This window comes from Pan troglodytes, chromosome 14 (assembly GCF_028858775.2).
Source record: "Pan troglodytes isolate AG18354 chromosome 14, NHGRI_mPanTro3-v2.0_pri, whole genome shotgun sequence".
Classification (NCBI taxonomy): Eukaryota; Metazoa; Chordata; class Mammalia; order Primates; family Hominidae; genus Pan; species Pan troglodytes.
The window spans coordinates 89,763,926-90,314,568 of record NC_072412.2 but is presented as its reverse complement, the minus strand read 5'-3'; the positions used below and the strand labels follow the sequence as shown (position 1 = coordinate 90,314,568).

Below are 550,643 nucleotides of genomic sequence, written 5' to 3'. Positions count from 1 at the left end.
CTTTGAAACAAATATTTACTTACTAATATCAAATTAACAAAGATTTTATGTAGGATATAATTAAAAAGTGCTATAATGTTGAGAGACATTGGCAAAGATTAAAATATGTTATCCAAGTGTTCAAAAATTTACAGAAGAGTTGTGTCAGGAGATAGAACTTTAGGAAATATACTTAAACACAAACCTTAATCACAAATTTCTCACAGAAATCAGACTGGTTGCTACAAATGTCTAATTGAATGCATCAGTGCATCAGGAGAAGTCCTTCAAATAACCTCAAAAGGTGGGAGACTGGCAGGACTTATTTTCTAGTCACAACCCTGCTGACTAAAACAGGATCTGGTCCAGACTGAATAAAGCAAAAATAGTCAGGAACCAGCAGATGGCAACAAAAGAGATCCCTATTTGCCCTCATTGCTCATTAGCAGAAGACACTCCCATCAGCACTATGGCAGTTTATAAATGCCATGCCAACGACCCAGAACTTAACAACCTTTTCCTAGAAAGGTCTGAATAACCCACCCCTCAATTTGCATTGATCCACCCCTTAATTTGCATGAAACGGAAAGTGAGTTTATGTAAGTACACATACAGTTGCCAACCCATACATTGCCTACTCTGTGTACACTGCCCGTGAATTAGCTCTGTTCTGCAAGGAGCAGTACCATCCAATGAAAGATTGCTAACACCACTGGCTCACTCTTGAATTCTTTCCTGGGTGCTGCCAAGAACCCTCCTGGGCTAAGCTCCAATTCTGGGGCTCACCTGTCCTGCAACAAGATGCATTTGTTAAAAGAATAGGCAATTAGAATCACCCAACTTGAATTTGAATCCTGACATTTTTCTTGCTATATTTGGAAACTTGGACAAATGATTAATCTCTTTAAGCCTAGACTTCCTCATTCTAAAATAAGAAAAATCATGCCTAAGCAATCTCACTGGCAATTTCCTCTTTGGAGAAGTCCTAGAACTGAAATGGCTGGTGACTATGTCCAAGCATTCGTTATACAGATTAACTCTAGCCTCTTCTGGAACATAACTGCATATTTTCATAGTCCTTCCACAAATTCCAGCTTGGCTATATCATTGAGTGTTCTAAACTATGTCAATTACTAGGATTTGAAACACACCACAGATTTTTCTTAAAATAGAGTGGAAACATGTCTTTGAATTACTTAAAAATGCAGCAAGTAACTTTATCATGTTAATGTTCTGCTCATTACAAAAAATGTTTTTGGGCAACTACATGTATCTTTAAATTCAAAATACACTCGCCTAAGGTGCTTGGTGATTTGCCAGGTTCATGTATCATGACTTTTAGCAAGAATTTTCTAGGATATCAAAAAATGTAGGCCACATTTTTTATTTGTTTCAAATCAATAAATATAAAAACTAAAAAGATGTATAGATTATATTAAGAAATAATGTGAATAAAATGACATATGCTTATGTTAAGGATTTGAATTAAGCAAGAGTACTGAGCCCCCAGTAATCTGGTTCCACATCTTGATGGTGTGTCCTAAGACCTTGCTAATCAGAATATTGGTTCACAAGCCTGCAGGATCCACACGACCTGAGAACTTGTGAAAAATGTGGGATTTCACATTACAAAACAGATTTACTGCATTTAGCAACATCTCCACTTGGTTCATAAATACAAAAGTTGGAGAAGCATTTCTATCTTTGCTACTGTACATAGGTTCATAACCTCAACACTACTAAACTCCTTAGTCTTCGTTTTATCATTTCATAGAGCCCATAGAGAGCAATGATCTGTAAGTCAACTGTGTTGACTTTGACAATGCCATTTGATGATGCCACAGTAACTATAAACATCTTGTCTTCATAAGTAGAATGGTGGAGCTTATATAGTTCTATTTTCAAGACAGTAATCAATTGAATAAGTTGAAAAACTCTTTTTCTTACAAAAAGAAAAAAAAGGCTCTACACATAATTTTCCTGAAAAGTCAGATTATGTTATTCTTAGGCCTCTATCATCCATCTGTTCCTTCCTGAACCAGTGTGATCTTTGGATGTTTATTTTTAAAAATTATATTTTCTCTGACACATTTCAACATTTTTTTTTCTTTATCGTCTGTCACGCAGATGCACAGAGTAGGATCAAGGAACTACAATGGATAAAGAGAATGATCATCCAAAAATGTTTCATTTTCTTTCCAAATTAATAGCCATTAGTGGTTTCACTCCTAGGCCAAGTAATCATAATCACTATCACTACAAATATTTGTGTTGAATGTAAAATAGTATTTCCAAGGGACTCTTCAGCTGGCTTTATCTTAATACACAGCAAAATCGTCAACATTTGATGGTCTTCTTTGTGTCTTATGAAAAAAATTGCTCTATTATGTTAAATTTAATTGCTTTGGATCAAATACTATCCAGTGTTGCTAACAAAAATAATATAATATAATATAAAACATTGTTTAAACTTGTTAAATATTAGGCATTGTGCTAATCATTTCACTTTTCATAACACTGTAAATTAGTCATGGTTATTATCCTCACTTTATAGATGAGAAAACAAAAGTTCAGATCACTTATTTTACTTTCCCAAGGCTTGAATCTTCCTCGGCCTAACTCTAAAATCCTTGCTGATAATCGCTGTAGTATGCCTTACCTAAACTACAGAATTCATACCTTAAAAGGAAAAAAAATATATCTTTTTATATTTCTCTCAGGAATTAAACACAAATAATATGAAATAAATATTTGCGATTGTTCAATAAGCTTTGCCTAAAACATATTGGTTTGGAATTTTTATAAATAAATTTCCACAGATAGAAATATTTGATAAATGTATCTTATACATAAATTTTATAGTCCCTATATAAATTTATTTATCATTTGTCCAAATATGTATTTTTCTTCATGGTTCAAGTTTTCAAACATTAGTTTATCCTTTTGGAAGCAGTGAATTCACCTTTTTATTTAGTTAATTTTCTGTAACACAATAAAGAGAACCGAGATAAATAGATGGGCAATTTTGGTTAATATAATGTAATTACCAGAATAGATCTTGACTAACTTATCTAAAATTATACAAGTTCCATATATTTAATGTGTCACGGTAGAATTGTACTCAGTATTTTGTTCTAACAGCAGAACTAGAAGAATATTTGTTACCTGATTTTCATTATACTTTCAACTATGGTCTGTAAAGGAAGCATTGATAAGCAGTTTCTCTCATGGATTTAATAGGTTCAGAAGAATCCTTTTAAATGTCATCTCTTTCATTTATTTGTTTAATGTTTTATTCTAGATATAGATATATAGATTTATAGTATATAAAGTCAGATATATAGATTTATAGTGTATAAAATATCATTTAAATGAAGATTTAATCAATAGCTAAATGAGATAAAATAATCCAAATATATTCATAAACAATCACTTCTATTATGCTCATAGAAAATTATATCTATGATTGCTTGCTTTTGCTAGAATGATAGAATACGGACTTTGTTTTTCAGTATAACAGTCTACTACTCCCCTCCGAAAATAACTGGTTTACTATTCAGAAAATGATTTTAGATATTAGCATTAAGTACAGTTGAATATTCAGAATCACTATATTTCTAGCTCATAATAGAAAAGGTTTTATTAAGATAATATTTATTGCTATTATGTAAAATTTAATCTAACTTTTTTTAAACCAAGAAGTGCCAATAATTTTAAGATACCTTGCAAAAAAAATTGACATCGAAGACATTGATATGGTGCATTTTATGTTCAACTGCAATGAGAAATTCTTATTTTAGAATTAGATACATATATTTTGAGATAGAATATTTATTATGGAAAATTAGAATAGATGCATTATTTTACAGATAAATAAACAAAGGCTGAGTACAATTTAGTAAGATGTAAGATTGCATTTATTTTTATCGTCTGTGCGCCTGTGAACCTACACTAAACATACTTCTTTTTTAACTTTTATTTTAGGATCGAGAGTACATGTATGAGCTTGTTATACAGATAAATTATGTGTCGTGGGGGTGTGGTGTATAAATTATTTTGTCACTTAGGTAACACACATGGTACCCAGTAGGTAGTTTTGCAATCCTCACCTTTCTCCCACCCGCCACCCTCAAGTAGGACCTGGTGGCTATTGTTTCCTTATTTGTATCCATGTGTACTAAATGTTTAGCTCCCACTTATAAGTTAGAAGATGGCAATATTTGTTTTTCTGTTCCTGTGTTGATTTGTTTAGGTTAATGACCTCCAGCTCTATCCATGTTGCTTCAAAGGATGTGAGCTCATTCTTCTTTATGGCTGCATATTACACCATGGTGTATATGAACCCCATTTTCTTTATCCAGCCTACCACTGATGGGCATCTAGGTTGATTCCTTGTCTTTGCTATTGTGAATAGAGCTGCAATGAACATTCACGTGTATGTGTGTTTATGGTAGAATGATTTCTATTCCCTTGGGTATTTACCCAAATAATGGAATTGCTGGGTCAAATGGTAGTTCTAAGTTCTTTGAAAAATCACCACGCTGCTTTCCAAGGTGGCTGAACTAACTCACGTTCCCACCAGCAGTGTATAAGTGTTCCCTTTTCTCTGTAATCTCACCATCATCTGTTACTTTTTGACTTTTTTAGTAAGAGTCACTCTGACTGGTGTGAGATGGTATTTCATTGTGGTTTGAATTTGCATTTCTCTAAAGATGAGTGATGTTGAGGATTTCTTCATATGTTTTTTGGATGTGTGTATGCCTTCTTTGGAAAAGTGTCTGTTCATGTTCTTTCCCACATTTTAATGGGGTTGTTTGTTGATTGTTTGTAAATTTGTTTAAGTTAATATATAGATTAAGTTAATGTATAGTTATATAATGTATAACTTAAATTTGTTTAAGTTAATGTATAGATTTTATACATTAGAGCTTTGTTGGTTATCTGTTTACTCTGTTGATAGTTTCTTTTGTTGTGCAGAAGCTCTTTAGCTTAATTAGGTCCCATTTGTTAATTTTTATTTTTGTTGCAGTTGATCTGGCCATATTCATCATAAAATGTTTGCCAGGGCCTATGTCCAGAATGGTATTTCCTAGGTTTTATTCAACGGTGTTTACAGTCTTAGACTTACACTTAAGTGTTGAATCCATCTTGAGTTGATTTCTGTATATGGTAAAAGGAACGAGTTCAGTTTCAATCTTTTGCATTTGGCTAGCCAATTATCTCAGTACCATTTATTGAATAGGGAGTTCCTTGTCCATTACTTGTTGATATGGTTTGTCTCTGTGTCCCTATCCAAATTTCATGTTGAATTGTAATTCCTAGTGTTGAAGGAGGGGCCTGGTGGGAGGCAATTGAATCATGGGGGCGGACTTCCACCTTGATGTTTTCATGATAGAGTTCTCATGAAATCCAGTGGTTGAAAGTGTGTAGCAATTCCCCTTTCTCTCTGTCTCTTCCTCCTGCTCTGGCCATGTGAAGATATGCCTCATTCCTCTTTACTTTCCGCCATGATTGTAAGTTTCTTCAGGCTTCCTCAGTCATGCTTCCTGTACAGCCTACAGAATCATGAGCCAATTAAGTCTCTTTTCTTTATGAGTTACCCAGTCTCAGGTATGTCTTCATAGCAGTGTGAGAATGGACTTGTTACTGTCAATTTTGTCAACTATAAAATGGTGATAGGTGTGCAGCTTTATTTCTGGGCACTATATTCTATTCTGTTGGTCTATGTGTCTGTTTTTGTACAAGTACCATGCTGTTTTGGTTACTGTAGCCTTGTATTATAGTTTGAAGTTGTGTAATGTGATGCCTCCAGCTTTGTTCTTTTTGCTTAGAATTAATTTGACTATTCAGGCTCTTTTTTGGTTCCACATGAATTTTAAAAAAGTTTTTTTCGAATTCTGTGAAAAATGTCATTGGTAGTTTTGCTTTGGGCAGTATGGCCATTTAATAATATTGATTCTTCCTATTCATGAGCATGGAATGTTTTTCCATTTCCTTGTGTCATTTCTGATTTCTTTCAGCAATGTTATGTAATTTTCAATGTAGAAATCTTTCACCTCCTTGGTTAGCTGTATTCCTAGGTGTGTGTGTGTGTGAGTGTGTCTATTGTAAATGAGATTGTGTTCTTGAATTGGCTCTCAGATTGGATGTTGTTAGTGTGTAGAAATGCTACTGATTTTTGTACCTTGATTTTGTGTCCTGAAACTTTGCCGAAGTTGTTTATCAGATCTAGGAGCTTTGGGACAGTGACTACAGGTATAAAATCATATCATCTTTAAACAGATAGTTTGACTTCATCTTTTCCTATTTGGATGTCTTTTATTCATTTCTCTTGTCTGATTGCTCTGGCTGGGACTTCCAGCACTATGTTTACTAGAAGTGGTGAGATTGGGTATCCTTGTCTTGTCCTGGTTCTCAAGGGTAAGACTTCCAGTGTTTGTCTATTCAGCATGATATTTGCTGTGGTTTTTTCACAGGTGGATAACTTTTATTATCTTGAGGTATGTTCCTTCAATGCCTAATTTGTTGAGGGTGTTTAAAATGAAGGGATTTTGAATTTTAATGAAAGCCTTTTCTGCATCTATTGAGATGGTCATGAGACTTTCAATTTTAGCCCTGTGTATGTGATAAATCACATTTATAAATTTGTGTATGTTGAAGCAACCTTGCATCCCAGGCATAAAGCCTACCTGATCAGGGTGGATTAGCTTTTCAAAGTGCTACTGGATTCCATTTGCTAGTATTTTGTTGAGGATTTTTGTATGTGTCTCTGCGAGGTTTTTGTATCAGAATGATACTGCCTCGTAGAATAAGTTAGGGAAAAGTCCCTCCTCCTAAATTTTTTTGGAAGAGTTTTAGGAGAAGTATTGCCAGCTCTTCTTTATAGATCTGGTAGGATTTGGCTGTGAATCTGTCTGGTTCAGGAATTTTTCTGGTTGTTAGGCTTTTTATTACTGATTCAATTTCAGAACTTGTTATTAGTCTCTGTAGTGACTCAATATCTTCCTGGTTCAATTTTTGGGGATTTAGTGTTTCCAGGTATTTGTCCTTTTAGGGGGCCAGGGGGTTCTAGTTTCTGTACATAGAGGTGTTTATAATTGTCTGTGAGGATATTTTATGTTTAGTGGTTTTGGTAGCAATATCTCCTTTCTCATTTTGATTGGTGTTTTTTTTTTTTTTTGATCTTCTCTCTTTTTTTCCTTTAGTAGTCTAGCTAGCAACCAATCAAGCTTATGTATTCTTTCAAACAATCAACTTCTGATTTTTGTTGATATTTTGTATGATTTTTGTCATCTTAATTCTATGGTTTTATGCTATCTTCTTAGTATGGATTTTTGTATTTATTGTGTGTCTCTTGAATGTCAATGAACTTTACGGTCCAAAACTTGTGGTCCATGTTTTGTTGGTATGATTTTTTTTAATTTGTTGAGAATTTTTTTATGATTGATTGTGCGGTGAATATAGAGTATGTGCTGTGGGCAGATAAGAAGAATGTATATTCTGTTGTTTTTGTGTGGTGAGTAATGTAGATGTTTGTTATTTCCATTTGGTCAAGTGTTGAGTTCAGGTCCCAGATATCTTTCTTAGTTTTCTGCCTCCATAATCTAATACTGTCTGTGGGGTGTTGAAGTCTACCACTCTAATTGTGTGGTTATCTATGTCTCTTGTAGGTTTCTAAGAACTTGTTTTATAAATTGGTGTGCTCCTTTGTTGGGTACATATATATTTAGGATAGTTAATTCTTGTTGATTGAACCCATTACCATTAGATATTATACTTTGTCTTTTTGGACATTGTTAATTTAAGTCTTTTGTCTGAATTTACAATAGCAATCCGTGCTATTTCATGTATTTATTTATTTATTTTGCTTTCAGTTTGCTTGGTAGATGTTTCTGTATTCTTTTACTTTGAGCTTGTGAGTCTCTTGAAGACAGCAGAGGGGTCTTTCTTCTTTACTCAACTTGCCACTCTGTGCCTTTTAATTGCGAGTATTTAGGCCTTTACATTTCAAGATTAATATTGATATGTGCAGATTTGATCTTGTCATTGTGTTGATATCTGGTAATTATGCAGACTTGATGTATCTTTGATTTATAGTGTCAATGATTTATGTATTTAACTGTGTTTTGTGGTGGCCAGTAATGGTCTATTGTTTCCATATTTAGCAACCCTTAAGGACCTCTTGTAAGACACTTCTGGTGATAATGAATTCCCAGAAAAATAAGAAGGATCTTATTTTTCCTTTGCTTATGAAGCTTAGTTTGGCTGGATATAAAATTCTTGTATGAAATTTCTTTTATATAAGAATGTTGAATATAGCCCCCCACCATCTCTTCTGGCTTGTATGGTTTCTTATAAAAGGTCCACTGTTAGCTTAATAAGGTTCCCTTTGTAGGTGACCTGCCTCTTCTCTCTAGCGGTCTTTAATATATGTTTTTTCCTGTTGGCCTTGGATAATCTGATGACTATGTGTCTTGGAGATGATCATCTTGTATTATCTAACCAGAGTTCTCTGCATTTCCTGAATTTGAATATTAACATCTCTAGTGAGGCTGGGGAAATTTTTATCAACAATATCCTTAAATACATTTTCCAAGTTGCGTGCTTTCTCTTCCTTTCTTTCAGGAATGTCAATGAGTCACAGATTTAGTTGCTTTACAAAACATAGCTTTGGGATACTTTTGCAACTCCTTTTTATTATTTTCTTTACTTTTTCTGAGTAAGTTTATTCCATGTCCCATTCTTTGATCTCTAAGATTCTTTCCTCAGTTTGATCTATGCTTCTGTTAATACTTGCAATTGTATTATACAATTCTTGTATGTTTTTTAGCTCTATGTGATCAGTTTGGCTATTTCTTAAAATGGCTATTTCATCTTTCAGTTCCTGTATCATTTTATTGGATTGCTAAGGTTCCTTGAATTGAATTTCAACTTTCTCTTGAATCTTTTTTTTTTTTTTTTTTGAGACGGAGTCTTGCTCTGTCGCCCAGGCTGGAGTGCAATGGTGCTATCTCGGCTCACTGCAAGCTCCGCCTCCTGTGTTCACGCCATTCTCCTGCCTCAGCCTCCCGAGTAGCTGGGACTACAGGTGACCACCACCACACCCAGCTAATTTTTTTTTTTTTGGTTTTTTTTTTTTTGTATTTTTAGTAGAGATGGGGTTTCACCGTGTTAGCCAGGATGGTCTCGATCTCCTGACCTCATGATCTGCCCACCTCGGCCTCCCAAAGTGCTGGGATTACAGGCTTGAGCCATTGCACCCAGCCAACTTTCTCTTGAATCTTAATGATCTTCACTCCTATCCAGATTCTGAATTCCATGTCTATAATTTTAGCCATTTAAGCCTGGTTAAGAACTATTGCTGGGACTAGGTGCAGTTGTTCATGTCTGTAATCCCAGCACTTTGAGAGGCCAAGGTGGGTGGATCACTTGAGGTCAGGAATTTGAGACCAACATGGTGAAACCCCATCTCTACCAAAAAAAAAAAAAAAAATTAGATTTGTGTGGTGGTGCATGCCTTTAATCCCAGCTATCTGAGAGTCTAAAGAGGGAGAATTGCTTGAACCTGGGTGGCAGAAGTTGCAGTGAGCCAAGATCACATCACTGCACTTCAGCCTGTGTGACAGAGGAAGTCTCCATCAAAAAAAAGAAAGAAAGAAAGAGAGAGAGAGAGAGAGAAGAAAAGAAAAGGAAAGAAAAGAAAAGAACCATTTTTGGAAAACTAGTGCAGTCATTTGGCTATAAGAAAACACTCTGGCTTTTAAAATTGCCAGATGTCTTGTATTAGTTCTTATCTGTATGAGCTGATGTTACTTTCATCTTTGAAGTTGCTGCCCTTTGGTTGGTGTCTTTTCTTTTATATTATTTGATGGCCTTGAGGGCTTGATTATGGTATAAAATGGATTCAGTTGACTTGCTTCATTTCTGGAAGATTTTAAAGAGCTAAGAACTCTTGAGCTGCACACTCTAACCCTGGGGAGCAGGTACCAGGACCCCAATTTTGTTCTATGTCCCCTGAAGGTTAGGAACCTGCTATGCCAGAGGGGCCCAGGTGTTCCCAATCCTCTAGCAACAACACTCTGATGGGGGGTTTGTCAGGTTAGTGGCAGCAGGATCCATACTCACTTGCATGTACCAGCAGCAATGGTGACTCAGCAAGGTATGCATGTGTCATCTGGGCAGACCAGCAAAGAGGATGGGGTAGTGACATCTGTGTGCATGCTTGCAATGGTGGTGGCAACACAGCAAGGTGTCTACATGTTGGTGAGAGTGGGGCACCAATGGGGGTAAGGCACCAGCATTCGTGCACACATTCTAACACTTGCAGTGGTGGTACAGTGGGTTGTGTGCACAAATGCACACCAGTTGGGGAGGGTAGGTGAGATCCACCCATGTGCGCTTGCTGGTAATGTGGTGGAGAAGGGCCAAGGGCAAATGCACACCAGTAAAGTGGCAGGTGGAGGCTGTGGTAGGAGGAGGCTGTAGGTGGGTGGGTGTGCATTAGTAGGGGCTAGTCTGCTGGAGCTCTCTGACGGTTAGTTGCAGTATGCCGGCAAAGGAACTATGATGATGGCCCTGGAAGCACCCTGGTTGGGCATCCGAGGCTACATTGCAAGTGGTTGCAGCCAGGCTGGGCCCCCAAGAGAGGCCAGCAGACAGGGAGGCTCTCAGACTGGACTGGCCCTATCCCACAGGCAAGACTACTCCGCATCTGTCCAGGTCTGACAGTTGCCAAAGACCAAAACCACCTAGAGAAGCGTGGCAAGCTTTAGAGAACAGGTGCTCTGGCCATGCTCCACTGCAGCCATTCCCACACCAAATCCTCTGGACTCCACATAGGCTGGAGTCCTACTCCTGCCACCTCTCCAAGCAGCCCTCCTTGTCAGCTCAGGTGTCCATGGGTTTTGTGAGGGTCTCTTGCAGCAAGGTTTCTGGACATCCATGGTGAGAGTCTATCATTTCTCACCTGTTTAATTCACCCATTCCATGTGAGCTGCCGGGGGCCAGAAATAAGTCACAGTGCTTGACAACCGCATGTAGGGTTCTCAGCTTCCACCCCCTTAAGCCCATGGTCTGTGTCCTCCCTCCGTCCCCTCTCATTGCCTTTCCTATATTGTTCTACTTGGCGTGTGCCATTCTTTCTGATGTCTTCGTCTCTCAGTGGGAGTTGTTCCCACTGCTTCTAGTCAGCCATCTTGCCTTCAAACTCTAAGCATACTTAAAAAAAATTCATCATATGTTTGTTCCTACAAGAACATAATATTCATAAGGGCGAAATCACTATTGTCTTCCCCACATCATAGTGCTCCCCATGCTCATTGTGTGTGTGTGTGTGTGTGTGTACACGATTATTTAAAAAATTATGTCTACTCTCATTAAGATGTACTCTCAGTACAAATAGCACATGTGTATATAATGAATATCTGGCATATAATATGCAGTACATAAGTACTTACTGAAAGAAAGAAAGGAAGCGTTATGCATTATTTGTATTTACAGCATGTAGCCCAGACTCTATATCAAAATAGGATCGCAATCTTTTTTTTTTTTTTTTTTTTTTTGCTATTAGCTAACTATGCAACATTTTAGCAACTACTTTGCTCTAGTAGTAACTTATTTCAATGATCTCTAAATTTAGGAAATTGGTTAGATAAAAACTCAGGTCTTTTTGATATCAATAATTATATGTTTTTGTACATAATTTAGTCAAAGTAGTCAAAAAGTATATAAATTGGTTTTAATGAAACAATCTGTAGGGGAATATGGATGAGAGTAAATATGGAAAAATCCTTGAAAAATTAGAGGCTGGATTAATTAAATTACATGTAACAGTATAATTTGGGGAGTTAGACTGGATTGATAAAATTTTTCAAGTAATCATGTTTAATTTTCAATTATGTAGTAACTTATAATTTAACTGACAAGGATACAGAAGTTTTGAAAGTCATGGGCCTACAGTTACAGTTACATGATCGTGGCAAGCAGAGGAAGCAAATATACTATGTTCCGTGAGCTAGTAACAAAGAACCATTAAAAAAAGAAACATTCTTGGAAACCCTTGCTCAGTTACAAGTTACCTCTTTGGCCCCATTTAGTAGGAAGATAGCTGTGATAGATTGTATTTTCCACAAAATGACTGTATTCTCCAACTCATATATACTTTGAGAATCTTTCTACCATCTCATCAAGCAGAATCTTTCATGAATCTGAGTGGTCCATTGTGACTGCCTCCACTAAAAGGGCAAGACACTGTGTGACTTCTGAGGTTAGATCATAATAAAAGATACAGCAGAAGTTGAGTCCTTTTGGACTAATGGTGAATAATAACGGTTCTAAACGTATTATGTCGGCAAAAGTACAGGTCTAGTAAAATCACTAATTAGAAATTTCAGAAAAATGGTTATGGATATGGAGACCAAAATATTTGATAAATAAGTCAGTGCAGATACTGGTATTTACCAAATTACATTGTGAATATATGTGTGTATGTATATGTATATATATAGTCAATTTAAGTATTAGTACTAGAAAATAAGAAATGAATATACATTTCTGCTCTAAATTTAGATAGCATAAAAGACAAAACTTATTAATAGGGATTTTATACTCATAGAAACAAATACAAATATTAACACTTAAATATTTTAAATAAGTAGGATCAAAAACCATAGTAATATTTTTTAAGTTTTCTATCTCTAAATTTTAATTACTGTTTATATATTGTGCATAAGTTAACTAATAAAACAGTTCAAAATGTTTCTCACTTTTATGCCTTTTTTTACAAATAGAAACATATTCATCCTTGAAAAACAATTTATGTAAAAAATACACTCAAAAATATCATATCTGATCTTCATTTTTTTCTATATTACTACATAAAAGAAACAACTATTTCTTTAAGTAGGATCTTAATTTCTAAGTGTTTAAACTGTGAAAGTTGTATTGAAGATGGGAGGAAAATAGTAACCTTGATACTAATCAAAAGTTGAGTAATGCTGAGGTATTTGTAAAGAAGTATAGGGCTTCCTAAGAGGTCCATAACATAAACATAGATGCAAAACATACTACACTCATATTTTGTGTTTATCAATTTTAAAGAAACATAGTCTTTAATATTTAATGGAGATCACATTTTAAGATTATATAATAGTACCTGCTTTGGAAAAAGCAGAGTGAGAAAATTTCAATTGTTTTTCAGGCGCTATGTCATCTGTTGGATTACGTGCTATTTTCCTTCCTTTTTTTTACTGAGTGATATTTTTTCTTTCTAGACTCATTGTTACAACTGGTAGACTGTACTTGTTTTTGGGGTAAAAGGATGAATGTTCTCAAAGTTCTAGTTTGGATGAGTACATTTTTAACCCAGATTTGCCCACTCTGATATTTTAGGAAAATACCAACTGTAGTCAATTCTCATCATTCAAAGTAGTTGTATTCTATAAAGTTGCCACAAAACCTCAGTTGGCATATATTGAACTATTGTTCCTGGGGGAAATACAGGGTTAGGTCCCCAGTAATTTCTTGTCACAGCATTTTTCTTAAGCACTCAATACATAATCTTGTTTCATGTTAATCTCTCTTAATATATAGTTGATTCATTAACATTGAACTCATCATTGTGTTATCACCAAGATAGCAAAATAGGAGGTCTCAAGCTTCACACCCCCCAAACAAATAATCAACTAGCAATCTGGCATAAACAGAGACACATCAGCCGATGGAAGGAAATAAGGAGTCCAGATATGAGCCCTCATATCTATGATCAATTGATTTTGGGCAAAGGTGCCAGGAATATAGAATGGAAAAGTCTCTTTAATAAATTGTATTGGGAAAACTAAATATCCATATTTAAAAGCATGAAATTAGTCCCTTATCTCACATCACATACAGAAATTAACTCAAAACAGTTTAGAGACTTAAACATAAGACTGGAAACTATAAAACTATTAGGAGAAAATATAGCGAAAAAACATACAACATTGGTCTGGACAGAATTTCTAAGTTTGATCACAAAGGCGCAAGACACAAAAGTAAAAAATAGAAAATTGGTTTACATCAAAATAGAAAGCTTCTGCACAGGAAAGAACATGATTAACAGACTGAAGAGAAAATCTATGCATTTGAAAAAAAATATTTATAAGCCATACATGTGATTAATATTCAAAATATATAAGGACTCAACTATATGGGAAAAAATCAAATAATCTGATTAAGAAGTAGGTAAGAAACCTGAATAAATGTTTTTTTCAATAAAAAGACATAAGAATGAATATTCGATATATGAAAAAATGTTCAACTTTACTAATCATTAGGGAGATGCAAATAAAAGCCACAATGAGATGTCACCTCACACCTATTAGAATAACTATTATCAAAAATACGTAAGATAACAAGTGTTGGTGATGATGTAGAGAAAAGGGAATGCTTGTATACTGTTGGTGGGAATGTAAATTAGTACACCATTATGAAAAACAGTATGAAGATTTCTCAGAAAATCTAGAAACAGAATCACCATATAATTCAGAAATCCTACTCCTGGGTGTTTACTCAAAATATTTGAAATTTCTATGTCAAAGAGATGTCTGCACTCCCATGTTAATTGCAGCACTATTTACAATAGTCAAATTATGGAATCAAAAGTAGTGTGGATCAACAGGTAAAAGGATAAAAAATGTGTTACACATATACATTGGAATACAATTTAGCTGTAAATAAGAATGAAATTCCATCATTTATGTCCACAACATGAACAGAATTGGAGAATGTTACACTAAGTGAAACAAGCTAAACACAGAAAGACAAATATTACATGTTCTCACTTATATATGAAACCTAAAACACCTGAACTCATAGAAGCAGAGTAGAACTCTGGTTAACAGAGGCTGGGGGTTGGGAGCAATGCGGAGATGATAAACAAAAAGCACAAAGCCTCAGTTAGATTGGAAGAATAAGTTTGTTTCTTTTTTTAAACAAAATCTATTACATAGCATGATAGATATAGATAATAATTGAGTATCGTACATTCCAAAATCACTGAGATTAAGTTTAAAATCTTCTCATCACAAAAATGTTAAATATTTGAGGTGATGGATATGTTTGGTTTTTTTTTTTTTTTTTTTTTTTTTTTGAGACGCAGTGTCTCACTCTGTCGCCCAGGCTGGAGTGCAGTGGCGCAATCTCAGCTCACTGCAAGCTCAGCCTGAGGTGATGGATAGGTTAATTAGCCTTATTTGATTTATTCCAAATTGTATTCAAAAACCATAATGTCACTTTGTACCCCATAAATATATGCATCAATAATTTGTCAATATATAATTTAAAATTTGAACTCATAATCAATAGCACTATAATTCATGTCTAAACAAATCTTACTGAAAAGTTTTTTTTCTCCATAAGGCATCTCACAGCCTTCTTGTGCTTAGGGATGCTAGACAGTACTTCAGCTGTTTGCTTGGAGGCCATTTTAAACAATGACATCACTAACAAAAAGCACAAAAATGCAAAAGCAAGGTACTAAATACACTAAAAAAGGACAGGTTTCAGTATGAGAGCTGGAACAAGAAGACGGAAAATAGCCTTATGTGATATTAGCTGGGAACATGCATGTCAGGTGATTCAAAATTTTTGCCACTTTGTGCATGTCCTAAAGTGACCACAAAAGCACCATGAGTATGATCTGGGGACCCCACAGAAATTTTAGTAAGCATAGGAATTTGTAATTACAGAATCTGTGAAAAATGTGGATCCACTCTACTGGTTTTACTTATTTTCCCTGGGGAAAAAAAAAGGATGTTTCCTTGGAAATTGAAATATTTGGTTCATTCAATTGCTCTCTTTTCTGTTCCAACTTGATTTTTATGTGTCTGTGTGCTTTGTGGTGATTTAGCCTAGGGAGAAAATGTTTAAATGAGATTGTAATGAGAAGTCTGTTTCTTACTTTTATCGAGGGTAAGAAGGGTACCTCATGAGAAAGCACAACATAATTTCTCTAAATCACCACCAAACATCTATCTCCCGTAGAGCCTTGGAGCCCAAGAAGTTTTCCTATGTAGTCATCGCAGTGTCAGTATTACATAGGAATTACCACATCAATAATGATATGAAGTCAAGAAAAGAATATTTTTGGCAATTATGTAAAGTTGAAATAAAAACGACATTAACTAAATCTGTCTTTGGACAATTGGCTTGCATGTTTCATACCTCTGATTCTAATTATTAAAAAAGCTTCATATATTCAAGTGATATCCTTAGGGTTTAATGGGATGATGCACTTTAAATCATATCTAATGCCTGCCACAGTGTAGGCAGTAATTAATGTTATACATTCTCCTATACAATACTTAAGTATGATATCTATCAAAAGGCATAATACAGAAAAATCTCTTTTTCCACAAAATAAAGTACACATTGCTGAAGGTTAAAATCTTTAAAAATGATTTAAATCTCTCGAGTAAAATTTAAAAGAAAGAAAAATCTTACTGTTTATCACTCGTTTTTCCAAATGCAGTGGTTTGATGAGTGAACTCTATGATCATGAGGGAAGTACAGAATATCTGCTTAATACCTTCTGAAATACATCAAGAAATATACCAGCTTTTTACCATAAAATGAAATCAAGATAAAGGGTTATTGCTTGAAAAAATGTAAAAGTTTTAGCAAACTTCAACTCAACTTGGCACAATATTCTGTAAAAGCACTATAAAAAGAAACTTGTCGAAGGACTCAGTTGGCAGGTGTGGCAAAACAACTTTCTGAAAGTGAGAAAGTATGTCCTCGGGCAAACCATCATGACATGGAAAATTTCAAAAGCATCAAACACAACACGAACATTTTTTACTTTCTTGAGTCACTTTATTCGAACTACCTGAGCTCCTCAAGGAGTGCTTTTTGGAATTAACAAGTGTCACCATGCCTAAAGCCGTTTAACAGCAAGCCAGAAAGACAAACACAAAATCAACAACGGCAACAACAAGAAAGAAAAAAACCCAAGGGAAAATGCAGCATTTTTTTCCTTTTATCTATTAATTACTAAACAACTATGACATACACAGAAAGCTATTTTTTCCATTGGAGGTCTTATGGAAAGTCTTTCTGAGAACACGAGATTTTTCCTGATAATAATCAATATTTGAAATGAGCATTTTCCAAGACCTCATTGTAAGTATTATAATACAGAAAAATATTAACAGAGAATAATTAGCAATTGAATGATTAAATAAAAAGAGTTTTCTTGCCTAATCTTTCAAAAGGAAGTGAAACTGGCATTTACAATAATTCTAGTCTAATATAATTTACTCATTTGGAAGAGGCCTCAGGAAAGTTTAAGAGATTTTGAGATATAAAGTATGGTACCTTAACAGCAATGAAAGAAACAATGCAACCGTTTTAGTAAGAAATAACAATTTTGTGGGTAGTATACATATATATTTAATTACATGAAATGCAAAAAAAATACCAGAAACATTTGTCGTTATCGTTTTGGAAAAAAGAGTTATTAAATTAGAAGCAAGAGGGTTATTTTAACTGATCCTTTATCACTGCAAACATCCATCTTCCCTGAAAAAAATGAGAATTGAAAGTAAATGGTTTGATTAGTTAAGTCAATGCCAACACCGTCTTCACTATTTTGTATGGTTCAGATCAGAGAAATGATGGGGAAATAAGGGGTATTTGGGGACAGCCATAACAACTCCATATATGAAAAATTTAAAAAAATGTGATAGAAGTAAAACAAAGCCAGCATAACAGAGTCTGTGGATACCCTTTTATTCTTTTTAAATCCAAGGTAGTAAATTTAAGGAACAATCAAATATGAACTAATTTAAATATTTATATTGTAGAAGACATTAAACAACCAAGACAGCAATGATTCTATTTTAATCTCAAATTGGGGTGTTTCCTCTTAACCTGCTTTAGCTTTTCAATGCAACACGGAAAGATTACTTCCAACTCCTGTTCAGCTTTTTAAAGTGCACCTGAAAAATGAAGTTTCCTATACATTTTCTTGGTTCTTTCTTTTCAAGTTTTACCTTTTCAAGAATCTGTGTTGGACATCACTGCGTTTATGTCAGGTAGCTTGTGGCTAGAGCAAAATAGAAATTGCTGATGGAATTGCTGACCTGAGTTAAATTTGTGTTCACTGAGCCTCGGAGAGCCACATTGGCACACATACTGGGTTTTCATATCAGTCTGTTTTCGATATGCTTTACTGAGCCTTTTTGTTTATTTGCTATCCTCTGTCTGACTTACTCTGAACTATGTTTCACTCAGATGATAGAAGGTATTTTGGAGCTAAGCAGCGATTTCAGTAAAACTGAAATGGTTTCTGTCCTTGGTGCACTTTTCGAAGCTGGGCTAATAACTCACATTGTAAAGTTCCTCCATTTGGTGCCACTTTAGTCCTTTGGATCTAGTCAAGAAAGTCAGGCTAAGTGCTTATATTAAAATAAATGCTCTGTCGTTTCCCCAATTCCCTTCTGAACCATAGCTATTTGAAGGGACTTCTCAATAGGAGAAATGCACAAAAATCAGAATCCAAGCAGAGACATCGTCTTTCTGATTCTGTAAAGAGGCAGTTCCCACATTAGAAAATGTGACTGACCCAAAGCTGCGTCCTCTGCTTAACCCTAAGGGTGTCTCTGCCACCAAAAGTATTGTATGTAGGAATTGAAATAAACTTACCTACTAGACTAGTGAGAAATGGTTTTAATGTTTCCTTTTAAGGTACCCTAAAATGGCAAACAATGCGGGATTTTCTGAGGAAGAAAGTAAATGAAAATTTTAAAATCACTAGATTGAATTCCTACCTTTTAAAAATCAAAATATTTCATATTTGAACATTCTTGAGGTGTTTGTTATTAAAGCTGATGCAAATTTTAAAACTGGTAAGCAGGTAAATGTGGATATTTAGGGACCTGGAGGAATAGTCAATATTTTTAAATTATATCTTATCCTGTGTGTATTATAATTTAAAGAATATAGGATGCCAATATCAAAATGTATAATAAACAGTGTTCACATGTTACTGAAAAAACCTTTGACTAATACTTTAAAAAACAGTTTAAATCGAATACAGTTTTAACCATGTTTTCCCAATATAATATTGGGCTAATAATTCATTTTCAGTAGCTTAAGTTTATCTTTCTGTGAAATAAAGACAATATATTTTAATATTCTTCCACTAAAGTCCTTTAGAGACAAAATTAAAGTGATTTAATGTCAATATACCTTTAAATTATAGATATATAAAGACTCATATAAAAGATGAAATTGGAGACTTCTCTCTCTCTCTTTCTCTTTCTCTCATGCTGTCTCTGTCTTCCCTCTTTGGTTTCTTCCTTCATAATGATGCTAATGTAGCATAAGGCCCCATAGAGTAAGCTGGACTATTGCATTAAAAATGCATTTTGGCACTTAAGTGATATGTAAATAAAATAACATAATTTTTACTAATGATGCCACTGAAAAACAAGTTTTTATGCTATGTAATAACGTTCAAATTTTGGTTAGAATAAGAATGTTACACAGTTACCTAAGGATGTGCGTACTTAATTTAAAAAATTGTTTTCAAAATATAAAGTAAATAATTTGCCAACTTAGATTTAAGACAGTCAGAACATTTGGTATCAAATTAAACTCTTGAATTCTGCCTAGTCATAAATGCATTAATAGGATTGATTCCCAAAATTAAAGCTAATCTATAAAAAGACACATAATTAAGGTAATTAATTTTATAACAAAGTGCTCTCTCTATAAAGTAGACTTTAATTTCATTCTCTCAGGAGAAAGCAAGGAAGTCACTTGAGAATTCATTTTAGAGGCCTGTGTTTGCTATTTGGGAAATAATTAAAACTTACGTTCTAGGATTCTTGTTTAAACTATTAGCTTTCATTTTTTTCACATTTTATTCTTAACACTGATTTTTGTCCTTGTTTTATCTTGGCTAAAGAGAATGTAAGACATGTATAAAGTTACCATAATGTCTGAAAAAGAGGACAGGGACATCCATTTAAGCATGAAAAATATGTATCAATATACAATATTAATGTCTTTAAATTCAAATTGTAAAATGTAACTTTCAACTAACCTGCTATAGACTGGATGTTTGTGCTACTCCAAAATTCAAATATAAAATCCCTAATCCCCAGTGTGATGATACATGGAAGCGCCACCATTGGGAGGTAATTGGTTTAGATGAGATCATGAGAGAGGAGCCCGCATGATGAAGTCAGTGCCTTTAAGAGAAGAGCAAGTGACCAGAGCTGTTTCTCTGTCTCTGTCTCTCTCTTTCTCTCTCTCTATCTGTCTCTCTCTCCTTCTCTCTCTTTCTCTCTCTCTCGGCCATGTGAAGACACAGCAAAGAAGACAGTTATCAGCAAGGCAGGAAGAGAGACTTCATTAGGAACCAAATCAGCTGGTACTTTGAACCTGGACTCCAGAAATATCAGAAATAAATTTCTGTTGTTTAAGGCATCCAGTGTGTAGTATTTGGTTATAGCAGCCCAAGGTAACTAAGACATAACCTAACACTCTTTTTTTTTTATGATAACTGCTTTGTTTTAGAATTCAGGGCAGGAAATAATTAAATATTTTCCTGCTTATCAATGAAAAAAATAAGTGGCAGGGGTCAGATGTCACTTAAAATTGCAGATACATACCCAGTTTTAATTTGATCTTTCCTAAAATTCCAATAATGTAAGATAAAGGAGATATTAAAATGGTGGGTTGAGGGAGAGGGGGCAAAATTCACAAGGTCAAAAAGACAAGAGAAAAAGGTATTATAAACAAAATCCTGGAAGCTGGTGATAAATGCACAAATGGTAATTCATTTATCAGATTGGAAAAACCTGAGATTTAAGCTGGCAGGGAAAAAGTCTGCATTGCAGTACCCTAGAAATTCACAGGAATTTCTGCCACCGATAATCTTGAAAATATGGACATATGTGGAATTAAAACTTCCTTGCTTGATGCATCTAGGTTGGCGTTTTATTCTCTGGAAAATTTGAACAGCAGGTGTCCTATTGAAGGCACTAAACACTGCTGATGGCAGTAATCCAAGCTGAAAACAGAGAAATTAGTAAAGAGTTACACACTGAAAGTTGAGGGGGCCAAGCATTTGTGTGCTCAGCTCCTTCTAATACTAGACACCCAAGTCTTCATCCACAGGCAGGTCAATGGAGGAATTCTCTTTAGGGAATTAATCAGAGATAATGAATCACAGCTATTTTTAGTCAGTGTCCAGGGAGATTAGTCTTTAGAAGTGTTCCCATCTAACCTTTGCCTGTGCTCACACAGAGTCTCTGGGCAATTTTAGAGTTCTTCATTTGCAACTATGGGCAGAGAACCAGAAATCACTGGCCAATTGAAAAAAGCCTCTAAGATGAAAGAATAATAACACAACGAAAGAATGCTGAGGAAACAGATGATGTATGAAGCAGAAAAAAAGCTTAAAAATACTTAATATCCTCAAATGGGAGGGATATTAAAGGCTCTATAGAGTAAAACATTCAGCAAACACTTAAAGATGCCTTTGAAAGTGAAACATGATCAGTGTAATGAAAAAAGTGAAGATAATGGTTGGCATATAAAGTTGAGAATATATGGCAGACGAGAACAAAACTGCAAAGCAATTGAAAAGAGGAGAGATGAGACAAGACAATTAGGGAACAGGTGCAGGAGTTATATCATGTCATGAATAAGAAATCCAGAAAGAGAGAGTAGAGAACATGATAGACAAGGCTTTTTCAAGGAATTTAGTTTTATTACTGCAATTCAAAGACATTTGTTTTTGAATAAAATTGCCCACCACTAAGCATCAAGCAAATGAATAAACAAAGAAAAACCTACACTAATGGAAAACGTGACAACATTAAAACAAAACTCTAAACTCATCCGAGTTTTGGGAGAAATCTCTAAGGTCAGAGTAGGGATAAAAGAAGCAGGTTGTAGTACTTCCTACCAATACTAAAAGTAAAGAAATAGTGAAGCATATTCTTCAAAATTTCTATGGACAATTATTTTCAGTCTATAAAGAGGCAATCTATCAATCTAATTCACTGACTCATTTATTCAATTAGCCAAGTATTTTTGAAAATCATTCATGCCTCAGGCATTCTTCTAAGTACTAAAATGGCGATACATTCTAAAATAGAGGAAAAGAAAAACCCCACTTTGATGTAGCTTATATTCTAATAATGGAGACAAAATAAACAAGAAACATTAAGTAAAAATACCAAATTTTAGATCTTAATAAGTGCCAAAGTAGACCAAAGAGACTGGTTGCACTGGCTTACACCTGTAATTCCAGCACTATGGGAGGCCAGGAGTTGAATTCAGGAGTTCAAGACCAGCCTGGGCAACATAGTAAGACCACATCTCAAAAAAAAAAAGAAAAAAAGTAGGCCAAAGAAATATAAATTACGTATGTGGTAGAGGGGGCTTGACAGTTTAGATAGGATGTCTGAAAGAGGCTTCCCAGAGAGTGGGTTTCTGAGTTAAACAATGAAGTGGGTAATCTAGTAATGGAGTGTTTGGAATAAGAGCATTCCAAGGAGACATACAAAAAGCAAAAAGCAACAACCTTGGAGTTGTAACACATTTAGCATATTCAAGGTAGAGTCAGAAGCCAGTGTGCTGGAAACAATTGAATGAAAGAGAGAGGATAAAGAAGAAATCAGGATACTAAGAAGAGGAGAGCAGGTAATGTTCCACATTGAAGATCACAGAAAAGACTTCAAGTAAATTCTAAGTGAAGTGGACAGCCAGAAGAAATCTTTTAAGAATTTTTAGACAGAATTTGATGTAATTACTATGGCAAGGACAAAATCAAGAGGATCAGGTAAGAGGCTATGCCAATGATTCAGGCAAGAAAAAAGGTGTCATGCTCAAGTGGTGGAAATGTGGGTGAAGGGGAATGGGTCAATCCTCGCTATGTAAAATTAAGGTTTTCAGAATTTACTTATAAACTGAATGTAGACTCTGAAAACAAGAAACTGGTCAAGAATGATGCCAAGATTTTTAGCCTGAATAACTAAAATAATAGAGTTGTCCTTTAGTGAAATGGAAAGCTCAAGAGAGTCGAAGAAAAGTAAGATAGTAGCTAAAGGAAAAAATTAGATCAGAATAATTATATATTATGTTACATATGATATATAATATGTGTAATTATATATTATAATTTAATATATATTTCATATATACACATATGCACACATATATACGTGCATTTATGCACACACATAATTTTGGAAGTAGTTGAATAATCCTATTTATCTTCATGAATTAGCGAAACTTTAGTAGTAGATAGCATTGCAATTTATAAAGGCTCTGCTGAATGTAACATACTATGAAACATGATTCTGTGCAGAAAATTCAACAAAGCTAAACTAGATAATTATATATATAATATAGAACTAATGATTTAAATATAATAGGATTAAATCATACTATATTAAATATAACCAAATTCTACCCACTGATTTTTCCAACCTATTTTCAAAAATTTTTCTAAGAAACATGCTATTAAAATCATTTTAATCTGAATGTATATCAGAAAACCAAAACACAAAGCAAGGTTTGTACATTTATAAAGTATATCTCTATTACTACAAAGTTTTTTTGATAGCTTAAGAAGATATTTTTTATCACTTTTTAATGTATTTTTGAACTCTTTTGCTATAACCATTAGCCATAAAAATTACAGCATCTTACTTAAATGCAAAATGGTAGTAATAGGTTTAAGACAGGCAAAACATCAAATAGCTAAGGAAAAAACTTCCTTATCACAGTCAATTCTGGACTTTGGCATCTAAGTAAAAGTAGAGACATCACCCCTCCCTAATAAGTAGCAGAAGTGTTTAAAACATTTTAAAAAATTATCTTACAGCCTGTCTGCGCTTCAACTAGGCTGCGGTAAACAATGAAAGGCAGATTGCAGAAACGATGACACACCCTACAACATGGTGGCTGCCAATCGTAGGTTAAGTGGAAGCTAGCTTTTCTTTAGCCCCACCTGGGTGATGGGAACAATTTTGAGCAATATGGAGAGTCATCTGGTTCCTCTGACCTACATTCAGGACCTTCATTAAGGCCATGTTCTCAATGGGACACAAATTCTGAAAAATCCTGCAGAACTGTGGAAAACAATAGTTGCACTTCTGAATTTTTGCTCCTTGTGGAACAGAACTTATGAGAATATGTACTGAAGTTTTCCTGGAGAATTCATAATCACAATTCCTCATTTATGTAAAGTATGAAAGCCAAAATTCATACTTCCTATATGACCTGAGATATCCTAGTTCAAAAAGTTATAAATAGTTTAAACTCTTAATTTGTTAGAGCACAGACACCAGGCAGAAGCAGGCAAACACCCTCCATTCACTTTCACACACAAACACAACTCTTAAATGATTTTTTAAACCATCATTACAAGAAAAATAGTATTCATTAATAAAAATTACAAAATACCTGAGGAAAAAATCCATCATTAATGATTACCCACTCTGTTAGAAAATCAATGCAACATTAAAATATTGGAAGAATATCAGAAGTGGAATCTATATTATATTTTTGTTATATATATATTAAGATTTAAGGATATGTCAAATTAAAGCAAATCGGGGCTTAAAGAGAAATCTTATTTGAAAAACTATTTCAGTAAGGGAAGGAAGACTCGTGTCATAATGAGGCATTTATAGCCTCAGCCAGAAATGTCTCAGGGAATGGGTGGGTGTGGGCTGAGCTTATAGGAGCTGAGACTTTGAAAAGATGGTTGTGGAAAGAGTAAAGGAGATGCTGAGGACTATCTAGGGGGCTCCTTGAAACATAAAAAAAACATGTTAAATATGGAATCACAGAAAAGAGTGTGACTAGGCACAGGGGACTGAAGCCTATGTGTGAGATGGACCAAACAAATTATAATGTGGCAAGTTCACATAAATTCCAAGGCTCGACTGTCCTACTCAAGCTAGCCTAAAATTATGTCAAGCACAAAGTTTAATCATGCTAGTCAAAGGAGTTTAAAACTTTGGTGAAATATAAAAGATTATCAAATTTAATGTGTAAGTTTAGAAAGAATTAGAATGTACTTCCATAAATGAATGAGGCATTTAAGAATGTTTAAAGAGCAGAATAGACACTTTTGAAAAGAGTGTTAACTAGAAAATAGAGCATTAGAAACAAACAAACAAAAAGCAAAAATATATTAAAAGGGTAAGGACCATGGTGAATGAAGTGTGAAATTTTAACATATATTTAACTGGTATTCTATAATGTAAAAATAAAGAGAATGGTTGAAACATAAAATGTGAAAAGATACTACCTTAGAATTTGACTCAAATGGTGAACAGGATAAATCCTAATATCCAGAAAGTACAAAAGGAAGCAGAATAAAAATATCAACTCCTAGATATATCTCTATATCGGCTGAACAGCTAATACAACTAGCAGGTCATATAAGAAAGAAATAACAGATTATGAGGAAGGAAATACCAATTAGGTTAATAGGTAATTAAAAACAACAACAAAAGCCAGAAATGCTTAATAAATAATCCATTAGAAAAAAACCATATTCAATCTGTTGTTTATTAGCTGTCTGAATAAAAACAAAGGTAGAGGAAAGATATTTTCAAATTAAATGAAAATCTAAGTTTGCTACCAATAAATACTCATTTAAAATATGTCTAAATATATGATTCACAAATAAGAAAAATACTTTCAAATAATTTCTGAGATGTAGTAAATATTCAAGAAAATGAAAATTATAGGTGTGTCTAAGTAATTATTAGATATATAAAAATGATAGTAAATATCTAAATGAGAGGGTTAATCAAAATAGACTTAAAAAAATAAAATAGCCTTAAAATGCTAGATAATAATAGTATACATTTAGTAAAGTGCTAACTGTAAAATAAAATATGCATCAAATTTAGGCTTTTAAATATATGCATATTCAATTTCTGGAGGAATCATTAAAAGAGTAGAATGTAAAAACTCAAAATTATGAATAAATAAACTAGCAAAGAATGAACTTTTTGATCCATCTAACCGATGGTAAGAAAGTAAAAGTAATAATGTCATGACAGTTTCATCACCAAAATTTAGCTGATAAATAGTGGAGGGAGGTTGCTATTGAAAACAACTGATTCACTGGGCAAAAAACACTAAGCTTTTAAAGTTACAGGAACAAGGATTGCACTTAGCCAAGTACTGAGTCCCAAAGGAAATAAAAACTTGCTGTTAGTGGATCTGCAGTTGTCCTTTTCAGTTCTCTTTTGTGCTCAGATAGTATTATGAGGTCATACATCATCACACTTAACAAGTGACTTTATACCATGTTGATAGTCTTTGAAATTGTTTATGTTCACAAGATAACACTCTCTCTTCTCCATTAGGGTAAGGCCAATTCTCAGTTAAAAAGTCAGATGCTGTTTGTTTCTTTGCTTGTTTGTTTGTTTTGTTCCGTTCTGTTTTCTTGGTTTTTTCTCTTTTTACTTACAATTTAAACTGAGATTAGCTCCTCTTGAGGCTTGTTATGTGGATCTACAATGAAAACAGATGCATAGGAAGATCTTGAAAATCAGAAAACATAAACTTCATAGACTTGCAAATCAATATAAATGTACTAAATTCTTGAGATAAAAGATAAATATGCCAGGTGAACTCAAAAAGTAAGTTTTTCATTGCTTATAGCAAAGCTACTAAAATTATAAGAACACATAGAGTCAAATAACAATAAGTAAAAAAAATTATACCAAGAAAATACTGATACTAACCAAATAACGCTGGAAAATAAATGATAAAAAATAGATGTTGATATAAAAGCATTATTAGAGATACAGTGAGTCATTAGTTTCATAAAAGAACTTTCATCTTAACAGAAATATATAGTAATAGCAAATTTGTAGATTTTAATAACTTTGTTTCAAAATATACAAATAAACTATCCAGAAACACGGATTTCCCAAATATCATTTCCTCCAATCTTCAAGACGCTTCTTCATCTAAAAACACCAGTTTTTGATGCTATTCTTAATGCATTGACTAATTAACATAAATTTCAACTAAAAGCAGGTTTCTAACATAACTAAAAATGAAATGTTGACAGTGGGAGGCAAAACATTTGGTAAAATTATTACCTGTAATAACTAGGTACACATACCACATGTCTGCTAAACTAGAAGCTCTGGGGGAAGTGGTAAAACTGAACCTTAGTGGCCAGAAGTAGTGGCTTATGCCTGTAATCCCAGCTCTTTGGGAGGATGAGGCAGGTGAACACGAGGTCAGGAGTTCGAGGCCAGCCTGACCAACGTGGTGAAACTCTTTCTCTACTAAAAATACAAAAAATTAGTCGGGTGTGATGGAGCATGCCTATAATTCCAGCTTCTTGGGAGGCTGAGGCAGGAGAATCGCTTGAACCCAGGAAGCAGAGGTTACAGTGAGCCGAGATCATGCTATTGCACTCCAGCCTGGGCAACAGAGTAAGACTCCATCTCAAAAACAAAAACAAAAACAAAAACTGAAACTTAATGTGATGAATTGGTTGTGTTGATTGCTTTTGGCCAATTACAGAAAAGTAATAATTCAGCCAATTTTCGAGGAGAAATGAAAAGAAATTGGTCTTTTGTAACACTATGTTCTGAGACTATAAGTTAACCTGATAAGTGATTTAGAGGCTAATTTAAATGATTTAGAAATAGGAACGCTTTTACACTGTTGGTGGGAGTGCAAATTAGTTCAACCATTGTGGAAGACAGTGTGGCAATTCCTCAAGCATCTAGAACCAGAAATATCATTTGACCCAGCAATCCCATTACTGGGCACATACCCAAAGGATTATACATCATTCTACCATAAAGACACATGCACACGTATGTTTATTGCAGCACTGTTCACAATAACAAAGACTTGGAACCAACCCAAATGCCCATCAGTGATAGACTGGATAAAGAAAATGTGGCACATAGACAACATGGAATACTATGCAGCTGTAAAAAAAGAATGAGTTCATGTCCTTTGCAGGGACATAGATGAAGCTGGAAACCATTATTCTCAGCAAACTAACACAAGAATAGAAAACCAAACACCACATGTTCTCACTCATAAGTGGGAGTTAAACAGTGAGAACACATGGACACAGGGAGGGGAACATCACATGCTGGGGCCTGTCAGGGTGGGGGGGCGGGTTGGGGGAGGGATAGCATTAGGAGAAATACCTAATGTAGATTATAGGTTGATGGGTGCAGCAAACCACCATGGCACGTGTATACCTATGTAACAAACCTGCACGTTCTGCACGTGTATTCCAGAACTTAAAGTATAATAATAATAATAGTAATAATAAAGAGCCAATGTGAAATGGTGTATGTTCTGTTAAATGTTTGGACTATTTAAAGTGAGAATAATAAAAAATTTGACCAGAAATTTATTAAATTTGTGAGCTCCTAAAAGAAGTAGAACTTTTGGGTAAGAAACACTAAAGCCTAAAGCGACTGAATGACCCTTAACTCTTTCTAATCTTGGAAAGCTCTTTCGCTAAAACTAATCTCTATGAGCAATTTTGTTGGATTTCTTTAAATTTTAATTTATGTGGGTACATAGTAGGTGTGTATATTTATAGGGTACATGAGGTGTTTTGATACAGGCATGCAATGGATAATAATCACATCTTATAAAATGGGGTATTTTTTTTGGATTTTTAACAGACAAATGCAAGAGAGATTTACATCAGATTTTAATTATTTGTCATTTAACATTTTGAACTTTAACCTGTTTTGGTTTTGGACATTTTTATCTCCATGAGGTGTTTCAATATACAGCATGACTATACGAATGACATTTTTGCAAAACTGTTGTTGTTGATGTCCTTTGGTCTTACTTGCAGAAGGTTATTACAGGCCATAGTGGACAATAATAATTTGAGGAGGGTATAATAATTCTGGGAGAATTTTCAATCTTGAGTAATATGCAATTTTGGAGTAGATTTAATTAATTCAATCTTCTGACTCATACAGAGATCTCTAGCATGAAAATCCACACTGTCTACCATAAGATTCTGTTTCTTTGTTTATTACCCCATCAATTTCTCCAACTTATATGAAGTAATTAACTACCATGTTGGGAGAAGGGATAATAGCCCTTGACTCAAACCTTTCTAAAAACAGCTAATTCAGAAACACAGCTGGGCATAGGAAATTCAATCAATTATTTTCTCCTTCCTCCAACTAAATCAAAAGAAAACATTGAATTGTATTTTTTTTGCAGACTCTGCATTTCCTATTAATGGGGTATCCTGTGTAGACTGTTAGTATGATTAGGGAGATCTCAGGCTCATTTGACATTTATCAAACTGTGTCTTCTGGTCTAGCTTTACCAGTCATAGAAATGATCTCTTGGTGTTTTATCTGAAGAATATGCTATTTTACTTCTCAGTTTATTCATAACTTGAATAAGGAAGAGGAAAATTATTTAATGGCTTGTTAGATAAAGACATATAATGTGAGCTTTAGGTAATCATTTAAATCTTGTATCTTGAGACATAATCTTTAGGCTGGTAGTTCTGATTTATGTTTTACTTGCCATTTGCTCTCTTCTGTGCTCTAACTGCATTTCTATAAGTATTTATGGGACACCATCTACACAGATGTCTCATTAGCAGCTCAACCTTAATACTTTTAAAATTAAATTCATTCTTTAATGTTTATCATCCTCTATTCCCTGTCTTGCTCATAATCTTCCAACATCTAATCAGAAGTTATGAAGACATTGAGATCTATTTGAGCTAGGGCTATTACAAGCATCTTCTGTCATAGACCTAACAGCTATTAGAATTTCAAAGACATGAAAATTCACAATCCAAGTATGATAGGCTGATGTAAAATTATTTAGTAATGAATAAATTTGAGGAGGTTTTCTTGTCACTGAACACCTTCCTCTACCCTTTCTTATTAGAATGAGTACCAAGCAAAAGAGGAGTCTATTATTTCATTTGAGATGTACTTCAAAACCTCATCTTAAGAAGCTAACATTGTTGGTAGGGAATGATGTTAAGGGCCAAATGCAGGAGTTTCAAAGGGAGCAGAGTTGTGGAGGATGAGGTGAATGATACAGACACTTTATATTGGGTAGAGAAGTGGAAAAAGCAAAAATATACTCTTTATCACATGAAAAAGTCTAGATTTAGCAGAGACATGCATGTACCCTATGTTATTGCCTTACAATGGCCTAACATGTGAATGATCAAAATATCTTCAATTAAGTAATAAGAGTGAAATATTCGGGGTCATAACTTCCCTTCCACTTCAAAGAAATTTAAATGGAATTTTCATTTCTATAATATACCAATATTTGACTTAGTTCCTCAAAAGAATAAGACCTCTACCAGCTATCCAATCTACAATGCTGAGTTGTGTGTATGCAGAGAACCATAGGTAGAAGGTTCTCCAATTTACTTGAGAACCTCTCCAGTGAAGAAAGCTAGATAATATTCTGCTTCAAGTGCCTTTCATTTATCTTTCCTAAATGTATATTTCTCATTTCCTAGAATTAATGTTACTCTCTTGAAGCAGCTCTCTCATTCCAGATCTCACAGTAGACTCAGTGTTAAAGGTTAGCATCGTTAGAACTTGATCTACTCTCAATAAATTCATAGTTTTTTTTTCCTTTGGCATCCAAAAGGCCATTTAGGTTTCAAGTTTCCTCTGTTTTCCACAAAAGTCCAGATAAATTAATGATAATGCCAACTAGCTCTGAAGATTTGTTTTCATTATACTACAATTAAATAAACATGCTTGAAAAGCAAATTTGGACCAGTATTTTTCTGATGAGCATATATTTTGTGGTAACCAATAATCTGAGTTAGGTAAATAATTATGGCAAAAATATACATCTCTCACGGAAGCTGCATGAAGGGTCTACCTCTGTCACACTGGTGTTACAAGTTGAGCATTTCAAATCTAAAAATCCCAAATCTGAAATGCTCCAAAATTCAAAACGTTTTATGCACTGATATAATGCCCAAAGGAAATGCTTATTGGCGTATTTCAGATTTTAGATTTTCAAAAATGGGATGCTCAGCCAGCCTGGTGTAATGCAAATATTCAAAAATCTGAAAAAATCGGAAATCTGAAACACTTTTTGGTTCAAGTGTTTTGGATAAGTGATACTAAATCTGTAATATATTCTGGGCCAATTTAAATTTGAGGATGCCACCTTCTATATCTTCTCTATGTCTCTCGATTTTTAATGACATTGCTAGAAGGTCAGGACTGCCTGTACAGTTAGAGTCACATATTTGCTGGAAGACTTCAAAACATCCAGACGAAAAAAAAAAATCTTTTTTTCTGAGTTTTTTTCAGGAAAGGGGCAGAAAGGTAGGGAACTGGTTAGCAGATTTGAAGCTTCTTGGTGAAATAATGTAAGTTTTCTATAACAATTCATTGGAAATTTTCTTGTGAGCATTATATATTTATATTCTAGTTCTGATCATCAATGCTACTACAACCATCAACCAAATATTCATGTAATGAACTAATAATAGTGACTAGACACTCTTCTTTAATTTATTGACAGAGTTAGCTAAATACATAATGGAATTATTTAGGTTTGTTGTTGGTTTTCAATTTGAACATTTAATTAATCTTTGAATAATATACAAAAGAAAAAGAAGGACCCAAATTCCATCCCACTGCCATCTGGCTTGAGAGGATAAATGTCACATGGAATTGGCATACTCTTGCTTAAGATAAATTTCTACCCTTTTGTAAATTCTAAACCATGTTGTCTTCATGAGCACAGAGGGAAGAATGATCTTCAAAATGTATTTTTAGAAGAGAAAATGCCAGACTAGATAAATCACCAGTGTTATACCAAATGACATAGTCTATCTTCCCAAGTAACAGGGTAATAGGTGAAATTTTAATGCTCTCACTGAGGGAAATGAGCAAATGCTACGTAGCCAGCCTAAAGTGTTTATTATTCTAGAAGGATGAGTCAGAATATTAATGGAACAAAACTCACATAAAGTTGATTTTTATAATTATTTGATATGCCCAAAGGTGTATTTTATTTATATCTTTTGAAATATTTTATATTATAATTCAGAATATGTTGTTAAATTAATTATGTAATTATATTTTTAGAATTTCATCCAAATATTTTTGTGTGTGATTCTGTAATACTATAGCCTAAGCATGGAAGTATAATAAAAATGTTAAATCAGTAAATATCTACCTTTTATTAATAGGTATTTTTATTTCCAATATTAATCTATATTTTTATCAATGTATTTTATAGAGAAGATTGCATAACTCTTTCAAAAACTGGATTTAAAAGAATAATGGATTAAAAAGTACAATCCACTGATAGTAGAATAATTACAACAATATAAGGATTTATGTACATATATACACAGAAAAGAAAATCACATATAACACAGGTTTACAGAAGTCTCTTGCTATCTCTTATCACTCAGAGGTAAACACTGTTTAAGTATAATGTATACTTTAATATGTTTATATAATATAGGTGAATAATATCTATAGAATATATTCACATATGCACACAGTATAAATATATGTATACAAAAATTATAACATACTGTATTTTTTCTCAACAGTTAGCATATCTTGAATTTCTTTTTTCTTATTAGTATCTCTAGAATGTTTTCATTATTTTCACTGGTCTTAAAATTTCATTTATTATTTCACCATCATTTGTTAAGCAGGGAATTACATATAATTAATATTATTTTCTTGATATGTAGCCATTTACATATTTAGATATAGAAGGTAAAAAGTAAAGATCGCCAAAGGTTTGTGAAATGTAGCACAAAGTGAACGCATGAAATGATGGAGATTGGGCTAGGTTATTGCCCTATTTGTAGTGTTCATTGCCTTCAAAGTAAAACAAAGAAGGAGTCAAGCTATTATTTTATTATTCTTTTATTGGCTAAAATATAGCTGTCAGACATAAAACTTTCCACAATAGACACTTTGGTTTCAGGTAGTTTAAAACTCTGTATCGTCAATAAACAAAAGTACTTTTTTGACAAGAGAGAAAATATAGGGGAGAGGAGATAATGGATAAAAGAGTCAGAAAGAAGATAAATAGTTATGCTTACAATGAGGATTGAACTTTAAAAGTCCTAAGGACTAAGAACACATCACACTGATATTTTTGATCATTTTCTCAGGATCTTCTACCATACTTTTTCTTCTAGGTTGTCTCCAAACAGCCATAATTTCTGTCTAATTCAGTCCTATTGTCAGCATCCCCATCACTTTCCTTTCTTCATTTATCCTTTGATTCCAAAAAGAATATTGAAAGTCCCTGCTAGACTCTCAGTAGCATTTCAGAGTGTTCAATATCTTCCCCAATATTACATTTTTGTTTGTAAGAAAAATGGAAAATGGTAACATCAAATAAAGAATTGCAGTTTTCTTGCTAATTCTTCATTGAAAATGAACAGAGTTACATCTTTCACTTGCACATTTAGTCAATAATTATACTGGCTTAGAGGAAAGAGTATTGGAATTTTGAGTGTATTTATACACAGAAATTTGTGTTCATCTATTCTTCAATGGGAAGTGTCCAACGCATTCACAGGGTGGGTTCTTAGCATAGACATTGCTGATACTTGGTCTGTATTTCTGACGATGGCTCGTGGAAAAAGGGATGGGTGACTGACCTGAGCTAAGACAATCAGATTCTGTATTCTAGCAACTTGGAAATTAGGTAGATGAACAATAAGTGAGTTTCTGCATGTGACTGAAACTGTTGGTTTTTAGCAAATTGTTCCTTCCTTCCAAAGAAAATGTACTTGTAATAAATCACAATTTTAGTTACCTCCAAATGGGGTAAACAAACAAACAAAGACAGAAAAGAAAAAGAAAGCAAAATAGTGTTACAGACAACAAAACTCAGCATTCTGACATCTGATTCACGGCAAAACGCTAGTTACCTCCCACCTTACACATCATTCTCTCACACATTCACAAACACACAGAATTCATTACTAATTCCTTTCTTATAGGAGGCCTTAAAAATCCCTGAGCCAAAGAAATTATCAAAATGAGAAACATATTATGCAGCCCCGTGGGCAGTCCAGGGGATTCAAATAATTGGTCTGGATACTTGATGTCATCATGCACATTGTTATCCATGTAAAACAGGAAATATTAGGTCTTGCACCACTGACCAATCTACTATATATTTTTTTCTCTACATACTTTTTATTCTGAACAGAAGCTAAATTTAGGGTATTGTTTAATGATTACTTTGTGATTATTGGGAGTGGTCCATATTCAGCAGAATAAAAATGTCAAACTTGTATAAAAATTAGAATACACCAATGGAAATCTGGAATTCACCTTAGCATAACAGACAGAGAAGAGTGGCTTCATATTATGGCCCATGAATGTAATAGCTTGATCAGATTTTGTGTTCCCTCCCGAAAGAGGAAGGAATGCTCCTGACATTTGACTTGCGATAGTGATATTTTGATAAAATATTTTATTATTGGAATTGCATATTTGGGAAATGGGAACGTGTACACTGAGCAATAAAGAGATGTCATATCATGAAAACTTAGTCCTATTTTCTGGGAACGGTGCTGTCCACATAGGGAAGTGTTTCTTCAGCATCACTCTTCATACTGCATGCCTTTCAGGCCTTTATTATCTGAAGACTGAAAGACTGAATGAGAAATGCATCTGATCTAATGCTGAGACAGTCGAATTTGGGAATTTGAAATGCGATTTACCAGAGAGCAACTTGGGCTTAGCACATGGTAAGTAGGAACTAAAATACACGCATTAAGGGAGGTAAGGATGTTTACCCAAATGGGAATCCAAAGACAGAAAAAACTATCCAAATAAGGGAAAACCTTAAGCAAATTGCCATCAAAATTTTAGTGAGAAATGTAGTTTTGTATCTATCCATCTGTCTATATGGAGATATGTATGAGCCTCTAACTATCTATCATCTATCTATCTATCTATCTATCTATCTATCTATCTATCTATCATCTATCTATCATCTATCTAATCTATCTTCTTGGTAGCTCTGTGTGTTAGGCTATTCTTGTGATGCTATAAAGAAATACCTGAGATTGAGTAATTTATAAAGAAAAGATTTAGTTGGATTGTTGTTCTGCAGGCTTTGCAGGAAGCACAGTGCTGGAATCTACTCGGATGCCTAAGGAAACTTACAATCATGGTGGAAGGCAAAGAGGGACTAGGCATATCACATGGAGAGACCAGGAGAAAATGGTGTGGGAGAAGTGTCACACACTTTAAACAACCAGATGTCATGACTAACTCACTCACTGTCTCAAGGACAGCACAAAGGGGATGGTGCTAAACCATTCATAATTCACCCCCGTGAGCCAATCACCTTCTAACAGGACCCATCTCCAACACTGGACATTACATTTTAACATGGGATTTGGAGGGGACATCCAAACTAGATCACTTTGTAATTCCTGGGCCTGGTCTATTTAATATCTCTGGTTCTATTATTATTCATGACTCCCAGTATAACAGTAAGTGATATTTTTTCTAAAGCTGCCTTATTTTATTTTCTCATTTTCCAATTGAGCAATTGACAGTGAATTTTCTTTGGTTTCCTCAATTGTGATATAGGTATAATAATAACTAGTATATACTTTTTTTTTACAACACAGAAGATAACATGTAAAAACACCTCACAATTTATAACAGTTTGTGTTTATAATGCAATTTATTTCAGTTTATGTAACAACTGATTAAACATTTAAAAATCGTATAATTAGTTTTGAGTTATACATCTTACCATGACATATATATTTACTAACATATATTTACTAACATATAAATAAATATTGGATTAATTTGAGAGGACCAGTAAGTGTGGCATAATAAAAACCTAACCATAAATATGACTATGATTACAACTTATTTTAGAAAATGAAAAAAGAAAAACTAAAAGGTAGGAAATACTCTGGTTAGGAGACCAGTATCTGGCATATGATCTTCTTTTTAATTATTTTTTTTAAGTTAAAATTTGGTGACACTGAGCATGTAGGTCATTTACTTTTTTTAAGATTCCATTTTTTTATCTGTAGAATATGGATAAGAGTTGAATCTACCTCACAGGACACAAGTTTAAGTGAGAATATATATAAAAAGCCTTTAACCAGTTTCTTAGTGAAGTCCTCAATAACTGTATTCAGAATAGAAATATTTGACATTCCCATTACACTTGATATCATCATGATGCATCCTAGCTTTGAGACCATCTGCCACAAGATCATGACACACAGCAACATAGACTAGGTAGTGTCTTTTTGCCAAGTCAGCAGTTCTATAATCATTTACTCAGCAACTAGCATGAATCAGACCCAGCCATTATGAAGCACTGGTATTTCATATATAAGTCAAATTGTTGATCCCCACCTGGCTCAGTTGGTTAAGAAAGACAGTTAAATAACAAACTAACAACAAAATATGTATTTTTCCCTTCCCTGTGTTGAATATAGCTCTCATATTCTATTGTTGTATGTATATCCAAGCTCTTATCAGATTGCATTATTTTTCTTTTCCCTCTTTCCCTGATCTCTATATTTGTGAGACCAGGAACCATATACTTTTTCTTTATAGTCTCAAATACTTGGCCATCATGTAATATAGAGGAATTTAAAAAATGAAATCAAATAATTTATATAAGTAAACAAAAATAATTTAAATAATTATATGTATATTAATCAAATAAAGTCAGAAGATATAAACATATCAAAGTTACAATATATTAAAACAATGAAAAGCAGTAAATCTCAAAGAGTTTTTCTGCTAATAAATTCTCAACTATAACTTATAACATGAATCAAGTAACTTTTCTATTTTAATACAAGAAAAAATATATTTAGAACTTTCCCTTAATAAAATAACTTCAACAAATTTATCTTTCTTCCTTTAGAGTACCGTCTTTAAAATAATCTCTGTGGTCATTTACTGACCAGAGTGAGTTGCCTCTGTTAGGTTTTTATGCCTTATCAGAGAAATGGACCCAGAATGCTTTTCTCTACTATATCTATGAAGATCAATGACCTTTCCTTAGCAGCTCTTAGCTGATTTACACAGAGCAGAAAGAAACAAAAATCCTCCTTCTGACTGTAGAACTTAAGTGAGCAAGCATTTGAGCTCCAAAGATAGGTCAAACACTGCTGTGACCTGAGATTATCAAGATAAAATACTTCAGTCTCTGTCTGTGGAGGGAAAAATCTAATGTCTATTATCTCCTAGAGGAATTAATAAACGAAAAAAAAACCAAATAATTTTTAAAAACCACCCCATGAGGCCAGGCATGGTGGCTCATGCCTTTAATCCCAGAACTTTGGGAGGCTGAGGTGGGTGGATCACCTGAGGTCAGGGGTTCGAGACCAGCCTGGCCAACACAGTGAAACATAGTGAAACATTCTCTACTAAAAATACAAAAAATTAGCTGGGTGTGGTGGCACGCACCTGTAATCCCAGCTACTCAGGAGGCTGTGGCAGGAGAATCACTTGAACCTGGGAGGCAGAGGTTGCAGTGAACCGAGATCATGCCATTGCACTCCAGACTGGGGGACAAGAGTGAAACTCTGTCTCAAAAAAAAAAAAAAAAAAAAAAAAAAAAAAAGCACAACAAAACACCTGATGAAAGAACATGTGTATTCTGAGTTATCTTCTTACAGCTGCTTCTGTAATAAAAGAATCATCACACCCCTACAGAATTCCACTTGCATGCCCATCCCTAAAAGGTTGTTATGTGCAGCCATCAATTTATATATTTTGCTTAACATTAAATATCAATTATGTTTGGAGTCATTTTTCATATAATTATTGTTACGTGAGATGATTTAGTTCTAATTCCTCCCTACAAAATCCTATTTAGTCCATAATATCCCTGATGTATTTTATTGTTCTCATAAAAACATAAATCCAAATAATTTTACCCATCAACAATTTTTCAAGTAAGTGTGTTCAAAGCCTATATTGGGACTCTTCAAATATATCTGTTCTCAATTCAATGGTAACATTTAAGATCATGGACTTTCATACAGAACTGTTAGCTTATGTACACATTCTAGGTTGATGAAAGAGACTGGGAACATAGTGGACAAACAGGACTTGAAATAAAAAGAAATGGAATCTCTCATGGGGTGTATGGCAAAGATAGATAACTAATGGAACGCTTAAGATCTCTGCACCTTTATACAGAGTAGAATTGTTGTTGAGCAGCTGCTACCTATTTCCATTCATGTGAGACCAGCTCTGGTGAATAGAAATGTAAAGTTAAAGTGATGTGGGTTGCAGTGTTCCTTCCTCATACTCTTTCACCTCTCCTTGAGGCATTAAAGCCCACATGTTACAGATGATGATATCATAAGTTGGAAGAAGCCTGGATTCCTGAATCACTCCTTGGAGGCCAGCCATGAGCTGCCCAATCGAGTACAAGTGAAATTAACTCTTTGTAAGAGAGAAATAAACTTTTATTTTATTAAGCCACTGGGATTTTTCACGTGTTTGTTGTAAATCCTGCTTTAGTTGCCCTAAATAAGGTAATGGTAAAGGAGAAGATATGATTTTAGTCAATTGACAGGCAGGGACTAGAAGTAATGAGAATCTTACTTTGCTCTGCTCTTTATTTCTCTTTTTACACATTACACCACGTGTGTCCAATCTTTTGGCTTCCCTGGGTCACACTGGAAGAATAATTGACTTGGGCCACCTACAAAATACACTAACACTAATGATAGCTGATGAGCCAAAAATAAAAATAAAATCGCAAAAATACACTTCATAATGTTTTAAGAAAGTTTATGAGCTTATGTTGGGCCAAATCCAAAGCCATCCAGGGCCTTGTGCTTTACACTGTTTTTATGTTTTGCCCTTATTACCTCCTTTAAAACTTGATGCTCAAGAGAGCTGGATAGAATGGGAGTATAGAACAGGATGGTTGTAAAAGGACAAGAAAGGAGAAGATAAAAGAATAATCCCTTATTTTCACCTTTCCTCCTCTTTCTAATATTTAGTATGGGAAGCAAGAGTAAGAAGGAATGAGGGAGAAGGCCTGTGTTTCGTGTGATGAAAAATAGCAATAAAATAGGTTTTTCCCCCATTTCTTTCTCCTTTCATATTTGGCTCTACAGTTACAGACCAGAATTAAAACTGCAATTTTAAATGTGTCCAGAGAAGAATCAAGCAACATAAGGGTTTTCCTATGGCTCTCATTTTTAGTGGGTGAGAAAACACTGCTACAGAGTATTGCAGTATTAAAGTAAAGACATGCAAGTACTAATAAAGGCATACTCGCAGGTAGTGTTCATGATGACTGCTTATCCTAACACTGGGAAGTCTTCAATATTTTCTTAAAATTGGAAGGGCTTCAAGATAGCTGACTAGAGGCATATGGTACTTCCCTCCTCCTCAAAGAACCAAAAGAATGAGTAGATAATTACACTCTAAATAGGCCATCTAAGAAAGAACACTGGAATTCACCAGAAAAGTGACAGGAAACACCTAGGGCAAATAAGAAGAGAGAGTCAGAATAGCCTACTAAACTGGGATTGGCTAGTATCCTAGATAAGCTCCCTGGTTTGGGAAAAAGGTAAGCAAGAGACCCCCAGCAATCCTCATACCTCTGAGGGACTCCTGCAGTCCTACCCATGGGAGAGTCTCTTACCCTTGCATACCCTGAAATTAACATAAAGAGCTTCCTGGAGACAGCATGACAGCTCTGTTCCAGAGAGGGAGCTCAAGATGAGTCCCACACACCCCTTGAGTCCTAAGCAGCTGTAGCAAGGCACCATTTTTGAGAGACCAGCCCCCCTCAGACTGCATCCCACCTTGGAGCCCAACACTGCCTGCATCTTTGCATCCCTGGAGCCCTATTGATAAATTCCACTGGCAGCCACTGCTGTTGTTGGCTGCTGCCACCAGGGCCAAAGTGCAAGCCATTAGCAGTAACTCCACCACCCCCAGCGGTGGGGCTGCAGCTCATCCTCTGCCATTGCCACCAGAGCATTCCACCAGGTGCCTGGGAATCAACTCACCCCTACCTACAACAGCCCACATCTGCATGTACCACCAGGGGGCCTGAGGACAGACAGGCCTGCCAAACCCAGCTTCACTCCTTACCCTTCCCTACTGCCCGAAAAAGTGCCTGGGTGCCTCGGGCTCACACAGCCCCATCCACTAATGTTGGCACCAAAGCACTCTTCCTGGGAGCCTGAGGTTGGGCCAACTCAATCTGCCACAACCAGCATAGTTGTGCATGCCACTTGCAGACCTGGGGACTGTCCCACCTACCCCACCACTGTCACTGTCAACACTAGCATGAACTGCTTGGGAGTCAGAAGTGTGTCTCACCACTGCTACTGCTGTTACTTATGCCATACCTGTTGCTGAGAGTACTGAATACCTGTCCACCTGCCCAGCCCACCACTGCCACTCTCAGCACCTAAGCAAGCTTCATGAAGGCCCATGAATTGGCTCACCTGGACCTGCTAACCCTGGTGCCAGCTATACTTAAATCATGTAAAAGACTTTAAGTCAAAAACAGTAAAAAGGAACAAACAAGGTCATTATATAATGATAAAGAGATAAATTTAGCAAGAGGATATAACAATTTTAAACATGTGTGCACCCAAAACTGGGGTATCAGATAATACAAAACAAATATTATTAGATCTAAAGAGAGAGACAGACCGCAATATATTAATAGTTTGGGACGTTAACACCCTACTTTCAGCTTCAGACAGATCATCTAGACAGAAAATTAACAAAGAAATATAGGATCCAAATATCGAATAGCACCTTAGGTAAAGTGGACCTAACAGACAGCTACCGAACATTTCATTCAGCAAGTACACATTCTTCTCATAAGCACATGGAATATTTTCCAGAAGAGACCATATGTTAGGACACGAAACAAACCTCGACAAATTTTAAAAATCTGAAATCATATCAAGTATCTTCTCTGACCACAATATAATAAAATGAGAGATCAATAACAAGAACTGTGGAAACAGTATAAATACATGGGAAATACTCAACATACTCCTGACAACCATTGTGTCATGAAATAAATTAAGGAGGACATTAAAAACAAAATTTGAAGGTTGGGTGCAGTGGCTGACCCCTGTAATCCCAGCACATTTGGAGGCAGATGGGTGTGGATTGCTTGAGCCCATGAGTTCAAGACCAGCCTGGGCAACATGGCAAAATCCTGTCCTACAAAAATACAAAAATACAAAAATTAGCCAGGCATGGCAGCACATGCCTGTAGCCCCAGTTACTTGGGATGCTGAGGCAGGAGGATTGCTTGAGCTTTGGAGGTGAGGTTGCAGTGAGCTGAGATCATATCATTGAACTCCAGCCTGGGTGACAGAGCAAGACTGTCAAACAAACAAAAAAAGAAATTAAAACAAACAAAATCAAAACAAAACATACGAAAAACCTATGAAATTCAGCAAAAGCAGACCTAAGAGGGAAGTTTATAGCAATAAACACCTACATCAAAAAATATTCCAAATAATCTATTGATATACCTGAAGGAACTGAAAAAGCAAGAACAAACCAAATCCAAAATGAGTAGAAGAAATATAAAGATCAGAGAAGAACTAAACAAAATAGAGACTAAAAAAATACAAAGAATTCATTAAGTGAAAAGTTGGTTTTCTGAAAAGATTAAAAAATAAATTATGAATTGCTAGCTAGACTAACCCAGTAAAAAAGACAGAAAAACCAAGTTACAATCAGAAATGAAAAAGGAGACATTACAACTGATACCAAAGAAATACAAAAGATTATCAGAACAACTATAAGCTAGCAAACTGGAAAACCTAGAGAAAATAGATAAACTGGTGGACACCTACCAAGATTGAATCAGGAAGACATAGAAAACTTGAACAGACCAGGCCAGGTGTGGTGGCTCACACCTGTAATCCCAGCACTTTGGGAGACCGAGGCGGGTGGATCATATAAGGTCGGGAGTTCGAGACCAGCCTGACCAACATGGTGAAACCCCATCTCTACTAAAAATACAAAAATTAGCTGGGAGTGGTGGCACATGCCTGTAATCTCAGCTACTCGGGAGGCTGAGGCAGGAGAATCGCTAGAACCCGGGAGGCAGAGATTCTGGTGAGATCGTGCCATTGCACTCCAGCCTGGGCAACAAGAACGAAACTCCATCTCAAAAAAAAAAAAAAGAAAAGAAGAGAAAGGAAAACCTGAACAGACCAATAACAAGTCATGAGATTACCTGACTTCAAAATATATTACAAGGTTACAGCAATGAAAAAGAATGGTATTTGTATAAAAACAGACAAAAACCAGTGGAACAGAATAGGGAACCCAGAAATAAATCCATCAATCTGCAACCAATCAATTTTCAACAAAGGTGCCAAGACTATACATTGGGGAAAGGGCATCCTCTTCTATAAATGATACTGGGAAAATTGGATAATCATATTCAGGAGAATGAAACTGGACCCCTATCTCTTACCTTATACAAAAGTTAATTCAAGATTAATGAAAGACTTATATGTAACACTCAAAGCTATAAAACTACTAGAAAAAAAAACACAGGGGAAATGCCTTCAGACCTTGGTCTAGGTAAAAATTTTATGGCTAAGTCCTTAAAAGCCCAGGAAACAAAAACAAAAATAAACAAATCAGACTTCATTAAATTAAAAATCTTCTACACAGCAAAGGGAACAATGAACAGAGTAAAGAGACAACTTGTTGAATGAGAGGAAATACTTGCAACCTATTCATCCAACAAGGCACTAATATCAGGAATATAGAAGGAGCTCAAACAACTGAGCAGTAAAAACACAAATAATCCCACTAAAAAGTAGGCAAAGGACATGAATAGACATTTCTCAAAAAAAGTCATATAAATGGCTTACAGGTACATTCAAAGATGCTCAACATTACTGATCACCAGGGGAATAGGAATTAAAACCACACTGAGATATCATTTTACCCAAGATAATAATAGAATGACTATTATTAAAAAGACAAAAAGTAACAGATCCTGGCAAGGATGTGGAGAAAAGGGAACTCTTATACACTGTTGCTGAGAATGTAAATTTATACAGCCACTGTGGAAAACAGTATAGAAATTTCTCCAAAAAAAAAAAAAAAGAAAAATAGAACTACCATACTATCCAGCAGTTCTCCCACTGTGTATCTATCAAAAGGACAGAAAATCAGTAGATCAAATGAATAGCTGTACTCTCATGTTTATTGCACCCCAATGTTTATTGCAGCAGTGTTCACAATAGCAAAGAGATGGAATCAACCTAAGCATCCATCATTGGACAAACGGATAAAGAAAATGTGCTTTATACGCACAATGGAATACTATTTGGCCTTAGAAAAGAATAAAATCCTGTTATTCTCAGAAACCTGGATGTAACTGTAGGTCGTTATGTTAAGTGAAAAAAGTCAGGCACAGAAAGACAAATATCACATGTTCTTATTCGTATGTGAAAGCTAAAAATGTTAATCTCATAGATGTAAAACGTAGAATGATAGGTACCAGAGGCTGGGAAGTGTGTGTGGGTAGACAGGGTGTGGAGGTTGGATAAAGAAGGGTTGGTTAATGTGTACAAACATACAGTTAGATTAAAATAACAAGTTCTAATGTTAGATAGCGGAGTAGGGTGAGTGTAGTCAACAACAGTGTATTGTATATTAATAGGTACATTCTTGTTTATCTGTTCTTGTACCTATTACTTATTAGTAGGATGAACAGATGAACAAGAATGTACCTATTAATATACAATACAATCTATTACCTTGTACAATTGACAGGTACAAATTAATAGCTACAAGAACGGATGAAGAAGAATGAAAGGTCTGTATGCCTTATATAAAAAGTAACGAAAGGGCTCACACCTGTAATCCCAGCACTTTGGGAGGCTGAGGTGGGTGGATCACGAGGTCAGGAGTTCAAGATGAGCCTGGCCAAGATGGTGAAACCCTGTCTCTATTAAAAATACAAAAAAATTAGCCAGGCATGGGGGCAGGTGCCTGTAATCCCAGCTACTCGGGAGGCTGAGGCAGAGAATTGCTCTAACCCAGGAGGCAGAGGCTGCAGTGAGCCAAGATTGCACCATTGCACTCCAGCCTGGGCAACAGAGCAAGACTAGGTCTCAAAAAAAAAAAAAAAGTAATAAAAGTAGCAAAATAACTAGAAAAGAAATTTTCCAAAATGTTGAAATAATAAATATTCAAAGTGTTTTATACCCTAAATACCTAGAATCATTACAAATTCTATGCATGTAAAAAAATCACATGTACTCAAAAAATATGTAAAACTATTATTTATCAATAAAAAAGTTTAAACTTTTAAATGATTCAAACCCTTTATATTTAATTTAATAATGTGTTGAATGTAAATACAGTTGATCCTTGAACAACTTGGGGGTTAGGGGAGTGAAATATACTGTCTTCTTACAATAAAGTCAGCTAGAGAAAAGTTATTAAAAATCATAATCAAAATATGTTTACTATTCATTTATTGGAATTGAATAATCACAAAGGTCTTCATCCTCATCATATTTGTGTTGAGTAGGCTGAGGAAGAGAGGAAGAGGAAGGTTGGACTTTCCATTTCAGAGATGGAAGAGGTCAAGGAAAATCTGCATGCAAGTGGACCTACACAATTCAAACTTTTGTTATTCAAGCATCAACTGTACTTTATTTAATCTAAGGTGAAGAGGATTGAGTTAATCAAAACTAGTTCTCTCCCTAATGTGTGAGTTTGTGTGTGTGTGTGTGTGTGTGCGTGTGTTTTGAGCCAAGGTCTCATTCTGTCACCCAGGTTGAGGCACAGTGGTACGATTATAGTTCACTGTAGCCTCAACCTTCTAGGCTCAAAAAATCTCCTGCCTCAACTTCCCAAGTGGCTGTGACTACAGGTATGTGCCACCACACCTGACTAATTTAGTTTCCTTTTTTTCTTTTTCTTGTAGAGACAGTGTCTCAGTATGTAGGTTGCTCAGGTTGGTCTCCAACTCTTGGGCTCAATTGGTCTGCCCACCTTGGCCTCCCAAAGGGTTGGCATTATAAGCATTGTGAGCCACTGCACCCAGCCCCTAAAATATGTTATTTTAAAATTTTTTTCATTTGTATGAGTTTCTTTTGGGATTGTAGAAGATTCTATTGGGTAGTATGGTAGATTTTTCCAGAGTCCAAAAAGCATAATTAATATCAACATTTAATATTTATGATAGACTTAAAGTGACACGCTGTGCCACTTCAAATAGAAGTTCTCAAGGATTATTTCTAGAAAACATTAGAATACTGGGCCAAAAATGCTACCAAATTAAGATCAGGTTATGACAGTGTCTCAAAATTTGCAAACATACAAACATGGAATACACATATATGTATATATGAATGAGTTTGGACAGCCATAAAATATACCGTGGACTGTGTCACTTAAACAACAGAAACTTATTTTCTCACTGTTTGGGAGTCTGAAAATTTTAAGATCAAGATCAAGATTCCACCAGGATTCAGTTTCTGGTTGGGGCTCTTTCCTTGGCTTTCTATGGCCTTCTGGCTGTGTCTACATGGCAGACGAAAAGAGAGAGAGAGAGAAGGGAAGATGAAGATCTTTCTCTCTTTCCTTTTTATAAGGCTATCAATCCTTTCAGACTAGGGACCCAAGCTTATGACCTCATTTAGCCTTCACTACTTCCTAAAAACCCTATCTCTAAATACAAGCCACTTTAGGAGTTAGGGCTTCAACATACACATTTTAGGAAGACACAGTTAAATCCATAGCAATGTATATATCACAGACACATAAAGACACACACAAGGCAGACAAATTTCTCAATTTTAAAAGTTTTAAATCAGTAAGTTTTTTTGTCTATTCTCATCCCTGTAGATAATGTAATATCTGATGCCATTCACTAATTAAATGAATAAGTACTTATTTGAAAACCTACTATACATGAGATACTGTTTCTACAATGTAACATGTGAAGACAGACAATTAACAACAAATAAAAATCAAATGTAAATGACACAATATGGTAGAAGCTGAAATATACTAAAGAAAAATGTAAAGGAAGTTAATAGGTACAAGAATGGATAAGCAAGAGTGAAGGGTCTGTATGCCACGTAAAAAAAGAAACATTTGGGCAACATTTAAAGGAAGTTAGGCAATAATTAATTATACAAATAACTGAGAAAATAATATCCAAGGCAAGGGAACTGTGAGGATAAAATGCCTAAGAGAAGTTATTTAAAGCAGCAACAGGACAGTGTGGCTAGTGAAGGTAATTAAGAAAGAGAGAAATGGAAATGGTTTAGAAGCCAGATTGCATAGAATTGCACAGGCAGTTAGCTGTAAACTCTTTATTAAACTGTAAGTGAAAATGGGAACCATTAGAGCATTTGAACAGGAGTATTCTAATTTAAGGAAAATTTTTAAAGAACTTATATTGCTGTTATATTGAGAATTGGAGGATGGATAATAAAAGTGGAATCAGAGGCCAGCTAGGTGGCTGCTAAAATAATACAGGTAAGAGGCAACTGTGTTTCTTACCAGGGTGGTAGCACTGGTTAGTATTGGGCTTCTGGATATCTCTTAAAAGTAGTGGTATTAGTCTGTTCTTACACTATACAGCTATAAAGAACTACCTGAGAGTGGATAATTTATGAAGAAGAGGTTTAATTGACTCACGGTTCTGCAGGCTTAACAGGAAGCATGACTGGGAAGCCTCAGGAAACTTACAATCATGGTAGAAGGTGAAGGAGGAGCAAGCACATCTTACCATGGCAGAGCAGGAGAGAGAGAGAGAGAGTGAGGTGGGAGAAGTACCACACTTTTAAGTCATCAGATCTCATGAGAACTCACTCACTATTACAGGAACAGCATGGGGAAAATTCACCCCCATGATCCATTTACCTCCCACCAAGTCCTTCCCCGGCCACACGGGGATTACAATTTGTCAGGAGATTTGGGAGGCGACACAGGGCTAAACCATATCAGTAGTGTTCAAGAAAGATTTACGGTTTGTATGCAGGTACTTACGGTTTGTAGCATCAAAGGACATGGTTAATTTATATTTGTTATATTATTATCACTACATTTTGCTGCAAACAGCAACAAGACTTTTATCAAGTCCCAGACCTTGTTCTAAAATTAATAGTCCGGAATGCAAAAATGTTTCAGTGAAAGTGGGCTATAGATAGATTCAACATAGACTAGCTTGACATATTAAGTACACTAGAAATCACTGGAGCTTCAGTGAAAAGTTAACTTTAGAGTAGGTAAAATGATTATTTATTCAAGTAGGTGGTCTATACATACAGCGCTATTCCTTTCTTTAGGTATCATAACAACTTAATAAAGTCTTCAAATATGTTCAGTTCTCTGTAGACAATAGTATGATAGATTCTGTTGGCCAAAGTCCCTTAAAATGATATCTATCAATGCCTACTTGTTTATGGTTTCAGGAGTCTCTCTAAAGGCATAGCTGGAAAATTTTAACCTTGGATACTGTCACACTTTTGAATTCAGTCTGGGTTGAGGCTGATACTATAGTAGCTGAAGGTCTCTATTAATTAGAATCAAATCTCTTTATATGCTAGCTATTTCTAATTCATTTCTGCTCTCAGATTTCAAGGTCAACTTCCGGCTCCACATATGAGACTTCTCTTTGCATCCAAAGGGAAGTCTGCATATGGCTCAGTTTGTACGTGAATAGCCTGAGATTCAAGAGGTCACAGAAGTATAGAACTGCCATTCAGGGGTTCCTGGGAGATCAATTTCTAGTTCTGATATTTGGTTACCATTGAAGATATACAATCCTGGAGTGGCACAGTCCAATGCTGCTGGCTATTAATTACCTGCTAACACGCGGGCTTCTAGATTCTGTTTCTAATACATGATTGTTTATCTGGGGCACTTTCAGTATAATGCTGGTTCAATAAAATGAACTAACAGTCACCTTAAGATCCTTTTTATAGATGTAAAAATGTAGGGGCAATTTTATGGGTTTTTTTAAAGTAAAAATTAAGTACAATATGAAAGCCAGATGCAGTGGCATGCATCTGTATCCCCATCTACTCAGAAGGCTGAGGTGGGATGATCGTTTGAGCCCAGGAGTTCACATTCAGCCTTGCTGACATAGCAAAACACTTCCTCATGTATATATCACACACACACACACGCACAATATCAAAGCAATATCTCTGTGAGAAAATGCTTAAGAAAAAAACTGTATTTAATCTAGAGAGCTGTTCCATGCTGACAGGCGTCTGGATGCTCTTTGCTGAGATAGACAAAGCTTTGTCCTGCCATGCAGGATATGTCTTGCGTCCCAGCTGTTTATTTCTGAAAACTCAGTCCACAAAGGAAAACTGGGCTAAGAAATCTATTTTAACAAGAGTGCAGAGAATAGGGCGTCTTAGTAGGTGACTCTGAAAAGTCTCTGCTTCAAACTCTAGACTACGTCCAGAGATTTTGCCCCAGTTGTTTTGTGTTACCTGCCTACAAACAGAGAAGCTTGATATAGATCAGGACCCTTGTCAGTGTCACGGGTAACACAAATGCTATTGAGAGTACCAGAACCACAGGAAGTATCAAAAGGAATGTAGAGACCGTAGGAGTGGAGAGGGGAGAATGTGCACATTATGAGTATGTCTCTCAATTGCCCAGAGACCCTGATGTCTGAGATATTAGTTTGAAAAAGAAGAATCAAAAATGGCCACATACAGGGGGACTTCACAAAGTTCATGGGAAAATGGAATTAAAAGATAAAAATGTAAATATAAACTTTATTTCTCAACATAAGCTCCAGAAAGTTCAAGACACTTTGGCAAGTGATGATACCAGCCATTTAGTTCATCCCTAAAGAACGGAGGGTCCTTGGAATTTAACCATGTCAATGTAGTCTTTTTTACATTATTACCTGAAGAAAAATGGATATTCTTTAGAAATTTTTTAAGATTAAGGAACAAAAAGAAGTCAGAAGGAGGCAAATTAAGACCATAAGGTGGATACTTAATGATTTCACATTGAAACTCGCACAAAATTGCCCATGTTTAGTGAGAGCATTGTTGTGGAAGAGAAGGACTCTCTGATAAAGGTTTCCCCAGGCAAAATTGTGCTAAAGTTTCAGCTAACTCTCCCTAAACGCTCTCATAATAAGTGGATATTATCATTCTTTGGCCCTCCAGAAAGTCAACAGGCAAAATGCATTTAGCATAACAAATAAACTGTCGCTGTTATCCTTGCTCTCAACTGGTCCACTTTTGCTTTGACTGGACTGCTTTCACCTCTTGACAGTCATTGCTTTGATTGTGTTTTAGCTTCAAGATTGTAGTGGTAGTCATTTTTTCACCTCCTATTAGAATTTTTTTTTTTTTGAGACAGGGCCTTACTCTGTCCTCTAGGCTGGACTGCAGTGGCACCTTTGTAGCTTACTGCAGCCTTGAAATCCTGGAATCAAGCAAGTCTCTTGCCTCAGCCTCACAAGTAGATGGGACTGCTGACACATGCCACCATACCTGTCTACTTAAAAAAAAATATATATATATATACACATATATGTATATATAGAAATGGGGTCTTGCTATGTTGCCCAGGCTGGCCTTGAACTCCTGGCCTCAAGAGATCCTCCCACATTGGCCTCCCAAAATTCTAGGTTTACAGGCATTAACCACAATGCCTGGCCCTTCTGTTACAATTGCTTAAAAAACTAAAATTGAGAAAAACTTCAGAATCTTGATCCCACTTGTTTAGACTTTTCATTGAAAGCTCTGCTCTTGTCTGTATCTGATCTGGATGCAATGGTTTTGCCACCCCTTGAGAAAAAAGTTTGCTTAACTTTCATTTTTTCAGTCAAAATTGTGTAAGCTGCATCAGTGTGGATGTCCATGGTGTTGGCTATTGTTTCTACTCTTAATTGTTGATACTCTCCAATTAGTGTATATTAGTCTGTTCTCACACTACTATAAAGAACTACCTGAGACTGGGTAATTTATAAAGAAAAGAGGTTTAATTGGCTCATGGTTCTGCAGACTGTACAGGAAACTTTCAATCATGATGGGAGGGGGAAGCAGGCACATCCTACTTGGCTGGAGCAGGAGGAAGAGAGAGGGAAGGGGGAATGCTGCATACTTTTAAGCAACCAGATCTCATGAGAACTCACTATGAGGAGTACAGCGAGGGGAAAATCTATCCCTATGATCCAATCACCTCTCACCAGGCCCCTCCTCCAACATTGGAGATTACAATTCCACATAAGATTTGGGAAGGGACACAAATCCACGCCATGTAACAGGGCATGAAAATTAATTTTTATGTTGCAGATTGATGTGGATGTGTACTCTTGCAGGTTTCATCTTCAACATTTCCTTTTCCCAAAATGAGTTATCTGTTTCTCAGCTGCTGATTTATTTGGGGCCTTGTCCCATACACCTTTTGTAAAGTGTCAGTGATTTTACCACTTGTATTAGTCTGTCTTTGCACTGCTATAAAGAACTGCCCAAGACTGGGTAATTTATAAACAAAAGAGGTTTAATTGACTCGCGGTTCCACATGGCTGGGGAACCCTCAGGAAACTTACAATCATGGCAGAAGGTGAAGGGGAAGCAAAGACTTCCTTTATATGGTGGCAGGAAAGAGAGCTAGCAAGGGCAGGAAAAATTGCCTTATAAAACCACCAAATCTCATGAGAACTCACTCACTATCATAAGAAAAGCATGGGGGAACCACCCCCATGATCAAATCTCCTCGCATTAGGTCCTGTCCTCGACACATGGGGATTGTGACCATTACAATTCAAGGTGAGATTTGGGTGGGAACACAAAGCCAAACCACATCACCATTCTTTCACCCCAGCTTCACCAAAAATTTGATGTTTGGTCTTGCTTCAATTTTAACAGAATTTATGTTGCTCTGATAGTGGCTTGTTTCAAACTGATATATTTCTTAGTGCTCCACACTAGATCCTCTTCAGACATTTTGCAAAATTTTAATGAGTTTACTTTGGTGCAGAAAAATTTTGAAATCCTTACGTAGTTTTTCATAATACACATTTTCCATGAACTTTTGAAGACCCATCTTGTCTGTCTTACCTCATTATGAAGCACTGTTTTATATTTATATGACAGGATTGTCAGCTAGTTTACCTTTTACAAGTGTCTGTATCAAGAAGTGAAGAAAGAGCAAAGACTTTCTGAGAAGAACGAAGGCTTGGAGTGTACATATACTCTTTGAGGAGCTAGTATTTCCATTTTAAGCAATCTTTTTCAAAAGGAAAAGTGTGGCTTGATCACCATCCTATTCTACAATCTAACTGTTGGTGCTGTAAGTTTTAGACTAAAGATTTGGCTACAGCGTGGACCAGTCTACTAAGTATATCCTTCCTCTATTTTCTCTCCAAACTCTAACATCAACATGTCACTTGGTTGTGAGCGTCTCTCACATAGATTTACTTCTACACAACTTTAGAAGCAGGTGATATGATGTGCCCAATATAGTCTGTGAATTTTCTCCTTAAATATAACTAAACATTATTTGTTCAAGATAATTTCAGTTTTGTTATTAAGGTAGTCAGGGAGCAAATCTCTAATGTGTTTGCATGCCTTTCAAATAAAATCTAAGCTTCAAAATTGATATGATCATGTCTTTAAGATTACATTTAAAAGAAGTCCAAAAAAATTCAAAGAAACATACAAAGGAGATACAAAACAGATTCCTGAACATTTAAAATGGGATAAAGGGTAATCAGTCTGCTAACAGAGGTTTTAAATAAACCAGGTAATTTCTAATAAATTTAAATTAGATTATTTTTTGGTTCAATTTAAAAACAAAATTTAGTTCAGTAAAATTTAGTAATCAATGTCAAAAATGTTTTGCAATGAAGTGGAATATGAAGTTTCCTCTATAGTAATGTGATAACCGTTAATATGTCCTTCAGTCTATCAGACTTGTTTATAGTTTTATTGTTTGAAATAGAGATGATTAACATTTTGGTAGAATGAAGACTGAATCAAAATTAAGTGACAGAAGAGGCTTTTGGCCTATGCTTCATAATTAGAATTTAATTTCTGTTTTATCATCAGAAATAATATCATTGTACAGAATAACATGCATTCCATTACAAACTATTGGAAAATAGTTTATGAATCTAAAAATATTTAAAAGATTTAGAAACTTTAATAGTGTAGATACAAACTATCTATCTTTATATAGGAAAATGTGAGAATACAATAAACCACATTGTGACTGAAGATTTTATGTGTGAAATAAGCAGAAAGGAACAATATGCCTGTTTGTCTTGATAATAGCATATCAGAAAAGTAGAGCCATTTTGTCATTTTAAATTCCATTTTCTTTAACTTTAATTGAGCTTCCGAATGCCGAACCAGCAAAAAATAATGTGAAACTTATATTAGCCAAAAAAATTGGCAACAAAAGTAAATCATTTGGAAACTCTATTTTGCAAACATCTTTAGGCTTTGGAATTAGTCATGACAGCTTCCATTTTTATTCCATAAATGTTTTCATGGGTAATCACCTTCTCTCTGCCTGGTAAATATAGCACTATTAAGAGAAAGAGAAATTGCTTAAGATTTTGACATGTTTATCATTCAACAGTGTGTTTGTTATTTAGTTTTTTTGGAAAGTATATACAACATATTTTAATTCAACTAGCCCATCCTTATGTAACTGAAATCACTTTAAATATAGTTAGAGTTATGTATTATATACAGTTATAGTTAGTTACTTGGTTAACCTGTTAGAAAGTTATTCTAGAAATGTGTGATGTGACATCAGCATTTCTAATACTACTACTAATAAAATCAACTATTATTACTATAAAATTTTATTAAATCCTTTATGTTTTCTAAAGAACTCTAAATGACAATATTATTTCTTTATCATAAATATAAATTTTCTCTCTCCCCATTAGGGTCATGGTTTTAGTAGTTACACAAATATTTATAATCCTCGGATATAATGGCAAAAATTAATCCTGTGGCTAGAAATAAGCAAGAGGTTCAGGTGAGGTGAGATGGATTCCAAATAATGAACAAGGGACAGAAACAAATATTTATGTCAGAAAATATGCGAACATCGGGGAAAAAATGAAAAGCAGTACTTAAAATAGAGAAGACAGTAAAGAAAGATAAAAGTAGAAGGGCTGGGGAGATAGGTATTTAAGCATTTGAAAGAGAAAAGGAAACGGTATTCAAGACATAAAAGAAACTGAGAAAATAATTTAACTACTTTTCCTAACATAATGCATTTATATAACCTCATTTTTTTGTTTTTGTTTTTGTTTTTTGAAATCTACAGTTCATTAAGGAGCACGCAGTCACAGCTAGCTTCCTGTTTGAAGAAAAAGAAAACAGTCCCTTGTTCAAATATCATAATTCACCAAAATCTCACCATGTTTTTCATTTTTTTCTATTATAAATTTACGTTAATTGCATGCTGCTTAAATGTGGTTTTACATATTTACTCTCAGCAGCTCACTTTTAGAGCTACATATGTTTTCCCACAAATGAGTCTTTCAAATCTTCAATAAATGCTCTTTCAATATTTGATATGGTGGTATATATGCGGTTGCTGTCTTATCCCAAATTAAATGTTTATTTCAGACACTTCATTTAAAGTGTTTTCATTTTCTACTCATTTTAGTTGGAAAAGCAATCATGCAGGCTCATTGAAGCTATCTCTTCTCTGGCATTATTGTTCTTGTTAGTAGTGAAGTAACCTGAAATGGGGGGGGGGGGCGGGGGTGGGAAATAAAGCAAAATGAGAAACGCATGCAAACAAATTGTAGCTTCCATTCTTTACAATGGATGTATTGCAAACATAAAAAAGGTTTAGCAATAATCTCTAGCTGTGCCAATTCACTTCACAAAAACCTATTCATTCATTCATAACAACAAAATAATACAAAATGAATGTCACTAGGGGGAAAATCCTTTATTTAATAACCACATTGACAGCATGTGCATTTTCATTTTTTGTATATTAGAACATGGGAACAAAAAGCTTTCATTATAAATAAGGAATTTGTGGTTTATATGTGAGAAAATGGCTGGATAGCAAAAAATATTTTTCTCATTGATTACAATTGCAGACAAAATGTCACAGAGTCTGTGTACAAACTGTACCACTTCATTTATTTTCTTTCCACTGATGATTTTCAATACATTAGTATATGCCTCTATCATTTCCATTGCTCACAGCATAGGCATAATTTTATTCCTCTTTCTCATATTGAGGATAAAACCTATGATTCCTTTACCTCCTTGTTTTTCCCTTGGTATTTAGGAAGTAGATGATTCATCTACAAGGGTGTAAACCAAAAGGTCTCAATCAATTTACCAGTTTATTTTGTCAAAGTTAAAAACATGCCTACCAGAAGAAATAAACACGAAATCACAGCAACAGTCTGTGGTCTGTGCCTTTCTCCAAAGATAATTTTGAGGGCTTTGATATTTAAAGGGGAACAAGTTGCTGGCAGAGAAATAAGGAAGGTGTGGAAATCCACATGTTGGAAGAGAAAAGGAGCAGGTAGGGAAATAGTCAATTACATATTCATCTAGCACTCAACAAACTAGCACTTGACGTAAGATAAGGTGAACTTAGAGTAGCTACTTGGGGACATATTTAACCTTTAAATATTTAATCTGTAGCTATCTGCTTAGAAACAAAAGGAAAGGCAGTTTCTTGCAAGACTCAGTTTTCAGCTTATTACTATTATTATTTGCATAGTGAATTGGGGTCCCGAGATTTTGTTTTCTTTTTACAAAGGCATAGTCACAAATTCTGAACCAGCATATTTATTTCAGCTTGAGGTAAATTGAAAAACATGTATTTAGAACTTAAGGTAAGATCTCAGAAACTCTTTAGTTGTTGGAACACCAGACTTAACAAATTAAAATAGTGTGCCCAGTTAAAATTTGAACTTGAGATAAACGACATGTATCTTTTTAGGATGTGAAAGGAAAATAAATCTCGAGACCATAAATTCACCAAGCCAGAGGGAAAAGTCAATCTGGGAACTGGGTCACACAAACCTGCCTCCCATTTGGTTCCTAAATAAGATAGCTACAAAGATAAAAAGCTACATAATTCCCTCACAATTTTCCCACAAGGAAATTCCTTGTGGTCCTAAGATATTTACCTAAAACGGTTGTGTTGAATTTAACCCTGGCAATATAAATTTATAGCTTATCTTCACAGGTGAGGGACAAAGAACAGAACTCAAAGTCATTCCTTTGCTCACCTGAGAAAAATGCGTATCTGATTGCTCCCTCTGCCCTATTCTTTATGTTATCTTATGTAAAAATGCAGATTCCCTGAACCAGACTAAGGCATAAATAACTACACCTCTACCCACCTCTCACATGTAAATTGTGTATTTGGTAAAAGGCTGATCAAAGACACAAAAGAATGCAACAGTTTTTCTCTTATCTGCCCACACCTTTTTAACATGTATTCCTCTCTTGCCCATATCCGCCCTTTTCCCTTTAAGTATTAAAGCCCTCAAAATCATCTTCTGCAAAAGGCACAGGCCTGTCTCCTGGGCATGGGTCCTTAACTTTGGCAAGTAAACCTCCTGAAATGATTGAGACTCACCTCAGTAATTTTCATTGATTTACAAGTATTTATATCCAATACCATGTTTGGAACATACATATACTAAAAAAACTAATTGTTGTTTATTTGAAATTCAAATTTCACTGAGCTTTCTCTATTTTATCTGGCTACCCTATTTGGGAAAAACATTATGCTCTCAGCTGTAGAGCTTTACTTCCTAATTTTCCCTCTGTCATTTCAGCAGTAAGAAATACTAAATTATACAGTTTCTCCTCCATTATTATGGTAAATTACTAAAGACTGAAATAAAAGAGAAAAATACTTAATTAAAATTCATTAATTTAATCATCCTATTAAATTAAAAAGTATTGAACCCATTCCCTTTATGTTTACTAAGTGAATTTGACTGAAGTAATATTCATTCCCTATTCATTAATACTGTTTATTATTTTATATCAGTTAAAATTTTGTGGTGCTATTTTGTGTACTTCAAGTCACAGATTGCTTCCCCAGAATACTATGTATATTGCCTGGCATTTATTTTACAATTTGATAAGATTTTTTTTTGTTGTACATGAGTATCTGAGAAAGAATACTATTTCAACTTTTTCTCTACGTTTCCTTCAATACTCTCTGGAGTAGGATGGAAGAGGAAGACAGAGGCAATGAGAGAAGGCAAGGTTCCTTCTTGGTAACTTTTCTTTTAAACTTTCTTTCAATGCACAACTTTTTTTTTTTTTAGAATATTCAAAGATTCTAATATCACCTCTGTTTACATAAATCTCAAATCAAAGATTGGGCTAACCAATGTGTCTAACAAAGTGGTATGGAATGAATATAGAAACTTTTTATTTTATTTATTTTTATTATTATTTTTTTTTTTTTGAGACGGACTCTCGCTCTGTCGCCCAGGCTGCAGTGCAGTGGCGTGATCTCGGCTCACTGCAAGCTCTGCCTCCCGGGTTCACGCCATTCTCCTGCCTCAGCCTCCTGAGTAGCTGGGACTACAGGTACCCGCCACCACGCCCGGTTAATTTTTTGTATTTTTAGTAGAGACGAGGTTTCACCGTGTTAGCCAGGATGATCTCGATCTCCTGACCTCGTGATCAAGGAGGCCTCGGCCTCCCCAAGTCCTGGGATTACAGGTGTGAGCCACCATGCCTGGTGGAATGAATATAGAAACCTTTGAGTTACAGTGGCTGACATTATCTATAGTCTTTAAAATTAACACATGAATTTGGGGGTTAAATGGTACTTACATACTTATGTTAAAACAACCCAAAAGGTCTGCTCTCTTTGTTGCTGGCTTTTCTTTTTATCTAATATATTTTCCTATCGAATCTTAACTATCTACCTTAGTGTCTTTAAACTCCAGTAAAAGCATCTTTGAAATACAGAAGATATTGAAGCACTAATATTTTGTATCAATATTTCAACTAAGATACAAAAAGTCAATATATACAAATACATATATATACACACACACACACACATATATATTTACTTTTCACCAATTGCGTGAGTGTGAATCTCTGTATGTACATTGCTTTAAGTTAATGCTGTCTGGGAGTATGAACTTCTTCCTTTTATCCTATAGAAACAGGTTCTTCTGAACCCCACATGTGAGAAACTGTATGTCACCTTGGCTTAATGAGCTCCTTCTAGTGCTCCTTTCTTTTTTTACCAAAATTACAGCAACTCCAATGGTGGGCTTCTTCATATCTAGAGCTGGCATCAGTATTCTGTTTTGTTGTTGCAAATGCCTAGGAATGCCCTTTTATTATAAGTCATCTAGCATAAAAATCCTTGGAAATTATTGGCGCCCTGCCTATTTGACTTTTAGATATTTCCCTGGAGTGATGTAAAGAACAATAACACAAATCATAAAGATATTAATAATTATAATCATAGAAATATGTCAAGCTTAATGGCTTAGATAATCACACCATAAAAAGGTAGAGGATTTAAGAGGATTTAATTAAGAGAAGAATTTCTTCTGGAGGCCTAGCCTGGTGTATTCCCCTTAAAATGGATTTATTTGTTATAAGTTTACCAAATGGTTCAAAATTCATAGCACAGCACATCATACGCTTAAAAGAGAAGTTTGAGACCTATCCATTTTGCAATGAGTAAACATTTAAAGAGTTTTCTGAAGTTTTTGGTTGATCCTACAAGATTTAACTTTACAATAGTAAATAAGTGTGCTTATTTTAGAAACACTTAAGATTAAGCATTTTAAATCATCCCCTTATTCATGACTTATCATTCATGACATATGAGATATCATGAACTTTCCTCCACAGTAAAAACTTTCAAATGCAGTCTGGGAAAATAGTAATTTATAACATGATTTATTATGTTATGTCATCACCTTCAAATAATTTATGTGATTATGTTTATGTGGGGCAACATCCATCACATGTCAGTAATACTATAAATTTGAGCTATGCTTTGCATATTTGCCTTTATTTCCAGTTCTTGTTCATGCTTGGAGGGCTTTAAAGTAAAAATTCAAAAAGTTAGGACACGTAAGTACTTTTTAAAAAATCTCACCCAAGCATGCAGAATCATTTAAATAGTCCAAGCAAATTCATTTAAATGAAGAAACATTTAAAAATGAATCATCTGCTATAGAGCTACTTACATTAATTCTTCTTAAAATGAAATGTTTTAAAGTTCATTTACTCCTAATAATGCAACAAAACAGTTTTCTTTTCTTGGTTTAATTAGCTGTTATTTCTAACAGCTATTTTAAAATACCCTACATGCTGTAAATCTTCATTATCTGAGCCTGAGATTGGCCAGGTGTGCCAAAATAAAATAAGATAAAATACACCTGTATGTAAATTCTAGACCCAAATAAGTCAATATGTAAAATATCTTGTATCCAATGATTCAACTGAAGGAAATGAAAAATTTTGTCACTCCCAAGTGACAAAAAAATTAAGTTTGTCTTAGGAAAACAAAATATCTTTGGAAAAATACCAAACATAGACTATAATAATATCTGAGTGGATAATTTTACAAAAGTCTATATAATTTTTTGTACTTTAAAAAACTATTTTACAGCATGTATTTGTCTTTTTGAAAAAAAAAATAAAGGAACTTTTCTCAGAACACCCCCTACCATAATGAATATATGGATAAGAGCCAGAAAAACAGACCTAGAGTTCTAGGCCCACCTTTCCCTTTACTTGTACAGTAATCTTTAACAAGATATGTAACATGCTATGTGTTCAGTGCCCTTCTCTATGCAATGATGTAATTGTATTTAAAATCTGTAAAATATTTAAAGTCCTAAAAATATACAATTTGACAACTCAAAGTTGTCTTCCAGCTTTTCTTCTCTCTAACAAAATGAAAGGTCTAAATAACCTGTGAGATTTTTAATATTCTCAAAATTTGATCCTCTGAATGTTTTGAAGTTACTGGTTAATGATGTTATTCAATTTATTATATTAAGTAGATGAGTGTGTTAAGAACTCTTTGTCTCATATTTTTAAAATGTAATCAATTCCAATTTTTAGTCTGATAACACATCATTACAATCTAAATATAACCCTGTTCGTAAGATTAACTAAGATTATTAGTGAATTTTATATCAATGTATTATATGCCATAAGCATTGAAATGTGGGCTTTCTTTTTTCACTTTGATATCATTGCAGTTAATAATCTGACTCTCCCTGAAAATTATCAGAGCTAGGGTATGAAAAGAGGATAAAACAAGGAAAATATAGATGAGGGAGAGGTAAATAAAGAAAGATAAAATAAACCATAATGTGTATTATAGGTAGTTTCAAAGCCTGAACCAAAACTAATCACTGTAAAATGAATTGTAAGCTTTCTTTGCCAAGCCAGTTTGAACATTGTGATAAGATTAAAATCCTGGTAGATTTATATTGAATATTTTAATATAAAATAATTATGTGAATGTTCAGCATTATGGCTAACACATAGGGAATTCAATTATTTTGTTTTTTTACTACAAATCTGATTACAAACGTTATGAGTTGCATAAATGTTTAGTTTTATTTTCATTCAATTAGCATTAATTCCAATATTTAATTTTTTCATATTTTCTATTTTTACCGATCATTAAGTCCAACAAACTTATTTGTTTGGATGTATTAGGTAGGAAAAAGAACAAGATAGTGAGTAGGACTCTGACAATAACCTCTACAAGCTTATAATATGGTATGAGATGGGAAAAAGGGACTAAGGATAGAACACTGCAGTATCTTGTAGGTTAATTTTAAAAAAATATACAATAATTAAAACATGAATGAATATGTAGCAGTAAGCAGCAAAAAAGAATAGTTCTAACAAATACAGAAGTAGGAAAAGCTAAAAAGTCATATTTGATCTGGGTCTTGAAAAATAAGTTTTAATTAGATTTCATGCATTTATTGATAAAGATAACCTATATAAATTAAATTTGAGTGTATTGAATGGCATCAATAATGTGAATTTATTAATACAAAATATTGGTTGAAATAGACTGTGAACATGGGTTTTGCTTTCAAAACTGATTTGCATTTATTTTATACCTAAGAAATCTCTTTAAAATATTGTGTTTAAAATATTATAATTGACTCTTTCTGAATTACTGTTGACACACATCTGCTTTTGTGTTTTTAGACAGGAATCTGGGTTAAATGTACTTTGGGAAGTAGGTTCCGTATTGCCAACAAGTGAGATGTCTTCAAGCAGCACTAAGGGAGATATTCTAGCAAAATTTATGCTCTAAATGTGTATAGAAATTGCTGTTTATCAAAAATTAATATACTCACGGATCCCTCTAAAATATGTAAAATATTAATGTTATATATAAAACTTACAGTTTAAACATAAAACTCAGGAAACAAAGTGCAATATCCACTCATTTCCATATGTAGATCATTATACATGCATAATACTAGGACAATGAAACAGATGCTAAACCAGATTTCCTTCTCACACAAATACACAATAATATTGATTCATTCATCAACAATGTGATAAATATTCCAGACATGCTACTAGGTTCTGGACTTATTGTTGAAAATATAAAGGACAAGACCCTTAACTAACTCATGCTTAGGTTGTTATCTGAGATGGATACATGGTGAAGCTATACTGAATTTTGTTCATGAGATAATGAATCCCTACGCAGTTTGGATCTATGTTTAGTATTTCATCTTTTAAGTAATTCAATGTGATAAAATCTTATAGAGCATGAATAGGGCATTTTAGGCCCCTGAATTTCTGGTATTTTCCTTTCTCTAAAGAAGAGAGCCCTTTCTCTAACAATTTAAAGAAAAGGAGATCATTAAAAGTAACAGATAGATAGAGGTAGTGCCCAAACACCTCAACCCATTGGTGGAAGGGTAAGGATAGTCTTATCTCAGAGGAAGTGCCTTTTTCTCCTTTACCAAGGTATTAAGTAGTAGCCAGGTCAGGGAAGATCCATCTTTTCACATTTGGCGGTCTTTTAACTTTAGTACATTTCAGAGTTGCTTTGCTGGAATTTCTTAGACTTAATTTTGATTAACCTGAATACATAAGAATGAACCTGCAGTGATTTCCCACCACATATACAATAAAAGAGTAAGAGTAGTTTTTCATTGATTTTGAGCTCATTTTTCAAAATTTCAGCATCCTATCCCTATCCACACCCCACTTGGGCAGAACATCCCCCTTTACACCTGGAATAGAGAAATGGAAAAGACAGGCTGACTACAGATAGACTAGTTTCCAAGAAAGAAAAAGACAGAGAGACACATTACCAGTGCATGCACAGCATCTTCTGCTAAACCAATCAATCAGAAGAATAATTCCTATTGTTCCTGCCTGCCTAGGTCACATGGGGCACAGAGCAGAGGGCAGTAGGAAGCCAGGATCTCCCACTGCAGGCAGAAAACATTACGAGTGGAAAAGTAGTTCCCCTCCCACCACAATAATGCCCATTTTGCCCATATGCAAGCTAGATGATCTGACCTCCTACTATTCTGCCCCTCCAGCTACATTGAACTCCTGATTTTTGCTCCAAGACTGTAAGCATGTTCCCATTTCAGGGAACTCTAGTCTCAGAACTTAAAATGTCTTTTTTTTTTTTTTTTTTAAAGATTCCCTGCAGTTTGTGACCTTGTTTCATTTGGGTATCTTTTTAAATGGCAACTTATCTGACAGGCCTGCCCAGACCACCCTTTCTAAGACAGACTAATGTTTTCTTTGGTTCATAGACATTGTGACTATTTGACGTTACAGAAAATCACTACATTACAGAAAATTATTACAATATGGAAAATAATTTTATTATTTTCTGTTTCCACAACTAGATCTTACGTTTTGCAAGGATTCTGTTAAATACATTTCCTGCAGTGTCTGCTCCTCCTGTACAGTGACTAATAAATTGTAGATATTCAATATTTGTTAAAGAAAGAAAAAGAGTAAGTGGCCTCTTTATGTCTAACAGGGGAAATCACAAAATACTAGGTTTATTCTCCTTTGGAGCACACATAGGTTTAAAATAATTGCAAATCAAATAACTTTCGCAAAGCCAAGATTAGCAATGAGATTTAAGCTTTTTTTGTGGTATCAAGAAATTAATTTTAGCCATCTTGAATCAATTAAAATAGGCAGTTTTAATTTGCAAGTTATTTATAATACCTACAAAAAACCCAAGTTTAATCATATATAATAAGTTAAGCAGATTGATTAGACAGATTTAGGTTTTTAAGTCAGACAGATTTGGGATAAAATCTCTATTTAATCACACAGTCTATGACCTCAGACAAATAGAATAGTTTTTTTCAAATCTTAAGACTTCATTTTGAGACAGGTAATATTGATACAAAATGAATTGCTTATATATATTAAATTATTTATAGTATATAAAACATAATACACAGCATAAAGTAAATGCTTTACAGTTACATAACAACAACACTGCAAAACAATAATTATATGAAAACAATCTAAAATGTAATGTTTATATGCAATTGTGCAGAAGTATATCAATCAAATTATTGGTTGATATAAAAAAGTACTGAATCACCCCTGATGATCTACATCAGTTGGAAACCGGAATGTCAATAGGAGTCAGGCAGGTAGCCTGTGAATGAAGCTGGATACAGGAGGACTGTGGTAGGCTGGAACTCATGCTTCATCTAAAGGCAGCAACTGAAGCTCATCTCTGGCCAATTGTTGCCCAGAGATAAAACTGGACCACTATTGTAGGTCTACTGTTGTTGCTTTTTTATTTTGTGTGGATTTTTTTTTTGAGAAATGTATGATTTTAAAATATTGACCACTCTGCATACCAAACAGCATACATCTTCCTCAAATTTCCCTATTTGTTAACATCTACAGTAGACGTTGCATTTCCATGTATGAAAACTGCAATTGAGTGCATAAAGGTCATTAGGATTTAAACCTATTATAAACTGGATCCACTTATTACACTGGTATCAATACTGGATCATATCTCTGTTGTTTCCATTTTACTGTGAGCACAGGCTAAGCAAGGATCATGTCTTGATCATGCTTGTATCATAGTACCTGTTGCAATGGTAAGTCCATAGAAGCCATTATTCTAGTGTTATCACTGAATAAATCCTGATTGAAGGCCTGGACTTCTATATGATTATACCTGCGGTGGCTGGGAATAATAGCAGCCCTCAAAACAGTTAGTGAAATTCTTGGATCAGCACAACCAAGAGAGGGAGGATCATAAGAGACGAAGGGTAGAATCATTCAACTGAGAATGTCATGTGTCATTTGTGTTTCCCCATGCTACTGGAATTCGAAGGTGAAAATGGTCTTTTTGAAGAAGATGTCTTGGTTATTGCAAGACATATAGCATCTCTGACCTCTGTCCACTAAATGCCATTAAAGCATCCTGATCATTATGAGAAGCAGCCGTACATGTTGTGCCCCTGTTGAGAACCACAGAAAGTGGAGGGTATTAGTAAGAAGTGAGTAGAGTCATTGGCCGATGTAGTGTGGAAACAGAACAATGCTTCTCTTTGGCTCCTCTGCAATTGGAGTCAAAGATCTAAGCTTTCTGAATTCCACTCACATTAAGTAGAGAGTTCCAGAGTAAAGACTTGGTTCAGTCATGCTCCATTAAAGGAAGAACAATTAAAAATGTAGTCTTTCAAGGAAAGCAAAATTTTAAATATAAAAAATATCAACTTGAAATATCTGTTCCAAATGGCTAAAGACAGACCAATTTCAGAGCAGCCCAAGAGTGCAAAATCATGAGAGAATAAGCTTGAAAGAAAAGTAAGGAAGAAATAGAAGAAATACTTAGTAAAATTGCTTAACAGTATCCACCTCCTACCTTTATCTCTTTAAACCATTTGTATTTAATTAAGTTAAAGGGCTACCATTAATTAGAATGGCAGAGACAAAGGAATTATTCTTTCTCAATCCCTGTGTCTATAACAGCACCTAGAACTTAGTGAGTTCTAGGTGCTGTTATAATATGTGTAATAATAAGTATTACACATATAAATAAATATTCTTTGCACCAATGAGTGAACAAAGCAGCAGTCAAATCAGTGTTGAAATCAGAGAGGTGAATTCCTTCTTGATTCTCTTCTTCACACATTCACCCTTTGATGCCACCCAATCCGTTAACAAATTCTTTATAAGGAAAGGTATGCAAATTCAATATATTTTAACATACTGATACAGTAGTTTTCCTTTCCCTTTCTTGTTTTTTTTTTCTTTTCTGCTCTATTTTCCTTCACTGCAGTAAATGTGATACACATTTTGGAGAACTGAGGAAGGCCAAGACTAATAACTTTCTCATTTCTTGTGTTTCATTTCTTCTTCAGTTGCTGATGCCATGAAATGTTTTTTTGTTTCTATTTTTTGGTTTTAATGGATTATTGATTTGCTTTTTAGAGAGTTTATTATGACAAACAAAGGGCACTTGATGAGAAAAGTGATAAGAAGGACTTGAAGGAGAGAGAAACAGAAGTTAGTAGGCCTCTGGGTATATTAGAATTGGAGAATATAGCCTGGAGGTGCCAGTCAAGTGCTTCATAAAGGACCATTTGAGAGCACTGTTTAAATATCTTGGGGCATTGTTGAATCAGGCTTTCTTCTATTGCTTGCATATAAAACTCTAGTCCACCTGCTGTCTGTAAGGGTAAAACTCCACCATGGCACCCTGCTGACCTTCAGCATGTCTGAATAGGCCACATAGGTAAAGGCTTGAGCCACTGCTAATTTGAGTCTTGGAAGGATGTCTTGTGATCATGTTCCAAGAAAAACACAACAGGATGGCAGGTTTGCAAAGATCTGGTGAGGCCTTTTCTCACTTACTTCCATATCTCCCACTGCAGGCTGTCATAAGACAATTTTCTGTACCTCCTAGGTTCTGATGAGGTATGGGGCTTCCAGACTTGCCTCCGTGATATTAGAGTTGTAGAATATAAAACCACTTAGTTGCAGTCTAAAAGTGGCTCCACAGCAAAAGGGTACTCTACAGTTTGCAATGTAGTCATCTAGGCCCTCTTGTTTTGTTTCAGTGTTATCATTTTTGGTGACTGAAACAAAAATCAGGAGGAGCAGGCATTTTTTGCTTATTCTTCTCTTCAGCGTGTATTTACATTGTAAAATTTTAAATTCTAATGTTGGCTTATTTTATCTGTTCTAGTTGAGTTCATCAGGTCTTTGCCTTGCTTTGTCTTTTATGTGTGAGCTGAGACATTATCCAATGATCATGCAAGGAGATAACCGTGAAACATCTGTACTAAGAATTCTCACCAGTAAATCATTCAGAGAACTCCATGCCAAGTCTTTCTGCACCACGATTCTTGTTCCCCACTGTATCAGGCAACCCTAGAAACATTGCACTCCAGAACACCTCTAAGAAAACTCCCTAACTTCTAAGAAAACTAGGTGATCCACAGACATACAGAGCACTGATTGAGACGAGCATGCCTGTTACTGAGCTTGTTCTCAAGTTGAGAGAAGAGGTAGGTTAATGAAGAGTGGAAACTTGCTTTTCTGCTAGACTCTATTTCTAAATACATGTTGATTTTATTCTCATGTCTACAAACCCACTGTTGAGAAACAGGACTAGCTGGATTTCCTAGGCCGACTAAGAATCCCTAAGCCTAGCTGGGAAGGCGTCCGCGTCTACCTTTAAACACGGGGCTTGCAACTTAGCTTGCAACTTAGCTCACACTTGACCAATCAGGTAGTAAAGAGAGCTCACTAAAATGCTAATTAGGCAAAAACAGGAGGTAAAGAAATAGCCAATCATCTATTGCCTGAGAGCACAGCAGGAGGGACAATGATCAGGATATAAACTCAGGCATTCGAGCTAGCAACGGCTACCCTCTTTGGGTCCCCTCCCTTTGAATGGGAGCTCTGTTTTCACTCTATTAAATCTTGCAACTGCACTCTCTTCTGGTCCGTGTTAGTTACCGCTGGAGCCGAGCTTTCGCTCACTGTCCACCACTGCTGTTTGCTGCCATGGCAGACCCGCTGCTCTAAATTCATTGTGTTTTTAAGTTTTATTTCAATTTCAATGGTTTTTGAGGAACAGGTAGTTTTGGTTGCATGGATAAGTTCTTTAGTGGTGCTTTCTAGATTTTGGTGCATCTGTCACCCAAACAGTGTACACTGAATCGAATATGTAGTCGTTTCTCACTCATCTCACTCCTACCCTTTCCCCACAGAGTTCCCCAAAGTTGATTATATCATTCTTACACATTTGTGTTCTCACAGCTTAGCTTCCACTTAGAAGTGAGAACATGTGCTATTTGGATTTCCATTCCTGAGTTACTTAGAATTAATGGCCTCCAACTCCATCCAAGTTGCTGCAAAGGCCTATTCCCCTTTCTTTACATTACTGGCTTTTCTTTATTCTTTGATTCTTATTTCAATCATTTTTGCTCTTCTCTGACTTCTGTCTACCTTCATTTCTCTAAGAAGGCTTTCCTTCCCTCACCCTGCTAATCTCTACCTCAGCATTTTCCATTTTTAATCAAGGTATTTATAACAATTTTTAATGACATACTTTTTGTCACTGACTTACATGTTCTTTATTTGTCTGTCCATCTGAGTTGCATCAAAGTTTATAAGAGGACAGATTATGCTTGTTTCATTCATCAACATATGCTTATAATATGGCCTCATGTCTGAAGCTCTTTAATGTGTCTGGAAAGTAAACACATTTGTGGTGTTTCATAGTTTTTTGTGTCAGCAGTAATAATCTGTCTCTCTGGCAGTCACACTGTAAAGCCAATGTTTGTGCTTAAGGAAATGCTAATCCTAAACCTTCTGGATATTTCATTAAAATAATAATGTCTGGTATATATTGTGTTATAGTCTCCTAAAGAATTAATTTTAAACAAAAAGCCATTCAGAAATAACTGAGTGAGCAATAAGGACACATAAATTTTAAACCACCTGTTATATCAATCTAATCATTTCTTGCCATCTTGGTTTTCTTCATCTTGCCTCAATTTAGCATCTAGTTTTTTTGATAATAAGTGGATATATTTCCAAAATGGTCACTATATAGCAAAATCTTTCATTTGTAATTTATGTATATTATTTAATTAAATCTTTATGACACTTCACTGGAGTAGTCATTATCATCTCTGTTTTATCAGTGAGGATATTGAGGCATAGAGAAGTAAAATAGCTTACCAAAGAATAAAGACTGAGATTTCAATCCATATTTGTATGCTAAATGGCCACTACTGAAACCTTGATAAGAATTTATTAAACATTTAGTTTTACTTTCAACTTTAGAGAAAATTCATGTCACTTCAAAACGTGAGCATACTAAAACAAAGCCTCCTTAACATGACAGAATTTTTCAAAACAGCCTCAAAATACAGACCTATTTTATTGCTGGAGGCACCATGCTTAAAATAAAAAGTGTGATTTTTTAATAGAGTAAAAGTTGATGTTTTTAAATGGCAGAAAAATATTCTAGCAATCTGCCAGAAAGAAATGAAGAGTAAAGAAGACACAGAACTGAAAATAACTAAAAACAAGAAAACAAACAAAGAACAAAATACCTCTTGTAAAGATCATGGACGGTTTATGTTATCTGGAAAGAAAGAATGGGCATGCCATACTTTATTTTTCATTTTGTTTTGCTTCTTAGTTCAAGTTTAGAAATGTGAAATCCAGTAGATTACAAGTTACAGTCTACATAGCCTACATGACAAGCACAAAATACTGTGGAAATCTTCTGTTTTTTTTTGTTACTATTTTATTCTGACTTTAAAACGTGTCTGATAACCAAATTATAAAAAATACTGTGGAAATCTTCTATTTTTTTGTTACTATTTTATCCTGACTTAAAAACATGTCTGATAACCAAATTACAAAACTGATTAGAAATCATTACTGTAACTTCATTTATAGTGTTTTTGATGTTTGCTAGATATAAGAGAAGAAAACATATTTAACTCAGTTATGGTTTTCTTTATAATTGTGATTATCTAGATTCCTCAATTTTATATGAAAATCTGTATAATTATAGAAAATAAAAAATTGCATAATTTAGCTTTAATGTTAAAAACCCTCCTCCTACCTTTACTAGTTTAGAAAGAAACAGCAGGCTTTGAAATTAATATGAGCAAATCCCATCAGCAGAGGGCAGAAGAGATGACAATCTCCATGTGAAATATAAAACTGCTTTTCATTAAGTAAAACTATGCACACTTTTAAGCCTTGTTTTTCAGCAGTCTGTATTCTAATATGCATTAAAAAAGAGTGCTGCCGGCAAGGAAAACAACAAACAAACAAACAAAAAATACCCACCAGAAATTCATAGTGAAAGAAGCAACTATCACAGAAGATATTTACCCATTTTATGGAGACAAAAGTCTAGATAACAGTTGTATATGCTCTTTCCCTGCAAGTCCAAGGACACTTGAATGATCCTTTTAATTCCAGAGACAAGTAGTTTTTATGAGCTTTTATAAGATTCAGAGCCAACAAAGATACTGTCTCAAGATGATTATTTTTATAGTTTCCTTTGTTCCTTCTTTCCTAATATCCATCAGACAAATTATGTGGGTTTTAGACACATGCACTAAAATGTTCTTAGTAGTGGTCACATCTGTTCTGTTCTATACAGAGAAACTTAGTTGTTTGATATATTCTTTAGTGCCCTTTACATCTGCTTCTCTTTATTTGATTTACAGAGGACTTTTGATGTTTGCACTCTATTATTTCTAACTGGCAGTGGTCTTGTGTAAAAATATGTGTATGATTATTATATACCTTATATTCATAAGGAGGTTATATTCACATGAGTAAATCACATGTATCCTCAGCTTTTATTCTATTTTTCTGACCCCATTTAGAACAAAACCCCACAGAAATATTTCATTATTCTCCTCACTCTTTTCCTTCTTTCTTGAATTTAGATAATGGCTAGCATGAATATTATAACTGAAAGATTATCAAGTCAGAGGGTGACTACATTAGTCATATATATTTTTTTCCATTTTCTTAAATCAGTTAACTAAGACTACATACCACCTGGCTTCCATAGCACCACTATTAATGGCCATACCATCTCTCAGTCACTAATAAATATCAACAGAGTCCTATATTCTAATATTATGTCCCATTACCACTTCTTCGGTCTTCTCACTTCTACTGCAAGGGTCAATACAGGCCTCTGGGTCTAAGAGTGCTCTTGACAAGGCATATGTCCCAATACCACTACACTTACATCTCATCAAAATGTTCAACTTTAAGATCACCAAATCTCATCTCATTTTGAACCACAAGAAGTCTAAGACTCAGGTCACCTCTCATCTCATGTAGTCAAATCCCCATAAGGCTCTGCCTTTTCTCTTTATGACGCCATTGACTTCCTTTCTTAAACTCTTCCTTTCTTTATACCATGCTTATTGGGACTGACAATCAATTATCTGCAAAATCACCTCTATTCTGAACTTTTGTCCTAAATGTCTTCTTTGGCTTCTTAGTCTAACTTGAAAATGGCTCTCTCTTGGGAACATGCATTCTCTTTCTGCCCTCAAAACTCTTATCTACTTTCTCTTCACACATTTCACACTATTGGGCCAATAAATGTGCTAAGTGTTCTTGACACTGCTTTCTGATACTGTTTTTTTTTTTCTCTTTCTCTGTTAGGCACTTCCAACTTTAAGTCATGTGATAGCACACCATAGTACCCACAGAAATGTTGCATCATTATTTCATAGTACCCAATATGCCTGATTGTTATAAAGTCCCTAGGTTAATTGCCTTCACTCAGTCGGTATTCTGTCTTCTAGCTCTCTGTTACTCTCTAATATTACTCCTATTGTAAGTACGCATAATTTTAGTAACAACTTTGATTGTTCTTCCAAACCCCTTGACTTTCCATTTTTTGACTTCATAGATTTCAATAATTTTGTCCTCCTCCTAATATTAGCCACTTAATCCCATAGTTGTAATATAGAATCTCTAATCACAGCAACTCCCTCATTATTTTGATCTCAATATCTTTCTATTCTATCCCCAGAGTACAGCAATTACCTAATTGTTATATTTCTCTTCTCAACAAGAGCCTAAAATTAGCTTAGATCACTTATTTTCACAAATTATAACCCTCTTCATTTCTACATTTTCATCTTATATAGATTAAATTATCTGTGACAGCATTATAATCAGTCCTTTGTATATAGCTTTAATTCTCATACCTTCTATTTCTTCCTAGTCTTTTGAGAAAACCCTAATCTTGTTTAAGTGATGTCTCTACCCACTCTGATTCTGTAACTGGATAATGATACAAAGCACAAAAAGCCTAACAGTCTTACTGCAAATCTGTGGTTACTAAGGTGACCCCTAAATGCTGCCCAGTCATTGTATCAGTGTTTCATAATCTATTCATTATACTACTCTTCTAGAAGACAATTACATTTTCTCCTCTCTCTTCAAGTTCGTTAAACACCTCCCACTTTTCCCATTGCCTCATTTATGCCTTATCACACTTTCTCTTTTACTGGCTTCCATTGCCTTTTTATTGAGGAAAATATCCACCTATCTGTCAGCATCACTAACCATATTCTCTTCCTTTCTTTCTCCAACTAAAGATTAACAATCTCTGTTCCTTCCTGGGGCTATCCTGTCTCCTTATGCACTGAACCCATCCTCTCTTGCCTATTCAATATTACTCTGGCAATTCAATCTCTCTCTTCCTTTTTCACTGTCTCCCTTAATATTTTTCCTCATTTAATGGTATTATTTCCTGCAACATGCAACTGCAGTAATTTATCTCATGTTAAAACACACACATAAACACGCATATATTAGTATCTATAAAAGCTAAGCATTAGAAAGCCCAAAGGCCAATTCTTAGCCCCCATCTTGCATAACTGTCGGATAACTATTTTCCTCTTAAACACTTCATTTATTTAACGTATATTTTGTTTGTTTGTTTGTTTGTTTTGAGATGGAGTCTCGCTCTGCCACCCAGGCTGGAGTGCAGTGGTGCAATCTTGGCTCACTGCAACCTCTGCCTCCCAGGTTCAAGCAATTCTCCCTGCCTCAGCTTCTGGAGCTGCTGAGATTACAGGTGCCCACCACCACGCCTCGCTAATTTTTAATTTTTTTTAGTATAGACCGGGTTTTGCCATATTGGCCAGGCTGGTCTTGAATACCTGACCTCAAGTGATCCACCCTCCTAGGCCTCTCAAAGTGCTGGAATTACAGGCATGAGCCACCGTGCCTGGCCTTATACTTTTAATATAGAAGAATGTGCTTTTTATGACCACATAATGATAGTCATGTGATGTTAGTAAAATAAGACAGAATAAACTTTTGCTTACCTCAAAATTTGCCTCTTGTAGGGTATCTGTTCAAGGCTGAGAAAAAGAAACTGTGAAAATCTATTAATAGTATGGTTGAAACCAAGGGCGAGCAGGGCCTTGTGATTCCAACATAAACAGAAATAATAATATTTAAATATGGAACAAAGAAGGAAGGAGGTAGGCAGAGAGAGAGAGAGGGAAAGGCAAGAAAGGAGAGAAGTAGGGAAAGTGGGAAAGAACAAAGAACAACAATTGCTAATTGATATGGTTTCACTCAAATCTCATCTGAAATTGTAATCCCCACGTGTTGAAGGAGGGAGGTGATCAGATCATGGGAGCAGTTTCCCCCATGCTGTTCTTGTGACAGTGAGTGAGTTCTCATGAGATCTGATGGTTTTGTTTGTGTTAGAAAGTTCCTCCTTCACTCTTCTCTCTCCTGCCACCTTGAGGAGAACGTGCCTGCTTCCCCTTCTGCCATGATTCTAAGTTTCCTGAGGCTTCCCCAACCATGCAAAACTGTGAGTCAATTGAATCTCTTTCCTTTATAAATTACTCAGTCTCGGGCAGTGTCTTTATGGCAATGTGAAAACAGACTAATACATTAAATTATTAAGGCATTTTCCTATATTCTAGTTCATTCTAAACTTCAACTAGAAGTCTACGTTTAATGTGGTCCAGGGTTTTAAATGATGGATAAAATGGGCTTTCATCTTACATATTTAAAGTATACAATTTCAGTCTTTGAAATATCAGTGCTCTTTATATGACACAAACAACCTATCAATGAGTTCACAATCCCTAGTAGAATACTCATGAACAGTGACTCAAGTATTTGGCAGAGATAAGTTGAAGTAAATCAAGCTGCCTGGGTCCTGACACACAAGGCCTGCCACAGGAACACTCAGCCCCAATTCAGTATAGTTTTGTATTGACTTGACTACTCTGTAAGTAATTTCAAAAGATACAAGAAATGTTGTTTATTGCATTAGTATTAATGTCATGTATGCTCTATCAGGAAAATGATAAGGCATAAATGAGGCTAAATTATGAGCAATAGTTACACAGTTAATTTGTTATTTGTTAATAACACAGATAGGAATGTTACATCTTTGTTATTGTCCGGAGCAGCATTCACCATGCTCCCTCATATGTGAAGGCAATTATGAATGAGCAATTCAAGGTCTAGTGTAATAATTGCATACAGTTTCTTAGTGAAGAGTTACAACCATTATCTAGTAATACCTAAAAACTGTAATGTTTTTTAAAGTTTGTATTTTGAATAAAGGCTTATTTTAACTTATTAGCCTACTAATGATGCACTCTGTTTAGCTTCAACAACCGGCCAGTACATTTCCATTCATAAGGTGGTTCCAAGATGTTATGATGAAACAGGCTATAATTTGTTAAAAAATAGTTAGTTCTTATCATGTACATGGACGGTTATAATAATAATTGTTTCCTTAATGTGCTTTTATCATTGCTTCATAGATTTGATTATCAATCTGATGAAAATTATCTATTTTCTACAAGGAAGGAGAGGAAAGATCTGTAAGATCCAAAATATATTATAAAATAACTAGAGCACTGCAGTGAGAGAAAGAACAAATTAATTAGATAAGCATAAATCATATATTTTTAAGCTTATTTGGAAACAATTTATATTATTAATCAGGTGGTTTCTTATTTCTCCTTTATTATCTTGTCTTTTAAGAACTTTTTTTTGTTATGTGGAAAAACTTCTGTCTTGTAGGTATTGACCCATCTTTTTACATATGGAATACTCTTTTAAATATGAAATAATCATAATTTTTCATTCAAACATGGTGTTTCAAAAATGAGATAATCAAAAACAACATAAAAAATTTCCTTGAAAAAGCTAATTTATGTCAACAATTCTAATAAACTTTATGTACTTCATATTTTTAGAATATTGTGAAAGTATAAAGTTTTCAATATACAAGAATACATTCTGAAAACCTCAGGCAATTGTCACTGTCATTTAGAATAAATAGTATCATATAATAAATACCTGACTGAGAAATAAAGAATAAAATAGTTATAAAAGAATTAAAAATTGTCACACTTCAGACAAAATGCATTTTAAAATATTTTCTCAGCATCCTCTCATCCATATCACGTTAGAAACCTCTTAGGTATTAACGATGTTTGGAGTAATCTTGGTGAAATCACTACTAAAACTTGCTGGAAAGAGATTCTTTGCTGATGCTTTGAAATTTGATAGTAAGTCCCTGCAATACACTGAGATAGACTACTCCTATAATGCACTGTGAAATATGTGCAGTATCATTTTTTAGATCTTGTTAACTCTGATTCATAAAATGTGACATTTCTTATGCCATTTGCAAAGCAGTTAATTTATCCAGCAAATCTCATGATATTCTCTACACTCGAAAAGCTTTACTAATTAGTAATAAAAACTGTTTTGGAAGAGGTAGAAGTGATATAGATGTATAATGTGATAAATATGAGATTGTGTTATAAACTGTAAAGTTACCCACTCTAGAATGCTGAATTACTAGCTTCCAGATCAACAAGGTGCAAAACAACTACAATAAAATGTTAACTATCAACTTGGCACAATATTTTTTATGTAGCTGTACCAAAGTTTTAGTCTCTAACCTTTTAATTGTACATACTTCTCTGAAAAGTGTCTCTGCAGAAAATTGTGCTATTGGTAAAAAATAATATCACAGAAACAAGTTGCATGAAGTATTTGTCTTCAGTTTTTACTTTTATAGGTAAATGTTGAAAATATACTAATTAGTCATTTGTCACAACGTCAAATGCTGTTATCTAAACATTAAATATTACACGTTTAGCAGTTTTAAAATGCCAGGAAACACAATGACTCATATCTTTTCAGCATATTTTGAAGTAATGGAGATTCTAATGTAACTCATATTTGGAAAATAGTGTATAATATGATGTATCTTGTAGAAAGCCAATAAATATGAAGAAAAGAACAAATACTACCTGTCAATCATAAATATAACTATATCATTACGTTATATAATTGCTTGGCTACACACTTATAATTTGACTATTCCTAAAGAAAAATTATTAAAATATTACTTATGTCATCCTCTTTTTAAAATAATGGTAATTAATCTTTAATTAAAGCAATGAAATCATCGTGTTTTATAGTATTTTTAAGTGGCTACAGCATCTTTAGAAAATAATAGATTTATACAATTCTAAAGTGTGTTACAGTTGTCTGTAACCTAGAAACATTATAAGTGCTCACTTCTTAAAAATATATATGAATTTTTAAATATTCCCATAAACAATAATTGATGTAACTGCAGGATGAATGGGTAATCTCAAGTACAAAACACAATTTTTCAACCATTAAAATCACCATGAAACATGTAAGCACTGTAGATCCTCTATCATCACTAATAATCATCCTTACATTGTTATAAATCATCCGCTAATATTTACTGGAAACTTTATTGGTACACAGCATTTTCTTAAATAATGAGGTTTTGAATGAGATCGTTTGTGGAGCAAAGAAATTTATGTAGCAAGCGTGAGATAATATTGCTGGCAACTCAAAAAGAATCAAAGAAAAGGATTTTAGTATTTAGTTGTACAGCAAGATGGATGACTTAATCACTAGATTTCCAGTAGGATCTACTTCACAAGAAAAAACGTAGTCAGCAAAAAGAAAATGATTCCCAAGAGTCTGCTTGCAATGACAGTGTGCAAGAGTTAGGAGTGTTAGTATTTGGAAGGCAATAATGTCTTACCAATTGTAAGCAGAGGAGGGACAGAATGAGGAATTAGAAGAAACAGGAGTGAGAGTGAAAGAAAGAGGAAGTAAAGGTAAGAGACAGAAAATTAAGGGACAGAAGAGAAACGTTTCAGCAGCAGCAGAGTGTGAAAGGAGTACAATAAGGAAATATTTTGATAGCAATTTTACAGAATTTTCACCTAGGGTTTGCTTTCAAAAAACCCCACTAATTTTTGCATTGTTTTTTAAGGATTTAACTCAGATTTTTTTTTAAACTGTAATAATGCCCTGGGGAAATCCCATATTTAAGAAATGCATTTTCAGGCTTTTAATGTTTTGGTTTTAAGTTACAATGAATACTCAGGTGCATCTTAGATTAAATTTTTACCCTAACTTGACAAGATCACCTTTTCCCTATCTGACTATAGACTTATTATTAGACTTCTGACTCAAAGGGCTGTCATTGGTCAGACCTATACTTTAAAACCATGGGAAAACAGTAAAATACAATTGAGGTTTGGGAGAAAATATGCTATTTGAGACTGGACATGCTAGAATGAGAATCAATTTTTGATAGGTTAAAGAAAGCTTACTACATAGATGAAATGGAATAAAAACCACCATAAACTTACAACCTGGAAATATATCATTAGCCAACTATTAGAGACTGAATATTTGTGTTGTTCCCCCACAAATTCATATGTTGAAACCCTAACACACAAGGTAATGAGATTAGGAGATAGGCTCTTTGGGAGGTAATTAGGTCATGAGAGTGGAGCCATGTAAGGATACAACAGAAACACCAGTCTGCAACCTAGAAGAGGGTCCTCAAGAGACCACAGCCATGCTGGCCCCCTGGTCTTGTATTTCTAGCCTACAGAACTGTGAGAAATAAATCTTCATTATTTAAAACCCACCCAGTCTATGGTACTTTATTATAGCAGCCCAAACTGACTAAGACACTCATTTTCCAGCAATACATAATGTATTAAGAAATTTGAGGTGTTTCTGAATATAAGAAATTGAAATTATTCCAGCTTTTTGCTCTCACATACCTTGGGATTCACTCTTCTGAGGAATTAGACTCTACTCTGGGACTGAAATCTATCATGCTTTAGAAATGCTAGTATTGGATGTTTGCCATTAGCAAACATTAACTGGAAAATGTAATGAGAAGCCTGCAACGCTGTGCCAACAATCAGAAGATAAAATAACCACATAGGGATGCCCAAACAGTTTGGGCAAGAGGCATTAATTTCTGGAAGACACACCGTGACAAGATAGCTAGACTAGATATGCCGTAACAGACATTTTAATTCTCCTCTGAGCTCTGAGTCTGATGTGTTTGGGTTTTATCCGTGTAACCTGAAGTTAAAAAAAAAAGGATGCAAATTATGCGAAGATTCTGTCTATAGGTGTTTGTTTGCCCGCAAGAGAAAAAGTAGTAGACAATGCCATAGCCTCAATCACCAACAGCTACTTAGGCACTCTGTGAACAGGGAAAATGATGAACAAGCAAAACCATTCTTAGAGAATGGTTTTTCACAGACTAAAAAATAACCATTTTCTCATTTCCCTTCACGTCCAGCTAATTCTCTTTTGCAGGCCCAAAGAGCAGGTGTCAGCAGATTTTTATTTTTATTTTTGTAAAAACTAGACAGTAAATACTTTAAGTTTTGTGGGTCATATGGTATCTGTTTCCACTATTCAACTTCATACCATCACACACACACACACACACACACACACGCACGCACACAAATCTCTGTTCAGACAGGACTCAACTGAGAAACCAATGCCTGTGGGTACAGGGCCCAGATTTACACCATCATCATAGTATAAGAATCTCCAAACCAATGGATTAATATCAAAATAAATATCTGTGGCACTTAGCAAAACCTAAAACTGGCTAAAAAACATCACAAGTTCATGAGATCCTCACAAAAAGAAAACACTGTGGTCGAAGATAAAATCACAATGTAAAAAAACGAGATTAATCCAAATGAGTTAATTATAGCAGATAAATAAAAGAGGATTGTAGGCCTAAGAAATTTTGAACATGAAAATGGAAAGTCTATAAATTGTAAAGAAAAGAAACAGAGAGACTGTAAACAAAGAGGACAGGTAGATTTAAACAAAAATAAAATTATTGAAATTAATTGTGATGCTTAACTTTATGTGTTCATGTGGATGTGGCTAGGCCATAGTACCTAGGTATTTGGCCAAACGCTGGTTTAGATGTTGCTGTGAAGGTATTTTTCAGACATGATTTACATTTAAGTCAGTAGGCTTAGAGTAAATAGATTAACTTCCATAATGTAGTGGACCTCATTCAATCAGCTGAAGCCCTTTAAAGAAAAAGACTGAAATCCTCCAAGGAAGTTGAAATTCTGCCTCCAGACTGCTTTTCAACTTGGGTTGCAATATCAACTTCCCTGGGCCTCCAGTCTGCTGGCCTGCCCTGCAGAGTTTGGATTTGCCAGCCCCACAATCACATTAGCCAATATATATCTGTGTATGTATATAAATACATATTTTATGCATGTGTATGTATATATATATATATATATATATATATATATACACACACACATATATACACACACACATATATCCTAAAGTTTCTGTTTCTCTGGAGAACTCGGACTAATAAATAAATCAAGTAGCTCTTGCAATTAAGATAAATGAAAAAAATTGTAGTGGGTTTTTTTGTAACACACTGAAAGATATGTTCATGTTCTAATTAATGAAACCTGTAAACATTACCTTATTTGGGAAAATGGTTTTGCAGATTTAATCAAATAAAGGATCTTGAGATGAGGAGATCCTTCTAGATTATTCGGGCAGATCTTATTCCAATGACAAGTGTCTTTATAATTGTGAGGCAGAGGAGATTTGGTAGACAGCATAAAAGAAGGTGACATGAAGACAAAGGCAGAAATTAGACTGATGTGGTCATAAATTAAGGAATGTCAACTGCCAGCAGAAGCTAGAAGAAGCCTGAAAAGATTCTCCCCTAGAGAGTTTGCAGAGGACATACTATAAACAGATACTTAGGCTGTACATGCCATACCAGATATTTTAATTCTCCTTGGAGTCTGATATGTTTAAATTTCATAGAGCCATTGCTAGGAATGAATTCCTGCTCACACCTAGATTTAAGACTCCAGGCCTCCTATAAAAGAATAAATTAATGTATATTAAATCATGGATTTTGTGGTAATTTTATATGGCAGCCCAAGGAAACTACAAGTTTAAATAGCAGATATCACAAATGTTTAATAGGAACTCTAAAAGTAAAGAGTATTTAAAAAGTCGATACTTATAAAAATTCTTTTTTGTTGTTGTGTTGTTTTTGAGACAGGGTCTTGCTCTCTTGCTCAGGCTGCAGTGCAGTGGAGTGATCAGGCTCACTACAGCCTCAACCTCCTATGCTCAGTGATCCTCCCACCTCAGACTCCTGAGTGGATGGGACTACAGGCATGTGCCACCACATGACTGAGTAATTTTAAGAATTTTTTTTTTAACGACGGGGTCTGCCTATGTTGCCCAGGCTGGTGTGAAATATTCCAGATTGATGAAAGATAGATTAAAGAAGTACATGTCTTGAACAGTAATAAAAAAGTTAATCCATGTTTATATTTATGATAGGAAAACTGTTATAAGAAAAGTAACCACTGTAATTTAACAACACACTCTTAGATAAGTAATAGCTCAAAGAAGAAATCAACAGATATAGTTTAGAATATATTTTGAGCTGAATGATAAGGAAAATAAGACCTGACAAAATTTGTGGGACACAGCTAAGCAGTGCTTCGAAGACAATTTACAGCTTTGAAAGCCTATTATCAGAAAGGAAGAAAAATTGATAATCAATGGTCTCATCTTCCAAACTGAAAAGCTAAGAAAAGAAGAGCAAAATTAACCAAAAGTAAATAGAAAAAAAAGAAATAGTAAAGATTGACTGAAAAATCAGTAATAGAAAACAAATACTAGTAGAAAAAATTAAGAAATCCAAAGGTTAGTTCTTTGAAAATCTCAATAACATTTACACACTCAGTGTGCACAAGAAAACAGAGCATGCACATGGCCAAAACCAGGAGTAAAAGAAAAGTTACTAATAGAGGGGTTAAAAAGAAATTATTTAAGCAGTAAGTAAGGTTCAAAGGGTTCTTGGTGGGATTTTTTCTTAGTAAAAAGGCAGCCCCCAAATCATTTCTTTACTAACAAAAAGCAACCTGAAAAATCAAGCTACAAGCATAGATAAGCAAGCTGGAAGCTTGCATAGGTAAATGCCAGCAGCTGTGTCAATAGAAAAGGGATATCTGGAAGCCAGGTATATTCAACATGGAGGTTTCCTCTTCTCTTTTCTTTGTCGCCACATGTGCAGGTAACATGGTGCCAGCCAGATAAAGACCTCACTTGCATAATAAAAAATTAGGATGGGATGACCAGCTGTCTGGCACACTATGTAAATGACACACCTGGCCCAACCAATCTGCTGCAACTTATGTAAATCAAACACCATTTCCTCAAGCTTGTCTATAAAACCAGTCACATCTTGCCTTAAATTCAGAAGCCCACTCGGGTCCCTTGCCTCTGCACAAGGAAGCTCTCTCTTCTTTCGCCTATTAAACTTCCCTCTCTTAAATCTACTCCATGGGTGTCCATGTTTTCAATTTCCTTAGTGCAAAACAATGAACCTTGGGTATTTCCCCAGACAGACAACACTGCTTCAGTACCTCTATAGATTCAGTAGACATAAAAAGAAAATGTTACAAGAATGTTATGAATATAGTATTATGCCAGTTAAATAAACAGCTTAGACAAAATTGATTAATTTCTTGAAAATTAAAGCTGACTAAAAGTAGCATGTGATGAAAAAAATCTGAATGGTTACCTACCTGTAAAATAAACTGAATCTACTCCCATAAGTCTTCCTACAAAGAAATTCAAGACATCAGTAATTTTACTGGTAAATTTTAATTTAAATCAATTATTTAAGAAGATACGATACCAATTTTACTTTCACAACATAGAAAAATGTTACCTAATTGTTTCATGAGGGCAGCAAAATCTTTATAAAACCCTTAAAAAAACTTGACATAAAATATGAAATAACTTGTAAACATAAAACTTAACAAAATGTTACACAGAATCTAGTAATATGTAAATAAATAATATATGATAACTGTCTTAATCAGCCTGGGTTGTCACCAAAGACAAGGTGGCTTAAACAGCAGACATTTTTTTTTTCTCACAGTTTTGGAATCTAGAAGTCTCGGATCAGAATACCACCATGATCCATTTCTTGGTGAAGAGAATTTTCTTTATTTGGTAAAGGATATCTACAAAAGAACAGAGGAAGAGGGGCAGCATCAGGGAAGAGAAAAAAAGGAGAAAACAGAAGAAAAAAATCTACAACTATGATCATACTTAATGGTAAAATACTGAAAGTTTTACCTCTGGAATCGAGAATAACACAAGTGTTTCTGCTTTATCCATTTCTATTCATCATTGTACTGGATACCCTAATTAAGAAATAAAGAAAGATAAAATATATAAAGTTTGGAAAGGAAGAAATAAAACTGTTTCTATTCCCACATGACATGATTATTTACAAAGAAAATTGTAAAGATTAAAAAAAAATAACTAGAGCTGGGTGCGATGGCTCACCCCTGTAATCTCAGGTCTTCCGGAGTCTGAGGCAGGTGAATCGCTTGCACCCAAGAGGCGGAGGTTGCGATGAGCCAAGATCACGGCACTGCACTCCAGCCTGGGTAACAGAGTGAGACTCCATTTCAAAAACAAATGAACAAACAAACAAAAAACTAGAACTATTAAGTAGAAAATTTATTACTTAGAATTGACTTTAAGATTTTTAAGGAGACATAAAACTACAGACAGACTAGAAATCATCCTTCCCATTCCATCTATATTCCCATTCCAACATTTATTTACGCTCATTTATATAATTGTTATAAAAATAATTAGTTTTTTAAATTATTCAACATTAATGTCTGCTTGCATGTCTTTGATATTATCATAGTGCATACAAATGATAAATTTTTAGGTTCAGTTATCTCCAAATGTTTAAAAAGTATCTTCTACAGATGCAAAAGAACCAACACAGCTATAAACAGATCATCATAAAAGAATCTTCCTTTTGTAAGAGGATGTTTGTTTTTAATTACAAAATCAGCGAAAAAGACAAAATTTAAATAACAGAGCAAAAGATAAAAGCATTGAGAATTTTATCAATGGTTGAGAAAAATATGAAATAAATCATTGATTTCTCAGCTGTCTGGAGAAAAGAGACTCCTTAACACAAAGAAGATCTGAAGATAATCAGGTTTCTTTTTCTCCACCAATCAAAGGGTGGTGTTTTTAACTACCTGATAGAAACCAGGTAACCATGAAACTAACTTTCCAGTGTTGGTATTTGAAACAAGGACAAATAGAAACAGACTATATCTGAGCAACCAGAAATATGAAATTGCAATGTACTGAGTTGGATAAATTGAAGGATAATCTGGTTAGTCACAGGGGGATGTTGAATTAAGGTTTGAACAAGTTTAGTTTCAGATGCTTATCAGAAATCCAAATACAGATTCTAGTAGGTATTTTGATAAATGAGCCTGGAATTTAATGGAAAATTTTGGTAGAGATATGAAGTGGGAAATTATTTATACATGATGGTCAAAGCCTTGAGAATGGGTGAGATCAATAGACAAGAGGAGAAGTCCTAAGACTGTGCCCTAACATACTCCAGTACATAAAGCTCAGGGATATTAGGCAAATCTAGCCATGGAAACTGCCAAGACCAGCTCTGTTGTGGAGACCCTAACCCAGTGGCGCTAGAGGAATTAAAGACACACACACAGAAATATAGAGTGTGGAGTGGGAAATCAGGGGGCTGACAGCCTTCAGAGGTGAGAGCCACGAACAGAGTTTTACCCACATATTTATTGACAGCAAGCCAGTGATAAACATTGTTTCTATAGATTATAGATTAACTAAAATGGGAAAAAAAGGGATGGGCTCTGGCTAGTTGTCTGCAGCAGGAGCATGTCCTTAAGGCACAGAACACTCATGCTATTGTTTGCGGCTTAGGAATGCCTTAAGTGGTTTTCTGCCCTGGGTGGGCCAGGTGTTCCTTGCCCTCATTCCAGTAAACCAACAACCTTTAGCGTGGGCATCATGGCCATCATGAACATGTCACAGTGCTGCAGAGATTTTGTTTATGGCCAGTTTTGGGGCCAGTTTATGGCCAGATTTGCGTACCTGTTCCCCACAGAAACTAGGAAACAGTGACTAGTGAGGTTTAAAAAAAAAAAGAGTATGATGTCCTGGAAATCAGAACAAACGTGGATTCAGGAAGGAAATAGTCATCAGTTGCATAAAATAATGCTAATAGGTGAAAATATATGCAAATTGAGAATTAAACATAGATGCATTTTTTTTTAAACAAAGTTTTACTGTGTCACGCAGGCTAGAGTGCAGTGACTCACTCTGAGTTCACTGCAGCTTCAAACTCCTGGGCCAAAGGAGTTTGGGCCCTCCACCTTAGCCTGCTAAGTAGTGGGAAGCACAGGTGTGTACCGCCATGTCCAACTTGACACATTTTTATTTTTTGTAGAGACAAAGTCTCATTCTGTTGCCCAATCTGGTCTTAAACTCCTAGCCTCAAGTGATCCTCCCACTTCAGCCTCCTAAAGTGCTGGAATTACAAGCATGAGCCACGATGCCTAGCCTATTTTTTTAAGGTAAATGTATTACAGCTTATTTGTTTACTGATAAGATTGACCTATTAGATTTATAACAGTTGATAGTCGTAGATAATGAGGAAAATTGCTGAAACATTACCCATGCAATTTTTCTCACATTTACTGTGGAAGACTTATTCACAAATTTTAGCAAAATGATTACAGTATTGTAAACCAAAAAATATCTGAGACAGGTCTCAATCAATTTAGAAGTTTACTTTGTCAAGTTTAAGGAAATGTCTTGGCGAGTAGTCTGTGCCTTTCTTTAAAGATGATTTTGAGGGCTTCAATATTTAAAGGGGAAAAGTGGGCTGGAGGAAAAGGAGGACATGGTCATCCACATGTTGCAAGGGAACATGAGCGGGTTGAGGAATGATCAGTTATGTTTTTGTCTCAGTTATTCAGCACTTTTCATAAGACTACATGAACATAGAGTAGCTACCTCTGATATATTTAAGCTTTTATCTGTAGTTGTCTGTTTAGGAACAAAAGGAAAGGCAGCTCTTTTATGACTCAACTTTGAGCTGAATTTTTTCCTCTTGGCATAGTGAACTGGAGTCCCGAGTTTCTACGTTCCTTTCACAATATTATTTTATAAGAGTAAAATTTTGAGACGTTTTCAAGATGGATAAAAGTCAAAAGCTTGACTTAGGAAAAATAAAAACTTCCCCCAAATAGTGCAAAATGGACATGTGGTATGCAATAAATACTTACTTAATATTGTCCACAGGTTCTTGGTAACTGTGACTTTAAGATAAACAATATACAATAAATCCTGGAATTACATAGTTTTGTTCAATGACAACTTGTTATAACATTGACGAGGGAAAAAATGGTTTTCTTATTGTTGCAATTTCCAAAAACTAGCTCACATGTGAAGTGAGGATTTACTGTTGTTATGTGAATAAAAACAATGCATCAATGGATTAGAAAATCTAAAAGTATCTCTCTGTGTGTATGTGTGTGCCTGTGTGTGTGTGTGTGTGTGTGTGTGTGTTTGAAAAAGAGAAAGACTAAGGCAGAGAATTAAATAGTAATTAATACCAAAATGGTGATTAGGGATAACTATAGTCTTCCCAACTGGATATCCATTTAAATATAAGCCATATTAAATATCTTGTGCAACAAATTTCTTAGAAAAGACTCTTGTAAGATTTAAATTATTTTCTGGTTTTTAAATTTTATGTACAAATAATGGGTGAAAAATTGTATCAAGTTACTTTGAGTCACATTCCTTGTTGAATAGGAAGTTCTGCATCTTTTTAGGTATATATATTTTAATGTTTTTAAAAGACTTCTTTGTCAATTATATGAAACACAAATGATTGTTTTATAATATGTAACTTGTCTTTTTACTTTTTTAAACTTATACAGAATTCACTTATTTCAATATAGTCAAATTATTTAATATTACATTGTGCTGTATGGTTTTTGGGTCTCTCTTTTTAAGAAATGCTATCCTGGTAGATAATAATATAGATAACTTTGATCTAAATTGTTAGTGTAAATATCCTGCATTTAAAGATGTGAAACCATTGATGGAGTGGCATGTTCAGCTAGATACATGGAGACGTAATTCTTTTAGCAGCTTGCAGATTCACCAGTGAGAGGTGAGCATATGTTTTGTGTTAAGATACAGAAAAAATTAAGCTAGCAGATTTATACCAATGCAAAAAAGTTTGTATTTAAATGCTTTCAAATAGATAGTTACCAAAAAAAAAGGCCTTTTTTTTCTCCTCTATTTCTAAATTAAGATACCATATGCGCATCTGTATAGGACAACTCCAGAGAGACAATACTTCACATAACATACCAGGAAGGGGTTGCAAAAGATGGAAGCGATACGATTGGACAAATGCACTAGGAATAATTTTGATTTGGAAGGTTTCAGTTTGGAGTGTGTGGTCTATTTGTGGCTCTTCACCATCAAGGAAAATAGCATCCCCTCAGCACTTAGCCAAACTCCAGTGGTTATCTCACGCTCTATTTTTCTCTTCACTCCTGTCTTGTGTTCACTGAGATACAGGGACTACAGATTTTACTTTATTTCCTTTTCCCACAATTTCTCAATTTCTCGAAACTCACAACCAATGTGGTGATTCTTTTTGCTCCAGTCATCTAATAGTTTCTCTGCCTTCCAGTATGGCTTCCCTCCAAACATCAATGTAATTATGTCATCTTTCACCTTAAAAATCCTTCAGGGCATGCTGAGAACTTTAAGGAAAATAAGTCACACTTTGTGCATGGTGGGACTCCACAATCTGCCAACAATTACATCTTTAGCTTCCTCTGCAACCAATCCATCTGTATATTTCAATAATTCTCTTAAAGTTTATTATCCTCTCTCAGGCATATATACATTTAAATGCAATATTCTTTCATCTTCGTGAGCTAAATTTTACTCTTCTTTCAAAGCTCAGCTTCTCTGGCATTTGTAAGTTTTCCCTGACCATGAAGTCTGATTCTATATCACTTCTCCATGCTCTTGTAACACCTGGTGTTTCTTTCTCTTTTATTGCTTGACACTGAAGAATGTTTAGTTATTTTCTTAGTTACTCTAAGTTTCATACATAAAATTTCAATTTACATCAAATTCTCACATAAAACAAACCATGTCAATTGTTTCATTGTTTTCTGATGTATTTGAAGATATAGTTCGTTAAACTTATTTCTTAAATGTTGTATTTTTAAAATTAGGTTGTTAATAGTATATATATGCTATCACTTAAACTGGAATTGCCAAAACACAAGAATGAGAGTCATTCATAACTCCTTTCTCTCATTTCCAATAGCTACTTAAAAAGAAAAATCTTTACATCCAAATGTCTCCTTTGTGCCATTCTGTCTTCTTCTACCTCCAATAACTCAGCTGTGGTTAAACCCTTCATCAGTTGGTTTCAGCACAAGTAAAATGCCTTTTCTATTTCCTATCAATCATTAACAATCTACTCAAATCTAAATGGCTTATTACAACATTTTGTTTTATTCATGGTTTTGTGATTTAGGAAATCAGAAGGGCTTCCTTGAGCAATTTTCATATAGAATCACTCATGCAATTGCAGTCTGATGGCTGTGTTCAATTGAAAGCTCTACTGGGCTCCAGAAAGATATTCTCAGCCACGATGTCTGGCTTCCCCAAGGTGAGTTACCCTAGAGAACACCAGGGAAAAATTCTATGGCCTTTTGTGACCTGCTATAAGATATTACTTACTTCAATTGCATTTTGTTTTCTAGATTACTAAGAAGTCACTAAATTCAGCCCTGATACAAAGGGAGAAAATACAGAAATCATCATTCCTTAAGCAGAGTATCAAAGAAGTTGTAGACTCTTCCCATACCCCTCCATTGTCCACTTTAGGAGAATTCTTCCTATAAGTTTTAATATTCAAAAAACATATTTTTTGTATATATACAGAGATTATTAAACAAAATATTTGGTAAAATAAAATCTAAACTGAATTATAAAATGTGCAAAGCATACATAAAATATTTGGTGAAGTAAAATCTAAACTTTATTATAAAATGTATAAAACACAAGGAGTATGTCATATAGTATTGAGAATTCAACTTCTATAATTAATTATTCTATATAGTTTGCATATTTGCTGCAGGTTTTTTTTAATTAGAAAAGAAAAAATCATGTAATAAACATAAAGGTTTTCAACAATTTGACTGTTTTTCTTAACAAATGTATGAATATATTTTTACATTTCACTACATATGTATACTTATAGAAGTTTTTCCTATTGTTTTAAAGTTTTCATAAATGTTATGATATCATGCAAATTACGGTGACTTGAATTTCATTTAGAAATTAATCCCTAGTGACACATTTCATTCATATGTATGCATCCTTTGCCTTACCAAATAATGCTGTTTTTTTTTTTTTGGAGACAGAGTCTCCCTCTTGTCTCCCAGGCTGGAGTGCAGTGGCACAATCTGATCTTGGCTCACTGCAACTTCTGCCTCCCGGGTTCAAGCGATTCTCCTGCCTCAGCCTCCCAAGTAGCTGGGATTACAGGCGCCTGCCACCACGCCCAGCTAATTTTTGTATTTTCACTGGAGAACAGGGTTTCACCATGTTGGCCAGACTGGTCTTGAACTCCTGACCTCAGGTGATCCGTCCACCTCGGCCTTCCAAAGTGCTGGAATTACAGGTGTGAGCCACTGTGCCCGACCCCAAATAATATTCTACATCAGGTAATATAGATCTATTATATTTATACCTATTAATTGAAATTTCAGCTAGTAGCTATTTTTATTACTACCAGATTTTGATAAATTATTGTCTTAGTTGATATTCTTAATCACACCCTTACCAAGCACCTTATAGTTTCTATTCTTCTACACGTCTCCTTCTTATTTTCAGATTTTTAAAAACTTTTCTCAAATTATAAAGGTAAAATTGTAGCAGGTTATTTTTACCCGTTTTTATTGTTGCTGTTCTTGTTTTACACTTGTTTCTGTCAAATGTACTGCAGATACCCTTCTCCCACGATATATGCCTTTTTTTTCACTTTATTTTCGTACAAAACTTACAAATTTTTGTGTAGTCAAATTAACTAATTTTACTTTGTCCTTTCTGCTTTTTGGGTTTTGTTTAAAAAATCATTTATTGTTTGACTTCCTAAAAATAGTCCAAATTACTCTTTATATAAATTAACATTATGCTTCTTTCATTCAAGTTTTAAAATCTGCTTTTTAAATTTTAATACTTTTATTCTTAGCTTTATTTTTTTAATTAAATAATTTTATTTTTAATTTTAATTTATTTTTAACCTTCTATGATACACAATTGTCAAATAAAATGCCTGGCTTTCACCTGTGCTGTTTTATGTCTATGCTATAAGTATTTCCTATTTTGGTATAAATTCTAGGATTACATTAATTTACAGAAAAGTTTTATTCACAGTATAAAGAAAAATATGTAAATAAATATTTAATTAAAAGTCATTTTGTTTTTTATAAGCACTGTTAATGAGAATTATGAAATCAAGCTCTCTTCATGTAACCAAAGATATACACACATATGTGTGATACATGCACACTCCATACCTTTAAGTAATTTTATGTGGTAATAATACTTCTGTATGTCACAAAATATATGTATTTCAAAACTCATTGCCATGCAAAAATAAAGTCATCCAAGGGCGAGTTCTTCTGCTACATTGGGATAAGTCAAGAAAATCTTTCTTCACAAATGAGCTTATGTTTTCCATCCTTCAGAAGTTTATGGAAGGTCAAATCCTATTTTGCATTAAAGACTAACTTCAGTGTTTTTATTGTGAGATAATTCAACCCAGCCCAGGCTGGAGTGCAGTGGCGCGATCTTGGCTCACTGCAACCTCCACCTCCGGGGCTCAGGCAATTCTGCCTAAGCCTCCCGAGTAGCTGGGATTACAGGCACATGCCACCATGTCCTGCAAATTTTTGTATGTTTTTAGTAGAGAAATGGTTTCACCATGTTGGCCAGGCTGGTCTCAGGCTCCTGAACTTGTGATCCGCCTGCCTTGGCCTCCCAAAGTGCTGGGATTACAGGTTTGAGCCACCGTGCCCAGTCCCAACCAGCTTTTTAATGTGAACTTAAGTTATTTGATATAATTAGTCTGGGGGAGACAAAGATGGTATGCTTATAGTAAATACCCTTTAAACAATGGTAAAGTCAAATTTTAGAGTTTTAAGATGTTTTAGGCATCATTGAGTAAGAGGGGATCATTTTGCAAGACAAATACTAAGTTCCAGAAAAAGTAAAGTGCACAGTTAAATTTATTGGTATACTTAGAATTCCAATTTTATCTTCCTAATGGAATGCTTTATTTACTACATCATACTAACATTAAGCTGATTAATTTATTTTACACATTCAAAAATTTGCAAGGTAATTTATTACATCATTATTTTAAACTTTTTAAATAAATGTGAATTATATAAAAAATATCAGTATGCTAGTGCCTGAATATTTCTGAAGTCAACAAGAGCCCATGATGAGAATTTAAAGAAAATATTTCAAAGTAATTGAGATTAACATAATGGAATCACATGTATGCATATTGAACAAATCTGAAGCTGGTTCAAATGATACCTTCTCAAAAGGATCCTAATAGAAAGCATCACTCGTCATGAGGATTATCTTGGATATATTAAAGTTCCAATTATCTGCAGAAAATAAATAATCATTTTCTCTTGGTCTGCCCTCTCAAATTGTGATTCACGGTTTAATTAATTATCAGCACCATTTTATTATATTTAGAGTCTTTTAATACACATCTACATGACAATCTGCATTTTTTTGTGCATTTTTGTACAGTGTCCTTTCCAAATAAATGCAGCAAAATGCTAGTTTAGTAATCAAAATTGTAAATACGGCAAGTAAGGATGGCTTAAATATACATCTGGAAGTTCCACTGGTGGTTTTCAGTAGAGACTCCACGTAAAAGCAATGGATCAATTTCAATATCTGCCAGGTAGAAATTTTTCTAACAACTGGGAAATTTGAAGTTGTAAAACATAAAGCATACAAGATAGCAGATATCTCTTCTTGTGATCAAATATTGAAGACAATGTTTCTTACATTGCCACCTTTCCAGAGTCTAATGTGTAAATTTACTTTTCTTACTATTGACTTCAATCTAAAAATCAGAGGCACAAAGTTTAACAAGACCTCAAACTAACTTCTCCCTTTTTTTCCCTCAATTTTCAGTTGGTTAAATATTTATAGATTTTGTTGGGCTCCTATCTATGATAACTGTTTGGAATATTACGCAAATGCGTCATGCACATACGTCTGGGTGATGTGTCTTTTTTATCTATGTAACTATGACACTGTCATTCTTAACTGCCTGTGCTCAGCTGTAGTTGAAGACATGGATGCGGGGGGAGACTGTTTTCTGATTTATGACCAATGCTGCAGTTTGTAGAAGCTGGCACTGTGACTGCCTGTTACACCCAAGGTCAGCTCAAAGCCCCAGTTGAAAAAAAATACCTCTTCTTTCTGCTGCTGGGCAGGCTGATACATGTAATGCTTTTTATTATTACAGCTCTGTTGGGTTGCTGAAGTTCTGTTGGAAACAAGCTTTGAAAACTTTTCTTTGCTTGCTGATTTATATCCTTTCTTGGTTCAAAGGGGCGATTGTTGTCTATGGTGTAGGCAGTACATTCTTATTCACAGAATCCAAATTGTCAATGCCCTTCAATGAATTATTTTGATTGAACCTGTATGAACTTTAGGATACACTTGTGTCAGACGTTTTTATTCATATATATACTGTCCTTTATTCTTTTTACATTGTTCACTTGTCCTGTAAATGGGAGCCAGAAATCAACATTCCTATCTCACTTATCCAGTGAGACAGAAATAAAATAAATTCCAGTTGTTGGGATCTTTCGCACTGGTGATGGTTGGATTAAAATGCTTCCTTTGTATGGGAAGCAAATCATTATTTATTTTAAGTGAACAATGTATTTACAGTGACAGGTCCAGAATTATGATTCAAAACAATTTCATGTAGTGAGTTCACTCATCTTCATGATTTCATAGATCTAATTATAATTATAGACTTATGTATTTGAATGTGCTACTTTAAAAAATGAAAATTTGGATTTACAAAAATGACACTCAAAATGATTAGTAATAATTGATTATTTGTTAACTATATGAGCTAATTGTGTTATTATTTAGATGTGATACCTGATAGATGCATTTAAGGTATGAACTGGTTTATAAAAGAAAATTTGAACAATGTGTGGAATCTTAAAGTATATATAAACCTCATATTTTAAATATATATACATGTTACATTGATTTAGTTTAGAAAATTTTGGCCCAGCTTATTGAACAGTAGCAAATATATGAGATTTTATTAATTAATATTTATTTTAAGCAAATATTATGTATAATTCCATCAAGCATTTATACACATAAATACATGAAATATTCTTTTACATTCTTTTTTACAATTCATGTGCAGACAGTGTGGCAAGCATAAGGATAAATTTATTTCAGTATTGTTACACATAAAATAATTCAAGGAAAAGCTAGGATAAACTAATCAGTTAATCAAAACAGGTAGGAAAATGTGAAAATGGAGATATACAAACAATATTAAATGAATGTTATTCTTTTTTGAATTCCAACATATGCCATTTGTAGCCATTGATATCCTGAGTTATTTTAATTAGACCAAGAGATTGTATTGAGACTTTTGCACACTTCATACAGGTACATTGAACATCACTTCTTCCTTTTGTTTATCTTTCTTGGCTTTTACCCACTGTTTATTTCCTAAGGCTACTGTAACAAATGAGAACAAGCTTGTTGCTTTAAAATAACAGAAATGTATTCTTTCAGATTTCTGGAGACCAGAAGTCCCAAATCAGTTCCACTTGGCTGAAATCAGGGTGACAGTGGGACTTTAATCTCTCTGGATGCTCCAAAGAACCGTTCTTTGCATCTATCAGCTTCTGGCAATTGCCAGCATTCCTTGGCTTGTAGTTGCATCACTCCAGTCTCTGCCTCAGTAGTTACATTGCCTTCACCTCTTCTGCCTGTGTGTCAAATCTTCCTCTGCCTTCCTTTTATGAAGATATATGTGATCACGTTTAGAGACCACCAGATAACCCAAGATAATCTCCTCATATCAAAATCCTTCATTTGAATCACATCTGCAAAGATCTTTTCCTTGCCCATATGAGAAAATATTCACAGCTTCCAAGGACTAGAGCACTCACACCTTTTGTGGAGGTCATTGTCAAGGCTACTACACAAATTATCCTTTGTTATTACTTTATTTCCCAGCAAGAGTACCTTCCAGTTCAGACATGGATTGGAGACCATTCATAGTTCTTGCACAGCATCCTCTCTCCCTCTTTAGTGTTTTTGCACTTATTCTCCTTCTGCCTTGAGTGCTATTCTTGATTTACTTAATTCCTCCATACTCTTGTCTAATTTAGACTAAAACAAACAAATGAAAAATGAACAAAACAACAACAACAAAATGCTCCATTCAGGGGATGTTGGGACTGATTTCTGGTCCTTGTGTTCTGTGCACATTCTTGTAACCACGTATTGCAGGGTTTTACTTTTTCTTTCTGAGGTACAACTAATATAACTTTCCTTTTTAAAAAATACCGCAGTTGTCTTACTCCCTGACACATAGTAGGAGATCAATATGCATCTATTGGTTGCCTTATTGTGTGAATAGAGTTGACGTCATTAGTAGGAATGGGAATAAACTTTAAAATAGCATTCTGCCACTTGGGAAATGACCTAAATTGCAGTTAGAAAACTGGAATCACTAAGCTATCTATAAAACAAGTATTGTATTTCCTGTTACTAGAACAGATATTGATAACAAACCATTCCAAAATTATAATGCAGAGTATAAAGAAGGTTTAAAGAAATATATTTTTGTTTAACTCATAATACTTGCGTATAAGAAGGTATTAGCTTCTTAGTAGAAACTTAGGTTTATTTAAAATGAAATGTGCCATGCACCCTGAAGAGGAGTCTGTCTTTCCTGTATTTTCAAAAGATAAGTTTCTAAACATTTCTTAACATATTAAAATTAAAAAAATACGCCATTCTACAAAATTTTCTCTTAAAACAACATAATGATGATTGTTAGTTTATTCTGTTCAACTCACAATCAATGAAAGATACTCTGAGCTGAGTACTATGATGGTAAGGGAGGATACAGAGCAGAGTCAGATGTGGTAATGTACTAAGAAAATCTTAATGTAAGAAGACGTGTAAACGAATTAGCACAATAATAGTAGAGTTTGGTAGGTGATATTGAAGTTAAAATATGCTATAGGAACATAGACTGGAAAGTAAAGTGTATGCATGCACACAGTCCCCACCCCTACCCAGACACAGGGGTAAATGTTAATGACTGGTGTGACTCATGTAAGTGCTGTACCCAAAAGGAAAACTGGGAACTTACTAGGCAGTCCAAGTCAGAAAGGGATAAAAGAGATTTAAAACATAATAATAATGAAGAAAGAATCAGAGATGTATGAGGAAAATCAAATAGTCTATGTTATGGAGAGCAAAGATTCTCAAATTTGACTAATGTAAGGAACTAATTTGAAATACAGTTTACAAGGCTGCCAGGGAGAGTGATTCCTCTGATAGAGCCTGGCAAAGTAAGTTGAAAATCTTCTGAAATGGATTCACCATTCTAGATGCCGTTAAGAACATATATGATTCATAAGAGAAGCCCAGAATGTCAACATTAACAGGAGTTTGAAAAGAGTTGATTCCAAAACTCATAGATGACTTTGAAGGATTCAAAACTTCAGTGGAAGAAGTCACTAAAGATGTGATGGGTGTGATATGGTTTGGCTGTGTCCCCACCCAAATCCCATCTTGAATTCCCACATGTTGTGGGAGGGACTGGTGGGAGGTAACTGAATCATGGGGGCAGGTCTTTCCCATGATGCTCTCCTGATAGTGCATAAGTCTCACGAGATCTGATGGCTTTATAAGGTGGAGTTTCTCTGCATAAGCTCTCTCCCTTTGCCTGCTGCCATCCATTTAAGATGTGACTTGTTCGTCCTTGCCTTCCACCATGATTGAGAGGCTTTCCCAGCAACTTGGAAGTGTAAGTCCATTAAATCTCTTTCTTTTGTAAGTTGCCCAGTCTTCTGTATATCTTTTTCAGTAGAGTGAGAACAGACTAATACATGGTGGAAATAGGAAGAGAACTAGAATTAGAAATGGAGCCTGAAGATGTGACTGAATTGTTGCAGTCTCATGACAAAATTTCAGCAGATGAAGAATTGCTTCTAATGGATGAAAAAGAAAGTGTTTTTTTGAGATGAATCTACTCCTGGCAAAGATGCTGTGAATGCTGTTGAAATGATAGCAAGGGATTTAGAATATTATATATACTTAGTTGATAAAGCAGTGGCAGGGCTTGAGAGCAGGGCAGTGGCAGGGCTTGAGAGGATCTACCATGAGAAAAATGCTATCAAATGGTATCACATGCTACAGAGAAATATTTCATGAAAGGAAGAATCAATTGATGATGCAAACTTTATTGTTGTCTTATTTTAAGAAGTCGCCACAGCTCTCTCAGCCTTCAGGAACCTCTACCCTGATCAGTCAGTGGCCATCAACATTGAGGCAAGACCTTCCTCCAGCAAACAGATTATAACTAACGGATAGCTCAGATAATTATTAGCATTTTTTAGCAATAAAGTATTTTTTAAATTAAGGTATGTACATTGTTTTTTTCACATAATGCTATAGTACTCTTAATCAACTATAGTGTAGTGAAAATAACTTTTATATGAACCAAGAAACCAAACAAAATTGTGTGACTCGATTTATTGCAATATTCACTTTATTCTGGTGATCTGGAACTAAAACTGCAATATCTCCAAGACATAATGTAGAAATCTTACTGAAATTAAAAGACAAAGGAATATTTGTAGTTCAAAATGTATTTGTTCATTTGCAATAAATACCTTAAAATACTGCCTTTTCTTTTTCAAATTAGATCCCATAAGAAATGTTAGTTATAGCATTAATGTGCTTGGGAAGTATTTATGTAGCAAAATATAAGCTTCATTACGTTGTCATGAATTATAACTTTGTGATCCTAATTATATGTATATTTTACTATAGAAAGTAGAAGATCGAGAAAAATATATTGTGGGCATTTTTAATTAGGTTTTAGGTGGAAATGTTAATACTGTATTTTCAGGATGATACCTTTTACTAAGGAAATGTGAAAAAGAAAGTTAATATGTTGTTGTAGTAAAACTAATTATTATTCTTGTTAGCATACAGTATTTCTTCATTGAAATTTTACTGATTTCATTAGCTGGTCCATTAAGTGCAAATTTTCACTTGTAATAACCAAAATGAATTAGTGACTTGCTTGTTTTGTTATACTGTAAACATAACAGAAAATCTCTGCATATATATATATACATATATATATATCTACCTGTATATATATGTCTAGCCTGCCTGCTGAGAGCCTTTAGGCATTGCTATGTCTCTGCAGAAACTCAGAATATGCCTTAGGTTTCCATTGGGGAAATTAACATCTCATATGTCAACATCTTCTGTCAAGTGAACTGAGTCTTTATTTTACCAACACATTTAAACCTTGTAAGCATTTGACTTATATATTTCAGTGTGAGATATATAACATTTTCAAAATGATTCTACTGTACTGTAACTAAAGTTGATATTTTTCCTCCAAATGCTAAAAAAATACAAATCTGTGCTCCCGTTACAGTTTAAATACAACAGAATTGAATTAGCGACAATAAAACCAAGCCACAAACCCACATTTGGCGATCCTCAGACAGCACAAGATTTCGTTATTTCCTCCTTTGTCAGGCAGTGTTTATTTCACTTTAAAATTCTTCAAGCTATGGATCACATATCTCATCTTTGGGGAGACTATTCCACCATCAATATAGTTCACTAGCTATGTCGAAGTCCAACTTTACTGGCTGAGAATCAGAGATGAGTACAATTTTCTTCTAATAGAGTGGCCATTTGACTCATTTTATTATTTTTAATACTGAACACCGTAGTGAACTAGCCAGTCAACTGTGCAGTCAAAGACATGGACCCGCCCGAAGGACTCACATCTCAGTAAATGATCCCTTTCCTCTGCCTGGCTGGCCTAGCAAAGGACAGAGAATGCAATCATCTTGATCAATGAACCTGAGGAAAAGCAGAGTAGGCAAGACACTAATCAAATAAGTGGATCTGCTGAGGCTCATCCTTCAACCCCAAACTTTGCTTCTTGAGGGCCTGAAGGAGGTAAGCAGGAAAAAAGAAAGTCTGACAATATGCTGTACTTGCATGCTTCAAATTGGCCCTCTGCAGTAGCATTTCCACTTAGTTACCTTGAGAATACAAAGCAATGTCAGAGACTTACAGATGCCTATTTTGCTTCAGATGGACTTTTATATATAATTTTGCTACTGTCAGAAGCCTTTAAAGTTATGAAAAATCACACCTGTGATTGCAAGCATCATCAGAGAAAGACAAATAGGTAGAAAACCAATTTGAAAATAATTAGTCTTCATAAAGTTCCCCACATAATATTCTTCAGAGATTGTTACAATTAAAACACTCAAGAAAGAATCAGAATCGATCAAAAGTTGAACACCTATGAACTGTGCCACCTTGAGGAAATGATTTCACTTCTCAGCACTTCAAGAGTATCTGTAAAACAATAATAGTAACTACTTCAATAGATTGTTGTGAAGTGTGGTTGAGATAATGCACTCAGAAAGGCCAATCATAAAATGCAATTAACATATGCTATGTTAGATTTTACTCTTTATCACTAAAACAATCATTAACATATTAATCTTAATCAAAAATTCTTAGAAACTTCTATGTGGTGTTTTGGGAACCGAAAAATGAAAAGTAACTAGTTTTCAAAAAATGAAATAAGAAACTCACATTCATAGGTCATTTTTGCTAATGTCCAGAGTAGGCAAATTATTTAATGGAAAGAGTTCACTATTATGCCAGATAGCAGAAATGATTGTTTTATTTATTAAATTTAAAATAGTAAATATTAAATAATTTATTTAAAATTTCTTTTCACTATCAGCCTAAACCTTTTTTACATTCTCCTTTTTAAGGGTATCAAGTTCTCAGCTTTAAATTGGAATATTTCTTTAAAAAATGTCTAGCAAAATCACTGGTATATTGAATACTTAAAATATTCATATGTATATTTACAATAGAATACTGTTCAGCCTTATAAAATAATACAATTCTGTCATTTGTGACATAGATAGAATTGGAAAACATGCTACATGAAATAAGCCAGGCAAAGAAAGAAAAATACTGCATGTTCTCGCTTACATGTAAAATTTGTAACAATCAAACTCACAGAAGCAGAGGGTAGAATGGAGGTTACAGAGGCTGGACGTTGAGGCGAATGGGGAGATTATGATCAAAGTGTACAAAATATCAGGTGAACAGGAGGAATACATTTTTTAAAATTAGATTTCTATTACACAGTATGGTGAATACAGCTAATAATATAGTTTGTGTATCTCAAAATTGCTGTGTATTTCAAAATTGCTAAGAATAAATTTCAAATGTTCTGACAATAAAAATATTAATTATTTGAGGTGATGAATATGTTAATTAGCTTTATTTAATTATTCCATATTGTATTCATAAGTTGTAACATCACTTCGTATAACCTCAAAAGAATATATTATGTGTGTAATTAAATTTAGGGAATTTCTTTTTCTCATGGGTCAAGTTTATACCTGGTAAGGGAGCTGATGAATGGACCCCAATGACAACACACAATTGGGCATATTTGAAGGGCAGAATTACATCAAGGAGAACAGGAGTGTGAGAAGTTGAACCACAGTGAGATCTGCAATAATAAGAACTGGTGACTTAGATTCCAAGTAGTTACATCTAAGAAACTTACATACACACCCTACAGGACAATCAGCATTTGGCGTGTCATGGAAAGGAGAATGAATATTGGCCAAAGAGTTTTGACAGCTAACATCAAGAGAAGTATACAAAAGATCAGTGATGTAAGGGATTATTTTGTCTCCAATATCTCTCTTCTTCTACCCCAAATGCACTGGTAGAATCACGCCTTAAAGGAGAAAGGAAAGATGTGTCTCAGCCAAACACTCTATCCATCAATGAAAATAATTAGCATGTTTAAGGTGACTGAGGCAGTCATATCAAGTGCAAAATTTAAGGCAGGAGATCAAAAGACTTAGTAGTCAACATAAATTATATTAATGTATTTTAAAATCTACATTGGAAAAAATTCCATCATGAAAAAAATAGAAATATTTTTCATAAAGACAGATTCACCCAGATGCAGTGGCTCACACCTATCATCCTAGTGATTCAGAAGGCAGGGGCAGGAGGATTGCTTGAGGCCAGATGATCATGATCAGCCTGGGCAACACAGTGAGAAACCCATCTCTAAAAAAATATTTTTTTTTACTGCACTCCAAACCTGGGTGACGGCGAGACTCCGTCTCAAAAAAAAAAAAAATATATATATATGTATATATATGTATATTTTAATTAGTTGGGCATGGTAGAGCATGCCTGTAGTGCCATCTACTTGGGAGGCGGAGGTGGGAGGATAGCTTTAGCCCAGGAGTTTGAGGCTGCAGTGAGCTATGATCACACCACTGTACTCCAGTTGGAAAACAGAGTGAGATCCCTTGTCTAAAACAAAACAAAACAAAACAAAACAAAATAAGACATATTTAGGCAGAGTCACGACATCAAACCTGTGATGTTGGAACAGAAGTTTGACATGTATTGCTCTAGGCTATCTAATAGCCTAGAACTAATAATTAGGAACTAATAATTGTCATTAATGTAGTTTTTTCAAATTCGTAATACTAATATATATGCAAAAAACCCACTCTGTCAGATAAAAATACTTTATGATAGGTTTTACTTTGAATTCATACAATTCAATAATCTATTTGATATTTGGGCAAGGGGGGAGGTAGGCAGGATAGACTGTACTGTCCTGTTTTAGCAGCTTCATTTCTATAGTTGATCCACAGGTTTCCTTCAGTCTCACAAATGAGACTCACTTCCTGCTGTTTTCTGTGTTGTCCTTTGTCATTTTTATTATGTGATGGTGCTTCAGGGGCTATCAGAAATAAAGAAATGGGTCCCTTTTATGCTTATCTCTGTTCAGACCTAATTGTCTTTTATTTTTTAATTTAAAAGCAGAGTCGTAAGACGGTTATTTCAACTGATTTTTTCTGCATACTTTACTCCAGCTGGTATCTCTTAAGATTTACTGCTTTAATTAATTATAGTTTAGACATCATGAAATTATTTACAGTCAAAAGCAAGCCTGATTGTCTTTGGAACTTTGATAACGGGAAACTACTGAAATATGATGAGGGGTGTGTGTGTGTGTCTGTGTGTGTGTCTGTGTGTGTGTGTTCACCTATATAATAAATATATGTTATGTAGCATATTTACATAATTATATGTATAGTTTATAAAACTACGAAATATAGTTTATGCCAAAGGCTGAGTTTATCTTTTTTTATTTTAATCTGTCTCTTGAGGAGCATTTAAAATGTGCTAGCAGGTTGTATAAAAGACATAAGAAGTGAAGCTATTTCATGAACTCCTAACACATAGCTTGGTGATGTCTTTTGTCTGCAAGCCAACCTTCAATAAATCACTATGTCAGAGAGTATGCGGGCACCTAAGATCTGATTTCCAGGCCTGGCAAGTGTAAAGGCAATGCTGGAGGGTAATTCCCTCCTCCTATTTCAATGATTCTGAAGCCCTGACAGTACATGGTGGATGCAAAGACCTTTCATGCTAATGAGCTTGCTGTTCTGATTTCTGTCATCACAGACTATTTTTATATGACAATAAATTAACCTAGGTGAGTAGATACTTAATTATTTAGAAATTAAAAGAATAAAAATGTCTTCCTGTTTTAGGTAAAAAAAGGAGTTTTTTCTCAGTGCAAGTTGTGTATGGTACATTTTTCTGATTTCTACTAAAAAGATGAGCTATAAATATTGGCATGTAACTCCCAGTAAAATAAGAAAAACACTATTTTTAAGTTATGCTTTTCTCTGAAAGGACATTTCCAATTAACGTTCCTACCTGCAATAAAGATAGGCTCTGGAGTTGTAACTGTAGTAATGACATTGTAGTCAAGATTTGACCTGACCTATAAACTACAAAAAAGCAAAAGAATAGGAAAACAAACGGTACCTTCCTTTTTCTTGTCTTTTTTTCCTGTCTCTTTCTTCCCTTTTCCTTCTTTCTCTCTCTGCCTTTCTTTTTCTTTCTTTCTTTCAAAGAAAGTTGCAGTTATATCTATTTTTAATGGTGACCTACAACTATATTTTCTTAGAGATATATAAAATTTAATGGTAGTGAATTTTATTTAAAAATTTGCTGATAGCATTAACATTTAATTATATTTTATAGTTATTTTATTTAGGAAATAGTTTTTGATCTTCACTCTTACCTTATGATATGGTTTGCCTGTGTCCCCACCCAAATCTGATCTTGAGTTTTAGCTCCCATAATCCCCATGTCATGGGAGGGACCCGGTGGGAGGTAATGGAATTATGGGGGCAGATTTTTCCCATGGTGTTCTCATGACAGTGAATAAGTCTCATGAGATGTGATGGTTTTATAAAGGGACATTCCCCTGCCCATGCTCTCTTGCCTACTGCCATGTAAGACACGCCTTTGTTCCTCCTTGGCCTTCTGCAATGATTATGAGACCTCCCCAGCTATGTAGAATGGTGAGTCCATTAAACTTCTTTTTCTTTATAGATTACTCAGTCTTTGGTAGTTCTTACAACAGCAAGAGAGTGGACTAATACATCTTAATTCCAAAAAACTGGTTATAAATCTATTGAGCAACTGAAAAAACAAAAAACACACAATAGTACACAATATCATCATTTCTATAAATTTCTATAAAAGTATAACTCCAAAATAATTGGTAAACTGTTTTCAATATTACTAAATAAGATTAATAAATATAAATATAAAAACAAAAGTTTAAAAATATTGACATCTAGTAAAATTAAGCAACTTTTATATGAAGACTAATTACAATCACTATATGACTGAAATTTGACTAATTTTATTATTACAAAACTTTCTAAAAGTACTGAATAAGTTTAGAACACTGATTTGTTACATGTAGACAATATATTTTATAATTTGTATGAATTGTGTTATATAAGAAAGCTATTCTTAAAACTCACATGTCACTTACATGTCAAAGAAAATGGAGTAAGTATATCTGTCTCTATTCCTTGCACTAAGTGCAACTAAAAGCCCTGGAAATAATATATAAGACAAGTGTAAGTGGACTCTAAAAGGCAAATAGAGAAAGGAAGATCATTTAGGGACTTTGGGACCCAAGGAATGACATGATAGTGTGTTCTCTCAATTTTCTTTTAGCTTCATAAATTCTGAACTTGAAGCTGAACAAATTGACCACCCCAAACTGCCCATAGGTCTGCACAACAAAAGCCCCAACAAAAGCCTGCTATCTCTAGACAAAGGACCAGGAAAAAGAACAACTTAGCAAGACAGAAAACCTTCAGAAAATTACTGCTCTTTGCCTGCCTGAAAACACAGGAAAACAACAACAAAACTGGTTTCTCACCCACCCACATCAGCAAAAGTCTAGTGGGAAATCCAGATTTCCTAGGCTGTAATGAGTAACCTCAACATCCCACCACAGTGGTGTTAGACAAAGTGCAAAGGGATCTGAGGTTTTTATACCTGCCAGGGGTCAATAAGTACTCACATCCTCTGATATCTGTAAACGAAAAGCAGAATTCTAAGCCTGTCAGTTGACTGAATGGACCCCTCCTCTCAGTCAAGGCCATTCCAAAGTAAACCTGAAAAACTAGTGCATCCATGATGGGAAGAGGGGTGTCAGACATGTCTCATTATACCCGCCTCCCTTTGGAATTAAGGCACAACTGACCAGCATTACATTAAAACAGAGATCTTATGACTGACAAAAAAACTCTTTCCCACAATAAAATACCTAATTCTAACCGACTCTAATATAGCATCACATGGCAGATAGCCAGCCGTAAAAGAAATCAAAGTATTCACCCCAAAATATATTTCATTGATATATTTGAAATGGCCCTGCAAAGCTGCCACTTCTGGAGAAAATCTACATTCTGCAGAGAATCCTCCTCTCTTTCCAGGTCTTTTTGTGACACAGGAGAGATTTAACTGGCTGGCACCTTTTAGAGTCTGATAAGAGACATTTATTGTCTATTCTCTCTGAAGCCAGCTACCTGAAGGCTTCATCTACACAATAAGAACCTGGGTCTCCAGAGCCCTTTACCTTAACCCAGAAACTCCTTTCTATCGATTCCAGATCTTTAGATAGTAACTTCACTCTATCAACCAACTGCCAATCAGAAATTTTTGAATCCACCTCTAACCTGGAAGTCCCTCAACTCTGAATTTTCCTGCCTCTTCAGGCCAAACCAATGTGCACCTAACATATATCAATTGATGACCACCTGTAATTTCTGTCTCCCTAAAATGTATAAAATCAAGTTGTAACCCAACCACGTTGGGCACATGTTCTCAGGGCCTACTGAGGTTGTGCTTTGGGCCATGATCACTCACATTTGGTTCAGAATAAACTTTTTAAAGTATTTTACTAGAATAAAGAACTGGAATCAGGACTTTTGTGATCTTCTAGTGACAGACAGGTCACCCCCAGTGCAATGTTACAGAAAACCACATGGGAGGCTTGAATGCCCTGAGTTCCCCCAAAAGCAATCCTTCCCTCAGTTATCAAAGGAGGATAAGTGGAGAACCTGGACTTTTACCTCTACCTGTCAGAGAAGTGGGTACCTCTGTCTGTCCTTCCCCTGCCAGAGTGTTGTCAAGAGAGCCACTTAAGACAGAAAATTTAAATAAGATCATATTTTAAATATGTAAATATCCAGGTTTTAATCAATCATTTCTGTCATTCCCAGAACCTGCAAGATCTCAAACTGAATATACAAAAGGACAGTCTATGGATGTCAATACTGAGATAACAGAGAAGCTAAAGTTATCTGAAGCAAAATGTAAAACAATCATGATAAAACTGATGAAGTGAGTAATTATGAACAGATTTGAAACAATTGCAAAACTAGCCCCAGTAAAAAGAAAACATGAAGGTGAAACAAATGGAAATTTTGAAACTGAAACATACAATAATCAAAATTTTTAAAAATCTAGGAATGGACTCAACAGCAGAATAGAGGAAACAGGGCAAAAAAATCAGTCAACTTGAAAATGGAATAATAGAAATTATCCAACTTGAATGACATAGAAAAATAGACTAAATATATGAATGAACAGACCATCAGGGTACTGTGGGAATCCAGCAAAAGACCTCACATTCAGGCCATAAAATTCCATGCCTTGGTATTTCATTCCTTTTTGGATATCTTTTTATACTCTAACACCAAGAGCATATTGAATTAGATTAGCCAAAGTCTTGAAACTCCTGTGAAATATTTTTAAATACCCTGTTTCTAAACCTAAAATTTTGGCATATTAAAAAAATGTTACTTTAGGTTTTCGCTTTGCCAAAACACACATTTTTGTATTCTGATCCAAGAACTTCCCCTGAGCCCAACAGTCTATCTTGGTAAAAATAATTTAGTTCAATTCGGTACAACAGATGTTTATTAAGTACCCACAAAGGGCCAGGTTCTGATCCACTCTATTATCATGTGTTGTTCTTCTTTCCTAGGATGGCCTTTTCTGGTCCGCCTGGTAAACTCCTATTCTTCCTTCAGATTCAGCCCAAATCAGTCTTCAGTAATGTGAGTTCCTTCAGCTTGACATATTGTTTACTTGCCAATAAATTTGTATGGTACTCAACAAATCATGCACTGATTTTTGCCCTTGTGACTGAACTGTATATTCCTAGAGGTTAGGACACTGTCTTTTCATCCTTGTGACTCCAGTTGCATTGAAATCTCCTTTATCACGAAATGTGTTCGGTAATTTCCTGTTGCATAAATAAATGAATTCATGTATTCAGCTATGCTTCTGATATTTTTAAATACCGACTGCCTGCTAGGCAGAGTGATGGACCCAGGTATACATGGTGAATGAATGATGTTACTCCTTGTATTGAAGATTGCAAACTGTAGCAGAGATGACATATCATTGGAATACAGAATTAACTGTAATAGAAAAGTTGTTGAAAGGTTTTAAGAATAAGAATTATCTTGTTCTTATTCTAATTTACATCCAAACTTAAGGTATCCTTTAGAAACATGTTAGGTTTTAAGTAATAAAGAACAGTGCCTTTAACACATAAGAATTCAATTTTCTCTTATCCTAAGAATTACAAAGAGAGGACGTTCAGAGCTATTGCCTGTGTTCAACAAAGTTTACAAATATCACTGTCCTTCAGTCCTCTTCTGTTGTTTCCAACATGTGACTTTCTTTTTTATTTATTTATTTATTTATTTATTTTTTTTAATTATACTTTAAGTTTTAGGGTACATGTGCACATTGTGCAGGTTAGTTACATATGTATACATGTGCCATGCTGGTGCGCTGCACCCACTAACTCGTCATCTAGCATTAGGTATATCTCCCAATGCTATCCCTCCCCCCTCCCCCCTCCCCACCACAGTCCCCAGAGTATGATATTCCCCTTCCTGTGTCCATGTGATCTCATTGTTCAATTCCCACCTATGAGTGAGAATATGCGGTGTTTGGTTTTTTGTTCTTGCGATAGTTTACTGAGAATGATGGTTTCCAATTTCATCCATGTCCCTACAAAGGATATGAACTCATCATTTTTTATGGCTGCATAGTATTCCATGGTGTATATGTGCCACATTTTCTTAATCCAGTCTATCATTGTTGGACATTTGGGTTGGTTCCAAGTCTTTGCTATTGTGAATAATGCCGCAATAAACATACGTGTGCATGTGTCTTTATAGCAGCATGATTTATAGTCATTTGGGTATATACCCAGTAATGGGATGGCTGGGTCAAATGGTATTTCTAGTTCTAGATCCCTGAGGAATCGCCACACTGACTTCCACAATGGTTGAACTAGTTTACAGTCCCACCAACAGTGTAAAAGTGTTCCTATTTCTCCACATCCTCTCCAGCACCTGTTGTTTCCTGACTTTTGAATGATTGCCATTCTAACTGGTGTGAGATGATATCTCATAGTGGTTTTGATTTGCATTTCTCTGATGGCCAGTGATGGTGAGCATTTTTTCATGTGTTTTTTGGCTGCATAAATGTCTTCTTTTGAGAAGTGCCTGTTCATGTCCTTCGCCCACTTTTTGATGGGGTTGTTTGTTTTTTTCTTGTAAATTTGTTTGAGTTCACTGTAGATTCTGGATATTAGCCCTTTGTCAGATGAGTAGGTTGCGAAAATTTTCTCCCATGTTGTAGGTTGCCTATTCACTCTGATGGTAGTTTCTTTTGCTGTGCAGAAGCTCTTTAGTTTAATTAGATCCCATTTGTCAATTTTGGCTTTTGTTGCCATTGCTTTTGGTGTTTTGGACATGAAGTCCTTGCCCACGCCTATGTCCTGAATGGTAATGCCTAGGTTTTCTTCTAGGGTTTTTATGGTTTTAGGTCTAACGTTTAAATCTTTAATCCATCTTGAATTGATTTTTGTATAAGGTGTAAGGAAGGGATCCAGTTTCAGCTTTCTACATATGGCTAGCCAGTTTTCCCAGCATCATTTATTAAATAGGGAATCCTTTCCCCATTGCTTGTTTTTCTCAGGTTTGTCAAAGATCAGATAGTTGTAGGTAAGCGGCGTTATTTCTGAGGGCTCTGTTCTGTTCCATTGATCTATATTTCTGTTTTGGTACCAGTACCATGCTGTTTTGGTTACTGTAGCCTTGTAGTATAGTTTGAAGTCAGGTAGTGTGATGCCTCCAGCTTTGTTCTTTTGGCTTAGGATTGACTTGGTGATGCGGGCTCTTTTTTGGTTCCATATGAACTTTTAAGTAGTTTTTTCCAATTCTGTGAAGAAAGTCATTGGTAGCTTGATGGGGATGGCATTGAATCTGTAAATTACCTTGGGCAGTATGGCCATTTTCACGATATTGATTCTTCCTACCCATGAGCAAGGAATGTTCTTCCATTTGTTTGTATCCTCTTTTATTTCCTTGAGCAGTGGTTTGTAGTTCTCCTTGAAGAGGTGCTTCACATCCCTTGTAAGTTGGATTCCTAGGTATTTTATTCTCTTTGAAGCAATTGTGAATGGGAGTTCACTCATGATTTGGCTCTCTGTTTGTCTGTTGTTGGTGTATAAGAATGCTTGTGATTTTTGTACATTGATTTTGTATCCTGAGACTTTGCTGAAGTTGCTTATCAGCTTAAGGAGATTTTGGGCTGAGACAATGGGGTTTTCTAGATAAATAATCATGTCGTCTGCAAACAGGGACAATTTGACTTCCTCTTTTCCTAATTGAATACCCTTTATTTCCTTCTCCTGCCTGATTGCCCTGGCCAGAACTTCCAACACTATGTTGAATAGGAGCGGTGAGAGAGGGCATCCCTGTCTTGTGCCAGTTTTCAAAGGGAATGCTTCCAGTTTTTGCCCATTCAGTATGATATTGGCTGTGGGTTTGTCATAGATAGCTCTTATTATTTTGAAATATGTCCCATCAATACCTAATTTATTGAGAGTTTTTAGCATGAAGGGTTGTTGAATTTTGTCAAAGGCTTTTTCTGCATCTATTGAGATAATCATGTGGTTTTTGTCTTTGGCTCTGTTTATATGCTGGATTACATTTATTGATTTTTGTATGTTGAACCAGCCTTGCATCCCAGGGATGAAGCCCACTTGATCATGGTGGATAAGCTTTTTGATGTGCTGCTGGATTCGGTTTGCCAGTATTTTATTGAGGATTTTTGCATCAATGTTCATCAAGGATATTGGTCTAAAATTCTCTTTTTTGGTTGTGTCTCTGCCAGGCTTTGGTATCAGAATGATGCTGGCCTCATAAAATGAGTTAGGGAGGATTCCCTCTTTTTCTATTGATTGGAATAGTTTCAGAAGGAATGGTACCAGTTCCTCCTTGTACCTCTGGTAGAATTCGGCTGTGAATCCATCTGGTCCTGGACTCTTTTTGGTTGGTAAACTATTGATTATTGCCACAATTTCAGCTCCTGTTATTGGTCTATTCAGAGATTCAACTTCTTCCTGGTTTAGTCTTGGGAGAGTGTATGTGTCGAGGAATGTATCCATTTCTTCTAGATTTTCTAGTTTATTTGCGTAGAGGTGTTTGTAGTATTCTCTGATGGTAGTTTGTATTTCTGTGGGATCGGTGGTGATATCCCCTTTATCATTTTTTATTGCGTCTATTTGATTCTTCTCTCTTTTTTCTTTATTAGTCTTGCTAGCGGTCTATCAATTTTGTTGATACTTTCAAAAAACCAGCTCCTGGATTCATTAATTTTTTGAAGGGTTTTTTGTGTCTCTATTTCCTTCAGTTCTGCTCTGATTTTAGTTATTTCTTGCCTTCTGCTAGCTTTTGAATGTGTTTGCTCTTGCTTTTCTAGTTCTTTTAATTGTGATGTTAGGGTGTCAATTTTGGATCTTTCCTGCTTTCTCTTGTGGGCATTTAGTGCTATAAATTTCCCTCTGCACACTGCTTTGAATGCGTCCCAGAGATTCTGGTATGTTGTGTCTTTGTTCTCGCTGGTTTCAAAGAACATCTTTATTTCTGCCTTCATTTCGTTATGTACCCAGCAGTCATTCAGGAGCAGGTTGTTCAGTTTCCATGTAGTTGAGCGGCTTTGAGTGAGATTCTTAATCCTGAGTTCTAGTTTGATTGCACTGTGGTCTGAGAGATAGTTTGTTATAATTTCTGTTCTTTTACATTTGCTGAGGAGAGCTTTACTTCCAACTATGTGGTCAATTTTGGAATAGGTGTGGTGTGGTGCTGAAAAAAATGTATATTCTGTTGATTTGGGGTGGAGAGTTCTGTAGATGTCTATTAGGTCCGCTTGGTGCAGAGCTGAGTTCAATTCCTGGGTATCCTTGTTGACTTTCTGTCTCGTTGATCTGTCTAATGTTGACAGTGGGGTGTTAAAATCTCCCATTATTAATGTGTGGGAGTCTAAGTCTCTTTGTAGGTCACTCAGGACTTGCTTTATGAATCTGGGTGCTCCTGTGTTGGGTGCATAAATATTTAGGATAGTTAGCTCCTCTTGTTGAATTGATCCCTTTACCATTATGTAATGGCCTTCTTTGTCTCTTTTGATCTTTATTGGTTTAAAGTCTGTTTTATCAGAGACTAGGATTGCAACCCCTGCCTTTTTTTGTTTTCCATTTGCTTGGTAGATCTTCCTCCATCCTTTTATTTTGAGCCTATGTGTGTCTCTGCACGTGAGATGGGTTTCCTGAATACAGCACACTGATGGGTCTTGACTCTTTATCCAACTTGCCAGTCTGTGTCTTTTAATTGGAGAATTTAGTCCATTTACATTTAAAGTTAATATTGTTATGTGTGAATTTGATCCTGTCATTATGATGTTAGCTGGTGATTTTGCTCGTTAGTTGATGCAGTTTCTTCCTAGTCTTGATGGTCTTTACATTTTGGCATGATTTTGCAGCGGCTGGTACTGGTTGTTCCTTTCCATGTTTAGCGCTTCCTTCAGGAGCTCTTTTAGGGCAGGCCTGGTGGTGACAAAATCGGTCAGCATTTGCTTGTCTGTAAAGTATTTTATTTCTCCTTCACTTATGAAGCTTAGTTTGGCTGGATATGAAATTCTGGGTTGAAAATTCTTTTCTTTAAGAATGTTGAATATTGGCCCCCACTCTCTTCTGGCTTGTAGGGTTTCTGCTGAGAGATCCGCTGTTAGTCTGATGGGCTTCCCTTTGAGGGTAACCCGACCTTTCTGTCTGGCTGCCCTTAACATTTTTTCCTTCATTTCAACTTTGGTGAATCTGACAATTATGTGTCTTGGAGTTGCTCTTCTCGAGGAGTATCTTTGTGGCATTCTCTGTATTTCCTGAATCTGAACGTTGGCCTGCCTTGCTAGATTGGGGAAGTTCTCCTGGATAATATCCTGCAGAGTGTTTTCCAACTTGGTTTCATTCTCCGCATCACTTTCAGGAACACCAATCAGACGTAGATTTGGTCTTTTCACATAGTCCCATATTTCTTGGAGGCGTTGCTCATTTCTTTTTATTCTTTTTTCTCTAGACTTCCCTTCTCGCTTAGTTTCATTCATTTCATCTTCCATTGCTGATACCCTTTCTTCCAGTTGATCGCATCGGCTCCTGAGGCTTCTGCATTCTTCACGTAGTTCTCGAGCCTTGGTTTTCAGCTCCATCAGCTCCTTTAAGCACTTCTCTGTATTGGTTATTCTAGTTATACATTCTTCTAAATTTTTTTCAAAGTTTTCAACTTCTTTGCCTTTGGTTTGAATGTCCTCCCGTAGCTCAGAGTAATTTGATCGTCTGAAGCCTTCTTCTCTCAGCTCGTCAAAATCATTCTCCATCCAGCTTTGTTCCGTTGCTGGTGAGGAACTGCGTTCCTTTGGAGGAGGAGAGGCGCTCTGCATTTTAGAGTTTCCTGTTTTTCTGTTCTGTTTTTTCCCCATCTTTGTGGTTTTATCTACTTTTGGTCTTTGATGATGGTGATGTACAGATGGGTTTTCGGTGTGGATGTCCTTTCTGTTTGTTAGTTTTCCTTCTAACAGACAGGACCCTCAGCTGCAGGTCTGTTGGAATACCCTGCCGTGTGAGGTGTCAGTGTGCCCCTGCTGGGGGGTGCCTCCCAGTTAGGCTGCTCGGGGGTCAGGGGTCAGGGACCCACTTGAGGAGGCAGTCTGCCCATTCTCAGATCTCCAGCTGCGTGCTGGGAGAACCACTGCTCTCTTCAAAGCAGTCAGACAGGGACATTTAAGTCTGCAGAGGTTACTGCTGTCTTTTTGTTTGTCTGTGCCCTGCCCCCAGAGGTGGAGCCTACAGAGGCAGGCAGGCCTCCTTGAGCTGTGGTGGGCTCCACCCAGTTCGAGCTTCCCGGCTGCTTTGTTTACCTAAGCAAGCCTGGGCAATGGCGGGCGCCCCTCCCCCAGCCTGGCTGCCGCCTTGCAGTTTGATCTGAGACTGCTGTGCTAGCAATCAGCGAGATTCCGAGGGCGTAGGACCCTCCGAGCCAGGTGTGGGATATAGTCTCGTGGTGCGCCGTTTTTTAAGCCGGTCTGAAACGCGCAATATTCGGGTGGGAGTGACCCGAGTTTTCCAGGTGCGTCCGTCACCCCTTTCTGTGACTCGGAAAGGGAACTCCCTGACCCCTTGCGCTTCCCAGGTGAGGCAATGCCTCGCCCTGCTTCGGCTCGTGCACGGTGCGCGCACCCACTGGCCTGCGCCCACTGTCTGGCACTCCCTAGTGAGATGAACCCGGTACCTCAGATGGAAATGCAGAAATCACCGTCTTCTGCGTCGCTCACGCTGGGAGCTGTAGACTGGAGCTGTTCCTATTCGGCCATCTTCGTTTCCAACATGTGACTTCCATCTTCATGCTCACATGATCGCTGCCACATATTTCACCTTATATTTGTTACACAGACAAGAAGATAAAATCAAAATAAGGGAGCATAAAAGGCAAAAAAAAACCGAAGAGAAATTTCCTTACAATATTTTCTAACACAGCTACTCATTGTATTTCAATGGCTAGAACAGGGTCACAAGTCAACCCTGAGATACAAATTAGTCTGGAAAGATATTTAGGCTTAATCTGTAATAACAGAGGAAGAAAATGGGGGAAAAAAGGGTAATAAATGACTTTTGGGTAAATATTCCACTTTAAAAAAATTTCATTGGCTATCATAGTTGAAAATGGTAGTGACTAATGGGCAAAAAATGATCAATATATTAAAATCAAAATAGACAGTTATTTTATTAACTATGGAAAGAAAAAAAATTGTCCATGTCTCTGACAGTTATTTAGAAGAGTACTTGAAAGGTATTTTTCAAAAAATATATATTTAAGATATGGCCTTAAAACCACCAGAAACTTTTATTTCTATTATTTTAAACAAATAAGAAAAAAAGTTTCTAAATTATTTATGCTATAATATGAAAGTTCATAAAGATGAAGATTTTTGTAATGAAATTATATAATTTTATAATAGTTCTGAACTTTTTTTTCAAGTGCTCTTTCTGTCTATAATACAGTACACTGAAAGTGAACAGTTTTTGGTAGCACTATCTTTAAACCCTCAACGTTGCAAAACTCTCCATATTCCCACAGAATTCTCACTTACTGGACTTGGCGCTTGACTGAGAGAGTGAGGCAGAGTAAGTCTATATATAAATGTTGGGAAGGATACTTCTTTCATTTTGGGTAAAGTAGAATTGAATAGCTTTTTTGTTTGTTTGTTTCATCCAAAGCAGATGACTTTGGACCGTACTGGTGAAAAATAAGGTAAGATTCTTGAATTTCAAATTTTCATAGATGTGTTTTAAAGAGCACTACAGTAGGTATTATTTATAATAATCAACACCTTTATAGGATGTGATATCCCAGGAGGTAAATTTCTTTGAAACTTCATTGAAAGGTAACATCATAACCATTGGATTTCAAATTCAAAATTTGGAACTGGGGCCAAATCCTTTCTGATATTACTTCCCTTTCTCACTATTTCTCAGTTTTCTATACCAATATACTGCAACTCAAAGAAACTACTTAAAATTTCTCACTTATAAAGAGTACTTGGAACAGGTCCATGTTATAGTAGCTTTATGTTACAACTTGTTTCAACAGGTTATACTTTTAATGCAAATTTAATACAGGATGCATTCAGCTACATGCTTTCTTCTTCAAAAGAATGTTTCACTTTAGGATTTTGGAATGACAATCAGATGACATCTTCTTTTAAATAGTTGCTTTCCATTTTTGTGGAATTTTTTTAACCTAGGATATTAAACTAATTTTGTACACACTAGTCAAATCTCACCATTTTTTAAAAATATTAAGGTCTAAGCTACTTAATTACACATGTTTTTTCATACCTCTGTTTGATTTTATCCCCGAGTAGAATTTCCTATTCAAAAATGGATCTAACTTGATAACATACCTTTCTCATAATGAATAACTAATATACATTGTTAGCACATTTATTGTGATTATTTCTTTAATTACTAAAGGTATATTTCCTGCTTTTTAGTTATTAATTGATTAGTATGATGATGAAACAGTTGGAGAAGGGTATTTTTTTTCCCTAGAAGAAGAGCATGTGTCTTGAGAATATGACTATTTCTTAAGACCATAGATTTATTTGTTTTCTTGAAATAATGCTTACAATACTAGGAATGTGGCAATTACCAATAGCTATTGAACTAAAATTCCATGTCCTTTCATGTAATAATACCAACATATTAAATAAATAAATAAAAATGACTTATCAAGGTTTATATGCCTTTCCTTTAAAATATTATATTTCCGTTTTTAATAAAAATTTTGAAAATACATTTAGATATTCTTAAACATAGATTTGATATTATCCTTTTGGTGGAAGAATGTGATCTTGCAGAGACTTTGTAAATGACCCTCCAGGGGCTTGTACATTACTCACAAATTTTAGGTTGCACTTTGTCTGTGTGGTCAGTGAGACTGAAACTTATGCAATTAGAGCAAATATTTAATCATATTAGGATTTATTTTAGCAATAAGTCATCCTTGCCAGTTATTTATACATGTTGAAGGTTAGTGCAACAAATCACCTTTGCTTCTACTCTGTGTCAAACACTTTGCCTCAGAAATAAGAAAGGATAGATCATTATAAATCTGACTCTGTGATAGTGCTTGGCACATTAATTAATGTAATTCCGGTTCCTGCATCACATCTTTAACCACCTATGTGCAGTCATAGAAGCATATATCAGAAAAAAAGTGCTATTGTTGTCATTTTTTATTCACATTTCTTTTCTCTCTCTCTTTTTTAACTTGTGTTTCAGTACTTTTTACCTTGAACATAGCACAACGTAGAAGATAACTGGTTTGATGTAGTACCAGGGAGACTACCCCAATGAAAATGTGTGCTCTGTCAAGGGATTAAATGCAAGGTCCACCCAGGTTATTTTTTTTTTCATTAATTAATTCAAAACCAAATTTGTTTAAAACTATATACCCTAATATGTAGGGTATTTTTACCTTGCTTAGTGATAAGGAATTACAAAGATAAAAAGAAGAATATGAACAACCCAGCTCTCAAAAACCTTATATTGTGTCTTAACGGCGTCTCACCAACATTTCTATAGCTTTGACTGTCTACTGGAGTATGTTAAGCTTGTTTTCTCATTTCACAAGTAATCCCCTTTTGATGAACTAATACTCAAAAATAGTTTCCTGTCAACTTTCTTTTTTTTAGCTAATATTACTATATATTCAATACTAACAGACACCGCTTATGTGCTTTACATAATTATTATTTAATTCTCTGAAAAACTCTATCAAGAAAGTGCTTATTGTCTACATTTTATAAAGAATAAAATTGTGACTTCAGTGGATGAAGCAACTTGTCTGAGGTCCTGCACCTGGTATCTCACTCTACAATCACATGGACAAAGTTTTCAGACCCCAATGCCAAATTTGCAGGATGGAGGCAAAATATTTAATAACAATTTCTTTTCTCTTTAAGTAAATTTCTTTGACCAAATCAATTTCCAAATTGCTAGTACTAAACAGGGAATAGGGTTACTTTTCAACTGTCTACAACATTTACCTGTCACTAATTTTTCAACTACATAATGTAATAGAGTTCTTGAAAACAATCTTAGGAGGCAGGTCCCACTCTTCACCATTTTCAAATGAAGACAATATGGCTGAGAAGCTCTAGATATTTTGCATAGTGTCATATAGCTGATAAGTTTTCAAGCTGAAATTGAACCCTTATTTTTTTTAACTATTTGTTTTTCTGCTACTTCCACTGCCTACGTGTTCTTTTTGACAAATCTTGGCAAAAAAAGGCCAGTGTGCCCTACCACTCATCACACAACTTGGCTTATTCCAACAATGTATATAAACATATAAACACATTGGCACAGAAATAGGAAATGAAATGGGAATAGTTTAGGTACCTATATTTATCCAACAATAGAGAGAAGGAGAGGAATAGCAGGGGGGAGTGACAGAAGAGTAGATGAGCCAACTCCTTCTCAGGACAGCTGACTCCACAGACCAGGGCAAAACAGGGATTTGAATTCACCTAACTCTCTAGTGTTAGCCTCAGTAAAGGAATTCAGAAGCTTATTACTGGGGGTTACAAACTAGCAAAGAGATACTTTCAGCCCCTGCCGAAAGAATTATTTATTCTTTACTAAATGACATAGGCCATGTAATGGCAAAGAGAATAGAAACCAGGAACTTCCTAGTTCAAAATTCAGTAACACAGGGTTTCTGAGTGAAATAAAAATGGTTTTGTTCTTTAATTAGGGCAGTTATTTAGCATGGTAAAAAGACAAAATACAATCTGCTCTCCTCCCACCTGCTTCCCACAAGCTTCATTTCCGATTATATCTTGCTCATGAATATGGTCTTTGCATGCAGTATAATTTTAGATGTGTTCCCTCACCTGGATATGCATTCCTTGCACTAGATATTCTTTTTTTTTTTTTTTTTTTTTGAGTTGGAGTCTCGCTCTGTTGCCCAGGCTGGAGTGCAGTGGCAGCAATCTCGGCTCACTGCAAGATCTGCCTCCTGGGTTCACGCCATTCTCCTGCCTCAGCCTTCCGAGTAGCTGGGACTACAGGTGCCCGCCACCAGGCCGGCTAATTTTTTGTATTTTTAGTAGAGACGGGGTTTCACCGTGTTAGCCAGGACGGTCTCGATCTCCTGACCTTGTGATCCGCCCGTCTCGGCCTCCCAAAGTGCTGGGATTACAGGCATGAGCCACCGCGCCCAGCCTAGATATTGTTTAACTAGCATTTTCTGTTTCTTCAGTAACATCTAGCTCTCCGAAGTCTTTTGGTTGCTTGTCTGGCTTCACAAATAGCTAAAATTCTTGAGGGGAAGATTGTGTCTCATTTAGTTTATTGACATCAAACACAAGTCCTGGTAATTGTGTAATGTAATAATGTTAAAGAACTGGATGAATTTATACCACTGGTTTTCAAAATAACAAGTTATGGTGTTTCCTTCTAGACAGCTAAAGAGAGCATATTCTGTTTCCTGTAGGACTTTGGATAAAGGGAAATTCCAACATCTTCTTGTTTCTTTCTGTTAACAAATAGGTGTGACTATCTTAAAGTGCGCTCATAACCATGTCTGCAAGAGATTGTAATTATATCAAATTGTGATGCAGCACCATAAAATTCTACATATTTAATTTGGAAATAAAATGTATTGGAATTTCTAATTTATTATACCGGTAAACGCTCTTCCTTAGATTTTATGCAACATAATAATTGTCTCAGAACTTAAAGAAATTAAAGGTAATCCAGTAATCAGTAAGAAAGGGTCATCTAGAAAATGAATACGATACATATCTAATTCTGTAGGTCTATTTGTGAAAAACCATGGTACATGCTCAAATTTTCTGTATTTGTTTCTGTAGACAAAAATACCCTAAAAAGCAGCGATTTTCAAAATTTAATGTGCATACAAATCACCTGTGGATCTGGTTAAAATATAAATTTAGATTCAGTTAGTTTAGGGTGGTGCCTGAGTATCTATCTGCCTTTCCAACAATCTCACCAGGTTCATCAAATATACATTAGAGTGTGAGACACACTGACTTGAAAAGATATTTGCATGTATGTCTAGCAACTTAAAAAAAAATAAAAGTGAAATATTGAGTAGAATCGCTCCTTCACACTTACCCAGTATCTATTTTGATCAAGAGATGTAACAAATTGGGGGATAAGGAGACTGTTTGGAATTAACTTGAACTACAATAATATGCAGATATATATATATATATGTGTATATATATATATATATAAATAGGTATGCTTTTGAAGCCAAATGACAAGTGTAGATTCAGTGTCCTGGAAAACGATAAAGATTCTCTCCTTGACCAAACTTTAGTCGGGCTCTTCAGAGCCCAGCTAGGTCCCATCTTAGGGCATATCCCCCTAGAGCCCAACTGTAGAAAACTCCTGTTAAGTCAGTTTACCCAGAATCCCCCTCCCTCGAAATCAGATCAATATCCTCATCCTCTCAACCTGACCTACCTTCAACAAAAATCTTATTAGGCGGGTTGAATCAGAATCTCCCCAGACCCCTGATGTTTCCTCTTAGTAATTTTTCCCCATGGCCCAGCCTTTAACTATAAAATTCAATTTTATCTTATTGTATTTAGAGTTGAGCTGAATCTGTGCCCCCTACTGCAAAACCCCTCACAGTAGTCCCAGATAAAGAGTGCCTTACGTTTTGAAGAAGTGTCATGAATAATGTTTTTCTTTAACAGAAAAAAAAATCCCCCTGAAGCAAGAAAGTGTGGAGCTATTTAATTGGATAGATAGGGTAATTTAAGTCTGTGCAGAGAAGGGGCAACTTGTTCCAGGTGGAACAACTAGTTTCAACTTGTTATAACTAGAAAATGCCTTTAAATTGTCCTAGTGAAGTGTGTACACTGGGAGAATAGAGAGCCAAATGTCCAAAAATAAATAATTACAAAATAAGATTGCTAAATATTTTTGCTATCACCTTCAGTCAAGTGAATAGCAATTGAGAAAGCTTCAGTCAACTACCCTGGCTAAACAGGAGAACAGAGTCATAAGCTTGAAATGGTTAAGAAACCTACCCAAAAGAGACCTGATCCCTTATTAGTGAGGCAGATGTGACATTTGAATAACATTAAAAATTGTGCATGTCTCTGTAATTTTAGTCCAACCATATTAGCAAGTAAACATTGTAACATATAATGTAAAACATAAAGTTACATTATTATAATACTGAGAGTTTGTTTTATATTCTGAATGTTAAAACATCTTAGGTATTTTGTGCAGCTTGCTTTTTAATATCTTAACTCTAATGTCAACTCTTTGTGGATGACAGCTATAACAATCAGATTTAAGCATGCTAAATGTTGTCATTTAAAATTTTAATGGTATAAATAATTATTATAAAATATGTTGATTTCTCATTTTCAGTGAAAATTACAATGCAATACACAGCAAGCTTTTAACTGCATGAAAATAGTTTTAATAGTGTCAGTTTATGGCATTGCATAAGTAATTGTCTAAGCAACCAATTATATGTTTATTGGGGACACATATGGCAAAACAACTGAAAGGTTAGTGTAAAATGTTTATTTTTTTTTTGAACATTTGTGTTACACTTAAATGCTGATATTTCCAAGTTTATATTTATTAATATAGTGAGCTCCAATTGGGAATATTTTGACATTCAAGTACAACTAGAAAGTATTATATTGACTACAAAATCCAAAACGTGACACAGTTGTAAATTTTTTATGAACACATGCATCATTATACTCTACAATAATTTTTTTCTTGCAAAGTACAAGGGCACATTGAAATCCTAGGAATCACATGAAACATGCAAATGGACACAGGGTAAGACCAAAAATTACAAAATATCCCTGTTAAGTCCGATGGACCTTGAAAGAGGAAAAGGGAAACATCTGATAGCCAATTAATGGCACTTTAGACTTCAAGAAATATCCTAAAAGTCAGAGGTATGAGGAGTAACAGGGGTTCTCAGAGCCACAGTGGTATCTCAAGATACCATTTGGTCATTTGGACAAAGTGTCTACTGCTAATTACTGCTAACATTTTATTGCTTTCATGTTCAGGTATTCTTAAACTCGTTGGCCCATTTGGTAATGCAAAGCCCTCTAAGCGTTGACTTTGTCCTCCATCCAATCCTTAGCTGCTGTGCAGTATAAAGGCAACCTTCACCTTTTTGACAAATGTATTTATAGATTATGTTTGAAATTTAAAATAACTCAGTATATGGAGCAGTGTGCGTGTGTGTATGAATTAATTTTATCCTATACCTGAGGGATTTTATGGTACATTTGTAGGACCCTAACTAAGACTACACAATTTGGAGGTAGATAATTAGCATTTGAAGGTCCTTGACTGGGGATTCAGACTTCAGAAATCTTATACAAACTCTTTATACATCATTAAGTAAATATTCAACACAAGGCTCATACTTAACATTATAAATATTAAAATATTTTATTTGGGAAGAATAAGGGATGTTCAGGATATATGGTTGTCTAAAAAGAGTGTATAGTACATTCACACATCATACAACAATTTTTCTCTCCCTCTTCTTTTTCTTAATCAAATATTCTGATACCTGAGCCAAGTAGAAACATGGCTGGTCCTTCTATCAAGTTATAATTTTATCTGCTTTAGAGTAAACTGAGAATTTCAAAGTTCTTGTAAAAGTGCTTCAAATAAACAATTAACACTATAAATTACATTATGTGATTTTTTAATATATACTTGGTGATAAATATTTGTATGTTTATCAGAATCCATTCTGAAGTCTACTTTCACTGTAACATGTTCCACGATAACAGGTTAGAAAGAAATTTTATACAGCCACCATCTGTCTCTATTTACTAAAAGAACCTGACAATTGTTCACTGCGAACATTTGCTTAGATTAATACACAGCAACTCCTCTGATTGTCAATACCATATTAAATATATACATAATAAATACATCAATACATATTAACACTTAAAGTAATAACAGAACACTAAAATGTATATTTAAACAGAACACTAAAAATGTATATTTTAAGAGAAGCAATATAAGTTAGTGGTATTTACAGAAATTCTGAGCCTTAAAATTAGAAGCTTCAAATACAATAAGCAAACAAATCTAAATTTCATTTTATAAAAACAACACATTGTTCAGATGATTATAATTGTAAGTAGTACATTAATATGTATATACTTAATTACCATTCAATATTGATTATAAACCACTTGATAGTCACAATCTTTTAAATGAATTTGTACTTCAATAATTACATAGAATAATTTATGTATCTTTCTTTTTAACTTAGTATCATAAACTCAGAACACATGCACTGTCATTGTAACATGTTCCACGATGGCAGGTTAGAAAGAAATTTTATACAGCTACCATCTGTCTCTATTTACTAAAAGAGCCTGACAACTAGAGAAATGGGTGCCTTTGGCCATGTTCTGCTACAGACACTCCTGCACCAAACCCTCTGGCCTCCACGTCTCCTGGCATGCTGATCACACGGAAGATGTTTTCATCCTGTTGATGATGTTTCACCCTATTGTTGCCTACTCAATATCTAGTCTCTTCTATTTCCTCATCAGCAAAGTTTCCATTTTGTTTAGGGTAACAATGTGTCCAGTTGATAAACTGCGTTTCCCAGCCTGCTTTGCAGTTCAGTCTAGTCATGACATAGAGTTACTGTTGATGAATATCTGCTAGGGATTTCTGGGAAATTTTGTTGTCTTGATATAAGTATCACCTTTCTCTTTGTTGCTTATTTATCCCTGTAACTATTCTGGCATGGATTGCAAATATGAAGCCACCGATGGAGCATGACCATGCAACCATAATGTTATTGAAAAAAAAAAAAAGGCTCGTACTCAAGATGGTCAGGCAGAAACAAAGAAGGAGATTGGGATGTTGCTGATACTATAGAGCCTTAGCTGAAGCTCCAGACTGCTTGCCTTTGAATATTTCTTTATGTGAGGGGTCACTGGTAATAATTCTATTACTTGTAGCCAAGGAAAATCCCAAACTGCTCTAAAAATCGTGATAACTGCTTTTCATCCTACGTGTCAAAAACAAGAACAATATTAAATCATAATTCACTAGAGGACATTTCCAATAAAATATAATTTTACATACATTTACTTTAATTTTTCTAAGGAAAATACAAGCATCCATTAACTCACAGACCAATTTCCAAAGGAAGCAATTTAAAAAAATTTACCCACGATAATCTGTTTAAGGAAATTCACATTTTGGGGGCGAAAAAGAAATCAGTCATAGAGAATTAGTCTCAGTCTATATTTTGAACATCTGTATTTATTTCGTATGGGTAATCTAACTTTGAATAATACTGAGGATAATAATCGTTGATGACGATGATAAATGAAATCATAAGTTTACTTTTGAATATTTATGTAACATACCATGTACTTTTACATACCAATTATATTTATACTTATAATAACTTGAGTGAAATATTTATTTTCATAATTTTACAATGAAAAATAATTGAGGCTAAGAGAAGTCAATGACTTGGTAATTATGGCTGCTATGTTGAGAGGTCAAATTTCACACATTCCCTTGTTATTCTGAATTGATTTCAATTCTGAAGTTAGACTGTTCTTTTACTTACCTTTGTTATGGTTCTAGGAACAGTTTGGAAGAGTAGTTCATGTGAGTCAGTAATAATGGAGTTAAAACAAGAGTGAAAAACATGAAAATTATAAATAAAGCTAAGACTCTGAGGGAATTGGTGGATTGAACTGGCAAGAAGCAGCCCACTCTGACCTTAGGCCTCTGGAATCCTGGCAGAATGAGACCTTTTGTCACTGCTGCTTAAGAAGTGGTAAGATAAGTGGTATTTATTTATTTTGTTATTTTTAAGATAGAAATTTTCTTTTTATTAATGACCCCAATCGTATTTCTTTAGATACAGGAGTTTTGAACTCATATACATAAGAGAAAACAAATTAAGATTGTGTTATCCTGCAACTTATTACCAGTAACATATTGCAAAGTGAAACAGCTTGGAAAAGAGGGTAGGAGAAAAGGGAAGTGACGGAAGGAAGATAAAGAAAAGGAATTAAGTTGATCAAGTGGAATTCTTTTTCTTTTTTTAATTCTTGGGAACTATGAGGTCCTTGCGAGCACAGCACATTTCTGCAGATTATTTTCCAAACATGTATGAAATGGAACCAAAACAGACTCCCTTAAGAACCTGAAAGGTGCAACATTAAAAGCTATGATTATCCAGTAGCAAGTGTTCCAGCCTTTAGTTGCCAGCTGCTTCCACCTCCTATTCCCAAGTTGGCAGGATGAAAGCATCTTCCGTGTGATCAGCATGCCAGGAGATGTGGAGGCCAGAGAGTTTGGTGCAGGAGTGTCTGTAGCAGAACATGGCCAAGAACACCCATTTCCCTAGGCTTGATTTATTCCCACAGCAGACTTTAGCCCTAGCAGAACTGTCTTACATGAATTCTGCAGGGCAATCTTGCCCATTGGACTGGGCAGTCTGACCTAAGCAGCACTTGGTCTATTGTTCTCTTCTGGGACCCCAGCTTGTCTGAACCTGTTCGCAGGGCAGCCTCAGGTGCCCTGGGACTCCGCATCATAGCTCCTAAGCAAGTGGACCATGCCTGAATGGTGGAGAAATATGGGGGTTAACCCCCATGGCCACGCACCAGCCCATCTACTTGCTGCCCATATTGCAGCTTCCCACAGGCCCACAGCAACCAACCACATAGCTTTACTAGCATGTGTGTGCATGGGCAGGTTTTGCCATCCTTGCCCTACCAGTGCATGTGTGTATATGCACCTTGCTCTGCCACTGCTGAGGCAAAGTTCACTTGGAACCTATACCCCCACTAATCTGCAATGTAGTTATAGCCTTGGAAGACACACAGCCAGCCAGCCTGGCCCCACCAGTGCCCCACCCTCGCACCAACACTGCTGGAAGAGTGAAACTAGGCAGTGAGAATAGTGGATCCTCCCACACCCTGAGCAACTACCCCTACCTGTGGCACACAGAGAGCATACACAGACCCGTTCCCACCAGTTTCCTGACCTCATGATAATACCACCACCAGCAGGACCACACACAGTCACTAGCAGAGGTTCCTTGCCCCACACGCCCATGATGCCTCTGCCACTGTGGTGAATGCCCACATAGAGGCAGGCATCCTGGTGCCCACTAATACCCTGCCACAACCAATGAGCCTGCACTCCACTGCACTGCCACTGCTGCTAGCAAGTGAGAATGAGGACAGATCCCATTGCCACCACATTGTGAAATGCTTTGGCTGACACCACCCGCAGAGTATAGTGACCAGTTGTCCAGGAGCAGCTTGGCCCCACCAGTCCAGAGGATTCTTAACCTTTGTGTGCATGTGTCTTTATAGCAGCATGATTTATAGTCCTTTGGGTATATACCCAGCAATGGGATGGCTGGGTCAAATGGTATTTCTAGTTCTAGATCCCTGAGGAATCGCCACACTGACTTACACAATGGTTGAACTAGTTTACAGTCCCGCCAACAGTGTAAAAGTGTTCCTATTTCTCCACATCCTCTCCAGCACCTGTTGTTTCCTGACTTTTTAATGATTGCCATTCTAACTGGTGTGAGATGGTATCTCATTGTGGTTTTGATTTGCATTTCTCTGATGGCCAGTGATGATGAGCATTTTTTCATGTGTCTTTTGGCTGCATAAATGTCTTCTTTTGAGAAGTGTCTGTTCATATCCTTTGCCCACTTTTTGATGGGGTTGTTTGTTTTTTTCTTGTAAATTTGTTTGAGTTCATTGTAGATTCGGGATATTAGCCCTTTGTCAGATAAGTAGGTTGCAAAAATTTTCTCCCATTTTTTAGGTTGCCTGTTCACTCTGATGGTAGTTTCTTTTGCTGTGCAGAAGCTCTTTAGTTTAATTAAATCCCATTTGTCAATTTTGGCTTTGTTGCCATTGCAAAATACTGGCAAACCGAATCCAGCAGCACATCAAAAAGCTTATCCACCATGATCAAGTGGGCTTCATCCCTGGGATGCAAGGCTGGTTCAATATACGCAAATCAATAAATGTAATCCAGCATATAAACAGAACCAAAGACAAAAACAACATGAGAAATATTTTCCAGCACCATTTTCAGAAGCTTTTCCCCAGAAAATGTTGTTCCAGCTATGCAAAAATGGCTTGCAATTATAAAAATGTGATATGCTCTAGCACATGTATCTTGTAACATATGCATTCTTTTCCTGTACTGACCTTCTTCTGCTCCACCAATTGGGTTAATTTCTATTCTTTCTTCAGGGGTCAGCTCAAAAATTACTTTTTCTGGTAAATCTTATTCTAAAATAGTGTTGAGCCCTTCTTCACAGTTCTATAGAGTTTGATATCTACTTGCATTAAATCAATTAGTCATACCATATTGTAGTTTTCTAGCAATTTTCACAATTTTAACAATATTAATAAAAGCTAATATTTGAATGCTTTCCATACAAACATTCATTTTTCTTAGTAACCCTGTGAGATGGGGCTTGTTGATATTCCTGTATTACAAATGAGGAAACTGAGGCCCAGAAATGGTGAAGCAACTTGCACAAAGTTTCATGTCTACTGAGTGACAAAGGCAGGACACTGTTTGTATGAATTTTATTCCATTTTCATATTCCTCTGTAAAAACCTCAGCAACCAGCATATTGAATTACTTACAGCAGGGAGCTAACGTGTGTTTACCAAATGTTGAATGAGATAGGAGAAATATAGTAATAGACATGGGAGCATGCAAATAATCCAGTTAAGTACTTACTGGAGTTGCTCTATCATGTCTGCTTAATTACTGTTCACATGAGAGGCATCAACATTTAAAGGTTAACAGCTTATGTGCAAACTCACATATGGCAAATTCTCCATTTTTTTTCTTTTTTCTCTCAGGTGGGAATGAATTTAGTTGACAGCCAGTTACTTAATTTATTGTGTAGCAGAAACGCTAAGGAAGAATTGAGCAGAAATGTAGAGAGGATCAATGAAATAATAAAACAACATTCCATTCTTTCTATCCCAAAAGTCTCTAATGATTCCTTTGAACTCTCCAGTGGCATTATTTTGTAATCCTGGAACGCTTTATCATTTTAATGCTTTGGGAAGACACTTTAAGTATATGATCATAAATCACAGTGAGAAGGGTAGAGCAAGAACACTTTGTAGGTTCACTGGTCCTAGTGTCATTTTTTAATGAGAAGATGCTTCTGTGTGTTTAAATAATAAGAGAAAGAAGATTCTGAAGGAAACATGAGCAACTTTCATTTCAGTTGTTATTTTACATAAAAAATATATGCATTGTATAAAATATTTAAATTGATAAATTTAAATGTTAAATACTTAAAACTTTGTATTAGCAGTTTATAATTCTTTTATATGTAAAGTTATTTTCCTTCAAAATCCTCATCAAGCTTGTCTTACATATACTATGTTCATTGATGACTTTACTCATTTTCTCCATTTGCTGAAAATGTTATTTTCTTACCATCTCATACCCTACCTTTCCAGGGTTTCCTGAAATAATAGTCTTAATTGAGCTCCTTTGAATTTTTCTAAGGCTTACAAATCTGTTCTACATTATATAACACTTCATTCCTTATATTTACCTTGTTTTGTAAATTGTTTACTCACTTAGTAGGCCTTTGCTGTGCAACTATTAGAAACCAAGCATTATACTGGCATGAAAATATAAGGTGGTGAAAAAGACAAAACTTGGTGGTGGAGCTAAGGAATGTGGGAAATAGTGAGCTGGAAAGCTGTTCAGAATCATAGACTGGGCGCTAATCAAGAAACATTCCCAAACACCAGTGAATGGTCCCTTTGCAATTTCTACCCAGTAGGCTTTCGGGATACTAAGGAAGAGTAACTGCTATGTGCCTTTCTAAATGAAATCATTAACTATGATTATATTATCCCCATTCTGCTACTTTTATGCTAAATGTATGGATTCAGAAATCACAGAAGGAAGTGAGAAGCAGATAATTTGACAATTTCATATATAGATCTCCGGGTTTAATGTAATCCTATTCAAGTCTAATGTGGGGGCCATCAAAAAAATCCTCAACTTGGACCTGATGTCATAAGTGAATGGGGCAATGCATTGTCTACCTAGAAAAGGAATGAATGTATTTTTTTGTGCTTAAATGAAAAAAAAAATAATATTTTGGACATGAGGATGGATTCTGTTAAATTCTTTTGGTATTGTCAAAAGCTCTGCTTTTCCTCTGTACCAGATATATCCTTGTGGAAGAATTATACTTTCTATTGAATTCGGATTGGTCATATGAATTGCTTTTTTGAATGAAATGTGAGTTTGTAGTGCATGTGTCACTTTTAAGCAAGAGCTTAAGAGTCTTGACGAGAGCCTGCTTTCTCTGTTTTCCCATGTGTCATGGGTCTTGGTAATCAGAGACAAAGGCTGCTATTTAGCTGGTGTACTCTCATAAAAAAGACTTGAAACAAAGGAAAAGTTGACTAGCAATAAACATTAAAATGTGTAAGAAATAAACCTTTGTTCTTGCAAGCTAACAATATTTTGCATAGTTTTTTTCTACAAGTAAACCTAGTCTAAGCTGATATTGAAATAAAAACAAAATGCACATTGTATATACCGTCATAAAACTCTAAACAAGGAAAGATTTTTAAAAATATATTTTTAATTTTTGTGGGTATTCAGTAGGTGTATATATTTATGAGGTACATGAGATATTTTGATACAGTTATACAATGCATAATAATCACATTAGATTATTACTATCAGGGCCACTAAAGAATCAGCTTGAAGGACTGATAGGTGAAAACATGAAGTCTGAAGAGATAATCAAAAAAAACAAACAAACACATCCATCTTCCCAAGAAGAATCTTGGGAGCTACAGAGGTGAAGCTACAGAGGTGTTAAATACATACAAGCCCCCAGGGGCTTAATCCTAGGGTCTTAACTCCCAATCCTGAGGACTTCTCTGTATTTAACACCTTCAATTGCTTGGGGGCCAAGTGTTGTCATTTGGGGTGACATTACGAGGTGATATTTGAGGTGATATTACAATTGGTATTAGAGTTGGTAATGGTAGTGTGAGTAATTATGACGAGGTAGAAATTGTAATCAATTTTAAAAATATGGAAAATTGGGTAATATTTGAGGGCGAGGAAGTGGGATTACTTGGTGAGGATTCTATAGGTGTGGCTGCATTATATAGCTATGAGAGTTGACTGGTGGTGGTTGCTGGTTAATCTTTGTTTGTTAGTATTTTTATCGCAATAGAGATTACCCAGGGAAGTAGGGTTAAATGATTAAGAATAAGGTTAGGAGAAATGGAATAAGGAAAGAGAAAAAGTGGAGCATAATTAGGCCTTTCTGGGCAGGTAACAGTGGTTGAGGCTATGATCTGAAGTTGGGCAGTGTTTTTGGTGTTGTCCTTTCTATTCAGATTAGATTTAGTAGAAGGGAGGCTACATTTTGGCTTGCAACGAAGTTTGAATATGGTGTTGCATGGCACATTGTGGTTGAATAAAATCCTAATACATTGGAAAATTTAAATATTTGTGATGGGTATTTAAGTTTGAGGTTATTGGTGATAAGGTTGAGTTATAGTGCTAGTGAGAAGCTTAGGATAGTTATGCCCAGAACTGTGAGCTTTATATGGAGAGGCATAATTATTTGGGGAATTGATATTGGGGAGATATTGTTGGAGATTAAAAATCTGGCAAAAATGCTACCAATTGTTCAATGTTTAATTGAATTAATTAGGAGGCATTATTTTTGTTGATAACAACTAAGGTTGTGAAGCGAAGTTGTCCTACCAGTGCGAAGAAGATAATTTGGGTACTGCAGACAGCTGTTAGGGAGGTGGCAATGAGTGTGATTAAGAGGGCTCAGGCATTGGTATATGATGTGTTTGTGGCTTCAATAATAAGATCTTTGGAGCAGAAGCCTTTGAGAAAAGGTATACACCTGAGTGCGAGGCTGCCAATAGTATGTGAGGAAGAGGTAAAGGGCAAGCTTTAAATAGCCTACCTATGTTTTGAATAGCTTGCTCATCATTGAGGTTATGAATAATAGACCTGGAGCATATAAATAATGTAGCTTTGAAAAAGGCATGTGTACAAATATGAAGAAAAGCTAGGTAAGGTTGGTTAATACCAATTGTAACTATTATGAGTCCTAGTTGACTCGAGGTGAAAAATGCCCCAATTTTTTATATGTCATTTTGTGTTAGAGTGCAGATTGCTGTAAATGGTGTAGTAATAGCTCCTAAGCATAATGTGAGTGTTTGAATATTTATGTTATTATCTATTAGGGAATAAAATTGTATCGGTAGGAAAACGCCTGCTACCTCTATTGTGCTAGAGTGGAGTAGGGCTGAGATGGGTGTTGGGGCTTCTATAGCTGACAGGAGTTAGGGGTGGAGACCAAATTGAGCTGATCTGCTAGCTGCTGCTACTAGAAAACCAATTAGTGGGAGAGTACTGGGGCTAGGGTTGAGGATAAATATTTGCTGAAGTTCTAACATACTGGACAAGAGAAATCGTGCTATTGCTAGGATAAAGCTGATGTCTCTGATGCAATCATGTCAGATTGCTTGAAGGGTTGCTGTGTTGGTGTCTGTTCTGCCATACCATCAGCCAATTAGCAGGAAGGACCTAGTTAGGTTTTGAAGGTAAGGTAAAGGTTGAAGAAAGACAGAGAGTTGGCGGCTCTACAGCAACACGGGTTTATTGCCAGCACTACGTGCGGAGGTGGGGGACCAGCTTAATGCCAGAGCCCACTGCTGCTTACAGGCTGGGGTAATTTATAGGTTCGGGGTTGGTGGTCTTTGTGGTATGGCTTGCTGTCTGGGAGGATGTTCAGAAGGATATCCCTTCAGTTGTGCCTTTGCCCGGCAGGGTGTGATAAGAATGTTCCTGTGCTTTGTGGTCAGGTGGTTAGGCAGGATGGTTCTCATGGCCCGAACCTCTGTGGAATGTTTCACTCTGATTAGGGTCTGCAAAGTGGCGCTTACAAAATGGTGCAGCTTGGACCAACAATATCTATGCCTTTCCATTCGACAAAGAGTTGGAATAGGTTGTTGGCAATGACTAGAATTAGTATAGTAATGAGAAAAATGAGTAGATATTTGAAGAATTGATTTATGTTGGGGCCTGAGTATATATATACAATATTGAGAATTCTATAATACATCATGTGACAAATAGTGCTACTGGAATGAATATTGTAAAGAAGTAATCTAGTTTAAAGCTGAGTGAAAGCTTTAGGGTTTGAACTGTCATTCAGTGTCAGCTTGAAACAACAGTTTATTGGCCTGTATAGATGAGTCTGGTGGTGGGGATGAGGCTGCTAATAAAGGTACATGCAATGGATGATTTTACATCATTGGGGTACAAACTGTCTTTATAAATGCTAGTTGAGGTAATAATAATTGGAAAAGTTAGTAGGACTAGTGAGTCAGTGTAAAGAAAGAAAATATATTTATTACTTTTATTTGGAGTTGCACAAATGTTTTGGGTTCCTAAGACCAACAGATAAGTCTTATCCTTTAAAAATTAAGAAAGCCTTATTGTTAAATATGGGAGCATGAATTAGCAGTCCTTTCATACTTTCTTGGTAAGTAAGAAGTTATAGACTTCTATTATTAGATCCATAGTTGAATGTTTTAATTAAACTACAGCTACATTATATAAACCCCAAAATTACCTTGGGTTTAGTGATAATAGGAGAAGGAGTAGAAAATGTTTACATATTAGGGTATTTTCTCACGTGGGGATGATTTAATATTATCAGCGTGATATGTGAATACTCTTCATTGTGTAATAATTAATATATATGGAGAATAAAGGGCTGTGAGTAATATATTACATTCTATAAACATAATGGTAAGGTTAGATCAAGAGAATGAGGCTATAGTTATGAAAATTTCTCCTACTAGATTAATGATGGGGGTAGGGAAAAGTGAGTTAAATTGGAGGTTGTTGAGGTTTGAGGTTGGGCGAAGTTGGAGAGTCATGATGTGGCTATTATCATCATGTGGTGGGAGGAGTTTTTGAAGGCCCCAGGCTAGCAGTATGGTTTGGCTATGGACTCGTTCATAGTTTGAGTTTGCAACGCAGAATAATATGGATGAGATGAGTCAATGGGCAATTATTAGGGCCATTACGCCTACAAAACTTCAGGAGGTTTGGATGAGGATGGCTATGATAACAAGTGCTATGAGGCTTTCAGAGGAGTAGGCAATGAGTGACTTTAGATCAGTTTGGTGCAGGCAGATGAAGCTTGTTATAATTATTCCTCATACGGATAGTATGAAGAAGGGGTATGACATAAATTCTGTTAGGGGTTTAAGGATTAAGTTGACTTGCATTATTCCATAGCCACCTAATTTTAGGAGTACTGCTGGGAGGACTATTGACCCAGCAATGGGGGCCTGTACGTGGGCTTTTGGCAGTCATAGATGGAGTCCATAGAGGGATATTTTTACTATAAATGCTGTGAAGTATCATAGTCATAAAAGACGATTGGATTAGGAAGTTATTATTTCTTGAGCACTATATGATGTAATTAGTATATTTAGGGAGCCTAGGGAAGTTAGGGTATAAATGAATACTATGGGTAAGGATAGAGATCCAACCAGCATATAGCATAAAAAGTGTACTCCTGCGTTAAGGCATTCTGTTTGATTGCCTCGGCAGGTAATAATAACTAGGGTGGGGACTAGTGTGGCTTCAAAGAGGATATAAAATACGATAATTCTGTGGCAGTAAATGTTATAATTTATAATATTTGTAGGGAAATTAGTACTGAGATGTAAAGTTTTTTTTTTAAATGGGAATGACTCTTTGGAGAGGTGATATTGGCTCGCTATGGTTATGAGAAGCAATAGTCAATCTGTTAAGATTAGAAGGGGTGATGATAGTGAGTTGGAAAAAAGGTTAGTGAAAAGTTAGATGTATCATCATTAAATTGGTTGAAGAAGCTAACAAGCTATCCTAAGTGCGTCTATATATTTAACACCTGTGTAGCTTCTCAGCCAAGCACTTAAAATCATTCAAGGCTTCTATTGGTCAACAGGGCCAGCAGCTGGGAAGACAAACTGGATGCAAAATAGATAGTAGCTGGGGCTCTTGTCTATATCTGCCACCATATGTGAACATTATGGCTTTCAGAGAATAATTACTACAGCTTCACTTTTATCCTCCAAATCTCATACAAGATCCTTTTTAGAATATTTCTAATTTGGAATGCTGGAGGGATAGAGGGTCTGGGAAATCCAGTTTCCATCTTAACCAAGTTGACATTAACACGATCCAAGAAACAGAGCATGCATTCAGCTTAAAAAACAGTTTAGGCTGCCCTGAAAATCATTTTATAATATCACTTAAATATAAACATTTTCCAACTTGCTCTTCCTTAACTTGCTGAGAAGAACAACTGCATAACTGTACCACAATAATTATGCCAACAACATTATATTTCTCTCAAGGCCCTTCATCTAATAGAGTTGTAACTTATATTTCCATAATTAAATCAAATAAATTAAAGTTTATAATTCGGATTTCCAAAGCAGAAATTTAAGTATAAAACTCATGTTTAGTATGCTCGGAATATAACTTTTAACTATGAGGTTTTTTTATGACCATAAAATTAGTAATCATTGTTTGCCATCAGAAATTGTATTTTTTTCACTTACGTATGAAATATTTAGTATGGAAATTTGCTCACTTAATCTGTATATTGGCTCATCATCCTAGCACAGGTTCTCATCAGGGGCTATTTTGCCTTACACTGTCACATGGCTGCATTAAAAAATCATAATAAAATTGTCTCTGACAGAGCAGAATCAAACCCAAGGCAAAGTTTGATTTTGTTCCACAGTGGTTTCACTTAAAATTCATGACCATAGACTTCACAGAAACTTGATATTGCTTAGAAATCTAACATGTCCCGCCATATAACCACTTTTCACTCTTGAGAATAATTTACACTTTTAACCTTTTTCCTTAATATTTAACTCCTGTACGTCTTCTTACTCAGCCACAGGTCTCATGTCAAGATTGAGAAAATAAAAGTATTCAAGGAGGAGCTCAAATTCTTACCCCCAAATCTCAAAGCCATCCTGTGCCTGAACTATGATCTTAGTCTTTTCTCCTGTTAAATGGAAGAATTACCCTGTTTCCTCTTGAAGTTCAAATATTCTACTTGCCCTCTAGACCCCAAAACTCTATTAACTGCCTGTTTTAGATTTATTTATCTACTTCTTAAAATTTAACCAGAACTTAATGGAACAAATGACTCCTCTACCCAGGTTTATTAATCTGCCAATGCTCCTTGTTCTAAAATTAACACCACTGTCTTATCAGCTGTTTGAGCCAAAAACTCAGTAGTCATGCTTGTATTCTCCCTGTATTCATCCAGCCCACCAGCAAATTCTGGTTACAGCTCCAAAATACATCTCAAGTCCACTAATTTTTGTCACGCCAATTGCTGCTACTCTAACCATGCCCCAAACATCTCTTATCTCAATTTTTGCAATAATCCATTTGCTTCATTTCACTTTGCCTGGGTATTCCTCATGGCTCAAATCCTGCTAATTTACTTGCTCAATCACTAGAGCTATGGGAACATAAAGAGTTTTGAAAGGCGCTCTCTTAAGGACCATGATTTGTGGTGTGGAATGATGTAACAGTGTTTTTAAGGTACATCACCTCAGGGGCCCATCAAACCCTTTCGGTAATAGTGACCCCAAAAACCTCCTTTGTGTTAGTCTATTTGTGTTACTACAATGGAATACCTGAGACTGAGTAATTTATAAAAGAAAAAAGAGGTTTAATTTGATTATGATTTTGCAGGATGTACAAGAAGCATGGTACTGGCATCTGCTTCTGGTGAAGCCTAGGGAAGCTTACAATCATGGCAGAAGGTGAATGAAAGCAGGCACATCACCTGATCAGAGTGGGAGCAAGAGGACAGGGGAGGTTTCACACACTTTTAAACAACCAGCTCTCCTGAGAACTCATTCACTATGGCAAGGACAGCACTAAGCCATTTGTGAGGGATCTGCCTTAAGACACAAACATCTACCCCCGGGTCCCACCTCCAACAGTGGGGATTATATTTCCATCATGAGATTTAAAGGGGACAAACATCCAAACTATATCACTCTTGTAGATGTCTTCATAACCAGTGTTGGCTACAAAATCTGTGATAAAGTGTAGCTGCAAACTTAATGGGTGTGGAAAAGGAAGTCACAAGCTTATTATCCCATCACCTTAGACTGAGAGAAAACTCTCTCAAGAACACTCTCACCAAACTCTATAGTGGTGATTGCAGCACAAGAGTAGGTTTTGTAGTTGAATAAACATGCATCTGGTGAATGTTACATCACTCACTTGTCTTGCAAGCACCGCCCATAAGTATGAGTGGTTCCCTAGGAGAACCTTCCACTTGATACAGAAGAAATCATATTTATCTCCTTTCATTACTTCTTTTAGAATATTTAAGGTATTTTGTTCTGGAATCATTCCATATGACTACTGGTCATTAGCAGTTGTGTGAACTAAAATGTGTTGATTTGAAATTATAAATCCTATTTCTATACATTAGCTTCAATATTGGAAGAACTGAAGTCCTTCTAAACAGTCTGTTACATGTTACACTTACGAATGTTCTGATTGTATGCTGTTGTTCATAAACAGTTTAAGTGCCATAAAGGCAGGAATTATATCTGTGGTGCTTAGTATTATATCTGTCATTTATTAAATCAGCAGCAGACAAATGCATTTTCTAAATCAGTAATTGTTAAATGGATGAAATAATAAATGGATGATGAATGAATTACATAACATATTATACTAGTAAAATTTGAGTTAGTGAATGGCTTAACTCCTCCTTTCTATTGGATTACCAATTCTTCCTTCTAGAAATACAAATATTGTAATGTGTAGATGCTGATGTCTGCACTACACATCTAGTAGGCAGTAATAGGAAGATATGGTTTGAATTACAGGCTTGGAAATTATAAGCATATGAAAGATACTCGAATCTGTTATATATCCAGGGAGAGAATAGAAAATAATGACTTGCCTCAAATAGAAATCTGGGTGTTACTCTGGCAGCAGTTAATATTTATTGAGCAATTACTTTATGGCATGCATTGTGCCAACTGATTTTCATGAATGACCTAATTTATTCTCAGTTTTACAGGTGAAAAAACTAAAGATTAAAGAGCTTAAATGTCACCTCCAAGGTGATTATTTCTAATTGTAGAAGGCAAGATATAGAACATACGGAGCTTCTATTTATAAATACTCTGCTGTCTTATTCAAAAATAATTGTGCCATGAAGAATAAGATTCCAATAAATAGGAGGAAATTATTACAATTTTATATGGCATTTGTATTACATCATTCTCGCATTGCTCTAAAGAAATACCTGAGACTGTGTAATTAAAGAAAAGAGGTTTAATTGGCTGATGATTTTGCAGACTATACAGAAAACAGTGTGCTAGCATCTGCTTGACTTCTAGGTAGGCCTCAGGAAGCTTACAATCATGGTGGATGAAGAAGGGGGAACAGGCCTATCACATGGCAAAAGCAGGAGCAAGTGAAAGAGTATGGGGAGTAGGAGATGCCACATACTTTTAAATTACCGGATCTCACTAGAACTCACTATCATGAAGACAATTACCAAGCCATGAGGGATCCACCCACATGATCAAAGCACCTCCCACCAAGCCCCACCTCTAGCATTGGAGAGTACGATGCAATATGAAATTGGGAAGGGACAAATATTCAAACTATGTCAGTGTTCAAGGCATTGTCTCTTTCCACATTTAGAAAATTATTTTCAATTACTTTGTTAGGTTCCTTTTTCCTCTCCAATTGAAAAATAGCTCTGAAAATTATGCAGTGGCTTGGGTCCTGCTGTGTTTATTTATTTTTGCCAGGTCTTATCACTGGAGTTTAGGCTTAGCTCCATAACTTCGTGATAGTTGTTAGCTATTTATATTCAGATTTATGAATTCTGATAATAACTGACTCCTAAGTAATCCCTCAAATAGAAACCTCAGAGCTAACCATTTTAAGAATTATTAAGCAGACTTATTAATCTTCTAAAGTACATGTATAGAATCCCTCAAGCATTTAAATTCTAGAAAATGTCCTCTTCATACCACCTACTTGACTGCAGCTGTTTCTCATATTGCTAATGGAGCAAAATCTACAACTGCTCACCAGTTCACAGAATCGGGCAAGTTGTGCCAATCAGTCTTTTCCTAGAAATGTTAGAAAACAGAACTAGAAAGTAAGACCTGTACTTCTAATGGTAGTTGAAATTCTAACATTTAAAAATAACAGTCCATCAATATACAGGCCCAGCCAGGTGAAACACAAAGGAAAAGGCCAATTTTTGAAAAGATAATACATTCAATTAGCATTCTTACAAAGGTAAGCAGAGACCAGAGGGAACAAGAGACTTGTTGACATAAGAATCCCTAATTCCAACTGGTTGTTGAGACCTAGTAGGATTTCTGCTGTTGGGTTCTGTGAGGTATTCCAGTATGTTACAACAAATTCCTATTTAAACCTAGGCTAGCCCAGCTTACTTTCTGTTACTTTTATTCAGAAGAGTGCTAACTATTACATGTTCCTTAGATATTCCCTGGGTTGCATTTCTAGAGTCAGACTCTGCAGTTTCTTTGGTTACTGGGCACAGTTTCAGCCTAATGTCAGGATAAAACATATTTTCTTTCTTTGCTTGCTCTATGTTTTACCCAAAAAATTATTTTTTCATACTGGAGTCTATTGCGCTATCACAGCCTGCTACATTGTAGTCACTTATGTGTGTTTATCTCCTGCAACAATTTTTGTCCCTTTCCTGGAGGTCAAGACAATGTTGTATGCATCATTCTATCACCGCTATTACCTAGAGTAGTTCTTGGCATATGGATGGGTGCAAAATAAAATATACAGTAAATTATGTTGTATGATTTGAATATTTCACTTAAATTATAAATACATTAAAGGGTGAAAGTGTTGGTATTACTTCATTTAATCCAATAAAATCTGTAATGTGTTCAATGAACAGTATAATATTAGTTCCCAGAAAATGACCTAATTTATCCTGATCAGGTCATTACTAAATAGTTTAAGAAGCTGTATATTAATGTAACTGCAATTTATGATTTTAAAAATAAATTTGAATGTGCCTTTAACTACAGGCTACATTCCAAGTATTATTGTAAGAAAGTGATTCATGTATGTCGTGCTTTGCAATAACTTTCTTCAATTATTAAATGACTTTGTTTTACAGTTTATCATGTGACCAGGCAGTTCATAAACTTCTCAGTTACAGGAAAATTACTATATATTAATTCAAAATATGTTTACAATGTATGAATCATTAAAATGCATTTTAAATTATGTTTCACCAATTTGGAGCAGTAACTGAGTTATATTCATCTGACAGAATATTATGGGTTTTGTTTTGTTTTGTTTTTCTTCAGTTTGTTAGCCCTTGAATTATGAGTGTTAGCACAGTTTTGACAGCAAGATATTTCATCAGAATAAATAAGGGAAATACTTCACACAATCTAAGATATCTAACAATTTTGGCCAAGGAAGAACTGAGGAGTTGGCATTAAGATGGACATGGATTTACAAAAAATCAGCAAAACAATTAAAAGAGAAAATGTCAAGTAAAAAGCAAAAAAGAATTACAATTGTGTTAGGGTCACCAAAAAGTAATTCTAATACTTCACCATCAAGTAAGTAAATAGTTTACAAATACAAGAAAAAAAATAGAGAACAAGACAAGACAGATGATCAAAACACAAGGAAATGATCAGATATCAGGTTATTTCATTAACATAGTAGACAATTAATTTATTTTTTCTCATTTGCTCTCCAAATCTCACCTAAGAGAGAGCCAAAAGAGCAAACATAAATGAAACAATATAACACAAAACAAAAAATATGGACTATGTCCGTTATAAAAAGAACTTGAGAAAAGAGTAATCACCATATAGGATGTTTTAGTACCTTATAAAGATGAAAAACTGTGGGTAACATATATTTGTCTGTTGTACCTATTTACCTTGATTACCTTCCATAGTCTACTCTATTGACAGGAAAAAACCCACAAGAATAACACTGTCATATCAAACTCAATTCAGTGGGACACAAGGCTGATCTTTTTACTTTGTCAGCTAGCTATGCTGCTGAGCTGTCTCTTTGCTCCTGTCCCCTTTCCTTCCCTTTATAGCATTTCCACATCAACAAACTTAAGAAGGGGGACTAGATGATACTCCATTAAAAAAAAGTTTGTTCAAGAACACACACTTAAATAAAGAGAAAATCATCAGTTCATACTTTTAAAATGAGAAATTGAATTCTGATTATTTGTCTAGATTTTGGCCAGTCATCTTACTTTGTCCTCTAATAACTTGTTTACCTGGTTACTTTTTTCTTGTATATTTTGACATTAATTGCTGAGCCATCGGCATTTGTCTTTTTCCTTGTTTCTCAAACTGTTATTTGAAACTGTATATATCATATCAAGCAAAATCCACTCTATCATCAGCATATTGCCCTCATGTAAAAGAGAGAGAGAGAGAAACAGAAATATGTCTCTATTTTTTAAGTTTATTGTCATTTGGAGGATTCTGATGCAACAGGTTAGAGCTGACATTGGAGATGGCAATTTGAAATAGTTAAGAATTGCACAATTGCAAAAATATGGAACCAGCCCAAATGCCCATCAATCAATGAGTGGATAAAGAAACTGTGGTAGATATGTAAGATGGAATAGTACTCAGACATAAAAAGGCATTAACTAATGGCATTCACAGCAACCTGGATGGGATTGGAGACTCTTATTGTAAGCGAAGTGACTCAGGAATGAAAAACCTAACATCCTATGTTCTCATTCATACGTGGGAGTTAAGCTATAGGATGCAAAGGCATAAAAATGATACAATGGACTTTAGGGACTCGAGGAGAAAGGGTGGAAAGGGGGTGAGGAATAAAAGACTACAAAATAGATTCAGTGTATACAGCTCAGTGGATGGGTGCACCAAAATCTCACAAATCACCACTGAAGAACTTACTTGTATAGCCAAATACCACCTGTTCCCCAAAAACCTATGAAAAAAAATTTAAACAAAATAGATAAGCATTGTCAGCACACTACTTCATTCATTTTATGGTTAACTCTTTAATTGTTAACAGAGATAGATACGTTACCTAAGACAGAAGTTTTTCTCATTACTATAAACAACAAGAATAGCAGTAATAATTTCTGGAAAGCAAAATGGGATGTGGTGAACAGTAAGATTTTACGTTTCATGTTATGTTCATCAGACCAATTTGATTTGTGTCATATGCATGTAGGACAGCCACATGCACTCAGATTTTTTAATTTTCTTTCTTTCTTTCTTTCTTTCTTTCTTTCTTTTCTTTTTTTTTTTTTTTTTTTTTGAGATGGAGTTTCGCTCTTGTCCAGGCTGGAGTGCAGTGGTGCGATATCAGCTCACTGCAACCTCCGCCTCCTGGGTTCAAGCAATTCTCCTGCCTCAGCCTCCCACGTAGCTGGGATTACAGGCATTCACCACCACACAGGCTAATTTTTGTATTTTTAGTAGGGAAGGGGTTTCGCCATGTTGGCCAGGCTTGTCTCAAACTCCTTACTGCAGGTGATCCACCCATCTCGGCCTCCCAAAGTGCTGGGATGAGCATGAGCCGCCATGCCTGGCCTCAGATTTTGTTTTTAAAGAAAGAATCATTAGCCAGACATTAATAGCATCAGCAGGCTGACAAGGCATATAACTGAGGCAAAAATGTCTGGAGAAAAGTAAAGACAACAAATCAGAACAAATGAAATTCTAGGACTCAGAAGGACATTACTAGTAGACATAATTTTCCTTTAGAAATTTCAGAGACTTTAACCTCATCATTATTGAGATGGAAGCAATACAAGAATGGGTGACTATAACTGGTGAGTGGAAGCAAAATCTGAAGGACTAGTTTTATGGGTCAAAAAGAAGTAAAAATTTCTGGCAGGTAGATATGAACATTCTCATTATATTTTATGCTTTTACAAAAACTGTAAGAATATTTTTTTCAGTCCCATATGCTGTATGTTTATATCTGAAATCAGAAAAACATATGTTTCTTAAAATTGGGCCTCTACCACTTATTGTCTGTGTGAAACTTGAAATTTTTTTTTGTTTAGTGTTAGTTTTAGCATTGGATAAATGAGAGTAAGGACGGCATCTAGTTTAAAGTAGGCAAATTAAATAATAAGTTTATGTTTATCACAGATTCCAGAAAAAAACTTATTCTAAAGCAAGAAATAGAAATTCATTTAAATATCACCTTGATCAGAGATATTGCAGTGTAAAATACAATATGTAGAAAAATATCAAACTCCTGGTAAAACGTTTTGTGATACAAATTCCAATACATCTTTACTAACCTCTATAAAGTATTAATTTAGAAAAATGCTGGAGAAGCAGTGAACTAATGCATTCTTCATTAGGCAATTTCACATACACCAGCTGATATGCAGCACACAAAAAATGTGCTATTTTTGTAATAAGGAAAATGAAATCACAGCAGTATTATCTTACAGTTAATAATTACAGAGTCGTGAACGGAAGCCAATTTTAGTTTTAATCCTAAACTCGAAATTCCATAATACCTGTTATAACAACTATAATACCATGCTGTCTGCCAACAGGGAATAGCAAATGGGAAAAGAAGTAACTTCCTTGATCCTCATGTTCATATTTAGCTGTAAATCCACCTCTACATCAAGTTCCCTCAATTTTATAGGAAATGACCTCCACATTAACAGAACACATATTTTGATACCCTTTGGTTCTTTGAGATTTGTTGACAGTTTGAAAGCTGGTCTCTTTGGCGTGCCTTACTGATTATCCTAGGTAACCTGTTCCCTCTGGTGCACATCAGCAATGAATATAAATGTGATGATAATATTGCTACAAGTAGTGGCAAGAACACATTACACACCCATCTCTTGTAATGCATACACACACATAGAGCTCCTCAGACGAATGTTTCTGTGATATATTTGGAAAAACATTTAGATATATGACAAAGCTATCCCAATGTGAAGTAAGAAGGGGTTAATCACGAATGTATGAAGGTGTATAAATAGGAATTGTTTGAAAAGACAGATATCTGTTGTAGTGAAAAGATGCAGAGTTTCGATGCTATAGTAATTATTTTTTTACATTAAAAAAGAAGAGATCATGTTTGATGGTAATTAAGACCAATTAAATAAAATAATAATAGCATTGCTTTATTTCAAATATCTCACCAAATTATTTCATAAACTTCGCCCCCTCCTAGAATCTCATAGACATACAGTAACATTTCAAATTTTAAACTCTACTTATTTATTCTTCAGTGATTGAATTATAGGTATTTTTGACAAACAAGAATGATTTCAGATCAAGTTTTAAACACTATTTATTTTTCATCATCTAAATACATGGATATTTTATAGTTTTTAATAAAATATAACAAATCTTTTAATTATGATTTTATTTGTGAAAAATATGTGTTAAAAAATAGCTATGATCTAAAACGATTTTGCTAGAATGCCACCAAAAGAATTTAGACAATAGAAAAACAATGCAATTTACAACATTTTAACATGATTTTATGTTACTTAAATTTTTAGTGATGGGGCCAAAGAACAGATGTGTAGCTGTGTTAAAAACTACTTAGTTTTCAAAAACATTCTAGGGCCAGTTTTCAAGGGAAATGCTGCCAGCTTTTGCCAGTTCAGTATAGTGTTGGCTGCGGGTTTGTCATAGATGGCTCTTATTATTTTGAGGTATATTCCTTCATTACCTAGCTTATTAAGAGTTTTTAACATGATGGGGTGTGGAATTTTATTGAAAGCCTTTGCTGCATCTTTGAGATAATTATGTGGTTTTTGTTTTTAGTTCTGTTTCTGTAATGAATCACATTTATTGATTGCATATATTGAACTAACCTTGCATCCTGAGAATAAAGCCTACTTGATCATGGTGGATTTGCTGTTTCATGATCTGCTAGATTCTCTTTGCAAGTATTAATATTCTGTTGAGAATTTTTTACTCAATGTTCATCAAGAATATTGGCTTGAAGTTTTCTTTTCTTTATTGTGTTTCTGCCAGGTTTTGGTAACAGGATAATGCTGGCCTCATAGGGTGAGCTGGGGAGGACTCCCTCCTTCTCAATATTTGGAATAGTTTCTTGTAGAATTCAGCTGTGAATCCATCAAGTCCTGTTTTTTTTTGTTTTTTGTTTTTGTAGGCTATTACTGATTCAGTTTTGGAGCTCAGTATTTGTCTGTTCAGCGAATTAATTTCTTCCTGGTTTAGTCTTGGGAGGGTGTATGTCTCCAGAAATTTGTTGATCTTTTCTAGGTTTCTAGTTTGTGTTCACAGTAGTTTTTGATGGTTATTTTTATTTCTGTGGGGCCAATAATAACATTCCCTTAATAGTTTCTAATTGTGTTGATAAGCTTCTTTAAAAGTGGCACAAGAAAAGGATATCCTCTCTCATGACTCCTCTTATTCAACGTAGTATTGGAAATCCTAGCCAGAGTAATCAAGCAAAATAGAGAAACAAAGAGCATCACATAGGAAGAGAGGAAGTCACACTATCTCTCTTTGCAGATGACATGATTCTACATCTAGAAAACCCATGGTCCCATCCCAACAGCTCCTTAAGCTGATAAACAACTTCAGCAAAGTTTCAGGATACAAAATCAATGAAAAACAATTATGAGCATTTTTATATATCAACAACAGCCAAGCCAGGATCCAAATCGGAAAGGCAATCCTAGTCACAATTGCCACAAAAAGGATGAAATACCTAGGAATACAGCTAACCAGGAAAGTGAAAGATGTCTACAAGGAAAACTACAAAACACTGATCATAAAAAAATCAGAAAAGACACAAATAAATGGAAAAACATCCCATGCTCATGAATAGGAAAGAAGAATCAATATTATTAAAATGGCCATGCTACCCAAAGCAATTTATATATTTAATGCTATTCCTATCACATCACCAATGACATTCTTCATAGAACTAGAAAAAGCTATCTTAAAATTCATATGAAACCAAAAAAGTGCCCAAATAGCCAAAGCAATCACAAGCAAAACAAACAAATCTGGAGGCATCACATTACATGACTTCAAACTATACTACAGGGCTACAATAACCAACACAACATGGTATTGGTAAAAACAGTCACATAGACCAACAGAACAGAATAGAGAGCCCAGAAATAAGGCCACACACTTATGATCATCTGAGCTTCAACACAGCTGAAAAAAACAAGCAATGAAGAAAAGACTCCTTATTCAATAAATGGTGCTGGGATATCTGGCTACCCACATGCAGAAGATTGAAGCTGGAATTCTTCCTTAGACCATATATAGAAATAAACTCAAGATAGATAAAAACCTTAAACATAAAATCCAAAAGTATAAAATCCCTTGAAGACAACCTAAGCAATACCATTCTGGACATAGGAATGGGAGATTTCATAACAAATATGCCAAAAGCAATTGGGACCAAAGCAAAAATGGACAATTGGGATCTAAGTAAACTTAAGTGATTCTGTACAGCAAAAGAAACTATCAACAGAATAAACAGACAACCTACAGAATGGGAGAAAATTTTTGCAATCTATACATCTGACAAAGGTCTAATATCCAGCATCTATAAAGAACTTAAAGAACTTTACAAGAAAAAAAGCAACCCCATTAAAAAGTGGGCAAAGTATAAGAACAGACACTTTCCAAAGGAAGACATACATGCAACCAACAAGCATATTGAAAAAGCTCAATATTGCTGATCCTCAGAGAAATGCAAATTGGCCAGGCATGGTGGCTCACGCCTATAATCCCAGCACCTTGGGAGGCCAAGGCAGGTGGATCATGAGGTCGGGAGTTCAAGACCAGTCTGACCAACATGGTGAAACTCCATCTCTACTAAAAATACAAAAATTAGCTGAGAGTGGTGGCGCGGGCCTGTAATCTGAGAAGTTTTGAACCCTTGGCTAAAAGGATTATTTGTCATTAAGAAACACTTGGCAGCCAGGCACAATGGCTCACGCCTGTAATCCCTGCAGTTTGGGAGGCCGAGGCGGGTGGATCACCTGAGGTCAGGAGTTTGAGACCAGCCTGGCCAAAATGATGAAACCCTGTCTCTACTAAAAACACAACAACAACAACAACAACAAAAGCTGGGTGTGGGGGCACACGCCTGTAATCCCAGCTACTCAGGAGGCTGAGGGAGGAAAATCGCTTGAACCTGAGAGGCGGAGGTTGCAGTGAGCCGAGATCATGCCACTGCACTCCAGCCTGGGTGACAGAGTGAACCCCGTCTCAAAAATTAAATGCAAATCAGAACCACAAAGATATACATTTCATAGCAGTCAGAATAGCTATTATTAAAAAGTGAAAAAGTAACAGATAATGGTGACATTGCAGAGAAAAGGAAAGAGTTACATGCTGTTGGGAGTTGTAAATTAGTTCAACTATTGTGGAAAGCAGGATGGTGATTCCTCAAAGAGCTGAGAGTGGAAGTATCATTTGATCCGGCATTCCCATTACTGGTTATGTACCCAAATAAATATTTGTTCTGAATATATGCATGCATATGTTCATTGCAGTACTATTCACAATAGCAAAGACATGGAATCAACCTAAATGTCCATTGATGACAGATTGGATAAAGAAAATGTAGTATATATACACCATGAAATACTATGCAGTCATAAAAACAAACAAGATCATGACTTTTGTGAAAAAAATGGATGGAGCTGGAGGCCGTTATTATTAGCAAACTAACACAGGAACAGAAAAGCAAATACTGCATATTCTCAGTTATAATTGGGAGCTAAATGATGAGAACTTATGAACACAAAGGAGAAAACAGCAGACACTGGGGTCTACTTGAGGGTGGAAGATGGGAGAAGGGAGAGGAGGAGAAAAGATAACTACTGAGTTCTGGGCTTAATACCTGGGTGATGAAATAATCTGTAAAACAAACCCCCGTGACACGAGTTAATCTATGTAACAAACGTTCCCTCGTACCCCTGAACCTAAAATAAAAGTTAAAAAAAAATTCTAAACAACACGTCTGTGTATTTCATGAATAAGCTACATTTCGATACCAATATAATATTAATTTAGAAAAACAGTATTACTTACATCTATGTTCTGCATAAGCTGATTTCTTTTTTTCTATCTAAATTAGATAATGTTTGTGCCTATCCTTTGATGTAAAGAATTAACAGTAATTTTTTAAAAATTACCAAGAAAATATAGTCATGCTAAAAGAAAATACTAACCTAGATATTTCTTAGATAAATATATAGAAAAAAGCAAAATATAAAGCAAAAAAGAATGTTCCAAAATACAACTACTCAAAACTGTATTTTCAGTAAATTTACTTTTGTAAGTTGCTAATGATTTTCTGATAATAATTAATTAAGAAGTCTGACTTACACAAGTATTGTTAAACTATATTAAACTTTCTTGCTGATATCCACACATATATAAAACTAAGTATTTGATTATAATACAAAATATTTGGTGACAACAATTTTCAGCATGTTAAACAAAAATATTGATATAGATTTTCATTTTAGTAGAGGAGCAATCAAATTTGCATAATGGAACTTAAGATGCCATATTGAATTGACCTATATTAAACAGCCATATCCAAAACTACGAAGAAATTTTAACAGTTATAGAGCACCTAAAGGAAGGGAAAAATGTAGTAGTGTGATATGCCTGTGCTCACTTTTCATGTGTTTCTTTAAGTCCCTAAGAGTGAACACTATTACTGACTTCCATGGACATGATAAGAAAAATAAATTTAGAAAGCATAATGATTCTAGGCCTAAATTGATTCTATTATTAAGCAGATTTTACAAGCCCTGTAGTATTTCATTGTGCATAGGCAAGATAAAATTGACAAGTTAGCAGATGGTAGCTTGATGAAGAATGCTTTTATTAATCTATAAAAGTATCCCAAAGAATCCCTGCTGGGTGCCATAATAATAAAATATAATATATTTAAGTTCTATAAATTGTGGCATAAGTCCTAGAGGGAAGGGGATATATGTTTGTATAAGAGTAGGCAGCAATACAAAATTACTATGAATGGGGTTACAGAGTGAAAGAAAACAAAAATCAGAAGAAATACAAAAATATATGTTTAAATATTATTCTGTGGGCAAACTACGGTAATTTAAATAGCCCACTAATAAAATGTTATTTGACAGCATAAATAACATATTTTTAAAAATCTAGTTACTTAACTTTATGTTAAAATATTAATTATGTAACACCTATTCCCTATTGTTTTAAATCAAATATTATATTTTTTCCTAAATATGTGTGATATTGATGAACACTAAAGAAGGATTCAGCCTTTGACAATTTTAAACTTATTCTAAAATTTCCACTTGAACTTTCAGGTTCATGTTGTGTGTGTGTGTGTCGTGTGTGTGTGTGTCTTTGTGTGTGTAGGAATTTATCATAAGGATGAAATAAAAAACAATGAAAACAGTGTGATACCATTTTTGTAATTTTTTTAAAGTACAAACCATGCTACATATTTTTCTATACATGCACATATGCAACTGCATAGATAAAAAAATGACAGGATATACAATAACTTGGTAAGAGTCATTATTAGGTAGACCTTTAAGTATGATTTGAAACCTGAAACTTTGTTCTTTTGTAGATTTTTTTTGCAAGATTAAAGTTATTTTCTTGAAAGAAAAAATAGGTTTAAATAATTACATTCTGATTTCTCTTGCCACTAAACTATACACTAATATAGGTAGTTCTGATAATCCAGGGTTCCCTTAGGTGTAATGAACTGAAATGATACCTATAATAATGAAGCCCTGCTCGTAAGTTTCTTTGAATTTCTCATATTGCAAAGCTCCTCTTGCAGACTAGTATGAGATAAAATAGAACATGTTTCAATATGAACATTTTGGCTGTAGGAAAGAAAAAAATCTTACATTTTGGTAAACATTCCAAAGAATATATCAGTAAAAAATGAACATTTTAAAAATGCACATTTTTACAGCCCAACTTATCCTTTAATGTCCCTATTTTGCTAGACAAGTTTAAGTACATCTGAACATATTTTATATAATAAAAATTAAAATGACAGGTATAATTGTTTAGAAAACCCAAGAGTCAATTACATAAGAATATCAGAATTTATACAATAGTTTATTAAAAGTATTTTAGTCATCCTTATTTCTAAAACTATGCACTAGCCCAGTTTCTTGGCTATTATTTTAATTTACCTTTAGCCTTTCTTCACTTACTTTAAAAAGATAGCTAGAGATAAAAGTGTAGATATGACATCCTGAAACCACTGCCATTCTAAACTAAACAGTAATCAGAATTTATCTGTTTAAGAGAGCTCTACTTAAACTCTGCTCACTACTCAGATAAATGGTTCCAGTGGAAATTAGGTCTGGAAGCAGAACCAAGCAAAAGATAAAAAAAAAAATTCTTTAGAATAATCTTTGTACTTGACCATCAAAATAAACTTTATCTGAACTATCACTTCTATTTTCTTCTATTTTGGGCATAACATGAAGCTATTTTGTATGGTAGGTGCACCTGGTAAGATCTATGTGATTTCTTTCTAGATATACAGGTATATGACTAATTCTCTAACATTTCCCAGGTCACCTTACTGATATGTGATATTATATTAAGAAAGCATAATGTCTTCAAATAATAATCATAATGATAAAATGGGGAAAGTCATAACTTTACTTGTGACAGCTGCTGATAGAAGATCTAATTAGAGAAAGCATGGTTGGGAACTGTTTGGGATGTTTGGAACAAAAATTAGGGTGGATAGGTGTATTAGTTAGCTGCTGATAAAGACATACCCAAGACTGTGAATAAAAAGAGGTTTAATTTCTACCCAAGACTGGGAAGAAAAAGAGAACTTTCATTTCCACATGGCTGGGGAGGCTTCACAATGATGCAGAAGAAAAGGAGGAGCAAGTCATGTCTTTCATGGATGACAGAAGGCAAAGAGAGAGCTTATGCAGGGAAACTCCTTTTTTTTTTTTAAAAAAAAGAGATAAATAATATCTTTATTATTTTTTTATTATTAAACTTTAAGTTTTAGGGTACATGTGCACATTGTGCAGGTTAGTTACATATGTATACATGTGCCATGCTGGTGCGCTGCACCCACTAACTCGTCATCTAGCATTAGGTATATCTCCCAATGCTATCCCTCCCCCCTCCCCCCACCCCACAACAGTCCCCAGAGTGTGATATTCCCCTTCCTGTGTCCATGTGATCTCATTGTCCAATTCCCACCTATGAGTGAGAATATGCACTGTTTGGTTTTTTGTTCCTGTGATAGTTTACTGAGAATGATGATTTCCAATTTCATCCATGTCCCTACAAAGGACATGAACTCATCATTTTTTATGGCTGCATAGTATTCCATGGTGTATATGTGCCACATTTTCTTAATCCAGTCTATCATTGTTGGACATTTGGGTTGGTTCCAAGTCTTTGCTATCGTGAATAATGCCGCAATAAACACACGTGTTCATGTGTCTTTATAGCAGCATGATTTATAGTCCTTTTGGTATATACCCAGTAATGGGATGGCTCGGTCAAATGGTATTTCCAGTTCTAGATCCCTGAGGAATCGCCACACTGACTTCCACAATGGTTGAACTAGTTTACAGTCCCACCAACAGTGTAAAAGTGTTCCTATTTCTCCACATCCTCTCCAGCACCTGTTGTTTCCTGACTTTTTAATGATTGCCATTCTATCTGGTGTGAGATCGTATCTCATTGTGGTTTTGATTTTCATTTCTCTGATGGCCAGTGATGATGAGCATTTTTTCATGTGTTTTTTGGCTGCATAAATGTCTTCTTTTGAGAAGTGTCTGTTCATGTCCTTCATCCACTTTTCGATGGGGTTGTTTGTTTTTTCTTGTAAATTTGTTTGAGTTCATTGTAGATTCTGGATATTAGCCCTTTGTCAGATGAGTAGGTTGCGAAAATTTTCTCCCATTTTGTAGGTTGCCTGTTCACTCTGATGGTAGTTTCTTTTGCTGTGCAGAAGCTCTTTAGTTTAATTAGATCCCATTTGTCAATTTTGGCTTTTGTTGCCATTGCTTTTGGTGTTTTAGACATGAAGTCCTTGCCCATGCCTATGTCCTGAATGGTAATGCCTAGGTTTTCTTCTAGGGTTTTTATGGTTTTAGGTTTAACGTTTAAGTCTTTAATCCATCTTGAATTGATTTTTGTATAAGGTGTAAGGAAGGGATCCAGTTTCAGCTTTCTACATATGGCTAGCCAGTTTTCCCAGCACCATTTATTAAATAGGGAATCCTTTCCCCATTGCTTGTTTTTCTCAGGTTTGTCAAAGATCAGATAGTTGTAGATATGCGGCGTTATTTCTGAGGGCTCTGTTCTGTTCCATTGATTTATATCTCTGTTTTGGTACCAGTTGGAAGTTCTGGCCAGGGCAGTTAGGCAGGAGAAGGAAATAAAGGGTATTCAATTAGGAAAAGAGGAAGTCAAATTGTCCCTGTTTGCAGATGACATGATTGTATATAGAGAAAACCCCATTGTCTCAGCCCAAAATCTCCTTAAGCTGATAAGCAACTTCAGCAAAGTCTCAGGATACAAAACCAATGTACAAAAATCAGAAGCATTCTTATACACCAACAACAGACAAACAAAGAGCCAAATCATGAGTGAACTCCCATTCACAATTGCTTCAAAGAGAATAAAATACCTAGGAATCCAACTTACAAGGGATGTGAAGGACCTCTTCAAGGAGAACTACAAACCACTGCTCAAGGAAATAAAAGAGGATACAAACAAATGGAAGAACATTCAATGCTCATGGGTAGGAAGAATCAATATCGTGAAAATGGCCATACTGCCCAAGGTAATTTACAGATTCAATGCCTTCCCCATCAAGCTACCAATGACTTTCTTCACAGAATTGGGAAAAACTACTTAAAAGTTCATATGGAACCAAAAAAGAGCCCGCATCGCCAAGTCAATCCTAAGCCAAAAGAACAAAGCTGGAGGCATCACACTACCTGACTTCAAACTATACTACAAGGCTACAGTAATCAAAACAGCATGGTACTGGTACCAAAACAGAGATTTTTTTTTTTTTTTTTTTTTTGAGACTGAGTCTCGCTTTCCTACCCAGGCTAGAGTGCAGTGGCCCAATCTCGGCTCACTGCAGCCTCTGCCTCCTGGGATCAAGCCATTCTCCTGCCTCAGCCTTCCAAGTAGATGGGATTACAGGTGCACGCCATCACGCCCAGCTAATTTTTGTATTTTTAGTAGAGACGAGGTTTCACCATGTTGGCTTGGCTGGCCTTGATCTCCTGACCTAGTGATCTCCCCACCTCAGCCTCTCAAAGTGCTGGGAGTACAGGTGTGAGACACTATGCCTGGCTGGAAACTCCTATTTTTAAAACCATCAGATCTCATGAGACTCATTCACTATCAAGAGAACAGCGCAGGAAAGGCCCTCCCCATAATTCAATCACCTCCCACCAGGTTCCTTGCAAAACATATGGGAATTGTGGGTGTTACAATTCAAGGAGAGATTTGGGTGGGGACACAGCCAAACCATATCAATGGGAAAGAAAGAAAGGTCACCAGAAGAATCTAAGAGGTTACTTGAACTGAGCAGTGTCATTGGCTCAGGTTTCTCTTCCCTTCCACACTATGGCTTTGACTAATTCAGAAGAATCTGCATTTAAGTAGAAATCAGAAGAACCAAGTTATCAAAGAATCTTCAGTTTCTTTTGAATTCATAATGTCAGATGTTAAAGTAGTAGGCGATGCCATATCTTAAACATTCTCAGAGAAAGACTTTTGGATAAGCACCTTCTTGATCAATAAAATGTTCTGCAGCCATGCTTCTCACAGTTTAACAAGAATATGAACCACCTGGTGGATTTAATTTAAATATATATTTTGATGGAAAAATCTGAAGAAATCATGCATTTCTAGCAAGATCCTGTGATGGCAACTCTGTGTTTTGGTCACATGTATCTTCACTGCCCTCCTGGATTAGCTCTCTCCTAACATTATAAAAGTAAATATTTTGGCTGGGTGCGGTGGCTCATGACTGTAATCCCAGCTCTTTGGGAGGCTGAGGTGGGTGGATCACCTGAGTTTGGGAGTTCGAGACCAGCCTGGCCAACATGGCGAAACTCCGTCTCTACTAAAAATACAAAAATTAGCTAGGCATAGTGGTGGGCGCCTGTAATCACATCTAGTGGGGAGGCTGAGGCAGGAGAATCGCTTGAACCCGGGAGGCAGAGGTTGCAGTGAGCTGAGGTCACGCCATTGCACTCCAGCCTGGGCAACAACCGCAAGACTCTATCTCAAATAAATAAATAAATAAATAAATAATAAAATAAATAGTTTACTATAAATTAGTAGACATAATTATTTATATTACTATAAATTAGTAGACACAATTACTATAAATTAGAAGACAGACAGATGTACTAGAGATTTGTATTTAAGGGTTTTATTCAAAATGATTTTTCTCCTTTTTTGATACGTAATGTATTTAGTCATGGAATCACAGAGGTGTGCCATCATTCCTGACTTCCAAAAAAAACTAAAAAAAAAAATCTTACATTGAAAAATTAAGGGAGGAGAATTATTAGAAAGAATAATCCTGATAAGAAAAAAGAGAAGTAAGAAAAAAAAGGAGAGTTAAAAAAGAGGAGGAAACAGGTTCTAAATCTTTTTACCTTAGTCACTTCAACACTGTTCTTTTAAAATATCATGTTTCACCACCATCCATCCTGATGCTATTTGAGAATCAAGCTCTAACAACTTGGCATTTCACACACATAGTCTTATTTAATTTCACAATGACTCTGCCAGACTTTTATAAAACGGAAAAATGGAGTTCAGAGAGGTTAAGTTACTTGAGAAACCTAAAAATTGGCAGAGATCTTATAAGAAGCCAAGTCTTTTGTCTTTAAAACCTAAATACTGTGTTCATGACTCTATTCTGGAGGAAAAGGTGGCCAATGCCTACCAAAAACAAAACAAAACAAAAACCTTTTCCTGTTTGACAGCCTTGACCAGGGCACTTCTCTTTGGAACTTCAAAGATGATACTTTTTTTTGGCAGTCCTAGGCTTAATTCACCTGTTTCAGACACAAGGGACCATACAAATAAAGTGAATAAAGTACAGTTCCAAGGGAAAATCTATTTGAGTGCTCTGAAAGGGACTCTTCCTCTGGAAGTAACAGAAGCTTCAGGATGGGAATAGTAATGGGAGAAAGTAGCTACACTGTGATGGAAAGAAGATGAACAGATTTCCCTCTTTTGCTTAATTTTCTAATTGCAAGAATGATATTATTTAAAGGACATAATTACCCATTAATAAAGGGAGAAAATTGTTACATTAATATCAATATGATGTATCAAATAGACAGTAGTAAAGTAATGGTACGGTGCTTAAGTCTGACTGTTCGCTGTTTTATTAGGACTTGCGATGAGCAATTTTATGTGGCCCTTTGAAACGGCCACAAAGTGCCCAGATATTTGGTTGAACATATTCTGGTTATGTCAGTTATGGTGTTTCTGGATGAGAGTAACATTTGTACCCGTGCACTGAGTAAAGCACATTGCCCTGCCTACAGTGAGTGGACGACATCCAATCTATTGTAAGCCTGAATAGAGCAAAAAAGACACTAAGAGAGAACTTTGTTTCTACCTGACTGTCTTCAAGCTGAGATGTCTGTCTTCTTCTGCCTTTGGACTTGGATTTGGACTGGAACTATACCATTGGTTCTCGTGGGTCTCTGGCTTGCTAACTGCAGATTTTGGAACTTCTCAGTCTCTACAACCACATGAGCCAATGTCCTATAACACATACATACATACTATTGGCTCGGTTTCTCTGGATAACTCAGAATAACATAGCTTGCTTCTGAATGTGGGATTTCAGTGCAATATTTCTGAAAAACTGCACACATGTAAATCTATGCTTATTTCATTCTACCTTTTCCAATTAGTAAATATTTCAGGTTTATGATAACGTCACAATATTTTTGCAGGTCATAATATCTTGCTTGAAAATAATAGATGAAAATATGACTTTAGAAATATAGACCATTTATACATTAGTATGGAAAGTTTCCACTAACAGATACTTGGGCCACCTTTCTCTTTACACTCATTTAGAAGTTGTTATGTCCTAATGAGACTCAAAGTAACCAAGCTTAGGGAACAGAATGGTTGACACATTCTTAGGAGGTATGATGGATGTCACGAAGCCTGTAGGCATTTTGGAAATAGGCTGTAGTCTTACTGAACATGAGTTGTATGGACAAAACGTAATAAGGCAATAACCTTTTCCCTAGTCCAATATTTCTAAAGCTGTCCCTAGCTTAAATATCCTTCCATCACCTAATTTACATTCATAAAATTTTAGGTGACACTATTGGGGTTCATGCAAAGGCCAGAGAAGCCAATAATTAGTTTTACCATTATATTAAATTATTCTTAGAAAATTTTAAAATTCTAAGTCATGCAGTACCATCTCATGAACACTGAATGGTTGACAAAATTATATTCAGGCCTTACTCTAATAAATTTTTCATATTCTCAAGAGAAAAAAATGGCTAAGTATTCAAAAAATACATTGATATATAGACAAGGAAATGCATAATCAATTGTTCAAAAAAGGGTATATCCAAATCGGAGGAAATATTCTGAACTATTTATTAAGTAGATGTAACCTGAAAAAAATTACATATTCTAAAAATTATTGCTTCTTTTTGCTCTGAATTAGGTGTTAATGCTGGTAATACCCATTAACAAATGTCCAGTGTCCAGCTGGCTTTTTAAATTTTTTTTAGATAGCTTTATTGATATATAAATGTGCAGCTATTTAATGTATACAATTTGATGAGTTTAAGCGTGTGCATACACTGGTGAAACCATCATTACTTAGTTTTTTAAACTTGATATCCTTCTCTAATACATTTGTGTGCCCTTAGGAGGAAATTTAATCTCTGTAGGATGTTATCTCTGGACAGTCAGGGAGAGATTAGGCAGTAGGCAAGTTCAATGGCAGGACTGTGAGTTGGCCAGGTCCCTGTTTACTATTTAGACAGTTGCATCTATTGAATATGATTAAGAAAGGGGAACCAGTCTGGGAAAAAATAAAGGTGATAAACTGCCCTGAGAACCATTAAGTAGCTTTAGAGAACTAAAACTATGTAGGTTTCAGTCAACGAGTTAAAGAAAGAATCACGTATGGGTATAACGAATGCATAAGACGCAGGCAGTGAAAACTATGTAGGTTTCAGTCAACGAGTTAAAGAAAGAATCACATATGGGTATAACGAATGCATAAGACGCAAGCAGTGAAACCATTCGATCTGAAGGATGCAGCCTTATAATTGACCACTGTCTTAGAGATGAAAATATGAAAATAACGGGCCCAGCTCTACCACAGCTAGAATTTACTGTGCAGGTTATAGGCCTTGGCTTCTGCATCCTCCATCCTGTCTAAAATTGAAATTGCTGTCAATGAAACTCATAAGTTACAAACCAAATAAACTTAAGTACCCAGAGGTAAGTCTGTTTCTTAGAAGCTAAGAGGTTTACAAAACTGGGAAGACTTAGAATTAAATATCAGAGTGATTAAATTAATCCAGTTTGTAGAGTGGGCATCTTTGTGTAACATTTGGAAACACTCTTTGTGTGGTTGTTATTTAGAGTGTTTAAAATATTTAACAGCATGGGAAAGTTAGCAAATATTACCAATTTCCTTATCAATATATTCTCACTTACTACATTATTTCTAAGAGATTTTTAAGTATTTGGAGAATGTGCTTTTTCTGCTTGTTAACATCAAGTTCTTGAAGTCATGGAAAATAAAATTAAAAGCATTAATATAAATGTAGTTAATTAGCTGATTGTTTAAGGGTCTTGTATTAAATTTGAGATAATCAGACAATAATTAAAATTTCTTCAAAATGAATGTTTTATTTTACATAAAATTTATATATTTGTAAATAGGTAAACCTTAATTAAAGAATACTAGCCCTTTTAAACTTGTCATTTCAATGAAGCAGTAAACTCCATGTAATTCTAAATAGTCTTTTATACATATAAGCTCCTCTCGGTCACAAAAAATCTTACATTCTTAAAAACAGATCTTTATAGTTTGTTTAATAAGGGGTGTATGTAGATAATAAATATTAATATTAGTATTTTAAGCCAAAATAACAACAATCATAATCATAGTAATACAAAATATGTACTTTAAAACTATGGAAGTGCTAAAGGACTGGAAATTAAGGAGCTATTGTAGGCTTTTTGCTTCTAGGTCACACTACTGCAGCTGAAATTGAGATTTAGGTAAATGCTTCTGCTTTGGTTATCATCATTGCAGCAACCACACTGCACCACACCGCAAAACTAGAGGCTGGGTAATCTAGCCACTGCTAACACTCTATTTTGCCAAAGTCTGCTGTTTTATCCAAGACGAAGCTTTCTGAATCTGATTCAAATGTCCGAAAAAGGAGGGATGGTAATATAGAATTTAGCCTTCCTCCTCCTTCAAGTAAAGGAAGGGTGGCATGAGGGTTGAGAGGGCTACACGATCATCATGCACATGAATGATTAGAAAGTCTCAAGCAGGTATGAGGGATAAAGATTTTTTTTTTTTACTTTAATTTCTGGGACACGTGCAGAATGTGCGGGTTTGTTACACAGGTATACATGTACCATAGTGGTTTGCTGCACCTATCAACCCGTCGTCTAGGTTTTAAGCCTTGCATGCGTTTGGTACTTGTCCTAGTGTTCTCCCTCCCGTTGGCCCCGACCCCCTGTCAGGCCCCTGTTGTGATGTTCCCCTCCCTGTGTCTATGTGTTCTCCTTGTTCAACTCCCACTTATGAGTGAGAACATGCACTGTGTGGTTTTCTGTTCCTGTATTAGTTTGCTGAGAATTATGGCTTCCAGCTTCATCCATGTCCCTGCAAAGGACATAAACTCATTCTTTTTAATGGCTACATAGTATTCCATGGTGTATATGTTCCACATTTTAGGAATAAAGATTTTTTTAAATGCCTGAACAAAATGTGTTTTGACATTGAAACTTTTACAGATTAACTGAGAGGTACTTGTTTTGAAACAATTAATTTTAGAAGGGCTATCTTTAAGAAGACACTTTATACAAAGCACCATCATTAAGCAGCATAAAACACAAACATTTGCATCTTCAAGTAACATGAGAGACAGATTACAGATCTCCTTATCCTAGCGCTAAGTCTGACATCATACCTAAACCTCACACCACCTTAGTCTCAGAGCATATAATTAACATGACTAAATTGAAAAAGGCACTTTAATATGTCATCCTTAACAATATTGTTAAAAGACATTATCAAAGTGTTATCTATAAATCCCCTGCTTTGGTGATGAAAAATATTGTGGTATAGGGATAAAGAAGAGTAGTAGAGAAAGGAAACACAACTGAAAAATACAAGTGAAAATAAAAATTGGTAATATATTTTGAACCTAAATTATGAAGTTTAAATATGCACACACAAATTGTGAAGATAGGCTAACATCTAATAATTCTGCTTCTCTGTTATTGGGTTATTCCACATGCAAATGAAAGAAATCTCACAGGATGATGAATTGTACTTAGTTAAAAAATACAGGCTCATTATAACAATAGAATAGATATATATTGACAGAAAATACACACAAAAGTTGTACCATTAATATTTGATTTATTTGGGCAGTCAAGTAGAAGATATAAAATAAAACGGAAACCCTATGCAATCAAGAGGTAAAAACTCCACTTTGGTTCAGAGAAGTGTTGCTTTGAAGCCCCAATTTTACTATCTCTTAAAAATTCTAATGGACCTCTAACTTTATGCAGATACTTTCATTTATAACATCATCGGATAAATTAAGGATATTCAATCATGATTGCCGTGTTTCAAGTATTTTTTGCAGGTTTTTAGAAATTTTATTATTTCAGTTAATGTGGTGGTGTTTTTATTTTTGTTTATTTTAAAATATTAATCTTCCTCTTACAGCATGACACTTTGAAATGATTTTCTTATTCCAAATTTATTTTAAAGTAACCTACATTAAAATTTTGTTTTGATTTTTTACATTTAAACTGTACTGCAGCCAAAACTTATCTGGACTTATGATATGACTTATTGGTCTCATTTGTGTGTGACTAACCAGAATTTAACTATTGGTTTTGTGTCATCCATCTCATTTTTTTTTCCTATATAGTCTCCTGCCATGATTGCATAGGGGCCAATTATTTTTCTCTGGTAACATGGATGTGAAGCTAAAGTTACCTGAACGTTTTCTCACTTTTCTTCAGAAAATTGACATTTATCTTATTTTTTTTCTTTTAGTCTTCTGAATGCTATTTCTTTCTCTTTGTATTTCAGTATTTTTCTTAAAACTTGTAATAGTTTCCCGCTGATTTTCCTTGACATTTTATCTATTGTGATTTAGGTTTTTGTTCCTTTGTATATTTTTTCTGCCCAGAAATGGTGTGTGAATTTACTTTGGTCTAAATCAGTCTCTATTTGGACTTTAGAACTTGCTCTCCTGGAGGTATCAGGCATAATTCAGGCCCTGGTCTAATTGCTCCTGTGTAGCAGGCATCATATAATGCAGCTCTACAATACTAAGCTAACTTCTTTTTATTTAATCTTTTTTAAATTTAATCTGTTAATTTAATCTTTTTATTTTTTGTTCAATTTTTATTTAATTTTTATATCACTCCCAGTAGAAGCGATATAAATTGCTTTAAAGAGGGTAAGGCAGTCTACATTTCTTTTTTTTTAACCAGCCCAGAATACTCAGTCCCTGGTGTTTTCAATTATATTTCTCCATGACAATTCTTTATGCAAGAGTAATAAACATTATACACACGACTGCTTCAATCATTCGCCTCTATGCTCCACAGTCTTTCCACCTAAACCATAAGTAGTAGAAGTGAGGCTGGCAACACCCTGTCTGACTTGGAATGATGTACTTAGATAGTTGGATTGTGAGTTAAATCCTTTTCTGTTGGAAGAAGATGTTGCATTTCTAAGTAAACCTAGTGAAGAAATGCCAAATCCATTTCCTACCTACTTGGTGAAAGTTGGTGCCAATTTATTTCTAAGAGTGAATTGTAATGTTATTATACGTATATCTTAAATGTTTTCTTTCCTTTAGTAAATAAAATTTAACTGGAGTAATCCTCAAGTTGGACAGACACTTGTATTTTGCATAGTCTCCAGATAAATTTATGTGATAATGAAGAAAGATACATTAGTGGCTTTTAGCATGATGTGATTTAAAAGCAAAAGTCTTATTTTTAAATATTGCCTTTTGAATGGAATACAATTCTTCAACAGTGACCAGACAACATAAAGTACCACAAGGCTTATATTACCTTGTTCCATACCATAAAAATATTAAAGCCAGCTGATGCTGCACTAGGTAATTTTGACATCTACATTTTCAAGCTACTGCATATTACACGTAACTGCAGTCTATTTTCCATAATTTATTTTTCCCACTTGTTAGTGCTGATTCCTTATGTTTTCCTATATTTGCTCAGTTAAATTTTTGAAATAATGTCCATCATCTAATATTTAGCTCTGAACATTCCAACTTTTAAAACTTGCTACCAAACTATAGTATCTCAGGTTCCTTCAAGATCCTACATTTTTGTTATCTTGAATACCTGTCACATATGGAAGCTTCTTATTTTCTACAACTAAAGGGGTGATTAGTACATAAAAAAATGGATCACTACATCAAAACCAAGAAAATCTTTTAAAAGGTCATGCTATTTAGGCATCATTGTTCAATGAGTTACTTACGTAACAACATACACTAGTAAAATTTTCCCTATGAGTCTATATCTTGTTCACAAATGGAGAACAAAATATTTTATTATTTTAATATCAGCCCAAATGTTTTTTATTTAATTTTCAACTCTACTTTTAAAACTTGTCCCTACAAATTTAAGTTTTATAGCCACATAATCACTTTCAAATTACTCTATGCAACTTTCAAGCAGCACAATGCCTGGCACCTGATAAGTTCTGTAGTTCCATTGTTCTTTATCCTGACAATATTCTAAAGAATGTAATTTCCTTATTTGGAAGTGTCAGTATTTTCTTACTGCATTCCTCTGAAGAGAGTATTTTGAACCCATAATTTCTCAATTGAATTTGAACATTTTTTTACCATGTATTTCAGTGATTCTGGAGGAAAGCACTTTATAATTAAGTACTGGTTATATTTAAGGATCTCTACAAATTTTGGACATCAGATACTTTTTACAAATTCTTGCTCTATCTCTTCACTTAAACACTCACTTTCTTCGTCAGAGGAGTCAGAGACCAAGAAACAAACAAAAAACAAATATGGATATTTAATTTATCCTTGTAAATTGACATTTAGTCTTTGTCTTAAAGTTACACATTTATTTATTTATTTATTTATTGAGACTGGGTCTCACTCCATTGCCCAGGCAAGAGTGCAGTGACACCATCTCACCTCATTGCAATCTCCACCTCCTGAGCTCAAGCAATCTTCCCACCTCAGCCTCTCTAGCAGCTGGGACCACAGGTGCACACACCATGCCCAGCTAATATCTGTATTTTTGCAGACAGGAGGTTTTGCTATGTTGCCCAGACTGATCTCAAAGTTCTGGACTCAAGCCACCTGTCTTCTTTGGCCTGTCAAAGTGCTGGGATTATAGATGTGAGCCACTGTACCCAGCCTACACACTTATTTTCTTCATCATTTTATTCTATAATTTTAAATATTATTTCACTGTCATTTTTTTGGATTGTATGGAGTTTTGTTTGCAGAAGAAAGGAGTTAAGCAGCTCTCCTGCAATTCCTTTCACCCCCATTTCCATGAGGTCACTTCCAGTGAAGCAGAAAATTTTCCCTAACCCCTCTGTGGGTGGGAACTAGAGTGCACAGGCACTAGGACTGGCCAGCTGCTTCCGTGCTAGCAGAGGTGGACTCCACTCACTTGGTCCTGCTGAGTTCCACCCCTTGCAGGAGGGGGAGAACAGGTGAGCAGGTGCAGGAGCTAGGGCAAGCGCCTTTGGACACTGGCAGGAGCAAAACTCTATGAGGCCCTGTGGCAGCATCAAGGGGGTTGCCAGTGACCCCTGAAACTCCAGAAAGAGTGTTATAGTCGGTTGTCTTTTAGCTTTGCCATCCATGGATGGCTTATTTGTTAACAGGTCAGCGGAGGGTTAGTGTGACAGTTTTTTGCACCGGTACCTGAGTTCTTGTCCAGCATCCAGGAGGAATAAGGTCCCATAAACAAATTGGAGATGGTAAATGTGGGTGATTTTATTGCCTATGAAAGTGGCTCTCAGTGGGAAGGGGAGCTGAAAAGGAGATGGAAAAGGAAGATAATCTCCTGGAGTCCAGCCATCCCTAGCCAGACTCCTTTCCAAAGCTACACCATCAAGCTCTCCCTTTGAAGTCAAGGTGCTTCTCTCCAATGTCAAACCATAGTCTCCAATGTCCAGCTGTTTTTCCTCTTCTCCTCCTCTCCTCTGCTGGTGAGCCTGGGGTTTTTATGGGCACAGGATGGGTGGGGCAGAGTGGGCCATGGGTGCTTTTGGAAAAGGCAACAGTCAAGCAGGAAAACAGGAATGTATGTTCTCACTTTGGGCTGCATGGTTCCAGGCTTGAGGGTTGGGGCCTTCACGAGGGAGGCATATCTAACTGCCATTAAAATATGGATGATGACTGGTCTCAGCTACTTCCTGCTGACAGGGGCATTGTTTTGGGGAGAAAAGCAGTTAGAATTCTCCCAGAGGTCTATCTATGGGTCCCTGGCAAAAGGGAGCCATTGTCCAAGGGTTCAGTTGCCTGATTGTTTGGAATTTGATGGCCTCTAGGCTAGGAGAAACAAGACTTACAAGGTTAAGTATGCATGCATCAAATATGTGTATTATACAAAAAGAGATAAAAGGAGAGAATCTAATGTCAAAGATTACAGAAATAGACGTGAAATATACTAATCATTCTGAAAACAACATTGTACCCCATGGTATAGAACAGAACAAAGGTAAAGACAGCAAGCATAGGCAAGACTATGAAGAGGATATTCATGAAATGTTAATTATTAACACTTACCTTGTGTGATTTTTAGCTTGAGGTCCCCAATCTCCTCACATTGGTACTTTGTGTTCTCTTCTGGGTTAACAGAGGTAACTCTGTCAGCTTTCCAGTTCTTTACTCAGGTATAATGAATCCAAGAATCTATTCCAGTGATCTATTGTAATAGACCGAGGTGATCACTTTCAGGAGGCTCTCTAAAGTACTCTCAGTTCCCAGGGCCTGTTTCTGCAGCATCCTCCTGATATCAGGGCCTGCCTGAATAATACATTTATCCTTTAGGATTAATTGTTCCTTGACTAAATCAGGAGACAGAGAGGTGTGCTTTACCAAGGCCCCTCTTAGCCTTTCCAGGAAGTCAGTGGGATTCTCATCAGATCCCTGGTCTATCATGGATAGCTTGGTATAATTGAGAGGCTTAGTTCTAGTCCTACATAAGCCCCCTATTATGCACGCCTGAAAGTGTCTCCTCTTCCAACTTCCAGGAAACAAAGAAAGCAGTAGCTTGGTTTCATCTCCTTCCAGGCATTCCAGTAATTCACCTCATGGTAAATAAATAATGGTGTTTGCTAGGAGAAGACCCCTTATTTTTGAAATATTTTTAGAATTTTCCTGGTTTAGGAATGCTTAAGTTAAACAGTCTTAGCCTCTATGGACTTACCAGACTCTAAAAAACATCATTTATGCTGGAGTATAAAGTGGAGATATTTTACAACCTGTATACTCCCTGCTGTGTGAGGTACTCTGAGTTATCTAATTAGTAGCTTCATCTATGACTCTGTCCCCAGGAATAAATTCAGTATGAGGAAAAATCACCTACAAAACCATTTTTGCTATCATAGGCATCTTCTTGCTTTGCCTGTTACTCTTCAGTGTTTATATCCTTGAAATTATCAGTAAAGCTTGACACTGGAAAAGAGCTCTGATTCATGAGTTTGATTTGATAGTCTCATCTTTTGTTTTAGCTCAGTCTATTTGTCTTTGCAGTACTCAATCACTCAGAGGACTAGCTTGTCAGTCTTTACTATTCTCCTTGAAAATTTATCTATTTTTCCTTCTTACTTTATCTTTTTATAAATACAAATAATTTGTAAGCAACATTTTCTGAATGATTTATCTGTCTTCGTCCTCTTTTCTTTATTATTTATGTCAATGATAATTAGCTTCTGATACTTTTCCCCACCCTAATTTCTGTCCTCACTCTCAGGATTCATGTTTACATTAAGTTAAAACTTATTAAAATAAACTTTTGGAATTGAAGGATCCCATAGTCCAAGAAATTCCAAAAGTTTAGAAATATCAACCCTGATATAAAATGAGAGGCCAATCATTTCAAAAGTGAACAAATACAAATAATAAAAAAACAAGGTACTTTTTAAATATGGTAGTTAAAAGTATGCATAACAGGCACAGTAAAAATATAGTGAGTTCTAGACTTGAGGCACTTACTGGTTTAGAAAAATTGAGTAAGCCGATATAATCTTTTGAGTAGTCTAGTATTGCACATCAAAGAACCAGTTAGGAAGTCGTTCAGTGATGGAAATTCATTTATCTGCCTTTAGAAAGAACAATCTGAAATCCAACACCTGAGAAGCCATAGTATGAAACGCGTGGTAAAGCTATTTGGGGAAAAAATGAAAAACTGACAATTTGTAACTTTAAAAAGAACTATGTAGCCAGGTGCAGTGGCTCACGTCTGTAATCCCAGCACTTTGGGAGGCCAAGGCAGGCGGATTTCTTGAGCCCAGGAGTTTGAGACCAGCCTGGGCAACATGGCGAAACTCCTTCTCTACCAAAAATACACACAAGAAATCAGCTGGGCATGGTGCACGTGCCTGTAGTCCCAGCTACTTGGGAGACTGAGGCTGGAAGATGATTTGAGCCTGGGAGTCAGAGGTTGCAGTAAGCTGAGATTGCTCCACCACGCTGCAGATTGAGTGGCAGAATGAGACACTGTCTCAAAACACATACATACATACATACATACATACATACATACATACAACATATGTTGTGTAGAAATGTTAAATATTTTATCATAAATTTTATGTCTCAAGTATACTTTTTAATAATGGTTCCAAAGTCAATATATTATGCAAATAATGATGCAATATTGAAACAAAATGAAAGTAATTGCATACTCAAAATTTGGTTAAATTGTTTACTTTCAAAATCTAAATGTCAGTGAATAGGTATTGCATTTCAAATCCAAATACCACACAAAAGAGTAAGTGTACTCATTATTTACAATTACTTTACCTGTATATTTATTTGCTAATGTAATTAAATTAATAAAGTCCAAATGTAACCTGCAACGTTTATAAATTAATATTATACTAAAATATACAGAGTTTAATCATCTTTCTCAAGGTATGATTGTAAAAATAAAAACATTAGGCTCATTATCAAGTGAGGAATAAATTTTTGGTGAAAAGTTGTCCAAAGGCCATACAAGTTTATTTATTTTTCCCTTTTTTTAATTAAAACGTTATTGCAAGGTAATTTGCATTTCATAAAATTTTCTTATGTTACTGTACAGTTCAGTGGTTTTAGAACTTTGATCATCCTTACAAGAAACTCTGAGTCCATCAATGGTTACTCCCTTTCCTCCTCTCTTGTCCAAGACAACCATCAATCTTCTTTTCTGTCTCTAGAGATTTGCCTACCATGGACATTTCATATAAATTTAATTATAAAATATGTAGGTGACTCGCTGTTACAGTTAGCATGGTGTTTTCAAGGGTTTTTCTTGTCATTACATGTATCAGTCTTTTATTTGTGTTGTGAAATAATATTCCATTGTATAGATATATTTTAATCTATTTATCAATTGATGGACATGTGGATTGTTTCCTCTTTGGGTTAGTATAAATAATGCTATTGTGAATATTCATGTACAATTTCCATCAGGGCCACATGTTTTTAGTTCTCTTCACGCTTTCCTGGGAATAGAATTGCTGCATTATATGGTAACTCTATGATTAACAATGCAAATGTTTTCCAAAGTAACTGCAGCATTTTATATTTCAGCAATGCATGAGGGTTTCAATTTCTCCACATGATGGACAACAGTTGCTATTGCCTGTCTTTTTTATTATAGCCATCTTAGTGGATGTAAAGTGGTATTTTATTGTGGCTTTAATCTGAAATTCCCTGATGACTAATTCTATTGAGCATCTTTTTGTGTGCTCCTTTGTCATTTAATATCTTATTTGAAGAAGAAATGCCTAGTCAAATCATTTGGTTATTTTTTAATTGGGGTATTTGTCTTTCTATTATTGAGTTATATTTTTTGACAGATTCTGAATAAAAATTCCTTATAAGATACATGATTTGCAAATATTTTCTCCTCTGCTCTGTGTTGAAAGAGCTTTGCTGGATTTAATATTATTCTGAAGACTTGTGAGATCACTGTTAGCTAAACCAAATGTTTTTATCTGATTCTATCTTCCAACAATCTTTTCTCTCATTGATATTTTGATATTTTTTGAAGAATTGCTTGTTTTATTTTTTAGTAACTGCAATATTTTCGATAGTAAACTATAGCTTTTGTTTCAAATAAGGCATTTTCATATATCTTTCTACATTCCATTATATATAGGTGGTGATTACAGTGCAAAACGTTACTGGTATCAATTTTAATACTGCTATATTCATGTTCCACCTTCTCAGAAAGCCTTTGAACTGAATAAAAAATATTGAAATACAATATTTGAATTGCTTATTGTTTTATTTCCCCTCTTGAGGATTATAAAAATATAGAAAAATTTATTAAATATCTATATATATTTCTTTAACACAAAAATTTGATATAGTATAAAGCTGTCTGAGTCTAGAAGAGTTTTGTTTGGTAAGCATTTTCTAAAAATTAAATAATTGAGTTGCTGGTCTTGGTGATAGAGTATAAATGATTTGTTTGAGATCTTTGTAAAGTATGAAATAATTGTATAATACCCACTAACAGTGGTTCTTCCTGGGTTTTACTGTTTCCTTCAACTTTAGTCCTCTTCAACTAATTGGATCCCTTAAAACTGGGAAATATTATAATAAATGCATTCAGACTGAGATGAGTAGGGTTGAGTGGGAAAAATGGTAATGCTGGGAAAGTCTTGGTAGGCTTAGTGTGAACTTCATGGAGTGGGCTAGGGAGAGGGAAGTCAAGAAAAGAAAAGTTGGGTGATTGGTAAATTAGCAAGAAGCATCATTCTCATGCTGCTGACATGGGGCAAAAATAATATTGCACTAAAAAAGTTTACTTCAATATTACAAAATAATAAATAAAAATATTAAAATAGCAAAAATGGTGTTAGAATTACTATATGTAAAGTCGTTTGTTATAATGGGGTAAGAATACAGTTCTTTTTTTATACTTTAAGTTCTAGGGTACATGTGCACATGTATACATATGTAAGAATACAGTTCTTATAGCAATGTTGATATTAGTGTAATAAAAAAATTGTAAGTCCAAAATGATTGTCTAGGCAACGGATTTATAGATTTTTTATTACTCTTGTTAAGAACCAGGTATTTTCTACCATCTGCTTGAAGTTTCAGGAATTTTTGGTGTCCTCTGGCTTTGAAGATTAAATTGGAGATGACTTATAGGAGTCAAGGAAATACACCAATAATTTCATTTCTGTTACCTAGTTTACCAAGAAAAATAAATACATTTGTATTTGTGTGTTATTCTGTAGCATCAAAATTTAACAACTTCTGTGTAAGATATTGGAGATACCCAAATCAAATAGACACCACTATGATGAACCAAAGCTTTATATTCCCAGATTAGAAAATATTTTGTAGTAAATTTTCGAAGAACACGTCTCTAAAACTAGAGCAAAATGATGAATGAACACGTTTCCACACATTTATGCCACTACACTCATACATGAAATGATGGTACAGAAAACAGCATGTATCTTATGTAGACCTCATTTAATAGGAAAATTCAAGAGCCACTTGTAATTACAAACTGGCTTTGCTCCAAAAGGGAAGATTAACTTCAACAACATATGTAACTCTTCATTGATGTTTTCAAGTGACCTAGGGTATGATCAACTCAGCAACGTCGATGCAAGTGTTATTAACAATTAGAAAAACAATGGTTCCAGCTTCTAGCATATATAATATGGACATGTGCATAAATTATTTTTATTCCTGTTTATTACTGCTACTAGTAATACATCTTAATGTTCTACTATTATTAGTTACAATATATTCTCATTCACCTTTTAGAAAGCCTAAAATACATTAATAAATGTCTCCTCATATCACCTGGAGTTTTTTTTGGCGGTTGGAGAAAATAGGTATACAATTATGTTAAACAATTTGATATATACAGCTAAAAAGCTGATTTGATTGTTCTGGTTTGTATCAAATTGCTACAAAGTAAATAAGTGTGATTTGGAGAAATTAAATAACTTGTCAGTACTTTATGAGGCATTAATCTCAGCCACTAATTACTATATGTATCAGCTTCCAACTTTATTAAGAATCCCTCACATCTATACACATTTCAACTAAATAAACACTGAATGATGGTCAAATAATTCACCGCTTATTCATTCTACTTGGTCCACTTCTATGTTCTTTCTGTTCATGACTGGCACCATCATTTATCTAATTTCTCAGTCTGAAAATGGGGGGATCATTTCCGACTCTCCTTAGGTGTTTCATCCCTTATAAGATATGGCCCAGTTCTTACAATTTTACTTTTTTGGTAATTCTAGAATCTTTGTGCTTATATACTTCTCCACTAACATGATTTTAATTGGAATTTTCCTTATCATTTTTTAGATTACTACTATCAATTAACAGACACACCAGTATCCATACCTCCTTGCTACAATATCCAATGTGTAGCCTAAATTAATTCTCAAAATGTAAATCTGATATTGTCACTAATTCATTTTTTTCAATGGTTTATCTTTTGTGTATATATACACACCTACATTTATATACACATATGTACATATATATTTTGTCTGAATTTTTAAATCTGACTCTTAGTGCCCACTATACTCTTTCCCTTGTCTTTCTTGACACTTTCACTTATGTGTGCTTCTTTCAATTCCTCCAAAATGTCATGATACCTCTGCCACTGCATATACCATTGTGTTCATCTGCCTGGAACACTTTTCTTCTTCTGCACTTGGCTAAATCTCTCAACGTCAAATGTCACTTTTCCCAAAAAGGTTTTATCTGCACCCACTACTGAGACTAACACTACATATATGCCCAAATAGATCACTTACTAGAGCTATAATTTTGCATTGAACTGTGCAATTTTCTCTGTATTCTTTCCTAAAAAGAAAGCAGAGAACATGCCAATTTTATTTACCATACCTATTAGTGCCTACTACAAGAGTTGGCACATGTTAAAGATTCAAATACTTTTTTTTTTTTTGAGATGGAGTCTCACTCTGTCACCCAAGCTGGAGTGCAGTGGCACGATCTTGGCTCACTGCAAGCTCCACCTCCCGGGTTCATCAGCCTCCCGAGTAGCTGGAACTACAGGCACCCACCACCACTCCCGGCTAATTTTTGTATTTTCAGTAGAGCCGGGGTTTCACCATGTAGCCAGGATGGTCTTGATCTCCTGATCTTGTGATCCGCCCGCCTTGGCATCCCAAATACTTTTTAAATGAATGTGTGCATTTGATCTTCAGTGTCTAAATAATCTGCTACTATTAATGTGTGTTTTTTAATGTGGTTTCTTATCACACAAACATATAATAAATTTCCAATTTTGTGGACTTATAATTTTCTTTTCCTTGCAATTTGAAGTAACATAACAATACACAATTTATCAGTTTCTTTTTACACACTATTTCTTGAATAAAATAAAAAAATTCAATTTTTGGACTTAACCCTGAAATCATATATAATATGGGATATTTGAATATTTTTTCATAACATATCAAAAGACTCTTAGTTGTAAACATGAGTATTTAGCCTTATTTTCCTTATTAGTAGTGCCATTGTAAAGAAGCTTCAGAACATTCCTAATTACTAATTTCTTCATTAAAAATCTATGTAGACAGAAAAATCATTGCAATGTGAAAGAACTAATAAGAACCTATTTTCACCTTCTTTATCATGCAAACGAGATATCAAAAATTTAAATCACAACCTAGTCTCTGACAGATAGTAAGTACTAAATTGGGATATGTCAAATCCTTTGAAATATTTTTATTGCTTAGCTTCTCCTTCTGTTCCTCATTGGTACCAAATAAAGTACACAGAGGGAACGCAATTGAGAAACCAATTGTCAGTATTAGATAATTAGCTCCATTATTCCCAAATTTAAATATTAAATTTTAATATATCCATTACAAAATTGTAGAATTATAAGACTAAAAAATTGATGCTTATAAATATAGTGTCTAACTGATAGCTACAATTAAAATTTTGAGAAATAATCCAAGACACTAGGAAAGATACTATGTGCTTTGATTTTGAAGAGTTTGCTTATCGTTCATGTATTTTAGATAATTTAAAAGAAATTATTTATAATAAATTATTTTAAAAATTGTCTACATATAAACTATATTTTATTTCATGGAAAACTCTACTTAAATAATTTTACATTGAATTATTTAATCAAAGAATTAATCAGTTTGAAATAAAATATAGCACAAATAAAAAATAAACACTTTTACAAAAATATACCAAAAGTATTTCTTTAAAATCTAAACAAGAACATTATATTCTGCTATTGGGTATTTTTTGTTTCAAATAAAATATCTGAAAACTACTATTCAGTATATCATTGCTTTTTTTAGTTCCTTGTCTTCTCTATGTATCTTGATCTTTCTTCCTGAACATTAAGGAGATGGACTTTGCTGCCTGTGTACTAACTTCAGACCTTACCTCTTCCTTTTATTAGCTGAGTGACCCTAGGTAATTTGTTTAACCTCTCTGTTCTTGATTAGTCTAATCTGTGAAATGGGGCAAATAGTTGTACCTACGAGTAGGCCATTAATAGGTTTGAATAAGTTAGCACAAGTAACTTATTTCACTACATTGCTGAATAAAACAGAAGATACAATAAATAGATAGAAGATATATAATTATATATGATATAAAGGTATATCATATATAATTATATATATTTAATATATATAATTATGTATAATTATACATAATTATATATAATATTATGTAATATACATAATTATATATAATATATAATATATTATTATATATTATATATTGCATAATATATAATATATAATATTAATATAATATAATATATTATATATTATATAATATTAATATAATATAATATATTATATATTATATATCTATTGTATATTGTATATATTATGTAATATATGACATTATTTATTATATTATATATATTATAAAATATATAAATTATATAATATATCATATTATGTTATATATTACATAATATATATTATATATATTATATATACACATAATATATAATATATAATTATATAAGACATAAAAGGTATATCATCATATATATAATTATATATCTTCTATCTATTTATTATATCATAGCAACTTTGCAAAATCTTTTTAACCCAAGTTAAAGTGTTGATCAGTATTGGATGCTCATTCTTCATTAGCCATAAAATAACGAATTCATAAATGACTAAATGAATGGTAGCATTAATGTCTTATAAAACGTGAATCAACTATGGCTTTAATATAAAAATACATTGAACATTTAATTCTCAATGTCAGTCTCATGAAACCAGTCATTCATTTTGCAGTGAATATGACTAAGGTATAGGATTTGGCAATACATAGGAAAGGCATAGTGAAGTGGTTCACAGTGCTATTTCTAGAGTTGTATGGCTTTGGCTTAGGCTGAGCATTCCATTTCTGTTACTTACTGCTTGTATGCTCTTAGCTTTAGTTCTCTCAACTATGAACCTTGAACAGAGTTCCCCCTAAGTCACTCATTGTTGTTAAGAAAGTATGTTCTAATAATAAGCACAAACTAAAAGATCACTCTTATTGCAACTATTGCTGTATTAATAGTGAAAACCACAAGGAACTAAGCATCAGCTGATTAGACTACAAAAATATAATGGTTTTGATTTCTTAGTTGAAATGTCTTTTAAATTCTAGAGATTACTATGTTTAAAGGTGAATAGCTAAAGCAAGTTAATAGATCAAGTAACTCAATTAAAAATAGATTTTTATGATTTGTTTATTTTAATTGAGTAATTATAAAATTTCTACTTTGAGTACGTATCTTCACATGCAATGGATATGTGAAAAATAATTCTTTATTAAGATACCTCATTTTCTAATTTGGTAGATTTACATAAGATAATTTAGTATCTTTAGGATTTTGAAAGGAAGATATTAAGCAGGCCTATTAGTGCTATGTTATTCATTCCATGAATTTGACCCATCTGTCATACATTTGATAATAAGTAAATTAGAAAAATTACATGCTGAATGACAGTAAATTATTCAAAATGACATCAATACATTGACTATAAATTCTTCAAATATGGGTAAATAACTGATTGGGTTTTGTGAATTTAGGAGCTACTTATATTGGCATTGCTGTCCCTTAGAATTTGTAGGAAATAGTCTTTAGTTGTGAAGAAACACTGACATTAACTTTGTTATTCTAAAAATAATTTTATTATTATGAATAGTAAGATTCACATTGTGCTGGTCATTGCTTTAAGTCAAGTACCTACATCCTAGATGTAGTAAGGCATTAGCACAAAGGAAACACTCACACATATACTGCCACTCATAAACTACTATGCGTGCCGCTATAAATGTGATCATTTGGTCCTATTATTTAACAGAAAGATCTAGAGAATCACAACTTTGCAATAAACCTACACAACCTGTTCCAATGCCATCTTGCTTCTGAGGTTTTCTACCTATTTTTATTTAAGGACATTTATCATCAGAATAATGAGAAATTACTAAATCTAGACTAATAGTAAGAAGTAATTTTCATAAAATATGGCACTATTTGTCATAGCATTCCTCTGAAGTCAACATCATTACAAAGCAGATGGAAAAACTAGAGTATAAAGAGTTAATTGTCTAATGACACATGCAGTCATTAGCTGAAGAAGAAAGGACTGTGATCACCCAGCTTACTGGTTCCCATGGCCAATAAAATAAGAAATGAGAAGCACAGAGTGCTTTCTCTTTTGACATATCGATTGCAAGTAATTAGAACTAATTAGCACTATTCTTCTACTTTCCAAGAACTTAAGACACTTTTGAAAGCCTTGTCATTTGGAATATTATTTAGTATTTGGTGCTATTTAAAGATATAACCTTTCAGACACCGCAGGACAAAATTTTCTTCTGCAAATTACTCTTTCTGTTCTTGCAGTTACCAATAAGCTAAAGATATGAGGGAAAATAATAGAATCAAATCAAAGTATCCCTTTCTAATATTTATCCAATGACCCTCTATCTTCCAGTGCACAGTTCTGGTAAAAGTCAGATTAGCATGCATGGTTTATGTCTCAAGCTTATTGCAAGTTTTTTTTTTTTATTTTCAAACAAACCCAAAAGGTAGTCCCAAATGATATGTTTGTCAGTGAAAGGACTTAAGGTGGTGAGTAGGGTACCAATCAGCTCACCTACCCTGCTACATTGAAAATAAGAGAAAAATATTAAGCCAACTAGACTTACCTAGATTCACATACCATATGGTAGATTAAGAAAAGCAAAAAGTACAAGAAAGGAGAAAAATCAGATGAGGATAAATTGCTCGTTTAAAATGGAGTGGGGAGCTTAGGCTATTTTAATAGCGACATGGAATATCAATAAATATGCAAATCCTACTGTATTAGGAATCTCTAAGACCACCCTTAGGCTCAATGAATTGTCTAAAATCATAGAATTTAAAAAAGCTGTTGTCGTTATGGTTATAGTTTATCAAATTTAAAGAATACACATATTATTAATAAAGTAAGTGGTATATGGAGTAAAGTCCAGGAGAAATCAGGTGCAAGCTTTTGAGTGTCCTCTTCTAATGGCATCACACAGACAAGCCTCAGTTTTCCTGGAAGCTATATGTGACACATTGTATGAAGGAGTGTCAACCAGGTAAGCATTTTTGACTTTCATTTGAGCCTTGGTGTCCAGGGTGTGTGTTTTCCTTACGTGTGTGAGTAAGGAGATTTAGTCATCTATGCATGCAGCACCTACATGACTCAGAATCTAGCCAGAATCAGCTACCCAGAATCTAGCCACCCAGAGAAAAAAACAGGTATTTATGGTAAAATACATTATTAGCATGATTTTTCTCATGAACATGATACCCCATGGCCCAAGCCTCAGGCATACAAAAACACTCTACTCAGGCAGAATAACCCAAGGGCTCACATTTAATCTTCTAGGAGATAGTGAAGGGCCAGGTCGGAAGAAAGATCTTACTTATAGAATGTGCAGGGTTTGAGCAACCCAAGCCTGCTGATTTAACATTTTGTTGTACGCTTCCCTAGAGAGAACTACATATACTTAAAAGACTAGGAATCTGTATTTATATCTATTTTATTGCCTTTCATCTCAATGAAAATTTCTAATGAAACCAAAGTTGAAAGATGTTTTAGACTTGAAAGACTATAAATACATCATGTTGCTATAACAAGAGAGAGAGTGGGAGGGAGGGAGAGAGAGAGAGAGAGAGAGACAGACAGACAGACATGTCTTGGTACTAAGATAAACTCTACGTACACATACCAGCATGTAGCAGCTCCCCTCATGGCATGGTTGAAAAAAAAAGAACTCTCTTAATAAATATGAACCTTCTTAGTTGTCCTTAGGTTATTGAAGAAGAAAACAGGCAATTTGAAGAAAGCTATTTCTGAAATGTTATTTTTTACTATACCGAGAACTGACTAAATTGTAAAAAATGGTTTAATCAGATTCTGACTAAAATACCAGCTCCCATCCTCCTTGGTTGGGAAAGCAGAAAAAGATAGTTAGAAAGGACTTGATGTAGGTATCAAATTTTCTTTTTTAAAATTACTATCAGCTATTCTATTTTGTCAACTTTCATTGTGGTAAAATACATATAACATTAGATTTACTATATTAACTATTTTTAAGTGTACATTTCCTTGGTATCAGGTATAATTGTACTGCTATGCAAACATTGCCACAGGTCATCCCTAGGCTTTTCATGTTGCTGAGTGAAACTCTATACCGGTTAAACAACCACCACCAATTCCCCCTTCATCCCAGCCCCTGGTAACCATTCTACTTGCTATCTGTCTAATTTGGATAATGAGGGACTGGTCTAAGTCCCTCAAACAAGTGGAATTGCACAATATCTCTTTTGTTGTGATTTATTTTACTTAGCATAATGTCCTTAAGAGTCATCCACATTGTAGCATACACCAGAATTTCTTTCCTTTTAAGGTTCTATTGTATATCTATATCACATTTTGCTATTCATTCATTCATCAATGAACACTTGGGTTGCTTCTGTATTTTAGCTTTGTGAATGAGGCTGCTTCTAACATGGATGTGTAGATACCTACCTCTTGAAGACCCTGTTTTTAATTATTTGGGGTATATTATATACCCAGAATGAAACTGCTAGATCATAGGGCAATTCCATTTATAATCTTTTGAGGAACTGCCGTACTGTTTTTCACAGTAGCTGTAACATTTTGCTTGCACTCACAGTGCACGAGGGTTCCAGTTTCTCTGTGTCATCATTAACACTAGCTATTTTATAGTAGCCATCTTAATGAATGTGAGATTGATTCTCAGTGTGGTTGCTATTTGTATTTCCGTAATGATTATTGATGTTGAATATTTTTTCATATACCCTTTGGTCACTTGTATAGTTTTCTTTAGAGAAATACCTATTTAGCTTCTTTGCTCATTTTTGATTTGAGTTGTTTGTTTTGTTGTTGTTGAGTTTTAGGAGTTCTCTGTATTTTTGAATATCAATTCCTTATATTATTTATGTTTTATAATATATGGTTTGCAAATATTTCTAATATTTTGAGGGGTGCTTTTTTACTCTATTGATAGAAAGTTTTTGCACAATTTTTAAAATTTTCATGATCCTAATTTATTTTTCCTACTGTTACCGGTGCTTTTAGTGTCAAATCCAAGAAATTTCCAAATCCAATGTTTTATTTTCCCTATGTTTTCTTCTAAGAGTTTTTATAAAATTATTTTCATTTCTTTAGAATTGATAATAATGTCATTGCATTTGTGATTTGAGTAATTTGTCTTTTCACTTTTTGATTAGTCTATTTAGCTAAAAGTTTATTAATTTTATCTTTTCAAAAATCCAAGTTGTAGTTTCATTGATTTTCTCAACTGCTTTTCTATTGCCTATTTCATTTATTTATGCTCTAATTTTATCATTTCCTCCCTTATGGTACTTTTGAGTTTAGTTTGTTCTTCCTTTTCTTATTCCTTAAGTTTTAAAGTTAGGTTGTTAGTTTGAGATCTTTATTGTTTTTTAGCATAAGCATTTATTGATCTGAACTTTCACCTACAAACTGCTTTCTGATGACTCTTAAATTTGTGTGTGTTGTTTTCCTTTTCATTTGTCTCTAGTTAATTTTTTAATTTCCTTTGTGATTTTTTCTAAGAGTGTACTGCTGAATTTCCACAAAGTTTTCCTTCTGTTACTGATTTTGAACTTCATCCTGTTGCTGAAACACTTTGTATAATACAAATCTTTTAAAACTTTTGTGAGTCTTAAATTGTGGACTAATATATTGTGTATACTGGAAAGTGTTCTGTGTACATTTGAGAAATATATTCTGTTTTATTTATACATTATTTTCCTGACTTTTCCCAAGTCTTTCTTTAGCTCTTTGAGCACTTTAAAGACGGTTGTCTTAAAGTTGTCTAACAGATCTTCCATCAGTTCTTTACTTTTTTTTTTTTTTTATTATACTTTAAGTTCTGGGATACATGTGTGGAATGTGCAGTTTTGTTACATAGTTACACACGTGCCATGGTGGTTGTCTGCAGCTATCATCCCATCATCTACATTAGGGATTTCTCCTAATGCTATCCCTCCCCTAGCCCCCCACCCCCCGACAGGCCCAGTGTGTGATGTTCCCCTCCTTGTGTCCATGTGTTCTCATTGTTCAAATCCCACTTATGAGTGAGAACATGCACTGTTTGGTTTTCTGTTCTTGTGTTAGTTTGCTGAGAATGATGGTTTCCAGCTTCATCCATGTCCCTGCAATGGACATGAACTCATCCTTTTTTATGGCTGCATAGTATTCCATGGTGTATATGTGTCACATTTCCTTTATCCAGTATATCATTCATGGGCATTTGGGTTGGTTCCAAGTATTTGCTATTGTGAACAGTGCTGCAATAAACGTGTGCATTTGTCTTTATAATAGAATGACTTATAATCCTGTGGGTATATACCCACTAATGGGATTGCTGGGTCAAATTTCTGGTTCTAGATCCTTGAGGAATCACCACACTATCTTCCACAATGGTTGAACTAATTTACACTCCCACCAACACTGTAAAAGCATTCCTATTTCTCCACATTCTCTCCAGCATCTGTTTTTTCCTTTCTTTTTAATGATTGCCATTCTAACTGGTGTGAGATGATATCTCATTGTGGTTTTGATTTGCATTTCTCTAATGACCTGTAATGATGAGCTTTTTTTCATATGTTTGTTGGCCACATAGACAGATTCACAGCCGAATTCTACCAGAGGTACAAAGATGAGCTGGTACCATTCCTTTTAAAATTATTCCAAACAATAGAAAAATAGGGACTCCTCCCTAACTCATTTTACGGTACCAGCATCATCTTGATAACAAAACTTGACAGAGTCATGACACAACAAAAAAAAAGAAAATTTCAGGCCAATAATTCTGATGAATATTGATGTGAAAATCCTCAATAAAATATTGGCAAACTGAATTCAGCAGCACATCAAAAAGCTTATCCACCATGCTCAAGTTGGCCTCATTCCTGCGATGCAAGGCTGATTCTACATATTCAAATCAATAAACGTAATCCATCACATAAGCAGAACCAATGACGAAAACCACATGATTTTCTCAATAGATGCAGAAAAGGTCTTCGATAAAATTCAACACTCCTTTATGTTAAAAACTCTCAATAAACAAGGTAATTGATGGAACATAACTCAAAATAATAAGAGCTATTTATCACAAACCCATAGTCAGTATCACAAAGAATGCGCCAAAGCTGGAAGCATTCCCTTTAAAACTGGCACAAGACAAGGATGACCTCTCTCACCACTCCTATTCAACATAGTATTGGAAGTTCTGGCCAGGGCAATCAGGTAAGAGAAAGAAATAAAGGGCATTCAAATAGGAAGAGAGAAAGTCAAATTGTCTCTGTTTGCAGATGACATGATTGCATATTTAAAAAACCCCATTGTCTCAGCCTAAAATATCCTTAAGCTGATAAGCAACTTCAGCAAAGTCTCAGGATACAAAATCAATGTGCAAAAATCACAAGCATTCCTATACATCAATAATAGACAAACAGAGAGCCAAATCATGAGTGAACTCCCATTCACAATTGCTACAAAGAGAATAAAATACCTAGGAATACAACTTACAAGGGATGTGAAGGACCTCTTCAAGGAGAACCACAAACCACTGCTCAAGGAAATAAGAGAGGACACAAACAAGCAGAAAAATATTCCATGCTCATGGATAGGAAGAATAAATATCGTGAAAACAGCCATACTGCCCAAAATAATTTATAGATTCAATGCTATCCCCATCAAGCTAACAATGACTTTCTTCACAGAATTGGAAAAAACTACTTTGAGTTTCATATGGAATCAAAAAAGAGCCCATATAGCCAAGAGAATCCTAAGCAAAAAGCAAAAACAAAAACAAAGCTGGAGGCATCACGCTTCCTGACTTCAAACTATACTACAAGGCTACAGTAATCAAAACAGCATGGTACTTGTACCAAAACAGATATATAGACCGATGGAACAGAACAGAGGGCTCAGAAGTAATGCCACACATCTACAACCATCTGATCTTTGACAAAAACAAGCAAAGAGGAAAGGATTCCCTACTTAATAAATGGTGTTGTGAAAACTGGCTAGCCATATGCAGAAAACTGAAACTGGACCCTTTCCTTACACCTTACACAAAAATTAACTCAAGATGGATTAAAGACTTAAACGTAAGACCTAAAACCATAAAAACCCTACAAGAAACCCTAGGCAATACCATTCAGGACATAGGCATGGGCAAAGACTTCATGACTAAAACACCAAAAACAATGGCAACAAAAGTCAAAATTGACAAATGGGATCTAATTAAATAAAAAGCTTCTGCACAGCAAAAGAAAATATCATCAGAGTGAACAGGCAACCTACAGAGTACGAGAAAATTTTGCAATCTAACCATCTGACAAAGGGCTAATATCCAGAATCTACAAAGAACTTAAACAAATTTACAAGAAAAAAAACAAACAACCCCATCAAAAAGTGGGCAAACGATATGAACAGACGCTATCAGGTCTTTTTATGAAAAATTTCTGTTGGTTTATTGATTTCCTTTAAATGAGCAATATATTCCTTTCTTTGTGTGCCTAATGCCTTGTTAAATTTTGGTTGAAAAATGTACGTTTGAATGCAGTAGTGTGGTAACTCTAGAAATCAGATAATTCCCCTTCCCGGATATTGCTAATTGCTGGTTTTATATGTGTGTAGGTGTGTAAAAAACATACTTTATTATATATATTTACTTTTATCATTACATCAGTATTATGTATTATTATTTATTCTATTAAATATATAATTGTTGTAGGCTGTCTCTGTGTCCAAAATCATCCTGAGGTTCTGAGGTTTAAACTTCAAGTCTTCTTAGGTCTTTTATAAGTCTGCTCCTTTCCTGGGCAGTGTGGTGACTTTCTAATTTCCTTGATATATATGATTGCTTTTGAATTTCATACTTGTAATGTCTGGCTCTGAGAAGGGAAAAACATCAACAACAAAATGCAGTGAGATAAACAGTAACTGGTTCTTTAAATGCCCTAGAGTTGGCTTCAGATAGAGGAGTGAACTTACAATAGCAAGCTACCTCTGTGTCCGCAGCTTAAAAGCAGCAATCTGCTGTGATCAGAACACATAAAATTGCTGACATGTGGAGAACAGGGTCCTTATCCTCTTGGTTGCCCCAACCTCCTGCAAGGTCAAGATCGCCTGCCATGAGACTGGGGAGGGTGGGGGGCAGGAAATATGTATCTGCTGCCAAATTTAGAGCTAAATTAACTAAAAATTAATTGCAATTTATGTCCAAGCCTTCCCCTGGATGTTGCAAGCTTCCAATAGAGTCCAGAGTTCCAAAATAGTTAAATCAAATAGATCAGATCTTTCCAGTGAAATTGTCTAGGTGGAGAAAGTATTTCTGTTACTTCCTACTCTGCAATGTTCCCGGTATCCTGTATCCAATTATTTTTTTGAGGCTTCTCACTTCTTACAGATTTGACTCTTCCTGTTACATGGTATTTGTTTCTTAGCATGGTAACACCTTTTAAAAATGACAAATATATATGAAGAAGATTCCATTTCACAGTTAATTTTTCTTTTTTTATATTTATAACTATATTTTAAAAAATTATCTTAAGATGGTAGAGAGACTGCTATGCCATTTGAAGTTATTGAAGATAAACATATTAGAGTGACAAACAGTGACATACCGCAGTGAAGTTGCCATACAGAAAGTCAAAAGCCAAAATTAATAGACACTGAGAAAGATAGTTATAACCAGCTTTAGATATATTGAAAAAAAGAAGAGACCAAAATCAAACAACTGAGAACAGAGTTTTTGCTCTTGCTTTTGAAAATGCTATCCTCTTCACACAAACATTCAATTAACAGCATGCTGACAGCAGTTGAGGGGTATCTAAGTCTGAAAATAGAAACTGGAATTGTACATGTTCAGTTTAATCCTTCGGAGTTTAAAAAAAATCAAAGATAATATAGTTAACAGAAAAATTAAAAATGCAAACAGGGTTCACTCTCTTAAATTGAATTATTTTCAAGTAATTTTTCTCCTTCAGGATTTTATAAAATTAGACTTTATTTTTTACATCACCTTTGAGTTCAAAGCAAAACTGAGTGACAGGTACAGAGATACCCATATACCCACTGCCTCCACACACGTACAGCCTCACCCAATATAGACATCCCTCATAGAGGGGTACATTTGTTACAATTAATGAATGTACCTGGACACATCATCAGCCAAAATCCATAGTTTGCATTGGAGTTCAGTCTTCGTGTTGAACAGTCTATGGGTTTGGATAAATATATAATAGCATGTTTTCACCCTTATAGTATCATACAGATCATTTTCATTGCCCTATAAATCCTCTGTGCTCTGCCTATTTATTCATCCTCTTCCAAAACCCTTTGTACCACTAGTCTTTTTACAGTCTCACTAGTTTTGCCTTTTTTTGGAATGTCACGTAGGTGGAATCATACAGTATGTAACCTTTTCCGGTTGGCTTCTTTCACTTAGTAACATCTATTTAAGTTTTCTCTATTTCTTTTCATGGCTTCATAACTCATTTCTGTTGAGTGCTGAACAATATTTCATTGTCTGGATGTACCACAGTTTATTTATCTATTTACCTACTGAAAGACACCTTGGTTGCTTCCAAGTTTGGGCAATTTTGAATAAAGCTGCTATAAACATCTGTGTGCAAGTGTTCTTAAGGACACAGGTTTTCAAGTCATTTGGGTAAAATACCAAGTATGATTGCTGGATCATATGGTAGGAATTTGTTTAGTTTTGTAAGAAACTGTCAAACTGTCCTCCGAATGGCTATATCGTTTTACATTTCCACCGGCAATGAATGAGAGTTCCTGTTGTTCTGCATCCTCCTCAGCATTTAGTGTTGTCAGTGTTCTCTATTTTGGCCATTGTAATAGGTGTGTAGTTGTATCTCATTGTTATTTTCTTTGGAACTTTTTAATGAACCTTAATGGTCGTTTTCACATATAAAAAAGAAAGAAATAATGTATTTTAAGAGAAAAGAAGATGTCAATTATTCCATGACAAATGGTAAACATAATTAACACTTACTTGTCTTCAAGCATAGAGACAATACTCAATAGGTAAAATTATACATTTTATCTCAAAGTTGAATTATCGTTTTTAATGTACCTTAAGAGTCATTTTCACATATAAAGAAGAATTATAAAGATAATTTAATTGAAAAGGCATAACATGGAATTTTAAACAAGAATCCTTCTAGTGTCACGTATATGGCATTACCTTTTAATTAAAAATTTTATATACATTCTCATAGTGGATCATTTGAACTGCAGGAAACATAAATTTTAGAAACTGATAGAACTATGTTAAAATCTTACTTCTGTCACTTATGTGTGTAGCACTGGGCAATTACTTAGGTTCTAAGCTTCTATCCTGTTTACTTAGGTTCTATCTTATTTAGTTAGGTTCTAAGCTTCTATCCTATTTCTGATAAACGGGATAAAAGAATATTCAAGGTTGCTAAAAGGATGAGAAAAGATAATCTATAAAAAGTTTTTATTGAAGTACAAATCTATTTAAGTTTTCTCTATTTCTTTTCTTTAGAAATTTATTTTCTAAAAATAAATTTTACAAACTGATAGAACTATGTTAAAATCTTATTTCTATCACTTATGTGTGTGGCATTGGGCCATTATTTAGGTTCTAAGCTTCTATCCTATTTCTGATAAATGGGCTAAAATAATATTCAAGATTGATAAAAATATGGGAAGAGATAATCTATATAAAGTTTGTATTGAAGTACCTAGCTTATAGGAAGTCCTTAAAAATGGTAAATGAGATAGAACACATTTACTGAACACTTTTAAACCTTATTCTAAGTGTCTTACAGATATTAACTAAATTATCAGCAAAGTCTAGAGTTTCTGACACTTCTTTCTGAATGTACATTTAGTAAAAAAAAAAGTCATCAATTCCTACATCCACATGAGTTTCACATATTTCAGCCATCTACTCAATCATTTAATTACAACTTAGCAAAGAGGTAGTTACAGGTTCCGGAGCTAGGTTGCCTCATTTCACATTCCAGGAATGCTGCTTATTCAATGAAGAAGCTCAAGTAACTTACTTAACCTCTTCTCATCTCACAAATTATATGTAATAGAGTAATGAGTTAATATAGTCACAGTTCCTGTGTGACTTTAACTATATTAATTAATTAGTTAATTAGTTAATCAATCAATCAATTAATTAATTAACTATATTAATGAGTTAATATAGTCACAGAGGCATTGTAGGTGCTCACTAAATGGCTTTGACTTATATAATTATTATTCCCTATAGATACTGGGACATGAGTCTCATGATATGATATGATAGCTGATGAACATAAGGCTGCCCAATCTGGTAGGGCAAGATATGTACATTGCCAATGATAGCATAGGTTGTTATGAAAAAGAATGTATGGCATATATGAGATATACAAGTAAGATAATGGGCCATTCCATTGAAGGGGCCTGGGTTTGGACTTAGAATATCAGAAACATTTAGAGGGAAAGTGGCAAGAAATAATAAACGGAAAAAAAAGGAAATAGGGTTAAAACATAAAAATTTGCAGTGCTTTACAGAATCTGAGGTTACTGGAGAACTTCCTGTAGTTGAAAATAGCACAATGCAATGAATACTTGGCAAGAGTTTAATCTATGGACACAGGAAAGATCTAGGTAAGTCTATATAGGTCATTAGAGTGTTTTTAAATAGGATAACTGTATAATCAATAATTATATTTTCAAAAATTTCAATATTTAGTGTAGATGAGACATTTCTAGAGAGGTAAATAGACAAAGACTAAGAATAGAGGCAGGAAAAAATCTGAGTAAGAATTAAATACATTCCTAGTGAAAGTGCTAATAAAAGGAATAGAAAATGTTTAAAAATGGTGTGAAGGTAAAATCAAAAGTACTTTGTCGATAATTGATATTTATGTTGTACTGAAGAGATGTTTTCTAATATGGAGACAAAATTTCTTTTCTTTATTTTTTATCAGCTTTACTGAGATATGATTGACAAATAAAGGTTGTGTACATTTAGGATGTACAACATGTTTTGTTATACTAACAGACTGTGATATACTAATACACTGTGAAATGATTATGTCAATCAAAGTAATTAACATATTCAGCACCTCACATAGTTATTATTCTGTGTATGTTGTGTGATGAAAACACTACACACACTTAGCAAATTGCGAGTGTATAACACATTATTATTAACTTTAGACATAATGCTGCACATTAGATCTTCAGTACTCATCCATCTTATGACTGAATGTTTGTATCTTTTGACCAATATCTCTCCTTTTCTCTGAACCCTCCTATCCCTTGGTAACCATCATTCTACTCTCTAACTTTGAGGGGTTTTGTTTCCTTTTTTTATTCTAAATATAAGTAAGATCATTCAGTATTTGACTTTCTGTATCTGGTATTTTTCAATTGGCATAATTGTCCTCCAGTTTCATCCATGTTGTTGCAAAAGCCAGCATTGTCTTCTTTCTTATGGCTGTATAATATTTGATTATATATGTAACACATATATATATATATATATAATGTATGGTTATATATATATTATATATATATACACATCTCACATTTTCTTTATTCATTCATCCATTGGCACTTAGGTTGTTTTCATATCTTGACTCTTACGAATAATATCACAATAAACAAAGAGCACAAATATCTCTTTAAGATAGTGATTTTATTTCCTTTGCATATATACCAGAAGTGGGATTGATGAACCATATGTTAGTTCTCTTTTTGATTTTTGATACAATCTCTGTACAGTTTCTGTAATGGCTGTACAAATTTACATTCCCGTCAATAGTGTACACAATTTTCCTTTTCTCCACATTCTTTCTAACACTTGCTATCGTTTGACTTTTTGATAAAACTCATGCTAATAGGTATGTCATTTTATTGTGCCTTATATTTACATTTTCCTGATAATTAGTGATGTTGAGCCTATTTTCATGTACCTGTTAGCCATTTGTATGGCTTCTTTTGAGAAATGTCTATACAGGCCCTCAGACTGCTTTTTTATTATGTACTTTTGTTATCATTAATTTTTTGCTATTGTGTTCTTTGAATTTCTTAAATATTTTGATATTAAACTCATCAAATACATGGCTTGCATACAAACATATACAAATATTTTCTCCCATTTTGTAGGTTGCCTTTCATTTTGTCATGTTGTTGATTATTTCTTTTGCTTTGCAGAAAGCTTTTAGTTTGATATAATTCCACTTGTTCATTTACACTTGTTTGTCTATGCTTTTGATGTCAAATTTAAAAAAAATCATTGCCAGAAACTGATGCCAATGATCTTTTCCTTTATGTTTTCTTCTATGAGTTTTAGAATTTCAGATTCTATGCCTTTAATCTATTTGGAATTGGTTTTAGATTATTTTGAGTTGATGTTTTTGTGCAGTGTAAGATAAAAGTCCAACTTCTTTATTTTAATGTGGATATTCAGTTTTTCCACACCATTTGTTGAAGAGACTTTCATTTTTCCAGTGCATCATTTTGGCACCTTTATTAAAAGTCGGTTTACTGTATATGTGTAGATTAATTTCTGAGATTTGTATTTTGACCCACTGATCTGTTTTTAAGCCAGTAACATACTGTTTTGATTACTGTAGCTTCTTAATATAATTTGAAATCAGGAAGCATGATGCCTCCAGCTTTGTTTTTCTTAATATTAATTTGGTTATTTGGGGCCTTTTGTGATTCCATACAATTTTTTAATTTTTATAACTATTGTTTTAATATTTATTTATTTATTTGAGTCAGAGTCTCACTATATCACCCAAGCTATTACACAGTGGTGTGATCTTAGCTCACTGCCATCTCTGCCTCCAGGTTCAAGCAATTCTCCTGCCTCGGCCTCCTGAGTAGTTGGCTAATTTTTGTATTTTTAGTAGAGACGGGGTTTCGCCATGTTGGCCAGGCTGGTCTTGAACTCCTGAGCTCAAGTGATCCACCCTCCTTGGCCTCCCAAAGTGTTAGGATTTACAGGCATGAGCCACCCTGCCCAGTCAATTCCATAAGAATTTTAAGGTTGTTTTTCAACTTCTGTAAAAATATTATTGAGATTTTGATAGGGATTGCATTGAATCCTTAGATGTATGTACAAACATTTTAACTATGTTAAATATTCCAAATCATGGACTCAGGATATCTTTGCATTTATATGCCTTCTTCAAATTCTTTTATAAATGTTTTATAGTTTTCAATGTACAAATATTTTACCTCTTTGGATAAATTTATTCCTTACTCTTTTATTCTTTTCGATGCTATTGTAAATGGGTTTATTTTCTTAATTGTTTCTTCAGATAGTGTATTGTTAGTGTATGGAAACACAACAGATTTGTGTTGCTAATTTTGTGTTTTGCAACTTACCAAATGCATTTATTAGTTTTAAGAGTTCCTTGTTGATATTTTTAGCGTTTTCTTTGTATAAGATTATGTCATATACAAAGAGAAAGACTTTTACATCTTTATTTCCAATTTGGATGCCTTTTGTCTCTTTTTCTTGCCTAATTACTCTGGCTGGGATTTCCAATACTATGCTGAATAGAAATGGTGAGAGCGGGCACTCTTTTCTTGCTCCTGATCTTCGAGAAAAAGCTTTTAACTTTTCACCATTGAGTGTGATATTAGCCATGGGCTTGTGATCTATGGGTTTTAATATGTTGAGTTGCATTTCTGCTATACCTAATATACTGAGAGTTTTTATCATGAAAGCATGTTGAATTTTGTCAAATGTTTTTGCTGAATCCATGGAGAAGATTTATGTCTTTTTCATCTTTCATCATGTTTATGTGGTGGATCACATCTATTGATTTGTGAATGTTGAACCATCCTTGTATCTTACTGATAAATTTCACTTGATCATTGTGTATAATCCTTAAAATGTGCTGTTGAATTTGATTTTGTAGTATTTTGTTGAGGGCATTTGTACCTATGTTGATTAGGGATAGTGAACTATTATCTTCATTTCTTATATTGTCCTTGTCTGGATTTGTTTTCAGGGTGGTGCTGTCCCCTAAAATGAATTTGCAAATGTTCCTTCTTCTTCAATTTTTTTGAAATAGTTTGAGAAAATTTGGTATTAATTTATCTTTCAACATTTGGTAGAATTCATCAGTGAAGCCAGCTGTTCTTGATTTTTTTCTATGTTGAAGGTATTTGGTTACTGATTCAATCCCTTTACTTTTTATAGGTCTGGTGTTGATTGGTAACACATACCACTTGAGTGATTTAGAAGAAGTGGGCTAGAGGATAAAAATGTTTGTGCCCTGTACATACATGTGTGAAAGTAACTAGTTCCAGTTGACTATATGCCTATAGCTCAAGGGAGCAGCCTGGACTGGAAACACAGTTTTGTGTCTTCTATAAATATAAAAGCCATTAAAAAGAATGCAGTCTTCTTGGGAAAAGATGAGTAGGGAGGAAAGGTAATTTAAAATAATTATGTGGTGTTATGATACTACTAAAATACTATTGAATGTTCATCAAACCTAAATGATCTCATTGAAATATTACCTGTCTTGTATTTTTAGACTGTGCTTTTCTTAAATTTAGTGGATTATAAATATTCATTTCTTTAGAAAAATAAATGTGATCCATTCTTTAAATATGCAATGCCATTGATATTTAACATATTTGTTTTAAAGATAAACTTTCACAGAAAGTGTTTTTAAATTCTTTATATAACGTTACCTTGAAAATGGGATACATTTTCCCAATGTAATTTCCAAGTACATTTTTAAACACTTACGTGTATCTGAAAAACAAGTGTGACACAACTGTCTCAATAATCTTGACTTGGACCTAAATAGAGAGTCAGTTGTTGGAATTTTAAAAATGCATTAAAATTTGGGGGACAGTTTAGATAATCTAGAAATAAGATCAATAAAAAAGTCATGAATAGGGTCTATTTTCTTTCCATTTTAAATTTGGCATAAATAAAAGATGTTGAGGTTGGGTCCCTTTTCCCTACACAGAATAGTGAACTATTTCAAGAACATTTTCATAACTTAGTCATATTTCTCTTGCATTCATATTCACAATTGTTGGGGCATTGACAATCTTTAGTTATATAGCAGTAGAGTTACAATTTCCAGATCCTGAAGGTATATCTGCTTTAAACTAAAAATGCCACATGATACAGACATTATTTCTAAATCCAAACAAGCATTTTAAATGGTCATCAATACCCCATTAACTTAATGATGATAGTTTTCCTCATTACCTATCATTTGTGAAGTACCTACTGATTACCAAGCACTGTACCATGTGTGTACAATTCTTACAACAGTTTTATCAGATTTGTTTTCCACATACACACTACACATATGAAGTATTAAGAAGTAAAACCAAGTTGCTTAGGGTTTCCATTCAGTAAGAACCAGACCAAAATACAAGCCTTTTTTCTAAGTCCAAACTATTACCGTTATATTTTGTATATAAATCAAATGCAACCTTTTTAAAATAAATCTGCTACCTCTCAGTGGTCTAAATAAAAGACACTACTACCCACCCCATTATTATCAATCAAAAATATGAGATACCTGACACCTGCTTTTTCTGTACTCTCAAATGCACTTTATGGACAAATCTTGATCTTTTACCTTCTTAACCATGCTAGAGTTTTTTCCTTTCTTTTCAAATGTAGTGTTTTAGGGCTAGATCATGATCCGTGTCTTGCTTAATATTTTACTATGACCTTCTCATTGCTTTCTTTCCTTCCATAGGACCCTGCTTCACTCCATCCTCCATGCTTACCTTAAGATAATGTTTATGAAAAACGAATACACTTTATGTCTCAAAATCACATTAGTCCCTTATTTTACAGAGGTTAAAGTCCAAGCATTTTAACATGGCATTCAAATGCCTCCATTTTTGGTACCAGTACATCACTCTAGCCCATGTCTTGACACCTAAACCTGCATGATACAGTTTGAGAGACAACGTGGCTCAAAATATAGTTTCATGATATCATTTTGAAATATTTGTTCATCCTTCATCATCCACCCAGGGTATTATTTCTCACCCTTCCTATTAGCACATGTCTACTTAATTTCAGCATTCAGCTCAAATGTTCTATTTGCTATGAAAATTTTCTTGCCTCATCTTTGGCTTCAAGAGAAAGTAGCCATTCACTTTTATTTGTCTTCTAAACTCTAAAACTTTTATAGACTATTTAGGTACTATCTGTCCTGGCAAAATTAATTGTACATTTCTTGGAAAGATGATTCATTTTCTCCTGACCATCCAGCATAAGATTTGGATATTGGTAGCCATCAATCAAATGTTCTTTAGTGAATGAATGAAGATGTGTTCATTTCTGGCCAACCTCCTTTTAGTTATTCTTGCTGTGGTATAATTTATTGGCTTTATCTCTATTTTTTAGGAAAGTTTGCACCCAAAATCTTTATTGGAAAATTATTGTTAGGAGCTCAGAAGAAACATAAAGATGAATGCATCTACTATCCTTTCTTTAATAATATTATAATAAAGTTAGGGTTCAGATATATTCATAAAACCATAAAAAAGCTGGTATAGTAGATAAATATAATTATCATTAATAAAAATGATAAATGTAGATTGTGTGGTAGAAGACAGATGGAAGTTGTATTAGGCAGAGTTCTCTAGAGAAATGAAACCAGTAGGAGATATAGATAGGTACATAGATGGATAGATAAGATATACATATATAGATTAATTATGGGAATTAGCTCATATAATTATCGAGGCCAAAAATTCCATAATATGCCACCAGCATAATATGCAAGCTAGAGAACCAAGAAAGCCAGCGGTGTAGGTGTAATTCAATGAAGTCTGAATTTCTGAAAATCAGGGGAGCTGATAGTGTTACTCACTGTTCAAGGCCAAAGGTCCAAGAATTAAGAGGCTGCTGGTAGATGTACTGAAGTTAAAAGGAGAACCACAGGCCGGGTGCGGTGGCTCATGCCTGTAATCCCAGCACTTTGGGAGGCCGAGGTGGGCGGATCATGAGGTCAGGAGATGGAGACCATCCTGGCTAACATGGCGAAACCCCGTCTCTACTAAAAATACAAAAAATTAGCCGGGCGTGGTGGCGGGCGCCTGTAGTCCCAGCTACTCAGGAGGCTGAGGCAGGAGAATGGCGTGAACCAGGCAGGCGGACTTTGCAGTGAGCCGAGATCGCGCCACTGCACTCCAGCCTTGGCGAAAGAGCAAGACTCCGTCTCAAAAAAACAAAAAAACAACAACAACAAAAAAAGGAGAACCACAGTTCAGAGAACCAGGAGCTGTGATGTCCAATGGTAGCAGAAGATGGATGTCCCAGATCAGAAAGAGAGACATAAAGTTTGGCTTTCCCTTTTCTTTTTGTTCTATCTGGATGAGCCCTCAATAGATTGAGGGATACTCACTCACGTTGGCTTGAGTTGATCATCTTTACTTTATCTACTAAATAAAATGCTAATCTCGTCCATAAACACATTCACAGACACACCAAGAACTAATGCTTTACCAGCTATCTGGGAATCCCTCAACTCTGTCAAGTTGACACATAAGATTAATAATCACAGAAGTGAAGGTAGATTTAAGATGTTACTATACACATTATGTTGAAAAACAAATAGGCTAGATGGAAATGCAACAATAATAGTGAGCCAGGCACGGTGGATCATGCCTCTAATCCCAGCACTTTGTGAGGCCGAGGTGGGTGGATCACTTGAGCTCAGGAGTTCAACACCAGCCTGGCCATAAATATGGTAAAGCCGCATCTCTACTAAAAGTACACACACACAAAATTTAGCCACACAAAATTTAGCCAGGCATGGTGGTGCATGCCTTAATTCCAGCTACTTGAGAGGGTGAGGTAGGAGAATCACTTGAACCCAGGAGGCGGAGGTTTCAGTGAGCCAAGATCAGGCCTCTGCACTCCAGCCTGGGTGACAGAGCTAGACTCCATTTAAAAAGAAGGAGAAGGAGAAGGAGATTGATCAAGGGACATGGAAAAAAATCAGAATCTGGTAGGAAAAATAGGTTTGGGAATGAGAACATTTTGGTAAGACTGTATGGAGTTCAGTGCAGTTAAATGTGAGATAAATTCAACAAGTTCTTAAGATTAATTATTGGAAAACCTTGCATCATAGGCTTAGGAGCTTGGACTTAATTTTGAACATGATATAAACAACCAATGATGTCAGAACAAAAAAAAAGAATGAATATTGCTGCTCTGGAATTAAATGATCTGATAGCAGTGAGTAAAGTATAATGAACAGAAAATAAGGAGGAAGTTTGGAAATCTGTTAGGAAATTATTGCTGTAGATGATTCGTGGATTACTAGGATTTAAGTGGCATGGCAGTGATAGAAATAAGTAGGACAATTGTAAAATTATTTGAATCAAATTGGTAAGTTTTGAATATACCTTGAATATGAAAATGGTTTTATGCTTACCCAACAATTAATTATTGATCACCAATAAGACAGAATATTAGCTTATAGAGAGATACATGTGAAGGTAATTATACTTATCAAAACAAAATATACAACAAGAATAAAGATTGCAATGAAATCATATGGTGAGATTTTAATAGTTTGAATTGTAGTTGCAACAGAATGCTCACGTCAAATAAAAAATTAAAAAGTGAAGTAATCGATAATCAATTTAAAACATGCATATTAAACAGAACAACTTATAATTATAGGATTTTGACAAGAGGCACCATCTACCAATTTTCTTTAATTAAACAGAGATTATAGAAGACAATGTTTCTGAAGCTCTACCAAAGAAAACAAGATCAGTGGCAGTTAAGTTTCATAACATATATAATATGGTTTGGCTGTGTCCCCACCCAAACCTCATCTTGAATTTTAGCTCCCATAATCCCCATGTGTCATGGGAGAGACCCAGTGGGAGGTAATTAAATCATGGGGGCAGATTTTTCCCATGTTGTTCTCATGATAGTGAATAAGTCTCACAGGATCTGATGGTTTTATAAAGGCACTTCCCCTGCACACACTCTCTTGCCTGCAGCCATGTTAGATATGCCTTTGTTCCTCCCTTACTTTCCACCATGATTGTGAGGCCTCCCCAGCCATGTGGAACTGAGGGTCCATTAAACGTCCTTTTCTTTATAAATTACCCAGTCTCTGGAATGTCTTCATAGCAGTATGAAAATAGACTAATACAATATACTTCTCATAATATTTATTGCTGATTTTAAAGCAATTTTTTTTTTTTGAGACAGAGTTTCACTCTTGTTGCCCAGGCTGGAGTGCAATAGTATGATCTTGCCTCACCACAACCTCCACCTCCCAGGTTCAAGCAATTCTCCTGCCTCAGCCTCCCGAGTAGCTGGGATTACAAGCATGGGCCACCACGCCCAGCTAATTTTTTGTATTTTTAGTAGAGACGGGGTTTCTCCATGTTGGTTAGTCTGGTCTCGAACTCCCAACCTCAGGTGATCCACCTGCCTCGGCCTCCCAAAGTGCTGGGATTACAGGTGTCAGCCACTGCACCTTGCCTAAAGCAAAATATTTTTTAAATGAATAAAAATGCTTATAAAAACCCTGAAACCTTTTGTCTAAGAATGCCATAATAATTAATTTAAGAATTAATAACTAAAAAGAGATTATGGCAAGCTGAAATACTGTGGCAGAAAGAGGTCTTTCATGATCTTTCTTCTGGAAGTATTGCAGGTTTTGAGTATTGAAGGTTCTGCCCCCTCCCCACCACAAACACTCACACCCACACCTTATATTACTGCTTTGGTTCCCCTTTTATTTGTGAACAAAGTCCTGATAATATCTATTACCTCTACTATGAACCAGATTGTCATACTGATTCTTTTGCTCTCAGTAAATAAAATATTCTATGTGTTTGCCTGTTTTCTGGTGATCTTATCTATGGACCTCTATAATAGAAAGTTGATACTGAAATGAAGGGCCAAAAGATGTATTCATTTCTGGTCCACTTGAGCCTGTAGGTGAAATACCCACATATGAGTTACATGTAGTAGCTGAAATTCCATGTGGAATTCAATATTTTTGACATATTAATTGATATAAATTTCTTATGGTTAATTCAGACAGGTAATGCTACAGCTGTCTATCCAATGAACTCAAACATTATTTCAATGAGAAAGCAACATAGACTAGAACAAAAATACTACACCTCTATTTTTTAACTTAAAGCATAGGACTTAAGTCCATTACAGACACAAACACCTAGAATTCAAAGCTTTTCTGATTTTCAAAGCTAAGCTTTAGGGAAAAAAAGTGTGCAGCTTTAAAAACTTGATGCTGAAATATCAAGGGCAAGTAAATGCTGAATTAAGTGGACATCGTACTTACTATCACACCGTGAGTAGAGAGATTTTGAATGGTGCACATGGTAACAATTTTAATGTGTTACAAGGAGGAGAAGGGTGGAGAAGAGCATTTCCTAGACTGAAGGAGAGAATTTTGGAAGGCACAGCATAATAAATTAAATGTTAGTTTGGAATCCACTTTCTACAGTCCCTTGGTTTGAAGTGGGAAGAAGTAGAAAGCTATAGAAAAAAGAATAAAATTGCGAGAGAAGACAGGAGCTTTTTGCTGCATATATTTTCTTCACTTTTCAGTGGAATTCCGGGAAGATAGTTTTGTGTGTGTGTGTGTTGTGTGTGTGTGTGTGTGTGTGTTGTGTGTGTATGTTTGTGAATATTGAGCAACCATAGCAGAATAGGAATTGTGGTTGTATGGCAAATTTGTATTAAGAGGGTTCAGAATTGTACTTGATCTTTTCAACTCATTGAAGTCTGGGACAGGGATGCTTCTACTCTCATTTATATTATAAAACTTTAAAGCTAATTAACTTGAGTAAACATCAAGGAATACAACATAAACAAAAAAAATCTGAGAAATTTTGTTCTTTGAAAAATATAAGTCCTTAAGATATTTTACTTTTTAAGTCATATTATGAACTACAAGCCCAGAATAAAATGATTTTAAAAGTAGAAGCCTGAGAATACTGAAACAAAAGTAAAGCCAATCATCATGGTCTTTACTCCTGCTGGAGACGATCCAAATTCTCAGTTTCTATGCTCTGTAATATATTTAAGAGCACTCTAGCACCGAAAGCGATTGTGTTTTCAAAGTCAGGTCTCTCTTGCCTCACAAGTTTAATAAATTCTGTTTTGCTTTAATATGCCTTGCTATCTTGAGGTTTCTTTTATTAAAACCATCACCGACTCTCTCAGGCAAAGTCAGTCACACATTTCTGCAGACTGGCTACAACTTTTAAAAGCATGTGTTACAGTTACTATAGAGTAATATAGAGTAACAAGAATATAATTGCTATATTATGACTATAAATTACATTTTTGACATTTTATTTAACGTAAACTATAAGATTATTGTGTATATATGTACGGGTATCTAACATATTCCTAAGCATATCTAAGAAATTAATATTTGCTGAAATAAGCATGTTCTTATAAGCAAATATTGAAAGAGAAGAAAAAACAGTAACAATGAGAAGTGCCTCAATTTAGGGCAAAGATTATGAAAGCAAAACCAAATAAAAAAATTAGTGGCATTTTTACATATGCAGAGGAATGTGAAAAGAATTTAATGTCATGAAAGGCTAGGAAGAAACAGTAATAAGAAACATGTGGTCAACTATGCCAACATGTCTCCAGTGAAGTCAAATAGGATTAGGACCAAATGATTTGGAAAACAGTCTGTTGGTGGTAATGTTAAGGGATTATTTATTGCAGAGCTGGTTGAAAAGATAACAGGAACACAACTGAAAAATGAGTAGTGCTAGAAGAATAGATTAAGTCTAGAACATACATTAGTAGGAATGTGTTACAGAAGAAAATGAGATTAATAAAAAAGCATAAGGAAATTTTTTCTAGTAAAAATATTAAGAAAATATTTTAATAAAGAGGAACATTAGTACAAAAGCCACTAGAACTCAGTTTAATTCAGGTAAGCAATCCTCCAAGCAAAATGACTAAATTTCCCAGCCTTTATTGTCATAGGTCTAAATTCTGGTCAATGTGGGAAAAGAGCAAAAGCGGTGCTTCAAGAATGTCTTCTTGAAAAGGCAGGGTCATGCTCCTCTCCTACCTCCTTCCTGATGATGAATGGAGGTTCTGTCACGAAGGACAAAGACTAATATAATAACAGGTTAGACAACAAGGAGTCCCTGCAAAATCTACTCCTTTGCTATTTACACATCCACATATTAATATAACCCTTTTCTGATTAACATAATCCACTTATAAGTTGAACAAAGGAAATAATTTGCCCTAAACTCCTTCAGATCAGATTCTGCTATGTAGTCATATAGTTCTCCCCATCAGAAATGGATGTGAGATCTGGTTCGACCAGAGAGCAGCAGGTAATAAACTAAAAATAAATTACCTTTCATTATATAACCAACATATATAATTAGAAAAGAAAAATAATAATCATAATGAAAACTTTATTTGAAAACAAATAACTGGAAAATCTCAGCTGTCAGTGGATTAGCGATGGTAAGATTCTTCTGAGTAGGAGTATGCAAGAGAGTACTTAGACTGTCTAGCAGTCACTGATTAAGATCTCTGAGAAGGGCTTCCTATCTTTTGTCCTCCTTTTATATCTGAATTTGCCTTCCTGGACATTTTTTTGACTGACCACTGTCTTGTGTGCTCACAAATGAGAAAGACTTTGGGAAGTATATAGTTCCTGAAGCTACAGCTGGGTGAAGACTAGAAATTTATTTGTGACTTGTCCAAATTTCATCTCAAGTTCCTCTGGCAATATAGTTACCTTGTTACCTCAAAAGCCCAGCTGAATTCCTGACCATTAGCTTCCAGTCAATTCTATGTGAAAATTACAACCAAAGACTTCAAGATTGAATTCTCTTGTCTTTCACATGCTGTCTCAGTGCCCTGCTCACCTCTTCCATCTGCAAATGAATGGCGGCTCTCGTAAGGCCTGGGACTGAAGGCTACACATCCAATCTGATATAGTCTCAGTGCTAGATCCCATTGGCTTTCAGAAAACATTTAATAGAAAGCAAACAGAAAACCAAAAGCAAAATAAAACCCTGTGATCACAGCCTTAACTTCTGTTTAGGTATACTTCTGCCGCAACTATTCCTTACTGCTTCAGTAATTTGAAGTGTATCTGCAATTGGCTTTTAAGTCCTAGAATAATCCAAATCATTTAACTTTTGGGTAATTTCAGTTGCAGGATTTAGGATTTCTTTTGCTGTGTACTTTTACATCTCTGCATAAGAATGAATATCATCTGGTCTATTTGAAATATCCTTTCTTTGGGATATTTCTGAAAACTGTGAGAAACAGCCTAAACATACCAATATTATCATTTTTCCATCAATTTCTCTAACAGTCTAAATACATAGTCTGTCTTTCACCTTACATCAAGAAACAATTTAAGCACCTATTTTGGCCACTGCATATTGTATATAAGTTATTATTTTAGCCGCTGATATATCATCCTTTACCACTCATCTCCTGTTCACCTTTACCAAGCCAATGCATACATTTTTTTAAATGCTTTTTATTATTTATTTACTTACTTACTTATTTTTAGGCTTCCATTTTAATGTGCATACAGATCATCTGGGGATTCTGTTAAAATGCAAGTTCTGAACTGGAAGGTCTGGTATGGGTTCTGAGATTTAACATTTTTAATAAGCTCCCAGTCGATATCAGTTGAGGACCACACTTTAATTAGCAAGATTAGTGTACTGCACTACTTCTATCTATTAATTACTGTCTTTATCAGTATACCCAATTAAAAACAGCCAAATTTACTCTGGCTAGTTTAAATAGAAAGGCATTCACGGCTGAATCTCACTCCTGGGAAGATCTGGAGGGCTGAATCAATAGTGTGAGCTCCAAAAACAAATCCCCAAAACACATATTGGCCTTGGTCATAGGAGGAGTTGCTCCTTTGCCAACATCAGGCAGAATATTAGATTTGCCACCATAAACACTGCTTGCAAACCTTGAGCCTCTTCAAAAATCAAAAAGCTGCTACTATAGCTCCTGGCTTCTAAACATTGCTTCTGCCATAATCCAGCAAAATGGATTTTCCACTCTTTGCACCTCTTAGTGCATCTGATTGGCAGAACCTAAATGGCTCATCCTTCTAAATAGTGACAATCCTGGTTGCAAAGAAAGTATAAAATAGAATTTGTAGCTTTCTACATTATTCACACTAGGATGTTGACATGGGGGTGTGATAGATAATCCACAATATCCATCTATCACAGTCAAGTTTTCCAAGAGATAGATAATGTTCTACAACTGCTTTAATGGCTGAGGTAAGGGAAAAAAAAGTGGGAAATTTTAAAGTAATTTGATATTTAGATATGAAATAAATTAATATAAATTTAAAAATAATTTAAAAGTAAAATTGAAACGTTTGTGAAAAATTGAAAAAAAGGGAAGATTAAAAAACAAAAAGAAAAATGAATTCTTTCAAAGACAGCATTTAAACCCAAAGGAGTTAATAGACTTCTTATCTAAATATACAAGGTTGAGTTTGGTGATCATGATGGACGGGAGGCAAGACTAGATTGAAGCTCCAGACAGAGCAGCTTGCAGAAGCTCACACTGTGAATTTTAGCTCCAGATCAACTGCAAGAACAAACCAGCAATCCCAAGAGGACCCAGAGACCATCTGAAAAAAGTGGATTGCTTCTGGGAGACACCCCAAACACTGTGAATGCCCCAACCGCGGAAGTGGGAAAGAGAGACCCTTCTCTCCGAACACACACCTCCACTGGAGAAGCTGAAGCAGAAGCTGAAGGCCTGTTTGCTGGAGAAGTTTCTGACTTTACCTGGAGCTGAGTCAATTTAGAGAGCCCAGCAAAATATAGGGGTAGAGGTGGCAGCAGAAAGGCCATGGGAGCTCACTTTGTCCCCTGTCAGGCTATTACTGCCTGATACCACAGGGATCTATTGGGGAGGTGACCACAGGAACAGGGGGTAAAACTCCACAGGGGGAAGGACATCTCTAGGTGGACTTAGTAATAATTTGAATGGGGCCAGGAGCCTCCTGGCCAGAACTCAGGGGAAGGTGCAAATCTAGTGCGCAGACTCTACAGGCAAGGGAAGAACCAAGCCCTTTACTTTCGCAGATGGAAGGAGGGTAGCCCAGGGCAAGTTTTCAAATCTGTCACGCCCTCCACCTGGAAACAGACTCAGGGCTGTTGCAGGTGGCCCAGTGGGAGTGAGACTGGCCCTTCAGTTTGTGTGGAAGCTGGGTGAGGCCTGTGACTGCTGACTTTGCCCCACTTCCCTGACAACCTGCATGACTCAGCAGAGGCAGCCATAATCCTCCTAGGTACACAACTCCAGCGACCCGGGAATCTCACCCCCATCACCTACACCAGCCACAGCAAGACCAGCCCAATGAGAATCTGAGCTCAGACGTGCCTAGCCCCGCTCCCACCTGATGGCCCTTCCCTAGTGGTGGAAGACAAAGGGCATATAATTTTGGGAGTTCTAGGGTCCCACCCACTGCTGGTCCCTCTCTATATTACTTATGCTTTCTGGAAAGCACCACCTACTGGTAGGACACCAACCAGCACAAAAATAGAGCATTAAATCACCAAAGCTAAGAACCCTCACAGAGTCCATTGCAACCCCCCACCCCAACCTCCAAGTGAACAGATGCAGGTATCCACGACTCACAGACCCATAGATGGTTCACATCACAGCACTCTCTGCAGAAAACCCCCAGTACCAGTCCAGAGCTGGGTAGAATCTCTGGGTGGCTAGACCGAGAAGAGAGAGAACAATCACTGCAGTTAACCTCATAGGAAGCCACATCCATAGGAAAAGGGGGAGAGTACTACAGCCAGGGAACACCCCGTGGGACAAAAGAATCTGAACAACAGCCTTCAGCGCTAGACCTTACCTCTGACAGAGCCTACCCAAATGAGAAGGAACCAGAAAACCAATCCTGGTAATATGATAAAAGAAGGCTCTTCAACACCCCCCAAAAATCACACTAGTTCACCAGCAATGGATCCAAACCAAGAAGAAATCCCTGATTTACCTTAAAAAAAAATCAGGAGGATAGTTATTAAGCTAATCAGGGAGGGATCAGAGAAAGGCGAAGCCCAGTGCAAGGAAATCCAAAAAATGATACAAGAAGTGAAGGGAGAAATATTCAAAGAAATAAATAGCTTAAATATAAATAATCAAAAATTCAGGAAACTTTGGACACACTTTTAGAAATGTGAAATGCTCTTGAAAATCTCAGCAATAGAATTGAACGAGTAAAAGAAAACAATTCAGAACTTGAAGACAAGGTCTTCCAATTAACCCAACCCAACAAAAACAAAGAAAAAAGAATAAGAAAATATGAACAAATTCTCCAGGAAGTCTGGGATTATGTTAAATGACCAAACTTAAGAATAATTGGTGTTCCTGAGGAAGAAGAGAATTCTAAAAGCTTGGAAAACATATTTGGGGGAATAATCAAAGAAAACTTCCCTGGCTTTGCTAGAGACCTAGACATCCAAATACAAGAAGCACAAAGAACACCTTGAAAATTTATCGCAAAAACATCTCCACCTAGGCACATTGTCATCAGGTTATCCAAAGTTAAGATGAAGGAAATAATCTTAAGAGCTGTGAGAGAGAAGCACCAGGTAACCTACGAAGGAAAACCTGTCAGGTTAACAGCAGATTTCTCAGTAGAAACCCTCCAGGCTAGAAGGGATTGGGGCCCTATCTTCAGCCTCCTCAAACAAAATAATTATCAGCCAAACTAACCATCATATATGAAGTTATGAAACTAACCATCATATAAAAAGGAAAGATACAGTCATTTTCAGATAAACAAATGCTGAGAGAATTCGCCATTACCAAGCCACCACTGCAAGAACTGCTAGAAGGAGCTCTAAATCTTGAAACAAATCCTGGAAACACATCAAAATAGAGCACCTTTAAAGCATAAGTCACACAGAACCTATAAAACAAAAATACATGTTAAAAAGCAAAAACAAAAAACAAAGTAAACAGGCAACAAAAAGCACTACGAATGCAATGGTATCTCACATCTCAATACTAACATTGAATGTAAATGGCCTAAATGCTCCACCTAAAAGATACAGAAACACAGAATGGATACAAACTCATCTTCAGGAGACTCACCTAACACATAAGGACTCACATAAACTTAAAGGGGTAGAACAAGGCATTTCATGAGAATGGACACCAAAAGTGAGTAGGGGTAGCTATTCTTGTATCAGACAAAACACATTTTAAAGTAATAACAGTTTAAAGAGGCAAAGAGGGACATTAGATAATGGTAACAGACCTTGTCAAACAGGAAAATATCACAATCCTAAACACACATGCACCTAACACTGGAGCTCCAAAATTTATTTAAAAAATTACTAATAGATCTGAAAAATGAGATAGCAACACAGTAATAGTGGGGGACTTCAGTACTCCACTGACAGCACTAGACAGATGATCAAGACAGCAAGTCAACAAAGAAACAATGGATTTAAACTATACCCTGGAACAAATGGACAGATATATACAAAACATTTTATCCAAAAACTGCAGAATACACATTCTATTCAACAATGCATGGAACTCTCTCCAAGATAGACCATATGATAGGCCCTAGAATGAGCCTCAATAAATTTAAGAAAATTGAAATTATATCAAGCAACCTCTCAGACCACAGTGGAATAAAACTGGAAATTAACTCTAAAAGGAAACTTCAGAACCATGCAAATACATGAAAATTAAATAACCTGATCCTGAGTGAGCATTGAGTCAAAACCGAAATCAAGATGGAAATTAAAAAATTCTTCAAACTGAATGACAGTAATGACACAACCTATCAAAACCTCTGGAAACGCAAACGCGATGTTAACAGGAAAGTTCATAATGCTAAGCACCTACATCAAAAAGACTGAAAGAGCACAAACTGACATTGTAAGGTTGAACCTCAAGGAACTAGAGAAACAAGAACAAAGGAACTAGAGAAACAAGAACAAACCAAACCCAAACCCAGCAGAAGAAAGGAAATTACCAAGATAAGAGCAGAACTAAATGAAATTGAAACAAAAAAAGTATACAAAAGATAAATGAAACAAAAAGCTGGTTCTTTGAAAAGATAAATAAAATTGATGGGCCATTAGCAAGATTAACCAAGAAAAGAAGAGAGAAAATCCAAATAACATTACCAAGAAACGAAACAGCAGATATTACAACTGACACCACTGAAATACAAAAGATCATTCAAGGCTACTATGAACACCTTTATGCAAATAAACTAGAAAACCTAGAAGAGATGGATAAATTTCTGGAAAAATACAACCCTCCTAGCTTACATCAGGAAGAACTAGATACCCTGAACAGACCAAAAACAAGCAGTGAGATTAAAATGGTAATTTAAAAATTACCAACAAATAAGAGTCCAGGACCAGATGGATTCACAGCAGAATTCTACCAGACATTCAAAAAAGAATTGGTACCAATCCTTTTGACACTATTCCACAAGATAGAAAAAGAAGGAACCCTCCCTAATTCATTTTATGAAGCCAGCATCACCCTAATACCAAAACCAGGAAAGGACATAACCAAAAAAGAAAATTACAGACTGATATCCTTCATGAACATAGATGCTAAAATCCTTAACAAAATACTAGCTAACTGAATCCAACAACATATTAAAAAGATTATCCACAATCATCAAGTGGGTTTCATACCAGGGATGCAGGGTTGGTTTAACATATGCAAGTCAATAAATGTAATACACCACATAAACAGAATTAAAAACAAAAATCACACGATCATCTCAATAGATGCAGAAAAAACATTCGACAAAATCCAGCATCCTTTTATGATTAAAACTCTCAGCAAAATTGGCATACAAGGGACATACCTTAGTGTGATAAAAGCCATCTATGGCAAACCCACAGCCAACATAATACTGAATGAAAAGCAGTTGAAAGCGTTCCTTCTGAGAACTGGAGCAAGACAAGGATGCCCACTCTCACCACTCCTCTTCAACATAGTCCTGGGGGTCCTAGCAAGAGCAATCAGACAAGAGAAAGAAATAAAGGGCATCCAAATTGGTAAAGAGGAAGTCAGACTGTCACTGTTTGCTGACGATATGATCATTTACCTTGAAAACCCTAAGGACTCCTCCAGAAAGCTCCTAGAACTGATAAAATATTCAACAAAGATTCTGGATATAAGATTAATGTACACAAATCAGTAGCTCTTCTATGTACCAATGGCAACCAAGCAAGAGAATCAAATCAAGGACTCAACCCCTTTTACAATAGCTGCAAAAAAATTAAATATTTAGGAATACACATAAGGTCTTTCGATTCGAAAGACCTCTACAAGGAAAAGTACAAAACACTGCTGAAAAGAATCAGATGACACAAACAAATGGAAACACATCCCATGCTCATGGATGGGTAGAATCAATATTGTGAAAATGGCCAGACTGCCAAAAGCAATCTATAAATTTAATGCAATTTCCATGAAAATACCACCTCATTCTTCACAGAATTAGAAAAAAAATTTTTTTAATTCACATGGAACCAAAAAAGAGTCCGCATAGCCAAAGCAAGACTAAGCAAAAAGAGCAAATCTGGAGGCATCGCACTACCTGATTTCACACTATACTATAGGGCCATAGTCACCAAAACAGCATGGTACTGGTATAAAAATAGGCACATAGACCAATGGAACAGAATAGAGAACTCGGAAATAAACTCAAATACTTGCAGCCAACTGATCTTTGAAAAAGCAAACAAAAACATAAAGTGGGGAAAGATACCCTTTCCAACAAATGGTGCTGGGATAATTGGCTAGCCACATGTAGGAGAGTGAAACTGGATCCTCATCTCTCACCATATACAAAAATCAACTCAAGATAGATTAAGGACTTAAACCTGAGACCTGAAACTAAACAAATTCTAGAAGATAACATTGGAAAAACCCTTCTAGACATTGGCACAGGCAAGGATTTCATGACCAAAAACCCAAAAGCAAATGCAAAAGAAACAAAGATAAATAGCTAGGACCTAATTAAACTAAAGAGCTTTTGCATGGCAAAAGGAACAGTCAGCAGAGTAAAGAGACAACCCACAGAGTGGGAAAAAATCTTCACAATCTAACATCTGACAAAGGACTAATATTCAGAATCTACAATGAACTCAAACAAATCAGTAAGAAAAAAAAATCAAACAACCCCATCAAAAAGTGGGCTAAGGACATGAATATACAATCCTCAAAAGAAGATATATAAATGGACAACAAACATATTGAAAAAAATGCTCAACATCACTAATGATCAGGGCAATGCAAATCAAAACCACATTGTGATACCACCTTACTCCTGCAAGAATGGCCATAATCAAAAAAACAAAGAACAGTAGATGTTGGCATGGATGCAGTGAACAGGTAACACTTCTACACTGCTGGTAAGAACTAGAACAGCCACTATGGAAAACAGTGTAGAGGTTTCTTAAAGAACTAAAAGTAGAACTGCCGTTTGATCCAGAAATCTCACTACTGGGTATCTACCCAGAGGAAAAGAGGTCATTATTCAAAAAAGATACTTGCACACACGTGTTTATAGCAGCACAATTGACAATAGCAAAATCATAGAACCAGCCCAAATGCCTGTCAATCAATCAGTGGATAAAGAAACTGTGAGAGAGAGATATATATATGATGATATATATATATATATGATGGTATATATATATATGATGGTGTATATATATATATCTATGATGGTGTATATATATATATGATGGTGTATATATATATGATGGTGTATATATATATGATGATATATATATGAGATATATATATATGATGGAATACATATAGATGATGGAATATATATTTATGTATGAGATGGAATACTTTGCAGATATAAAAAGGAACGAATTAACAGCATTTGCAGTGACCTGGATGAGACTATAGACTATTATTCTAAGTGAAGTAACTAAAGAATGGAAAACCAAACATCATATGTTCTTACTGATATGAGGGAGCTAAGCTATGAGGACGCAAAGGCATAGGAATGATATAATGGATAATGGACTTTGGGCACTTGGGGGGAAGAGTGGGAGGGGGGCGAGGGATAAGACTACAAATATGGTGCAGTGTACACTGCTCCAGGGAAGGGTGCACCAAAATCTCACAAATCACCACTAAAGGACTTACTTATGTAACCAAATACCACCTGTACCCCAATAACTTACGGAAAAATAAAAAATAAAAATAAATAAATAAATAATAATAAATATATAAACAAGGTTAAAGGATTTCCCCCATGACAGCATAGTTAGTTAAGTTTTTATAGCTACATATAACATTCAATTTCTAGGCTTACAATTTTTATAAGCTTGGTTTCAATAAATGATCTGGTTTCCAATCTTGTGAACTCTAAAAATATTAAACTGTTTTATTTTACATACCAGATATTAACAACCTAAATTTGCATTGCCTTAATCAGGGAAGGGGAGATATAAATAGTTGTTTTATTACTGTTATTCTAGAGCATATGCCATTAGGATTTGGTGCCCAAAAAGATTATACACGTAGAGCAGAAATATTCAACATTTTAGAGACCTTTATTTTCATTTTTATTTTACTTTTTTCTTTTTGCCTTTTATTTTACAAATACATTATTACTTCATTTGATACAAGAGATATTGTTTCATTTGATATGAGATGTCACTGAAATTGAAAGCAATAAAATCCAACAAACTGTTAATTGCACTGATTTGCTATTGATTAACATATTTATCAAATTATATTGTTGATGAAAACTTGGACAGCAGTCTTGAGATTTAAACGTTTTGTAAATTTTCTTTATGTCATAGTCATATTTTATTTTTATAGAGCCAGCTGCATACTGTTTACTACCTAAGCTGAATACTTCAACTATTATGTTTCTGCATACTTTACTGATTGAAGTGAATATATTAGTAGTTAAATTTGCATATATATTGATTGCCCTGAATATTGTGCAAGTGTGTTGTTAACTACAAAAAAATTGTCTAAGTAGTTACTTTTATTAAGGAGATTTAAAGCAATAACAAAATTAACCTAATTGTGAAGATCTGGTGAGATTCCTTGTTGCCATTTTCTTAATCTGCTACTTATATGAAAGATTGCTTTATTCTATCCTGGAGAGACATTATTGGTCACTTTAAAGATAAAACTGTTCCCCACCCCCAACCCCCGCAAGATGGTAGATTAGAGTCAATGTTTGCCTGCCTCTCCCACTTGGAAAGGCAAAAATAGTGTGTTAAGATTTATTCTGTGAACTCGGTTTTCCATGAAGCAACACAGGAACTTAACAGAAAAAGTCAAATAAACCACAGGCCTTTTGAAAGAAGCAATGGGCTGTAGCCTACACTGTGGGCCACACAGAAAAGTGTGAGTCTCCAGGTCATGAGAGGGAGAGAGATGATGCTGTGACACACACTCCCACAGGGAGCTGGGCGATCTAGGCCACAGGTGAAGGTGTTAACCCTTCCAGGCTCTGGAGCTGATTTAGTGAGAGGTGGGGAATATAGGAGAAGCAGCAGCATCAGGATGTACTTTGCATGCACTCCCAGACCCCAATGGGTACAGAGCCATTCCTATTCTCACCTCACAAGGGACATCATGGAAGTTGGCCAGCTAACTCAGGTGTTGGTCACAGGTTGAGAGAATCTCCCAGCTGAAATTTTCAATATGATCTTGAGTGGGGATGAGCCCCATCAGCCAGAATGGAGTGGCAAGCGGAAAGTGTGCTTACAGCCACCTGCTTCATAGGTTGACTGGGAGGGGCATGGCCTGAAAGCTGTGTTCTCCACCAGTTTCGAGTTCTGGGTAGAGGCTGCCTGGAACTCAGCTAGCTGTTGCTAGTAGAACACTATGAGTATGAGATGTGCCTTGCCAAGTGCATGGGAGCTGAGTGGAGCTTACTGCTGCCGGCTACCCACCGCTCCCTGTGCAGATTATTTTACGCAGCAGAAGAAGCTGCACTCCTCCCTAGAACATTACCCCAGTGGCAAGGCAACTGCCCTCTGATCCACATTGGAGCCACTTCCTGAGCTTGCACATGGGGAGCCCGAGCACAGACTTGCCTGACCCAGCCTCCACCTGCTCTGGCTTTACCCCTTCATCTGCTCTGGTTGTGCAACACAATAGACAGGGATGTTTTAGAGCTCCATGTTCCCGCCCCTTGCCTGAGACACCAGAGTACATTCTCTGGGAAACATAAGGCAAGCACAAACCCCACTGCTACCACTGCCGCTGGTACTATTTTGCAAGCACCACCCCCTGGCTGGAGGCCAACCAACACAGTCCATTACAGCATCTGCAGACAGAATAACAGCATTCAGGAAAGAGAAAACTTTTGCATGACCTCGGTTACCACCATTTCTTGCATCACCCTGGCTGACCAGGAGGTCTTGAGTCTGTTCACACACCCAGTACATGAATACTAAATTTGGCCTTTGAGAAAACCAACACAATAAGGCTATATATAACTAAGGGAATCTCAGAGTCTATGTAAGCCCCCTCCCACCCCCATCAGAGCTGGTGCTGTTACCCACTGCAGGGAGACTAGAGAACAGGCCACATCATTGGATACTTAGCAGACATTCCCCAGCACCAGCCTGGAATGTGGTCGCCCCGCTGGGCAGTTAGACATAGAGGAGCATCAGGATTCATAGTAGTCTGACCCTCAGGAATGGCTACTTCTAGGGCATATGGGAGGGCACCATGTAACCGCACAATGGGTTCACCTTGCCCGCTGCCTAGACAGAGCCGATTTACCAAGACAGGGGAATTGCAATGGAGAAAGAGTAATTCATGCAGTAATTCTGTGTGGGAGACCAGAGTTTTATTATTACTCAAATCAGTCCCTCTGAGCATTCCAGGATAGGGAGTTTTTAAAGACAATTTGGTGGGTAGGAGCTGGGCAAGTGGGGAGTGCTGATTGGTCAGGTTGGAAATGAAATCACAGGGGGTCAAGATGAGGTTTTCTTGCTATCTTCTGTTCCTGAGTAGGATCGCAGAACTGGTTGGGCCAGATTACAGGTCTGGGTGGTGTCAGTTGATCCACCCAATGCAGGGTCTGCAAAATATCACCTGATATTTTAAAATAAAACCTGATCTTAGGTTTTACAGTAGTGGCGTTATTCCTAGGAGCAATTTGGGGAGGTTCAGACTCTTGGAGCCAGAGGCTGCATGACCCCTAAACAGTAATTTCTAACCTTGTAGCTAATTTGTTAGTCCTACAAAGGCAGACTAGTTCCCGGGTGAGAAGGAGGTCTTTTCGAGAAAGGGCTGTTAGCAGTTTTGTTTCAGAGTCAAACCATAAACTGAATTCCTTCACAAGGTTTTTCGACCTATGCCCAGGAATTAACAAAGATATTGAACAAGATTAGAAGCAAGATGGAGTCAGTTAGGTCTGATCTCTTTCACTGTCGTAATTTCCTCGGTTATAATCTTTGCAAAAGCAGTTTCGATCACATTAAGGGAGTATCCTGTAGAACAAAAGAAATCAGACTGCAGGCCTTCAGCCCCTCAACTTTCCACTTGTGAGAAGTTTCTTTCAGCAGAGGCACAGGTAAAGTGGCTCAGTGGGGAAAGTCTGCAAGTGTACCCCAACAGCCAGGGCTCTCTGGTACTTTTGAAGGATTTTGCCAAAGGATACTTCTTCTCCCCAGACCCACCACTGAAAACATAGCTGGGGTTTCTTCCACAGGAGTTTGGCAGGAGCACGTCTGCAGACAGCTTTTCTGGATCACTCTGGGGCGACAGCATACCACAGGATGAGTGTCCTCCAGGCTCAGACTTGCACGAGAGGCATAGTCATAATTCCTCTCTACATGGAACATCAGCATTCCTGCAGATGAAAAGAGGTTGCTGTCCAATCTGAACAGCTGAAATAGCAGGTCAGGAGTGTGAATAAGAGGTGGATAATTTTCATGCTGGCCTGAAATGAGAGCTGTGTTGATTATCTCCCTTCCCTGCTAAAAAATCAGTAGCTTCAACTGATTTTTACTGGTAGGCACCTCCTATATACCTGAAGCCTGAACTGTTCAACCCAGTGAATAAAAGACTAGGGAAGAAAGTTTTTGAAAGTGCACACCACTGGGGAGTAAGATAAGCTTCATGAGACTACTGCCATTTCAGCCCCACAGAAGATAGTGAACCTGATGATACACCCAGCACATCACTTCTACAACCAGCATTTGAGAAAGCCATCACACAAACTCTATAATCATGGAACTGATTCTGACTCTTCACCACTGAAAGCACCCAGAGCTGAAACTAGATGAAAATAAACTATAAGCATTAAAGTCACATCTGCAGGGAGGATAAATATTTTTTCTAAAAAACCAGTTGAATAAAAAATAAATTCAAAAATACTTAGAAGAATCAGCCTGCCCAAATGAGAAGGAGCCAGAAAAATAAATCTGTCAATGTGAAGAAGCAGGGTTCTATAACACCTCCTAAAGATCACAGTAACTCTCTAGTAGTGGATTCAAACTGAGGTGATATCCTTGAAATAACAGATAAGGAATTTAAAAGGTTGATTATTAAGTTACTCAAGGAGATACAAGAGAATAGTGAAGACCAACATAAAGAAATTTACACAAAAGCAATTCAGGATATAAATGCAAAATTTTATAAAGAGATAGATATTTTAAAGAAAAACCAATCAGACTGTCTGGAAATAAAAGAGACATTTATGAAACTGCAAAATGCAATGGAGAATTTTAACAATAGATTAGACCAAGCTAAAAAAAAATCAGAGCTCGGAGATAAGGCTTTCAAATGTAAACCAATCAAACAAACAAACAAAAAAGAATCAAAAGAAATAGTCTTCAATAAATATGGAATAATATCAAATGGACAAAGTTAAGAATTGTAGATGTTCCTGAGGGAAAAGAAAAAGCAAAAACTTTGGAAAACCTACTTCAGAAAATAATTGAGGAAAACTTCCCTGGACTTGCTAGTGATTTAGACATTCAAATACAAGAAGCTCAACGGAGATACAAGAACTCTTGGGATACTCATTGTAAAAAGGACATCACTAATGAATCCAGTCATTAGGCTATCTAAAATCAATGTGAAGGAAAGAATTCTAAGAGCAGTGAGACAAAAACATCAGGTAACCTTACAAAGGAAAACCTATCAGACTAACTGCAGGCTTCACAGCAGAAACCTTAAAAGCCAGAAAGAATTGGGGTTCTATTTTTAGTCTCCTCAAATAGAATAACTGTCAGCCAAGGATTTTATATTCAACAAAAATAAGTTTCAGAAATGGAGAAATAAATTATTTCTCAGACAAGCAAATTCTGAGGAAATTTGTCAATACTAGGTCAGCCCTACAACAAATGCTAAAAGGCACTCTAAATCTTGAAACAAAAGGTTGAAACTGACCAGAATACAAACTACTGAAAGCAGAAAATTCAAAAGGTTATAAAGCAATAACATAGTGAAGAAAACAAAGTCCTTAGGTAACAATCAACATGATAACTGCTATAGTGCCTCAACACCCAATATTAACATTGAATGTAAATGATCTAAATGCTCCACTTAAAAGATAGAGGATTGGCAGGATGGATAAAAAATCAAAAAGCTCTGTATTCAGGAGACACATGGAACACATAAGGAATCTTGCAGACTCAAGGTAAAGGAGTGGAAAAAATATTTCACAAAAATGGAAACCAAGGAGGAGTAGCTATTCCTATATCAGATAAAATAGAATAGGCTTTAAAGCAACTACACAGATGTAGGGATGGTTCAATATATTCAAATTAATAAATATGATTTAGTGCATAAACAGAATTAAAGAGAAAACCATATGATCATCTCAATCGATGCATAAAAAACATTTAATAAAATCTAGCATCTCTTTATAATAAAAACCCTCAAGAAACTAGGCATAAAGGAAACACACCTAAAAGTAAGAAAAGTCATATATGATAAATCCACTGACAACATCATACCAAACAGAGAAAAGTTGAAAGCATTTCCCCTAACCACTGGAACAAGATAAGGATGCCCATTTTTACCACTTTTCTTCAACATAGTACTGGAAATCTTAGCCAGAGCAACCAGGCAAGATAAAGAAATAAAGGATATCCAAAAGCACGGACTTCCTCTTGGAAAAGAGGAAGTCAAACTATCTCTGTTTGCATGATGTGATCTTATACCTAGAAAACGCTAAAGACTTCTCTAAAAGACTCCTAATTCTGATACATGAATTCAGTAAGATCTCAGTTTATAAAATCAATGTAAACAAATCAGTAGCACTTCACACACCAACAATGACCAAGCTAAGGATCACATCAAAAACTCAATCCCTTTTATGACAGCTGAAAAAAAAACCTAAAATACATAGAAATATACTTATCTAAGGATAGAAAAATCTCTACAAGAGAACTAAAAAACACTGCTGAAAGAAATCACAGACACAAACAAATGGAAATACATTTCATGTTCATGGACTGGAAGAATCAATATGAAAATTACTATACTTTATATACTGTAGATACCAAAAGGAATCTATAGATTCCATGCAATTCCTATCAAAATATCAACATTATTTTTTCACAGAATTAGAAAAATACTAAAATTAATATGCTACCAAAAAGGACCTAAGTAGCCAAAACAATCCTAATCAAAAATAACACATCTAGAGTCATAACATTACCCAACTTCAAACTATACTGCAATGATATAGAAACCAAAGCAGCATGGTACTGGTATAAAAGTATACACATAAACCAGTTGAACAGAATAGAGAACCCATAAGTAAAGACAAATCCTTACAAACAACTGTTCTTCAATAAAGCATGCAAAAATGTAAATTGGGAAAAGGGTACTCAATTCAGTGAGTGGCACAGGGAAAATTGGATAGCCACATAAAAGAATGAAATTGGATAACTGTCTCTCATCATGTACAAAAATTAACTCAAGGTGGATTAAAGACTTAAATCTAAAACTTAAAATCATAAAAATTCTAGAAGAAAATCTAGGAAAATCCCTTTTGGACATTGGCCGAGGCAAATAATTCATGAATAAGATCCCAAAACGAAATGCAACAAAAACAAAAATACAAAAATGGGACATAATTAAACTAAAAAGCTTCTGCACAACACAAGAAATTATCATTAAACATACAATCTACAAAATGAGAGAAAATATTAATATTTTTAAATCATACATCCAACAAAGGACTAATATCCAGAATCTACAAGGAACTTAAACAAATCAGCAGGAAGAAAACAAATAATTTCATTAAAGAGTGGGAAAAAGACATAAATAGGCACTCCTCAAAAGAAGATACACAAATGGCCGATAAACATATGAAAAAATGCTAAACATCATTAATCATCAGAGAAATGCAAATTAAAACCAAAATGAGATGCCATTTACTCCAGGCAGAATGACCATTATGAAAATGTCTAAAGACGATAGATGTTGTCATGGATGTGGTGAAAAAGGAATGCTTATACATTATTGGCGGGTATGTAAATTAGTACAACCCCTGTGGAAGATAGAATGGAGATTTCTCAAAGAACTAACAGTAAATCTACCATTTGATCCAGCAATCTCTACTGGGTATCTAACCAAAGGAAAAGAAGTCACTATATCAAAAAGACACCTGCATGCATATGTTCATTGCAGCATAATTCACAATTGCAAAGATGTGGAATCAACCTAAGTGCTCATCAACTGATGAGTGGATAATAAAATGTGGTACATATACCATGGAATACTACCCAGCCATAAAAATAAATAAATAATGCCTTTTGCAGCAACTTGGATGAAACTGGAGGGCATTATTCTAAGTAAAGTAACTCAGGAATCGAAAATCAAATACTGCAAATTCTCACTTAAAGTGGATGCTAAGCTCTGGGTCCCCAAAGGCATACAGAGTGATATAATGGACATTGGAGGCTCAGAAGCAGGGAGGTGAAAGGGGGTTAGACAGGAAACACTACCTATTGGGTAACCAATTGTACCCCTAAAGCTATTGAAATAAAAAATATATATTTTGTATGGCAAGAAAACAGGAAAAAAGAAATATAATACCATACACCAGTAAAAATACAATTCTATTAATCAGCTTTTGTAAGGTATGCTGTGTAACTAATAATCCCAAAATCTCTATGGATAGCAACAATAAAGGTTTATTTCTCTGGAGAGTTGCCTTATCGAACAAATAAATAAATAAAATAAAACTTTATTTTGGTAATCTGGTGTATCGATTTTGTGATTGGGTGCCTCATTGCTTTAAGATAAAAAGAAAAACATTAAAAAAAACCTCATTTGCAATACACCTTCTGTTATTGTGGTAATGGAAATATAGGTCCACTAATGCATATCTTCTGTAGGGTGTAATTTAATTGATGGTTCTGTTTACATAATTTCTATAAACATGCGACTTAGAATGTTAGAAATATTAATATTATTGGTTATCTAATATGTGCCAAGTGACTAAAAATATGTTTTTCTTTTAAATTCTCTCACCAGCTAATATTATTTCATAGATTAGGAGACAAAACTCAGAGAAGTTTAAATAAAATCCCAAAACATTATCCACCACCTAATTGGTAGAGTTTGGACTCTAATATGGAAACTTCCTAATTCAAATCCTCTACAGTTTATACTATATCAGTTCCTAGACTAAAATAATCTTATTTAAGGGTTCATCTTTATCACTTACTAAGTTTGTGTTGCTGAACAAATCACTACATCAGCATCCAATTTTGAACTTAGGATAATATTTACCCTTCATCTTCACTTAATTTATGTAAGGGTCAGAAAATAGAAGAAACAGGCTCTTAAAAAATAATAAAGCACACCACTATTTAAAGATATCTTAAATCTTTACTAGTCAATTGAGTTATGTCATAATATAAAGACATGGTTTTAGTAGGGAGTATTAATTAATGATGAGGACTAGAACTTCACATGCTCTCTAAAAGTCAATATGTAATCTTAGAATATGGAAACAACCATTTGCCTGCAGCAATGATGTTCCCAGATTTCCATGAACCTTGGTATCGTTGCCTTTTCACATGTTGTTTCCTTTATTTGGAGTGTCCTTTTCCCCTTATGTCTTGTAAATGCCAATCATTCTTTCTCTTTATGTCTCCTTACTCTGAAAAATCTTCCCTGATCAATTTCCAACATGCTTTACATCTCTGTTCCTGAAGCACTGTGTGCACAGCCCCAGCAGAGGATTTATACAGCTTTCACTTGACTGTTGTTTTTTTTTTTTTCTATATCCCTTGCTGATCTGAGTGTCTTCATTATATAGTAAATGCCCAACATTACTACTTCAGTGAGTAAGAATGTTATTATTTCCACTGTAATATAACTATAATTAGGTGATATTTATTATTTAAAAATAGTAGTTTAGCTATTATATTGAAATATATGATACACACAGCAAAGTACACAAAACATGAAGTGCAATGAATTTTTTTAAAAAGCCATCAACTACTAAGGTCAGCAAATCTCTCATTTTGAGTACCCCAGATATTCCCTTGTGCCTTTCCCAATCCTCCTTTCAAAAGTAACAAGTATCCTGACTTCTTGACTATACTGAAATTTCCTAACTGTGCTGATTATTCCATCTATAGTTGAGTTATACCTATTTTTTAATTTTATACAAATATGTTTACCATTATTGTCATTTTTATTGTAGTAAAAAACATGTCACACGAAATTTATCCCCTTAATAAATTTTTAAGTTTTTAGAACAGTATTGTTAACTATAAGCACAATGTTATACAGCAGACCTCTTGAACTATTTCAACATGCATAACCGAACATTTTTAACCCCAGCAACTGTGAGAAAAACATTTTATGAATAATAAACAGTGTAATATTGAATCGATCAGATTTATTTATTTTACTTTCTAAGAAACCTTTTGCTATAAATTAGCCCCATATCATAAATAAGTGTATATTTCCAAATATATTCTCATACACATACACACTGATATGTATATAAATTTTATATTATATTTCCATAGCTACATTATACGATATATTGAAAATATAGAAATGTACTTTGAGGGTAGGAAAATAAGAGATTGTAAAATATTACAAAGAAATATTTAACTAAATTTCTGTTGATTATTTTATAATAATAAATGCATTGTATAAAATACTTAATATAAGGCATATCATGATTTTGGCACTAAATCTTTCTGTAAAATTTGTATTAATTAAACTTAAAAGATGAATAAATAAAATCAGGAAACAAGAAAACTCCAGAGTTAAAAAAATTCAACTTTTGCTAATAATGACTAGGACCTGATTAATAAATTGTGCTACATTTAGCGCTCAATTATTAAACCTGGCAACCTAATCAGAAAATCAAGCTTCACAACCTGTAGCATAGTTTAAAACTCAGCAATTGTAACATCAAAGTGTGCAGCTGTATCAGTGGAATTGGTGGTTGAATCATCAAATATGCAGTGCAATTAGTTGAGTATGAAAATCCCACAGTGTTATAATATGGAGATGAATCAGCAAAGCTTCCTGGTGATTGCTAAATACCTGACTACTTCCTCAGTAACTATAGTTCTTGAATAATTTCCTAAATAAATATGGAAATGAAGTTTAATGAAATGAAACAGTGAATATGAAATAGTATTTGATGAATTTGAAAAATTGGTATATTTTAAAAGAAACTGGATAATATTCTTTTACATACTCCCACTTATATACAGGGCCAACTAGCACTGACTACATGTTATTTTTGTTCTCTTAATTTTTTGGGGGGTCATTTAAACATATCCCACTGGATTTTACTCTCAATAGGTGAAAATTCCTTCATCCAGAAGAAATAACTCATAGGAATACAGTATTTGCATACCTCATCTCAATAGAGTCATCTAGGCAGGTAAATCACCTGAGATTGGGAGTTCGAGACCAGCCTGACCAACATGGAGAAACCCCTTCTCTACTAAAAATACAAAAAAATTAGCCAGGCTTGGTGGTGTATGCCTGTAATCCAAGCTACTTGGGAGGCTGAGGCAGGAGAATTGCTTGAACCCCGGAGGCGGAGGTTGTGGTGAGCCAAGATCACACCATTGCACTCCAGCCTGGGCAACAAGAGTGAAACTCCGTCTCAAACTCACCTTTTCCATGGTGAAGAACTAACCATTTACTTGTTAATGAGATTCAAAAGAAAATTTCTGGAAATTGAAATTCCTGTATATAGAAAGTTTCATAAGTGTGGAAGAATGAAAGAATATAGTATTATTTCTAAAATTTCAGAAAGGAGCTACATTTACGGATATGTGGAAATTTGAAAGCTATATGTTATGTACAATGTTTTCTTTCACTTCAAAAATGTATGATTGCAAGTTCAAGTTCAGTGCTTTAAAAAACATTTCCCAAAATATTTCAACCTCAGTGAGATTGTTTAGTTATCAGATGTCAGTATTCTCTCAGCTGGCATTCCATGTCCCAAGTAAAATTTGTGAAAACATTTTAATATGACTACGTTAAAGATAACACATTTTTCATTGTTCTTTCTTTCTTTCTTTGGAAAAACAATTACTTTTTGAAATAATTAAGCCTTCAATATTTTTTTCAACAATCTGTATTTTATTTTATTTATCTTTATTTGTATTTTTTGGGACAGCGTCTCGCCCTATCGCCCAAAGGCGTGATCTGGGCTCACTGCAACCTCTACCTCCCAGGTTCAAGCGATTCTCCTGCCTCAGCCTCCCTCGACAAACTATTTTAAAAATACATATAAAGAGTGAAAATGTGGTGTCAAAGGATTTTCAGCTCTTCTCTCCAAACCTCTAGGCTGGGGGCAAAAAAATTCAAGTGATTATGAGGTTCGGGAGGTCATTGAGGAGTGAGATTGGAAGACAAAAAAGGAACTAAAGAGGTCTCTGAAAAAGGGTAATACATCTTCCAAAGAGGCAAATGACTCCTACTCCAGCTGAATGCTGCCATTCAACTTGATAGAATGTGCAGCTATTTTGAGGAGATATCAGAATTTTTTTAACTTTAAAGTCCTTAATTTTAAAGAAGTTGGCTACTTTTTAAAGAAGAAATAACTGTAGATTTCAAATACAATACATCTGCTTTCTATCAGCTTGGAAGCTTTTGTGTCAATGGAACTCTATTACAGAGGTCATCTTCTATTGACACAGTTAAAGGAAAGGAGTGTTGACTACTTTGTAAATCAGTTCCCTTAATTAGAAGTCAATTCTTTTAGAAGCTATATGTATATACGTATTTAAATCAAAGACGAGGAATTATAAGGCAGAAGGACAAAAGATCATTCAATTCATCGTTTTATTTTAAATGGGAAAATAGAGACTCAGAAAGTTCAAATCCTTCACACAAAGTCATGCAATTGTTTTAAAAAAGACCCAGAAAAAAAGATAACTGAAGTAAATGAACAAAACACCTGCCTCTTGAGAAGTCCCATGGTTTGTGATTTCATATATGTTATAGCACTTAATCTTCAAAAAAGTACTGTGATGAAGATAATGTTAGCCACATTCAAATGAATAAACAGCTTTAAGTCAGTTTCCCAACATTACACACTATTTTCTATTCCCTACTTACATTGATTATTATTTATTAATAGGCACAACTGATTTGATGTAAATTGTGGAGGGATTTTGTGTATTTCAATCATTAGCTGACAGAGGGCTGCAGTACCCACCTTTGGTTAAATCTGAAGACATGCTACTGCTATTTCTTATTGGGCACAAGAAATCAAATAGCCCTGTAAGCTTTATTCTCTCCAAAACAAGCTTTAGAATGCATTGCTGCCAAATATCATTTTAGTCAGTTCAGCACATCTTAGCTGGGACACACACCAAGGAACCTGGACTGACAGCAAACACCCAGTGGGATGAGCCCACTGGTGCAGAGCCAGCCATCTTTCCTGTATTCAGGAATTTCTCATTGATGATAGAAGAAGTGCTGAAGTAATTCGTCCTTTAGCAGAAAACTTGGGGTCCAAATCCCTCAGACTAAATGCAGTTAAGATATCATGGGTGTTAACATTTATTTCAGTATTTTTGCCTATTGTTCAAATTATGCAGATACCAGGTGGAACTAAATTAAATGTAATAAAAGTAGCAATAAATTGTATTTATCAAACACTGATTTATGACATAGTTAGAACAAAGGGTTAGTAATAGAATATGCCAGCAGTATCCAATATGCTGAAAATTAATTTTAACATATTTTAATAAATAAATTTAAGAAAAAAATTATCCAAATTTGGCCATCCTGTTTACTTTATCACATTTCATTATTTATTCCTCTCCTTAGATATAATAATGTAACATTTTATTTATTTGAATACAAGTAAATAGCTTCCCTTTTCATACTAGAATCTAAGTGAAATGAAGGTGAAGGTCTTGACTTATTTGTTGATTGCAAAGCTTGGCAAAGAGTTTAAAAAGAAATAATCAATCAATTAATTAATTGATGCAAAAATATTAATTACAGAGGAGAAAAAGAAATGTTAAGCATTCTTAATGAGAAAAGGTTTAGATAGTGAGGAATATAGCAAAATTTATAAAGAATTAAATTTAGCCAGTGAGAGAAAGAAAATAATATTTAGAATTTTCAACGGATTCAAAAAATTTAAAATATAACACACGGGAACAATACAGGAAACTAAAAATAAAGGAAAAACAGGCTAACTTGCTATGAAATTAATTTAATTAAACCTTAAGTGGCTAGGAATGATGAGCTAGAAGAGAGGGAAAACACTCTGTGTAGGCATTATTGGTTATCTTACTTTGACAGCTTAAGTGAGAGAAAATCCTAATATTTCTCCTTAAGACCAGTAAATATACATATATACATCCTGGATTTTAATCTCTTTTTCATGTATTAAATGGTATATATGTGTTGCCAATTATTTTATTTTAACATCTACTTCGTGAAAATCTGAGAGTGGATTATAATTAGATTATGGTTCCTGTTCAAGATCTATATACTTCACTTCCAAAACTCTTTACCAAGTGAAATGTACAATTTATCTATTTCTTCTTCAATGTCCTCTAGTTTAGTTTTGCTCACATTCTTTATTATTAAAAGTTTGTATCCTTTGACCAATATCTCCCCATTTCCCTTACTGCACCCTGACACCTTCAGCTCCTGGCAACTATTCTTCTACTCTTTGCTTCTAAGTCTTTAATATTTTTTAGATTTCACTTAGAGTGAAACCATATGGTATGTGTCCTTCTGTTAACTGACTTATTTTACTCAGTGTAAAGTCCTCCAGGTTGATTAATGTCACAAATGGCAGTATTTCCCTCTTTTTTATGACAGAAATATTTCATTTTCTTTATCTATTCATCTAGATGTACATTTATGTTGTTTTCATATATTGACTTTTGTGAATAATGCCACAATGAACATGGGAATGCAATTTTTTTTTTCAAAATAGTGATCTTATTTCCTCTGGATGTATACCCAGTAGTTGGACTACTGGATCATTTGGTAGTTCTATATTTAATTTTTTTTGAGGAATCTCCGTAGTGCTTTTCCATAATGGCTGTGCCAATTTACATTCTCACCAACAGTTTCAGAGCTCCCTTTTTTGTACATTTTTGCCAACACTTGTTTTTCTCTTTTTGATAATAGTCAAAGAGAGATGAGGTGATATCTCATTGTGGTTTTTATTTGCTTTTCCCTGGTGATAGTGATGTTGAGCACCTTATATTCCTGTTGGCCATTTGGATTTCCTCTTTGGAAAAATGTCTATTTTTTTCTCTAAGAACTGGAACAAGACAAGGTGCCTACTCTCACCACTTCTATTTAACACAATAGTGGAAATTCTAGCCAGAGCAATTAGGCAAGGAAATGTAATAAAGGCATCCCAATCAGAAGAGAAGTTACCTTGTTTCTGTCTGCAGATGACACAATCTTATATAAAGAAACCCTAACAACTCAACCAAAAAAAAATCTTAAAACCAATACATGAATCCAGTAAAGTTGCCGGATACAAAATCAACATACAAAATCAGTTGCATTTCCATACACTAACAACAAACAATCTGAAAAAAGTTAAAAATTTCATTTACAATAGTATTAAAAAATACTTAGGGATAAATTCAATGAAGGTGTTGAAAAATCTGTACAGTAAAAACTACAAGATATTGATAAAAGAAATTGAAGATGACACAAATACATAAAAAGATACTTTTAAAAAATTATCAATTGGGAGTATTAATATTGTTTAAATGTTCATACTACACAAAGTTAACTACAGGTTCAATGTAGACCCAATAAAAAATCCAATGGCATATTTTACACAAGTAGAAAAAAATCATAAAATTCTCTTAGAAACAGAAAACTGGCATAACCAAAAAAATTTTGAGCCAGAAGAACAATGGTAGAGATATTATACTCCCTGATAACAAATCACATAACAGCACTACAGTAATCAAAACAGTACGTTCCTGGCATAAAAATAGACATACAGAACAGTATAACCTGACAGTGAGTTCAGAAATAAACCCAGGTATATACAGTCAACTGATCTTTGACAAGGCCACCAATATACAATGTGGCAAGAATAGTCCCTTGAGTAAAAGGTGTTGGGAAAACTAGATAACCACATGCAAAAGGATGAAATTGGACACTTGCCTTATACTATACTAAAAACTAGGTGGAAATGGATTAAAGACTTAAATGTAAGACCTGAACCTAAAGAAAACAGAAAAAAATCCTTGATATTAGTTTTCAGTATAATATGATGTTTTCAGTATAATATCAAAAATATAGGAAACAAAAGTGAAAACAAATGAGTAGTACTGCGTCAAACTAAAAAGTTTCTGTAAACAAAGAAAACAATCAACAAAATGAAAAGGCAAGCTACAGAATGGTAGAAAATATTTGCAAATCATATATCTGATAAAGGGTTAATTTCCAAATATATAAAGAATTCACATTATTCGATAACAAAAATAAATACATAAATATCTTAAGTGAAAAATAAGCAAAAATATGAATAACTATTGTTTTTAGGTCCAATTCCTCTAAGTATCTAGTAATCTAGCAATGATTTGGTTTCTGAAGACATTTGTCTTCATCATCTCTCCCTCAAGTCTGCTCCATTTAATCAGTGTTTCTTCATCCTTTTGCACAGTAAAATCTTTTTAATCAAAAAGTCATTTGGCTTAAGGCAGGAGACCAGGTAGAGGCAGAACTCTTGTTAATCTGTGTTTCTTAGAGAACCTGATACAAAATAATTTAAACCAATTCAGATCCACTGTCTCCTTTGAATAGACATGCCTATAAGGAAAGGTAAAAGCAATATTCTATCTGGCAGCTTTTTATTGATTCAGGAGTTATACAAGTGATACATATAGAGAGAAAATTAATATTTATTTCATATAGGTTGTTGATCATTGTTAGCTTTGGTGGCCATGAAAGTCTACCCTCAGACTTCTAACTTCAGAGATTGTGATGCTGCTATTGCCCTCTGAATTCCATCTCTATGTTTCACCAGTAAAATGCTTCTCATGGGCCACTTCTAGCCAATGCTTCAACATAGCAGTGATACTAAATCTGGCCCATTCCTAGAAGATGAATAATCAATCCCTCTGGTGGGCAAGTGTGGCTCAAGGAATCCACATGAACCCTGACGAACTGTTAGAATCACACTGCAGTCTAAGATTCTCCTACTTCATCTTCTTTCCCTTCCTCCCTTAGAAAGGTTAGGCCTGTACAGTGGTCTTGACATATCTCCCAGCTGTCCTGGCATCATGCACTTCACTTCAGAAGCCTTTTTCTCTCTCATATATGTATATATATGTGTATATATATATATATATATTTTTTTTTTTTTTAAACAAAGTCTCGCTCTGTCACCAGTGGCGATCTTGGCTCACTGCATCCTCTGCCTCCTGGATTCAAGCAATTCTCCTGCCTCAGCCGCCTGAGTAGCTGAGACTACAGGCATGTGCCTCCACCCCCATTTAATTTTTTTGTATTTTTTTTTTAGTAGAGATGGGGTTTCAGCCTGTTGGCCAGGATGGTCTCGATCTCCTGACCTCGTGATCCACCCGCCTCAGCCTCCCAAAGTGCTGGGATTACAGGCGTGAGCTACCATGCCAGGCCAGCCTTTCTCCTAATATTTTTAATATCTAATCCCAACTTGACATCTGCTTTTTAGGAGACCTGGACTACCCCATTGGGCTTAACCACTCTTTGTTGTCAACATCAACAATGATTTAGACAGCAAGCCAGTAAAACAAAAAAAAAAAAATCATGGAATTTTTCTTACGTGAAAAATGCTTGGCAGATACCTGGTTAAACATCACGGATACAGGGATTTACTTTTACTCCCTACTGAAATTCAGTGATAGTGGCAGTTGAATTAAAGACATAAATAATCATGTAAAACTACAGAGTAAGTGGTAAGGTAACAGCAGATCGGAGATGTCAACAAACATTTGGAAATTATATAGCAGGTGGGGAGTGGTAAATTAATTAACAGAGTGGGGAAATCAGAGGGAAATGAAGCTTCAGAAGAGATGCCAATGAAAAGCAGCCTCTGTCCTTCAGGCGCCCATCTATATAGGGAGTTAGTTATGTTACCTATTTTTAATATTAATTTGAGAAGAAAATGAGCTAATATATATCAATCACTTAGAACTTAGAATGTTTAGCTCACAGTAAGTAAAGAAATACTAAGTGTTATTAAATTATCTAAACTATTATCATTCTATCAAATTAAAAATATTTTAATTTATCTGCCAGAATAACTGGCACTTTGGTAAAATACATAGTCTCAAAAATGATGAGAACACTGGTATGTCTCCAAATAATCTGTGGGATCTGCTATAAGTACAGAATCTTTGGTTTTAACCAGACCTGCTAAATCAGAGGCTCTGAGGTTTGAGTTTAGAATTTGCATTTTAACAAACTCTCTGAGGTTATCTTTGCATTTTGAATTATAAGAACTACTGCATCACAGAAACATTTTAAGCTGGTTAACATGTAATGTGAGTCACGTCATTATTTGGTTCCTAAAATGTCTAACCTTAACTCCCACATTGCTGACCTGTCTTACTGATTTTATACCAATAGCACTCTACAGCTTTTGTATTCTCCAAGCAAATGTCAGTTTCTTCCTGTTGTTGAACATGTTTTGTTTTTGTTTTTGTTTTGTTTTGTTTTGTTGTTGTTATTCTTCTGCTCAGGCTGCTTTACTCTCCAATACTCTTAAAAATTTAAAAATTTAACTTTTACATTTCATAATCTGCTTCAGGTATTATTCCTTTGAGAAAGCTAGTCCAGTGTCTGAGAAACCCTGATAGAATTGATCATCCATGGTCCTCTTGCATGCTTGGTATGATAGCTGCTGGGGCTCTCACAGTGTATTATAATTTGTTTCTATCTCCCCTCCTGGACTTTGCATGCCTTAAGCTCAGGGCCTATATGATATCTTTCTCTTTAATACAAATCCCTAACAGGTATGAGACTTTAGTACAGTTTTTATAGAAATTTGATGAATGATTTCCTATAAATGGAATGTACTTGTATATTCACACAGTATTTTTATTTTCTTTTTATTTTTTAAAAATTATCTCTGAAACACAATTTTGTTCATGGAGTACTCTTCATGACATATTCCCATTAGAAAGAAGGAACCTCTATTGAAGAAGATATTGAGTTTTACTCATTAATTCACTGGTGTAAACAAGGACTGCGTCCAAATTAGAGATAAAAAATTGATATGGAGAATCAAATCAAACTATGCCATTTACATTTTCTCTTTAAGAGTAAAGCTGCTTAAGATAGTTTTAAACTAAGCTTTAATTTTAAATATTTTTTACTTTTTAAAAAAATTAAATTTAAAAGGGAAAGTAAAGCATTTGTTTATTAATCTATCCTCTTAAACTCTTATACAAAGCACTTCCAACTTCTCTTTACAGAGAAAATATGCCAATGTCTCAGTTTAAGCACCAGATAAGCACCTGCTTTAAGAATTTGGGAGGCACTAATTGACCTGAAAACAGCCCAACATGAGCAGCAGGCATAGTGTTACGTTTGCTTCAAAATCTAAGTCTCATTGCCAACACTTACCTAATGTAAATATAAGAAAAACAAATTGAACAGTACTGTTGCTTGCACGTGCTAAAGCCATATCTCATTGAGCCAAATTCTCCCCGGGGCATGTCATTCCTTGGAACCCAGATAGGCATCCAGTGAGATGGATTAACACTTTGAAGTCACTAGGGTATCATCAAGACTTTTCTGTTGATGATACTATGTCATCGGCACTGGGGAAAATCTGGCTCATCTTCTTAGTAGCAGAAATAATGTAGTTTAAGTGAGCTGCCAGGATAATTAGAGCAGGTGAACAGTAGACAGAAATAATGCCCTAAAGAGACAAAAGAAAATGCTTAGATTCTTTTTCACTTTATTTCAGTGCTACTAAACACTATTGGTATCTGTTTGCTTCTACGTCTCTGTCAATGCTGAGTAGCAAATTAGGCATTTGGGGAGATGTTAACTCTTCCAAGCCACTTGGAGACTATTTAGTGCATTTCTGAGCAGTGCTAATTGACAGAATTGTAAATGAAAACATCAGAAAAATGTGATATTTATCTTTACTGAATTAGGAATTTTAGAAAACCACAGGAGAATGATTCATTGCCATCCCTTTTTAGAAAGAAATACAATTCCAGATTCCTGCCATATTTATTTACGTGATAACAACGAGTCGGTGGCTTCTTACATGGGTATTCAAACTAGGTATGTGCTAAAGTTTTTGTAGACTAGAGAGTTTACTTTCCCAAACCTTAATAGCTCAAATCCATAAGAATAAAATGTTAAAAGTATTTGGTTGCTTTTCTAAGGGCACTTGGCTGCAACCTATATGATTAATATAATTCTCAAGAATTTTTCTGTGTAAAATCAACCAAGTGCTTCTCAAAGTCTAGCCTATTAGTTTCTTCCTGAATGTATTTTATGCATTGTGTCATCATACATTTTTGCTTGTGTCATTGCTCTTAATTGAAACGATCAGTCTCTCTTTCCTAATGAAAATTGGGCTCCACATTATGTCTTATGTTTAACTCATGGTGACTAGACCAAAAAATAATTTGAACAATGAGAAAATTTTAGAGCACTGAAACTATTCTGTATGATACAGTAAAGGTGGGTGAATTACACTATACATTTGTCAAAATCCATAGAACTATACAGCAAAAAGAATAAACCTTAATACACACAAGTTTTAAAAAACTCAAGCTGGAGTATTCTGTAGAATGTGACAAAATAATCTAACTTTATTATAATTATATTAAAATCTTCACTGAAGAAGTAGGGGTAAGATGCTGATCTAAGTAACCTTGGAAATGAGTGGAGTCTATGGAATTAAAGGCCTGTAGAACTTGATATAAGTACTGTATTATATATATAGTTGATAAAGTTGTTTGCATTGGAGATACGGTTCAACAATTCTGGTATCACTGACACTGGACATCTTTACTAGAAATGAACAGTTAAATAAATGGATGGAAGATGGTAAGAATAATTATTCTCACGTATGGAGTGGGAGATTTCATATAATCAAAGAGAAAAGGCAAGATACATTGGTTTGAGATCATATTTAGGTCAGCATATAGAAGGTTAAATATAGAAATGTTTATAAATATGCATATACATACATATATATATATACACACACACACACACACACAGATTAGTATGCACAAACACATTCCCTTGCTGTATCTACTGAAAGGGCGTAGAAACAATAGCAGTTGCATCTTCAGACTTCACTTCTAATTCTAGTTATTTTGCTATTTCTACCACATCTGTAGTTAAATCCTCCACTGAAATCTTCCCTCAAAGTTATCAATAATGTTGGAATCCACTTCATCCAAACTCTTATTTGTATTGATATTTTGACCTCCTCCCATATGTCAAGAATTTCCTCAATGGCATGTAGACTGGTAAATATTTTCTAGGAAATCTTCTGTTTACTTTGACCAAATCTATCAGAGGAATCACTACCTATGCCAGCTGTAGCTTTAAAAACAAAAAGTATTTTCTAAATAATAATACTTGAAAGTTGAAATGACCCCTTGACCATGGGCTGAAGAATGGATTTTTTTTAGCAGGCATGAAACAACATAAATCTCCTTGTACATCTATATCAGAGTTGTTGGGGGACCAGGTGCATTGTCAACGAGCGGCAATATTTTGAAAGGTTTTTTTTTTTCTTTCTGAGCAGTAGGTCTCAACAGTGAACTTAAAACGTTTAGTAAACCATATTGTAGAAAGATGTGTTGTCATCCAGGCTTTTTTGTTCATTTATAGAGCACAGACAGCATAATTCTTAAGGGCCATAGTGTTTTCAAGGAAATGAGCATTGACTACAAGTTAAAGTCACCAGCTGCACTTCTCCAAAAAGTGTCAGCCTGTCCTTTAAAGCTTTGAAGATAGGCTTTGAATTATCTCTAGCTATACAATTTGTAGCTAGCATAGTTTCCAATATAAGCTGTTTTGTTCACATTAAAAATCTATCGTTGAGTGTAGCCACCTAATCAATGATCTTAGTTAGATCTTCTAGATAAAGAGCTGCGACTTCTACATCAGCACTTGCTGCTTGACCTTGCATTTTTATTTTATGGAGATGGCTTTTTTCCTTAAACCTCATGAACTAACTTCTGTTAGTTTCAAAAAAACAATTTTTTTTTTTTTGAGATGGAGTTTCGGTCTTGTTACCCAGGTTGGAGTGCAATAGCGTGATCTCGGCTCACTGCAACCTCCACCTCCCGGGTTCAAGCGATTCTCCTGCCTCAGCCCCCCAAGTAGCTGGGATTATAGGCATCCGCCACCACACCCAGCTAATTTTTTGTATTTTTAGTAGAGACGGGGTTTCACCATGTTGGCCAGACTGGTATTGAACTCCTGATCTCAGGTGATCCGCCCGCCTCCGCTTCCCAAAATGCTGGGATTACAGGCGTGAGCCACTGCACCTGGCCTAGCTTCAAAATTTCATTTTGCAGCTTCCTCACCTCTCTCAGCCTTCATAGAATTGAAGAGTTAAAATCTTGTTCTGTTTTAGGGTTTTGCTTAAGGGAATGTTGTGGCTGGTTTGATCTTCCATCTAGACCACTAAAACATTCTTCATATTATCAATAAGTTTGTTTGACTTGTTATCATCTTGTGTTCAATGGAGTAGCACTTTTAGTTTCCTTTAATAACTTTGTGTTTTGCATTTATAACTTGGCTAACTGGTGCAAGAATCATAGTTTTCAGCCTATCTTAGCTTTCAATATGCCTTTCTCTAATCTTAATCATTTCTAGTTATTGTTTTAAAGATAGTGGTGTGTGACTTTTCATTTGAACACTTAAAATCCATTATAGGGTCACTAATTGGGCTAATTTCTATATAGCTGTGTCTTAGAGAATAGGGTAGCCCAAGGCGAGGAATAGAGATTGGGAAATGGCTAGTCACTGGAGCAGAAAGAACACACCTAGCATTTATTGATTATGTTGCCATCTTATATAAGCATGGTTCCTGGTGCCACAAAACAATTACCATAGTAATATCAAGGATCACTGATCACAGATCACCACAACAGATATAATGATAATAAATTTTTTTTTCTGAAATAGTTATTAAGTCAATGTATGTATTTGTTAATTGTGACAATTTATAAGTTTGATTTCTGATAATTAAATCCTCTTGTTTGCCTCAAACCTACAATTTGCAAAAAACATAGTATCTGTGAAGTGCAATGAAGTGAAGCCCAATAAAACAAGATTTGTCTTGTACACTTGGGAGAACAGATTACTGATTACTACTTTCATAATAATTGTTTTTTCCTTCAGGAAAAATCAAGTGGATTTCAAATTTTGGTTTTGAAATATTCTAAATGTCTTTTATTAAAAAAAAAACATGAAATAGAAAAATTAAAATTTTTGATCTCAATTAAAATATTTAAAGTGTAATACTCTATGAATTTGCTGGACTGCCATATCAGAATACTATAAATTGGGTGACTTAAACTACAGAATATTTTTTCTTGCAATTCTGGAAGCTAGAAGTCTACAATCAAAATGCCAACAGGGTGGGTTTCTGCTGAGGCCTCCTTTTGGCTTGAAGATGATTGCCTTCTCCCTATGTCCTCACATGATCTTTCCTCTGTGCCCACACATCCATGGTGTCTCTTCCTCGTCATATTAGAACAGTCATTCTGATTAGGGCCCATCCCAATAGCTTTTTTTTAAGTTAATGATCTCTTTAAAGGCCAAATCAGTCAAATTCTAAGGTACTAGAGGTTAGGGCTTCAACATATGAGCTTTCAGGGATACAATTCAGTCCATAACCCTTACATTTTAAGCAAACACTTCAAAGTTAAATAAGAATGATTATCAGAAATCAAACATAAATTTTTGAAATAAACAAATATGTACATTGACTCAATAATTATTTCAGAATCTATTTCTACTGAGTTTGATAATAATCTTGCAGAAAAAATGAAACAAATGGGGTATTAATTTCACCTTCAGGGTGCTTTCTGAATTGGGGAAGAAATGGACATAGAGACCAGTATAACCGTAGGATGTAGGTTGTTTTTAAAAATGACTATGCAAACTCAAGTCATAAAGATTCCAGCTCACAGTATCAGAAGTAATTTGGGAGAGGTAAGAATGTTAGAGTTGATTTTTAAAGATGATTAAGACACAAAAACTGCATTAAATTTTGTAACCTATTTGTATAACTTATCTTAATTTGTACTGCTTGACATTGTGCAAAGAAATAAAATTGCTGGGTGAGACAGCGAGACTCCGTCTCAAAAACAAACAAACAAAAGAAATGAAATTAGTCTGCAACATTTGAACTTAACTAGGCTGTGTTAAATAATGTACCAGACCAAGAAAGTTAAGTGATTTCTTCATTGGTTCCAGCTATGCTATTAAGTGCTATGTAACCTTAAGAGAGTCACTTAACTTCTCTGGGCCTTGCTCTCCTCATCTGTAAAATATGGCATTAAATTAGATGAACTATGAGATTCTAATTAGTTCCTTACTGGATGATTACTGTTTATCACCTTTGACAAGTCTGAATAGCCACAGAAGTTTTTATTAACTTTCCCAAATTCTCCAAAGAATAAAGTTTATATAGAAAAATTAATCCCAGAGTCTATTTAATTCCTGATTAATGCAATTTTGTTCTAAAAAACAGTCATGAAATGAGAAAACAATATTCAAAAATTTAATAAATATTTTAGAGGTAGTAGAATGTATGGCAATATAGACAAAAGGAATCTCAGAGATCAGCTATTTTATTTTTTAAGTCAGTATCCTAAATTCCATAAACTGAAAAAGGCAAGACATATACTAAAATGTGAAATTTTGAAATCCTTATATTTTGTAAACTCCCTAACTTGTGACTTAGTTTTACTTTCCATGACAACAGTTTGTTTTATTATAACTAATTCCTGAAATCTAGTTAAAGAATAGGTAACACATGGCTAGTTTTAGAAACTGAGACTCTCAACATTGCATTACACTTGGAAAAAGCTACAGGAATATCCTTGGTTCTTAGGATCCTGGAATAAAAGAATAAAAATCAGAAATATCATTTCATATAGGGGACAGAAAATACAATAGATATGGCTGAAATAATAAATTAGTGAGTTGGACTATAAGGTAAAGATAGCACCAGCAAGGAATAAAGAAATGGCAAAATATGTGTGTCTGCATGTGCATATGTGTGGAACGCATCTTCATGGGAAACAGAGATAGAGACCTATATTTTAGTTCTTGACATTACGGCAAGTTAACAAGTGCTACTGTCTCCATTCTCTGTACCCAATACCATAATTCCAATGCCATAGAAAATGATAATTGAGAGAAGAAAGTGAGAATGACTTCGATACGTTGCAGGGTAAGAGAGAGTTGAGTAACCACAAACCAGAGTGGAAGCCTGAGCAGCATCACATTAGTGTACAGTTCAGGTGTACCTTGCCTGGAATGGTCATTATCTTGTCTTTTTATCAAGTTGGAAAATGTGTATTTTCAGATCACAAATGTAAGAACAGTATTTTCTAAGAGCATAAACACCAAGTTCTTCTCCATCTCCTCCCGCATTTTTTTTTGCCTAAGGGATTACAGCTGATGGAGAAAGTTCTTAGAAATATCAGTATCCAAAATGTAGGCCCATAGGTTTTCTAAGATCCTACTGGTTTCTGCCCTAAGACCACTCCTTACACAACACTTGAGAAACAGAAGCTGTTGCTTAGTCTTTGAGTTCCTCACCCTGAGTAGACAGTAACAACCAAGATATCTAATATACCTATGCGAATACCTGAGAACGATTTCTTTAAGAATTTAGAAGAGAAACCTAATACTGTATTCTAAGCAAGATAGATAGATCTATCTCTTTCTTTATCATCTCTGTCTGTCTCTATCTCCCTCTATGTTAATTCAGAGAGTCTGAGAATTTAAAATAATTATGGTAAATACTAAACAGATAAAGGAAAATATATTAGTAACAAAAACATAACAAGCAATTTTAAGAAATAATAAATTGGAAATGTTGAGTATAAAAATATTACACATGAAATAAAGCTTCCAAGAGCTGTAATATAGAGCAGAATGAATATAGTAATGAAAAATAAATGAATGAGTAGGCTGTAAGAAGTTGAGCAATACATCAAGTAAAAAGAAATACAATTTTTTTACAGCAGAATTTGTAAGGAGAGAACTAAAAAACAAGATTTAATTTCAATTTCAGAAAAAGATCAAAATGAAATGGAAAAATATGAAAAAAATACCTAAAACTATTCTAAAATTAAAGAAAGATAATTTTTAGATTGAAAAATACTAGACAGGATAGATAAGGAATGAGCCCACAACTGAGCATATTTTATTAAAACTTCATGATGTAAAAATCACATCTAAAATATTTTTGAAAAAAAAACAAGAACCCATCACTTACAGTAGAACTGAGTTTAGATTAACAAATGACTTCAACATTATCAATGACAAGTGGGGAAACACTGAAGTAAAATCTTCAAACTGCCAATGAACTAAATCTCAACCCTATATTTTATAGTCGGTAAAAGTCTTTTAATTGAAAAAGGAAACTATTCTGAGAAAGCCAAGGTCTCACAATGTTTAATTTATTATCTGCTTTGAAAAATTCTTATATAGAGTAATTGTATAATTTATTATCTAAACTGTGACACTTCTTAGCATGGCTAAATGCTGAATAATGATCAACTAAAGAATATCTATAATTATGCTTATCAATCTAGGTAAACTAGGTCTGCCCCATGCAAACTCAGACAAATGATCACACTACTCTTGGAATAGATACACTTTCAAGAAGAAAAAATTCAGGTGAAGGTCTATATAAAGAAAAATAATATGTGGTAGCTAAGGAAAATATGGTTTTTACAAAATTTTACATAACATATTCAAAATTTCAGACTTGAAATTCTACATAATAGCAGTGCAACAGAAATGATGGTAGATAGAGGAGGCAAGGGAAGCTGAAGGGTAGTGAGAGTGCTTTTGAGGATAGTGCTTAGGATATCTACATCCAATTTAATAAATTTAATTAATAAAGAAATATAAACATAAGACTGAGTTTCAGTGAGCTAGGGGAACTATAACAACAATTACAACAGAATTCATGATCTTCCAATCAACAGAATAGTAAACCCTTTCAATAAAAGCCAGGAAAGAAAATAAAAACAAGACAGTATACATAGAAAACATTAATAAAAGGAAAAATATGTTATATCACATTTATTACAATAAATATGAGATATACCATCAAATCAAGAAAGTCATCTATCAATGAGTTGTCCACAAGACACATAATAAAGCAAATCGGGAAAACTAAGCTTATTCAGAGAAGCATAAACAAAAAAAGGGGTTATCTATTTTAAAATTAAACAATATAGAATGAGGCATTGACATAAAGATAAATAAATTTTATATATAGATAAAAAGTTTAACTACCATGAATATACACATTTAATACACACACACACACACACACACACACACTCTTTCACCTCAGAATATATAATGCAACAACTGAATAAAATAAAAGGAGAAATATATAAACAGTAGTGGAAAGTTTAACAAATCTTCAGAAATTAATATCAGGCAAAAATATTGAAGATTTTATTAGTTGAATTAAATTAAGTCAACTAGAATTTTACAACTGAAAGAAAAAAAAATCTTTTCAAAGGCATATGGAACATCATATTAAGCCCCAAAAAAGTTTTAATATATTTCAAATAAATCCAATTCATGCACTTTAGGTTTATTTTATTGTATTGTAGCTTTTTGACACAAGACCTTTGTATCAGTTCATTGTCACACTGCTATAAAGACATACCCGAGACTGGATAATTTATAAAGGAAAGGGGTCTAATTGACTCACAGTTCTGCATAGCTGGGGAGGCCTCAGGAAACTTACAATTATGGCGGAAGGCAAGAGAGAAACAAAGGCACATCTTATGTGGTAGCAGGCAAGAGAGAGAGTGAATGAGCGAAGGGGGAAGAGCCCCTTATAAAACCATAGATCTTGTGAGAACTCACTCACTACTATGAGAACAGCATGGGAGAAATAGCCCCCATGATCCAACCACCTACCGCTAGGTCCTGCTCTTGACATGTGGGGATTATGGGGACTAAAATTCAAGATGAGATTTCGGGGGTGGGGCACAGAGCCAAATCATATTATTCTGCCCCGGCCCCTCCCAAATCTCATGTGTTTTCACATTTCAAAATCAATAATGCCTTCCCAATAGTCCCCCAAAGTCTTAACTCATTCTGGCATTAACTCAAAAGTCCACAGTCCAAAGTCTTATCTGAGCAAAGGCAAGTCCCTTCTGCCTATGAGCCTGTAAAATCAAAAATAAGTTAGTTACTTCAGGTGTTGGGTAAATACATTCAATCAAATGAGAGACATTGGCCAAAACAAAGAGGCTAAAGGCCCCATGCAAGTCTGAAACCAGGCAGGGCAGTCATTAAATCTTAAAGGTCCAAAATGATCTCCTTTGACTCCATGTCCCACATCCAGGTCACACTGATGCAATAGGTGGGCTCCCACAGTCTTGAGTAGTTCTGCCCCTGTGGTTTTTACAGGCATATGGTTCAAACTGTTGGTGAATCTACCATTCTGGGGTCTGCAGGACAGTGGCATTCTTCTCCCAGAATCACCAGGCAGTAGCCCAGTGGGGAATCTGTGTGGGGGCTCCAATCCCAAATTTCCCTTTGTCACTTCGCTAGCAGAGGTTCTCCATGAGGGCTCTGCTCCTGCAGCAAACTTCTGCCTGGATATTCAGGCCTTTCCGTACATCCTTTGAAATCTAGGCAGAGGTTTCCAAACCTCAATTCTTCACTTCTGTGTACCCACAGGCCTAACACCACATGGAAGCCACCAAGGCTTGGGGCTTGCACCCTCTGAAGCAATGGCCTTAGCTGTAAGTTAGCCCATTTTAGCCACAGCTGGAGCTGGAGTGGCAGGAACTGGGACACAAGGTGCCAAGTCTCAAGGCTGCACAGAGCAGCAGTGGGGTGGGTAGGTGGGGCCCTGAGTGCAGCTCGCGGGACCATTTTTTTCCTCATAGACCTCTGGGCCTGCAATGGGAAGGCTGCTGTGAAGATCTCTGACATACCTTGAAGACACTTTCCCCATTGTGTGGTTGACAAATATTTGGCTCATTACTTATGCAAATTTATGCAGCCAGCTTGAATTTCTCCCCAGAAAAGAAGTTTTTGTTTTTTACTACATGGCCAGGCTGCAAATTTTCCAAACTTTTACTCTCTGCTTTCCAAACTTTTACTCTCTCCCTTCAAATATAAGTTCCAATTTCAGATAATCTCTTTCAAGTTCAAAGTTCCACAGATCTTTAGGGCAGGGGAAAAAAGCCACCAGTCTCTTTACTAAAACATAGCAAGAGTGACCTTTATTCCAGTTCCCCATTTCCATCTGAGACCACCTCATCTTGGACTTTGCGGTCCATATCACTATAAGTATTTTGGTCAAAACCAGTCAATAAGTCTCTAGGAAGCTCCAAACATTCCCACATCTTTCTATCTTCTTCTGAGCCTTCCAAACTCTTCCAACCTCTGCCTGTACAGAGTTCCAAAATCATTTCCACATTTTCTGGTATCTTTATGGCACAGCCCTACTCCCAGTATCAATTTACAGTATTAGTCCATTCTCATGCTGCTATAAAGAGATATCCAAGACTGGGTAATTTATAAAGGAAAGAAGTTTGATTGGCTCACAGTTCCACATGGCTGGAGAGTTCTTAGGAATTATAATCATGGCAGAAGGCGAGAGAGAAGTAACAGAACATCTTACATGGTGGCAGGCAAGACAGAGCAACGAGCCAAGGAGGAAGAGTCCCTTATAAAACCACAAGCTCTTGTGAAAACTCTCACTATCATTGGAACAGTGTGGGGTAAGCTGCCCCGGTGTTCAATCACCTTTCACCAGGTCTCAACCTTGACACCTGGGGATTATAGGGATTATAATTTGAGATGAGATTTGGGCGGGGACACAGAGCCAAACCATATCAGCCTTGCTTTGCCACCTAGAATACAATGCAGTGGTGTGATCACAGCTCACTGAAGCCTCAACGACCTCAAACTCCTGTGCTCAAGTGATCCTCCTGTCCCACCTTCCTGACTAGTTGGGGCCACAGGTGCATGCCACTACAACGAGCTAATTTTTTGTTTTTTGGCGGGGGGTAGAGACAGAGTCTAGCTATGTTGCTCAGGCTGGTCTTGAACGCCTGTGCTCAGGCAATCTTCCCACCTCAGCCGCCAAAAGTGATTGGGATTACAGAAGTGAGCCACCACCCTTGGCCTATTTTAGGTTTAGAATATAAAGCAATAAAATGCAATCAATAAGGAAAGGACAACCAGTTGGATTGATGGGTAGAGATATATATTTATATAAACCTGTAGTTCAAATATAATTTTGTTACATTTAATGTTAGAAAACTATATATATATATCCACCACCACCCCATACACACATATATATATATACACAAAAAAAATCCCCCAAAAGTTATTCTCAGTTAATTACTGTTCTAATGCATGATTTTATTAACTTTATATAGCATTTTCTTTTATAAATGTGAATTTTAAATCTAATGCCTTCTTACCAGATATTATGCAATTTGCCATTTTTGTGTATTATAATTACTACAAAATATGCTTATATACAAAGCTCTCTAAATATTTCTAATTTTTTACTGATGATAATATTCTCGAAGAAATTACCCCTGAATTTTACATGAGCTATTGCTTTTATATTCATAAGACTTTCGCAAGAAAAATCATTTATACAAATTTAGAACTCTTTCATCATTGTTTGTTTGTTTGTTTATTTATTTAATGAGACAGAGTTTCACTCTTGTCACCCAGGCTGTAATACAGTGGCACGATCTTGGCTCACTACAACCTCCACTTCCCAGGTTCAAGCAATTATCCTGCCTCAGCCTCCTGAGTTGTTGGAATTGCAGAAGTGTACCACCACACCCAGCAAATTTTGTATTTTTAGTAGAAATGGGGTTTCATCATGTTGGCCAGGCTTGTCTTGAACTCCTGACCTCAGGTGATCTGCCCGCCTTGACCTCCCAAAGTGCTGGGATTACAGGCATGAGCCACCACGCCTGGCCATCATTGTTTCTTAAGGTCAGAAATGACCTTTTGTTGCCTAATACAACAGACATTTTCCCCTCTTATCTAAACTTGAATTCTTAGAGCATTGCAAGCAATTAACTGTTGAAACATGGTCTTCCAGTTTTAATGATATTTTATGAGTGTACTTTTCTCAGACAATAAAGGTGATTATTTGTTCATCTATTTTCTAACTCCTCTCCACTCTACTTGATGTCTAACTATGAAAATGCCTCAGGGCTCTCACTATATCTCTTCCCATCCCCATGTATATAGTATAGATATATGCTCATGATTACTAAAAGCACTTCCAGAGCCATTCTGTTAATTCCGAATTCATCTATAAGCTTTGCTTGATTCAACTACTTGGATGTCTTTGAGCTGTTTCAAATTTAATATGTCTGTTATGAACTGAATGTTTACTTTCTAAACTTCATATGTTGAAGCCCTACCTCCCAGTATAACAGCATTCGGATGTGGGGCTTTTGGGAGGTAATTAGAATTATACGAGGACATGAGGCTGGTACTTTCATAATGAGATTAATGCTCTTATAAGAAAAGACCAGAGAGTGTGTGCTCTCTCTCTCTGTCACTCATACTATATATATGAAGAAGAGTTCATGTGTGCTTACAGAGAGATGGTAGTCACATATGAGCTGTGAAGCTGGTTTGCAGTGTAGTGACTGCCAACTTCTTTCAGTCCAGTGGGACAAAAGATTCATGCACAAAACATGTTACATGAAGTGGTTTATTATTTACAGATAGGCAGCAAAGGAAAATGAGAATTCATTTTGAGCTAGTTCCTCAAGACTCAGCAAGCTTCCTGGGGTGGATAAAGTCTTGCCTGCACATGTTCTACGTGCACCATAGATGAGGGAGTCTAGGGAGTAGCATGCCCTGGGGTTTATACATCAGGTGTCACAGAAAATGCTGGGCAAATGTGCTGTTCTGGCCATTCTCTTTCCTATATCAGGAAATTAAGTTCCAAGCGTATTCTATAGTTATTCTTTAGAACAACAAATTAGAAAGTGGGGGAGAACTGGGTTGGTTCAATGCCACCCAGAGGATTGTCGTGAAAAAGCCAAGAGAAGAGGCCTGATGAGGCCTGATGATAAAACCTACATTGTGGCACCTTGATCTTAGACATCTCAGTCTCCAGAATGGTTAAAAATAATTTTCTGTTGTTTAAGCCACCCAGTCTATGATATTTTGTGTTATGGTCGTCTAAACTAGGTAAAACAATCTCTAAAATAATGTTCTTGATTTTTACTTCAGAGTGGTTCACCAGTATATTCTTAGTAAAGAGCAATAAAATCTACCCAGATACCAAAGTCAAGAATAACAGTCGGCCGGGCGCGGTGGCTCACGCTTGTAATCCCAGCACTTTGGGAGGGCGAGGCGGGCGAATCACGAGGTCAGGAGATCGAGACCATCCTGGCTAACACGGTGAAACCCCGTCTCTACTAAAAATACAAAAAAATTAGCCGGGCGTGATGGGGGGCGCCTGTAGTCCCAGCTACTTGGGAGGCTGAGGCAGGAGAATGGCATGAACCCGGGAGGCGGAGCTTGCAGTGAGCCGAGATTGCGCCACTGCACTCCCGCCTGGGCCACAGAGCGAGACTCCGTCTCAAAAAAAAAAAAAAAAAAAAAAAAAAAGAATAACAGTCATGGTTTCCTCCACCCTCTGACCACTCACAACCAATTCAGCAGAAAACCTTGTCCTTTCTGACTCTGCAATATACTGATTCATTCTCCTTCTCTCCATCTCTGCTGATACCACTCTTGTCCAAGTCACAATTAATTCTTGGACTGTTGCCATGGACTTTTAACTGCTTTCTCCAGTGACTTTCCAATACATTCTTTACTGTGGAGTGATTTTTTTAAATGTAATTTACGTCATGTTGGTCATACCCTTTAAATCTTGTAATAGCTTTTCATTAGATTTTGAATACAATCTAAACTCCTTAACATGGCCTGGTGACCCAGGTCCAGCTTCTCTCTCCAACTTCATCTCTGAATACTTGCCCTTCCTCACTCAGCTCCAGTTACAACATTCTTTATATGTTTCTAGAACACGCTAGTCCATCTAAAGCACCAATGTCTTGCCCTGGCTACTCACTTCCTTTACCTGGAGTAGTCTTCTAGACTTTTGCCTATTCTTTTCTTTACTTTTGGAGATATAAACGTAAATAATCCTATGATGGCAAATATTTTCCGTGACCCCCTAGTGGAACCTTGCTTCCTTATCAATACAATTGGCCATTGCTTCTCTAGTTTTTTATTTGTTTTGAATAGTTTTCTCTTTTAATTTATACAGTTTTTTGTTTCTCTAATTAGAACATAAGGATAAGAGAGTAGAGCTTGTGTTTACCTTGCTCTTCTCTGTGAATGGGAATTTACTATTTATTATGGTGTCTGGCCAAGAGCATTGGCTTAAATTATTACATACAATAACTACGTGAGGGAATTTTTGTAGACCTTAACCAACAGTGAGTATTCACAAAAGACTTCTATTATAAAATCCATATATACAGAAATTTTAAAAAATCCCTAGACAAAGTGAAAATTAAAACAAAACTTACCGAAATATATGAGGCACAGCAAAAGTGATCCTAGGAAGGAAGTTTACAGCAATAACCACCCACATTAAAATGAATAAATATATCAAATAAATAATCAAACTCTATACATCAAGGAACTAGAAAAAGAAGAAACTAGGACCAAGTCAGCAGAAGAGAAATACTAAAGATTACAGCAGAAATAAATAAATAATAGGACAACAGAAAAGTCAACAAAATTACTGTTTTTGTAAAAAAAAAAAGACAAATTCTTAGACTAATAAAGAAAGAAGACAAAAGGAAATAAAAACAGAAATGAAAGACAATACATTACAACAGATGTCTGAGATATAATAAGGACAAGAAGGACCTATTAGGAACAATTATATCTCAAAAAATTTGACAAAATAGAATGGATGGATAAATTTCTAGAAACGTACGATATACTAAAACTGAATGAAGAATAAATTGAAGGCCTGAACAAAGGAAATAAGACGATGAAATGATTAATCGAAAATCTCCAAATAAAGAAAACTCCAAGACTCGATGGCTAGATGGGTAAATTCTATCTAACATTCAAAGAATAATTGATACTAATTCTTCTTAAACACTCCCCCAAAACAGCAGAGGGAACACATTCAAACTCATTTTGTGAGGTCATTAGTACCCATCCCAAAGCTAGAGAAAGACTCCACAAGAAAGGAAAGCAGACCATTATGAATAACGAACATTCATACAAATATCCACAACATAATGCTAGCAAACCAAATGCAACAGCACATTAAAGGCATTATACACCATGACCAAGTGGGATTTATTTCTAGGATGCAGAAAGGTTCTGCATACACAAATCAGTCAATCTAATGGGCCACATTAACATAATGAAACATAAAAATGACATTATTATCTTAGTAGATTTATAAAAGGCATTTGACAAAATTCTATGTATATTCATCATACAAACTCTCAACAAAATAGGTATAGAAGGAACTTATTTCAATGCAATAAAGACCATATATGAAAAGCCCAGTGTTAAAATCATAATCAACTTTGGGAAAAATTGAGAGCTGTTCTTCTGCAATCTTGCACAAGGCAAGAATATACATTCTCACCACTTCTATTGCAGATAGTACTGTAAGTCTTAGCCAGAGAAAGACAGAAAAAAAATACATAAAAGGCACCCAAATTGGAAAGGAAGAAGTAAAATTATCTCTCACAGATGACATGAGTGTATATGTAGGAAAATCCTAAATAGTCAACAACAATTAATGTTAGAACTAATAAAAAAATCCAGTTAAGTTGCAGCATACAAATTAAGCATGCAAAATTTAGCTATGTTTCTATACACAAACAATGAGCTATCAAAATATACCACGGACAATAGCAACAAAAATAACAAAATACTTAGAAATCAGCTTAACCAAAGAGGTGAAATATTTATACACTGAAAATTATAATACATTGTTGAAGGAAACTAAGGAAGACTCACATAAATGGAAAGACATCCTCTGTAAATGGTTTAGAAGAGAATTAATATTTTAAAAATGTTTTAGTATGCATACTGATCTACAGATTTAACGCAATTCCTATCAAAATTCCAATAACATTATTTCCAGAAATAGAAAAACATCTAAAAAAACAAGACCCCAAATACCCGAAGTAACCTTGAACAAAACAAAACTGGAGACACCACACATCCTTATTTCAAAATACAATACAAAACTACAATAATCAGAATAAGGGAGGAGACCACCCCTCATATTGTCTTATGCCCAATTTCTGCTTCCAAAGAAAGAAGAAGTAAAAACTAAAAGGCAAAAATGAAATCCACAGGCAGACAGCCCGGCGCCACACCCTGGGCCTGGTTAAAGATCGACCCCTGACCTAACCGGGTATGTTATCTATATATTCCAGACATTGCATGGAAAAGCACTGTGAAAATCTCTGTCCTGTTCTGTTCCATTCTGATTACCGGTGCGTGCAGCCCCCAGTCACATACCCCCTGCTTGCTCAATCAATCATGACTCTCTCACACGGACCCCCTTAGAATTGTAAGCCCTTAAAAGGGACAAGAATTGCTCACTCGGGGAGCTCGCTTGTTGGAGACATGAGTCTTGCCGAAGCTCCCGGCCAAATAAAGCCCTTCCTTCTTTAACTCAGTGTCTAAGGGGTTTTGTCTGCGGCTTGTCCTGCTACAAAAACAGTAAAATACCGGCAAAAAATGGACATCTAGGTGAATGGAACATAACAGAGTCCAGAAATAAATCCATATATTTATAGTCAACTATCTCTTGTAAAGGGTGCTAAACACACAAAGGGAAAAGGATAGTCTCTTAAATAAAAGGTCCTGGGAAAACTGGATATTCACATGCAAAATAATGAAACTGGACCCTTATCTCACACCATATAAGAAAATCAATTCAAGGTGAATTAAAGACTTAAGTGTAAGACCTTAATTCATAAAACTGCTAAAAGAGGGCTGGGCATGGTGGCTCATGCCTGTAATCCCAGCACTTCAGGAGGGGAAGGCTGATGGATCACTCGAGCCCAGGAGATTGAGACCAGCCTGGGAAACGTGGTGAAACCCCATCTCTACCAAAAATACAAAAAATTAGCCACACATGGTGGTGCACACCTGTAGTCCCAACTAGGAGGCTGAGGCAGGAGGATCATTTGAACCATGAAGGTCAAGGCTGCAATAAGCCAAGATCTCCCCACTGTCCTCTAGCCTGGGAAACACAGTGTGACTCTGCCTCAGAGAAAACAAAAGAAAGAAAACATAGGAAAATGCATCTTGACATTAGTCTCGGTATTTATTTTTGAATATGAGGCCAAAAGTACAGGCAACAAAAGCAAAAATAGACAAGGGGGATTGATTCAAATAAAAACTTTTTACAAAGCAAATAAAACAATCAACAGAGTAAAAAGGCAACTCATGGAATGGGAGAAAATGTTTGTAAACTATATATCTGATAGGGGTTAATATCCCAAATATATAAGTAACACAAAGAATTCAATAGCAAATAAAGCAATAACCTGATTAAAAATTGATCTAAGGATCTGGATAGATATTTCTTAAAAGAAGACACACAATCGTCAACAGGTTTTTGAAGAAGTGCTCAACATCACTAATCATCAGGGAAATGTAAATCTAAACTACAATGAGATATCGCCTCACACCTTTTAAAATGGCTATTATTAAAAGGCAAAGTAAGTGTTGGTGGGTGAGAATGGGGAGAAGAGGGAACCCTTTCACACTCTTGGTAGGAAAGAAAATCGATACAGCCATTATGAAAAATAATATGAAGTTTCCTAAAAAATTTTAAAATAGAACTACCATATGATCCAGCAACCACACTTCCGGATGAATATACAAAATAAAATAATTCATCATCTCTGAGATATTTGTGCACCCTCATGTTTATTACAGCATTAGTCTAAATATCTAAGACATGGAAACAGGTAAATGTCCATCAATGGATGAGTAGACAAATAAAATGTGGTCTATATGCATATTCAATGGAATGTTAATCAGAGTTTAATAAAAGAAAATCCTGCCATTTGTGACTGAATAGATGAAACTGGAGGACATTAGTCAAAACCAAATAATCCAGACACAGAAAAGCAAATACCGCATGACTGCAATTATGTGTGGAATCTAAAATAGTTGAACTCATAAAAGCACACAGTAGAATGGTGATTTCCAGCAGATAATGATTGGGGGAACCGGGGACATGTTAGTCAAAGGTACAAATTCTGTTATTCAAGATGAATAAATTCTGGAGATCTAATGTACAGGATGATGACTACAGCTAATAATGTTGTATTGTATACTGGAATTTTGATAAGTGAGTAGATCTTAGCTGTTCTCATCACACACCAAAAACAATGGTAACTTTGTGAGGTGATGGATATATTAACCAGCTTAATGATGGAGATCATTTCATAATGCATACATGTATCTAACATAAAGTTGTACATCTTAAATACATTTTTTGTTTGCCAATAACCCAAAAAAGTTGAAAAAAATAATATTTGTTAATGACAATCCCTATAATTTGGATGAGAAAAATAAAAGTGGCATTTTTATTTTTATTTTTATTCCAATTGCACTTAAATGTTTTATTTACAAATTGATCATTGATATCTCTCAGTTGCTCAGAGGTCTATATATTTTTTAAGGCTCTGTTAGTTATTTTTATTTTTATGCTGATAGGAAGTCTCATGATATTAATCTAATAATATAATAGTGTACATATAATGAACATTATGCTGAAATTTTCCATGTATATTTTACTATTCCTTCAAAACAAGTCACTGAATTTGATATTATGATTTTCCTCATTTTGTAGATGAGCAAACTGGAAACTAAGACAGGTTAAACCCCATGCCCAAGGTTACATAGCTAGTTTATAGACATACTTTACACTTAGATAGCTGCCTCTCAGAAAAGTCTACTAAACTCACTGCCTATAAAATGCATCAACACAATCTAAATATTATGTGCTAGAAACCACTAGTGCTGGTGTTATCAATATGCAAGCTCTCCTGTTCCTGCAAAAGCTACTATAGGTATTTTCCACCTCTCTTGAAGCTATTTGGAACATGAAGCTGTTTTCCAAATATGAATTGTGACGGAAAACAATGTCAATTAATTTGAAGAGGTTGTTAAGAAAATTTTCTATCCAATTGTTATCTATACCTGTAGGCTAAAAACTGAGGCAAAAGAAGGCTTATGAAACCACAAGGTTGAAGGATAATGGGTTCATGAATATCTGCATTCAATGGAGGCACCCCACACACACCTACTTTGAGCAGACACCACCCACACACCTACTTTGAGCAGAGAATGGAATAAATTTGGTACTAAGCCACAATGTTTCTGTGTTTATTTTAGAAGCTAAACCACCTAATTAAAAGTTGACATGTTGTATTTTCTCCTCTGTTTTCAGGGCACACTTAACATTTTGTTCAACAGTGTTTGAAGGATAAAAATGATTCCTGCCTACGTGAAAAAAATCGTTCCATCATCATTTCCTCTGTTTTATGCTTTGAAATAAAAATTCTTCCCAACAGCAATAGTCATTTTCCTCATCTTTCTCAAGATATAACTTTTACTTTTATGTCTTTAAATAATTCAATATTAAGGTATGCATTACATTAAGATAAATCAACTTTTAAAAGAAAATTCAGCAATGTTTTTCTTTAGACCATTTATTGAATCTTTATTTCAATAACCTTGGATTTGAATGTCACTTTTATGAAAATAAAATTATTGAAAAGTTTAGCCTTGTCTTTGTATTCTAGTCTATTGAGCTGTCTATAAATTCTTGCATCAATGTTATGCTATTTCATTTAACATATTTCTAATATACATTTTATTATTTATTTTTTAAATGCTGACAGTCTCATTCACTTATTTTTCTATACAAAGCTTAAATCTGTTTCTGAATATTTACAAAAACTCTCAGTTTAGAAATTTTAATTAAATTCTGTTAATTTAGAAAACAAAACAACCACAACAAAAACCTCTGTGTTGCAGATGTGATATAAGTCACATCTTTTTTCATTTGTTCAAATGTTTTCTTACCATAAAAATTTTATATTTACTTATTATTAATATTGCTTTTGTGTTTCCAAATTCTCTATTTATTTCCTTGGATTTTTCCAGTAAAGAAATATGGCAATTGGAAGTACAATGTCTCCTTTTCTAGAGGTAGTTCATCTTGTAATACTTGTATTTGTGGTATATTTATGGTAATAATTCTTGCTGTGTCTCATAAATAATTGTTTCAGTATGGAAATAACAGCGTATAATCATTTCCTCTCCAAGCTTCATAGGTGGTGCTCCATTTTTTCTTTACTTAATTTTTTTTTCTCTTTTTGAGATGGAGTTTCTCTCTTGTTGCCCAGGCTGGAGTTGCAGTGGTACAATCTCGGCTCACTGCAACCTCTGTCTTCTTCTCTCAAGCAATTATCCTGTCTCAGCCTCCTGAGTAGCTGGGATTAGAGGCGCCTGCCACCATGCCCGGCTAATTTTTGCATTTTTAGTAGAGACGAGGTTTCACCATTTTGGCCAGGCTGGTCTCGAACTTCTGACCTCGTGATCAACCCGCCTTGGCCTCCCAAAGTGCTGGGATTATAGGCGTGAGCCACTGTGCCCTGCCTACTTAAATTTTTAAAGCTGATTTTGCAGAACAAAATATTTTCAGCATATATAGGTATTTTTTTCCTACCTGGCACAACAGAATTTTTTCCTCATCTTTAAAATTCAAAATTTTTGACAAAATATGTTTAGTCATGTTGCTATTTTTTTCTGCAGTACTTGGTAAGCTTTTACAATTGTGCCAACTCAAAATTCTTCAGCTCAAGAATGCTAGACTTTTTTTTCAATATATCTTGGATCATTGTTTATTTTCTTTTCTTCTGCTTTCTAATTTTGATTGTTTTTCAAAAGAATACTAATCTCATGCATATATATATATTTTTTCAGAACTTAAATTTAATTTTTAAATTTTTAAATTTTTAAATTTCATAGGTTTTTGGGGGAACAGGTGGTATTGGCTTACATGAGTAAGTTCTTTAGTGGTGATTTGTGAGATTTTGGTGCACCCATCTCTTGAGCAGTATACACTGAGCCCAATTTGTAGTCTTTTATCCCTCACTCCCTTCCCACCCTTTCCTTCTGAGTCCCCAGAGTCCATTGTGTCATTCTTATGCCTCTTCATCCTCATAGCTTAGCTCCCACTTATGAGTGAGAACATATGATGTTTGGTTTTCCATTCTTGAGTTACTTCACTTAGAATAATACTCTCCAATCACATCCAGGTTGCTGCAAATGCCATTAATTCATTCATTTTTATGGCTGAGTAGTATTCCATTGTGTGTGTGTGTGTGTGTATATATATATATATATATATATATATATATACATATATATGTGTGTGTGTGTATATATATAGTATATTGTGTGTATATATATATTCCATTGTGTGTATATATGTATACACACACATGCAATAGTATATAGTATTCCATTGTGTGTGTATCTATCTATTTATCTATCTATTTATGTCTCACAGTTTCTTTATCCATTCATTGATTGATGGGAATTTCGGTTGGTTTCACATTTTTGCAATTGTGAATTGTGCTGCTATAAACATCTGTGAGCAAGTATCTTTTTCGTATAATGACTTCTTTTCCTCTGGGTAGATATTCAGTAGTGGAATTGCTGGATCAAATGGCAGTTCTACCTTTAGTTCTTTAAGGAATCTCCACACTGTTTTCCATAGTAGTTGTACTAGTTTACATTCCCATCAGCAGTGTGATCACTTACACATTTTTTGTTTTCTTTTTTTGTGCATATCTTTAAGTTTCATGGATCGTTTTCATTTTCCCTTTTTCGATTTTGATTTTGAAACATCTAAATCAATAACTCAATTCTGATTTTTAACTTAGTATTGATATTTTTCATTTTATGTACTCTATCCTGCATTCATATACTATATGGTTTATGATTGTCTAATTTTATATGAGATCATTGAAACTTAAATATTAATGTAAATATATTGTTTGTTGGTGCAACTGTTTAGGTTCTTAAAAAGTCTGATTTTTGAGAATCTCATTTTAAAAAATTGGTTGTATTGCTGCATATCTGTTGCTTTTACTGTATTTATTTTCACAAAAGGAAATGTAATTTTCCTTTGTAACAATATTTAATTAGATTTAAATCATTCATGTGGGTTTTTTCATTCAAAATTTCTACATCATATAGATGCTATTAAATTTTGATTGTAACAGATTTTTTCTATTTAAAAATTTCATAACTTTTGGGAAACTGGTAAAATACAGAGATGTAAGTAGTGACATTATTAAATCAGTCTTGTGTTTTGGAGTTTAAGTCCCATTTATATGTTTACAACAGATTGTGTTTAGATTTCTGCTCTCCCATCTCATTTAGTTTCATGATGTGAAGCTGCCCCGAGAAGGGAGTTTTCAGGGACCAAATATATAGACAATGAATTATAGCCCTTTAGAATTCAAAAACAAATTCTAGATAAAAGTATATTTTGAAAGTGTAATTGATCAGACATTTTATCCTCCTATCACCCATATCCTGTCCTTGACAGACTAAATAATGTCAGAGGTATACAATATATATTAGAAAATAAAGAAAGATTTAGAAGGACTTTTGCCAAGTAGCTCTTCTCCCCGCTCACTAATTTAATGACAGGTTTAGTTCTTAAGCAGTGTGATAGTTTCCAGTAACCATTTGAGAACCCCAAAATACATTAGGAAGTTCCTCCTTTTCTCTCAGAAAAGCTGAGAGGGGATTTACCCAGCATCACGGTGGCTTCGCCAAGTAACTAAATTTCCTGGAGATAATGAAGAAGACACAGAATTGCACTGAGGAAAGAAACAATTATTCTATAGCAATTACAAATTTGTGATGAGGGGACTCTGTAGCATAAAAAGGCCTAGGTCTAAGATAGCAATATGATATACCAGCCCAACTCAGGTGCTTTCAAGTATGATGAGGGCACTATTAGTAATTAAGGTGGCTCAACTGGCATATACTATTCTAATAAAACCAAGATATATGGTTACCATACCGAGACTCCCTAGAAATAGAGACCTAGAGGGAAAACAGAGAATATTTTTATTTTCAGTGAGGCAGATTGCCATATCTGTAAGTAAAATGCAATATTTAATAGAACAACTCCTGGAGCCATAGTTGGATATATGATAGAGACTTGAGTCTTTTGCTACTCAAAGTAAGGTCTTGCCCACCTGCATCAGTGGCTTCTTCACTTCTAAGAAATGAGAACTCTCAAGTTCCATTCCAATCCATTTAATCAGAATTTGCTCTGTAATAATCTGGGGTGATTTAAATACACTCTATTGTTTCAGAGGCACTGGTCAAGACACTATCTCCTTTCTCAATGCCTTAATGTAAACTCTTGCCCCTTATCTTTAACCAGAGGAAGATAACAGAAAGAGCGCAAGTCTCACTCCAAACTGACTGAGTTTACTCAAAGAGGAGAAATTAATCCAGCCTAAATGAAGTCTTAAAATAGTAATTAGGTTAACTTGCAGAAAAATAAATTGGTTTAATTATCTCAGAAAGTTTTATCCTATATTCATAATTTTTGTTATAAGAGCTGACAATAAACTAAGACAATATTCCTACTTTTCTATGGTATAATTCATTATCTTTGTTTCTAGCTCTTTGCCTTATATGTATAGTTGGATCAAATTTAGGCTAGGTAGAAGTGCTACCAGGAACACTTACACAGATCATGATAAATTCTATACCCTTGCTGTTGATCCTTGTTCCTTAGAGTTAGAACTGGACTAGTAAGGATATTTTGGAATGGGTATCTCCTATCAAGCAAGCTGTTTTTAATTACAGGGAATTATTGGTTCATTAGCTTTTTCCCTAACCCAGTAGTAGCTACACAATATCTAGAACAAATTTTTCGAAAGTTCTCCTGCATGGATTTCTCTGTTTCCCTCTGCTTCTGTTTTTGTTTGTTTGTTTGTTTGTTTGTTTGTTTTTTAACTCTGCTTCTTTTGACAATGCCAGGCCTCTTCCCCCTCCAGTTTTATTTGCATTTTTATATTCAGGTCAGACTTGAAAAGAAGGATAGTTAAATGGACTAATAATTCATCCTTATTAGCCAGAAGTTCCCTTCAATTTTTCTTGCGAAGATAATCAAATGAAACAGAAATACTAGTGACTTTTCATGTCTACTTCATCCATACAAAGAACATGAGGAAGACAGGAGCTCATAGAGGATAGATGCAGATTCTGTAAGGTGAAAGGGTACAGAGATATAATGAGCATGCCAAACATACTTTGTCTAAATCATACTTGGGTTGAGTTATCTCTCCTCTGGCCAACTTAGACTCTAGGAAACTTTTGTGATGATTTTTCCTCTGCATTTATTCATAGAGGCCTTGGTGAACTGCCATAGTGAATCTTAGTGAAACTGAACTTGGATACAACCAGCCACATAAGAACAGTTTTAGGAAAGGTGTCGCAGGTTTTTTCTGAGTCAAGAAATATATTTCCTATTAGAGATATTTTATAGTAATGTTAGGATATGTTTTGTTTCATCAGGGTACAAGGTGTTGTTCAAATACAAAAGGCTGACTTAAAATGAACCACACGCTATGTAATGTATTTTGATGCTACATTAGAAAGGCCTGGCTGGGGCGGGTGCGATGGCTCATGCCTGTAATCCCAGCACTTTGGGAGCCTGAGGCAGGCGGATCACAAGGTCGGGAGTTCGAGACCAGCCTGACCAACATGGTGAAACCCTGTCTCTACTAAAAATACAAAAATTAGCCAGGAGTGGTGGCAGGCTCCTGTAGTCCCAGCTAATCAGGAGGCTGAGGCAGGAGAATGGCGTGAACCAGGGAGGCGGAGGTTGCAGTGAGCCGAGATTGCACCACTGCACTCCAGCCTGGGTGACAGAATGAGACTCCGTCTCAAAAAAAAAAAAAAAAAAAAGAAAGGCCTGTCTGATGGTGTTGAGAAATCTAACATCACTGAAAGAGTATGCTTGCAGGTATTGTAAGTTTGGATATTAAGTGCTAAGAACACTTCAGTTTAATGAGTGAAGAAATTATCTTCTCACTAAGAGGATACTTTAAGCCAATAACTACGGAACAATATAGTTTTGAGTGAAAATGATTATTTCCCTTGAGAAACATAAAAACAGAACATTTAAGAATATAACTCACATTCGCCAGGCGTGGTGGCTCACGCCTGTATTCCCAGCACTTTGGGAGGCCGAGGCAGGTGGATCACAAGGTCAGGAGCTCGAGACCAGCCTGACCAACATGGTGAAACCCTGTCTCTACTAAAAATAAAAAAATTAGCCGGGCGTGGTGGCACACACCTGTAATCCCAGCTACTCAGGAGGCTGAGGCAGGAGAATCGCTTGAACCCAGGAGGCGGAGGTTGCAGTCAGCAGAGATCGCGCCACTACACTCTAGCCTGGGTGACAGAGTGAGACTCTGTCTCAAAAAAAAAAAAAAAAAAGAACATAACCTACATTAGATCTTTTTTCAAATCACGCATGGATTTTTAAATATTTCTCCAAAGTAGTCGACAATTTACTTTTTATGAAGTTATAACACAGGTCATTAGATTAACCATCATTTCTGCCAACATGTTCATTCAACAAACAGGATCTAACTTTTTCATGTCTAACCTAGAGAAATTATGTGCTTTTTTGGAACTTTTTAAAATGAAAAATTAGTTAGGGGTTGCCTGAGGTTTAATTCCTTTGGATATAACAATTCATAGGGATGAAAACTGTACCTATGACTCACAAGAGTCTATGTTTCTAAGATTATAACTATTTCCTGTCATGTGCCATCTTGTGGGATGTAATATCAACAAAAGATATAAAAATCTGGGTATAAATGTAACTGCTAAAGGAGAGGGGGTGGTTACAAATTGGTTGTACTTTAGCAACTTGATGCTCAGCTTCAGCAAGGGCTACCTTTATAAGACAATTCTCACTGCTGTGCACCAAAGAGCAAGGAGCTGTATCTGGGGACAGCTGAAAAAATTTGCCAATACAAATATAAGTTCCTTTGCTTATATTATTAGGTAATACAAAATATTTTTGTTATAACAAGGGGTACTATTATTGGCATGTGACTTACTCACTTTTGAAATCTCAAAAGGCAGCAGGGATTTCAGAAGAGGTGTGGACCCACATGTAGAATGTTGTCTTAATATAGGTTCCTGGGTTTCTAGCTACCCAAGATACGACAATTTAATTCAATAGCATTTTGTATTCTGCTCAGGCTGCCATAACAAAATAACATAGACTGGATGGCTTAAACAATAAAAAAATAATTTTGTCACTGTTCTGGAAGCTAGAAGTTCAAAATTAAGGAGGCATCTGATTTGGTTTTGGTGAGGCTTCTCTTCCTGCTGTGGAGATGGCTGCCTTCTCACTGTGTCTTTATGTGACCTCTTTTCTGTGCATACACTTAGAAATATCTCAGTACCTTCTTATTCATATATAGACACCAGTTTTTATAAATTTAGGGCCCTAAAATTATGGCCTCATTTAAACTTAAATGTATCCTTATAAACCCCATCTCTAATTACATTAGCATTGGGAGTTAGGACTTCAACATAAGAAGCTCTCAGTATTTTCTTATTCACATATAGACACCAGTTTTATAAATTTGGGGCCCCAAATTATGGCCTCATTTAAACTTAAATATATCTTTATAAGCCTCATCTTTAAATACATTAACATTGGGAGTTAGGACTTCAACGTAAGAAGCTAAGCAGGACACAATTTAGTCCACAACAGAGACATATAGAATATTCCTTTCAGATGGTGAGAATGTAATTAATGGAGATATGAAGACATAAAAAGAAAGTAGTGTACATTGTTTATGTAAGTGGTAAGCTTCAGAGAAAGACAAAAGCCATGGAACACAAATTACCTGTATTAGACATAAAAATTAGACAAAGAAGTACACACAAGAGACTTTCAGACAGACTGCATGTACATTAATTGAGAGTACAAATAAAAGAGCCAGAATTGAGTTGGGTAAAAGTAATTGCATGAAGCAGAGGTTTCAGATGTTGAAAGAAATGAAGGTAGAGTTTAGAAGTGTCCTAAGTTTCACTTACCTAAATATCCCTGTAGAAATGGCTATAGAGATAACTTATTTTAAATATATTTTTGAAAGAGTTCTTAAAGTTGTTTTTTAAAAATGCCTATATCAGAGACTACATAAGACAAGGGTGAGCATTATGTAATCTAGAAACATCCCACTAAGGTTGGATGGCATTTCCATTAAATGGCTATCTAGTCTCAGGAAAATAATCTTTATTTTTGAGACTCAGTTTACTTATCTGTAGAATGAAGATAAATAAGGTGTTTAGCTCAGAGAATTTCTGGAAACAAATGATTTAATACATCTAAAATGCTTAGAAAAATTCTTGACATCTAGAAACCTTCAAATGATTGAAAGTATTAACTATTATATCGATTGCATGTGATTAGCTTTAATTGTAACTAATATTTAAAGCTAATATTCAAATAGTACTAAATGATATTTTATTAAAGGGAAGAGGAAAGAAAATATTGGTATTTTTTGTAGGGCTTTTAATTTTAGATCTGTTTTTTTCACAATCTTACAAAAAGGTGACATTTGAACAGAAAGTGTAAGGAATAAGGAACAAGTCTATACATACCTAGAGGAAGAATATTCCAAGCAGAAGAAACAGTAGGTAGAAAAACTTGAGGGTAGCACGCTTTTGGTGAACTTGAGGAGTAGAATAAACCAGGCAGATGGTGGTGAAAGATAAGGTCTGGAAGATGAGCAAGATCGTGTTCAGTCTTTCAGTTCAGGACAGAAAGGTACAATTTTATTCTTATTGTGAATGGAAGCCATTGGAAGATTGGGGAAAGAACACAATACATTAAAAAAGATAGTTTGAGCCATTGTGTGGAAGACATAGTGTGATGGGAAATCATTTTAGTAGGAAGGGCAGCTATTGAGTAAGCCAGAGAAAAATGATGAATTCGAGTGGAACAATAAAAGTAGTGATGAGTGTTTCCTATAGGTTAAATAAAATGAATACTGAAGAGAAAAGAAAACCCCAAATTAACTCATTATTCAGAATTATTATGTTTTAAAATAAGAGAATTTTGATTATCTTTATATTGCGTGTTCTTCTATGACATCACAGCTCTTAGAGTGGTTGGGATATTTCATGTGGGGAGGATTCATAGAAGATGAGAATTGTAAATAGCCATCCTATAATTTAAAATTCATTTTACGAAAATATTGAAACCAAACATGTTTGGGCAGGGTACCAATGTGGCTTCACCTGCTGTACATAAAATAGTGCTGAGAAGCCATAATAGAAAAATTGGTGAAATGCAAAAAAATCCCTTTGACCAAAGAACCATGGTAGGAAGAATAATTACCCTCCAAAGATATCTCTCTCTTAATCCCTGCAACCTTGTGTAAATATATGAAGCTACATGACACAGGGAATTAAGATAGTGAATAGAATTCAGATTCGCTAATACATTGGCATTAAATTGGTAGATGATCTTGGTTTACCCAGTTGGGCCCAATGTAATTTCATGTTCCGCAAATGTGGAAAAAGAAGGTAAAATACACTATGTTAGATTAATGTGGTATGAGAAACTGTTGATAGAGTAATGCAACTGGCCCTTGCTCGCTTTGAAGATGAAAGGGGGCCACAAACCAAGAATGGAAGGTGGTTGTCCATAAGCTGGCAAAACAAGAATTTGGATTATCCCCTAGAGCCTCCAGAAAGGTTAGTAACTCTGGTAATAATGTGATGTCGGCCTAGTGAGACCCATTTTGGACATGTGAACTATAAGTTAATAAATTTGTGTTGGTATAAGCCATTAAATTTGTGGCACTTTGTTTCCAAAGTAATGGAAAATATATACAATTAATAAACTATGTTTATATTAGGGGAAGCTGAGTGAAAGGTATATGAAAACTTTGTAATATCCTGTGACTTTTCTGCAAACCTGACATTATTCCAACAGAAAAGATTTGAAAAAAAAAAATTCTCTAAACATTTGAAGCTGCATCTTTCTAAAATTGACCATATAATCAGTTCCCTAACCTCTGCTTTCTACATTAACTCTCAATTAGTTTTACTCTCATGCATTCAATTAAAACAAATCTGGAACTTCAATATCATCCTGGATGTATTCAATATCTCCTAAAGAACACATCCTAACATGATTATTCCACAAAGTAATGTATCAATTATTTTCCCCATTCTTACTCAACTTTGTGACTATTACTAGAGACCTCTAACCCATTTACTTGCTTTTAATACCTCTGCACATCTCTCTGAGTTCTCTTAATAGAGATAGTGTTGTCCCTTTAATACAAACAACTATTCATGATATTCCATAACAATCTATAATGATACTCTACTACCCATAGCAATATACCCTTTCAGAAGCTCATACTTTCTCTCCATTTTTTCCCCTTTCTCTTTTCTATCCATAAGGCTCCAGGCACAGAGAACTTCTCTATTTTCTTTGAACGTGCTATACTATTGACACATAAATTTTAGCATGTATTTTTTACATCTTTCTAACATATTTCACCACTTTTTCATTATTTCATAAGTCATAATGGTTATAATAATTACAATGAAAAATTGACCTCTCCGTGATCTTTTATGGATTCCTTTTCTGTAACCTTACACAATAAGATCAGTTGAGTTACTCACAGGTAAGCAAATTGGTGCATAGTTCTATTGCAGCACACGTCACATTGCATTTGATTGTTGGAAGTGTATACTGTCCATCCATCTCTATATTCTTCAAAGCAGAGACCATGTCTTATTTGTCATTCTGTCTCCAGTAGCTACAAATAGACTCCATTATCAGCTGTGTGTAGGATTAAAAATTGTCCAGTAGGAGACAAATTAAAAGCTTGTTACAAATGGAGTCTGTTTGTTGTTCTACACATATTACAGTTTCATCACTTTCATCAACTAATCTTTAGAATATGACTGCATGATTCCACAGTTTACTAATCTTAGACACAGCACCTGAAACTTAGAATAGATGTGTCTTTGTTATATTAATTCCTAGTATCCCCCAAGTCTCAGAGATATTTGAACTAAGGGCAAGAGTTCCAATGATGTGCCCAGCAACTTTCCCCTAGCTGGTATTCAAGACTTAAGTGGTATTTATCATCCTATCAGGACCCATCTGAACACATTGAAGCTAATGGGAGGCTCATTCAACTTAACAGGATACACATTTGCTTAACAGAAGGCACATCAACTTAACACAATACATCTGTAACATATTTGACTTCCGTACACCTTTTGATGCCTACCCTTTGTTAATTCCGACTGCAGAGGCTAATGCCCTTGTAGTTGTGTAGAACAGTAATGAGTCAAGTGAAAGCAATGGGAATTGAAAGGCAGGAAATGATTAAGTTGATGTTGGTGGTATAATTGAGGAGAAAACTGAATGTGAACAATGTGAGTAATGAGATTATTCGAGACTCCCAGCCTGAATGGATGAGAGGATATTACCATCATTGCCAAAGAATATTAGTCATCATTGTATCCAAATGTTATTTGACTCTGTCTTTTGTTGTACTCAAACTCTACTTTGTGCTACTATATTTTTAAAAACCCTGTGAGATACTAAAAACTGAATAAATACTATAAGATTTCTAATTTTCTTGTGAATTAGATGAGGTGTAATGAGGCAACAAATATACTGAAAACAACAATGCATGCAAGGAGAGAAAAGTTGGATTTAATTTTGCCTTTCAATTACCATCTGCATAATCTGAGGAAAGTACCTTTGCTGAGACTAATTTTTTTAGGTATATCTTTAAATACAACAAATTTATTGTTTTATGTAAGGACTAATGTGTATATAAATATCAAAATTATGAATTTATATATGCAATGTATATAGCAGATAGCCAAGATAAATGCGGACAGCGTGAGAGAGCTGCTGAGAGAGCTGCTGAATAAAGCCATATTTTATATATTAAAATAAACTCTAAATTCCATACTTTATACATTAAATATTCCATATATATATTATATATTATATATTCCATACTTTATATATTAAAATAAACTCTAAATTCCAACAATCTATACAATATTTGGAATTACTGTTATTGAAGACATTTAAAAACTATTGTATATCTTCCTTTCTTCTTGCACTCAGAAGACTCTTAAAACTTGTTTACATATTGGTTTTCTTTGCCTTTTGACTCAAGCAATTAAGAATTTTAATGCACAAAATATAAAATAGAAACTTTATTCACTGTTAGGCTCACGACTATGCCAAATGTCAGGTTCAGGGTCAGGCTGTAGCCCCAGCTGAGGTCTGAGGGGAGTGGGTGGATGGGCAGATAGCCGAAAGAACACTTGGGAGGCCGTAGGCAGGTGGAATATGGCTTTATTCAGCAGCTCTCTCATTAGCAACTCTCTAACACTGTCTGCATTTATCTTGGCTATCTGCTCTGGCTCTGTGGCTCCTCTCAGCAGCCAGTTCTGTGGCTCCTGCTGCCCCCACACTTGCAGCTGCACTCCCTGACCTGCAAGGCCAACTACAGGGTCAGCAGCTTAACTCTCCCTCTGGGCACAAGCCAGTTCCTGGCTCCCCCCTGCCCACCTTCAAGGCGACCAGCTCTACAGGGCTAAGCAGCATTACTCTCTCTCTGGACACCAGTGAGAACTGAGCCTATACAGTGTCAGGGCAGTTATACCTTTTCAAACAATAGTGCCTGAGAGCCAAGTATAAGTTTACACAAAACAGCTTATATAACAAGTGGAGTCTGCGCCTGCACCCTAAACTTGCTGAGTCATCCTGGCCTGGATATTTACCTCGACCTCTTCCTTGACCCAAGCACAACCATGTAGCTTACATTCCACCCCCTAGGCTGAGGGAGACATAGGTTTTGGGCACACAGGCCCAATACACAAGTTTGGCACATAGGCTCTGGACACACATGTCCAACACATAAGCTTTGGGCACATGGTCTCAATACATACACATAGGCTTGACACATAAGCCTAACATATAGCCTTTGGGTGCACAGGTCTGATACATACACATAGGCTTAACACATAAGCCTGGCCTGATACATACACATAAGCCTGGCATGATACATACACACACACAGGCCAGATACATAGGTATAGGCTTGACACAGGCCTTATACATAGGTTCTGTGCACACAGGCCTGTGACATACATTAGCTTCAATAAAGTGCCCAGCAGTCAGTGCAGATTACCATTTACACTGCCCTGAGTTTAGCTTATTAGCTCCTCTGTCTACACCTGGTTTCAAACCATATGGTGTCAGTATTAAGTTGAACTGCAACAGCAGTCCAGACAGCAGTAGCATTCTAGCTAGACCCATTTGTGTACCATGCCCCATTAGGAAAGGGGGGATGCTCTTCCTTAAATGGTGATGGCTCAGGCTCTAGGGGTGCCTCAGGCCTCATGGCGTTAGGCCCCATGGCCTTATCTTGCATTAGGACTACAGGTCCCAAGCCCTCTTATAACTCTGCTGCTATGGGACTTGTACTCAGCGTACTCCACTGTTCTAAATAGGCACCCCACTTTGCAAGGTGGATGTCTGTGCCTTTCCACTCTGGGGGGTCATTACTCACGAATGGCCCACCCCAGTATTGGGCACGTCAGCTGCAAGATGACTGTAACTCATCCTGTCACAGTCTTGTAAGGCTGAAGGGCAGCATATGCAGTTACTAACTGCTTCTTTCTTAATAAACACAGGAGCTCAGCTCCCTTTCACAGTTGGGACTAAAAGCAGGCTATTCAGCAGGCACAAGCCCAGGGGTGCCCATTTAAACTAGATGTGCATGTGACCACAGATGGTTTTGGCTAGGGCCTATAGTGGTACATGGAGCACTTGGAATTTCCAGGAGGCTTTTAGTCTCACAAGACCATGGCAGGATGAGTTACAGTCATCTCCACTCCCAACCTCCACCCTCTGATAGGCCCCAATATCTGTGGTTCCTCTCTATGTATCCATGTGTTCCATTATTTAGCTCCCACTTATAAGTGAGAACATGTGGTATTTTGTTTTCTGTTTCTGTGTTAGTTTGCAAAAGGAGATGGCCTCCAGCTCCATTCACGTTTCTGCAAAGGACATAATCTTGTTCTTTTTTATGGCTGCATAGTATTCCATGGTGTATATGTACCGTATTTTCTTTTTTCAGTCTATCATTGATGCTCATTTAGATTGATTCCATGTCTTTGCTCTTGTGAATAGTGTTTCAATGAACATACATGTTTATATTCCTTTCCATATATATGAAATAATGAGATTGCTGGGTCAAATGGTAGCTCTGTCTTTAGATCTTTGAGGAATCGCCCCACTCTCTTCCATGATGGCTAAATTCATTTACACTCCCACCAACAGTGTATAAGTGTTCATTTTTCAGCTGTCTCAACTAACCCCACCTCTACTAAAAATACAAAAATTAGCCAGGCATGGTGGCAGGCTCCTGTAATCCCAGCTACTCAGGAGGATGAGGAAGGAGAATTTCTTGAACCCAGGAGGTGAAGGCTGCAGTGAGCCGAGATCACACCACTGCACTCCAGCCTGGACGACAGAGGAAGACTCTGCCTTGAAAAAAAAAAGAAACAGTGTTCCCTTTTCTCCACAACTTCACCAGCATCTGTTATTTTTTGACTTTTTATTAATAGCCAATCTGGCATTTCTAATATCCAGCATCTTTAAGGAACTTAAACAAATTTACAAGAAAAATAACAACCCAATAAAAACAGTGAGCAAAGGACATGAACAGACAATTTTCAGAAGAAGACATACATATGGCCAACAATCACATGAAGAAAAGCTCAACATCACTGATTATTACAGAAAAGTAAATCAAAACCACAATGAGATACCATCTCACAACAGTCAGTGTGGCTCTTACCTTATTTTTCCTAAAAAATATGGCTTTGTTATGCCTAATCTACCTTCTTTAGTGGTAGATATGTGAATATGTGGGGAAAGGGTAGATATGAGGTCTCAATTACACAATTTCCAGAAAAAAACTGCACTCATCAACTGCCTGTCTTCTCTGTTCAGATTTTTGTGCAATGAAAATGGTGGTCATTGCTCAGATTAAGAACTCCATCCTCTGTCTTAAAAGTCTGTCTTTGGATTTGACTCTTTAACATACAACTGTGACTGGATCTTGACTTTTTTATTTCTATTCTTATCTTCCCTCTATTTCTAATATAACTGAAAGTGGTGCATGGCTGACCATGTCTAGAAATAAACGATGTTCATAATGATAACAAATAACAACATCACTCTTCAAGCCAATTGCATTTAAGATATATCCATTTAGAGGTGTCCTTTTTAAGGTTTAGATCATTTCACCAGCTGTTTTGAGGCAGAGTTCATAAATTTCTTTAAAATAAAATGGTTAAAATTATTTTAAAATGAAGCAGAGGAGAATTCCAAATCTGGACAATAGCCAATTCTAAAATAATAGAAAATTCACTCACTTTTTGCATTCATATTTGTCTTATTAATTAGTATATAAAGTTTATATACATATACACATATATATACACACATATATATACATATATATACATATATACACATATATACATATATATACATATATACACATATATACATATATACACATATATACATATATATGTATACATATATATATATGGAAGAGGGGAACGAATAAATGACTTTGCTTCACAGTTTGACCATAAAGATGCTTAATGACCATATTCTAATAGGACTACAGTAACCTTAATGCCCACATTTAATCTAATATTACATAAGGTTAGTGAATAATATATAACGTGATTTATTTCGATTGTGAGGAAGTTAACTTGTAGTAGTACATGAGCCTTATATTTTTTGCATTTTTCTTCCTTTCTAAAATTATTTTATTGATAGATAATTATAGATTTGATATTTTGATACATGCATACAATATATAATTATCAAGTCATGGTATGTAGGATATCCATCTCTTCTAACACTGAACATTTTCTGCGTTGGGAACATTTCAGATTTTTTATTCTAACTATTTTGAAATATACAATCAATTTTTGTGACTATAGTCACTCTAATGTGATACCAAACACTAGAACCTACTCTTTCTACTTAACTATCTGTTTTTAATCAACCTCTTTTCATCCCCTACCTCCTTTTTCAGATTCTGATAACTATCTTTCTCCTTCATAAGATTAACTCTTTTAGCTCTTGCATATGAGACATTGCAGCATTTATTTTTCTGTGCCTGACTTATTTCACTTGATGACTTCCAGTTCCATCCATGTTGCTGCAAATGACAGAATCATTTTTATGGGTAAATAGTGTTTCATTGTGTAGATATACCATATTTTTCATTTATTCATCCATGGATGGACATTTACACTGAATCCATATTTTGGCTATTGTGAATAGTGCTGCAATAAACATAAGGGTATTGGTATCCCTTTGATATACTGAATCCTTTTTTTTTTTTTTCAGATAAGTACTTCATAGTGACATTGCTGAATTGTATGGTAGTTCTATTTTTTTGTGTCCTTTGGATGATAGCTATTTTAATTGGGGTGAGATGGTATCTCATTTTGGTTTTGATTTGTATTTACCTGATTATTAGTGCTGTTGACCATTTTTAAATATACCTCTTGGTAATCTGTATGTCATCTTTTGAGAAATCTATTCAGACCATTTGCCCACTTTCTAATAGAATCACTTGAATTTCTATTGTTGCTGAGTTGTATGAGTTCTTTGTATATTCTGGATATTAGTTTCTTGTCAGACAAATGAGTAGTTTGCAAATATTTTTTCACATTCAACAGGTTGTCTCTTCACTTTGTTGATTGTTTTCTATGTTGTGCAGAAATGTTTTAGTTTACTATTGTCTCGTTTGTATATTCCTATTTTTGTTGCCTGTGCTTTTGAAGATTTAGCCATAAAATCTTTACCTTGTCCTGAAGTGTTTTCCTTATCTTTTCTTCTAGTAGAAGGTCTAGGTCTCTTGTTTAAATTTTTTATCCATTTTGAGCTGATTTTTATATATTGGGAGAGGTGACTAGTTTCACTCTTCTGCATATGGATATCTAATTTTCCCAGCACTATTTTTGAAGAGGATGTCCTTTGAGCAATGTATGTTCTTGACAGATTTGTTAAAAATTATTTGGCTATAAATACATGGATTTAGGAATTGAGGGGAAAAATGGCAGATAAAAGGCAGGACTAATTTGCAGCTCCCACTTGGTTGGAAAAAATGGCATGTAGAGACACATTATGAACTTTTGCTCCAAGAACTACCACAGAAACATACCAAGAAAAAGAAAAGAATTCACAGAGCCTTTGAAAGAACGGTTTGCCACTGCAAACTCGGTGAGATAGCCAATAATCTGTGAGCGCCCAAAGTGTGAGAGGAGGCATGTCCTCCTCTGAACATACATCCTCACTGAGGAACCTGAAAATCCATGTCACAGAAAAGGAGTTAATCTTACTTAGAGCTGAAATGAATTTAGAGAGCTGAGCAAAATATAAAAGTAAAAGAAGCAGCAAAAAGAGCCCCATAGGCACTTCCAGTCCCCAAGGAAACTATTTTATCTCATAGTGGTCCTTGGGGAGGGCTGCCATCAGAATTGGGAAAAGACCGCAGGGAGAAAGAAACTTCCAGCTGAGATTTGCAATAATTTTGATCAAGCACAAATTTTCCTCGGCAGAATCTGGGGGTAAGGGGAGGCAAACGAGAGGTGCAGATATGAGCACAGAAGCTGAGGCAGGTGAGGAGGGGCAAGGCCTGAAAGCCTTGCTTACTTTCTCATCAGGGAAGCTTGTAGCCTGAGGCAAGATCTCAGCCCAGCTCACAGTCTTCCTGAATATAAATTTGGTGCTGTTGGTGGGGCATGGTGGGAGTGAGACTGGCCTTGGTGGCTGTGTGGGAGTTGGGTGAGGCCTGTCACTGCCAGCTTTTCCTCACTTCCCTGGCACCCTGTATGACACAGAAGCAGCATCCATAACCCCCCTGGGAACATAACTCCATTGGCCTGAGAACCTCACCTTCATCCTGCACAGCAGCCACAACAAGCCTTGCCCAAGAAGAGTCTGAGCTCAGACATGCATAATCTTGTCCCTGCCTGCTGGTCTTTCTTTACCCATCTTGGTAGCCAAAGAAAAAACACTTAATCTCTTGGGAGCTCTGTGGCCCCAACCATCACCTGAGAAAACCGAATACTTATCCAGGTGACCTTAGGGTAAGCTTGTATCACCCCTATACTACCACAACTGATACTCTCTTTAAAGCACCACCTCCTGGCTGGAGGCCAATCAACTTAAGCCATTACAGCAACTCATAAGAGAACAACCCTGCTTCAAGAAAGGAGAAAATACCAGCTAATTCCGCCACCTGTGACATCCTGGCTAACCAGAGGTTCTGAGTCTGTTCACATGACAACTTTACTGCTAGTACAATTAGCATTCAAGAAAACCAGTACGCTAAACAAAACTACAACCAAGGACCCTCACAGAGTCCACTTCAATCCCCTGCCACCTTCACCAGAATAGGTGCTGGTATCCCTGGCTGAGAGACCTGAAGACAGATTCACAACACAGGACTCTTTGCAGACACTCCCCAGTACTAGCCCAGAGCCTGCTAGCTCTGCTGGGTGGCTAGACTGGAAGAGCAATAAGAATCACTGCAGTCTAGCTCTCAGGAAGCCCCCATCCCTATGGGTAGGGAGAGAGCACCACATTAAGTGGGTACCCCATGAGACAATCTGAACAGCAGCCATTGAACCCCAGATCTTCCCTCTGACATAATCTATCCAATTGAGAAGAAACTAGAAAAGCAATTCTGGTGATATGAGAAAACAAGATTATTTAACACCCCCAAGATCACACTAGTTCACCAGCAATAGATCCAAACCAAGAGGAAATCTCTGAATTGCCAGAAAAAGAATTCAGAAGGTCAATTATTAAGCTACTCAAAGAGGCACCAGAGAAAGGTGAAAAACAACTTAAATAAATTAAAAAAAACAAAACAAAACAGGATATGGACAAAAAATCTCCAGAGAAACAATCACAACTTCTGGAAATGAAAGACACACTTAGAGAAATGCAAAGTACACTGGAAAGTTTCAACAATACAATCAGACAAGTAGAAGAAAGAACTTCAGAGCTCAAAGACAAGGCTTTTAAATTAACCCAATCCAACAAAGACAAAGGAAAAAGAATTTAAAAAATGAAAAAAGCCTCCAAGAAGTTTGGAATTATGTTAAATGACCAAACCCAAAAACAATTAGTGTTCTCGGGGTAGAAGATAAATCTAAAAGTTTGGAAAACTTATTGTATAAAATAATCAAAGAACACTTCCATGCCTTGCTAGAGAACTAGACATTCAAACATAAGAAGTACAAAGAACACCCAGGGAATTTAACCACAAAAGGATCATCACCTAGGCAGGTAGTCATCATGTTATCTAAAGGCAAGATGAAGGAAAGAACCTTAAGAGCTGTGAGGCTCTTAAACTGTGAGCTTAAGAGCTGTGAGCTGTGAGGCAAAAGCATCAGGTAACCTATAAAGGAAAACCTATCAGATTAACAGCAGATTTCTCAAACCCTACAAGCTAGAAGAGATTGGAGTCCTATCTTTAGCTTCCTTAAACAAAACAATTATTAGCCAAGAATTTCGTATGTAGCAAAACTAAGTTTCATAAATAAAGGAAAGATACAATCTTTTTCAGACAAATTAATGCTGAGAGAATTTACCACTACCAAGACAGCACTATAAGAACTGCTAAAAAGAGTTTCAAATCTTAAAATAAAACCTCAAAATACACCAAAATAGAACCCCCTTAAAGCATAAATCTCACAGGGCCTATAAAACAATAACACAACAAATAAAACAAAAACACATACAAGGTATTCAGGCAACAACTAACATGATGAATAGAATTACTAGTAGCTCACATCTCAATACTAATGTTGAATGTAAATGGCCGGAATACTACACTTAAAAGATACAGAATGTCAGAAAGGATAAGAATTCGCCAACCCTGTATCTGGTGTCTTTAAGTGACTCATCTAACACATAAGAACTCACAATAACTTAAGATAAAGGGGTGAAAAAGGTATTCCATGAAAATGGACACCAAAAGCCAGCAGGATTAGCTATTTAGATATCAGACAAAATGGACTTTTAAGCAACAACAGTTACAAAAGACAAAGAGGAACATTATATAATGATAAGAGGACTATCCAAACAGGAAAATATCAAAATTCTAAATATATATGCACCTACTGGAGCTCCCAAATTTATAAAGCTAATGCTACTAGACCTAAGAAATGAGACAGACAGCAACACAATAATATTAGGGGACTTCAATACTCCACTGTCAACACTAGACAGATCAAGACAGAAAGTCAGCAAAGAAACCATGGACTTAAAATATACTCTAGAACAAATGTAATGAGCAGATACTTACAGAAAATTCTACCCAAAAATTGCAGAATATACATTCTAGTATGAACAGAGAACATTCTCCAAGATAGACCATATGATAGTTCACAAAACAAGTCTCAATAAATATAAAAAAATTGAAATAATATCAAGTACTCTCTCAGTACACAGTGGAATAAAATTGGAAATCAACTCCAAAAGGAACTCTCAAAACCATACAAATACATGGAAATTAAATAATTTGCTTCCGAATGAGAATTGGGTCAACAAGGAAATCAAGTTGGAAATTTAAAAATTCTATGAACTGAATAATAGTGACACAACTTATCAAACCCTCTGAGGTACAGCAAAAGTGATGCTAAGAGGAAAGTTCCTAGCATTAAAAGCCTACATCATAAAGTGTAAAAAAACAAAAATAATCTAAGCTTATACCTAAAGGAACTAAAAAAACAAGAACAAACCAAACCCAAACCCAGCAGAATGCAAGAAATAACAAAGATCAGAGCAGAACTAAATGAAATGGAAACAACCAAAAAAAAATACAAAAGATAAATGAAGCAAAAAGCTGGTTCTTTGAAAAGACAAACAAACTGATAGACCATTAGTGAGATTAACCAAGAAAAGAAGAGAGAAGATCCAAATAAGCTCAATTAGAAATGAAACGGGAGGCCGATTACAACTGTAATCCCAGCACATTGGAAGGCAAAGGCGGGCAGATCCCTTGAGGTCAGGAGTTTGAGACCAGCCTGGCCAACATGGTGAAACCCCATCTCTACTAAAAATACAAAAATTAGCCGGGTATGGTGTCATGCACCTGTAATCCTAGCTACTTGGCAGGCTGAGAAACAAGAATCGCTTGAACCTGAGAGGTGGAGGTTGCAGTGAGCTGAGATTGTTCCACTGCACTCCAGCCTGGGCTACAGAGTAAAACTGTGTCTAAAAAAAAAAAAAAAAAAAAAAAGGGCCAGGTGCGGTGGCTCACCCCTGTAATCCTAGCACTTTGGGAGGCCAAGTCAAGTGGATCACAAAGTCAGGAGTTTGAGAGCAGCCTGGCCACATAGTAAAACACTGTATCTACTAAAAATACAAAAATTAGCCTCGCATGGTAGCACACACCTGTAGTCCTGCCTCAGGAGGCTGAGGCAGGAGAATCACTTGAACCCAGGAGGCGGAGGTTGCAGTGAGCCGAGATCATGCCACTGCACTCCAACCTGTGTGACAGAGTGAGGCTCCGTCTAAAAAAAGAGAGAGAGGAAAAAAATGAAATGGGAGATATTACAAATCATACAACAGAAGTACAAAAGATAATAAGAAAATTCAAGGCTAATGTGAACACCTTTATATGCACAAACTAGAAAACATAGAGGAGATAGATAAATTCCTGGATATACACAACTCTCCTAGATTAAACCAGGAAGAAATAGAAACTCTGAACAGACCAATAAATGTGAGATTAAAATGGTAATAAAAAACTTGCCAACAAAAATAAAAAGTCCAGGACCAGATAGATTCACAGCTGAATTCTATCACACACTCAAAGAAGAATTGGTACCAATCCTATTGAACTATTCCAAAAGATAGAGAAAGAGGACTTCCTTTCTAAATCATTCTATGAAGCAGTATCTCCCCAACATGAAAACCAGGAAAGGACATAACAAAAAAAGAAAACTACAGATTGATATCCCTGATGAACATAGATGCTAAAATCCTTAAGAAAACACTAGATAACTGAATCCAACAACATATCAAAAAGATAATCCACCATGATCAAGTGAGTTTCATTCCAGGGATGCAGGGGTGGTTTAACATACGCAAGTCAATAAATGTGATAAACAAAAATCACATGATAATCCAAATAGATGCATAAAAAGTATTTGACAAAATCCAGCATCGCTTTATGATTAAAACCCTCAGCAAAACTGGCATATAATGGACATACATCAAGGTAATAAAAGCCAGCTATGACAAACCCACAGCCAACATTATCCTGAGTAGGGAAAAGTTGAAAGCATTCCTCTTCAGAACTGGAAGAAAACAAAGATTTCCACTTTCACCATGTCTGTTCAACATAGTACTGGAAGTCCTAGCCAGAGCAAATCAGACAAGAGAAATAAATGTAGGGCATACAAATTTGGTAAAGAGAAAGTCGCACTCTCACTGTTCACTGTTATGATTGTAAGCACAGAAAACCCTAAAGATTCATTCAAAAAGCTCCCAAATCAGATAAATAAATTCATAATGCTTCAAAATACAAAGTCAATATACACAAATCAGTAGCTTGGCTACACACCAAGAGTGACCAAAGAGAGAATCAAATCAAGAACTCAACCTCATTTACAATAGCTGGAAAAAAAAAAAAAAGAAATATACCTAACCAAGGAGGTGAAAGACTTCTGCAAAGAAAACTACAAAACACTGCTGAAAGAAATCATAGATGACACAAAAAAATGGAAAAACATCCCATGCTCCTGGATGGGTAGAATTAATATTGTAAAAATGACTATACTGCCAAAAGCAATCTATAAATTTAATACAATTCCCATCGAAATACCACTATCATTCTTCATGGAAGTAGAAAAAACAATGCTAAAATTCATATGGAACAAAAAAAGAGCCCGGATAGCCAAGGCAAAACTAAGCAAAAAGAACAAATCTGGAGGCATCACATTACCCGACTTCAAACTATACTTTAAGTTTATAGTCACAAAAAGAGTGGGATCCAGCAATCCCACTCTTGAGTACCTCCCCAGAGGAAAAGAAGTCATTATATGAAAAAGACACTTGCGCACATATGTTTATAGCTGCATAATTCGCAATTGCAAAAATATGGAACCAGTCCAAATACCCATAAATCAATGATGGGATAAAGAAAATTCTCTCTCTCTCTCTCTCTCTCTCTCTCTCTATATATATATATATATAAAATCATGAATGTTATGAAATCATAACATTCACAGCAACCTGGATTCAATTGGAGACTATTATACTAAGTGAAGTAACTCAGGAATGAAAAACCAAACATTGTATGTTGTCACTTATAAGTGGGAGCTAAGCTCTGAGGATGCAAAGGCATAAGAATTATACAATAGACTTTGGGGTCTTGTGAGGAAGTGTGGGAGGGGAGTGATGGAGAAAAGACTACACATTGGGTACAGTGTATGCTGCTCAGGTGATGGGTGCACCAAAACCTCAGAAATCATCAATAAACAACTTATTCATGTAACCAAACACCACCTGTTTCCCCAAAACCCATAGAAATAAAATACATACATACATACATACATGGATGTACTTCTGGATTCTGTATTCTGTTCCATTCATGTAGTTGTCTGTTTTTATGCCAATACCATACTGTTTTGGTTACCCTAGCTTGAGAACATGAGTCGAAGTCAGGTAGTGTGGTGCATCCAGCTTTTTTTCTTTTGCTCAGTATCATTTTGGCTATTAGAATTTTTTTCTGGTTCCAAACAGATTTTAGGCTTGTTTTTCTATTTCTGTGATTAATATAATTATTATTTTGACACAGATTGCATTGAATTTGCAGATTACTTTGGGTTATGCATCATTTTAACTGTAATAATACTTTGAATCCAAGATCATTGGCTCTTATTCCATTTGTTTGTGTCCTCTTGAATTTCTTCCATCGGTGTTGCCTAATTTTAAGAAGTCTTTAACCTCTTCAGTTAAATTTATTTCTCAGTATTTTAGTGTGTGTGTGTGTGTGTGTGTGTGTGTGTGTATTGTAAGTGAGGTTACTTTCTTGATTTTTTTAGCTAGTTTGCTATTGGTATATAGAAACACTACTCGTATTTGTATGTTGATTTTGTATCTTGCAACTTTACTGTATTCGTTTATCAGTTGTAAAACGTTTTTGTTGGTTGTGGTGTCTGTAGGTTTTTCCATATATAAGGTCATGTCATCTGCAAAAGGAGATTTCCTGTCTTCCAATTTAGATTAGTTTTATTTCTTCCTCTTGTCTGATTGCTTTGAGTAAGACTTCCAGTGCTATGTTGAAATAAAAGTGGTAAAAAATGCATATTTTTTGTCTTATTCTACTTTTTAGAGAAAAGGCAGTCAGCTTTTTCCAATTCAGTCTGTGGATGTGTCATATATGGCCTTATGATGTTGAGGTATGTTCCTTCTATGCTTAAGTTGTTGAGAGTTTTTATCATGAAGAGATGTTGAATATTACCAATTGCTTTTTCTGTTTCTATTGAGATGATCAAATTGTTTTGTGCTTCATTCTGTTAATGTGATGTATCACATTTATTGATTTGCTTATGTTAAATCATCCTGTATCTCTGGTACACATCCCACTTAATCATGCTATATTGTCTTTTAATTAATTATTTTTGAGACAGGGTCTCACTCTGTCACCCGGGTTGGAGTACAGTGGTGTGATCATGGCTCAAAGCAACCTCAATCTCCCAGGCTCAAACAATCCTCTCACTTCAGCCTCTCATATGTTTTTAATGTGGTGTTGGATTCAGTTTACTAGTATTTTGCTAGGATTTTTGCACCTGTATTAAGCAAGAATATTAGCCTATAGTTTTCTTTTGTTGTGTCCTTGGCTAGTTTTGGTATCAAGGTAACACTGGCCTCAGAGAATAAGTTTGGAAGAATTTCCTTCACTTCAACTTTTTCATATCCTTCAGGTTGAGAATATGAATACTAGTTATTCAAAAAGTTTTTTTGAATTTAGCAGTGAAGATATCTAATTTTGAGCTTTCTTTTGGTGGAAGACTTCTTATGATTGATTTAAATCTCATTACTCATTATCGTTTTGTTTAGGTTTCCTATTCCTTCCTTATTCCACCTTGGTACGTTGTATATGCCCAGAAATTTATCCGTTTCTGTTTTCCAATTTTTTAGCATAGAGTTTTCCATAATATTCTCTAGTGACTCTTTTTATTTCTGTAGTATCAGTTGTAATATCTTCTTTTCATTTTTGATTGTATTTATGTGAGTGTTTTGCTCTCTCTTTTTTTGGTTATTTTACTGATTTTGTTTTGTTTATCTTTTCAAACAAACAATAATTTTTTCATTAAGCTTCATTTTTGTGTGTGTTTTTAGCCTCTATTTTCCTTAGTTCTGCTTTGATCTGTATTCTTTACTTTTACTGATTTTGTGTTTGATTTCTTCTTGTTTTTCTAGTTTCTTAAGGTGCATAATTAGGTTGTTTATTTGAACTATTTCTGCTTTTTTATGTAAGTGTCTATTGCTATAAACTTCCTTCTGAGCACTGCTTTTGCTGTATTCCATAGATTGCGGTAAGTCCTCTATGTTTCCATTTTTATTTATTTCAAAAAATTATTTTCTTTTCAAATTCTTTATTGATTCAATGATCATCCAGGACCACATTCTTTAATTTCCATATATCTGTACATGTATAAAGCTTCTCTTGTTATATATTTCTAGTTTTTTTTCCTGTGGTAATCTAAGAAGATACTTAATACAAATTTGACTTTTTGAAAATTTGTTGAAACTTGTTATGTGGGCTAAAATATGGCTCATCCTGTATAATATTCTTTGTGCTGATGAGAAGTATGTATACTCTGCAGTTCTTGGATGAAATGTTTTGTAAGTATCTGTTAATTTCACTTGGCTTGTGGAGCAGAGTATATCTGATATTTCTTTGTTGATTTTTTGTATTTGTTTTCTTATCTACCAGTTGTTTTTTCTTTTAGCTCTTTAAATATAATACCCATTCTTTCCTGGTCTGTAAGGTTTCTTCTGAGAAATTGTTCTTATTCTGATGATAGTTTCTTTACAGGTAACTGGATGCTTTTCATTTGGTTGTTTTTAGAATTCTCTCTTTGTCTTTTACTTTTTACAGTTTAACTATAATATACCTTGGAAAAGATATTTTGGGGACTGGATCTATTTGAAGATTCTTAAGCTTTCTATATCTGTATGTCCAAGTCTCTTGAAAGACTTGAAAATATTTCAACTCTTATTTTGTTAAATAGGTTTTCTATGCCTTTGCACATCTCTTCTCCTTCTGGAAATGTCTAAATTCATTTTTTTTTTCTAATGGTGTTTATGTCACATAAATTTTCTTTACTTTTATTTTTAATCAGAGTGAGTTATTTTGAATGGCCTATCTTTAAGGTTAGAAATTTTTTATTTTGCTTAATCTCATCCGTTGTCAAACCTCTTGGTTGTAGTTTTCATTTTATTCATTGAATTCTTCAATTTCAGGATTTCTGATTGGTTCTTTTTTATAGTTATTTATCATCTTTTGTTGAATTTCTCATTTAGATCTTGCATTGTTTTCCGGATTTCTTTGTATTATCTGTGTTATTTTGTATCTCACTGAGTTTCTTTAATTTCGTAATTTTGAATTATTTTTCAGACATTTCACAGATTTCCTTTTTTTTTTCTATTCTGTCCTTGGAGAATTATTGTGTTGCTTTAGAGGTGTCTTTTATTTTATTTTATTTTTTCCCCATTTCATGTGTCCTTAAACTGATATCTACACATATGGTATAACAGTTGCTTATTGTAATTATACAGACTGGCTTTCATAGGGAAAGATGTTTTTCTGTATCTATGTTTCCATTGTTGCTTGATTAGGGCACTTTGACTTTGATTCTGGGTGGATACAGTAGTGTAGTCTTTATATGATTTCTTCATCTGTAATCAATATCAGTAGTATCTGTGAGATCTTCATGAGCTTAGGCTGCAGATTTTAGTGGACACTGTTGAGGCTTTCTTGGGGATGAGGAAGCCTGGTAGGCCAGTTCTTGGGCACCAGTGGTGGTGCAGTGCACTGGGTGTCCCAGTCCTCAGGCACCCGGATGGTATATGTGGGCATCATCATTGACAGGTTTAGGCAAGTCAATATTTGAATCTCTAGGTGGTATGCTTGGGCAATAGCAGTATCAGCAATGGGCTGGGAAGGGGGATGCTCAGGCCTTCAGGTGGCATGTGTGGCATTAGCAGTGACATTAGAAGCAGCAGACCAACCCTCAGGTGCACATGGGTGGGTGCCATTGGCAGCAGGCTGAGTGGGCTCATCTCTGAGGCCTCAGAAGGCCTGTGTGAGTGCCAGTAGTGGGCATGTTGGTCCCCTGGATGGTTTGTGTGTTCACTGGTGGTGGTGGGCTGGGTGCCCCAAGTTCCCAGATGACATGCACAGGTGCCAACAGTGATGGCCAGTGCAAGTTAATCTCTGTATCCCTGAATGATGTGTGCAAGTGATGATGTTGGCAGCAGTATTAAGCATGAGCCTGTCCTCAGATCCCAAAATGGTGCATGCAGGTGCTGATGGGAACAGGTGGAGCAGGTCAGTCTCCAGATCCTTGGACAGCGTGTTTGGATGCTGGTGGGAGTGGCAGTGGCAGTGGCAGTGACATTGGGCATAGCAGGATGGTCCTCAGGCTTTGGGACGGTTTGTGGGAATGCTAGTGACAAAGCCATCTGAAGGCTGGTGCAAGTGTGCAGTAATCCTGCTGCTGAAGGGGCAGGGTTTCTGTTAGTGGCAGCAGCCCCAAGCAGATGGCTCTCAGTCTCTGAGAAGCATGTGCCCTGGCTACCTTTTTCCAGGGATTGCTTCCCTGCTGAGTTGCTCCACCCATTCCTTCGAGTGTAGGACACTGTATTGTCTAGAGTACTTGGGACCCAATCATACCAAGGGGTCCTGCGGTATGACGGTGCTATATCCCTCTTGGTTGACCTGGAGGTGGAAATATTAGTGGGGCCTTAGGGATGTGGAGATGCAGGGGCTTTGGGGCTCCAGGGAAGGATGTCTAGTGGGGGCTTGACTCTCAAAATAGCAAAGTGCTACAGTTGCTTTGGTCTCAGGCAGTGTGTGGGATACAGCGTGAATATTGTCTCTGGAACAATGTCATTGTTTGGATTCCAAGAAGCTCTCTATTCTAGTTTAAGGCCCCTGAAGGTCAAGGGGCTCTCCTGTAGCTAGGATTGCAGGAGTCATGGTGGGAATGTGGACCTATTGAGATCTCTTCCTTACCTTTTCCCCATAATGGGGCATTCCTTCTGGCTCCAAGTTGATATTGGCCAGGTAGACTGTCTCAGTTCACTCTTTTTTTATGCCTCAGAGGTGCCCTGTCACTTCCTTGCTGAATTCCATTGTTCTGCCTTAGATGCTTTATTTGACATGTTGTTATCTGTTCACTGTTTTGGTCCTTGTTTGTGGAGAAGGCAAGTGCCAGGCACCTCCAGTCAGCCATCTTGAATTCTCCCTGTACTTGAGAACTGAATGTTATCATTTTCTTTATAGACACTAACATAGTGAGCAAAAGCAAGTTAAACAACTTCTAAAAATTGTTTTCTGTTGGTTTAAATGATTAGCCAAAACAAAACTAGTTCACATGGACTTGTAATGGATCACACACATCTTTTAGGTCTTGCTCTTAATTCTATATTAAGACTTCTAAGTAGAAAAATAAAAGAAGGATCTTCCTTTGGATTAGTACTATGAAAACTGAGCGAAGTGAATGAGACACAAAAATCTATGAGGAAAGATATTTTTACTTGATTGCCATTTAAAAATTGCAATGTATTTTAATCTGCATAAAATAAATGGTGCCTATTAAAAATATATCATTTGCTGTAATGCATAAAGTATATCCCTTCAGAGGCTTGCTTTATGGCAAAGAAAATGTGTTAAAAGTGTGAGCCATAATTTTATAGTTAAGCCCAAGGATGCAAATAAAACAAAGGAGAAATAAAAATACAAAAAATAGAACAACCAGTGCAAGTTCAAAAAAAGGACATTAAAATATTATCTTAATTGCAAATATGCTAAAAAGTCATGTTTTATGTTAAAGTAATTATATCAAAATAAATACTTAAAAATACTTTATTATTTTTTGTTATCGTAGTTTGGCTTTTTAACACAAAACAATATATACCTCCCCCTCATAATCTCTCATGTTCTCCTGCCATACCCTCTTCTGCTTGTGGGGATCCTTAAATATGATGATGTCTCCAATGGACTTTTCTTTACCCAAGACAATTCCTAAATAGTAGACAAGTCTCATTTAAAACATCCTCCTACAAACATTCCTGAATGTCCCTGTACTAGGGCAGGTGCTAAACTAGGGATACCATGTATCCCTGGTCATTCTGAACATCTCCTATGGTACCACTTAGAGAACTTTACTTTTAAAAGTTCATGAGTAATAATCTTTTTTCCCCCAGCAAGATGATGCATTATTAAGCTTACTATTGCTCATGAGGAGAGTCAAGCAGTCACTCAGACACTTGAGACATCTCTACAGAGGCCTTGCAGAAAATGCAGGACTGGAAGAATCTATTGAAGAGGAGAAGTGAAACAGATTTTTGTCTACTAGTTCCTCTGATTTCCCATATGCCGTTGATTCAAGTATGCTCATAGGGAGTTAACTCCTTCTTATCTGGGTTGCATGTCCCTGCCCTTTCAGCAACTTTATATGAATTCTGAAGTAGTGGCAGGAGACAGGAGCAGTTTGCAGGGCTCCTTGGTAAGGGTTTGAGAGACAGGTATGGGCCAACACATCTGAGGGAAACATGCAATGGGAAAGGTACAGAGAAGGGGCTAAAGAACTAGCACTCTTTTCTAATCTGCAATTCTACATCACACAGCCTCAAAAATGTTTGATATATTGAATATGATTCCCATTTCTTATGTATTAACAAGCATATAGCGATTAAATTTGTTACACAAGTTCATTAAAGCATTAATAAACATGGTGCTAGAACTCAGTGTTCCTTATACCACACCAATCTCATTTTATTTCCTAGTCTAAATATGGTGATGGTATAAGTTTTGGACAATTCATATTGAAACAAGAAGTGTCTGAAAATTTGATTTTGACCATCCTGATTAACTGATGATTTATGTAATTTCTTTTATTAGTAAGAAAAGAAGCAATGAATTTTGAGAAACTGTCAAAATAGATGTCTCTTCCTTGCAAAGCATACTTTTTGTTTAAAAGCAATTATCTAGTTTGGTGTTAAAAAAAACACAAAATCTTTGAAGCTACTCTGGCTTCCATAGTTATGAACATATAATGTTTCTGGGACAACCTTAGAATAACTCTTGGACACATGGGAAAGCTATTAAAAAATAAAATGCTCTTTAAGTTCTTCTGACTAAATGCTTATGAATCATTAAAAGAGTTTTTTTTTTTTTTCAGAATGTAAAGGTGCCAGTTTTCCAATGAGGCATTAAAACCCTAGGATATTGGAGAAGACAAAAAAACAGATTATACAGTTACATAAGCAAAATTACTTTGGTTTCAGATTACACAATACTCTATTAAGTACTAACGTGCCATAATAAAGCACACATAAAAAACAAACATGTCACACGAGCAAAATTCCATCCCAGTTTGAGTGAAATATAATATTACTATATTATCATAATATAATTATACATAGTCAAAATGAACTTCTTAGAGTGCATAGAAACACAGACAACTAATTGAGAATTTGTTGAAAAAGAGAGTAGAGGAGTTTGCATTCTTCAAATGTTTTATTTAAGAAGCAGCCTGGGCATGTGGGACGTGGGGACGCTGCGGCGGGAGGATTGCTTGAGGCAAGGAGTTGGAGACCAACCTGAGCAAGACAGTGAGACTCCATCTCTCAAAAAAAAAAAAAAAAAAAAGAAAAAAAAAAAGAAAAGAAATAAAAAAAAAGAGAAAAGGCTTCAGGTTCTATGAGTTCATAATAGACAAACATGTCTTATTCTTGCTCTGCAAGCATCTGTTTGCTGAAAGAAGTTGAAGGAAGTTAGGATTACCAGAGGGTTTTCTCCCCTGATGTTAAAGCTATTGGAATGAACATATGGAAGGAATCGGCCAGCTGGGTTGCAAAGACGACCTAAAACCTTCTCATTAAAATGATCACTTCTGCTGATTTGGAATGCCTGCAGAGATAAATGGTAGGAGAATTTACTATTGTGGTGTGGCTACATCTCTTTAAAGCGTTAGTGACCCCAGGATCTTCCTTGCCTATCCACCCAAATCATGCTGGTTTTGTTTATATTTCTGTAACTGTATAATGATCCATGATAATCCCATAAAAGAACGAGGAGTTAATCTCGTATCCAACACTCTGCTCTCTTTGATATCAAGATATTTTCTAATGAGAACGGTGCATTATTTACCATGTATGCATGTAGGAAATGAAATATCTATTTTTACTTCATGATTTTTATGTGCATTGTTTTGTGGATATTTTATAAGATTTGAGCTCTTGTATATAAGTAGAAAGCATTTTTTGCCTTCTTTGTTAATATATACCGATTATAAGGCTTATATTAGAATAGAAAAAAATTAGATTCAGGAAGAAAATTATACTTCTTATTCCTAGGATATTTAATATTTTTTTTGTAAACCATAAATTCTATATAGATAGCAGAAAGATTCTAATATTTAATATTGACTGTAACATGCAATTATTTGCCTTACCCTTTATTGTCATCTTATATCATGTTGTGGGAGGAGGCAAATAAGAAAAAGTAAATAGTTACCTTAATTTCTTCTGAAAAGTCAGTACTGGCAGCAATCTTTTATCAATCAGTGTAAAGGGAATATTCTTTATTCACAAGCTTTATTAGAAATAGAGTCTCCGTATCAGAGCCAAAGACACTCAATCCTTACTGTTCGTTTGCAATGAAAGTCGTGTTTAGGTTTCAGAATACATGCAAAGGCATTAAAAAAATCACATATATATGTATATTTTTAAAAAAAAACTGAAATGTAATAAAACAGTAGACTTGGTTGCATTGGGATAATTTTTTAACTGCTTTTTATTGTGGTCACATATTCATAACATAAAATTTGTCCTACTATGTGTGGCTTATTTTACATAGCATAATGTCTTCAAGGTTAATCTATATTATAGCATGTATCAGAGTTTCATTCCTTTTTAAGGCTGAATAATATTTCATTGTATACTTACACTAACAAAATACAGTTAAGTTGAACATTTAAGTTTCTCACACTTTTTGGCTATTGTGAATAATATTGCTATAAAAATGGGTATAAAATATCTGAGTTCCTGCTTTCAATTATTTCAAGTAAAATTGGTGGATTATATAATAATACTTTTTTTTAGGGACTGCACAACTGATTAAAAATTACCTTATTTTACATTATTGGGTGGTTTTATTATCAGTGACTATTCCTAAATTTTTGACTATATGGTAGCGTACTTAAAATTGAATCATATATTTATTTGTTAAAAGTGAAATTTTCATTGCTAATATGTATGAATACTTGACCCAGTTGGGCAAACTATTACCTGTATCTGCTAACTTCATAATTATATAATGAAAATGATTGATAATTAGCTCTTGAAATGTGGATATTGGTAGATATTTGTGGTACTCCAGTAGGGGCATAAATCAACTCTTCACCTAAATCTGGTGTGAATGTTGAGACTGATGCAAATGTGCATTGAGAGAGTTTATTATTCAAGTAAAGAGACTTCCTGGGGCATGTAAGACTGGTACACAAGCCAGTCTGGAATGACTCGAGCAAGTGGGTGAGGGTTGGCTTGGAGTTCTTTTTCTTGGTAGGGGGTAGATTTGTGAACATGTTCCAGCTTTTGGGTTATGGATTATGTGGCTTGTATTTCCACTGGTGCCGAGGGACCTGTGGTCTTATTTATTAACTTGCCCTGATAAGTGCTAGAGGGAAAGAGATGGAAATGGGGCCAAATAGCTTCCAGCAGTCAAACATCAAACATGGAGTCAGACTCTTTATTGCTGTAGAAAGTGTGATTAGAATTTGAAGTACTTAATTTTACTAGTCCTAAAATTCACTGGCTATGTGATGTTAAAATAGCCAATTAACCTACCTAATTGCTCTAATACCTAAGAGGGTTTTAAGAAGATGTTTTGAATTACAGATATTAAAATCTTTTGAAGTACTACAATAGTTGATTCTTTTTTTTTTTTTTTTTTATTATACTTTAAGTTTTAGGGTACATGTGCACATTGTGCAGGTTAGTTACATATGTATACATGTGCCATGCTGGTGCGCTGCACCCACTAACTCGTCATCTAGCATTAGGTACAATAGTTGATTCTAAGTAGTCTGTTTCCTAGAATCCACGTGCTTAAGCATTAGAGATGCAGTCTCATGCTATTGTCACGTTTAGACTTGTGAGACTGCCTAAATTCAGCACACAGTTTGTACTTTAATCTGTAATCTTGACCAGCATATATAGCTTCTTTGTTTCCCAGTTCCATATGTATAAAATCGGAGTATTAAGACCATATTTCACAATTCCTTATTGTGAGGATTAAATCAATCCATGTATTTAAAACATTTTTTTAAAGTATCTAGCATATACTAAACACCTTAAGTGTTAGATAACTATTTGTAGAGAAATGAATGAGAAAAACCAATACAAAGTTGCTATGGTTCACATATGTGACGCCTCCAAATGGTCAAATTAGATCCCCAGTTTTGGAGGTGGGGCCCAGTGGCAGGTGTTTGGGTCACAGAGGTGGATCCATCACGAATGGCGTGGTGTTTTCCTCATGGTCATCAGTGAACTTTTACTCTATTCGTTCCCCCATAGATTTGGTTGTTTAAAAGAGTCTGGCACCTCTTTCCCCTCTCTCTTCCTTCTGCTCTCTGACCTTGTGATCGCTGGACATCCCAGCTCTGCTTCATGTTCTGCCATAAGCAAAAGTAGCCTGAAGCCCTCACCAGAAGCAGATGCTGCAGCCATGCTTCTTGTACAGCCTGAAGAATTGTGAGTCATATAAACTTCCTTCCTTTGTAAATCACCCAGCCTCAGGTACTCTTTTATACCAGCACAAGTGGACTGAGGCAGAAAATGTCCAAATTTATGAAGATATCTTTTGGAGAAAAAAGTAAATATTTGCATTTATATTTGTAGCTTCTCAGAGAAGCATTTTCTTTAGTCCAATTTCTTATTAGTATTTTCTCAAAATTACATAATGCATTTAAAGTAATTTAACTCAGTATAAAAATTAAGAAATTTGGCTGGGTGCAGTGGCTAACGCCTGTAATCCCAGCACTTTGGCAGGCAAAGGCGGGTGGATCACCTGGTGTCAGGAGTTCAAGACCAGCCTGGCCAACATGGTGAAACCCTGTCTCTACTAAAAATACAAAAATTAGCTGGATGTGGTGGCGTACGTCTGTAGTCACAGCTACTCCGGAGGCTGAGGCTGGAGAATCGCTTGAACCTGGGAGGTGGAGGTTGCAGTGAGCCGAGATGGTGCCACTGCACTCTAACCTGGGTGACAAAGCGACACTCGGTCTCAAAAAAAAAAATAATGAAAAAATTAAAAACTTTACATGACACCTTAAAGCATCTTTTATATTCTTTTTAGAAATAAATAAATCATCAAAGTGATACTACTGGCTCTTCTCATAAATATCATTTATTATTCCACCCTCTGTTGTTCTAAAATTGACAGCAGGTTCTTTAAACCTAGCAAATCTCTGTCAAAGTAATAATTACAAGCAAACCGAATGCTTCAGTAGCAATTTTAACACATGGGAGTCCTGGGCCCACTTTCTAAAATGTGAATAACAGAGATTTGTCTTGGAGTTTATATTCATCTCTATGGTAACTAGATAAATCACTCCAGTGTCAATGAGACAAAGTTCTGGCTCTCATTTCAAAACACACATATGCATTTTCACATTGTAGCAGTCAACATAGAGATATCTCTCCAAGCTTAGAATTTTGCCCTTGGGGGATGATTTTGACCGTGTATCAGTGACTCTCTTTCCTTGTATTGGTATTTACATATCTCTAAGGAGCATTTTTGCTTGTGTTCCAGAGTACAAAGCAGGAAAAGCAGAGTTCTGAGCACTCAAAGGGCACATATAAGTTTGGCTCTAAGAATTACAATTGCAGACCGATTACCTCATGAGCTCATAAAAATCCTTCCTGACAGACATTATGTGATGTATGATGTCTCTATTTACTATCATTCAAAGTTTCTTGTTCCATTTTCTATAAAAATCCTACTACAATAAAGTTGTAATCTTGAAGCGATCCCATTACTCCTCACCTTTAGACTGGTGTAATCTAGAAAAGTCAGTTAGAAACCTGTTGAGACTTCAGTTCTCACATATGCATGCACAGTTAGAATTCTGATTGAAAATAAACATGTTTATAGCAGAATGGAGGAGTTCTAGTTATTTTACAGAAAATTCAAGTGTTTCTATAGGAATCAGAATAAGACTGTAGCAATAAGAAATGCTGATGGTGAACACTCATGTATTCACTCAACTATGGCCCATTCTACATCTATTGGGTGCTATCCCGGAGTAGCCAGCCAGTGCTATACTTCTGCTCTTATAATACATGATCCTAAGCAGAGATTTGAAAAATTAGGAAGTGTTCAAAACTGACAGTAGTGCAACTGTTAAATGTTGTGTGTAAATACATTTCAGAAACATGCATTTGTAGATTGCCACCATCAACTCTGAAGCATTTTTTAATGTTGAGCAGAATACTTAAGAGATGGGAATTTATAATATTCTCAAAGCTCTTAGAATCAGACAGTGACTAAAAGATTGGTGAGAAAAACACCAAATATAATAATGCTTACATATTCAGTCACGAGGACAGTCTGCCCTTAGTGGCAAAATATCTATTTATAACTATTTTAAATTTGCCTATGGTGTTTCTGACCCTTTAGAAATGATGGCTACGAAAGGATCACCCAGAGAGCATTCCAAAAATGTCGATTCTGAAGCTGATTTATAGAGTGCATCAGTAAACTTTGATATATAGATCAGGGATTTTAAAATCAACCTAAGAGATTATGATGATCATTCAGATTAGGAATTACAAGCAGAAAAAACATACTATATTCAAGTCAAATCTATAAAACATAGTGATGTGTGGTTTCCAAAGTATTGTAACATGAAGTCCTTTATCATCACTGCAACCTAAGGCATTTCAAAAGATCAAATGTGAGATAATATTGTGATATATCTATATTGAAACTAACATGTTCATCACACTTCAGGTTTACTTTCTTCATCGAACACATGGGAAATACATAGGAATTAGACATGTGGTTGGGCATATTTACCTGGTCATGACTTTTCCATTTCTACCTATTATGAAGAGCAAATAAAAATCATTGGGTAGTAAGCTAACATGAATAGTATCTGAAGTTCTCTTGCACCACGTTTGCGTGTGCATGTGTGTATATATGCCAAGATAATCTTTCCTCATTATTTAGGAAGTCTAGGGATAAAATTATTTACAAGAAATATAAATGGTAGGACATCTTAATGTCAACCTAAAATCTTCTTTATAAGTGATGAGTTAACATATGTTGGAATTAAGAGAACAAAACTTATCTTTCCAAGAGTATAAAGAAATTTAAATTATATTTTAATTTATATAATAAAAATTGCCAAGGTTTTTGTTTGGTGAAATTGGACAGAAAAAAAATAGAGATTCAACATTAAAATAAGAAATTATTTTTTTTAGAAATATCTATATCATCTTCCATAATGGCTGTACCAATTTACATTCCCACCAACAGTGTGCGGGGGTTCCCTTTTCTCCACATCCCTATAGACACTTGTTATCTTTTATCTTTTTGATATTAGTCATTCTAACAGGTGTGATGTGATCTCATTGCGGTTTTGACTTGCATTTCCCTGATTAATGATACTGAGCACCTTTCTATATGCCCGTTGACCATTTGCATGTCATCTTTGGAGAAATGTCTATTCAGCTTATACTCTTCTTTTTAGTGGGTTATGTGTTTTTTGCTATTGAGTGGGTTGATTTCCTTATGTATTTTGGATGTTAACACCTTATCAGATGTATGATTTGCAAATATTTTGGTAAAAGCACAGAAAGTTTGTTAGATTAATAAGTTCTGAAAAATCTCATTTATGGCATACATATTGGAAATTTGCTAATAGAGTGGACTTTAAGTGTTCTCACCATACACATGAAAATGGTAATGCTAACAGGTGATGTATACGTTCATTAGCTTGATTGTGGTAATAACTTCATAATGTGTATTTATATGACATTATCACATTGTACACCTTAAACAGACACAAATTTTGACCAGTGTACCTCAATGAAGCTTGAAGTAATGAAAATTAAAATTACTTTTGAGGAGATTATGATAGGGAGTTGTCTGATGAAAAAAATTGTAAAGGTAATACGAGCTCAGATTCATAATAAAAGTGGCTCCAAAAATTATTTGTAAAGGAGCTGAGTGTAATAATTTTTAATAATTTTAAAGGGGGTTAAGGAAAAAAAAAACCAAAAGAATGTAAATGTAAGACATCGTATTTAAAGATGGTGGTGCAGGAGAACTCAGGATGGTATGAAGGCTTGGAATCCGGATGATTAGGAAGTTGTTTTTTTTTTAATAATTTTCCAAGCCAGTTAGTTTTACTTTCACCAATTGTAATTATTAAAGATTGTTCCTGTTTTTTCTTGATTAGCTGTTAAAAATCTCTGTAAAAGGCAACCACCTCTTAGACTAGCACTTGTTTCCAGGGTTCAGTACCATATTTGTAGCCACAGCTACTCGAAGAAGCAAAATGTGAGAATCTCTACCAAATTTTTCAGCTAAGGATAACAGAGTTGCAGAGTAACAGATACACAACTGGAGTAATGAATCTCAAGAAATTGGTGATAACAATATTGCCAGCACTTACTGAGTGATTACTGAATACCCTCATTATTCAGTTTCATATTTATGGTGGCATTTAATCCTTGTATACACAGAATATTTAAATAAGGAAATATTCTTTATTTTAGATAAAGTCTAAAATTTAGAAAGATTAAGTAATTTTTCTGGGTTTTAAAATTTTCTGGGTTTAAAAATTTCTTAAGAGTCCAGGCCAAGATATGAACAGAGGCAGTCTAACCACGGATCTGCTCATTAACTACTGCGAGATAAACTACAAGAAAGGCATAGAATGAAGGGCTCCAGTTACGCTAGGCAAAGTCCACAGTTTTGAAAATCTTTCCCATTGGCCTCCAAGGTATGCACAAATGTGTTACTTACATTATAGACAGAGAGAACTATCATCAAAACGAGATATTTTTAAATGTATATTGCATGATTGTTCCAAAATCCGCTTTAAAGTACAATAAATAAGCCATGCTAAGTTTTTCCATTGCGGGGAGTACTTAGTCTCAAATTTATAGCATACCGTTACATCTTAATCTTTTGAGAATTATTAGAGAACTCAACACCATCCTTCTAAATTTGCACCTACTTAACATCTGTGCCATCTCAAGAGAGGCATTGACTCCATAACAGCTAGCATTTCAGGGCATTTGTATTACAAAAGACTCATCTATGTCATTGGGGCGGGGGGAAGTTGTAAGAATCTGTGTATACTTTTAGGAGTGTTATACCCACATGTACATCAACAACTTGTCATTCATGCAGGGAAGGTTGTGGGCATCAATTTTCTGCATGACAGTTTGGGTAGGCAGTGCCATTTTTCAATATTTTCACGTCTTTCCTTTCTGGTTACACAGTAGAAGTGCAATTCCCTACTTCCTTTAAGTGAAATATGGTATTGTTACTTTCTTTGTGCAATGAAACATGAAATGGCATAAGCTATGTTGCACCTGAGCAGATACCTTGAATAGTTGGTGCATGACTTGTCATGTTCTCTATTCGTCGTCCATGATTCTGAACTAATGATAAGCCACATAACACATGGTAGCGGCGCCATCATCTTGAGTTCTTGATAGAGTACACTGTAGAGAGAGCTGCTACTTACTGATTTTGGCTGATTGCATTAAAAATAAATTGTTTCTGGTTTTTGTTTTGTTTTTGTTTTTGTTTTTGAGACAGTCTCGCTCTGTCGCCCAGGCTGGAGTGCAGTGGCGCCATCTCAGCTCACTGCAACCTCCGCCTCCCGGATTCAAGCGATTCTCCTGCTTCCGCTTCCTGAGTAGCTGGGACTATAGGCGCCCGCCACCATGCCCAGCTAATTTTTGTACTTTTAGTAGAGACGGGGTTTCACCACGATAACCAGGCTGGTCTGGAACTCCTAACCTCATGTGATCCTCCTGCCTCGGCCTCCCAAGTGCTGGGATTATAGGCATGAGCCACCGTGCCTGGCCTGTTGTTTCTGTTTTTTAAGATACTGAGCTTGTTTAAGTAGATTTTATGCATTTTAACTTTATCTAACTTGCCTGATAAAGCAGCCTTTCAAATATTTAAAAATAATTATAACATATCTTCTTAATTTTCTATTCTCTAGCTTAAATAATTCCATTATCTCTAACATTTCTTTGTTTGAAATGTTGTCCAAACTGATAATATTTTCTATTTTAGTGGCAATAAAACTTTTTAACTACCAAATATTTCTGGTTAGTTTGCACCAAACATGTTTGAAATATTCCTCCTTGGATTTCCAATGACTACATACAGGCCATATTTAAATTTGGTGCATTTCATTTGTGAACACATTTTCATGGTGGTAAAGGGCAATTCATAAAATGGGACTGACAAGAAAGGTGACATTTTCCTGGAATAAATGTCCATAAACTCAACTATAAATTATTGTTTTATAGATTTTAGGGGTTACTAATTTCATCAGTAAATGGACTAATCTGGAACAAACAAAAACAGGAACTATTTGAAACTTTGAGTACTTTCCATGATAACATCTTGTTTTATACCATTCAGCTTGAGCCATCACTACTAATAGAAAATATATTAAATATTAAGAGGGTCATAAAGGAGCCAAGTTAATGGGATCACAGATGAAACATCATTGAACAAGTGAAACAGACTAGACTCCTTCTCAACACTTTTCATGATAGTCAAAACATTAAAGTACCTCCTTGTCTTTTTAGAAAAATATATAAAGTCTTTAGAAATTGAAAAAGTGATCCCTAGTTGTGCTTTCTAGTTTGCCAATTTTAATGAACTAGGAAGCTGTAAAGGGACAGCGTGAATTCCACTGGGATGACTGAACAAAATTTGTCTCCATTTTAGACTTAGATATGGCATAAATGAAATAAAAGATATTGCAGAAAAATAGAAAGCCTTCTTCATCATGATTTAAAGAAAGTATGCAATCAAGAATATAGTCTAAATTTTATTAGAAATATGCAAATGAGACAAAATAATCTCTACAAGCCGCTCAAACATAAAATTCCGTAAATGTAGACTTATGTGTCTACACGTATTCTCCAATCAATTTCCAAGGCATTTGGAGTGAAATTGTGGTACTCTGACCAACAAATTCAAACAGCAGAATTTTACTGTTTTTGATTCTGAAGGCACACAGGGCTTAGAGAGTCAATTTGTTTTCTATGAGTATAGTACACAGGGAAAATATGGTGATTGCTTGTGTTTTGGTCATAAAACAAAGGAATTTCGAACTTTTTTTTTTTTTTTTTTTTTGAGACAGAGTCTCGCTCTGTCACCTGGGCTGCAGTGCAGTCGTGCAAACTCAGCTCACTGCAACCTCCGCCTCCCAGGTTCAAGTGATTCTCCTGTCTCAGCCTCCCGAATAGCTGGGACTACACGTGCACACCACCATGCCTAGCTAATTTAAATAATTGTGGTAGAGAAGGAGTTTCACCATATTGGTCAGGCTGGTCTTGAACTCCTGGCCTCAGGTGATCCACCCGCCTCGGCCTCCCAAATTGCTGGAATTACAGGCGTTAGCCATCATGCCCAACCTCAAACTTTTTTTTTTTTTCCAAAAATAGTGTACCCTTCAGGTATCTCACAAAGGAGGATAAGCTAGACGCATCAAAACCCTCTGCCCCAAAATGGTGGCACCAGCTTTAGTTTTCTTCTGCAAACACAATTAATCCTCACTTTGTATGAGAGGAGGTAAAATCAAATAATTCCCAATAGAATAGAATTGTAGTCTAGCACACTGTTCAATAAATATAGCTAAGTGTCCTAGTTTACTATTTTTCTCTTTTTCGTTTTGTCTTTCTGTGGGGAAACATCTTTGTATCTTATAAAGTGAAAAAAAATTGTAGAAATTATTCTTTTATACCATCTGACTCTAGATTTAAGTACACAGGCAATACCAACATATTCTGCCTTCCATCATGGGGATAGGAGGGCAGAACATAAAGAGAAAGAAAGATTTTTTTTAAAAAGTAATATCAATTTTTACTTAATGGAGATTATATATATATATATATAAAAGTAATTTTTCCTCTACATCCACATGTAAATTCACATGATATATAAATTATGCTGGCATAATTCCATTGCTGAACATCTGCCCAAGTGACAGGGTAAAATCTCCCTTAGCAGACGGTTAAACTTTTTTGACAATAGCTTTCAGTTTATTTTCCTAAAATTATTAAGAAAAAGAGGTAGGTCAGTAAATTGATTAAAATATGCAAAAAGAACAGAGGACTAATTTAGGGAATAATTGTGATTTCATTTTTTTGTAGATAGTAATGAGGATAAATGGCAGTGAAAATGATGGTGATTTTACATCTGTACCTAAATCATTATATTTTTAAACATTTTATTTTAATTTGGGAATTTAAGGAATCTAGCTGTAATATTTATTTCCTTATAGGCATGAGTAATTTTCTGTTTTCATCTATTCCTTAAACTTTGGAATTTTTAGAATTATGGCAGTAATACTAGTCAGCTGACTAAAGTGTATGGTCAAAAAGGATTATTTTAGCTTATGTGTCTCAGATAAGTCTGCACAAATATAACAGCAAATCATAAGAGAATACAATTATTTTTCAGCACATCTGTTTTGGGACAATTAATTGCAGAAATGTAGCTAAACATGTACCATCTGTGAAGGAATCTGCCGAGCAGAATTAGCAATACTGCATTTAATAAACACCTAGTAGGTTTGGTAGTTTCTTCTTACAGTTACCATACCTAAAAAGCTTGCCAAATTGCTATAGTTTTAAGATTCTAATTAGGCTTCATTTTCGGTAGTGTGGATAATTATTTCTGCTTATAATATGAAGATTTTGGTCATTTATCTTGTTGGAAAAATAGCTATTTATGCACAAACAGATGTTAGCACAAGGTTAGTGTATACTGAATGACATACTTATTAGTTTAATAAATAACAATAAGACATGCCAAGTAGAGTCTTATGCTGCTAGTATAATGTCATACACAAGAAAAGGGATTGCCGGGCGTGGTGGCTCACGCCTGTAATCCCAGCACTTTGGGAGGCCGAGGTGGCTGGATCACGAGGTCAGCAGATCGAGACCATCCTGGTTAACACGGTGAAACCCCGTCTGTACTAAAAATACAAAAAATTAGCCGGGCATGATGGCGGGCGCCTGTAGTCCCAGCTACTCGGGAGGCTGAGGCAGGAGAATGGCGTGAACCCAGGAGGCAGAGCTTGCAGTGAGCTGAGATGACGCCACTGCACTCCAGCCTGGGCGACAGAGCGAGACTCCGACTCAAAAAAGAAAAAGAAAAAAGAAAAGGGATAACAGAAATGTACATAAGATGGGAAATATTTACTTATTAGGAATAACTCCTCCCAAAATGCTCTGAATAGTTTTATAATTCCTCATTTATATTAATTTTAAGCAATGTAATTTCTATTTTAAAATAGATAGAAATTAGATAAGAAACATGACAAAATCTAAAATAACTATTTCTTAATTTTGCAAAGCATTGTTTTATCTCAATGCTTTTCTTCTGAATAGATTTCAAATGGAAGAAACAAAGTTATATGCCACTATTTTGACAGTAGGAATATGTGCATTTGAATTTATAATATTTGGACGAAAACTCAAAAAACTATTACCAATATAAACAAATTGCATTCATAAAGTAGTTTTTAAACATTTTATTTTGAAGTAATTTTAAACATATAGAATATTTGCAAAAAATAATACTGAGAGTTCATATACACTCTTCACCCATCTTCTCCTAATGTTAAAAATATTCACAATCATGATGCAATGATCAAGACCAGGAAATTAACTTACTAACTCAATGACAGAGTTTATTTGATTTTTACCAGTTTGTCCACCACTGACCTTTTTAATGTTCCAGGATCCCATTCAGAAGTCCATGTTACATTTAGTTCTAATTTCTCCTTAGGTTCTAGCAATTTGTGAAGTTTATTATTCTTTCCTTATCCCCCATGATTCTCTTTGATACTTTTGTTGATTACTGGGCAGTTATTTTGTAGAATGTTTCTCAATATGGGTTTGCCTGTTTTTTCCCATAATTAGATTAATATTATGCATTTTTGGCAAGACTCCATGTTGTCATTCTCATATATTATGTTGGGCATTCAACATATCCATATGCCTTATTACTTATGGTGTTCCTTGATAACTTGGTTCAGCTGATAGCTTTCAGTTTTCTCTAAATTGATTTTTAAAGTTTGTAACCGATAAACATCTTCAGATAAGTATTTGAGATTACCCTAATATCCTCTTTCTTCCCAAATTTTGTTTCCTTAAATGACTTATCATTTCTTGAATTTCTTCTATGCATTAACTTAAATTTTTAAAGATGGATCTCTTCTTTTTTATATATTTATTGATTAAATTACTCATGTCTATATGTGCTTGTAAATGTTTATTGTATGTTATAATCCAATACTTTTTTGGTTCAAATTGTCTAGGTTATGGTCATTGAACACTTAGTCAGGTTGGCTGACTTTTTTTGGCCTAAGTCTGTCATTTACTCATTAAGTTCTTTATTTCCTAAATCCACAAAAACATTTCAGGTTCATTGTATATTTTTAAGTAGTTTTTATTCTTCTAAAATTAATAAAAAAAGAAATCAGCTATTCAATATTATTTTTGGTCAATATAAAAATGACATAATAAAACAGAAATTTCACTTTTTGATTTATCATGGTAGGCAGAAATGGTTAAAATCCACGAGATTAAGTGATGAATAATTCAAGGAGAGTCAAGGACAGTAGTCAAAAAATACTGGAAGAATGAAAACAGAAAATAGATATTAATCTAAGCCAGCAATTATTTGGTGGTTTATTCTTTTATAAGGTAAAATGTTTGTTAATTCATTTCCATAAACACATATAAATTACCCATTATATTTAACACACTGAACTTCATACAGTAAAAGCCATTTTTCCTCAGAAAGTTTACAATCATTTTCAGGATGATAACTGTATGTGTATATGTTCATCAGTCATTTAGTATCTATTCAAAGAGTTGTCATGTTAATTGTGGGGACCCCAAAGGGAATAAGAAATGTGTAAATTCATATATATACATATATATGTATATGTATATATACACATATATATTTTTTTGAGACAGGGTCTCACTCTTTCGCCCAGGCTGGAGAGTAGTGGTGCGATATCTGGGCTCACTGCGACCTCCACCTCCCAAGTTAAAGTGATTCTCCTGCCTCAGCCTCCCAAGTAGCTGGGATTACAGGTTTGAGCCACGATGCCTGGCTAATTTTTGTATTTTTTGGTAGAGACAGAGTTTCACCATGTTGGCCAGGCTGATCCCAAACTTCTAAGCTGAAGTGATCCATCTGCCTCAGCCTCCCAAAGTGTTGGGATTACAGGCATGAGCCACCATGCTTAGACCCAAACTCATAATTTTAATAACGTGGTATTACTGTGACAGAAATATAATAATGATATTATGGGACACAGAAATAATCGTCAAGTACACCTAATGAAAACAGGAATGATTGTTTTAAAAGGCAGCCTACAGTTAGTGCTATACGAAAATTACAAAATCATATGGGAGTTCAGAAAAAGTAGAGTGTCTCTTCAATTGGGAGGAGTCAGGGAAGGCAATTTAGACAAATAACCATTATAAATATTGGTACGAGTCCTTCTCAATACAGTGGCTACTGGGAGGTATTGAGGAAAGAATGGCAGGCAATGATAAGAAGTTAACAGATTTTGTAGGCAGGTCATATCCACATCAGGCTAAACTGTCAGACTGGAACTATAGTATAGATGATTCTTAAAATCAAGCTGTGACATTTGATTTACTTGGTAGGCAACAGAAAAACACTGAATGTTTTTTAGCACTAAGTGATATGCTTAAAGTTTATTTTACAGACAGTTGCATGGATGTGAGAAACGGATTTTCTAAATGTTGGGGATTCTAGCAAGATGTCAAAATTAATATATGGTAAAGATACCTTTTGCTTATTAAATTAAGAATGATTTCATGATCATCCACTGAATGATAAAAACTAGGATAATGAATAAGACTTCATTTGTATCCTCAAGGAATTTAGTGTAAGAGCCATGAAGTAAACACATTGTTTTAATCATAGAGGTGTGCTAAGAATTCTGTACTCTGCCATAATAAACAAAAAGTAAGAATGCCTGACCCAGGTGGAAAGGAGATTGAGAGTAGGACATTGGCTCTGAATCTGAAGAACCGCTAGTAGTTTTGAAGTTGGAGGGACCATACAGGAAAAGTATATTCTCTTAGAAGAAGCAGGCTGGGAGAAGGCCCGAAGGTAAGCAGGTTATGACATCTGAGAAATTTCCAATTTGCTTTCTACGGCTAGAGTTTAGGAGACAAGGGGTGAGAAATGAATATTAAAGTTAGCAAAGCCAAAGAGAGTGTTATCATCTTCTGAAGTATATAATGTTTTTTTCTTATGGACTATTTATTTAAAACATATTTTGGGGGAATCCATTGGGATCCACTAGGGAATAGGTGGACAAGAAAAAGTTAGGATCCCTTATTCCTGTGCCCCTTCGATCATACTTGGTTTCTAAATTTATTTTACAACTAAAGCATAAAATTTTGTTTGCAGAACTTATTTTACTACAGAAAAAATACTTTCTAAATTACTGTGCAATAATGAAAAGCTATGAGAAACAAGAATAAGCACAGAGTAAAATAATTGATAGAGCTGTTAGCACTTGAACCCTTAAATAAACACCTAGAACATCTCTTTCTTCTATCAAACTAGTAAAAATGAAAAAAAGTGATAAGCAATGTTGGCTTGGAAATAATGTATAGAGCAATATCATATACTTCTGGAAAAAATATATACAGGTATTCCTCGGTATTCAGAAGAGATTGCTTCCAGGATCCCCTCATATAACAAAATCTACACCTACTCAAGTCCTAGAGTCGACCGTACAGAACCTGCATGTATGAAAAGTTGACCCTCCATATACACAGGCCTCCAATGCCATGAGTACTGTATTTTTGATCTGGTTTGTTTGAAAACAAAAATCCATATCTAAGCGCATATGCACAGTTCAAACCCGCGATTTTCAAGAATCAACTGAATATTATCAAAAGAATTCTGAAAAGCAGAGCAACATTGGTACAAGATCATTAAAGTGATTAAAATTTGACAGAGTAATTCTACATTTCAATGTCAATTCTCAAGTAAATGTTAGAAATGTGAGCAAGCCTTGCACTGCATATGTTTGTTGCAGTCTATTCAAACTATGAAAAGGTCAACCTGAAATTCAAACCATAGGAGTCCAGTTAAATATATGGTGGTGGATAAATACAGAGGAATACTATGCAACCATTAAATGAGCCATTACATTTTTAATAACATGAAACACTGCTGTCAACATTGACACTGCTGCACTTATACTACACTATTATGAGACATTCCTGAGCAACATAGAACACCTTTGCTTCTACGCCCGCCACTAAGTTTTCCCTTACAAAGGTTTTATTTTCTTCACACTCTGTGCTGGCACATACTAGCTTACTTACTGTTTAATGCCTGTCTCACACACACTGACATGTGAGCTCCATCAAAGCAGCAAATTTGTTTTGTCAATGAAACAGCCTTGATTTCGAGAACAATGCTTGGCACATTCTAAAAGCTAAATAAACATTTTTGGAATTAATAAGTAGTGCATAATTGTATATGCTTAGATATCAATTATGCAAAAACATCTATACAACACTAAAACATCCAAGATGTCATAAATCAATAATGCCAGAATTTTGGAATTTTGAGCATTTTGATTCATAAAATGATATTTTCCTAGATATAAGAAAATTTTCTGTAAGAAGAATGAATATGTTTTGTTAGATAAAAACAGCAAAGTTATGACTAAAAAATAAAATAAACTGTATTTCAGTGTGCTGGGGGGCACTTTGGCATTTATTATGATGATTTTGCAGTGAATATGTTTAAAATATTTAAACCATGAGCTAAGGAATGGCAGAAATAAAAAAGACGCCAAGAGTATTGTGTGTCTGTTGTTTTTTTTTTTTTTTTTCCTGTGAAAATATCCATAGATATTATCCAAATTCAGTGATTAGGGCACTGATCTTTCTTCAGATTTCCCTGAATTTTTCCCCCACTCTTTGGATGCTCTTATCCTAGACACCAGAGTTGAAAAATAGTAAGACAGTTGCCATACCTGAGCTGCAAAAAACACTTCAGTGTGTGTGTGTGTGTGTGTGTGCGTGTTCGGTTTTCTCTTTAGCTCCTTTGCTCTAATCCTGACAAACATAGTCTTCCCTCACCATATTTGGATCATTGAAAAAAAAAAAGAAACTATAATTGTAGACTTTTGTTTGCTCTTTGGGCCGGGCTTTAACTCATGATGGCATCTTGGAACTCTCTTGCCCAGGAAAATAAAAGACTCTACCTGATTCCACCCTGTATCCAGGAATTCCATATTGGACTCACTTCCAACAATGGACTACAGGACTGTGGTTTTTCTTACTTCACTGTCTACTCATGTTTCTCCTTCAAGTAAATATATGGAGAACAGGGTTTCAGTATGTGTGTTCTCATCAATTTCCATTGGAATAACAATTTTAATCCTTATATCACCTTCTTACATCACCTTAACAAGCAAGAAAACTCAATTATGTAGAAATGGATCTGCTGGATGTTATTTAAACCATATTTTATATCACAGTTTTAGTATATTAAATGTACTTCTTTATATCAGCTCATTTCCTATGAGTCATTTCTAATTTATTTGTGTGCAAGATAATAGAGAAGAAAAGCAATTGATAAAGCTTGTCCATAGATACAGATAACGATAGGAGTCTGTTTATTGTTTCAACAAAACTTTATTCAGTATATACTATGAAGCAAGCAAGAATAGTTTGGGTGAAACTATGAATCAGGGGCCTGGGTACATTTGGAGAAAGAAGCTAAAAGCCACCAAAAATAAAAAACGCAGCACTACCGAAAACACACACAGCAATGTCCTAATTCTGCCTAGAGCCAGCCCTAATTGTGAGAATTAAATTTCTCCCAACTTTAGCACATTAAAATTAACAAAAATATTTTAAGGTGAGTTGGTTAATAAAATGTATTCATTTAACTTATAATTATAACCAAACGTGTGATTATATGTAACTCACTATCAAAAGCTCTCCATGAAAAGTCTGGTTTTAGCATGAAGCTGGCTCAAGATTACTACAGTTAAAAAAGCCCTGAGTTTTGTAGCATATAATCGTTATAGATTTCTGTCACAGAAATCCATAGAGATGTAAGAAATTCCTTTCTCCACGTAATATAATCTTCAATTTTATGAAAATGTTAAAGTTATCTTTAGATGATTAAGATGGAAATTGCTTGTATGAAAGTTCTACCACCTGAAGGTATTGGTTACCACTTGGAACAAATCTCTATTTAAATGACGTATTAAACTCATGTCTGAAAAATCTTTGTCCAAAAATGAAATGTTAGTGTAAAATGTTCATTAGGAACCTCATATCCATTATCTGAGGTTTCCTAAAAGCAATGATGGAATAAAGAACTTTCACAGCCCAGCCATCATTTTTAGAGAACAAATTATTTAATGCATGAAGCAAATATACTAGGAGGAATGCAAAAATTCCTGAGGTGCACAGGGGCTGGGGGGACCTCTTCTACCGAAGATTTCAATTGCTTCCATTGAAAATTAACATATTTTATTACTGGGAATAGTTTACTTTCTAATGTAATTGATATGGTTCCTGGTTTATGGCCAGCTATACTTTCATTGTGTCATAGCTGAGGCTTATAATGACATTCTGCAGGGATACCACTGACACCACTACTTTGTCTTTCATAACAGCACTCGGGCATATTTTTAACACAGAATGAATCAGAGAATCACACCCATAACTCTGGGAATGCGATGCTGAAAATTGATTCTACTGAGTTCTACCCAGATGTCTCTTCACTCACAATCTAGAATAATTTATGGAAAGAAGCCATTCACATTATGAATTGATTATTTTTGTTGAATCATAAATTAAAAGAGCTATATACGATACGTAAACTCAGGAATAAATGATTTTTTTTGAAAAAGAATTTAAAAACAAAATAAAGATAAAAATATTGATACAGAGATAAACTATGCAATTATTTGGAGCAGTACGGAGAAGTAGGACATGAGGTTACATATCAAAATATTTGAAGATAGGGGAGAAGTCACATCAAGAAAGATCCTGGCATCAATCAACTTTAACTATGACTGCAATTAATATGAATTAATTGAGTGTTCACTTAGGCAGCAGAGGAATTAAAAAAAAAACACACACAATTCAATGTGAATGAGGTAGCAGACGTACGCAAGGCATGAATTTCCAGTGTATGTAAAGTGTTCTTAATCTTTGTACAAATTGAGAAGGTTAAAATAGGAATTTATTATCAAGAACAAATTTTGAGTGTAATACTTAGATAGTGGCATGGCTGGAGGAAAATTTAAAGTCATTTCATGTATTCCTTCAAGAAATACTCACTATTCATCTGTTAGCTACCAAGAACTTGATTACAAGTGGATACAGTGGGTAACAGAACAAGCATAATATCTATGTTATGTGTTCTTTTTGATCTTCAATAGCTTCAGTTTTAGTGGAAACGGGAAATAGATAATTAAAAAATAAATACACATAATGTATAAAATTTTGGAGAGTTATAAGTGCTATAAAAAGAGGCAGATAAGGATCAGAGGTTTGTAATAAGTTAAGAGGAAAGGAATATGAGGAGGGAGACATTACAATGATGCCTTCATTAAATAGGATGATCAGGTAAGTTCTTACTAAGAAAGTGCCTGTTGTGGGGTGGGAGATGGGAGAGGGATAGCATTAGGAGATATACCTAATGTTAAATGACGAGTTAATGGGTGCAGCATACCAACATGGCACATGTATACATATGTAACAAACCTGCATGTTGTGCACATGTACCCTAGAACTTAAAGTATAATAAAAAATAAATAAAATAAAATAATGAAAAAAAAGAAGTATTTATACAGAACTTCACCCGACAAAGCAGCATAGACATTTACTTTCAAGTGTATATAGAATATTTACAAAGATCATATTGTGGGCTACAAAACGTATCTCAATATATTTAAAAAGAAAAAAAAAAGAAAGTGATGTTTGAGCAAATACTGAGATGGTCATATGCATGTCTGGGTAAAGAGTAGTCATACAGAGGAAATAGTTAAGACAAAGTCTCTAAGGCAGGTGCAAGCTTGGTATGTTCCAAGAGTATCAAGGAAGCCTAAGTTTGTATACTGAGATAGTGTGGTATGGGTGGTAAGAGATGAGGTCAGGAAGGTAATTGAGTTCTTGTTAGCTAGGGCCTTGTAGCAACATAACTCTAAGTTAAGTGCATAGCCACTTTAGGATTTGGAGCAAGAGTGGCATATTATGATTTACATTTAAAAAGGTAATTTGACTTACTATAAAAGTAGAATGCAATAGATAGGGGATATAAAAGAAAAACAAAAATAATTCTGAAGGTTATGTTGCAGTGATCCACATAGGAAATTTGGTGGTGACAATCAAAGTACTGAAAATGGTCATTTCCTAATTACAGAGTATTTTGAAGGCTTAACAAACAGGTTTAACTGAAACTGGGTGTGTAGTGTGAGAGAAAGTGGAGTCAGGACTTGACATTGGTCAACGTAAGCAACTGAAAGATTGTCATTGCCCGAAATAAGTCAGTTTATAGGCGGAGAACTTTGGCAGAGAAAAGCAGGCCTGCTAACTAAGGCACTTTGATTTTGAGATATCCAGTAGGCATGCGCATAGAGGACTGAGTATGTGGTTACATACTAAGCCTGGATTTGGTGAGCAAGACCTGAACTGCTGACATAAATGTAAATGTTATTAGCATATAGTTAGGAGTTAACACTAGGAATTGGAATCACTGAAAAAGAGAGTATATATGTAAAAGATAAAAGGTCAAAATCCACTGAAATGTTTGTACATCAAAATTGCCACCTCATACATTTCTTATTTAGAGGTGATAAAGAAAGCCACGTATATATGGATGGAGAAATAGTATCTGATTTTACTGGTAAACACATAATATTAAATAAACAATGTCACCATTCAAGATATGAAGCATTTTATAATGTTTATAAGTAGTTTCAAAGGGCTTCAATTTGTAATTCCATGATTCAGTAATTATGTTGAACAGGATAGGTGAAAACATATCAAGAGCAAAGAGATCATTTTAGCAGGAGGTTCAAAGAGATTACATTGGAATAGAACTCTAACTTAAATTTAAGTTAAAAACAACGTTGTAGAAAGTGAGGGTTCCTAAATACTGGTTAGAATAATTTAAAATGAAATTTAATCTTTGTATTACAGTAAAATAATAGCTGTAAGGATAGTGAATGTTAAAATGTAATATTAAGTAGAAGAATTAATTCTCATTTTCATACTCAATTCACAATAAAAGCAATAGAAATGCCAACAGAAACGTGCTAATGAAATAGAATGGGAATATTCAATCAACACAAAATAAGTCCCCACATTGCATCATATAGGTTTTAAATTTAAACAAAACTTACCTAAGTTAAACATTCAATAGGTTTTTTTTGTGAACAGAGAAGGTTGGGGAAACAGCTGTATGGAACTTAGCATTCTGTATTTGACTGGAGTTGAGTATCTGTACTAAGTGAAACTTTAGCACTGCAGCTGGCATTGTCACTGGCTGAAGAACTGTACTTTTTTTTCCCAAGTATCTGCATTCTTAGAAATTTGTCTCTGTGTTTTTGTTTTTACCATTTAGGTAATATATAAGGAAATTTATACCACTGTACATCAGGATAAATGAGTTTTTCATCATCAAAGTAGGTCCACAATATAAAAAAGAATTAAGGTCTAAAATATTCTGGTCCTTTTCCACTTCCTTGTAATGTAAAATAAGGGTTTTATTTTTTAAATACTACATTTGATCAGTTGAAGATTTTAAATGTACCTGTAACCTCAAATTGTTAGATAAGTCTAGAGCATCTTACTCTACTTCCCAAACTATTAATGTAGAAATAACTGGGATTTATATCTCTGAAAACATGGGTTTCTCTCCTCATAAGAATGCTGTCGTATCCTACCAGTGATTATGAAGAAATATTTGCTATAAGTCACAAGAACTATTATAGTATTACACATGGTAGGAAACCAGGTGCAGAATAAACATCAACCACCGCTGTCAAGTAATATAAAATAGAAGTACAATTAGCTATTACAAGAAAGCTTTTAGGGAAACTTTCCAAATGGTAACCCAGTGCTTTGAATAACTTAATTAACTTCCTATGGGATCAAATCAATCACTGTTAAGTACCTGTCATATATAAATATTGCCCACAGTAAGGCTCAATAAATGTTTTGTATTAATGCTAAAATTATTTATGCCTCTGTATTACAATATCTAGAGAAATGAAACGTATTTGCTATATTAACAAAGAACTTTTGTAATTGACCTAGCAACTGCTGTGATATTTAAGAAACTAATACTGAAAATGAACAATAGGGGAAATGTATTGAATGGTTTATTAGGGGTTAGGGACATAAAGACATTTCTCTGGGATATTGTTGTCATCGCTACAAATCAGTATGAAGTGAAAAGTTTTGTTACATTCCATATATGCCTACATAATCATCTTATGACAGCTTGAAACTCAGCCCCAGCAACCATAGAAGGCAGTTGTTTCGAGTCATTCATGACTACATTCATGTATTTATTCATTCATTCAACAAGAATTGGATTCCTATGATGTCCACAAATTACATGTCCAGATAGATGTTATCATCCTGTTTTTCAAGATAAGGTGTGCCAATTTAGTTCTCCAAACTAAAATGGCTGAATGTATGAAAATAATAATTCAAGCTTTGGCTGCTGGACTCCAAGCTCCATACTCTTAAACATTGCATTGTACCGGGGATAATTATAGTAAACAGTGGTTTTGCAATCTAGGAGTACATCAGGCCTGCTGTAACAGCTGATTTATTCTATCACTGAGATGGTACATAGCTACAGTCTACTTCGAGAACAGTGGAATCCAAACTTAGGAATTTAGAGAGAGAGTCACCGTGGCATTGATTCATTCATCATAGTTTAGAACTGTTTTCTGTGCTGTACTTAAAACAGTATAATGATATAACATGGGAAATGTTGGCAAAGTTAATAAGAAACACAATTGCTATTTCTAAGGTCATGTGGAAGAAGGTGGGCATTTTATGTTCACACACAGAAGTCTGGGGCTCTCTGGACAAACGTATATGTTTGTTGGCTGTATATGTCAAGCACCCCATTTTTTCCAGTTCATGTGTTTTCACTTTTTCATTCCAATTATATTTTACATAGAGCAACATTTTAAGCAATATTTACTACTCATACTTTTCAGCACCTAAAGTACACTTGTGTTTTATGTCTATTTCAATTAATATACAGAACGCATCTAGGCATCTCCATCCCCGTTTTAATAAAAAGAACAAAGAAAGTTTATTTAAATTACTCCCAGTGGCCAGCCGCACTGGCTGTTGCCTGTAGTCTCAGAACTTTTAGAGGCAGAGACAGGTGAATCTCATGAAGTCAGGAGTTCAAGACCAGCCTGGCACACATGGCCAACAGGATGAAATCTGTCTGTACTAAAAATACAAAAAAAGTAACTGAGCGTGGTGGCGGGCACCTGTAATCGCAGCTACTTGGGATGCTGAGGCAGGAGAATCGCTTGAACCCTGGAGGTGGAGGTTGCAATGAGCTGAGATGGTGCCACTACACTCCAGCCTGGGTGACAGAGCAAGACTCTGTCTCAAAAATAATAATAATAAAATAAAATAGAAAATTACTCAGAGCTCTATTGGTGCTAAGTAGTGGAGTCATAATCAAACCTTTATTTATGTGGCTCAAAAGCCGATGCCTTCTTTTATTTAAGGTATTGAATTCTGCTTTCCATAATCTGATATGAATCTCTGAGAAAGAGTATAAGCTGCATCAGAATGGAGTTTAGTTTAGAATATTATTCCTCACTGGAATTTGATATCAGTAAGTTTTCTGGTAATACATTTTAAAAAATATTTTCTTGCATGTAAACAATTTCTGTGAGCCATTTAGATTAGATGACAACAGAATCCCTTGACATTTACAATTTTAAATGTCTTAGAATATTTGTTTGTGAAAGTGCAGCCCTAATCCCAAACAATATACACAATTAATGCATTCCATGATGAAATTTTCTTATAAATTGCCTTTATCAGATTCTGTATAATAGATAATTTGGAATGTTTGTTAAACCTATATTTCCCCCTGTGTTTTTATGCTTTTATGGTAAAGACAATTCTATTACCATAATACGTATTATTCATAGGAAGAGTAGAACTGACAAATGTACTTCGATAACTGAAACGAACTGGAAAATAGAAAAAGGGAATTAGATTGTTCTATTACATTGATATAACTTTTCTACATTATCTTTATTTAGCTAAGGCAATATTTTCCAAGAATGTTTAGTCTTTGGCGACTTCCTCACATTATATCACATCCTGGAAGACAGGGATGGAATGAAGGCAAGAAACAGCAAAGCAGCTTTATACATTTCTAATAATAATAATAATTTGTTTGCATGCTAAACATTCCACTGAGCTTCTGATAGGCCATCAGCTATTTATTAGTTGGAATCAAACAGAACACAGAGTACAAGATTCTGAATAGAACATGACTCTTTTATTCACTAGATATAAGCACTTCAAATAACTGTCAAGATATTTAAATTGTCTGAAACAAAGTTTTCCTCATGAGTAAAACGGAGATACTAACACCTGTGTCATAGTGTTGCTATATTCAATTTGCATTTTAAAAAGTGCTTGAGAGACCCATAGTAAGCCTTCAACAAATGTTAGCATAGTATTATAATAGTGGAAATTAAAGAAGCAACAGTCCAAACTTAGTTTTGAACCAATTGAATAATAGGCACAGTTGCAAAATGGTGAGAAACATACTAGTTTTTTTGTTCCTAGTGAGGCTGGGTTTAGCGAACATAGCTCGAACTTGAGATGACTGCCACCTTCAGGCCTGGATATTACAACCCACTTGTGAGGAGTGTGAGTTTTTACACAGGTAATCTGAGTCCACCAAAGTAGACTACGGACAAAGAGAGCAAACCAATCACATAACATCTAACACTACCTCTATTCCTATGGCAAGGTGGGAATAGCACATGTTCAACTTTTTTCATATTAATAAATATCCCTGCTTTGCATAGGGAGGATCCAGTGGTATGCAAAAGAAAAGAAACTGATTGCCAGTATTTTAAGGAAGGAAGTTCTTCATTTCTAGAATGGCTAAAAGGAAGAAAGATGTAGTCTAGTGAGGGCCATGGCTGGAGTCTCTGAAGCCACACTGCCTGAGTTCAACCACAGCTCTACCAAATATTGTTGAGTAACATTCAGTTGGTCCCAAATTCAATTCACATAAGGATCGAAGTAGTAAACGTTTGTATAACACTCAGAAGAGAGCATAGCAGGGAACATGTTTTCCCCTACAGCTGATTTCTTTTATTCCCTATCTCAGTGAGGTAGAGTTTGCATATAGTTTTAGAATGCAAATATGAATAACAGAACCATTTCTTTCACAGGGTTTGGGGGAAGGTAAATGCTGGTTACCTTCACAAATTCAGTGAATAGGAGAAAATTAAAAGAAAGAAGCTTGTTAATGAAGTCAAAAGTTTTACTACTCACATTTGAACTTAAGAATTCTGAATGCTGTATTATACAATGGGTAACTTTAGTTAGAAGTTAATCTGTGTTAAAAACAAAATAAACACTTCGGTGTAGAACTGTCAAGCTTGAGTTTAAATTGGTTTTATAGAGAAAACAGAGATATATCTGCAGCCATCTGATGATCTAATGATGCACATCAGTTTGCTTGAAAATCAGATAGGTTACTTGGAGAGAATGCATTCTAAGCAAATCAGGGAAGCAAATAAAAATAAATATAAGTAAATAGCTTGATGCATAGGAGAATAGACAGTGTGATTTTTGAGGACAGTGGTTCTCTTTAACTTGTATTAATCTATACAAGCTTAGGATTCAAGCTTTAATCAACTTTTGTTTGTGACCCAGGGAAAAAAGGGGGGCTATCAGTTATTATTATTAAATTTTCAGTAAAACTTTTTTAGGACATGTGAGTGCAGGTAATACTGCTATGATGACACTCTAGAGATGATAACTCAAGAAGGAGTATCCATCTTGCCCTGGTATCCTTAGAATACAAAGCATCTTTGGGCCTTCAATGGCTCCCACCAAACTTTGATACTGCTAATTACAATGGAAACCAATGCTCACATAGGGGCAGCAATCTTCAGTAAAGGAATCAATCATACCTAGGAAACTCAGTGGGGAAACTATCTTCTAACATAAATTCCTAATCCAACCGTCAGAAGCCAAGCATTAAAGTGTATCAATCATGGATCTGACACAACATGCTAATTTTTGTTTTGCACTCAGTTGCCAAACAAAACACACAATGTGTTCAGTTTTTGGTTGTTTAGGGCAAGATTGGGAAAGCTGTCAAATAAATAAGTTACAGAAATCTCAAATGGAAATCTGTACGTACATCAAAAAATCAGTGACAAAGGTGAATTAATCATCAATCTGTCTGGCAAACTTAGTTAAACCACCTACAGAACAGTATTTCATGGCATCACTGTATGTCACAACAAACTTTCAGATATGACTCTAAATAATTTTTAGGGATTCACACTCCTGTCCTTCAAAGAAGTCTCTGGATGTCCTTGGTTCTTAGGCTATGAAGTAAAGAAAGTCAGGGTGGAAGCATAGACAGTATCAAATATGATTATAGGAATGCCTGTATTTAAAGGTATTCATTCTGGCTTTCTCCTTGGTTAATATTGATCTCATAATTGCACATTTTTTCCTTTCCTGTGTATATTATACGTTTTAGTGGTCATTCATATGAATTTGATTGGCAATTCTTTTCAAGTATTAATACATGCTCATAAAAAGAACATTTTGGAAATATTTACAAATAATAAAATTGGGAGTATTTGACATATTGTGCAGCATAACAAACACCAAAAGTACTAAATTTTAAATTCTGCTTCTCTAGTTTCTGAAGCATTTTGTGGTCTGTTGTGTTTCAGCAGCTTATGGGCATTTCTCTAAGATTCTCAAAAATAAATCAAAGGCAAGATGAGCTGTACTCATTACTTATACATAATAAATAATATTTTCTTGATATGAAAATTCTTTATGGCTTAGCTATAATTTATAAACCTTAAAGTCAAATAAACTTCCACATCTTGTCAGGTTCCTTTGCCTCCTCATATTTTCTCCTTTAAAAATATTTTGCTATTAAAAATGCTACTCAATTAAATGTATGATGTATAAGTGTGCATGTGTGTATATATGGAGTTCATTCACAGCAGACTATAATTAGTGATTATTGACATATTATTTGTATCTATCCTGAGTCAAAAATGATATGAATTGTGATTTTCTATGGGAAATAAAACATGAGATATTTTAACACACAAAAGCACTAAGAACTTGTTTAATGCAAGATACTCAATGGCTTAAAATGTAATTTTAAGTTTGGTAGTTGTTTCATATAGTGTGACAAAATTAAAACAGTGGCATGGTGAATGCCACATGAATTCTTTCATAAGAAATAAGATCTTTTTTTTTTTTTTTGAGACGGAGTTTTGCGCTGTTGCCCAGACTGGAGTGCAGCGGTGCGATCTCGACTCACTGCAAGCTCCGCCTCCCGGGTTCACGCCATTCTCCTGCCTCAGCCTCCTGATTAGCTGGGACTACAGGCGCCCGCCACCACGCCCGGCTAATTTTTTGTAGTTTTAGTAGAGACGGGGTTTCACCGTGTTAGTCAGGATGGTCTCGATCTCCTGACCTCGTGATCCGTCCGCCTTGGTCTCCCAAAGTGCTGGGATTACAGGCGTGAGTCACCGCGCCTGGCCTATAAAATTTTTAAGTAAGTTGAATTGGAACAATCTAAATTTTTTGGTACACATACCTTACCTACGTCCAAGAGAAGCCTGAAGTCTACTCAGGGACCAATTCTTCCCTGTTTTTAAGGGGGTGGCGAAAATTTCTAGCTTATTCAAAACTTTATGTCCCTTAGGCATTACCTCTCCTGCTGATTTTTGTTTCTATTTTCTATGCACTGTGAGCCTGAATAATGGCGCTCCCCTATTACATTTTCCTCTCATCTTTGTTGAAAACCTTGTGTGTCTTTTGGCCACACTGATTGCCCTCTAGTAGCTGAGTCTGATTTCTGGGTTCTTGGTGACTTCAGAATGGTTCTTTCATTGAATAAGTTATTTTTGAGCAACCATGATGTGCAGTTAGAAAAAACAAAAAAGATAATGTATAAGATGGAATGCTTTTTTTCCTTTTTTCTCTTAAAATTTTTATTTGCTTCAATTAGTGATGATTATGACACATGATTCTGAGGCTGTACATGATCCACATTAACTCACCAAGACATTCCCCTCAGCTTAGCTAAATTTTAAAAAGTATCTTCCTAACTCTAGACCCCTGACCTCCCTTTTCTTAGAAAACTTGTAAGTTCAAATTCTTTCTCTGACCCTTAAATTACATACAAATCTTCTCTCAGCCTCTTGCTAGTTTTACAACCAAAGAATGTCTATTGCATGGGCCTAGGAGACATTTCTTTGGAATATAATAGTCTAAAAATGTAGTGCTGCTTACTCCCAGTCTCTGTGGAAAGTAGGGGTCTAATTTCAACAAGTGCCAATTAGCAAACACAGATGGATGACCTAATCACAGGACAAATCTCTCTACCAAAGTCTTCTAGAACTTTCCACTAGCTCACTCCAGTGCTTAAAAAAATTTGCTTTTTGTTTCATGGGAGTTAAGTTCAATCTCTCTCCTATCACCTTGCTAATTTACTATGGTGCTACTTTTCTTTAACAGTTCTGGTATGCAACTCATAGGATTTGACTCATCATTGGATCTCAGAGAGCCTGGTACCCATAGCCCCAGGCTTATACCTTTAACTTTTGCCTTCCCAGATGATGGATTGATCAGGGAACTTATTTCTGAGCTATTGCTCTAAACTTCTGACCACTACAGGAATTGACTTTAATGCCACACTGATATGGTTTGGCTCTGTGTCCCCACCCAAATCTCATCTTGAGTTCTACTCCCAGAATTCCCTCATGTTGTGGGAGGGACCCGGTGGGAGATAATTGAATCACTGGGGCAGTTTCTCCCATACTGTTCTCCTGTTAGTGAATAAGTCTCACGAGATCTGATGGTTTGATAAGGGGAAATTCGTTTCACTTGGTTCTCATTCTCTCTCTTGCCTGTTGCAATGTAAGATGTGCCTTTTGTCTTCTGCCATGATTTTGAGGCCTCCCCAGCCATGTGGAAATGTAAGCCCAATAAACCCTTTTTCCTGTATAAATTACTCAGTCTTGGGTATGTCTTTATCAGCAGTGTGAAAATGGACTAATACACATGCTCTTATTGTAATGAGCTTTTGTTTGATCGAACTTCGTTTATTTAACATTTAGAGTTCTTTTTGATTGTGGAGACCACATACGTGATGACCTCGTGTGCTAAATTATAGACACACATAAGTGCTTACATAAATTAAATGTTCCCAAACCTGTCAAAAAATTTTAAAGTTGAATTTTTAATACTTACAATGTATTTTTAAAAAATATCATAAAATCTTGCCCAAATGTTTTAAAATTTTAATTTCACATGAATCAGATGAATCTTTGTCAAATAAGACTAGTTTAATATTTTTGATTTAATAAAAACTGCTTTGTTTTCTGAGTTCTCTCCATTAAATATGATACAAGCATACATTTTTATTTTACTTGGGTTTAGTAGTAAATATTATTTCTACCAGATGTTTAAAATTATTAACAAATTTGATTTTAATCAAAATTTGTCATTATTCTGACAAATTCGTATTTCAACCCCAATTATGTTTTACATGTCTGCTTAAAAATACTTTTCAAAAGTTTTTTGATAACTCACAACATGAAACTTATGCCCAATTAAGTAATAGATATCCATTAAACATTTAGATCATTACTAAATAAACTAGTGAAACATTCGTTAGTAAGTATATGTGTAAGTTTATATACTTTTGACTGATGTTTACATGATACAGAGAAGCTAAAAATATTGGGTTTGTTAATAAACATGTTATTTTGGCCACATTTGCAGAAGGACAGTCCCAAAATAACCTTGGGTGACCCAGCCCTTCCTCTTCCCACTTACGGTCTCAGGATAACTGTAGAATATGCTAAAAAGGTAGTGCCCTGATATAAGGAGGAACTATTCAGAGCAGCTCAGGTTTTGGCCTTGTCCCTCCTAGAACAGGATGCCCTACAGTGCTTTAGCTCAGGGAAACAAGTGTTTCCCAGAGTATAAAATCCCAGAGTGGAATGCTTTGGGGATCCCTCAGCTGAGGTTTGAAGTGAGGCATGCACAAACGAGACTCCATCTGCACTGGGCAGCTTTCCTGAGCAGTGGAGACCAGCTGGTCATGGAGCCTCTTGCACTCTATCTGTGAGTGACAAATTTGATTTGCAGAACCTGTTGTGAGAGTGTTCTGTCTCACTGTATTCATACTCTGGCATTTGAGTTTGTGCAAAATGTTTTTTGCTCAGCCTCCTGAGTAGCTGGGACAACTGGCACCCACCAGCATGCTTGACTAATTTTTGTATTTTTAGTAGAGATGGGGTTTCACCATATTTGTCAAGCTGGTCTCGAACTCCTGATCTCAGGTGATCCACCTCCCTCGGCCTCCCAAAGTGCTGGGATTATAGGCGTGAACCACTGCACCTGCCCTTTGTGCAAAATCTTTTAAGGGGGGTTTGGGCAAGACTTCCTGCCAGATCAAGAAAACTTGGCAGAAATTGGTGAGATGTTTAGAGTCTTCTCCTGGGATTGGTAACCAGTGGACCATATTCCCCATTCAAGGGCTAATGCCAGTGTACTGCGTATCTGCTAAAGAAGTTTGAAAAATAATACCATAAGAAATTATAGACCTATAAATATTACAAGATGGTATATTCATAAACTGAATTAATTTGCTATAGAGTGTTGATATAGAACAGTTCACAGTGGTCTATTTCCTAGTTTTGTCTGTAAAGTATGTTAGGACTAGTTAAAATTATAATCAATATATGTGAATGAAACAACTAGAAATAATAAGTACAAGGGAAAACAACCTTGTATTCAGAGGATGCAAGAAGTTTATGATTTGCTTTGTTAAAGAAAATTATGAAAGTTTGTAGAATATGTTTTTGTTGCCAAAAAAAGTAATTTTTTTCTAAAGGAAAATGACTAGTTCCAGAATGAGAAGAGAATATGCATGAAACCTAAATAGATATGGATAGCCATAGAAGGTTTCTCAGGAATGAAATTCTATTTTGTACCTCCAAGTCTAGTTAAGATTTGATGGGTTTATTTGTTATTATTCTTATGAGTTTTAGTATCAATAGTGTAATGATGCAAAACTAGAACTTGTTTTTCTCTCTGTTAAAATGACATTTTCTTGGATTATCGGTCTGCTCTTAACAAGAGATTCCAAAAGTTTTGTTTTCTTTATCTTGAGTAATCTGCTTAGAAAGCACAAATTCTGTGTCATGTTAGGATAATTTCCTGTGTTTTAAGTTGATTTTATCAAGGGTTTGATTACTTTAGTGAACCCAGTCTTTTGCTTTAATAAAGAGCTAAAGTTTGTTATTGTTGTTTTATTGTTTTTTCAATCATGTTACCTCCTTGTTTGTTTTGAAATCCCTTACTGCCACTTTGTTTCAGTAGCTAGCCAAGTATTTCTTCTTTTTTGAGACAGAGTTTTGCTCTTGTCGCCCAGGTTGGAGTGCAGCGGCGCAGTCTCCGCTCACTGAAACCTCCACCTCCTGGGTTTAAGAGATTCTCCTTCCTCAGCCTCCTGAGTAGCTGGATTACAGGAGCGCACCACCATGCCCAGCTAATTTTTTTTGTATTTTTAGTAGAGACAGGGTTTCAACATGTTGGCCAGGCTTGTCTCAAACTCCTGACCTCAGGTGATCCACCTGCCTCAGCCTCCCAAAGTGCAGGGATTACAGGCGTGAACCACCTCAGCTGGCTGCCAAGTATTTCTTAATGACAAATAATCCTTTTAGTCAAGAGTCCAAAACTTCTCACATTTTTGGATATTTCACCTACCCAAAATCAAATCTTAAATGAAACCTTTTTTTTTTTTTAAATCTCAAATTGACTTTGGAATTTCCCAAAAGTCCCCTAGAAAGTCAGAAAGGATTTTTTTCACCTAGTAAAATGATAAGTGTCAAGAATAATTAGGTTTATTTGATATGTTGAGTTGCTTTTAAAGTACTGTCTAATAATAAGAAATCTTAACCTTCCTTAGGTTATATTTAACCTTTTCTAGGTAAAATGTTATTAATATAAATGTTTAAGAAACTTTAAAGTTCCCAGAAATTAGTCAATGCCTCACTGTCTGTGATATATATTGGTGCTGCTTTGCTGATACTCAGTAATAAGAGTATAATGTTATCTGTCATAATTTCTAAGTTGTTCAGTGAAAAAGGTTGAACACCCAAATCTCCCAGTCTCGATGGGAGGGTAGGAGCCTCATGTTAATAAGCACAGGTTAGGAAACACAGAGACGTAATTACCTTGACCACCTTCCTGTGACATGTCCTCCAGAGCCTTTTCACCAGCTCACTCTAGTACTAAAAAACCTTTCAGCTTTTGTTTCAGTAGAATTCAATCTCTGTCCCATAATCCAATACTCTTGAATAAAGTGTTCTTTGCCTATTCAATTTGTCAGTAGAATTTTTCATGAGCATGTCCTTTACGTGAGTATAGTATAGTTAACATATATCATTTTTCCCCTGATAGCCTGTCCCTTTGTACTGTGCATCACAAACATCTAATTTAATCCACAATCAACTTCAAGAGTTGTTTTACTCTATTTATTTAGCTGAGGAAACTGAGATTTAGATAAGCTAAGTAAATCATCATAAAAAGTCATTCAGATAAGCTTCAGGACCCCTCTGTTATCCTACTTCTTTTAAGGTGCTGTGCCTATTTTTGTGTTTATGGTCCTGTATTTTTTTTTCTTAAAAGAAGATCCTCCCAGATTGTTTGAAATGTTACTGAACCTGGACATGCCTTCACACAGCTAATGAGTGTTAAATTTAGTGTAGTGTTCCAACAGTCTCCATGGTTGGTTGGTTACAGGACCTCCTATGGATACAAAAATCTGTGGATGCTTACATCCCTGATATAAAATGCCATCGTATTTACATATAACCTGTGCACATCCTCCCATATACTATATTTTAAATCCTCTCTAATTACTTATAATACCTAATACAATGGAGATGTTTTGTAAAAAGTTGTTATACTGTATTATTTAGAGAATAATTAAAAGAAAAAGTCAGTATATATTCAATACAGGCACAAATTTTTAAAAATATTTTTGATCCATAATTGATTGAATCCAGTAATGTAGAATGGTTACAAAAGGTCCAACTGTATTTAAATCTGGAAGGTCTGCATTCAATGCCTGTGTGCTCCTTTCATTACAGTTACTTTCCAGATTTGTTCTTTGGTGCCCTAGTGTTCGTAGAATTAGCTTGAAGGCAGATGTGCAGAACTGTTGGCAGCAGGAGAAGCTGAGGTCTGGGACCTCCACTCCAACTGCAACCAGACCAGCCTTGCTTCTATATCTCCATTTATCTATTTCTATGTTATGTGAACCAAATTTGTTTGGAAGAAATGATTCTGTGGGCAAAATGGTTTAAAAGTAGTGGCATAATGCAGTGCTGCTTAGTCTCCTTTTCACTGAATACATGTTGATGTAGGGTAGCAAGTGTGGAAAGTTAATTATACAAAATGTATTAAATATATTTTGGACTGAAAAGGCCTAAGAAATTATCTAGTTCAGCCTTTCTTTTTAAAGATTGGAGAAATGACTCACAGAAGCGAAAGTAATTTACCTAAGGTCAAAGACTAGTTCAGCATAGAATTGCAATTATTAAGCTCTCATAATACATTATGTCACCAGTTTATTTGAGAGAGAGTTCTAAAAACCATCTAATGAAACTTGTTATTATATTGACTGCAGTGATGCTTTGGGGGTCATTGTTCATTATATATCACTTTATTCTTTTTATGAGTGAGCACAAAAGTTATTTAACTTAGTTTTAAAAATCAAAACAATTGGCCGGGCGTGGTGGCTCACGCCTGTAATCCCAGCACTTTGGGAGGCTGAGGCGGGCGGATCACGAGGTCAGGAGATCGAGACCATCCTGGCTAACACGGTGAAACCTCGTCTCTACTAAAAAAAATACAAAAAATTAGCCGAGTGTGGTGGCGGGCGCCTGTAGTCCCAGCTATTCGGGAGGCTGAGGTGGGAGAATGGCGTGAACTCAGCAGGTGGAGCTTGCAGTGAGCAGAGATCATACCACTGCACTCCAGGCTGGGCAACAGAGCGAGATTCCATCTCAAAAAAAAAAAATCAAAACAATTTGTATTGAGTAGTTTTTGGGGTTGTTTTGCTCTCCTTATCATGTTAAATTGTATGATTGAATTTCTCTTTGGTTGGCCAAACAGACTGACGAGCTTAAAACTATCACTGACAAGGTTGAGTTGCAGCCATATAAAGGATACAGAATTTCACAGTTTGTATTATCTCTACCAAGTTTATTCCTGCTTTTTTGCTGTTAGGTATAATTTTTCCAAGACTTTAAGTTTTTTCATTATACATTGGTAGATTGATCTATCTTTTGGTAAACTGTCACAATTCATTTGGACTGAATCTAGACAGTAAGACAGGGGCCATTTTCCATGAAGATTTTTGTGTAACTGTATTCCCATCTCATTTATACAGAAGTATTTTCCTAAATCTGAGCACAGAGTTTTATACGTGATAGACATCCAATAAATATTGATTGAATGGATAAATGTACAATGGGAAGTTATAACAAATTTCAATATGTAACTTAAAAACTTAGAATGCCAGAATTCTAAAGGGAATGACAAAGTGAAGACAAGAGTTGAGTCTCCAGATCCTCAGATGAAGTTAATGTATTCAGCTCTTACAGTGTTTTGGATTTTGTGCTATACACTTTGTAGAAACTATCACATTTCATAATCTGATGCAGTCAGGCTATAAGGCTTATTTTAAAGATGAGGAAACCAAGGTGCAGATGGGTTAAGACCAAGTTTACATGATTAGCAAATTGCAGAGTCATTGTTTGGACCTTTATATATTTTTAGGAGCAACAATTTTGTGCTCTTTTAGCATTTTAAAAATAACATTTTTTCTTTACTTTTAAAAATTACTTTTTTGTTTACTTTTGTAATCATTTTTATTATCTTGCAAGTTATGTCCCAGTAAAGTTATGGAAAAAGTAATACGATGGTTTAAAGCAAGGAGATACTACTTACATTTAATGAATTATGTGGTGGTTTTTAAGTTACATATTGAAATTTGAATGGGATTCGAACTTTAAGAAAGAAGAAAAAGATAAACATAAATCAGACATATTAGCATCCTATGAGAAGAGGCCCATAGTCATAGAATGTGTCCATAATCAAGTAAAACTGATTAAGGATTCTTTCCATATCCCTCTCAAGATAAGTGTTGAATTGGGTTAAATAGATTTTCTTGACAATTATGGAGATTGACAGTCTATAATACATAAAATATTAATTCAGAAGAAAAGATCTAGAGTATGAATGTTGGATTTGAAACCCATAACCACTGTTTATTCTCTTGAACAAGTTACTTTCTCTCCATGTAATCTATTTCAGTTTCCTTTCTAAAAAGATAAAGCTACAGTTATTGTACCACAATTGCTGCATAAACTGTGTAATCCTTCATATATCAAAAAGGACAATGCCTTGCAGGTGTTACCTTTCATTTACTCTGTTTGTTATCAGTTACTTTGAAAAACATATTTTCTGATATTTTATGAACAACTATTTTGTATTTATAAAGACATTTTCTTCTAATGATCCTCCGGGTGGAAATCATAAGCTATTACCTTAAATTTCCCTAGATCTAGTGATTAGAGATGTCTGATCAGTTTGAAATTTATTTCTCTCTTCATTTCAGTTTTGAGTCTTCTAGTCAGGTAGTCATGAGTAGTAGGTACTGTTCAATTCTGCCTAACATGTTATTCATTATCAATGAAGTGAAGTATTCTTTGCAGTAGTTTTTATCTTTATTCAATCCTCTTTTTGGTCTTTGCTTGAGGATACAATAAACGATCAAGAAGCCATCATAAGAATGTATTTCCAGTTCCCTAGGGAATTTTTACAACTCAAAGACCTAAGTATTATCAAAGCTTTTGAGATGGAAGCCTGGAACTTGTGTATATTAATGACTGTGCTTTTGAACTGCTTATGCAATAAAATATGCAAAGGCCAAGATAAACTTTCAGAGCCAGCATAGTCCTGATTATCTTTAAAAGAATACCAGAGCTACTCACTACAAGGAGAATATACATAAAAAGATTTTAATTGTCAATTATTGAAAATTGACATTTTAATAGACAAAAATATTAGCTGAAATATACGTATATATCCTCACACTATTATTATCCTCTAAATAACTAAGTCATTCAATTCAGAATTAATCTCCCAAATGCCTATGTAGCATGTAGAGTAAGTCAGCTCTTCTGCCAGGTTCAATGTTATAAGTCATCAAAGCAAATTATCCAGGCCTTCAAACTAATTATAATCTGCAGAAGAAAATAAAGGAAATTAACAAGTAAGGTATCCTGAAGTAAGCATGAGGTCATTGGAGCACAAAGAAGAAAATGCCTATGAAATTGGAAACAAAGCAAATATTTTAGATCAAGGTAACTCTTGAACTGACACAGAATTTGCCAGTTGCTTTATATAAATGCAAAATTTACATAAATGCAAAATTTTACACAATGGATATTACCTCCACACAGCTGCACAAGTGATTGTCATATATGTCTTACTCAAAATCTAAAAGTCTTTACCTAGATATACATTTTCTTGTCCATCTAATGATTATTATGTAACATTCTCTTTTTTCTGTAAAATGTCCAAACTAAGAGTGAATTTTTCTACTATTCCATCAGAGGTTATTTCCCTTGTAGCAAGATTGTAATAATCCTAATACATGCTCTTAAATAGTATTTAAAAAAAGGTAGAGACATGCCAGATGGAGAGTACAACCTGTGCCATGGCAAACAGCTGTGACATATAACGACGTTTTGTGAAACTTCAAGCAGTTTTGTTTGAGTGACTGTGTAAGAGTGAGTGGTGAATTCAGACAAGTAAGAACTTATATTAAGATTTCATAAAAGACCTTATTTGAAGATGAAGAAGTTTGAAATTTTCAGAAGTATTTCTGAAAATCTATTGAAGAATTTTAAGAAGTATAGGCACACTGACATTAATTTTTAAAATTAATATAATTATGAAAATTTCCAGTCAAAAGCTGAGAAAACAGTATAAAATTAACCACTATACATTTATAACCCAAATGCAACAATTATCAAATCATTTAAATATTTATAATACTTCTTTGCTGACATGTAATAACTAAACCATAATTAAATGTCCCCAATAATCTCAATATAATTAATTTCTATGGTTGTTGTTTTAATCCGAACCCATATAAGGTATTCCCATTATGTTTGGTTATTGTACAACGTAAGTCTCTTGGCGTGGAATAAAGTACCCTTCCTTGCTTTTAGTTTCTACTATTGATTGTTGCGAAGTCCAGACCAATTCTCTTTTAGATTTCTCATATTTTATAATTTTATTTATTGATTGATGTCATTTGTTCTTCCACCTTCTGTTTTGTGTTAGGTGACATTAACTCTAGAAGCTTGATTTAGTTCATATCCAACTTGTCAAAAAATAATCCAGAATTAGTTTAGTAGAACATACAGCTGAATTTCTTTATATACAAGGTAAATTATCAGTTATATAATAGTAAGTGAACAAAAGCAAAGCAGAGTTTACAAAACAGCCTGTGGGACAATGAGCTGTGTTCTGTTGTGTTCTTGTGTTTGTTTACATTTCTTTTTCTAAGCCCTGATAAAAAACCACCAGGGCTTAGCAGCCTGCTCTAAAGTAGATCAACACAGTTTTTAGGCAAAGCAATTTCAATAATCTGCAGTGTTTCAAAAAAAAATTGTGATTTCAACTATAAAAGCTACATGTTTTGTTTATCTCTGGGTAATGGGCACTGGTACCCATCTGTTACCATCTCTGCTAGGTAAGCCAGGATTGTGCCGTTTCCCTCATAGTAATCCCTCAGTCTTTCCTTTGGGTCAAACTCAGGTCCCAGAGGAGCCAAATTGACCATGGAGGCTAAAGTCTTTTTATGACATACCATCTGCTGGATGACAGATACAAGTTATCAAAGGAAATAAATGTTTAATCACCTGTATATCACAAAGCAGAGGAAGGCAAAAATTATTATTATTATTATTATACTTTAAGTTTTAGGGTACATGTGCACAATGTGCAGGTTAGTTACACATGTATACATGTGCCATGCACCCATTAATTCGTCATTTAGCATTAGGTATATCTAATGCTGCACCCATTAATTCGTCATTTAGCTTTAGGTATATCTCCTAATGCTATCCCTCCCCCCTCCCCCCACCCCACAACAGTCCCCAGAGTGTGATGTTCCCCTTCCTGTGTCCATGTGTTATTGTTCAATTCTCATCTATGAGTGAGAACGTGCGGTGTTTGGTTTTTTGTCCTTGCGATAGTTTACTGAGAATGATGATTTCCAATTTCATCCATGTCCCTACAAAGGACATGAACTCATCATTTTTTATGGCTGCATAGTATTCCATGGTGTATATGTGCCACATTTTCTTAATCCAGTCTATCATTGTTGGACATTTGGATTGGTTCCAAGTCTTTGCTATTGTGAATAGTGCTGCAATAAACATACGTGTGCATGTGTCTTTAGAGCAGCATGATTTATAGTCCTTTGGGTATATACCCAGTAATGGGATGGCTGGGTCAAATGGTATTTCTGGTTCTAGATCCCTGAGGAATCGCCACACTGACTTCCACAATGGTTGAACTAGTTTACAGTCCCAGCAACAGTGTAAAAGTGTTCCTATTTCTCCACATCCTCTCCAGCACCTGTTGTTTCCTGACTTTTTAATGATTGCCATTCTAACTGGTGTGAGATGGTATCTCATTGTGGTTTTGATTTGCATTTCTCTGATGGCCAGTGATGATGAGCATTTTTTCGTGTGTCTTTTGGCTGCATAAATGTCTTCTTTTGAGAAGTGTCTGTTCATATCCTTTGCCCACTTTTTGATGGGGTTGTTTGTTTTTTTCTTGTAAATTTGTTTGAGTTCATTGTAGATTCTGGATATTAGCCCTTTGTCAGATGAGTAGGTTGTGAAAATTTTCTCCCATTTTGTAGGTTGCTGTTCACTCTGATGGTAGTTTCTTTTGCTATGCAGAAGCTCTTTAGTTTAATTAGATCCCGTTTGTCAATTTTGGCTTTTTTTGCCATTGCTTTTGGTGTTTTAGACATGAAGGAAGGCAAAAATTATTTGTACAATCACAAATATATTAGGCAACATTCAGAAACTTATTTTTATTTAGTTTTGTTTTGTTTTATTGGTGTACACTCACCTAAAAGAATTAATCCTATAGATTAGCTTGGCCAAATTTTGATAACCAACATTTTTTTTCCTAATTGAATATTTGATTGTTCCACTTGTCCTGAAGTGGTTAACTTGTTTAGATTGTACAGACACATTTGTTGGATATGTAACATTCAGGCAGTTATCTTCAATAATGGAGCAATAATCAGAATAAGTTGTAGATGTTTTAGACTGGACTAGAAAGTCGTGTATAAATTAGTGAATCCAATTACTAAATCACCACACTAGGCTGTTTATAACTTATAAACAACTAAGAGACTTGTTTGAATTCTGAAAAAGGCAAATATATGAAGTGACAAACATGCCACATTTTGATAAAGAAGCATGCTAGACACAAAAATATATAGTTCTAAGGTACAAAATGAGGAGACATCAAGTGGAGATTGGTAAAAGTTGCTATCTGGATTTGTTAGTTTTATTGTGGAAAACAAATTAATCTCCTGGATGGAGCTAAACTAATGCTTTTATCTGGCTTTATTTAAAAAAATCCAACTCCACATTAGTTTTAAAACTCAACTTTAAAACCTTTAACACAGGTTCTCATTTGTTTAAGGCCATCTTATCTCACCGTAAGTTCTTTTAGTAAATCATCTGTATGAAAAATATAATAAAATATAAAGTTTCAAATTGTCTCTAGAATTTTTAATACAAAATATTCCACACTAATTTAACATGCCTAAACACAGAAAGAGAATGGAAAAATAATATCAAATTTACAGTGGGTACAGGTATTGAGTAAACTCGACTAATATTTTAAAATTACTTTTACTAATGTGATCAAAATTAAAAGGCAAGCTAATGATTTTCAACAGAGAACTATAACTTTAAACATAATAAGTTGACATTATAGAAGTAAAAATAAAAAAACTGAAAGTAAGCACTTAATGAATAGGTTTCATTATTCATCAGATATAATTGATAAGGAAATTAATGAACTGAAACAAAGGTAGAAGAAAATATGTGGAGTAACTAAATCTTAAAATATATAAGCAAAAATTAAAAAGAAATAATAAGAATTGTATAATCTTATTTAACATATATCTCTAGCAAATCATCTCTAAGCATTATATAGCCATTAAGAAAGAATGAAAAACAAAATTGAGCTAAGTACTAAGTGACTATATGCACACAAAGTCTGTTTCCAAAAACTGCTAAACTCACTTTTGTTGTTGTTATTCTGGATCACATAGCAAGTCTCAATATGTTTCAAAGGATTACAACATATAAAGTACGTATTCTTATCCACTAAAATCAATATAGAAATCAAATTTTTAAAAGATAACTAAAAACAAAATCTATATATGTTTGGAAATGAAGATATATGTGTCTAAAATCTCATTGGTAAAGAATTAAAATTAGAAAAATATTTTGAATGTATATTTAATAAAATATAACTTAGAACATGTATACTGCTCCAAAAGTTACCCTTAAAGTATGTGTGTGTGTGTGTGTGTGTGTGTGTGTGTAAGGAATATATGTATGGATATATAGGGATATGTGTATACAAATATATGTATCCCCTATAGAAAATAAAGTCTGAAAATTAGTAATAAAGTATCCATCTTCAAAAATTAGACAACTAAAAGCAAATTAAATGCAATGAAAGCAGAAATAAAGATATAATATTACAATAGAATAAATTAATACAGCATAGGATACAAATATGTATTAGAAAATATCAGCAACTCAGTTGTGGTTCTCTTAACAGAGTAATAAAATTGATGAAGCCTGGTAAGACTGACTAAGGAAAAATTAGAGAAGACACAATTTCCAAATTCAGGAATTAAAACAAGATATCATTATAGACTTCATAGACACTAAAAAGATAATATTGAAACTGACCTAATAGTCCCATATACGGCTTTTTTGATAAACATAGAAATTGACCTTTCTGGTCTTAAAGCTTGAAACTTACCTTTGTTTTATCTGAGTTCCTTCCTCAGGAAAGGACTCTTAGTTCCCTCAAAAAGTATCAAAGAACTGAAACTCACCAGACACCATAACCAGGCAAAGAGATGCCAAACCCCTCATTTGCTTTGATTGCTTCCTAACCAACCATCTGCGTCTTGTTGACCCACTCCTCTTCTTGCTTACTCCTCTGTAGTTCATGTTTTCCCACACGTAGTTCTATTTCTTCACTGCTATATAAACTCCTAATTGTAGTCTGTCAGGGAGATGAGTTTAGACTAATCTCCCATCTCCTCAGCTGTAGCACCTGATTAAAACCTTCTTCCCTGGCAATACTCATTGTTTCAGTGTTTGGCTTTTTGTGCAGTGAGCAGCAGTACCTAGACTGAACTCCCTGGCATTTTTGTAACAATATAAGAATATTATAAACTATTCTTTCCCACAAATTTTTAAAAATTTAGATAAAATTGAACATTTGCAGAAAAAAATACTATGAAACACAGTTGCAAACATTCTCCGGAAAATAAATCCCATCTACAATATATATTACATTCAACCAAACTGATAAAAATTGGTTTAATATTCTAAAATATCTGAAATTTTAAAAATATCATATTATCTTAATAAATTTCAAAACTATTATAACATTTAATACATGGTAAATATCTTTGCAAATTATAAGTAGAATAGAACTGTATCAATCTCATAGAGTATCTAGAAAAATGTATATAGCAAACATCACATTTAGTATAAAAAAAATAGAGGCATTCACTGAGATTGGAAATAAAATAAACCTTGCTGCCCTGCACATTTCTACTAGGCTGAAGGTCCCTACCAATGCAAAATAAAAAAGAATAAAAATAAATAAAATATATAATGATTGTAGAGAAAAAATTGAGTTGATTTCATTGTGCATATTAAAAATACAAACTAATGTATAGGTAAACTTTAGAATTAAGTTTACTAAAGCTGCTTTTTTTCAACAAGGATATTTGTGTTGTCATATACTAGTAACAAGCAGTAGAAAATAAACTGCAATAAAACAACATAATTTATAGGAACAATGTAAATATGTAGGTATTCATTTGCCTAACAAAATATTTAGAAATTTTAGCACAAAAATCTATGAAGTATTATTGATAGTATTTTCTAATTTACATAAGCAGAAATATATACTGTGGTCTTGGAATAAAGGCTTTATATTGTAGGAAACTATATCTTAACTCACTACATATAAAGCACTAACAATAAAAAGTTTGACAAATTGGACTACCTGAAACTTAGGGACATCTATGTATCAGAACTAAAGGTAATCTACAGACTGCTATAAATATTTGCATTTAATTTATATAATAAAGGACTTCATCTAAAATATACAAGTGACAGGTAAAATCTATTCAAAATTTTCGAAACAAAAGAAAAAATTGAGCAACAAATTGAAAGTCATTTCCTAAGTGATATCCAAACTGCCCTGAAACATAAGAAATTCCATTTCAATTGATTAGGCATAAGATAAATGCAAATTGAAATCACAATTACTGCACAGCTATTAGAATGAACTCTACTAGCAGCTATGCAGAAAGGGTCTCCCTGATTGCCTCATCTCCAACGTGCCTCACGCATTCCCCCTGATTCTCTTTGACCTCAATGTGGCCCACCCACTCACCCAGGCAGATGAGCTCCAAATCTTCACCAATGTTCAGAGCTTTCTATTATTTCCTCTTGGTATTCTTCATGTTGTGGCTCCTCCTCACCCTCCCTCACAAGTTCCATTTCTCAAGATTTAACTGACTATTGGGTATTCTTTCAAGTTCAGGTGGGCAGTCTCTTGATAACTGAATCCTTCAGGGTCAGTGGGTAGACCCCAATATACAATAAGAGACATAAGATTAATAATAGCCATTAGCCCCATGCAAACAACTTGCAGGGCCAATACTGTGTTTCATTCAGCTATATAATGCAACTTAGCCTGGCGATTTCCAATGCTGAACCACAGAGTTCCAGCGGGTAAGTGTAGTTTAGTACAGATGCTAGTCTCATAAACCTTACAGCAAAGCTTACCCTTATAGCTTACATCCTCTTTATGTAAGAAACACCTGGTTATTTACCCAGACTGAATACAGGAATAAGAAAAGTGGAAGAACCCCCAAACTCTGAGAATGGTCTCTGCACAGAAACGCTTCTGGTCAGGGGGTAAACTGATACCCTGGTTGTATCTGCCCAATGCCATGGCCTGTTCCTGCTATCTGTCTTGTAAGAGCGCTGCCAAAATAAACTGCTTGAGCACCAGATGATGTCTAAGGCTCATCTTTGACTGGAAGCAGCCTGAAAGAAAAAACATTGCTTCTGGGGAGGCTGATTAACTAGGACCACTGGAAACCCTCAAAAAACAGATAGTAAGAATGTTTCCAGAGCCACACTAAGTAAACGGAATATAGGTTTCATACTTGTTTAAGCAGGAAGAAGAAGGAACAGAGACATAGACAGTAGAACTCATCATATAAAGACCACTCTAGTACCTAAGAACTTAATCACCGGAAAGACTCATAGTCATATGTTAAAACATTTCTACGGTCTTGTTTATACAAATTGTTTAATATGTGGGAAATTCTTCCTAATATTAGAAAATGTATAGCAACCAGCATTAGCATTTAGGCACCTAAAACACAGAATCTCTTATAATTGAGGTAGGGAGAATGGGAGAAGGAGCAAAAGAGATTTGTTAACTTGATATCTAATTAATGTCCTAAGAAATTTTAAGTAGGTAAAAATTATTGTTTACAAATCTAATAGAAACATAATTATATTTATAATGCATATATATTATTTTTCCATAGATTATTGGGGTACATGTGGTGTTTGGTTGCATGAGTAAGTTCTTTAGCGGTGATTTGTGAGATTTTGGTGCACCCATCATCAGAGCAGTATACATTGCACCCTATTTGTAGTCTTTTATCCCTCGCCCCCCTCATATCCTTCCCCCCAAGTCCCCAAAGTCCATTGTATCATTCTCACACCTTTGTGTCCTCATAGCTTAGCTCCTATATATCAGTGAGTACATACAACGTTTGGTTTTCCATTCCTGAGTTACTTCACTTAGAATAATAGTCTCCAATCTCATCCAGGTCACTGCAGATGCCATTAATTCATTCTTTTTTATGGCTGAGTAGTATTCCATTGTATATTTATACCAGTTTCTTTATCCACTGGTTGATTGATGGGCTTTTGGGTTGGTTCCATGATTTTGCAATTGCAAATTGTGTTGCCATAACATGCGTATGCAAGTATCTCTTTTTGTATAATGACTTCTTGTCCTCTGGGTAGATACCCAGTAGTGAGATTGCTGGATCAAATGGTAATTCTTTCAGTTCTTTAAGGAATCTCCATACTGTTTTCCATAGTGGTTGTACTAGTTTACATTCCTACCAACGGTGTAGAAGTGTTCCCTGATCACCACATCCTCGCCAACATCAACCGCTGTTTGGTTTTTTGATTATGGCCATTCTTGCAGGTGTAAGGTGATATCACATTCTGGTTTTGATTTGCATTTCCCTGATCATTAGTGATGTTGAGTATTTTTTCATACGTTTGATGGCCATTTGTATATCCTCTTTTAAGAATTGTCTGTTCATGTTCTTAGCCCACTTTTTGATTGGATTTTCTGTTTGTTTTTTGCTGATTTGACTAGTTCATTGTAGATTCTTAATATTAGTCCTTTGTCAGATGTATAGATTGCAAAGATTTTCTTCCATTCTGTGGGTTGTCTGTTTACTCTGCTGAAACTTCCATTTGCCGTGCAAAAGCTCTTTAGTTTAATTAACTCCCAGCTATTTAGTTTTTTTATTGCATTTGCTTTTGGGTTCTTGGTCATGAAATCCTTGCACAAGCCAATGTTTAGAAGGGTTTTTCCAATGTTATCTTCCAGAAGTTTTATAGTTTTAGGTCTTAGATTTAAGTCCTTAATCCATCCTTAGTTGATTTTTGTAAAAGATGAGAGATGAGGATCCAGTTTCATTCTCCTACATGTGGTTAGCCAATTATCCCAGCACCATTTGTTGAAAAGGGTGTCCTTTCCCCACTTTATGTTTTTGTTTGCTTTCTTGAAGATCAGCTGGCTGTAAATATTTGATTTTATTTGTGGGTTCTCTCTTTTGTTCCATTGGTCTATGTGCCTATTTTTATACCAGTACCATGCTGTTTTGGTGACTATGGCCTTATAGTGTAGTTTGAATCAGGTAGTGTGATGCCTCCAGATTTGTTCTTTTTGCTTGGTCTTGCTTTTGCTATGTGGGGTCTTTTTTGGTTTCATATGAATCTTAGAATTGTTTTTTCTAGTTCTGTGAAGAATGATCATGGTATTTTGACGGGGATTACACTGAATTTGTGGATTGCTTTTGGCAGTCTGGTCATTTTCACAATATTGATTCTACCCATCCATGAGCATGGGATGTGTTTCCATTTGTTTGTGTCATCTTTGATTTCCCTCAGCAGTGTTTTGTAGTTTTCCTTATAGAAGTCTTTCACATCCTTGGCTAGGTATATTCCTAAGTATTCAATTTTTTTTTGTAGCTATTGTAAATGAGGTTGAGTTCTTGATTTGATTCTCTGCTTGGTCACTGTTGGTGTATAGAAGAGATACTGATTTGTGTAGATTAATCTTGTATCTGGAAACTTTGTGGAATTATTTTATTAGTTCCAGGAGCTTTCTGGAGGAATCTTTTGCATTTTCAAGGTAAATGATCATATCATCAGCAAACAGTGGCAGTTTGACTTCCTATTTACCGATTCGGATGCCCTTTATTTCTTTCTCTTGTCTGATTGCTCTGGCTAGGACTTTCATTACCATGTTGAAGAGGAGTGGTGAAAGTGGGCATCCTTGTCTTGTTCCAGTTCTCAGAGGGAATGCTTTCAACTTTTCCCCATTCAGTATTATGTTGGCTGTGGATTTGTCATAGATGACTTTTATTACATTGAGGTATGTTTCTTGTATGCTGATTTTGCTGAGAGTTTTAATCATAAAGGGATGCTGGATTTTGTCAAATGCCTTTCCTTCATCTATTGAGATAATCATATGATTTTTGTTTTTAATTCTATTTATGTGGAATCACACCTCAAGGGACTAGAGAAACAAGAAAAAACCAAACCCAAACCCAACAGAAGAAAGGAAGTAACCAAGATCAGAGCAGAACTAAATGAAATTTAAATTTAAAAAATGCAAAACATAAATGAAACAAAAAGGTGGATCTTGGAAAAGATAAATAAATTTGATAGACCATTAGCAAGGTTAACCAAGAAAAGAAGAGAGAAAATCCAAATAACCTCAATAAGAAATGAAACGGGAGATGTTACAACTGACACCACAGAAATACCAAAGATCATTCAAGGCTCCAATATGCACATGAACTAGAAAACCTAGAAGAGATGGATAAATTCCTGCAATAATACAACCCTCCTAGCTTAAATCAGGAAGAATTAGATACCCTGAACAGACCAATAACAAGCAGAGAGATTGAAATGGTAATTTAAAAACTACCAACAAAAAAAGGTCCAGGGCCAGAGCGATTCACAGCAGAATTCTACCAGACATTCAAAGAAGAATTGGTACCAATCCTTTTGACACTATTCCACAAGACAGAGAAGAGGGAACCCTCTCTAATTCATTCTATGAAGCCAGCATAACCCTAATACCAAAACCAGGAAAGGACATAGCCAAAAAGACAGCTACAGATCGATATTCCTGATGAACATAGATGCTAAAAACCCTAACAAAATACTAGCTAACCAAATCCAACAACATATCAAAGATAATCTACCATAAGCAAGTGAGTGTTATACAAGGGATGCAGGGATGGTTTAATAATTGTATTTGTCAGCGTTATTTATAAACAATTGTACATATTGAATATTATTATAGAAGGTATGCATTGTTTATTTCATTTAAAAACAATTTTCAACATCCATCCATAATAATTCCCCTTGCCCTACCTCCCTTCTCTGTTCTAAATTTCCCGTCAACCCAGAATATTCTAATACTATCCACTCAGACAACTAGCTGCTGTTTCATGCACTGAAATATTTGAAGAATAGCTGCATGCCAGATGGAAATTACAGGTAGCAGTGCCAAACAATGTATTTAAAAAGCATGATTTTACTTTTATATTCCTGTGGAGTCTATTAATATTTTTATGAACTCAGAGTTGGAAAAAACAATATCAGTGTGTGATTTTGGGAACTGTGTTACTCAGAAAAAAAAGGAAAAATACAAAAAGAAAATGTTATATGGCAGAGCAGAAAAGGAAGGGGTGGAGCCTAGGATAAAGTTCCAATATAGATAAAAGTATGGATCCTGATCTCCTAATGTAGGTTACTAAGGGGTCAAAGAGTCCGCGTGTAATAAGGAAAACACATCAGTTCTGTAACTAAGTGTTATGAAGAACCTCACTACCTCACTTTGGCTTGACTTCTCATGTTGTTGAATCAGAGAATCTTTTAATGTTTGCCTTTTACTTTTGACTTTCTCAGGAGCTAATGGAAGTAACAGGATACCGGAACCCATAATATGGAGATATTCCTGACAGCTGATAATATGAAAGAAACAAAATCCACTGGAGACAGTAGCCATACTGAAGTTTGAGTGCTTTATGTGATGTTAGTAAAATGTGGATGCAATAGTGTGAGAGTGTAAAGGGGAAGACCAGGAAGTTCCCAAGGAAAATGACAAACTAATGACAAAAATTTTTAAGAATTACTATAGGAATACTGAAGGAATACTTTTGGTTGGGTAGCAGATGACGACTTCTGAAAATGTGGGTACTCAATAACGGATGGCCCTCTGATAATAATAATTTTCTATCTTCTGGAGGTCTTCATGGAAGTGTTTAAAGTACTTGAATTTGTACTGAGAGAGGCTGACGTTTGACTTTCAGTATTAACATTCCTCATCTTTTCTCAAAAAAATTTCTCCTGTTTGAGCAAAAATTATAAAGAAAATCCAGTTGCCTATTAATTTAATGGGAATGATACGATCTTTTAATAATATCAGTAACTAATACTGGCCTGCAACATTATATTTTTACAGCTATATTTTCATAAGTAACCCACAATATACACGCTTTTTGGCACTCTTCTAAATATTCCAAATTAGATAGTATGAGAAATCTAAACCAAATAATCATTCTTGCAGGCTTGGATATGATGATCATGTTATAATTCCTCAACTATTCACTAAAGCCTTATGGATTCCACTATATTAAGCTATGGGTATGTCTATGTAAGAAGTACACAGTATAACTTTAGGTATATGATATACTTACTATGTATAAAATGAGGCAACTGAGAAAGTAGGGAGTCTAGCACTTCAACATTCAAATCGTGATCTGTGCAGCAGCAGCAGCATCTGGCATGTATTCTAGCATGGTGCTGACGTGCCCCATGTATTGTCCAAAGATATAGAAATTAAACCAGTTATATTTTTCTTGAGTTGCAAGGTATATACAGTCTTGCTCGTGGCTAATTAACATATGCTTTTAGAACTGCCATAGTTTAAAAATGTCTATTATAAATTCGTACATAAAGCTAATTACAATGTTGATGCCTCCAGACTATTCTGATACGTGAAAATTTCCTAGTATTTTTAGAATTACTGAAATCAATAATTAAATAAACAAATAGTACGAGTGTCAGGGTCTGAATGTCTTGTAGAAGATTCTTATAATTCCATTCCTCTAAAATTATAGTATAATACTGGCAATTACTAGTTTTTCTTGATAGATCAATGGTAAAGACAGATTCTTATGTTAAGTTTCATTAGTATTATCTGCATTTTTATATTAAAAAAAACCTACATTAAAAAAAAAATCGCTGTTGATTCCGAGATGGAGTTTTGCTCTTGTTGCCCAGGCTGGAGTGCAATGGCACGATCTTGGCTCACTGTAACCTCTGCCTCACGGGTTCAAGCTATTCTCCTGCCTTAGCCTCCCGAGTAGCTAGGATTACAGGCATGCGCCACCAAGCCCTGCTAATTTTTTATTTTTAGTAGAGACGGGGTTTCTCCATGTTGGTCAGGCTGGTCTCGAACTCCCAACCTTAGGTGATCCGCCTGCCACAGCCTCCCAAAGTGCTGGGATTACAGGTGTGAGCCACTGCATCTGGCCATCAACAGCTTTTTAAAGGCATTTTTAGCCTATTATGTAATCCTCATCCATTATAATAATATTTTCAAACAGATCAATTTATGCAAATGAATGAATAGTTGAAATTTTAAAATATATATAAAAATAGAATGGATTTTATTCTTAGTTTTCAAGTGAAGGGCATTTTGTTTACCTATAGTAATATTTTCATTACACAGATGTATATTAAAACATTATTTTTTAGTTTTAAATATACACAATAAAAAGTAAATTAAATTGCATACATTTCTATTTGCTTTATACGAACCCAGTATTGAGTATACTCAGGATTTGTTGTTTTTTACTATTAATATTAGTTTTATGATTTGACTATCATGTTTCCCTGTTATCCAGAAGCTACTCCCTCATCATGTATATTGGCTAAAACATTACATAGAAAACTCAGGTATTAAGGTAATTTGATCATGTTAAAATGAAGATAAATATTTAACATAATATCCCATATGTATATAGAAAAACAAAATTATGCATTGCGAGACCAACAGATACTTTTATGTCCATTATATATTTTTATAGAGGAATAGTTTCCTACAAGTTAGCTTTGTCCTGGGAGAACATACAAATATCACCAAGTGTCTCGGCCTACTATGACCTGAACAGATAAACGGGCTTTTGTACTCAACAGGTCTAAGGCAGCTCTATACATATAAAAACAAAATTTTGCAATGTGTAAGTCAAAATCATGATAGTATAATAATGGAGAAGTACTCTGGAAAATGAATTATTGAAAAACAACTGGCTGGGCATGGTGGCTCATGCCTCTAATCCCAGCACGTCGGGAGGCTGAAGCTGGAGGACTGCTTGAGGTCAGGTGTTCAAAACCAGCCTGGGCAACATTTTTATTCTCCGCAAAAATTGTTTAAAAATTAGCCAGATGTGGTGGTGTATGGCTGTAGTCCCAGCTACTCCGGAGGCTGAGGTGGGAGGATCACCTGAGCTCAGGAGTTTAAGGTTGTAGTGAGCTATAATTCCGCCATTGCACTCTAACTTGAGTGACAGAGCAAGACTCTGACTCAAAACAAAACAAAACAAAACAAAAACACCCAACAAGAATAACAACTGTTCCTGCATGTTCTTACTTATAAGTGCGAGCTAAATGATTAGAACACATGGACACACAGAGGGGAACAACAAACACTGGGGACTATCAGAGAGTGGAGGGTGGGAGGAGGAAGAAGATCAAGGAAAACAATTAATGGGTACCAGGATTAATACCTGGGTGTTGAAATATTCTATACAAAAAAACCCCATAAAACACAATTACAAGTCTGAACATAGACCTGTGAATTGAAAAGTTAAAAAAAAAAAGAGTAATTACTGAAAGCAAAAATATTGGTTAGAAAATTGCAAAGAAAGCCAATATTTAAAAATATAAATATTTGGAAAATTAAATCATGATTAAATTTCGCAATGAATATAATTAATAACATTATAAATCCTAATTCCAAAATTTGCTACCTCATTTAGAATTAAATTATATATTATTGTATATTTTCAAATTGTATAAGTAAATTTATATTTGATTATCAAAAACAGAAATGGAAGCAACATTCAATGATGTGTGTACATGGACACTTAAGAAATATTTATTTATCCATGCATTAGCTCAATAATTTATAACAACTGAAACTGACAATTCTGTTTTTAAAATAATGATAAATTGTGTTGTCTTTATGTGTATTAAAAATGTGTATCAAAAATGATCTCATTAGGTCACAAGCAAACAAAAAACGATTATTTCTTCTTCATCTTTGAAAACGCAAAAAAGAAAATGTATTTCTCTTTTTTTTTTTTTTTTGAGATGGAGTCTTGCTCTGTCACCCAGGCTGGAGTGCAGTGGCGCGATCTCCGCTCACTGCCGAGCTCCGCCTCCCAGGTTCACACCATTCTCCTGCCTCAGCCTCCCTAGTAACTGGGACTATAGGCGCCCGCCACCAAGCCCGGCTAATTTTTTGTATTTTTAGTAGAGACAAGGTTTCACCGTGTTAGCCAGGATGGTCTCGATCTCCTGACCTCGTGATCTGCCTGCCTTGGCCTTCCAAAGTGCTGGGATTACAGGTTTGAGCCACTGCGCCAGGACAACAAAATGTATTTCTTAAAGATTAAAAAATTATAACTGAATTGTAACTTAATACGACTCCAATCTGCCTGAGAAATTCCCGTAAGTACACTATAATAAACGCTAGATTTATTTAAACATTATACAATAGAATTCTAAACAATATATTAGGTTATTTAAAAACTTCTTGCTATACTATTACTCCAAAGCAAATGTTACAAATAAGATTAGGTAGGTCACATACATATAAAGTAGGAGATATTCTTTATTAAAAATATAAATATATAAATTAGTGGCTTCATAGTTCATTCTCTTTTGTTTTTTGTGGACTCCATCATTGACTTAATCTAATTTGCTTTAACCATCACCTCTATGATTAAAACCAGATTCTTTCTCTTCAAGAATTTCAACATTGGCTTCATTTTCCTTCTTAGATATGCACCATGTCCAAACTGAAACAAACTTTTCTGGAAGAGATTGTCTTACTGTAAATTTAATTTTTTGGCACAAATTGTTTTTTGAGGAAAAAATTTACATGAGAAAATTCAGTTCCCACTGTTTTATAACTTAATGAAGTTTATTATCATATAACTTCCCACAGATGTAAATATTAATTATTTTTTCTTGAGTGCAGTGGTGTGATCTCAGCTCACTGCCACCTCCGCCTCCCAGGTTCAAGCAATTCTCCTACCTCAGGCTCCCAAGTAGCTGGGACTAGAGGCGTCCACCACCGCGCTGGCTAATTTTTGTATTTTTAGTATACACAGGGTTTCACCTTGTTGACCAGGCTGGTCTAGAACTCCTGACCTCAGGTGATCCACCCACCTCGGCCTCCCAAAGTGCTGGTATTACAGGAGTGAGCCACCATGCCGCGATATTTACATTTGACAGAAGTTAGACATTAAGTCACAAATTGGAAAAACAACAACAAAAAACAACCTTTCTATAATTTTAAGCAGTTTTTATGCCTTGTCAAATGTCCTTATGTGATTACTTCTTAAATCATTCCTCCCATTAATATTCCTGCTGCCATTCATCTATTGCAATAGCTCCAAAATAATAAACATTTTGAATGTACAGATGAGTGAATAAACAGCCTCACATCTAAACTATAAAAAATTGTTAATCATCTTTTCTTCCTTTCTAAATATTTTTCTCTTCCAAACTATTCATATAATCATAGAAAAAGGAAAACAAACTAAAACAAACAAAACACCATGGTCATCCTATATAATTTTATTCATAGTAACGTTTTACAGCAATCAGAGCTGTAAAATAAGGATAGATTAACAAAGTGGAAGAAACTCACAGGACACGATTTTAGTACTGTGAAGAACCTACTTACCATGTAGAAACTAGTTTATCAGTGACCAGTTACTTATCTATTACTTTTGTGTTCATTCTAATACCTCATATAAGTAGAATTATAGCACCTGAACATTAACTAATTTTCTACTCTGTTAATTTAACTTTGTGATTCATAAGTATGAAAATTCATGGAGCAATGGATAATTGACATTAGGCATATTTTACGTAATGTAACTATTTATGGTTGTTATAAAAAGTTATATGTAAGTGGTAGTTTAGACAAATGCTTAACATTGTGTTTGATATATTAATTGTGATTGGTAGTGATACAGAAGGAGGGACAGGGAAGTGATGGGAGGAGAATGGTGTGGTCCCCGGCAAGGGCTCCACCTCCAGCCTGTGCCCGTGGACCTAAGTGAGGACAGGTACTCCTGCCTTTGTGCCCAAATGTTGCATTTCCCAAGACAACCCTCGCCCTCCATGTCCCCATTCTGTGCCTATAAAACTCTGAGACCCTAAAGGGCAGACACACATGTGGCTGGACGTCAAGAGGAACACAGATGGAGGAACACACAAGCGGCTGGACGTCAAGAGAACATCAGGGAAAACCATCTCCCTTATGGCTCCCTCACCTGCTGAGAGCTACTTCCACTCAATAAAACCTTGCACTCATTCTCCAAGCCCATGTGTGATCTGATTTTTCTGGTACACCAAGGCAAGAACCCCAGGATACAGAAAGACCTCTGTCCTTGCGATAAGGCAGGGGTCTAATAGAGCTGACGAACACAAGCCGCCTATGGACAACTAAACAAAAAGAGCACCCTGTAACACATGCCCACTGGGGCTTCAGCTGTAAACACTCACCCCTAAACACTGGATTGGGGTCGGAGCCCCACAGTTTGTCCATCTGTATGCAACCCCTAGAGGTTTGAGCAGTGGGGCACTGAAGAAGCCAGCCATATCCTAGTCTTACACCCTGTGAGGGGGACAAGGCAACTTTCCCCATTTCAGTAGTATAAAGTAAACTATTGTTGACTGTAGACTTACTGCTCTAATAAATAATTCAAAAATGTAAAATGTCTCAAACAAAATAAACATTTTTTTTTTGTTCACATAAAAACACTCAGCAGGGGGACCTATTGGTGGGGTTTGTCCTCCATGCAGCCATTCAGAGTTGATGTGGCTCTACCTAAAGAGAAGCTTCCAAGATTTCATGGCGTGATGATTTCTTTAAATCTGGAGATGAGGAAGAGAGCATAAATTATCTTGTGCCTCTAGCACTATTAGCCAAAGTCTGTCCTCAAAAACAAATATCTGCGTGCATCCTTCAATCTCCTTAGTACTTTTTCTGTGTCCAGCGTAGATTTGTTATGAATTCTTTGCCACTTCTTGACCAAAATTCAAACCACGATAGCGTAGATTTGTTATGAATTCTTTGCCACTTCTTGACCAAAATTCAAACCACGATATTGCATAAAACTTAACAATATTCCTAATCATTTCACTCTGTGTTGTTCTAATTATTTTCCTAGTGTAATGTCTTTTGAACTACACATATATGTGTAATATATGTGTGTGTATGTTTAAAAATCAGATTCTCATTACTTTGGTGGAAATTAGAAAAAAAAAACGGTAGTTTTCTTTTTCTTTCTTTCTTCTTTTTTTTTTTTTGAAACAGAATCTCGCTCTGTCACCTGGGCTGGAGTGCAGGGGCATGATCTCAGCTCACTGCAGCCTCTGTCTCCCAGGTTCAAGAGATTCTCCTGTTTCAGCCTCCCTAGTAGCCAGAACTACAGGCGTGCACCACCATTCCCAGCTGATTTTTTGTATTTTTAGTAGAGATGAGGTTTCCCCATGCTGGCCAGGCTGGTCTCGAACTCCTGACCTCATGATCCTCCTGATTCAGCCTCCCAAAGTGCTGGGATTACAGGCAACCACACCCGGCCTAACTATATTTTCTATTGTGATATCTAAAATTACACAAATGCATTATACAAACGTTTGTTCAATCATATTTTTCTATAGCTCTATGGAACAAACTGCAGGAAGAATGAAAATATTTCAGTTAATAATTGTATAATTAAAGTTTCAAATTCCATTCATTGTAACATTATAACTTTAAGCACCCCATTTTCATTCTAAATCACGGGAATACTGGACAAAACGTACAATAAAAATGCAAAAGTCAGCTGTACAAAATTAGATCTTTGAGAGTAAAGATCAAAACTAAAATAGAGAGCAGGGAACAGGGCTAACACCGGAGCTTATTCTCTTGGTCTAGAATCAGGTAGGAGTTGCCAGAAGTTCTGTTCATGCAAGGTAACCTGAGGGAAAAAAGGATTAAAAAAACAAACTTTCACTCAAAATTCAATTCAAAAATGACTGGAGTCAAGCTCATGGATGGAAACTAGAGGTCAAATGTGTAGTTCATATTCTCCTCCCACGCTTCAAAAAGAAAGCTTCAGAATGCTAACACTGACCTTTGCTCCAAACTCAAGCTTTTATGAACCTATAGTCTAGGCTGGTGGGAAGAGAAAAATCACAAACCCTTGACCAGGGATTGAGTCAAACCACCTACTGTTTTGAAGAATAAATTCCCTACATCCCCAAAATAAGCACACAGATCAGCCCAAACCAAGATTAAAGACCTATATTTTGGACAGAAGGCCACAGGAACAGCTAACTGAAAAAAGAAATAATAAAGCTGGACAGGATGAAGGTATAGAAGGAGAAAGCAAGTAATGGAAAAATGATCAAAATATAATTTCACACAAACAAATCCAACTGTGCATAATATGTACATATACCTAATGTTAAGAAGGACATACATTAACAAAGCAGAATATGTGTGAATTTCAAATAAAATATGTGTATAATACACTTTAATATGAGTATGTTGGTTTCTTCAAAGAGATAAACAGAGGGATAATAGAGGTAAAAATTAATTCTTGCAAAAAAGGCAGAAACAAAATAAAACCAACCAGTCTATTACCAACAAGAACAATCAAAATATTCCAAATGGGAATGAGATGATCCTGAGAAATTAAGATTCAAGACAGAGGTAAGTAAATGTTAAATAAATAAAAGTTCAATGTAAAAGTATGAGTGCTAGATTAAGAAGTTTCTTTAAATGTTCAATAGAAGTTTCTAAAAAAGAAAGACCACAGAAACTTGGTAATTTAGATTCTTAAACTGAAATGCATGTCAGTGCCAAGCAAATAAATTAATTCTAATCTAGATACATGACAGTAAAAGAAGAAACTATTCAAGGATAAGGAGAATATGTTAGAAGCCAGCATGGGCAAGATACAGAATATATGCAAAAGATGGCAATTGTCCTAGCAATACTTTCTTTAATCAAAAAAATCAAAACTAAATGCCAAAACACAATTAAAATTGAAATGAAAATAATAAAGAAAATCATGTTTAGTCTAGAACTTAAAGTTGGGGTGAATTAGCATTCACTATAAGGGCAAAATAAAAGGCTTTGGGATACAGATATTCACCAAAAGAAATAGTAAAGGATATATTTTCAACGTTTTGGGTTTTGCTGATATAATTCTTAAGCTTTAAAATTTTTTTCTCAATCTGTTTCTTAACGTTATTTTTAATTGACACACAATTGTACCTATTTCTAACGTACAGTGTGATGTTTTCATATGTGTATACACTGTAATGATCAAATCAGGAATTAACATATTAGCCTTCAGAAATATGTACAATTTCTTTATGGTGAGAATATTCAAAATCCTCTTTGTTAGCTATTTTGAACTACACAATAAGTAATTACTAACTATATCACCCTACTGAGCAATAGTACACCAGATCTTATTCTTATCTAATTGTAACATAGCACCTGCTGTTCAATCACTCCTGGTTCTCCCCTCCCTCTTACCTTCCTCAGTCCCTTGCAACCACTATTGTACTCTCCACTTCTATGGGATCCAACTTTTTTAGATTCCACATATGAGTGAGATCATGTAACATTTGTCCTTCTGTGCTTGTCTTATTTCACTAAACATAATGTCCTCCAGGTTCATCTATGACATTGCAAATGGCAGAATTTCGTTTTTGTGGATGAATAGTATTCCAATGTGTATATATGTCACATTTCCTTCTTTCATTTATCCACTGATGAAAACGTAGGTTGATTTCATATCTTGGCTATTGTGAATGATGCTGTAATACAGATATCCGTTTAACGTACTAATTTTATTTCCTTTGCATATGTACCATTTAGTGAAATTGCTGAATCATATGGCAGTTTTATTTTTATTTTCATTTTTATTTTTGAGGAACCACCATACCGTTTTACTAATGGCTATACAAACTAAAGTTCCCATCAACAGAGTATAAGAATTCCCCTTTCTCAAATCCTCTCCAGAATTTGTTATTTTTTATGTTTTTGATAGTAGTCATTATAACTGGAGTGAGGAGGTATTTCATCATGATTTTGATTTACATTTTCCTGGTAATTACTGATTTGAACACTTCTTAAATATACCTTTTGGGAATTTATATGTCTTCTTTTGAGAAATGTCTATTTAGTTCTTTTGCCCATTTAAAAATTTGATTATTTTTGTTACAAGAATAAAAAGGCATACAAAGGAAGGAATGAAATGCAACAATAGCAAAACCAAACAGCTGAAGCTCAGATATTAACAGAATTTGTTGGTGAATTTAACCAATGATTATGAAAAATAAAAATTAATAAATTTTAAAAATAGGATAAGCATCGTACCCTGGAAAAGGTTAAGGTAACATTTTGACAACTCTAAGAATATTAGCAACTACATACTACTGTTGCTCTTTTGGAAACAAGAGCTGACATATTAGAAATTGAGATACCCACTAAGGGCAACATGCTCTGAGGAAGCCCAAGATACATAAAAAGCCAAGTGAAGATGCTCCAATGGTAGCTCCAGATTTGCAAACATCCCTACAAAGTCACCAGAATATGAATGTTAGTTAAACCAACTTGGGCCTCAGGTTCAATTTATCCTCCAGACAAATGCCACCAAATGTCTGTTGGCACCATTTGAAGTATAGGGATTACTCAGCAGAACCTTTCTCAAATTCCCAACCTACGAAATGTTGAGATATATTTAAATACTTGTTACTTAACCTTGTGGGCTATGTCACTATGGAGTAATAGATAACTGGAACAAGCAATGTTTTATGTGCGTATAAATATATATATATATGTGTGTGTGTATAAAATTATTTTTACAAATTCAAGGATCAATCAATATCAGAAAATCAAAATGGTCTGCCACCTTAAAAGATGGAAGCAGGACAAGTTTTCATTTCTTGCAGAGTAGATATAAAACCAAAGGAATTAATAAAGCTCACCATTAATGTATAACATTGAATAAATTGATGTTTAATATATGTAGAATAAATATGTATTTAACATAACATTTTAGCAAAATGAATTTAATACAGCCTTTGTAAGAAAAAAACATTTTTACTTGTCAATGCCAGTACGTTTCTTCACAGTTCAAGGTTTTTTTGAAGTTAAAGTATCCAGGGAGTCTTTCTCATAATGGTCACTTAAATCACATGAAGTGAAAAATAAAAAATAAAAAAAAAAAACAGAATTCAGATTCTGCTAAAGTAACTAAATTTGCTAAATGTTCTAATCATCCTAAGATAAACAGATGGCTTCTATTCAAGCGAAGCAAAGCAGTAATTATACACATCTGTACAGTACCAATAAAAATCTAATATATCCAGAAGCTATTTACTGCCATTTCAGATGATTCCTGAGAATAATAGTTGTATAGCCATTAGTCATTTTTTATAAAAGCTAAAATGACACCCAAGTAATTTTTATCATACAAAACACAAGGAAGAAATCTTCAATTTATTCCTTCTAAAAAATACTATTGACTGTCAATATAATATCAGTCATAGTATCTCTTTGCCATATTTTCTTCCTTTGTGTGCCATTAGATATATTTGCTGCTGTTTGTAAGGAATGCTAATATTTACTCAGTTAGTAGAAGAAACTTATAGATTCCTGTCATCAGGGGTATGATAAATTTCACACCTAAAAAAATCAAGCTAAAAATATTGATCACCAACATAGCCGAATACTGTTCTTTGAATTCTAAACTTCTCTTCTGAATTTTCATACACAGGCAGAAATGCCATCACCTAAAGTAGGGTGTTGCAGTTCCACGTGAAGGAACAGCAGCTCAGCCATCTGGAGAGATGCTTTAAAGGTTTTTATTGTCCAATTGGATTTCTCTAGTTCTGTATGGCAGTCTGTAGACACCCACATTTTCTGTCTAGAAGTGCAAATGAATGCTTTTATTTCTGGCAGCTCATGTAAAATGCTGCACTTCAGATAGCCAGGCTGCAATGCTTCTGGCAACCAAAATCATTTCATTAGCCCAGTTAGAATGACATGCATAAAATTCAGATTACACCCTGTAAAATCAATTCTCATTACTAATCTTAATGAGGCCAATATGTTTTTCTATATACAAAACAGTGTAGAGTTTATCCTAATTTTAGGATCAAATGAAAAGGCACATTTCTGAATGTTTGTGGATACTATGCAATTTGTTGTAATAAAGGTATTTCTAACTTGATAATCTTAAGGGAAATGGATGGCAAGTAACTGTTAAGAGTATTGAGAGAAATTTAACATTCAATCTAGTTATTTCTGTCTTACAAATTCCCTTATTCACTTCAATTGAATCTGTATTGATCACCATGAGTTAACTGACATACACTTAAATAAATTTGCATTGTCCAAATAAGAAAGCTAAAGCTTTACTTGTGTCAGCAAAGTTAGTAAAATAGGTAAAAAATGGCCTTTATTATTGAGAAAAGTGTTAGTCTCTGAAGCCAATGTAATTTAACAAGTATTTATTGATATATATCTTATGAACAGGCTTTTTAAAGGCACTTGTGAGGCATTGGTAGTAGATACAGATATGAAAACAGATAATACATAACTTTGTAATGAATTTACAATTCCTTTAATGTTTTAGGTATAGCAAATCAGCTACAAATAATGTGATGTTAGTATTATAAATTAAGCTAAGAAAAGTAGATCATAAAATCAGGATTTAAAAAATTCGGAAAATAAAGGGATTGTTGGTAGTTGAGTAGATAAATGTAAAATTCATGGGGAAAAAAGAACTTTTTAAGATCTTAAAAGATAGGTAGAATATGTTGGGAGGCCAAGGTGGGCGGATCACGAGGTCAGGAGATCGAGACCATCCTGGCTAACACGGTGAAACCTCGTCTCTACTAAAAATACAAAAAATTAGCCGGGTGTGGTGGCGGGCGCCTGTAGTCCCAGCTACTCAGGAGGCTGAGGCAGGAGAATGGCGTGAACCCGGGAGGCGGAGCTTGCAGCGAGCCGAGATTGCGCCACTGCACTCCAGCCTGGGCGAGAGAGCGAGACTCCGTCTCAAAAGAAAAAAAAAGATAAGTAGAATACGAATTGAATTTGAATTAGGGGTTATCTAGGTAAGTGTTATGGCTATGAGTATTGACTGGTGAAAGATAACATATAGTTATAAATTTGAAACTTTATAAATGGGAAATATTAAAAATGTTCAAATGAGATTAGGAGAGATTAATGACAGGCATTGAAACTATCTTCACACTTAGTAAAAAGGGAAATTTGGATAAAGCATAATTGCTAAAGCATGTACGTATATAGTAAAATAATAACTTGACACCTAAAGAATGAAAGAGATGGTTAGTTTCAGGCAGAGGTTGTAACTATATATGTATATACTATATACACACTATATATATGTACACACATTATATATATATACACACCGTATGTACTATATATAGTAGTGTGTGTATACACATATATTTAGTTGTGTGTGTATGTGTATATATATATAGGTTTGCATGTATAGATATAAAATTTATAGACACGTAGATAGGCAGAAGAACATTTTGTAACAATGAGGCAATTGTTAACATGTGTATTGTATGATGTTTATAATAATAAAGTGATATTGTTGGACTTAGTGTTTGGAACATCGAATGGATTAAGATTATGTTAAATATGTGACATAGCAATGACAGCAATATAGCAGAACAATTACATCTCATTTTTCTCTCATTCAGATACATTCATTTGGAAACAGCGGTTAATCACAAATACATCAAAGAGGAACTAAAGTAGGGGGAAAGTTGTTTTTATGTTACAAATCACATTAAAATTAATATGGCAATTGAAAGTATTGCTTGAAGTAAATATGCTGGAGAAAGAATAAAAACTTGCATCCAAGCTGCACCTGACAAATATCTGTAGAGCAGATACATATGGATATAGGACTTATTCGTTATAATTATAATTAGAATAGGCTTATTTCAGAAAGCAAGGATATCTTCACATTAAGTTTTCAACTTAAAAATTCATGACTGTGTAACTTCTACATAAAATACCTAAAAGTCAAAATCAGAAATGATTATAACTTAGTGCATGTGATTTCCAGTTGGAAATCTTCAATAACATTCTTCACTCGTTTGATGGATAATCTCACTTTTACCACCAACTTGGCCCATTAGGTTGTCCAGTGAAGACAATGGGATATCATGCAAAGAACGCCAGAATCAGAATTAATCCCCACTCAGAGAATTTCCTCAGTAATCCACAAGTCAGAAAGACTACAAAGTGACAATATAGCACATGTAATTTTGGAAAAGTTTTCCTTGTGGAATAGAATTCCTTTAGATTGATGACATATCTGAGTCCCTGTTGTTATTGCTATTTGGTCAATGTTATAGCAGATGGATGATTGATAGATAGGTAGGTAGATGGATAGGTAGATGACAGAATTCCTTCAGCACAAGTTTGCAAAAGGAGTTTAAAACGATAATATGAGTATGCTTTTTGGAAAGGAATCCTTCTTTCATAGAGATGCATACTGAAATACAAGTGGATTAAATATTTGTAGGATTTGCTTCAAAATATTTAAGAACAAGTGAATTAATTGTAAATAAAGGAATCAAGACTGGCCATTAAGATAACAATTGATGAAACTGAGTAATGTATACAGACTCACTATACAATTCTATCTATACATATGTATGTTGTATTAAAAAATAAATGAGGAAAGAAAAATATGTATTTCTATGTATATTCATTCAGGCAATCAGATATGCAATCAATCTAAAGGAATCATTTTTCACAAGGAGAACTTTTTCAAAATTACATGTGCTTTATTGTCACTTTGTAGATTTTCTGACTATTGAATTACCACCTGTCAGCATAATGTAGAGGAAATTCTCTGGGTGGGGATTAATTCCGTTTCTAGTGTTCTTCACATGGTATCCTACTGTCTTCACGGGACAACTATGTATTTTTCTTTCCTTGTTAATTTTTAATACAACATGTTAAAATACGTGATCTTTCAAACGCTGCATGTTTTCAGTTGGCTAAAATGCTGGAGGAAATGCTACTTCCTACAAGGGTAATAATATATTTGCAATGCAAAAATATTCTTGAATTAATGTCCTTAGAAGCTTCCCTGCTTTATCAAACCTAGTCATTCATACTAGGAAAAGTGAAATATTTTCAAATGATGGCTAAACTTCAAAAAAAAAAAAAAAAAGACAGAAATTCCTGGAGACAAAAGTGGAATAAAAATGACTATTATACATGTAAGCAAATTCAGAGCCATCCTACGGACATTTGCTGATTGTAAAACTAAACGTCAGGGATTTTTATGGTCATGTGGAGACCACTGAAAAGGAGTAAACCCTTGTCAAAGTGAGGTAGGAACCAAGACTTCCACAAGCAGCTAGAGCCTTGGAGGGTTGCACAGCCTGTGACAGGGTAGACTGGGGACAAAAGGAAAAAAAAAATCAGCCCATATACAAAGACGGTATGTTTAATTAACTATCTTGGCCTCCGTTCCAAATAGGACAAAATAATTCTGCCCTGGGGACTGGCAAATATAAGTATGTTTTCCAGTCACAGAATTGCCTTGTGCATTTGAGTTTATACTGATGCTTGGTTCAAGATCCCCTAGCATGAAATATAAATTTAAAGTGATCCCTGGTTAATGGCACCTCAGGTTGCTGTCAGAAACAACTACAAATGCTGCCTAGAATAATTCATGTTAAATCTAAGCATAGCATAATTCCTCCAAAAGTCAAAATTTGAGCCTAGGCAGCTTCAGATATGGAGATAATTGATATTGATGTTTAAATACTTAATTTAAAAGGCAAAAAATAAATAGAAATACAATCCAGAAATAAAATATTGTCAAAAGAATCAAGCATGATTTTAAAAAGTACCACAGAACTTCTAGAAATTATGTGAATGTAAATATCTATATCTATAATTAAACCTAAATCTATCTATCTGCCTACCTGACTACAGAGAAAGAGAGGGAGAGAGATTTTCTAAAGGTAAATAGATAGGGTTAATGCAACCTGGACAGAGCCAAAGAACATTAATAAACAGAAAAAAAACTAATATGAAGAATTTAACAAGAATTCAACAAAGAAATATAAAAGAAGGCCGGGCGCGGTGGCTCACGCCTGTAATCCCAGCACTTTGGGAGGCCAAGGTGGGCAGATCAAGAAGTCAGGAGATCGAGACCATCCTGGCTAACACGGTGAAACCCCGTCTCTACTAAAAATACAAAAAATTAGCCGGGCGAGGTGGCAGGCGCCTGCAGTCCCAGCTACTCGGTAGGCTGAGGCAGGAGAATGGCGTGAAACCCGGAAGCAGAGTTTGCAGTGAGCCGAGATCGCGCCACTGCACTCCATCCTGGGTGACAGAGCGAGACTCCGTCAAAAAAACAAAACAAACAAACAAACAAAAAATATATATATATGAGAAGAGTAAACAAGCATGGAGGACAAAAATAAGAACATTCATCATGGGTCTAATTTGATTCCCAGAAGGCTAGATGATGTACATATGAATAAGTCACAGTTGATGAGAAAATTACTGAGAATTTTCCACGCTGATGAAAGTCGCTAAACCTTAAATTCTGAAAACACACCAAAAGCTAGGCAAAATACACGAAAAGAAATTTTAAAAAAAATCTGACAACTGCCCAAAATATACTAAAACAAATATATCTTTAAAATAACCAGTGAAATTAATACTATGTACAAAGAACAATAAAGGATGTAACATGAGAATCTGCAAGATCAATAGAAAAGCCTGAAATAAATTCTTCAAATTGTGAAAAGAAAATAACTGTAAAACTGAAAATCTACCCCTAGGTTAAAAAAATCTTCAGTTATGAGGGCATAGGAAAGGCCTTTCCAAAAGTAATTCGTTAACTATAACTATATGTTGTCAATAGATTAATAATTACTTTAGAAAACTGATAATTGATCCCAACTAGAAGGTGTAAGATACAAAATGGTGGGAAAATAAAAGGCGTATAATTCTAATATTTATCCATTGTGCAAAGAACTGATAATAATAATGTTCATTTTTAATAACAAAAGCTCAAATTTACAGAAAATTCAAATGCATCAATAACCAATATAAATATAAAATGAAAAGTTCTCCAATTAAAACAAAAGATGTTCAGAGTTTCTTTTTTAAGAGTTAAAAAGTAGAGCACAATTTTTTAAGTGTTTTTAAACAAAGTGGCATATATCTTAATTGTGGCAAAATGTTACTAGTTATAAAGAATATTATGATATGGCAAAGTTTGAGTATACCAGCATGAAATGACAATTTAAAAATATATTTAATTTTAACATAGTTTTAGAATAAATGAATCAAATATTAATTTTCAGAAGCAGAAGCACAAACATAAAAATACTTAAAACCAAAATTGGACACTGGGAAGAAATCTTATTAGAAATATTAAATCCTCAAAGACAACCCTAAAGGAATCACAAAACGGGCCATGAAGTAATATAAGGTATTTGCCACACATTTATCCAATAAAAATTTATAACCAGAATAAAGCTAGGGCTCCTTTAAACCAGTGGACAACCCAAACAAAAAAATTAGGAGAATGTTGAGCAAGCTTTTCACATAAGGGGAAATATAAGAAGCCAACAAATATTTCAAACATATGCTCAAAATCATTAATCTTCAGGAAAATTTAAAAAAATCCATTGGAATAAAAAAACACCCATCAGAATACTGAAAATTTACACAGAATGATAGTACCAAGTGTCAGTGAGGATGGGAAATAATGAGAATTTTCGTATATTCCTGGTAGAAATGAAGTTTAAAAAGTCACTTTTAGAGACTAATTGACAATATTTATTACATTTGAACATTTTAATAATCTGTCACCTATTAACTAAATAAAACGCATGTGTATGTGCACTGAAGGATATTTAAAGGAATGTTTATAGCAGCATTATGCGTACTAGCTGAAAGCTCTTCTCTTCAGCAAAATAATAAACTATGGTATATCAAGCCATTTACTGTTGAAATAATATACAAAATTTAAAATTAATTAATTCTTGCCATATAATACACGGAAGAGTCTCAAAAACATAATATGTCAAGCCACGGAAGAATGCATAATCTATGAATTTCATAAAACAGGCAAAAATAGCCTATGCAACTGAAATCAGAATAGTGGTTCCTTTTTAGAAGTGGTGTGTGGGCTTCTATGGGAGTGGTAATATTCTATTATTAATATGTTTGATGATTAGATATTAACAACTTTTTGATATTTCAATGGGCTACATACTTATGATTTGCCCATTTCTTGTATGTTTTATGTTAATAAAAACTGTTAAACTATATATAAATCAAATAATAATGAAAACACAATGGACATTGTAATAGCCACAATATTGGTTAGACTTTACGTAATATGTCTGTGAGTAATTTATAGATCAAGTGAATACAAAACCAAAAAATTTGTACCAAAGTGAAGAGTTTCCACAGAAGATTGAACAATCAAATGAACAAACATTATTGGGAGTTCATAGAGGATATTACATACTATAATAATATAATCCACATTTTTTCTGACACAGAAATTATAAAAATTGATTACCTACTATGTGAGTCTCAATAAATTTTAAAGAATTAGACTGTATTTTCTCAACATAATGTGACTACAGTAGTGATCCATGACAGCAATAACTATAAAAACAAAAACAAAAAATAGTTACTAATATATAGACATATTTTTAAGTAACCAGTTGGTGAAAGAAAGCATGATAAATTATGCTGAACAATGTGGCCAACATAGTATTGAGAATGATATTAAAATCATTCACCTGCCTTCGTGAACAATTAAAGAATAAAACTAATAAGCTAAATATCAAAACTAAAGAGTATTTTGCATTACTTGCATAATAAAAAGAGAAAAAATAATAAACACCAAACAGATATTAATATAATACAATACAAATATAAAATACAGGCATGCCTTACTTTATTGCTCTTCACTTTATTGGACTTAGCATATAGTATTGCATGTTTTACAAACTGAAGTAGAGTGGCAAACCTGCATTAAGAAAGTCTATCAACACCATTTTTCTAACAGCATGTGCTCACTTTGTGTCTCTGTGCCACATTTGTTAATGCTCCCAATACTTACAGTTTTTTCTATTATTAAATTTACTATAGTGATCTGGGATCAGTGATCATTGATACTACTTTGGTAATTGTTTTTGGACACCACATCATGTCAATATAAGATAGTGAACTTAGTTGATAAAGCAGTGGCAGGTTTTAAAAGGATTAACTTCAATTCTGTAAGAAATTCTATGGTGGATAAAATGCTAGCAGCCTTAGATGCTACAAAGGAATCTTTTGTAAAAAGAAGAGTCAATTGATGCAGCAAACTTCATGGTTTTATTTTAATAAATTGTCATGGACACCCCAACCTTCAGCAGCCACCACCCTGATCAGTCAGCAGCCATCAACATCAAGGCAAGGCCCTCCATAAGCAAAAAGAGTATGACTGGCTAAAGGGTCATATAATCATTATTTTTGGGGGGGAAATAAAGCATTTTTAAACTAAGGTATGTGCATTTTTTAAGCATAATGTTATTTCACACTTGATAGACTATAGTATAGTGTAAACATAAGTTTTATATGCACTGAGAAACCAAAACATCCATGTAACCCACTTTAGTGCAACATTTGCTTCTTACAGTCGTCTAGAACCAAACTCACAATATCTCTGAGGTTTGTCTGTAGAGAGTTTTTATATAATAAATATTTAAATCTTTGAAAACATATTTAATAGACAAACTTTTAACAATACTGATCAAGAAAAATTGAGATATAAATTAGTACAAGTAACAATAAGAATAATGTGAGAGGTATTATTTCAGGTTAAAATGTAATAAAAATAATAAATTTGAAAACTTAGAAAAGCATTTTATAAAATAGCATAATTATTTAATAATACTCAATATATAATAGAACACCTAAATTGTTTTATGACTGTTACACATATTTAATTTCTAGTTTAGCATCCATCCATCAATATCACTGAGCACAGATGGTTTTCAGAGAAGTGTTTATCAACATTCAAGAAAATAATAACTCAAATTATTTTTCAAAGTATTTTAGAGAATAAGCAAAAAGAAACCACAATCCATTATCTGAAATAAAAATACAGTTTACTACTTAACTCAGATTATAAGAAAGGTAAGTTACTACATACTATAAATTATAACCCTAGATTAAAAACCTTGTATATTAGTAAAATAAATGCACAATTATATAACATGTGCATTAATAACAAGTGGTGAGTATGTAATAATGCAAGTAAATTTCTTAACATATTCACAATATTTGTGCATGTAATTTGTCAAAATAATGTTGTAAGAGAGAAACCCATAGATCATTTCAGTGGAATTTTTTTCTATTTTTATTATTTTTAAAATAAATTTGACTGTGTATATTTGAGGTTTACAACATGATGTTATGGCATTCATGTAGACAGTAAATTGGCTACTATAGTGGAGCAGATGTGTATATCTGTCATCTGACATAGTTATGTTTGTCGATGAGAATAACAGCTAACATTTATTTATTTAACAGAAAATCCCTTATACAATAGAGTCTCATGAACTATAATCCTCATTACATTAGAGCTCTAGACTTGTTTCTCCTGCATATCTGCTACTTGTACCTTTTGGCCTACATCTCCTCATTTCCTATAGCTTCACCACCCCTGGTAACCATTGTTTTATTTTTTATCTCTGTGTATTTGTATATATTTGACTTTGATTTTTTTTTTTCAGTTTTTACATATAAGTAATACCATGTAGTATTCTTCTCTCTGTGTCTGGCTTCTTTCACATTGTATAATGTCCTCCAGGTCAACCACATTGTGGCCAATGACATGATCTGCTTTTCCAAAGACTAAATAATATTTGTATATTCATATGTATATTCATATATATATATACACACCACATTTGAGTATATAATTAAAATGTATGTATGTATGTGTGTGTGTTAATACATATATATATATATATACACATTTTCTTTATTCATACATTAATGACAATTGTTTTTGTACCCTGGCTATTGTGACTGATGCTGCAATAAACATAAATGCAGATACGTTTATGTGGTGGTAATTTCATCTCTTTGGGCGTATACCCAGAGAAGTGATTGCTGTCATATAGCAGCTCTATTTTTAATTTCTTTAGAAGCCTCCATACTGTTATATAATTGCCATACCAAGCTACATTCCCACCAACAGTGTACAAGGGTTCCCTTTTTCCACACCCTCAGCAATATTTGTTATTTCTTGTCTTTAATAGCTGTTCTAACTGGTATGGGGTGATGCAGTGGTTTTAATTTGCATTTTTCTGATATTGGGGATATTGTATAATATTGTTCACAGCTTTGGTCCTTTCTAACTGACTTTTTTTTTTTTTTTTGGTATTCTGATACAACTTTATTTTTTTTTCTTTTTTTTCTTTTTTTAAATTTTTTATTATACTTTAAGTTTTAGGGTACATGTGCAATGAGATCACATGGACACAGGAAGGGGAATATCACACTCTAACTGATTTTTTAATGCACACTACATTTGGAAATTCATTTCCATTTTTTGACATATAATATTGACACAAAATTGTACGTATGACACAGTATTGTATGTACCTGTTAATCATTTTTATGTCTTCTTTGCCAACTCTCTGTTCAGGTTCTTGCCCATTTTTTAACTGAGTTGTTTTTCTGCTATTGAGCTGTAAAGATTGTTTATACATTTTGGATACTAGCCTCTTATCAGATATGTGGACGTGGCTTGCAAATACTTTTTTCTATATTGTATGTTGACGTTTCATTTGTTGATTGTTTCTGTTGTTGTGAAGAAGGTTTTTGGTTCAATGTAGTCCAATGTATTTATTTTTGCTTTTGTAGCCTGAGCCTTCGGTGTGATATCAAAAAATAATTGCCAAAGTCAAGGAGCTGTTCTTTTGTGTTCTTTTCTAGGAGTTTCATAGTTTCGGGTTTTACACTTAGATATTTCCTCCATTTTGAAGTGATTTTTGTGTCTGGTGTAAGATAAGGCTCTGATTTTATTATTTTGCCTGTGGAAGTCCGGTTTTTTCAGCATCATTTCTTGAAGAGACTCTCCTTTTCCTATTATATCCTTTTTCTATTATGTCTTTGTAAAAAATGTGTTGACCATGTATGTTGGGATTTATTTCTGGACTTTCTATTCTATTCCATTGATTTATATTTCTGTTTTTATGCCAGTACCAAACTGCTTTGATTACTATATGTTTGTAATACAATTTGAAATCAGGAGGTGTGAGGTCTCCAACTCCAGAACTCCTTAATACTGTTGATGTCATTAAATACAAGGGAGGTCTGAGAAACTTTCACAGACCAGAAGACACTAGCAACATGACAACTAAACACAAAGTGCTACCCTGGATTGGACCTTGGATCAGAAAAAGGGTATTAATGAAAACATGGCTGAATCCAAATATTTTCTGGAGTTAAGAGTAATATATCAATGTCAATTTCTTAATATTGGAAAATGTATCATAGTAATGTGAGATATTGATAATGAGGATACTAGATAAGGGGTATATAGGAACTCTTTGAACTGCATTTGCAACTTTTCTGTAAATCTAAATTTATTGAACAATAAAACATTTATTTAAAAAGAAATTGAATCCTGACATCGCATGCCAAAAAAATGGCAACAAATTGCCATATATAGTATGCATTAAGAAGTCAGTCAGAAAGGACCAAAGCTGTGAACACTATTACACCAGAAACAAAACATAAAAAGCTTATAAAACAAATTATAAGATGTTAAACGCCATTAGTAATTATAAAATTACAAATTCAAACCATTATGAGATATATTTTCCCACCCATAATGCTGACAGGAAACAGAATATCACATGTTGTGAGAAAGCAGAACAGTAACCTTTTTATTGGTGGGTAGACTACTCAGTGTAAATACACAGAGGAGATGATTGGCAAAATGTAGTAAAATCAAAGGTGCATTGAATCTGTAAGTCAACCATGTACTCCAAGTGTGTATATTACAGAAATAGAAATATGCACATGACATGTGTTTCTGAATGTTCATGGCATTGTTTGTTGTGAAAAAAATAAAGTGGGAAACTATTTATATAGCTATTAACAGAGAATATTAAAGAAATAACATTTTCATACATATTCATATAATGAGATACCGTGAAGCAGTGAATATAAATGAAATAGCACAGCACCTATCAATGCATATAAACTTTACAAACATAATTTTGCTTGGAAAAAATAAGTTTCAGAAGATGTATATCATGGGTTCAAGTTCCCTAAAGTTTAAAAACATATAAAATAGCATCACAGTATGCTTATAAATGTCTATGTATACAGTAAAGCTGTAGACGATGAATCAGAGTGATACACATAAAATTCACTATAGAAGACATCTCTGCAGAATGAATATGGAATTAAATTAGGGAGGGGATTTCAACAATATTGGCAATGTTAATTTATGAAGCTAGCTGATGGACATACAAGTATGTATTATTACTTATATATTTTGCTTGTCCTTAATTTTTTATAACAACACACTTCAGTTATATATGTTATATTCCCCTAACCATTCTATCTGCTCCTTTCTTAACAGGATTCCATTCAAAGCCTCTCTTAAAATATTTTACAAGAACTACATATTACCATACAGGTTTTTATAGCTTAAAATACGTCATATATTTGTATCTGCATGCACAGATGCTATTAAATATGTTAAAGGTGCAATACATTTTTCTTTCATGTTATGTTATTCTTATTGATCTTGTCATTTAAAAATATTTATAAACATTTTCCTTGCATGTTGATGTGGATTACTACCTGTCACTATTTTTCTATAACTAATTTTTAATACAAGCTAGAACTACAAAATTAGAATAAATGCTGACCCTGAATAGTTAATGATTATGCTGCGTGGTATATCTCCTGGCAATGTTCAGAAGTTGTCCTTCAATAGGTCTCTCACTGTGACACTCATATATTCACTAATTTACTGTGGTTCAGGATCTGACCCTTGTATTTGCAGAGCCAGAAAACTGATTGTATAATTACATGCAGGATGGGTCCATGTCTCACTTGCAAACTAACTTAATCAAGTTTTCCAAATTGATCTATGAAGCCACAAGAACAATTTACTTATTCAAAATAGAAGTATAGCTCTTAAATGAAGGGAATCATTTACCTCATATTAGTAATTCATTCTCTCCCTTTATGCATATAAGGTAGGAAAAAATAGTAGGATCAGGTTGTTTTATGAGCATTTTACAAACTAAGTTAATAGATTAATTTCATACTTATTGGCACCAGGATAAGAAAGCTTAATATTTTTATCCCATATAGTAATAGGTCAACTTTGCTGATGGAATATTATTATTTAAAATATATTGTCTAAGATTCATTCTTCCCTGATTAGAAATAGAATTGAAACAACCAATCTTTGCTTCTGTAAGTCCCTTTTTTCCACACTCTTATGATTGCTACCTCATGCTTTTGAGTGACATATACTTTTTGGAAATAAGATAATGCATTCAGCCAAATTACAGCTATGCCTTTGAAGTCTGGGACCTTGTCTGCCTTTGAGGTAACTTTGTATAAATGTCCTCTGATCCATTGTGTTGATTTTCCAATGCAACTCTCATAGGACATCTTATATCCTTTGTTTCTTCTTTGCATCTGATATCTGTCATCCAACATAATAGCTATCACTTCCAGTTTTTTGTTGGCTGCAATTGTAATCATGCAAGTCATTGATAAAAATGTAAAACAGAGCAGGACAAGAGCTTCTCTTGCATGCCGCTAGAATCTGTATTCTCTCTTGACAGATTTTCAATAATTATAGCTCTTTCTGAACATGATCAACCATTTACAATCCCACCCAAATGCCTTGCCTTCCAACAAAATGAATTTTTGTTTTCAAGGACATCATGTGAGACCTTGTGAAATGCTTTTCTGAAATTTAGATGAAATTCATCCAATAAGTTAGCTAAATTAATTATTCATTAAACTTACATAAAAGAAAATATTGCTGCTCTTGAATGATCTGTTTTGTGTATCCATATATCTTTGGTGGGTGCTTTTTATTTTAAGAGCATAATGTTATTTACTTGTTTAAAAATAGATTTTTTTAGTGTATCTTCTTTCACTGTTGATCACATACTAAAATCCACATCTTTGTAAAAGGCTTCTTGGACCATGCAGGTAGAAGTCTGTGAATTACAGGGGACTGTTATGTCCTTCCTCCTTTCCAGTTTGCACTCTGTCACCAGATCTGGAATTCATCCATTTTATCTACTTCTGTTGCCTATATTCTTGCAATTCACCATCCACTATGGTGTCAGAAAAATCTGTAAGCTAGGTATCAAAGACTAAATTGTATCAACCCAAAATTTATAGATTGAAGCCCTAATTGCCAATAGGAATATATTTGGAGACAGGTCTTTAAGGACTCAATGGAGAGTAAATAAGCTTCTAAGTGTGGGCCCTTATTCAATAAGACCAATGTCCTCATAAGAAGAAACAGACATCAGGAGAGCAGCCACACACCGAAAAACGGCCAGGTGAAAACACAGTGAGAAGGTGGCATTCTGCAAACCAAAAAGAGGGATTTCAGAGAGACCAGCTCTGCCAACATCTTTGTCTAGATAGATGTCTTTTTTTTCCTCATAAGCACAGACACACCCACACACACCCACACACACACATACACACACACACGAACCCCTTCTGTGCTTTTACATAATATTTTTCACTACTTTAAATTATGAGTTTTCATAATTCTTTATGGAAACTTTTTTTTCTCTAGTAAATAGTGATATTATTTTCATGGCATTATTCAATTTAATCATTATAATAAAAGTAAATGTTCTAACTTTCTATCTAGATTATGTACACCTTGAGCACAGTGATTTGGCTTTACTGATACTTTTTTTCAATGTTTATCACAATGTTTCTCAACTAACATAGAATATAATTGAGTATTTTGTTAACATAATACATTTTATTTTAATATTATTTTATCAAACCATAGCATTATTCAGTATTTTCTGATAATTTTTTAAAAAGTGTTTTCCAAAATTTCTACATACCTAAGAAAGCATAGGTATAGCAGAGGAAGAAAGGATTATCTCTAGGAAGAGTATCTTTGGCAAATAAAGTGAGCATGGAGAATTCAAGTGAAAGGATGTTAGATTATCTGCAGTGGAATTGTCATATTAGTCATTAAGGGAAATAAGTGTGGTAAAAAACATTTTGAAATATTAATCAATTTTTCTTTGTCATTTCTCATATTCTGTGTCAATTCCCCATTTATTCATCTGATTTCTCTTTGACTAATTTATGACTCTTTATTGTTTACTATATTCAAATTCTTTAGGATTTACCTAGTTCATTCTCTGGCTTCTTGAATCAATCAACTATTATTAAACTTGTATGTTAGGGTGATAACCTTGTGAGCCACATATGTGAGAAGTCAGTCCAAGAGATGGAGACACATGGAGATGCCAGAGAAACAAGGAAGCAGAAAACCGGAGGCATCTAACAGGAATGAGCAGGGGCCACCGTCAAGGATGGTGTTTTGGCAACACAAAGATCCACCTGGCAGGGTATAAAAGCAGGGTATACTGCTTTGAACTGAGTAAATCTAAGAATTACTGGATAATTTATGGTAGCAATAGTGGATTTCTTGTTATTGAAGGCATGTATATGGTTGGCAATTAATTACAAAAGAAAAAGACATGTGGCCATATTTATTTACAGCCAAATCAGATGTATCAGGTCATACAAGTTAGATTACTAACACAAGCATTTCAACATTATCCTAGCCAGATTGAAGGGATAGTCTAGTTAGAAAACCCTGGAGGTGATAAGAATTAATAATGTCGTTTATGAATAAAAAATCATTTTCTTTACTATTTGTACATAAAAATGGAAGCAACAGTACTAAAAATTTTTTAAAAAGTTTAAAAATTCGAAACCTAAAGAAAGTCTCAAACAAGCTTTAGGCATTCTAATAAGCTACCTCTCCTAATTTTTCTTGTTTTGCTACAGTGTTTTTCTGTGTATAGATGCAATTTAAGAAAGTTATAATTACAGAGTATATACAATTAGATATGTGTTCACTTAAAGTGACAAAAGAAACTGTTCACATTTTATGACATGCTACCAGAGTTTCTTGAAAATGTGGTGACTAAAGAAAATTACCATAATAGTAAGTGAGAATAAATTTAAAAAAAAAATGAGAACTCAAAATTCTAGTGTAGTGGAAGAAGTAATGAAAATATTATTAAGAAAACTAATTAAAATGAAGTATTTCAAAGTGAAGATGATTAGTTTAATGTGGATGTGCCAATGCTGAGGTTGTAATAAGACATCCAATCGTCCAAGTTACAAATATCTAGTAGAAAAATGGAGCAATCAATCTAGGCAATTTGTTCAAATATAACTTTTTCTTTGTGAGTATAAAATAGTATACAGTGCACATCATAAATACTGTGGTTACATTTCAGTGGTATGGAAACTATCTCCACTTATGGGATACATACGTACATATTCATAAAAGTAATATATGTGTTTACAATACATATGTGTGTCTATTTATATAAAAATCAATAATAGTCATTAGCTTCATTTGAGTATAACTCAAATCAATGTATCTATTAGTGGTGTAGCATCACTACCAAAAATATAACATGTACGATTGCAGGCAATTACGATAAAAACTTTATTATAGTTACATTTGATTCAGAATTCAGTTACCTATAGTAAATTTTAACTAGTTACCTAATTTGTCAGACATCAACTACAAGATATGGGTTAAGAATCTGTAGTTTCGGAATTGCCAGGTATTGTGCAGAGTTAAAAAAAAAATCATTGAGATGTTTGACGGCACAGAGGTTGACTGAAAAGTTGTAAAGTTCTAAATGCTAATATTGACTGAAATTTTTAAATCAGGTAACCTTGCACTTTGTTATCAAAGGCAGTTAAATAACATTGAGACTAAATAAATAAAACTAGAAAAGAACATATCATTAAGCATAGAAGGATACAAATGTGTTGGGTGTTGTGTGTGTGTCTGTGTGTGTGTGTGTTTGTCCATGTGAAAGTCTGAGGAACACTAAGATATGAGTTCACATAATCAGGTTGTAGTCTTGCCTTTTAAAAATATTTTATGATTTAATACTGAGAAAGTCATGGTCTCTGATGTTTCTATCTATATACAGACATTTTCACTAGATCATATTGAAAATCTCTTTTAGCTTTCTGACTCAGCATTTAAATATTAATGTGTTTTATTTTGAATAATGAAAGCTATAAAATACAAGCAGTCTACTTTCATCTCTTAGGAGGTGTAATTTTTTTGCAGTTTCGCATATGCTCAGACCTAATCCTAGCAAGACATGTTATTTTCATGACATATATTGACACTGCATTAATCAATCAGTTTTAAAACTTAAAAATTCCAATTCAGTGTATGTGCTATTTTTTAAATATGCTAAATTTAAACCAAAACTACAAAAGGTAATGTCTAATAGGAAGAATCTGTTTTTTCTCATACAATTTAAACATCATATAGTGTGAAGTAACAGAAGATGCTTGCTTCTGTCCTAATATAGTATTCAGACAAAGTTTCTTTTGTTTTATTGCATACTGAGTGATTTGGCCTCTATTGAAAAGCAGTTCAGAAAATCTCAGAGGAGGATAATGTCTGTTGACGATAACTGATGCTGGCTTCCATGGAAATGCTAATTTGGTAGCAGTTGCTGTCAATCAGTCGCTTTGAGTTATTGTTCCAGCACTTCTAGATGCAATACGTGATGGCTGATGAAAGTTCCCACTACGGTAATTAGACTGTCTTCAAAGAAGAGAGGATTGTTAACTTAGGCTAAGGTAAACAGGCTGTAAGCAGGAAAAATAAGCATAAATAGCTTTAAATGATTCAACAAAGAAGAAACCTCAGAAAATCCTTCTTGTTCTCATTTTCATAAAATAAGAGAACAGAGGTTGAACAAAATCAGCAAATCTTATGGTGCATAACAAATTGAACCATTCTGGCTTCTATATATATATTTACTATAGTTAAAAAAGTTAAAATTGTCTATTTCTGTCATACATGGTTTAATAAAGTAGTTCTCTGAGGCATAAAAGTTTTAAATCTTTGATTCTATGAAATTTGTCCGTAAAGGTGGATTTCTTAGTGAAATATAAATGTATCCTAAATATTTTTTACTTCACTAATTAGAAAATACAACTCTGATAGCAGGAACAAACTTTGGAATACAACAATTAAATAATCTTTAAAAATTAGAGGAATACTTCAAGTAATTACAAAAACAAACTTTTTTAATTCAGTGAACTCAAGAGCAAATAAAGTTGATTTGCAGCTAACCAATTCTAAGCCCCAAAGCAGGCAAAATATTAGGCCTGTCTTCAATGTTAAATATAATTTTTCAAAAGGAGAAAAAGTAATTCAGAGATTTTAAAGTAGCTATATTAATGTTATAAAATAGATTATCTGGAAATATTTGAATTTATTATTTTAATTATAATTCCTAAAATATAACATCATTAAGGCACACTTATCAAAGTGTCTGAAAATAAGCTTATCCTTTGTAAGAAGATATTTTTATTCTGACTTTATAGACTGCTTTATTGTAATGTTATAGATTGTACATAATTAACTATATAAATTGATAAATTTCATATATGTTCATACCCATGAAGCCATCACCACGATCAAAATAATCAACATTTCCCTTTCTCTGTTTGCCCACATTCCTTTGTAATTTCGCCTTCTCCCTCCACACAGCTGATATATGTTCTGTCATTATAGCTTAGTAAATCTTAGAAATTTATTTAACTTAAATCATGTAGATGTACTCTTTTTTGTCTTCAAAAATCATTTTGAGTTCTAAGATGCATGTATATGAAAAGTTTATTTTTAAGTAGTTTATTATTGGATGGATACACCATATTTTGGTCTTTAATTCAGCAGTTGAAGGACACATTCTGGGTCACAAATTCCTTTTTTGTTCTTGGCAATCTTAGTAATATTTCACTGGATGCTAGATATTGTGACATTTACCATGTTGGCTAAGGTTAAATGTTCCGCAGCACTGAGGTGGAACCCTTCTTTATACTCTCCTTGAATCCTTAAGAATCATAAGGTTTTTCATTCTGTTGGGAATAGGTACTTCCCTGCAGTATTCCTGGCACCAGGCACTATTCTTTCTAGGGTGGTTCTTAATCCAGACCCAGGTAAATTCTCTACATGCCTGCACTAACCAATACTCAGATGAATACTTAAGAGAAATCCCCAGAGTTCTCACCATGTGTATCTCTCATTCTGCCATCACCTTTGCAATACTCAGTCCTTGCCTTTTTCTCCAGAGACTCTCAGCTTGTCTCTTTACCTCACAGAATCCATGGGGCTCTTGAGGAGCATTTAAGTTGCTTCCATCTCTTTGCTAATGTAAATAGTGCTGCAATGAACATTCACGTGTATGCATCTTTATGACAGATTGATTTACATTCCCCTGGGTATATACCCAGTCATGATATTCTGGCTTGAATGGTAGTTCTGTTTTTGGGTCTTTGAGGAATTGCCACACTGCTTTCCACAATGAGTGAACTAATTTACAATCTCACCAACAGTGTATAAGGGTTTCTTTTTCCCCACAACCTCACCACCATCTGTTATTTTTTGACTTTTTAATAGTATCCATTCTAACTGGTGTGAGATGGTATCTCATTGTGGTTTTCATTTATATTTCTCTAATGATCAGTGATGCTGAGCTTTTTTGATATGATCATTGGCCACATGTAGATCTTCTTTTGAAAAGTGTCTATTTGTGTCTTTTGTGCACCTTTTAATGGGATTGTTTGTTATTGTAAATTTCTGTAAGTTAATTATATGCTGGATATTAGACCTCTGTCAGATGCATAGTTTGCAAATATTCTCTCCCATTCTGTAGGTTGTCTGTTTATTCTGTTCGTAGTTTCTATTGCTGTGCAGAAGCACTTTAGTTTAACTGGGATTCTCTTTTCTTATACTACCAATTGGAAACTCTGTCTAGGTTGAAAGTTGGAGGAAACACAGTGCTCAATACATTGTCCCCCCAGCACTCCAGGATTACTGTCTTGCATTGTTGTTTGGTGTCTTGAAATTAAAGTCAAAACAGAGCAAATGCTGTGGTATAAGTTCCAGTAGCCACGCGGCTGAGATTTGAGGTACAAATCCAAAAACGAATGATCAGGGCTTTAATTCTGAATTATGTAATTCAGATTGTCTAGATACTGAAAATCTTCTGGTGAGAGCATATGAAGGATATGAATATATTATACAAGGCTAAAAAAGCTTGTTCTAACTTCTCATTCTGTAGAAACTCTAGTTCTGGAGAACTGCTTGGTGAATATTTCCAAACTGCTTCACAGTTATATCTCTATGACTAGTTTCTGAAAACCTATGATTATAAGAACTGGCAAACAATTGCTCTCTGCCTGTGGTATCAAAGATTTTCAGAAAAACAGGCATTAATATGGCAAGTGTTTATACTATGTTGTGGAAAAGGATGGAATTAATGCAGTCACGAGAACCTTTACCTATTCTTTTGTTTCCAGACTAATTCTCAGAACTTGAAATCATTTGGAACTGGACAAGTGGACCATACAAATAATAAGATATTTATGAACATTCTACTCCTGTTTCAAACTTTATATTTTTATTTAAAATAATTATTTATTTCCCTTATCCATGAATATAAATATTTGATGAATATAAATAATTAGAAAGATAGATATGCTTCTATATTTATTTATAAGCATTTTTACATTTGCCTAAAGAGACAAAAATGATAATGTTAGCGATGGCTGTGGATAACATTATTCAGAGACGCAGTATAGTTTATGATAAAAATTTTACTGCTCCTGGAAAATAGTTTCTTCAATAATTAAACTGCCCCAGAATTTAGTGGCATAAGGCAAGCATGTTATTAGGCTCAGAGTGTCTGTGACTGAGGCACTCACCACTAGGGACATAACTTGCCCTTTCTCCTTATGGCTGAGACCTTAGCTGTGAAGACTCGAAAACTGAATAACTTCATGTATGGGACTTGGACTCATCTGGAGGTTTCTTCAATCACATTTCAGACAGGTGATCTCAAATGATAGAAACAACGGGGCTCATTTAAGATTGTCATCAGGACACCTGAACATGGCTTGACTTCTTTACACTCATTATTGTAGCAAAACTTTCCAGATCTGATCTCAAGCAGTTAGGTAGATGGAATATGTTCTAGTGTTGGATAGCACAGTAAGGTGACTATAGTTAGCAATAATCCATTGTATGTTTCAAAATGGCTAGAAATAGATTTAGAATGTCCCCAAAACAAAGAAACGATAAATGTTTGAGGTACTGCATATCCTAAATACCCTGATTTGATCACTACACATTGTATGGATGTATCAAAATATCATATGTACCACAGAAATGTGTAAAATCTTTATGCGTCAAAGAAAAATAAAATGAAAGAACAAGACGGAAACTGCATCTCCTTTATAATCTAATATTGAAAGTCACATAAAGTCACTTCCATCATACTCTATTGCTCAAAGTAGTCACTTTATCTAAATTTAAGGATAAGGAATATAAACCTCACAACTTGAAGGGATTAATAGTAAATAATATTGTGATTAGTTTTTTTTTAATTATCACACTGCTGATAACCCAAAAACGGCTGTGGTACTTTAAGTGTTATCATGGAAGGACTTTAGTAAAAATGTGAGATTCCTTTCACCACAGCTTCTTTACAGTTTAGTCTTCCATTTATTTTCTTTTTGACTTCTAAGGTGCTATTAAATTGTGTAGGACAGAAGTCCTGCTCAATATGACCCCTACTAGAAAGAGTGAAATTCCTTGATTCAGGGTTCTAGAACCCATACAGAAACTTTTCAACATTAGCTACACTAAGCTGTTAAAATCTCTAACTTCAGGAAAATTAATATGAAGTTGATTTCATTTGATATACTTTACATGGCTCATTAACACAGTCAGTATTTTTAAAAGGTTTGCAAAGTACTATTTAAATTGAGCTTTAAAAAAGCTTTAAAAAGATATGGAATTTGATGGAATGGGAGAGAGTTACAATTAAACATCTACAATTTCTGATGCTCTTTGCAGAAATGTTTCTTTATAGGACCAATAAGCAGAATTATCCAAGGTAACAAAACCAGCCCAGCATGCTTGCAGCCATGATCTCTGTCCTCATCTAACACGTGGATAACCATGTAATATTTTTGCCTCACAGAGCCATGGAAGACATGTAAGATAAAGTAACGGAACTATAAGGAAAAATCAAGAAAACAAAACAAAAAATGGAATTTCTACTGACATATGTCCACAAGATTATGTTTATGTGTTTTCACGTGTGCCAGAGAGTAATCTACCATATCGGGACCCTCATGGAGAACCTCTGCTAAGGCAGTGCAGAAGGGAAATCTGGGTTTGGAGCCCCCACACAGAGTCTCTATTAGGCACCACCTAGTTGAGCTCTGAGAAGAGGACCACTGTCCTCCAGACCCCAGAATGGTAGATCCACTGACAGCTTGCACCATGCGCCTGGTGCATGTATTAGTTCATTTTCACACTGCTGATAACAACATACCCAAAACTTGGAAGAAAAAGAGGTTTAATTGGACTTACAGTTCCACATGGTTGAGGAGGCCTCAGAATCATTGCGGGAGGTGAAAGGCACTTCTTGCATGGCGATGACAAGAGAAAAAATGAGAGAGATGCAAAAGTGGAAACTACTGATAAAATCATCAGATCTCATGAGACTTATTCACTACCATGAGAACAGTACGGGGGAAACCGCCCCCATGATTCAAATTATCTCCCACTGGATCCCTCCCACAACATGTGGGAATTATGAGAGTATGATTCAAGATGAGATTTGGGTGGGGACACAGAGCCAAACCATATAATTCCACCCTGACCCCTCTAAATCTCATGTCTTCACATTTCAAAACCAGTCATGCCTTCCCAACAGTCTCCCAAAGTCTTAAACTCATTTCACCGTTAACCCAAAAGTCCACAGTCCAAAGTCTCATCTGAGACAAGGCAAGTCCCTTCTGCCTATGAGCCTGTAATATCAAAAGAAAGCTACTTACTTCCTAGATGCAACGGAGGTACAGGTATTGGGTAAATACAGCCATTCCAAATGGGAGAATTTGACCAATACAAAGGGGTTACAGGGTCCACGCAAGTTCAAAATCCAGCAGGGCAGTAAAATTCTAAAGCTCCAAAGTGATCTCTTTTGACGCCATGTCTCACATCCAGGTCACCCTGATGCAAGAGATAGGTTCCCATAGTCTTGGGCAGCTTCGCCCCTGTGGATTTGCAGGGCATAGCCCCCCTCCTGGCTGTTTTCACAGGCTGGCATTGAGTCTCTGTGGCTTTTCCAGGCACATGGTGCAAGCTGTCAGTGGATCCACCATTCTGGGGTCTGGAGGACAGTGGCCTTCTTGTCAGCGCTCCCCTAGGTGGTGCCCTAGTAGGGACTTTGTATGGGGGCTCCAAACCCAGAGTTCCCTTCTGTACTGCCCTAGCAGAGGTTCTCCATGAGGGCCCCGATCCTGCAGCAAACTTTTGCCTGGGCATCCAGGCATTTCCAAACATCTTCTGAAATCTAGATGAAGGTTCCCAAACCTCAATTCTTGATTTCTGTGTACCCGCAGGCTCAACACTACGTGGAAGCTGCCAAGGGTTGGTTTTGCACCCTCTGAAACCATGGGCCGAGCTGTACCTTGGCCCCTTTTAGCAACAGCTGGAGTGGCTGGGTCACAGGGCACTAAGTCCCTAGGCTGCACACAGCATGAGGATCCTGGGGTTGGCCCACAAAACCATTTTTTCCTCCTATGCTTCTGGGTTTGTGATGGGAGGGGCTACCATGAAGACCTCTGGCATTCCCTGCAAACATTTTCCCCATTGTCAGGGATTAACTTTGGCTCCTTGTTACTTATGCAAATTTTTGCAGCCAGCTTGAATTTCTTCTTAAAAAATGGGTTTTCTTTTCTACTGCATCATCAGGCTACAAATTCTCTGAAATTTTATGCTCTGTTTCCCTTTTAAAATGAAATGCTTTTAACAGCATCTGAGTCACCTTTTGAATGCTTTGCTGCTTAGAAATTTCTTCTGCCAGATACCCTAAATGATCTCTCTCAAGTTCAAAGCTCCACAAATTTCTAGGGCAAGGGCAAAATGCCACCAGTCTCTTTGCTAAAACATAACAAGGGTCATCTTTGCTCCAGTTCCCAGCAGGTTCCTCATCTCTATCTGAGACCATCTCAGCCTGGACCCACTGTTCATATCACAATCAGCATTTTTGTCAAAGCCATTCAACAAGTCTCTAGGAGGTTCCAAACTTTCCCACATTTTCCTGTCTTCTTCTGAGCCCTCCAAACTGTTCCAACCTCTGTCTGATACCCAGTTCCAAAGTTGCTTCTACATTTTTGGGTATCTTTTCGGCAATGCCCCACTCTACTTGTACCAATTTACTGTATTAGTCCATTATCATAGTGCTGATGAAGATATACCCGAAACTGGGAAGAAAAAGAGATTTCATTGCACTTACAGTTCCACACAGCTGAAGAGGCCTCAGAATGATGGCAGGAGGTGAAAGGCACTTCTTACATGGTGGCGGCAAGAGAAAAAAAATGAGAAATATACAAAAGCGGAAACCCCTGATAAAACCATCAGATCTTGTGAAACTCATTGACTATCATGAGAACACTATGGGGAAACTGCCCACATGATTCAAATTATCTCCCACCAGGTCCTTCCCACAATACGTGGGAATTATAAGAGAACAATTCAAGATGAGATTTGGGTGGAGACACAAACTATATCACATTATTTTTATGTAAATATCGTGTGTAGTACTTAGCTAAGTCTGACATTGGAAGAAAGAGAAAATAAGTGATAATTTATAACTTTATTGTATACTTTAAATCATTACAGCCTATATCATATTTTTAAAAAACAAAGTGTTAAATATTCCTATCGTTTACTATGCAAATAGTCCCCTAAGGAAACAATACTAGGCAACAAACCATGTAACTACAGTTTCCCTACATCAATTGGACAAGCATTAAGGATTGCTTAATCACTTCAAAGATTTCTCTCAGAGAAACAGCTATAATAATGTGCCCTAAAAATGTGTTTCTGGTATTCTAGGATAATAAACTTCATAATGACCATGTTAACACAAATATTTAATCTGCTATATGATTACTATTATTAGAATTTTAGTTGTTTAACCTAGAACAGTCAGTAGAGTCAACTATAAGATGAGAAGAGTGAGATGCAGAAAATGAAAATTAAAATCAAAAGCTAAATAAATCTTAAGGCAGGTATTAGAGAAGAGGTTTTCAATTGGATTTTTTTTTTTTTTTTTTGAGACAGAGTCTCGCTCTGTCTCCCAGGCTGGAGTGCAGTGGCGCAATCTCGGCTCACTGCAAGCTCCACCTCCCGGGTTCAGGCCATTCTCCTGCCTCAGCCTCCAGAGTAGCTAGGACTACAGGTGCCCATCACCATGCCCGGCTAAATTTTTTGCATTTTTAGTAGAGACAGGGTTTCACTGTGTTAGCCAGGATGGTCTTGATCTCGTGACCTCGTGATCCACCCATCTTGGCCTCCCAAAGTGCTTGGGATTACAGGCGTGAGCCACCGTGCCCAGCCTCAATTGGATTTTTATAATAACCTACAATGTTTTTAAAACTACAGATTCCAGACTCCAACTTCTGTAGATTCTATTTCAAGAATCTCTCCGTCCATTCCTACCAGTTCCTTAGGAATCGGACAACAGGCTAGTGTTTTGAGCACTATGCCATTTAGGGACTCAACATTTCAAAAGTTTTTATCCAGAGGTATAGGGTAATATGCTAAAGGTTGGGTGCAGAGTGAGAGCAAATGAATGGTAAGCTTCTTGTCCTCGAAGAACTCAGTCCACTGAAGGAAACAGACAAGTAGATAAATGTTTGCAATTTAATACAATAAGTGCTATGACAGTGTACCAGGGGAGTATTTAAATTAAATTGAGGAAGAGAAGAGTATTGAATGTTCCTGAAGGAGAAACACTGACCTGATTCTTGAAGGGAGCTGGAAAGAAATGGTAAGACATTTAATAAAGCAGGAGGGGAAAATGAGCCTAAAAAAATAAACAGGCCTCAGAAGCTTAAGGATTTTCCACACCATTGTATGGAAAATGGCTTTTATCCTAAAAAAATGATAATAATAAAATAAAATAAAAAATAAGGATGGAGCAATGTAAACTTTCTCTGCAGAAAATTAATAAGATCATTTTGTGATTTGGAAATATTAATCTGTGTATAGCATGGAGATCCCATCAGAAAAGTGCAAGAGTTTAATCATAGGAAGCTTTTATTTAGCATAAAATGAACTACATTTCAAGACTTTCTTTATTGCCTCATTACTGAAGGTTGATTATGGTATTAGTCACTCCTAGTTGCTAGGTTTTTGACAAATGAAAAACAAATGCACGCTCCAACTACGGATCAACCTATATCATCTGCTTGATTTTAATTAATAAATAATAATTGAAATCTTAGCAGAATCTCTCGTCTCTTTTTTTTTTTCCCTAAGCCTGAACTTTGGTGACTTTTCAGTCCTGACTTATTGTATCTAATTTCAAGCTGAGAAATTGGAACTTGGGGAGCAGAGACACAGCTGGAGCTTCTGTTGCACCGCTTACATGCAGATATACCACATATCTCAGCACAAGAGTCCAAAAGGCAATGTTTGCAAGCTAGTTTTCAAGACTGACCTTTTTCATGCACAAATCCTCTCTCCTGATTGACATTGCTTCCAAACTTTAGGTATTCCTTCTCACAAAACAAATGAGATACTCTTTCTCACAGAAGAAAAGAGAAGCTTAAACGTTCCCTCAAATGTTTTCCCTCTCGAAAATTAGGACAAAATTTTTTTCAAGGTACCGTAAGACCCTGAGAATCAGGCTTTTCTCCAGAAATATCCCAATTGTTATTCTCCTGTGATTTTCACCCTAACAACAAGCTTGTAGTCAACCAATGGTGTGGTGGTTCCTTTGGGGCAAGAAAGCAGCAGAATATGAGGCCAGCCCTGCCCCATGAGATTTTTCTATAGAAACCAGTTCTGCTTTATTGTGTATCTCTTGAGACCAGCTAAATTAGAATGTGAGTAGTTACTATAACATTTCCAAAATTTGGATTAATATAACTAGAAATCTCTCAGGATAACCTCGCCTACAAATAGTACAAAGAGCCATTAGGTACTGTGTAATTATCACATCAGTATCCATAAGCTTGAAAACACCAAAAACACAAGCCAATCCCTATGCATTGCAACAGTTATTTACACAAAAAATTATTCTCAATGCCATATCCAGTACATGTAAGACTGGTAAGGGTTTGAGGCTTTATCTTACTTATAGCCTAGCAAATTAGCCTGCCACAGTTTTATGGATTTGGGCAGAAGACATAAGATTCCTAGGTCAAAAGAGTATATTTAGAGCAATAGCAATGGCTAGAGTATCAGCATTTTTTATACCGGTTCCCCAAGCCCCAATTCTCACAGGGTGACAGAAAGAAAGCCAGTTGATACTAGCACCAACAGTGGATTGGGTTATATAAGAGGAACCTTGAACTTAGGGAACCTATAGTTTTTACAGTGAAGATTAAGCATGCTTGCCATTTGCATCTGAGAGGGCACTATGTTTTTCAAGGATTTAAGCAAACATGTCTTTTGCTTTGAAGGGAGGCTTTATCTTTCAATGCTGTTTGCCATAAGACATCCCTCATAAAGTTAGTTTGGAATAAAGCACAGTCAGTTTTTCTGTCACAATATGTGTGGAAAGGTCAGAGATCCATGCAGAATTGTCTCCCAAAAGCAAAAACAACATAGATGAAAGATAGATAGATAGATAGATAGATAGATAGATAGATAGATAGACAACATACATACATACATATAATTTTTGGCTGCAAAATATTATGTTCTTTCTTAAGAGGTAGCATGGAATTAATATTTTCTTAAACAAATTTACAATGTGCATCCCCAATCTTCAACACTCTCTGAGATTTTCATCTTTCAGGTATAGCCAACAACATGTTAACGTCCTTATTTTCCATTGTTCCATTTACTTTTCTATTTCTGGTACTCTAATGATGAAATATATATGGAATTTAAGCCAGAAAGCCCTGTTAAATATTTTTCTTAGGTTTAAGAAAGCACAAACTTATCTTAATAAGTCATGAACAAGACGCCTAAGACAATTTTGGTAACATGTCCCAGTGGCCACTGTTTTGTTCAAGTATTCTGTGGGTTTGTAGATCATTGCCTTCTGGGGAAATTCCATAATTGTTCACTTTCAGCTTTCCTGAATAATCAGTCTGAGCAGATTCTAGGCTATTGTTGATAATTCTGAAATTTCCGTCCTCCATTCCCTCTAAGGATGGGTATGTATTCATGCTATGAATTTGCCAGCACCTTGCATTTAAAACCCAACAGGTTTTATGAATCTTGTGCCATTTTAGAAAAATGATATTTTTATTATGTTCTCACCTTTTTTTCTTATAACAGTAGAATATGCATCAATTGTACAATGGCCTCCAGTAGGTCCCTTCTCCTTTCAAGGGTACCCTATTGCGATGTTACAATTATAATCTCATTTCTAAATTAACCCCTTCTCTACCACTTATAAGAACAAAGTTGGACAGGCTATTTATTTATCTTCATTTTGATTCGGACATGATTCCTGAACATATTTTACTAAATTCTATCTTTTTATATACTTAGTTAGAGATATAAAGTTACTTTTATTTTTAGTGATCCAAAGCATAATATTAAAATCAAAACTATACACCTTCAGAATTATCTAAACAACTTTTAAAATAGTGTATATCTAGTGTATATCTTTTCTTCCAATATTAAATAATGCATAACATTTGTTGAGCATTTATTATGCATCAATCTTCAAAACATGTTTCATAAGTTAACTCTCCCAATAATTTTAAGAGGTTCAACTTTTTGGAAGACTTTTTAAATCAACAATTGTGACTATAATTTTTCTAATTGAGCTTAGTAGCACAATGGGACAAACTAAAAAGTATCACTTCTTAAAACATTTGGCAAATACAGAATGGATTGTAACAGGCATACAATGTCTATGAGATATAATCACATGACAATTAGAAAGGAAGTTACACAAGTGAAAAATAAGAGAAAAGGAAAAAGAAATCTAGGGAATAACCTTTCACTTGTATGTTGTCGAAACAAAATTAATTACATGAATTTAATAATACAGAGATTTGGTATCTTTCATTAAATATGTTAGCTAACTAAAGGTTAACCTGCTCCACAAAGAAATACAACAATATCTTCACCTAAAGAAACAAAAATACTTAGTTTATATATTTGTTGATATTTGATTAATGTACTGTTTTTCTTATTAGCAGTATTCCTTAAAAAATTCTAAATTTAAGTTATTGTGCACATTGGAAAAATCAGCCCGTCTAAGTAAGGGGAAAAAAATAAGAGCTGTGCACCCTAGAAAACTGGCTGTATCTGCTGCCCTATAAGACACCTGTAACATGTATAGCATCCTTGTCAGTGCAAAAGGTCAGGACCACAATGAAAATGCTGTATATTGCCATGTATAATTGCATTTATTTATTTCTCTCATTAAAATAGCTAAAATTGTTCAAAATATAACATTGAATTTATTTTTCTAGTCATAAATATAATAGTTAATAATTTCCAGATACTCATTATTGGTCATATGCATGGTTAGGTTATTTTTCCTTCTCACAATAACGTACTGGGTTGCACTATTAAAGAGAAAAGAAAATAAGCACAGAGAGATTGTGTAAATTTTCAAAATCACAGAGTCCATGTCAGAGAAAAGTCAGAATTTGGGGCTGAGCATTCAAACTGAAACCTGAAAACCTTCAAGGAGAGTTGATAAAAATTGCCAAGGCAGTATTACTAACACTAACACTCTATTGTCTCCCATCATATGGAATCTGACTCCAGTTTTTATTTTTGATGTCTGACTATGGACCGCTCTTAAAACTCACACTTTCCTTTTCCCCTTCTGCGCCACATCTGATCAAGCTTATAAGAAACCCCAAGTTCTTACTCTTTTGGCACCTGCAGGAAATTCCAATCACGTAATCCTCTGCCTAACCACAACAAAAAGCCTCCAAACCAGTCTCCTTTCCCTGATCTCTCAAGCCATTTTTGGACTGCTTGGGATATATATACCCTGTCCTCACCAGAAAAGCCTCACTATGAAAATATTAAAATTCTTCATACCTGCTTGGTGTGTGTGGTGTCATCTGTGTCTATGTTGAAATCATTTTGCATAGGTGTTCATCTTGTCTCTTTAGGGTGGCCACATACCACCCAGTATATCTGGCATAACATTGTAAAATTTGCTAATGAAACCACAGTATTTTGTAGTCTTCAAATGCAGTATTTTCTTGAAAGGAAGTTTTTGATAAGAAAATCAATACAATCATATTTCTTGGGTAATTCAAGTTATTGCAGCACCTTAGAAGAAACTTTCCATTAATTATTATGATTACTGTGTGTTTGTGTATGTATATACACATACACATGTATACAAACATAGCATAAAATGTTGGATTATAAATAAAATAACTCAAAACTGTACAATGAAAGGTAAATTTTCTACTACATATTTGATTTATCTATTTTGTTTTATAAACTTTTCTTTACACTAAATTCTAATCACCTGTATTAGTCTGTTCTCATGCTGCTATAAAGAAATACCCAAGACTGGGTAATTTATAAAGGAAAGAGATTTAATTGGCTCAGTTAGGCATGGCTAGGGAGGCCTCCGCAAACTTACAATCATGGTGAAAGGGGAAACAAACACGTCCTTCTTCACATGGTGGCAGGAGGGCAAGAGAGAAGTGCAGAGTGAAGGGCGAAAGTGCCCTGTAAAACCATCAGGTCTCGTGAGAACTCACTATCATCAGAATAGCATAGGGGAACATCCCTCATGATCTAATCACCTCCCACAAGCTCCCTCCCCCAACATGTGAGAATTACAATTCAGATTATAGTTCAAGATGAGATTTCGGTGGGGACACAGAGCCAGATAATATCATCACCTAAATATTTGTATGCTATGTTATTTTTTTTGGTTCATCTTCAACACTTATTTATTGTGCTGTTAAGTTGGTAGTACTCTTCTAAGAGCCAAGAATAACACAAAAGATAAATATCACAGTTTCTGTTTTATAAGAATCTACTTTATTTTTCAGAATGTTAAATATACAGGCTTTGGGAGTTTTCACTTGTATAGCACTTATATTCCTTAATTCACTTAACCTCCCTATACCTACTTACTTCCACATTATATGAATGTACTGATTATTGACTTGATACTTTCTAGAGTCATGAAAATTTATGGCATAATGCCTGTTAATTTTTTTCAAAATGAAAATCTTATGCCAATATACAAAATTATCATTATTTTTAAAACAATAATGAAAGAAATTTGTGAATTTAGATGTTAAACATAAACCAGTAGCAGAGAAAATTATTTCATTTTGTTCTAGTCATAACCTAGCAATATAAAAAGACCCTTAACAAAATAGATTTCCAGGAAGTCATGTATGTTTTTTTTCAACAGATCATTTTTTATTTTGATCTACTATGGTCAGTGATATTTTTGTAGTTTTTGTAACTCTAGTCTTGAGCAAGTTTACTATAGATGGATACCATGCTTCATGCAAACTATCCAGTTGTAGGGCAATGTAATAATACACTTAGGCATAACATTATATTGCATTACAATATTATATTGCATGCACACATATACTTAGTAAACTCTTTAATGTGTGTAAATCTTATCATTAAACAAGACTTTCACATATTTTGCTTCACTTGGAGTTTGCCCCTATAACTTTTTAACAAAATGAATAACATGAATTTTATTATCTCTTTTCGAAAAATAATGATAAAAATTAATTGGGCATGGAATTCTTTCCATTTGCTTTCAAAGTTCATACTTTTTCCATTTTAGCAAAAAAAGTGTCTATATATTTTTTTTGGTGTTGCTTCCAGTTCAGCAGATCATTTTCTCAGTTGTTTTAATGCAATATGTCCTTTACAATAATCTATTATATTTGAAAAGTTTAAGGAAAGCCCTTATCATTCACTGCCAAAATGATTTATGTTAATGAGATTATTTTAGGACTAGCAACCTGTTAAATTTTGACACCATATCCTTTATCTGGTGGGAACTAGAAATTCAAGAGAGCCATGATCAATATTTCAGACAATGTTAGTTGGCACAAGATCTATCCCCATGTGTAACGACATATTCATACGCTATGTAATTATTTTTAGTGAGATTTTTTTCTTAGAATGTCTTTGATGCAGATTAATTTTTATGGAAAGGGAACACACTAACAATGCAAATGTCAAAATACATCTCATATGGTGTTGACCTGACTGATGCCATTTGTCTTTACTCTTAGCACATCTACAGAATCTAGAGTAGTAGCAACCATGAAAACTGGACTGTCAACAAAGAAGACAGAAGTTTGATATCCACAAGAACTAAGAAGAAATCACTAAGGAATATATAATCTAATTTGTATTTGAACAAACAAACGCCGAAAATTCACTGACTTAAAGTGTTAAATTATTTCCAAAATGTAGGTAAAATAGTTTCTATATATATAAAATAAATGCATGTAAAACATTTTATTTACTTTATCAGTTAAAGAAGGAGCCAATAAGTTTTTAGTGCCTTTTTGAATATTTCAGAATCTATGTATCTAACAGGTAATTTGATAAAAGAATGATCATATAAGAATTCTAAGATAGATACAAACTGGTCAATGTCCAATATGGCAATAAATCACAAACTTTGGGTTATGTTTTGCACTTAGAAGTGATTTGGGCCTCCACTAACAAAAAACCCACAAATTAAACTCTGTCCATACAGAATTATAATATAGCCTAGTCAATGGAAAAGTCCATCAAAGATGCAAGGTTAACACTGCTCTGAAATAAAACCCACAGATCTCTTGTGACTATCCCCAAGCTATGGATACTTTTACTTTGATATAGAAATAGCAGCAATGCCAGTTTTTTAGGCAGACTGAGGTTTACAAAAAATCTTCAGCATGAGGCCAAAAACATTCTTAGGCTATCTGCTGTAAAAATCTCTCCCTGATTTTACTGACACAATGGGAATATGACTTCTAAATATAGCTATTTACCCCAAGTAAGTACATCCTTTAGGTTGAGTTATAAATATGATACTTTGGATAATAATCATCAGAGAATGATCAAATTATACGTACTATGTTTGATGGAGTCTATATTAATTTAGCTACAATTATATTGAATTGATTTTTTATCTGAAAGAAAAAAAAAATCGGCCAGGTGTGGTGGCTCACGCCTATAATCCCAGCACTTTGGGAGGCCGAGGCAGGTGAATCAGGAGTTTCAGATCAGCCTGGCCAAGAAAGTGAAATGTTGTCTTTACTAAAAAATACAAAAACTAGCCTGGCATTGTAGCAGGAGCCTGTAATCCCAGCTACTCATGAGGCTGAGGCAGGAGAATGCTTGGACCGGGAGGCGGAGGTTGAGTGAGCAGAGATGGATCGCGCCACTGCACTCCAGCCTGGTGACAGAGCGAGACTCCCCGTATCAAAAAATAAAATAAAATAAAATAAAATATACAGGAAAAAAGTCATTTAACAGAGCATCATATTAAGTGAATGTGCAGTAGATAACTGGCTTTCCAACTTTCTTTACATTCCTGAAGAATAAGTATATCTTACATAACTTGCGTGATAAATATGCAACATGCTGAATTTCAAACATATTCCTTTCTTATGTTTAGTTAGGCAGTTGGGCATGAATCTCTGTTTTTTTTTATGATAAACAAGTGTAGTCACAGTTTAAAAAACATTGCAGTGGCTCACGCCTGTAATCTCAGCACTTTGGGAGGCCGAGGCGGGCGGATCACGAGGTCAGGAGACCGAGACCATCCTGGCTAACACAGTGAAACCCCGTCTCTACCAAAAATGCAAAAAAAAAAAAAAAAAAAAAAAATTAGCCGTGCATGGTGGCGGGTGCCTGTAGTCCCAGCTACAGAAGGCTAAGGCAGGAGAATGGTGTGAACCCGGGAGGCGGAGCTTGCAGTCAGCCGAGATCGCGCCACTGCACTCCAGCCTGGGAGACAGAGCGAGACTCCATCTCCAAAAAAAAAAAAAAAAAAAAAAAAAAAACAAAACAAAAAAAAAAAACACAACGTTCTAATGTATCGTGAACACTAACGTATTCACAATATGGTAAGGCACAGAAACATGGACCTGTGAAGAACAGTTTTAAATATAAAAAATATTAGGGAAAAAAGCCTTATATGTCTGCATCAGTGTTTATAATATTTTCTAAAATTCTGTTTATGCAGTTGTAAAAATATATTTTTTAGATTATTATTGTAAATAAAGCTTAGTAATTACCAGGCCTCCATTATCTCACTGAACAGGGCCTTGATTCCAAAACAGATTAAGACTCAGCATAAATTGCTGGCCTTTCCGATAAAACAATTAGCTACTTCTACTCCAGGAATTAAGCATCAAAGGAGGGAGTATCTTGATAAAGATACATTTAGATACTTTAAAGAGAAAGGATTTTGAACAAAATAGGTCTATATGAGCTGAGAAACTGGAAGAAAAAAGTTCAATAATCACGGAAGGTACTGAGGACAGATCAAGCACTCAATTTCCCACACTGCCCTTAAACTTACATACACACACAAATTTCTTTAAATACTAAAGATCAGGTGTGCAAAAAAAAAAAAAAAAGAGTTGATATGATGCTACAATACTCACATTAACCTTACAACTGTTACACAAACTTTTTCTCAGAGTCAACAAACTACTCAGGAAGTAGTTATCTCTGCTAATTCTCAGACATTCCCTATATCCTTTCTCTCATGCTCACACCTGAACCAGGGGGTTTTTCTTCCTCTGTTACATCACAACCATTAACTTAATAGGGAATAACTTACAGTATAAATAAAATTTTCCTTTTTAATGCCCTTTCTTGAATTTGAGAACTCTCCCATTCATAAATGGTCATATCTAATTTGGACATTTACTTAGAGGTACCTTTGTGTCTACATTAAACCCAAACTGGAAGATCTGAAGAATATGCTAAGTAATGTGTAGGCAAAAATGTCATGCCATAGGTAGAATTATTGGTGCTGAACCCATGAAGGTTCAGATCAACCCAACAAATCCTCTACTGAAACTTGTATTATACTCTTTAAAACTAGAAGCAAATAAATAAATAATTTTTAAATTTTTTTTAAAGGATGGTACTTTTTAAAATTATCAGCTATACCTTTTCAAATAAGAAGTTAAAACCAATAGTCAAAGACTGGTAGAAAAGGAATTCACATTTTATCTCAATCTTCCTAATACTATCCTATCAATCTAAAACAAAAACAAAAAAACACCACTCAGACTTATTAGAAATCCCTTTGGAAAATTAAGTCAAAATTTTTCTGTGGCTGGGTCATACCTTAAGAATGAAAAAGGAGAATATTAAAGCTGTAACATAGAAAAATTACCTGATAGGAAAATTCTGCCAAGATGGCAGAAATAAATCAAGCTCTCTAGGGTTTGATAGTTAGCTGGAGATAAGAGGACTTATGTATACACTGATAATGGAATATTCTTTTGTGGTCATACATAATTTCAGAAACTATTGGAAACAACAAAATTCCCTGACCTCAGCAGTGACCCAATGAAGAATGATTAGCATATTAAATGAACCTTGTGTGCCCTAATACATTCTATGGTGATGGCTATTATAAATGTTGAAACTCATGAAGAAAAGGATAGATGTAGAGAAGCTAAAGGAAATTTTCAGTATGATTATTTCTCCAGACAGACTCTCATGATAAGATCCTAGTACTCATAATATATCAAGAAGACAAATCTTTGGAGAGGTTTAAAGAGAAAATTTTAAATCCCCATAATTATCTCCTATTAGAAAACAGATACTGGGGGAAATTACAATGTCAAGCAAGAGACTAATCTTTGGCACCCTTAAACTGGCTGCTGTGTTGCACTGGAGGATCTCAGGTGGAGCCTTGAAAACATTTTACACAAAATTGCCACCACTGCAAGGACAAATTGCCCAACAAATTTTGTTGATAAACATTTATGCTAAAACTTCTAAATGTGTTTCGGGTGTATCTGTTACCATGATAATCCTGATAAATTGTTAAGGTGTGACATACAGAAGCCTAAACCTCAGAACAATTTCAAATGTCTCCAAATAGATTTTTAATACGTTTCTCTTGAAATGAGTTATTATCAGAGTAGGCAGATACCTAGACATGAACAGGAAGGGGGAGCCCATGAGAAAGGAAGCTCTGGAAAATCTAACACCCCAGGGACCACTGGAAACATGCATGCCAGATATAAGCAGAGAGGAGGGGAAATACCTAAGCAGAAAGGAATGCCCCAGAACACCTTGTAAGAAGCTCAATAATCACTTATTCTGCAGTCACACTATCAGAATGTTGTTAGCTACATGCTGATAAGGAGGGAGAGAGGCCAATGGGGAAATTCCTAACACATACGCAGGTGCAGTAAGTACAGATTTAACTGCTATATGATTTTCCTGAGTGGCAGCAATGAGCAATGTTGCCATTAGGTAGAATTCATATCCAAGAGCTGGCCCCCAGCATTCATCAACTAGCAGTAAGGGAGACTCCCACAAATCTGGGGCAGGAAGTAGGTGGGGACAATGCAGAGACTTAAGGTGCACAGAAAACTAGACAACGATTAATTAAATCATTGACAATTGGTGATAAACCCAGCCTTCAGTCCTTTTCCCCTCCCTACAGGTCATAGTTGGGGCTGAAAGTCCCAATCCTTTAATCAAATGTTTGGATCCCCTAACAGCTAACTTCCACCCTGAAGCTATCCAAGATCCCACAAAGCATGGCTTAATTATAACAAAAGACGCTCTTATTACCCGGGAAATTCCGAGAGATTCAGAAGCTTTGTGTCAGATGGCCCTATATTCAGGAAATTACAAAGGTCTTAAGAACTCTCAACAACTCGGGGCAGAGTCCAATATATGTATTTCTTATTATTTTACAAAATGCTTCAAATTTCCCATTATAATTTGATAACCATATACCTAGCAATACCATCTATTCTAAACTCCATATTTATACCAGCAGACATGGCCACATATTTCAAAAGACTAATGCAGTGCACCCATTCTTATCAATAGGCATAGGCAGCCATTCCTCAATGTCCTCCTAAATCATCTATGCAAAACTTATTCCCTGAATATCTGGTCTTTTGGATGAGGCAGTAGAAAATCACATTTCTTAAACACTGATGGAAAGACTTCTATCGGATACTATTAGCTATCTGAGCAGTGAAACTCCAAAGAATTGACATTTATAATTCATATCTCAACAAAAACAACAAAACCATCCTCAAATCACTGGAAGATGGTCCCACCCAGAGACCTCAATTTGAGAAGTCAGGATCCTTCTGAAACCAGTTTCCATAAAAAGATAGCTTCTCCCATGACTTTTGAATCAAATATTTTGCTTTTTGAGATGTAGACAATGGTTGCCCAAGGTACATGAAACAAGACAGACTACCACTCTTAGACTTTATTTTTGTTTTATTTTCCTAGCTATTTTCTTTCCTCTTTTGCTGGTTTAAGCCTACTCTTAAGTATGTTATCTAAAAAAATAAATAAATAAAAGGCCTCCATTCTTAATACTTTTTTGTATCTTTAGTTACTCTTTATTATGAGTTCAATACCAGGACACAATTTATTTGTGAACTAGCTAGTTAATACAATAAAATGGACTGATGTATTGGTTTTCCTTCAGGAGCCACCTAACTTACCTTGGTATAATTTACTTGTGATAAATTAGTTGGTTTCCTGGGTAACTGACTCAAACATTAGGTAACTTTTAAATAGCATACACCCCAACAGGCCAAACAGCCAGAAATCTAAAATTCTCTATTGCTTCAAAATTAGTAAAAGAAGCTCTTGTCTCCTTCAAAACACTACTCTAGAACCTTTCATAGGAGCTAGATTTTTTTAGCTTGTTGGCAAATGAACTTTCATAGAAATAAAACTTGGAGGAGGATTAGAGAACAGATGGTGTATATTTGGAGACTTATCTCCCTTTTACTGATTTTATGAGCAAGAAGCACTACTTCTTTTTTGCTTTAAATCTATCTATTTATCTTGATACTAAAACTTTTTATTTCCTGCGGTCATAACATTCCAGATGAGCAGTGCCACATCATTACAACACTCAGCCTCGTATTCAGAAATGAAACTCTAACCCCTCCAAGGGAATTCTAGACTATTTTCCTCTCTCTTCAAGCCTCTTCACTCTGTGCTTTAAAGGAAGCCCAGAGGATGGGAATATTGTCCATGATATATGTTAGAAAAGAAAAAGTGTGCGAAATAATGCACTTGCACATAAAAGTGAATTGGCAATGATTCAGTATGGAGCTTTTTTAGCTAGTATATTGGCATCTCAAGAAAGAACATACCATGTTTTAGGCAGAGTTCTGTGCCCATATCCATGCATCTCTTTCTAGTATCTTTAATATGAAAGATCTGGGAAAGAAACAAAATGTCTGGGAAAAAAACAAACAAAATAATTAGGTAATCTGGATAATATAACTATATCTGACTCTGAGGTCACTTTGGATTGAGAATAGAATCTATGCATCTGATTTGATTGGGGGAATTCCTGGTTACTGGCTTAGAAGTAGACTATAAACTATGATAATTGTTCTGATTTTTCATGTGTTGCACTATTTAGGTGTGTAATTTCCACTGTTGTAAATACTGCTGTGTAGCTGTTATACTATAAAATGTTGTAGCGAATGGTCATCAAACAAAAAGACAGAAAAAATTTGACCATTAGAGAGGGTGAAACAACCACTCCGCAAAATTGATATGCCATTGAGACACCTCTAATATTGGGGAAAAGCAGGGTTGATTATGACCAAATATGGCTTATCCTTCAGGTCAGGCTTTAAGATACCTACTATGGGTAAGGTGGACATTGAGAACTGAAACTATCTTCAACCACTTCGTTAACTGCCTGCTCTATTGTGATAATATTTGGTTGTCATAGCTAATACAATTTTACAGTCTACTATAGGCTTGAATATAACTTTATTAATGAGTAGAAGACAAAAGTTGCAAACTTATTTTTTCTTTTAGGACCTTTGTGGAAAAAACTATTAAGTTAGCATGAAACTTTCCATCTTTACAATATATAGCATCACAGAATTTTTTATTCCATAAGCTGTTTCAAAATGCTCACTCAAAATCTTCACCATGCTGAGTCCATCAAATCTAAATTATTGTTTCATAATTTATACTCGTTTTACAATTAAAATCTCTTCATCAGCTCTTTGAATACACAGAACTCTTTGGCACAGTATTCAGGGTATATCACGGTCAGCTCCATGCTTATCTCTGCAGCCTCATTTCTCATGTCCCTAGCATCCTCACATTACAAATTATACTCATACAAAAGCAATACTGGTCTTTCAATTTCATTTCTAATCATTTGCTACCTCTTTTAAATAAATTTATAGATTATTATCCATGTAGAACATTGATATTACCTCTTTTATCATGCTCTCTCTGATTCTCAAGATTGTTATCATACACATACATCTAATATATATTATAATATATATAATAAACATATAGGTATACATAAGTATGTGTATGATAACATATTATATGTATACATTAGATGCATGCATATTATAAACATATGTATATATTCAGTGTATGTCTATGATAACATATATATTAGATGTATATATATATAATTGCATTTTATGGTTGTATTCATATGTCTGTGTTTCCTATGATGTTTATATTTATGGGTTACTTAGAAATATTCTACTAAAAATTTGGCAGCACATTTGGCAAAATTAAGACTAAAAAAGATATTACCCACAAGTCAGTAAAAATATAACAACATTTCTACAATGCAACATTTGAGAGTGTCTATAAAATAATGCAGTTACTGCACTATTTAATGTTAGCTATGTAACACCATGTTTCTTTTTTTTTTTTTCTTTTTTTCTTTTTATTATACTTTAAGTTCTGGGATACATGTGCAGAACATGCAGGTTTGTTACAGAGGTATACATGTGCCATGAACACCATCTTTCTTTTAGAAAGAGATGTTTACTTCCCTGAATAACCTCTCTCATGTTCTCATGGGGCCAAGTGCTTGAATGTCCTAGAAAACACATTCTTTGACATTCACTTAATTTTATGCTTCATCTCTTACCTCTGACTCAAAGCAAGTTGTACCTTGCTCAGCAAATACTGTAGCATTCAGCCTGACAGATGTGGTCATAAAACAGGTGTAGAGAGTTTAAAATCAAAATACATGTTATACATCCTTCAAAATTTGGCACTTAGCTGAAAAGAGTTCAAGAAACACCATTATACTGGGTCATGCTTTGCCATACTGTTTGAAAATCACTGTTTAAGACAGAGGACTTCTTGAATGTTGTTAAATGACTTTTTGCTTTTGTATTCTTAAGGATTAGTACAGTTCTTGGAATATCAGCAAAATTAATTGAATAAAATTCAATACATCTCACCTGTCTCTCCTTGTCTAGCCTCATATGCCATAAAAAATTACTTTATTCTCAACAATGATGTTTTTTGAATAGATAGCTTGTGAACATTTGGCTACAATGGGTAAACAGGGGCTTCTGAAGAGCCCCCTTGGATGCCTCAGATGTATGATCAGCGGTTTCAATTCACTGAGATTCAACTGGGCATAGAGAAAGAAGCACGGGGAAATGCAACTAATTTTTTTTCAGCAAATGATTAAAAAATATCAAGGTCTTGGTATGACCTAAGTTAGCTCTTAGATTTAAAGAGATTAAAACTCTCAATATAAACTCTGATGTTTAGGATAATCTCATCCATTTACACTAAGGCCTAATTTCAGAAATCTGAATATGCTCTCTTCCTCATCATTCAACTTCACAACGAATCGATATTATCTGCCTAGTATATGCGAGTCTTTGTATTAAAAATGTAGCTGGTATAGCTGAGGAACTCAATATTTAAGTTTATTTAATTTTAAGTAACTTAAATTTATGGTCTCATGAGGTTTGTGATGGTATTAGACAGTGAAAATCTAGAAAAAAAAGATGCTTCCATTTACCTGTGTTCCTTCCAATTCGGAATTGCTATCATTCGTAGTCAATAATAATCTATATTTGAACTCATGCTATCAAATTAAGTAATTATGACTTTTAGTAATTTATCTACATAAATTTCAATTATTAGATTGTCTAAAATAAACATAAAAATGAGCATATTAACATGCTATTACATAGACTTATCTTTATTTTTTATTTTTTAAAATAACTTCAACTTTTATTTTAGATTCAGTGAGTACATGTGCAGGTTTGTTACATGGGTATATTACGTGATGCTGAGGTTTGGGGTGCAGATGATACCCTTTCCATTCCTCCCCTTTCTAGTAGTCCCTGGTGTCTTTTTTCCCCATCTTTATATCCATGAGTACTCAAAGCAGCTCTCACTTGTGAAAATATGCAGTGTATGGTTTTTGGTTACTGCATTAATTCCCTCAAGAAAATGGCCCCCAGATGCCTCCATGTTAATGCAAAAGATATAATTTCATTCCTTTTTATGGATGTGTAGTATATCATGGGGTATATGCACCACATTTTCTTTATCCAATCCACCACCAATAGGCACCTAGGTTGATTCCATGTCTTTGCTATGGTGTGTGGTGCTACAATGAACATATGAGTGCATGTGTGTTTTTGATAGAACGATTTATATTCCTATGGGTATATGCCCAGGAATAGGATTACTGGGTCAAATGGTCGTTCCATTTTTACTTATTTGAGAACTCTCCATACTGTTTTCCACAATGGCTGAACTATGTTGTCTTCTAACCAACAATGCCTAAGTGTTCCCTTTTCTCCATAGCCTCATCACCATGTTATTTTTTGACTTTTTATAATAGCCATTCTGACTTGTGTGAGATGATATCTCACTGTGGTTTTTAATTTGCTTTTTTCTGATGATTAGTGATGACGAGCATTTTTTTCATATATATATATTTTTGCTGCTTGTATGTTTTCTTTTGAGAAGTGTCTTTGTGTGTCTATTGCACACTTTTTAATGGGGTTACCTGTTTTTTTGGTGTTGACTTGTTTAAGTTTCTTTTAGATTCTGGATATTAGACCTTTGTCAGATACACAGTTTGCAAATATTTTCTCCTGTTCTGTAGCATGTTTATTCTATTGCTGGTTTCTTTTGCTGAGCAGAGGATCTTTAGTTTAATTAGGTTCCATTTGTCAATTTTTGGTTTATTGCCATTGTTTTTGAGGACTGAATCATAAATTCCCGAGGTGGACGTTTCTAATGGTGTTTTCTACATTTTCTTCCAGGATTCTTATCGTTTTAGGTCTAACATTCAAATCTTTAATCCATCTTGAGTTAATTTTTGTATTTGGTGAAAGGTAGTTGGCTCGTTTCATTCTTCTGCGTATAGCTAGCCAGCAATCCCAGCTGTCTGGGAATTCTCTCCCCGTTGCTTATTTTTGCCAACTTTGTGAAAGATGACTGTAGGTATACAGCTTTATTTTGGGGTTTTCTATTCTGTTCCATTGGTCTATGTGTCTTATTTTGTACCAGACCATGCTGTTTTAGTTAGTGTAGCCCTGCAGTATGGCCATTTTAACAATGGCCCACTCTTGATTCTTCCAATCCATGAGCACGGAATGTTTTTCCATTTGTTTGTGTCGTCTATGATTTCTTTGAGCAGTGCTTTGTAGTTCTCCTTGTAGAAAGGTTTCACCATTTTGTTCAGATGTATTCCTAGGTATTTCTTTGTGGTTATTGTGAATGGAATTGCATTCTTAATTTGGCTGTCAGTTTAAACGTTCTTGTGTATAAATTCTCTTGCTTTTTGTACATTTATTGTGTATCCCGATACTTTACTGAAGTTGTTTATCAGTTCCAGGAGGCTTCTGGAAAGGTCTTTAGGGTTTACTACTTATAGAATCATATTTTTGGAGAAGAGAGATAGTTTGACTTCTTATTTTTCCCGTTTGAATATCTTTTCTTTCTTTCTTTTGACTGATGGTTCTGGTTAGGACTTTCAGTCCTGTATTAAATAGGAGTGATGAGAGTGGGCATTGCCATCTTGTTTCAGTTCTCAAGGGAAATTCTTCCTGCTGTTGACCATTCAGTATGATACTGGCTGTGGATTTGTCATACAGGGCTCTTATTATTTTGAAGAATGTTCCTTTGATGCCTAGTTTTTTAATGGTTCTTATCATAAAAAGATGCTGGATTTTATTAAAGACCTTTCCCATGTTTCATGAGATGATCCTACAGTTTTTGCTTTTACTTCTGTTTTTATAGTGAATTGCATATATTTATTTGCATATGTTGAACCAGCTTTGTATCTCAGGCCTACTTAATTGTAGGTGAATTAATTTTTGAGGTGCCACTGGATTTGGTTTGCTACTGTTTTGTTGAGGATTTTTGTGTCTACGTTTATACAGGGATATTTGCCTGTAGTTTTCTTTTTTATTGTGTCTTTACCAGCTTTTGATATCAGGTGATGCTGGCTTCATAGAATGAATTAGGGAGGAGCCTCTTCTCGATTTTCTGGAATAGTTTTAGTAGAATTGATACTATCTCTTATTTTCACTGTGGTAGAATTAGGCTATAAGCCTCTCTGATGTGGGACTTTGGTTGATAAGTTTGTAATGACTGGCTCAATTTTGGAACTTGATATTGGTCTGTTAAGGGTTTCAGTTTATTCCTAATTCAATCTTGGAAGGTTGTCTGTTTCCAGGAATGTATCCATTTCCTCTAAGTTTAGTTCGTGCATGTAGAAATGTTCATATCTTTGAGAATATTTTGTATTTCTGTTGGATTGGTTCTAATGTCATCTTTGTCATTTCTGATTGGGCTTATTTAGCTCTTTTTTTTACTTTGTTAATCTCACTAGCAGTCTATTGATCTTCTTTATTTTTTCCAGTAACCAACTTTTTGTTTCATTGATTCTTTGTATAAAATTTTGGGTCTCAATTTCATTCAGCTCCACTGCGATTTTGCTATTTCTTTTCTTCTGCTTGCTTTGGGGTTAGTTTATTTTTGTTTTTCTAGTTCTTCCAGATGTAATGTTAGTCATTATTTTGAGTTATTTCTAACATTTTGTGGTAGGCACTTAGTGCTATAACCTTTCCTTTTAACCCTGATTTTGTTGCATCCCAGAGATTTTGGTATGTTGTGTCTGTTTTCAAATACTTCTAAGACTTTTTGATTACTGCCTTAATTTTACTGTTTACTCAAAAGTCATTCAGAAGGAAATTGTTTATTTTTCATTTGTGTGGTTTTGGAAGATCTTCTTAGTATTTTTTTGTCTATTTTTCGAAAGGAGATTTCTTAGACAACAAAATCAGTTGATTAGGTTGATCAGGTAATACCATGCAGGAGTTTTGTTTTTCTTCCTTTTTTTTCCACTTACTTATTTTCACTTCATCTCTAGACTCTAAAATAAGAGTATTGTTCACTATTAAAAATAATTATAATAGGAATATGGAATATGGTATTCCATATAATGATATAGTGTAAATGGCCCTATTATCGGGAACTAAGGAATGTACATAAAACTTAATTTGGTTTTGGTCATTCACAAAGAATAAACGGATTTCTTCAAAACTAATGGAATTAACTCCATCCTGCTGTAGAAGCTTGTTACAAATGTTTTCATTACCAGAAACTCAATTAGCCCAGGTAGTTTGCAATCGTTCAGACTGTAGTCTACATAAAAAGTGTGGTTATCTGACCCAATTCACCAAATATTTCTATTATTCAAGCAAGTCCTCTCTTCTTACAAAAAAACAGAGTGACACATTGTTCAACCTCAGCTGGGAAGGTACAGGGTGATTCGATCTTTTCATTGTGCTGTACGTGTCCATAACCATGAAAACACCTTAAGTATTATTAATTTTGTGGTTATAAATTAAGTTCAGTGAGCAAATAGAAAAATACAGAATCCACAAATAATGAAGATAGAATATATATGTATGTATAAAATGAATGCATGTTTGTACACACACATATGATTCTGACATATATATCATATATATGTGTGAGATATATATATATATCTCACATATATATATCTCACATATATGATTCTGAAACTGACTCTTAGATTATATTACAGTGAGCAGTGTGCATGTGATACGCACACAGTGGTGTGTGATATGTATACACATACACACAAGCACACACAAGCACACAAGCACACACACAGAGGTTTATTTTTTTAAAATGCTGCTGTTTATAGACTGAATTTCTTTTTTTTTCAAAAGTCTATAGACTGAATTTCTTTTTTTTTTCAAAGGAAGCCTCAGCTCTGCTCTTAAGGCCTTTCAACTGATTAAACCAGGCATACCCACATTGTATAGTAGAGTCAGTCTCCCTATTTAAAAGTCAAATGATTAGGGAATTTCATCACATCTACAAAAAACCTTTGGGCTTTTGACTCGTAAGTTTAAAAAATGGAACATACATGCCTTTTTTAAAAAAACAGAAAAAGCAATGGAATAAAAATAAACCCTAAACTCATTAAATTTGAGAATCATGACAGTTTTTGTACTGATAGATCGTCAGAGTCAGGCACATGGTATGCACTCAATTAATATTTATTTGAATAAATAGGTGAGTGAATATGCATGTGTGTATATACAATGAATAATAATTTATGAAGATTTCATAAAACAAAAGGCTGTGTTAAATATATTACTTCATTCCTGTAATACATATGTAGCCCTTTCTCATTTAAATTAATGTAAGTAAAAATATATTGCACATTGAAAATTTGTTTAGAATATAATGGAAATTTTAGTATTTAATATACAATAGTTGGCTTAGTTTTCTCTGTGTATATGGTTAAGGATTATTAGACAACATAGTCTCTTTATGGTTTGTGTTTTTTCTAAATTACAATACGTTTAAATTTACATGCACTCTAACCATTTATTTGTTTTTTATGAATTGAAAATGAAATACTCTTCCTTATGCCCATAACTTTTAATCATGGAGTTATTACAGCACTAGGGACATAACTAATTTATTCTTTATGTATTACAAAGTTCAATATTTAACTTAGTTTAATCAAGTCACCTAGCTTACCTTCCAGATACCTTTTCACTTTAGTGAACTTAGAGTAGGCCAAGCAGAAGCATTTCAGTTGGAAATCAGTTATTGTCATTTCTATTTCCACATGAGATCAAACAGTGGAGAGGTAAACAATGTGCTTTTCTTAAGTGTATTTAAAGATGTATCAACATAAGAGAATTCATCTGGCTACCAAATTTACCTCCCGCAAAGATCTTATACATATGTGTGTTTAATCATTTGGTTCTTAATATGTTTAATCAACCATATGATTTAATCTTCAATAAAATGTGACAAAATAATTGTTACATCATGTAATAGTTCTAAATAAATAATTTATTTGAATGTAACATCTTAGAACATATCTGAGAAGTTCAAACCAAACAGATTATGTGGTAAAAACAAATATTATGGTTTAGCCCAATTTTAACAATAATTTAATATATTTACATCAGTTATTTTCTTCTTTTCATTGGAACATTTACATAATTTACATTGTGGAAATATAAACATTTGAAAAATTAAAAATAACAATAACATATTTTTATTTGGAAATCTTTAATAGTAGCTTTGTGATTTAGAATAATTTAACCTTTGGTAATTCAGATTAGTCTGTTTTTACCACAATTAATATGGTCCTTGAAAAGTTCTATTAAAAATTTAATTATGATTCACTGAGATAAAAAATGGAAAATTTTAGAAAAATGCCTGGTTATCAAAACATGATAGCTCTGTTGTCTGGTTTATAATTAATATTGAAAAGAAATAAAAGAATCATTTCTTTCTACTAAACTGGTCTACCTAGATAGGTATATCAAATAAACAGGAAAACAGTTAGATTTTTGAGTAAGATTGTTTGGAGTTTGGGAGGGAAATGTATTTCAAAATATTAAAAACTTCGTGTAGTCACTAAATTTTAATTAATATATTTTAGTTCCTCTCCATACTGGTTGACATGGAGAGGAAAAGGCTTATTAGGTTAAGACAACTGAGTCTTCATATTTCCTAATTCTTACACACTGTTTCCACCAGAAGAGTGTAGCTTAGTGAAAAAGCTAAAATTCAATCAGAACTATGTGAAATATTATGATAGATTCAAAAAATATTTTTTCTTCAACACTAAAATTGTGATATTATTAGACATTTTAGAGCTGAGAAAAGCTAGATATTTGAAACACTTTTCTGTTTTACTAAGATGTAACTAATCATTACCCTACACCAATGTGTGATAGGAAAATTACCCATCAGTAGTAATATAATAAAAATGGAATCAATTACCCTTTTTAGAAAACAATGAATACTTGTGATGATTCAAGAATTACTTTATAAAGCTTTGTCAGTTATAATCTTAAATACAACTTTAAAGTAAAACGAAGATTAGCATACTGGTCACATATTTAACACTAGGCATTTGAAGCCCTAAAATGTCACTAATGTGGTTGGGAAAATATTTCTTACTGGTATTACTTTGAAAGTAAGATTATGTATTAAATATAGAATATTTTCTATATTACTCAAATCTTTATGTATTTTCTTTTTTATTTAGTTCATTGATCTATGAATTTCTTTTTATGTAAGATGAAAAGCAGTGATTCAATTTATTTTACCAGTATTGTTTAGTGATTTAAACACGATTAATTGACATGTTTATTCCCCCTTGAGTTTCAATGCCATTTCTGATATATATCTAGTGCATAGACACACATGGTTTCAGTTTTTAAATCTCCAACCTTAGTCTACATGTTTATACCTGCAGCAACATAGCACCCACATCATATATCTTGATGTCTGATAGAGCGAGTTCCCTCATCTCATAATTATTTTTCAAGAGGTGCTTGCCTATTTTTGACCCTTTGTGCTTCTATAATATCAACTTCTCAATGGTCAAATTCCTGAATGACCTTCTTTGGATTTTGATTGGGATTACATTAAATCAACAGATTAATTTGGAGAAAATTTATGCTGAGAATGTAGAATTTTCCAACTATTGAATACCTTGTAAGTTTCCAAGTTTTAACTCATCAGTAGTCACTAGTTTTTTTATAGAGGTCTTTTACAACTTCATGAACTATATGCCAAATTCTACCGCATTTCCAATGCTTTCAAAAATAACACATTTTCATAACATAGTTTCAAACATAACAAATTTCATAAATTTAATATTTAAATACAATAAAATTGCTTAATTTAGAAATATTATTGGGGCTGGGTGTGGTGGCTTATACCTGTAATCCCAGCACTTTGGGAGGCCAAGGTGGGCAAATAGCTTGAGCTCAGGAGTTTGAAACCAACCTGGGCAACATGGTGGAAACCCGTTTCCACAAAAAATACAAAAAATAGCCAGTCATGGTAGCACATGCCTTTAGTTTCAGCTACTCAAGAGGCTGAAGTGGGAGGATTACTTGAGCCTGTGAGGCAGAGAACGCAGTAAGACAAGATCACACCACTGCACTCCAGCCTGGTCAACAGAGCGAGACCCTTTCTCAAAATAAACAAATTAAATTAAATATTGTTGGTATGCATCTACATAAATTTTTATATTGTTATTTTATCCACCAAGCTAGTCTTTAAAATATTTAATATTTTATCATATACTTATATTATTATCTACAAATAATTTAATTTTATTTTTTTCTAATTTTTTTCCTTATAAAACTGGTTAAACTCTTTATCTCAAAGAAGAATAAAAGTAATACTGGTTGCTCCAGGACTTAAGACCTTAGGCTTGCAGTGGCATGTCATCATTTCTTTCTTGTTCTATTGGTTAGAGCAAATCACATAGTCAAACCTGAGGTTAAGTTATGGGGAAAAACACTCCACCTCTTTAGTGAAGAATGGAAGCTCACTGGCAAAGGTTATGGATAAAGGGAGGAATGGAGAATTGAGCCATTAATACAATCTCCAACAGCATGTTTGTTTTTAACAATTTTTGAAGTTTAACTTTTTCGTGTTTCAGCATGATATTTACTATAGAATGCCGTCTTATTAGATATACTATTGTAATGGATCGGGTTCCCTGGATGCAATTCCTGAGACAGGGTTTGATATTCAGGATATCTGAGGTGTCAATACAGTGAATGAGAGTTGGAGAAAACAGGATTGAGGAGAAGATATCAAACTGCAATGTGAATCCAACAAACTGTGTGATTCATTAGAGTCCTCTAGAGAGAATTAGTATATCAGAGGGTTTTATTGTTGTTTTAACATAGGCCCTAAATGTCCAAGCTACTAGACTCTCTGCAGCTAGGAGAAACACTGAAGAATCTAACAGGTGCAGGTGATCTGTTGAGAGCGTTCTTAGCAGCAGGGGCAATAAATACTTCCTTGAAGAGAAATCTGAGAAAACCATTTCCCTGTCTACTGCACCTCTATTACCTTAAAGAAATGTGTTTTTCATTCACAGCATACTAGGTATATTATCAAATTGTTATTTAATACATAATAAATGAAAGTATTTAAAATTATAATTTTCTCCTTTAATTAATTAATGTAAGGCATTGAATATTGCTATGGCTCGAATGTAAGGCCCCTCCCAAACTCATGTTAAAATTTAATTGTCTTCGTAACAGTTTTAAGAGGTAGGACCTTTAAGATGTGATTAGACCATCAGGGCTACACCCTTATGAATAAATTAATGCTGTTATTGCAAGAGTGGATTTGTTACCACAGGAGTGGATTCCCTATAAAAGGATGAGTTCAGCTTTGTTTTGTTCCTTTCTCATCCATATGACGCCTTCTCCCATTTTATGATGCAACAAGAAGGTCCTCTTTTCAGATGCTAACACCTGGATTTTGAACTTTCCATCCCCCAAAACTGTGGAAAAAAATTCTGCTCATTATAAATCACACAAGCTATAAATTACCCATGGTATTCTGTTTTGACAGCACAAGCCAGACTAATAAAAATATTTTCTAAATTTAATTAAACCTTGATTTATTGCATCAAACTAAATTTGTTCCTCCACTTACATCTTTGAGCTACATTTTGAATGATTTCATCTTACCTAACTTTCATTTAACTTATGATTATCAGCAATGTATTAGCTGTAGATTAACCTTTCAATTGAGTTTTTAACTTTGATTATTATAATTTTTATTTTTTACATATAAGATTTTTTTTCCTTTTGCAAGTTCTTTTAATACTTTCTAATTTGTTTTCATCTAAGCATTGCCTTGCCTGATTTGGCCAATAAAATATACCTCCTCTGCAGCCATTAAAAGTAGAGGAGATGTTGACCAGACATGGTGGCTCATGCCTGTAATCCCAGCAGTTTGGGAGGCGAGGTAGGTGGATCACTTGAGGTCAGGAGTTCAAGACCAGCCTAGCCAACATGGTGAAACCCTTCTCTACAAAAAAATACAACAATTAGCTGGGCGTGGTGGCAAGTGCCTCTAACCATAGCTACTTGGGGACTGAGGCTGGAGAATCACTTGAACCTAGTAGGTAGAATGAGCTGAGATCAGGCCATTGCATGCCAGCCTGGGCAACAGAGCAAGACTCCATCTAAAAAAAAAATCAAAACGAAGTAGAAAAGATGTGGATTTACTACTTATTTCCTCTTACTCTGTGGGCTTCACTTTTAAGTTAAAATTTTACTGGACAGAGAGAATGTCTTATTGAAATTTCTGCTTGAGTAGACTGAGACCTTGGCTTCTGTTTCCTCACTTTCAGGCCCTTGCGCACAATTCTGTCAAATACAAAGTTGAAATTAATCAGTTGGACAAATGCTCCAGAACAAAAAGTAATATACCTGCTTTACATCTGGGCTACTGCTCTTACTTTGAATCTAGACTGATTTTTATTATCTTGTTAGCAAATTTGGGAATTAAAAAATCTGTAAACATCTAATTCTGCATTTTCAGTTCCTTTTGATGGAAACATTTTGTTAAGATAGGCTTTATAATCATATTACTGGAAATAAAAGTTAAATTCATATATAAGAATCATAACCTAAGTATTATAAAATAGAAAGTCTATGCAAATTAATGGAAAATCAATAAACTCCTATATCAAACTACTTGAGATTGGAAAACCAACGAATGTTACATTTCTTAGTAGATTAATACAGACTTGGTGGAGATTACAAACTTACTTTCTATTTACTTAAAAAAGATATATTTCTTTTTTTAATATATCAGAAACTCCCTGAAAAGATCACTCTACATAACCTATGAAGTTTTTAAAAGTAGGGCTCAACATGGTAAAATTGATTAAATATATAACATACAGTATTTTTAATATGAGAATTAAAAAATTGAATCAGAATGAAATAGTATATTAATAAAATAGAATATATTGCACATACTATGTATAAGAATTGCATTTGATAATTTTGTTTCACATAGATACAAGTGTGTATAGTGGAATTTGTGAAAAAGATAGTTTCACACCCTGGGTCAACAAAAGTTTGAAAGTCACTGGATAATATAGGGAATACAAGCAAATAAGAAAAAATTCACTCTATGTACATTGAAGGAACAAGATATTTTTTATCACATTTATAACTATAGGAGTAAACTAGTCCACTTTAGCACACGTAGTAACTTTCTGCTGTTTGGGATGATTACAATAAATGCAGTATAACACGTGTTACTAAATCTCAAGTAACCAGGATTTAGGTTTTAAATATCTGGATCGCCTTTGCTTTCTTTTTTCATTCTTGATTTTCTATATTTTTTACCAGGTGAGCAGGACAAAGAAAAGTATAAAAAACTTGACAACTTAAATTTATTTTATCATAGGAAACTAAACCAAGTTTTAAAAGAAAGAAACAATTGTAGTTTTTGATAGAAATATAAAACAGGCTCAACAGATGATTATTTTACTCCTTGGGAATTTTATTTAAGCAAACATTATTTTCTCTGATACTATAATTAAATTTAAGTTGATTATAATTGATAAACTTATGCTCTATATTTGCCATTTTCTAGTATGAAAATTGCTTAATTTTGAAGTAAATTAGTTTTAAAAAAATCAGAAGCAAATACGATTATATTTTCTCAGGGATAGATATGATACAGTATGTACATTTCATGTCAGTAATCTAAAAAGTGCTAGAAACAGCAATTTCCTAGTTATTCAATGAAAATAACAACTTTTACTGATAGCTCTGTAGCCATTCAATACTCTGAACTACATTATATTTGTATAGCGTGTATAAGCACAGTTTATAATTTGTCAGCAGAAAGACATCTTGCAATTAGCTTGCTATATAGAACTGACCTAGTCAGTATTATCTGGAGAATGCCACCTAACATTGACAGCATTCTCTTAGTTAAAGATAGAAAACTGTCAGGATTTCCATTAAATTTATATTCCCAGGGGTTTGTAACTTGGCATCAAAAATGCCACAAGTGTAAACTTAGCATGCAAGGTGTTAGCAGGGTAGTTTATTTTAAAAGGCTGTATGTATACTGTGAAAATGTCCTTCAAGCTTAAAAAGGCAACCTGGCAACATGAAGGTCTGCATAAGAAAACATCTGTATTAATACTGTCTCTGTGTTCCTAGAAATCCTGCTGATGTTTTAACCAGGGAAAGAAAATGATAGAGCTACAGTTGACTGGAAATGTCATACTATTTAGCGAGCTATTTTTGTGTCCTCAGCTGTTCATGTATGTTCAAAAAGGACTCTTCTAATTCTAAAGATATCTCCAAATAAGAATGTCATAATTGTATTGCATAATCTGAGGTGGGACTTGCCCTTTAAAAACAATGTCATAGCTTTTAATCTTTTAGTCTTAAGTCTGACAATTACTAGCAGCTGGTGGAAACTCAAATTAATATAAACACTAATTACTCAAAATATAAAACAGTAATAATAATAACGCCTTGCCAAAAACACTTGCATTGTGTCTTAGAAATTAAACCATAAAAAATGGAAAGTACATTTTTAACATTATGATATGAGGTACTTCAAGCAAGGTAAGAAAACATAGAATTTTCTATTGCCTATGTGGGAGGCAGACTAGGGTTGCTGACACTGCTAAACTTCAGTGGTATCTATTATAAGCTGTCTAAGCCTTCTCCGTATTCTGCTCTTAATAATTGCAAGAAAGAGGAATTGTGTCTATTGGTGAATGTTTATATTAGAATCAATAACATCAAATTTCATTCATCTTTAATCTATAGAAGTCACTTGGGGGCTTCTGTTCAAGATGAAATTACAGTGACATGTTTTACTCTCCTGACTGACTAAAACCACCACCAAACCAGAATGCACAGAATATCAGTTTCCAAGATAATGGACATTAAGCAATGAAGAAAAATGTATAATGGAAGCAGACAAGGTGAGCGCTACCATTGCACCAAAATATTGATTAGAGAGTTTCCAGGTTTGGTACAAAAAGAAAGAACAAAGCAGGGCCTAGCACACTATCTCAGGTGAGAAGATTAAACTAAGTGTCTCGATAAAACAAGGCAGCAACAGTCATCGGGGCAAATGATGGCAAATAAGAGAACCACATAGAAATTCCAGTAATCTGAGAGTATCATTCTTAAGTGTTGAGTTACATATTAGCTGGTGTGTTCCTGCAGTGCAACTCCCTGAGGCTAAAGACCCACCCAAAAAAGTTATAAGGAATAATAATCAGTGTTCCCATGGGGCTAAAAAAACCTGCCTGTTACCCTAGACAGGCTAGAACATCTTAAAATTATCACAGCATTGAGTAGAGTATTCATAAATATATTGCTTTTATAGTGTAGAATAAATGAGCTCTAGAATAAATACAGCTTACATCTACCTAAAAGTATTCAATGAGCAAAACCCAAAAGGATTAAACTGTTCTCAAATAACTTTATGTATCATGCAAAAATACTGAAAAAATGTATGAGGGAGCAAAAAAATAGAATCTTCAACCAAAATTACATGACATAAACAGGCAGGAGAAATACAATTCACAATGAAGAAAATGAAAAATAATAAAGAGACAGTCAATCAAAATTGACCCAGAATGCATTGATGCTAGAATTAGCAGGTGGAGACAATAGAACACTTTTAAAAGCTAAACTATATTTCACATATTCAAAAATTAAGTAGAGGTATAGAACTACAAAACAAATGTACAAACTATTAGAGCAGCAAATGCCAACATCAAAGATGCAATGACAATGAACAGAATACAGGGCAGATAAAATATTGCAGAGAAAAAGATTAGTACACTTGAAATGGAATGGCAATGGAAACTTTCTAAAAATAAAAAACAATTGGTAAAATTAAGAACAGCATAAGGGCAATAGAAATCCCTGAAGGGAAGGATTCTCAAATTTATTGAAAACTATAAACCCCTAAGTTCAAAAAGTTTAACAAACCCAAAATGCAATAAATATAAAGTAAGTTGCAACAAAGTGTACCACAGTCAAATTGCACGAAGCCAGTGATAAAGAGAAAAGAAATTGTAAAAACAGGCAGAGAAAAAGATACCTTTTTTATTTGTGTATATCATTATACACAGAGAAACAAATATCGTAAGTGAGAAGATAGAACAACATCTTTAAAACACTGAAAAAAACTATCAATATAAAATTCTATAGACATTGGTAATATATTTTAATAATGAGTGTTAAAGTGACATTTTCAAAATAGAAATGTTGTTGTTGGCCTGCTTTTCCATTTAGTCTGATTCTTTCCCTTTTGTTGGGGGTTTGGACCAATTATATTTAATATTATTATTGATGTGGTTAAGTCTATTGCTTTGCTATGTTTCTCCTATTTATTTCATATCATTTGTTTCCTTTTATGTCTTTTATATATATATATATATATATACTTTAAATCCCATTAAAAGATGACTTACTATTTAAATAAAAATCATAATGTGTTAAAATTCATATATGTGTAAGTAAAATGTATGTAAGTAATAATATATAAAGTAGGAGTGGAGAGAAATGAAAGAATACTTTTGGAATAAATATTTTTGTATTTTTTTTCTATTATTAGCTTGTTAGCCATCGCTCTTTACGCTGTTATTTCATTTTGCCTCGTAGTTTATTGTACACTTCTTTCATACATGATACAACATTTTGAAATATCATTTGCTTATGTGATATCACGTGTTAAAGAAGTATACAATAAACTATAAGGCAAAATAAAATAACAGTATAAACAGCCATTGCTAATAAGCTAATAATAGAAACAATTAAAAAATTCATTTCAAAAGACATAAAAGGAAACAAATGACATGAAATAAATAGGAGAAACATAGCAAAGCAATAGACTTAACCACATCAAATAATAATATTAAATATAATTGGTCCAAACCCCCAACAAAACGGAAAGAATCAGACTAAATGGAAAAGCAAGGGCAAACTTGATGTTGCCTTCAACAAACACAGTTAAGGTATAAAAGAAATACATTGAAAATAACATGAAAAAATTATACCAGTTATAACTAATCAAGAAAAGCCAAAGGAGATACATTAATATTAGAAAAAATATATATTTTAGAGCAAATAATATTACCAGGGATAAAGAAAATACTTTCACAATGAAAAATTGCATACAAGTACATAAAAAGGATAAATGTCTATGAACCTAAACATAGACCCTCAAAATATATAAAGCAAAAACTAACAGAAAAATAAGATAAAGACAATTCCATATTTATAGCCAGAGACTACCACACTATGCATCCAATATTGGTAGAACAAGGAGAAAGAAAATCAGAAAAGATACAGATTACCTGAATAACACTGTCAAGCAAAAATATCTCACTTCCTTTTATTCAAGACTCCACACAACCACAGCAGAATATCACCTTTTCTTACAAATGTACATAAAACACTCATCAATATAATAAGTATATTCTTAAACACAAAGTGACTTTCAATAATTTCTACTTATACAAAGAATATCCTTTGACCACATGGAATTAAATTTAAAACAACAGAAACAACTCTCTCACACCACTCACTAAATACTTGAAAAATAACAGTAATTCATATCTAAAGGAAGCCTGGTTTAATTTAGAAAATACTCTGAACTAAAAAAAAATTATAACATATTATATCAAAAATTTGTTGGTTGTTGTTAAGGCATGTTTCAGGAGACATTTATAACACAAAATGCAAAAAGTAAAAATGTACATAAAGAAACAAGGTCTTATGTCAGTGACCTCAGATATACATTAGAAAACTAGAAAATAAAGAGCAAATAAAACCCAAAGTAAACAGAAGCAGTAAAATTCAGAGGAGAAATCAATAAAATGGAATTTGAAAAGAGAAACACAGTCCAAAAAGCTTTGCTTTGGGAAGATCAACAGCACTAATAAAGTTATACCTATTGTGACCGGGAAAGTGGCAAGAAGGGAAAATTACCAATGTCAGAAATGAAAGAGGCGGCTTTCCTAAATATTCCACAGAGATAGAGGAAAATAGGTAATTATTATAAATATGCCAGTCAATTCAATTATTTATATGAAATGGACAATTTTTTGAAATAATTTATCCATCTTAAACTAACGGCATTCCAAGAAGTAATGAATAAGCTGAGTTTCCGTATATCTACTGAAGATATTGGATTTCTAATTAGAAAACTTTCCACAAAGAAACTTGTAGTACCAAAACAAGACAATGGCAGTAGTGTGTCCTTACCTATCGATAATTATCTTGAATATAAATGGATTAAGTTATCAAATGAAAATATATACAGTAATTGAATAGATTTTTAAAAATTGAGACCCCAGGGTATGCTGCCCGCAAAAGACTCATTTACCTGTGAGAAAACATATAGTCTAAAAGTAAAGGTGTAGAAAAAGATACACCATGCTAAGGAAAACAAAAGAGAACAGAGGTAGCTGTATTAATAATAGAAAAAAATAACCTTTAAGTCAAAAACAATAAAAAGAGATGAAGGTCATTATATAATGATAAAGAGGTACATACAGCAAGAGGATATAACAACTATAGATATATAAGCACCCAACATCAGGGCACATAAATATTTAAAGAAAATATTAATAAATCTGAACAGAGAGATATACTGTAAAACAATATTAATAAGGGACTTCAAAAGCTCACTTCCAGCAATTGGAAGATTATCCAGCAGAAAATCAATAAGGAAATATTGGACTTAAACTACACTATAGACCAAATGGACTACAGACACTATAGACTAATTAAGCTACACTATAGATAAAAGGTGGTATTCTGCTGGTGTATACACATATATAATATATTCCATTCAGTAAACCACAGTATATTCATTATTCTCAGCTGCATATAAAATATTCTTGGAATATATCATATAAAAAGTAACAAAGCAAGTCCTAATAAGTGGAAGAAGACTGAAATCATACCAAGTATCTTTTCTGACCAAATTAGTATAAAGCTGGAAATGAATCATAAGAGGAAGTTCGGAAAATTCACAAATGCACAAAAATTAAACACATTCTCTCCTGAACAATCAATAGATCAATGAATAAGCTTTTCAAAAAATTTAAAATATTTCTTGAGGGAGAAGGGAATAGATGGCCAAATACATGTAGTTAAGGAGCATTGCTGCCACCAAGAGAGTCCAAAGTATCAAGTAAATCACCTTAATTTGGGGAGCTCTTTGAAGAGAAAATGCTCAGAGTGGATGGAGAAAGTGCTGATGCTGACATTGAGGAGGGAGGAAGCTGGATACCCTGCACTGAGGAGGGAGGAAGCTGGGTACCCTGCACAAGGTGCCCAAATGCCCGGGCTAGTTCACAGCCCTGAGTGGCTCCAACACTCTTTCATGATAAAAATAAATAAATAAACAAACAAATAAATAAATGAATAAATAATAAGTTGTAGAAAGAATGGACCTCAACACACTAAAGGCCATATATAACAAATTCACATCTAACATCATACTCAACTGTGAAAATTTGAAATCTATTTATTTAAAATCTAGAATAAGAAAACAACGTTTATTTGCACAACTCAGCACAATATGGGAAGTCGTAGCCAGACCAATTAGGCAAGGGAAATAAATGTTATACAGATGAAAAAAAATAAGTTTTTTTTGTCTGTTACAGATGACATGATCTTATATATATAAACACTAAAGACTTCACCAAAAGTCTGTTAGAACTAATAATTTCAGTGAAGTTAAAGAATACAAAACAACTTAGAAAAATCAGACATGTTTTATACTTTAACAATAAACGATGTAAAAATTAATAAATAAAACAATCTCCTTTACTATCACATCAAACAAAATAAAATAATTAGGAGTAAATTTAACCAAGGAAGTGAAAGATCTGCGTGCTGAAAACTATAAAACTTTCATGAAAAAATTGAAGATTACATGAATAAATGGAAAGATATCCCATGTCCATAAACTGGAAGAATTAATATTGTTAAAATGTCAAATACTGCCCAAAGCAATAGGCAGAGTCATTACAATCCTTATCAAAATAGCAATAACATTATTCAGAAAAATTAAAAATAAATTCTAAAATTTGTGTATAATCTGAAAAGACCCCAAATAATCAAAAGAATCCTGAACAAAAAGGAACAAAGCTGGAGGAATTATACTAGGTGACTTCAAAATGCACTAATAATCTGTAGTAATTAAAACATTAGGGCACTGACATAAAAACAGATATATAGATAAAAGGGATAGCATTGAGAGCTCAGACATAAATTTACACATTTAGAGCCAACCAATTTTTGACAATGGTGTCAAGAACACACAATGAGGAAAGGATAGTTTCTTCAATAGATGATGCTGAAAAAACTGGATATTCTGATGTAGAAAAATTAAACCATGCCCTTACCTCACACTGTATAGAAAAATCAAAATGAATTAAAGAATTAAATGTAAGAAATGAAACTAGGAAATGACCAGAAGAAAACATAGAGAAATGTTCTAAGACATTTATCTTGTCAACAATATTTTAGATACCCCCAAAGCACAGGCAACAAAAGCAAAAATAGACAAATGGGATTACATGAAATGCAAAAGCTTCTGCATAACAAAGAAAATAATCAACAGAGTGAAGAGACAATCCACAGAATAAAAGAAAATATTTACTATATATTTGTTGAGTTTAATATCCAAAATATATAAATATAAATATATAAATAATATATCTGACACAGTATATAAACTGTATATCTAACTATATAAATATAGGTATACAAATATAAACTGTATATCTACTAAGGGTTTAACATCTAAAATATATAAAGAATTCCGATTACTCAGTAGCAAAAAAATACATTTAATCCAACTAAAACTTGCCTTTTTCCAAAAATAATTGGAAAAAATGTCTTCAAAAGAAGACACAAATGGCTAACCGGTATATGACAAAATGCTCAGCATAACTTATCATAGGGAAATGCAAATTAAAATCACAATGAGATATTATTTCATGCCTGTTATAATGGCTATTATCAAAAAAATGAATAATAAGTGTAAAGGATGTGGATAAAAGGCAAACTTTGCACATTTTCGGTGGCAAGGTAAATTAGGCAACAACAGACCACTTATATGAGGGTGGTCTGACAAGATAATAATGGTGTTGAAAAATTCCTATCACCTATCACCTAGTAATATTGTAGCTGTCATAATGTACTATAGCACAATGCATTAGTCATTGTCACTGGTGTGAATGAACTTACTAAGCTGCCAGTCTTAAAAAATTCTGTACAGTACATAATGCTTGCTTGATAACACTAATGAACAATTACGTTACTGGTTCATGTGTTTACCATATTATACTTTTTTATCATAATTTTAGAATGTACTCCTTCTACTTATAAAATATAGTTAACTGTAAAACAGCCTTAGGCATGTCCTTCAGTAGGTATTCCAGAAGGCGTTTGTTATCATAGGAGATGACAGCTTCATGTGAGTTATTGACCCTGAAGACCTTTCAATGAGACAAGATGTGGAGATGCAGAGAGTGATATTGATGATCTTGACTCCATGGAGGCTTAGATTTATTTTTGTGTTTGTGTCTTAGTTTTCAACAAAAAAGTTTAAATAGTAAAAAATTAAATAAAATAAATGCAAAATAGCTTATACAAGAAGGATATAAAGGAAGGAAAGATTTTAGTACAGCTGTGAAATGTGTTTGTGTTTTAAGATAAGTATTATTACAAATGAGTCAAAACATTTAAAAGTACATAAAGTAAAAAAGTTACAGTAAGCTAAGGTGGCTTTATTATTGAACAAAAAAATATTTGTATAAATGTCATGTAGCCCAAGTGTACAGTGTTCTGAAAATCTACAGTAGTACACAGTAACATCCTAGGGTTTCATGTTCACTCACTACTTACTGACTGACTTACCTAGAGCAACTTCCAGTCCTGCAAGCTCGATTCAAGATAAGTGCCCTATATAGTGTATCCTTTTTAATCCTTTATAAGTATTTTTACTCAACTGTTTCTATGTTTAGGTACACAAATAGGTACCATTTTACTACAATTACCTATAGTACTTAATGAAATAATATGCCATACAAGTTTGTAGCCTATGAGCAATAAGCTACATCACAGCTGAGGTGTCTAGTAGGCTATACCACTTATGTTTGTGTAAATACATTGCAATATTCACACGAAGACAAAATTGCTTAATGTTGCATTTCTCAGAACATATCTTCTTTGTTAAACCACATATGACCGTACTTCAAACTGTCATGTTGTACATAATAAATGCATGTAGTTTTATCTATAAATTTGAAAATTAAAAAAAAAAAAACTCCAGGCCTAGATTGTTTCATTGGTGAATTCTGTAAAACCTTAAGAAAAAAATAATAATGCCAATTTTATACAAAATCTTCTAGTAATTTACATTAAAATATTTATTTTTCAGTTCATTTTATAAGGGCATTATTATGCTGATATCAAAGCCATGAAAATAAATTAGATAAAATAATAAAAATGACGGATATCCCTCATAAATATGGTGGACACATTACAAACAAATTTTGGCAAACTGAATTCAACAAAATAAAAGAAAAGCTAATTACATCTCATGATCAAGTGGGATTTAGTCCATGAATGTTAGTTTGTTTCAATAATGAAGATCAATCAATGTAACTTACCATATTAACAAATTAAACATAAAAACGACCTGATCCTCACAAAAGACACAGAAAAAAGCATTCATAACCATTCAACATCCATCCTTCCCAAAATATGTTAACTTAGGAATTAAAAAAAATGAATACTGACAAATTGTTTCTAAGAAAACTCACAGCTTATGACAAGTTATTTGTAAAAATGTTACTGATTTTCCTCTAAGATCAAAAGGAAAATGGGAATTTCTCTCTCCCAACTTTTTGTCAATATTTTACTTGAAAGTTTTACCAACCGCAAAAAAAGAAAGGAAGGGAGGGTAGGAGAGAGAGACGGATTAGAAATGAAGAAATAAGCAGTCATTATTCAGTTTTAGAAAAATCCAAAATTGAAATTAAAAGCAATAACATTTACAACAATAATAAATATATGAATACTTAAGGATAAAACTGACTAGAGATTGTTAAGCCTATGTATTCAAAAGTACAATACTTTGCTGAAGAGAAATTAGATAGTCTAAATGAATATGACAATGTATATGATGCTGAAGACCCTGTATTGTCAAGATATCAATTCTACCCAATATGGTCAATAGCTATAAAAAAATCAATCAAAATCCTAAAAGTCTGGCCAACAGCATATAAAAAGTGCTCAAAGTCACTAATCATAAAGGAAATGAAAATTCATACCAAAATGAGATATCACCTCACATCCATTGTAATGGCCATTATTCCAAGGACAGAAAATAACTAGTGGTTTTGAGCGTATTAAGTTAGAATCGCTGTGCATTGTGGTTCAAATGTAAAATGCTGTAGCCGTTATGAGAAATGTATGGATGTTCCTTTAAAAAATTAAAAATAGCATTTCAATATAATTCAGCAATCCCACTACTAGGGAAGCAGCCAAATTAATTCAATGCAGAATCACGGAGATATTTTCACACTCATATTCATTGCAGTATTTACAACAGACAAGACACGGAAACACCCCAAATGTCTATCCATAAATAAATGAATATAAAAATGTGGTATATTCATACAATGAACTATGCAGGACTAAAAATGAGGAATCCTGTCACATACAACATGTACAATCCTCCAAGATATTATACTAAGTGAAATAAACCAGTCACACAGTCACAAATAGACAAATACTGTAGGATTCTACTCATGTGAAATATCTAAAGCAGTTCAAAATCATAGAAACAGAAAATTAAATTTGTTGCCAAAGGCTGGGGAGGGAGAGAAAAGGGGAAGCTAGCACTTAATTGCAAACTACAGAGTTGTAGTTTTGCAATATAAGAAAGTTGTAGATATCTTTTGCACAGTGATAACAACCATAATGAACATTACTGAACTGTACACTTAAAATGGTTAAGAAAATAAATGTATTATGTGTTTTTTACCACAATTAAAAATAGCTGGTTTTTTTTCACAGAAACTGAGAAGCTTATTTAAAAAACTAAATAAAATTGATAAGGAAACATAATGATGTAAACATAATGATGCAGAGTAGTAAAATCAACTTTAAGAAAAAACAAAATTGTATAACTAAAGCTACCTGATATGAGACTTATTATTAAGATACTATAATCAAGGCAAAGTGGTTTTTGTGTAAAGAAAGATGAATAGATCTACTTAACAGATACAGAGTCCAGAAAAAAGATAACATTTATACGAAAAACTGATTTTGGCAAATGTGTATTTCAGTGGAGAAAAGATACGCAACAAATAAACTTTGACACACATCTCACATCTTATATAAAATTTAATTAAAAATGAAAAATTGATCTAATTGGAAAACCAGAAACTACAATTATTTTAGAAGAAAACAAAAGAGATAATATGATCTTTTTGGCCTCAGATTGGACAAACAAAAATCAATAAAGGGATAAATTGATACAATGGACTATATCAAGAGAAACCAAACATTCTAATCCTAAATATTTATCTAAGAAAATTATAGTATATAACCCTACAAAGACTTGCACACAGGTCAAAATAATTATGCTGACTGAAAGAAGTCAGACAAACAATAAGTGCATACCCTATGATTCCATTTATGTAGAATTCTATAAAATGCAAATCAACTTCTGATGACAGAGGAGATCTGTTATTGCCTAGACATAAGGGTATGTGTTGAAGGGACAGGAAGGAGGAATTATCTCGTAGCATGAGGAAAAATTTTGGGGTGATAAATATTCATTATATTGATTATGATGATTTTTCACAGGAGTATACATATGCCAAAATGTGTTAATTTGTATGTGTTAATTATATGCATTTTTTGGTCAATTATACCTTAAGTAAATAAATAGATAAATAAATAAATAAAATAATGCAGTTTCTTCCTTCTAAAACTAGAGTTAGTCACTCAGGAGTATCAAATTTCACTTGAGTTGAAAATTTAAATATGTGCTAAATCTGGTAACAGTTTAGATTACCTTTATTGTTGTTAAATTGTTTTGAGTGTTTTTTCTTTTTATTTCTCAACTACAACACACTGTGAGTAAATTGAAACATTCATGAATTTCATCTTTGTTTGCTTGCTGTTACCCAATTTAAATACCATTATTGCTTGGTAAAGGCAATTTGCCTATTATGCAGTTTTGTGGTATATATGCACTACACATCTTTATTAGCTTTACAAAAGATTTAACAAATTGTGTGTGTGTGAATGTGTGTCATTGTGTACATGCAGTACCATCTAAGGAAGCCAAAATAAAAGGTAGGAATAGACGAAGAAAGGAAAGAGAAAAGAAGGAAAGAAGGTAGTATTTGTTAAATATCTATATTGAGCAAATCTGCATAATTGAAGATTTTCTTAATTAACTATTCCTTATTGAAGCCTATAGTTTATTTAGGAAGGAGCTGGTTTGCTTTTCCAAAATTGTGATAAGTGTACATACTATAAAATTTATCATTAACAATTTTTAAGTGTAAATTTCAGTAGCATTAAGGACATTCACATTGTTGTGCAATAATCACCACTATCCATCTCCAGAACTTTGTATCATTCCGTACTGAAACTTTGTACCTATTAAACACTAACTCCTCATAATGCCACCCCCCAAGCGCTGTTCTGCTGTCACTATGAATTTTACTTTTCTGACTAAAGCACAGAAGTGTAATCATATAGTATTTTTCCCTTTGTATGGCTTGCCATAATGTCCTCAAAGTTCACCCATATTGAAGCATCTATCACAATTCTATTCCTTTTTAAGGCTGACAAGTATTTTATTGTATTTATATATCACATTTTCTTTACTCACTCACCTATTAATCGATATCTGTGTTGTTTCCACTTCCTAGCATTTGTCAATAATACTGCCATGAATATTAGTGCACAAATATCTGTTTCAGTCCAAGCTTCCATTCTTTTGGACACATACCCCAAAAAGAAAATGCTGAAAATTATAGTAATTCCATTTTATTTTTTAGGAACTATCATATATTTTTCCACAGAGGCTGCACCATTTTATATTCCTACCAGCAATGCACAGGATTCCAATTTCTCCACATCCTTGAAAAAAATTGTTTAAATGATATTATAGTCATCATAATGGCATTGAAGTGCTATCTCATTGTAGTTTTGATTTTCGTTTCTCTAGTGATTAGTGATGTTCAAAATGTTTTCATGTGATTCTTTTTGGCAATTTGTATATCTTCTTTGAGGAAATGGTTATTCAAGTCCTTTGCTCATTTTTAAATTTTTTGGTGGGTTTTTTCGTTTGTTTGCTTTAGGAATTTGTTATACATCCTGGATATTAAACTCTTATCAAATATGTGATTTGCAAATATTTTCTCTCATTCTGTGCTAATTTGCTTTCTAATGACTGAATCACTCCCTGGGTTAGTGCTGGCCTGCAAAAGTGCCTGTTATTCTTTGCTCCAAAATGTTTCCCTTCTTCTGTAATCTTTCTGGGTTTTATGCTTTGCTTCTTTATAATTAACATTGTTACAAGCATGCATTGCATCAATTTTTTGTGACTTTTGCCATTCTTTGACGGTTTGGTGAATTTACAAAAGAGAAAACATAACTAAGCCAAATTCTCTATAAATTTAATAGGAGTTTATAGTTGCCTATCAGAAAAATTCCATTCATTTTCTTCAAAATCTTTTTCATTGTACCATTATTTCCAAATGGGTAAAATTCACAAGGACATTTACTTGCATGGTCTTTTTTCATTGAAACTGCTTTATTATGTTTTAGTATAATATTTTCTATTGCTTTTGATAATTTTGATAATTTCCTTAGCTATATTACACCTCCTCTGAAACTTATCTTAGAATATATAGCCATTTCTATGGGTCCAGAACCATGTTAAGTATAAACAATAAAATAAAGCAGAAAATGTTGTCTGTATTCTCAAGTAGGTTTTGGTGTTAAAACAATTAGCGTACAATTAAAAAAATACATAGAATAAAAAATAATATTTTTAAATGTTCACTTTGAACACAGTGTGAAGTTCTAGAAGGAGGGTCAATTTGATTGAAAATAAATCTATGGTTACAACCTTTATATTATCACTTTCAACATACATGTCCTTGGATACGGAACCCAGTTTTAACTTTCTTGTGTTCATCTATAAAACAGTGTTAGCATTTCTGAACGAGTTTTATGTATTATTACAAAGAAAAATTGCAATGTAGTTTATCACGCACAGTTAAATAATTAATATTGCTAGGTTTTATTCCTTTCTCATTGTTTTGAGTGATTTTATATAATACCTTAAATAAGGATTTAAATATATGTTATTAGATGCATCCCCACCTAAGCCAGAATTCTCTACCACAATGATGAAGCCAAGTTTTACCAGATTATTTTGAAATTTTTACTAAACTCAAAAAACTCTAGTGCTTGAAAAGTTTATCTTTTGTTCTAATATATTAACTTTAGGATGTTATATAGAAATGTGTGTATTACGGTAATTGTTTTGCCATTTTTAACAAGAGAGATGAACAGAATAAAATGTCGCTTGTTTTATTTCATGGTCATGAGACTTAAAAATAACATACAAAAATATAATTTGTATTTGCTTTAAAAAATGAAATACAATTATTCAAGTACTTAATAAATAATGAAATGCTGAAAATGTTGCCAGTTTTACACTAACAGGTTTCTTTTTGTTTCATCAAATTGCTTTAAAAAGTTTCAGTAATGTAGCCTTCTCATTAAATACTGTTTTATTATTAAAAAATATATCAGGAGTATTATTGTTTTATGAAATGCAAATAAATACAAGAAGTTTCTTCTATCTGTAATTCAGATCTTAAGTGAATTTATCATAACTTATGGTGTTAATTTAATTAAATTCTCATGGATCATATAACCTCAATAAAAAATGTTATTAGTTGGAAATATTACAATGGTATTGATCTACATTTAGATGTCAGGTTTTGAATTTCTATTATAGTTATGTCTAAATCAGTGTATTATGGAGATATACCTAACTTTACTAAAGCTGTTTTTTCTGTTTAGATTACATTAGCAATTGTTCTTCTAGATATGACCTCAAAGGAAAGGTACAAAATCAGTCTAGTAAATTTGAAAAATTTTGTTTATTCTCACAAGTAAGAGAGAAATAAATTAATGTCAGAACCAGTATTAGAATACAATACTTTCTCAAAATGTTCTAATGGTTTAGCAAGTAATTTTTCAAATGCTTTTTGGAAGAGCATATACTTTGTAGTTTCATAAGAGCTGCCTGTTTTTGTTTTTGATTTGATTTTTTCTGGATCAGTTCAAAATTGAATAAACATTTCTTTGAAAAATTCAATGCTGTTCCCAAAAGTTCTTCACACAATATTGCCCTTTGCTTGAATAATTCAGTATTTCTGATGGCAAATTTTCAGTCTATTTACTCTGTCCTTACACATTATTTATTCTGTATATTTATAGAATTACACTATCTTTGTATTTATACTAATATAGTAGTGTCAGCCAATCTTTCCAGACTGACCAGTTATTACAGTTCAAAATAAGCTTTTGAAATCTGTGAGTTTCTTGTTACTTCAAAGTTACCTATTTTTTTATAATTTCTCTTGAGTAAGAAAATGCTATCTGCAGGAAACACAAACAAACAAACACTATCAAAATTATATTTATGTGGCAATAGTATAAGACCATGGAAAGCCAGATTGCAAAGTTTAGGCTTATGGCCTGAATAAGAGAGCAATGCCAAGGACAGGATCGTTCTCCCTCTTTGTGGGTAGGATGCCTGAGGATGCCTGTTAGATCCGAAATAATATGATCATTGCCTGCCATTCCAGGAATTTCAGCCTTATTTAGCTTTCAGATATCATTCTTCTTATCTCATTTCATTTGTCAGCAGAGAATCTAGTCCTTTTCCAGTTTAATCACATGTGTGTTAGGAAATTAATGACAAGTGACTGCATATGACATGAACCGACCTGAGCTTTTGCAGTTAGCTCAGCTGAATACTTTACATCAGCCAGCTGCCGAACCTCTTCCCAGGGTGCTTCGTGCCTCACCACCCCTGACTTCTCCAGGCTGCTGATTTTTTCTCGATAATCTTAGAAATGGACACATCATTTAGAACTCTATAACATGTAAAATCAGTCACATTAATAAGACGTTACTAAAGACTTGCATATAAAATAACTGAATTATAATACAACTCACACCTACAGCCACACACACACACACACACACACACTCCACCACATACCACACATGCCCACGTATTTTGAGTCATTTGATGAAGTTTCTCTCCCTAATAGTCCTGAGTTCTTCTGGTATCTTGTCCCTACAGGGATTTTCTTTGCTCCTCTTAATAGTATATATGTATTTGGTTGTTTTTTGTTTGCTTGTTTGTTTATCTCTCTCCTCCATAGAGTTAAATCCTTCCATTCAAAGCCTCACAATTCATCATTTTAGCTGGTTTGATGTATTATAACAAAATACATAAACTGGGCAGCTTAAACAACAGAAATGTATTTTCTCATAGTTTAATAGGCTAGAACTCCAAGATCTAGGTGCTAGCGTGGTTGGTTTCTGGTGAGGGCTCTCCTCCTGGCTTGTACATGGCTGCCTTTTGGTTGTGGCCTCACCTGGCAGGAAGAAAGACACAGAACAAGTTCTCAGATGTCTCTTCTCATAAAGGCACTCGTTCCATTATGAGGGCCCACACCAGTGATGTAATCTGAGCCTAATTATCTCCCAAGGGCTCAATGTTACCACATTCAAGGTTGAGGCTTCAACCTATGAATTTGGAGGGGACCCAATTTAGCCCACAGCATTATTTATCAGTCTGTTTCTTTCAGAATTGAAGTTGGAATGTCTGTTCTACTCAGGAAAAAAACTGTTATCTCTTAGCCATTATTTTAATTTAACCATTGTTTCTTCCCAAACCGTCATTCACTACAACCAGGATAATCGTTCATCAACGAAAACACCAATGAGATGTGTAGAGGCAACAGGATAACTTTTTTTTCTCTCTCTCTTTTTAAATAGAATCTTGCTCTGTCCCCCAGGCTGGAGTGCAGTGGCACCATGCCAGCTCACTGCAACCTCTGCCTCCCAGATTCAAGTGATTCTCATGCCTCAGCCTCCTGAGTAGCTGGGACTACAGGCTGGAGTGCAGTGGCACCATTCCAGCTCACTGCGACCTCTGCCTCCCAGGTTCAAGTGATTCTCATGCCTCAGCCTCCTGAGTAGTTGATATTACAGGCATGAGCCACCACACCTAGCTAATTTTTGCTTTTTTTTTTTTTGAGATGGAGTCTCTGTCTGTGGCTCAGGCTGGAGTGCAGTGGCACGATCTTGGCTCACTGGAACCTCTGCCTCCTGGGTTCAAGCGATTCTCTTGCCACAGCCTCCCGAGTAGCTGGGACTACAGGCGCGTGCCACCCTACCTGGCTAATGTGTGTGTGTGTGTGTGTGTTTGTGTGTGTGTGTGTGTGTGTGTTTACTAAAGACAAGGTTTCACTATGTTGGCCAGGCTGGTCTTGAACTCTTGACCTCAAGTAATCCACCCCTACTTGGCCTCCCAAAGTGCCATGGTTGCAGGTGTGAGCCACCATGCTGAGCCAGAGAACTTCATTTTCTAAAAGCAGTCTGCAGATTGGGGAGACGCAGCCTTCATTGCAAAGTGGCATTATGCTCCAGGAAGAGGTCAGAGAGTAGGAAAGGTGGCAGAGTAGGAAATTAGAACGGCAAAAAACAGAGGGCAGAGGAGGGGAGTGAGGAAGTTTTGACTGGATAACCTTTAAGGCCCAAAGCACCAGTCTCCCTTACCTGGCTGGCTTCAGGTGGCCAGTTAGTTTATGGCAGGTGGTCTGCTGTTCAGCTGGGGAATTTCCAGCTGCAGTCTATCTCAGCAACCACAGAAACTGGTTTGGCTCGACTGTAGAAAAGGCAGTCTTGTGTTACTTTTACAACACCTTTCTGAGAACACAAAAGCATTTTCGAAGCACGCAGGGCATGTGACCACTCTCCTATCTTGCTGTGGCTGCCTGATTCTGCTTTTAAGTTTAGGTGTCTCCGTAAATCACAAGAGTTCATTTTGTCTGCCAGCTGGGGCATACTTTACAACTCTGAAAATATATGTATCATCTTTCTTTTGGGTCTTATTTAGAGAGCCTGAAGCAGTCAGCATGAATAGCCCCACAGACTGAGTTTTTTGAGTTTTACACAATTGCGTTTCCCTTTCGATTCTCATCAGGAATGAGCTAGCTAACTGCGATTGTCCGGTGGCTACTCCAGCTTTTCTCTGGATAACACTGGACAAATAATGTATACATTGCCAAAACCAAATTCCTTCTGCAATGAAGAAAACTTTTTACATTGTTCTGCAGAGCAATTTGTCTTTATTTTCTTGAAACTCTGCTTTTCCTAATAGAATTTTTTATTTTTCTTTGCAGAAGAGTTCCATTACAGTGATTTTTCTAAAAAGTAAAGCAGTAGTTTGCTAAAATGTAAATATAAGTCTATGTTAGAAAAACAGACAGCTCAAAGCACAGTTACCACCACCTTTTAGGCTTTATGTTTAGGTGTGCCTGTTAGAAAACTACTAAATCCAAAGAACAAACTTCTTTGTTTTCTTTTTTCTTTTTTTTTTTTTTTAGACGGAATCTTGCTCTGTCACCCAGCTGGAGTGCAGTGGCGCGATATCAGCTCACTGCAAGCTCCGCCTCCCGGGTTCACGCCACTCTCCTGCCTCAGCCTCCCGAGTAGCTGGGATTACAGGCGCCCGCCACCACGCCCCGCTAATTTTTTGTAGTTTTAGTAGAAACGGGGTTTCACCATGCTAGTGAGGATGGTCTCGATCTCCTGACCTCGTGATCTGCCCGCCCCGGCCTCCCAAAGTGCTGGGATTACAGGCGTGAGCCACCACGCCCAGCCCAATTTCTTTTTACTCTAAAGAAAAATTTTAAACTACCTATTAAATAATATTGAAAAGATAAAAGAAATTAAAGACCTAATTGGCTTTTCTTTGCAGTTGTAGAATTGGGCAATACCTCACTCTATAAAACAGAAAGATTATTCCACTGGGCATGACAGAACAGTTGGTTTTTGTAAGGTGGGAAGAAGAAAACAAAATTTTTAAAAAGCAGGTTGGTTAACATCGGGTTACTACAGGTCACTCTTCTTTTAAGAGTTAAAGCAGAGAGGTCACTCATTAAGCTAACTCAGTTGGAGTGGTTCTAATTGGTTGCTGTGAATCTCCTGCTTTTTAGGAAAAACTGGTTTGTTGGGGGATTTATCTGCTTCGCTTAGCATGAGTGATTTCATTTTGGTTTGATCTGGTCTACGGAGGCCTGCTGCAGGTAGCTAATTCAAACCCCTCTGAATATGAAGGGGAACAAACAAATACAATAATGGCCTCCTATAATCTTTGTTTAACATTTTAAAATTATTGCATGTGGATTTTTTTTTCTAGAACTAAAATGATTTAACACCATATGTTGTCTAGCATTTAGTATAAGTAGGTAGCTGGATGAAATTTTTTTCTTTCATTATTATTTGTTTTGTACTACATACAACCTGCCCACCACTCCCCTGCCTTTTAACCATGTGGTCTTTTCCCTTTCTCGGTTTCATTTCACCAGAGAAGCTATTGACAAGGAATATAAAGCAGCTTTCTAGTCTTCACCATAGATATTATGCTAGGAGTCTTTGAAGACAAAACGATATTATAGAAACAGTTATAGTCTTCCCGCAGTATCTGTGGGAGATAGTTCCAGGACACTCTCACTCTATCATACCAAAATCTGCTGATGTTCATGGCCTTTAGTGGGCCCTCCATATCTGCATGAACCCTCAGAAATGGAGAGCTGACTGCCCTCTCAATTAAATTCATTTGTCTAGAGAGACAGCCAAGAGTGTCCCCTTAGAAATCAGGAAATGATTACCCTGACATGACATAAAATTGAGATGATAGTTCTTGAAAAACAGGGGCCAATGGTCCATTTTCCAGGGAAGCTCTGGGGAGTTGAGAAAATCCTAGGAATCGGATAGTTGCATAATGATATTTAGCAGAAAGTACAACTGTCAGTGGTATTTGTGCTGCAACAGAGCCCAAAATTAGCAGCAATGTCCTCATGTCTTTAAGTGATAGACCAGCTATCACTGAAGAAACCTTATGGTGAGAGCTGACTCAGTAAATGCCAGTTTGATTAGTTCAGTAACAAACAGATAGAAGGAATAGGAGCTTTTCAGTTTAAGTGGAGAGCAAAGAGAGCCAGAGGTGACACCTCCTGCCAATGTCTTAATATAATGTAAAACTTCCCATAAGAGAGATGCAATCAATACAGGAAAGAAAGAGATTAAAAAAAAAAAAAAAAAACCCCAAACTGACCGAGATTAAGTGTTAGGCTCCTTAGTTTGAATTTTTTTAAGTAGAAATCGATAGGTATGAATTTATTCAATAAGTATTTAAGCACCTACTGTGGGACATAATGCCTACTAAAATAGACACAATTCCTTTTATCCTGGTGTTTATAGTCTAATGGAAGAGATGGATATTAATTAATTACCAAAAAATTACCATTGCGATGTGGGATAGTTGGTAGACAGTACTATGAAAGATAGTGACTATAAAAAGAAATCGTTAATGAGTCTAACCTAGTAGAAGACAGGGATGATGTTCTGGGGAAGTTATATTTGAGCAGAGAAAACAAAGATAATTAGAAATTAGCCAGTTAAGAGGCCACTAGGAGAAGGATGTATAAGTGTTTGGAGGTAGGGATAGAGATAGTGTTCCAGTAAATTCAAGGGCCTGGGTATGAGCTGGAACAAGAAGACAAAGGACAGCCTGTGGAAAGAAGGATGGATAACCACAGGTCACATCATACATGGGGACATTAGAAGCCACATTCTAGAATTTAAAAATTATTTAAAACTCAATGGAAAACTACAAAAGGAGTTTACACATGGGTATGGTATGATCAGATTTCTATTTGCAAAGTTTTAGTCCCATTACTCTCACACCTTGTTAACCTTGAAGAGTTCAGAGCAGAAAAGTAGCTAGTATTCAAAGAGCAGTAGAAAGCTAATGCAGTAGTTGAGGCAGGAGACAATGTAGCTTATACGAGAGGGTAACAGTGAGTGGAAAGAAACAAGGACAGCTATGAGTGGGATCAGGAGGTAAAAGTGGCAGCATTTCATGAATGACTGATTATTGGGAATTCAGGGAAAGGGGTTTTCAAGGGTAACTCCTAGATTTCTCCCTACAAAACTGCATGAATGATGCTACCACTGGAGGAGAACCTGATTTGGGTAGAAAGTATATGAGTTTAAACACAGGGACTGCAGAGGCCTTGTCCAATAGGGTCATGTACAGACTTCAGCTTTCACTGTGAATGAAAGGTAAACCACTGTAGGTCTTGAGTAGAAGAGAACCATGATCTGACTCAGGCTATAAAGTGATTATGCTGACTGTATACTGCAAGTAGATTAAAAAAAAAAGATTACCAAGCAGAAATTCCCCTGAAAAATTAAGCAGGCAAAAAAGAGTTTATTCAAAATAATAGGGAGAGGCCAGTACTCAATCTAAGCTCGGCTTCCACTAATACAAAAGGCTGGATAGTTTTTTAAAGACAGAGGTGTGATAGGTAGTAGATAAGGGTTGGAGGATACCAAAGCCCCCTAGTTTTGCTTACTGGCCCTACCCAAAGGAAAACGGAGAATTCTTTATATATATATATATATATATATATATATATACGTATATATATGTGTGTGTATATATATATCAAGGGAAATATATATGTACATATATATATGTATATATGCTATCTCCCTTGATGGTTACATTTCAATGGAATAACCCTCAGCAACTTGAGAATGACCTTCCTCGGTTGTAAAACTGGAAAGAGGCTTTTAAAAAGATTTACATATCAAAGGGGCAAAAAAATAGAATGTACAAGTTTTCTAAAGTAAACACTCTAGGAAAAAGGAGGTCAGGCGCCTAGTTAGGAAGAAGCTTGTCTAAAGTCTAGTTAAACTGAGGAGAACTTTAAGGCCCTCTTGATTTAAAGACAAGAGTGGAAGTAGAGAGACTCTTAGTTTTAATGATGGAATTTCTTTCCTATTGAGTATTTATCTTACTGTGTCTGATTATTGATTCATTGTAATTAGTAGGGTTATTCAGAGGTTTCATTTGGTGAGATAAGGCAAATGAGTGTGCAGATTGCTCACCTGTTGGAATATTTGTTCCACCTCCTTGGAGTATACATAGATGGATTCTCTTTCATTCTAGAAATTTTGCATGATGCCTACTTCAGAACAACTCTTTTTAATAAAATATTTTTTTCTGGAATATCTGTATTGCTTCTTTTTCTGAAAAATCTGAATTGTTAAGAGTGTTCTGTATGTACCTTTCTTTACTTACAAAGTTAGAAATATATATATAGGCACACTTCAGTCTGAAACTGAACTCAAATATCTCTGAGGTATGCCTACACATACACACACACACACACACACGTATATATGTATCTATATGTATACATGTATCAGTGTAAATATCTATATGGATATATATACACAAACACATATATAAAAATATATATTTACAATTATAAAGCATATATATGTATTCATAAGTGTAAAGCAGCATATATCCAATAAATAGAAGACAGCATTCATCTTATATAGGACAATAGAAGGCCTCTTGTATGTTCCAATAAATGACGGATAAATAAAGGGAAATGTAGAATTGTATTGGTCAATATAAACTTAACCCATTTATGCACAGGTGTAGAATTTGAGATGTGAGCAGTTCTATGTAACAATTTTTCCTATCCTGAAGGAGGAAATAAATCATGTCACTGGTATCAATAAAGTAAAAATCACATATTTTTATGTACTGTAAATATTCTTGTTAAGTTCAAGGGTTTAAAAACAGTCCTATTAGTCTCATTTCAAGTGCTCAATAGCTCTGTTTGACTAGCAATTACTGTGTTGGACAGTATAGACTATTTCTGTCACCAAAACAAGTTCAATTTGACAGAACTGATATAGAGAGTCACAGAGACACAGGATAGAAGTGGAAGAATGAGCAGAAAAATAATTGAAATCAAATTGGATTATTATTGTGACAGTTACAATTAGCCCAAATTGTAAATAATTTAAAAAATCACAGAGAAAAAGATATCCTAAGTGGATTACACAAAACTGTAAAACTTGAACAGAAGGAAAGAAATTCAGAAAATAAAAATAGAAAAATCACATATATGATTATGCAATGTTTATAATATTACGTAGAATGTAAAGATTTATAAGAACATTACAAATAATCTAATGTTTATATTGATAATATAAACTTTATATAGGAATTACAAAGGTTAAGCGAACTCATATAAAACTGACAAGGCTTCTGATACTTAGGGAAAGTGTAAATTACAACATACATAGTTGAGGGAGGTGTTCAGCAACATCACCTCACCAGTGTGAAAGCAATCACATATTATATTTTAAAAGACATGAATACTACTCCTAGAAATTTAACTTAAGGTTATAACTTCAAAAGTTAGCAATGCTATATGATAGAAAATGGCATATGTTCACAGATGTTTATCACAGAGCTTATTACAACAAACAATTAGAATTATCCTGTCCTCTCAGCAATTGGGAACTGGAAGGTACATTGTTTCGTAAACAATTTAGGTAAAATATAAAGCAAAACCAGAAGTAAAAGGAGGTAAATAAAAAAATTCTATCTCTGTGGTATATATAATTGTGTAAAATTATGAAACTATATAAAATGGCAATAGTAAAAAAAAAAAAGCAGCAAGAAAACAGACTCGCATAGGTTAATGGGATTTTACAAAGTAGATAGTAATGACGATGATTGTTACAATTTATTCTTCCAGCATGGGTTACTGTGTGGTGGGCATAGTGCTTATCACTTAATAATCATTATCTTAATTAATCCTTCTGACAATCTAGGAAAGGAGCTACTATCATTCTTCATTTTACAAATGAGAAAACTGCATCCCAGAAAGGTTTGGCATCTTATCCAATGTCACTCAATGGTAAACAGAAGATCTCAGAGTCTAATCCAGGTCTCTGTTGCTAAAATGCTTATTGTCCAATTTAAAACAAACAGATACCAGACACTTAATGAAAACTCCCTGTTTTTAGTAACTTTGTTTCTATCATATTTATGGGGCATACATTAAGAAAATGTTTCTTGTTCCTTACATATTTGTTATGTTAAAAATGTTTAAGGTCCCCAAAATTTGTATATTGAATTCCTAACCCCCAAGTCATAGGAAGTGGGACCTTTGGAAGGTACTTAGGCAGGGTCATGAGGGCAGAGCCCTCATGAATGGGATTAGTGCCCTTATAAAACAGACCCCAGAGAGACTTTTGCTCTTTCCACTATGTGAGGCTGTGACAAGATGGCACTGTCTCTGAGCTAGAACGTAGGCCCTTACCAGACACCAGCTACTTGGGAGGCTGAGGCAGGAGAATCACTTGAACCCATGAGGCAGAGGTTGCAGTGAGCCAAAATCACACCGCTGCACTCGAGCCTGGGCGACAGAGTGAGACTCTGTCTCAAAAACAAAAACAAAAACAAAAACAAAACCATCTCACACCATTCAGAATGGCAATTATTAAAAAGTCAAAAACAACAACAACAACAGATGCTGGTGAGGCTGCAGAGAAATAGTAACACTTTTACACTGTTGGTAAAAATGTAAATTAGTTCAACCATCGTGGAAGACAGTGTGGCTATTCCTTAAAGACCTAGGACCAGAAATGCCATTTGACCCAACAATCCCATTATTGAGTATATACCCAAAGGAATATAAATAATTCCATTATAAAGAGATATGCACATGTATGTTCACTGCAGCATTATTCACAATAGCAAAGACATGGAATCAACCCAAATGCCCATCAATGATAGACTGGATTAAGAAATGTGGTAGATATACACCATGGCATACGATGCAGCCATAAAAAGGAATGAGATCACGTCCTTTGCAGGGACATGGATGGAGCTGGAAGCCATTATCCTCAGCAAACTAATGCAGGAAAATAAAAACAAACACTGCATGTTCTCACTTACAAATGGGAGCTGAACAGTGTGAACCCATAGACACAGGGAGGGGAACAACAAATACTGGGCCTGTCAGGGTGCAGGGATGGAGGGAGAGGGAGAGCATCAAGAAAAATAGCTAACACATGGCAGGCTTAATACCTAGGTGATGGGTTGATAGGTGCAGCAAATTACCATGGCACAGGTTTACCTATGTAACAAACCTGCACATCCTGCACATATTCCCTGGAACTTAAAATAAAATAAAATAAGAAAATGTGGAGCATATTTGTTTCTCTCTACCTGATTTCTCCAGAATTTGGAAACTACTTGTGAGTATTCTTATGACAATATGGTTATTTGCAAAAGTGTAATAAGAATCTGTTTTCTTTTGTAACAGGACATAACTGGAGAAACTGATTATTTGACCAAGGCTTTGACTGGGTGTTTACTGGAGTTGTATGCATGCTCACCTGAAGCATTCTTCCTTTTTCTGGTGGAATGCCCCTGGAAGGTCATATAACAGTTAAACTGCACCATTTTGCCTCTTAATGAGCATGCTCGAGCCCCACATACCCAATTCCTGAGATCTTACTGGGAAGCTGCCCATCACCAGTTTTAGGTGTTTTTATTTATTGGGAAACTACCTTTTCCTGGCACTGACTGCCACCAGTTCTTATTTTAGAGAGGTAGTGTGACAACTGCCTGACAATCAGCTGAGTATTACTTGACATTCCAGGTGGGGTGTGGGGGCCCCTCTCCTGCCCTGTTCCTGTCTGACTAGCTACCCACTATAACATGTTCAATGAGTTTCACAAAGTTGAAACCAGTGTTTCTGCAGGGCTATGCTTAATGAACAGAATTATTCAAGTTGTTGGAAAAATTTGTGTTTTGTTTTCTTGTTTGTTTGTTTATTTTTGCAATTCTAGGACTGAGGTCCCCATTTCTCTTTTTCACTGTTGGCCAGGGCTCACTTTCAGCTTCTAGAAGCTGACTGCATTTTCTGATTTCTGGCCCCATTCAATGTCATTAATGAGGATAGGAACCTTCTCATGCTTCATATTTATCGATATTATTATCACCTTTTCCTCTGCCTCCCTCTTGGACCACATCTCTCTAACTCTACTCCCAACATTTCTCATCTTTAAGGGTTTGTATGATTGTTTGGGACCTATATGAATTGTCAAGACTAACCTACCTATCTTAAAATCCCCTAACTAGCAGCCTCATTTCCATATGCAGAGTCCCAACACAGCAGTACCTGGATTAATGTCTCCTTCAATAACCAACAGATAAGAATCTTGGAACAACATCTTTGGAATTTTGACTACCCCACAGTCACCAAAAAAAAGTAATTCTGCTCACATTTTCTGCTAGTAAGTCAAAAGAGTATTTTTGGTCACACACAACTTACAACTAATATTTGAATTATATTATCATAAATTGTAATGTATGCATGTTTAAATTGACTCTGAAAACATTTTAGTTACTAATTGGTTATTCAATTTTTAATCGTTGGTTGAAAAATTTTGTTATTTTTAATTGGAGTTGTAAATACCTATGTATCTCATTTTATTCTTCAATTATAGGACTTTTTTTCATTGATCTTCAAATCTGCACCAGAGGCACGTCAAATTAAATATTTTGTTAGAAGGAACTTGACTATGTTAATTTTTAAAAGTACCTAAGCATTCCATTTAACAATGTCATTTCCTTTCTCTCATCACAGAGAGGTAATTGACTTCACATATATTTAATATAATCAAAGTAGCTACTTAAATCATCTTCAACGCCTAAGTACACTCTTAACAGCTTGTGTTGATTTAGATGCATTGGAATATCTCACCCTTGGAGAGCTCACATTATAATTTCACAGGGATGTACAACAGTGCTAAGAAAACACATCTGGTAGGACTAAGTATATTTTTGCTTAAAATGTTACCTGTCCTCTTCATTACCCCTACCATGGATTGGAATACAAGTCCTTGGTAGGCATTCCTAAATTTTATCAGTGCAAGTCAGAAATTCCTAATAAACTGAAGTCTCCACCTTATAGAGAGATCAGTCATAATGTTATTTTTGGGGGAAGGTCAATTAGAATTCCCCACCTTTCATCCCCACCTTTGAAAAGGCCAGCATAATTTTTAATTATTATTTTTTAACACTGGCCGGGTTCTTTATTACAAAATAATCAGAAAGCAAAAGCTAATTCTTTTCTTCCAAGATTATTATTAGTTACACTAGTATACTCTAACGTGGTATCATTTTAAATATTGCATTTCCCCACGTTCAGTCAGTATTGAATTCTAGCAAAACTGAGCTAAATTCATCATCCTATTAATCCACTAAAATCCTCTAAGATACGCAGGGACACAGTTCTGAACATTTCACTTACATTTTGATGGAAATATATTCTCAAGCCATAGATCTAATTTATAAAGCTTAAAATGAATGCCTCCTTTTAAATTAAGACAACCAGCAAGTATGTGACTCTTTGACATAATCACTTTGAAAGCTTGAAACTTTGCCCTTGCCTCAAATTACTTTTTCAGCTTGATCTCTTGCTTCTGTCATCTACTCAACAAATGCATATAGGGTACAAAGCACTGTGTTAGGCAGTAGAGATTAAAAAAAAAAAAAAAGAACACAAGAACACAGCCCCTGTTTGCAGAGTGCACGGTCTGGTGGAGGCTGCAGAAGGATGACTGACCAGGCAGTGTTATGAGGGCTGTGTGAGACATGTCCTGTATACCCAGCATGGGGGCGCACAAAAAAGAGGCTGAAGCATCCGAGCCTCACTGTCACCCTGTTTTTCCTCCAATACACCATGCACATGCTTGTCTCTGCACCTTTCATTAATAGCATCCTAATTCCATAATATTTCATCATTCTATAATAACAGAAATATTTTCTATATTTAAAAGGCAATTTAAAATACAAAATTATCCAAGATTTCTCCTTTCACTCCAACCCATGCACATATGTAACTCCTAGAATAGGAATAAAGTTCCAAATCCTCTGTATGTACAGGGTATAGGTCATACCTACAAGAAACTCAGGAACCTTAGAGGTAAAATAAGAATAAAGTATCCCCTTTACTACATATTTATGGTAATTAAATATGGCTATATACATGAAAGAAAACATTGATCAAATTACAATATGCTATTTAAATATCTAGCTTTTTTGTTAGATATTTTAATGTTTTACAAATCCCTTTCTAATTTGATTGAAGTAACTGGAGGACTGGGACTGTGTCAGGTACTGTTTGTTTATTACATCACATTTTAAGACTTTGGTTTTGCATTTCTCTTCTACTTCTTCATTTCCACTACAGACACCTAGGAATTGATAACATACATTCTTATTTCTCCATCTTAAAAGAAACACAATTCACCTTGTTTCACTTATGTTAGCTATGACCATTTCCTCTATCTTCACCACATTATCTCCTGGAGAATTGGTCTACATTTAATAGATTTAATTATTTATTACTGATTCTGCTGATGATGTCCTTAAATATATTTTCATGCCCACAAATCCACATATCTACTTTTGCATATGTAGAGTAGCTATACTTCATAAGTAAAGTAACTATTTTCATAACCTCATTATCCTTTAAAAGTCTATGACATTTGACCCAGCTGAAATTTCCTTGAAAACTTGTGCTCCCCAACATTTACGAAACTTAGAAGTCTTGATTCTCCTCAAATGTGATTAAGTTAAATAACATGACTATTTATTATGCTGGTTAAACTTTCTTAGCCAGCTTTGCAAAGTTTCTTGTGTCTCTATACCTGCTTTGTACCTTGGGTTGTTTCCCTGCCATATTTTCATGCTTCATGTTACTTTCTTCATTTGAAAAACTAACTTACTCTCATGTAAAGAATACATTTATATGTATAAAACTAATAATTTATTCAAACATTCAGTATAATACACAGATACATAAAATGGGAGAAGGGCTCATTCTTAAAGTAGAATGTTAACAAATAAATGTAGAAGAAATAATGTAACTAGAAAGATAGTTGTTAAAATCACTAGATGAAAGCTTAAAGAGCACAGAGATATTTATAACACTTCAAAATATTTCGCCACTAATTATTTATAAATTACAAAGAAGAAAATACTAACTTCACAGGGGAGGAATCTGGCAGACATCAACTAAATCAAGTGATCAAAGTTAATATCACCAATAATGCGACAATCTGGCATCCCATGTTTCTTAACGCAATTCAGTGACAGCACATTGCCAATTATGTAGTATTCCTGATAAACACACGATATGTAAATCTAATCAGGTGAAAAAAATCAACAAACCCAAGCAGGATATTTTACAAAACAACTATTCTATTTTTTTTGAAGACTTACATTTTTAGAGCAGTTTTTGATTCATAGCAAAATTGAGAGGGAGGAAGATACAGAGATACCAAGTATATTTTCTCCCCCAACACTTGTACAGTCTTTCCCATTATTAATCAGAGTGGTACATTTGTTAAAAGTGATGAATTTACGTTGACACATTAGTATCACCCAAAGTCCACAGTCTAGGTTAGAGTTCACTCTTGGTGTTGAATATTGAATGGGTGTGAACAAATATATAATTACATATCTGTCCAATGTTGGACAATATCCATCATTATAGCATCATATGTAGTATTTTCACTGCCTTAGAAAATCTTCTGTGCTCTATTCATTCCTTTACTCCCTAACGCTTGGCAACCACTGATGTTTTTACTCTCTCCATAGTTTTGCCTTTTGCAGAATGTCATATACTTAAAATCATACAATATGTAGTCTTTGCAGATTGGCTTCTTTCATTTAGTAATATGCATTTAAGTTTCTTCCATGTCCTGTGTATAGCTCGATAGCTCATTTCTTTTTAGCACCAAATAATATTCTATTCTCTAGATGTACCTCAGTTTATTTATTCATTCACCTACTGATGGATATCTTGGCTGCTTCCATGTTTTGATAATTATGAATAAAGCTGGTTTAAGCATCTGTGCGTAGTGTTTTGTGTGAATATAAGTTTTCAGCTCTTTTGGGTAAATATCAAGGAGTGCAATTGCTGGATCATATGGTAAGAGTTATGTTTGGTTTTGTAAGAAACCACCAAAGTATCTTCCAAAGTAACCGTACTATTTTGCATTCCAACAAGCAATGGCTGAGAGATCCTGTTTCTCAAAATCCTCACCAGCTTTTTATGTTTTCAGTGTTCTGGACTTTGGCCATTCTAATATGTATATAGTGTTACCTCACTGTTGTTTTAATTTGTATTTCTCTGATAATGTATCCTGTTGAACATCTTTTCATATACTTATTTGTATCTGTATATCTTCTGTGGTGAGGTGACTATTAATGTCTTTGGCCCACTGGTTAACTGGTTCGTTCATTTTCTTGTCATTGAGTTTTAATATTTATTTGTACAATTTGGATAGCAGTGTTTATCAGATAAGTTTTTCAAATATCTTCTCCAACCCTGTGGCTTGTGTTTGCATCCTGTTGATGTTCTGCACCTTTCAAAACATCAATATATAATATATGTAGAATAAAATAAAATAAAAACACAGAACAATAATATGAAATGCATAGTCTTGTATCAGCAAATTTAAAGTTGCTGTCTATATATTATTTAAAAAATAATATATATTGATATCAAACGTTCTGAATTATAATTTGCATTGTATTCCTATGAAGAAAAACACACTGAATAAGTAACACAAGATGATGTCTACAATTTTGCAACAAAGGATACCAATAATGTAATGGGTATATGCTTATGTGTATTCACAGATAGAAAGCAGAAGCACACTGTGATGGTTAATACTAAGTGTCAACTTGATTGGATTGAAGGATGCAAAGTATTGATTCTGGGTATGTGGTGAGGGTGTTGCCAAAGGAGATTAACATTTGAATCAGTGGGCTGGGAAAGGCACTCGGTGGGTACCATCTGGGTGGGTATCATCTAATCAACTGCCAGTGCGGCTAGAATATAAAGCAGGCAGAAAAACATGAAAAGACTAGACTGGCCCAGCCTTCCAGCCTACATTTTTATCCTATTCTGAATGCTTCCTGACCTTGAACATTACACTCTAAGTTCTTTAGTTTTAGGACTTGGACTGGCTTTCCTCGCTCCTCAGCTTGCAGATGGCCTATTAAGGGACTTTTGATCATGTGAGTCAATACTTAATAAACTCCCCTTTATATATATGAATATCTATCCTATTAGCTCTGTCCCTCTTGAGAACCCTGCCTAATACACACATATTTCAAAATATTAACACATGGTGAATATAGATGTAAGATATACAAGTGTTTACTGACAATTCTTGCATCTTTTCTTGTTTGGATTTTAAGTGAATATATATAGCAGATATGAAAACAGTAGTAAAATGATAATTAAGAATTTTGCTATAATAGTGCTTACATATTGAGACAAAACAGATAAAAATGTATAACAGCTTAATTACATATTATGTTAAGTTCTATGAATTAAATAAATCACACAGTGTGGGAGAAGCCCTCTTTAAAACATGTGATCAGAAATTTCCTCTTCAGAGGTTGAGAGTTGAGACAGAGTGTGCGTGGCCCAAGCCAGCAGAGGACTTGCAGAAGAGCATACTGTGCACAGGTGGCAGCCAATATAAAGGCCCTGAAGCTGCAAGAGTCTTAGAAGTTAGAAGAACACAAAGGGATCCAGTGCAACTGGACTTCCAACAGCCGGGGACCAACAGCTGAGATGTCTGTGTAGTCAAGAGCTAGAGGCAAGGATCACTTAGGTCACCATAAAGAGGTTGAAATTTATTCTGAGAATAATGCTAAGCCACTGGAATATTTAAAAATAAAGAAGTTGCAGTACCTGATTTACATTCCAAAAATGACTCTGCTTTAAAAAGTGGGTGAATTTTGTAATTTAAATGAAAATTATGGGAGAGATGTAGTGGTAATGAAATCAGAAAGAATCCCCAATAAAATAAAAGAAATATGTGGAAACAGGTGTTGGTTTAATGATGATAATCCCAGGTGCAAGGAGAAAAGGCAAACATGGAGAACTTCCAGGGCAGAACTGAATATGGAGCTAATTATAGTTATACTTGTATGTGTGTGTGTGTGTATATATATATATGTGTCTATACATAAAATATACATGTGTAATATTTACACAAATACATAATTATAAAATATAACATAATCACTTTGTTATTTCCATATATATTTAGTAATCTTCAATTACTCATTATGAGTAATTTACATGATCATGAGTTCTGTTTTGGCAACAACAAGGAAGAACTTTCTTCCAGATATAGATTGAAGCAAGGCAGAGGCAAGGAGGTATGCAACAAGATAAAGGTGAGACAAAAAGTTCTAGAAAAGCAAAAACTTAGAGCAATGGGTTTCTTAAAGAAGTATATCTCTGGAATCATTCTGAAACTGGTGACAATTATTAATATATTAAATCAATATCTGCTGTTTTGTTGGGTTTTTTTCTATTTATGAGATGTAAGTTTGGGTTTATGCATTAGAGTAGAAATTAATTTTATAAAGCTAAAGAAATTGTGGCTGCATAGGTAACCTCCCAAAGATGGTACCAGCAGAAAAATAATGTTCCTGTAAACAGGTTCCCACTGTCTTCTGTCAAGAAGGAAGCAGAAGATGAAGGCAGGCAGAAGGAAAGAGGAGAAGAAACACAAGGCAGGGAAATAGCAGACATGGGCTTGGGCCATTGTTTCTCAAAGTATACTTTTCCAATTAGAGAGGGTAGACACTTAATCTCAAAGCCTAGCTTGGAGTTTATAAAATTATACTGCCATATATTTATGATAAAAGGTAACTGGGCTCTTTAATAACTAGGGGAGATCAGAAAAATCATAAAAGCTGCCATAAATTTGTATTTGAGGTACATGGAAAATAAAATGAATCTATAGATCTTTTAAGGGTGAAGTTGAGAAAATAGACTTGTGTTCTAATTAATCCAGAGACACCCTCTCCTTAACTTTAAAAGGTGTGTGTATCTACATCCGTGCTTATCAATTTCTATTATCTCAATAAATCCTACAATATTTAACTATTGACCAGACAGCTCATTTGACTTCCAAATATGGATAATATCTATTTTTTGATTTCTCTTATTTTAAGTACCTTTCAGTTAATTCCAAATCGAAATTGTCTGCATTAATCACAACCGATTCATTGTCTTCAACTATAATAATGTCTATGCTTTTTCCTATCACTCCAGTTAAAAATATGTAACTTTTCATTTTTCCATCATTTTCATATTTCCATATATATATATATATATATATATGTTTCTATGTTTTAAATATCTTCTCTTTTTCTCCATATTTCAATCACCTAGCCTGTGCCTTAAAGGTTTACTTTTAACACTGCAGAACTAAGATTTTCAGTACTAAGATGGTGGCTGTTTGTGTGCAGACAAACCACCATCCGATTTTGGATGCTCTCTTCTTTCCAACAAATGTTATGTGCAGAGTAAATCATATTTGTTGATTGAAGTAATTAGTTTTCCTGCCATTTGAAAATCAACAGGAAATAGGTAAATTGGTCTTTTCATGGATACTATGTAAGGATAATGCAAAAATTAATTTAAGTCATCTAAGCCAGTCTTAGAATATTTAAACAACCTTGGATAGTATGTACTGCAACAATTTGGTTTACAGATGAGAATAAGACCCAGATCTGCTAAGTCAAATTACACAGATGACACAAGTAGAAACTTGTGGTCTCTGTTACTGTTCTCCTTGACTACACCATACCATCCAAACAAAACAGTATTTTAATTTCTTTAACAACATATTCATCTATATATCTTATTTAAAAACACAGGAAAATATACCCATATATAAAAACACATGATTCAAACAAACCAGTCCATAACCATGGATTCAAACAAGTGTGGGAGGTGGGCCTCTGTCTCTCTCATACTGAATATATGACCATTTATGTCTGGCTTGAAGGTGCTATGAAACAGGTATCTAGCTTGTTGCCCATCTAAATAATTGGAAGAATGAAATAATATACCTTAAATCAGGGATATGAAAATTATCGACATATCAAATCCACCCTGCTACCCATATTACACACACACACACATGCAAAAAATATATTTTTTATATATGTATATATGTATAAAAATATATGTAGTAGAATAGCTTTATATTTGCAGAGAAAATACAAGGACTCTACAGCCAGTTCCCATATTATCTACATCTACTCTCACTATTATTAACATCTTACATTAGTATGATAAATTTGTCACAACCCATTAACCAATATAAAGACATTATTAAGAAATGATTGTACTTTATTCAGATTTTCTTAATTCTTATCCAATTCCTTTCTGCTTCAGAATTTCACTCAATCATGACATTGGATTTAGTGGTCATGTCTCCTTAGGCTCTACGTCACTGTGACATTTTCTCTGAATTTCTTTGTTTTTAGTAACTATGACAGTTTTGAGGAATACCAGCAAGAAATTTTGCACCTCAATTGCAATTTGTTCAATGTTTTTCTCATTATTAGACTGGTGTCATCAGTTTTTGGAAGAAAGACCACAAAATAAATTGCCATGTTCATCATATCAAGTGTTTTGATGTTGATGTGAACCTAGATCTACTTACTTGAGTTAATGTTTGTCAGGTTTCTCCACTGTAAAGTTACTCTTCTCCTACCACTCTCACTTTTCATATTGTACTCTTTGGAAGGAGGTCACTATGCTCAGCTTACACTTAAGGAGTGTGGAGTTATATTCTACCTCCTTAAAGGCGAGATACCCAGATACATTATTTAGAAATTTTCTGCATAGGAGATTTGTCTATTCTGCAGCATTTATAACTATAAACTCATGGATATTTATTTTATATTTTGGATTATAATCCAATACTAGCCTATTTATCTTATTTTTCAAATTGTTTCAGCTTTAGCCATTGGGAGCACTTTCAGTTGGCCCCCAGGACCATTTGGCATAATCGCTTATTTTTGTTGTTGTTTTGTTTTTGAGCATTTTTTTTTACTTTCTGAATGACAAAATGTTCCAGGCTCATCTTGTATACTTACTGCACCAGTCCTACAATGATTCTCTAAAAAGAACTTCTTCCTATTTTTGGAGAATGACATTAGAAACCAAAATCTGAGTATTATAGGTACTTACTGTTTCTGGGGCTCATTGTGTCTAAGTCTTCTTAGCTGATAAGCAAGGAAATATACATGTATATTAACCTGATTATATTCACAAATATGGAAATATATTTATATTTATAAGTAATCATTTATAAAGATGATATGACATAATATTTGTGTCTATAACTTGAATCAGTTACCACATGAAACATTCCAGCCTCTTTCCTTTTGTTACCTACAAACTCTCACTCCCAAAATTGAAAACCTGGCTCCACTCTTCAACTATTCATTTACTCAGTGTTCAGTTCCCATACACATATATAAAGGCATTAGCGTTGTTAACCTGTATCCCCATTGGAAATAAATATGTCAACTACGGTACAATGCTTATGCATAGTTTTTTTCTGTCCTTATGGACATCAATGATTTCAAAAGTAACTTAGGTCAGCACCTTTTTCTCTCTTTTTAGAGAGGCTATTTTGTATAATTATAGTTAAATTATTTAGTCACATTTTGCATTGCATTCAGTTATCTCTTGACCTCCCAAATTATTTTTTAATTGCATATTGTATGAGATCATTCCTGCATTGCTATAAAGAAATATCTGAGAGTGGGTAATTGATAAAGAAAAGAAGTTTATTTGGCTCACAGTTCCACCAGCTTTACAGGAAGCATGGTGCTGGCATCTGCTAGTCTTCCAGGGAGGCCTCAGGAGGCTTACAATCATAGTAGAAGGTGAAGGGGGAGCAGGCATGTCACATGGTGAAAGTAGGAGCAAGTGGGATAGAATGAGGAAGGAGGTGCCATACGCTCTTAAATGACCAGATCTCACAAGAACTAACTATCAAAAAGATAGCATCAATCAATAAGGGATCTTCCCTTATGATTTAAACACCTCCCACCAGTGCCCACTTCCAGCATTGGAGGTTACAATTCAACATGAGATTTGCATGGAGACAAATATCAAAACTATATCACATATATTAGGGCGTACTCCTTGTGCTGTTAAGTTCTATGAGTTTCGCAAACTGCATAGTGTCATGTATCCACAAGTACACAGTATAATACAGAATAGTTTTGATATGTGCTAAAAAATCTTTGATGATATAGCTATTCAATTCCCTCCTTCCTTTCTTTTTTACTATAGTTTTACCTTCTGCAGAATGGCATATAATTGGGAATATCCAGCATGTAGCTTTTTTCATAATGGCTTCTTTCACTTAGTAATATGAATTCACAGTTTGTCTATGTTTTTTGATGGCTTGATACCTCACTTCTTTTTAATGATGAATAATATTCCACTATGTGGCTGTATTACAAATTGTTTATCCATTCATCTATTAATAAAATCTTGGTTGCCCTCAATTTTCGGCAATCGTGAATGAAGTTTCTGTAAACATTTACATGCAGATGAAAGTAAGTTTTCAAATCAATTCAGCATATATGTTAAAACATGATTACTGCACCATATAGTAAAAGTACACTTAGTTTTGTAAGAATCTGACAAACTGTCTTCCAAAGTGGCTGTACCATTTGAAATGAGTGAGTTTTCATAACCAACATTTGGTTTTGCTTTTTTTTATTTTCATTTTTGCTATTCTAATAGTTGTGCAGTTTTACCTTACTGCCATTTTTGCCTGTTTTTTGAAATAAGGTTTTTTTGGAACACAGTCACACCATACTATTGTCTGTTACTGCTTTCACGCTACAATGGCAGAATTGAGTGGTTGTGATAGAGTTGCATATGACCCACAAAGACTAAAATATTTACCATCTGACCCTTTAAATAAAAAGTTTGCCAAATATCACATAAACTAAAAGAGACAATGCATTGAAATTTAATTAGTAAACTGCTAAAATTATTACTTTTATTTTAATTACACATTCCAATAATTTCCAATTAAAATTATATAATTACAAATTTTAAGTAAAATTATAAACAGCTATAATGAATTCCTGCAAACTTTCACAGAGAAAATTTTGCAGATGAAATAAAACCTTGCCTTTTTGCCTTTATATATATATATATATACACTTACATATATACACATATATACTTATGTATATATACACTTATATATATACTTATATGTATATACACATATATGTATACTTGAAAAATAGAAAAGTAAGTTAATGTAAAGATTAGAGAGAAATGTAGTTAAAAATAGATAATGGAGGAACTAATATATTTTACTTGTACTGATAGCATCTGACAATAATTTTGTATAATAACTCCTTTTATTTTTACAAGTAATTCCAATGATAGTATTATGCTATATTGATATGGGCAAAATTAAGAGTTACAAATTTGTCCAAGTGCATAGAACTAATAAATGGGTTTAAACCCATTTAACAACAAAATTTTGTCTTCATATTTTCAGCGCTGTTCATTTCAAAAATATCACAATATGAAAAAAAAATCTTATCATCTAAGACCATCTTATTCAATAATTAGTTGAGTCATCTCCTGACAGGTGTTAATAATAATAGCAGCCTATCAAAGGGACTGGACATACTATTAAAATTTTTAATGAGTCTAGGGAATGTTACACTTCTGTAGACTTTATCAAAGTCTGTAGAATTTATCAACACTGTAACATGAAAGTTTTGATGTTGTGATCCTATAGGAACCCTATATCTGATGCATTTTCTATCAAAATATTGCCAAACTAGATGAAGTAAAATGAATCAAAATGCTATAATCATAAGCAGAGAATAGAATGATTACTTTTTACAAAAAATGATGTGCTCATATACAAATTTAAGTAACGTATATTGGCCAAAGAGTTCTAGAGCATACAGAAAAAGGCCCCTTTCTAGTACCTGAGAACTGTGAGATTTAAATTTAGCAAAGACTGAAGAAAGTCTGGATTTAAAAATCATCATGAAAACAGCTCTTAAATTTTCATATAACAACTATGTCCACCAATGTTCGTCAAGATTTAAAGAACTGCAAATATTTAAGTGCTTATATTTTCACACTTGTCATTTAAGATGCATATTAAAATTGGGTATAATAAGTCAGAAATATGGACAGTAGAAATCTTTTCTTACAGAAGATAAGCTTAACTCAGACTGCCACCAACATACCATCTGTTCTGCATCTCTTCTTAGATCAAGACACAATAGACTGAAGCATATGGACTGTAGGCTGTGAACAAGAAAGAATTTTTAGCATGTTAGCATTCTTTTTTGGATTTCTGTTTTGTTTTGCTTTAGATTGTTGTGTTTTGTTTTGTTTTTCAACATTCTATGTTTTTATTCATCGGAGGTAATTTAAATAGCATCCTGATTGAAGGGTAAATGGAACTGCATGCCTTTTAAAAGATATTTTGTTTTCCTAATGTAATATTACATGACAAACAATGGAAATGGCTAAAAATTTCAATAACAATTTTTCCTTTCCCCAAGCCTTCAGAGTTAAGTTTAATATGTCAACAACCACTGCTACTGGAAGAGAAATTTGTCTTTATTGTATTGTATTCCTTTACCTATTCCCCTTGCCACCTGATAGTTCATAGATCTAAGTGCATAAATGATCCCTCATCTGCATGCAATATATGAAATTGCATGCAATAAAATAGTAACAATGAAGATAATATCTAACATTCTGTATTTACTATGAAATAATAATGAAGATAATATCTAACATGTTATTAGCATGTTACATATTGCTCTACATCTCTTACATTATTAATTTTAGTAAGAATAGCTATGTTAAGCATTCATATTTTGAGACCCATTTTATAAATGATGAAAGTGAAGAACAAAACTCAATAACTCTTAGGGCATGATAACTGAAAGATACCCTAAAGTACTGCAAGAAAACATATGAATCTCACATCATCACAGTGTAAGATAAAAATGAAACTTTAGGCCAATTTGAATAATGAAAATTTGAACCTCAATATCAAGTGATGAATAAGGCATTAAATATTATTATCATTTTAAAAATTGTATTCCAATTTGAAAGCAAGAATGCCATTATGCTTGACTGGATTTTTAAATATTGCACCTTCTTTTTATCGCTGATTGAGAGAGGCATGTGTATCTAAATGAAGCAATTTACCTTATAGATCTCTATAAAAAGAAAGACCAAGCTGATAGTCATCACTGCACTGTTTTCATCTGTCCAGTCAAACAAATCAGCATTTAGATTACTGAATTGTTCCTTTCTCATCACTTTTTACCACCATCAGACACAAATAACTGCTTCTGAAGTGTTCTTGTCAGTGTTCCCTATCATTTCGGATGTAAATCTAGCCATGACACTTCCTTGTTACTAGTTTTCACGCCTGCTTATCTGAACAGCTTTCACAAAGCTGGTTCTAGCTATCAGTCAAATAAGACAAGGGAAAGACAAATTTCTGGCGACCCAGGACAGAAGAAGAGAGAGAATGAAAACAGTGACAAAGACATGCACCATTCAAATTCAAAGGATGTGGACAGCTCTCTTGTTTGGAACATCAATTTCTGTCTGTCAGATTTTAAACAGAGTTGCTGGCTAAAACATCTAGATACAGGAAGACAGCTATAGGACAAAACAGAAAATAGTGCTAAGGTCTGTGAAAATTTATATCAACATAAAGAATTTGAAAACCAAAAAATGCTTTAAAAGCCTCTAGATACTGAAAGAATGTACATAGAGTTCAACTTTTTCACTTTTTTAAATTGTGCTACTAGGAAAAAATTGCTTAATATCTGTTCCTTGGTTTCAGTCTCTGAAATATGAGAATGGTAATCATATATGCTGCATAAAATTTGCCGTGTAGACTTAATTAGTCAGTGCAAGCAGAATACTTAAAATGGTCTTATGTATAGTAAGGGGTCAATCAATGCCACTTTCATTAGAAACTGTTTTAGTAGAAATTGGGTCTTGCTATGTTATTTAGATACTCCTGGCCTCAAACCATCCCCCCTCCTCAGTCTCCCAAAGTAATGGATTACAGGCATGAGCCACTGCACCTGGCTAAAAACATTATTATTAAGTTTAATGTAATACTATTTTCAGAAGTAATGGTATTGAGTCATAAAAAGTGATAAGAAGTCAATAGTGTTGGAAAAAAGTCGGTGTTTAAATTCAAAAGTTTTAATCTTTATAAAAATTTTAAAATGTATTATAAATTTTACTTAGATTTTGCATTAGCATGAATTAAGTATTTCATTTAGGCCAGAATTTGAATGAATTACAGCTGAAATTTTTAAATTGAATTTTGAGTGAAAAATTGTAGTGATATTACCACCAATTCAGTTGATTAAAAGACTTAACAAAAAAAAAGATTAGTCAAAAAATTACTTATGTTTTAGGAACAGAAAAAGTTTTACTCTTAAAGGATTTAAATGTGAAACCTCTCTGTTGGTATGATTTAAAATAACTAAAGACAATTTGGTTATCCAAAATACCTCTTCTTGCATCTACAATAGTTTTTTAATATTCTTGCATATTCTGTTTATTTTAGTTTTTACAATAAAAGCCTACATTAACATAATTTCAAATAATTAATAAGTGATTAACAGATATTAGTATGCTAGATATTAGTATGCTAATTAAATGTTATTTAAGGTAAAGGGTAAGAGTTTCTTTGCAAAGTATTACATGAGTAGAACTGAGATTTTTAAAGGTCTTTTTCTAATTATTAAAACACACGAAATGTTAATAAAATTTAAAAATTAAATTAAAGTACAAAAAGAAAAGTAAATCCAGATTATTTTCAGATTTCAGAACAAATGCTAATATCTTAGTATCCAGTTTGACATTACACCTAGTGAATATTAACCTTCAAATAAATATCAATTTTATCGACAACAATGTACCATTTTGAAAAATTATTTTATATCTAAGATATAGACAGAGAATACTAAATTCTGTGAGACTAAGGAGAAACCAGCAAGTTCATGCTCACCTGATGAGAGAGGATATTGAAATAGACCTTCTGTAAATTGATTTGGCAAAAATTATTACAAATCTTAGCAATAATGTTGAACTAGATATTCTTCACTTATTAACACATGCTAAAAATAATTATACACATGAATAAAGATATATGCCAAGTAAAATATAGTGGAATGTGATGTACAGTAACAAAGTTGAATTTTTTTTCATTTAAATTTTAATTTTAGATTCAGAGGGTACGTGTGTGTTTGCTGGAAGAGTATGTTGTGTGACGCTGAGGTCTGGCATACGATGGAACCTATCATCCAGTTATTGAGCATAGTACCCAATAGTTAGTTTTACAACCCTTGCTCTCCCTCCTTCTTCCCCACTTCATAGTTCCCAATATCTATTGTTCATATCTTTATGTCCATGTGTACCCATTTTTGTTTTTTTTTTAATAATTTCAACTTTTATTATAGATTAAAGGGTATATGTGAAGGTTTGTTACATGGGTATATTGAGTGCATTGAGTTTGGGGGTACAAATAACCTCATCACTCAGGTAGTGAGTGTAATACCCAATAAGTGGTTTTTCAGCCTATGCCCCTCTCCTTCTCTCCTGCATCTAGTTCCCAGTGTCCCGCTTTACCAACTTTATTTTTATGTGTACTCAATCATTAGCTCCATTTATAAGTGATAACATACAGTCTTTGGTTTTCTGTACTTGTGTTAATCTGCTTAGGGCAATGACCTCCAGTTCCATCCATGCTGCTGTAAAGAACATAATTTTGTTCTCTCTATGGCTGTGTAGTATTCCATGGTGTAGATGTACTACATTTTCTGTATCCAATCCACCATTGATGGGCACTTAATGTTGATTCCATGTCTTTGCTATGGTGAATAATGCTTTGATGAACATGTAAGTGCATGTTTCTTTTGGTAGAATGATTTATATTACTATGGGTATATACCCTCTAATGAGATTACTGTTAGTTCTATGTTTACTTATTTGAGAAATCTCCAAACTGCTTTCTAAAGGAGCTGAAGTATTTTGCACTCCAACAAAATGTGTATAAGTGTTCCCTATTCCCTGCAGCCTGGCCAGCACCTGCTATTTTTGACTTTTAATTAATAGTCATTCTGACTGGTGTGAAATTGTATCCGTGGTTTTGATTTATATCTTTCTGACATCAGGGATGTTGAGCAATTTTCATGTATTTGTTGGTCATTTGTATGTCTTCTTAAAGAAGTGTCTATTCATAGCCTTTGCCCATTTTTAATAGGGTTATTTGTGTGTTTATTTTTGGTGTTTATTTGCTTAGTTCCTTGTAGATTCTGGGTATTACACCTTTACCAGATGCATAGTTTATGACTATTTTCTCCTATTCTGTAGGTTGTCTGTTTACCCTGTCAGTAATTGCTCTTGCTGTGTAGAAGCTCTTTAGTTTTATTAGGTCCCACTTGTCAACTTTTGTTTCTGTTACAGTTACTTTTGGGGACTTATTCACAAATTATTTGCCAAAGCAAATATCAAGAAGCTTTTCTTCTCGGATTTTTATAGTTTGAGGTCTTATATTTAAGTATTTAATCCCTATTGCATTGATTTTTATATGTGGTGAGAGGTAGGGGTCCGGTTCTTTTGATATAGCTAGCCAGCTATCCCTGCATCATTTATTGAATAGGATGTTCTTTCCTCATTGCAAAATCCTGTCAATTTTGTAAAAGATCAGACAGTTGTAGGTGTGTAGGTTTACTTCTGGGCTCTCTATTCTATTTCATTGGTCAGTATGTCTATTTTTTTATAGTTCCCACTTATAAGTGAGACTACACGGTATTTGGTTTTCTGTTTCTATATTAATTCTCTTAGTACAATGTCATCTAACTGCATCCATGTTGCTGCAAATAAAATTATTTCATTCTTTTTATAGCTGTGTAGTATTCCATGTTGTATATGTACCACAATTTCTTTATCTGATCTACTGTTGATAGGTACCTAGGTTGATTCTACCTTTTTGCTACTGAGAATAGCGCTAAGTAATATGGATGTATTAGTGCATGTGTCTTTTCAATAGAATGATTTATTCTCCGTTGGGTATATACCAAGTAATTGAATTGGTGAGTCAAATAGTGGTACTATTTTTAGTTCCTTGAGAAATCTCCAAACTGGTTTCTACAGTGGCTGAACTATTTTGAATTCCCACCAATAGTGTATAAGTGTTCCTCTTTCTCTGCAGCCTCACCTACTGTTGTTTTTACTTTTAATAATAGCCATTCTGGTTGGTGTGAGAAGATATCTCATCATTATGTTTTAAAACTGAGAAGAGTCTTTGAAAATATATTAGTTTTGTTGAATATTAGGAAACTCAGAAAGTAATAAAAGAGAAAATACAAGCTGCCAAAACTTTTTTTGTAGAGACAAATATTTTGATGCATTTTCAATTCTTTTATTTTCTATTACTAACACATTTGGGGAGGAAGTGGGCTCAATTGTTGTGATTTCCAACTTCGGGGCCTGATATGGCTAAGTTTTACCATTTAATAGCTCTGTCATTCATGTTGTGGAATTAGTTTAATCCCTGAAAGACTAATCAAAACTAAATTCTGTTAGTACCCATATCAAAGGACTCATTGAGGATTAAATCTGATAATTCAAAGAAAGGCTTAGAACACATCTGATTTATGATCCTTTGCCAGACATTGGTGTAACAGCTTTAACATTCAAACATGTTTTTCCCTTTTGCCTTTCAAAGAGGAGAAGCATTATCTAATCAAAATATGACTTTCTTCTACCTGAAGGAGTGTTAGGATTTATTTATTCAGAATGTAAAAGCAAAAGAGAGTTTATATCAGGCTTTTGACATCCAAAATAGGACATGGCATGGAGTTAATAAAAGGCAAAGCTTTGCCAAGAGGTAAGATTTATTCAATACCTTTTTTTCCTCTTTTATGACATCAAAAATTAGTCCTTAATTCTTACTCGTAGAATTTTATGTAAATGAATATATAATATATTGTTAATAAAAGATAATTTTTGACCCTTCCTATATGGATTGTGGAAGAGAAGCATGTTGAAGGCAAATAACATAGCCTCTACTTTCAGTGTAAAATGATGGGAAGATGTGACTAGCCACATGCCTGCTGAAATCCTAGGGATAAAAGTACAATGTGCTTCAGGGTCACCGCTCATCTCCAAGAACCACTAGGAATAAACCACTGCCCAGAAATAAAGAATGAGGTTCTGGAAAGCATTGCATGACCCAGACACCCTGTTCCCTCCATTCCCACATGTGATAAAAGACATACAGTGGGCTGGGCACTGTGGGTCATGTCTGTAATCCCAGCACTTTGGGAGGCCGAGGAGAGCTGATCACTTGAGGTCAGGAGTTCGAGATCAGCTTGACCAAAATGACGAAATCCCGTCTCTACCAAACTTACAAAAATTAGCTAGGTGTGGTGGCACACACCTGTAATCTCAGCTACTTGGGAGGCTGAGGCACCACAACCACTTAAACCAGGGAGGCAGAAGTTGTCGTGAGCCGAGATTGGGTCACGGTCACCACACTCCAGCCCGGGTGACAGAGGGCGACTATACTTCAAAAAAAAGAAAAAAAAGAGACATAATGATGTCTTCCTTTACTCCTATATCCATACTCCATCATAATGAAGACCAGTAGATAGAATGGAATCTGAAGGAATGAGCATGTTATTTACAGACTATTCAAATTTCGGGAGAGTAGGAAATACGTTTATCTGTTCAATTACCCAGAGGGTAAGACTTACACGAGGAGGATGAGAAGGAATTTAGGATATTCAGAATGAACCTGAGTATATTATGATTAATTTGCAATCCTGCCACAGGAGTTACTACTAATTATTATTATAGTTAATATTTGTGTCTGTAGTATTTTTCCTTTTTGTTTGATTCTATGTCTAAATCTTAATTCTCCCCTCGATTTAGGACTTTTTGTTAGGTGTCTCAATGATATGAATAAATATAATCAGTTTATCCAATATTTAAGTACTGAACTTTTAGATTATTTTCATTATGTTTTTCTGTTAGAAATAAAACTTCAGCTGATATTTTGCAGTTTATTTATGGATGAGATTATTTTCTTAGTGGACAGCCTAAAAATAACTTGGTTTAGAACCTATTAATATTTTTTAAACCTTTGAAGCACATTAGCAAGTTATTTTTTTCAGAATGTTTCAACTGACATTCTAATCATACTGTTGCAAGCAACAATTAAGTTTGATAAAAAGGAAGGTCATCAGAAATATCCATAACTGATAACGAAGCCCTATTAAACAAATAATTATAAAACTTTCCATATTAAAGTTTCTCAAACATCTAAAACATTATAATATGGATATTAGGAATTACAGAGATGAAAGTGGGTAAACAGTTACTATAAGAAATTTCCCATGTAATTTCACAAGCTTTTTTATGTCTGGGACTCTGTTATATTGGTATTAACCACAAATCCAAGACTGAATTTGTCTGTCACCTTGTATTATATGCATTCCTTTTCATTCTTTTGCATCTAGATCCTCCTGTGAAAAAATCTCAGTATTAGAGTATAAATGATCATGTGTTTTAAAATCAAAATTCTGAATTCAGAGAAAAGTACGCAAATACAAATGAATATACATTTTTCACATCTTTAGAAAGGACAACTCTACATGGATTTTACATCCTCCAAAATCTAGTCCCACATTTTTTTCTAGTCTCACTTTTTTGCTTTTATTATTGACAAATAATAATTATATATATTTATAGGATACAATGTGATGTTTTGACATATGTATACATTGAGTAGTGATTATATCAAGCTGGTTAACATATCTCTCACCTCACCACTTATTCTCTTGTAGAGAGAACGTTTAAAAATCTAATCTTTCAGCAATTTTGAAACATATAATACATTATTATTAACTTGACACCATGCTATGCAATAGATCTTGAGCTCTTAGAACTGCTTAACTCACACTCTACTTCAGCCCAGAGTGATCTGTACTCAGTCATTCTCATTCATTTGTTATGCAAACTGAGTCCCCTGCTAGGTTCAGACACAGAGGACCACTTAAATTCAACAGTTTTCATAAAATATTCTGTTAATACAGTTAAAAACTATTTTCTCTTAAATGAATTTACCAGTAAAATTTAATATTTTTAAAATTATTATTTTAAAATCTCAAGAGAAATGCAAAATTATTAAACATTGAGTCCCTACTTGTTTGTTTTCCTCTGTCTCTTTCTCTTTCATTCTTTTCATCCGTTTGCATATATGATTTTGACATTGTTCAGAATGTATCAATTTGAACAGTACCAGTTAAGATAATGTCTTTTGTGTGACATACAGCCCTCCTATTGCTGTTTAAGAAGTGCAAATTACTACACACAGGAGATTAAGTTTTCAGGAGCATGACTGAATTTATTTTAATTGTCTTATACATCTTAATATATTTTCCCTCTGCAATTTGTGTGTGTGTGTGTGTGTGTGTGTGTGTGTGTGTGTGTGTGAGTTTAAAGCTTCATAGCCAGTTAAAATAATTATTAATCTCATGGTTTTGTTTTATTCAAACTATTTGTTTTATGATAGAGTAAAATACCTATTGGCTTGTCAAAGTACAAAAGGAGATGTTTTGCCTAGGGCATTGTGTTTTCTAGTAGAAATAATATACCAAAAATGTAGATGCTTTATTTCTGAGTTGGTGATGAGCAGCAGAATATGAGATAATGCTTTTTAGTTTTAGTGAAGAGTGAATTTTATTTACTGAATCTGACGTTAAACCAAAATGGTATGTTTAATATTGTCATTCTTTTGCAAAATTGTAATAACTCTGGAGCCAGTTATAATTGTTACACTGTTTGTTTGACATAAAAATAAAACTTAAAGTAAAAAAGGAACAAAGACTACAAATCAAAGTAAAAATAGCTTAAAATGTTCCTGTAAATAAATATAATCTGACATTCCTCATAGTGAAACCATTTCCCTCATTGTTTAATAACATGAATTCTTTCATTGGACTTTCAGTACCTTTTTCCATTCTGTGGTAGGAAAGGATTTTGACATCAAAGAACAGACCTCTTCATAAACATTTATGTGAATCAAACAAGGAAAAGAGAGGTTATTACAAAGACAAAAGATGATCTCAGAGAGCTCAAGGGTTTTGAATGGCCAGGCGATGCCTAAGGAGAAAAAGTGAAGAGTAAAAATGAATTTATTAAGATTGTGGTCAGGGTACGATACCTGCAAGATAATCAGAGTTTTATGCTGTCAGACTCCTCAATCCCTCATATCATCTTCTGTATAGTATTTTCCAAAAAGAGAGTCTCCTTTAAAGTCCCATGACTAATTTTTGCTAAATTTAAGAAGAGGGAGTGAAATAGGGGGAAAATGTGCTTCCATACATGATAAATCCAAATCGTTATCAATAAACATTTAAACATAGCTATGTGCAAGACATTGTTCCGTAGTTACCCATATTAAAATGATAAGTGAGACATGATTCTTGTCTTCAAAGAACTGATAAAGTTATAAATGGTATTGCAATGTAATGTTAAGTCAGCTAAAATGGCTACAGGAGAAAGAAGAATTACAACTCTGAGGATAGGAAGCCCTTGTATATTAAATGACTTTTGAGATAGTCTTTAAAGGAAGGGAAGATAACCAAAAGATCTAGAGATAGGTGAGTTGGCGTAACAGTTGGGGAAAGATAAATCGAGCACTAGTGTGGAGTAATGAAAGCTGTATAATCATACACTGGTAATTCCGTGTGGCTGAATGGAATGTTTATATTACTAGGTTTGTGTGACATGAAATTCTAAGATGTTGTATATAGTGAGAGGCAGGACATTGTTACTAATTGAGCCTTATTGTTTCTCCTCTGGTTTTCTAATTTTTCAATTTTTGAGGGTTCAGATCTATCGTAAAGATTAATATCTTACCCTCTAAATTGGGTAGCTGGATATTCCCAGCACATTAAACAAACCACACTTTTCACAAAGGTTCAAAACATGTTGGGGCAAGAATATTTTAAATGTGAGCCTAGAGTGTAATTTGTTGATACTTGAATATTAATTTCACTCATACATAAATGGAGATGTCTCAAATCAATTTGTAATCTTGTAAGATTTTAATTTTTAAATTTTGTTTTGTATTGCAAAACACTTGAGATTCAGAATTTACCAGGATTTCTAATCATTGCGAGAAGCACACACTCACAGTGGAAAGAAGAAAAAAGACAAATCAGAAATCTTTATCACATTTTGTATTTTTAAGGAGCTACAAAAATAACACGTAATAGCAGAATTTTTAACTTAAGTAACAAATACTGACTTCCCTTAAGTAATAAATATTAACTCCTTATAGTTGTAACATAAGTGCAAAATTATGGGAATTAATATATTATTTAATAATATTCTTACTAAAAGCCACTGGAAGTTCATCTCCCAACACTTAGATGTATTAATTATATTTTACTGAGTTCTAAGAAAAGTCTTTCCATTCAGAAAGATCTTAAATCCAATCTCTCTGAGCTTCATATTATTGCATTTAAATAGAAGTAAAAATGTTTACCACATGTCCCATGGTAAAACTTACAACAAAATAGCAGTTTTCGGGCACATAAGAAGAACTCTACAAATGGGTAAAATTGTTAAGATATAAAGCCTTACAGCAAATCCTATTATTTGATGCTTAACTAACTTGTTTAACAAGAGATAGAGAAAATCAACATTTCTTATGCACCAGTCTAGATTAACCTTCATTCGTTCATCAGGATCAATCAGCCCGCTGGACAAGACTCACTGTTCTACTTTTGTTAACTTTCATTTCTTGGTCCTACAGAACATATAAGGATGTGTAATAAGAGTCTGTCTTACTCTTAAGTTTAATAATAAATATATCTTTCTCTGCAGGACCTTTACTTCCAAAGAATTGGTCATAAATACTTATGTGTGTGGAGTTCACCAAACAAGGTGGGAACATTCATAGACCCAAGTCTTTATTTACTCTTCTTTCAGGCTAAAATACCACCATCACCACCTCATTCTCCATCTCACAAAATTCTTCCAGCCCCGGAATAAATGTTACTTTCTTCAAAAATGTTTCTTGTGCACTTAGACCTAAATTACTCACATCTCAAATGAGTCAAAATCTTATAATAATAGCAGTGTACCAGAGTGCCAAATAAAGTGCAAATGAAGTATTTTTCTTTGGTAATAAGAGAAGCATTAATTCAAAAGTTTATAGGCATGAGTCTAAAATACTGATTCTTAACCCGGGGCAATTTTGACTTCTAGGGGACAGTTGGCAATGTCTAAAGACATGTTGATTGTCACCTTGATTGGGGAAGAGGGTGCTACTGATATCTAGAGGGTGAAGGCCAGAGATGTTGTTAAATATCCAATTAACAGTACAGTCTCCCACAACAAACTCTTATCTTGTCCAAATATCAATAATGCCAAGGCTGAAAAACTCTGCTCTGGATCAGGATTCCACTCTTTTCCCTTTCTCACTACTAAAGACTGGGCCTAAAAGTGGTCTATTGGAACAACTATAGCTCTCTATCATCACAACTGATCCCAGGACATCAAAAGAACGTGCAAGACCCCTGGTCTCACAGTGAGAGTGAAGCAGCCCGCAGCAGAGAATAGGTTCTGTTGCTGAACTGAGGAGTGTTTCCTACTGTCCTTTTCTGAGGCTGTTGAAGTCGGGAAGCTTACAGGGACTTAGGTATATTATGGGATAGAATATTATGATTTATGCCCAAGTCCCTGAGATTAAAGACCACAGCAATATATAGCTGCAATTCTAAAACTTAAAAAACAGTATTTGGTTTCATTTTGGTGACTAAGTAATGAAGCAGGACATCCATAATCAATGGATTACAAGAATAACCACTTCTGAGTAGATACCATGTGTCAGAAATTTTACATATACCATTTAATCCTCACAAATCTCTGTGAGGCAGGCACTATTATCTGCATTTCACAATACTATGCTTATCTTCATAGTATACTTACTTTCCCCCATTTTTTATTCCTATATAAATTAGTAGGTAACTGTTTCTAGAAAAAAAATGTTATTTATGTTGAAACTCTTGTGCTTTACAGAGTGGTTTGCTAATAGTAATACTTGTAAACAGGATGGTGATGATGATGAGAACAAACCTTGCTCTGTGCTTTTCCATGTTCAAAGTGCATTGAATTCCCTTTGCAATATTATTTCTTATTTCAGGTGCCTCAACTCTGTAATATTAACTCTATTTAGCTTTCCCACAACCATATGGGATAAATATTTTCAGATCAGAATAACAACACACACACACACACACACACACACACACACACACACACACACACACACAACTTAAAAAAATTAGTAAGCTTTCTCAGTTTCTACATGGTGGGGTTTGGTAAGCAGCCTGAGTATGAAGCTTCTGATCTGAATCGCTCTGCAGTAGCTCAGACACTCTACAAGCGTTTATCAAATGCTTGTAGATTAAATGAATTGAATCTACACTTGTAGATTAAATGAACTGAATCTACACTTGTAGATTAAATGAGTCATATACTCTACCACTTGGAGAAATTTCAAACAAAAAATGTATAGAGCATGCAGTGTGATGCAGACATGCCTTGGATGCTGGCCAGAAAGGTCTCCCCTGTAAACCTTAACTTAATCCTTTAACCTCAATCCATATATGTTATCAGGCTAAGCAGAATAATTTGTAAACATAAAGTGACTCCATTTCTCAGGGATAGACACAGATTAACCAAGCTTAATGTACTAAACCAGGATAACAATACAATTAGTTTACACTGAGAAATAAAATTGCATAAAAAATCAAATGCACAATCTCTTCCTGGAGGTATAGAACAGAAATTGCCAAATTTCATATTTGAAGGATTCTTGGTGAGCATAAAATTAAATTAGGAAAGTTAATAATAGGAATTCAATATTTAATGTTGTCATATTAAATTAGCCTCAGAGATAGATCATCACAATAGGTTATGATCAAATCTCATGGCAGGACATCTACTCTGTGTGTAAGATAATTTGTAAGGCAATTTCATTCTAATACATTGTACATTAAAGTTACATTTTATCACTGAAGCCTCTCAAATTCTGCTTGCTTTCAGATTATTATTCTAGTTTATTTTGGGGAAAAGTTTGGTCGACAATAAGGCTTTACCATAGCTGTTATTAGTGGTAGATATTTCTGTGTGACATTTATCATTTTGAGGTCTCTATTACAAATGTTATTTCTTTCATAAATAATAATTTACTTATTATTATTATTATTATCTATGGTTTAAGACTTAGACCATAGATATAGGTGTAACATTTCTGTAGAATAGGACAACAGCATACTGGAATATGCTTATTATAGTAAGTTTTTAAGATACATTAATGATGAATAGATGGTATTTGAATTAATTTCTACAAAGCATTTTGATTTTTACACAGCAATCCCATCTCAGTTTTCAAATATATAGTACATATATTTCAATGTAGTTTCATTACACTGTTATCCATACCATAAATAACACATTTCAATAAATATTATGTCCAGGAGAATGATGGTTATTTAAGACGATGATGTAATGACTTCATAAATTTCATACTAATGGTTTCTTACCATAACTCTATGACTCAGGTTACTGAGCCCATTCCACAGAGGAGGAAGCTGTGTTAATCTAAGTTTGATGTTATTCTTAAGATCAGTGAAGTAAATTAAGAGGGTGTGTCTGGACGTAAATTTAGGATTTATGATGGTAAAGCCTACATATTTTTCACATTTTGTGTTTCCTGTCTTAAAGGTACAAAAAAACCATTGCTGAGTAGTATGTCATATTGTTCTCTGAAATATTTTATCAAAACTCTTTGCATCTACAGTTCTTTATATATTCTTTATTCCACAAGAATTTAGCCTATCTTCTATTTTTGTAGCTTACATGTCTAAATAGATTAAATACTTCAATGATATTGAAATTTATATTACCACTTTTAAGAAACTGAAATCATGTTATGGACTACAGGAAAGAAAATTCCCAAATGTCATATTTATATAAAAATATGCCTACATACATATACATGTTACATACCAGCACATCTAAATATGTGTTTTTAAGTACCAGATTTTCTTGCTAAATTCCACTCAGGGGTGGAATATATGCTTTCATACTTGGCTGAGATTAAGAATAAGAAAACTGGAAGACTTAGAAGTTGGTCCATTTGAAACCAGAGATAGAAGGCTTAAAAAAAATCTACCCAGTCTCTTAGAGAAGCAATAAGGATATTTATTATGTCCTACAGTTCTTGGTGGTGGGAGAAAAGGGCTCTGTGATAAATAGATAAATTTAAATTTAAAATATGCTTCACCGGAATTAAACAAAAGCATTTATTTTATACTTCACACACACAATAATAAACAAAAATAAAAATGTCATGCTCTCTTAAATACCCAAGAAGCAGACTCTGAGATTAAGTGTAGAAAAAGTCTATTGAGGAGTGCTTCTCAGGAGCACATGCAGAGGAGTGAGGAAAGAGAGATTTTGAACTGTGATGTTGTGACAGTAAAGGCCTCCACTGATCAGGGTATCCGAGTCCAGGTGGCCCTTCAGAAATATCCTAAATAGCAGGTTGGGTTTTTTGTCTTCAATATTGTTCTCAGTATTGACTTGAGAAGGGATTAGCCTTGGGACAGGCAGCTACTTATAGCATAGTGAAATATATGCTTCAGTCCTGAATGTTAGAGAATTTCTGCAGCACATTATGGCATCTACCAGAGTCCATTTTTGTGCAGATCTGGTGCATATGTTTTATACAAAGGTAAAATCCATCTGAAAATTTGCAGAATCTTGATTGCTCTTTTCCTTAATCCCTCTAAAGTTATCATATCTGGCATGGTAGCTATAGTGGGTTACTATGTGTTTTGCAGAGTTAACAATAATATATACTATAGTCTTCTGAAATGTATCTGGTTTTTATGAGTGTCTGACAGATCCTTTCATAGATAATAAATTAATTCATGATATAATATGAATTTACATGTTTTTAGGTGTTTAAGGGCATTAATTTCTGCTTTATGATGGGATTTTAAAAAATCATTACATTGTGAGCTGATAGTTTGGCAGATTCATATCCTTCTGCTTGACCTCTCTTACATGATAGTTGTTATCTATAGGCCAAGGAGCAACTGTGGGAGGTTTACCAATGACCCTGTATACCCACTCCAGTTATACATTTGGGAACTAGTGAAATGACCATTGAATGGGCCCATGGGCCTAGCAGAATCAATGATACCTAGAATTAAGCTAAGATTCCATTTACCACCTGTTCCAATATGTTTTGACTCTAAGAGGGATGCCATCATGATTATTTGATTCTGCAGAGTTCAATGTCAACTTGGCCTCTGCTTTTCAATAGTTCTTGAAATCTCTGTGTATTCCCCTTTTTCTACAGCATTTTTAACCAAGTGAATGGTCAGTGGGAGGACTGGATGAATCATAACTACACACACTTGTATTACAGTTTCCTTCCTTCTGGACACTTGGCCTTTCCATCAGTCAGTGCTTTTCCAGATCTAAAAACTGGCTCAAGTTCAGAATTGAAGGAAGGATAATTATTTTTTATTACAGCAGCTGTCCTCTACCCCCAGATCATCCATAATTTATAATTTTGATTATATATATTGAGCAATAACTTTGTTGGCTGTCCCTATGACATTTTTATTATAGTAACCATCTTCATATCTGTCTGCACATCTGTGCCCACTGGCTGCCATTTTGACCTTGTTATTCTTATTGATGATACGGCACCACCTGGCCTCTACTACGTTGAGATCTTACCACCCCCTTTTGGTATCAGGAAGTCAGTATAGATAGCAGTATCATCTCTTTTATTTTTTATTATTCTTATATTGTCTCTTATTAACATTTAATTTCTAGAGTTTTAGAAACATTTGTATAGGCTAGGTAAGAATTAAAATCAGATAAATGCCACTTATAATTGTGTTATCCACATATGCAGTTTTCACTCCTTACCCTTATTTTACTATTGAGCTTCTATTATTCTATAAACACTGATCTGAAAAAGGTCACCAATGATCTCAGTGTTATAAATCTAATGGATTTAAAAATCTTCACATAATCAGACCTTGAAGCACTATTGATTATCTTTTTATTTTGTATTTTAGTTTTTTATTTCAATAGGTTTTTGAGGAACAGGTTGTGTTTGGTTACATAAGCTTCTTAATGGTGATTTCTGAAATTTCGGTACACCCATCACCAGAACAGCATGCCCTGAACCTAATGTGTAGTTTTTCATCCCTTGCCACTGCCAACCCTGTCCCCTGAGTCCTCCAAATCCAATGTACCATTCTTATGCCTTTGCACCCTCATAGCTTAGCTCCCGCATATGAGTGAGAACATACGATCCTTGGTTGTCCATTCCTGTGTTATTTCACTTAGAATAAGTCTCCAAATCCATACAGTTTGCTGCAAATGCTCTTATTTTGTTCCTTTTAAAGCCAAGTAGAATTCCATGGGGTGTGTGTGTGTGTGTGTGTGTGTGTGTGTATACATATGTATATATATATAACATTTTCTTTATCTACTCATTGATTGATGGGCATTTGGGCTGGTTCCATATTTTTGCAATTGCAAGTTATGTTGTTATAAACATTCATGTGCAAGTATCTTTTTCTTAAAATGATTTATTTTCCTCTGGGTAGTTATCTGATAGTGGGATTGCTTGATCAAATGGTAGATGTACTTTTAGTTATTTAAGGACTCTCCACACTGTTTTTTACAGTGGTTGTACTAGTTCACATTCCCAACAACAATGTAAAAGTGTTTCCTTTTCACCACATCCACGTCAACATCTATTATTTTTTCATTTTTTGATTATGGCCATTCTTGCAGGATTGAGGTGGTATTGCATTGTGATTTTGATTTGCATTTCCTTGATAATTAGTGAGGTGAAACATTTTTCCATATGCTTGTTGGCCTTTTGTATATCTCCTTTTGAGAAGTGTATATTCATGTCCTTAGCCCACTTTTTGATGGGATTGTTTGGTTTTTTTCTTGCTGATTTGTTTGAGTTCTTTATAGATTGTAGATATTAGTCCTTTGTCAGATGTATAGATTATGAAAATTTTCTCCCACCCTGTGGGTTGTCTACTTACTCTGCTGATTATTTCTTTTGCTGTGCAGAGCTTTTCAGTTTAATTAAGTCTCATCTATTTATCTTTCTTTTTATTGCATTTGCTTTTGGTTGCTTGGTCATGAACTCTGCCTAAGCCAATGTCTAGAAGGAGTTTTCTAATGTTATCTTCTAGAATCTTTATTGTTTCACGTCTTAGATTTAAGTCTTTGATCCATCTTGAGTTGAATTTTGTATAAGGTGAAAAATGAAGATCCAGTTTCATTCTTCTACAGATGGCTTGTCAATTATCCCAGCATTGTTTTTTGAATTGGGTGTCCTTTACACATTTTGTGTTCTTGTTTGCTTTGTCAAAGATCACTTGGCTGTAAGTATTTGGCTTTATTTCTGGGTTCTCTATTCTGTTCCATTGTTCTATGTGCCTATTTTTATACCAGTATCATGCTGTTTTGGTGACTATAGACTTATACTATAGTTTGAAGTCAGGTAGTGTGATGCCTCTTTTGGCTTAGTCTTGTTTTGGCTATGCAAGCTTTTTTTTTTTTTGGTTCTATATGAATTTTAGGATTTTTTTCTGGTTCTGTGAAGAATGATGGTGGTATTTTGATGGGAATTGCATTGAATTTGTAAATCATTTTCAGCAGTATAGTCATTTTCACAATACTGATTCTACCCATCCATGAGCATGGGGTGTGTTTCCATTTGTTTGTGTTGTCTATAATTTCTCTCAGCAGTGTTTTGTAGTTTTCTTTGTAGAGGTCTTTCATGTCTTTGGTTAGGTATGTTCCTAAGTATTTTCTTTTCTTTGCATCTATTGTGAAAGGAGTTGAGTTCTCGATCTGATTATCACTTTGGTGATACAGCAGTGCTACTGCTACTTCGTGTACAGCAGTGCTACTGATTTGTGTACATTAATTTCATATCCTGAAACTTTGCTGAATTTATCAGTTCCAGAAGCTTTATGTATGAATCATTAGGGTTTCCTAGGTATAAAATCACATCATCAGCAAACAGCAACAATTTTACTTCCTCTTCACTATCTTGGATGCCCTTTATTTCTTTTTCTTGTCTGATTGCTCTGGCTAGGACTTCCAGTACTATGTTGAATAGAAGTGGTGAAAGTGCACATCCTTGTCTTCTTCAAGTTCTCACAGGAAATGCTTTCAATTTTTCCTCATTCAGTATAATGTTGGTTGTGAGTTTGTCATAAATGGCTTTTATTACCTTAAGGTATTTCTGTTCTATACTGATTTTGCTGAGACTTTTAATCATAAAGGCATGAGAAATTTTGTGAAATTTTTTTCTGCATCTATTGAGATAATCATTTTGTTTATAATGCTGTTTATATGGTGTATCGCATTTATTGACCTACATATGTTAAACAATCCCTGCATCCCTGGTATGAAACCCCCTTGATCATGGTGGATTATCTTTTGATATGCTGTTGGATTCAGTTTGCTAGCAGTTTGTTGAGGATTTTTGCATTTATGTTTATCAGATATTTGTCTGTAGTTTTCTTTCTTTTTTTCTTTTTTTGTTATATCCTCCCCTGGTTTTTGTATTATGGTGATACTGGCTTCATAGAACGATTTAGGAAGGATTCCTTCTTTTTCTATCTCTATTTGGAATATTGTCAATAGGATTAGTATCAATTCTTCTTTGAATGTCTGATAGAATTCAGGTATGAATCCATCTAGTCCTGGACTTTTTTTGGTTGGAAATTGTTTTATTAATATTTCAATCTCACTGCTTGTTCATGGTCTATTCAGAGATTCTATATATTCCTGGTTTAATCTAGGAGGGTTGTAGATTTCAAAAAAAATATTTATTTCCTTTAGATTTTCTATTTTATGCACATGAAGGTGTTCATAGTGGCCTTGGATAATCTTTGGTATTTTTGTGGTATCAGTTGTAATATCTCCCATTTCATTTCTATTTGGGCTTACTGGATCTCTCTTCCTTTCTTGATTATTCTTGCTAATGGTCTATCAATTTTATTTTCTCAAAGAGCCAGCATTGTGTTTCATTTATCTTTTTTTGTTTAATTTCATTTAATTCTGCTCTGATCTTCGTTATTTCTTTTCTTTGCTGGGTTTGGGTTTGGATTGTTCTTATTTCTCTAGTTCTGTGAGGTGTGACGTTAGATTGTCTATTTGTGTTTTTCAGACTTTTTGATGGAGGCATTTAGTGCTGTGAACTTTTCCCTTAGCACTGCTTTTGCTGTATCCCAGAGGTTTTGATAGGTTGTGTTGCTATTATCATTTAGTTCAAAGAATTTTTCAATTTCCATCTTGATTGCACTTTTGACCCCATGATTATTGAGGAGTAGGTTATTTAATTTCCATGTATTCTCATTGTTTTGAGGGTTACTTTTGGAGTTGATTTTCAATTTTATTCCACTGTGGTCTGAGAGAGTACTTGATATACTTTTAATTTTCTTAAATTTATAGATACTTGTTTTGTGGCCTATCATATGGTCTATCTTGGAGAATGTTCCATGTGCTGATGAATAGAATTTATATTCTACAGTTATTGGGCAGAATGTTCTGTAAATAGCTTTTAAGTCCATTATTTGTGGGGTACATTTTAAGTCCATTGTTTCTTTGTTGACCCAGTCTTGATGACCTGTCCAGTGCAGTCAGTGGAGTACTGAAGTCCCCCATGATTATCGTGTTGCCATCTATCTCAATTCTTAGGACTAGTAACAATTGTTTTATAAATTTATGAGCTCCAGTGTTAGATGCATACATATTTAGAATGTTGATATTTTCCTGTTGGACTATTCCTATTACAATTATATAATGTCCCTCTTTGTCTTTTTTAACTGCTGTTGCTTGAAAGTTTGTTTTGTCTGATACGTATAAGAATAGTTAAACCTGCTTGCTTCTGGTGTCCATTTGCGTGGAATATCTTTTTCCACCCCTTTATCTTAATTTTATGTGAGTCCTTATGTGTTGGGTGAGTCTACTGAAGACAGTAGAAACTTGGTTGGTGAATTCTTATTCATTCTGCCATGCTGTGTCATTAAATGGGGCATTTAGGCCATTTACATTCAATGTTAGTACTGAGATGTGAGGGACTATTCTATTCATCATGCTATTTGTTGCCTGAATACGTTTTTTTTTTCATTGTGTTATTGTTATATATGTCCTGTGAGACTTATGCTTTAAGGAGATTCTATTTTGGTGTATTTCAAGGATTTGTTTCAAGATTTAGAGCTCCTTTTAGCAATTCTTGTAATGCTGGTTTACCAGTGGTGAATTCTCTCAGCATTTGTTTGTCTGGAAAGGAACTGTATCTTTTCTTCGTTACAAAGCTTAGTTTCACTGGATACAAAATTCTTGGCTGGTAATCGTTTTGTTTTAGGAGGCTAAAAGTAGGACCCCAGTCCCTTCTGGTTTGTAGTGTTTCTGCTGAGAAATCTGCTGTTAATCTGATAGGTTTTCCTTTATTGATTACCTGATTCTTTTGCCTCACATCTCTTATTTCCTTCGTCTTGACTTTAGTTAACCTGATTACTATGTGCCTAGGTAATGATCTTTTTGTGATGAATTTCCTGGGTGTTCATTGAGCTTCTTCAATGTGGATATCTAGATGTTTAGCAAGACTAGAGAAGTTTTCCTCTATTATTCCCTCAAACATATTTTCCAAACTTTTAGATTTCTCTTATTCCTCAGGAACACCAATTATTCTTAGGTTTGGAGGTTCAACATAGTCCTAAACTTTTTGGAGACTTTGTTCGGTTTTTAAAATTCTTTTTTCTTTGTCTGTGATAGATTGAGTTAATTCAGAAGCCTTATCTTAGAGTTCTTTATTCTGCTTGTTTAATTCTACTGCTGAGACTTCCCAGTGCGTTTTGCATTTCTCTGTGTGTTATTGATTTACAGAAGTTGTGATTGTTTTTCATTTATGCTCTCTATTTCACTGAAGAATTTTCCTTTCACATTATGAATCATGTTTTATGATTTCTTTAAGTTGGACTTCACCTTTCTCTCGTGCCTCCTTGATTAGCTTAATAATTGAACTTCTGAACTATTTTTCTGGCAATTCTGATATTTTATTTTAGGTTGGATCCATTGCTGGTGAGCTGGTATGATCTTTAGCGGGTGTCAAAGAACCTTGTTTTGTCATATTACTAGAATTGTTTTTCGGGTTCCTTCCCATTTTGGTAGACTATATCTTAAGGAAGATCTGAAATTCAAGGGTTGCTGTTCAGATTCTTTTGTCCCACAGGGTACTCCCTTGATGTTGTGTTCTCCCCCTTCCCTTAGGAATGGGGCTTCCTGAAAGGTGAACTTAGCAATTGTTTTGCTCTTCTGGGTCTAGACACCCAGCAGAGCTACCAGGCTCTGGGCTCGCAGTGGGCAGTGTCTGCAAAGAGTCCTAGGATGTGATCTGTCTTCAGGTCTTGCAGCCATGGATACCAGCACAGTTTTTTGGTGTTGGATCATAGAGAACATTCACGATTGATCTGAAAATTGCTGGTGCTTTCCCAATAAGATATTCTTTATTGTTTTGTAAACAGTGTCCCCCTTTTCATCCTACAGAAATATTTGCTAGTTGCTTTCCTGACCTTCATAGAATATCCACTTTATATTGCATTTATCTGAGCTTTCTTATTCCTACCTTCACCATTTTTCAAAGTTTTTCTTGCATTTTTACTTTGCCTTGGGTAGGCCATTGCTTTTTCTAAGGAGTCAATTTACCCATGTGTTCACACCAACCTTTTAGGGGGTCCGTATTAAAAGAGTGATTCCATATCAATGAACTCTGTCTTATCTAAATTTATATTTCAGAGCTATATTTCAGCTCTCAAGACCTTCCTCCATACACACTCTCCCAGCTCCTACTAATCCATGTTGAGTACGTCCCACTGATCTTAGAGTTTACAGTGCCTTTCCTCACTTAATATACCTAGCTCTACCTTGGCTCTGTTACATAGCAATTTTTTTTTCAGTGGGGGTCTTGCTCTCTCACCCAGTCTGGAGTATAGTGGTGTAATCATGACTCTGCAGCCTTGACCTCCTGGGCTCAAGTGCTCTTTCCACCTCAGCCTCCAGAGTAGTTGAGACTATAGGCATGTGCCACCATGCCAAGGTAATTCATATATATATATATATATATATATATATATATATAATATTATTACATAAATATATATTAATACAAATATATAAAAATATATAAAGACTATATATAAATATTTATGTTTCTTTTTTTTTTATAGAGATGGAGTCTCACTATATTGCCTAGGCTTGTCTTAAATTCCTAGACTCAAGGAATCCTCCTGCTTTGGCCTCACAAAGTGTTGGGATTATAGGCATGAGCCACTGCTCCTGGCCTACATTGTGATTTGACCTTAGTGTTTGCTCAGATGGCTAACAATGAAGGTGGCTGTAAGTTCAGAGTACAGTGCCAGTTGTCCTGCAAAACCAAAGCCTCTTCATTGTCTTTAGGCAGGAAGGGAGTGTTAATCTTTAATAGAGAGAAGTATAGCTACTTTTGTTGGCCTAGAAGGTTTAAGAAATATGAATTTTCAAGTCCTAGAGTATATTAACACATATGCCTCCATTCTAAGTCTCAGAATCCATTTCCTTCTAAACCAGACCCCTAATCTTTACAAAATAAAAACTGAAGAATTTAGAATTTGACATTCTAAGGAGACTAATAAAGTCTAGTTCTTGCTTTCCCTGAACTTGAGCTGCAAAGAGGAAAGTCTTTTTATATACTGATATGGAGGCCTTATGATTTTTACAGTTAGCCTTATTCTTGAGCAATTGCCCTCACCCCTCAATATATTTCTCCATTATTTTAATGACGTGCAGGGAGAGTCATATGATGTTACAAAATATAAATTTAAATTGACATGTCCCAAACTATTAAATCTCTGAGATAATGTACCCACCAGTATATTGCCATCCACCAATACTTTATCCCAGTTCACTACTTGTGAAAGTCTTTTCCAAATGCACTGATATGGCATGCAAAAGCTGCACATACCCCACTAATGATAGAAATCTCATTATCTTCTAACCAGCAGTAATTCAGCTCTAAAGTCCTATTTCAGAGGACTTTCAAAACACTTCTCACCACTTCTCAACTGACTTAGGTCAGGTGTCCTGGGGGTTGGGTTTGGGGACTTAACAGTAGAATATGTGCACAAGATATTATGGAAGAATGCTCTCAGAAATTATACCTATGAGATATTGAGGGAAGCAAAATTTGTCAGAGGCAGAAGTTGAACCACGACGCATTTGGATCAGAGGTTGAGATAGCATTTTGGAATTGACCAAAATTGAAGCAAAGGTTCTAGGTCTTTATACCCCTGCAAAAGCCAGTCACTGGATGTGTGCTGTCCAGAGTGGCACAATACGGTGTATCAGTGCAAAAGCCAGCCACTTGGATGATGCCACCCCTTTTTTAGAGAGACTCCATAGGGGGAAGAAATGTATCTGAAGCTAAGCTCACAACAACAAAGTTATATCACATGAGAAACAATAATAATAATGAGATTAAAGGGACGTTAGAAACACAAATGCTGGTGTCCCCAAAATATAAATGTAAAGCATAAAATGTGTAAGTGTAAATGTGTTAAAGAGACAATAAAAGAAAGTTATACCATAATGAGAGAAAGACATTAAAAAACAATAAATCAGATTTTATAAAGAAACAAGTAGAGGGCCGGGCGCGGTGGCTCACGCCTGTAATCCCAGAACTTTGGGAGGCCAAGGCGGGCAGATCACCTGAGGTTGGGAGTTTGAGACCAGCCTGACCAATATGGAGAAACCCCATCTCTACTAAAAATACAAAATTAGCCAGGCGTGGTGGTGCATGCCTGTAATCCCAGCTACTCGGGAGGCTGAGGCAGGAGAATTGCTTGAACCCAGGAGGCAGAGGTTGCAGGGAGCTGAGATTGTGCCATTGCACTCCAGCCTGGGCAACAAGAGTGAAACTCTGTCTCAAAAAAAAAAAAAAAAAAAAAGAAAAAGAAAAGAAAAGAAACAAGTAGAATAACCAGAGAAGAAAATACATCGTTATTGGAACTGAAAACTCAATTGTTAAAATAAATAGCTGAAAACCACATTGGTGACCCAGCAATACAATTGAATACATTATCTTCAGTAGAAAGGATAAAAAAATTAAAATCTCTTTGTACTCCTATAAAGACTTTGTGAAATGTCTTTGTCACTCTGCTCTAAAGAAATACCTGAGACTGAGTAATTTATAAAGAAAAGAGGTTTATTCGTTTCATGGTTCCCCAGGTTATACAGGAAGCATAGTGGCTTCTGGTCAGCTTCTGGGGAGGCCTCAGGGAGTTTTCAATCATGGTGGAAGGCAACGGAGGAGCAAGCACCTCACATGGCAGGAGCAGGAAGAAGAGAAAAGACAGGAGGGAGATGCCATACACTTTTAAACTACCAGATCTCATGATAACTGACTTATTCATTACGAGGAAAATAGCACCAACAGGGTGGTGCTGACCCATTCATGAGAACTCCACTTACATGATCCAATCACCTCCCAACAGACCCCACCTCCAATACTGGGGATTACAGTTCGGCATGAGATTTAATGGGGACACAGGTCCAAATTATATCAGTCTTCAAAAGGTAAAATAAAATTACATCCTCTCTTAAACATTGTATAGTAAAAGTACACCACCAAATGCAAAAAAAAAAAAAATTAAAATATATCAGTCAAAGATTTATGATAATTACAATTAGACTGATAACTAACCTCTTATCATCAACAAGTAAAGCTTTTTTTTACAAGTAAAGCTTGTAAAGAATAAATTTTAGTCATGAAATGGCTGAGATGATATTATAAACTGAAAATTATACACTCAGTTGAATTATTATGCTGGCGTGATAGAAAAATTAAAGAAACTTTCAGAAAGAGAAATAATTTATTATGGACACAGTATTGCACAGAGACTTAATTAAACATGAACCTCAGAAAATGAAAATTGAAGGCAGAAATTACAATATGTACGTTACTAGCAATGTTGAATCAAAAAAATTGGTAATCATGTGGTTGCATATCTATAAATATTGACTAAATATATAATAATTATAATTTTGAAAACATTTTTAAAAGGTTAGCAAACAAAGGATAGCAATATCAGATTAAAAAATTTTAGGTGCTTGTTAGGGAGAAGATAACATATTAATTTTGTATGTTTCTGTTGAATTAATTATGCCTGTTTAAAAATTTAACCATAGCCACTTAGATAACAGAAAGATAATGTAAATGTCTAAAGCAGTAGAGAAGCCAAAAAGATGCACACACAGACAAACACACATGAATACTATGGAAGAAGGAAAACCAAAACTAAAGCAAATAAAAAGCATGGCAAAAGGAAGCTTCGTTCAAAGTGATGCAGTTCAGTTCAAACAGATCAGAAAGACAGCAGTATGGTACTAGATAATAACAAAAATTAAATATGCTAATAGAAACCCAGAAATTTCAGATTACAATTTTTTTTTAATCAGTAAAACAAAACAGTTCAGAAAAATTGAGAGTTAAGTGTACCAAAAAGGCATTTTAGGGTAATTGACAAAAGTAAGTTTTTGCAGAGACATTATTTAGCTATTGGTTAAAATGTTATTATGTAAAAAGAATGTCATTATTTAATGATAAAGGAAAGAATTGATTAGATATATTTGACACTGAACTTCATATACCTATTGTATGTGCACGTGTGTATATGATATGTGATGGAGTTGCATCTAATGTGTGTATGTTACTATGAACACTGAGTACAGTAGGATAAGAAAATATCAAAAGCCATTAGTTCAAGCCTGTAATGAAATGCTGCAATGTGAGATCAGCAAAGGAGTGTGTTGTGAGGGGAGAAAATAGGATAGATTGGAGTATATCAGTCAAGGTTTAGTTTGTTCTTAAGATTATTCACAAGTCATATCCTCAGAAGATGTAGGGAAAGATAGATTTCATTAACCCCAAGTTGGGGTATAGCAAATGCAGCAAAACCAGAATTGCCATGTAGCAACGATTAGATAATATGTGTTTAACAAAAAGGATGAGAATGAAACAGCTGGAGACTAGGATCCCACACAGAACAGTGGAAATCTTTACTATTTCAGCATCTTTCCCAATAATAAGATTTTAATTTTCTGTTCAGAATTTTAATAAGGATAAAAATAATTTAAATGTTAAAATATTTATGCAATTTATAACTTCTTATTGTGTTCTTTAAAACCAAGTGCTTTTCTAAAATATCTTGATAAGAGGCAAATACTATGCAAAATTTGATGGTTTGTATTTTCTTCTAGCATTTTGCAATTTTTCCTTTTTATCATTAGAATTAAATAGCAGAATACTGTTATTTTATTTGCATCATCTTTGGTCTTTTTCAAACAACTCTGTGTTGTGTGTGTGTGTGTGTGTGTGTGTGTATACAAATAATCTCATTGCAGCTTGCTAATTTTGCAACAGGGGGTAGTATACATGCTAGAATTCACAATTATCTAAATTTTATAATTTACTTGTTGTTGTTGTTTAGAGATAGCGTCTTGCTCTGTCACCCAGGCTGGACTACAGTGGCACAATCATAGTTCACTGCAGCCTTGAACTCCTGGGCTCAAGCAATCCCCCTGCCTCAGCTTCCCGAGTAGTTAACTGGGATTACAAGTGTGTGCCAGTACACCTGGCTAGTATATATTTTTTTAAATTTTTGTAATGACAGGATTTTGCTAATGTTGCCCAGGCTGATCTTGAACCCCTGACTTACACAATCTTCCCACCTCAGCTTCCCAAAGTGCTGGCATTTCAGGCATGAGCCACGGCACCTGGCCTATAACTTGCTCTTGATAGAAATAACTTGAGTCATCTAGATTCCATGTCCAGGATCTAAACTTTATATAACTATATTTTAATGATTTACAAGTAAGTAATTTGCATTAAAAAACATTTAGAATTAATACTTTAAAATTTATTGCATGCTAAATAAATATACACATTACATCTAAATAGATTTAACTTTAAAAGTGGTTCTAGGTCAATTTATAATATTTGTTTATTCATGAATGCACAAAGTTTAATTTTGCTATTTTTTCATAAGTACAAATTCTTTAATTTCAAAAGTTAACAGAACTAGTCTATTTGCATACCTGATTGTGGAAGCCTTTCTTCAAGATGGCCCCATGATGTCCACCTCCTGGTATTTATAGGTTTGCACAGTGCCCTCCCACACTGTACTGCATTTGATCTGTGTGGTTACTAGCATATGAACGAAGTCATAGGATATTACTTCTAAGTTTGTGTTATAAAAGACTATGTTCTCCATTTTGGAATCTCTCTCTCTCTCTCTCTGTCCTTCTCTGTAAAAAGTAAGCTGCCTTGTTGTCAGCAGCCCTGTAAAGAGACTCACATGAGGAGGAACTGAACCCTCTAGTGAACAGTCATGCAGAAACTGATGCATGCCAAAAGCCATGTAAGTGAACTTGCAGATTCTCACATCCTAGATTAGCCTTGGGATGACTGTGGCACCAATACATAGTTTGACGCACATCTCATGAGAGACTTGAGCCAGAAGACTTCAGCTCAGCCACTCCCACATTGCTGACCCTGGGTGACTTTATGAGAGATAATAAATATAGATTGTTTTAAGCTCCACAGTCATACCGTAATTTGTTATGCAGCAATAGATAACAAATATATCCATCAAACTGTTATGTTAATGGAGATTTATACAAATTGATATATTTTAAAGTCAAACTACTCCATCATTCAGATATTAAAACAACAGAAGATAATAATTTTAATGTGTACTACTGAATGTGTTCCATAAATGCTATCTAGTGCCTGCTGAATACATAGAAGTTAAATAGTTGGTTTCTACCTCTAAAATACTTACAGATTTTTAAAAAATAACAAGCTAGAATGCAATTATCAGTAAGATATATGGATGTATTTATAAATAGGAGCATATATATTTTGAAATTACATACAGCCTCAAATTAAAAAAAAAAAAATTAGCTAGTTAACTTAGTTGTACAGAACTGAAGCCATCTTCTATCCCAAACACAGTTCACATAATATGAACACAACATATAGCTCCTTCCTCTCCAGTAGGTAAAAACTATTATTCTCTGCCTCACCTATTCCAAATAAATTTGTAAATAAAAGAGTGTGAAGTTGGAACACTACTGATATATTGTGTAGAAGAAAATGAAAAGAGAAGAAGGATCTGGCTCTTGCTCTGGTGAGTCGCAGCCGAAGTCAAATTTAGGATAGAGAATGAATGGCTTCTCTTCTCTTCACCAAGTCAACGGGATGCAGCAGAAGGATGACCAGAGAGAAGATCCTCTCTTCCCACAGTGGCTTGTAGGGATTTACTACTAATAGTCTGTGACCCCAAAGTGATATTTTTATCAACTCATATCTTGACCGTTAACTCTTTAGTTATCTGTCTTTCTAATTGTATGAAGAAATAACTTCTAATTTATAAATAGCTATAGTTAGACAACATAAAAAAATTACAGTTTATCTCTTTCTTTTTGTACTATTGTTGGAGGGTAGGTAAAATGAATCAAAACACTTGGGACGGGGTCACTTTTTTTTTTTTTTTTTTTTTTTTTTTTTGAGACGGATTCTCGCTCTGTCACCCAGCCTGGAGTGCAGTGGCGCGATCTCCGCTCACTGCAAGCTCCGCCTCCCGGGTTCACGCCATTCTCCTGCCTCAGCCTCCTGATTAGCTGGGACTACAGGCGCCCGCCACCACGCCTGGCTAATTTTTTTGTATTTTTAGTAGAGACGGGGTTTCACCATGTTAGCCAGGATGGTCTCGATCTCCTGACCTCGTGATCTGCCCGCCTCGGCCTCCCAAAGTGCTGGGATTACAGGCGTGAGCCACCGCGCCCGGCCGGGACGGGGTCACTTTTTACCCACCACACAGGAAAAGAAATATACGCAGGTATTGCACGTATGTACATGTATGCTTGATAATGTCTTTCTAATTTTATTAACTTTACCTCTTTTATAAAAAGCACAGTCTATTCTTCTCTACCAAAGCCAAGAAGTCAGAAAGAGAATATTCAGCCTCTAGTTTTAGCTTTTCATCCAAATGCTAGGTATAGTACTGAGAGAATAACTAAGCAAAGAAAACAATCATTGCATCATGAGCCTTCTTCTCTTGAATACATGGAAGTAAAGTTTATATCATATTTTTGAGTAGTTTTCTCAGGGAAGGAGAACAATTAAATCAGATAATATAAAATATGCCATAGTGTTATTGTCAGAAGAAAGTTTTTCTAAGGACATAGATACAAAAAGTTATTTAAGAGGCTAAGATTTTGGCTGATGTATAAAACTAGAGAAAAGGCATACAAACTGCTCTGGTGCAAGCAAATGGTACAAAAACAAAGCACAGGAAAATATTTGGGGGAAAAGTCATAAAGAGAGTCCTATTATTTTTAAAACAGCTTTATTAAGACATCATTTACATATTATACAATTCATCCTTTCAAAGTGTACGCCGAAAGACAGATACAAAGAGTCCTATTATTTTGTAGGTAGATAAATATAGAACCACAGCTGAAACTATGCAAAATTAAGAAATGAGAGAGTAGAATATTTTAAAATATATTTTGATTTGAGCTGAGAAATTTATTATGAATTACCCTTGAGGATTTGCTATGTATTTTAGCATGCAAAATGATCAAGCCAGGTAATTGGGGAACTTGCTGGGAATAGAAATTGGCCACATATATTAAACATCACATCTCTATATTTTTAGGAAGCTCTCCAAAAATGCTCCTCAATCTTACAGTACATGGAATCCTGAGCCGTGATAGTATTAGACTGCCTTGCATAAAGTTCTTGGCAGAAAGTATCTATGGGTTATTGGGCAGCTTGTCAACCACGTATCATTTTTTGTTGTGCTTCTGGAAAGGAAAACTTATTTCCCAATAAAGAAGTGATATCTGCAGCAGGGCCTCATTTTTCGAATGAAATAGAACACGATGGAACAAGATGTGAGTCTCTTATTTGCTCTCTGAGGTGTCAGTCGCTTTTATTAGATTGGCTAAGGTTTTCTCTTTTTTTAATTATATGGTGCTTCTTATTCTAATTTTATATACTCTAAATTAAACTGGAAAATTTACTTTCTTCATGTAGAGTGAGATTGAGTTACTGTGAACTGCAACAAGGGAGTAGGTGGCTGGAAATAAGCCAGGATTCAAGAAAAAGGAGTGTGAACATGAACTCTGTGTGTTTTCCATTTTAGCCTTGCTCTCTTGCTGACAGCATCAGAGAGGTAAGGCGAGCAAAAAGCAGCTGTGGAAGCAAGAAACTAAGCACCTGAGAACTGAAATAAATAAGCAGCATCCGTTTTTAACTAAACAGGTTACAAAAGCAGAGTCATTCATAGCAAGCTATTAAATGATGCGGAAACTATTTGAACTATAAAAAGGCTGATGGCTCAGGAAAGCACAGTTGAAAATAATATTAGAGATACTTCAAGAAATGTAGCAGGAGTGCAGTTACATATTTTTAAAAATCAGGTAAGCCTTTAGGCACGAAGTTGCTATTGATATTGTCTTTTCTAATTCTACATTTCTATAGGAATGTAAGGAATATATCTTTCTCTTCAGCAAACTCAGTAATTAAAAATGCAATGATTAGATTCATAGTAGGTGTTTCTTATTTAGTTTTTTGGATCACTCTCACACATTTCTTTCTAAAAATTTTTAGTGATTTTAATATACCAAGATGACTCTTCCAGAATTCTAATTCATTGAACTCTATTCCATCGTCACCTTTACCCCAACTCTGCCTCTCCCAGCCAGTGTCATATCCTTGTCAATCTAAAAATTTCAGCGCTTCAGTATCTTTATTCTATCCATTTTCTCTCTAATCACCACCTTCTTGGATTCCAGTAAGCTTCCTCTCTCAGGGTGACATTTACATGCTTCTCTTGGCTTTTTGCTGTCACTCAACCCATTGATGTTCTTTCTTCTTCTGTCCTTGACAAGTTTTAATTCCATGATCAATCATTATAACTGTCTTACTTATATCTCAACTTGTCTGCCTCTCTCTTTCTTCATCACACTCACCGAAGAAAACCACAACCCTATTTAAACCCAGCCCTGTGCCTACTTTATTCCTGCATCCAGACAGCTTAATGAAGCTGTGGGAAAACTAGCAACAATAACTCTTTCCACTTTAAATTCCTGATCATAAACCAAGTACTTAACGTTGAGGTTTAAAATCATTTCATGCTGTTCTGCAATCATACTGTAGCTCCCTGTTGCACTGACTGACCCACACTCAGATACGACTCTTTCCATTCTGCTCTTCTCATCAATACCTCCTACCACATCCTCACTCCCATTGTGATTGTTAGTTTGCAAAATTAAGTAAACAAAAGAGTACATTCACAGCCTCCTACAAGAACATCTAACTACAGATGTATTGCCATGCTCTGCCTTTCTGTCTCTCTATAGATTAGCATTTCACATTCCTATTTAAAATGAATACTTGTAAACTTGATTGCATCCCTCAGCATCTCAAGGACATTGCCGCAGCAATTCCTCCCTGTCTTTCTTACAACATTTTTTTTCACTTCTCAATTAAATCCTTTCCTTCATTATACAAAATGCTATATTTCTATCATTATAAACAAACAAACCAGCTTATTTTGATACCACTTCCCCATACAACTACTATCTATTTCTTTGGGTCTCATGACAATAAAATAGTTTGAAAGATGCGTTTATATTTTCAGATTTCATTCTTCTTCCTCCATATCTCTCCTGATTCCATACCACTCAGCCTTCCACTCTCATCCCTTGACTGAAATGGCTTTTTCACTGTCACCAATAAACTAAATCCAATACTCAGTGTTCAATAGTCATCTTTGATGCTGTTGATAATTCTTCTCCCTGGCAAATTATCTTCTTTAGTCTCGCACGGCAATCGTTGTATTGCTGTTGTTTGCTTTTTCATTTGATCTACTTGTTGCTATTGCTCAGTCTTTATGTTGGTTCCTCTTTTCTCCCAACTGCATAATGGGACTTACCGTCTCATTTCGGGAACTCCATATTTAATCTGTATTCCCTCCTTTGGTAATCTGATTTAATGTTATGGATTTAAATGCTGTATATTATAAATGATGTAAATAAGTCCATGTGGTGATTCCCGAAACTTCATCTCAGACCTCTCGTTCCAAACTCATACATATAGTGGCCAACATATTTCTACTTCTAAATCTTAAATTTATTTAAGATTGAACTCCTGATCATTACTTCTCCTTGCGAAAGAAAGAAAGAAAGAGAGAGAGAGAGAGAAAGAAAGAAAGAAAGAAAGAAAGAAAGAAAGAAAGAAAGAAAGAAAGAAAGAAAGAAAGAAAAAAGGAGGGAAGGAAGGAAGGAAAGGTGGAAGGAAGGAAAGGTGGAAGGAAGGAAGGAGAGAGAGGTGGAAGAAGAGAGAGAAGGAGAAGGAAAAATAAGGAAAAGGAAAAAAAAGCAAGCTGGGCCAACTGCACATGTTCCCATCTCAGTTGATGCTAACTCAATCCTTCTCATTGCTGGGAACCAAACTGCGACATTAGCTTTCCTTTCCCATTCTTCTTCTCAAAACCAATCAGTCAAATTTTCATGTTGACTGCATAAATGTCTTCTTTTGAGAAGTGTCTTTTCATGTCCTTTGCCCACTTTTTGATGGTAGCAGTCAGAATGGCAATTATTGAAAAGTCAGAAAACAATAGAAGCTCATGAGGCTGTGGAGAAATAGGAGTGCTTTTATACTGTTGGTGGAAAGGTAAATTAGCTCAACCATTCCAGAATATAGCGTGGCGATTCCTCATGGATCTAGAACCAGAAATACCATTTGTCCCAGCAATCCCATTACTGGGTATATACCCAAGGGAATATAAATAATTCTACTCTGAAGACACAGGCACACATATGTTTATTGCAGCACTCTTTACAGTAACAAACACATGGAACCAACCCAAATGCCCATCAATGATAGACTAGATAAAGAAAATGTGGCACATGTATACCATAGAATACTGTGCAGACATAAAAAGGAATGAGACCATGTCCTTGGCAGGACATGGATGCAGCTGGAAACCATCATTCTCAGCAGACTAACACAGGAACAGAAAACCAAACACTGCATGCTCTCACTCATAAGTGAGAGATGAACAATGAGAACACATGGACACAGGGAGGGAAACAACACACACCAGAGCCAGTCGTGGGTTGGGGGGCAAGGGGAAGGAGAGCATTAGGACAAATAGCTATTGAATATGGACCTTAAAACCTAGATGACGGGTTGATAGGTGCAGCAAACCACCATGGCACATGTATACCTGTGTAACAAACCTAGATGTTCTGCACTTGTATCCCGGAACTTAAAGTAAAATGTAAAAAAATAATAATGAAAAAGAAACAAATAAAAAAAAAATTTCTGTCGGCTTCACTTTCAAATAAATACTGACTCTGACAATGTCTCCTCACCTATCCTGACCCAAACCACTGTGGCCATTTGCCTGCATTCTGGAATATGACACAAACTCCCTTACAGCTTATTCTCAGCATATTAGTCAGATCAATCAGGCAAATTATGTCATTCTTCTAAAAATGCTCCAATGGCTCCATGTTGCTCTTTGAGTAACATATTAAGACAATACTGTGGCCCAAAAGTTCCTACATTATTTGTCTCCTTTTAGTTGTTTCTCTTGCTTCTTCCTCTACTATTACTTTCTTTCACAACACTGGTCCACATTCAATTTTTGCAATTGTTCAAATATTCCAAACAAATGCCCTATTTGGAGTCTTTGTGGTGACTGTTCTTTTCCCTAGATATTCTGTCTCTAGATATCTATATGACTTTATTTTTCCTATCCTTCAGTCTCTAAATATCTATATGACTTTATTTTTCCCATCCTTGAAGGCTTTGCTTATAGGTTCTCCTTTCAATGAAGTCTGATATAACTATTTTATTTAAAACAACATACTATTTTCATTGCACTTTTTATTATCTAACATATCATACCATTCATTTGTTTATTCCTATTTTTGTTTCTTGTTTAATATCATGACCCCATAGAAGGTAAGCTCCATGAAGGCAGATATTTTCATCTGTTTTATTCACAGATGTATCTTAAGTTCCTTGGACTGTGTCTGCATATAGTAGACATTTAATACATACTTTTTGGGAAAAAAATGTTTCAATCAATATCAACAGAACTGGAGTCAGATAACATGGGTTTAAAGTCAGGCCTTAACTTCCTTTATCCCTGCCGGCTGTGTGACCAGAAGAAAGCCACTTTAATCTCTTTAAATTTATAAAACGGAATAATATTAGTATGTATTATATAAGATAGTTGCAAAGATTAAGCAATGATAACATGTTAATTCATTAACATTTCTGTTTTAATCATTCAATTAAAAATCAAACTACTTAAAATCTATTAAATAATGTATTTGTTAAAGTAATTTTCCCCAACTTGTATGAGTATATTTTATTGTCAAAAACCTGGACACTATATTATATCCAGCAGCTAAAGTAAAACTTTTAAATTTCTATGGTTGCATTTTATTTATTTTCATGCTTTGGGAATTGAACAGTGAGCATGTACTAGATGTTCAAATTGTCCATAAGAATTGATTTGAATTGAATTGGCTGCAAAATAGGCTCAATATATAAGTCACTTTCTCACTTTAATAGTCTTATGTAAAAATGAAATTCTTTTTTGGTGCTGACTTGCCTCTGATATAAGCAAGGAAAGCAAATCTCTCCCCTCTACATCCATTGGGTACCTAGAAGACTTAAATTATTTAATCACCTCTGTCTAATTTCTAGTCACAACTCAAAAGAATAAGCATTAAATAGGGCCATTCCTAGGTTTTTTGCTGAAATTCTTGGTGGATGCAAATACAGAGGTAACTGAGGTCAACTGAATGGAAATCTGCATATAAAAAGCAGTTATTTATACAGTAAATATAGATCGAAAGATTAAAGAGACTCCATGGTAAAATCATAGGAGAAGGAAACAGGATTTGCATGTTACTGTTAATTCTATTTTTCTACCTCTTAGAAGAAACTTCAAGAAACTTCAAGATACTTCAAGATCTGAGAGCAAAAACATTGTGCTGACAGTAATCAGGATCAATACAGTTGAAAATCTACCTGCTTGTCTGAATGGATTTGGACCACATTTCATGCATGGAGGTCCTTGCTTTCCTGCTATCTCTACACAGTTTTCAAGTTTGATATGCTTCTAAGCACTCAGTCATTGTTACTGTGTCTGAGGTTGATGTGGGCACTCTGGCTTGACTTTTCTATATTTATGTGATTCTTCTTCCTCTTTGACAGTGCCTGTGTAGACTGAAGTTATTTGTTCCCTGAGACTATGATTTTAAATAAAGGTTTAGATACATATCTAGGCAAGGCTGCTAACTCACCATTCCTCTGCTTGGGACCTCTGACAAATCTAGCTTTTTAGATTTTCCTTTTTACCCACCCCAATCTCACTCTTTTTTTTTTTAAAAACAGTGTTTCTCTCTCCCATTGCCCAGGCTGGAGTGCAGTGGTACACTCTAAGCTCACTACAATCTCCGCCTCCAAGACTTGAGCAATTCTTGTGTCTTAGCCTTCCAAGTAGCTGGTACTACAGGTGCACACCACCACAACCCGCTAATTTTAGTGTTTTTAGTAGAGACGGGGTTTCACCATGTTGCCCAGGCTGGTCTCAAACTCCTGACCTCAAGTGATCCACCCGCCTAGGCCTCCCAAAGTGCTGAGATTACAGACATGAGCCACTGTGGCCAGCTACCCACTCCAATCTCTAGGTAGCAAAACCAGTGATACTTTGAAGGTATTTTAGAGACAACTATTATCTGGCTGACCCATTTCTCTTCCTCATACAGCTGTATTATTGCCATAGAGCATTCAAGAATAGGCCCTCTGGAAAATCTACTGCAGAGATTTCAAATAGTATAAAATGGACAATGTGCTTCTAGCTATATCATCACATATTAACTCTTAAAGTAGAAGAGAATTTAAATAGAATAATAAATAACTGTTTTTCCCCATTGTTTTGCCGCAAAGGAGGGTTCCTTCACAGAAAAGACAATATGCCAATTAACTGTTATGAAATCTGTAAACTAACTTAAAACAAATCAGCCAGAATAGCACCATGTAAAAAAGCTGGGCTGATTTAAGCTATGCTCTAAGGCCAGTCATTTATCTCATTTCAGAAATGGTAAGCTAGTAAAATTAGTATGTCTTCAATGAGCCAAATAAATATTAGAAATTGGATCTCTCTCGGACTGGATTATTGGCAGTTGATAAAGTAAAATGGTTAAACTACTTTATCAACAAATACAACCTTAAGTGAATAACCATAAGAGTCTAGAAAAGCCACTAAGGAGAAAACTAAAGTTTGATCCCTAAAAGGCCCTACATTTACCTATTGAATTAGGAAAATTTGGTTTACACATTGCCAATAATCAAGGTCACAGAATCGAGCTTCTGGAATATCAGACATTTCTCTATAAATAATATATGAAAGTTGTGTTCAGATACACAAAACACAAAGAAATGGCAATTCTTCTATTTATAGAATAAATTTTATAAAATATTCTGTGCCTTTAATTACATGTTTACTTAATAAATGTCTGCATGTATATTGAAATCTGGTTGAATAACTGTTTTTTATAGCCTGATAGCAATGTTCTAGAGACATATTAAACTTCATCCATTTCAAACAATTTTGATTATCTACCAGTAAAATGCAGACTCAGAGTTGTTCATGTCAAAATTGGATTAGAATATTATACAAGTGCTTAATCAAAAAAGATGAAGCTGAGTGAAAATAATTTTTAAAAAGAGGTAAGCATCCCAGGCCAGAGGAGAAGCATGAACATAAAGGGAATTTATGATAAGGAAAATAATCAGAGTTCACATGAAAGAAATTGTTTCATCCAGTATTAGGCAGAATGAATGAGATCTTTCATTTAGTACAATTCAATGAGTTTTCAATTAATCTAATTTAAAATTAGACTAAGAAAATTTATTTTTTGTCACTAGCTAAGATTGGGAAAGCTAGATTCTTTCAGTAAAGGACAAGAGTCTTGAATAAAAGTTACAGATGTATATAATTAGAAATGTTAAGCTTAGCACACCATAATGACAGGAAAATGAAGTATTTGAAAGCATGGTGTATAATGTTCATTTATTTTCCCTAATCACAGGAGTCATTTGAAGGATAAGTCATTTGTGCTTTAGGGAAGAAGATCAGAAAGTTGCCTTTCCCTTTATTATTATTTTTTGGGGGGCTATACTCTCAGAAACAAAGCAATCTAGAAATCTATTCTCTAAGAGGAAAAACATTCATAAGAAAAAAGCAGTGAAAAATTATTTGTGGGGGCGTTTAAAATGATTTAAAGAAGGATTCCTCAAAAGAAGTATCAATTGTGATGGGAGTAATTCTCCTTTGTGCTTCTTTAAATGAGCTGAACATTGTCCCAACCACAGACTGTTTTCATGTGGTTACTCTAAGCTTCTCGAAATGACAAGGCAAAATTGAAGATGTCATTATTTTGTATCAGAGTAGTATCAATTTTTTCATCTGATGAGTCAATCTTAGTCTTTTATTGAAAAGAGAAAAAGTGAGCTTAGCTGAAATAATAGAAATACAATCAAAGGATAAATAAAATGAGGGGAAATTATTAAACAAACAGTATTGCCCTTATGCCTTCTATGATAAATATCTGACATATGAAAAAGTCATTAAAATATGTTGGGAAGGAAAAATAACTCATTGACAAGTATATACCTCTTATTATTTTATATTCTACAGGTTTAGTCATAATGTATATCATTATTATATAGTGATAGTCATTATTATATGACTTTATATATATATAGTCATTATTATATGTCCCCTCCACGAGTCTTGCAGTAATAGTTTATGTCAAAATTCTTGCAACAGAATTGAAGCTTTAAGTGTTGAGAAAATTATAGAAAAATACTTTTATAAGGTAAACTTGGATTAAGCTGGATAGATTATGATTCTAATTTGACAGTAGAAAAAAATAATGTGGAGTTAAAAAGTAGACTTACTATTTTGCCTAGAGTAGATGCAATAAGGGATCAAGACTGAAATAACCAATTGTATGTAGACTGAAAATTCGTATGTATTTAGAAGTATAAATAAGGTAATTAAAAGTGTTTATTGTCCAGGATAGGTGATTTTATAAAGTAAATTAGTGCTTTCCTTGGGTTAAGGGAGAATTGGCCAATGGCAGCTAAGGAATACTGGGTTCCTTTTGAGGATGATAAAAGATGTTCTAAAATTGATATGATGGTTGCACAATGCTGTGCATATACTAAAAACCCTTCAATTATATACTTTAAATGTGTAAATTATATTTTATGTGAAATATGTCTCAATAACATTCCAAAATTTAAAACTAAAGTAAAAATGTATATTGATGATTTGTAATATTTAATTTGTGCAAGATCTTCTAGAAAAGAAAAATAAAAAACTGGATGGTTAGGCAAAACATGTACTGAAAAACCTTACAAAAACAAAGATAATCCAGAATGAGGAAAAACGGAAACTTTATTGAATAGAATAATGACTATAGAGTATGGTGGAAATGCTCCCAATATTAAAGAAATTTGACATACGTATTGCAAGATTCATATTATCAACATTATTCCTTCTATTAGAAATATATGACTTGTACTGAGCCTTATCATTGTTCTTATATGTTAAAAATGGATTTTAGCTGTGTGATCGTGAAAGTAAAATTCATATAATCTTTTAGAGCCTCAGTTTTCTCACCTGAATGTTGTGAAACATTTATGAGTAACAACAGACAGTGTGCTTTAATCATTGTTTTCAATCGATGAAAAAAGAATTTTAGCATTTGCTTGAATTCTTATTAGGCCAAGGTACACATTATTTTAATTAAATTTTCCATTTACATTGTTAGTATGTGACATGCTCTCATGGTGAAACTTTTTCCTGGAATAGGTAATAGCAAAGCAGATTGGAAGCTAAAGTTCTATCCATTGCAATATCTGTGTCTTCATCTTTTGCATTGGTTTTGTAGTCACTATACACACAATCAACTGCATTGTATTTCCGTGCCTAATGCAGAAATTGCATCACATATTTTGTAGGCATTAAGAAATTCTTTACCTATTGTTGAACATGGTTAACATAATAGCGCCTGTATAGTATTTACTAAATGCCAGGTTCTGGACTAAATTTATATTTCAAGTATGAGGAACGTGTTATTATTTTACCCACTTTTTCATACGAGAAAACTTAAGCAACAAGAAGTTATGGGAATTTCTACAATCCCCTAATTTGGAATTAAGAGACAAGGAATCATTTCCCAACTTTCTGGCTCCAGACTCCACCTTTTAAATAATAACTACATTGTGAGCTCTGAGGAGTAAAAAATACTCTGAAATAGGAAGAGAAAAAAATCTGCTCAGGACTGAAACATGAAGAGTCATCTCTGCAATTAAGCTGGCAAAGACAACAAACATTGATAAAGTCAGCTACAAAGTTAACCAGAAATAGTGCTTTTCTCATTGCAGCTGTACAGTGTCAAAATGACTCGCCTTCTTTGAACCTACTTCTTTCTTATCAATAACTTGCTTAGCCCTACTTCCTTACTCTCAGCTCTTAAATCAAGGTCAGTATGATACCCAATTGTTAGCCTCCATCACTTTATGACAGCAACCAGTCCTGAGCTCAAATCTACTTCTCTTATTTCCACATTAAATAATGCAATCAATCAGATCTAATCCTTCCTATCCTTACCTCTTAGAATCATTCATGGTGACACAAAACTTCCTACCTCCTCACCCTTCATGTAGAAATCCCACGGGCCTGTGTCATGCAATTCACCTTGACATAGCAAGTCAATAAACCTATTTTGCTAGCCTACAGTTTTGTCTCTGGTAGGTGGTCTGTATCAGATGAGCTTTAACAACTCAAAATTAGATAACTTGATAACTAATGCACAGCTACCTCATAAATATATTTCTAGCACCTACATTCCTCTATTGATATAGGTAAACAAGTTAAACTCTTTGAGGTGTAGTTCCTTAACATAAAAGGAAAATAATAGTTCATTTCTCATAAGATTTCTTGAGCATTAAGTAAAACAATGCATCTAAATTGAATGTCAGAGCTTAAATTATAATATTCAGTACATATTATTATTTATATGAAAATAATTTACTTTTCATTTATATTGCTTCAAGATTGGTTTGAGATAGAGCCATTATGCAGATGTTGGAATAGATAGATTTCTATATTTTTGTAGAAAGACAGGCAAATCAATAATATTATAAAAGAGCAAAGAAAATGAAGACAATTGTTAGCAGAGTAAGACAAATTCAGGAAACAAATTACAAACAAAAATGCACTTTATGGTTCAACTGGTTACACAAAGGCTAGTCAACTGATCTTTCAACTTATATTTGCCCTTCTTGTATTTTGTGCAATTTGTGCAGTTAGAGTAATTACAAATTCCAACATTTAGAAATAAAAGGTAAATCCTTTGAAACATTTTATTATATGTACTCATTCATTTGTAAACTCATAAAATCTTTATTGGCTTTAAATGTAAGCTGACACCAGACTGTAAAAGCTACATTGACAAATATACACTTTTTTAAGGAAAGCTGTTATCAAACTAAGACTTTTGACCTATAATTTTCTTCCTATAAAATAAATACTGTTGTGTCTCATCACAGGTTAAAAGGAAGCTGGTATACAGGTGGGGCTTTTCTCCCCAAACATGCAACTAGAATATATATAATTTTGATATCACTTACTGAGGGTCAAACATAATTCATTAAAAATGGCTCTGTGGAATTAAAAAAAATGTTTAAAATCATTAAATTAACATATAAAATATGCAGTATCCATAAAAATTGCAAATAAAAGTATAAATTTTGTAGTGTTTTCTAAAAATATATCATTTAGAGTTCCGCTCATGAGAATTCAATTACAAATCTGCTTTAGAATATTTTCAGTAGCTACCTGAGTGCTCCCGATTATCTAGAAATACATGATCTATATTGAGTAATAAACACAAAAAACATAAATATTTTCCAGAATTCCATAATGCACACCTGTCTGTCTCATTGTCAAAGTACAATATCACATTATTTTTGGCATTAAAAGTGAAATGTTAATACTGGAAAAATCATATTTTGGGAAGAGTATGGACTATATTGAGTGAAAGTTTAATGCTGGCTTTGCTCTGTTTCTTAGGCAAATTTTCTAATCAATTTCTCTCTCTTTGTTACTGTTTCACTGTCTCTCTAGCTTTCTCTTTCTCCTCCCTTCTTGCATACTTGCATTCCCTCTCTCTTCTCTCCCTCTCTCTCTTTATCCTTCTCTCCTTTAAATGTATATTGGGTACAGAGTATTTAGTTAATCTCATTACTCTGTTAATGGCACATTTCACCACTGGTTCTTACAAGATCCTTCTTGTGTTTTTTTGTCACTTTTCATCACTCTTACTAAAAGCTCTTCCTATAGGCAACCTTATCCTGTACTGAATGGATATCATTTTATTCTTGCCTGTTATTGGAAAATAGATTATTTTATGTATATTTAGATTTTGTATTTATGTTGCCTTTGTTTTACTTTTAACTTGGAACCACTCTTTAAAGACCCAATTATTTTGGTATGCACACATCTAGTTCATTGCTTCTAACTCACACATATTTCTCTATGATGTGCATCCACTACAATTTAATTTTAATTTTCCTATATTAAAAAGAGAAATTTTAACCTTACCTGTGATGTTTTAAAATAATATATAAACCCTTATCATACTTAATAATCTATTAAAGATAATAAGCAAATGGTAACCAGTATGAGTTCAAGACATTGTAGTAAACAATGAATATAATCAAATTTCAATTCTACCTTTATTTCCTATATTACCATGAAATAATTTGACTTATTAGAGCTTCAATATTTTCTTGTATGGAATACGTGTAAAATCTACTTTTAATGGTATTGGAGGATTAGGGACAAAAAGTATAACTGCTGATGATCGAACATGGAAGGTTACGACTATGCTTAATTTTTTTTTTTTGACAGAGTTTCACTCTTGTTCCCCAAGCTGGAGTGCAGTGGCGTGATCTCTGCTAACCGCAACCTCCACCTCCCAGGATCAAGCTATTCTCCTGCCTCGGCCTCCCGAGTAGCTGGGATTACAGGCGTGGGCCTCCATGCATTTTTAGTGGAAACAGTGTTTAACTATGTTAACCAGGCTGGTCTCAAACTCCTGTTTTCACATGATCCACCCGCCTTGACCTCCCAAAGTGCTGGGATTACAGGTGTGAGGCACCGCGCCTGGCCATGCTTAATGTTAATTTTAAGAATGTGAGTTTTAAGTATTAGTTATGTATAATTTTAGCATCACAATGGCTGCCATGACGCAAAGAACAATGCCTGAAATGAATAAATTTGGTGAGTCAACTAATGAAAATACAAAACAGATTTGGAGTATTAAGTTGTTACAATAAATTAGGGTATGAAAAGTCAATTTCTATAACAGATTACATTTATTATTTCAACATACGTGTCAGGAACTTTCTCAACCACTTTACATGCAATATCTCAATCCCATACCACCTCCACCCAACGAGGCAGATGCTACTATGACCTCCTTTTACAACTGAGAAAACGAAAACCTAAAACCTAGAAGACTAAGTGATTTTTCCTCAAATAATAGTTCTATGAAGATTCAAAATAAGGTCACTGGAATGGAGAACCCATACTGTACTCCATATGGCCTGCTTTCTATCTTTAGAAAAATCAATTTTATGGGCATGATGCAACGCAATTGAAGGAAAATTAATTTCTTCATTTAATATGTGATTATATAAACTTAAAATGCCTGTATATGCTTACAGAATGGGCCAAAGATTTAAATCTCAAAACCACATTTAGCACTGATGCAACTCCAGTATAAGTATGAGAGGAGAAAGAGAAAGAGAGAAGCAGTCTGTTGGTGAAAGGCCATGCATGGGTGTCCAAGGTAAGAAGTTGGGGCTGCATTTTGTTAGTGGGAAGTCACTAAAGGCTTTTTTAAAAGGAGAGTAATGATAAAATTTGGCCTGTTAGAAAAACAATTTTGAGGTTTTTATATATGATGGATTGAAAAAATAAATGACTGAATTTTAGGTGGTTAAAAAATTATTTCAGAAATTCAGAGTGAAGTCAGTCATTGGTACCAAGAAATAATATGGAAATATTTTAGAGCTATATTTTATAAAAAATATTATGCACTTTTTCAAGTGAGGATGTTAAATGTAACATCACAGTTTGGCAACTAAGTAAATAGTACTGCAATCTAATGAACTAGTCAATAAAAATGAAAAGAAGCTTGGAGGAAAAATTGAATAAGTACTATTAGGTGGTATCCACTGAGGAAAAGCGATCATTTGGAAAATTGACTAAAAGTCCCCAAAGTCAGCTCAATGCAAAATTCTATACATTTAGTTTTGGTTTTCGATAGGTTGATGGAAAATATAGATTTGGTTATGACTACTCTAAGTGAATACATAAGGAAAGGGATTAAAACATTGGTCTAAAATCTGCAGGGGTAGTTATGGGATCATGCATAAGCTTTACATACATTGTTTCTCCTAATGGATTTCTTCCAGTTATTTGAAAATTCTTATTGTTTAGTTTTTAAGTGATTGTTTCTCTCCAAACAAATTAAAATGTCATGAGATGTTATGATTACTCTGTAATGGTAACAACATTACTATTACCATCTAATGATGCCAGCGTACTTTTTCACTATATTATATAAAAATATAGGCTGTCATTTTCATTGTGGCCTTCTCTGTATTTCTACATTAGACTTAGTTAAAAGACAGAAGGAAGGAAGAAAGAAGGAAGGAAGGAAGGAAGGAAGGAAGGAAGGAAGGAAGGAAGGCAGGCAGGCAGGCAGGCAGGCAGGCAGAATGGGTGGGGAGGAGGGAGGGAGGGAAGGGGGGCAGGCAGAATTTGCTCATCTTTTGGATTTACTCACCATGCAAAATATAATGCTATAAAATAAGCTGCAGTAATATTATATATTTGGTCAGGGCTTTAGTAAAGTAAGCATGGAGCCATTAAAACTAAAGCAGCCCTTCGTAACTGCTTATCCTGAAAACACATGTCAAAAATAATCTCAATTTGAAAAAGGCTGGGCAATAATTACATCTTGGATTTGCCCCAATCCCTGCTTAAAAAAAATCTCATAATTTGTTCATCATATAGTCAAACCAAGGAATCAACACATGATTTGGCACAATTTGGTGAAGCTATTTCTTCTGAAAGTGGCTAAATCAAATTATTACTTGGCAGAAAGAAATACAGTAGATATGATACCATTTGACAAATGGCACCACACTGCCTAATACCCTCACATGATACTTATTCTGGTATCAAAACTAGTCATGAAGAAATAGATTCTCAATTTATTTCCTTCCAACATGCACTCGGATAAGCATGCTCACATCCTTCTGCATGGCCAGTTCCCAGGCTTACAGAATTATATGTGTTCTCACAGCACTTTTAAATATGTATGTATGTATGTATTTATTTATTATTGACAAATAGAAACTATATATATTTATGGTGTACAACATGATGTTTTGATATATGTATACATTGTGAGATGACTAAATCAATCTAATTAACATACACATTACCTCATATGCTTATCTTTTTGTGGGAACATTTAAGATCTACTTGAGTATATAATACATTGTTATTAACTATAGCTACTCAGTTGTACAACAGATCTGCTGAACTTGATCACTCCACTTTATTAATCAAAAGGTGTCAAAAGTTTGAATCAGTCAAAAAAATTTTGTAAGTACATCTTTAAATGAAACAAAATTGAAGTATTTTGAGCTTAGGTAAGCATCTGTAATATTTGATAACATATCTTGATTATTTGCCTGTGGGGGAAAAACAAAACCACACACCATTAAGAATTATAGCTTGTAACATTTGTATACATTGTGAGAAAATCTCAGTTAACATTACAGGCATATGACTTGCTTATTTCTCTGAATGTCATCAGCTTCATTAAAGCCAAGAATTTTAATTATTCAGTATCAGGGGTCTTGTTTTCTATAAAATGGGAGCAAAATATGCTGTGTTCATCTGTGTATAGATATTTCCTAGATTTCCAGAGTAAAAGTCTCAAGGAATTTGATTGAATTTCAACGGGTTGGTGTATCTTTTATTTGAGAAGAAGAGAAAAATATTCCTAGAACAATTTGACTAGAAAGGGTTCTTATTTGACAAAGTTTAATTAGAAGATTGTTTACTAGGAGCAATGGATTTTAAATTGTGGTGTACTGCAGAATTATCTAGAGGGCTTGTTAAAACAGACTAGTGGGTTCCACCTCCAGAGTTTCTGTTTCAGTATATTTGTGGTAAGACTTAAGAATTAGCACTCTGATGTCCACTGACTTAGGCAATATTTTGATTACAAGAATGATTTATTCTTGCAATGCATTGAGGATTGCAGATGGCGCTGATAGACTATGAGCTCTTTTGTCCAAAATGCTACTCTGGAAGACGAGATTAGATAAACTACATGATCCTTTCAGTGTGATAAAAAATACTTATATACACCAGATTTGAAGATGATACAGCATTATTTGTTTCTTTGTTAGATAAAGAAGACACCTGAAAATGCTGTCCATTTTTCTAAAGGTTTCATTAAAATCAAAATGTGGACTTATCATAGAATAGAGGCCGAAATTTCAGAGATGTTGATAAAAATAGGAAGTTTTATTCATTAAACTAAAGATATGATATGCATACTGATATTCAACTTTTTTCAGGATCAATAAATACAATCTCACTAAAATAATTCTAAGCAAATTAAATTAGAATTATTATTTGTCAAATTTGACCCTCAAGGATTTTCCTGTCATCAAATGGTTATTAATTTTTCATTTAAACATAAGATGAAGAGATGAATAAATCTCTTTTTAGTTAAATCTTTGTATATATATTTTAATAATTTATTTTTAGCTAATATAGACTTAAACCATACATTGTAATATGCATTTTATTATTCCAATACTAATTCCAAGCTGCTTAATTCTCTGGTTGGCAGTCAGTTCAGAATCTACTTTCGAATCTTTTCCTTTTCCTGTTGCCTCATATAATTTTCAAAAGATGCTCAGGAATTTATGGTGTCCAGCTCCTATGTGCCAGACAGATACAGTCTGGTTATTCCCTTTCCACCCTCGTTCTTCAGGAGGCATGAAGTCACTACTTAAGACTGTTCATACATATCTGGAAGCTTAACACTATTGAGATGACTCACTGGTGTCTAATTTGCAGCATGGACTGTAGTGTTTCTTCACAGAGAGGGAGTCTACTTCTCAATGTGAAGCTTGGCCCTTGTTTATCATCCTAAGGTTGTTGCCTTGGGCCCTCACTGATCTTGTTGCACATGCTCTCAAGATAGGAGAAGGCTGCAAAAGTGCTCGGCATGAATGGTTCTAGCCATTTTCCTCTCAGGATCCTGAAATCCTTTCTGCTCTTCCAAAGAATAAAGTGAATTTACTAGTGTCTAAAAACAGAAATTATCTTACCTTTTTTTCCTCTTGTGAAATAAACAACTTATGTCTGCCCACTCAGTGTAGGCAGAATGACTATCCTCAGCGGTTTCTATACAACCATTCTGACTTTTTATAGGAGGTTACCTTTGCTGATCCAAAGGTGATTTTTGTCCTGGTTCATTATTATTTGGCACTTTATGCATAAAAAATAAATAAGAAAAAACAAATTACGTATCTGGTAGACATACACAATAAAATAAATTTAAAGTCAATTTGTAATCGCATGTGTTCATGTGTTTTTTTTTAAAGGAAAAGGGTTCATATACAATTTTTCTCATGTTTTCAATGAGATCCATGAACCCAAACAAGTTTACATCCAATGGCTGGGATGTATGAAACGTTAGGGGTCAGGACATGTACTAGTAATTTTTGAAAAGAGGAGTCAGCACAGAAGATAGCTAGGATGTATCAGAGGTGCAGGTAAAGAACAGGAGAAACTGATATCATGGAAGCCAGGAAAGAAGAGAGTTTAAGGCCAAAAAATCCAGTTAGATGAAGAACACTGCAGTAGCTGCTATTGGGAGCATTTCCAGAGTGTGGCTATTAAGGTTGTCACCTCAGTGTGAGTTACCTCAGGCAATGTTGTCAATGAATACAGCCTCCAGGGAGAACCTCCAGACTGCAGCAGTGGAGGAGGATGACAACTTAAAGGAAGCAGTGGGAGGTGCAGAAATTCTCCCTGGCTCCCCATGGCAAATAAATAATTGAGAACCAGCCTAACCATTCAAGGATGTTTATCTGGCCTGATTCTGCCTTGTCACTTCTGTACATCCTCATTTATCATGTGCTGCTACTGCACCACACCAGTGCTTCTCAAATTATTTGTGGTTAAAAGGAGGGGAGGAGGTTCTCCCCAAATCCATCATGGGCTAATACTTTTGTAAAAAGCCATTAAAATAAATTATCAGAAAAATGAAATTTAAAAATACATATAAACTGCAAACATCATTTTTTAAATTATTAGACCTAATAGACATAAAAGTGCTTAAAGGGCTATAAGGGTTTGAAAATGTTGACTCTCATTTTCTCCTTTTATCTCATTGAAGAATGCTATCATCTGAGAGAAAGACACTGGCCTACAGATAACTCTCGAAGTCACACTAACTAGCATTTCTATTTTTTTAAAGATGTTTTAGTTTAAATGCCTTATGCACAGCCTTTTTTCTGATTCTTCTAAAAACACACTGTTCTTTTGCCCCCATTCCCATTTTTCAGCCTTATTACTCACCTCCTTATCTGAAACTATTGTCAATCTAGGATGGATCTTTGCACAGCTTACCTGCTTATTATGAGTAGACTCTTCTCCCCTAAATCATATCTGCTTACCCAAATCCACCTATCTTTTACATGCCAGGATAACGTTCTTCACTCCTAAAGTTTCTCTATGTTCCACCACTCAGAGTTACAGCTATATCTTTCATTGGATCTGTATTTTTCTTTACCATCTAAACCAATTTACTTTAAAAAAGCCATTCAGGCATTTTCCTATTTCTTCACTTTAATGAAAAGGTATGGAGAATATTACACCTAGGAGCTGCAGAATAACTGTCTGTTGAAGTAGATTAAACCAAATAGGAAGAATTGTAAAAATTTAGTTGGTGCCTGAGGAGGACCCTGTCTGATTAAACATGGTCCCTAAAGTCAGCATAGAAAGTAGTGTCTGCTGAGTTAAGCTCAGGGGATCCTTTCAATTTGTTGCATTTCAAGTAGATTCTTGATGTTTCAAACGAGTATTATCCAAAGGCAGAATAGCAAATTCCCATTAAGGATCATGTTGGGGTTGAAATTCTAGAAATTGGGATTTTGGGATGTGAGACTACCTGAGAGTAATTGAATACCTTAGCCATCAGAATTCTGGTTGAAAATGTCACTCAGGAAAAAAAAATATACCTCATCAATCTAGGGAGATGGAGTAAATAGCAATATTAAGAAGAAAAGAATTACAATGAAAACCCCACTGCTGATTAGGCAACTTGATTATTTTATTTCCATTATGTATACATGCCTACAATCAATATTATAACTATAATAATATGATTGAAAATAGTATCACAATTATTACTTTAATAACTGCTCTTTTTATTGATTTTACTGTTTAGTCACCTGTGGTCCAAAAGCTTTTCTATTTCCATAAAATGTAAGGAGTACTTTCACTTACTTATATTTATTGAATATTTACAAAATATTTATAAAGAGTAGTAATACAAAAGGTTAGAGCTTCCATGGTGAGAATGTATCCCATCTTGGCTCCATTTTCTGCACTGCACTTAACAGAGTTCAGATTTCCACATTTTATGATTAGTGCATACTGGGAGACTAACGGCTGTGAGAGTTGCTCTTCATTTTCTATCATAACCTTAGCTCCCCATGAAGATATATAATTAAACTGGGTAGCACAAGCTGATTATCTGTCAAATATAAATGAGTCACTCTGCTACCTCCAAATACTAGTTCACTGTGTCTACAATGAATTAAGACACTTCAGTCCTGGATGCAAAAGTGATAATAAAATCTTCTTTCAGTCAGCACATATTTATTGAATGCCTGCTGTGTGCCAAGCAATCTAATATTTAGAGAGCAGTTTTCAGATACATTTTACATAATTTTTTCAACTGATCCTCAGAACAGTTCTCTAATCTATGGATGCAGAAATACTGCTCTCAATTTACAGATGAGGAAACAGTTTGTGGGGAAAAGTGATTAAATGAGGATCACATGGTTTGAAATTATGTAGCTATGAATAAAAATCAAAACTTCTGACTCATCACCATTCAATTTTTTCACTACAACATGTTTTGTACTCAAGAATAAGATGTTTGATCCATGATAATAGAAGTCTGATATCTTTTGTGTGAATTTCTTTATCATCAAATTCTTTGTAATTATGGAAAATCTATTTTCCACTCCTAGAGTATTAGCCCTGTGGGAGCCCAGTGAGAGTCATGTATCAAAGATCTTTAAAATGAAATAAATAGAAGCTGCAAACATTTCTCCAAAGAATAGCCCACTTGAACCTATGATAAAAGGATGTTTAATGATACCAGTTATGTTTTCACTGAATTAGTAAAGTTCCTCAGTATTAGCTCAAAAAACAATGTCTAGAAAGATAATTCTTGCATGTATACTAAACGTGCACACATTACCTTGTAATTAACCCTTTCAATGGTCTTCATATAAGTTTTCATATTGTGTAGCTAAGAATATTCAAAGTCCAAGAAAAGGTCCCAATATAAACAAGTGATCTGTTGCAAAGTCCTTATGTCTGCCACTATACCACAGTCCTCTAATAAATGTACTGAAGACAGATATATTTCACTAAAATGTAAGCTACAAGAGGGCAGTGTTTTGTTCCGTTTTGTTCCTTGTTGTATCTTTAACTCTAAAATATCTGACATCCAGTATGCACTTAATATTTGTGTAATGAATGAAATGCTTTGAAAATGTCTATTTTCATCTTCATTCTTACTTGATTACATTTATGTCTGATATTAGAGACAGTTGTCTCAGAATAATAAAATTTTATAATTTACTGTGTTGCTAAGTAAAGCTAAAGTAGGTAGTTGATCCTTTTGATGCACAGTTAGTTCACTGTACCCCATGAAAGTGTGGGATACCATGAACACAGTCAAGCTTGCTGTTCCAACAGTCATCTTCAAATAGAATAATGAATATCCATCAGTAGCACTGACATAATTGATAGCACCCATATGCCACTGATCATGGATCAGGACTTTGCAGATAACCAGGATAAAAAGCAGCATATACAAATGTTTCTAGCCTAGTGTTGGTCATAGAGTATGCTCAATAAACATTAACTGATCTACATTTGATATGGATCTCAATAAATAGAAAAATGTGTGTATATAAGGTAATCTTATTTGATTCCTATGAAAGTAAGACTAAATGTCCTTATGACTGCACATATGTATTTAATAATATTTAAGAGAACTCTTGAATGTAGTAGTTATGCTAGTAGCATTTGTAGACAGAGAAACCTTGGTTCAAATCCTGATTTTGTCAATTACCAGCAAACTAAATTTTGGCAAGTTACTCAATATTTCTAAGTAACTTTATTTTTTTTTCAAAGTGAGGATGATAGTAGTAACAACTCCACAAGGTGTTAGTGAGTAATAACTTGAGATATCTGCATTGAAGGCCACAGGGAGTGTTGGGCCATTGAATAGAGGGCAAGTTCAGATCTGCAATGCCAGCTAGGGTGATTCAATTTCTGTAAGTCATATACTAGCACAGGCCTCTTTGCTTCTGTAAATCCATATATGACATTGCCCTGAATCCATGTTCCATGGTGCATAGGAATCTAAATTCCTCTCCCAGGTTTCTGAAGAATCACGATTTCATGGTGACCTCTGCATCTAGTGAATTGCTTCCAGGCCTTTTATTTTTAGATCATGTTTTTACTGACTGAGATGAGAAAATGAAGAACTTCCTAAAATTCTACCCATTCCCCCAAATACACATCCATACAAGTAGTAATAAAATTTTACTGAAGACTTTGGATTCCAGGAAAAGATACCACATTAAAATAGCTAAATAAATCGAAATTTTAGATTAGATAATCTTTTAATTAATCTATTTATTTTTAGCTATCTAAACATTTGTACAATTTACAATTGCAAAGATATGGAAACAACCAAAGTGCCCATCAATCAATGAGTGGATAAAGAAAATGTGGTATATATACACTATGGAATACTATTCAGCCATAAATATGAACAAAATAATGTCTTTTGCAGCAACTTGGCTGGTGCTGGAGGCAATTTTTCTAAGTGAAGTAACTCAGGAATAAAAAACAAAATACTGTATGTTCTCACTTATAGGTGGGAGTTAAGCTATGATTACACAAAGGAGTACAGAGTGATTTAATGGACTTTGGAGACTCAGAAGGGGAAGGTAAAAGAGGAGTGGTAGTGTAAAAAACTACATATTGCATACAACATACACTACTCAGGTGACAAGTGCATTAAAATCTCAGAATTCACCACTGTATAATTCATCCATGTAACCAAAAACCACTTGTACCCCAAAAGCCATTGAAATAATTTTTTTAAAGTTTGTGTTTTCCTGTCATTTTGCTCCAAACAATTACTAAGAATTCTAAGATTTTATTTGCCCAACATTTGCTCCCTTATATACTCTCCTCTCCCTACTCATCTCCAGAAAAATTCTCATTATCTAAGCAAAACATATTTGCAATTTATTTATTTTGTCAAAGAATTATGTAGTACTTGTAATTTTAGAATCTTATATTTTTGTACCATGAAACTTAAAACTACCCACTCCCAATGAAAGGCAGTTATTTTTTCAAAGAATAATATTGTATAAATTCTACAATAGTGTATTTTTCACTTCATTATGCTTATGCCTTTGTCAAGAGGACCATGTGTCTCTCATGTGTGTGTTTATTGCTACTATTGAACTCTGTGTACTCCAGTCACCACTAATAATTCACCATACGAATTACTGACTCTTTCTCTTACTAGAACATTCTTCCAGATTAAAGCTTATTTATACCAGTCATGATTATTTTCCCTCCCCAAATAACAGGATTAAACTCAAATTGTGTGTGTGTGTGCGCGTGTGTGTGTGTGTGTCATATGCTCCTATATCATGTCATAATACTGTTCATATTTTCAGTGATCCAGACTTTAGAAACATGTTCTCTACCTCCTATAAGTGTCCCCTTTCTTTTAAGCATGCTTAATCTCCCTACCAACTGCCATGGTCTTCTTCTATGGCATCATTTTCCAACTCTCTTAAATCCTTTTATTCTGCGAAGATTTTAACACTTTCCCAACATTCTACTTCATAACTTTCAATTTCCTTGGAACAGCTTCCATGTGAACCTCCCATTTAGCAGTCTAACATATTCCCTTGGTTGGTCAAAGGATGATTTCATCAAGCTAAACAGAAGTGGCTAAAAAATCACTAATAGAGGCATTCTTTATTTTTACCATGTCTGACTACCCTACCTATATGATAGTTCATTTTCTCTAATGTAGTCCATAATCTCTAATTGTACAAATCTCTTAGATGCAGTTTCCATTTTCTAGTTTGGTTTTTAAGATTTTATTTATAGCTACTCTTTCATAAATACAAGTAGACCTTGTTTTATTGTTCTTCCACTCATTGCGCTTGGAAAAAATTACGTGTTCTACAGATACAGAGTCTAAGGAAACCCCAAATTGAACAAGTCAATCAGCTCCATTTTTCCAGCAGCATGTGTTCACGTTGTTTCTCTGAGTCACATTTTGGCATTTCTTTCAATATTTCAAACTTCTTTATTATTACTATATGTTATGGTTATCTATGATCAGTGATCCTTAGTGTTACTATTGTAATTGCTTGGGGCACTACAACCACACCCATATAAGAAAGCAAACATAATTGAGAAATGTTGTGTGTGTTCTGACTGCTTCACTGATCAGCCATTTTCCTGTCTCTGTTCCTCTCCTAGGGCCTCCCTATTCCATGAGACACATTGATACTGAAATTAGGTCAATTAACAATCCTAGAATAGCCTGTATTTATGTAAAAGGAAGTGTCATTTGTCTCTTCAAATTGAAAACTGGAAATGACTGAGCTTAGTGAGGAGGGATTGTTGAAAGCCAAGATAGGCCAAAAGCTAGGCCTCTTGCATTAAACAAGTTGCCAAGTTATGAATGAGAAGGAAAAGATCGTGAAGGAAATTACAAGTGTTACATCAGTGAATTTGAAAATAATAACAAAGTAAAAAAGCCTTATTGTTGCTATGGATAAACTTTTAGTGCTCTGTATAAAAGATCAAACCAGCCACAACATTCCCTTAAGCCAAAGCCTAAAACAGAGCATGATCCTAACTCTCTTTAATTCTACGGAGGCTGAGAGAGGTAAGGAAGCTGCAGAAGAAAAGATCAAAATTAGCAAAGGTCAATTCATGAGGTTTAAAAGGAAAGATGCTGTCATCACAACATGAAAGTACAAGATGAAGCCCAAAGTGCTGATGGTAGAATCTGAAATGAAGCTAGAAGATCTAGCTAAGACCATTGATGAAGGTGGCTGCATTAAACAACAGATTTTAAATGTAGACAAAATAGCCTTCTATTGGAGTGAGATGCCATCAAGGACTTTCATAGCTGAAGAGGAGAAGTCAATGCGTGGCTTCAAAGTTGAAGTTGATTCTGTTGTTAGGGGCTAAGGCAACTGGAGACTTTAAGTAGAAGCCAATTCTTATTCCAAAAACCGTTGGGCTAAATTTACTCTTCCTATGTTTTAAGCCCACTGTTGAGAACTATTGTTCAGAAAAGATGTATTTCAAAATATTACTGCTCATTGATAATGCACCTGGTTACCCAAGACGTCTGATTAAGATGCACATGGAAAGTAATGTTGTTTTGGTGCCTGCTTAAATAACATCAATTTTCCAGCTAACGGATCAAGTGTAATTTTTTACTTTCAAGTCTTATTATTTGAAAAATTCATTTACAAATGTTATAGCTATCATAGATAGTAATTCCTCTAATTAATCTGGGCGAAGTACATTGCAAAGTTCTGGAAAGGATTCACCATTCAGGATGCCATTAAGAATATTTGGGATTCATAGAAGGAGGTCAAAATATCAACATTTATAGGAGCTTGAAAGAAGTCAATTCCAACCCTCATGGAGGCCTTTGAGAGGTTTAAGACATCAGTGGATGAAATAACTGCAGACATGGAGGAAATAATAAGAAAATTAGTATTATAAGTGGAGCATGAAGATGTGACTGAATTGCTGCAATCTCATATCAAAACTTTAACAAAGTAGGATTTTCTTCTTATGGATAAACAAAAAACTTGCTTGCCTGATATAAAATCTACTCCTAAGAAGATGCTGTGAACATTGTTGAAATAACAATAAAGGATTTAGAATATTACCTAAACCTAGTTGATAAGGAAGGACTAGAGTTTAAGATGATTGACTCCAATTTTGAAAAAATGTTCTACTGTGCGTAACATGCTTTGAAACAGCATCAGATGCTATAGAGAAATCTTTCCTGAAAAGAAGTGTCAATCTATGCAGCAAACTTCCTTGTTCTGTGTCTCAATCTGCCTTTCTCCCTTCTGGTTCTGTTGCATCACAGTAGTTGGCTACCTTCCATTTCAGGAACAATCATTCCAACGTACAATATCTCACATCGTTATACCCCTTTGCAAATAGACATTTCACATTAACTTCAATCATGCCAGTGACCCCTATTTTTGTACTGACTGTACATCTCTCTCCAATTATCCCCTCATTTCACTTATCCATACGGTAATGAAGTATTATGAGAGGATTGTCTGTATTGGGGTCTCTGCTTCTTCATACCTCAGCTACCCTTCAACCCACTTCACTCTGGCTTCTGACTACAACACTCTATGCAACTTACTCTTTCTGAGCTTCCATTGATTTCTGTCATTAAGTCCAATAGCAACTTCTCATTTCACTTGTTATTTTACACTTTATCAATTTTCATTACATTTGAAAATGAAATCCCTTTTTAAACACACTCTTTCCTGGACTCGTTTCACATTATACCTCTTATTTTCCTTTTAGCTTTCAGGCCCATTTTCAGGTCATTTTTCATGGCTATAGTTTAAATATTGCAGGTCTTGGGATTAGCCTCTAGTTTCTGCTCAATGTTCTCCTTAAAGAAAACTCACACCGAATATATCCAAAAGCAAATTCCCATATTTTCTTTCCTCAAATCTGTACTTCCTTCATATTCTCCCATCTCAGTAATTCATTAAGTTGCTCAAACGAGAAATATGAGAATAATGAGGTTGCCTCTCTCTCTCCATAAGCCACCAAATGGAATCAGTTACAGAGTTGTTGTGATTCTAAATTGGTCTTTTCATTCTTTTCATCTTAATAGCAACTAGCATCATTTTTTCAACAACACTTGAAAAGCATAAAATCCTTCTGATTTCCTAGAGTCTTTTATGTATTACTATAATTTTTTTCTCCACACAGCACTTAGAATGCTCTCCTTAAGTCATTAATCCAATCTTGTCCTTACCTTGCTTAAAGCCTTTTGCTATTAGATTAAAGGATGCACCTATGCACTTAATCCACAAGGCCTTTCACTGCCTGGATCCGTCTTCTTCCAGTTTATGTTGGGTCTTGATGCCCTCCTACACTTTTGCTTTAACCGAAATTGTCTTTATTCAGTGCCTCAACCAGCCCTTTCAAACCCCAAGAATTTGGGGACATTTTTCTTCCTCTGTCAGAATGTTTTGTTCCAGGTATCCCAACTCTCACCTAAACAACTGATTCCAATTTTCTGTTCTCAGTTCAAATCTCACTGTTCCAGGAAAAACTACGACATATGTTACTTTTTCTTTAATTAATTGATTCAAAAACCTTCTCAGAATCAGCATCATATTCTTGCATTTAGTCATCTTTTTATAAAAGCATGTATATCATGTGATTCAGAGATGTTAATGAGTGCAGCTATCTGGCATGAGCTTCTGCCACTGTGTCATTGTTGAAAACTATCTTTGAACAGTAAAATTAAAAACACTAAAAAAATTCTAGGCTGGGTGTACTGGCTCACGCCTGTAATTCCAGAGCTTTGGGAGTCTTAGGCAGGAGGATGGCTTCAGCCCAGGAATTAGGTACTGCAGTGAGTTATAATCATGCCACTGCACTCCATCCTGGGCAACAGAGCAAGATGCTGTCTCTTAAAAAAATAAATAAATAAAAATCAGAAAACAAAAATACTAAAAATATACATACATTTGTATCTCCGTTTCTCAATTTTACTTCTCTCTCTGTTCTGTTCAATGCCATTCTATGTTTCTCCTTACTCCAAATTAAACAAAAAAGCATTTCTTAACAAATATTTATATTTGTTAATGGGCAGATTTCATTGGTACTGAGAATGCATTAACATTACAATGCCTTAAACTACAATCCTTTTATAAAATTTGATTGACTTTTTCCTCAAGATAGTTTTGTGAGATGGAGTTTGAAGATGAAATAACACTACATGTACTAGTCTGATTTTCTCATCTAAAAAGGCTTCTCTTGAGAGAGCAATGGAGGGTTCAGTAGCATTTGATAGAGATTATGTGATAGCTCTCTTATCAGACTCTCATAGTGCATTTTACCAATTGCAGATAAATCAATTGAGTGCTTAGTCCTTTTTACATGTGACATTATCTAAACTTTAAAATGACCTTGGAGATAGATATTTTTATTACCATTTAATGAAGAAACTGATGGTTAAAGAGAATCTATCTTGCTTAAATTTACCCAGCTAGGGCCAGGGTATGAAACTAGTAATAGGTTATATGGCATTTCTTTTTACTATACAACATAATATAAGCTGGATATTCTGTAGAAAGGAAAATTTGCCTGGCTTCCCTTATGCTTTTAGCCTAATCTCAATTATAAAATTCAAGAGAGGTCCAGACCCCAGGTATCTAAATGTAATAATACTTAGGATTTTTTACTTGCGATTTTACAAAAAGACTATAAGACTTATGAAAATTTAGTTAAATTATTCTCAATTACGAAAGTGATACAAAATATATTGTAGGGAAACACTGTGATGTTTACAAAGTTGCTTGTGATATCAATATTCAGGTTCCTTTCATTAAAAGCCCATCCAGATTCCTGCCTGTGACTCACATACATCTATTCTGGCGACTCAAACATTTTTTTAGTGGTTGTTTTCCTTCTCATCCTGTATTACTCATCCCAGATAATTAGTTTTCTACCTCTTTAACCTAAAAACTGAGAGATTATTAGGATGTTATATACTCTCCAGCATGTTAGGGTTCCTCTGGGAAAGGAGGGAAGTTTAATACCCTTCTATAGAAAAAGGAAATCTTCATGTTTAAACTTAAAATTTAAAATAAACTCCACTTTTTATAACACGCCATTTATCATTACCCATATGGTAGATTATTGCAGAAAGAGTCTCCAGTAATTTTTTCCCTCCCTGCATTCCTCCTTGGATAGATCCTTCCTCATTCATTCTTGTCTTGGCAATGTAACTTGCTTTGGATAATGAAAAAATTAGCACATGTGACAAAAGCAGAAACTTGAAAATGCTCATGAATTAAGGTTTAGCTTGTTGCTCTTTTAATTCTGAGTTGCTATGTGAGCAAGCCCAGTTTAGGCTGCAGGGTAGCATATGGCCCAGGTTCTTGTGTCTCCCCCGCTGATTGACTTTAGAAGCAGAGATGGCCAGTTGGCTGGCTGCTGATGGTAGGCCCGTAAGTGCATCCACGAGAGATGAAGCTCTGCTCATTTAAACCTAGTCCACTTACTGCCCACAAGGTTTCAAACTAAATAAATGATGATGGTTTTTACCCATTCAGTACTGGTGTTTTGTTATACAGCAAAAGCAAACTGATACAAGCATTTTCCTAGTTAAACTGGCTACAGAGACTACTGTTTAATTACTAATTAGCCCATAGCTTTTTACTTATATTACTACATTTTCAAGTTAATAACACTCATTTTTATAGGAATCATTGCTAGGTGAAAATAATATTTAGACAGGAAGAAATTAAAACACACATATATTAAAATTGATTGAGTGTGCAGTTAATGACAAACATAGTATTAAGTGCCCATATCCTCACTATAAAATATCTGTGTGTGTGTGTGTGTGTGTCTGTGTGTGTAGAAACAGCATGAATACCTACAAGAGTATAAAAATGCATTTTCCTCATTGGTTCTTCAATTAGAAGACTTAACTCCTGGTGCTTATGCTAACTGGCCCAAACGATGGATATATGCTTAGATGCATAAGCAGAGAAGAAAAAGAACGAGGCAAAGTTAGTCAGAGACCTGCCATCATATTTTTGGTGATAACTAGGGAATTACTACTCCTTATTCCTTAGGACTCAAATATCCCTAGATCTGTAAGTATTGTACCAAAAGGTATGTAATATTTAAATATTTCCTTGAATTTTAAACAAGAGATTTGTGGTAATGGAATACACCATAAAGATAATTTCTAAGGTAATAATTCCTATTTGAAGAGTGTATGACTTGTATTAAACTAAAACCTTATTATTTGATAAATTGTGTACAGCATAATTGATGCAAATACTTCTTTCCCACATCATATGTACTAGGAAATAATGTGGTACAATGGGCTAAAATTTCACAAATCCACTTATATCCAAAATGTTCCTTTAAAGTCATTGATACCACAGGAAGTTTTCCTTTCATTCATTACCCTGTTGTAGGAGGTTTTTCAACTATTTATCAGACAGTACTCTAAGAGTAGCAGCTAAAATAGAAAAAGTTGCCAGCGATGTTCTTAAGTAAACAGAATAATGGATCTTTGTAAATCATAAATGCCTTAGGAAACTGAAACTGGTCATGTTTTTTGATATTTTGATAGCATGTGCTTTTTTTTTTTCTTAAGCATGGGAAGAGAATATTTCCATTATAAAACAAGTGATGCCTATTTTATTCGATGCCCAATTACACAATTCCAAAGGAGTAAAAGCTGCAATATCAAAGTGTGTAATGTGGTGAACTAGAATCTGAGGTTATATATTGGTTATTAGTGGAGAGGATGGGATCAGTTAGTAATTAATGTAAAAAAAGTCTTTTTAATAGAAAATGAGAATAACTTTCTAATGAAAGGATGAAATTAGATTTGTTAATGTACCAGAAAGTATGAGAGAGTCTTACATTTATTAGCATAAATCACAGACTGTACTTTTTTATTTCAATAGTTTTTGAGAAATAGGTGCTTTTTGGTTACATGGATAAGTTCTTCAGCGGTGCTTTCTGAGATTCCCATGCACCCATCATCTGAGCAGTGAACATTGTACCCAATACGTAGTCTTTTATTCTCACCCCACTCTCAGTCTTCCTCCTGGCTCCCCAAAGTTCATTATATCATTCTTATGCCTTTGCATCCTCATAGCTTAGCTCCCACTTTTAAGTGAGAACATAAGATACTAGATTTTCCATTCCTGAGTTACTTAACTTAGAGTACTTTAAAAATATATCAAAAATATTACCTTTTAGTAAGTAGATATGATACTTTAACTTATTTAATTCTAAACATGTAAACAAAAAATATTACTGCATATTTGAAGTTCATTTTGGAAGCAGTATATTCTTACATTGCCTATATAAACTTGATTAGCTTCTCCCTTCCCAAGATTTTTAATTTTTTAATCAAAATAAAAGGTTTTTTCCTCAGAAAGCATATTGTATAAACAGAATTAGCTCAGTTTTTTATATAACATACCTTTCAAAAATTTGCAAGTTTGTAAAGAGAAAAATTTCAGTAGGTGAACTCCTACTTCCCAATATGTTTATAATGACCATATTTCTGCATGTATGTTGAGGTTAAACAACAAGATGAGACTGCATTCCAAAATATCTCCTTATTCTGAAGCAGCAAGAATACTGAAAGTTGAAATTCAGGAAGAAAAAATATGTCAGCATTATTACTTATTTAATGATTATTAAAAATAAATAATCCTATATATGACTTAGAAAAGAATCCTATATGATAAACCTATAAAGTCTTTCCTTTCCAAATGAATAAACATTAAGTTTTTAAGTCATTATAAGCAATTTTCTTACGGGGATTTAGGTAGGAACAATATATTAGTTATAAAAACATATGGAGATGAAATATTTTATACATCTATGCATATAGGAACTGAAAGGACATGAAATTAGAAATTATGAAACTGTCATGATTTTAGGATTTGGAGAAGTACATTTTGAATGTGATTTTTTATTGTCAAGAGAGTAAAGAAGACATATTATTGGTTTGTGGATAAGAACAAGTAATAGGATGGAAGGAGAAGACAAATATTTTCTCAGTCATATTTGATCTTTAGTTAAAGTTTAAAATGTAAATGAATATGTAACAGAGTGTTGACTCCTCAAAGAAGACTGGTTTTGATATCATAGAAAATAATAAGATGGTTATTGACTATTGTGATAACATGATATTGCTGCTTGATATTTGTTATTCTGGCATCTTCATATAGAATCAATTGAAAAAATGAAGAAAGCTAATAGAGTAGTACATAGATGAGAAGAAGTTTGCTTGCTATAATGCAGTAGTTGTGGAAATACAAACAATGAGTTAAATCATAAAGATTTGAAGAGAAATAAAATATGATTTTTTAGCTGAATATAGAAAAGGGAGTGTGCCAAAAGGGCAATTGAATGAAAACAGTACAATATCAGAAATGTACTAAGTGGTAAGTACAGGGGATGCTAATAGAGATGGAGAAACGCAGGAGTAACTTCATTGAGATGAAAAAGAGAATAAATGCATTTCTAGCAGAGAAGGTACAAGACAATAATAATAATTAACAAGTGATCTGTGCTGAAGATGTAAATTATGTAGTTATTCACTAATTAATAAAAATAGAGATTCTTAAAACAGGGTAAGAGAAATGCCAGACTCTGATGAAGGGAAGAAAGGAAGCTAGATGGAGGAAAATGCAAACAGTATCACAGAAGTCAAGAAAGGTGATGTGAGAAGGATAGTCAGGAATGAACAATTTTAAAGATGAAAGAAAATAAAGCAGTGCATTTTGGGAGAAAATTACAGGCAAAGTTATGGAATAATTTAAATGTGGTTATTGGAAAGGAAATCAAATTCTAGAAGACTACAGAGGGAATATGCAATGAGAAATGAGAGCTGACAAAGAACACTTACTTAAGAAGCTTAGATATAAAAGATAAGAGAAATAAGACAATATTTTGATGATCAAATGAGGGTACCCTCATTTCTTCTTCACATTTTCCAATACAAGAAAAAGATAACCGCTAGATACATCCTTTATTCCCTGATACAGTGGGAAAAAAAAAAAAAAAACTTCTGAGAAAATTTTGAGAAGGAACGTGAGCATACTGCATGGAAGGGAAAGGGTGTAGGGAAGAGGAAGAGAATAAAAAGAATCAGGGAAATGTCAAGTATAGAGATAATGGCTGAGTGACCTTTCACTTGTTCTGAAACATATAGCCAAATAAAAGCAAAGGATGAAAACTGCTTAGCCTTAACAGAAAAAAAAAAAAAATCAAAGAGGATGAAGAATAAGGCTAGCAATAACTTGAGCTGTGACTCACCTTGGCCCCTGCTAGAAAAGAATTATCGCTATTAAATCAGAACCAGAAATGAACTAGGGCAATGGATTCTCATACTTCCTATAGCATTATTTTTTGACGTACATATAATGAGCTTGATTAAAATGTTAAATTTGTATAGAACGGGGATGACAGAGACGGAAGCCTACTTTCCTAAAATGAGCGACATCAAAAAGTAAATAGAGGAGAACGCATGGATCCCAACTGGGTGGATTACCAGGAATAAGAGTTTCATGGATAGAGTGGCAGTGAGAAAGGCAGAATTATTGGAATGGAGAATTGGAAGGAAATAAAGTTTATGATCAAAATTATATAGAAATCTAAGGCCATGAAAAAAATTATATTTGGGAAGTGATCCAGTGGAGAAGAAATAAAATTACAGAGAAGAAATGCATGCAGTTTTAAAGAAAGTGAAAGCAAAAGTGAAAAAAACATTGCATAAATATCAACACATACACCCCAACAAGGATGTATAAAAATTATGCTAATATGCCTTCGTAGGCATTAACATGCAAATTAATACTGGGATGTTCTCTGGGGTTATAGTCATTAAATATTACACAGACTTTTACAGAAGGCACGCAGCTTTTAACTACTACAGTTTATATTCTTGTAATTGGTCAATACCTATAAAGACTTTTTTTCATGATACTTTGCTTCATTAAGAAGTTTGGGTAGCAAACCTGACAAAAACAAGAAATGGGGAAAGGATTCCCTATTTAATCAATGGTGCTGGGAAAACTGGCTAGCCATATGTAGAAAGCTGAAACTGGATCCCTTCCTTACACCTTATACAAAAATTAATTCAAGATGGATTAAAGACTTAAATGTTAGACCTAAAACCATAAAAACCCTAGAAGAAAACCTAGGCAATACCATTCAGGACATAGGCATGGGCAAGGACTTCATGTCTAAAACATCAAAAGCAATGGCAACAAAAGCCAAAATTGACAAATGGGATCTAATTAAACCAAAGACCTTCTGCACAGCAGAAGAAACTACCATCAGAGTGAACAGGCAACCTACAGAATGGGAGAAAATTTTTGCTATCTACTCATCTGACAAAGGGCTAATATCCAGAATCTACAAAGAACTCAAACAAATTTACAAGAAAAAAACAAATACCCCCATCAAAAAGTGGGCAAATGATATGAACAGACCCTTCTCAAAAGAAGACATTTATGCAGCCAAAAGACACACAAAAAAATGCTCATCATCACTGGCCATCAGAGAAATGCAAATCAACACCACAATGAGATACCATCTCACATCAGTTAGAATGGTGATCATTAAAAAGTCAGGAAACAACAGGTGCTGGAGAGGATGTGGAGAAATAGGAACACTTTTACACTGTTGGTGGGACTGTAAACTAGTTCAACCATTGTGGAAGTCAGTGTGGCAATTCCTCAGGGATCTAGAATTAGAAATACCATTTGACCCAGCCATCCCATTACTGGGTATATACCCAAAGGATTATAAATCATGCTGCTGTAAAGACACATGCACACATATGTTTATTGCGGCACTATTCACAATAGCAAGGACTTGGAACCAACCCAAATGTCCAACAATGATAGACTGGATTAAGAAAGTGTGGCACATATACACCATGGAATACTATGCAGCCATAATAAATGATGAGTTCATGTCCTTTGTAGGGACATGGATGAAGCTGGAAACCATCATTCTCAGCAAACTATCACAAGCACAAAAAAACAAACACCGCATGTTCTCACTCATACGTGGGAATTGAACAATAACACATGGACACAGGAAGGGGAACATCACACACTGGGGCCTGTTGTGGAGTGGGGGTAGGGGGGAGGGATAGCATTAGGAGATATACCTAATGTAAATGACGAGTTAATGGGTGCAGCACACCAACATGGCACATGTATACATATGTAACAAACCTGCACATTGTGCACATGTACCCTAAAACGTAAAGTATAATAAAAAAAAAAAAAGAAACTTCCTGGTGCTTCTCAAATAACATAAATTAAATGACCATTTTCTTATCATGAAGGGTCTTATAAACACTACATTAAGTATAAAAAAGCAGAATATACTTGGAAAAAAATTGTGGGGTTATTTCTGGAACTCTGTTGGTTTGTTTAGAGTTTAAGGTGAAATCCATGACTTTGACAATTATATAAATTTCACCATGCTCAGCTGATGCAGAACAAGGTTTAAAGCCATTTTCCAAAGGCTTTAGGTACTTTAAAGTGAACAGAGCCTTTACTTCACAGCATGACTTCCTTATTCAAGAATAAAATAGAACTTGCAGAGCAGCAATAAAAATGATACCAAATAAAAGTCTGAGCTTTGTTGAGTGGGATAAGAGCCCAGAGCAATATTTTAATTCAAGCATAAAAGCAAAAGTTTCACATTATTGGTCCGACACACAACTTCATGCTCAAAAAGACACATCTCTCCTGTGATGATTATATGCATAGCAAAGAAGCATCTCCCTCATGTCTTAGCCTCTGAGGAGAATTTTTTAAGATAGTGAGACTTTGAACATATATAGTTTCCCTACTGAAAGCAAAAAAGAGAGACATAGGTTTGGATAAGATAAATTCTACAAATAATCAAGATAATATTCCTTTTACTCACCAGTAAATACATTCTCTGGGGCTCAGATATCAGTATGTCTTCATAAGTTTAACCTCACAGGTTTCTACTGTTTCTGTTATATTACTTGCATGAATGGAAAGAACAGTTTGTTTACCTATGAATGTTTATTCTTTAAACATTGACAAGAAACGTTCTACCAGACTGCTAAAATTTCATTCTGGGGCATTAGAAAAGTTTCACTCAAAGTCGGTCAAACTTCAGCTATAAATCATTTCCTAAAATGTGGAAATCCAAGGGAGAAAAAAATGGAATTAATTAATTAATTCAAACAGTAGAAATATTTTATAGCACAAATAGCTTCCTGGAAGTTGGAAAAGCATTGAAAAATTTAAAACTAATATGTCTTAGTAAAAGCTTTAGTGTTTATTGTCTTATTATCCATCCCACGCTTTTTTCAACCCACCTGTGCCCTAGTTCCATACAAAGAACTCTATTAATATCAGTCCTAATACTGAGCTAGAATTTAAAATAAATACCCAACACTTTTTTTCACAACCCATTTTCCAGCTATTGATAGTTGATACTCTGAGCCCTCTTTACTATGCATGCTTACAGAAAACTCCCACTAGAGATAATCATTTTGTGCTTCTTGTATCATTTTTAAGATATGATTCAAGCCTTAAACAGTCTCAGAACAGTGAATTTGCAGTTAATATATCTAAATATGTGCTGATAACTCTGTTTACCACCATAAATATAGCCTTTATTTGTATTTGGGCAGATTTTAAAAAATATCTTAGCTTCATTCTATTAAAATTATGAAAGCTTCACAATTTTGATAGCAGAGAGACTGTGGATGGCTGTGGTTAAAGTTACGGAAAGTTAGAAGATTTTCTTATTCAATGACTCTGATAGCTCATATGATCTATCTAGGTTTTTGTCTTAAAAAGCCTATAGTTAAAAGTTGGTACCTAAACTTTCTATTCATGCACTATATAAATGAGTTCTGAAATTTAGCCCTTTTACATCCATTCAAATGATGGTCAAATCTATAATTCTAGCCCTATTATCAGGCTATTTTTTTTCTGTTAGCTTTATAGAGGAACACTTAACAAACAAAATTCAACAATATTCATTATAAGTTTGATACTTTTTGACAGATGTATACAGTCATGTAATCATATCAGCAAAATTATGAAATAGAATATTTCTACTACCAAAAGTGTTCATGCCTGTCTCTTGGCATTCAAGTCCCTTTCTTAATACCCTGACCACTTATTTTCAGTCTCTCACTATAGTTTTTCTTCTCTAGAATAAAAATAGAATTATACAGTATGTATGTTTTTTTCAAATACCTGTCCTTTTTCATTTAGCATTGTACTTTTGAGATACATTCATATTGTTGATATGTCAGTAATCCACTTCTTTATATTGCAGAGTTTAGTTCCATTGGATCAATAAAACATAATTTAATAATGCACAAATTTACACACATTTAGTGTGTTTCCAGTTCATGCTTATTATAAATAAAGTTGATATAATTGTGTGGAATTAGGTTTCTTTTTCTTTAGTGTATTCACAGTAGTGGAATTGGTGGGTCATATGGTAAGTATATGTTAAAGTTTATTAAAACAAAACAAAACAACACAAAGTAATACAAAAAGCTGTGAGTCTTTTTTTCTAAAGTAGCTGTACTGTTTTGATTTTCAATGACTAATGTAGAAGAGTTCTCATTTCTCCACACTCTCTAATGCTAGTTATTTTATGTGTTTTTCATTATAACCATTTTAGGAATATGTAGTGACATCACATTTTAATTTGTATCTCCCTAATTACTAAAGATACATAAATTACTTATAATTTATATTTGTATCTCCCTAATTATTAACTTTTTGGCTTCTTGTCAAGTGATTATTTATTACACACATATCTTCTTTGGTATAGCATGGACAAATTTTTTGCAGTTTGTTTGATTTTTTGTCTTATTATTGAGTCATACACATTGTTTTTATATTCAGGTTACAACTCCTTTGTCACATAACTTCTGCAAATCTTTTTCCTCACAATGTAACTTTCTTTTTAATTTTCTAAAAACTTTCTATTTAAGAGTAAAAGTTTTAAATTTTGATCATGTAGAATTTATCCATACTTTCTATGTTTTGCTTTTTGTATTTAAGAAACATTGCCAAACCCAAGGTCATTGTGATTTTCTCCTATTTTCTTCTAAAATTTGTACAGTTTTAATTCCTATTGTTAAATTTATCATCAATTTCAAGTTAATTTTTGTGCATAGGTGACATAGGGCTAGGATTCATATTTTATGCAAATTTTATATGGAATTTTATGTGCATTTTATTTTGTGTGATATTCACTCTGTGGTAAAGTAATAGTTTTTTGGTTTTTATTTTGTTTTTATTTGTTTTGGGTTTTATATAAATTTCTAATCCATCATGAACAAAACATGTAAATATATAATTACTAAAAAATTACATTAAAATATTATAGATGTACAAAATGCAAACACAATTATTATTATCATTAGATACAACATACAAAAATCACTATGTTAAGACAATTGTTCTTAAAAGCTTAGTCTCAATTTCTGTACTTATAGTACAGAATTATCAGTTCAAGTATCGAAACCTATCTGTAGAGCATATTTATAATAGCAGTAGTATACAGGACAGTTTCACTTTGTATTATTTAAATACATTCCTTCCATGGAGATATTATGAATTTTTTTCTTAGTAAATTACTTGATAATGACTACAGGGAGACATGCCTTCCTTCACAATCTTTTTCATATGATATCAAATGCATAAAAGTTAAGAATAATTATTTATTTGAAAGCTAGATATAATTTTTAAAAAGGTAATATTGTAAGAGTCATGAGGGCCAACTAGACACAGCCAGGAAGAGTTTCTCCCACAAAGAGAGACCAAATCATCAAGTAGACCAGCATACTCTGAACAGATCTTGGGAAAGAAGGCATTAAAAGTGGATACAGAAAGGACAGAGACCCAGGGCTCAAATGAGAGGAAGCTGGGAACCCTGTGCCGGATTGCTAAGCACCAGAACTTGTGCTTGGCCCCAAGCAACTCCTAGGGAAGGGGTGAGGGAAATAGGTTTGGAGTGGTAGACACTCACCATGGACCTTGAATATCCTAGCTATGGGAGACCCCATGGCCTCCACAAATATTTTATTTGGCAGAAAGAACACCTCAGAGATTTGGAACATACAGAACTCCAGTATGTGTGGAGTCCAGAGGGTTTGGCATGGGAACAACTGCATTGGAGCATGGGCATGGGCACCCATCCCCCAAGGTTCACTGTATTTATCTATGTGGTTTTAGCTATTATTAACAGCCAGACCTGGAGAGAGAAGGTTGTCTCGCCCATAGGACAGGATCAGGATGATCTGAACACATCTCTGTCCGTGGGCTTCTTCCAGGGTCCCACTTGCCGTGTAACCTCTGCTGCCCCTGAAAAACACTGGCTAGTGGCCACCACCATAGCTCTCTGGCCAGGAGCCCCTGCCTACCCATCAGAGAGCTTTTTCAGCTGGACCTCCACCAATGCACACCCACCTGTAGCCTTCCCCTGCTGGTATGCACTTGTCCACAGATTCCCACCACTACTCTGCCAGCATGCATGCACATAGGGACACTTACTACCCTTCTGGAGCACACTCTTTTATGTGTGTGCTCCTACCCCACCACAGCACACTCTCCCACAGCCCCACCACCACCATACTGCAGCACTTTCATCAGCATCCCCGTTGAAAGTGTTGTAGCCATTGAACTTGGAAGCTGTTAGGTCCTCCAGTGCAGGATGTACTTTGCATTGAGGGGCAAGAGAACAAAGCCATGGTCCAGGTCTCAACTGCCCAGAGTTAGATTACACAGCACAAGAAATGCTGGACTGAGCCTTGACCCCCTCAAAGCATCCAGGACCAAAGCTAATTGACTAAACCCAACTTATTCCACAAATCAAACCCCGAAGGCAAAAAAGAATATAAAAACAAAATGACCATCCAAAAGAGAGCATCTTTAAACATTAAAGGATCTTAAGGCCATACATATGAGAAAGAACCAGTGCAAGAATTCTGGCAACTCTAAAAGCCAGAGTGTCTACTTACCTTCAAATAACCACACTAGCTCTCCAGTAATGGTTCTTAACCATGTTAAAATAGCTGAAATGACAGAGAATTCAGAAACTGGATGGCAAGGAAGCTTAATGAGATACAGGAGACAACTGAAACCCAATTAAAGGAATGCAGTGAAACAAACCAGGAGATGAAAGACAACATAACCATTTTAAGAAAGTACCAAACTAAACTTCTGGAAATAAAAAATTCACACAGAAATTTCATAATGCTATTAGAAGCATTAATAACAGAATAGACCAAGTTGAGGAAAGAATGTCAGTCAGAGTTTGGGCCGGGCACGGTGGCTCACGCCTGTAATACCAGCAATTTGGGAGGCCGAGGTTGGTGGATCACAAGGTCAGGAGATCGAGACCATCCTGGCTAACACAGTGAAAACCCGTCTCTATTAAAAATACAAAAAATTAGCTGGGCATGGGTGGTGGGTGCCTGTAGTCCCAGCTACTCGGGAGGCTGAGGCAGGAGAATGGTGTGAGCCTGGGAGGTGGAGCTTGCAGTGAGCCAAGATCGCGCCACTGCACTCCAGCCTGGGCGACAGAGCGAGACTTCGTCTCAAAAAAAAAAAAGAATGTCAGAGTTTGAAGACTCCTCCTTTAAATCAACACAGGCAGACAAAAAAAAAGGAAAAAAAAAGAAAAAAATTTAAAAAATGAACTTAATCTCCAAGAAACATGAGATTATGTAAAGAAATCAAACCTGTGATTCATTGGCATTCCTGAAACAGACGGAGAGAGAGAAAACAACTTGGAAAACGTATTTGGGGATATTGTCCACGAAAATTTCCAAACCTTGGAGAGGCTGGCACGAAAATAAGGAAATTCAGAAAAGACCCTGAGAAATACTGTACAAGAGGATCATCCCCAATACACACAATCATGAGATTCTTCAGGAACAATGGAAAAGAAAAAAATCTTAAGACAGGTAGGGAGAGAGAAGTCATGTACAAAGGGAAGTTCATTAGGCTAACAGTAGACCCTTCAGAAAAAAGTTTTACAAGCCAAAGGAAATTGGGGGCCTATCTACAGCATCCTTAAAGAAAAGAAATTCCAACCCCGAATTTCATATTCTGTTAAACTAAGCTTCATAAGCAAAGAAAAAATAAAACCCTTTTCAGACAAGCAAACACTAAAAAATCTTGTTACCACCAGACTTGCCTTATAAGAAGTCCTTAAGAAAGTGCCAAAAATAGAAATGAAAGACCAATACTGGCCACAATGAAAATACACCTAAGTATATAGACTAATGATACTATAAACACAAGATACAATCAGGTCTACATAACATCCAGCTAAGAGCACAATGACAGGGTCAAATCCAAACATATCATTATTGACTTTGAATGTAAACAAGCTAAATGTCCCATTTAAAATTCACAAAATGACTAGTTGGATAAAGAAGCAAGACTCAACTCTATGCTGTCTTCAAGAGACAGCTCTCACATCCAGTAACATCCACAGACTTAAGGTAAAGGGGTGGAGAAAGACCTATAAAAAAATCAGAAAGCAAATAGGGGTTGCTATTCTTATTTCAGACAAAACAAACTTTAAACCAACAACAATCAAAAAGGACAAAGAAAGGCATTACATAATAATAAAGGGTTTAATTCAATAAAAGGAATCAATTCTAAATATATATGCACCCAACATCTGAGCCCTCACATTCATAAAACAAGTTTCTAGGGACTGCAGAAGAGACTTAGATAACCACTCAATAATAGTGGGAGACTTCAATTCACTACTGACAGTGTTAGACAGATCATAGAGGCAGAAAACTAAGATATTTGGGTCCTAACCTCAGCACTTGGTCAAATAGACTGAAAATATATCTACAGAATACTCTACCCAAAAACAGTAGAATATACATTCTTCTCATCTGAATAGCACATACTCTTAAGATCGACCACATGCTATACCATAAAGCAATTATCAACAAATTCAAAATAACCAAAATCGTACTGATAGCAGTTTGGGTCTGTGTCCCCACTCAAATCTCATGTTTAATTGTATTGGAGAGAGGGCCTGGTGGGAGGTGATTGGATCATGGGGGTGGTTTCTATTGGTAGCTCCATCTCCCTAGTACTGTTTTGTGACAGAGTTCTCACAAGATCTGGTTGTTTAGGTTGTTTAAATGTGTGTAGCTCCACCTTCTCCTTCTCTTTCCTTTCCTCTTTCTCCTCTTTCCTCTCCTCCTTCTCCTCCTTATTTTCTTTCTTCTTCTTCCTCTTCTTCTTCCTCTTCTTCTTCCTCTTCCTCTTCTTCTTCTTCTTTTTTTTTCTCTCTCTCTCTCTCCCCTGCCAGCCATGTGAAGATGTACCTTGCTTCCCATTTGCTTTCCACCATGATTTTAACTTCCCTGAGGTCTCCCCACATTTGTTTTCCACCATGATTGTAACTTCCCTGAGGTCTCCCCACACCATGTGGAACTGTGAGTCAGTTAAACCTCTTTTCTGTATAAATTAACCAGTCTCAGTTATGTCTTATAGCAGTTTGAGAACGGACTAATACAGAAAATTGGTACCACATAAGTGGGGCATTGCTATAAAGGCACCTGAAAGTGAGGGAGCAACTTTGGAACTGGATAATGGGCCGAGGTTGTACCAGTTTGGAGGGCTCAGAAGAAGACAGGAAGATGAGGGAAGGTTTGGAAATTCCTAGAGACTTGCTGAATGGTTGTGACCAAAAAGCTAATAGTGACACGGACAGAGATGGCCAGGTTGACGTTTGCCATTTGCATAGCACATGAAAAGGTGGATGCCCCCGCTATAATCTTTTATAAGACAGATGGATTCTCTACCTGGCCAGCACCATGTTGCCTATTTATTTACTGTACATGTGGTGACAAAGAAAAGGGAAGATGGAGCCTCCATGTTGGATACGCCTGGCCCTCAGGTAGCCTTTTTCTACTGGCAGAGCTGCCAGCATTCCTCTATGCAAGCTTCCAGCTTTCTTATGCATGTTTTCAGCTTTATTTTTCATGCTGCTCTTTGTTAGGAAAGAAATGATTTGGGGGCTGCTTTTTTGTTAAAAGGGAAATTCCACTGAGGACTCTTTTATCCTCACTGTCTGCATAAATAATTACTTTCTGTTTCCTGTGTCACTATTAAGCCTGCTGGTGTAGAGAAGGGAAGAGTTAAGGCTTGGAAGCCTCTGCCTAGATTTCAGAGGATGTATGAAAACACCTGGATATCCAGGCAGAAGTCTGCTGCAGGAGTAGAGCTCCCATGGAGAAACTCTAATAGGGCAGTGCGGAGGGAAAATGTGAGGTTGGAGCCCCCACATAGAGTCCTCACTGGGGCACTGCCTAGCAGAGCTGTGAGAAGAGGGCTAACATCCTCCAGACCGCAGAATGGTAGATCTATTGACAGCTTTCACTGTGCACCTGGAAAAGCCACAGGCACTCAATCCCAGCCCATGAAAGCAGCTGCAGGGGCTGTACCTGCAGACCCACAGGAGTGGAGCTGCCCAAGAACTGGAAGCTCACCCCTTGCATCAGTGTGGCCTGGATGTGAAACATGGAGTCAAAAAAGAATATTTTCGAGCTTTAAGATTTAATGACTGTTCTGCTGGGTTTCAGATTTGCATAGGGCCTGGAGCCCCTTTGTATCGGCCAATTACTCCTTTTTGCAACAGGAGAATTTACCCAATGCCTGTACCCCTACTGTGTCTTGGAAGTACCTCACTTATTTTTTTTTTATTTTACAGGCTCATAGGTGGAAGGGACTTGCTTTTCTCAGATGAGACTTTGGACTTGAACTTTTGGGTTAATGTTGGAATGAGTTAAGACTTTAGGGGACTGTTAAGAAGGAATAATTGTATTTTGCAATGTGAAAAGAACATGAGATTTGGGTGGAACCAGGAGAGGAATAACATGGTTTGGCTCTATGTCCCCTCCCAGCTCTCATGTTGAATTGTGATCCCAAGTGTTAAAGGTGGGGCTTGGTGGGAGATGATTGGATCATGGGGGTGATTTCTAATGGTTTAGCACCATCCCTATAGTGTTGTCTCATGGTAGAGTTCTCAAAAGATCTGGTTTATTGAAAGTGTGTAGCACCTCCCCTCACTTCTGCCAGGCATATGAAGACATACCTTGCTTCCCCTTTGCCTTCCACAATGATGGTAAATTTCCTGAGGCCTCCCCAGCCATGCAGAACTGTGAGTCAATTAAAATTCTTTTTTTTATTTATAAATTAGCCAGTCTCAGATACGTCTTTATAACACTGTAAGAATGTTCTAATACACATAGCAATCACACTATTGGACCACAGCACAATAAAAATAGAAATCAACACCAAGAATAAGTCTCAGAATTATACAATTACATGAAAACTAAACAACTTTCCCCTAAATGAATTTAGGTAAATAAAATTAAGGCAGAATAAAAAAAAAAAGCTTTAAAACTAATAGAAACCAAGATACAACACACCACAGAAAATCTGGGACACTGCCAAAGCAGTGTCAAGAGGAAAGTGCTAAATGCTTACATAAGGAATTTAGAAAGATTTCTAATTATCTACCCAGCATCACACCTAGATAGACTAGAAAAACAAGAGCAAACCAACCACAAAGCTAACAGAAGAAATAACCAAAATCAGAGCTGAACTGAATAAAATTGAGATGCAAAAATCCATACAAAAGATCAATGCAATCAAAAGTTCAAAAGAATAAACATTAGTAGACCATTAACTAGCCTAATGAAAAAAACAGAGAAGATCCAAATTAACGCAATCAGAAATGACAAAAGTGACATTACCACCAAACACAGAATTACAATGAACCCTCAGAGATTATTATGACCACCTTTATGTATGCAAGATAGAAAACCTGGAAGAGATTAATAACTTCCTAGAAATATACAACCTTCCAAGATTGAGCCTGGAAGATATTGTAATCCTGAACAGACCAATAATGGGTTCTGAGTTCTGACAGAATCTGTAATTAAAAAGGTATCAACCAAGATAAAAAAAAAAAAACAACAAGCAAACAAACAAAAAACGCCGGATCAGGTGGATTCACAGCCAAATTCTAACAAATGTACAAAGAAAAACTGGTATCAATCCTATTGAAATTATTCCAAAACCTTGAGCATGAGAGACTCCTCCCTAACTCATTTTATGAGGCCAACATTATTCTGATACCAAAACGGGGCAGAGACACAAGAACAAAACAAAACAAAACAAAAACATTAAGGGCCAATATTCCTGATTCATATAGACACAAAAATTCTCAAAAAATACCCACAAATCAAGTCCAACCGTATATTAAAAAGTTAATGCACCATGATTAAGTAAGCTTTATCCCTGGATTGCAAGGTTAGTTCAACATATGCAAATCAATAAATGTTATTCATCACATAAACAGAATTAAAAACCATATGATCGTCTCAATAGACACAGAAAAAGCTTTCAATAAAATTTAATATCCCTTCATAATAAAAACCCTCAACAAACTAGCCATCAAAGGAACATACCTCAAAATAATAAGAGCCATCTATGACAAACCCACAGCCAACATCATATTAAACGTGCAAAAACTGAAAGCATTTTCCTTGAGAACTGGAGCAAGACAATGATACTCTCACCACTCCTATTCAGCATAATACTGGGAATTCCAGCCAGAGCAATCAGTCAAGAGAAAGAATTAAACAGCATTCAAATAGGAAGATAGGATGTCAACCTATCTTTTTCACAGACAATATGCCCTATATCTAAAAAAAAAAAAAAAAAAAAAAACCCTTAGTCTCTGCCCAAAGGCTCCTACATTTGATAAACAAGTTCAGTAAAGGTTCAGGATACAAAATCAATGGCAAAAATCAGTAGCATTTTTATATAACAATAACATCTATCAATAGAGAAAAAACGACGAGACAAGTTTCAATCATTTTAGAAGGTTTATTTGCCAAAGTTAAGGACACATACCCCAGAGACAGGTCTATGTCTTTCTCCAAAGATGATTTTGAGGGCTCCAAATTTAAAGGGGAAAGGGTGGGATATTGAGAAGTACGCAATTTTCATGTAAGAGGGAGGTAGGGAAAAATAGTCATTCATGCCTTTGTCTGGCTCAGTGAATCTGCATTTTTTTTTTTTTTTTTACATAAGATGACATAGAAATGGCCTAGAGGAAAAATGCAGAGAATCTACATTTTTATATAAGATCACATAGACAAAATTGGGCAAGGTAATAATCAAACATGCATTTGTGTCTGATGGGCCGGGGGCAACCGCACCTATAAAGATAAGCAATCAATTTACATTGCCATGGTGACATTTCAACAGAAACACCTTAGGGTAAAGGTCGTGTCTCTCACTAGGATTTCCTTGTGGGCAAAACATGGGGAAGACATGTGGCTTTTTTTCTTGTGGCTCTTTTAGGAACCAAAAGGGGAGACAGGTTTGCGTGACCCAGTTTCCAACCTGACTTTTCCCTTTAGCTGAGTGATTTGGGGACCCCAAAATTTATTTCTCTTTCACACACTCAAACTGAGAGCCAAATAAAGATGCAATCCCTCTCCCAATAGCCACAGAAAGAATAAAATACCGAGGAATACAGCCAACTAGGTAGGTGCAACTCAAGAACTGAGTTTCAAATTTTATTTGATTTTAACTAGTTTTGATGAAAGACTCGTAGCTAATGGCTGCCCTTTTGGACAGTGCAGCTCAGATCATTCATTTCCTTGTGCTGTGCTGAACCACTTCAGATTTTAGGACTTGGGCTCAGAATTTAGTGCAGTGTACAGAGTTAACTGCTGATCTGTGCTGGACATTCAGTATCAAAGTTAACAACTGTGTGTTTCTTTAAGTAAATTAAATTATTTTTGGTTTTATTACAGTGTAAACTATCCCAATCTAGATGTCCAGGTAAGACTATTTTAATTTAAGGTAACAGGTAGACTTACAAAAAATTAAATAACTCACTTTATAGTAATAATATATTTTTCTTGGAAAAAAATCTGCCTGAAGGCTAACTCTAGATAATCATGAGCTAAATCAAAGTAAAAGACTCAAGAAATTGTATATATTTGTATGTACACACACATATATGTATGTATATACAAATACATGTGTGTATATCTGTTCATGTGTGTGTATATATATATTCAGTATATAACCTTATTAAATTATGAACGTTAAAATTTTAATATATAGATATAGGAATCTAAAGAAATAGGAGAATGATGTTTGTTAAACAGATTGCAATTGTGCAAAATATGAAGAAACAACAAAAATGAGGATATGAGGATACAAAAATAATTAAAATATAAAGTTGGTATTCATTTTAAAATTCTAAACATGGATATCGTGTTTTTACCATGTATAATTGAAGCACGTAATTTAAAAGTAAAATAAATCAAGTTGTTTTGTTGTTGTCACCTTCCATATTTTTATCTTATGGCTCTCTTTCTATTTAGCTTTACTATTGCAAACACCTCAAATCTTCTATTCTCTCAGATTTATACTCTCACTGCCATCTTTACTCATTTCTTTCTCTAATCATTAATTTCCAGTGTAAGCAGTCCTGCCATGGTTTCCCAGAAGAACTTAACACTATTTTTATTTTTAATCTCCATCTCTCTTATCCTATTTAGGGCCACATTCACTTATTTTCTGCATAACTGCTAGATATAGAAACACGGATCTATAATTATTTGTCATCTGGATTAATGTTAAGTGATAAATGCAAGTAGCCTCCTACTGCTTTCAATAGTTCTTATCATACTGTTTTATTCTTAACAACCAGACAATAGGTTTCAAATAATGTTTGTAATGGTAGAGCAGCTCTTCAGCTCTAAAATGGATGACATTTCTCTGTAAGAATGTACAATTCACCTGTTCTAATCTCATCCTTCTTTGTCATCTGAATGATTCTTCATTATACTGGTTTATGAGATAATTATTTTTATTCATATTTAACCTACGAAAACACAGGAGAGGAAACAATAGATACTGGAGAGGATGTGCAGAAATAGGAACACTTTTACACTGTTGGTGGCAGTGTAAATTAGTTCAACCATTGTGGGAGACAGTGCGGCAATTCCTCAAGGATCTAGAACCAGAAATACCATTTAACCCAGCAATCCCATTACTGAGTATACACCCAACAGAATATAAATCATTCTACTGTAAAGACACATGCACACATATATTTATTGCAGCACTATTCACAATAGCAAAGACTTGGAACCAACCCAAATGCCCATCAATGATAGACTGGATAAAGAAAATGTGGCACATATACACCATGGAATCCTACGCATCCATAAAAAAGAATGAGTTCATGAGCTTTGCAGGGACATGGATGAAGCTGGAAACCATCATTCTCAGCAAACTAACACAGGAACAGAAAACCAAACACCACATGTTCTCACTCATAAGTGGAAGTTGAACAATGAGAAGACATGGACACGAGGAGGGTAACATTACACATCGGGGCTTGTCGAGGGGTGGGGGACGGGGGAGGGATAGCATTAGGAGAAATACCTAATGTAGGTATTAGGTACTGATGGGTGCAGCAAACCACCATGGTATGTGTATACCTATGTAACAAACCTGCACGTTCTGCACATGTATCCTGAACTTAAAGTATAATTTAAAAAAAAGAAGAAAGAAAATACAGGAGATTAGAGAATCTCAATCCTTGTCACAGAGATAGTGCATGGTAAAACCAGCTTTTGAATCTTGGTGAGCCAACGACACAGTCTCTCAATAAGCAAATTGTTAAGAATATATGTGACTATTAGACAAATTTGCTTTAATGGGCTTTCCCTTTAGGCAGAGAATCTTTCTTTTGAGTCATGCCTCAAAAGAAAGTAGAAAAACAATGAGACACTTCTAATTAAGTATTACTGAGGACCACCTTTCCCTCTAAAATCCTAGAAATTCTGTATAAAATATTACAAAGAAAAAGTATATCTAGCCAAGCTGTACAAAAAAAAAAAAATAGAATTAAAGGCAAAGAGGAAACTAAAAGCTTGAGGAGAAAGTCCCCAAGTGAATAGTATATTGAAGCAGCAATGTTGAAGAGAGAATGACAGAAGTAGAAATAAATATATTCCCAGGTGATTGGATTCATTTTTAATTTTTGTTTTTGTTAATTTTAATTTTGATATTTAAATTAATAGAAAAGTTGCAAGAAACTAAATATTTCACAGTTATTAACAGTTTTGGCTATTTGCATTATTTTTTATTTATCTGTACACATATGTATATGTATAAATATATATACATTGATATATATGTATATCTCTATGTATAATATACATACATATGATTACTTCTGAAATATTTGAGAATAAATTGCAGTCTTTATGCTGCTTCATCCCTAAATCCTATAGTGGGCATTTCTTAAGAGCAACATATTCTCTTTCATAGTACAATTATTGAAATCAAGAAATTTAACACTGATGACAATTCACAGTCCAAATTCAAACTTTTCTAATCGTTCCAATAGTGTCATTTTTAGATCTTTCCTCCCTGGAACATGAAGCTATTCAGGATGCATGCATTGTGCTTAATTTTCATGTCTTTCTAGACTTCTTTAATCTGAAATAATTATTTAACCGTGTTTGTTAATTCATGATCATTACATTTTTAGAAGTACTCTAAGGTTATTTTGTACTCTATTCCATAATTTAGCTTTGGTTGACGTTTTCTTATTATTATATTTAGATTTGTGTTAAATTTTGTCAAGAATATCACAGGCATGATAATATCTGAGTGCACACTTAAGAAAAGGTATATCATGTCACTTTGCCTAATTATTGGTGATATTCAGTTTGTTCATTTATGTTAGTGAAAGCCATGCTTCTTCTTCACAAATTTACTACACTCTCCTTGCAATTTATAAATAATTTGTGAAGAGGTACTTTGAGATTCTATAATTCAGCTGTTCCTCATCAAATTCTTGCAAACTCTCCTTAGCATTCACCCATTCATGATTTTTGCCTTAATCAATTATGACTATTAAAGTAAAATTTGTTTTTCTAATTCCTCAAATCCTTTTACAATTATTATTTGTATTTGCACTGTAAGAAAAGGGTTTATTACCTTATTTAGGTACACATGTGATGTGTGTATGTATGTATGTATGTATGTATGTATGTATGTACTAATGATTGATTAGTTTTAATATCCTCTCAGTACATGACATAAATCCCTGGGATTGTGGGGTTCTAGCTTTGGAACTGGAAATCCCTACATATAGGTTCAGGACTCTCAATATTCAACTTAAAATACACCAGAAAATCTGAACCTCAGCCAGGAAAAACGGCCTAAAGATTTTCTCTGCCCAGAGTTCTGGGTACATGAATTCTTTTCCTGTAAAAAGTAATAAGTATTTTAAAAGTATACTTGTGCTTGCTACCAGTTTTCAGTTTGACAATAGAATCGGCATGGCATAGAAATATCCAAGTTTCAAAGGTAACATATAATTGGTACTGGTCTAGTTAAATCCCTTTATTTCCTGGAAGAAGATAATAGAAACCACCCTTACAAAATTATGGTAGTGAGTAATTTTACAGGAAGTTCAATAATCAAGAGGTCAAAAACACAACAGTAAAGAATTAAAGATTAAGAGTCAGAAAATACAACCGAACAGGAATATTAATAAGTGCAAAGAATCTCTTATAATAAATACATGTTTAACGTAAATGAAGAAATAAAAGAATGATACAAGCAGATAGGAAAAATAACTTTAAAAATAAGAGTCATTTAAAATGAAAAGGCAAAGGGCTAATTAGACAACATATTTTACAACTAGAAGGCAACTGCAAGATGGATCAGAGGACCTTATTCCTAATGAGTACGTGTTGAATAATGAGATTAAAATCTAAGAGTTCGGGCTAGGCGCGGTGGCTCACGCCTCTAATCCCAGCACTTTGGGAGGCCGAGGCGGGCAGATCACGAGGTCAGGAGATCAAGACCATCCTGGCTAAAAGGCATGGGGCTTAGTGGAAACCCTGTCTCTACTGAAAATACAAAAATTAGCCAGGTGTGGTGGCTGCTTCCTGTAGCACCGGCTACTCGGGAGGCTGAGGCAGGAGGAGGCGGAGCTTGCAGTGAGCCAAGGTTGCACCACTGCACTCCAGCCTGGGCGACAGAGCGAGACTCTGTCTCAAAAAAAAAAAAAAAAAAAAAAAAAAAAGAGTTCACTAGAAAAGGAAAACATTAAAGTGAAAGAGAGATTAGACAAATAGAAGAGAGGTAGTTAAACATTCAGGTTAAACTAGAAATAAATGCATAATTTCATCAGATAAAACATTTTGACTTAGGCAAGGAAAGACTTTAATCAGAAAAAGTATTGCGTTTGCGGAAAGAGGCTATTACTATAGAAAGAATGTTCAGACCATAAGTTGTGTATATTTTACAAATGTCAGGCAGAAATGGCTTTTCTTTTATAGGGAGGAGAGCCAAGTGTCAGAGTTGGTGGGTTGAACAGTTAACCAAGGAAAGTCTTGTGCTAAGTCTCAAGAGGGGGTATTGAGGAGATACTGTATGCCTCCTCAGGTTAATGGTGAGTCACACTGAGGGACCTGGGTGAAGGAGGAAACCTGGAATACAGTTTGGTAAAGTTAGGTATTTTGTCCAGATTTGTCAGTGGGCCTAAAAAATTCAGCTTCTTTTTTTCCCCAAGGATGGTGAATTAGAGGCTTTAGCATGCCTCAGCCACTTAGATATAGCAAGATAGTGCATAAAGATAACTCTGTAAGCTTTAACTCAAGAAGGAAAGTGGGAATCTACCAGAATTGAAAGGGCACCTCAGATCCTGGGGAGGAGAATGCTGGCAAATAGCCCCCATGACAGCATGAGCCTGATAAAAGTGAGTAAAGCCCCAGTGGGTGAGAGACGCAGGGAGCCTCCCTCTGTGACTCACCTTTCCACTAGGGATCCATGCAACCGAGGCTGAGGAAGAGCATTTTGTTTCTCCCAAATGTGGGAGCTAACTTGGGGAGAGTCTTGGAGACACTGTGAAGGAAAGGCACTGGGAAAAGTTGCAGATTTTTTTTTTTTTTTTGACCCAGGACTAAGAGCAAGAGGACATTTTTAATCTGGGTGCACACAATGTCAGCCATTCTTTGACAACCCGGCAGTGTGGCTGTGCAGACATTTGAGTCTTGGGTTAGAGACTGGAACACCTGCTCTGTTGCAGGCAATGGACCTCCACAGCTACAACTGTGGAAACCACCTCAGCAGTAGGGACTGGAATTGTGTTCTTCCTCATCACAGAGCTGGGATGGGAGGAGAGCCATTTCTCTTAGGTGGCAATACTTGCAGCCAGGGCTAGCTTGGGGACTTGAAATCAGTTTGTGTGTGCCATTGATATGTGCCCCAGCCTGTTCTCCTGAGATCATTGTGCAGCAGGGCCCTCTCTGCCCAACTCCCAGGAAGAAATCCAGGTATTTGGAGCACCCATTTGCCTAGCCAAGCAGCCTGAGCTGCTTGGCTCTTCAAGGATGTAGATCATGGTGAAGCAGGGCCTTTTCCACCCCATGCCTATGCAGAAATCCTAGAATTTGTAGCACTCACTCATCTGGATCAATAGCCTGACTTACCTTGCCCTTTCTGTGCAGAGATTCTGGTGTAAGGAGGCCCTCTGTGCTTCACACCCAGGTAGATCTCCAGGCATTCAGAGCCCTGCTTGTATGATTAAGCAGCCTGAGCCACTCCACCTTTCATGGACATAGCTCATGGTGCAGCAAGGCCCTCACTACTCCATGCACAAGCAGATCTCTAGGCATTTGGAACACCAGCTTGCCTGAATCAGCAGCCTGGGCTGACCCATCCTTCCTGTGCAGAGATCTTGGTGCAGGGGTGGGGTCCTGTATTTGTCCGTTTTCATGATACTGATAAAGAAATAACTGAGACTGGGCAATGTACAAAAGAAAGAGGTTTAATGGACTTACAGTTCCATGTGGCTAGGAAGGCCTTACAATCATGGCAGAAGGTGAAAGTCACATTTTACATGGTGGTGGCAAGAGAGAGCTTGTGCAGGGCAACTCTCATTTTTAAAACCATCAGATCTCATAAGACTCATTCCCTATTATGATAACAGCACAGGAAAAGCCTGCCCCCATAATTCAATAACCTCCCACCGGTTCTTTCATCTACATGTGGGAATTATAGGAGTTAAATTCAAGATGAGATTTGGGTGGGGACACAGCCAAGCCATATCATTACACACCTGGCCCCTCCCAAATCTCATCTCTCACATTTCAAAGCCAATCATGACTTCCCAATAGTCCCCCAGAGTCTTAACTCATTGCAACATTAACTCAAAAGTCCACAGTCCAATGTCTCATCTGAGACAAGGCAAGTCCCTTCTGCCTATGAGCCTGTAAAATCAAAAGCAAGTTATTTACTTCCTAGATACAATGGGGGTACAGGAATTGGGTAAATATAGCCATTACAAATGGGACAATTTGGCCAAAACAAAGGGGCTACAGGGCCCATGCAAGTCTGAAATCCAGCGAGGCAGTCAAATCTTAAAGCTCCAAAATGATCTCCTTTGACCCCATGTCTCACATCCAGGTCAGCCTGATTCAAGAGATGGGTTCCCACGGTCTTGGACAGCTCTGCCCCTTTGGCTTTGCAGGGTACAGTCTCCCTCCCAGCTGCCTTCATGGACTAGCATTGAATGTCTGTGGCTTTTTCAGGTGCACAGTGCAAGCTATCAGTGGATTTACCGTTCTGGGGACTGGAACACAGTGGCCGTCTTCTCACAGCTCCATTAGGCAGTGTCCCAGTAGGCACTCTGTGGTGGGGCTCCAACCCCACATTTCCCTTCTGTACTGCCCTAGCAGAGTTTCTCCATGAGGGCCCTGCCCCTACAGCAAACTTCTGCCTGGGCATCCAGTGTTTCCATACATCTTCTGAAATCTAGGCAGAGGTTCCCAAACACCAAATCCTGACTTCTGTGTACTCACAGGCTCAACACCATGTGGAAGCTGCCAAGGCTTATGGCATGCACCCTCTGTAGCCATGGCCCAAGCTCTATGTTGGGCCCTTTCAGACACTACTGAAGCAACTGGGCCACAGGGCACCAAGTCCCTGGGCTGCAACAGCCCAAGGACCCTGGGCCCAGCTCACAAAATCACTTTTTCTTCCTAGGCCTCTGGGCCTCTGATGAGAGGAGCTGCCATGAAGACATCTGACATGCCCTGGAGACATTTTCCCCATTGTCTTGGCGATTAACATTTGGCTTCTCATTACTTATGCAAATTTCTGCAGCCAGTTTGAATATCTCTTCAGAAAATGGGATTTTCTTTTCTATCGCATTGTCAGGCTGCAAATTATCTGAACTTTTATGCTCTGCTTCCCTTATAAAACTGAATGCCTTTAACGCACCCAAGTACCTCTTGAATGCTTTGACACTTAGAAATTTCTTCTGCCAGATGCCCTAAATCGTCTCTCTCAAGTTCAAAGTTCCACAGATCTCTAGGGGAGGGGCAAAATGACACCAGTCTCTTTGCTAAAACGTAACAAAAGTCACCTTTTCTCCAGTTTCCAACAATTTCCTCATTTCCATCTGCGACCACTTCAGCCTGGATTTTATTGTCCATATCATTATCAGCATTTTGGACAAAGCCATTTAACAAGTCTCTAGGGAGTTCCAAACTTTCTCACATTTACTTTTCTTCTTCTGAGCCCCCCAAACTGTTCGAACCTCACCTGTTACCCAGTTCCAAAGTCACTTTGACATTTTTGGATATCTTTCCAGCAGCGCCCAACTCCCAGTACCAATTTACCATATTAGTCCATTTTCATGCTGCTCATAAAGACATACCCAAGACTGGGAAATTTACAAAATAAAGAGGTTTAATAAGCTTGCAGTTCCACGTGTCTAGGGAGGCCTCAAAATCATGGCAGAAGGCAAAAGGCACTTCTTACATGGCAGTGGCAAGAGAGCGTTTGTGCAGGGAAACTCCCATTTTTAAAAGCATCCGATCTCATGAGACTCATTCCCTATCACAAGAACAGCACAGGAAAGACCTGCCCTCATAATTTAATCATCTGCCGCCAGGTTCTTCCCATGACATTTGGGAATTGTGGGAGTTGCAATTCAAGATGAGATTTGGGTGGGGACACAGCCAAACCTTATCAAGGCCCTCACTGCTGCATGACCAGGCAGATCTCTAAGCATTCAGAGCTCCTACTTTCTGGTTACGCAAACTGAGTCCCCCCATTCCTCTACTGCAGAGATCTTGATGCAGGGGCATCCATTCCACTCCACATCCAGGCAGACCTCCAGCTGTCTGGAGCACCTACTCTCCTGGGTTAGGAGTTTAGGCCATTCCCCATCCCCATGCAAAGAACTTGGGGCCAGGGATTTTTTCCAGGTACTCAGGAGCACATCTGGGCACTTGGTGCCATCCAATGGGATTCTCTCTCAGTGCTGGTGCCTGTGCTTGCTATCAGGGGACCTGTAGTTGCATTTTCCTGGTCCAGTATTGCCTATCATGGCCCCCAGTTCTCTGGGGCTAAGTAGGGAGCTCAGACCACTTTACATTCCATCAATTAGTCAATTTGTGAGGCAACAGAGAGCTTCTGCAAGTAAACAAGGATCAAGTATATACCTAGCCATGTTGGCCACAGCAGGCTCTTGCCTATAAGCACCATATACAGGCTTGTAGGTTGAACTGCAGAGCCCAGTGTAAAACCCAATGAAATAAAGAAATGCATAAGGCTATTAAAGCAAAACCATAAGACCTTGCCATGCATTCTCTACAGTTGCATTCCCTAGGAAGGGAGGAAAGGGAAAGGGGGGAGAAATAATATAGGAAAAGAAAAAGAAAAAAAAAATCATACCTCTTTAAAACTAATTATAAAACTTAGAAGCGTCAGTGTCTCCAGATGACAAAGAACCAGTAAAAGCATTCTGGAATGATAGAAAAAAAAATTACAATGTAATGATACATCAAGATATCACACTAGCTCTCCAGCTATGGTTCCTAACCAAAATGGAAACCCAGAAATGATGGATAAATAGTTCAAAGCAAGGAAGCTCAATGAAATCCAAGAAAAGTAGAGTGCAAACACAATGAAACTTCTAAAGCAATCCAGGAGATGAAGGAATAGATCAACATCTTAAAATGAAACCAATCAGAGCTTCTGAAATTAAAAAACCTACTTAAGAAATTTCAAAATATAAGTAAATGCTTTTCAACAGACTGCACCAGGCAGAAGAACTAATATCAGGGCTGGAAAAATGGGATTTTGAGGTAACTCAGTCAAACAAAAATAAAAAATAATAATTTTAAAAATGAACAGTCTTCAAGAAACCTAGGATTATATAAAACAACCAAATCTATTCAATATTGCCAGTCCTGAGAAAGAAAAAAAAATTAACCTGGAAAACATATTTGAGGGAATAATTGAAGTAGACTTCTGTAATCTTCTAGAGAAGTAGACATCCAGATACAAGAAATGCAGAAAACACCCGAGATACTTATAGAAAATTAACATCACCAAGACGTATAGTCACCAGGCTGTTCAAGGTCAACTCTAAAAAAAATCGTAAAGGTAGCTTGAGAAAAAGTCAGATCACGTATACAGGGAACCCAATCAGGCTTACAGTGAACTTCTCAGCAGAAACTTCACAAGTTAGGAGAGACTGGGGGCCTATTGCCAACATTCTTAAAGAAAAGAAATTCCCACAGTAAATTTCATATCCCACCAAACTAAGCTTTATCAGCAAAAGAGAAATAAAATCATTTCCAGAAAAGCATGCAGTAAAGGAATTTGTTACCACTAGACCTGTCTTATAAGTGATCCTTAAGAAAGTTCTAAACATGGAAACAAAAGAATGACTTGTGCTACAAAATACACAAACTGAAGTACATAGCCCACAGACCCTATAAAGCAACCACAAAATAGAAACTAAACAGCATTCAACTAACGACTTCATGAAAGCATCAAAATCTCAAATAACAATATTAACCTTCATTATAAACTGTCTAAATGCTCCACTTAAAAGGCACGGAGTGTCTTTTAGTTTGGATAAAAACATGACTCATCTGTTTGCTGTCTTCAACAGCCCCATCTCACACATAATGACACCCATAAGCTCAAATTAAAGGGTTAGAGAAAGATCTACCATGCAAATAAAAAACACAAAAGAGCAGGTGTTGTTATTCAAATATCAGATAAAACAGACTTTACCAAAAACAGTGAAAACTGGCAAAGAAAGACATTGCATATTGATAAAGGGTTCAAGTCAACAAGATGACTTAACTATCTTAAATATGTATGCATCTGTACTAGAGCACCCAGATTTATGAAAGGAGTACTTCTAGATGTACACAAAGACTTAGCTACACAGTAATTGTTGGGGAGTTCAACACCCCACTGACAGCATTAGACAGATCATAAAGGTAGAAAACTAACAAAGAAATTCTGGATTTAAATTTGACACTCAACCTATTTGACATAATTGACATCAACAGAATACTCCACCCATCAACCACAGAATATACATTCTTCTCATATGCACATGGAACATATTCCAAGATCAAGTACATGCTCAGCCATAAAGCATGTCTCAAAATCAAAAAGTATAATCATGCCAACCATACTCTTGGAACACAGCAGAATGAAAATACAAATAAATACCCAGAAAATTTCTGAAAAACACAGTTAAATGGGAATTTAAAAACTTCTTCCTGAATGACCTTTGGGTGAACAGTATAATTAAGGCAGAAATTTAAAATTATTTGAAATGATTGGAAACAGAGACACAACACACCAAAAATCTCTGGGATGCAGCAAAAGCAGTTGTAAGAAGAAATTTTATAGCACTAAATGTCTATTTCAAAAAGCTGGAATGGCCAGGTGTCACGGCTCATGCCTATCTATAATCTTAGCACTTTGGGAGTAAAGGCAGGTGGACTGCTTGAGCCCAGGAGTTTGAGATTATCCTGGGCAATATAGTGAGACCCCAATCTCTAAAAACAAGTAAGTAAGTAAGTAAATAAATAAATGCTAGGCAGTCATGGTGGCTTATGTCCATGGTCCCAGATACTCAGGAAGAACAAGTAGGAGGATAACTTGAGGCCAGGAGTTTGAAGCTTCAGCAAGCTGTTATGCCACTGGAGGCTGGATGACAGAGTGAGACCCTGTCTCAGAAAAAAAAAAAAAAAAAAAAAAAAATTGAAGGATTTCAAGATAACAACCTAACTTCACATCTAAAGGAACTAACGAAGCAAAAACAAACTAACCCCAAGAAGGAAAGAAATAACTAAAATCAGAGAAGAACTAAAGAAAATTGATATCCAAAAATCCATACAAAAAGCAACAAAATCAAAAATTGATTTTTAAAATGATAAATAAGATTGATAGTTGGTAGAACTCCATATATCTGGATTAAGAAAGGAAAAAAAAAGAGAAAGAAGGTCCAAATAGGCAGAATCAGAAACCAAAAAGGGTGACATTACCAGTAACCCAACAGAAATACAAAAGATCCTCCGAGACTTTTATGAACACTTTAATGCATACAAACTAGAAAATCTAAAGATAATGAATAAATTCCTGGAAACACACAATCTCCCAAGATTGAATCAGGAAGTATTTGAAACCATGAACAGACCAATATCAAGTTCCAAAACTGAATCGGTAATAAAAAACCTACCAACAAAAGAAGCCCCAGGCAAGAGAGATTCACAGCCAAATTCTATTAGACAATGAAGACTTTCTTTCATTTCCTTTGAAACTATTCCAAAAAATCTAGAAGGGATTCCTCTTTTACTCTTCTATGAAACCAGCATTACCTTGATATCACAACCTGAAAAAATACAGTAATAAAAGAAAACTAAAGGCCAATATCCCTGATGAACACAGACGTGAAAAATCTCAAAAAAAAAAAAAAAACACTAGCAAATTGAGTCCAACAGCAAATCAAAATTAATTCAAAATTAACAACATGATAAGTAGGCTTCACTCTTGGAACGCTAGATTGGTTCAACATATGCAAATCAATAAATGTGATTCACCACATAAACAGAATTAAAAACAAAAACCATATGATCATCTCAATAGATGCAGAAAAGCCTTTCCAAAAAATTCAACATTCCTTTCTGATAACCCTCAGCAAACTACCATCAAAGGAATATACCTCAAAATAATAAGAGCCATCTATGACATACCCACAGCCAACATCATACTGAATGTGCAAAAACTGGAAGCATTCCCCTTGAGAACTGGAACAAGGCAAAGATACTCATTCTCACCACTTTTATCCAACATAGTCCTGGAAGTCCTAGTCTGATCAATCAGGCAAAAGAAAGAAATAAAAGTCATCCAAATAGGAAAATTTGACTTTTACATCAAACTATCTTTTTTCACTGACAATATGATTCCATGCTTAGAAAACCCTAAAGACTGGGCCAAAACATTCCTGGAACCAATAACCAACTTCAGTAAAGTCTAGGATGTAAACTCAATGTACAAAAATCAGTAGCATTTCTATACACCAATAACATTCAAGCTTAGAGGCAAATCAAAAATGAAATCCATTGTACAATAGCCACAAAAAAATAAAATAAAATACCTAGGAATACATTTAACCAAGGAGGTGAAACATTTCTACAAGGAGAACTACAAAACACTGCACAAAAGAAATCACAGACGACACAAATTAATGGAAAAATATTCCGTGTTCATGTATTGGAAGAATCAATATTGTTAAAATGGCCATAGTGTCCAAAGCAATTGGCAAATTAAATGCTATTCTTATCAAACTACCTATGTCACTTTTCACAGAACTAGAAAAAACTACTTTAAAATTTATGTGGAACCAAAAAAACACCTGAATAGCCAAAATAATCTTAAGCAAAGAGAACAAAGCTGTAGTATTCACATTACTGCACTTCAAGTTATACTATAAGGGTACAATCCTCAAAACAGCATGGCACTGGTACAAAGACAAAGAAATTAATAAAACAGAGTAGAGAACCCAGAAGTAAAGCTGGACACTGATAACCATCTGATCTTGGACAAAGTTGACAAAAATAAACAAATGAGAAAGGACTCCATATTCATTAAAGGGTGCTGGGATAGCTGGATAGCCATATGAATCCCTATTGAATCCCTACGTCTCACCATATAAAAAAATTAACTCAAGATGGATCAAAGGTAATGGAAGACCTCAAACTATAAGAATCCTAAAAAAAAAAAAAAAAAAAAAAAAAAATTTGAAACACCATTTGGCTTTGGGAAAACATTTATGACTAAGTCATCAGAAGCAATTGCAACAAAAACAAAAATTGACGAGTGGAACAAAATTAAAGAGCTTCTGTTCAGCACGAGACACTATCATCTGAGTAAAATATTCACAAAATATGTATTCAACAAAGGTCTAATATCCAGAATCTATAGGGAACTTAATTCAACAAGCTAAAGATAAATAACCCCATTTAAAATGGGCAAAAGACATAAACAGCCACTTATCTAAAGAAGACACACAAGTGGCCAACAAACATATGAGAAAATGTTCATCATTACTAATCATCACAGAAATTCAAATGAGAACCATAGTGAGATACTTTCTCACACCAGTCAGAATGGCATTATTAAAAAGTCAATAAACAACAGAAACTGTGAAGGCTGTAGAGAAAAGTGAACATTTGTACAGTGTTGACGGGAATGTAAATTAGTTCAGCCACTGTAGAAAGCAGTTTGGTGATTTCTCAATGAACTTAAAACAGAGCTACCGATCAACTCAGCAATCCCTTTTATTCAGCATCCCTTTTGGATGTATACCTCATCTCTGGGTATACATCCAAAGAAAAATTAATAATTCTACCAAAAAGACACATGCACTTGCATGTTCATCATAGCACTATTCACAATAACAACGACATGAAAACAACTTAGGTGTTCATTAGTGGTGGACTGGATAAAGAAAATGTGAGCTGGGTGCGGTGGCTGATGTCTGTAATTCTAGCACTTTGGGAGGTCAAGGTATGTGGGTCACTTGAGGTCAGGAGTTCAGGATCAGCCTGGCCAATAGGGTGAAATCCTATCTCTACTAAAAAAAAAAAAAAAAAAAAAAAAAAAAAGGCTGGCATGGTGGCATGTGCCTGTAATCCCAGCTACTCTGGAGGCTGAAGCAGAAGAATGGCTTGAATCCAGGAGGCAGAGGTTGTAGTGAGCTGAGATCATGCCACTGCACTCAAGCCTGAGCAACAGAGCAAGACTCCGTCTCAAAAAAAAAAAGGAAAAGAAAATGTGATACATATACATCATGTAATACTACACAGCCATCAAAACGGAACAAAAATCATGGCCTTTGCAGCAACAACATGGATGCAGTTGGAGGCCCATATCCTAAGAAAATTAACACAGAAACAGAAAACTAATTACCACATGTTCTCACTTATAAGTGGAAGCTATACATCGTGTACTCCTGGACATAAAGCTCAAAACACTAGAAACTTGGGACTACTGTTGGGGGGAGGAAGTGGAGAAGAGTTGAAAAACTATTAGATACTCTGCTCAATCTCTGTATGACAATATTATTCCTACCCCAGACTCAGCATCACACAATATACTCAGGTAACAAACCTGTACATGTACCCTCTGAATCTAAAATAAAAGTTGAAAAATAAAATAAATAATTAAAATTATTATTTGATTAATAAATTAAGTATCATATATTAAAGAAAACACTTTTGCAATAATCCACCTGTTTTCATCCCTTCTCCCCAGCTTTATATTCCAGGGTTCATTATGTTTACTCTTTTATTTTGTATGGTTTTGAAATGAATCAGCAACTGGTTTGATCCCCCTCTGTAAGAATTTAGTTCTGACTTTCCTTTGCTGAATCATTTACTGTTTGTTTGTAGGATTTCCATTTTAAACTTGGATGGAGTACAAATTTTGAAATTATAACACATATCTCATTTGCAATTGTGTTTCTTGTTCTCCTTTTTGCAAAGATAATTTTTAAAAGAAGCAGGTAGATACATTTTGTATTTTCAAAAACCCCTTTGGGAAACTTTCAATCAACAATATAGTTGATTCAACAAACTGAAGTGCTTTGAGAGGCTTAAAAACAAGTTCAGGTGATCATATAGTATGCAAAGAAGAGGATTTTAGAGGATATGTGTCTGGTTTTGTCATTGGTACACAGAAGAGCATCTTTAAGTCTTACCTAAATCATATGGGGAACATAAGAGGCAGAGGCATTTCTTAAGTCATCGCTGTTTTCCGGGATCACAGGACTCCAATAAAGTTCAACAGAGTTGACTTTTAAACCGATATTTAAAAAATGACAAATGGAAAAATATACACTAGTTTGTGCTTTCGGGAAGAGTGAGCAATGCAGGCAAAATTTTCCTGTTCAATTAACTTTTTCTAGTGAAAGTTACGCACTGGGTAATGTTGAGAGTTCAAAAGTAAAATAGATAATGCCGACTGCACACAGTGGCTCAGGTCTGTAATCCTAGCCCTTTGGGAAGCTGAGGCAGGCAGATCACTTGAGGCCAGGGGTTTGGTAGCCTGGGAAACATGGCAAAACCCCATCTCTACTAAAAATACAAAAATTAGCCAGGCATGATGGTGCACATCTGTGATTCCAACTACTTAGGAGGCTGAGGCATGAGAATCGTTTTAACCTGGAAGGTGGAGGTTGCGGTGAACCGAGATCCCACCACTGCACTCCAGCCTGGGCAACAGAGCAAGACCCTGCCTCAAAAAAAAAAAAAAAAAAGATAATAACTTCAAAGGGCTTCCCATCTAATGCAAGAGATTATTTGAATCCTATATAATAACTCCCATAACTTAGATATAAATTAAAGGCTTTTGTAGCCCAGAGGAGGAAAACGGATTCTTTTCAGATGTGGGCACACATTAATTCCTGAAGAAGGTATATTTGAGTCGGCTCAATCTAATAAAGCTTTGCTCTTTTCAAATTGCTTTCACATATATAATCTCACTTAAAAATTACAAATCATCATGAGTTAAACATAGTGGGTATTATTTTCCTCATTTTGCAGTTCAAGAAATAAGGCCAATGAATGATGGGATTAATTCTCCAGGCTCCAGTTTGGTTGACTGCCTATAGAGTGATTTTTTTCCCTCTTCTGTATTATATTTTAAGGGCAGTGAAGGTTAGAGAGTGTGATGAAAGAAGTAGATTTTACTCAAAACAGAAAAGGAGGCTGAAAGGAGAGAAAAGGGAATAAAGAAATAAGACAAGTAAAGAAATATATACCACTGAGCCTAGGGTTTGGGAAGAAACATAATGAAAAACTCTTGGAGAATAAATGAGATCACCACTGATTATGACTGTGCATGGCATACTAGAATTTACCCTTATTCAGTGGAGTGTCTGGAGATTTCTGGCAACACTTATGCAATGTCTTTATTTTTCTCTCAAATATAACCCCAAATCAATTTATCTCTATAAAACTTGATTTTCAACCTAGTTGGTCTTCTGTATTTCTCTTTCAGTACCTCATAAAGTTTTAAATAATAACTTCTTCAATATGAATTTTCAAAAACAGCTGAGTATATATGCATATAATATGCATATATTTTATATACACACACACACACACACATATATATACGCACACACACATATAATGATTATACTCAGAAATAATGCAAACTACCATGATGGGCCTATAGCTGACACTGAAAAGTTTAACATACTTGTTATCACGCAGTTCTAATGGTTCAAAGGAATCCCTAATAAAGAGAGATAAATATAAATGCAACACTCTTTATATATAATGAAATATTGCAGATTGTATAGATTTTATATGAAATTGATGTTTTGCTTTTTAAAAATAAGTCTTAAGGTTATTCTAATAAGTAGATGATTTCCAGTGAGTTGTAAAATAACATATTCAATCTTACGCTGAAAACATCTCATAATTTACATGATTGCACCTTAAGGAAACAAATTTGATTAACAATATTATATGCTTGGCAATGTCATTAGATGAAAAAGAATCACCTTTTAAAAATTTAACCTTCTAGATAACTTATTTGTGTTTATCAGAATATTCTCTCTTCAAGAAGGTAATTTAGACATAAATTAATCATGTTTTGATAAAGATGGACTTGCAGTAAAAAACAGCATATTAACTGACACATGGTTTTCTGGTGTGTTTATTTGGCTAAACATCAAATTCACTACAGCTATAGTTATTGTGGTAAAGACCAGAAGAAAAAAATTTAATTATTCAATAAAAAGTTTACAGTGTCACAAGTTTACATGTACAAAAATTAAACCAATGTGCATAAGTTTAGTCTTCACCATGGGAATGCCTAGAAGAAGCTATAATTGAAATACCCGGAAAAAGAACTGGCATTTTAATTTGCCAATGACTTGTGGCAGACACACTGGCTGGCAGAGACAGAATATCAGTATTAAGAAATACACATAAAGGAAAAAAATCATATGGTATGGTAACTTGAAAATCTTGCTAATTATTTTCCTACAGAAGCCCCAGGCTTCTGCTTAAAAAGTGAGAAAATGAAACCCAAATGGGCAAATAAGTGTTCCCCATTTTATGCAACACTGTAATAATTTAAACATCATACAGCCTAACCTATAACCTAAGCATGAACTCATGTAAAAGATATGTGTTAATTAATTTTAAATATGAGTTAACAAATGTTCACCAAGCAATAACTATGTCTAATGCTTACTGCTGAGCAGATACCAAAATGCATGGAATGTAAACCAACCCTGATGTCCAAAAACCTTCAATTTATTAAAAAAGAAACAGAATAAATGCAAAAAATTGGTTAAGAGTATGGCAATTATTATAAGGCCATATTTACAATAAACACTGTTGTTGATTTGTTCAGATTCTCTCTGATCCCTCTTACAATCTGTGTGCCTGTCCTTCAGCTTTTTTGAGCTTGTTTCTATCACTTGGCCTCTACCATCTTTGGAAGGTTACCATTGTGCTGCTAAAGATACACCATCCAAAGGAGCCTAGGGCCAGAAGTTTCTGGGAGTTATATCCTGCCCTCACCTCGCCCCATGCCCAGAGTGGTCAAGTGTTACTAAAGGATAAATAAATCACTGGTAAGTGGTATGGAAATCCATGCCATGAGACGGGATAAACTCTCCTGTGACAGACCTTCACAGAGGATTCAAGTGAATCTGGGTTTTCAACTCAGTAATGCCTTTGCTTGACTTCTTCCGTTGGTGCACAAATCCCTCTGACAGAAGCTGACTTAAGAAAATAATTGCAAGATATATTGTATAATAGTATATTGTTAATTGAAAATAACAAGTAAAAATATACATGTTGATGCCTCAGAAGAGAGAGACATTGTGGGCTGGAATAGGCTAGCTGTATAACTAAGAAATATTTTGTTGCTTGAAACAAGAATAGGGTTTAGATAGAGAAAGGAAATTAGCTATTCTGCCACAAGAACAATGTAGAAAAATCTTTATGACAGAGTCTTCAAGTCTTTGTAGGGTTGGTAGAACAACTCTCGTACAATAAAAGTCTTTATGATAACTGGTGATTTGCTTAGGAATAAAAGTCTTGAAGATAAGGAATGACTTTCCTGGAAATAGATTATGGAGGTTCTTAAAACTGAAAAACAATTGTATTTAAAGAGTGTAAGATATAACCAAAAATGTATTCTGTAGAATTGGAGAAATCATTTAACATTTAGGAATAGAGGAGGGTTATGATTGCAGTTGTGTTTTAGGATTCATCTACTGGTGGTTGTACTACATATTTTGAGGAATAGGGAGAAAAGACAGAACAATTTAGAACCTAATATACATGTACCAACATGAAGTAACCAGTGGATCTAAATCTAAAATTTTGGCAAGAGTAGGGGAAAGAGTTGTTAAAAGGAATGGAAATTAAAATTTTAGAATGACCAGTGCTAAAGAATTTTTAGAATCACTTATAAGGTTTTGTGACTAATTTGATGGCAGGTGGTAAAGGTGTGAACAGGCTTTAAAAAATAGAGGAAAGTAAAAATAAATCCAATGAGACATTTTAATTCTTAGAGACTAAGCAATTCATAGCACCATCATCAGAAATAGGCATGCATTAAATCACAGGTCTAGTAGAAAGAACACAAAACTAGAATCCAGGAATCATCCATTTTACTAACTGTGTCTCCAAATCCTTCTGAAAATATTATGTAAATTGTAAAGATTTCCAGGCTTTAAGAATTCGTCCTTAGACAATTCTGATGACAATAATAATTGTCAAGTTATCTTCTGAGTCTTGTGATATCAGAAAGAATCTTAACAATTTGATTTATATTTTTTTTTCTTTAGAGAAAATGTTAGGAGATATATGTAGAATTACCTAGAAGGTCATTACTAGAAATGTAGAAGTGATCTTGACAAGAAGGCTGGATTAGGGCAGGAGTTACCCCACAAGGCAAGGCATTTAATAATTGACAGAGACATTTCGGGTTGCAACAAATGGGAAATTGCTACTAACATCTAGTGGGTAGAGGCCAGCAATGCTGCTAAACATCCTAGAACACACCTGACAGACTCCCACGACAAAGGCATATTTATTCCAAAATGTCTATGATACTGAGGCTGAGAATCCCTGAGTTAGATGGCATCATCATGGAGTTAGATGCATTGACATTATATATAAACAGACTACACCAATTTTAGTTGACCCTAAAAAGTTTTAGTTGACACTAAAGAACAGTGTTTTCACATCTACCTCTTATTCTTTCTTGCATCACATATCTTCTAAATATCTACTTGACCTTAGATTTAAAGTTGTAAGTCACTATTCATGACATACCACACTATAAGATTCATTTATTCCTTACTGTCTACTCAGCTCTTGACCCAGTGTCTGACCAGTGTTAGGCAAACAAGTGTAGTTATGATATAATAAATAAAATAATAAGTACTTTTATTATTTTTACTATTGTATTTCTTAACTTACTTCAAAGAAATACGCACATTTTTCCAGGAATAAATACTAATGATCTATATGTTCCAAAATTAGATATTAATTAATGAGAGATGCATGGCACATAATAGATGCTCACGACATGTTTAGTGAATACTTGTGTGAAACAGGTAGACTAGAAGCCTTGAGGAAATACATTTTCATATCAAGATAAAGATGTTTAAAAGACTTTGAAAACAAGAAATAGCAGATAAAATGTCAACTGGCCATTAGGTATGCTTATTCCATTTTGTCAATATGACATTCGATTGTCAATTTTATTTGTATACTATGAACTTCAGTAAGACATATTGATGGCAAGGTTAAAAATTAACTCATGTAGCCAGATAGCTATTTGATGTCACCACTAAAATAGCATCTAAATCTGAACTTGCCTAAAAAAAGAATGTTTGTTCTCCCCAATACCTTCTTTCCCGATTCTCACTCATTTCTGGACATGACATCATCCAGTGCTCACTTTAACTTAAACTCAAAACCTAAACATTATTTTGCTCTTTTCCTCATCCTGATATCCAAAGGATCCATGCGTTCGTTAGTAAAATCTCCAAACATAGAATTAATCCTTTTGACTCCATCACTATTGACAATCCCCAAATCAAGATACCATTGCCTACACTCTGGATGATAGCAACAGCTTCTTCACTGACCTCTCTGCTTTCATTCTTGTTCCCAAATTTCCATTCTCTATATAGTGGCCTAAATAAATTGAGAAAAATAATAAATTAACTGATGACATTTCTGCTTATAAATCTAAAACTCTATTACTCCATTTAGTATAAACTCATTAATGCAGCACAATAGATTTCTTCGCTGCTTTCCTAGCATCATTTCTGTCTTTCCCACAGAAGATTCCTGTAGTTTTAGGGAAACTTTACTTTTGCCTCCTGGTTAGGAATATGCAACTAAACATTTAAACAGAAACAGAAAATCCTGTCAACATATGTTACACCCATGATCACAGGATTGACAAAGGGAAGGCATGTGACTTATACCTATCCAATCACAGTGAATTTCAGAGAAATTAGTGGAAATTGTGGAACACAAACTTTCCTATACTATGAGCGCTTGAACTGCTTCAGCAATTTTGAGGTCAGGAGAAAAGAAAGAGTCTGAGGACATAACCAACGTATAGAGGCAAAGAGCTGAGGAAATTACAGGGAACAGAATTCTCCACAGTGATAGACTGGATAAAGAAAATGTAGCACATATACACCATGGAATACTATGCAGCCATAAGAAGGATGAGTTCATGTCCTTTGCAGAGACATGGATGAAACTGGAAACCATCATTCTCAGCAAACTAACACAGGAACAGAACACCAAACACCGCATGTTTTCACTCATAAGTGAGAGCTGAACAATGAGAACACATGGACACAGGGATGGGAACATCACACACCAGGGCCTGTCGGTGGGTGGGGGGCTGGGGTAGGGATAGCATTAGGAGAAATACCTAATGTAGATGACGGGTTGATGGGTTCAGTAAAACACCATGGCACATATTTACCTATGTAACAAACCTAACCTGCACGTTCTGCACACACAAGTATCCAGAATTTAAGTATATATATATATATATATATATATATATATATATAAAAGAATTCTGTATAAACAACACTTAAAGTACCTCTGACTTCTGGGTTACAGTGGCCAATACATTTCTTTCTTGTTTAAGTGAGTTATAGTTGGATTTTGTGACGAAAAACATTCTAAAGCAGCAGGGCTTAGCCATTGCTATCTCAGGACTCCTTTACACTCTTACATATTATTCAGAACTCTATAAAGCTTTTCCTTATGTGAGTTTATCTGGTAGTAATTTTAAAATAGCATCCATAAACTCATTACTATATATGCTCTTTAACTCATAAGATAAAGAGCAGATATTTGTAAAACTAACTATGTTTTCCAAAACAATATGCTGAGTGAAAGAATGACATTATTTTACATGTTTGCAAATCATTTTAACATCTGGCTTAATAAAAGACAAATGGAATCTCATATCTGCTTCTGCATTCCATCTGCTGCAATTTTTTTACCATTTTGAAGAAAATCTTATCACACCAGAATATGTAATTCTAAAGAAGACATACAAATGGCCAAGAGGCCATTTTCATGTGAAAAGAAGCTTAATATCACTAATCATTACAGAAACATAAAACCACAATGAAATATCATCTCACACCTGTTATGATGGCTATTATTTTTTTTTCAAAAGTAGAAGACACATGTTGGTGAGGATGTGGAGAAACTGCAACTCTTGTATACTGTTGGGAATGCAAAATGGTGCACCCACTAAACATGATGGAGTTTCCTCAGAAAATTACAAATAGATCTCCCATATGATCCAGTAACATCACTTCTAGGTATTTATTCCGAAGGACTGAAATTAAGGTCTTAGAAAGATATTAGTACGTTCATATTAATTGAAACCCTATTCACAATAGTCAAGATGTGGAAATAACCCAAATATTCACATATAAAAGAATGCATTTTTAAAAATCTGGTATATACATACAAGGCAATATTATTCAGCCATAATAAAATAAAAAATCCTGCAATACATAACAATATGGATGAACCTTAAGGACATCATTTTAAGAGAAATAAGCCATCACAGAAGGAAAAACACTTCATGATTCCACTTCTATGAGGTATCTAAAATAGTCAAACTCAAAGAAGCGAAGAATCAAGTTTGTGGGCACCTTGCTTAGACTTCCCAGCCTCCAGAACAGTGAGAAATAAATGTCTGTTGTTTAAAGTGTCCAGGCTATGGTTGTTTCTTATTTCAGCCTGAGCTGACTAAGACACTCTTACACCCCCAATTTCCTCCTCTAGGTTTAATTTCAATCTGTTCTCTTAAATCCCATCATTATCTAAAAATATTATAGATTCCAACTATTTTTATTGACTATAAAAATATTTATTTATTTTTGTTACCACTTCAGTCTGTTTAGTTGTTCAATAGATTAAGTAAGTAACACTGAAATATAGTGACATTTGCCACAAATCTGAGATGCAGGGGATGATGAATTTTAGACAAAAAAAAAAGAGTCGAATTTACACCCTCCTCTACAAAATGTTGTAGTAAAATAGACATTTTCTTTGGCTTTTATAATTATTTAACTCTTCCAATGTGTAAAAGGAAAAGTTGATTCTGTAGCCATTGTGGATATAAGATATGATTCACATTGATGTCACTCTTCAGTTGATTTTTTTTTTTTTTTTTTTTTAGATTTAGTTACTTAAAGTTAGTTACCTGTGGAGTAAATGAATGGATCAGGTGGCACAAAAAAGGAATTGAAACCAGACATTCTGTCAGTATTAAGAAATAGTTTGTGACTGTCACAATCTGCCAGGAAGAAAAGGAGACCACACTTGGTCGTAAATTACATCCTACGCATTAATTTGCACTCATTATGGTGGCATATAGGTCCAAGACTCTACTGATCTGAATAAGTGAAACAATGATATCTCACCACTTAGTATTGTTTGATGATAATTGTTGGATTCCAATGAGAATAGAAGTAAAGGCTTTGTGATTTTCCTAGGTAAGGCAAGGCAAACAGAATCAACAACATCTGCGATTTACTTCATTTATGTACGGCTTGTTAGGGAGAGAAGGAATAATGCTGGCAGCACTCTGCAATTTTCATCTCTGCTGCAAAAGGGCACAATGATTTTTCACTTTACAAAAATAGTTACTATTAGTCCTGTCATACAAAACCATTTAACACAGTTGATTTGGTATTGTATCACTAAAATTTCAAATGAAATAACTGTATTCTCATGCCAGAATCAGACTGCATTGTGAATATTTTTTCTAGCTTGTATTCTCTTGTATTCATGAAAGAAGGATGAGGAGGAATTATGTACACACACACACACACACACACACACACACACCAAACACTTCTAAATAATTCAGCTAGCTAAAAATCTTTTGTTTGCCAGCAAACAAGCAATGCTAATACTTACATACTCTATTTTCTCTGCTTTGCTTCATCAGATAAAACCAAACTGGACACTAGGAGATATATTTTATGTGAACTGCACAGGGAATTAGCTCTGCAGTTTCCAGGGACAACAGTAAAATTTGTGTGCTGGATTGCATTCGTGTTATTTAAAGTAAGTCAGATATTTCAAAGCAAGCTGATTTAAGGAAACTGAAAATATTTCTTAAGTGATTAAAACAGGGTAGGATATTGTTTGTGCCATTTCAAAATAATCTATTGTTAGGATTTTTATTTCACAGATTTTTAAAATTTGTATTATAAAATTTAAAATAACTAGCAAATACTATAGTGATATGGGCAATGGGACAAATAATTTTTCATTTATGGTATCAATGAAATTAGAAGGAACTAAGTGCTAGCAACATGAAAATGTTTTTTAATAATTTGAGGTTTAGAAGACATTTTAATGTGCCTGTAAAAAACATTATAATTTTTAAAAATTTATATCTAAAACTGAATGCCTATTTTGAAGGAAATAAAAGGAGCTAAGATACATTAATTGCCTATTAGGCACCAGGATATTTTTCAATAGTGAGGTGTTGTATGATATGGAAGTATTTCCTTCATTTTCAATTGATAAATTAAGCTCATTTACCACTTAAGTGGTAAATGCTTAGCATATTGTGAGCTGTGACAGGCTTAGGCCTGCTCTGACCTCAAAGTACTTGTTCAATGAAAGCCCTATCCTGTCTTTTCTCTCTTTGGAATCTAATGAATAATTTAATGAATGCTCTCTTTTCACCAAAATACTCTTAACTAAAGAATGGAAGTGCAATGCAGGCAATTATTATAAATTACATGAAAATAGTCACTGTAAATAAATAAAGAGTTTAACATAGTGAGCAAGATTTAAAGACTTGGCAATGAAGATTAAGAATTATAAAGAAACAATGAATTGTGGAATGCTACATATTATACTTCAAAAACTACAATTCAGCTTTTGGGGGTAGGGAAGGAGAGAGGAAAGAAGGGATTGAGTGAGGGAAAGAACAAGACAGAGAGTGAGAGCAAGAGTGAGCGAGAGTGAGCGAGAGAGAGAGAGAGAGAGATTGTCACTATCCTGTAAGCCAAGTTGAAATATCACAACTGTGATCCATATGTCAATCAATAATTATCTCCTTGGATCCAATAACACACTTGAGTCGCAATAATTCTGGTCTGTCTTTATAGCCAAACATTCTATCTAGTTATGAAGCATTGTCTTTTAAATCCCCATATCTCCCATATATAATATCTTTGACCCTAACAAAACCATACAAATGTGTTATTCAACTGCTGCAAAAACAAATAATAATAATAAGGTCAAGGCATAGTACACAATACTATGATATTCCATAGTATGTTTCTGGTGGGATATTAGATGGCATTAACAACCACACAGGTCATGAGCTGAAAGTTACTATAGTCTGCACTGAAGTTATAATAGACATTGCTTTCTTCCAAACACATGTGCGCACGTGCACACACACACACACACCATATATATAATAGAGAATGGTTCAGATCTAAATTTCTGGATTACAGGTAAAACTTCCTTAGCAATATGAAATCTATTTTCTTGTTGTAAAAAGACCACAGGAAAACATTTGCTTGTTTTGTTCAATTTACAGAAATTATGCATTGTGTAACTGACCATGTAGCCATACAGCTTTAGATAATCTTTAGGCCTTTTCTACTTGACAACATGTATTTTTCTGTAGCAATTGCTACATTACCTGTTACAACTTTGCATCTCTTTTCATTTTGTTTTAGTTTTAAAAAGCATTTTTTACTCCCGCCCTCCACTCTTCAATAAGTCCTTCTGGAAATGAGGCACATTAAAATACATTAATTTTAGAAATAATTTTTCCAAAAGTATTCAAGTTTATAGAAAAAATTACGGTAATCTGAATACTACATACTGAATGCCACATAGAATATCACATTAATGATCACAAATAATTATGTGACGCTAGGCTGAATATTGTGCCATTGCCAATCCAACCCTAGTTTGAGTACACCAAAATCCATTTTTACTAGAGATTTGTAATTTAATCCCCACCCTGACCTCAAATCAACAGCAAAATATACTAATAGACCCACAGAACTGTGCTTAGCATGGAGGGAAACCTGAGGATGAAGAGAAGAAAGAACATTTTGCCTGTCATCTCTCTGTTTGGAATCTACTCTGTTTAAAGATACAGTGCTCCAATACATAGATAATATAAAAACTTCTGCTACAGTCCTGAGAAACTCTTACTTTGAAAGTAAAGACTAATTTATATAGAAAGATTCTATATTTATTATGAGAATCTAGAATATCGAAGGATTGATAAAATATAAATAATAAATCACACTGATATGAGCTGTAAATAAAATATCACTTAGATTTTACCTAAACAGACTACCAAAACTATTTGACGAGGTAATAAAAATATGAAATATGTTGCTATACAGAACAGCTCTAAATAAAACTTAGAGACTGAGATAAACAGCTAAAAAATAAATGGGTAGATTTTAGAAAAATGTGGACAAAAATTTCCTCAGAATGTATGTGTATATTTTATTTCAAAATGAATATTGGTATTTTCAATATACAGAAAAAAATACTATTTGATACCTTCTACTGAGAATATGACTCATTTAAGTTATATTTAAATGATAATCAGCTTGACTCTAATATCTCAAATATCCAGGAGTTTTGTGCATATTTAATATAAATTAAATAAATGAATAGTATCTGCATGATGCACATATACCTAATGAGCAAAATTTATGTTACTATTATATTAGAAGAAATAGATGCAATGATTCTAGAATATTGGACTACTTATTCATTTAACAAAACTTTATCTGTAACCTATTCCTATTATATACAATGTATTACATACATTGTGCTGGATTTCAACTCCTATTTCTAAACAAAACTTTGTTCCTTTTAAGCTCCTCCCTGTGTTAAAGACATTGGAAGATTCAAAACTGCTTCTCTCAGATTTCCTTGGTTTCACATACTATTTAGATTTCAAGAATGAGAGGTACTCACATAATACATGGAAGATGAAAGAGAAAGAGAAACCAACATTCTTCTTTATTAAGTATGCCAAATACGTTGGCCTCAACCACACTGGCTTCCTCTCCACCAGCCTGATCTGACTAACCACAATGTTAAGTGTCTTAGAGACTGAGAAGAGTTGAGCTGTATGGCACCAATCAATCAGCTGTAAACAGGCTGATTGCATTAAATCAGAAGTTGAATTTGTTTTTCTACATTAGAGTAACTCAAGTTTGGGAGTATGAACTTGCCCTCCCTGATTTCAATGCTTCTGCCTGCATCACCATCCATGGTACTCTTGAAAGCCTTATATACATGATGATTTTCCAAATATCATTGATTTTGACCAGAAAGATAATGGATTTGAAGCCAATAAGATTGATTTTTTCCTATCTTTCTCATCACCCAGAAGCAGATGGCCTGAGAAAATAATAGAATATCCTGTCGAAGGCTCAGTGGTGGTGTTGCTGCTGCCACAACACATTACATTTTTGGACCACTCTCCTACCAAATTCAGTCTATTCTTTGAAACAGCAGTTAACGTATTATACAGCATAACAGTTACTCTGGTAAGCAGGATCAATGAGTCCAGGCATGAAGAAGGAGAGTTGAAGTTCATTCCTCTATTACCTCTGATGACCCAGTTGTGAAATATTTTCTTCCTGTCCCCACACTTTGGGCTTTTCTAGCTTAGAGAATTAGTTCCCAAGGGAAGAAGGCTTTAAACAAGACAGAGTAATTGTCTCACTGAACTGTAAGTTGGAGGTGCAAACTGATCACTAAATCAGCTGAAGTTGAAGTGACTCTTGTGGCTGAGGTGATAGATCCTGATGACTAAGGGGAATCATAGTTGTTGTTCACAATGAGGGCAGGCAATAACGTCTCTAGAATCAAGAGAATTCTCCAGGTGCCTCTAAGGTTTTCTACATCTAGTATTAAGAGGGAATCATTTTTTAAAAAAGATTATTTCACTGTACTACCATAAGTCTTTCAACAGTGAAAGCTTATGTCTACCTACCAGGTAAAAGCCTCATTTTCTGATGGCAAAGCAATCTTTGAATGTATGAAGGCTACAGTCCCATGACAAGAAATAAGAACTGTAGTACCTTCCTGTGTCTTTTTTTAATTGCTCTTAATTCATATGTGATATATGTGTGTGTATATATAATAGTAACCAAATTTTATCCCCTTTACTGTATAATTTAATAGAAGCTATGTTGGTGGATTATCTAGGTGGGCCTTATGTAATCTTAAAGGTACTTAGAATAGGGATGCAGGATGGGTCAGAGTCATGGAAAAGGGAATGTGATGCTGTAAGCCAAAACTGGAATGATGAAATTTGAAGACAGAGGAAGGGGCCACGAACTAAAAACTTAGGTGGCCTCTAGAGGCTACAAAAGAAAAGGCAATAGATTCTTCCCTATAGCCTCCAGAAGGATACAGTCCTGAAAACACCTTGATTTTAGTCTAGTGAAACTGATGTTAGACTTCTGGCCTCTAGAACTGTAAGGGAGTTAATCTGTGTTGTGTAAAGCCAGCAAGATTATAGTAATTTCCTACATCAGAAATAAGAAACGAATACAATTATGTTTCAAGTATGTATTTTATGTTAACTATGTATATTTTGCTTTGTTGATTCAGTACAAAGCTCTTCAGTAGTAAAGACAAATACATTACTTTTTGAAATAATGCCTCAAAAAAACTTACTGTGAAACTCCACCTAATTGTTCATCACAATTATAAAGGCTGAATAGTATTCAATTTTAAAACCACAGGTCTTAGTTATCACTGAGATTAAGATATATTATTGTGCTAATATGATGGTCAAAATGAAAATATTCATCCCCCTACACACAAAAAACTAAAAGCATATAACAGAAATATAAGTTTAAAAATATGAACAAGTAGGCCCTTCAACAACAGCAATACAAATAAAATACCTAAAATAATGTATAAAAATAGATATATAGCAATTAAAGAAATGAAAGAGAAGCTTGTAGTGGAATGCAAAATAATTTTGTACATAGTAAAAAGAGAATATGATCATCTTGCCACAAAACTGTAACAAACTGGAAAGCTGCAGCAAATAAAAACCACTCCAGCAAAAGTAGAGACATGTATTCAAATTGCATGAAGAATGATGGTGAAGTATCCACTTTTTTCAATACTCTTCTATACAATAGAAGTACACCATTCTTCGTCTTTAGAAATTGTCACTTATTAAATACAAATGAAATGTATATATTTTAAAAGATCCTTGACACTCTCCTTTGCTTTTCATCAGAAAACATCATAGAATTATACCTTTTATTCTTACTGAGCATGTTTTGATGTGAACCATTCATCATTTATGATGCTATCACAGCTTGAACAAGAATTTGCATTTGAAAACTCAACAGAAATATTTTTTGGCTAAAAAAACTTTGTTGAATGTGGAAGAATAAAACTACAATATTTTTAACAATTCCTACTGCATATGCAAATTTCTATAACATCCAGAAATGCATTAGTTGTTGGTGTAATGTTCTTTTTGGTGTAATATTAACATTTATTGTTTCCTTTAAATGCAGGTATCTACACAAATGCATACATATTTATGTGTATATATACACACATACATATACATTCATACATACATGTGTACATAATTATCCATAGTTTATCTTTAATCATGTAGTAAGAATCGTAGGTGCTGTGACTGTTTTTTTTCATTTAAATTTTATTTTATCTTATTTTATTTTATTTTATTATTATACTCTAAGTTCTAGGGTACATGTGCACAACGTGAAGGTTTGTTACATATGTATACATGTGCCATGTTTGTGTGCTGCACACATTAACTCGTCATTTACATTAGGTATATCTCCTAATGCTATCCTTACCCCCTGCCTCCACTCCACGACAGGCCCCGGTGTGTGATGTTCCCCATCCTGTGTCCAAGTGTTCTCATTGTTCAATTCCCACCTATGAGTGAGAACATGAGGCAAATGGTTTTCTGTCCTTGCGATAGTTTGCTGAGAATGATGGTTTCCAGCTTCATCCATGTCCCTACAAAGGACATGAACTCATCCTTTTTTATGGCTGCATAGTATTCCATGGTGTATATGTTCCACATTTTCTTAATCCAGTCTATCATTGATGGACATTTGAGTTGGTTCCAAGTCTGCTATTGTGAATAATGCCGCAATAAACGTAAGTGTGCATGTGCCTTTTATAGCAGCATGATTTATAATCCTTTGGGTATATACTCAGTAATGGGATGGCTGGGTCAAATGGTATTTCTAGTCCTAGATCCTTGAGGAATCGCCACACTGTCTTCCACAATGGTTGCACTATTTTACAGTTTACAGTCCCACCAACAGTGTAAAAGTGTTCCTGTTTCTCCACATCCTCTCTGGTGCTGTGACTGTTTTTGAGTTATATGTCTAAGGGGTGAGGCTATGGGAAAAAGATACCTGAGGTAAAGAATGGCGTGAACCAATGTGGTGAGGTGTGTTGATTGTGCTACCTACTGCCTTAAAGAGGCCCAGAAAGACAAGGAGTGCTCCCAGGCATTCTGTTAGTTTGACGTTATAGAATATAGCTGCTAAGGTGGAAGAATAAAACTGTCTCTTGGAGGAGTCTACCAGAGATAGAAAAGAAAGGGTATGTAATTGACCAGCTACCCCCTACCTTTGAGTTTGTGTTGGCTAAGTTTATCCCTCCAGACAGGTCACTTACATTGCCTGCTCATCATCAGTGTCCCATCTGAAAGTGGAAAGCCATCTAATGATGAGTGCTGATCTTCATGGAAGCAACAGGCAATACAGCACACCTGAGAAGGTGCACCAGGTTTCTGCCCAATATATGACTTTTCTCAATTTTATAAATAAAATATGTAAATCGACACCATTTCTTTGGTCAATATTTTCCCAATGAGAATCCCTTAAAGTTATGCAGAAATAATATCAATTTTTTAAATCAGAGTAAAATAATTCTTTCTCTAAATATTTTTTCATTTGTACCAAAATAATGACTAATTTAATCACAGTAAATGATATACAAGTCAATATCATTTTATATTTGTGTTCAATTGTATAAATTCTGATTGAAAAACTGAATAATATAAATGTGAATCAAAAAAGCAAATTGTAAACTGTAATAAAATATTTGGCTTTTAGTATAAAATTTTATAAATGTTTTGATCTCACTATTCTCTGTCTCCTTTGTGTTTGTATATATATTAACAAATTTTGCTTTTAGGATGAAATTTTATAAATGTTTTGTTCTCACTATTCTTTCTGTCTCCTGTGTGTGTGTTTATTAATTCATAAAATGAATTAATATATGTATATAATAACCACAAATTTAACAAATTTTTAAAAAATTTGTATGGTGCCATTCTTAATCTCTTTCAAATATTTAAAATACTGCAGCACTCATACCACTGAATTTAAAAATAAAATAAAATGTCTATGTCTCTGGTTTTTATTTACTTTAATGTAATAGAAAGAACATTATCCTGGGAATTAGAGTAGATCAGTATTTGCCCCCACTCTTCCTCTTAACCAAATGTTCCATTTAGTGTCTTAAGAGTCATTGGTCTTTTAATTTCTCCCAGAAAAATGACTCAGTATAAAATAAGTAATTTCTAGCTTTCCTCCCAATCCCAAGATTTTATTCAATCTAGTATTTTATTGTTGATGCAAATTTTAATATCTATTTATGGTTTAGGTCTAAGACCCTATTTTAGACTAAATAGGGTCTTAGGCTGCCATAACAAACTACCATAGGCTGAGTGCCTTATAAAAAACATAAATTTATTTCTCACAGTTCTTAGAGGCTGAAAGTCCTAGATTAGGATGCCAGAATAATTGGGTTCTGGTGAGGGCCCAATTCCTACCTCATCCATAGATGGCTCTCTCCTCACATGGCAGCAAAAAAGGAAGAGGCTCTCTGGGCTTTTACAAGGGCACTAATCCCATTAATGAGGACTCCATTTCATGACTTAATCACCTCCTCAAAGCCCCATATATCAATACATCATATTAAAGGTCAGGCTTTCAACAAATAAATTTTGAGGGGATGCAAACTTTCCATCTCTAATAGCTCCTAGATGAAATTCAGATCAAGTGAGATATGAACTCCTCAGAGGCTGAGTTTATTTCACTGATTAATCCTGATGAAGATGAATTTCACTTTAGACAGTAATAGAAAGTATAAAATAAAAAACATAATAATTCATTGACTAATGACCGTGGATACATAATGTTATTAATGAACTACATTTCTTAATCTGTTTTCCTCTTTTTCAATATGGCTAACTTTGTTCAAACAAGCATTAGTGGTGTATAAACACAGTGTATATTTATCTTTATAACTCCAGGATATGTGGTGGGAGAATTATCAACTATGCGTAGATTTATCTGACATGATCTGGTCTAGGGATCTAGAAAGTTTTTGGTCACAAACCTCTATCTATGAAAAAAAAAGACTCTCTTTTGTTTATGTGGTTATATATATTTATATACTGATTGTTACTATATAAATTATAAAATATAAAATATACATTTTATAAGACAAGAAATCGATTTTGAAATTATATGCATACACCTGAATTTAAAGATCATGGCTCCCGACAAGGTGATTTAGCTCCCATATATCTGTGCATTCATTCATTCAAATCAGTAAAAAGTTTTTGAGAACCAGCGGGGAAAGTCATGATAAGGAAGAATGGCAATTACTCATATTCTTATATAGTTTACTTACAAGTGAGAAGAAAGCCATCAAATGCATTTAAAAATAGGTAATATTTTTATACTACCTATGTATACTATGTTTATAAGAACATGTTTATACTATGTTTATAACAATTGTATTATGTTCTTACAAACATTTCAAATTATACATCAAATAATATACTTCTAGAAAAAAAATTCTACCGTGAAAATAACACTGAGGCTTTTCTTTCAAATGAAATGAATAGGAAAAGCACTTAGCACATGCCAGACACATATGAGCTGTTGAATGAACATTAGTCTTCTTTTCTGCATTTGCTGGTTTCTTTTTCACTCTTCGTGGATTCTGTGGAGAGGTATAAGGTTGTATCTCTTCTAATATGAATGGAACTAGAACCATATCTAAAATAAGAAAGGAAAAATGGAGACTGTGTATCTTAGCCCTCATCAATAAGTTGTAGCATTGGCTGTGGCTCTATTGTTAGGCTTTAAAGATCCTGCAACTGGATTCCGCATGTAAAACCTTATGTGTTCTCTCTCTCTGGACACCACCGACTGTCACGCAAGAGACTGTTAGGTTAATCCTGTGCTAGACCTTTTCCACAGACAGAGAAGCTTTACAGGTCAGTAGCTCAGTATTGATCAGTGCAAGTCCTGCTAGTGATCCCAGCTATATTCACAGACCCGCAGTTTCAGAGCAGCTGAACAACTATATTGTTTTTGTGTCTTCCCTTCTCATCCTATTCCCTAATAGAGGTGACTCACTGGTTCCACTATGATTGAAATACTATGATGCCCAAGGATAATGCTTCCTGTTCCTGCCCATCCCTGAATTTTTCTAGTCTAGAAGCATTTTATCTACTTTTCCCTTTATTTGCTAATAGCATGGCTTGACCCACCGTTTTAGAATTCCACAATTGCCTGACCTTTTTTTGTTTGGTTAAACACTCCCTGAAGGTGACATGACATAAGCCTATGATACATAGTATATGTGACTAAACTATTATTTTATTCTCGGGACTCATTTCACAAATTGAGTTCCACATTTGTACTAATAACTCTGTATGACAGTTCCACCAAACAAGCAAACAAAAATATACAGCTTTGCATGATCTTAAAACTGGGCAGTTCTTAACCTTACAAGTCTTTCTGAATATGCAGTCATGGACTTTCACTGGCTAACATATTTGACAACCAACTGAACTCCCATCATGGCTCAGGGGCTTTTAGCCATCTAATTTTCACTCTGAAGAAAAAACAGATTCCACTAAACAAAGACAATAGGAAATGAACCATAATAATCCTGCCTATAAGAGAATTTCCCTATGATTAGTATGTACATACTTTAGAAAAATATCACTAGATGGAACAGGCTTTCTGAACAATAGAAATGTATTATTTCTCTCTTGGAGACAATTGTGTCCATGAGGATGATATTTTTATAATAAGGATAGAGTATATGGAAACTGGGACACCAATTTATCTAAGCATTATTTATACCATGGTTTCCAGAATGCCGGGAGGCTCAGTTTTGGTATGTATTGAAATTGAGCAAGATAATCTAATGCACTTTGGGTAAAAAGCTTTCCTGAAGGGCAGATGGTCAGAATTCTCAGAAGGCACAGACCCAGGCATGCGGGGCACACTCTTGCAAGTAATAAAGACTCACTGCCAATGAAACCAGCTGTCCTAGCATCTGTGTGTGCTACCAATGAATGCAAAAGATGAGGAAATGACAGTGTTGAACTCTCAGATTCTCTACTTCTGCAGCAAACAATGTTAAAATTATGACTTTAAGAATCTTATTTTTGGTTCCTGCTTTTCAATGCTGGAGGACTCAGAAAAGACAAGATATATCCAGAAAATTATTTAAACCTCTTTTGACCTAAATCTGTAAGACCTATCCATATTATGAAAGGTTGCCTAGAACCTAGGGTGTACTACAAGATCCTTTTTCTATCGATCGATCATAGCATACTTAACCCAATGCAGTATAGTTCTAATCTCTTGGCTCATCAGACCTGAAACAAACCAAAGGCTTCTAATGCAGACTCCTGGGTATACCCTTGGAAGCCAGAAGCATAGCAGAATACTAAGATAAATCTGAAAATCATTTAACTTTTAACTTACATCTCCCAGGTTCGTGCCTGTCAAATGGCTAAGCTAGCTTCTTTTCTAGGTCTAGCCCTACTTCCCTCTACTTACTCTCACAGGCTATGATTCTGCTCCCTTTAGGGTTCCTTACAGTTTAAGATTAGCTCCAATGTCTTCAGGCTGCTTCCTCTGTAGTCCTATATATCCTGAGCTGGCTCATAACTATGTCTCTTTCTGCAGCTGCATCTACATTGTGACCCACTTTTTGTTCCATAACTAGGATTATACTATAGTATAAAACAAGAAGGATTAGAAACTGTAACCAAGCTTAAAAGGTAGAGTGGGATAGATGCTTGGAAAAAGTCTGGTTTAGAAGCTAGAACCAGGCATCTGAACAATATAAAGACAGTGCACTCAAGAAAAATAAGCAAGATATTTGAGAAGATGGACTGGAGGTCAGTAATCAATGATGAGTAACTCTTGACTGTGCAGGAATTTGTGCTCTTGATTTCTGATAATTTTTTTCATAGAACAGGAGGATATAGCCTTTGGAATGGGGTTCAGAGGAAAGAACTTGGTGCTTCGAATTTCAAGTTGAAACAAAACAGAAAGCAGAACTCAAGAAAATGGCAAAAAAAAAACCTATCTAAAGGAATAAGTTCATTAATTTAGGATTAAACTGGCAAAAAGATAATTTTATGCTGAAACCCAGAGCAAATGAATAGAAATTATCTCCCAGAAAGGCTAGAATAGTGTAGGTTCTATCAAGACAATACAAGACTGAACTTGGTTTTGATCATCAGTTGGTCCCATCTATAAAAGAAATAGAATGTGGAGATTAGAGGAAGATAAAAGCAACAAAATTGACAGGATCTGGAAAATTCTTTACCCATTTTGTACTTTCTCCTCACTACTTACTCATAGAGTCCCATCTTTTTAGTACCCTTGTATCCTGCCATCTCATGTACCCAGGCCTACAGATTCTAAATCAAAGCCTTCAGGTGAGTTGCAAAAACTCCTGACTTATCAAAATTTATTAGGTCAGACATAGCCTATCAGCTATCATTCTGGAGAGTAATTTTTGTTCTGAGTTGCAAGACAGATAAGGATGATAGAGCAAGGTAGAGAAGAGCCACAGTCAGTAATAACTCTCAGATTCTTGAAAAAAGAGTTTATACACCACTCAGAATATAACATAGTGTATCGCTGCATTTATTATTGTGTTTTTTTATTTGTGTTGTGTTTCAAAGTCATGCTTTGATATTGAAACAGCAGTTCACTCATTCTTTCAATAGATATGCATCGAGCTCAAGTTTTCCAATACTGGATGGCGAGACAACAAAGTTATATGAAACATAGTTATTGTCCATGTATTCAACTTCCGCTGCATATTTTGTTTGCCTCATCTTCTCTGCATTAGGCTAACACATCATTAAGTCAATATGTCATTCTCACTTTTGCATTCTTCAAAATGTTAGGGCAATGCTTTTTGTCTACAATTTTTATTTTTGCATGGGTGAAAAATGAATAAATAATAAATGATTATAAAGATGATAAATAGAAAAACAAGTATCACAAGTAAAAATTATCACTGTCACATAAAATGGGAAAACTTAATTGAAACAAAGTGATAATTATAGATACAGCTTAAGATCTCTAAGTTAAAGGGCCAGGCCAAGAGAATAGCTGCATTCAATATCCTCAAGAGTTTTTCCCAGTTACAAGTGATGGCAGTGACAACCCATCTGGAGCGGCCGCTGCAAGGATGCCGACTGCAGCAGTTGAGGTGTGGGGATGTGCGCTCTGCAGAGCCTGGGGGAACTGAGAACAGGCAAGAGCCCCACAGCTTATTGAGTTGGCGGGTCAGGGGCCTATGCTCCCAGGTGTAGCCGCAGCCTCCCAGCCGCAGCTTCAGACCATGGCATCCCTGCGCTCTTGGGGGCCCAGGAAGTCTCCTACCCCCACAGGCTTGAAAGTGCCTGATCCCACTCCCTGGCCTCTCCCTGCTCTCAGTGCCCCCTCCAGGGGTGAGGAAAGTTGTGGCCAAGCCTGGATACTGTCACAACCTGGCCAGATGTGCACATGCTTAGGGGGTTGCTGATACGCCAGCCCCCTGCCAACTCGACCTGCTCCGAATTTTGAGTGCCAATGAGAGCGGAAGGGGTATTGGAGGTGTGCTAAGGGTCACTGGGCATGGGCCTGAAGGTGCCTCTTGGTGTGGACAGCCTAGGCGCCATGGACAACATTTTAAAGGAAGACAGGTTCCTAGGCAGGAAGGGGTGGGTATCCAGTGAAACCCCACCTTCAAGCCAGGGATGGCCTGAAGCCTGGGGGCCAGGCTGCCAGTTCCAGGCAAAGTCAGCAGACTGGAGTGAGAACTTCAATGATGGCCATTAGGCCAATTGGATGGTCTTTTTCCGGGCCCATCCATGGCTGCCTATGTACCAATCAACATGCACTTCCTCCATTCTGAGGACCTAAACTTCCCAGACTCAGCTAGACTCACACACTGCCTGGGGAAAGGAGCTACCACTTTGGGTCTCCTGAGAGCTGTTCTGTCATTCAATAAAGCTCCTCTCTGGCTCGCTCACTCTCCTGTTGTCTGCATACCTCATTCTTCTTGGACACTGGCCAAGTACTTGGGTCCCTCTGAATGGCAGAACTGAAAGAGCTGTAACACAATCAGGGTTGAAACATGCCCCACCCCTCTCACCACATTGTGGGTGATGAGAAGGAGAAAAGAGCTGTGGCCTTTTGAGGAGAAAAGACCTATGGGCCCTCTGAGTCAGGGGTGTGACACCCTCCTTGGGGCTCTGTGGTTCCTGGCGTCTCCAAGCTTCTAGACGCCACCATGTTTCCCTCATCTACATGCAGGTGCCCACAGTGGAGGCTGCTTGCAGTACATCTGATCCAGCAGTAACCTTGCACAGAGCCAGCACCTGTATTAGCACCTGGAGCTGCCCGTGCTGCCACAGCAGCTGGCATATCTGACTCTGCGCAGTGGCCAGACCCTGGGCTCATTTGCTCACGCATCCCTCACTACTCTGCACCTGGCTCACCCATGGCAGACATAGGATCCCGGCCAGTAGCACGAGCGGAGCACAGCATACAAGGCTGAGTGGGTGGAACAAGCCCAGCGGACCCAAGCAAAAGAAAAGAAAACAAAACAAAACAAAACCACCACCCACAGAGGTTTCTGGCTGGAAAAGCAACACCCTAAAAATCCTTTGACACAAGGATTACACTAAACTTCTATTAGAACAGTATTTCATTTCTCTTAGGACACCTGGAATGATTTTAAGAATTAGATCTGTGAATTAGTGGCCTAGGAATGCTGTGTTGTTGTATAATTATTCTACCCACATCAAAATAATGTGTAGGCTTATAGCAGTCAGGATGTTCACGCAATTTATGTGTATTTTTTCCTAAAATAAAATGTATTTATTGTAATTTTTAGAAAATATCCCCAGCTCCACAAATGTTCATATATCAAATTGTCAATTAATATTATGTTACTGCATTTTTCAAAACCTTCCATGCAGAGTAGCTTCCTGATTTTTTGTTGGTACTCCAGAATGATTTAGCTATTAGAGTAAATTATAGATGATTTATTTTCTAAGCACTAGAGCTATCCTTTTTGAGGGAAAGGCACAGGAATATCATTCCCTTTTTTTTTAGTGAGATATTTTCAAAATTAGGACGTATTTGTGTTATTTAACAAATGTTGAATTATATAAGAAGAAAACTCAATGCAACTTTGATGCCTTGATCCTATAGTTGCTTTTATATATCAATAAACAATATTTTTAATCTAAATAGTTAGAATATTAATTTTAAAATGCATGGATTAAATGTGTGTAAATATATATACACACACACATATTTAATTTATACATACGTATATTTAATACATATATATATACACACACACATTCCCTGAATCAGGGAGTATATATATATATACATATATATATATATATGTACATATATACACACACTCATTTAATACACAAACAGGCACACACACATATTTATGTGTGTGTACACATGTGTGTGTGTGTGTGTGTGTGTATATATATATATATGGCACTGTAAGAAAGTTGAAAAGAAATTATTCTAACATAGACCATAAAGAACCTTAAAAAGTAACTTAGGTATTGTTATAATAAGTAACACAAAATCATATGACAGTGACACTGAATTTATTAAGCACATACTAGGTGGTCTATATATATATATATATAAAATACTGGTACAGAAGTTGAGACATTCTACTAATGTGTGCAGTTTTACTTTTCTGAAATGGTTTATGACTAACAGAAAAAAAAGTTCTATAAAATATAAAACACCTTCAATATTCTTATCCATTCTAGATCACATTTTCCTCATCTATAAATAGAGATAATAATGCAATGTAACTTGTAGGGTTATTGTGAAGAATATGTGACATTACACAGTTAAAGGCCTGAGCAGAGAGCCTGGTATATGTAGATTTTCAAAATAAAGCCTTTTATTATTCCCAGCATGGTTACATAACATGCTACTTTTCTAAACACTTTTCTAAAAATAGAATCAAACTTCTGTAGGACATGAGTTATGTGACTGTCTAAAGCTCAGAATAATCTCTTTTTAAATGGAAATACTAATATCCATTCTTGCTCTTTTGGGAAACTCTAAATGGGATGTATTTTTTTTTCTCCGTGACTATTGCAGATGTACATCCAAATGCCTTGAATTATCCAGTTGGTTGGTGTATTAGTTTAACTAGTATCTCTGAGGAAAGGAAAAAAATTGCTATGGATAACATAAAGAACAGATTCATGGCAAATCTGTTCAGTACAAGAGTATATAGGTCGGGCATGGTGGCTCACGCCTGTAATCTCAGCACTTTGGGGGGCCAAGGCGGGTGAATCACCTGAGGTCAGGAGTTCAAGACCAGCCTAGCCAACATGGTGAAACCCCATGTCTACTAAAAATAGTAAAATTAGCTGGGCGTGATGGTGCATGCCTGTAATCCCAGCTACTTGGGAGGCTGAGGCAGGAGAATCGCTTAAACCCCGGAGGCAGAGGGTGCAATGAGCCGAGATCATGACATTGCACTCCAGCCTGGACAACAGAGCAAGTCTCCATCTCAAAAAAAAAAAAGAACATATGTATAGATATATACATATCTATTATTATATTCACTTTGTGTTCATTCTTATATTGACTATTTAAATGATAAGAAACATTATATATTTTATGTAATTATCTTATACAATTATAAAGATTTCCCCTATGGTTTAAATAGTAAAAGAGTAATTGTGTTTACATATTTTGTTTACCCGTACTTCCCCTTCTCAAAATTAAACTGTGTTAAAACAGAAAATTTTAATTAAATCTATTCAATATTGTGCTTTGAGTATCAGACAACTTATAGATGTCTGATTAGTTATATTCCGTTTTCACTAATATCCTATGTATCATATTATTACTTATCACTCTAGAGAAACCTCCATTGTAAATAAAGGAAAATTAAATGTCACATTTTACTCAATAATGAAGAAGAGGTGTAGTATATAGAAAAAAATTGGGGGCAGTCAATGATTTCTACAATAATGCTATTCTGCTTGTTTCATAGCTTTTTCTGTATTTGGCAATTATAATTACGAATATACTTTTGTTTCATGCATGGCCAAAATACAAGAAATTACTCATCCTTCTCCCTTATGAATAATGCCAATCTTTATAAATAGTGAAATAAACTTTAGTGCTTCAAGCTATACTATAATATTTGACACTTTGGAAAAATGATACACAGTTTTTCTGGATTCTCTAAACTTTTTAAACCTGGCTGGTTGGATGCATTAGTCAGAATGATCAAAGTTTGTTTAGATCACAACCAGAAAAAGTACTTCTCTAGGACCCAGAAAATATAGTTTTTATTCCTGAGAAGATACTAATAATACCCCAATCCATCTTTATATCCTTGCAAGGTTTTATGGATCTGCATAGCTTCTTCATAAGGTGGACAATATATAGACAACAAATTAAAAAACTACAGATCAGAAAGATAAGTAATCTTTCCAAGGTCACACAGGAGTTAAGTAGAAGCCAAGAAATATTAAGCTGTTATAAAGAGTTAATTATTGGCAGAAATATTAAACTTTATTTAGTATACCAAACAGCATTAATTTACGGCTAATACACTGACTAGATTGTGGAGGACTGAACTGACAGCCAAAGTCAATGGATGATAACCTATATATGTAATTGATTAACTAAATTTCGTGCTCGTTTAAAGAAAAGGCAATTTGCTAAGAGTATGACACGTATGCTAATAGTGAGAAATCCTACTATTGGAATCAAATTTCCTCTTTAAACAGATCAAAAAATAATTTTAATTAATGTGAGAGATTTAGATTAGGTAAAAAAACATTAAAATATTTTCAACATAAAAAAAAGATTCTAAAATGTTTCCACAAAGGCGGCTAGAAAAAGAAAGAGCTTCAGTTTTCCACTAAGTACAAGCACTTTAGAGAAACTTCATTTTATGTTTTAAAAAATCTGCTTTACATTGGCTTTGGATGGATAGATAGATAGATAGATAGATAGATAGATAGATATACATATATATCTCCAATGTGTGTGTGTATATATATATATATATATACACACACACATTGGCTTTGGATATAGAAATAAATTAGGTGGGAAAAAAGTTATTATTTCCTTTTATTATAAATTCAGGAGTGATATCACTTTCCAAGAAGAAGGGAAAGAGGCTACAATGGCTTGCCGTAAAGTCTGAGATTTGGACCTAATCAGTGAAATTATACCTATCAGAATACAAAGATATAATGAGAGCAAACTCTGGGCCTTTCTCAAAAACCCGGTTGATAATTTGGGAAGTAAGCAAAGAATAAGTGCTTAAAGGCACAAGTTTGAAACAAAGCATGAAAATGCTAAGGGAAGCCATGAGACAGACCTACGGCCAATTCAGAGAAACTATATTGTCAAGAAGCTGTTTTACATATCCAAGTACAATCATGATTGCATCCAACAGGGACTCTTTCTGGGGCCATTTTGTTTTTTTCTGATGTGGAAGTCAGAAGCTCCAGGAAAAGGCCAGCCACATCCTTGTCTAGGACCTGAAAAGTCATCAAAGCTGAAACAAAAAGTAGTGTCTCTCTGTTACAAAGGCTTAAACAGAAATTCAACAAAGTGACTTTATTTTGCAGGAACTGGCCACATTTCTTCCTCCCACTTTGCAGACAGCTGAATCATTAAATCATGTTTCAAATGTTTACCAGACAACCTACAAGAGGGATAAAATCACCATGACCCTCTGATTTCATATAAAGGATCTTAACAAAACTAATGTTTAAAGTTCTAGAACTAATAGTCTAAATCACCTTATTTTCAAAAGATAAATATGTATCTATGAAAATAGTATGTAATGAAAAAGAGAGAATACAAAACATTGCATGAAGGGATGTCATACATTTGAATGTTAATTACATATGATTTATTCATTTAAAAATGTGAATTCTAATATATTTTTGCAATTAAAATAAATAAATCATTTTTTATAGATGGCACTATTGAAAATTTCAGGAACAGATTATGTATATGTATATATATAGTCATGCAAATTTGGCACGTGTACCTGTTGAAGTAAGGGAGACAACAAGAAATGAAAAACCCACAGAGTGAGAGTGTGTTAAAAAGAGATACAGGATTGGATTTGGGCTCATGTTAGCTAATCTGGGGGAGAATTCAAAGAAGTAGGAATTAGCTTTTGTTTGAGCGGTCTCAGAAAGGGAAGTGGGGACTTCAGTAATTAGATACTTGAATTTTTTTTTAATTTATGGGGCAAGAGAAATGGAGTGTGCTACACCCTAACAGGTTAAAGCAGCAGCAGCAGTCACATTTACTGGCAGATGCTGGCCGGAGGAGTGGTTGGTCTTCTTTGTGGTGCTCATGGTGTTTTTGTTTTCATCTGTGTAGAGCTGTGATTATGGAGCATTCTTGTTCTTACATGCTCCATCCTGGGCATGGAATGCGCTTGTCTAATCTTAGCATTCTGTGAAATTGTAGATGTTTCAGCAGAGAAACAACACAGCCCAGCTACCCAGGCCAGCTCCCAGGGGAAAGTTGCTGGGGCTGCTTTTTTCTTTCTTAAAAATTACTCCAAGAATGGGAAACTACAGAGAAAGAAGACAGAGAAAAACAATGAGAACAAATTATGGCTATTGAGGGCTCTGAACAGAGATTTATCTCCTAGTAAAGACAAATGGAGTAAAAACAATGATCAAAGTTATAACAAGGAAAAATTATGCTCATGAAGAATCACCAAATCAGCATTAAAAGAGGGTTCCACTTACAAACAAAAATTATTTAAAAGTTGCAGCTTCAAGTTTTATTGCAATAGATACTAGAATTTTAAAAAGAAAGACTTGTTTGAATATCTAGTCATATATTTAAAAAGGAAGATAATTGTGAAAGGCTTTTATTATCTTCTTTGCAAAAAAACAGAAAAAAAGAACTTAGGTCACTGAAGTTTAAGAACATTAAATATATCATTCAAAATGTTTCAAAACTCAAAAATATCTATTTATTATTTGAAATACATAATTAAATCAGGGCACATTTATACTGGTATAGCCAAATTAATGGAATAAAATAGAAAGATTGGCTACAAAATTGAGAAAATATATGTATTTAGTGTAAATGACATTTTAGTAGATGGTAACAGAAATGATGTAATAATAATAATAATTAGTTAAATATTTAGGAAAAATTATAATACATATAATTACTACACTTTATTTAAAATAAAATAAAATCCAGGTTAATATGAGTTATATATACGGAAGTAAAATGAAAACAGAAGTAAATACTGGTATATATGTATCTGATGATGCTGCACAGACCTTTCTAGTTGTTAAAAAAGTGGTGGGAACTTGAAAAACATAAATAACTTGACTGAAAAATTTGGCTGTGTAAAACTTTTATACATATACCATATCAAGGAGCACAGTCAAAGAAATGTTTTAAAACAAAATATCATCTGATGAAAAACATTTAAAAATATAATAGTAGCAAAAAAAATACTAGCAATATCCAGAGTTAAAGATAAGTGATTTTAAAAAATAATACCTCAACTAAAAAATGGAAAAAGGCACAGCCAACTGGTCCTCTGAAGCAGTAATGCAAATGGCATCCAAATACCTGAGAAAAACAACCTCATTACACACAAAGGAACACAAATTAAGTCATCACCACAGGATGATGTGATTGCAGTGGCATAGCACTTACAAATAAAGATTAAGTGTATATGGCAATAAACTCTCCTTAGATGAGTATAGCAACAGGTGTTGAATCACTAAATATAGTCACAGACTTTCATCCAAAATTCCCACTTCTGAAAACCTATTTTAAGAAAATAATTAGATGTGTGCACAGAAATATATGTAGGAAATTGAAAGCAGAACTATTTATAATTGCCAAACATTGCAAATTAATAAAATTTCCAATAATAGGTGAATTTGAAAATAAATGCAATACATCAGCATTGTACAGTAATGCAAAATTGTGCTGCGTAAAAATATACTTAAATCAGATACATTGTTATTATATAGTTATTTTAAGAAATGACAAAGTGCAAGAGCATGTAAACTTAATGCATAGAAACAACCTATGTGCCAATATATTTGAAATGCAGATATATTTACTGACTTATGGAAAAATGTTTAATGAAATAAAATCAAATATTCTTAGTAGTTTTCAAGGTAGCAAACTTTTAACCAATTTAATTTATTCCAAAGTTAATTATATGATTTATTCATTTAAAAATGCGAATTCTAATAATTTTTGCAATTAAAATAAATAAAATAATCATTTTTAAAGTAACTCTGCTAGTATATTTGGAATCAGGTTGAGAAAGTGAAGTATGGACTGTCTCTTAGGAATGGAGATAATATAAACAATCTTTTTTCTTATATTTTATGCATAATAATACTGAATTTAATGTATAACACAATTTTAATAGCAAATATCATAAATTACAGTGTTAAATTATTCTCATGTTACCCATTTTTCCTGTGAGAAGTGCATGTATTTTGTATCTTTTTTTGTATATAATTGCAAATTAGTTGCCACCAAACAAAAAACTGAAAAGACATTTCTATTAACTCTATCACAACAAATCTTCATTACTTCCTAAATTATTCGAAAATCCTGGTCATATCAAAATCCAAGTTGTGACCCCTTCATAGCCATATACTGCAGTTGTCACAGACAATAACTCTACATACTCAATAACATACAAATCCAAATGTGATGCTTGTGGAGTGTGTTTTGGTTTGTTGGTTGTTTATTGGTTTGCTTTTGATTTATTATTAAAATGCTGTTTCTTTACTGGTTTCTTAAGTCATCTGCCTCTCTCTGGAGTAAAGAAAACATCTTACTTTAGGTTGTGGAATCAGGCTATTCCCTTCCCCCTGAGTGTCCCCAACTGATCCTTCAAGGGAGAGGGCTGATCGTTTTTTGTTTAGCTTGGCTAGGCAGCTATTTCTCATCTTATTGCTCTACTACACATTTCTAAAGAGACCACTTGGTATCTACAATACAATTAAGTCTATCTTTCTCTGATGCAATCTTTCCCTTCCCTGCGTATTTTGTGTTTTAGCTTCTGCTGAGTGCTGTATTAACTTCCTGCTGTAAATCTTCTGAAGGCAGAATGGAGATAATCTAAAATCCTTTTACATGGCTATACAATGGGAAAGAAGGGAGTACAAAATTGTCTGTCTGCAGTAGCTACATAGATTTTTCACCCACCCTTTTTCTCCTTAGAAGTTTCCTAACTTCTAATTTTCTTTTTTCTTGGAGGAACTTTGCAGCTTTTTCAAAATAATGTATAAAGTCAATATAAAATACTGTCATTTTAAAAGACAGCTGAAGAAATATCCTAGAATTTTCCACGTCAGATTCCATAAATTTCTGTTTATTGTATTTTCTGCCTTAACTACTTATTATCAATACAATGTAACTTGAGCAAATCCATGAAAGAGTACATAACAAGAATATCAGATTTTTAAAAAGAGATTGAATTTCTTGTTCTGGTTCTGTTAGCAATTGTTTCAAGATCATGGGCATATATCCTAGGTACTGTTTGCTTTTTCTTCTCTTATATAAAGTGAAGTTGATGATACCCACCTTAAGGAATTAATAATACATAATATTTGATTCATCCTTTTTTGTCCTTTTACTGTTGCTTTGTTTCTACTATATTCCAATATCCGCATTAGTTCATGGAGAAAGTCCACTTCCAGGAGACGGAGACACCAATTTCTTTTTTTTTAAATTTATTTTACTTTAAGTTCCGCAATACAAGTGCAGAATGTGTAGGTTTGTTACATAGGAATACGTGTGCCATGGTGGTTTGCTGCACCTATCAACCTGTCATCTAGGTTTTAAGCCCCATATGCATTAGCTACTTGTCCTAATGCTCTTCCTCCCCTCAAACCTCACCCCCTGATTGGCCCCAGTGTGTGTTGTTCCCCTCCCTGTGTCCATGTGTTCTCAATTGTTCAACTAACATAAGTGAGAACATGCAGTGTTTGGTTTTCTGATCCTGTGTTAGTCTGATGAGAATGATGGCTTCCAGCTTCATCCATGTTCCTGCAAAGGACATGGTCTCATTCCTTTTTATGGCTGAATAGTATTCAATGGTGTATTTTCTTTATCCAGTCTATCAGTTGTGGGCATTTGGGTTGGTTCCATGTCTTTGCTATTGTAAATAGTGCTGCAATAAAACATACGTGTGCATGTGTCTTTATAGTAGAATGATTTATATTCCACTGGGTATATACCCAGTAATGGGACTGCTGGGTCAAATGGTATTTCTGGTTCTAGGTCCTTGAGGAATTGCCATAATGTCTTCCACAATGGTTGAACTAATTTATATTCCCACCAACGGTGTAAAAGTGTTCCTATTTCTGCACAGCCTCTCCAGCATCTATTGTTTTTGACTTTTTAATAATCGCCATTCTGACTTTCATGAGATGGTATCTCATTGTGGTTTTGATTTGTATTTCTCTAATGATAAGTGATGTTGAGCTTTTTTTCATAAGTTTGTTGGCTACATAAATGTCTTCTTTTGAGAAGTGTCTGTTCATATCCTTCACCCACTTTTTGATGAGTTGTTTCTTTCTTGTAGATTTGTTTAAGTTCCTTGTAGATTCTGGATATTAGACCTTTGTCAGATGGGTAGATTGCAAAAATTTTCTCCCATTCTGTAGGTTTCCTGTTAGAAACCTAACAGGATGATAGTTTATTTTCCTGAGCAGAAGCTCTTTAGTGTAATTAGATCCCATTTGCAATTTTGACTTTTGTTGTAACTGCTTTTGGCATTTTCGTCATGAAGTCTCTGTTCATGCCTATATCATAAATGGTATTGCCTAGGTTTTCTTCTAGGGTTTTTATGGTTTTGGATTTTACATTTAAGTCTTTAATAAATCTTGAGTTGATTTTTGTATAAGGTGTAAGGAAAGGATCCAGTTTCAGTTTTCTGCATATCGTTAGCCGGTTTTCCCAGCACCACTTATTAAATAGGAAGTCCTTTCCCATTTGCTTGTTTTTTTCAGGAGACAGAAATTTCATAGAGGAGAAATAAAGTGAGAAATTAAAATATAAGTGGTAAATGTGATTACAGAATTCTTAATAAAGCAACCTTTAGGCTGCCTTTAAAAGGAGTATTAGGAATGTTTCAGGTTACAGCCATAGGGTATTCCAGAGACAAGAAAGAAAAGATCCAAAGAAAAATGTAATAAAGGACATGGTGGTGCAAGGAACTATTGTAGAGTTCCTTGTGGTGGGAGTTTAGGGACAAGTCAAAAGAGAATATGAAGATAAAACCACAAAGGTGGATGTAAATCTGTGATGGAGCTGTTATAATTTTAAATTTACATGCTCTGTATATCAGGAATGAGATTATCAAAACTTTGACAGAATACAATTCTGAAGGCAATACGCAAAATTGAAATTTTTGGCATGGAATTCAACAGAAAGTTATAATATTTCAAGCAAAAAATAATGAGGTCTGGAAGAGAGGCATTGAAGCAACAATGGAAAGGCTAAAACAGAGTATATAATTACTTTTATTACAGATGATGGGGATTTTTTGTTCAAACCAGTGTGAAAAGAAAATAATAAAACACTAAAGAAGAATATCTTGCAATTTTCTGTTTTAACAGAAAAGGTAAGCTGAGCACAGTGGCTCATGCCTGTAATCCTAGCACTTTGGGAGGCCAAAACAGGTGAATCACCTGAGGCCAGGAGATTAAGACCAGCCTGGCCAACATGGTGAAACCCCGTCTCTACTAAAAGTACAAAAATTAGCCGGAAGTGGTGGCAGGAGCCTATAATCCCAGCTACTCAGGAGGCTGAGGCAGGAGAATTGTTTGGACCGGGAAGGTGGACATTGCAATGGGCCAAGATCGCGCTACTGCACTCCAGCCTGAACAAAAAGAGCAAAACTCCAACTCAAAAGAAGAAAAAAGAAAAGGTGACAATGCTAATGAAAATCAAGAACACTGGTAGATCAGCATCATACCATATAACCATGTAACAAACCTGAACCTGTATAATCAGCCGCTTTGTGATTTGGGTGAGCCATGTTGTGTTAAAGGAATTGAGTGATATTTCCATTTCGATATGTCTAAATTTAGGAGAGAAGCTGAGATAAGGATCGAAATGACAGGATCATGGTGTAACTGAGGTTGTACATTAGAAAGAAGTGTTAAGAAAAAATGATTAATGTGAGATAAAAGAAAGCTGAAGATAGGATTAAGGACTATTAGCAATTAAGAGTGGACAGAAAAGAAGGAACAAGAAAATAGTACATGGACAGTTAATATTCTGACAGAAAAAAATATGAAGTATTTTTGTAAATGAGAAAAAAAGGTTTTAAAACTAAGAGAGGTCAATAGTATCTCAAAACTATTCACACAATATATGAATAAACGATTACATTAGGTGTCTTAGTCCATTTGTGTTGCTACAAAGGAAGACCTAAGACTGCGTAATTTATTTTAAAAAAATGTTTATTTGACCCATCGTTCTGCAGGATACACAAGAAGCATGGTGTCAACATCTGCTTTTGACGTGGACCTCAGGAAGCTTCTGCTCATGGGGTAAAGTAATGAGAAGCTGATGTGTGCCAATATCACATGGTCAGAAGGCAGAAGCAAGAGCGAGGAAAGGCAGGTGCCAGAATCTTTTAAACAACCAGCTGCCTGTGGTACTAATAGAGTGAGAACAAACTCCTTTCCCTACCCTCCCAGAAAGGGCATTCATCTATTCATGAATGATCCACCCCCATGATGCAAACACCTCCCATTAGGTCCCATCTCCAATATTAGGGATCAACTTTCAACATTAGGTTTGGAAGGGATCAACATCCAAACTATACTATATATACATATATTAAAATATATACACATATATATTTATATATACATATATATAAAATGTAATAAACATGGCATGATATTACCTATGAATAATTATTTACCTGTTTTTTTCTTACACCAGGCTGATGAGATCCCTAAGAAATCCTAAGTTATCAAAGGTGATTTTATTATATATAAAAAACAAAATATATTTTGTTAAATTAAACAATGATTATCAGGTTCATGTACTAGGCAAAGTTCTAGTGACTGGGGGATATATCACTTTACAAAAACAATGTTCCTTATGAAATTCTAGTTTAACAAATCAGAAAATAAAAAGGTAAATAAGTATATAATGTGTCTGGCAAAATGTTAAGAAAAAAAATTAAGCAGGTTAAGAAACAGAGAACGGTGTTGCAAGCATATGCTAGTTTAGTTTGCGTGGGCATGAAAGGTTCCACAGTATATCAGCATTTGGGCACAGACCGGTAGGAAGCGATGATGTGAACCATGTGGATGCCTGCAAAGGCTGTAAGCAGAGGAGTTATTTCATCTAAAGAGCTTTTTAAAAGGATCCTTCTGACTCCTCTGTGATTACCTGATTGTAGATGGGTAGCTAGGGAAGAAATTTAAAGACTATTTAGGAACACATTTTAGGAAAATAGTAGTGAGAGATAATGGAATCTTGGTGCACATTAGGGTTTCTCAATCTAGGTACTCTTGCCATTTTTGAAGGGATAATTTGTTGCTGTGGAAGACTGCCTGTACTTTGCAGGATATTTAATGGCACCTCTAACCTCTACCCACTGAATGATAGTAGCACCCTCATGTTTTGACAAGCAAAAATATCACCAGATATTGCCCGATAATATGCAATAATATGGCTAGGGAGCAAAATGACCCTCAATTGAGAACCACTGGTTTCTGTAGATAATGGGGGAGTGAAAGAATGTGTAAATAGATATATTTCATAGATAAAGCTGAAAGAAATTTCCTGTGAATTGGATATACACTGTGAGAGAGATGATGCCAAGGTTTCTGACTTGAACAGGTGGATGATAAATTGCCATTCCTGAGATCTGGAAGACTAAAAGTGCAGTGGGAATCAATATATCCATTTTGGCCTTACTAAATTTGATAACAGTTAGTTGTAAAAGTACAGTTTAAGGGAGACCTCAGGTTGTGTATATGAATTTGGTTGCTATATGTATATAGATAGTATTTAAAGCCATAAAATGGATGAGCTCATCCAGGGACTGGGCAGAGATAGAAGACAGGATATATTCAGAGACTGAGCTCTAGGCTCCTGCAATGTTGAGAGCTGGGGAAGATGAGGATCTGCAATGGAGAATGAGCTATCAGATGTGTGCATGTGTGTGCATGCTGATGTGTGTGCTTGATTACCTATTTCCTGTTTTATCTCACCTTCATGAGTACAAAAGAATAAAAAGTAAAAAAAAAAAAATTACAATGCAGTCTGAATGAGAATATTGTTGTCTTATAGAAATTTTTAATGACAAGGCCGGGCGTGGTGGCTCACACCTGTAATCCCAGCACTTTGGGAGGCCGAGGCGGGAGGATCATGAGGTGAGGAGATCGAGACTATCCTGGCTAACACGGTGAAACCCCGTCTCTACCAAAAATACAAAAAATTAGCCTGGCGAGGTGGCGGGCGCCTGTAGTCCCAGCTACTCGGGAGGCTGAGGCAGGAGAATGGCGTGAACCCCAGGGGGCGGAGCCTGCAGTGAGCCGAGATCACGGCACTGCACTCCAGCCTGGGCGATAGCGAGACTCCGTCTCAAAAAAAAAAAAGAAATTTTTAATGACAAAATACCAACTTAACTGTGTCTACAGAACATTTTTCTTTTTATATTAGCAACTGCTTCCTTTGGGGAATTGCCCCCTCTCTCCTCATCAAACCCTGTAGTTTGGTACTGGCAATGAACCATAATTCCCATCTCTTTAGCTATAATAAAGATGATCTAACCCAAAATTTTCTGGGCTCAGGAGTTGCTGGCAGCCATTGTGCAAAATTTTTGTGCATTAAAAAAAAATTCTCTATATATAAAGGAAGTAAATATAGACTGACAGCAGATATCTTGATGGCATCTGATGCTCTGGTCTAGGATCCCTGATGCCAAATATACTTTCAGCCTTCACAAATTTTGTTCTGAGACTAAATATTCATCACATCCTGCCTATTTCAAGTTGGAATTCTCTCACTTGAAACCCAAATCATTCTGCCTAAAATAATAATGCAAAATGAGTAAATAATGCCAAACACCCATCAAATATGTTTCAGTGTTATGCAGACAAAGCAAAGAAGAAAAATTTTAAAAAGCATGACATGATGTTACCTATGAATAATTATTTGCCTGTTTTTTTCTTACTCCAGGTTGATGATATGCCAAAGAAATCCTAAGTTTTCAAAGGTGAATTTTCTTAAATCCCCTAAAAATAGTTTCAAAATGTCGATAGTGAGAGGCCTTTGGAATTATTTTATTGGTGTCATAAATTCATGTGGAAACAATAAATTCATATCTTATGTGGATGTGTAAAATTCCCTTACCTAAAAAGAGAATTCTAACATTTGAAAAATTAGGATGCATTGCACTGTGACATAAATTATGGTCATTTGCTTTTATTTAAAAATGGGCCAGGCATGGTGGCTGACGCCTGTAATCTCAGCATTTTGGAGACTGAGGTGGCTGGGTCATTTGAGCCTAGGAGTTTGAGACCAGCCTGGACAACATGGCAAATCCCCATCTCTAGAAATAATAAAAAATTAGTCCTGCATTTTGGTGCACACCTATAGTGCCAGTTATCAAGAGGCTGAGGTGGGAGGATTGCTTGAGCCTGGGAGGTCAAGGCTGCAGAGAGCCTGGGAGGTCAAGGCTGCAGAAAGCCTGGGTGACAGAGTGAGACCCTGTTTCAAAAAACTAAACTAAAATAAAAAATAAAAATGAAAAAGAATGCTAGGCCACCTTACTATTTTCAGCTTTATAGCACAAATTTCATAATAAAACAAATTTAAGAATAGAGCAGGTTTTCCAAAAATAAAAAATTCTAGGGTTTTTAGAGTTCACTGAAAGGAATCTCTATTTTGAAGGTAATTTATTATTTGTTTATGTTACTGTTATGCTTCTCATCCTGGCCTCTTTCCACTATTGGTGCTAGGACATAGTTGATCAAAAACATCTACAATTCTCTGATTACTACCTTTATATTGAGCTCTTTGCTGATATTTATTATATAATTTATTATAAACAATAATTCATAATTTTATAGTTCATCATCTGATGGTGTTCACCTTCATTAAAGACTACGTAAGTCTAAATTCTAAAGAAAGTTGCATGCAGCATCTCATGCCTATAGTCCCAGCAATTTGGGAGGCTGAGGTGGGAGGATCACTTCAGCCCACGAGTTTGAGACCAGCCTGGACAAGATAGTGAGACCTCCATCTCTAAAATAAAAAAAACAATAGCCAGGCATGCTGGCGTGTGCCGGTGGTCCCAACTACTCAGGAGGCTGAGGTGGGAGGATCTCTTAACCCTAAGAGTCCAAGGCTACAATGTGCTAGGATCACACCACTGCACCCTAGCCTGGGTGACAGAGCAAGGCCTTGTCTCTTAAAAAGAAAAATAAAATGCTGAAGAAGACATTTAAGAAGACTTAAAGAAGACTAACACTATAAGATAGTGAACCATTGTTAATTATTATGCTAGCATCTTCTTTATCACTCATTATTTTTCACTTTTCTGTTTGAATTGCAGCATAATTAATCAGAGGGGTTATTCTGCCTCTATCACTTACTTAAGCATCTAATGTCAAAATTTCTTGTCTGCAAAGATAAACAAAAATACCAACCTCATACTTAAGATTTGTAGAGGAGTAAATGAGTGCTTATTTTTAAAGTGCTAAACTCAAGCCAACTTTGAAAATATTAGGTCTTTATGAATATCTCACAATATGATAAACATTCAATAAATATTTGCTAATATATGGAATCCCAATTTTACTCCATACATATAGTTACGTCTTACACAGTTGGCAATTGTTAGCCAATGTGTGCTTTTTCAGAGGACTATACCTATTCTTTGTCTACTGCTGTTTGACAAGAAATATTAGACATAATGCATTTTTTTGCAAGTCCCTTCACCCACCTGGCTCAGTTTCTTCATCTCTGAAGTGCACCTACAGATATGGTGAGATAGTCCTTATGAAGACATATGGACAAAATTTAAATACGAACTAAGTTAATGTGACCTTTTAAATTTCTAGATAATTGTAGATTTATATGTAACTGCCATAAATAATTAAAATATTATATGCCCTTACCCTTACTCAGTTACCCACAAAATCTATAGTAGAGTATAACAACAGGATTTTCACGTTGTTATAATTAACCAATCTTATTTATATTTTCCCTAGATTAAGAGTACTGGTATGTGTGTGTGTATGTGTGCGTTGTGTTTGTGTGTGTATATAGTTCTACACAATTTTATCATACGTGTAAGTTTAATAAATTTGAAGTTTTAGAAACTTCTATAGACATTTGCATGACTCTTTTCTTATGCTACTCTTCTTTATTTTGTTCTTTTCCTCAGTAGTCACGTTACTCAATCCAGGAAACACTGACCTAAATGATTTGATACTTAATGTAAGGGTAATTCTGAATAACTTGAGGAGAAAGTTTATGATAAAGAGGAGATTACTCAACATGTACAGAAATACGAATGAGACAAGAGGATAGAAAGAAAATAATCCACGGGCTTAAAGTTACCAAAGAAGAAATTATTAGAAATCAAATAGTAAATGTTATCATTACATTAAAAGTCATGAGGTCATGAAGACAGTATTTTAAAGGGGGAGTTAAGCAACACCATTAGAAATACGTTGCAAAATGGAATATTTTCAACACCAGGTAGTTGTATATTAATGCATAACAATGAAATAATTCGATTAACTTGAATATCTACTTAGTGAATATCTATCACATAAATCAATCTCCAGTAATGAAGATGTATAAAACGCATTATTCTCCAGGTACTTATAGTCTAAAAGGAAAATAAAATACATGCATGCATGTGCAAGAGTGGAAATGAGTAATCTAAACAATACATAGATAAGGAATCCAGAGGTAAAAGAGAGCAATTAGGTTAAATAATATTCCACAAAAGAGATGGAGGATTAATTATACTTTGGTATAATAAGTGGAAGATTGCTAGAGAAAAAGGAAAAGATAAAGATAATGAGCCCAAGGTATGGATGAGAAAAAAAAAAAGCTGTCATCCAGAAAGTTGGGTTGACTGCAAGTAGGATTTACATTAGGGAGTAGGAGAAGATAATGTTTCACTGATAAAGCCTGGGTTATATTATAGGATTCTTGAAAATAAGTAAGACTCAAGATCAACACATCAAACTAGGTGACGTGGCAGGCACACACTTATTTTAATTCTTCCATTCTATGAGATACTGTGAGTTGGCACTCGCCAGGCATAAATGATGATGTTTTTAATCTATAAAATTCTTTGTCCAATTTTAACTGAAGAACTTTTCATTTTTGCAGTTATATTTTCACAGTATCCCAAACAATCCCTGAACACATAGAATGTGGGTGTAACTGATAAAACTGCATGTACAGATATGGCTAAATTGCTGTGTAATCAGGGTCTGATTGGGTCTGATTGTGAAAGCTCTCCTTAATGAATACAAATGTTTGCTAGACTGTTAAAATTCCTTCTTATATTATTATGTATTCACTATATAATAATTGTGAAGCACTGAAGAACAACTATTCTTTTTATAATTTTCATTTTATTTTTGATTGACACACAGTAAGTGTACATATTCATGGGGTACACTGTGCTGTTTTGATACATGTATATATTCTGTAATGATCAAATCAGGATGAACGGGATATTCATCATATTGAACATTTCTTATTTCTTTAAAATGTAGACATTCAAAGTTCTCTGTTTTAGTTATTTTTAAATATACATTTTTGTTAACTCTAGTTTCCCTAATATGAAATTAAACACTAGAACTTATTCTTTCTATGAAACTGTAACATCATATCATTAATGAATCTCTCCCCTATCTCCTCTCCTCTATACTTCACAGCCTCTGGTAACTATTCTACCATCAACATCTACCATTTCAACTTTTTAAGATTCCACATATAAGTAAGATATTGTAGTATTTGTCTTTCTGTGCTTGGCTTAAAAATAAAAAAAGCTGAAGGCATCACAATACCTGACTTCCAACTATACTACAAAAATATAGTAACCAAAAAAAGCATGGTACTGGCATGAAAACAGACACATAGACTGATGTATCAGAATAAAAAGCCCAGAAATACATCCACACACTTATAGCCTACAGGTTGTTGACAATGGAGCCAGGAATACACACTGAGAAAAGGACAGTCTCTTCAATAAATGGTGTTGGGAAAACTGGATATCCACATGTAGAAGAATAAAATGAGACCCTTATCTCTCACCATATGAAAAAAATCAGCTCAAGATGGATTGAAAACTTAAATATAATACCTGAAACTATGAAACTACTAGAAGAAAACATAAGGCAAAAGTTTCATGACAGTATTCTAGGCAAAGATGTTTTGGATGAGAGCATAAAAGCAGAAACAAGAGAAGCAAACTAGATAAATGAGATTACAGCAAACTAAAAATCTTTTGCACAGCAAAGGAAACAATCAACAGAATGAGGAGACAGCCTAAAAGTGGGAGAAAATATTTGCATATTTGTGAACTATACATCTGTTAAGGGTTTAATATCCAAAATATATGAGGAACTCGATTAACTCAATAGAGAAAAAACAACCTGTTTAAAAAGGGGGACAAAATTCCTAAATAGATATTTCTCAAAGAAGACACATAAATGCTTAACAGATATATAAAAAAAATGCTCAGCATCACTAATAATTAGGAAAATTGCAAATCAAAACCTTCTCACTCTTGTTAGAATGACTATTATTTTTAAAAAAAAGATAATCTGAGGCAAGAATGTGGAGAAATGGGAGCCCTTCCAACGACTGCTTAGAAGGTCAATTAGCACAGCCATAATGGAAAATATTATGGAGGTCCCTGAAACATTAAAATTAGACCTACCAAATGATGCAGCAATCTTACTATTGGGTATATATTCAAAGGATATGAAATCAGTATGTCAAAAAGATACTAATTTCATACCTTTGAATATATACCCAATAGTAGGTGGGTGTAACTGATAAAATTGCTTATGCAGATACTGTTAAATTGCTGTGTAATTGAAGAGCATATTGGAGAGACATCTGTACTCCTATGTGTATTCTATGATTATTCACAATAGCCAAGACATAGAATCCACCTAAGTGCCTAACAGTGGATGAATGTATAAATTGTAGTATATAAAATGGAATACTACACAGCCATAAAAAATACAAAATTTCTGTCATTTACAACATCATGGATGAACCTGGAGAACATCTATTCTCTTTTGAATCTCATTTGCTTTATTTTATAAAATGTTAAAAATAAATAACACTAATTGATTTTTTATATTATCTTTAAAAATGCTAGTATGCTAGTAAACTAGTAAGCCAGGCCATCCTTAAGCAAACAATTACTCATAACCATGCAGTATCAAGTATCCTCTTAGAAAATGTCCAACAAACAAAAAGTGGGAGTATTAACACTGTTAAATTTCCTTTTAATTGAAACAGAAATATGTTTTTTAGCTAGAGTCATCTTTCTAGTTCATAAACTATAGGTTTGTAGCACAACATATAAGATAAATCAAATAAAGATACATACATCTCTATGGTCATTAGAGTGGTAATCTGGGGGTTTAAATTGATATTGCTCAGCAAAAGAGGCAGCTAAGAAAGCTAGGCTCTTTTTAACAAGTACAGAGAAAGGTAATTAACATAAACCTTTACTATCTCTTACTTCAAATTTACCAGGTTAACATACTGTCTTTTCTGTAAAGCTTATCCATCCTATTACTCTATTACCAGAAGAATTACCATCTCTTCTGGACTTTTCAGAAGTTTCCTCTCAAATGTTAAACCTGTCCTAGCTAGTATGTCTCTCTCAGGGTGCATTCATCTTTGTCTTCAAGTTTACATATATTCTGGGTCTTGATTCTATCACCTACGGTGTGTTAGATTTGTAAATTATGTTATAATACTCACTCTCCAAACAACTGCTTCAAACTTTAACTTTTTTCTATAATTAATAAAATAATATGTAGGATATAAATTGTTCACATAGTAAATAGGCTAGCGTATACTTACAGCACTTAGCCTAGTCACTGACAAGTAGGAAGAGCTCATGGCATGTTATTTTCCTCCTTTCTCTTACCTTTTTTTCATGTCCATACTTCACAAATAAATGTCTGGAGCTATTCCATTTTTTCATCATCAGATTTAAATTTGCTTCACCATTGCATGCTCTACAAAATTGTCTTTATAAAATCACCACTGATCTGCAATTAGTCTCAATCCATCTGTTACAATTCTTCCCTTTCTGAGCTTTCAAGTGCATTTCACACTTTTAATTATTGCCTCTTTCCTGAAACCCTCTTCTTTGGTTTCCATGACCCTTATTTTCCTCTCCTTACTCCAGGTTTTCCTCTTCTTATCTCTAGAGAATTTAGTGGCTGGTTAAGCATATTTTTGCAAAGCTGTATGAGGATTCTAAAGCACTGACAGTAACGAGCTATGCGGTTTTATTGGATTACTTCACTTCTGTAACTTAACTTTATGAATCTATAGAATGGGTTGGTTTAACATTATTAATATCTAAGATTCTATCAAAAGTAGAGATTGTGGAATACAAGATTATTTTTCATTTTAATTTAAAAAGCATAATTCAAGTGACATATAATTTATATAACAAAATAGATCACGCCATAGAAAGTTGAACCAAGAATGTGAGGAGTATATAAAGTGTTAAACTAGTGATATAGTAGAGTAAGTGATATAAATTTGTTACCAGAGTTGTGTGTATTTTCCCACAAGACTCTTCCATGATTCCAAAATATTCCATCCATCTTTTGAACATCACTAGGATTGCAATACCTTTTCACAAAATTACAGGTCAACTAAAGAGCCCCCCTGTTAACTTTTTCTCCAGTCTCAAATATCTTTTTTTTTATTATACTTTAAGTTTTAGGGTACATGTGCACGATGTGCAGGTTAGTTGCATATGTATACATGTGCCATGTAAATTTCTCATCAATTTTAGTATCATTAGTATTAGTCTCCTAGAGTCAAAAATGAAGTATAAATTTATTCATTCTAGACATACTAACAAACTCCATTTGCTTTTAAATATTTTTA

The 550,643-nt window shown here is 34.8% G+C and overlaps 1 long non-coding RNA gene across 2 annotated transcripts; it reads right to left on the bottom strand.

Moving 5' to 3' along the window:
• Window positions 1-200,262: 200,262 nt before the first annotated feature.
• Window positions 200,263-516,059, bottom strand: LOC107967939 (uncharacterized). Of its 2 annotated transcripts, XR_008538855.2 has the most exons (5): window positions 515,986-516,059; window positions 416,610-416,670; window positions 413,548-413,582; window positions 245,962-246,078; window positions 200,263-203,381 (listed from the first exon to the last, which is right to left on the bottom strand). It is a non-coding gene; the product is annotated as an uncharacterized LOC107967939 (long non-coding RNA). The 2 variants fall into 2 exon arrangements; XR_002939054.3 differs by lacking the exons at window positions 200,263-203,381; window positions 245,962-246,078 and adding an exon at window positions 395,768-396,230.
• Window positions 516,060-550,643: the final 34,584 nt, after the last annotated feature.